The sequence below is a fragment of the Nycticebus coucang genome, chromosome 4 (assembly GCF_027406575.1).
Source record: "Nycticebus coucang isolate mNycCou1 chromosome 4, mNycCou1.pri, whole genome shotgun sequence".
Taxonomy (NCBI): Eukaryota; Metazoa; Chordata; class Mammalia; order Primates; family Lorisidae; genus Nycticebus; species Nycticebus coucang.
In genome coordinates this window covers 114,290,862-114,821,073 of record NC_069783.1, presented here as the reverse complement: position 1 = coordinate 114,821,073, position 530,212 = coordinate 114,290,862, and the positions used below count along the sequence as shown (strand labels likewise).

Here is a 530,212-nt window from a genome sequence, read left to right as displayed (position 1 = left end):
TTTTTTTTATCAAAATGAAATGCATATTCGTTAATGTTAATACATGTATTGGAGTTAACTTACTTTTTAAGGGTTGCATAGCGCAAAATCATTCCTTGTATGAATATAGCACAATTTATCCATCCTCTTGTTTATGTATAAATGTTTCATGTTTTTGCTGTTTTGTTCTTGGTTATTGTTTGAGGTTGCTGTGAGCTGTGACGCCACAGGACTCTACCGAGAGTGACATAGTAAGACTCCGTCTCAGAACAAACAAACCTAACCTTCAACTTTATGGGTTGGTTCGTGAGCATCCAGTAGAACTTTTGTAAGATTGTGACCAGGCGCGGTGGCTCACGCCTGTAATCCCAGCACTCTGGGAGGCCGAGGCGGTGGATTGTCTGAGCTCGCGGGTTTGAGACCAGACTGAGGCGCCCGCCACACGCCCGGCTACGTTTCAGTTGCAGTTGTCATTGCTGTTCAGCTGGCCCGGGCCGGGCTCGAACCCTCCACCCTTGGTGTATGTGGCCCTACTCACTGAGCTACGGACGCCGAGCCTGGACCTAGTTTTTATTTACACTGATCGAGTGGGTTGTTACACAGGACAAAACGTACCCTAAAGCAGCAAGAACGCCTAACTCTGTCAGGAACACGCATCACCTGCGGAGGGGGCGTGGCTCCTCCAGCCTGGTGCGCATGAGCAACTGTAGAAGCAATTTGGTCTGGTCCTGTGCCTGATTAGAATATTTCAGATGATGGGGAGTTTTTCATCACCCTGCTAAATTTACTTTTCATTATGGTGGAGGCTCAGACACGTTTATTAATTTCTGAAAGGCACAAAAATGTCTCTGATCCTTATCCCAATTAAACAGGTAGTCTTACTGAGTTGCCTTTTGTCCCATTGTAAACCCTCAGTAATGTTTGCAGTTTAAGATGATACAATTTTGCGTAAAAACGACAAATCATTCCGCCGGAGACTAAGGGGAAAGCAGGAAACTGACGTTTCTTTTTATTCAGGCATTTCGGTAGCTACCTCTTTCTAGGGGCGGTGCCGAATGTGGACCCGGTGGACCTCGGCGATGCCGCCATTTTGGAGTCTTTCCTAAGGAGCCTGTGGGTTTTTTCGAGCTGCTCTTGCTGCTGCTGCTGCAGCTGCCTGCGGCCTTGTCGGGAGGGATGAATGTGATAGACCACGTGCGGGACATGGCGGCCGCGGGGCTGCACTCCAACGTGCGGCTCCTCAGCAGCCTCTTACTTACAATGAGTAATAACAACCCGTGAGTTGAGGCGGGGAGCGGCCTGGGACTGAGGAGATAACGGCGGCGGCTTGGGAGCCGGGGCAGAGGGCGTGTGGGAACAGGCGGGAAGGAGCGGCCGCTGCCCCAGCTGAGGCTCCGGGGTCGGCGAGGGCCTTGCTGAGCGGAGTGGACTTCGGAGCGCGAGTCGAGCTCACTGGGTGCCGGCGTTGCGTGGGTCGCCGGGGTGAGCTCCTTCCGGGGGATGTGAGGGCAGCTTCGAGAAATGGACGGCGGAAGCTTTGAGGACTCCCTGGCTAGTTCCTGAGGCGCTGGTCACATCCCTGGGCTGAATCCTCCCCTCATAGCTCTTCTCTGAAAAACGTTTTCTCGCTCACTGCAGCTCAGACCCAGTCCCCTAGTTTTTATACTTTCGCCCCATGTTTCAGACTTTTTTCCTGAAGTGTATCGGGAGGGTATGCTTCCTCCCTCTCTGGACAAACCCTTGAAAACGGGAGACTCCCTTGATGGGTGGGAGTGGCGCCTTCTTTCCAGAGCTGCCGATTATTGAGTCTTACAAAAAGATGGAGCACAGGGCTAACTCCAGCCTTTAATGTACATCCCTTCCCTGCTTTAAGTTCTTCTTTGTACTTAAAATCCTTCCCATGCCATCAGACATCCACGTTCTTTACTCTTCATCCCATATTCCGGCCTGCCTTTTTCTGTTCCTTGAACGCACCAAGCTTGTTCTCAGGCCTTTGCACTTGCTGTTCCTGCGTGGGGTCTTCATCTCAGAGCTACCTCTTCATGTTTCACGCATGTATTTCTCCTGGAGAGCCCTTCTCTGACCACCAGAATTAATCTGATACTGTCACTTCTGACCCATTTCTCTGCTTTGTTTTTTGCATCACTCTTTACCCTCTATTGAAATCAGCACTCATGTGCTTACTGAATGTGCTAAGAAAGTGAGTAACAACCTCAAGGAGGTAAAAATATCTTGTCAAAATTCACACCTCTATAAATGGAGGAGCATGATCAAGAAAGGACCTTGATCCTTTCTGGCTCCAGGGTCTTCATTCTGAGCCACCACTGTCTGCTACCACCGGGCATTATAATGGAATGGTCTCTTGTGTGTGGACCCATTAGCATTTGGCCTGCTCTAGAAGCCGGCCTAGGTAAGAAAGGAAAGGCCTCTTAATTGCCTGCAGTGCAACTTCTCTGCATTTCATTTCCATTAGTGTGCTTTGGATCTTATTAGTGAGCCCCATCATTTTGCTACCATCCACTTAATGTTGCTAGTGAGGAGTTCTGGTCTCTGTCAGCTTTCTGTGTTTATTCTGGAGCCTTTCACTTGGTTCTGAATACTTTGTCGAAGCATACAGTTTCCACCTTTGGAGATTAATGTACTAGTCAGTCATTACTCTTGGTTGTCAAAGATGTTACAGGATAGTTTGAAGCAGTTTAAGACTCTGGCTAGACTAAATTTAGTTCATGCTTTTTCATAGTAGATTAGACTGGCATTTTCTTAGCTTAAGGAGGTGTTTTGCATTCTGACCTTTGTAATTTATATTTTAAAATTTCTTGTTGAATAAGCAATACATACACTGTTTTAAAAAGTTAAAACAGTAGAGAAGGAGTGGGCAGGTCAGCATCTGTCCCTGAGTCTTGAACCACACCCCCACCATTTCTCTTCTCCAGAGGCAACAACTGTAAATTTTTGTGTGTCATTCCAGAGGTAATTTATGCATGCATAAGTAGACATATATTACAATATATAAATATCTAAATGCTTTCTATGGGTGTAGTAATATTTTTTAATACAAACATCAAGTGCTTATTTCTCACTAAATACATAGAATTTCAGAGTTGGAAGAGATCTAAAGTGATCTGGACTGCACCTTTCCGTCTTTAAATTTTCTTTGTAACTTTGTATCCAGTATTTAGCCTGCCTATCCATTTTTTTGTTTAAAGATAAAATTCACATGCCATTGAATTCACTCTTTTCCTAGCACTCTGGGAACCTGAGGCAGGCAAGTTGCTTTGAGTTCAGGAGTTCAAGACCAGCCTGTGGCTCAAGCGCCTAAGGCGCCAGCCACTTACACCTGAGCTGGCTGGTTGGAATCCAGCACAGGCCTGCCAAACAATGACGGCTGCAACCCAAAAATTGCCACGCTTTGTGGTGGACACCTGTACCCAGCTACTTGGGAGGCTGAGGCAAGAGAATCACTTAAGCCCAGGAGTTGGAGGTTGCTGTGAGCTGTGATGGCATGGCACTCTACCCAGGGCGACAGCTTGAGGCTCTGTCTCAAAAAAAAAAAAAAAAAGACCAGCCTAAGCAAGAGCAAGACCCCATCTCTAAAAATAGATGGGCATTGTGATAGCTAAGACCTGTAGTCTTAGCTACTTGGGAAGCTGAGGCAAGAGAATCACTTGAGCACAAGTGTTTGAGGTTGCTGTGAGCACACCAGGGTATTATAGCGTGGGGGACAAAAATGAGACTCTTATCTCAAAAAAAAAAAAGAAAATATATTATCAGCTGGGTGTACACCTGTAGTCCCATTGTCCTGGCTACTTGGAAGGCTGGATTGCTTGAGTTTGAGGCCAGCCTAAGGCAATATAGCAAGACCCTATCTCTTAATTTTTTTCGTTTTTGTTTTTGAGACAGAGTCTCACAGTGTCACCCTCAGTAGAGTGCTGTGGCTTCACAGCTTACAGCAACCTCAAACTCTTGGGCTTAAGGCCTCAGCCTCCCAAGTAACTGGGACTACAGGTGCCTGCCAGACCCCTGGCTATTTTTTGGTCATAGTTGTCGTTGTTTTGGCAAGCCTGGTCGGGGTTTGAATCCGCCAGCTCTGGTGTATGTGGCTGGCGCCCTAGCCACTGAGCCACAGGCGCTGAGCCTTTTTTATTTGTTTGTTTGAGACAGAGTCTTACTTTGTCACCCTCAGAAGAGTGCCATGGTGTCATAGCTCACAACAACCTTAAACTCTTGGGCTCAAGTGATTCTCTTGCCTTGGCCTGTGGAATAGCTGGGACTATAGGCACCAGCCGCAATGCCCAGCTATTTTTAGAGACTGGGTCTTGCTCCTTCTTAGGCTGGTCTCGAGCTCCTGAGCTCAAGCAATCCACCCACTTTGCCTTCCGGAGTGCTGGGATTACAGGTGTGGGCCACTGCACCCAGCCTTAAGTTAAGTTTTTAAAAGAGTAGGTTCTTTTAAATTCTAAATTCTGTAGGTTTTAGTATGAGTCACGAGATTATGCGACCATTATCCCTATCTAAATGCAGAATGTTTTCATTACCTCTAAAACAAACTTGTGTCTGCTACTAGTTACTCCCTAATTCCTCCTTCCCCTACAGCCACTGACATACCTATATATTTTTTTTTCTTGAGGCAGAGTCTCTGTTGCCCCAGATAGAGTGCCATGGCATCATCATAGCCTACCTCCAAACTCCTAGCCTCAAGCGGTCTGCCTCAGCCTTCCAAGTAGTTGATCCTACAGTTGTGTGCCACCACACCCAGCTAATTTTTTCTATTTTTAGTAGAGGCAAGTCTCACTCTTGCTGAAGCTGGTCTTCAGTTCCTCACCTCACGAGATCCTCCCACCCCAACCTCCCAGAGTACTAGGCTTACAGACATTAGCCACCGTGCCTGGGCTGTGTACCTATTCTTTTTTTTTGTAGAGACAGAGTCTCACTTTATGGCCCTTGGTAGAGTGCCGTGGGCTCACACAGCTCACAGCAACCTCCAACTCCTGGGCTTAAGCGATTCTCTTGCCTCCGCCTCCCGAGTAGCTGGGACTACAGGCGCCCGGCACAACGCCTGGCTATTTTTTGGTTGCAGTTTGGCCGGGACTGGGTTTGAACCCACCACCCTTGGTATATGGGGCCGGCGCCTTACCGACTGAGCGGTACAGGCGCCGCCCCATGTGTACCTATTCTTGATACACCTGCATTTGTTGAGAATTTAAGCAACTATAGCTTTTGCCTGTCAAAGAAAAATGGGTAAACTCCTTAGTGTGGGAAGGAGTGGGATGGGAGGTTAAAAATATAAGTCCTCATTAAGAATGGTACCCAGCTTCTGGGCATTTATAATGCTTATGAGCAATATTCAAGGTTAAAGAAACAGTTTTAAACATACTAATTCCCTTTATATTCCTTAAACACTTGAGAGTTGAGGAGATGAGAATTCTAGTACTAGTAAAGTTTCCTTTTTTTTTTTTTTTTTTGTGGTTTTTGGCCAGGGCTAGGTTTGAACCCGCCACCTCCGGCATATGGGGCTGGCACCCTACTCCTTGAGCCACAGGCGCCGCCCCAAGTTTACTTTTTAATGTAAAAATTTTTTTTTTTTTAGAGACAGAGTCTCACTGTACCGCCCTCCAGTAGAGTGCCGTGATGTCACACGGCTCATAGCAACCTCTAACTCCTGGGCTTAAGCGATTCTCTGGCCTCAGCCTCCAGAGCAACTGGGACTATAGGCGCCCACCACAACACCCGGCTATTTTATTTTTTGTTGCAGTTTGGCCAGGGCCGGGTTTGAACCTGCCACCCTCGGCATATGGGGCCGGCGCCCTACTCACTGAGCCACAGGCGCCGCCCTTTAAATGTAAAATTAAAATAAACTTTTTTGAAACGGGGCTAATCCTCTTTCTTTTATCCCATCGGCTATCCCATTCTTTGCTCTTATTTTCTTCAGTATTTTCTAAAGTATTTAAAGAGCTTTTAAGTCTCTTTAAACTTCTTTTTGTTCAGCCTCTCCCTGAAAAGAGTATCAGCTGGGTGCCGTGGCTCACACCTGTAATCTAGCACTCTGGGAGGCTAAGGCAGGTGGATTGCCTGAGCTCACAGGTTTGAGAGGAGCCTGAGCAAGAATGAGCAAGACCTTGTCTCTAAAATAAATAACTGGGCGTTATGGGTGCGTGTAGTCCCAGCTACTTGGGAGGCTGAGACGAGAGAATTTCTTGAGCCCAAGAGTTTGAGATTGCTGTGAGCTATGATACTATAGCACTACCAAGGGCAATAAAGTGAGACTCTGTCTGAAAAAAAAACAGAAAAAAACTATGGACAGATATATATCAAACTATTAGATTAAGAGGCATTGGATTAAAGAAGGGGAGGAAAAGATTTATTATGTTTTCTCTATATTACTGGATTGATTTATAGGTATCACTGCTTTTACATTAAGCAAATAATTAAATTATAATAATAATTTGAGGCAAAGTGTTGACCGTAGTAGTGTGGAGCTCAATTTTCATGCCTCTTACTTTAGGGGCTAACACTTATAGTATATTGACTTTTTTTGTAAACAATACACAACTTTTTGGTAGGCTTATGTGGACACTAAGAAAGTGTTCTTTCTAACATTTCAAAATAACCCAGGTAGGGGGTATACTTTCTTTGTTTTCTAGTGAGTTATTCTCCCCATCTCAGAAGTACCAGCTTTTGGTGTATCATGCAGATTCTCTCTTTCATGATAAGGAATATCGGAATGCTGTGAGTAAGTATACCATGGCTTTACAGCAGAAGAAAGCCCTAAGTAAAACTTCAAAAGTGAGGCCTTCAACTGGAAATTCTGCATCTACTCCGCAAAGTCAGGTAACTGGAGATAGATTTGTGATTTTTTTCTGTTTTTGAGGGAGGGAGAGACTGAAAGAATTTAGAAGATGGCTGATTAGATGTAGATGTTAAAATAAAAAATAATTTAAAAAACGCACTGACTAGAGAAAGATGAAAAACCACTTCGATGTAAGAATGAATGTATCTTAGCAGTAAAAGCTAAAAGCAAAATTCTTAGGATGAGGCTAAAAATGGAATTAAACATGAATTATCTTGGTTGTAACAAAGTCATGCATTGTTCCTAACTTATACAAGCTACTCAAAATGTAAAGTGTTTAAAATTTTAGGGACGGCACCTGTGGCTCAAAGAAGTAGGGCACCAGCCCCATATGCCAGAGGTGGTGGGTTCAAAAAAAAAAAATTTTAATGCAAGTATAATTTTTAAGCCATGTATGGTAGCTCATGCTGTAATCCAGTGACTTGGAAGGCTAAGGCAGCATGATCACTTGAGCCCAGGAGTTTGAGACCATTCTGGACACCAGCATGACCCCCCCATCTCTTAAAAAATTTTTTTAAAGGCTCGGCACCTGTGGCTCAAGCTGCTAAGGTGCCAGCCACATGCACCTGAGCTGGCAGGTTCGAATCCAGCCCGGCCCAGCCAGACAACAATGATGGCTGCAACCAAAAAATAGCTGGGCGTTGTGGCGGTGCCTGTATTCCCAGCTACCTGGGAGGCAGAGGCAAGAGAATCTCTTGAGCCCAGGAGTTGGAGGTTGCTGTGAGCTGTGATGCTATGGCACTCTACCCAGGGCGACAGCTTGAGGCTCTGTCTCAAAAAAAAAAAAAAAATTTTTTTTAAAAATTAGCTAGGCATGATACTATGTGCCCATAGTCCTAGGGAGGCTGAGGCACGATGACTGCTTGAACCCAGGAGTTCAAGGCTGCAGTGAGCTCACTGCACCGCAGGATTTCAGCCAGAGTGACAGAGTGAGACCATATCTTAAAAAAAAAAAAAAAAAAAATGCCCATAACTCAGTGATTAGGGTGCCAGCCACATACACCGGGGCTGGCGGAATCAAACCCGGTCCAGGTCTGCTAAACAATGACAACTACAACAACAAAAATAGCCAGGTGTTGTGGTGGGTGCTGTTACTCCCAGCTACTTGGGAGGCTGAGGCAAGAGAATCGCTTAAGCCCAAGAGTTTGAGGCTGCTGTGAACTGTGATGCTACAGCACTCTACCGAAGCCAACATAGTAAGACTGTCTCAAAATAATAATAAATAACAAAACTGGCTGGGCAAGGTCGCTCATTCCTGTAATCCTAGCACTCTGGAAGACCAAGTTGGGTGGATCTGGATTGCCTGAGATCAGGAGTTCCAGACCTGAGCAAGAGTGAGAACCCCTCTCTAAAAAATAGCTGGGTGTTGTGGCAGGTGCCTGTAGCTGCATCTACTCGGGAGGCTGAGGCAAGAGGATCACTTGAGCCCAAGAGTTTGAGGTTTCTGTGAGCTGTGACACCAGGGCATTCGACTGAGGGCAACTAAGTTAGACTCTGTCTCAAAAATAAAAACAAAGTACAGCTTTTAAAGTACCACTCAATTGGACTGGGAACAGTGCCTCATGTCTGTAATCCTACTCTGGGAGGTCCAGGCTGGAGGTAGATTGAGTTGAGACTAGCCTGAGCAAGACCAAAAACCCATCTCTAAAAAAATATCTGGGTAGTGGCATTGCCCATAGCTCAGTGGGTACAGCGCTGGCCACATACACCAATGCCTATGGGTTCGAACTCAGCTCAGGCCTGCTAAAGCAACAATGACAACTGCAACAAAAAAATAGCCAGGGAGTGTGGCAGGCACCTGTAGTTCCAGCTACTGGGGATGTTGAGGCAAGAGAATTGCTTAAGCCCAAGAGTTTGAGCACTCTGCCGAGGGTGATGTAATAAGACTGCCTCACAAAAAAAAAGAAAAATCTGGGTATTGTGGTGGGTACCTGTATTTCAAGCTACTCTGGAGGCTTGAGGCAAGGGGATCGCTTGAGCCCAAGAGTTTGAAGTTGCTGTGAGCCTGTGATGTCATAGCACTCTACCATCTACTGAGAGTGACAAGGTGAGAATATGTTTCAAAAAAAAAGTAAAATAGGGCGGCACCTGTGGCTCAGTTGGTAAGGCCCCGGCCCCATATACCAAGGATGGCGGGTTCAAACCCCGCCCCGGCCATTCTGCAACCAAAAAATAGCCGGGCGTTGTGGCAGGCGAGTCCCAGCTACTCGGGAGGCTGAGGCAAGAGAATTGCTTAAGCCCAGGAGTTGGAGGTTGCTGGGAGCTGTGTGAGGCCACGGCACTGTACCGAGGGCCATAAAGTGAGACTCTGTCTCTACCAAAAAAAAAAAGTAAAATAAAATAAAATTCCATTCATTTGTTAGGATTGTACCTGGAGAAATTTATGGGAAATAATTTATGAATTCCTAACTATTTTGGTTGCTCTACAATTAGTCACATAAATGAAGGGATAAAATTATAATGTCCTCACCAATTTGACTCAGACATCTGATTGCTAGAAATTAATCCTAACAGTAGACTCAAAAACTAAGGGACAGCAACCTCAAACTGCTAGGCTTAAGCCATCCTCCAGCCTCAGACTCCTGAATATCTGGACTACAGGCACCTGGCACAGTGCCTGGCTAGTTTTTCTATTTTTCTTAGAGACAGTGTCTCACTCTTGCTCAGGCTAGTCTTGAACTCCTGAACTCTTGATAGAGTCTTGAACTCAAGTGATAATCCCACCTCGGCTTCCAAAGTGGTAGGATAACAAGTGTAAGCCACTGTTACAGCCTTTACTGCAGTATTGTTTTTTTTTTTTTTTTTTTTTTTTTTTTTTTGAGACAGAACCTCAAACTGTGTGCCATGGCATTACAGCTCACAGCAACCTTGAACTCCTGGGCTCAAGTGATTCTCCTGCCTTCACCTCCCAAGTAGCTGGGACTACAGGTGCCGGCCACAATGCCTGGCTATTTTTTGGTTGCAGCCATTATTGTTGATTGGTGGGCCTGGGCTGGATTTGAACCCGCCAGCTCAGGTGTATGTGGTTGGCACCTTAGCAGCTTGGGCCACAGGCACCGAGCCTTTTGTTTTTTTTAAAAGACAGAGTCTCATTTTGCCACCCTCGGTAGAGGGCCATGGTGTCATAGCTCACAGCAACCTCCAGTGCCTGGGCTTAGGCGATTCTCTTGCCTCAGCCTCCCAAGTAGATGGGACTACAGGTGCCCACCACAGCACCCGCCTATTTTTTTGTTGCAATTAGGCTGGAGCCAGGTTCAAACCCGCCACCCTCAGTATATGGGGCCAGCACCCTACCCACTAAGCCACAGGTGCCAGCCTACTGCAGATTATTATCATAGTAAGTAACTATGGGAGAAGTTATCATAGGGAGAAGTCTTTGTTTATTTGTAGGGTCTAGTTCAGTTACAGACTAGCCATGAGAGGAGATTAAATGAAAAATGGTAAAGAGGTATATATGTTTATTTGAAGTGAACTCCTTTATGTATTAGTAAAGAAATTAAGAAAATTAAGATTCGAGGGCGGCGCCTGTGGTTCAGTCGGTAAGGCGCCGGCCCCATATAACGAGGGTGGCGGGTTCAAACCTGGCCCCGGCCAAACTGCTACCAAAAAATAGCCGGGCGTTGTGGTGGGCACCTGTAGTCCCAGCTACTCGGGAGGCGGAGGCAAGAGAATCGCTTAAGCCCAGGAGTTGGAGGTTGCTGTGAGCTGTGTGACGCCACGGCACTCTACTGAGGGCCATAAAGTGAGACTCTGTCTCTACAAAAAAAAAAAATAATAATAAGATTCGAATCAGTGTATTCAGTACCTCTTTTGTTCAAAGGGTATAGTTTATAGATATATAAATATATCTTGGTATATGTCTACAATATATATGGATAATAAGCTTGAAGGATTTTGTGTGTGAGAAGAAAATTAATGATGGAAAGCTGTAGAGAGAGAGGATCTTTTACTTTTCAATTCGAACTTGTCTTTAAATTTCCTAGCTGAGGGCGGTGCCTGTGGCTCAGTCGGTAAGGCGCCGGCCCCATATACCGAGGGTGGCGGGTTCAAACCCGGCCCCGACCAAACTGCAACCAAAAAATAGCCGGGCATTGTGGCGGGCGCCTGTAGTCCCAGCTACTCGGGAGGCTGAGGCAAGAGAATCGCTTAAGCCCAGGAGTTGGAGGTTGCTGTGAGCTGTGTGAGGCCACGGCACTCCACCGAGGGCCATAAAGTGAGACCCTGTCTCTATAAAAAAAAAAAAAAATTTCCTAGCTGAATATGTTACTTATATTTCAAAGCAATATCAAATAAAAAAAGTAAAAGGAATAACAGAGTGAAATTATAAGTGCTGTATTTTTCCATATCTAAAATAAGACACAAATTAATGTAGTTGATTTTTTTCTTTTTTTTTCTTCAGTTTTGGCCGGGGCCAGGCTCGAACCCGCCACCTCTGGTACATGGGGCCGGCACCCTACTCCTTGAGCCACAGGCGCTGCCTGTAGTTGATTTTTTTTAATCTTATTGATCTTCAGTATTAGAAAACAAAAAACCGGGCGGCGCCTGTGGCTCAGTGAGTAGGGTGCCGGCCCCATATGCCCGAGGGTGGTGGGTTCAAACCCAGCCCCGGCCACACTGCAACAAAAAAATAGCCGGGCATTGTGGCGGGCGCCTGTAGTCCCAGCTACTCAGGAGGCTGAGGCAAGAGAATCGCATAAGCCTAAGAGTTAGAGTTTGCTGTGAGCCATGTGATGCCATGGCACTCTACCCAAGGGCAGTACAGTGAGACTCTACTCTGTCTCTACAAAAAAAAAGAAAACAAAAAACACTGGCAATCAGCTCATTAATAATGCAAAGCACCTGGCTTATTGTACCCTCAATGAATCCCCAACAATAAAAAAAAAAAATGGAGCTCGGGAGGCTGAGGCAGGAGAATCGCGTAAGCCCAAGAGTTAAGAGGTTGCTGTGAGCCGTGTGACGCCACGGCACTCTACCCGAGGGCGGTACAGTGAGACTCTGTCTCTACAAAAAAATGAAAAAAAAAAAAAAAAAATGGAAAGCAAACAGTTTTACATAAAGCGAAATAAAATATTTAATAAAATTATTTTTAGTTGCAGCCATCAGTTATAAATAAAATATTTATTTCACTTTATGTAAAACTTTTGCTTTGCATTTTTTTTAATTTTTAATTTCAACTTCCTTGTTCATTCTTCATTTGAAGTACTCTTTTTTTGTTGTTCATTTTCTTTTTTTTTTTCTTTTTTTTTTTTTTTGTAGAGACAGAGTCTCACTGTACCACCCTCGGGTAGAGTGCCGTGGCGTCACAAGGCTCACAGCAACCTCTAACTCTTGGGCTTACGTGATTCTCTTGCCTCAGCCTCCCGAGCAGCTGGGACTACAGGCGCCCGCCATAATGCCCGGCTATTTTTTTGTTGCAGTGTGGCTGGGGCTGGGTTTGAACCCACCACCCTTGGCATATGGGGCCGGCGCCCTACTCACTGAGCCACAGGCGCCGCCCGTTTTTTTTGTTTTCTAATACTGAATGGAAGTTATATATATTGTCCAAGTAGGTTCACTCATAAAAATAGCTAACATTGGCTGGGCGCAGTGGTTCAGACCTGTAATCCTATCACTCTGGGAGGCCCAGGCAGCGAGTGGATTGCTCAGAAGTTCGAGACCAGCTTGAGGAGGAGCGAGATCTCTAAAGATAGCTGGGTGTTGTCTCTGCACCCATAGCTCAGTGGTTATGGCAGCAGCCACATATACTGGGGTTGGTGGGTTGGAACGTGGCCTGGGCCTGCTAAACAACAATGACGACTACTACACCAACAAAAATAGCTGGGCTTTGTGATGGGCTCCTGTAGTCCCAGCTACTTGGGAGGCTGAACGAGAGACTCACTTAAGCCCAAGACTTTTTTTTTTTTTTTTTTTTTTTGTAGAGACAGAGTCTCACTTTATGGCCCTCGGTAGAGTGCCGTGGCATCACACAGCTCACAGCAACCTCCAACTCCTGGGCTTAAGCGATTCTCTTGCCTCAGCCTCCAGAGCAGCTGGGATTATAGGCGCCCGCCACAACGCCCGGCTATTTTTTGGTTGCAGTTTGGCCGGGGCCAAGTTTGAACCCGCCACCCTTGGTATATGGGGCCGGCGCCTTACAGACTGAGCCACACGCGCCGCCCTGACTTTTTTTTTTTTTTTTTTTTTTTTTAAGAGGCAGTCTCACTTTATTGCCCTCGGTAGAGTGCTGTGACATCACCCTGCTCACAGCAACCTCCAACTCCTTGGCTTAGGCAATTCTCTTGCCTCAGCCTCCCAAGTAGCTGGGACTATAGGCACCTGCCACAATGCCCACCTATTTTTTGGTTACAGTTCGGCCAGGGCCAGGTTTGAACTTGCCACCCTCTGTATATGGGGCTGGCACCCTGCCCACTGAGCCACAGGTGCTACTCAAACCCAAGACTTTGAGTTTGCTATGAACTGTGACTCATAGCACTCTACCAAAGGCAACATAGTGAGACTGTCTCAAAAAAAAAAAAATGAAAATAAAAATAGCTGGATGTTGTGGCAGGTGCCTGTAGTCCCAGCTACTTAGGAGGCTGAGGCAAGAGGATCTCTTGAGCCCAGAAATTTGAGGTTTCTGTGAGCTATTGACACCATGGCATTCTACCCAGGGTGACAAAGTGAGAATCTGTTTAAAATAATAATAATAATGGGGCCAGGCGCAGTGTCTAACGCCTGTAATCCTAGCATTCTGAGAGGCCAACGCGGGTGTATTGCCTGAGCTCACAGGTTTGAGACCAGCCTGAGCAAAAGTGAGACCCTGTCTCTACTAAAAATAGAAAAACCGAGGCAAGAGGATCGCTTGGACCCAAGAGTTAGAGGTTGTTATGAGCTATGACACCATGGCATACCCAGGGCGACAGCTTGAGACTCTGTCTCAAAAAAAAAAAAAAAAAAAAACAACTCTACAGAAAAAAATAAAAATTAGCCAGGCATGGTGGTGCATGCCTATAGTTCTAGCTATTAGAGAGGCTGAGACAGATCACTTGAGCCTAGGAGTTCGAGGCTGCAATGAGATATGATCATGCATCTGCACTTCAGCCTGAGGGACAGAGTGAGACCCTCTCTCAAAATAATAGCAATAATTATAAAGCTGTGAACATGTGTTTTTTTTATGTGAATGGATGTGTCCATTTCTTGTGGCTGTATACCTACGTGTAGAACTGGTGGGTCAAATGATAACTCTGTTTAATATTTTGAACTATCGTGCTATTGAAATAATATTTTGAAGAGATGTTCTCATTGTCTCTTAGTGTCTTCCGTCTGAAATTGAAGTAAAATACAAAATGGCTGAATGTTATACAATGCTAAAACAAGATAAAGATGCCATTGCTATACTTGATGGGATCCCTTCAAGACAGAGAACTCCCAAAGTAAGTTGTATGAAGAGTTTATGTTTTTCTCCTCTCTAACCTTCCCAATCCTGCTCCTTTCATGTTTTCTCCATAAAATGCATCAGGGAACCCATCTGAGCAGTTTACTCATGATTGTCTTGCTCACTTGCTTTGCCTGTAAATGAAGCCGGGGTTCAGAAAGATAAATGAGTGTCTTACTTATGAGACCCTGAGAACTCAGCTGGTGAAAATGATAGGTGGAGAATACTAAAAGTGCTTATTCTTTGGCATTTCTTTTTTTTTATTGTTTATTTTTTTATTTTATTTACTTATTTATTTTTTTTGGCTTTTTTATTTTATTTCGTTGCTTATTTTTTATTTCTTTACTTTTTTTTGTTGTTATTGAGACAGGGTCCCACCCTGTGCCCCTGAGCAGAGTGCAGTGGGCGTGGTAGCTCACCGCAACCTCAGAGCAACTTCAGACTCGGGCTGTGGGCACCCCTGCCTTAGCCTCCGGAAGCCGCTGGGATTACAGGCGCTCACCACGGCGCCCGGCTGGGTTTTTCCATTTTTTTCATGAGTCGGGGTCTCACTGTCGCTCAGGCGAGTCTCGAACTCCTGAGCTCAAGCAATTCTCCCTCCTCAGCCTCCCACAATGCTGGGATTACAGGCGTGAGCCACTGCGCCCTGCTCTTTGGCATTTCTTATTTATTATTTTTTTTTTTTTGTAGAGACAGAGTCTCACTGTACCGCCCTCCGGTAGAGTGCCATGGCGTCACACGGCTCACAGCAACCTCTAACTCTTGGGCTTACGCGATTCTCTTGCCTCAGCCTCCGGAGCAGCTGGGACTACAGGTGCCTGCCACAATGCCCAGCTATTTTTTTTTTGTTGTTGTTGCAGTTTGGCCGGGGCTGGGTTTGAACCTGCCACCCTCGGCATATGGGGCTGGCGCCCTACTCACTGAGCCACAGGCGCTGCCCTCTTTGGCATTTCTTACTGTAGGAAATAATTTATTTGCAAAACAGTTCTAAGTGACAAAAACAGTTTTTTAGAACTTCATTTTTTGTTTTAATAGGTGTACCCATTTGTCAGTGGGAATGATTTTATTAATCCGTTCATTTTCAAAATCAAGACTACAAGATCACTTTGCACTTATGTATATGTGGATTGTGTTAGTTTGACAGTGTATTATAGTGAAGAAAATACCTTTAACTGGTGTCTTGTTTGAGTTTAGGGCATAAAAGCTATGTGCAGTGTAAACTTAGGCAAGTTACCAATCTGAGCTTTTACTTCTCTTTTATTTATAAAATGAGAGAGTGTTTTCTTTGTTAACTTTTGTAAAAGCTAAATAAGTTCAGTAAGTGCGAATACTTTTTAAAGTACTATCCTGGGCTTGGTGCCTGTAGCCCAAGTGGCTAAGGCTCCAGCCACATACACGAGAGTTGGTAGGTTCAAATCCAGTCTGGGTCTGCCAGAGAGCAATGATGACTGCAGCCAAAAAATGGCCAGGTGTTGTGGCAGGCACCTGTAGTCCCAGCTACTTGGGAAGGAAGTCTCTTGAGCCAAAGAGTTGGAGGTTGCTGTGAGCTGTGAAGCCACAGCACTCTACCCAGGGCGACAGCTTGAGGCTCTGTCTCAAAAAAAAAAAAATTAAATAAATAAATAAATAAATAAAGTACTATTCTGTAAGGAGTGTTACCTTGGGTAAGTATTTAAACTTTTTTTTTTTTGAGACAGTCTCTCTATATTGCACAGCTCACAGTAACCTCCAACTCCTCAAACTCTTGGGCTTAGCCTCGCCTCAGCCTCCCAAGTACCTGGGACTACAGGTGCCCGCCACAATGCCGGGCTATTTTTTGTTGCAGTTGTCATTGTTATTTTAGCTGGCCTGGGCTGGGTTCAGACCCATGAGCCTCAATGTATGTGGCTGGTGCCGTAACTACTGTGCACAGGTGCTGAGCCAGTATTTAAACTATATATTCTCTTGGGCGGCACCTGTGGCTCAGCAGGTAGGGCGCCGGTCCCATATGCCAGAGGTGGTGGGTTCAAACCCAGCCCCGGCCAAAAAAAAAAAAATAATAAATAAATAAACTATATATTCTCTCATGTTACCCACCCTCTTGACATGGTTGAAAAACCTATTCTGTGCTTAATAGTAAGGAATTTTATAGGTAAGATGTGTTAATTCTCTTGACCCTAAAAGAACAAGTAATCTAAGCAGTATGGACTCCCTCCCCTCCCGGTTATTTACTGTTTTGTTTTCTTTCTTCTTTTTTTTCTTTTTTGAGACAGAGTCTCAAGCTGTTGCCCTGGGTAGAGTGCTGTGGTGTCACAGCTCACAGCAACCTCAAACTTTTGGGCTTCAGTGATTCTCTTGCCTCAGCCTCCCAAATAGCTGGAACTACAGGCACCCGCCACAAAACCCAGCTGTTGTTGTTGTTGTTGCAGTTGTCGTTGTTTAGCTGGCCCTGGCTGGGTTTGAACCCACCAGCCTTGGTGTATGTAGCTAGTACCCTGCTCACTGAGCTATAAGTGCTGCCCCTTTTTTTCTTTTTTCTTTTTTTTTTTTTGAGACACAGAGTCGCACTCTGTTGCCCTGGGTAGAGTGCAATGGCATCACAGCTCACAGCAACCTTAAACTCTTGGGATCAAGAGCTCCTCTTGCCTCAACCTCCTGAGTAGCTGGGACTATAGATACCCACCACTACGCTTACCCATTTTTTCTGTTTTCAGTACTGATGATGTCTCACTCTTGCTTAGGCTAGTTTTGAACTCCTGAGCTTAAGCAGTCCACCTACCTGGGCCTCCTAGAATATTAGAATCATAGGCATGAGCCACCACACCTAGCCTGTTTTCTGAGTTTTTAAAACTAACATATTTCTAGAGTGTATTTTGTAATGGTGGCTGCTGTTAAAACCATTTGGAAGTCTCCAGGTAAATCTTTGAAGCTAAAACAAACCCCACTTGGAAGTATATTATGAACACAGTAAGTGTGGATTCTATATACTAAATGTGTTCTGGTAACCTATGAAAGTCGTCTTTTATCCCAAGAATAATTAGTTTGCATATATGAAGATTGTTGGTATGCTCAAGGTATCTTCCTTTTGAAAGAAGCCATTTTGATTTCACTGTAAACTTTGAAGGTTTCTGTTAAATTATCTTAATAGAAATGTACCATAATTTCCTTCTTAATGAGTTGTGGATGTTTAGAAGGCACTTTTGGAAAATGGATAATGGCAAAGATGCTCACCTTTGTAGTATCCAGTGCTTAGTGTTTATAACCATCATTCTAAGAGGGACTAGAGCAGTGGTTCTCAACCTTCCTAATGCCGTGACCCTTTAATATAGTTCCTCATGTTGTGGTGACCCCCAGCCATAAAATGATTTTTGTTGCTATTTTCATGTGAAATAATTGTGGTTGGGGGTCACCACAACATGAGGAACCGTATTAAAGGGTCACGGCATTAGGAAGGTTGAGAACTACTGGACTAGAGGAATCTGCATTTGTTAGGAAAACATATCCTTCATTCTATAGCGCTCTTGTAGCTAAGAGCAAGCAAAGATGTGTGCCTCAAACATAAACCCATAATGTTTACAGTTTTTCTTTCTTGTCCGTTAGGGAGTTAACTGGCTTCTCAGTCTGTGTAAAGGACAAGGAAGTGAGTCAAAATACGTCTAAATGAACGTCTGTTAATGTATGGTAAACACCACCACACATTCCCTCACATTTTAAAGGAAAATTCCAGTGTGAGATTATCAAATCTTGGTAAATCTTCACTTTTTAAGGCTAAACTTATCTACATACAATTTATCAATTCAGCTTTTAGAAAATGATGACTTTTTGTATTTATAACTGGTGGAACCTGGCTTTATGATGTTCCCGAATAAGGATCTGTTTTAAAAAGAATTGACTTTTTGTCTAGGCAATATTCAAAACTCATTCTTTCAAAGTGATAGTAAAGTAGCTTAAAGGAAGTTTTGAAATTTTTTGAAACAGATGGTCCATCAGTCAGTTTGTTAGTAACGTGCAATCAAGAGAGAATCTTAAATTTATTTAACCTTTTGTTTTCTTAAGGATTGACACCAATACTGGAGTTTTCCTTTAAGTACTTTCCTTTGCATTTTCAAAATAGCCTAATATGGGAAATCTGAGGCCAAATAAATAGTTTTATTTCTAGTATCTCATTGCTTGAATTAGTGTGAATTAATGTTATACTACATTGTTTTATATACTGTAAATTTATAATTGGAATAGATGTTGTTCATCTTCAGACTACTATTCTGAGTAAATATCTGGCATACCAAGCCAGATAATTAAAGAGATTGGGGTTTGACTTTTTTTCTTTGGTGCCTTCACATTGACTCCTTCCTTAGGTTGTGTGTAAGAACCAGTAGTTTTAAATTAGAATATTTATCTCTTTGTACTATTGAGAAGGTTATTTATCCTTTCCCTATAATTTCTATATTCTTTGGAACTTTGAGGTTATCTCAAATTTTCCCAGTTGCATTTTTAGGTAGAATTATTTTAAAATAGCTTTACGAAGTTACATATTTAAATTGTGCTAAAATGCAGATGTCTGAACTCAGTGATTAAATAATGTAGCTCATCTCTGGATCATTGTCAACTCTGGAGATCAGTTTGGTTTGGTTTTTGTAACATTTCTTTGGTGAGTTACTACCTGTGGATCAAATCTTTAAGTGTTAGAAAGGATAGAGTTTAGCTACAGTCTAATTATCAGAGAAAAGCCAACTGTTATACTTCTTTGTCCATTCTTCTGTATCATTTCCTTTTGGGAAAAACTTATCTGATCCTTCTTAACTAGCTAAGTCAAGAGTTCCTTACTTTCTTGTACCTTAATATTAACTGAATTTAAGATATGTCAGTTTGAGCACTTCTGAGGTAGCTCATCTTTTGCCTTTTCTTAAGAAAGAAGGTAATGAGCATTCTATAACATTTCTTAAATGAACATTATTCCTATTTCCAGAGGCAGCAGCTTTGGTCCAGATGTTACTGGCCTTTTGGTTAGGTAAGTGAGAAAGTAATGTGACAATTCTCTTAGAGACGCAAGTACCTAGGAAAGCAGGGTAATGATTTCTTCTTTCTTTGGAAGACTGGGGTTAGTCTTCTGTTACTTGCACAGGGCTGTGGGTAGGACTGTGGTAGTAGCTGGTAATGAACATCAGGACTTTTTCACGGTGAGGTATTTTCTTTGCATTATACACTTATTTCACTGTCCGTTGTTTGTGTCTGTACAGATAAACATGATGCTGGCAAACCTGTACAAGAAGGCTGGTCAGGAGCGCCCTTCAGTTACCAGCTACAAGGAAGTACTGAGGCAATGCCCTTTAGCCCTGGATGCCATTCTAGGTACAGATAATGTTCTGCTTGTTTTCATGGAGAGTTTATTGTCAAAGATAATAGTTTTCAAATCTTGAGTATAATTAGAACAGCTTCATTTTGGAAGGCCAGGTGCAGTGGCTCACGCCTGTAATCCTCGCACTGTGGGAGGCTGAGGTGGGTGGATCACCTGAACTCATGAGTTCAAGAATAGCCTGAGCCAGAATGAGACCCTGTCTCTAAAAAAAAAAAAGTAGCTGGATGTTCTGGTGGGCTCATGTATTTTCAGGTTCAGGAGGCTGAGGCAAGGGGATCACTTTAGCCCAAGAGTTTGAGGTTGCTGGGCCATGGTATACCACCATGGCACTCTACTGAGGGCAACAAAATGAGACTCTGTCTCAAAAAAAGAAAAAGAAAAAAAGAATAACTTCGTTTTTTAAAAGTTTTTACCAGAGAGCAATTCAGTAGGGATTAACACATATTTGATCAAGAAATATTAAGTTATGGTCTTTCTATCACATACATCTTAGAATTAGGGAATGGGTTACCTTGTAGCCTAGGGAAAATAGAATCCATTGCTTCTTGCATTGTGAAAGAAAGATGCTGTGCCTCACCTTCTTTCTTTTGCTTTCTTTTCAATTAGGTTTGCTGTCCCTTTCTGTAAAAGGTGCAGAAGTGGCATCAATGACAATGAATGTGATCCAAACTGTGCCTAACTTGGACTGGCTCTCTGTGTGGATCAAAGCATATGCTTTTGTGCACATTGGCGACAACTCGAGAGCAATCAATACCATATGGTGAGAATCACAAAGTTAATTCATTGTTCTTGAGGCTCTTTCCCTGTCTGGAGATCTGTGTTAGTCTTTTCACGTACCAAATGGTTCCAGATGTAATAATCTCTGTTGGAGACTTGTAAAAATGTAAACTTGGGCTGAATTCAGCTCTGTGCATGCAAAGGTAGTAATTCTTACAAAGTACACTGCCTTAGTTTGTTTCTTGAACCTGGAAGAAAATCTTTTTGGACTCTCTTTCCCCCAAAAACATGGTGTATTGAGGCATCTGACCTGAGTATTTTTCTTAGAACTGGAATTTTCTTTGTATTATTCAGATCAAGTCCAAGGACAAGAGTCTGGCATTTGTGTTGTGCAGAGTCACCCAGTTGAGTAATAAGTATCTATCACTTGCGAATGACATGACCTTTAACACCATATATTGTATGTTGTCCTCTGAAAAGCTGCAACATGAATGTTCTTTGTTAGTAGTGAGTTATTTCTACTTTATTCTGTGTATTTACAATTTCATCCTACAACTTTTCTTAAATTATAAGCTTAAAGTAAGAAAATACATGGCACGTGGCTTGGTGCCCATAGCTCAGCAGCTAGGGCACCAGCGACATACACTGGAGCTGACGGTTTTGAATCCAGCCCAGGCCTGCTAAACAACAATGACAACTGCAACCAAAACATAGCTGGGCATTGTGGAGGCACCTGTAGTCCCAGCTACTTGGGTGGCTGAAGCAAGAGAATTGCTTAAGCCCAAGAGCTTGAGGTTGCTGTGAGCTGTACTTTACCCAGGGCAACATAGTGAAACTCCATCTCAAAGAAAAAAAAAATACATGGCACATAATTCATTTTAGAAGTTTTTTATTATGACAAATTTTATGACGTAAATGTATAACATACACCAAAGGAAGCATCTATACGCCTGATAGACCAGATTCAACAATCAAGAGGATTTATAATAGATTTTAAGGCTCAATGTTTAATATCTTAAAGTTCACTAGAGAAAAAATCCTTATTGCGAGATAACGTGGACCTTCTGGGAAGCTTAGCAGATCTGTACTTCAGAGCTGGAGACAATAAAAACTCTGTCCTCAAGTTTGAACAGGCACAGATGTTGGATCCCTATCTGATAAAAGGTAAGTAATTCTTGGGGCAGGGAGAGAGTGGCTGTTAAGGGCAAGGTCAGAGAAGATAGGAAGGAAATAGAACATGAACTGATACCAATTTTAATGGAAATAGTTTCTGAAACTTACTACAGTATTTTATGTTTTTAAGGTCCTGACACATGTCTCTTAACAGTTAATTCCATTTTGAGTAGTTGTTTTTGCTCGAATTCAAGTATCATCTCTCCACAGATCATTATTTGGCTTTTTTTCTTTTGAGGGAGTCATAGCCCCTCCTTCGGATTTATAAATTGATGATGTGCCTGACTGAGAATTTGTATGGCATCCTTGGAATCATAATATCCTTTTAGGGAATTTAGTTTGACTGTGTCCTGAGTATAATTATAAGAGGACAAGTGAACAGATACTGAGAAAGGGATGGGTGATTAAAAGTAGTAATTAGGAGAGAACAATGGAAAAAATTGTTGATGTGAAAGAAGTTTGCAACTGGAGGAAAACACCACAGAGACCTCCAAAGGATTGCAGCTGGAAGCCTGGCAGTAAGTGCTCAAGACTAGTGGGAAGTAGGGTTGTAAAGGCCCATGGAAGGCCATTAGAAAAATAAATCCTTATGAAAAAAAACAGTCTCAAGGTTCTTAGGGGGCATTCCCAAACTTGTAGATTAGAAAGCAGATCTAGAAAGATGGGTTTGTTTGTACAACATCTCACTCCTGCTCAGTTCTTTTCTCTAAGCTGCCTGTATCTATGATGAAAATGGTATTAGAGGTCCTAGATTGGCAGCAGTTGGCAACTTGAAGTTTGAAGCTCACACTTAAGTTCAAGAGCAAGCAGAAGTATTGTAGTTTGAGAGGATTTATAATATAATGTGAGATAGAGTGAAACAGGGTTCCAGGAGGCAGTGATCTTTGATGAACTGCATTCCAGAAAGAACTCCAAGCTTTTTCTAAAATAGAAAGCTTTTTCTCAACTTTTCTGAGACTTACTGGCTTTTTTGGCATATTAAATGTGTACTCTTGACTGCGTAAGGTTCTTAGAGAACTTATTTCATACCTTTTGGAGGCCTTTTCTGGTTGAGTTAGGAAAGCTGTATATCATGCCACAGAATAGAGGGACAGAAAGTTCTTGAAAATAACAGGCTTTCAAATTGTGAGGTGGGTCTTTCTGCTACTTTGCTTTTTTTTGGTTGGGGGGGGTGGATTTTGCTTTTTAAAGATCATTTTGTAGGAAAATGGAAATACCAGTGAGAGGAGCCTGTGATAATGGGAAGAACGCAGTCCCTGCAGGAGCTGGGGCTCGGCTTGGGGTCTGACATTGGGTACTACTCATAATGTAAAGGATCCTTGCTGCTTTATTTGAAGAGCCTCTTTTTGCTATGACCCTCTGTCTAGGAATGGATGTATACGGGTACCTGCTTGCACGAGAAGGGCGGCTGGAGGATGTGGAGAACCTTGGCTGCCGCCTTTTCAATATTTCTGATCAGCATGCAGAGCCGTGGGTGGTCTCTGGGTATGGTTATGCATCTTTTTCTCCTCAGTTTTCAGTAGATTCTTTAAGAGATTATAGTTCTTTCTGAAGAGAATATAGGTTGAATACTGGTTTAACCGGTGATCAGTCCTGGGTTCAATCATGCTCCTTAACTTTAAATCTATCATTTACTTCTCTGGGCCAGGCTCAATGGGTCACATCTATAATCCTATCATTTTGAGAGGCCAAGGTTCACTTGAGGTCAGAATTGAGACCCACCTGAGCAATATAGCAACCCCATCTTCACAAAAGAAAAAAACAAAAAAACCCCAGAAACTCAGCTGGGTGTTGTGATGTGCAGCTAAAGTCCCAGTTACTGGGAGAACTGAGATGGGAAGATTGCTTGAGCCCAGGAGTTTGAGACTGCAGTGAGCTGTGATGTTACCACACTGTAGCTGGGGCAGGAGAGTGAGACCCTGTCTCAAAAACAAAGGGTGGCTCCTGTGGCTCAATGAGTAGGGCACCGGTCCCATATATTGGCGGTGGCGGGTTCAAGCCCCGCCTTGGCCAAAACTGCAAAAAAAAACCCCAACAAACAAAAAATACCTTCCTGAATCTGTTTTCTTGTATAGGGGCTATTAACCTCTACTTTTAGAGGCAAGCATTAATTGAGATAGTGAATGCATTATGCTTAGCATTGGGCCATCACTGATAGGGCAGAAAGATGCTCCTTTGTTATTGACCTGTCCTTACAAATTCTCCAAATGTGTCTCCGCTAATAACATGTCTAGATTGTCAAGTTCTTTACCATAATTTTTCCTTTCTATATCAAGATTTCCCAGCTGGGTGCAGCGGCTCACACCTGTAATCCTAGCACTCTGGGAGGCCGAGGCAGCTGGATTGCTTGAGCTCCTGGGTTTGAGACCAGCCTAAGCAAAAGCAAGACTCTGTCTCCACTAAAAGTAGAAAAACTGAGGCAAGAGGATTACTTGAGCCCAAGAGTTGGAGGTTGCTGAGAGTTATGACGCCATAGCACTCTACCCCAGGGCAACAGCTGGAGACTCTGTCTCAAAAAAAAATAATAAAAATAAATAAATAAATAAGCCGTCCATTGTGGCTCATGCCTGTAATCTTACCACTCTGGGAAGCCAAAGTGGATGGATTGTTTGAGCTTAGGCATTCGAGACCAGCTTGAGCCAGGAGTGAGACCCCATCTCTATTAAAAATAGAAAAATTAGCTAGACATTGTAGCATCTGTAGTACCAGCTACTTGGGAAGCTAAGGCAGGAGGATTCCTTGAACACAGGAGTTTGAGGTTGCTTTGAGCTATGATCATGCCACTGCACTCTACCCAAGGTGACAGTGAGACTGTGAAAAAAAAAAGTAGATTTGGGTTTTTTTGGTTTGTTTTACTTTTCCACTAATCTTATGTTAAAGCTATTAAGTACAGTTTGTATAATAACAATCATGCATAGGGTGTTCCTTTTGATTTTTAGGTAACATTTCTTTATAGTCTTCTCTCAGATAACTTTTGGTTGTTTTTTTCTCCAGGTGTCATAGCTTCTATAGCAAACGCTATTCCCGGGCTCTCTATTTAGGAGCCAAGGCCATTCAGCTGAATAGTAATAGTGTTCAAGCTTTGCTACTTAAGGGAGCAGCACTTAGGAACATGGGCAGAGTCCAAGAAGCAATAATACATTTTCGGGAGGCCATACGTCTCGCACCATGTCGCTTAGATTGTTATGAAGGTAAGATAGAAAATACAGATGAATGGTGTGAATCTCTAGATGTGGCAGCAGCACTCAGATGGAAGTTTCCCTTAGGCAAGCACTTCCCAAGATCTGTTATACATCAGATTTATCTGGGGAAACTTTCAATAATCTGATCCTGAGCCTCTCCAGTACAGATGGGGAATCTGTGGGGTTGGGAGATAGGTATCATTATGTTTTAAAGATAATATGTATTGCCAGTGTGTGGGCAAGTTTGGAAATCACCGCATTAGGCATTTTATATTGATATAGGGCATTCACTGGATTTTTATTCCTTTCAGAATCCATTTTTCTCATTCTCCTCTATTTTCTTCTTTTGGTGAGAGGGTAGTTGGGATAAGCTTTTTGTCCATTTTTCCCCGCTGTGTCAAATGTAGCCCACTCAATATGAATCTGTCTGTGCCAGGCACCATGCTAGATCTCTTGGTTATTTTTTTTATTATTATTTTTTTGAGACAGTGTCTCACTGTGTCGCCCTTGGTAGAGTACTGTGGCGTCATAGCTCACAGCAACCTCAAACTCTTGGGCTTAAGAGATTTTCTTGCCTTAGCCTCCCAAGTAGCTGGGACTACAGGTGCCCATTACAATACCCAGCTATTTTGTTGTTGTTGTTGTTGCAGTTGTCATTGTAGTTTAGCTGGCCCAGGCTGGGTTCAAACCCGCCAACCCAGGTGTATGTGGCTGGCACCGTAACCACTATGCTATGGGCGCCAAGCCTCTTGGTTATGTCTTTAATCTTTTCACAGTTATCTTACCTTGGGCCCGAGATACTACTTATGGGCAACTCCACATTCATATGACAGTGTTGGTTGTGGGAACTGGTGTGTTCAGTGTGACCTCCAGAGTGGGCACAGTCAGGCTCCAACTTTGTTTTGTTATGAAATATTTTAAGTTCATGTGAACTGACCCTAGGAGTTCAAAGGAGCTGTGCCAGCTTCAGCAACATTTGGTGACTCACTCATAGACATTAAAATAGATCTTACAAGATACAGTTCCTCCAAAACGTATTTTTATAAGAATTTAAAAATAAACCCAGGAGTCTAGGAGTGATTTGCTGTTAACAGGAAGATAAATTCAAATTTTTTGAGGAAAAAATTTGGAAGTTAGGAAAGAGAACAGATACGCTTATATACCCTGAGAGCCTATGCCTCTGGTGGCTTTGTTGGGTGAAAGAGGATTGTCTTTGTTCTTAGAGAAACTCCACTAAACCAAGCCTTTGGTTTCTGATTAATTCTTGATGCTGAAACTCTAATTTCCTAGCCCCCTGGCTGCTTTTACACTGACTCCATTCTGCTGTGTGCAGACCTTGGGATGCAGTTGAATAACTTCCTCCCACAGTGCTTGTGTCCCCTTTGGCCAGCGAGGCCTCACAAGCTGCCTTCTCAAGCTGCCATTTGGAGAGTTGGATCGGGGTGACTCTGGTTATGTTCTTTGATGCTTCTTGCAGTGTTCAGTGGAGCTTCCTTACTTTGCTGGTGGAAGGTCTTGGGTTAATGCAGTACATTCTTTCCATTTCCTTCTGAAGTTCCATGGGTCGGGGGGTGGCTTTAGCAGGAAAGTAAAACTACTATTAATAAGTAGTTGCAAACAACTGTATATGGAGTCCAATACATTCTCCTTAAGAGTTAGATAATGCCTAGTTAAGTAACCACAGTGTGTGGAAGAGTATGCGTGAATGTTATAAATGCTGCTAGTGTGGAGGAGTATGCAGAGAAAATCTGCCAGGGAGTGTGTGGGTTTGGGGTTTAAGCTGTTTTTCTGTTTTGATAAACGCCTAGTGCCAAAAAGTTCTCTGTTCTCAACTTGGCTTGAGGAGTTGAGAGTTGACCTCTCACAGTGGCCTCATGGGGCATCTCCGTGTGGGTAGGAAGAGAGACAGGAGCTGCCATTCTCAGTATATTTGGTTCATCTGACTGAGTGGTGTCCATCTAGCTTAGGAAAACCTCCAGCAAGTGCCTTTTGAGCTATTACTTAAAAAAATTTTTTTTAAATTATTTTGGGCACTAATACCTTTTTTTTTTTTTTTTTTTTTTTTTTGTGGTTTTTGGCCTGGGCTGGGTTTGAACCCGCCACCTCCAGCATATGGGACTGGCGCCCTACTCCTTGAGCCACAGGCGCCACCGGGCACTAATACCTTTTATAATAACCTGGATGGAAATGGAGACCATTCTTTTAAGGGAAGTTTTGGAAGAATGGAAAAACAAATACCACATGTACTCACCATTAAAGTGGAACTAATGGATCAATACCCATTTTTACATTTGGTAGTAAAACTCAATAGAAAACAAGCAGGCAGGAGGGGGCGGGGGTTAAATTAATACCTAACAGGTACAGCACATTATCCAGGTGGTGAGCACACTTGTAAATTTGACTCATACTGTACACAAGCAATCCATTTAACCAAAACCTGTACCCCATAATATTCTGAAATTTTAAAAAATGCAAAAATGGGCTCAGTGCCCGTAGCATAGTGGTTATGGCTCCAGCCACATACACTGAGGCTGGTGGGTTTGAATCCAGCTTAGGCCAGCTAAAAAACAATGACAGTTGCAACAACAACAAAAAAAATAGCCAGGCATTGTGGTGGGTGCCTGTAGTCCCAGCTACTTGGGAGGCTGAGGCAAGAGAATCTCTTAAGCCCAAGAGTTTGAGGTTGCTGTGAGCTGTGATGGAACAGCACTCTACTGAGGGCAACATAGTGAAAGTCTGTCTAAAAAAAAAACATGAAAAAATGAAAAAAAATTTAATTGTAATGGATACATAATAGTTGTATCTCTTTGTAGGATTCAGATAACCATTATGTTTCAAATAAGTCTTCCTTTCTCCTTAGGTTGCTTGAGAGGTCCTTCAGTTTGTAGAACTGGACATTGACTAGGACAGTAGGAGTCTCCCCTCTTAAACTTAGCCCCATGGGTGACTGAAAGCAGCTGGAGAATAACAGCTTATTAGGAGACAGTGAAACCTTGGTTTTGGTTGGAAACATCACCTCTCACTGCTTTAATCTCTTGACCACATGACAGACTAATCATTAGTGTCACGTTTGTTCTCTTAGCACTCATGTAAGCAGCTCACATGCTGCGGTTTCCTTGTACATGCTTGTTCCTTAACTAACAGAAGGTGCCTTCACAGGGCAGGCTTTTTCTATATCCAGCAAGCGTCCTGGGATAGAACACTTAATTATTCCCTCAACAACACACCCTCCTGTCTTGTCTCAACATCTGAGTTTTCTCCTGGCCTGCCCTTTATGTGAGACTTTTGAAGGTTTGCAGTTTGGAGTGCTGTCAGTGTAGAAGTGGCTATGGTAAAATGGTTGAACTACTTTGTGTGTGTGTGTTGTGTTTTTTGTTTGTTTGTTTGTTTGTTTGTTTGTTTTTTCCAGGTCTCATTGAATGTTACTTAGCCTCCAACAGTATTCGGGAAGCAATGGTGATGGCCAACAACGTTTACAAAACTCTAGGTGCCAACGCACAGACCCTTACTCTTTTAGCCACTGTTTGTCTTGAAGACCCAGTGACACAGGAGAAAGCCAAAACTTTATTAGATAAAGCCCTGACCCAAAGGCCGGATTACATTAAGGCTGTGGTGAAAAAAGCAGAACTACTTAGTAAGTGTGTTTTATTTTCTTCTTTTTTCATCCCTAATTTTTTTTCTTTTTTGTAGAGACAGAGTTTCACTTTATCGCCCTCAGTAGAGTACCGTGGCGTCACACTGCTCACAGCAACCTCCAACTCCTGGGCTTAGGTGATTCTCTTGCCTCAGCCTCCCATGTAGCTGGAACTACAGGCGCCCGCCACAATGCCCAGCTATTTTTTTGTTGCAGTTTGGTTGGGGCTGGGTTTGAACCCGCCACCCTTGGTATATGGGGCCGGCGCCCTGCCCACTGAGCCACAGGCGCCGCCCTTCATCACTAATTTTTATGTAACCTGATCTCTCATTTGGACTCCCCAGTTCTAGCTGGTTACAGATGACCAAACAGGGGTATGCCTTTTGCAGCAAGTCTGAGGCTGCTTGAATTGATTTATATTTAGCACGGCCAAGTGTAACTAACTGGCTTACACCTGCTTAGGTTAGCTCAAACCAGCTATAATTGGTTGGTACCTGTTCAGCTCATTTTTATCTGGTTTTAATTGTCCTGAACTAGTTTGGGTTGACTATAACTAGTTTTAGCTTTGTTTTTTTAGTCCTGATTTATGAACTCCCCCATACCTAACAAATCCCACCTCTAAAACTCTGAGCTAGTTTGGCAAATAAAATGCAGTTTGGCTTTTTATTTGAATTAAAAGGACATTTTAAAAAATCAGAACTAAAACTGTAATTTTATTTATTTATGAGATAGAAAGTCTTACTCTTGGGCTTAGGTGATTCTCTTGCCTCAGCCTCCCGAGTAGCTGGGACTACAGGCATCTACCATGATCCCTGGCTAGAAACAGGGTCTTGCTCTTGCTCAGGCTGGTCTCGAACTCCTGAGCCCTACCCAGCCTCCTAGAGTGTGAGGGTTTTAGGTATAGCCACCATACCTGCCTAACTCCAAATTTTCTAACAAAGTGGGAATTTAGATGCACTTGCTTTCACTTTGTGCCTCACTGCTATTCTCTTAAGGACATCTGTAAAGACACTGTCAGATTGTGATAGTTGTGGTTTTATGTATATGCCTTAGGATGAGAATATATTTTCAAAATGTTGAAGTAGGACAATGAGTATCTTTTTAAAAATTTTTTTATTTTTTTTTTGGGTGGCGCCTGTGGCTCAGTGAGTAGGGCGCCGACCCCATATACTGAGGGTGGCATGTTCAAACCCAGCCCCAGCTGAACTGCAACCAAAAAATAGCCGGGCGTTGTGGCGGGTGCCTGTAGTCCCAGCTGCTCAGGAGGCTGAGGCAGGAGAATCGCTGAAGCCCAAGAGCTAGAGGTTGCTGTGAGTCCTGTGACATCATGGTACTCTACTGAAGGCGGTAAAGTGAGACTCTGTCTCTACAAAAAAAAAAAATTTTTTTTCAGGCAGAGAACAGAAATATGAAGATGGAATTGCTTTGCTGAGAAATGCACTGGCTAATCAGAGTGACTGTGTCCTGCATCGGATCCTTGGAGATTTCCTTGTAGCTGTCAATGAGTATCAGGAAGCAATGGACCAGTATAGTATAGCACTAAGGTAGGCACCCGGCCTCCTGTGGGGGAAGGTCAATGAGGAGGGCCGAGGAGGCAGTGAGCTGTCACAGGTGTTCTGGAGATACACATATACTCTGTGCCCACGTTTGAAAGCAGAATAATAACAGTAATAATAGAAGAGTTATTTGTGAATATGTGACTTCTAAGATTTTTTTCTTAAAGTATATTAACAACATTGAAGAATAGTTTCACTCATACCCAACCCACATCTCTATAACATTCTTGTTCGTTTGTATAGATCATCTTCCTGTCCTTACCCACACATACACATATTTTTATAGGGTTATACCTAGTATATATTTTATATTCTGCTTTTTCAAATCAAAGTATTGTAAGTACTTTCCCATGTTTCTACCTACTGTAGCAGTTAAGAACTTGAGCTCTGAAGTTTGAATACTACCTTCACCACCTGTCATCTTGGGCAAATTACTAACAAATTTCCTTGTCTCTCTCTCTCTACCTTATTAGATATTAAATGATTGAATGAGGATTAAAATGATTATTTCATGTAAAGCTCTTAGCACTGTGCCTGGTACATAGTAAATACTAAATAAATAGTGGTATTCTTACTGTTTAATAGAGAAGTGATTTCTTTGAGGGTTGTCTGTGTGTCTGTAAGGTTATGGTGAAGGACTGTCTTTAATGAGTCTGATCACATCCGTTTACTTGTTCAGCAGACACTTGAGCACCACTCATGTGCCTGGCATCTCCGTGACCCCTGGGGATGCTGCGTTTGCGGAAGCTGTCAGTCTCAGACGTGCAGACTGACTGTACCACATGCTAAGGGCTTTCATAGCAGTCTGTAGAAGTAAGGTGGGAGTCCAGAGGGCGGGGCCCTGGGTGTGGGGAAAAGCTATTTGGAAGGCTTCAGAGAGGAGAAACTGGTACAAATCTGAATTTATATAAGTAGCAACAGAATTCTTACATGAGCTTTAGCTGTTTTTAGAAGCCCAGGAGCAAGGAAGAAAAAATACCAGACTGTCATTAGAGGTGGGATTTATTAGGGATGAGGGATGCCTGCTGACCTAGGTGATGGTCACAAAAGCAATAGGAAAAATGGCTTAGGATGCAAGTAAACAAATGTTCTGGAACGTCTGAATTTTGGGTGGGGCACAGGGTTGGCATATGTTGACTCTTAGCTCTAAGTGCTCGGGTAGCCTTTAGGAGTTTACAAATGTGTTCCATGGTATAGTGTGATGTTTTGTCTGACTACTGAAATGCTGATATGTTTAACTATATTGTAAGAACATGGAACAGTTATACCCACAGAATAATAACTACTTTTTGTAACCTCATAGCTCAAAAACCTAATTTTCAGGGAATCACGTTTAAATTTGCCTGATACTGTTTGCTTGCTATTTTTTCATTTATGTTATCTGGGAGCCTCCTCTAGCAGAATGCTAGGGGTGATAGGTGTGAAAGGTTTAAGAAATTTGTGGAGAAAACTCAGATTGAGAATTCTAAAAATTAGGAAAAGACACCTTTTTTCACTCACTTCTAATGGTGGACTCCCTCGACCCAGCCTTGGAAGCCGGAGTTGTTTGGAGAGGCCAGGCTTTAGCAGTTTCTCTGTGACTGTGTGGTCATTTCACTGCCGGGCCAGGGAGATGACGAATCAGCCAGCAAGAAACAACGCAGAGATTCAGGCCTCTCCTTTGTTTTGTTGTCCCCTAGTTTGGACCCCAATGACCAGAAGTCTCTAGAGGGGATGCAGAAGATGGAGAAGGAGGAGAGTCCCACGGATGCCACTCAGGAGGAGGATGTGGACGACATGGAAGGGAGTGGGGAAGAAGGGGACCTGGAGGGCAGCGACAGTGAGGCAGCCCAATGGGCTGACCAGGAGCAGTGGTTCGGCATGCAATGAGGGGCGGCTACTCCAAGGCCACACTGGCCAGCCCTGCTCTGAGCTCTTCCTGTGGACTGAAGGAACTGTAGGCGCCTGTTCTCAGGAGGACCAGGATTCAGCATGTGATTGCAGCAAGGGTCTCCATCCTCTTGCTCCCGATTCCTAGTCATGACTTCATTTCTAAAACTGAGCCTGACCAGCCTTCCATGTATCTCCATCCTCCCCTGCTCCAGTCATGGAGGACTGTGGGAGCCCTGAGGCCTGCACACATGCCTGGGCTTCTGGGCCAAGAGCACTTTTTATATAACTAACTTCTAAATTGAAAAGCTCAAGGAATAGATGGTGTTTTGTCTGTGACACAGATGGGTTCGAAGGATTGACCCACCATCCCAGAGTGATAGCGTCATCTCCCAATTCCGACAGCAGCATGGTCTGGCCCCAGAGGGCTTCCTGTTCCCAGAAGCCATCAACCTGGTCTGTCCAGACTTCCCTAGTAACCGTGCTTTCCTTCTGCAATGTTAGTAATGCCTTAAGCTGATGGTTGCTATTTTGCAGAACAGTTTTCCTCTTTGCTAAACTGGTAACTTGTCTGAGCCTGGCTGATCTCAGAAACAGGTGTGACAAGAGCATGAACAGGCGTGGCTGGGGTGGTTCCCTAATAAAACTGGTTTGTACCGTCATGGTGTTGGGGTGATCAGAGTGGAAGCCCTTTAGTAGACTCTTAGTTTTTGGTGTCTTACTCAGAATGTATTGATTCAGTCCCCAGAATTCTTTGCCATAAATAGATTCTCTTCTCCTAGTACTGGGAGCCAGGACAGTTGGAAAGCTCAGATAACCCCAGGCTGGTTCATCTATTTCATTTTTGGATAGTGAATTTCCCTGAGGCCTGAGAATCTGGCCAGATTTCAGACTGGAGTCCTCCTGGCTTTTTCATTGAGGCTATGAGGTTGGAGTCTGTGTCACACCCTGAGCTTTGGTGCTGGGGGATTCTTCGCTTACCCTGTCCCCCTTGTATCTGAAGATGCACTGCTTTTTGAGTATACAGTTGATTGGAGATAAAAGAGGATGTCATAGCTAACCCTAAATTCTCATTAAAACAAAATTAGTCAAAGGTACTCCAAGATGTGAATTTGGTATACATGAAAGGTTGTATTCTAAAGTGTAGAAACACTGGAAGTGTACAACAATTTAGGCGTTCAGAATATCTGATAGTTGTACTTTAATATGGACAGAAAACACCTTTCAGCATGAGCCCCAAAGCCTGCACAGCCTGCTCTGAAGAGCCCAGCAGGCAGTGGGGTCACACCAAGTGAACATGTCACAGGAGAATATGCTGCCCCTTGGCTTTAGTTGTCTTTCCTGGATGTAGCCTTGAGGCCCTAGCCCTGTTACTTTGAGTGAGAGAAATAAGTGAAACCTTTGCCTTTTCCGACTCTAGGAGGAAGCCCATCCCCTCTGCCCACCTTGTTTCTGTATGTCAGGCTTAGTCCTGCAACCTTGAGTTCCCACTGGATCAGGAATCTGATCTGGATCAGTATGTTGGACCCAGGCCCTGAGACATTGCCTTTGCTCAGCACCTCATGTTTCCTCACTGTGCTGACCCACCCCTCAGCTCTGCAGGGGAGCCCTTAGATCACCGCAACCTGTCCACTCCAGGCCTCTCCATCCCAGCAGCACCCGGCAGGTTCTTCCCACCTGCAGCTTTGGCCCATGGTGACAATTGGGTTGGAAGAGGGTCTGAAGCTACCTCATGTACGTTTGAGGAAACACTCTTGTTCCACAGCAGAGTGGGAGAGGTTGGAGAGGATGCCAATGCTCTTGCTTGGCGCTGCCACAGTCATTTTCTCATAAACCTCAGAAGGTCAGGGAGCCTCAGGAAGGGCTTTCCCACTAGGCCACCTGCCGGGTGACCAAGCACCTGACCAGGGCCAGCCCCATAAAGACCCGCATTCACAAATACCTTATAGTGTGAGGAGTGTCACACAGTTGGTGTCACAAAGGTGTTTCCCAGACTTTTAGGTGGTTTTGAGACTGGCCTGGAGTCTGAAAGTCCTGCCAGCCCACCTGTGGGACTGGGGATTAGTAGATAGGCAGGCATCTAGCCTGAGAGGTGGTCAACGTGGTGTGCCAGCCTGCCTGTCCGCCCTGGAAGGCCGTGGGTGGTGGTAGTGCTCTGGGGCCCTCCTGCCCCTTTCTACTGGAGGATCCTTGGCTGAGCAGGGAGGAGAGTGTGGAGTAGGCCTGCTCCCCACCGTTCAGTGTAGACCTGTCTTTCTCTATTTTTGAACTCTGGCTAAATGCCAGGGACCTGGCAGTTGTGGCCTCTATACACATCCACTGATGGCTAGGACTGCATTCCTGCCTTTGAGATTTTCCTCAGAGGAAAGACCAGCTTTTGCTCAGCTCTGTGGTGCTCAGATAGGAGCATGCTTCTCAGTGATGCAGACTCTCAGGCCCAACACCAGGCACCAAACCTTAGTTTAAATTCAGGGGCAGGGGTGGTGGCCCAGGAGTCTGTATCCTCAATCAGTTCCCACCCTAACTTCCTGTCCTGTGCAGGTGTTCCCTAGACAAATACATAGAAACCCCGAAGGGGCCCTTGAGGGTTCCAGGCACCACAGGCCTGACCCTAGAGGACATGGGGCTCTGCTGCAGCTGCCCATGGGTGGGAGGAACTGGCATCATAGGCCTCACCTGTGGCTTCCTGCCTTCCTGGCCCTGCACTGGCTCCTCTGGGGCAGGCCCGGGCCTGTGAGGAAAACACTTGAAAAGTTCATGGCTGGCTTTCCATGACCCCTGCTGGGCCATCACCTGGTGTGTGCTCTACTGAAGACAGGTAGTGAGACCAGACTCCACACACACCTCACTATGGCCTCCAGGGACAGCAGCCTTGGCCAGGTCTCCAGCCTGGCACTGGGAGGGGCCCTTGAGGTAAGTGCCATACTAAGGTTTTCTACTTTCAGATGAGCCTCCCTGCCCTTAGGCAGCAGGAGGGGCCCCAGCTGCCACCTCCCATCTTGGGGCACAAAGGGCAGGCTTCTGCAGCCTAGACACTTCCAGACCTGTGCAAGCTCGGCAGACCTGCCCCAGCCACACCTGGACTACTACCAGCCAGGGCTAGGTGTGGGGTTTCCCAGACTGCTGTGGAAGGTCATTGATGATACAGCATGTTGCTTACTTCACAGACCGCACAGACCTGCAAGGCCAGGAGTAAGCCAGAAGCCCACAAATGGCCTCGTTAGTAGTTATTAAAAAGAACACATTAATTTTAAAATAATAGAGGGCCTGTGCATTGTGGGGGCTTAAAATGGTGTGGCCGCTGTGGTTCAAAATAGTATTACACTGTAAAATCTGGCATTTCATTTATGTGTATACAGCAAAATAGAAAACAGGGACTTTGTACATCCATGTTCACACATGAATTGTTCACAGTGGCTGAAAGGTAGAGACAGATAAATGGACAAACAAAATGAGATGCTTATATCCATGCAGTGGAATAGTATTAGGCCTTAAAAAGGAATGAAAATCTGACACATGCTACAACGTGGATGAACTTGGAAGATGTTATTCTAAACACAAGCTAATCGCAAAGAAATACTGTGTGGTTCCACTTGTCTTGAGGTCTGCCTAGTATAGTTGGATTCACCGTGGCAGAAAGTAGATCAGAGATTGCCAAGGGCTGGCAGGAGGAGGGAGTCAATTAGTGTTTAACAGGGACAGAATTTCTGCTTGGAATATTTGGCAAGTTCTGGAAATGGTGATGATGGTCTTAACAACACTGAAGTGCCACCTAACTGTGCTCTTTAAATCGTTAAAATGAGGCTGGGTATGGTGGTTCACACTGTAGTCACTCTTGAGTCAAGAGGATTGCTGAGCACAGGAGTTGGAGAACAGTGGGGCAACACAGTGAGACCCCGTCTCTATATAATATATATGTATAAAATATGTATTATATATGTAATATATATTATATATGTTAAGTATATATGTACATACATATAAAGTATATATATACTTAAAGTGGTAAATTTTTTTTTTTTTGTAGAGACAGAGTCTCACTTCTGGCCCTCGGTAGAGTGCCGTGGCCTCACACAGCTCACCGCAACCTCCAACTCCTGGGCTTAAGCAATTCTCTTGCCTCAGCCTCCCGAGCAGCTGGGACTACAGGCAAAGTGGTAAATTTTGTCATGTATTTTTCACCACAACACAATAGAGAAAAAAAAATAGTGAAGTGAGCTGTAAGCCTGTTGTCTAGATCACCCTGTTAACTCAGTTTATGTGCAATACGATATGTATTAGTAATATGTATGTTAGAAAAACTACACAGTTAAAAAATTTTAAAGAAACAAAATTTAAAGTATGTCTGCTACCAAATCTGTGTGGAATCCTAGTGTCCTTCTCCCCAAAATAAATTTCTGGTTCTACCTTTAGAAAAATAGTTACATACTTTTGGCTAAATATACTCAAGGGGTTCTTCCATGTACAGAGTTGTTCTGTGCCAGCCTCGTCAGTACCCTTCGTTTGCTTTGGTAGCACCAGGATCATCCTGCAGGTGAAACAATTTCTGTAACCCTTTTACTGGCAGACATTTGCTTCCAGTCTTGTATATAATTTTTAACAGTCTGTGCTGTCATGAGCAAATTTTGGCATGGTATTCCAAGCATATGCAAAGGTGAGATTCCTTGTGAAATTCCGGGGTTTCAGTGTGTGCCTTGAAGTGTCTCACAGATGCCGTCAAATTACCAGCAGGTAGCAGGTGGAGTGGGCACTTCTTGTTTCTCTTTCCGCATCCTTGCTGGCACCGGCCACATCCAGCATTTTGGTTTTTCACCAGTCTCAGATGTGGTAAATGGGCCATTGTTTTGATTTACTTTATCTGCTGTTGAATGCTCATCTGAGCAAGGCCACAAGGTGAGCCCTTTGCCTATTTGATCACATCTCAGCGTCACATTCCCTGAGGTTGGGGAGGTGGAATTAGACCCATTTCACAGATGAGTAAACTGACGGACAGTTCAGCTGTTTTCATCTGTCCAGAGCCTCATGTCTGAAATTTTTGTACAGTCCTAACCATGTTCTCTCCACAATTTGATACTCTCTATTTCAGAGGAAACAGCCCCTCAAGCACACATCGCTGTCTATTGCCGTAGTCCTCAGACTTGCTAGATTTAGAGGCTGCAGACAGTCTGGCAAGAGCAGTGCCGTCACAACACAGCTCTTGCTGGTCACTTAAATCTTCCAGTATCTCTCTCTTTATAAACAACCCTCTGGTGACCTCCTTTGTGTTCACAGTTTTTCCTTCTTTGGGTAAATTCCTAGCAGGGGATTTCAGAGGATCTTTTCTGGAACTTTAAAGGGAGCTGGCTGGATCATCCTCTACGCAGTAAGTCTATAAGCCCAGGCCAGCCCTGCAGTCTCCCCTCTCCCCTTGGGGTGGCCTTCCTCAGGGGCCCCATCCATGGATTTAGAGTAGGGGAAAACCAGGAGCACCAGTCTCTGGACTGCCCACCCCACATCCCCTCACGGGAATTGGGAGATACTCTTTAGCTAGAGGCCCTCTGAGGCCTCCACCTTAGCTTTCTTGTAGTCCTTTCTCCTCGTCTGGCTCTGAGCTGGGGGGTTTCCAGAACTGATGCCAGATCCTGCTTATGGACTGAGGGAGAATGTACCTGATGAGGGTGTGTGTTAGGGGGATGCTGGCTGCTTGTGTAACCCCTGAATCCCCTTCCTTTGGTGCCACCTCAGAGTCAACCACCCTCCCAACCAGGAGGACTGAGACTCTGGGAGGGAGGACTTCTCTCTGCTGCAAGGGAATGGGGTCAGGGGCATGGCTTGTCATGCTGTGTGGCTGTGGGCAGCTCCCATAGTCTCTCTGTGCCTCCATGGGAGTTGGGTCCTCTCTCCCTGTCACCAGACAAGGGCTTTGTAGCAGGAATGTCGGCACTTAGCACTCTGGGGTAGGGCGTGTGGGTGAGAAGCAGCCCCTGAAGGCTAAACCTTGATCCTTGTTGGGGTCAGTGTCCTTAAGGGGCCTTGCCCTCTGCCCTGTGAGTGGGGTCTCCTTTGGTGCCAGATCAACAGATTGGCTTTGAGCCCCTTTCATTGCTAGTATCGCGTAGGCCTGAGGCCTAGCGAAATTCTTACTTGATTTTTGGATCACCCTCCACCCGTGACTGCAGTCCAATAGCCCCTTGGCTCACTGGCCCATCTTCCCAGTCAGTCTTCATAGGGCAGCATGGGTTTGGACCAGAAATTGAGTGGGAGTCTTGGCAAACGGGTTTGTCGTGAGAGGTCCCTGCCCTTCAGACAGGATGGGACCCAAAGTCCTAGAGCTAAGGAGCCCAAACAAGAAGCTCAGGGCCCTGCAGGCTGCTCCCACACCCCTGCTTACTGCTGCTGCTTTGCTGAGCCTGACGATGTATGATGGGGAGGGACAGAGGTGACTCCTATATCCAGCCCCCATGTGGAGCTTTGTCCAGAATGCTGGGTATAGATGCAAGCCATGCTTTTGTCATCCTAGGGGAGGCTGGGGCCCCTTCTGAAGTGTAAGAAGGGTTCCTGGAGCAGCCTCTGCTCAGAATAATTCTGCCAATGAGTCAAGGCCAAGAGCCAGCCCAGGAAAAATGTAAAATTTGTGAAATATAGCATATATATAAAAGTATATGAAAATATAGGTAGTGTCGGGCGGCGCCTGTGGCTCAGTGAGTAGGGTGCTGGCCCCATATACCGATGGTGGTGGGTTCAAACCCAGCCCCGGCCAAACTGCAACAAAAAAATAGCCGGGCGTTGTGGTGGGTGCCTGTGGTCCCAGCTGCTTGGGAGGCTGACGCAGGAGAATCACGTAAGCCCAAGAGTTAGAGGGTGCTGTGAGCCGTGTGACACCACGGCACTCTACCCGAGGGCAGTACAGTGAGACTGTCTCTACAAAAAAAAAAAAAGTGAGACTCTGTCTCTACCAAAAGACAAAGAAAATATTGGTAGTGTTTAAAGAACCATAGGTAAAACACTTGTACACACCACACAAGTCATGAAATAGAACATTTCCACCACCCCAGAAGCACCCCATCCACCACCTTCCCTCTTCGACCCCTGCCAAAGGCACCCGTAATTTTGAATTTAATTATTTTATTTTATTATTTTTTTTGTAGAGACAGAGTCTCACTGTACCGCCCTCGGGTAAAGTGCCGTGGCGTTACACAGCTCACAGCAACCTCTAACTCTTGGGCTTACGCGATTCTCTTGCCTCAGCCTCCCGAGCAGCTGGGACTACAGGCGCCCACCACAACGCCTGGCTATTTTTTGTTTCATTTTGGCCGGGGCTGGGTTTGAACCCGCCACCCTCGGCATATGGGGCCAGCACCTTACTCACTGAACCACAGGTGCCGCCCTTGAATTTAATTATTAAAATTTTTTTTTTTTTTTTTTTTAGCGACAGAGTCCTACTTTATCACCCACGGTAGAGTGCCATGGCGTCACAGCTCACAGCAACCTCCAACTCCTGGGCTTAGGCAATTCTCTTACCTCAGCCTCTCAAGTAGCTGAGACTATAGGTGCCCACCACAACGCCCAGCTATTTTTTTGTTGCAGTTTAGCCAGGGCCGGGTTTGAACCCGCCACCTTCGGTTTATGGGGACGGCACCCTACTCACTGAGCCATAGGTGCTGCCCTTTTATTTAATTTTTTAAAGATGGGGTCTTGCTCTGTCACCCAGCCTCAAATTCTTAGGCTTAAGCAGTTCTCCTTCAGCTGGGACCACAGTGTGTCCAGCTAATTAAAAAAAAAAATTTTTTTTTTTGAGATAGAGTCTCACTCTGTTGCCCCAGGCTAGAATGCTGTGGCACCATAGCTCACAGCAACCTCAAACTCTTGGGTTGAGCAATCCTCTTGCCTCAGCCTCCTGAGTACGAGGACTATAGGTATCCACCATACACTCAGCTAGTTTTGCTATATTTAGGAGAGACAGGGTCTTGTACGTGAGCTCAAGGAATACATCCACCTCAGTGTCCCAGAGTGTTAGGATTATATATGTGAGCATCCAGTCAATTTTAAAATTTCTTGTGGAGATGAGATCTTGCTATATTGCCAAGGCTATTCTTGAACTCCTGGCCTCAAACTGAGCCTCCCACTTTGGTCTCCCAAAGTGCTGGGATTATAGGTGTGAACCACTGCACCTGGCTTCCTTCTCTTTATACTATCTTTTGATTAATGATGGGTTTTAATTTTAATGTAGTTTAATATTGTTCTTTATGATTGTGTTTTCTAATTTTTTTCTTTTTTGAGACAGAGTCTCACTATGTCACCCTCAGCAGAGTGCCGTGGAGTTACAGCTCATAGCAACCTCAAACTCTTGGGCTTAAGAGATTCTCTTGCCGCTTAAGCCCAAGAGTTGGAGGTTGCCGTGAGCTGTGACACCACAGCACTCTACCCAGGGTGACAGTTTGAGACTCTGTCTCAAAAAAAAAAGAGAGATTCTCTTGCCTCATTTTTCCAAGTAGCTGGGACTACAGGCAGCCACCACAAACTGGCTATTTTTTGGTTGCAATTGCCATTGTTGTTTAGCAGGCCCTAGCAGGGCTCGAGCCCGCCAGCTTTGGTATATGTGGCTAGCACTGTACTCACTGAGCTATAGGTGCCGAGCCATGTGGTTTCTGATTTTTTTTTTTTGCAGTTTTTGGCCAGAACTGGGTTTGAATCTACCACCTCTGGCATTTGGGGCTGGTGCCCTACTCCTTTGAGCCACAGGTACCACTCTTTTTTTTATTGAGACAGTCCCACTGTGTCACCCTTGGTAGAGTTCTTTTTTTTTTTTTTTTTTTTTTTTTTGTGATTTTTTTGGCCGGGGCTGGGTTTGAACCTGCCACCTCTGGCATATGGGACCGGCGCCCTACTCCTTGAGCCACAGGCGCCGCCCACCCTTGGTAGAGTTCTATGGCATCACAGCTCACAGCACTTTATTTATTATTTATTTATTTTTTGAGACAGAGTCTGACTTTGTCGCCCTTGGTGGAGTGCTGTGGTGTCATAGCTCACAGCAACCTCAAACTCTGGGGCTCAAGTGATTCTCTTGCCTCAGCCTCCCAAGTAGCTGGGACTACAGGCACCTGCCACAACACCCAACTATATATATATATATTTTTTTTAATTTGGCCGGGGCTGGGTTTGAACCCGCCACCTCCGGCATATAGGACCGGCGCCCTACCCGCTGAGCCACAGGTGCCGCCCAACACCCAACTATTTTTAGAGACAGGTCTCACTCTGGTTCAGGCTGATCTCTAAACCTGTGAGCTCAGACAATCCACCTGCCTTGGCATCCCAAGTGTTAGGATTACAGGTATGAGCCATCTCGCCCAGCCCTTATTTATTTATTTATTTTGTGATTTTTGGCCGGGGCTGGGTTTGAACCCACCACCTCCAGCATATGGGACCGGTGCCCCACTCCTTGAGCCACAGGCGCTGCCGCCCTTATTTATTTTGACAAGTCAGACATGAGTTGAGAAAAAGAACCGATTTAATCTTTGACAATACTCACTAGCTGACCATTGGACTCTTCTTGCTATATAAAATCATGTTAGAAGTACAGATTGCTGGCTTGGTGCCCATTGCACAGTGGTTACAGCTCCAGCCACATACACCAAGGCTGGCAGGTTCGAACTCAGCCCAGGCCAGCCAAACAATGACAACAGCAACAACAACAAAAAATAGCTGGGCACTGTGGCGCGCGCCTGTTGTCCCAGCTACCTGGGAGGCCGAGGCAAGAGAATCACTTCAGCCCAAGAATTTGAGGTTGCTGTGAGCTGTGAGGCCATGGCTGTGAGCTGTGAGCTGTGAGGCCATGGCATTCTACCAAGGGCAACATAATAAGACACTGCCTAAAAAAAGGCAAGTACAGATTGCTTTTCAAAATGGGAACATCTGAGGCAGCTAAAATCATCATTTCAGAAATGGAGCAACAGAAATAACATATTTAGTATATTTTTTATAATGTTACTGTTGGTAATATTTGGTGTTGGAATCTTTCATTTTATCCTATTTGTTAGGCCTTTTTTTTTTTTTTTGAGACAGAGCCTCAAGCTGTCACCCTGGGTAGAGTGCCGTAGCATCACAGCTCACAAAAACCTCCCACTCCTGGGCTCAAGTGATTCTCCTGCCTCCGCCTCCCAAGTAGCTGGGACTACAGATGCCCACCACAAGGCCCAGCTATTTTTTGGTTGCAGCCGTCATTGTTTGGTGGGCCTGGGCTGGATTGGAACCCGCCAGCTCAGGTGTATGTGGCTCGTGCCTTAGCTGCTTGAGCCACAGGTGCTGTGCCTTGTTAGGCCATTTTAGGCTATTTTTTTCCCTTTTATTGGTTTGTTCTGTTTATATTTCTGTACCTTTAAGTAGTTATCCTAGGAATTACAAGGTACTTGCTTACATCCGCACCTAAAGTTAATAGAGGTCTTTAATGTCCTCTTGGAAGATAGAAGCCCTCAGATCACTTAAGCTCTGTTTATATCTGTACCCATCTGGAGTTTCCCTTTGTGAGTCTACTGGTGAGAATTCTTCACCAGTAGAAAATTCCTTTCTTTCATCCTGATTACTTAAATACTTTGTATTTCCTTCAGGTTGCCATTTCTTTCTTTCAGCAAATGAAGCTTGTCCTGTTTTCAGGCTTCCGGTGTTGTGAAGTCAGTGTTAGTCTGTTAGTGTTGTGAAGTCAGTGTTAGTCTGTTACTCTTTTGAAGGTAGTGTCTTTTTGTTTGTTTCCTGTTTAAGATATTCTTTGGTTTTTTGGATTTCGCTGTACTGTATCTTGGGCTGGATTTCTTTCTTTTTTTTGTAGAGACAGAGTTTCACTTTATGGCCCTCGGTAGAGTGCCATGGCATCACACAGCTCACAGCAACCTCCAACTCCTGGGCTTAAGCAATTCTTTTGCCTCAGCCTCCCAAGTAGCTGGGACTACAGGGGATTTCTTTTTATTTATGTTTAGGATTTGTTAGGATCCTTGCATCTGTGGATTGGTGTCTTTTATCAGTTCTGAAAGTTATCAGCCATTATCTCTTCAAATAATACCTCTCATACATTTTTGTCTTCTGAAGTTACAGTGAAATATACATTTGTTTGCCACTTCCTCCACCTATCTTGTAGGTATCTTAACCTTTCTTACTTCCCAACTTTTGTTTTTCTTTCTTTTGCACTTTATTTATTCATTTATTTATTTGTATTTATTTTTTGAGACAGAGTCTCATTTTGTCACCCTTGGTTGAGTACAGTGGTGTCATAGCTCACAGCAACCTCAAACTCCTGGGCTCAAGCGATTCTCTTGCCTCAGCCTCTTTAGTAGCTGGGACTACAGGCGCCCGCCACAACGCCCAACTATTTATTTATTTATTTTTTTGTAGAGACATAGAGTCTCACTGTACCACCCTCGGGTAGAGTGCCATGGCGTCACACGGCTCACAGCAACCTCTAACTCTTGGGCCTACGTGATTCTCTTGCCTCAGCCTCCCGAGCAGCTGGGACTACAGGCGCCCGCCACAACGCCCGGCTATTTTTTTGTTGCAGTTTGGCCGGGGCTGGGTTTGAACCCACCACCCTCGGCATATGGGGCCGGCGCCCTACTCACTGAGCCACAGGCGCCGCCCTATTTATTTTTTTGAGACAGATTCACTACGTTGCCCTCGGTAGAGTACTGTGGCATCACAGCTCACAGCAACCTCAAACTCTTGGGTTTAAGAGATTCTCTTGCCTCAGCCTCCCAACTAGCTGGGACTACAGCGCCTGCCACAACGCCTGGCTATTTTTTTGTTGTAGTTGTCATTGTTGTTTAATAGGCCTGGGCTGGGTTTGAACCTGTCTGCCCCGGTGTATGTGGTCGGCACCCTAGCAGCTGAGCTACAGAAGCCAAGCCCAACCATTTCTTATATTTGTTGTTTAGCAGGCCTGGGCCAGTTAAATCCCCCAGCCCTGGAGCATGTGGCCAGCACCCTAACCGCTGAGTCACAGGCACCCAGCCTCTGTTGCATTTTAATTTCTTCTAATTTACCATTGCATTCATTATTTTGCTATGTCAACTCTGAGGCAACATCCAGCCATCAAACTTTTCATTTTGGTGATTATATCTTTCTTATGCTTTCCCGCTTTTGATGACCTTGACAGTTTTGAGGAATATTGGTCAGGGATTTATCTTTGGGATTTGTCAGGTGTTTTTCAGATGATTGGATTGTATACTTTGGGACAAAGACCATGGAGGTAAAATGCTATTTTTATCACTTCAGATCAAGAGTATGTTTTCAAGATTACATAACCTGGCTAAGGTAGTGTTTGTGAACCTTGGTCACCTGGCTGAGATGGTGTCTGTCAGGTTACTCCACTATAAAGTTGGTCTTTTCCCCTGTTCCACTGTGTATGCTCTTTGGAAGGGAGTTGCTCTGGGCAGCCACAGTAAGGAGTGGGGAGTGATGCCCATCTCAGGGGCAGAGTATCTACAGAAAATTACTTGGAAAAAATTTTTTTTTCTTGAGACAAGAGTCTCAGTCAGTCACCTGGATAGAGTGCTGTAGTGTCATAGCTCACAGCAACCTCCAGCTCTTGGGCTCAAGTGATCATTTTGCCTCAGTTTTTCTATTTTTAGTAGAGACAGGGTCTCAGTATTGCCCAGGCTGGTCTTGAACTCTTGTGCTCAGGCAATCCACCTACCTTGGCTTCCCAAAGTGTTAGGATTACAGCCATGGGGCACCACCTCATCTGGCCAGTTACTTGAAATTCTTTTGCACAAATTTCTTAATTGGATGCTCTAATTTTTCCAGCTTTGGCGCCTATGTCTCTTTGACAATAACCCCAACTTGGTTGTTATGAGCCCTTCCATTCTGGCACTGTGGTACCCTCCAGGCATGTGCTCTACATTTTCTGCCCCAACCCTGGAATCAGCCATTTCTCCAAGAAGCCCTGATTTCTTTTGTGGGAGATGGTGGTAGAAACCTAAAACCATGAGCTGAGTATGCCATGCAAGGAAATACGAAGCTAATTGTGAGTTCATCTTGGTATCTCCAACTCTACTTCATTACCATATGGATTGTTCTAGCCTCCTCCCTTGCTTCCTCTGTAACCCCTACTCCCAAAGAGAGGAACCTGGCTCCCACCACCTGCCATTGATATCCCAGTAATTATTCCCAGCAAGCAACCATCATTAGAAGCTCAGAAATTCCTCCCATTTTTTAAAGTGAATGATAGATAAACAACTGTTCTGCATGTCAATATTTCCCTGGACAGACAACATCACTCTTGTTTTTTTGAGGGCTGCACAATATCCCTCAAAATATTTGAATATTCTCTAACTTTGATTCAACATCTTACTTTATGTTGCCCTTGGTAGAGTGCCATGGCTCATCACAGCTCACAGCAACCTCAAACTCTTGGGCTTAAGTGATTCTCTTGCCTCAGCCCCCAAGTAGCTGGGACTACAGGCGCCCGCCACAATGCCCAGCTATTTTTTTGTTGCAGTTATCATTGTTTAGCTGGCCCGGGCCGGGTTCAAACCCACCAGCCTGGGTGTATGTGGCCAGCCCCCTACCCAATGAGCTATGGGCACCGCCTAACATCTTACTTATTGGTGAGCATTCAGTTTATTTCCAATATTTTGCTACAACAGTGCAGCAGGGATTACATTTGTTTTTGTAAACATATGGGAGGATTTCGTGAGTGTGGTCTATTAACAATCCAATATTGTTAAACTGACTTCTCTAAACAGTCTTGACTCATGTGCCTTATTTATAGACTATTGTATGGTGATGGTCTGCATTATTTATTTATTATTATTTTTTGCAGGTTTTTTTGGCCGGGGCTGGGTTTGAACCCGCCACCTCTGGCATATGGGGCTGGCGCACTACTCCTTTGAGCCACAGGAGCCGCCCCAATGGTATGCATATTTAAAACACAACATGCTGATATTCTGTATTGCTGCATTTGGTTTCACTGTTCAGGGAGATTTATCTGGATTGATGCCTGTAATTCTAGTATATTTTCATAGCTGTTTAGTATGATGCAAGTATGTCTCAATGTACTTACCCATTTTCCTGCTGCTGCTAATGTTTAATCATGTTGTTTCACTTTTCTCCTATAAACGCTCTGGTGTGGCTCTTCCTGAGCATGTAGGTTATTTAGGAGGGGACTAGGACGGGTGTGGAGAGCATCTCCACACTCACTAGGTGATGCTCAGTTGTTCCCAAGTGCTTGCCTTTCCCACCAGTCATGTAGGGAGGTTGCATTATCCACATCCTAGGCATCAGAACACCAATTTTTTTTAGTTGACAGGCATGAAATGGTATCTCATTTTAATTTTACCTGTGGAATTGAGCATCTTTTCACCTTTATAGGCCATTCAAGTTTTCTCTTGTTTTTATCGTTTAACCGTTCTTCTTTTGGCAGTGTAGGTTTCATTTTTCAAATTTCTCTAACCAGTTGTAATTTATTGGGTGAAAGGAATATAAGCTATATTGCCCAACCATGTAATAAGCCAACATTTACCTGCTAAAGCTAAAACACCACCCTTCTCAAATTATGCATTTAATTATAGCTACATGAGGTTTTTGGTACTTTTAAAGATCAATATATCTCAGTTGTACATATTTTGGGAGCACAGGTGATATTTTGATACATGTATACAGTAACTAATGATCAATCAGCATAATTGAGATATCACCTCAAATATTTATCTTTTGTGTTAGGAACATTGTAATTCTAACTACAACAGAACCTCTGTAAATTGACCACCCAGAGGACTGAACAAATTGGCCAACATACAGAGGTGGTCAAAGTAAAGCCTGCTGTACTGAGGTACATGTGGTGCATGAAAATTAGGTCAACTTAAGGAGGTGGTCAACTATGGAGAGTCTATAAATTTTGAAAAATGATTTAAAAAAATTTCCATATTGTACTATTGAATACTATAACTTACTCCTTCTACCTGTGTTTTTTTTTCCTAACCTGTATGTTTATACCTCCAATTACTATGTCTCTAGAAGTGTCAAGTAGTGGGCAATAGATTTTGAATATAATTTTGAAGTGTTTAACACTTTTGCTTTACTTTTCTTCTTCTAATAAATAGGAATTAGGTATACTATATATTTTTTATGAATTTAGGCCAGGTATGATGACTAATGCCTATAATCCTAGCACTCCAGGAGGCTGAAGTGGGAGAATCCCTTGAGCTCAGGAGTCTTGAGACCAGCCAGAGCAAAAGCAAGATCCTATCTCTAATACTAAAACTAGAAAAATTTGTCAGCACTGTGGTGGGCGCCTGTAGTCCCAGCTCCTTGAGAGACTGAAGGCAGGAGGATCACCTGAGCCTAGGAGTTTGGGGTTGCTGTGAGTTAGGCTGAAGCCATATAGCACTCTAGCCTGGGCAACAAACAGAGTGAGACTCTGTCTTTAAAGAAAAAAAAATTATCAAGTTAGATCATCAGAATTGTTAAGACTCATGGTATTTTTTTTTTTTTTTTTGTAGAGACAGAGTTTTACTTTACTGCCCTCGGTAGAGTGCCATGGTGTCACATGGCTCACAGCAACCTCCAGCTCTTGGGCTTATGTGATTCTCTTGTCTCAGCCTCCTGAGCAGCTGGGACTACAGGCGCCTGCCACAACGCCCGGCTATTTTTTGGTTGCAGTTTGGCCAGGACTGGGTTTGAACCCACCACCCTCGGTATATAGGGCCGGCACCCTAGTCACTGAGCCACAGGCACTGCCCTATTTTTTTTTTTTTTTTTTGAGACAGAGTTTCACTATGTCACCCTCAGTAGAGTGCTGTGACATCACAACTCACAGCAACCTCAAACTCTTGGCTTAAGTGATTCTCTTGCCTCAGCCTCCCAAGTAGTGGGACTACAAGTTCTTGCCACAATGCCCAGCTATTTTATTTTTATTATAGTTGTCATTGTTGTTTGGCAGGCCTAGGCTAGGTTCAAACCCGCCAGTCTTGGTGTATGTGGTTGGTGCCCTAACCGCTGAACTACAGAAACTGAGCCAGACTCATGGTATTTTTATTAGATCTATAGAACCATCCAATTCTTGCATCCTAAAATCTTAAGTAATAAAATAACCATCTTAGGGAATTCAGAAAATAAAGAAAAGCCCAATTTCAAAACCCATCTCTGGCAAATAAGCACTGAATGACCATCAAGGGAATGAATTCCAGTAGCTGTTTCAGTTATTTTTCGCCTCTCTTTTCAGAGTCTATTAATAACAGGAATGTAGGATTTTACATTTTGCTTCTGTAGAAGCATCTCTCCATTGCTATAGTCTCCAGATTTTTTTAGGCTAACTCTGGAGACTTGTGTCTGGTTCTCTGAAGACCCCACTAGGGCTGGGGGTGGGGGCATGCAAACTTAGAGCTTGCCTATCCTCTAAGGGCAAAGAGTCAGGGTGGGACTCTTACAGATTGTTTCCCATAAGCAGCCCTTCTACAGGTCTGTTCACCTACCCACAATTCATGTCCAAAAAGTTTCTGCCGCCTGTACCTACATGAGCAGCTCTGCTCTGAGTAGCCCTGCAGGGGCTGGAAACCCTCAGCGCCCATCAACCACCCTCCCACAGGAGAATAGTCACCACCACACTAAGAATTTATCGTAGAATAGATTTATTTACCTGAAACCATATCTGTGCAATGCTTATTCTTACAAGCACAGAAGGAAACAAATTGATCTCTATTTACAGTCTAAAGTCAAACATGCGTTGTGATAAATTGACATTTAGCATTTTATTAAGATAAATGCATCACAATATTTGTATTGCACCAACATCTGCTGTCTACTGCTTCTGCTTTCATTAAATAAGTTACATTTAATACACTGTGAAATAGCTGTCTGCAAACTAAAATAACTGAAGTTATGAACTAGAGGCCTACATTTAACCATTCAACACCTGTAGTGTTTTAATGAATTTATAAATAAGCAAACTGTACAGGGCCAATTAAAAAGTAGCACGTTTCAAAGTCATTGTAGAGAAATGGGCTACTTACAACTGAAGGCATGCATTACAATTGAATATTATACATTTACATAAGCTATGATGTTTTGCACAGAGAAATATGGTGACTTGGCCGATGGCTTCAAAGTTCATGGATAAGGTTTCAGAACCTCATTCTCACAGCAAAGAAACCAAACTTCTCTGGAAAGGCTTTCTGATTTATTAAGCTGAATTGTCCATTTATAATATTTTGATTTAAAAGCTAAAACCCCATTGGTAACACACATTTCCTCCACAGAACAATGAGGTGGGAACTTTTTCTACATTTCTTTTCCCCCTAACATCAGTCATGCAGAGGGTCGGTAGATATGTTGCTAACAACGCACATGCACGCAACCAAACACCCTTACATTTCTGCAAAATGGTTTAGGAAGCGGTTACTCCAGTATTGCTGAAAAGGAAAGAGAGAGGAAATCAGCTTCATGAAATACAGGAGGAATGTTAGATTAACTATTTAAGACAAAGATCAATAGTGACAGTTGAAAAAGGATATTTAGCTTCATCTTTTAATATTTCAAGACCAGCATTTCTGGTTAACTGTCCCTGAGGTGCCACCCACATAGGGTCGAATCTAGAAGCACTGGCTCAGTGACACAGACCCCTTGTGCCATCTGGCTATAGAGCAAAGGCTCTGGAGGAAAACCCACAGGGCACACACTTAAAATTGCAGGTACTAGAGTGGTGAGACAAGGACAGTCTTGGTTAACCGTGCAGAGGGTGAGGCCAGTGGAGTGAGCAGCCCAGCAGTAGTGCAGCCTTCCTTCCCTGCCTACAGCCAGCTTCTGGGCTGCAGGCTCCGCTCCACCCGATCCTCACCGCTCACCTCAGCAAAGGCTGAGGACTACCCTTCTCAGTAACCGCAGGGAAGTTGTTTGGACAGAACTCACTGGTTACAGTCACAAGGCAACCACTGACTTAACTCATGGACACTGCAGACAGTGGGCTCTGACTCTAGGCTGTGACTAGGCAGACACTGAGCTAATGTTGTGGTCTTGGTATTCCTCAGGTCTGTGCACCTCACTCACTAGGCTAAAGCCCGCATCAGAGAGTTATGTGGGGCAGCTGTCAAGAGGGAAGATGACCAGTTGCCCTGTTTGCCCAGGAGCTCACTGAGCTCTTAGGACAATTCTCTCCAGAATGGATCACCTGTGTTTTGCAGAGCTGCTGCAGTGGTGTCCCAGTTAGGGGATGTGTGAGATTGCAGGTCTTCTCGGAAAAGGATAGTGCCCCAATTAAAGAGGCAGAGAAGGCACAGGGTGGCAAAAAGTAACACAGGCCTTAAGCCACCTACCCATCAAGTTAACAACCTGAAGCTGAGTCTCAGACAAGAGCTGCCTAACAGCAGATAACATGGTGGGGTTGAGGCTGACACCATCCTCTACCACTTAACTGCATTCCTTCCTGAGGGTGGTGGGTGAAGGCCAGGCTGCCAAACACCTGCCTCTCCCTGTACAGTGGAGGTCTGAGGCGAGGGATGTGCCCAAGACCACAGTGCTGGGCCTATTCTTTGTGAGTTGACTAAACCGAGGAATAGATGCTAAAATGCTTTCAACCAGCCCACAGTGGAATGGACCAAGTGGCTCTGCTCAAGCCAGCAGTGGGCCTATCCTGCTTTTAGCTGCCTAGGCCAAAGGAAGCCAGTGCCCAGTTGTCCTCTGTGGGCTGGAGGGGTCTGAAGCTGAGAAACCCCAAGGTAACAGGTACTTGGGGCCATCTGAGATGATATGCCCGTCTCCTCCTGCAGGCCATACCATTCAACTTTCTTTGTACAGGCTTCTAAAGTCAAGGAACTGAGTCAGGAAAAGCTATTTGGTTAGTTTTGTTTCCATTAAATAGGGCACCACCCAACAAGGTCAGACATCCCATTTCAGATTACAGCTCAAACACACTCCTTGTATTTGGTCAACCTGTTTTTATTTTTTGAGACAGAGTGTCACTCTGTTGCCCTGGGTAGACTGCCGTGGTGTCATAGCTCATAGCAATCTCAAATTCTTGGGCTGAAGCAATTCTCTTGCCTCAGCCTTCCAAACAGCTGGGACTATAGGCGCTCGCCACCACGGCTAGTTTTGCTATTTTTTTTTTTTTTTGGCTGGGGCTGGGTTGGAACCCATCACCTCCAGCATATGGGACCAGCGCCCTACTCCTTGAGCCACAGGCGCCGCCCTAGTTTTGCTATTTTTAGTAGAGACAGGATCATGCTTTTTGCTCTAGCTGGTCTCAAGTCCTGAGCTCAGGTGATTCAATTGCCTCAGCCTCCCAGAGTACTAGGATTACAGGTGTGAGCCACCGCACCGGGCCACAACCCGTTTATTCTCTGCGGGGCAACCTGGCCTCTCTTTCTGAGAGCTATAGTTTCCCACTAGCAGCCCTGGGGGTGGCAAAGCAAGCCTAACCAGGACTGTGCTTTTCAAGTTGGACTATCTATGCTCTGCTCTACTTCCATTCCCTTAAACTTAGACCTTCAAACTTGACAGCTCTGTGTCCTGTTTGGCAACCCTTAACTTCTCCCCAAATTCCAAGCATCTGTATTGTATCTCCTGGCTGCCCTAGTAACAAGGGCCCAAGCAGCAGCTCTAGCGCTCTCAGGAAGGGATGGTGTGGATACAAAGTCCCCCTCCCCTGCCTAACCATTAGCTCTTAGTTTTTGAGCTGAGCTGAGCCATGCCCTAGTTAACTGTGCTTTAACATACCCTGGAGAAATAAGACCAATTTTAGCTATTAAGGACATGACCCAGAAAGGTAGGGGAAAAAAGTGGCCTATTTAAGATGAACCCATTGATGCCCAAGTTCACTAATTTACTGGCTTTCCCTGGACATTTGCTTTTTCATGAGCAAAGTAGCGATGTGTTGGGATGATTCCTTACAGCTAACGAAGATCAAAAGCCCCATCCCATGTTTTTATGAAGCCTGATTTCAGCACTATTAGACAGAGGAAGTACAACTCCTGCAGCTTGTCAGTTTGGCCAAAACAGAATAAGGCTCCTACCTCTGCCCTCCTACCCCACTTTTTCTGGCTCAGTATGCCCTGACATCTTGCCTAGGCACTGTGAGGCAGGGTGTGGGGTCTATGACAGTCACACCTCCAGCGAACTAACACCATGCCCGAGTCTCCTGGTAGCTGAGCTGCTCAGAGTCAAGAAGCACAGCAGTGTCTGACACAAGGGGGAACTTATTCATTAGTGACACCATTACATTTGGTGGCAGTCACCTTTACGCTAAAACATCTAAATCCCAGGGAAGAAAATACTCACGTTAGTTGATGGATGTTGGAAGGCATTGGAGGAAAACACCACAGTTAGGACTGTTAATGACTTATACACTGTTGGCAAGACTGATCTCGAACATGCGCAAACATCGATCATAGTAACAATGGTGATGGTTAGTGCCACATTCAAATAAAAATAGTTCTATACAATATGTTCATTTGGTCATGTGCTATTTACAGATTTTACAAAACACACACACACACACACGCACACCTGCCCTTGTGTTCTCTACACTAGGCTAGAATAGGCCAGCAGAAACTTGCATAAAATGTATAACACAGATGACAATCAGTGCCTATACATCACAAAATAGTTCCTACAACTACCTAATACAGCGGAATAGGATCCTTCTTCCCCTCAAGCACAGTAAAACTAAAGTTCTAAGCTAAGAACTTAAGAGAAAGTTGGACGTATCTATTATTAGATCAAGGTAAGCCACTGAACAGTTAAAAACAAGACAGTTATTTTTCTCTGTCCATTTAAAATGTTTTATTTTTCTTTTTAAACTAGATTGTGAAGTGCCACTGAAATAGGCAATGTTGGCGCAAAACAATGTCTCTTATAACACATTAGACATTTAAATAAATAACCTTAAAAACAATGTGAGGGACATAAACCCAGTTGACTGAATCTGGAACAATGTTTTCTGCACAAGCGAGAACAGGCATACCTCTTGTTAAAACTGATGTAAACAGGACCATCAAAATCCTATAGAAGAAGCCGAGCAGGGCTGGGATGTGGGGGTAGGGTGGGGGTGAACAAAGGGCCGAGGGGGTGAGGGGAGTGGCAAACCAAAAAATACTGACTGAGGTAGCAGTACTCTGCTCAGTGCAGAAAAATTGGCTTATGAATAAAAATTAGACTGTGATATCAAATTAAATCCAGGTAATCATGCAAAAGACACAATACATGCTAGTTGTAGAAAAAACCACACACATTCATTTCCTAAAATCTGCTGCCAATTAATTTGCTGACAATGTCTGCTGGCTCAACTGTTTTTTTATACAAGGATGAGTATTAAACAGAACACTGTACATGCTTTTTCATCTACAAAAAAATATTTGCATAAAATAGTGTTAGTTCTCTGTACATGTCAATGGACACTTTAATTATGTGTATAAAAAAGGAAAATCTTCCCCCGGTGGAGTCAGAAAAAGCAAAACAAATCTAGAGTATGAAACTTCCGTCACCAGCCAATATGTTCATGTGAAAATTCAGCAGAAATAGACAGTTGCTTTAAACAATAAAAAATTAATTGATTAAGTTAAACATCTTCTTTATGGAAAACTGTCAGTCAAGACCAAAACATGTCACTAAAGTTAGTGTCTGTGCTATAGACCCAGATCACCAGGGGCATTATGAGCAGCACAAATGGCCAGGAGATCCCATCGGTGCATGCCGAGAGCGAGCAGGATTTGGTGGCAGGATGCACACACTCTTTACCAGGTTCCAGGTAGTTGCGAGCCACAAACTTGAGCGTCTCATCCATGAGAATCACAGGCAATGAGATTTTCAGCACCATCAGCCACTGGGTCACATTCAGCGGTGTGATCTGGAAGATGAGCTGAAACACAAAGAAGTCTTGTAATGCCTGCAGACTTGCCAGAAAGGAGGCAGCTAGTCCCCAGCTCTGGTCCCCAAACCACTTACTGGCAAGGGTTCTACATAGAGGATCAGAAAGTGGAGTGACATGGATAGGCAGATGGAGCCCACCAGCCAGATATTCTCCCAAGGAGGCATCCTCAGCAAGGACTGGTTTTCAGACAAGCTGCAGAACAAGGAAAGGTACATGAACTCACCCAAAAGGCAAAGGTGCGTCACAAGTGGCAGTCTGAAACTTGTGCTGGCTTATAGTTCAATAAGGCAGCTGCTAACTCGGCATCTTCCACTGACCTAATTCTACTGACTGAAGTTTCTACAGTGGCACAAAGTTAAGGAAAAGAATGTCCAGATGTAGGAAAAACTGCCAATTTTATATCTAGGCAACAGTAGATCCCATATCAGAAGATTCAAAGCTGTTTCCAATTGCCCTGGACACTAAGGCTATTAGAAATTTCAATTTTCGTGCCAGGCATGGTGGCTCACGCCTATAATCCTAGCAAATCTGGGAGGCAGAGGTGGGTGGACTGCTTGAGTTCAGGAGTTCAAAACCAGCCTGAACAAGAGAAGCCCCCGTCTCTACTAAAATAGAAAAACTAGCCAAGCATGGTGGTGGGTGCCTGTACTTTTAGCTACTAGAGAGGCTGAGGCAAGAGGATTGCTCATTGGCTCGGCACCCATAGTCCAGTGGTTAGGGCACTGGTTGGAGCTGGCAGGTTTGAACCCGACCTGGGCCTGCTAAACAGCAATGACAACTACAACTACAACAACAAAAAAAATAGCCAGTTGGTGCTCAACACTGAGTAATGGGCACTTGTAATCCCAGCTACTTGAGAAGTTGAGGCAAGAGAATCGCTTAAGCTGAAGAGTTAGAGGTTGCTGTGAGTTGTGATGCCATACCACTCTACCAAGGGCGACACAGTGAGACTCTGTCTCCAGAAAAAAAAAAAAAGAAAAAGAAAAATTAGAGCCCAGGAGTTTGAGGTTGCTGTGACCTATGACACTACAGCATTCAAGCGGGAGTGACAAAGTGAGACATTGTCTCAAGAAAGGAACAAAAAACTACAGATTTAATAACCTGAATTATTCTTTAAAAAAAAAAAAAAAAAGAAAGAAAAAGAAAAACTAATTTCCATTTTTGTTATTAATTGGATAAAATTTGTCTCAGTATTAAATGGGAGGGCTCCTTCCTCATATGTACTACATACATGGTACCAAAATTCTTATTTTTGGCCTCTGGTGTTTCTTTTAAGGAAGAACTCTTTTTTTTGTAGAGACAGAGTCTCACTTTATGGTCCTCGGTAGAGTGCCGTGGCATCACACAGCTCATAGCAACCTCCAACTCCTGGGCTTAAGTGATTCTCTTGCCTCAGCCTCCCGAGTAGCTGGGACTACAGGCGCCTGCCACAATGCCCAGCTATTTTTTGGTTGCAGTTCAGCCGGGGCCAGGCTTGAACCCGCCACCCTAGGTATATGGGGCCGGCGCCCTACTGACTGAGCCACAGGTGCCACCCTAAGGAAGAACTCTTTTTTTTATTTTGTAGAGACAGAGTGTCACTTTATGCCCTTCAGGTAGAGTGCCATGGCATCACAGAGCTCACAGCAACCTCCAACTCCTGGGCTTAAGAGATTCTCTTGCCTCAGCCTCCCGAGTAGCTGGGACTACAGGCGCCCGCCACCATGCCCAGCTATTTTTTGGTTGCAGTTCAGCCGGGGCCGGGTTTGAACCTGCCACCCTTGGTATATGGGGCCAGTGCCTTACCGACTGAGCCACAGGCGCCATCCAGGAAGAACTCTTAAGGCACACGTGGCTAAGCACTCCCCCTACTTCCTGGAGGTGATGACAGCTTAAGCTTCTAAAACTAGTATTGCTTGTTCTTTCTTTTTGAAACAGAAGTGCTTTCCCGTGATTCTCAATCAACCATGACATACATGCAATCCAAACCAGTGCTCTGGTGGTCAGAGTTCTTGACACATCCTGCCATGAAAAGTCACTAACCTGTTGAGGGCGTTACACATCTCTATGGTCACTAGAACAGAGAGCGCCATTGTCATTGGGTACGGTGACTCAAAGACTGCACAATCTACTCCTTCAAAGTCTGGATTGTCCTCTTTACACTGTAGGAAATGACTCTGCCAACAAAAATCCAATCAAATTCTGATCAGCTCCATATATTTCCCAAGTCCAGGCACCAATTCCACACCAAGCCCAGAACATGGACCAGCCCAAGTGGATTTCCCACAGAGAAGCTTGGTCGTTCTGAATCATCTTAGATGCAAACGCTTATTGTTCGCCTCTAAAGCTGATCTGATAGACACTTCACATCTAAGGTACAGAAAGAAAAGTCGCTAAATACCAGCTGGTAGAAGGACACTCTTGGACCACCATCGGCAGCAATGAACCACCATGCAGCAGCACCCACGGTAGCAGCGCCGACGTAACCTGGGAACAAACATGATGATGCTGATGAACTTAGGGCAGTGTCTCATGGCAATCACTGTTGGTGATGCCCGTGGGCCAATAGCAGGATAAAGACCAAAGACTTGGATGTCAGTGGTAACTAGAGCCTATGGGGCTCATACCAACTGCTCATGCAAAGCAACCCAAGCAGCTAGACCATGAGTTTCTGAAGGACAGGGCATTTCTGGTATAGAACTGGCCAACTTTTTTCCTCCATAGTGAGTAAGAACCTACTGAATCCCAAGCACTACTACTGACCTTTGCATTAGCTGTGCCTTCCCCAAATAGTGAAAGAATATCTTAAGACTAAGCATGTATGTACTCCACACAAGGCCACACATGACTTTTAGGCAAACTGATGCTTACCTATTTGCTCCATTAAAGCAACACAACCTTTTTATAGAAACACCATCAGAGTTGGTGCTCAACACAGAATAACACTGAGCAACATGGCCTGGCCAAAAGCAGATTCTGGGACCAACCCTCTTCCTGTTAGCTTTGAGTTCAAGAAGTTTATTTAAAAAACAACAAGGTATAGTACAGAACTCAGAATAAGAGAACGTCCCTATATGGTAGCATTCATCAAAAATTACAAGGGCATATATCCTCCCACCCCAGCCCAGAATTACAATGGAGCATTAGGCAGCTAGATGGGTAGTGACACAGAATTATCTTTACTTCTTCCTGTTGTTAAATAAGGGTCAGCACTCAGGTGAGTACAGCATGCTAGTACATCTCTGGAAGGGTATAGGGTGCATAAGAAACTGTCAACACAGGAGCAAAGTGACTGTGAGAGCCTTTCTCCTCTATACCAATACCATGTGTGCTTATGAATTGTATGAATTTAAAACAACACACCCTCTTGTGGGGTCCTAGAGAAATATTTTAGCTCTCTGGTCCTCACTTTCCTAAAGTATGAAATGGGGAAGAAATAGCACCCTGGGTCAGGAGGATAAGGTCTAAAGAGATCATTTATGGGGAAAAAAAAAAAAAAAAAGAGAGAGAGAAAAACAGATCATTTATGCATGCACTAGCCCCACTGCTGATGAACACACAGTGCCCTTCTCTTCCTTATGGCAACAGGGACTTGGTGTTTTGTATTTATTTTTTTATTTCAAAGTATGTGTATTATTGGGGTACAAACATTTTAGGTTACATGGATCAGTTTTATAATGCCTGAGTCATGGTTATGATAGTGTTCACTGTACCCTTTAGGTTTATGTCTATCCTCTCCTCCCTTTACCACCATCCCCCTCTTGATTTTCATTGAGTTACTTCCCTCTATGCACATGTGTGCACATTCATTAGGTCTAATAGTGAATACATGTGGTGTTTTTCTATTAATTTTTTTATGTTGGTGATAATTTTATCTATTCAGTCCCACCTGTGAGCTTTCAGAAGGCAGGACCCAGCAAGAGTAAAGCTTGTATTGTATCCCTTTGCACACAGAGCTAAAGCCAAAAACCTTGACATTTAATTGCACATTCACAAAAGGACAAGAAGGGCAGGACGCTAAAACAGGGACAAACTGTGACTAGATTTTAGTAAAGTGGTTCACTAAATTTTAAGAGTGCAGCCTCTATTTTGTTACCTAATATGGTGTTAAAAGAAAAATAAGCTTTTAAGGGATGAACTTAAAATTTTTTGCCCACAGTTTATTTTAAAATCAGTAACATAAGACACTGTACTCACAGCCAATAGCAAGGTAACGAAAAAACAGCCATCCACTGATGAGTGGTTCTTTTGGGTTCCGAGGTGGCTTATTCATGATGTCCAAATCAGGAGGGTTGAACCCCAGTGCAGTGGCAGGCAGGCCATCTGTCACCAGATTGACCCAGAGCAGCTGGACAGGAATTAAAGCCTCAGGAAATCCAAGGGCTGCTGTCAGGAAAATACTGTTTCCACCAGGGAAAGAAGACAAAGACCCCAAATGACTTTTGGCTACTACTTAAGTAGCATTACCATTCCCTCCTCCATAAAATCAGTGATTCAAAACAACTTTTGGCAATCATAAAATAGTTTGGAATTAAAGTTAACTTTTAGAGTGCTAAGAATTTTATGTTACTTTGACTAATTTAAACTCATTTCTATATTAAATAAATAGGATTCTCTGCACATTGAGGTAGCCACAGAAAACCCTCCTGAGGGCTAAAAGTACCATTTACCTTCACGAGTGATTCCCTAACCTCCCAACTCTGGCATAAAGACAAAAGCTGTCGCAATATGAAGAGAGCAAACTGTGAAAATTGGCCATCACAACGGCTGTTTTAGAGAGAGGAACACAGTGATATTGTTAGAGATACCTACCAGACAACTTCCCCCACATTAGATGAGATAAGATAGCGGATGAACTGCTTCATGTTGTTATATATCGCTCGCCCCTCTTCAACAGCAGCCACGATGGTGGAGAAGTTGTCATCTGCCAGGACCATCTCTGAGGCAGTTTTAGCCACTGCGGTGCCAGAACCCATAGCAATGCCAATCTCAGCTTTCTTCAGAGCAGGAGCATCATTCACACCATCACCGGTCTGAAAAGGAAAGCAAATACTCACAACCCTGAGCAATGGCTCACTGAATGGGAAGCAGAAAAGAAATAAATAAAACTGTGGATCCCCTGGTGAAGAGTTACAGTAGAACTTTTGTTTTATAATTTGATATCATAAAACATTTTACTTAGGAAATGCAAAACTGCCAAATGATCTTACCGAAGAGACTTTAGTGGGAACACAAGAAACTTCAAATTGATCTGAATTTTATTTATATTTTACCAAAACCAAAAATACAACCTGTACAGTGGTAAAGATTATTTATATCCACATGGATAATTCACAAGTAAAAGGTAGAAACTGCAAAAATATATGAAATGCCATTTATGAAGATCAAAACCATGCAAGAATAGTAAATAATGTCTAAGATAAAAATATACATGGGAATGATATTATTGTAATACTTTTACTAAATTTCAACTTCAGGATTGGTGGTTAACTCTGGGAGAGAGATGGAGGAGGGAAAAAAGGAGGAAAGAACACCTGTAATGTCTTTTAAAACAAAGTTTTACAGCTAGAAAGCAAACAAAACACAATGTCATTACAATATATCTGGGTGAAGAAAATCAGAGAGGAATAATATTGAAAGTGCTTCATAAACATCTAGCTCTTCAAGAATACAACATCAGAACATCTAATGTAGAAAGATTCTCCAAACACCAGCTGATACACCACTGGCACGCTATATCCTGAACCAATTTTTAGAAAACCTAAGATAGAAACATGTCTACTTTAACCAAGACATAGACTAGATATCACCTTTGTGACTGACTGGGAAGTCCCATCTGGGCTGCTCTAGGATCATCTCTTCAAGTTGCAACAGCATGCCAATTACCAAGCAACAGAATTCTAAAAACACGGCCCAAATCAGGACAAAAATAGTTCTAAATTACAAAGTGGCTATTAAAAATTCAGTGGTCAAAATTAGAATCTGTTGTGTTGTATTATCTGAATCACTTGGTTATGCCACATATACTCACCATTGCTGTAATCTCATCAAAAGACTGAAGAAATTCTACGATTTTAGACTTGTGGGAAGGTTCAACTCGAGCAAAACAGCGAGCATTCAAGCAGGCATCTCTCTGGGCTGAGGGGCTGAGTTCATCAAACTCCCGACCTGTAAAAGCCTTTGATGTCACATCCTCCTCCTGCCCGAAGATGCCAATGCGACGGCAGATGGCCACAGCGGTGCCTTTGTTGTCCCCTGTGATCATAATGACACGGATGCCTGCCTGCCGGCACAGTTTCACAGAGGAGGCCACTTCGATCCTCGGGGGGTCCAGCATGCCCACACAGCCAACGAAAGTCAGATTGGTCTAACAGGTAAGAGAATTACTTTTGAGTTAAGGCTAGTTTGAAAAAGCCAGTTTTACATCAAAAGGAAAGGTTCCTACATTTTCTTATTAGGGGAAAAAGTTACTACACCTTTGTCACCAAATCATCTTTGACTCTCACTACAGTAGTACTCTGAATCAAGAAAAAATACACTGAGGAATAAGCACATTATGACACCAGTCACTTCAGTGGTCCATAGTACCAAGGCTTATTCCTTTTATTCGAAGCTTTAGGATGTCCCAACCCTGCTATGGAAGAATTCTACTCTAGGCTCAGCGCCTGTAGCTCAGCAGCTGGGGCTGGTGGGTTCGAACCCAACCCGGGCCTGCCAAACAATGACAACTACAACAAAAAAATAGCCAGGCATTGTGGCAGGCGCCAGTAGTCCCAGCTACTTGGGAGGCTGAGGCAAGAGAATCTCTTTAGCCCAAGAGTTTGAGATTGCTATGAGAGAGTGACACAGTGACACTCTGTCTCAAAAAATAAATAAAAAATAATTTTACTCTATGTAGAAAAGTAGAAGGAATCTCCAACTTATAACATTTTAACTTTCAATTAGCAATGATTAATCTATTATAAACATATCCCCCATTTATGAAAAATCTTAAATTACCTGAGTTGCAAAATGGGTATTATAAACCTACTTTAAGCTAATGCTGATTATTCTACTTTGAAAGTAAGAGACTTCTATTAAACTGTTAACTATGTATGTCTGAAATAGCAACCTAAATTTTAGGAGTGACGCATTTGGCCTCCAGAAAAAACAAATTACCACGCCTCTTCCTTGGCAAAAGCAAGAATCATTTGACCTTTCTATTGAAGAAATACTGTTCAAACACAATGAAACATGCAGGGTGTGGATGAAGAGACTTTTCATTTGCTAACCTCATATTTAATAAAGTTGGCAGAGTCCTCAAGGTGCATTTCTTCTCTTCTCATTGGGTTGTCATGAGTGGCCAGGGCCAGGCATCTCAGTGTATCACTGCCACTACCCCATTCCCGAATAACAGACATGATCTTCTGTTTGACTCCAGGGGTCAGAGGAAGCTTAGTACTTCCAACTCGAACATGGGTGCACCTATCAATGACACCTTCAGGGGCACCCTGGAATGATACAAATTTAGATCAATTTTATTTATCACCTTACAGGGATCTTGACCCTGGTTAAGAACATCTCAATTTGTTGGACTTGCCTTCACAAACATCTTGCTCATCGATGTCCTGCTTGGTTTGTTTGGTGTGCAATAAACTGACATTGATTTTCTATCACGTGAAAACTCTAGAGTGAATTCCTTTTTCATCAGCTGTTTTATGACCTGTTAAGTGAATATAGAATATTACTAATGACAATTTTGTATATTTTTCATAAACATTCACTAAGCAACTGTTATGTATATGACAGATACTGAGGATAGAGCAATAAACAAAACAGACAAGCTCCTGCCATCATGAAACTTATTATCCTTTGGTTTTGCCAAGACAGGGTAGGACACAAAAGTAAAATATAAGTGCTGTGTGGAAAAGAGGATAAGGCAGGGTATGGATGTATGGGTACATACACACTGCACTGTTATATAGTGGTCAGGAGGAGGCAAAATCCTGAAAGAACAGAATTGCAGCCTGGTACGTTCTGCAATGCTGAAGGAGTGCCAAACACAGCTACAACAGTGTTTATAAGAGGAAGAGGTGAGACAGGTAAAGGCACAGGGGGTGGAGGCAGGTCATAGGATCTTAAGTCATTGTGGGGCATTTGGCTCTTTTAACAAGTGAAATGAGAAGACAACAGAAGCGTTAAGCTCTGTCGTGTTAATAGGCTGAAAGGAGACAAGGAATACTGTCTTGGACGGCAACTTGGACCAGGGCAATGGCACTGGAGGTGAAGCAGTCAGGCTGTAACTCCCTGCAAAAATGGCAACGCTATGTGGCCACACCTAAGGAACAGTTTTTGAGTATTCTGAATAGTTTTAGGTAAGCCAGTGATTACTGTTATTAGGCTTTTAGCATCCTGACAATAAAGTCATGAGACCAGAAATCACCAAAGTACAGATAAAAACTACGGACAAGGCCCAGGGCCTCCACTTTCCAGAGCCAGTGAAAGAACCAGCCAAGACCTTGAATGAAGGGGAGGTGAAGGAGAGAGAACAAGAATGGGACTCTGGAAGCCAGTGAAGGGGTGTTTCAAGGAATGAGCAACAATACCAAAGGACAGGTCAGGTAAGACAAAGATTGACAATTAACCTTTAGCTTTCAACTGATACCTACAAATAAAGTTACCCCTTCCTTCAGCCTATGGTGCAAGCTAGGAATGCCAGTACAAAACTCAGCAGGAATGCTGAGTGAGAATTCCTTTGTCACCAGTAAGTATGTTAGTGCAAGCTCTGTGTAGATAGTGCCAGCTTGAAGATGTGTCCTTCTATTTCTAGTGTGATGTGGCAGATGAAATTTTATCAGATGCCTTTTTTATACCTACTGAGATGAACTTATAAACATCTTTATCTGGTTAATGAAGTAATTAATTACACTGATTTCCTCCAGACACATAATGATTTTAGAGATCTCAAAGAATCTCTGCATCCAACCTAGGAAAGCGAAGAGGGGGCTGAAGCTGCTGACCTGCTAGACTAGACTTGATATACTGAGTTGTAGAGCAACTGTTAGCCATGCAGCTGCCTCAGGCGGTTTTAATCAAGTAATTGTACAAAAGGGGCATGTACTGAAGGGGGGGGGAGGGGGCGGGTTTGGGGGGGAGACGACAATAAAGTCCTTCTTCTACTGGCCAAGAGTGGTGGTCCTAGCCACGTGGGCCATAAAGCTAAAACACCGGGCCTGCTCTGTCTCTCAACTACCCTGTTTCCCCGAAAATAAGATAGTGTCTTATTTTAAGGTGTGCTCCCAAAGATGTGCTAGGTCTTATTTTCAGGGGACGACTTATCTTTCCTGTAAGTAGGTCTTATTTTCAGAGGATGTCTTATTTTCAGGGAAACGGGGTAGGATAGGTTATTGCTCTGAGGTGGGAAGGGGAGAACAGGACTTTGGGAATCTCAGTGAATGAACACCTTGGCATTTCTTATCCCCTTGCCAAGCTGATGTGAAATGATGCAAAGGAGCCATGCAGCAGAGATGTCTCATCTGGCACATTGAGAGGATGGACTCCTCTATGCTGCTCATCAGTTAATACACAACTTTTGAGCCCCAGGATGCAGTTTGTTTCCCTATACTGAGTAGGTAGTGACAGGTCTAAAACCCAGCAAATCCATTCCTCTAGTCTGAGAGGATGAGTTCAGGTTGCCTGAGATACTTAGTTACAACCGCTAACAGATGACACTATGTGGCTTTTTTTTTTTTTTTTGACACAAGAGTCTCAAGCTGTTGCCCTGGGTAGAGTGCTATGGTGTCACAGCAACCTCAAACTCCCAGTCTCAAGCAATTCTCTTGCCTCAGTCTCCCAAGTAGCTGGGACTATAGGAACCTTCCTATTTTTTGGTTGTAGTTGTCATTGTTGTTTGATGGGCCCAGGCTGGATTCGAACCCACCAGCTCTAGTGTATGTGGCTGGCTACCTAGCAGCCTCACCTACAGGTGCCAAGCTGACACGTGGCTTTTTTTTTTTTTTGTAGAGACAGAGTCTCACTGTACCGCCCTCGGGTAGAGTGCCATGACGTCACAAGGCTCACAGAAACCTCTAACTCTTGGGCTTACGCGATTCTCTTGCCTCAGCCTCCCGAGCAGCTGGGACTACAGGCGCCTGCCACAACGCCCAGCTATTTTTTTGTTGCAGTTTGGCCGGGGCTGGGTTTGAACCCGCCACCCTTGGCATATGGGGCCGGCGCCCTACTCACTGAACCACAGGTTTTCTAAAGATTCACTTCCTCCCTTACTGGCAAACAGGAAGTGAGCAGTCTAAAACTAAATTGGCAAGGGCCTATTTCTATATGGGCAGGAACCTAAGGTCTTCATGGCTATTTGTGAATCACAGAATCTATACTTCAGCTGAGACATCCTCAATTCTGGCTTGAGTTTTTTCTTAGGACGTTATACAAAGGCAAAGTGGCATAAAGAAAAGGGTGTGTGGTGAAGTACAGTCTGCCTCACACTGAGACTACACACAAGTCAAGGAAAGCCTTTGTGTGCTCTCCACAGATTAGACAGGATGATCTTGAAAGTCTTTTCACAGCCTAACATGTTCTATGGTCACCACAGTGCTTGAATCTGAAGTCCTTAAGAAAACAGGTGCTCTTCCTCCCCACAACTTATGCTGTACTTGTCCAATGTGGTGCTATCTCTTGATCTGCCCTGATAATCCATGAAGGAATGAAAGAAAGGGGTTGGTTGTCACAGTTGACAATTCAGTAAAAGGGAATCTCATCTTTATATAACAACTAGAAAAGGCTCGGTATTTTTCTTGTTTTTTTTATTATTGGCCGGGGCTGGTTTTGAACCCGCCACCTCCAGCATATGGGACCAGCGCCCTACTCCTTGAGCCACAGGCGCCGCCCGAGGGCTCAGTATTTTTCTTTCCCCTCCCCCAAAACTGTTCCTTCAGTCCTGCAGTAACAGTCTTCTTCCTTTCCCATTTCTCTTAGGGAACCCTAAGTTACTAATAAGTTCTACAAAGGCCGATGTGGTGGCTCATGCATGTAACCCTAGCTCTCTAGGAGGCTAAGGCGAATGGATTGCCTGAGCACAGGAGTTCAAGACCAACCTGAGCCAGGGCGAAACCCTATCTCTAAAAATAGATAGGCGTGGTGGCTGGCACCTGTAATCCCAGCTACTTGGGAGGCTGAAGCAAGAGAATAACTGAGCCTAATAGTTTGAAGTGGGGGTGAGCTATGACACCATGGCACTCTACCAAGCGTAACAAAGTGAGACTGTCTCAAAAAAAAAAAGAAAAGTTTTACAAAGTGGCCTCAAGTACCCATCAGCAGCCTCCCAATGATAACAGGTAGGTGGGGTCTAACAAGAAAGAGTTTCTGCCCAGCAGAACCTAATCCCATAGGAACGCAAGTTCCAAGGTTGAGAAGTAGTTGCCATTGATGAGCTCTCACTGGGGTCTCAAGGCTGTGCAGACCCTGGACTGAAGGTAGGGGTATTAACAGTGCTGAATGTTGGCCTGCTAGAGCTCTATGGCCCAACAATCAACAAGCCTGTTTGCTATGCATAAAAACAGCAACTGCTACTGCACAGACTGGGTATGTTTCCCAGGTAGTAGTGGCTTATTGGGGTAAGAGCCAGGCATAGACTCTGGGGAGCCTAACTTGTATCCTTATGTTTCTCTTGCTATTCAGCTGCTCTGAAGGCACTGCACTCCTTCCTCCAACAAATCTTTCGCTTCTTCAGTTCCCATTCATGATCTTCAACAGCTTGCTTAGCTTTATGCTGCTTCTCTCCCACTCCCCCCTCATGTTCACACTCTTGGTTGACCCACAGGGTCCTGATGAGTGGTGGCATCTCATCTGCAACACACTTCTCATTCAAGCAATCAACCATAACTTTGGCCAAGACAGAATAAAGGAAGTTATTATTCAAGTCTGCCCACTTGAGGTTCTTAAGTTGAGCAGAGAGACAAGCAGGGTGACCAGTCTGTGGAGGAGATCCAGGTGCCGGAGGCAGAACAGGTTGCTGGTGTCTGGCAGCAGCTGTTACATACTGTTTTTACTTGGATCTAGCCTCACCTGGCTTGTGAAGCCAGAGAAATCTAAGGATAGTGTTGCAGGACAGATCCAGTATGGTAGTCTCGAGGGGGAGGAGTGCACTGCTATTCCTCAGTAGCAACCTTATCACGGCTGCTGAGGCTCAGGTCCAACTCTTTTTGTTTTTGAGACAGTCTATGTCACTCTCAGTAGAGTGCTGCAGCGTCACAGCTCACAGCAACCTCAAACTCTTGGGCTTAAGCCATTCTCTTGCCTCAGCCTCCCACGTAGCTGGGACCACAGGTGCCTGCCACAACGCCCAGCTATTTTTTGTTTGTAGTTGTCATTGTGGTTTGGCAGTCCCAGGCTAGATTCAAACCTACCAGCTCTGGTGTATGTGGCTGGTGCCCTAGCTGCTGAACTACAGGCACTGAGTTTTTTTTTTTTTTGAGAGAGTCTCAGTATGTCACCCTCTGTAGAGTGACATGGCATCACAGCAACTTCAAACTATTGGGCTTAAACCTCCTGCCTCAACCTCCCAAGTAGCTGAGAGTACAGGTACCTGCCGCAGGTACCTGGTTATTTTTTTGTTGCAGTTGTCGTTTAGCAGGCCCAGGCTGGGTTTGAACCCAACAGCCTTAGTGTATGTGGCTGGCACTCAAACTACTGAGCTATGGGTGCCGAGCCAGGTCCAACTCTTGAGGTTCCTAACCTTGTCACTATGATGCTAGCTGAGTGAGTCTAGGCTCAAAGGCTCTGACTGGCAAGGGGAAAGGAACTCAGAGGTCACTTCTCTGGTTCAGTGGACTCACAGAGAATGGTTGTGCCTTCCTCCACTGCCACCATATTGACTGACTTTTGATATAGGGTTGTTTACATCATCAAAAGAATTGATAAATGGTTCATTTTTCTTCTTCCTCTTATTATCTAAGTCTATGCAAACTGTATTATTTCTTCCTTAAATGTTTGGCAGAATTGGGCCTGGATAATTTTTGTGTGGGAGGAGTTTAAGTTAACAGATCCAATTCATTAAAATTTCCCGTGTTAGCTCTGCGCCTGTGGCTCAAGCAGCTAAGGCGCCAGCCACAAACACCAGACCTGGCGGGTTCGAATTCAGCCTGGACCCACCAAACAATGATGGTTGCAACCAAAAAAATAGCTGGGCATTGTGACAGGCACCTGTAATCTCAGCTATTTGGGAGGCGTAGGCAGGAAACTCGCTTGAGCACAGGAGTTGGAGGTTCCTGTGAGCTGTGATGCCAGAGTACTCTACCCAGGGAGACAGCTTGAGGCTCTGTCCCCCCCACCCCCCAAAAAAATTTCCTTTGGAAAGATGGTAACTGAAGGATGTGTCGATTTTTCCTAAGTTGTTGAATGTATTGGTAGAAAGTTGTTCATAAATGGTTTCTCACCCTACTATTTCTTTTCTACTACTTTCTTTAGATGGGAGCTTGTATTTTTATTTTTGGAGCGGGGAGGGGAACAGTCTCACAGTCGTCCTGGGTAGAGTGCCCTGGTGTCTCCATAGCTTACAGCAACCTCAAACCTGGGCTTAGGCAATCCTTTTGCCTCAGCTTCCCAAGTAGCTGGGACTACAGGCGTGCGCCACTACACCCAGCTAACTTTTCTATTTTTAGTACAGATGGGGTCTCACTCTTTCTCAGACTGGTCTCGAACATCTGAGCGTAAGCAATCCACCTTCCTGAGCCTCTTAACAGTGTTGGGATTACAGGCGTGAGCTACCGCACCAGCCCCCAGTAGCCTTTCCTTTCCAGTATGTACAATTAAAGCTATTAATTTCCCTTGAATGATGCTTTTGCATAATATATTTTTGATATTTAATTCAAAATCTTTTCTAATTTCCACTGTGGTTTTTCTTTTTTAACCCATGGATTATTTACAATAACAGCTTTCAAATACTTGGGAAATTTGCTAGTCTTCCTTTTGGTAACAGTTTCTAGTTTAATTCCACTGTGGTCAATAACAGTCTATGATTTCAATCCTTTGCCCTTTGTTGAGTCTTGCTTGATGGACCAACAAAATAGTCTACTCTGGTGAATGCATTTGAAAAACACAGGAAAGAGCATAATAGAAATATAAATGTAGATGAGTTATATATTTACTGTATTACTCGCATCTTTTGTATCATGGATTTTTCATCTTATTCAACCAATTATTGAGGTAGATGTCTTAAAATCTGCAATTCAGTGGATTTGTCTACTTTTTCTTTTATTTCTGCCAAATTTTGCTTTGTATACATACTTTACGAATCTGACCACTGGATTTAGCACAAGATCACAGATGACTCTTGACAAGTCTCATCTTTTTTTTTTTGTTTTTTGAGACAGAGTCTTACTATGTTGCTCTCAGTAAAGTGATGTAGTGTCATAGTTCACAGCAACCTCAAACTCTTGGGCTTAAGCAATTCTCTTGCCTCAGCTTCCCAAGTAGCTGGGACTACAGGTGCCCGCCACAATGCCTGGCTATTTTTTTTGTTGCAGTTGTCACTGTTGATTTTAGCTGGCCCGGGCTGGGTTCGAACCCGCCAGCCTCAGTGTATGTGGCTGACCCCCTACCCACTAAGTTACCGGTGCTGACCAAGACTCATCTTTGATAGACTGGTAGAGCCAAGAGAAGATACTAGAGAAGATATAAGAAAATAGGAGGGAAACAGGATAAATGTGCAAACAATCTTTCAAGAAGTTTTCCTATATAGGAAAAGAAATGAGGTAGCTGAAAGGGGAAATAAGCTTGAAAAAATTTTTTAAGATAGAAACAGTGCAGGATAAAGATGGCTTATACTAGAAGAATGGAAAGGCCATTCACTACACCAGGGAAGAAGGCAGCCTTGTGGGCATAGATGGTGGCTATGGAAATTGTCTCTTGAGTGCTTTTATTTTCCTGGTCAAATAGCAAGATCTTTTTACCTGAAAGTGAATATAGGAAAGGAAATGTTCCAAGTTTGAAGAGATAAGGCATAATTAGTTTTCTAAGAGAAGAGGAGAGTGAATAGCCTAAGTTTACAGCATGCCTGATGGGCAGCAAAACGATATACCAAGCTCAAATACTGACCGAGTTGCAGGCATTTGCCCGTTCTATTTTCGAAAGACCCTTCAATTCTGTATCAAATACATTCATCTTCTCTACCAGGCAAGTTAGAGCGGTCTCTGTAGCTTCTCCAACTTTTTCATACACACCCTTTGCCTGTATTGGGTAAAAGTATAAAAAGTGGAATAAGGGAAAAATAAACAGGTTAATTTCTTTTTAGTATTTTTTTGCCACAGAAGGACAGCCTGTCCTCTAATATATTATTATTCTATAGGCCATTTTTATCCTACTCTAAAGCAGATGACCCAGATAATTAAAAGCATACTCCAAGTACAGATGTTGCATTATTGTCTTATTCTAGTAATTAGGTTTTTTAATTCCCTTAAAGAAGCCATAATCACAGTACTGATTATTTCACACAAATGTAAGAAGCCATGATCACAGTATTTATTAATTCAGAGATCTTTCAAATAGTGTTTGTAATTCCACATCACCACTTATTATTCTAAAGCATTAACATTCTGTTTCTGACAGGGTCTGGGGCTTGCCTTTGTGATAGAAACCAAATGATTTACTTCACTAATTATAAAAAGGAGGGGGGGACAGTTTTCTGTCCGTTAAGTTTTATGTTATTACCCTTCCATTAAAACAACCCTCTAAGCCACGGCTTGTCCCCAAGGATATAATGCTATCCATCTTAAGCGGGATTAATCCCCTCTGCTTTCAGATAAACATTTTCTATCCTCAGTTTTAGGTGATTTAGAATAAGCTTGATGTAACAGGCAAGATTACTGAGGCACTATGTCGTCCTCGGTAGAGTGCCGTGGTGTCACAGCTCACAGCAACCTCAAATTCTTGGGCTTAAGTGATTCTCTTGCCTTAGCCTCCTACATAGCTGGGACTACAGGCACCTGCCACAGCGCCCGGCTTTTTTTTTTTTTTTTTCCTGTAGTTGTCATTGTTGTTTAGCAGGCCCAGGCTGGGTTCAAACCCACCAGCCCTGGCGTATGTGGCTGGCGCCCTAACCACTTAGCTATGGGCACAGAGACCAAGCAAGAACATCTTAAACACTACAACTTTTATTTAAGCAACTACAACGTTCAGTCACAGAGGATAACTGAAAGGTTTTCAGCTTTCCTTGGCTAGGTAGTGCTGACCTGATATAGGCTCTTGAATTGGGGAAATAAAATCAGGAACCCTTAGCTTTCAAAGACAAGGAATACTAGATATTCATTCCACCTACCCCACTGCCCTTGGACTAGCAATAGCCATTTCTTCTCATATATGAAGAGCCTTACCTCATTGTAATCCAAAGCTGAGTCATTACAAAGAGCACAGATTGTTGCTAATTCTACAAGACCATCATACAGGTGACAGTTTACTGGCTTATCATCTTTATGCCTGTCAAAAGAGAAATACTCTTAGAACAAAGTGTAGTTATCTATGATTTTCCCTTCACTTTTTAATAATGAAAATGGAATTCGGGGGGCAATAGATTAGACAGTGTTCAAAAGAATATGTGGATGACTATTCAAAATCTGATGTTTGGGCCAGGCACAATGGCTCACATGTATAATCCCAGCAAGATTACGCTGAGACAGATGGATTTTACGAGCTCAGGAATTTAAGATCAGCCTGAGCAAAAGCAAGACTCTGTCTCTAAAAATAGTTGGGTGTGTGGCAGGCACTTGTAGTCCCAGATACTTGGAAGGCTGAAGCAAGAGGATTGCTTGAGCCCAGGAATTTGAGGTTACTGTCAGCTATGATGCTACAGAACTCTACTGAGTGTTAACTGAGACTCTGTCTTTAAAAAAAAAAAAAAAAAGGCTCAGTGCCTGCAGCTCAGCGGCTAGGGGGACAGTCATGTCCACCGGAGCTGGCGGGTTCGAATACAGCCCCAGCCTGCCAAACAATGCTAACTACAACCAAAAAAAAAAAAACAAAACAAAAACAAGCAAAAAAACCCCGGGCATTTTGGCAGGCAGCTTGGGAGGCTGAGGCAAAAGAATCACTTAAGCCTAGGAGTTTGAGGTTGCTGTGAGTTGTGACACCACAGTACTCTACCCAGGGCTTGAGACTCCGTCTCAAAAACAAAACAAACAAAAAAACCCAAACTGATGTTTGAGCTAGCAGCAGACAATAAAAAACAAAATGAAAAGGATAATAGGCTTATAACCTTGTTCTTTTAAAGTTGTTTAAAAAAAAAAAAAAAGGACTCTCTAGTATTAACTTGAGCCACATTCAAAACTTTTAAGATAAACCGCAAATCTATAGTTATTAAATACTGCCACACCGGATCCTTAAAATAATGAGCAGCAGCTACTCACACTTCTCCAATAGGTGCATATGTTGATCCAGTTATGGTAAACTCATTAAGAGAACAAGTATCACCTTCAATTCTGTCCAGAATGAACATCTATAGGGGAAAAAGCATAAGGTTTGCATAAATGTATTTGTTAGGTTAAGCAAGGGCAAATGACCTTTATCATTTAAGAAAACATAGAAGGGGGAAATATGTTTGGCATTTAAAATATGTTTGAATGAAAACACTGTATCACCCTATTAAATAAAAACTATTTGCAATTTTTTTTTGTAGAGACAGAGTCTCACTGTACCACCCTCGGGTAGAGTGCCATGGCGTCACACGGCTCACAGCAACCTCTAACTCTTGCGCTTACGCCATTCTCTTGCCTCAGCCTCACTATTTCCAATTTTTGACTCAAAGTTTTTCTGGCAACTAAGACTTAATTGCTTTCTATTCTACAGGTTTCGGTTATCACTGCATTACTAACTCCCCTAGTGCTCTTGAGTTAGACACACCCTCCCCCTCTGTTGTTAGTCCTTATGACTACAATAGGGGCTTGATTCTTACCAAATGTTTAGCTACTTTTCAGTTTTTGTATTCACTGAAGGAATATACACTTGTGAACTTCAGGGGTATGTGCTTTTTCTAATCCAGCATCTTGTATTTTTTATTCTGGTAACAATATGCAGTTTATGAGGGTCCTATGGCTCTCTACCATATTTTTCATGATCTGCAGGTGAAAGCTGAAATACTTTAGAAATCTTGACCCAGTAAATTTATGATGAATTCAATCTGTACAAATGAGACTCCAGTTTTTGTCCACCTGTGGTCTGCCTGAGGTAAACTACCGAGCACAAACCCCCTGCATTGTCCTCTTTATAGGCAGTGCCTGCTAAATGTTCAGCTTGAACTTTCCCACCAAGGGGTAGGTTGCAAAGCAGAGGCAGAACTCATTTAAATAAAACCCATTGGCTGGGCGTGGTGGCGCACGCCTGTAATCTCAACACTCTAGGAGGCTGAGCTCATTGGTTTGAAACCAGCCTGAGACAAAGCAAGACCTCATCTCTAAAAATAGCTGGGTGTTGTGGCAGGTAACTGTAGTTCCACCTACTTGGGAGGCTGAGGCAAGAGAATCACTTGACCACAAGAGTCTGAGGTTGCTGTGAGCTATGACACCACAGCACTCTACCAGGGGGAGACAAAGTAAGACTCTGTCTCAAAAAAAATAAAAATAAAAAACTCATTAACCGAGGCGCAAGATCTGAAATACTACCCTTCATTGTGACAAGCAGTCATACTGCTGAAATCAACAGTGAGCAGCAGTGCAGTATTACCCAAGACACAGAAGACAACCTGCGTGAAACCCAATTGAGTACTCTGGGTCAGCAAAAGGTCAATGCCAAAGACAGGTTACTCTACAGAATGGTCAGAATTACAAATTTCAAACGAGTGGCTGAGAAAGAAGTATTAGGTAGTCCTTAGAGCTAAGCGTAAAAGCTTACATTTCAGAGTCGCATAACCATTCCCTGAGTAAAATCAGACAAGCTGCTTCTCTGCTCCTTCCCACTTATTTTATTGTGGCAATAGCTCATTTTCTATGAAGCTGCATAACTACACGTATACAGTAAGGAGCTCGCAGAGCTGAATGAATTGATGTTCCCTAGATGATATAGACAGAAGCATGCTTAGGAAAGAAAATTTCTAATTTTACAGAAGAATAAAACGACATGAGCTATTTTCTTAAAGATGAAGGTTTTCCCCCCTCTATGTTTGTTTTCACAGAGTATAATTCAGGATTCCAGTTTGGAAGAGTGAGATTTACACCTGTAATTTTCACTGCAGATTAAAACTTGTAAAACAACTTATTTAAACAAAAAAAGTGATTTTGATTATACTTCTCAATGTCAAAATCTCTCTGATGAACTATTTCTCCAAGGAGGAATTTTTAAAATGTAAAACAAGTTAAAAAGTCCATGTAATGTTTTAAAAACATATATTCTCAGAAATTTGATTCATATTCATTAAGAAAATCAGTTCATCTTGATTTAAAATAACCTCTTTCAGGCAGTGCCTGTGCCTGAGTAGGGCACCAGCCCCATATACAGGAGGTGGCAGGTTCAAACCTGACCCCAGCCAAAAACTGCAAAAATAAATAAATAATAAAATGACCTCTTTGATCTTACAGTATCTGCCCGTTATGCACATATAGCAAAACTTTTAAATCAAAAGCATACTCAGAACTAAATCAACCTTGGAACAGAATTAAAAAGCTATGAGTGAGATATCAGATAAAACACCCAAAACATTAAGTCTGTCAAAAAGTGGAAGGGACTTAGTAAATGTAGAATATAAATGTCTTAACACAATAACTAAGAAAATTCCAGGAAGGCTATGTTAACCAGTGTGATGAAAGTATGTCCAATGGTCTAGAAAACCAGTGTATGGTGCCCCATGATCGCATTAATGTACACAGCTATGATTTAATAATAAAATAAAAGAAAAAAAAGTGGAAGGGAGAAGTAACTACCAATCTTTCCTATAGGAAAATTCAACTTTACCTTATATGAAAAGTTGTGTGACCTCTCAAACATGTTACTTATCAGTCTTAGTTTTCTGAACTCTAAAAGCAGGATTTCCATATGAGTCAAAGCCACATGAGAAACATAAATTAACTGCACTAAGCAATATCAAAGCTAATTGATAACATTATTACACACCATGCTATTTCTTTATTGATACTATATTCATAAATGTGAAATTCTCTGGGTCCTATACAAACCTAAATATTTTAAAGATGGTCAGATTTCTAATACACATTAGCTAAATCTTACAGTGCTTGACTCAAGCATTTTATATTATGAACAAGTCCACTTGGGATCTGCAGGATGAAATCTTCTTGACAAGGGCAGTTATGCAATACTACTGCAGGAAACGTCCCAAGGAATACTGATTAGCATCCACTTTCTGTTGTGAAGTGAAAACACTTACTCAAAATGCCTAGGCAGGCCTTTTCTTCACTCAAAGAAAATAAATCATGCCATTCAAAGGTGAATAAAAGAACTTAAGAATAAAAAATAATAATGAACTAGGAAACTGAAATTTAAAAAAGATTGTAATTTCACATACTGCCACTGCTTACTTTCATGGACACAATGACTACTCTGAGGAATTAAAACTTTGAAGCTAAGTTTAAATAATTTACTGGGGGAAACTAACAAACATGAAATTCTCTTTCTCTTCCTAAAATAACCAGTTACAACACAACAAAATTAGCTTTTAGCCAGTGTCCAACCTTTTGGTTCTAAGGAATTAGAATTTAGTTAAGTTAAATCTCTTAGACAAACCTGGAAGCTTACAACCTGAGAGCTGGAACAATCCAATATGTTTTAAACACTTGAACATCAAGTCTAAATCTGGGTTTGGACTTCATTAGGACTTTAGAGGGATGAGGGTTTATATATAAAAATCATCATGAATTTAAATTTGGCAAGAGAAAGAAAAGATTTATAGGGTTTAATTGATTAAAAAAAAAAAACAATTTACAATGCTAAAAAAATTTATCTAAAACTTGGTGATAAGGCCAGGAAGGATAACTGTATCCTTTCAGTGTCATATAGAAGTTGTACTACACAGGCCCACTCTAGGAAAATGTAACATTGCTTGTGCTATTTATTAATAAGGGCTCATTTTATATGAAATTGATTTGTGTCGTACAGAATAACTGTAATTGTATTTCCCAACAGGATGTTAAAATCTGACTTAGCAATCCTATCTTAATACAACCCTTTCTTAAAATGCTCTCATTACCAGTTTTATACATTCCCTGAATACAATCTACCCGTTCTATATTTGCATGAGTCATGCGTGCCTTATGGAAAATTGTACTTTGACTTACACCAAGTTAAAACCTAGGGAAACTGCCTTACGTAAAGGAACTTAATTCAGTTGCATCATTTTTTAATTTAAAGACAGGTTTAAAGGTTTCTTATTTCATCCAATGATGGTCAAACAATATGAGGAAGTACGAACACACAGAATGAAGCAAATGAAAAGCAGTTACGGTCAACCCTCTGTATCTATGGAATCAACCAAACCTCAGAAAATATTCAGGGAAAAAAAATTGCGTCTATACTGACCATATACAGACTTTGTTATTATTCCCTAAGCAATACAGTACGTAACAACTATTTACATAGCATTTACACCATTGTTAAGTAATCTAGAGATGATTTAAGTATATGGGAAAATGCATAGACATCATATGCATCTTATATCAGGGACTTGAGCATGTGTGGATTTTGGTATCTGAGGGAGGTCCTGGAACCAACCCCTCACAGAACTGATGAACACATTGCTCCATTCAACATTTTATGGAAACATCAATTAGGATGTCAGGTAGGGAGCTTAACCACTAACTTCCTCTAGAAATTGTTTACATACATGTACCTTGAGACAAAAGATAAGGAAAGTAGAAAAGGAAACATAGTCCATGACACATGTACAGAAAGAATGCTTCTAGTTTGCTCCATAACACAAATAGATCAGTCTTGTACCTATCCTGTATTTCATAAAATAATTTTCAGAATTAAATGAGTAATTGCTCTGAAATACTAGGAATTGAGTTTGGGCTATACACACAACCAACGAAAGGATATCGTATTTACTACAAATCAAAGGTTTTGATAGTATGAAGGCATACTGTAGATAAACAAAGAACCATCACAGGCAAGATTCTCCTCCTTACCCTGCAGACTGACATCTGGTTTGTTGTAAGTGTACCAGTCTTGTCTGAGCAGATAACAGAAGTACAACCGAGGGTTTCCACAGAAGGGAGGCTTCGAACAATGGCATTCTTCTTTGCCATTCTGCGAGTTCCAAGAGCCAGGCAGGTGGTGATAACAGCAGGCAGACCTTCAGGAATGGCTGCTACAGCCAAGGCCACTGCAATTTTAAAATAGTAAATAGCACCTCTGATCCAGGAGCCTCCATGAACTGGGTCATTGAAGTGCCCAATGTTTATGATCCAGACTGCAATGCAAATAAGGGATATGACTTTGGAAAGCTGTTCCCCAAATTCATCTAGTTTCTGCTGAAGGGGTGTTCTTTCCTGTTCTGTTGCCACCATTTCATCCCGGATCTTGCCAATTTCGGTGTTAACTCCAGTTGCCACCACTACTCCCATAGCTTTCCCAGCAGCAATGTTTGTACCCTAGGACACAAGTAGAGAGTTGGATACAAGATTAATAGCCCATTCCAACTTAATAGTGATGCTGGATTTTGACCAGGATACCCAGAATCTCTCACCACAGCTACTTACTGTTCAGACGAACCAGCCATACAACCCTGACAATAAACAATTCCTCATGCAGGCAGTGTGATGTACCTCTCTCCAATTTTGATTCCATGAAATACCTACTCATCCCAGAGCAACTCTATACTGATCCATATGGATCTCTATTCATAACAATGAGCCTGGCTTACAGACCAATTTTGGGCTTAGCAGTGGCTTAACCCCTCTGCCTTCCCCATTCTTCAAATTCATATAACCCTCAATCATAAGCATTCTCCAAAAGCTCAAACTTCCCTTCTTTTGTCAGCATTAAGGGCAACCAGCATCATGAGCTACCTTGAGCACCTCTACTCAAGCACCAGCATTCAAAAATCAATGAAATCGAGTATAAGTGTTCTTTCCCCACCCCATTTTATTATGTTGGAAGGATAGGGTTTTATTATTTTCACTGTACCTCTATTTTTCTCACAAATCCACAAAAACTCCCAACTCGAAAATCATTCTCAATTCCAAACAACCAAAATCCACACACTATTCTTATTATTCAAAAATAATTTCAAATCAATAGATAAGGTGAAATAATACAATGACCATCCTTACACTTTGCACCTAGAACTCACTATTATTAATGGTTTGCCACATTTTCTTTCTCTCTCTAAATACATGCCTTATTATTGTGAACTACTTATCCACATCACCCTTCATAGGCTAAGGCTTTTTTAAACAAATCTACTTTTCAACTATGTTTCTAGACTTTAAAGATATTTGAACTGGGTCAGGCGCGGTGGCTCGTACCTGTAAACCTAGCACTCTGGGAGGCCAAGGTAGGTGGATTGCCTGAGCTCATCCATTAGAGACCAGCCTGAGCAAGAGCAGACCCTGTCTCTAAAACAATAGCTGGGCATTGTGGCAGGCACCTGTAGTCCCAGCTACTTGGTAGGCTGAGGCAAGACAATCACTTAAGCCAAAGACTTTGTGATTGCTGTGAGCTATGACACTACAGCACTCTACTGAAGGCAACAAAGAGAGACTCAGTCTCAAAAAACAAAACAAAACAAAAAAAAGTTATTTTAACTGATAATTTTTTAGCCCCCCAAAATAAGACAGCCACATATTCCACCACCATACATTACTGATGTTTTTGACAGTTGAGGCCAACCATGTAGAGTGTGGATTATCCTTTGTAACAAGAGTCAATGCTTTCTTAAGTCTGACCACTTATAGGTAGGCAGTGAAAAACATAAAATCTAGGGACGATTAAAACTGAGAATGCCTCCAAATAAAAATACATTTGAGCCAGACATGGTGGTATGTGCCTATAATGCCAGTTATAGGTGAGAAGATCACCTGAACCCAATTATTTGAGACCAGATTTGCAGGGTGCAAATTTGAAATTGATAAAGTACTTACAGAAAACAGCATGTTCTTCTTATCTTGGTTGACCGCCCGTGGGTCAGGGACAGGGTCAGTGTGCTTGATGACAGAAACAGATTCCCCTAAGCAGGTTGTGAGACAGAAGGGAGGTTAGATCTGTGCAATCCTTACCTAGACCCTAGAATTCTTCATCTGTGCCAGGTGATTAGCACTCTCAGGATACTGTCAGTATGGGAAAAGGGAAAAAGGGACCAATCACCTAGTTCCTTCAAAGGAGGTAAACTGGGAAAATTTTAATAATGAATATTAATTATAGAGCAAATGATGTCAGAATTAAAAATCAATACAATGAAAAATGTACTAAATTTTCCAGTGAAATCCCAGTCAATTATCTTTATTTTCTGGAGTAAATATTCACAATTTATTTTAAGCTATCATTTTGTAATCTGATACTATGAATATATACATATATATGTTGTGTGTTTATAAGGATCATCCACCTTCTTGTATTTTGTTCAATAATGTCAAAAACTAGAAACAAAAGCACTGTGTCAGCAATATCTACATGCACTAATCAGACCATTATGCTCCAATAAATCAAAAATTTTAAAAAGCAATTAGTGGTTGCACTGAAAGGATCACTCAGCATAAAGAATTACTTTTGGGAACTTGTGCTAACAAGTTGTTGAATTTAGTTTCAACTTTGGTATCATTGAAAAGATATGTTATTGTCAGGGTCAATCTGCAAAGGGATATGTCTCCAGTAATTGTTAATTTAGGTATAACAAACTTCACTCTCAATATCTGACAAAAAAAACTGATTCTCTAATTTACTTAAAACTATCATATGATTATTTAATGAAAAACTGACATTTAAGAAACTCTTAAAATTGTTAAATAGCAATTATTTCTATAGGTATACCATGAGAATTTCAGACATACAATCCCATCACTTCCCCAACCTTTTATGGCTTAACTGGCTTTTAGCTTGTTGTGGGTGGGAATTTTAAAAGATAAATTACTGACAAAGAAACAATTACAAAGCATAGAGCCCAAACTTTTTTAGAGAAGAGTAAGATGGTATAAGGCCAGTGGGGCAAGAGACAACTATTAATACGGGATATGAGAGGGCTTCAGAAATTCAATTACCTTTCAATATGTAATATTTACCTGTGAGAATTGACTGGTCAACTCTAAGAGTTGTAGATTTGATGGAAGTTAATCTTATATCAGCAGGAACTTTGTCACCAACTAATTGGGAGGAAAAAAAGCAACTGAAATAAGCAACTTTTGGAACCACGTTACCTACAAATAAATGTCTCCAAATATAATTTTTAAGGAAATAAGCTTTATACAGCACAAATATAAAAAAATTATTCTAAAACAAGCAGGTGACCCACCTATCCCAAGGTCATGAAAACTCTGGATAATACAAGATTTGAATTACACAGGAGGAACACAATGATGCTCAGTGAAACCTAAGACACTAGTGTGAACCTACATTCCTGCACTTTGGGAGGTAAAAGTGGGAACTGCCTGACCCCAGGAGCTCGAGATCAAATTAGGCAACACTATCAAATTTTTTTTAAAAATTAGCAGGGCACCTGCTTAAGGCCAGGAGTTTAAGGCTGCAGTGAGCTATGATGACACACTGCACAGAGAGAGCACTCTGCACAACAGAGAGCCTTGTCACTTTAAAAAAAAGGAAAAGAAAAAAAAGAATTTGGTTCTATATGCTCAAAGAGGCCTCCCAGGCTTTCATTCCAAAGAATACTTTGCTTTAGCTATATTTTAGCACATTTTCTTAGGCTTACTACATATATATAAGACAGTGAGGGGAATCGAGTCATGGTTCATTCCATCAAAAAAGCTAAATTACTATGAACATGAAACATCTTTTAAAAGATATTCAATTAGCCTCAACATAAAAAATAAAAAACTATAAGGAAACACTTCGGGAAACTATCAAATTGACAAACTAGAACTGAGAAAATATGCCCAGCTGCAAGGATATATACAAAAATAGGAGTTCTTTTTATTTAATTTTTTTTCTTATTTTGTAAGAACACAAATATATCAGAAAAACAGAATCCCTACACACTAGGACCACAAGGCCTAGAAATTTCAGTTTTAATCAGTTAAAACATTCAGGATGGGCACAGTGGCTTACGCCTATAATCCTAGCACTCTGGGAAGCTGAGGGTGCTGAGGCTGGAGGTCAGGAGTTTAAGACCAACCCAAGCAAGAGTGAGATCTCGTCTCTAAAAAAAAAAAAAAAAAATAGAAAAAGCAGGTGTGTATGGCGGTGGTATAATCCCAGCTACTCAAGAGGCTGGGGCAGAAGGATCACTCAACTGTAAGAATAATGTGGTTGCAGTGATCTCTGATGGCACCACTGTGCTCTAGCCGGAATAAGAGGGAGACACTGCCTCCTCCTCCCACAAAAAAATTCAGAGATGCATATCATCAGAGATAACTCACTGAGTACATGAGCAGAGATTAATGAAAATTCTGTTACTGTATTGCTAATAAATGAGAAACGATGAATGTATGTAAATGTCACTAACCATATTATGTCATGGAATATTAACAGCTTATTTAATATTTATAGTTCACCTACACTTCCAGGCTTCGTGTTTACTCTCTTATACATACTATGGAGTACATATATGGTTGTTTTTTTTTGTTGTTGTTTTTGTTTTTGCAGTTTTTGGCCGGGGCTTGGGTTTGAACCCACCACCTCCGGCATATGGGGCCAGCACCCCACCCCTTTGAGCCATAGGCACCACCCGTGGAGTACATATACAAAGGTAACAAGAGTTACAAACTGTAATAGGCAAACTGGCAATGTATGTCAAAACTGCAAAGCATAAATCTTTTTACTCCACAAAATTCCACTACTAGGAATTTATTCTACAACATATTGTTAATTCACATAACAGCAGAAAGATGAGACAACTCTATCCATACTAAAGTAAAAATTTCCTCAGCATTTTCAGCCAGCTCTCATTTTAGAGAAGGAAAAAGCAAGATGTGAAACGTCACTTACATGAAGCTACGAAAGTTCTAAGAAAATAACCTCCAGGAAGGTTTAACAAACTATTAACACTGGGGCAAGGGTGGGGCAAGGGTGAAGGGAGACTTTATACCCTTTGGTACTTTTAAAAATTTGAATTATCAAATAAATGAATAAACCTCTTGCATAATCTGAAGATCTTTAAGTCAATTTGAGCTGCCTTCTTTCCTGAGCCAATGAGTCCCTTTAATAGCCCTTAATGGGGCCCACACTCAGCCCTTGCCTTGATGTGTAGAATATAATGCCACAACACAGACCTAATAAAAGATAAAGCCAATGTTTCACATGTATCTTGAGAACAGTGCCCAACCCACTGTTGGTTTCAAATATTGCTGAAAGAGTGCAATTCCATGTGACTTTCTGAAAGGTAACTAAGGTGGTTTCGGAAGTCTTATGCAAGTTCACCTAAAAATCAGAATAAATAGTATCTCCCTATAACTGCAGATGATACTTTTAAACCAGATCTTCATTTTACCCTGCAGGCTGAATTGTAACTCTGTCACCCAATATGAAATAGCAGCTGGGCACGGTGGCTCACACCTATAATTTCAGCACTTTGGAAGGCCAAGGCAGGAGGACTGCTTGAGGCCAGGAGTTTGAGACTAGCCTACCCAACAAAGCAAGACCCAGTTTTTTTTTTTGTAGAGACAGAGTCTCACTGTACCGCCCTTGGATAGAGTGCCGTGGCGTCACACGGCTCACAGCAACCTCTAACTCTTGGGCTTACGTGATTCTCTTGCCTCAGCTTCCCGAGCAGCTGGGACTACAGGCACCCGCCACAACGCCCGGCTATTTTTTTGTTGCAGTTTGGCCGGGGCTGGATTTGAACCCGCCACCCTCGGCATATGGGGCCGGCGCCCTACTCACTGAGCCACAGGCGCCGCCCTCAAGACACAGTTTCTACAAAAAAAAAAAAAAAAAGGTTTTTAATTAGCTGGGCATGTGGCATGTGCCTGTAGTCCTAGCTACTTACGAGGATAAAAGCAGAAGGATCACTTCAGCCCAGGTGTTTGAGGCTAAAGTGAGCTATGCTTGTGCCACTCCAGCCTGGGTAACGGAGTGAAGCCCTGTCTCTTAAAAAAATAAAAATGGCATAATAGCCATCCTGTCCAAGAAGTAAATAGTAAATTTGTTAGCTGGGCACAGTGGCTTTATGCCTCTATCCTAGTACTCTGGGAGGCTGAGGCAGGAGGACTACCTCAGCTCAGGGGTTTGAGCAAGAGTAAGATCCTACCTCTACCAAAAATAGAAAAACTAGCTGGGCATTATGAATGGGCCCCTGTAATCCCAGCTACTTAGGAGCCTGAGGCAAGAGGATTGCTTGAGCCCATGAGCTTGAGGTTGCTATGAGCTAAGAGGATGCCACAGTTCTCTACCCAGGGTGACAGTGAGATTCTGACTCAAAACAAACAAAAAACAAAACTAAAAAAATTTGTTACACTTTCAATTTAGTTGTGATTTTTCTACACTTGAGCTTTTAAATTTAGGGAGAATATGGGTTGTTTTTTTTTTTTTTTTTTAAGCTCTAGTACATGAAACAACCCTATAGCTTAAGTAGGCAACCTAGTCATGAGGCGGCACAGAAGAGTTTGTCAATATAGAATCTCAAGAGGCAACGATCATCCTAGTATTTGACTGCAGGGACATGTAAGTTAAGGTGAAATTCCTTCTGGAAATGCTTATGCAACAAACAGCAATATTCAGACTGAATAAACTAGAACCTTTCATTTGAATGTAACTATACATCCTACACTGAAGGGAACGCATCTAACAGATGATTAAGACAAAGCAATTATATTCTAAACTTTAGAGATCTTCAATAGCTAAAATGCCCCATACTGCATTTTTCTGTTTACCTGACCTCACATGCCTTGAAACATTTTGAAAAGAGTACAGTTCAATGGTGAGAATTATGACCCTAAATGGAAAATTTAATTGTCAATGTTCCTTTGATGTCTGAAGTGATTTATTTCATGATTGTATGGGAGAAGAAGATAAAACTTCTGTCCAATATGGCATAGAGGGCCTCTATTCACATCTCTCTGCTGTAACTGCTGAACATATATGGTAATTCTATTTAAACAATTCCACATATAAACTCTCACACTCTCATATGCCTGGCTGATAAATTCTAAAAGGTCAATAAAGCCAATATTCAAATTGAGAACAACCTATAAAAAGATACAAAAACAATGCCTTGGCATTTACTCTGCAGTGTTTCAGTGGAAGCTCAGAGGATTTGAGCGGACGCAGGGCTCCAGCCTGTAATCCTAGCACTCTGGGAGGCCAAGGTGGGTGGATTGCTTGAGGTCAGGAGTTCAAGACTAGCCTAAGCAAGAGTGAGACCCTGTCTTTATTAAAAATAGAAAAGCCAGCAGGAAATGGTAGCAGGCACCTGTAGTCCCAGCTACTTGGGAGATGAGGCAAGAGGATCGCTTAAGCCCAGGAGGTTGCTGTGAGCTACAATGATGCCCTGGCACTCTACCCAGGATGACAGAGACTCTGTCTCAAAAAAAATAAAATAAAATACATCTTTACCAATACACTATTCCCTCACTTTATACAGAGGAACTCAGGAGTCTTGCTCACAGAAGCACAATCAATGAAAAGGTTTGTTTAACCCACTCTGTGTGACTCAGCTTCATTCTTTTTATTGGTAACAGAGTCAATTTAGGATTGACACTATTAGGAAGCAGGTTCCCTAAGGAGTTAAGATCTACCAAATATTTTTTAAACTAAGACATAACAATTTCCCTTTATCCACAGATTTCTGTGAATTCCAGACAGAGGGTTTTGTGCTAGAGGAGCAGGCAATGCTGTTCTGATGATCACATCTAGTGATATTTCCCTGATGAGGTATGTCAATGCCCTTAGGGCAAGTGGTAGTGGAAAATTCTTACTCTTGCCAAGGGGATGCTCTGCAGTCTTTTCTCTCAATTTTTTTTCTTGGAGTCTTTGGGTTGAGGCAGGTTTTATAAAGGAATAAACTCCGTTCTATTGAACTACCTTCCATTTGTTTAACATTTTGACACTTTTTTTTTTAAACAAGCTCTAGCAAGTTTTATTAAAGAAAAAATGTACATGATTTACTTTTCACCAGTCTGTTCTGGCATGCTTCTAATGATATCAGAGTCACCTGGATCAATGATGGCCAGTGTGCATACCCTGTAGTATTTTCCACATGCTATGCCCAATTCAATATTATTGCCACTGCAGTAATGAACACCAGTTTTAGCTAACATGGCATAATACTCTATTTCAGATTTCCTCAAAGCTGGGCAGTTGTCGGCGAGGATGACCAATTTCACTTTGCCTTGTCTGATCATCTTCAAAGTCTGCTTGTAACCCAGCACATACTTTCCACTTTTCATAATGAGCTGGAGCCTTGAGTTGATCGACTCCAGCGACTTTTTTTTTTTTTTTTTTGTAGAGACAGAGTCTCACTTTATGGCCCTTGGTAGAGTGCCGTGGCATCACACAGCTCACAGCAACCTCCAGCTCCTGGGCTTAAGCGATTCTCCTGCCTCAGCCTCCCGAGTAGCTGGGACTACAGGTGCCCGCCACAGCACCCGGCTATTTTTTTTTTTTTTTTTTTTTTGTTGCAGTTTGGCCGGGGCTGGGTTTGAACCCGCCACCCTCGGCATATGGGGCCGGCGCCCTACTCACTGAGCCACAGGCGCCACCAGACTCCAGCGACTTTTTCATTTTCTTTGTGGCCACCATCTTCCTGCCCTAGATGCGGGACGGCCCCCATCCAAGACCAGCCGCCAAGATGGCCGGGGAGCGAGAAAAGCCATTTTGACACTTCAAATTCGGCTTTTGGTTTCCTAAGTTCATAGCTTTAATTTGCTATCACAATAAAGATATCTACTCTGCATAAAATCCTCAGAGTACAGTCTGCCTCAGGTTACCAAGAGTGCAAGAGTCAGTTAAAAGAAATTATCACTTTGCTTTACAAGGATGTTTATGAGCTATGAAACTTAACATTATTTGCACCATCTATGTCAAAATATAAATACTGGTTGTTCAGTGTGATGAAAGTGTGTCAAACAGTCTGTGAAGCCAGTGAATGATGCCCCATGATCATATCAATGTACACAGCTATGATTTAATAAAAATAAAATAAAATAAATAATAATAAAAAAAGAAAATGTGTCAAACGGTCTATAAAACCAGTGTATGGTGCCCCATGATCGCATTAATGTATACACAGCTATGATTTAATAATAAAAAAAAAGAAAATAAATACTGGTTGTTAAAAATCAAGATTATTCAGGAAAATCCTCTTTATTAATCACTTATTACATACATTTTAAAAATCTAATTTATCGGCTCGGTGCTCATAGCTCAGCAGTTAGGATGCCGGCCACCTACACCAAGGCTAGAGGGTTCAAACCTGGCCTGGGCCTGCTTAAAAAAAAATAATAATGACAACTACAACAAAAAAATAGCAGTGCTTTGTGGCAGACGCCTGCAGTCCCAGCTACTTGGGAGGCTGAGGCAAGAGAATTGCTTAAGCCCAAGCAATTCTGTGAGCTGTGATGCCATAGCACTATACCCAGGTGACATAGTGAGACTGTCACCAAAAGAAAAAAAAAAAAAAACATAAAAAACACCTAATTTATTGTAGAAAATTTCAGAGACTTAAATCTAAGAGAAAGCTATGTAAGATCAGAACTTGCCTACTAAATACTACTATTGTTTTTGTGTTTAAATGGTTTCTAGGAAAAGCCATACATAATACAATTGTCCCAAATTACTTAAATATTTAACTGCAAATCAAACATTTTTAGTGCTTCTAATTTGAGTCATAAATTTTGTATGTAGTCTAGCCAAATGAATTAATTCTTCACTTGAGAAGTACTGCTTGCCTACTTAAAACTATTTGCAGGTCTCAGGGTGAGCAAGGAAGGAATACTATAAAGTGTCATAGCATTCTACTATAGTTTGCGCCAATCTGTTTTTTGAGGAATATTAAATGCAAACGTGATATAATTCTTGTGTAAAATTTTTCAATAGTGTCTTCCTACTTAACTTGAGATAGGCATCCTACCAACTACTTGACCCAACTACTGCTAGGTACTGGCCTCTCTCTACTCTTGTCTCCCTCTGAGCTTTGAACACATTGTTTTGACTTTCTGGACCTTCATTTCCCCCACAAATAAGAAGGCCTGCCATTGAGCTCCCAGTTTAGGTTGGTATTCCTTAAGATGTACCCCAAGAACATTTTCTTCTTTCCTATCCTCACACTGTTTGGAAGAGACTTCCTCTCTAAACCAAAAAGGCAGAGTCACTCTGTCACCACTGCTTTCCTAGCCTATACTATAGCACTACGCCTGGCACATAGTGGGTCCAAAATAAAATATCTGTCAATAAATACAGTAATTGGCATGCATATTTCCTTTCATATAAGCATCAATAAACTTCTAATTATCAAGTTGAACAGTATCCCAAAGCTAGGAACAATGACAAATCAGGATCCTAGAAGACAGAGTTAAATGAGGCTCAATGATAGTTGCTTGAATTCTACATTCAGACTAAAACTAAAGAACAACTATGCTAATACAGGATTAGAAATGAAAGGGGGCACAGAGAAGAACATTTGAGAAAAAGACTCAGGGGTTTTAGCTAACGAGTAATTAAGACTGCCAAAGAAGTTTCCTTAAACTATAAAAGACAAAAACGAGTCTAGAGTGTCAACCAGACTCTATTTACATAACTGCATTCAATCTGAGAACCAAAAGAACTACCTACATGGTAAAGGGTTTGAAACAACTTAAAGAGCTCAGACTGGGCGGTGCCTGTGGCTCAGTGAATAGGGTGCCGGCCCCACATACCAAAGGGCCCCCACATACCAAAGGGCGGTGGGTTGGCCCCATATGGACCCAGGGTGGCGGGTTTGACCCCCAGCCCCAGGCAAACTGCAAACAAACAAAAAACCAGCTGGGCGTTGTGGCAGGTGCCTGTAGTCCCAGCTACAGAAAACAAGAGCTCACACTAACTTGAAAATAAAAATTTAGGATATACCACACTTTTTTTTTGAGACAGAGTCTTAAGCTGTTGCCCTGGGTAGAGTGTCGTGGCGTCACATCAACTTTCAACTCCTGGGCTTAGGAGATCCTCTTGCCTTAGCCTCCCAAGTAGCTAGGACTACAGGCGTCCACCACCACGCCCGGCTATTTTTTGGTTACACTTGTCATTGTTGTTTGGCGGGCCCAGGCTGGATTCCAACCCGCCAGTTCTGGTGTATGTGACTGGCTCCCTAACTGCCTGAGTTACAGGCACGGAGCCATACCAAACACTTGATACTCCCAGTTCTACCATGAACTGCCACATGCTCTTGGACAAGTTACAAACTCTCAGTTTTAGTTACTCATCTCTATAACAAGGTCTCATAAGCTCCCCTTTATCTCTAAAGTGATGGTAGTCAATTTCTATATGGCTCCAAAGCTAAAAGCTAACATACAGAACAGACAAGTATATTTTAACTCACAAGGAATATTGTATAATAAAACTGACTAAAAATGCCAGAGCTGGTCCTAAAGCAGGCAAGTTTCCAATTATTGGAGGTATAAGCAGCAGCAAAATAACCACTTATGTGTATTAAATGTTGCAGAGGCAACCACGTACTCAGCAAGGTTAGACTGCACAACATCTAGCATACTGACCTATATACATTTTGGGGGCCCGGTGGTGGTGGTAGAGCGACAGTCTTACCCCATTACCCTAAGCTAGAGTGCCATGGCATTAGCCTAGGTCACAGCAACTTCAAACTCCTGGGTTCAAATGATCCTCCCAAGTAGCTGAGACTACAAGTGCCCACTACGACACCCAGCTGATATTTGTAGTGGAGACAGGGTCAACCTTGCTCAGGCTGATCTTGAACCCCTGAGCCAAGCAATCCTTCTGCCATGGCCTCCCAGAGTGCTAGGATTACAGGTGTGAGCCACTGTGCCTGGCAGCCTCTAATACAATTTTCTTATTACAAAAGTAAAACTCGGGCAGCGCCTGTGGCTCAGTGAGTAGGGCGCCGGCCCCATATGCCGAGGGTGGCGGGTTCAAACCCAGCCCCGGCCAAACTGCAACAAAAAAATAGCCGGGCATTGTGGCGGGCGCCTGTAGTCCCAGCTACTCGGGAGGCTGAGGCAAGAGAATCGCGTAAGCCCAGGAGTTAGAGGTTGCTGTGAGCCGTGTGACGCCACGGCACTCTACCGAGGGCGGTACAGTGAAACTCTGTCTCTACAAAAAAAAAAAAAAAACAAAAGTAAAACTCGTTTTAAGGTGAAACACAACCCTTCCTTCCCTTCTCATTCAACAAATATGTAGTTACCAGTACCTCTATTTTGGACCTTTCTTTATAATATTTACTTCATTAAAAACTTCATTAAAATCAAATCAGACCTCCTTTTATATTAGTATATACAGATGAGTCTCATTCTTTTTTAATGGCTGCATAGCAAAAATAATCACTAGGATTTGGAAACCACTTCTATACCAGGTATTGCTGTTAAAGAGTTTTTGCAGCTCTAAAGATGGTCCCATTATCTTCATTCCTTATTTATAGATGACAAAAATAAGGTACTGAAAAGTACCTGGTTTAAGGGCACAGTATTTTAAAACCATACTATGATTAAATTAATCATTCCCCATTTTCATGGCCAAAGTTCTGGTTTTTTTTTAAACAGTCTTTCTATGTTGCCCTCGCTAGAGTACTATGGTGTCATAGCTCACAGCAACCACAAACTCTTGGGCTTAAACGATTCTCTTGCCTTAGCCTCCCAAGTAGCTGGGACTATAGGCACCTGCCTGCCACAATGACCAGCTATTCTGTTGTTGTAGTTGTCACTGTTGTTTAGCAGTGCCTGCCAGCCCCGGTATATGTGGCGGGCACCCTAACCACTGAGCCATGGGCACAGAGCCCAAAGTTTTTCTAATTTTTCCTATTATACTGTTACAGTGTGAACACTTTTGTACACATCTTTTACTTCTAGAAGATAGACTCACAGAAGGAAAACTTCCATACAAGTGTATACGCCTACTAAATTTACAACCCCATCATTTTCCCACACTTTCTTTTTTTTTTTTTGTAGAGACAGCGTCTCACTTTACTGCCCTCGGGAGAGTGCCGTGGCGTCACATGGCTCACAGCAACCTCCAGCTCTTGGGCTTACGTGATTCTCTTGCCTCAGCCTCCCGAGCAGCTGGGACTACAGGCACCCGCCACAACGCCCGGCTATTTTTTTGTTGTTGCAGTTTGGCCGGGGCTGGGTTTGAACCCACCACCCTCGGCATATGGGGCCGGCGCCCTACTCACTGAGCCACAGGCGCCGCCCAGCATTTTCATCTTTTTATCTCATGGTACACTTGAACCTATAGTTAAACTTCCACAGCACACTTAAAATATGTTGATCAAAAAAGAGTAGGTTGCTAGAGGTGGCAAACAATTATAATCCTAGCACTCTAGGAGGCTGAGGTGGATGGATCGCTTGAGCTCAGGAATTCAAGACCAGCCTGAGCAAAAGCAAAACCCCATCTCTATTAAAAACAGAAAAAAAATTTTCCCAGTTCACCAGTGTGCCACAGAACATCAGTGAAAATCATTGATCTAGAGAAATATTTTCTCAGCATTGAGACAATGCAAAAATTACTGGGGCTTCAGAGGGTGAATATGTGAGTTATTGTCACATTTTCACTTACCAAACCACTTTTATTTGGCTTTTGTGTGCTACATACTTTCGCCATGTATGCATACACAATTTCCCCTTTGGAAAGTCTGTAAGCTGGTATAGCAACATCTAAAATTTAATTCCTTAATTCCTTCCACTTCTCCCTCAAAAAACCTACCTAGGCCAGTTTAACCTTCAGGAAGTTTAGTAGAAGCATTCTACCAGATTATCTTCCAAAAGCTGACAGAAAAACCTTTATCAGCCAAAGTCAGGAGACAAGCCTTACATTCTAATGACTACATGAAAAGATCTATTTCTTTCTATGAAAATCGAAATATTAAGTCGGTTACATGTTTTCAACTTCAAAATAGTTTATGATGTTTTCCAGCTTTCCAAAACATCAGAAAGACCCTTTCATGCCCAACTTCATAGTTTAAATAAAAACACAAAAGTTATCATGTCCAAAAGCACACTACACAGGACAGTAAGACTTCAACTGACAAAAATTCCTATCAAGAAATACTTAGAATTCCAGTTCAATTCTATAGTTTTCACAGAACTTAATTACTGGGATAAAGGCCAAGTTGCAGGGTCAATTATATTATTAATTCTAACAAAAATAGAAGTTTAAAGGCCTCAATATATATAGTCTTAAAAGTCTTAATAAAAAAACTATCTCGGGTGGCGCCTGTGGCTCAGTGAGTAGGGCGCTGGCCCCATATACCGAGGGTGGCGGGCTCAAACCCAGACCCGGCTGAACTGCAACCAAAAAAAACCTATCTCGCCCAAGAAACACAGCTACAATATGTTTTTAAAAAAATATTCTTGGGCGGCGCCTGTGGCTCAGTCGGTAGGGCACCAGCCCCATATACCGAGGGTGGCGGGTTCAAACCCGGCCCCGGCTGAACTGCAAACCAAAAAATAGCTGGGCGTTGTGGCGGGCGCCTGTAGTCCCAGCTACTCGGGAGGCTGAGGCAAGAGAATCGCTTCAGCCCAGGAGTTGGAGGTTGCTGTGAGCTGTGTGATGCCACGGTACTCTACTGAGGGCGATAAAGTGAGACTCTGTCTCTACAAAAAAAAAAAAAAAAAAAAAAAAAAATTCCTTGGGGCGGCACCTGTGGCTCAATGGAGTAAGGCATCGACCCCATATGCCAGAGGTGGTGGGTTCAAAACCAGCCCCAGCCAAAAAAAAAAAAAAAAAAAATTCCTTGGTGGGCGGCACCTATGGCTCAGTAAATAGGGAGCCAGCCCCATATACTGAGGGTGGTGGGTTCAAACCCAGCCCCGGCCAAACTACAACAAAAAAATAACCGGGCATTGTGGCAGGCACCTATAGTCCCAGCTGCTCAGGAGGCTGAGGCAAGAGAATCGCCTAAGCCCAGGAACTGGAGGTTGCTGTAAGCTACATGATGCCACGGCACTCTACCGAGGGTGATAAAGTGAGATTCTGTCTCTACAAAAAAATACATATATATATATATATATTCCGTGGCTTGGTGCCCATAGCTCAAGCGGTGCCAGCCACCACCCGGCGGCGCCTGTGGCTCAGTGAGTAGGGTGCCGGCCCCATATGCCGAGGGTGGTGGGTTCAGGCCCAGCCCCAGCCAAACTGCAACAAAAAAATAGCCGGGCGTTGTGGCGGGTGCCTGTAGTCCCAGCTGCTTGGGAGGCTGAGGCAAGAGAATCGCGTAAGCCCAAGAGTTAGAGGTTGCTGTGAGCCGTGTGACGCCATGGCACTCTACCCGAGGGCGGTACAGTGAGACTCTGTCTCTACCAAAAAAAAAAGAACCCACCACCCTCGGCATATGGGGCCGGCGCCCTACCCGCTGAGCCACAGGCGCCACCCAGAAGTAAAAATATTTCTATTTGCACATGGTGTTACTGTGCATACAGAAAATTTTTACTTATTTTCTTTTTAGAGATTGTTTCTCACTATGTTGCCCAGGCTGATCTCCTAGACTCAAGTGATCCTTTTGCCTAATACTTCAAAGTGCTCAGATTATAGATGTGAGCCATTGTACTGAATCCAGCCTGAAAAAATTTTTCTTTTCTGAGACAGAGTCTCACTCAGTTAGCCTGGGTAGAGTACTGTGGTATCCTAATTCACCGCAACCTCAAACTCTTGGGGTTGAGCAATCCTCTTGCCTCAGCCTCCCAGGTAGCTGGGACTAAAGGCGCCTGCTTACAATGCCCAGCTAGTTGTGTGTTTGTTAGTGGAGAAGGGGTCTGGGTCTTGCTCAGGCTGGTCTCAAGCCCTTGACCTCAGGCAATCCAACTGCCTTGGCCTCCCAGAGTGCTAGGATTACAGGCATGAGTCACCACACCTGGCCTAACCTGGAAAATCTTAAGGAACTCCTAAAACAGTACTAAAACTAACAAATGAGTTTAGCAAGTTTGCAAGATACAAGATCAATACACAAATGTCAACTATATTCCTTTTTTTTTTGAGACAGAAGTCTCACTTTGTCGCCCTTGGTAGAATGCCATGGCTCCAAAGCTCACAGCAACCTCAGACTCTTGGGTTCAAGTGATTGTTTTGCCTCAGCCTCCCAAGTAGTTAGGACTACAGGTGCCCGCCATAACACCCAGCTGTTTTAGAGATGGGTCTTGTTCTTGCTCAGGCTGGTCTTGAACCTGTGAGCTTAGGCAATCCATCTGCCTCGGCCTCCCAGAATGCTAGGATTACAGGTGTGAGCCACTGCACCCAGCCATAAGTCAACTGTGTTCCTGTACACTAGCAAAGAACCACCTGAAAAAAAAAAAAAAAAAAGAAAGAAAGAAAAATCAGGGGCAGTGCCTGTGGCTCAGTGAGTAGGGCGCCGGCCCCATATGCCGAGGGTGGCGGGTTCAAACCCAGCCCCGGCCAAACCGCAACAAAAAAATAGTCGGGCGTTGTGGCGGGCGCCTGTAGTCCCAGCTGCTCGGGAGGCTGAGGCAAGAGAATCGCGTGAGCCCAAGAGTTAGAGGTTGCTGTGAGCCGTGTGACGCCATGGCACTCTACCCAAGGGCGGTACAGTGAGACTCTGTCTCTACAAAAAAAAAAAAAAAGAAAAATCAGGCCTGACCCCAGGAGTCTGGGGTTGTAGCAAGCTACAATAACACCACTGCACTCTACACAGGGCAGTACAGCAAGATTTAAAAAAAATAATAAATAAAAGAATGGCTGCCAGAGGCCAAGGAAAGGGGAAATGGGTAGGAAGTTAATGTTTAAGGAAAACACTTTTGGCTGGGGAATATGAAAAAGTTCTGGGGATAGATGCTCCCACAACAATGTAAATGTACTTAATGGCACAGAACTGCACACTTAAAATGGTTAAAATGGTTAGCACATTGGCTGGGCACTTACAGCTCAGCGGGTAGGGCGCTGGCCACATGCACTGGGGCTGGTGGGTTTGAACCCAGCCCGAGCCTACTAAACAAACAATATATAGCAGGCTGAAGAGAATCACTTGAGCCCAAAGAGTTTGAGGTTGCTGTGAGCTGTGACGCCATCGCACCCTACCAAGGGTGAACATAGTAAGACTCTGTCTCAAATAATAAATAAAATGGTTAGTATTATATAATGTATATTTTACAATAAAGGGAAACTCCGTAAGACTGGAAATCTTAGGTCACACACACTATAGATCAAACATAATTTGTCCTTCCTAAACTATCAAATGCAACATACGAAACTACATGATATAAAGAATGAAATTTCAGGGCAGCGCCTATGGCTCAGTCAGTAGGGCGCCGGCCCCATATACCGAGGGTGACAGGTTCAAACCCGGCCCCCGCCAAACTGCAACCAAAAAATAGCCGGGCGTTGTGGCAGGCGCCTGTAGTCCCAGCTACTTGGGAGGCTGAGGCAAGAGAATTGCTGAAGCCCAGGAGTTGGAGGTTGCTGTGAGCTGTGTGAGGCCATGGCACTCTACCGAGGGCCATAAAGTGAGACTCTGTCTGTACAAAAAAAAAAAAAGAATGAAATTTCAGTATTAAAAAGAAAAGGCGGAGGGGACGCCTGTGGCTCAGTGGGTAGGGCACCGGTCCCATATACCGAGGGTGGCAGGTTTGAACCCGCAGCAACCAAACTGCAACAAAAAAATAGCCAGGCCTTGTGGCGGGTGCCTGTGGTCCCAGCTGCTTTGGAAGCTGAGGCAAGAGAATTGCCTAAGCCCAGGAGTTGGAGGTTGCTGTAAGCTGTGATGCCACAGCACTCTACCGAGGGCAATAAAGTAAGACTGTCTCAAAACAAAGAAAAGAAAAATAGGTGACTATTTTTTCAGAAAAATGCAAGGCAGATCAGGGTTCTAACTAAAGCTTCAACCCTATGAGATTTGTGCATTGGGAAAAATAAAATTTGCCCAACCGTCAAAAAAAGGGCAAGTTTAGTGGTACCAAAAATTAGAAAAGCGGACAGGTATTGTGGCTTATGCCTGTAATTCTAGCACTTTGGAAGGGCAAGGCAGCAGGACTGTTTGAGGCCATAAGTTTGATATCAGCCTGGGCAAGAGTGAGAGCTAATCTCTACAAAAACTGAAAAGTTGGGGGCGGCGCCTGTGGCTCAGTCGGTAAGGCGCCAGCCCCATATACCGAAGGTGGCGGGTTCAAACCCGGCCCTGGCTGAACTGCAACCAGAAAACAAACAAACAAACAAACAAACAAAAAAAAAAAACAAAACAGAAAAGTTAGCTGGGCGTGGTGACGTACACTGTAGACAAAGCTACTCGTGAGGCTGAGCCTGGACAATCGCAGGAGCCCAGAAGTTCGAGGCTACAGTGAACAACCATGAAGCCACCCTTGCACTCTATCTTGGGCGACAGAGCAATTAACAAAAAACCTAAACAATCAACTTGAAAAAGAGGATCATATGACTGGAGTACAAGGAAACTGTACCGAAATGAGCAGGTGCTACACAAGACAAGTTCTTTTAGGTCAAAGAAAGAAGTTTATACTTCAAGTACAAAAGGGAAGTCACTGCAGTTGAATAAATGATGCAACCTTTAAGAAACAACTCTGGCTGTTGTGTGGAGAATGGACAGGAAGAAGAGAATGAAGGAAACCAGAGACCTAGTTAGGACATGGTGACAGTCAATGTGTGAAATGAGAGCTGGTGACTGAGGAAATAATGAAGACAGAATGAATGGTCTTAGAAACAAATTAGAGGATAAGAAAGGGAATCAAAAATGACTTAAGATGAAGAAGACTGGCAAGAACCAGAACTCAGAGGAAAAGGGAAAACAAAACTATCAGCATTAAAGAGAAGCCGAACTTCATTTATTTTTTTAGAAGGGATGAAGGCCTTGATGTATTCAGGTTATGATTTCTTCTGAAGCTGTTTACCACTGCCATCTCCTGATGCAAACTAAGGACAAATGCTTTGTGGGTAATTTCTCTAAATCTTTAAGTAGATTCAAAACATTAAAATAATCCAACTAGCCTAAAATAATCTTGAGAGTCTAAAGAGTGTATTACTGCTCAGCACCTGTAGCTCAGCAGTTAGGGCACCAGCCATATACATTGGGGCTGGCGGGTTCAAACCTAGCCCGGGCCTGTCAAACAATGACAACTACAACTACAACAACAAATAGCCAGGCAGGCATTGTGGTGGGCACCTGTAGTCCCAGGTACTTGGGAGGCTTAATTAAGAGAATCTCTTAAGCCCAAGAGTTGAGGCTGCTGTCAGCTATGATGCCATAGCAGCCTACCAAGGTGACATAGTGAGACTGTCTCAAAAACAATAAACAAATAAAGAATATATTACTAGATGAAGCTGTAGAAATGGTAAACATAAGATCACACAGAATCATATACATATTGAGGTGATACCATCTGCAACCCCACCACATACACCTTTGTGGAAAGAGCAAATATTTTCCTCTAATATTTCCATCATCGGTTACTAGTGCCATCACACTCAGTCACATGAAGTAGAAATACTGCCAGTATCTTTGATTACCCACTCCTACCATCCATTCACTTATCAAGATCTAAGTTAGAACACCACATTTCAAATTATACATAACCAGAACTTCATACCCAAGGGAAATTCAGAGTGGATTATTTTAGGTTGAGACCTGGTAGTAACTTAAAGAAGGCAGTTCTGTGGGCGACACCTGTGGCTCAAAGGAGTAGGGCACCGGCCCCATACGCCGGAGGTGGCAGGTTCAAACCCAGCCCCGGCCAAAAACTGCAAAAGAAAAAAAAGGCAGGTGTGGTGGCTCATGCCTGTAATCCTAGCACTCCAGGAGGCTAAGGCAGGTGGACTGCTTGAGCTCAGGAGTTTGAGACCAGCCTGAGCAAGAGTGCAACCTCAACTCTAAAAATAGCCAGGTGTTGTGGCAGGTGCTTATTGTCCCAGCTACTTGGGAGGATAAGGCAAGAGGATCACTTGAGCCCAAGAGTTGGAGGTTGCCGTGAGCTATGATGACAAGGCACTCTACCAAGGGTGACGAAGTGAGATTCTGTCTCGAAACAACAACAACAAAAAAAAAACTTTTAAAAGAATGTCCCCAGGTAATTCTGATGTGTATTCCTGTTTGACAATCACTATTCATAAACTCAAAATCTTTCTTTCATTATTCTTAATACTGCCACCTTCATTATCTCTTGCCCTTATCTAGTCTTCCCTAAAATATTAAAATAGTCTCCCTACCTCCAACCTCCCCCCCATCCTGACCTATTTTCCACATCACTACCAGAATTCCTACCTCAAATATTTTGTTATTAAAAAAGTGACAATTGGGCTCAGCACCTGTGGCTCAGCAGCTAGGGTGCTAACCACATACCCTGGAGCTGGCAGGTTCAAATCCAGCCTGGGCCTGCCAAACAATGACACCTGCAACCAAAAAAATAGCTGGACACTGTGGCGAGTGCCTGTATTCCCAGCTACTTGGGAGGCTGAGGCAAGAGAATTGATTAAGCCCAAGAGTTGGAGGTTGCTGTAAGCTGTGACACCACGGCACTCTACTCAGGGTCACAGAGTGAGATTCTGTCTCAAAAAAAAAAAAAAAAAAAGTGACAATTGGTAAATTCTGAATATCTTTACAGTATCAACTTCCGGATTTTGATAATTATACTGGGGTTATATGCAGTATAAGGTTATGTCCTTGACTTTATAAAATAAGCACTCAAGTATTTAGAAGTGGCATCATTTCTGCAACACAGTCCCAAACAGAACAGATAAAAATGTGTGTATACAGATATAGAATGAAAGAGAATAATAATACACATGTGACAAATTATTAACGTTTGGAGAATCAGGGTGAAGGATATGAGAATTCTCCTTAAATGTGAAATTATGGCAAAATAAAGTTGTTTTTTTTTTTTTTGTAGAGACAGAGTCTCACTTTATGGCCCTCGGTAGAGTGCCATGGCATCACACAGCTCACAGCAACCTCCAACTCCTGGGCTTAAGTGATTCTCTTGCCTCAGCCTCCCGAGTAGCTGGGACTACAGGCGCCCGCCACAATGCCCGGCTATTTTTCGGTTGCAGTTCAGCCCGGGCTGGGTTTGAACCTGCCACCCTCGGTACATGGGGCCGGTGCCTTACCGACTGAGCCACAGGCGCCGCCCGGCAAAATAAAGTTTTAAAAAATCTAATGGCTAGGTCAGGCATGATGGCTTTATGCTAATAATCTTGCAGGAATACTTGAGGCCAGGAGATTGAGGTTGCAGAGACCTATGTCACTGAACCCTCTAGCCAGAGCAAAACAGTGAGGACTTATCTCAAAAAAATAAACACCACCCATACCAAACCTTCAAGAGCCAGAATGCTTCATTCTGACTTATAGTTTTGTTAACACTATGCTTAAATAAGCTGTGAAGTCATTTACACATACACATACGACAGTCCCAAATAATTGATATATTGGCTTATATGCAACACTACTCTTTTTTCTGGAAGAACAAAATTTATGGATGAAAAAAATATTTATGACAAGGCAATTTCCTTTCAGAGGCCAAAGTTGTACAGCACAGGCTATAAGATGTAGCTCTTTAATTCTGTTCATTAAAACGAGTAAGATAATACAGACAAAGCATAGCTCCAAGTCAGTGAAAAAGCATTACTGTGACACAATTCACAAAAAGCAGCAAAGAGTATTCTAAATTCAAAAAGATGTGAAGGGCGGCGCCTGTGGTTCAAGGAGTAGGGCGCTGGTCCCATATGCCGGAGGTGGCGGGTTCAAACCCAGCCCTGGCCAAAAATCACAAAAAAAAAAACCCAAAAAAACAAAAGGATGTGAAAAGCCATAATCTAAATAATACTATGTAATGAAATCTCCGTAAGTGAAACAGTCAAAAACAATCCAGACCGTTCTGGTTGGTTCCAGGAATGCTCTGATTCCAGGCTATCATAAATATGACACTACTCTACAACAGTGAGGATAGTGACTCCCTTCAAGGTCTGTGGAGAGCTCAAGACTTGCAATGGATTCATGGACTCCTTGAAGCTAATCCTTAAAAGTCCACTCACAGACACCCAGGTGAGTGTGATATGAAAGTATTTTTTTTTTTTTTTTTGTAGAGACAGAGTCTCACTTTATGGCCCTCGGTAGAGTGCCGTGGCCTCACACAGCTCACAGCAACCTCCAACTCCTGGGCTTAAGCCATTCTCTTGCCTCAGCCTCCCGAGTAGCTGGGACTACAGGCGGCCGCCACAACGCCCGGCTATTTTTTGGTTGCAGTTTGGCCGGGGCCGGGTTTGAACCTGCCACCCTCGGTATATGGGGCCGGCGCCCTACCGACTGAGCCACAGGCGCCGCCCAATATGAAAGTATTTTTAAGCCTAGTTTTTATTATTTTATTTTTAGGTGATCAGCCCACTTTAGTTAGCATAGTTTTTAGAGTCAGGAAATTGCCCTTAGCCATCAACTCAATTTGATAATTACAAGTATGACTTAACATTTGTTTGTGCCAAACACTCAAAGAGAAAAAACTGTATAGCCATTAGCCAGCATTCAAACAAACTACTCACTACAACTGTCAAATATTAAGCTTTACACCTCTCTAGCACTTGTGTTCTACAATGTATTTAAACTAGTAAGTAGAAAAATTCAAAACACCTTGTTTAAAAACAAAAACCGTAACAATATAAAGGGAGGTAGTAAAACACTTCAAAATTTTGCCAAAACAAGATTTGCATGAGTGGCACTAAAATGTGTTGATATAACTATACATGAAGACAATCACTTAGAATTGTAAGCTTGAGAAAAAGACTGCATCCAGAAATACAACCTATAATAAAAGAAATGTCAAACTCAACTTACCAGCAATTTCTACAATATCACCAGGAACTATGTCTTTAGCTTTAATCCGCTGTACACTCTTTCTGTCCTGTCGATATACTTTGCCCATCTCAGGCTCATACTCCTTAAGTGCTTCAATTGCATTTTCAGCGTTTCTTTCCTGTATAAAAGAATAGATTAGTAAACACCTGCCTGCCACTGTATTTCAAGCCTCAATTCTAAAATTGTATTGCCTCAAGCCTAGGCAATACAATTTTAAGAGTTCTAATCTTTAAAAAAAAAAAGAAAGAGAGAAGTACACTAATAACATCTTTATGAAACTACTCACATTTTAAAGCAATAAACAATTTATAAGGGCACTTAAAATTTTTTTATTAGAAATTAAAAGACTGGGTGGCGCCTGTGGCTCAAAGGAGTAAGGTGCGGGCGGAGGTGGTGGTGGTGGGTTCAAACCCAGTCCCGGCCAGAAACTGAAAAAAAAAAAAAAAATTAAAAGACTGGGTTCAGTACCCATAGATCAGTGAGTAGGGTACTGGCCACATACACCGAAGCTGGCGGGTTCGAGCCCAGCCCGAGTCTGCTAAACAACGACAACTGCAAATAAAAAAAAAAATAGCCAGCCATTGTGGCGGGCACCTGTAGCCCCAGTTACTCAGGAGGCTGAAGCAAGAGACTCGCTTAAGCCCAAGAGTTTGAGGTTGCTATCAGCTGTGATGCCATAGCATTCTACCAAAGGCAACACAGTGAGACTGTCTTAAAAAAAAAAAAAAATAAATAAATAATAATTAAAAGATTGGCAGTACCCATAGCTCAGTGAGTAGGGCGCTGGCCACATATACCATGGATGGCAGTTCGAGCCTGGTCTAGGCCACTAAAACAAAGACAACTGCCACAAAAAAAAAATAGTTGGGCATTGTGGCAAGTGCCTGTAGTCCCAGCTAATTGGGAGGCTGAGGCAAGAGAATCGCTTAACCCCAAGAGTTTAAGGTTGCTGTGAGCTGTGACAAAATGAGACTCTGTCTCAATAAAATAAAAAAATTAAAAGATAAGCACCCTCATGGAAGATAAGGGGGAAAAATAACGAAAAAAAGCCATTATAGAATCTGCTACTCTATCTCAAAAATAAATAAATAAATAAAATAAAAATAAAAGCACCCTCAAGGAAGATAAGGGGGAAAAACCATAATGAAGAAAAGCCATCACAGAATCTGCTATCCTTAAGCACATCCTCCAGCCACACCCCCACTATTTAAATCAATCCTGTCTTACGTGAAAGTACAGTTTAACAATCTGGGGTTAGGCTGCCTACATTGAATCTAGTCTCTCCACTGAACAGCTATGTGACTGTGGATAGTTAAACATACAGGTTTAATGCCTATCAAAATGAGGACACTAAAAGCACCTACCTCAACCCTTTTGAGGATTAGAAATTATTTCTAAAATGTTAGACTGTGTTTTAGCACATACTAAATGCTAGAATGTGGAAATAAAAAAATCAAGTTATAGCTTACAAATTCTAAGAACCATCTCTTCAGGGGTAAAGATCAATGAATGGCTGGAATCTCAAAGTACTGTCAGTCACATACTAAGCATAATATTGATATCATACATGAACATGTCAAGATTTAGTTACAGTTTTTCTTCTCAAGTTTTTTTTTTTTTTTTTGTAGAGACAGAGTCTCACTTTATGGCCCTGTGCAGAGTGCCGTGGCCTCACACAGCTCACAGCAACCTCCAACTCCTGGGCTCAAGCGACTCTCCTGCCTCAGCCTCCCGAGCAGCTGGGACCACAGGTGCCTGCCACAACGCCCAGCCATTTTTTGGTTGCAGTTTGGCCGGGGCTGGGCTTGAACCCGCCACCCTCGGTATATGGGGCCGGGCTTGAACCCGCCACCCTCGGTATATGGGGCCGGAGCCCTACCGACTGAGCCACAGGCGCCGCCCTTTCTTCTCAATTTTTAAATCAAAGATGTAGAATCAAATTTGCCTGAACAGAATAAAATGACATAAAACTAAAAGCTAACAGCTTCAATTTTGACATATGCACCCTGCAAAAAGTATAGGCAATCTTTTTTTTCTTTTTTCTTGAGACGGAGCCTCAAGCTGTTGCCCTGGGTAGAGTGCTGTGACATCACAGCTCACAGCAACCTCCAACTCCTGGGCCCTGGGCTCAAGCGAGTCTCCTGCCTCTGCCTCCCAAGTAGCTGGGACTACAGGCACCCACCACAATACCTGGCTATTTTTCGGTTGCAGCCATCATTGTTGTTTGGCGGGCCAGGGCTGGATTCGAACCCACCAGCTCAGGTGTATATGGCTGGCGCCTTAGCCGCTTAAGCCACAGGTGCCAAGCCTAAGCAATCTTAAATTTGAGAAATTCATGCTAAAATTAATTTCAATCCCAGTATCAGACACGCTTAAAGAACGAGTTCATCTGTACCACCTTATACTTAACAATATTACTAGAATATTTAACCATAATTTATATCACTACTATAAAAGTCCTTCAGAATAAATTCAAATGTTATTGATATTAGAGAAAGAAGGGCAGCTCCTGTGGCTCAGTGAGTAGGGCGCCGGCCCCATATGCCGAGGGTGGCGGGTTCAAACCCAGCCCCAGCCAAACTGCAACAACAACAAAAAAATAGCCAGGTGTTGTGGCGGGCGCCTATAGTCCCAGCTGCTCGGGAGGCTGAGGCAAGAGAATCGCATAAGCCCAAGAGTTAGACGTTGCTGTGAGCCGTGTGGGCACTGTACCTGAGGGCAATACAGTGAGACTCTGTCTCTACAAAAAAAAAAAAAAAAAGAGAAAGAATACATCCTGAGCATTGTTGGTACTCAGCTAAATTTAAAACTGCTTTCTCCCGAAGATTTCCCATCCTCGGTGGCACCTGTAGCTCAAGCGGATAAGGCGCTGGCCACATACACCAGAGCTGGCAGGTTTGAATCCAGCCCAGACCTGCCAAACAATGACAACTACAACCAAAAAATAGCTGGGCATTGTGGCGGGTGCCTGTAGTCCTAGCTACTTGGGAGGCTGAGGTAAGAGAATCACTTGAGCCCAGGAGTTGGAGGCTGCTGTGAGCTAAGATGCCACAGCACTCTACCCAGGGGGACAGCTTGAGGCTCTGTCTCAAAAAAAAAAAAAAAAAAAAAAAAAAGATTTCCCCTCCTCTAAACTTTTCCCTTTCCAACGTCAGGTTGGGTAGAATTATCTGGACTGCTTACGGTTAAGCAGCTATCCCAAGAGTACTGTACGGGGTGGCCATAAAGTTCATGTGCAATTTTAATAGTTAACTATTTATATTGCTCCTACTAAAAACCAGCAAGACCCATTTAAATTAGAAGCATACAGTTAAACTATCTCAAACCCGAGAACAAAAATGACAACTTAACTACAGCTGTAATCCTAGCACTCCAGGAAACCAACGTAGGCAGATTGCCTATGCTTATGAGTTGGAGACCAGCCTGAGCAAAAGTGGGATCTCATCTCTACTAAAAATAGAAAACCTGAGGTAAGAGGATCATTTGAGCCCAAGAGTTGGAGGTTGCTGTGAGCTATGATGTCACAGCACTCTACTGAGAGTGACATAGTAAGACTCTATCTCAAAAAATAAATAAAACTGGAAAAAACTAGCTGGGCCTTATGCCAGGTGCCTGTAGTCCCAACTGCTCAGGAGACTGAGGCAAGAGATCAGATCACTTGAGCCCAGGAGCTTGAAGTTGCTGTGAGCTATGACACTATAGCACTTTGTTCAGGGCAGGGTGACAAAGGTCAGGAAAAAAAAAAAAATCCTAAAAAAGTTAAAGTCCTCAACAAATATCTACAGTAGAATGATTATGTGAATGGGGAAATGCCCTTAAGTTTCTGTAGTAAAATTAGCTTCCATTCTGTATGAAAAGCCTAGGCAATTGAGGGAACACAGCCAGGAGTAAGCACTACAAGGAAAACAATCTGGGGCTTCAACAGTTTTTATAGCTAATCCCACAAAAAAAATCTAAGAACAATAAAGATGAAAGTACATTTATGAAGTCACAAGAAGCAACTAGGAAATATAAAGACAACATATAATGGATCCACATTTTTTGGTTTCCTTAAATAGTTTCTCTCATCTATTTTAACTCCTTGCCACAAAGGCTGTGCAATTTAACAGCAAAATTTAAATGCATGAGATCTAAAATTTTATAATAAATAAATGGACAGAAGAAAAATATGTGTAGACTTTCTACAGACAAATTTTTCTCAGGAAACAAATCAAAAATTAAAGCAGTTCAAATCACTTACATAAATTATTTAAATTTAGTGCTGTCAGCATTTTTGCTTACCTGCCATACACCCACAATTGCATTGGCTACTAATATAAGTAAAATTACAAAAGGCTCTACAAAGGCTGTAATTGTTTCTTCACCTTCTTCAAACCAAGCCAAAACCTAAAAAGAGAAATGGCATATGTTAGATTTATGTATTTTCAGGCTTAGTTCCACTTCATAGCAAAAGTAGCTAGCACTAAAGAATTACAATAGACAAAATCTATTGTCTTACCTTCTCCAGAAAAAATGGCAGCAACATACATATATATGGCACAAACTACTTAGGTTCTGTTTGTAATTCTGAGTACTCAAAACTGTGTTTCTTAACAATACCCTTAAGAGTTAATTTTTTAGCTGGGCATGGTAGCTCAAGCCTATAATCCTAGCACTCTGGGAGAGCTAGGTGGGAGGACAGCTTGAGTTTGAGACCAGCCAAAAAATTAGCCCAGCGAGCTACTCAGGAGACTAAGGCAGGAGGATCACTTGAGCCCAAGAGTTAGCTGTGAGCTAGGCTGACGCCATGGCACTCTACCCTCTAGCCCAGGTGAGAAAGACTCTTGTCTCAAAGAAAAAAAAAAAAAAAAGTTAATTTTTTGATGTAGTAATTCCACTTTAGAATCCAAATACTATACTTGTATGGGAGAAATAAATCCCATTCATTTTGTAGGTATATATTGATAAAAAGTAAAATTTAAATCCCTGATTTTATTAAAGTAAAAAGCAATCATCAACAGCTATGTTGATACGGTTAATAATCATATTAAATAGGGCGGTGCCTGTGGCTCAAGGAGTAGGGCGCCGGTCCCATATGCGAGAGGTGACGGGTTCAAACCTAGCCCCGGCCAAACCCCCCCGCCCCCCAAAATAATAATAATCATATTAAATAATATCCATATGCAGCATAAATTCATAGTAAAGCATGACGCGATTCAAATTTTAGAGGAATAAACTGTCAATCCCCCACGTATTTTCAGTGGTATTACTGAAGGTCATCTCAGAAATTACTACAGAGATTAGGAATGTATCTTGAAGATTATCTTCCATATGACATGGAGTATAGCAACATAGCACTTCAGAGGTTAAGTCCCAAAATACTGTATTTAACAATGAACACCCCTCCAAGAAAAATAAGCAGAGAATTTAATAAAACTTTAGTTCAGGTTGGGTGCCTGTAGCACAGTCGTTAAGGCACTGGCCACATACACAGAGGCTGGTGGGTTTGAACACAGCCTGGGCCAGCTAAACAACAATGACAACTTGCAACAACAAATAGCTGGGTGTTTTGGTGGGCACCTGTAGTCCTAGCTGCTTGGGAGGCTGAGGCGAGACTCACTTAAGCCCAAGAGTTTTAGGTTGCTGTGAGCTGTGACGTCATAGCATTCTACTGAGGGCAACATAGTGAGACTCTGTCTTAAAAAAAAAAAAAAAAAACTGGGTGGCGCCTGTGGCTCAAGGAGTAGGGCGCCAGTCCCATATGCCGGAGGTGGTGGGGTCAAACCCAGCCCCGGCCAAAAAAAAAAAAAAAAAAAAACACACACAAAAAACACTTTAGTTCATACAACTCTAACCTTGGTAAGATTTAGAAGCTACAAATTAAGAGCCACAATGTACTGCACAATCCAGTAACCATAAAACCTAATACAATGAATCTCAATAATACAGAATGTTTTAGTTATTATTTTTTTTTTTTTCTTTTTGTAGAGACAGAGTCTCACTTTTTATGGCCCTCGTGGCGTCACACGGCTCACAGCAACCTCCAACTCCTGGGCTTAAGCGATTCTCTTGCCTCAGCCTCCCGAGTAGCTGGGACTACAGGCGCCCACCACAACGCCCGGCTATTTTTTTGGTTGCAGTTTGGCCGGGGCCGGGCTTGAACCCGCCACCCTCGGTATATGGGGCTGGCGCCTTACCGACTGAGCCACAGGCGCCGCCCTATTTTTTTTTTTTTGGTAGAGACAGAGTCTCACTTTACCGCCCTCGATAAGAGTGTGCCATGACGTCACAGGACTCACAGCAACCTCTAGCTCAAAAATAGCCTGACTATTTTTTAGTTGCAGTTTGGCTGGGGCTGGGTTTGAACCCACCACCCTCGGTATATGGGGCCGGCGCCCTACTCACTGAGCCACAGGCGCCACCCTATTTTTTTAAAGACTTTTATTTATTTACTTTTTGTTATTGTTGCAGTTTGGCCAGGGCTGGGTTCGACCCACCACCCTCGGTATATGGGGCTGGCACCCTACTCACTGAGCCACAGGCTCCACCAATAATAAAGATTATGTTAAAGAGCCATCTAAATGGTTAAAAATTTAACAACCAATATTTGTGAAAACCTGCCAATCCAGAAAGGACATAAAACAGATCTAATGATTTAATCTAGGAGGTGGGATTTGCATTTTTTCCTTAAATACTGCTTACAATGTTTGCATATTTTATAATAAAATCTTTTCTATAAAAGATCTATAAAAAAAGATCTATTTAGTAAAAGTACTCTTTCTTGATATGATTTATGGCAATACTGAAACCATCTCATTGTATCTGTACTTAATGGAATACTATGAACTGAGCTTTTACACAAATAGCAAACAACCAGAAAGATGTTAAGAGGCAAGGCCCCATATGAATCCTGCGAGAGTAACAATTAGTAAGAAATATCAATGAGGTGGCAAAAAGACACCAGGACAAAGTCCTGACAGATGTCAATCACCACTAACACGTAATGAACTAGGGCAGATAGAAAACCAGAATTAATATGATGTTGCTACAAGCTTTAAACAGGGCAGTCTCAGTATTAAGGGCCAGGCCTAATGCCAGAATGAAAACTTCTCTAGGAACTTATAAATTTTCAAAGATGCAGGATCACAGCTGCTCCAATACTTTCAAACATTTGTCATATCAGAAATAAGAAACTTAATGAGCTCTTCAGGGAGAAAAATTGCTCAACTTAAAGAGTAAGTAGGACCTTTCCAAAAGGTCAGTGAGGCATTACCAACTGTAAGATAAGCTTCACACCTTATTAAAGTGGGTATGAATTTCCCTCTTGGCAGGCAGGTCTAGAGAACAAACTTAAAGCAATATCCCATAACAAGCGCAGCAAAGGAAAAGACTAAGGAAAGCATTGACAAGTATCAGATCAAACCTCTCCTTTTTGAGTAGTCACCAATAACATCAGAATCCTAACTTGCACAATGTAGCAGCCTTTTCTTCCATATTATTCTAAATGTCATTGTGTAAGAAACATAAGTATTTGTATTGTTATTTCAAGGTTCTACAGATAATCTAATTACCTCTTGATGAGAAACTAGTGGTCAAACCCTAAGAATGAATGCTGCCCAAACCAATAAGATTTTTTGGGGGGGGGTTGGGGGGGACAGGGTTCTATCACCACTTCACCTCAACTGGAGTGCTACTGCATCAGCCTAGCTCACAGCTCAAACCCCTGGGCTCAAGCAATCCTCCTGCCCCAGCCTCCCAAGTAGCTGGGACTATAGGCACTAAACCTATTTAAAATTGACAATCATGAATTTCCTGAATACTTTTAAAATGTCTAATATGCTCAGGAGTTGGAGATTGCTGTGAGCTGTGATGCCAAGACACTACCCAGGGCAACAGCATGAGGCTCTGTCTAAAAAAAAAAAAAAAGTCTAACAGGCTCAGTGCCCGTAGCTCAGTGAGTAGGGCGCGAGCCACATACACCAAAACTGGTGGGTTCAAGCCTAACCCAAACCTGCTAAAATAAAACAACAATTGACAACTGCAACCAAAAAATAGCCGGGCATTGTGGTGGGGACCTGAAGTCCCAGCTACTCGGGAGGCTGAGGCAAAAGAATGCCTTAAGCTCAAGAGTTTGAGGTTACTATGAGCTGTGACGCCATAGCACTCTATCGAGGGTGACATAGTGAGACTTTCTCAAAAAAAAAAAAAAAAAAGTCTAATACTAAAACCATAAACAACCCACAAAATTAAATGGCTACAGCTCAAAATGAAGAGCAACCATGTATCATGTCAAATAGTCCTTCATTGTTTTGTTGTATTGATATGTGGGAAGATGACTACTGAAAAATGAAAGGCTCCATGAGATGTAGAGGAGTGAAGGAAAGGGAAAGGAAAATTCGAAGAGTGACATTACTGAAATGCAAGAGGCCTTATTAGCACCTCATTAGTTGAGTTCATAATTTACAAGAAGTTATACAAAGTATATCTATATAGAAGACAGGGAAATGTTTCTAAAAATCCTGAGAACAGGTTGAATATAAAGCACCGTCTATATTGCCTTTTGTTCACTATTATATTCCTAACACCCCAGAGCCTCTGTTATATAGTTGATACTCAATATATATTTATTGAGCAAGTATAAATTAATGAAACAAAATCTCACATGACCTCTAAGATGCAAGAGCCCTAAGTGGCAGTATATGAATTTAAACATTAAAGGCAAAAAGGTAACCAACATCATGAACAATAGCAAAGGAAAGTAAAAGAAAGTCTACTGCAGAATTTAGACATAAACCGTGTTTCTTATTGCCAATCTTTTTTTTTTTTTGTAGAGACGGAGTCTCACTTTATGGCCCTCGGTAGAGTGCCATGGCATCACACAGCTCACAGCAACCTCCAACTCCTGGGCTTAAGCGATTCTCTTGCCTCAGCCTCCCGAGTAGCTGGGACTACAGGCGCCTGCCACAACGCCCGGCTATTTTTTTGTTGCAGTTCAGCCAGGGCCAGGTTTGAACCCGCCACCCTCGGTATATGGGGCCGGCGCCTTACCGACTGAGCCACAGGCGCCGCCCAATCTTATTCAAAGTAACCAATTGCTAATGAACACTCAACTTCAATTTAAAGCATCTTTCAATTATTATCGACAACAGTTTGGGAGGCACAGGCTCGTGGTAGATTGCCTGAGCATCATGAGTTAAGAGACCATCCTGAGCAAGAACAAGACCTTGTCTCTAAAAAATAGCCAGGCATTGGCCTGTAATCCCAGTACTTCAGAGGCCAAGGCAAGTGGATTGCCTGAGCTCACAGGTTTGAGACCAGCCTGAGCAAGAACGAGATCCATCTCTTGAAAAACAAAACAACAACAACAACTAAATAGCCAGGCATGTGGCAGGTACCCATGGTCCCAGCTATTTCGGAAGCTGAGGCAAGAGAATCACTTAAGCCCAAGAGTTGGAGGTTGCTGTGAGCTGTGACACCCCAGCACTCTACCAAGGTCAACAAAGTGAGACTGTCTCAAAAAAAAAAAAAAAATTATCCACAGATTAATCTCTATACAGCACTGCTAACTTCTGATAGGAAGTACAATGAATGAAGCAAATTTTAATCCAAGGTAAAAACGACTGTTATATTATAAACTGGGAGACAGTCATGATGCTGTGACTCAGTTATCTATGTTGGAATGGACTGAGCTCTTAAAAAATCATAAAAAGAAAACATAAGCACTCCATGCATCCTCAGAAATGTGCACTGTGCTTTTGAGGACTCAAAATTTGTTCAATAAAAATAATAATTTATATCAAAAAGAATTTTTTCAAAAGAGGAAATGGAAATTAAACAGTTCAGAAATTGATACAAAGGGTGGCTTGGTGCCCGCTGCACATGGTTACAGTGCCAGGCATATACACCAAAGCTGGCAGTTTGAACCTGGCCTGGCCAACTGAACAATAATGACAACTGCAACAAAAAATAGCCAGGCATTGTGGTGGGCACCTATAGTCCCAGCTACTTGGGAGGCTGAGGCAAGAGAATCAATTAAGCCAGTGGGTCTCAACTTTCCTAATGCTGCAATGTATTTTCACTGTTAAAAAGGGGTCGTGACCCACAGGTTGAGAACCGCTGAAGCCCAGAGTTTGAGGTTGCTGTGAGCTGTGTCACCACAGCACGCTACCAAAGGCAACATAGTAAGACTTTGTCTCAAAAAAACAAACAAAAAAACAAAAAAACTCATTCTTTCTGTTCTAGATACAAAGCTTATGTAAAACACTGTTCAATGTTTTCAAACTTGAACAGTATTTTAAAAAAAGCAGTGTAAGTAATATATGCTGTATATCAAAACATTCACCTTTTGAAACATTAAAGTTCTAAAAAATTAAACAAATACATCAATCATTTTATCCCATTTTTAAAACATTAAAACAGACATGAAAAAAGTTAAGAACACTACATTAATGCAATGTTAAATACTAGGGAATGAGACCAACACGGCCCTTATGTTCACCCCCTTTGCATCTTTTCTCAAATGAGGCCTTCTTTGAGGACTTTCCTGAATACCAATTTGAGAATTGTACTCCCTTCCCTATATCCACTTATTTCCAAGCCCAGCCCCCTTCCTTAATTTTCTCAAGAACATCATTCTCCAGGTAAGGGTCTTTGTCTATTCTGTCTGCTGCCATAAACCCAGTGACAGGTGCTCAATAGCTAGCTAACGAAGCAGTGAAAGAGAAAAAAAGGCAGACAGGCATTCCAGTCCAAGCAACTATATGATGTGTTTCATTTAGGGCAAAGTTGGTAACTAAGAACAAGATGGAAAGACAAACTGAGATACTGGCCGGGGGGCTCTCTTGACAAAAAAATTCTAATGTTCAAATGCACTGAGAGATAAAGAAGCTCGCTTCTTCCAATCCAACAGATTAAAAAAATTGTTTTTAATTTTGGCAAATATTACAAATTAAACTTCATCTCTATGGTCACAAGAGTAAAACATTAATGCAGTTTCCCACATTCTGCCACAGCAAAATATTAACTATGGCTAACAGTTCACTAGTTTGATATTTGAAATAAAACACTGGTGCTCTTTTTAATTTGAGCATGACCTGATGATGCATTATATATACATTATAAAAACTGTCTATTCATGTCTCCAAAAGAACCTGAAGATTCTACCATGTTTTTCCTGTTAAGCCAATAAGAATAAACTGGCTACCACCAAAGACTGTGCTCTTTCTTTTACAGGATAAAGAAATGGAATGAAAAGGTCAAGTATAATGCAGCAGCCATGCCAACCCTACGTGAAGAAAATCAACAAAACAGGTTTTATATCCGTAATTTCTTGGATAAACAAACCAAATTAAGTGAATTCTAGTAAAAACACTCTTTTTCTATTTAGCAATCCATAAAGTAATTATAACCATAGTTCATTTCCTGAGCAATATGCACGTAACTCCAAGTAATTACCAAAAACGAACTCCAATTTCAACTCCAAAATATAACTCTGTAACTCTAAAAAGCCAATGTCCTACCTTACAACAAAATTAAAGCATTTATTCTAAAATCAAATTTGAAAATGCCTTTAAATTATCGATTTTTTTTTTTAATTGAGATAGACTCTCACTAAGTCACCCTTGGTAGAGTAAGTACCATAGCATCACAGCTCACAGCAACCTCAAACTCTAGGGCTTAAGTGATTCTCTTGCCTCAGCCTCCCAAGTAGCTAGGACTACAGGCGCCCGCCACAACACCTGGCTATTTTTGTTGTTGTAGTTGTCACCGTTGTTTGACAGGCCTGGGCTGGGTTCAAACCCACGAGCTCCAGCGTATGTGGCCCTTGCCCCAGCCGCTGAGCTACAGGCGCTGGGCCTGAATTATCAATTTTTTATTTTTATTAAATCATAGCTGTGTACATTAATGTGATCATGGGGCACCATACACTAGTTTCATAGACCGTTTGACAGATTTTCATCACACTGGTTAACATAGCCTTGCTGGCATTTTCTTAGTTATTGTGCTAAGAATTACCAATTCTTAATTACAATAAAGTTAAAAAAAATTCACACATCATTAATTCAAAATGCTAACATAGTCACTCAAAACAGCCAAAGAGACCCCATACAACCCAAATAGCCAATATCTTCTTTACTATTAATATCAGATTATTTACAGGCATTATTTACAACACTGCTTTAAACCATAACACAGAATTCATTTATGTTACCCCTGGTTTGTAAACACTAACCACCAATGATCTTAAGCCTACTCCCAACAATTAACTGCCAAAGCTGAGACTATTTCAGAATTAATTATGCAGACAGCTTAAATATAAACCATACATTTATATCACTTATTTTGCTCCACAGCAATGTACTGACACAGTTAATCAAAAAGCTCTACTCATTAGTCTTAATTGGTCAAACAGCAGCCATTTACTGGGAGCACATTTTTTTTTTTTGTAGAGACAGAGTCTCACTGTACCACCCTTGGGTAGAGTGCCGTGGTGTCACATGGCTCACAGCAATCTCTAACTCTTGGGCTTACACGATTCTCCTGCCTCAGCCTCCCAAACAGCTGGGACTACAGGCGCCCGCCTATTTTTTTGTTGCAGTTTGGCCGGGGCTGGGTTTGAACCTGCCACCCTCGGCATATGGGGCCGGCGCCCTACTCACTGAGTCACAGGCGCCGCCCGGGAGCACATTTTTTTTTTTTTTTTTTTTTAATTAATCAAGGAAAGAGACATGTCATAGGTATGGAGCAATTGATTCTTCTATATGCTAAATGGTTTGCTATGGAAGTCTCAATTTTATTTAATCAAAACCACAAAAGATTCTTAGAGAATAATTAATGGCCACATACCACTTGGCTAACACAGTATGATATGTTAAAGCCTCATGACAGAAATTATGTAAAAACTACTCCAAAAGTTGCTGTTGTTAATTTTAAAAGGACTATAAAATTAATCTTTCCCTCTCCTGAACTTGATGCCCACTGTTTTCTTTAATTAAAAAAAAAAAAAAAAAAAAAAAAACCCTCCACAGTACAGTTGTCATAAAGACAGGTAGATCCCTGGGACTTGCATATGTAACAAATACACAAAATTAAAACTTGAAGCTGTGTCAATTTTGTGAAACTTGAAAGTAGCATTGTACTGGGTAAATGCTACTTTCCATAGTGGTTTTTGTGAAAACAAAATACTGTAATTCAATAGCAAAAGGCATCTTGTGCTATTAGGATTAAGAACACCTGTATCGGGCGCCGGTCCCATATGCCGGAGGTGGCAGGTTCAAACCCAGCCCCGGCCAAAAACCAAAAAAAAAAAAAAAAAAGGAACATCTGTATCCTATTCATGACCATGTTTAGGAAAACTACCAAGTCGTCTATTGCCTGAGAAGAAAAATCCAACAAAAAATTAATTCTGAAATAGCTTGACCACCTCCATCACTTTTTCTTCTAAAGTAGTTCTTTGCTTTTCACTGGTTTCTTAGCAACCATACAGGACTCAAGCAGAGTAAGCACATAGAGAACATGAAAAACATTGCCCTGTTTTTTTTTTTTCTTTCAAGATCTAGAACCAATTGTACTAAACCTTGTTCTCTCAACCCAGGAATCACTCAAGACAGGGGTCCAATTTAGATAAATACACCACCCTAAAGGTCAGTGACCAAATTTGGTCAACAGTGGTGCCATCACTGCCGTCATCATTCTTGTCACTCTCAGGAACAACTGTCACCTTGCCATTACCAGGAAGGGAAAGCGACTGGAATATTCCTTTTGTAAGTTCTATTTACAGACTACAAAGAGCCCAACATCACCTTGGTATGATCTAACAATAAGATAACAATGGAAGAACCCAAAACACAAGAGGCTTTCAATGAAGAACTTTTTGATACTAAAAGCTCGTAAACCACAAAAATTTATAGGATCTTGACACATTCAGAAACGATTTCTAAATACACTGTAAATATCAGGCATCTAAATTTTCTGAACATGAATGGCTTCATGTGTTTTGTTTATAATTTCAAAATACCTAGGTTTTTTGGTTTGATTTTTAAACACGTAAACACAGCTATCTCCAAATGTGTTTTCACCCAAGGGACATCATGTTTTCTGATTTACCTATAGTATATGTTCAGCTTCACTGAGAAAAAGGAAATAATTTTTTTATACTTACAAAAGATATACACGCTGCCAGTAATAAAATTCTAACTAGTAAGTCTTCAAATTGCTCAATTACAAGTTCCAGCAAGGTTTTTCCTGTCAGAAACAAACATATGTATTGTAATTGTCATCTTAACATCAGCGCACAAACTGGAGGAGGGCAAAGAATATATTAAGATCACTTACCTTCTTCAGCGGGTAACTCTGTTGAATGTAGAAATTTGCCAGGCGACGCGTGGAGGAGGTAAGAAAAGAATAAAATAAAATTTAGCATTCTGTTTTTATAAAAAGAACTGCTAAAATTATAATCATCAATGTCTTTGAAAAACAGACCTAGTTATGTGACCAGTTTTTTTTTTTTCTAAGAAAGCATACGAAAAACAGTACTTCAAGAAAATACTCAATATTTCTTGTAATCAACGCCTTTACGTCTATCTCGAAAGACTAAAATCATTTAGGGCTCCTGGAACAAGGAGTCGTTTTCAGCTATGTCATCACTTCTGCCAGATGTGTAACTTTGGATAGTACGAGAACGGTCAGAGGCTTTCTCAACTACAACGACGCCTCATAAATCCACTGGGGACGAGAAAATGTCTCGCCGGGCTCAACCCAGCTCCGAGAGTCCCGTCCTTCCTTCCAGCCGGGCCGGCAGCTCCTGCACGCCGGGAAGGTCAAGGGCTCGAGACGCGAGGAGATCGAGAACAAGGCGCGGCCCCGGCGCCCCCGCCTGCAGCCCCACTCCCGCAGGGCCAGCACGCGGGCCCGGCCTGCAGCCGTCGGCGGGCGCGGAGCCGAGACCCACGAGGTGGAGCCCCGTCAGCCATTTTCCCAGCTGTCGGGCCCGCGCCGCGCGGCGCCCCGGTGCCGGGCACCTACCGTTGGAGCCCCATCTCTCTTTGAGCTTCTTGACCTGCTCGAGGCTCAGCCCGGTGCTCTCGTTGACCCCGAAGTGACCCAGCACCTCTTCCACCGTCTTGGTGTGCGCGTTCTCCATGGCTTCGGGGGCCCGACCGGCCTCACCTCCTGTCCCCCGCGGCCTCCTCGCCTTGGCCTCGCACTCAGGCCGCGGGCTCGTGCCACCCCGGGCGACCAGGCGCGAACTGCTTTCTCCCCCTCCTCCTCCTCCTCTGGCCGCTTCCGCCTCACCGGGCGCTGAATCACCCCGCGCCCCCTCCCCCAGACAACCGCCCCTCTCGCCGCCTGGACCTCGCCGCTGGGCGGGTGGGGGAGCTCCTGACCCTCCCTCCCCTCGTCAGAAGGGAGGGCCTCCTTCGCCCTCAACCGCCAGTCGGGAGCGCAGGCCGCGGCCCCCGAGCCCACTCCCCGCACTCTTGAGGTGATTCTCGGCCCCGCCCGGGCTGGAGGAGGGGGCGCCCGGCCGACCCCTGAGGGCGGGACGGAGCGAGGGAGGTGAGGAGGGGTGGTGCGCAGCGCGCTCGCCCAGGTCCCTCAACTCTGCACCCCCGACAGCGGCAGAGGAAACTGCGGCGGAGAAGAAGGAGGTGGCGTCGGGGACGGCTCCGCGGCAGCTGCTCTAATAGCATTTATCGGCCGCTACCTCCCCTCTCGCCGCCGCCGCGGCATGTGGACGCCGCTCATTGGCCGAGAGCGCACAGCGCGGCGCGGGCGACGCGGCCCCGCCCCTTCCCCTAGCTCCTTCCCTCCCTCACGCCGCCGCGCAGGCCCCGCCCCCACCCATGCACCGCCCCCAGGAACCCGGATCGAGGCCGCGCGCGCCGCACCCGGGCAGTGCGCGGTGCGGCGCCATGGTCGCCGGTGGGCTCTTTTTGGTTCTGCGGGTGCAGTTGTTGGGCCCCGTCCATCAGCAGACGTGGGGCAGAGGGCTTCCGGTGGGCGCCCTCTTCTCTCTGCCTGTAGGGACGTCTGCCCTTCGGGGTCTCCCTGGGACAAGGATGGATGTTTAGGAGGCGAGGCTGAGAAATCTGGGCGCTCAGCCCGCGCAGGGCATCCCCGAGGCGCGCTCGTGCTGGTGTCCTTGTCTCGCCGCCTCGCCCTGGGTCTCCTGGGCCGCGCTCTGCATCCTAATCTGTCTCCTTCCGAGCCCCCCTCAGGAACCAACGGGAGGAATTCCGCAGTTCCCTTCCCACACAGCCAAAATCCCTCATCTGTCGCCTGAGAAACACCGCATCCCACACCCCCATCCGAGAGCTCCTTAGCACGCCAACACCAGTCCTTCCTCAGCGAGTTCTGCTCCCTGGCTGAGGGAATCCCACTTTGCAGAGAGAGGGAGGAAGTTTTATTTCATTTTCAATACCCCACACAGCTTTTGATAAAACGTCTGCATACAAGTCACAAATTATGCTATCGTATTTAGCAGCTAAACTTATGCTGGAAGGTGCCTCGTGTGGCCTTAAGATGAACGCTGTTTATGGACTCCCAACTACCCCCAATAGGAGAAAAAGGACTTAGTCCAAAATCGGTTCTTAAACCACAGATAATTTGCTCTGCTCAAGAGGTTGTATAGAACCTATGTCACAGCAAGATAAAGGGAATTTTGCCTTCATAGAAAAGTTATACTACTCAACGATGAGGAAGACTGTGCCTTGAATTTGTGAACAAAACGTGAACATATTTGCTTCACAAAGAAGAGCTGCCTAATAGGTCGCAGAACGAAAGCATGTGGTTCGTTTTGGTGTTTAGCAGTAGCGCACCGTCCACATAAGCAAAAACAGAACTCAATTATTCCATTCATTCAGCTCAGTTGTCCCAAATGGCTTAGCCTCACTATTTAAGACAAACTCCTTCGGCGGGGCGTGGTGGCTCACGCCTGTAGTCCCAGCGCTGTGGGAGGCGGAGGTGGGTGGATTGCCTGAGCTCAGAGGTTCGAGACCAGCATGAGCAGCAGTGAGCCAGAGTAAGACCCCGTCTCTACTAACGTCAAAAACAGCCGGATGTTGTGGTGGGCTTCTGTAATCCCAGCTACTGGGGAGGCAATGGGAAAGAGAATCGCCAAAGGAAGAACATTAATAAAAAGAAGAAAATGAACAACAACAAAAAAAGTACTTCAAACGAAGAAGGTTGAACAAGCAAGCTGAAATAAAAAAAAAAAAAGACAAACTCCTTCATAGTGCCTCCTGGGGAGGCTAAGGCAAGAGGATCGCATGAGCCAAAGAGTTTGAGGTTGCTGTGAGCTATGATAACGCCATGGCACTCTACCCAGGGCGACAGAATGAGACTCTCAAAAAACAAAAACAGTGATTTTTTTCACCCACCTGAAAAAATTGTCACTTCATTTCATTTAATTATTTCCGAGGAGTGGAGATTGGCATGCACTTTTAATTGATACTTGGAAAAGTACCAACAAAACCCTACACTAACAAAAAAAATTCTAATGTATGGCAATGCAGTAAAAGGGGCAAGGTGCAAACTTGTTAGGTCACAGGATCAGAGCGGCTTCAGGAGAAGCACGTGACTGCATGGCGGGGATGTGGTCGCGGAGGGTTGGCAATTCTTCTCTGAGATCAGCTCTGCCCCATTTCTTTCCACTTCTCTGCTTTACATCATGTCTGTCTTTCAGCATGAATAGAAGCATTGCAAGCAGGAGGAGGATTGCTACCTTTCTTAGCCTGAAAATTATCTTAGGCATCTGATTTTGGAATCTCTATTCTGTGGCCCAGTCTCTGCTTGAGGTTGTAATCGCCTCCCTGGTGCAATTATGAGCTTCTGGAGAAGTTCCTGACCTCAGCCTTTACAGGAATGTTCATCTTTTCATTCAGATCTCATCTTACGTGTCCCGTCTTCAGAGATGTCTTTGCTGACTATCTACAGTGTCTACCCTCCCTAGTTTGCCTTCTATCACATCATTCAGTTTCTTCCCAGCTCTTATCTCTGATAGTGTATTTTTGTTTAGCTGTTTACTGCCTGTCTCCTAGTGTCTCTTGGAGCACTAGGCTATATACTCCATGAGAACAAGGGACTTGTCTATCTTGTTCATCCTCAAGGCAAAGAACAGTCCCTGGTATACACTTATTTATTGAATGCCTACTGTTTGAATGAATGAAAGAGTCCCACCATACCCAACCTATCAGTAACTTGCAAAAGGGCCTCAGGAAATTACTGCTGAATTCAAGTTCATTGATTACCAATTTGTGAACTAACTTACAAGGCTTTCAGAACTACTTGCCTCATGAGAATGGCTGTGACAGGTTTAAAATAGAAAACCAAAGCTAGACAGCATTATAGGTTCCTCAGAGATGAGTAAGGTTAAGTTCACATTGGTGCTATTACCACGTTGCCGTTGTCCATATAGACAGTTGTTTGCAAGCTTTCTATTTACTGGAAGCTAGAATACTCGCTTAAGCTGCAACAGTGTGATTTTTGGCCCAAAATTGGCCCCTTGTAGTATACATTATAACAATTAACGATTCCTCAACCTTTTGGTGTCTCTGAAACCTATTGTTTATAGGTTACCAAAATGTATCATAACCCAAACTTCCAAAGGCAGAAATATTTAGGTTCTCATATGGATAAAAAGAACCTGTGCTCACTTTATTTTATGCATTGTATTATACTTGCTTTTTGTTAACAAGGGTTTTTAAAAGTAAGAAAAGTATTTTCCAGCAAGGATTGCAATAATTTTCAATTGGTTGAGAATAGAAAGAAAAAAAAGAGAGAAACTATGATTCAGAAAGATGAATGATTTGATCAAAGAGCTTCAAAGGCATTGATAAAGGAGGACATTTGCTGCCAAAGGCAGGTAGTTCAAAAAGCTAGTCAGACAGAAAAGGCCAGTGGAAAAGAGTGACTTGTGAGAGGCCCAGCCAACTTCCCAACCCCTCTGCACCCTCCTATAAAGCGATGGAGAAAGCAGAAGTCTGTTCCATATTTGGACAGCTCTAATCATTAAAGGCATCTCATTCTGGGTTGAATCCACCTCCCATTAGCTAACTTCTTCTATACATTTGTTCTTGTTAGTCTGTGAAGCCATTTTTTTTTTTTTTTTTTTTTTTGCAGTTTTTGGCTGGGACTGGGTTTGAACCTGCCACCTCCGGCATATGGGGCCGGTGCCCTACTCCTTTGAGCCACAGGCACTGCCCTGTGAAGCCATTTTTTTGGAATAAGTTTAATTTCTCTTCTGTATAAGATCCCTTTGAGTATTTCAAGATACCCAGCATGCTAAAAGTCTCTTCTCAGGGACTGCACTGCTTTCTCTGTAGCATGAGCCTGCAATTCTTCAGTATTTCTGTCATCCAGTTCTATAGGAGTCTGATATTGAACACAAAAGTCAGGGCATGGTGTTGTACTGAAGTTTTTCACTGCCCACCTTTGTTCTGGATCTTTTCCCCTGCATGTTACTGATTTATGTTAACAATCAACTTAAAACTGAGCCCTATAAATATAAACTGTAGTCATAACACACTGGGAGTGGTGGCTCATGCATGTAATCCTAGCACTCTGGGAGGCTAAGGCTGGTGAATTGCTTGAGCTCAGAAGTTCAAGACCAGCCAGAGTGAGACCAAGACCCCATCTCTACCAAAAATAGAAAAACTAGCTGGGCGTAGTGGCGGGCACCTATAGTCCCAGCTACTTGGGAGACTAAAGCAAGAGGATCTTTTGAACCCAAGACTTTGAGGTTGCTGTGAGCTATGACATCACAGCACTCTACTGAGGGTGCCAAAGTAAGACTCTGTCTCAAAATCAATCAATCAATAGGCCGGGCACATTGGCTTACGCCTTGTTATCCTAGCACTCAGAGGGGAGGCTGAGGCAGGTGAATTGCTTGAGCTCACAGGTTCGAGACCAGCCTGAGCCAGAGTGAGACCCCCATCTCTGCTAAAAATAGAAAAATTGAGGCAAGGGTGGCGCCTGTGGCTCAGTGAGTAGGGCGCCGGCCCCATATGCCGAGGGTGGCGGTTCAAACCCAGCCCCGGCCAAACTGCAACAAAAAAAAAAATAGCCGGGCGCTGTGGCGGACGCCTGTAGTCCCAGCTGCTCAGGAGGCTGAGGCAAGAGAATCATGTAAGCCCAAGAGTTAGAGGTTGCTGTGAGCTGTGTGACGCCACGGCACTCTACCTGAGGGCGGTACAGTGAGACTCTGTCTCTACAAAAAAAAAAAAAAAAGAAAAAGAAAAATTGAGGCAAGAGGATTGCTTGAGCCCAAGAGTTGGAGGTTGCTGTGAGCTATGATGTTATTGCACTCTAGCCAGGGTGACAGCTTGAGACTCTGTCTCAAAAAACGAACAAACAAATAAATAAATAAAATAATAAAATAAATGGCAGTCATGTTAAATCATCTTACCAGGTACTTGCACTGTTGATTTTTTTTTTTTTTGTAGTTTTTGACCAGGGCTGGGTTTGAACCTGCCACCTCCGGCATATGGGGCTGGCGCCTACTCCTCTGAGCCACAGGCGCCGCCCTGCACTGTTGATTTTTTTTTGGTTTGGCACAGTGGCTCACATCTGTAAATTCTAGCACTCTGGAAGGCCAAGGCAGGTGGATTGCTTTAGCTTAGGAGTTTGAGACCAGCCTGAGCCAGAGCAAGACCCCATCTCTAAAAATAGCCAGGCAGGGTTGTGGTAGATGCCTGCTGTTGTCTCAGCTACTTGGGAGGCTGAGGCAAGAGAATCATTTGAGCCCAAGAGTTTGAGGTTGCTGTGAGCTATGACACCACAGCTCTCTACAAGGGTGACAAAGTAAGACTCTGTCTCAAAAAAAAAAAAAAATTTTTTTTTAAATTTCAGGTTAATGTGAGGGTACAAACAACCAAATCACAATATTTGAATTTGTTAGGTAGAGTCCTTCTTGTAGCTATGTCCTACACCCAAAAGGTGTGCATACACACTACATTGTGCCGGTTCAGTAGGAGCACTCAAGCTCCCTCTTCCCCCAACTGTTGATCTTTTTTTTAACACAGGTACTGAACTCTGCCTATAATAGAATGTTCTTATGGCTCGTTTTGGCCCATGCTGAGAGTCTATTCTGATATTTTGGAGTCTTTATCTTCTTAGCCATACATCCCAGCTTTGAGTTACATGCAACTTTGATAAGCATGACTTCTATATGAATTGTACTTCCAGACATTCATTCCAGATGGAAAACAACCAGTCAACTGGATTTAAATGTTCAGCTCTTATAAATCAACTTGACTATAGGTCCCAAAGTCAGTAAAGTGAAAAATCTTATAACGCACTCCCTGCCCTCCTTATCTTTCATAATACGTTATTATACAGTGTTGGAATAGATCATTCTTCCTTTGTTTGAGCACCTGATGTAGCCAACTTGATTTAAGGGTCATATTACATGAAAAATACCCATTTCTGTACTAGAATCAGAACTGGCACAGTAAGATGCTTATACTGAGAGGGCATGAGAACTAAGGCTGTCCAACCAAGTCACGTCTGTTATCTCAGAGTCTGGAACTCAAATGTTTGTTGAGTAGAATGATGGGCAGACTGCCTGCACTATTTAAACTTTTTGTCATTTAAAGTCAGTTAAGGTCATTATTTAGACATTAGTTTACTGCACTATTATCTAGCCCACATTTCTCTGCTTTGTCCTTAAGAACTTACTAAGAGAACTGTAGTTCAGATACATTGTCTACAATAGTAGACAAATCCAAATCCACATTCTAGTGATCTTTTCATGGAAATGTGTTCACTTTGGCATGGCTTGTGTTACTGAACACACGCTAGCCCCTAGTGACCACCACTTTTTCTATATGCCCACAAACTATTTAGCATCTGAGAATTAGCTAAACTTAACAAAATGTCTAACATCTTTTCTAAAATTTGCCTTCCGGGTGGTGCCTGTAGTTCATTTGGTAGGGTGCTGGCCATATACACCAAGGCTGGCAGGTTCGAACCCAGCCCAGGCCTGCTAAACAATGACAACTGTAACAAAAAAATAGCCAGGCATTGTGGTGGGCGCCTGTAGTCCCAGCTACTTGGGAGGGTGAGGCCAGAGAATTGCTTCAGCCCTAGAGTTTGAGGATGCTGTGAGCTGTGACATCGCAGCACTCTATCCAGGGCAACAGCTTGAGACTCTGTCTCAAAAAAAAAAAAAAAAAACAGAAAGGTAAAAAGGTAAAATTTGAGACAGAGACTCACTCTGTCACCCTGGGTAGAGTACTGTGGAGTCTTCATAGCTTATAGCAACCTCAAACTCTTGGGCTCAAGAGATTCTTGTGCCTCAGCCTCCTGAGAAGCTGAGACTATGGACACCCGCCACAAAGTCCAGCTAGTTTTTCTATTTTTAGTAGAGATTGAGAGTCAAAGGGCGAAAATAAAAGATTTCAAAATGTGAACGAAAGGAAACAGAGTCCAGGTTCTGTGTGGGCGAAATCAGCCTTTATTCCACGAGGTTGCAGGTGCAGGTGAGCTGAGCTCAAGAAGGAAGTCAGCACATGGGTTAAGGTGGATGGGGATTTAAGGGGTCAGAAGGATGGGAGTAGGCACATTCTATTCAGATGAGTCGTTTCTATTTGGGCGGGTCCCTCCATTTGACTCTATCAGAGATGGGGTCTTGCTGTTGCTCAGGTTGGTCTTGAACCCCTGAGCTCAATGGAGTCTCGTACTTAGGCCTTCCCAGAGTGCTAAGATTACAGGCATGAACCTACACACTTGGCCACATTAATAAGCATTCTTTTGATGACTGAATGTTAAAAAGCCAACTCACTTTTGTGTGTGTGTAGAGACAGAGTCTCACTTTACTGTCCTCGGGGAGTGCCATGACGTCATACAGCTCACAGCAACCTCCAGCTCTTGGCCTTAGGCGATTCTTTTGCCTCAGCCTCCCAAGTAGCTGGGACTACAGGCCTCTGCCACAACGCCCGGCCATTTTTTTGTTGCAGTTTGGCCAGGGCCGGGTTTGAACCTGCCACTGTCAGTATATGGGGCTACAGGCACCACCCTCACTTTTTTTTTTTTTTTAACAGGTTTCCTTCTGTTGTCCAGGCTTGAGTATAGTGACATCATCATAGCTTACTGCAACCTTGAACTCCTGGGCTCAAGTGATCCTCCTGCCTCAGCCTCCCAAATATCTGGGACTATAGATGTGCACCACCATGCCTAGATATTTTTCTTTTTCTTTTCTTTTATTTTTTTTGAGAGTCTTATTCTGTTGCCCAGGGTTGAGTACTGTGACATCATCATGGCTCACAGCAACCTCAAACTTTTAGGCTCAAGTGATCCTCTTGCCCCAGCCTCCCAAGTAGCCGGGACTATAGGCACATGCATCACCACACCCAGCTAGTTTTTCTATTTTTAGTAGAGATGGTATCTCACTCTTGCTCAGTCTGGTCTCAAACTCCTAAGGTCAAGCCATCCTTCCACCACAGCCTCCCAGAGTGCTAGGATTACAGGCATGATCCATCTTGCCTGGCCAATTTTTCTATTTTTTGGTAGAGACAGGGTCCTGCTACATTGCTCAGGCTAATTTCGAATTCCTGAGCTCACTAACTCACTAGCCTATGCTTATAAAAAAGAAACTTATTGGAAGTATATTCCAAATTCAGAACAGACCACCTTGATCCAGGTGCTCAAAAATCATTGGGCATCTCTTGGTGCTACCTCTTTCCTTTGGTTTTTTACTCTCAGGCAGGCTTTCTCCAGGTGGCAGACATGGCTCCTAGAATCTCTAGTTTGCAATTCACCAGTTTGGCACTCTTGTGAGAGAAAGACCTAAGAATTTCTTCATGTCATGTGCCCATCCCTGGAAGCAAAGACCGTGGTCAGTCTCTTCTGAACTGCACAGATCAAGAGTAGGGAAATGGTTCCTGACAACAGTGGTTTTGCCCCAGAATCACCTGGAGGGCTTCCAATAATTGCTGGGTATTACCTCCAGAATTCTCATTCAGTAGATCTGGGATGGGCCTACTGAATTTGCATTTGCATTTCTAACAAGTTCCTAGGTGATCTTGATGTTGTTAGTTCAGGACCCACACTCAGGAAAACAAGGCCCAGAGGAATATTCTGGCGCTATTATAAGAAGAAGGGTTTGGGAATGTTGAATCTTCCAAACAAAAGATGTTCACTTCAGAGTACAGTCAAAGATATAACTGCTTTGTAGGAAGCAAAAGCAACTAGCACAGAACACCAGAAACTTTGGAGGTGCCCTAGATTCTTCCATTGTAGTTTTCAGTTTCATCCACCATATATCCACACAACCTCCCCTTCAATACATAGGAGTTGCTCCTACCACAATGAACACTTCTCTACTCCTCTGTGCCTCTGCACAGGCTGTTCCTTCTGCAGGGATCTACTTGGTGAACAACTATCATTCTTCAAGATGAAGGCTCAAATTGCAGCTCTCCTTGGAAGTCTTTCTTGACAGTGGCCTTCTCCATCAGTTCCGTCCTCATCACCTCAGAAATCAGTTGTGCTGCTTTGTTTGACAAAGCACTTTGCCTGTTACTCAACCCTGGTATGGTAACTGAGGCTTTCCTTCTACCTCTGACTGATCCTGTTCAACTTTCTTTCATGTGCCTCTTCCACTAAACTTTAAATGTGGAGTGTCCCAGGCTCATAAAAAAATGCAATAGTTGGGGCGGCGCCTGTGGCTCAGTCGGTAGGGCGACGGCCCCATATACCGAGGGTGGCGGGTTCAAACCCGGCCCCGGCCAAACTGCAACCAAAAAATAGCCGGGCGTTGTGGCAGGCGCCTGTAGTCCCAGCTGCTTGGGAGGCTGAGGCAAGAGAATCGCTTAAGCCCAGGAGTTGGAGGTTGCTGTGAGCTGTGTGATACCATGGCACTCTACCGAGGGCCATAAAGTGAGACTCTGTCTCTACAAAAAAAATAAAACATAAAAAAAAAAAATGCAATAGTTTTCCTATGTACAGTCTTTCTTTAGGCCCCCTGCTTTATACCCCACCTAAATATTGATGACATGCACATTTGTATGTCAGTATACCCCGCTTCTGACCTGACATCTCCACTTGACTGGGTCATGGACTCACATGTGAGGGTGACAGGAAGGGGACCAGTATTGAGGGTCTCCTCCCTCCAAGAAGTGAGCCAGAATAAAATGGAACCATTCGAATATTTGGAGCCAAGAAGAACAACATTTTGAGCAGAAATAATAGCAAATAGGGCTCAGCGCCTGTAGCTCAGCAGCTAGGCCCCCAGCCACTTACACCTGAGCTGGCAGGTTCAAACGCAGCCTGGGCCTACCAAACAACGACATCTGCAACCAAAAAATAGCTGGGCGCAGTGGCAAGTCCCTGTAGTCCCAGCTACTTGGGAGTCTGAGGCAAAAGAATTGCTTAAGCCCAAGAGTTTGAGGTTGCTGTGAGCTGTGATGCAATGGCACTCTACCCTGGGTGACATAGTAAGACTCTGTCTCAACATAATAATAATAGCAAATGGACCAATGTGCATATGAATAATCTTTCTTTCATAGTACTTATCACCTTGAATCATTTATCTTCTTCCACAAGATTATAAACTCAAGCAGAACAGAGATCAAGTGCACTTAGAAGATGCATGGTAAAAAGCTCTTGAATAAATGCATGACTATTTGCATTGAGGACCTTGAGTGATCCCTTATTTGCTTTGTGTCCCCAGAGCCTAGTGCAGTGCCAGGCATGTAGCATATGCTCAGTAAATATCTACCAAATCAATTAATGAAACTCTGTACTTCTTTTGGAATAACTGCTCTGAAAAAAAAAAAAAAAAAGGTTGCCATGAAGAAAGAAAAGAAAAGAGAGAAACCCATACACTAGTGCCAAAGTACTGTGGAATGGTTCTCAAAACCATAGCTCCCTGATGGGATAATGGACTTTATTTTTTTTTTTTTTTTTTTTTTTTTTTTTTGAGACAGAGCCTCAAGCTGTTGCCCTGGGTAGAGTGCTGTGGTATCATAGCTCACAGCAACCTCAAACTCCTGGGCTCAAGCGAGTCTCCTGTCTCTGCCTTACAAGTAGCTGGGACTACAGTCGCCCGCCACAACGCCCAGCTATTTTTTGGTTCCAGCCATCATTGTTGTGTGGCAGGCCCAGGCCGGATTCGAACCCACCAGCTCAGGTGTATGTGGCTGGCGCCTTAGCCGCTTGAGCCACAGGCGCCAAGCCGGGATAATGGACTTTAAATATAGCAGCTATTTTTCCCTCTAGTCGGTTTGTTCTTTGATTTTTGTGGAAAAATTTTAGAAGTTCTCAGCTGCCCTTATTCCTCACCCCACAAGGTGCTTAGACCTTAAACAGTGAAATACTTAAAATGCAGAGAAGACATGGCCTTCTGAGACTACTGGAAAAATGAAGAGTGATTAAATGAAATTTGAATTTTAAATGATGAGACCGTCTGCTTCTCCCTTCCCTGTCAGGTGCCAGGGTGTCCCTCTGCAGTAGTGGTAGCAGCCTGGAGCAGATTGAGTTTCAGTCTGGCAGAAATTCAAGGATGGTGCAGGCAATGGATAGGGTTGCTGTAGACAAATTCCTAGAATAGGATCTTTGTTCGCAAGCTGACCAGCTCGCTCCCTTGAAGTCCCACAATAGAAAAAAAGGGGGGTGGGGTGGGTAGAGGCATGTTTCTGTCTCCTATTGTGATCCTGCTGTAGTTACCTGATAGTTGGTTGACAAAAGATCCCAGGAGGTTGGCTGCCCTCCCAAGTCACCTTGTGATTCTCTCCTGATTTTGGAGAGAGGAGAAAGGGGGACACTATGTATCCTAAGAGAAGCATGTCTGACATACCCGATCCGTTCCATCTGGGAGGACGCATCACGAGCCCCATCTGGCTCAAGCATTCTACTGAGGCTGAGGCGGTGGTTTGCTCCAGCACACCCCCACCTGCTCCGTCCCTCTCAAGCCTGTTCATCCTTCAGTATTCCCCTGAAAGCAGCAGATCACAGCTTCCCTCAGTTGCAAGACTTACCCTCACTCCCTAGCCCTTGCCTTCTTTTCTGCAATCCCCTCTACTACTTCTCCAACCATGGCTTATCTCTCAGCCCTCTGCAGATCTCAGGCCCCTGGTGAAAGCCCATTTCTTTCACCTGATCTTCCTGCACCGCCCAGAGCATGTCCTGATTTGGAGACAGACACACGACACGCATTGTAAGGTCCTTTCCTGTGTCTCACATGCTGCAGTTCCAGAGGTACAAGACAACAAACTGTTCCTTCTCTCAGCTGCTTTCCATGTCAAACTGTGGTAGAGCCATGGCCTCTTGTCTGGCCTTGGAGCTTATCATTTAAATCTTCTCAGGTGGGTCCAATGGGCATGGGTGGGGGAAGGGTGGAGTATAAGAAAGCTGAGGCTTGACTGGGGACGTTTGCAAACACTAGACGTTTCTCTTTCATGACTCATTAGAGGAAAGCAGTCCTCCCTCTTCCTGGAATGCAGCAAACCCACAGCCAACTCCTACCCCGACCCAATCTCCAAAATAAAACAACCCACACCTAGAGTTTTGTCCTCAGAAATCAGATTTCTTCCAGAGACCTAACATAGCAACTTAGGGAGAAGAATATTTTAAGGCCACAAAAGGGGATTCTCTGACCTGAGGAGAGAGAGGGGGCATACAGTCACGGCACATGTGACTTTAAGGTGGCTTTTTTCCATAAGTGCCTGCACACCCTTCTGTTTCCCTAACCTTTCTACTTAGTAGCTTCCTAATATAAAACCTGGGATAGACAACCTTTGGACCATTCCAGCAAGGTTGGATTTCATTGGTACATAAAAGAGTTCTAGGAAAAAATAGGTTGATGCAGATGAAAAGGAAGGAACATAAAACAGAAGACAACATTTATTAGAGATGTATTTGCCATGCGTACAATGTGCTAGGAACTTTTCACATGTTGTCTCATTACATCCAAAGGACAAGTCTATCTGGTAGGTATCATTATTGTTACTATTTTTCCAGATACTGAAAGCTGATTTTCAGAGAGGGTAAGCCATTTGCTGAAGTCACACAATTATAAATCACTGTTCAATAAACATTGTTGGGAATGGAAGATTATTTGTATGGAGAAGAATTAGCCTGGATCCATTCTTTACACCATGAAATGCAATAAATTTCCTATGGGAAAGAGAGTTAAACATTAGCAATTAAAAGAAGCAACAAAAGCATATAGATGTGGAGGGCAGATAAACTCAGTAATTCAGATATAGAAACATTTTAAATCTGCACAATAAAATGTTATAAAACAGAGAGAATATACATATGGAGTCTTAAAATACACTACATGTTTCCTGAAGAATATTTTAATGCTAGGAATCCGTGATTCTATGACTCTGTAGAAGCACTCAAAGAGCAACACATTCAAAGATTTTGGGGGGGGGCAGGGGGTAGAGTATCACTATGTCACCCTCAGTAGAGTGCTGTTGCGTCACAGCTCATGGCAAGCAACCTCAAACTCTTGGGCTTAAGGGATTCTCTTGCCTCAGCCTCCCAAGTAACTGGGACTACAGGCACCCACCACAATGCCTGGCTATTTTGTTGTTGTTGTATGTAGTTGTCATTGTTGTTTAGCTGGCCTGGGCTGGGTTTAAACCCGCCAGCCCTGGTGCATGTGGCTGGCACCCTAACCACTGAGCACAGGTGCGGAGCCACATTCGAAGATTTTGGCTGTAGCAAATATCTTCTTGGCTGGTCCTTGGACCAGTTTAATTTCCTGATCCCAGGAGAATGAGTTCAAAGAGCACAGAAAGAACTACTGTTCAACCAATAATATTTTATTTCTAAATGGTGGGTATATGGATGTTTAATATTATTGTACTTTTTCTGTACCTGAAATGTATGTTAATAAAGAGGGAGAATATGAAACCCCTATATATTCAATAATGTTAATGAATTTGTTTGTTGTTGCACCATTAAACCAAATAGTTATGTTTTAGAAGGGCTGGGCCTACTTCCCACCGTGATTAGGGGAGATAGATTCTGAGTCCCATTGAAGCATAGCCCTCTCCAGGGTGGGGAACTGACAGCTGTTTCATTCATAGCACATGGAGCTGAAAAAGAGGCAAAGCAGAGTTACAGCCACTGAAAACTGCACCCTCCTCTGCCACCAGAATGTAGTGATCTGAACTGGAATTCTGCCAGGACAGTGGGATTAACTTCTCAAGTGCTGGCCAAAAAGGGCCCCGGGATTTTTATTTTTATTCATTTTCCATTACAACTACACGGCAACGCAAACAAGTCCCACAACAATGTGAGCCACCAAGAGTTATTTTCCTTTGCTGGGTGCCTTCTCAATACAGCACATCTTGCTGACTTCATTTTATAGAAGTTTTAAAATTGAAACTTTGATTGCTTACTTCCCCACCAATGATAATTGGAGAAAAGCATTATGATTACCCAATTAAAGCAGTATGCTTTAAAAGGGAAATAAAATAAGATGTACACATGGAGTCTGTTGTACCCAGGAATAATAATTTAATGAGAAGTCAGTAGAAATCCAAGAAAAGATAAGTTTAGCTCCCTTAGTCCCCTAAGATCAGGGGCCCAAAAGCACAGAGATTGGACAAAATCTGACTCCAGGCAACTGAATGTCAATTAAAAAGTGTCAGGTGGGGAGGGAAGGAAACAGGCTTAGTACTTTAGAGCCAAACTCAGGCTAACGATAATCCTTAGAAGGATTTTCTACACGTGACAGAGTAGGTGTGATTTGTTCTGTTCTTCCAGCTATATGGATCAATGTTATCACAGTGTTCAAAACATCACCTTTTAGAAATTGTCCAGAAACAAATTCAGAGTACTGTCACTACCAGGCAATGACTGTATGATCTTAGGGAAGCTACTTAACCTGTGTCTCTACTATCTCATTTGTCAAAAGTAGATGATAGAATCTACCTCATGTAGTTTTCGTGTAGGTTACACAAGAGAATGTGCACGTGAGGTGCCTAGCATATGCCTGGTAGAAGCAGTAAGGGGTCGTCACACACATCTTTATCAGCCTTAGACTGATCTTAAGGCCCAGCCTTCCTAAAACAAACCATCTAGTTTAATCTCATAATGACAAACACAATCTTTAACATTACTGAGAATAAAGAGATTGCATATCTTTCCTCTTTTTTTAGTAAGATATATTTCAGACATAGAAAAAAGCACAATAATATTACAATAAATACCTAAATACCCACCGTTTAGAAAAAATTGGTGTACATTATCGGTACAATAGGAGTTCCTCGTGTGTTCTGTGAACTCTCCAGTGGTAACCTCTGCCTGAACTTGGAGCTTGTCATTCTCTTGCATATTTCTATAGTTTTACTACAGCTATACAGATCCATAGACAATTTGCCAACTGTATTGTTTTACATTTTTCAAATTTGCCCAAACCTCACCAATTCTGTACATATCCAGCATCTTGCTCTTTTTACTCACCATTTTGGGGTAGGTTTATTCGCAGAGACACATGTAGGTAGCTCTAGTGACATGCTTTCTGTTGCTTTATAGTCACAAATATATTTAAAATAAACAGGTAAAACAACACATAAAAAGCTGAAATTCTCACTGTTCCTTCTCTCTGTTTGTCTCCATTTAAGTAGGTTAGAACTAGGTTTCCCAGATAAAAACAAAGGTAAAATTTTACTTTTTCTTTGATCCCCAAAATATTTACTTTAGCTGTTTGTTTTTTCCCCCTGCTTCCAAAATTAATGAGACTTCTTTTAGGGCTGCTAAATTTTACATTAGAGGTGCCTCTAAATGGCCTGTTTATACCATGGAGAATTTGCCCTCCTGTGAGGGCACCCTCCCGCTCCCCGACTTTGAAGGCTGCCCCTATCTTAAAGACAGGGGACGCTACTCTGCCACATGTCTGGCATTGCAGGTGTAATGGTGGATGACCATTTCTCAATTGTCAGATTTTTGATAGAGCCTTAATATTAAAAAAGAATCAAACAAAACCTGCAGGTCAGCAGGAATTTTTCACACACCCAACTTTCTCTCCCATTTCCCATTAGTAGTATTGCAGTTCTCTTAAAGACAGACGGTGTGAATGCCCAGATTATCTGCTTATCAACTCTCCTTTTGGTCCTTCCTCTGAGATACCTCAACCATTCCAAAACTTTAGTTTGCAGGAGAGTTACTGTATGGGGCTATCATTTCTACTAAACCACATATATTGTACTTTGTTGGCAATCTAAGGGACTTTCAAGAGTTTTGTGTTGTTCGTTTTTGAGATGAGGTCTTGCTATATTGCCCATGGTAGTTCAAACTCCTGGGCTCAAGTAATTCTTCCAAGTGGCTTCAACTGCAGACACAAGCCATTGTGTCCACATAATTTTTTTTTTTTTTTTTTTGTAGAGACAGAGTTTCACTTTATTGCCCTCGGTAGAGTGCCGTGGTGTCACACAGCTCACAGCAACCTCCAACCACTGGGCTTAGGCGATTCTCCTGCCTCAGCCTCCCGAGTAGCTGGGACTACAGGCGCTCGCCACAACGCTCGGCTATTTTTTTGTTGCAGTTTGGCGGGGGCCGGGTTTGAACCCGCCACCCTCGGTATATGGGGCCGGCGCCCTGCTCACTGAGCCACAGGTGCCGCCCTGTCCACATAATTTAAAAAATGTTTTTAGAGACAAGGTTCATTGTCTCTAAAATTTTAGTTAATTTTCACCTTAGTCATCATGTGTGATATAATTCCTTTGGAGTAAGGGTTTAATAAATGCTAGTTATTACTATTATTATTGGAGAGGTGAAATGGATAGCTGATCTGCAAAAATATTACAACAAAATCAGTTTGGGGTATGATGGAAAATAGCCATTGTGTGTGAAGATGATGTTTTGGGTCTTCCATATAATGTGTTCTGGGTGAACCAGGAGGCCTGGTGAGTTTGGTCAGGGGAGCCTGCCAAGACACCCATGTGGGTTACACCTACACTGCAGACAGGCTTGCATCCCAAGATTTATGGTTTTTTGAGACAGAGTCTTGCTTTACTGCCCTGGCTAGGAGTGCAGTGGCAGCATTATAGCTCACTGCAAACTCAAACTCCTGGTCACAAGCGATCCTTCTGCCTCAGCCCAAGTAGCTGGGATTACAGGTGCTCATCACCATGCTCAGCTAATTTTTCTATTTATTTTTATTTTTTGCAGTTTTTGACCAGGGCCAGGTTTGAACCTGCCACCTCCAGTATATGAGGCCGGCACCCTACTCCTTGAGCCACAGGCACCGCCCTAATTTTTCTATTTTTTGTAGAGACAGGGTCTCACTCTTGCACAGGCTGATCTTGAACTCCTGACCTCAAGTGATCTTCCTGCCTCAGCTTCCCAAAGTACTAGGATTATAAGTATGAACCACTGTACCTGGCCTTAACCATTTTTAAATATACAGTATAGTACATTAATTTATGCATATTGTTGTGCAACAGATCTCTAGACCTTTTCATCTTACAAAAGTGAAATGGTATATCCATTGAATAACTTGCCTTTTTCCTATCCCTCCAAGCCCTGGGAATCACCATTCTACTTTGCTTCTAAGAGTCTGACTACATATTCATAGTAGTATCATACTGATACCTCATGTAAGTGGAATCACGCAGTACTGTACTTGTCTTTTTGTTATTTCATTTAGCAAAATATCCTTAAGGTTCAACCATATTGTATCATATGATAGGATTTCTTTCACTAAGGGTAAATAGTATTCACCTCTTAGCTATTGTGAATAGTTCTGCAATGAACACAAGAGTGCATGTATCTCTTTGATATATTGATTTCATTTCCTCTGGCTATATACTCAGTAGTGAGATTGCTGGATCATATGGTAATCCTATTTTTAACTTTCTTTTGTTGTTGTTGAGACAGAGTCTCACTTTTTCACCCTCGGTAGAGTGCTATAGCATCATAGCTCACAGCAACTTCAAACTCCTGGGCTCAAGTGATTCTCTTGCCTCAGCCTCCCAAATAGCTGAGACTATAGGCACCCACCACAACGCCCAGCTATTTTTAGAGACGAGGTGTCACTCTGGCTCAGCCTTGTCTTGAACATGTGAGCTCAGGCAATCACCCACTTCAGCCTCCCAAGTGCTGGGATTATAGGCATGAGCCACCTTAACTTTTTTTTTAAGAGATGGAGTCTCACTTTGTTGCCCAGGCTGGAGTGCAGTGGCATCACCATACCTCCCTGACACCTTGAAACCCTGGGTTCAAGTAACTGGGACAACAGGCATGAGTTATTATGCCTGGCTAATTTCTTAATTTTTGTAGACATAGGGTCTTGCTGTGTTGTTCAGGCTGTCTTGAACTCTTGGCCTCAGTGATCCTCCCTCCTCAGCCTCCCAAAGTTCTGAGATTATAGGTGTGAGCCACTATGCCTGGTTTATTTTTAATTTTTGAGGAACCTCCATATTATTTTACATTCCCACCAACAGTGGTGCCCTCATCCTTTGTTACACTGTCTTGTCTTGCCCCTAAGTTTTTTTTTGTTTTTGTTGTTTGTTTGTTTTTTTGAGACAGAGTTTCACTTCGTTGCCCTGGGTAGAGTGCCATGGCATTATAGGTCACACTCCTCACTCTTGCCCCTAAGTTTTACACCCACCTCCACCCCCCCAATTTGGCAAGCCCACCTTTCACTTTTACTCTTCATCCTGTGATACAATTGTAGCTACACCAGGCACTTTGGGCTCTGGCAGCTCCACCCTTGTCCAGACCCCTAGGTAAGCCCTCCAAGGGTGATTCCAGATGAAGCAGGCCTCAGGCGCAGGATCCAAGTTCTCAGTGACTAAACTGTCTCAGATTCCATACCAGACTTTTTCTCTTTCTAAAACTGCAAAGCATTGCCACTTGTTTCTTATTTTCCTCTTCTTTCTTCTAAGGAGGGATATATAGCTGTCAGATGGAGTCTGCCGTCCTCATTCTGTCATTCTGTTCTTGAGTCCACTGAAGAGGATAAAACTGGTTCTCAGAGGTCCAAATTCCCAGAATCTAAATTGTATAAACTTTTCAGTTCTCTTGCTCCTCCAGGTTATCTATGGCTCTAAGGCTGAATAGCACTGACCTCTTAAAGGGCAAGGCCCAGAGGCATGCACAATTCCATTCCCAAGTGCTTGCTCAGATCTTCCCTTTACACGCCTTAGACCAGAAAGTTAAAGTCTATTTCTTTTCTGTATAGTCTCCCTGCCAACAAGCTTACTGCTGATCCTGAGCTTACTGCTGGTCCTGAGAATTGTGCATCATCATCTAACCAGGGGCAGTCAGGCACCTGCAGCTCTCACCTGTGCTTGTCTCATTCTGCTTTAGCCAGAGATTTGCTCTTGTTAGCATCCAGAGGTCCACCTTAGGCTTGTGGGGAAGGAGACACAAAGACGTTTAAACACTATTCTTGCGCACTGGAATCTTACCTTCTAGTTTCAGTGATGGATAGAGTTGAAGACAAAGGAGAAAGAAAAGGTTCTTAAAATTATGGTCTACTTCTCAGCCCAAGAATTCTTGAGCCAAGTACTTATTGAGGCTGTTTGCTGGAAACATGGGCAGGCTGAAACCTCTATCAATTAACTAACCTTGAATCAGCCTTAGAAAAATGAAGTGTCATCCCTAAAGGGGGCTCTAATGAACCTAATTTACCTCTGTGGATCCTAAGGATTTACCAAAAAGACATCCAGATAGAGAACTGGGAATAGAGAAAGATAATGGTATCTTACTCCATAGGTAATAATACATTTATTGGGTCTTTTTTGCTCTTAATCTTTCCCCATGTGTTTATTCTATACACATTCTGGCAGATTAATTTTTTTTTTTGAGACAGAGCCTCAAGCTGTCACCCTGGGTAGAGTGCCATGGGATCACAGCTCACAGCAACCTTCAACTCCTGGGCTCAAGCGAGTGTCCTGCCTCCGCTTCCCAAATAGCTGGGACTACAGGTGCCGGCCACAACGCCTGGCTATTTATTTATGTTTTTGGCTGCAGCCGTCATTGTTGTTTGGCGGGCCTGGTTTGGATTTGAACCCGCCAGCTCAGGTGTATGTGGCTGGCACCTTAGCTGCTTGAGCCACAGGCGCTGAGCCAAAAGTAATTTTTTTTTTTTTTGAGACAGAGCCTTACTCTGTCACCCTGGGTAGAGTACCATGGTGTCATGATAACTCACAGCAACTTCAAACTCCTGAGCTCTCTTGCCTCAGTTTTTCTATTTTTCGTAGAGACAGGGTCTTGCTCTTGGTCAAGCTGATCTTAAATTCCTGAGCTCAAGCAATCTACCCACCTCAGCCTCCTAGAGTGCTAAGATTACAGGTGTGAGCTACCACACCTGGCCTATTTTTTTAATAGCGTTTTTTTTTTTTTTTTTAGAGACAGAGTCTCACCTTTGTCGCCCTCGGTAGAGTACTGTGGTGTCACAGCTCACAGCAACCTCCAGCTCTTGTGCTTAGTGATTCTCTTGCCTCAGCCTCCTGAGTAGCTGGGATTACAGGTGCCCACCACAATGCCCGGCTATTTTTTTGTTGCAGTTTGGCCGGGGCTGGGTTTGAACCCGCCACCCTCGGCATATGGGGCCGGCACCCTACTCACTGAGCCACAGGTGCCACCCTGCCCAGCTATTTTTTGTTGCGGTTTGGCTGGGGTTGGGTTTAAACTTGCTACCCCCGGTATATGGTGCCTGCGCCCTACTCACTGAGCCACAGGCACCGTCCTTTGTAAATAGCTTTTATTACAGAAATCTTCAAATGTAACAATTGTAGAGAAAAATAGTACAATAATTTCCTATTTGCAATTATCTGGCTTCAACAATTATAAACATTTCTTCATTTTACATCATTTTTCATGGCCTATAACTGTGCTTCCTAAGCTTCAACCTTCCCTGTTCATATTTGTTTCATGATTTTTCCTGTATCAAAAAAAATTTTTGTGGGGCGGCGCCTGTGGCTCAGTCAGTAAGGCACCGGCCCCATATACTGAGGGTGGCGGGTTCAAACCCGGCCCTGGCTGAACTGCAACTAAAAAATAGCCGGGCGTTGTGGCAGGCGCCTGTAGTCCCAGCTACTTGGGAGGCTGAGGCAAGAGAATCGCTTAGGCTCAGGAGTTGGAGGTTGCTGTGAGCTGTGTGATGCCACGGCACTCTACCGAGGGCCATAAAGTGAGACTCCGTCTCTACAAAAAAAAAAAAATTTGTAACAGCTGTTATTTTAGATTTTTCTATCAATAGATATTTTTAACCTTGAATAAATATATTTTAAAAGAAAATACCATTTCATTGCCATAAAAAGAAAATGAGGATCACTTGCTATATATAGAAAATTGTAAAAATAAATACAAGAAAAATAAAATACAATGAAAACATTATTAAATACTGTCACACACTGTTGGATACTAGCTTCTGCTCATTTTGTTAAAAGAAAATTTTCCCCATGATCGCATTAATGTACACAGCTATGACTTAATAAAAATAAAAAATAAAAAAATAAAGTGTACCATGTAAAAAAAAAAAGAAAATTTTTTTAGCAAATATTAGCAATGTTAAAAACTGTGCCAGGGGCGGCGCCTGTGGCTCAGTCGGTAAGGCGCCGGCCCCATATACCGAGGGTGGCGGGTTCAAGCCTGGCCCCGGCCAAACTGCAACAAAAAAATAGCCAGGCGTTGTGGCAGGCGCCTGTAGTCCCAGCTACTTGGGAGGCTGAGACAAGAGAATCGCTTAAGCCCAGGAGTTGGAGGTTGCTGTGAGCTGTGTGAGGCCACGGCACTCTACTGAGGGCCATAAAGTGAGACTCTGTCTCTACAAAAAAAAAACTGAGGGCGGCGCCTGTGGCTCAGTCCGTAAGGCGCCGGCCCCATATACCGAGGGTGGAGGGTTCAAACCCGGCCCCGGCCAAACTGCAACCAAAAAATAGCCGGGCGTTGTGGCGGGCGCCTGTAGTCCCAGCTGCTTGGGAGGCTGAGGCAGGAGAATCGCTTGAGCCCAGGAGTTGGAGGTTGCTGTGAGCTGTGTGAGGCCACGGCACTCTACCCAGGGCCATAAAGTGAGACTGTGTCTCTACAAAAAAAAAAAAAAAAAAAACAAAAAACTGTGCCAGTACCAAATTGAGACTTTTTCCCCAACTTAATCAGAAGTATTGAGAGAGTTTAAATAAGAGTATTGTTTCCTTTACATAAATTTGATGAGGTTTTTTTTTTTTGTTGGTTTTTGTTTTGAGACAGAGTCTCACTATGTTGCCCTCAGAGTGCCTGTGGCATCACAGCTCACAGCAACTTCAAACTCTTGCGCTTAAGCCATTCTCTTGCCTTAGCCTCCCAAGTAGCTGGGACTACAGATGCCTGCCACAACACCTGGCTATTTTTTTGTTGCAGTTGATTAGCTGGCCCAGGCTGGGTTCAACCTGCCACCCTTGGTGTATGTGGCTGGCACTGTAACCATTGTGCTACGGGCACTGAGCCTTTTTCTTTTTTTTTTTTGAGGTTCTGTGAGCTATGATGTCATGGAACTCTACCCTCCATGACATCTTAGCTCACAGCAACCTCAAATTCCCAGGCTCAAGACTCAAGTAGCTGGGACTACCAGTCCCTGCCACGGCACCTGGCTACTTTTTCTATTTTTAGTAGAGATGGGGTTTCACTCTTGCTCAGGCTGGCCTTGAACTCCTGAGTTCAGGCGATCCCCCAGCCTCAGCCTCCCAGAGTGCTAGAATTACAGGTGTGAGCCCCTGCACCCAATTTGTTGTTACTTTAACACCTTGCTCCTGTACCTCTGAAAGTCACCCATTAGTGATGGGAGTTTGGGAAAACTCTATTGATCCCATTCTCTCTCCCAACTCTCGTTTCTGGTTCATACCGGTGACATCTGTTTTGTCCCTCAACTTGGCTAAGCTGTAACCTCCAGTTTTTCCATCAAACACTGATTAATTGTTGCTATGTAGGTATTTTATATTAATAGATGTGATTATCTTTCATAATCAATTGACTTTAAGTTAATGTGTTTATTCTAGAGGAGCTGGGTGGGCCTGATCCAATCAGGTGAATGACAGCAAGAACAGAGCTGATGCTTCTCTGAAGAAATTTTGCTATGAACAGCAGCTTCAGTTCCTCCCCGAGAGCTTCCAGTCTGCCCTTCCACAGCCTGTCATAAGGATTTAGGATTCTCCTAACTGGCCCCCACAATCACATAAGCCAGTTCTTTGCAATAAATCTCTTACTATATACCTCCTACTTGTTCTTCCATGTCTCTGGTAGATCCCTGCCTGATGCAGTACCCTATGCTTGTGTTCTGCAGCAGTTGGAATGATCTGGCAATTCCTAAATGTGCTGGCTGCATTTCCTCATCTGTGGTTTTGCTTGTTCCTTAACTGCTGCAGAAATGTTTGCTTCCATGAGGCCACTGTTCAAGTCTTCTTGCCTTTCGGGTCCACGTGGAGTAGCTGTCTCAATCAAGCCTTCCTGGCTGCCTTGTAAGCTCCTCTCTGAATTCAAATAGTGTTGTGGGTAACCACTTACTTAGCCTTCAGCCCACTTTTATCCTTTGGACCCCTTAAACGTTAGAATGATGGCTTCTCCATCTTTATTCTAATTGCTGTTCTACCAGGACAACATACTCACATGTTTGTTGATGACACCACTGAAGTTCTACCAGTATAAGCATTTTCAGAGGGCCGTCTTTAGCTTTCTCATGCATTTCATAATTTCTTTTTTTTTGTAGAGACAGAGTCTCACTTTATGGCCCTCGGTAGAGTGCCGTGGCCTCACACAGCTCACAGCAACCTCCAACTCCTGAGCCTAAGCGATTCTCTTGCCTCAGCCTCCCAAGTAGCTGGGACTACAGGCACCCGCTGCAATACCCGGCTATTTTTTGGTTGCAGTTTGGCTGGGGCCGGGTTTGAACCCGCCACCCTCGGTATATGGGGCCGGCGCCCTACCAACTGAGCCACAGGCGCCGCCCATCATTTCATAATTTCTGTCCCATCACAAGCACCAACATTTTCATGGTGTGGAAGAACCCCCACCCCCACCCCAGTGAGCTGGGACATGCAACATGCTAGAGTAACAGAAGGGGGCCTTTTGAAATGGGACTCATTCTGTCAGCATTGTTCTTCTGTTTAAAAAAAATATGAGGCTGGGCATGATGGTTCATGCCTGTAATCCTAGCAGTTGGCGGCCAAGGGAGGAGGACTGCTTGAGCTCAGGAGTTTGAAACCAGCCTGAGCAAGAGCAAGACCTTGTCACTACCAAAAATAGAAAAGTTGGCCCAGCATTGTGGCCAGCATCTGTAGTTGCAGCTAGGAGACTGTGGCAAGGGGATTGCTTGAGCCTAGGAGTTTGAGGTTGCTGTAAGCTAGGGTGATACCATGGCACTCTAGCCTGAATGACAGAATGAGATTCTGTTGAAAGAAAGAAAGAAAGAGGCTCAGTGCCCATAGCGCAGTGGTTACGGTGCCAGCCACATACACTGAAGTTGGCAGGTTTGAACCCAGCCCAGGCCAGCTAACCAACAATGACAACTGTAACAAAAAACAGCCAGGCATTGTGGCAGGTGCCTGTAGTCCCAGCTACTTGGGAGGCTGAGGCAAAAGAATTGCTTAAGCCCAAGAGTTTGAGGTTGCTGTGAGCTGTGATGCCATGGCACTCTACCCAGGGTGACAAAGTGAGACTCTGTCTCAAAAAGAAAAAGAAAGAAAGAAAAAGAAAGGAGGGAGGGAGAGAGAGAAGGAAGTAAGGGAAGAAAGAGAGAGGACCCATAATAGGGACTAGAACTGAAGACATTATCTTGGTGTAAAAACGTACAGTAGGGTGGTGCCTGTGGCTTAGTGGGTAGGGCGCTGGCCCCATATACTGAAGGTGGCAGGTTCAAACCCGGCCCCAGCCAAACTGCAACAAAAAAACAGCTGGGTGTTGTGGCGGGCACCTGTAGTCCCAGCTACTTGGGAAGCTGAGGCAAGATAATCGCCTAAGCCCAGGAGTTGGAGGTTGCTATCAGCTGTGATGCCACGGCACTCTACCAAGGGCGACAAAGTGAGACTCTGTCTCTACAAAAAACAACAACAAAAAAAAACATACAGTAGGCTAGGGGAAGGTCTTACTGTCCAGTCTTGAAGGCAGACTTCCACCTTCTCCATTTCCCCAACCTGCAGGGACGTGAAGTTCTCTTTGCTTCCATTCAGGGAAAGCCTGATAGAAATGAATGTCCAACATCTGGAGCAAATATGAAAGAGAAAGAAAAATTCTAAGAGTGTGTGCGTATGTGTGTGGGGAGGTTAATTTGGCTTAGGAGAAGGCATAGAAGGAAGAGTCCCGAGTTCTCCAATGACAGGCGCAACCTGATGTGAAGCCCAGCAAGCAGGCATTAGGTGGTCCTGGAGCAGCAGGCAGGTAGGCAGGGTGACTTCAGTGTGGGAGCCCCACCCAAGGGGAACTCCATCTGATAGGTAGCTGGAAAAGAAGTGAGGGTGTGATTTCCTCTGGACCCTGAGGATACACAGTGACTAACCAGCTCAGCACTGGGTTGCACCTTCTGCCCTTCTGATGCTCCAGGCAGAAGATGGGGATTACACAACCTGTTGGAGATGACAGTGCATTCCTCCCTAGTTCAAAAGACTACAAGGCTCTTCAGAGACAGGGGAGCCCTGTCAGGACGGAGGACCTATGTAGCCTCAGCCATGGGGCTCATGAGAAAGGGAGTTTCTTTTTCTGGCTTCCATCCCATTCTCACCTCCCCTGAGAAACAAAAGGAATTTAAGTTTCCTGGGAAGAGAAAACAGAGGGCATGGGCCTGCTGGCTCTAGCTTGGTTACTCCCTGAATAAAACTATATGATCTCCAGAAAAGCCTGAGATTGCAGATTTGAACTTCAGTTTGGATGGAGGGAAAATCTTGAGCTCTGACCTTTCCTGTGAGGTGTGGAGCAATTGTGCAAGAACCACAGAGTATGCCTGGGGGTGAGAGAGAAAAGGAGGGGTCGAAACAGGGACACGCTCCTCAAGAAGACTGAGGTTCTGCAGGATATGTTAAATCCGTTTTTTTTTTTGGCCGGGGCTGGGTTTGAACCCACCACCTCCGGCATATGGGACCGGCACCCTACTCCTTGAGCCACAGGCACCGCCCTGAAAAGATTCTTTCCCTTGCCAGTATACCCCTAAAGTAGCTAGGTCCAGACTGAAACACAAATCAAGAAAGAGGGAGAGAGAGAATACCAGCAGGAATGACAGCTATTCTCTGTGGTCTGTGTGATAATCACTCACACATCTACAACTGACTAATAAATACATGAAAGAAAAATTCAACCTTACTGGTAATCAAGGAAATGTAAATCAAATCAAAGAGATGGGATTTCCACCTACCAAACAGAATTGTTTTTGAAGAAGGCCTTCTTTTCCACATGCTGGTGGGAGTGCATGTTGGCTTTCAGGAAAGTCACTTTGTTAACATGTAAAAAGACTTCTAAAAGGATGACTCAGTAATTTCACTTCTAGGAATGATTCTAAAGAAATGAAAAGAGAGGGCGGCACCTGTGGCTCAAAGGAGTAGGGCACCGGCCCCACATGCGGGAGGTGGAGGGTTCAAATCCAGCCCCTGCCAAAAACTGCAAAAAAAAAAAAAAAGAAATGACAAGAGATGTGAACAAAGATGATTTTATGCGAGATGTTCATTGCTTCATTGTAATAGCAAAAAAAAAAGAACAAAAAAAACCCCAAAACCAAAAAACCCTGGAGGAAACAAATGTCAGAAAAAAAAAAAAGAGAGACAGAATGGTTCATCATGATAGATCTATATTGGAGAATATTATGTGGTCATTAAAAATGACCCTTGTTATAGGAAATATCAAAAAGTATGTGTCCATGTTGCGAAATCAAATAGGCATTTTATTTTATATTTTATATGTATATGTTATATATATATATATATTTTTTTTTTTGAGACAGACTTTCATTTTATCACCTTCGGTAGAGTGCCATGGTGTCATAGCTCATAACAACCTCAAACTCTTACGCTGAAGACATATGCTCTTGCCTTCAGCCTCCTAAATAGTGGGGACTACAGGTACCCGTCACAATGTCTGGCTAGTTTTTTCTATTTTTAGTAGAGACAAGGGCTCTACTTGCTCAGGCTGGTCTTGAACTCCAGAGCTCAGCCAATCCACCCACCTCAGCCTCCCACAGTGCTAGGATTACAGGCATGAGCTACTGTGCCTGGGCTTATTTTATATTGTTTTTTGAGATAGGGTTTCACTTTGTCACTGAGGCTGGAGTACAGTGACACAATCATAATTCACTGTAACCTTGAACTCCTGGGCTCAAGCAATCTTCCTGCCTCCGCCTCTTAGTAGCTAAGATTACAGGTGTGTGCCTCCAAGACCAGTGAATTCAAAAAATTTTTTTGTAAAGACTGGGTCTCATTATATTAACAAGGCTGGTCTCAAACTCCTGGCCTCAAGCCATCCTTTTGCCTCTTCCCCCCAAAGTATTGGGATTATAGGCATGAGCCACTGTGCCTTTAAATTCTTAGAGGCATTTTATTTTCTTTTTTATATTTATTTATTTGTTTTTAATTTTCTTTTTGCAGCTAGGCAGCCGTGGGGCACAGCCTGCCATTCCTGGGCTGGCAAGTACCCGCTGAGGAGCGAGCAGTCAGGTTATTTTATTTTTTTGTTTTTATTTTTTTCTCTTTTTAAAATTTTGGGTTAATATGAAGATTACTAAGGAAGATTAGGTTACCTTATTTGCATTTGTAGGGTAAAGTACAAAGTCTGAGTGGTAGTTGAGTCCTTTACCCAGGAAATACGCCACATACCTCTACTTTGTACCTGATAGGTGGGAACTTTGGGGGCATTTTAAATTCTTAGGGACTTACGACAAGTTTTTTCACTTTCTGGGCCTCACTATCTGTATCCATAAAATGAGTATCAATATTTAGCTTGGAGAGTTGCTGTGAGAATTAAATGTGATAATGTATGTAAAATGCTAGCAAAGCCCCCAGCTTATTATAACTAGATAAATGTAAACGATGATTATTTCATAATGGACATGTAAAACTGTCTAATAAGGGGAAAAAAACCAAATCATGCTATGTTGAAATAATATTTCAGAAGAGTTTTTGATGAACTGGAATACAAAAATAATAAATATAAAAGCAAAATAGAAACAATGAATTTGTATATATAAACTCTCCAGAATGTATACATGAATGCACAAATGTTATACAGGCATGCATTTAAAAACAGTTAAAGGATATACTCTTAAATGCTTTAGTAGGGAAACTGTCGATTATGGATGATTTTTGTTTTCTCCTTTATATTTTAGCATATTTTTAAAAGTTTCTATAATAAACACTTTCGTAGTTTTTAAAAAGTAAAATTTTTCAAAATATCCCGAATCTAGTGTAGGGAGAACACAGAAAGGGAAACCATGACCTCCAGACATAAGTGTTCCCTCTACTGGTGTTATGCTCCACAGAAGGCTTCATCACCGCTCTGGGGCCTGGGTGTCCTGTGAAATATATAGACCAGGGTCAAACCAGCTCATGACTCCTGATGGCCTCAGCAGACCTTTCTGGGGAGTGGGCACTCTGCCACCCTGGTCTGTATCTTAATGAGATAATGTACGTAAAAGCACTTTGCCAAAGAGAAAACTCTGTCCAGATAGGTCTGAGCTTACTCTGGAGAAAGGAGGCTCTCAGAGCACATTCCATTAAGGAAGTTCACACTCTCCCCCACCCCATAAACTCTTCTCTCTCTCTCTCTCCCCTAAACGGAAATATATTTAGTAACCCTATCTAAATCCTCTTCTTTCCCTTAATTTGATTAAGGAGCTGGGGAACAAGGGATGGAGTTGGGGGTGAGGAAAGGGGTGGTCAAGCAGTGGAGAAGATTAGAGGAGCTGAATGTGTATCTAGGGCTGAGTGATGACTGAGTGTGGACAGGACAAGGGCCTCCTGGTACTTAGTACAGAGGCACAGAGGACACAGGGAGGGAACACAGCTTATCACAGAACACTCTTCTCTGGGAGCATGAGAATCAAATGAGGGAGAGTTAAGCTTCCTGGATTAACTAAGAGGATGGGGGACATTCCCTAAGGGAGGTGCTGGTTTCTGAGTCTCTTCCACCTCCCCTTAGCTTTAGTGTCTTTGGAAAGTTAAGAAGTTCCCAGAGCTACACATGTTGAACTCTTGCTGCGTGTTTGGTACTCTGACTTCACCTACATCAATGAATTTATTCTTAGGAAGTAATTTATCTTTATACACAAAGCTGATGCTCAGAGAGATGATTCTGTTAGTGTATGAGGAAACCAGGGTCCAAATCCAGTTCTGCCTGATTGCACTGCTCTCCCTTGTAAATATTACCCTCAAGAAAAAATAATAACAGCCATTATTGATTTAGCTGTATGTACCTGGCACTGCTATATGGCTTACAAACACGGTATTCCTACCCCTGCCACTCAGAGTATATGGTTCTGTCGCCTAGGCTGGCACCATGATAGCTCACTACAGCCATGATTTCCTAGGCTCAAGTGATTTTCCTGCCTCAGCCTCCTAAGTAGCTGGGAATACAGGTGTGTACCACCACACCTAGATAATTTTTTAAAACTTTTTTTGTGGCTGGGCACGGCGGCTCACATGTTATCCTAGTACTTTGGGAGGCTGAGGGGGGAGAATCATTTGAAGTCAGGAATTTGAGAACAGCTAGAGCAAGAGCAAGACCCCATCTCTACTAAAAATAGAAAAAAATAGCATGTACCTATAGTCCCTGCTCCCATCTTCCCATCTTGGGAAACTGAAGCAAGAGGACTGCTTGAGCCAGGAGGTTGAGGTTGCAGTGTGCTAGAGAAAGGATCTTGCTGTGCAGCCCAGTCTGGTCTCAAACTCCTGGCCTCAAGGGATCCTGTTGCCTCAATCTCCCAAAGTCCTGGAATTACAGGAGTGAGCCACAATGCCCACTCCCATTATTTCATTTAACCTTCAAAATGTCCCTATGTGGTAGATAATATTAATAACCCCATTTTACAGATGAGAAACTTGAGGCTTAGAGTAAGTAATTAAAGTTACAGAGCTGGTAAATGGCAAGAGAGTATGGATCTTGGCAAGCCTGAGAGAGCAGAGAGATGTGGGTATGAAGCATTCAAAATGAGTGGGCCCCCTCTGTTTTCTCTTCTATCACAAGAGTGTCTCTTCTGATACTCTTGTTGCTCCACAAGGACAGGGACCTTACCTCGTTTATCCTGTATTCTCAGCCCTAAAAACAATGCCTGGAACAAAAGGATTATTTACTGCAAGAACTAGTGGTACCTGATAGATTTGGCTAAGCAAGTGTCTCCGCTTGTGGCCAACTTGGTGAGGATTAAGTGAGACATATTTGTCTAGGGAGTTCCAAGTACAAAATGTCACACTGCTGGACTTCAGAAAAGGCTCCATTGGCAGTGAGGATCCCTGCAGGAGGCTTCAAAGGTGACTAAGACCTTGACAATGGGCAGACCCAGGGAGACCGACCATATGGGGTGGATTTAGAACAAGGTAACAATGGGGGTCTGGTGTTTGGCCATATATCCCACTGTTTCCTTTCACAGGGACATCTCAAGGACATTTCTAAACCTTGGGGGATAAAACATATTGGCGATGGAGTATGGGAGGGCAGATAGATAGGAAGGGTGCTACCAGGCAGCTCAAAGAAGACAGGAAAAAGGGAAGATGGGAGCTTAATACTTGAATTAACAGGGACCTGAGACTCTTCTACAAATATGCTTCCAGTAAGAGAGATCAGGCTCCACAAGAGTCTCTCACTGATTAACAAACACTCACTGTCTTAAGGTCTACTATAGCTTTAGAGTGAGTACTCAAGCTCTTTTTTCCCTCTATAACCTATGAGGAAAGCTACCAGAAGGCGGAGAACAGAAACCACTGAGTTTCTGGGTCAAGTCCAAGGCTTCCTGGACTGTATTCAGAGAGCCGCAGCCTTTCTCTACCTTTTGCAGCAGTTCTTGGTTTCTTTATGTGAGCTGCTTATTAACCAGAGAATATCAGGACACTGGGAGGGGAAAGCTGGTGCTGGCTGCCAGGGGGGATAACTTAGAAACAGAGTAGGGCAAACCTGAAGTGTACAGCCTGTGTGACAGACAAAGGCAGCTGGCAAGATGGAACTAGACCCTGGAGACCATGCAGGAGCATCACTCTGAAGGGTCCTGTGGCCTGCAGGGGCAGCCAGGAGAGCCAAGGGTCCATTGTCAATGCTACATGCCCTTAGAAGAGTCCCATGCCCAGACTGAAAGCATACTGAATGGCTCTGAGGGCAGTCAGAGGCATCCTGGTTGGATTTGGAGAAAGCATTGGATTGCCATTCCCTTTGCAGAACAAATGGAAGGAGCTATTTCCATTCTGTAAAAATTATTCTATCATTCTCCTTTTCTAAAGAGACTACTTTTCCAGAAAAGGCCCCAAATAAAATACTCCAATCCCAAGCTTCCTTTTCCTCTCTTCTGTATGTTGCCTATGATAGTCCCAATCTATAGGATAAGTGTTGATGGACTTCACCCACCAGCTGACCCTGATCTCTCTGACCCTGATCTCTTGGTGTCAAACCAAGGAAGCAGAGCATCCCTGGGCCCTGAGATGGTTCTTGACATCAGGACATGGAGTGGCTTGCTGCTGCATCTAAAGAAATCCAGATTAACCAGGCTTCATCTGGGCTGCAGACTTCCATGTCTTAGGTTTCAAGTTGGTACCAGCTGCACTGAGGGGAAATGGTTGGGGAAGTTCTCCCATTTGGCTTCTTTCCACATGGAGGATGGCTAAAGGAAGAGAGGGCTTAAAGCTGCTATGTTAGTACTGATGCCTTAAAAATGATAATATAAACACAGCCACAGTAAGTCAGCCATGGAGTCCCTGATGGGGACCAGAGAAGAAATGTCCTGACTTACCCTTCAGCCCACGCTCTGCAAACAGAAGTGACCCAGCCCTCATCTATCATCTCAGAAGCTAAACAACTTCCTCGGATGGCCCCGTGGAATATAAATCAAGAGGGCCCTAGTTTCTAAGAAGCCTATACACACCCACAGCCTTCAGAAACACTCGTCCTCTTTTTTTTTTTTTTTTTTTTTTGGCCGGGGCTGGGTTTGAACCCGCCACCTCCGGCATATGGGACCGGCACCCTACCCTCTGAGCCACAGGCGCCGCCCAACACTCGTCCTCATATTCTTTCTTCCACTCCTTTCAGAACAGGGTACTAGCAGTCATAATCGCAGAACATAGCAGATCATCTTCAGTAAGTCACTCAACTGCTCTGAGCCTCTCTACCTCATGGGTCTGAGGTGGAAAGTAAATGAGATAATTCATATAGTATAGTACCTCAATGAATGTTAGCTCCTATGGTATCATCATTACGGTGGCTGAAACCCATTCTAAGATATGAAGAAGGAAAAACAATAACACTTCTGATACTAATCCCAAACAAGAAGGCTGTGGGCCAGAGCCTCAATGATTCATAACGTCCAAGCCTTCTTTCTCCTGCTTTCTCTCACGCCGAGTCTGTGCCAGATCTGGTTAGACTTGGCAGACTCAGTGGCTTCCAACTTGTCTGAATTCTCCCAGAGAATCTCAATGGGTATTTAGACCTGCTGGGGCAGAGACAAATTCAAACACACTGGGGTGGCAGAGAAATACAGTAGAAGAAATAACCATAAAGAAAATTGACTCAAATTCTAAGCACACATGAAGAGCTGTGGCTTATACAGGGAGCCCCACTTTTACAGACAGGCAGGGAAGCTAGCTTTCATGACAGCATCATAACATGTGTAAGAAACATGCGTGGCTCCCCAGTGAACAGGTAAAGACATGACAGCTTCTCTGTTTTATAGTTACTGAATGCCAAAGCTTTCATTGACGCTAACCTTCTCTGCCTGGGAATTGGATCTGGGGTAATGGGTGACCCAGCAGGCACAGAGATGATAGATTCCTGCCTAATGTAGCAACGCTGGGACAACCCAGGGCATATGGTGTGGCAGGTGCCAGGGCACAGGCAGCTGTAAGTACACTGACCTTTGTCCCTGTTTGCTCTTGGAGAGGGCAGGCTGTGCCAACACCACACTCCTCTTGTGGTGCCTCAGTTAGGAGCTCCTAGCTAGGCCAGCGTTCTCAGGGACCTGAGGTGACCTGCCCCTGTTGGGAGGCAAGCAGAGACCTCTTTTAGGTAGTCAAAGGGTGCCTCAGAACCTCTTGACAAGATACAGCAGGTGTGGGGCTTAGAGGCGTGTGTATGCTCCTGCTCCCAAAAGAAATCTCTTCCCTTCTGGCTCTTTCCCAGCTGAAAGCTTATTATTAACTAGCCATCTAGAAAACAGGACCTGCCCCAGGCACCTTCATTCAAACACTAAGGGGTCCCAGGACAATACCTCTAAACCCCAGCAGGGCTGCTTTCTTTTCTTTTTCCAACCTTTGTTCTCTGGAGCAGGGAAGCGCTCCTTTTTCAGCCTTGCTCACTGCCAAGTAAGTGATTGTCTTGAGGAACTTGAATGTTCAGTCTTCCCACAAGGCTGCCCAGTTCTCTGGTTCCCCAGGTTGGGCACAAATCGGGTGATAAAGACACGTGTCTAGCGGGGAGTGGGGGCACTTTGGCTCTTGCATGGTAAATTCTCCTGCTTGTCCTTTTTTTCTTAATTTTCCTGAATGAGCTGTTGGGGCTTGAAGCAAGTTGAGCCTGAAAAGAAACTTTTCTTGAGAAAAATCTGAGTGTTTTCTCTTTACCTAGGAAGCGAGATCCTGGTTCCCTGCCTCCTTCACTTTATAAAGGGCACCACTCTGCTGATTCCTTCCCCACTGGCAGGAGAGCTTGCGGAGGTCAGAGAAAAGCATCCTTCCCTTTCACAAATAAACAAATCCAATCCATGTGCTGGAGGACTTAGAGTATATTAATAGCCAGATATTTTGTTTTCCTATTCTGGTGCTTATCCTCTTCCACTAGTAGGAAAGATAAGAGAACACAAAATGTTCTCCACCAGCACTCTTCTCCCCTCCCCCAGGGAGAGGCAAGCTGGGGGTGTGAGCTCTTCTGTTTAAAGCCATCACTGATGTACAAATGCTGAGAAAATAGACTTATAAGTTTATATTCAGTCTCTCTTGGCTACTGTTGCTGCTCAGCAAAGAAACTCTATATTGTTTAAACCCTCCAGGCAAGCGGGTTGCAAGGCAACCTTCAAACAATAGAAAATACCCCAAACTAAAAATAAAGGCAGTAAGAAATGGAAAGCATAGTGGTGCTTTGGTGAAGTAATTCCAAAATTGGGGCAACAGAGAACGCTGTCAACTAAGCTGCTGTTATGTCACATAGGCCCCTGTTGCCTGTGTTCACCCTTAACAATCAAGTTTCTTATAATACAGACATATATGGTACCTCTTTTTATTCCTGGACTTTTTTTTAGAGGTCATCAACCCTTTTTGGAGGTCAAATGCCTATGATGTTGGGCTGTCTCCTGTCCTAAGGAAAGTTCCAATCACTACTTAATGTATTTACCCCACTTGCTCATAGTTGACAATGACTGGAACACCTTCCTATTTCTGTGTTTCCTTAGAAACCCAAGAAAAGACAGGCTTGGGGCTCAGCTTAATCATAGGGCCCTTACATGAGGAAAGCAGGAGGGCCAGAGTTAGGGAGGAGATATGATGATGAAAATAGGCTGGAGTGGTGCACTTTGAATTTGGAGGAAGGGGCCACAAGCCAAGGTAATGCAGGCAGCCTCTATTAGTTGGAAAAGGCAAGGAAAGAGATCATCCTCTAGAGCCTCCAGAAAGAACACAGCCAGGTCAATACCCTTAATCATAGCCAGGTAAGACCCTCTTTGGACTTCTGACCTCCAGAAATGTAAGATAATACACTTGTGTTACTAAATTTGTGATAATTTGTTACAAAAGCAACAAGAGACTAATACAACAATAAACAGGAGAAACTAACCAACTTTTTTTTTTTTTTTTGAGACAGAATCTCAGTCTGTCACCCTGGGTAGAGTGCTGTAGCATCATAGCTCACGGCAACCTCCAACTCTTGGATTCAAGTGATCTTCTTGTCTCAGTTTTTTTTTTTTATTTTTAGAAGAGAAAGGGTCTTACTTGAACTCATGAGCTTAATTAATCTACCCGTCTCGGCCTCCCAGAGTGCTAGGATTACAGGTGTGAGCCACTGTGCCTGGCCTGAGCAACTTTTGAAAGGATAAGAAACCAATAGTTTTTGGGCACTCAATACTCTAGCGCTGTGCGGAGATGACTGGGAAGCTACAGTGCCACCTGTCCCTGCCAACCTCCTGAGATAGACCAGCAGGGGACATTGAACCAGCCTCGGACAGCTCATGACTTCCTTTAAACTATTAAACACTAATCAATAAAAGGGATTTTTTTTTTTTCCCCACAGACAGGGCAGGCCAATCAATGAATTATCCAATAGGCAGACTTGAGCAGCTGAGACCTTGTTTTCTCCCATAATCTGTGGCCCACTGTAACCAGTGTCACTAATGAGAGATCACACTCAGAAGGGAAACTAGAAGAAATAAAAATAAATCATCCTCACCCCTTACTCCAGGTTGCTGTCCTTAAAGTACTAAAGATTCTTTCAGACTTCTCTGGAAGATGAAAAGCACTTCAAGCCTCCCTTCTTTTTTATTTCTTTTAGAGACAGAGTCTCACTTTGTTGCCCTCAGTGGAGTGCCCTGGCATCACACAACTCACAGCAACCTCCAGCTTCTGGGCTTAGGTGATTCTCTTGCCTCAGCCTCCCAAGTAGCTGGGACTACAGGTGCCCGCCACAACGCCCGGCTATTCAAGCCTCCCTTCTTTTTGTGAGCAGGTTTGCTTTCTGTCACTCTTTTCTCTGATTAAATGTTTCCTTAGAACTCATATTAGAGAGACCAGGAAACCCTATCTCATTCAAAAAAAGAGAAAAACACACAATTTCCCTAGTTCCTTGCCTCCTAGAAGCATAAGCACTTGAAGACCATAATTTACTCTGTTTTCAAGACATTTCTGAGACAGGAACCATCACTCCCATTTTATAATTTGGGACCCTGAGTTACAGAGAGGGCAAATACCCCGGACACAGTAACACAGCAAGTTAGTTCACACAAAGCAGAACACGGCTCTCCTGACTCCTAGACTGGCAGTGCCCTGTGCTCTCATGCTTAGTCTCAGGCTCTGGCTAACCAGGTCGGTAGGGCGTGGCCTCTGGGTAGGTGGTCTCAGAGGAATGCAGAGATATGAAACCATTAAACCTGTCATCACATGGCAAGCAACTGACACCCCAATGGAAAGATTTTCCAGACCACAGCTTTAAACTGCTCTGTGTATCTGGGTGTGTGCGTAAATGTGTGTGTATATGTGTGTGTGTGTGTGTGTGTGAGAGAGAGAGAAAGAGAGAGATATTGAAAGGTATTTGGGGAGGAAAGAAGGTACTAAACAATGGCCAGGTCAAGGTATTTGCATTCTACTTTGCATAAATAAAGCCACAAGTACCTTCCATTTTTTTCTAGCATCAATATGAATCTTTTTCTAGCTTCTCTCTCATTCATATCCCTTGCTCTTCCTTCCCCTTACCATTGTTCTGAGAGAGCCCAGAACCTAACTTTAAGGAGCACAGCTAATAGATACCCCAAAGTCACCATCAGGACCAGAGCTGTCAGCATCTACAGTTTTGCATGAACACCAGCAGCTCTGCACACTATCTACCATCTTTACTACCCTTTCAACACAGAAGTCTGCAGAGCCACCCTCATTTTTTTTTTTTTTGAGACAGAATCTTACTCCATCACCCTGAGTAGAGTGCTGTGCTATCACAGCTCACAGCAACTCCTGGGTTTGAGTGATCCTCCTGCCTCAGCCTCCTGAGTCTCTGGGACTACAGGTGCCCACCACAATACCCAGCTAGTTTTTCTATTTTCAGTAGAGATGGGGTCTTGCTCTTGCTCAGGCTGGTTGCAAACTCCTGAGCTCGAGCAGTCCACCCACCTTGGCCTCCCAGGGTGCTAGGATCAAGGCATGAGCTCCCGAGCACAGCACCACCCTCATTTCTTGCCACCCAAATTTTGTGACTCTCAAAGACTATGAAAGGATACCTCTCTGTTTTCTTTAAGGTATGAAGAGAAAGGAATGGAGTTTTTTTGTGACAAATGATATTGTGGAGTCTTAAGTATTTTAAAATATAATAGACTCCTAATGGGGTTGTTGTGTAAAAGTAGATGTAGAAATTAAGTTGACATTGCTACGTGACTCCCTTAAGGGCCAAGAATAGGCAGAGCTGCACTGTGGACCCTGCAGAGGACAGAAAATAGCAGGTAACAAAGGCAAAAGCAATGACCCTCAAAATCTGAATGGAGGAAGGCAATAAAACAATACCATGGTGGGGGGAGTATCCAAAGATGCCAAGACAAGATGAAAGGAGGTACTGATGGGAGACGACCCATAGAAAGACTGGTTAATGATTTTTAAAATCTGAGCTACCAGTGGACTCAGGTTTGGGTTTGGCTGACTATCCCTATACCTTATATTAGTTTAGTCCCAAACTAAAAATGATCTAGGCCCTGTAATGCCTTTCCCTTACCGAATCTATATACACACAGTCAGGGTAGAAAAGATAGAAAGAAGGGGTGCTTGTTATTGGCAAGAAGTGGGAAAGGAAGACAGGGATCCAGGGCAAAGGATCAGATGGAAGAGTGCCCCCAGAAGCTCTTTATAAGGTTAAATTCTGAGAAGAAATTACTAAGAATCCAAAAACAATAAGGTCAGTTAACAGATTCCCCCAAATCATTGCCAGGACCAGAACAATTACCACCTACAGTTTTGCATGAATACCGCCAGAGCTCTGCACGCTGTCCACCATCTCTACTATCCTTTCACACAGAGGACTATTAAAACATGTGTAGCTGGGGCGGTGCCTGTGGCTCAAAGGAGTAGGGCACCGGCCCCCATAAGCTAGAGGTGGCGGGTTCAAACGCAGCCCCGGCCAAAAAACTGCAAAAACAAACAAACATGTATAGCTGAGGTGGCTGTAAGTTCTTAATTACTAGGCTTCTTTCTACCCATCCTTCGGGTCTTTTTAAACATGACAATTGGTGCCCCTGCATTCCCACAGTCAATGGGTGTAGTATCACCCAAGCTCTCTAGAGAAAGCTGCACATTACTATACTATCCTCCAGTTAGACTAAAGAAAACTGCACATTACTATACTATCCTCCAGTTAGACTAAAGAATGCGTATCAATAAATGGAGAAATAGCCTATAAGATATTGACAAAATGAGAACCTCTCCCTACCCAAGAATTTGATGATTTATATAGCTTTATATAGACAAAGACAGAGACAGTTTTCCTAGTTGGCTTGCCAGAGACAACAGAACCAGATTTACATACTTACAAGTAAAAATACTTTAAGAGTCTGCAGCTACTTTCCAGGCTCCCTGCAAGAGCTTCTGATTGCCAACTGGGTGCCTTAGATCCCTTGACAACAGAAAAAGAGGAAGACTGGGGGACCAGATAGAAATATTCTAGGTTTAGGATCCTAAGATCTACATCTGCAAAATTATTTTTTATTGTAGTAAAATGTACATAATGTAAAATTACCAGTTTAAGTGTAAGTTTAGTGACATTAAGTACATTCACAATGTTGTGCAACCATCACCACCACCCTAGACGTGCAAAATTTTAAATTAGACTTTGTAAAGTGATGATCACAGGGAGGTGATTTACCAAAGAAGGTTTTGCCTAGTCTTCCTTCATGACATCTCTCTCAATTGTAATATCCCTTTAAAAGGTACCAAAAATCCGTCCGAACTCAGAAAGAGTAGTAGTAACACACTGGCTTGTGTGCCATACCAACATTCCATTCTGCTTTCTTTTTTTTCAATTTTTTTTTTTTTTTTTGTAGAGACAGAGTCTCACTGTACCGCCCTCAGGTAGAGGGCCGTGGCATCACACAGCTCACAGCAACCTCTAACTCTTGGGCTTATGCAATTCTCTTGCCTCAGCCTCCCGAGCAGCTGGGACTACAGGCGCCCGCCACAACGCCCGGCTATTTTTTTGTTTTTGTTGCAGTTTGGCTGGGGCTGGGTTTGAACCCGCCACCTTCGGCATATGGGGATGGCGCCCTACTCACTGAGCCACAGGTGCCGCCCCCATTCTGCTTTCTTTTCAGGCTCTACAGTCCCTATCACTTAGCAATGATTTCAAGGCCAATCCAAATTGGAACCAGTTTCATCAACTCCTCCTTTAAAAGTCCTCTCTGGCTCAGCGTCCATAACTCAGTGATTACGGTGCCAGCCACATACACCAAGGTTCGAACCCAACCTAGGCCTGCTAAACAACAATGACGACTGCAACAAGAAAAAAATAGCCGGCGTCTGTAGTCCCAGCTACTTGGGAGATGGAGGCAAGAGAATTGCTTAAGCCCAAGAGTTTGAGGTTGCTATGAGCTGTGACGCCACAGCACTCTACCAAGAGTGACAAAGTAAAACTGTCTCAAAAACAATAACAAAAATAAAGTGGGCAAGTGGTTAATTTAGCACTATGTGATATTTTTCTTGCTTATTTAATTTTTTAGGGTCTTCCTTTACTAATAAATAAGCTCCTTAAGAACAAGAGACTTTTGTCTTTTCTATAGGGGATCCCTAGTGTCTAAAGTAGTGTCTGGCAGAGAAGATGGTATTACATTTAGAAACCTGAATAAGTAAAAAAAAAAAAAAAAAAAAATTCATTCCTAAAGTCAAAGCTAGACCTGTTGGGGGCGGGGGAGTGGTGGGAAAGAAAAGAAAAATTAAGAAAAAAGAAAAGAAAAAAGTATTCATTCCATGTAACAAATTTATGCAAGGAACAAGGATCAAAAGTAAGGAATGTGGCTGGTGTCATGGTTCATGCCTATAATCCTAGCACTCTAGGAGGCTGTGGCAGGAGGATCCCTAGAGCTCAGGAGTTAGAGACACAATTTGAATAAGATTAAGACTCCATCTCTACTAAAAATAGAAAAATTAGCCAGGTGTCCTGGCAGGTGCCTATAGTCCCAGCTATTTGGGAGGCTGAGGATCACTTAGGGACAGGAGTTTGAGTCTACCCTGAATAATAGAGCAAGACCCTGCCTCTGCAAAAAAGTTTTTATAAGTAAGAAGAAGTTAGCTAGGGATGGTGACATGTACCTGTAGTCCCAGCTACTTGGGAGGGTGAGGCAGGATTGTTTGAGTTCAGGAGTTTTAGGCTACAATGAATTATGAATGGTCTCCTGCTCTCCACCCTAGGTGACAGAGAGGGATCCTGGTTCAAAAACAAAACAAGTGGGAAAAAAATGGGCAAATAATTTGAACAGACATTTCTACAAATGAGATATATAAATGGCTAACAAGCACATGAAAACGAGCCATCAGGGAAATGCAAATCTACAGTGAGATACCATGCAAAACTACAGTGTGATGTCACTTCACACCTATTAGGTTGGCTGTAATACAAAAGGTGGACAATAACAAATGTTGATGGCAATGTGGAGAAATTGGAACCTTCATACTTTGCTGGTGGGAATATAAAATGGTATAATTACTTTGAAAAAGTTTCACAGTTCCTTAAAAAGTTAAACACAGAGTTACTGTGTGACGAAGGAATTCCACTCCTAGATGGAAATACCCAAGAAAACTTAAAATATATCCATAGAAAAACTAGTACATGAATGTTCATAGCAGCATTACTTGTAATAGTCAAAAAGTGGACACCACCCAAATGTCTGTCAACTCATCAATGCATAAACAAAATGTGGTGTATCTAAACAATGAAATATTATTCAGTTACAAAACAAATGAAGTAGGAAGGATATCCTGACACATTCTACAACACAAATGACATAGGTGACAAGGTTCTTGAGGACATTATGCTAAGTGAAACAAGCTAATCACAAAAACAAATACTGTATGGTTTCACTTATATGAGGTACCTAGAGTAGTCAAAATTCACAGAAACAGAAAATAGTGGTGAGTACCAGAGGCTGCAGGGAGGGGGAAATAGGGAGCTGTTATTGAATGGGTGTAGAGTTTTACAAGATGAAAAGAGTCCTAGAAACTGGTTCCACAACCATATGAACATACTTAACACTACTGAAATGAATCCTTAAAAATGGTTAAGATGGTACGTTTTATGTTATACGTATTTCACCACAGTTTTTGTTGTAAAAAGCAATGAAGTAATGTTACATGATACAAAAGGGATAACCTTGAAAACAGTATGCTAAGTGAAGGAAGCCAGACACAAAAGCCTACACATCATATACTTCCATTTATATGAAATTTCAGAAGAGACAGATCCATAGGGACAGAAAGTAGGTTAGTGGCTGCCAAAGGCTGGGGGACTTGGGGAAAAGGGAGTGTCTGCTAATGGGTATGAGGTTTCTTTTGGGGGTGGTGAAATGTTCTAAAAGTGAATATAGTGATGGATGCACAACACTGGGAATATATTAAAAACTACTGAACTGTACATTTTAAATGGTTGAATTATATGGAAAGTGAATTAGCTCAATAAAGCTATTAAAAATTAAGATAGGAAGGGCAGTGCCTGTGGCTCAGTGAGTAGGGCGCCAGCCCCATATGCCGAGGGTGGCGGGTTCAAACCCAGCCCCGGCCAAACTGCAACAAAAAAATAGCTGGGTGTTGTGGCGGGCGCCTGTAGTCCCAGCTGCTCGGGAGGCTGAGGCAAGAGAATCGCGTAAACCCAAGAGTTAGAGGTTGTTGTGAGCCGTGTGAAGTCATGGCACTCTACCCGAGGATGGTACAGTGAGACTCTGTCTCTATAAAAAAAAAAAAAATTAAGGTAGGAAGACTGAAGATGAACTCTGTTTTTTAAAAGTACTATCATTAGGCTGTGTGATCTAACAATATCTACAGCCAGCACTTGCATTGTTTTAATGAGTTGTTGACCAAGGGGCTGTTGCTATGACAGAATAGGGGTTATAAATAGGAACACAGCTAACTCAACCTGAAGAGGTTAGAAAGACCTCAGGCTTGAAGGAAAAAATAACCCACAATCAGAGATACACTATAAAGTATTTAAAAAACAATTATAATAGGTTAAACACATTCCTAGAAAAACAACTAAAACCTTTCAATACAAGGGGCTTGCAAAAAGCCTTTAAGGTCTTGACATTACCTAATTTTTCTTACATTGAGGAGAAAGTCCTATGTTGTTTAATCACTTTATAAATCTCTCTTGATTTTTTGACAAAAGAACTTGGAGAATCAAGTGTGCATTTCGACTTGTTTCTCATCATTCTGTATTTGACCATGCTTGGGGACATGAAAATGGACAGTATCTATAAAAGATGTTTAAGAGTAGAACAGGCTGGCTTTGCGCCCCTAGCACAGTGGTTATGACAACGGCCACATACACCGAAGCTGGCAGGTTTGAACCTGGCCCAGGCCAGCTAAACAACAATGACAACTGCAACAAAAAATAGCTGGGCATTGTGGTGATTGCCTGTAGTCCCAGCTACTTGGGAGGCTGAGGCAAGAGAATTGCTTAAGCCCAAGAGTTTGAGGTTGCAGTGAGCTGTGACGCCATGGCACTCTACCCAGGGCGACATAGTGAGACTCTGTCTTTAAAAACAAAAAAGAGTACAACAAGCTCATACCTGCAATCCCAGCACTTTAAGAGGCTAAGGTAGGAGGATTGCTTGAGCTAAGGAGTTTGAGACCAGTCTGAGCAACATAGTGAGACCCTGTCTCTATTAAAAAAAAAAATTAACTGGATGTGGTAGCACAAGACTATAGTCCCAGCTACTTGGAAGGCTGAGGCAGGAGGATCACTTGAGCTCAGGAGTCTGAGATTGCAGCAACCTATGATGTCACCACTGCATTCTACCCAGGCAATACAACCAGATTCTGCCTCAAAAAGTTAAAAAAAAAAAAAAAAAAGGTAAACTTTGTTACTTTTTTATCATAATTAAAAAAAATTTTTTTAATTACAGATTGACTTAAAAATTTTAATAAAACCTTCATTTCTGCTCTGCTATTTTTTTTTTCTTTTTTGAGACAGTCTTACTCTGTCACCCTTGGCAGAGTGCTGTGGCGTCACAGCTCACAGCAACCTCCAACTCTTAGGCTTAAGCGATTCTCTTGTCTTAGCCTTCTGAGTAGCTGGGACTACAGGCACCTGCCACAACACCCAACTAGTTTTGTTGCAGTTGCCACTGCTATTTTAGCTGGCTGGGGCCGGGTTCGAACCCGCCACCCTTGGTATATGGGGCCGGCGCCTTACCCACTGAGCCACAGGTGCCGCTCCTCTGCTCTGCTATTAAGATGTGGCTGATAGCTGTTGGGTACAGTGGCACATGCTTGTGATTCTAACACTCTGGGAGGTCAAGGCAGGTGTGCAAGTGGAGTTTGAGACCAGCCTGAGCAAAAGCAAGACCCCATCTCTACTAAAAAAATAGAAAAACTAGCTGGGTGTTGTGGTGGGTGCCTGTAGTCTCAGCTACTCAGGAGGCTGAGGCAAAAGTATCTCTTGAATCCAAGAATTTGAAGTTGCTGTGAGCTATGATACTAGAGCACCTTACCTGGGGCCACAGAGTGAGACTCTGTCTCAAAAAAAAAAAGATGTGACTGACGTGGAAAGAACTTTCAAATTTGATACAGAAACTTACTATGTTTACCTTTATTTTATTTATTTATTTACTTGAGTGTGTGTGTTAGTCAATGTCTCACTTTGTTGCTGGGCATGAGGGCAGTGGCATCATCATAGCTCATAGCAAACTCCAGCTCCTGCGCTCAAGTGATCTTCCTGCCTCATCCTTCCAAGTAGCTGGGACTACAAGTGCATGCCACCATGCCTGGCTAATTTTTCTATTTTTTGTAGAAACAGGGTCTCACTATGTTACTAAGGCTGGTCTTCAATTCCTTGACCTCAAGCAATCCTCCCATCTTGGCCTCCCAAAGTGCTATGATTACAGGCATGAACCACTGTGCCCAGCCTTGCCTTTATTTTTTATTCTGGCTGGAATAATGAAAACAGAACACTTGGTTTGACTTTGTGATTATTTTTATTTCCTGTCTTCTACTCTGATGACGCAAAAAGGGAAAGTTTATGGCCAGTCAATTATTTTTATGTTATTATATTAAAGGGGGCTAAGAAATGTCTATACTTATATCAAGTTTTTATAAAAATTTATTTAAAATAAATTTAAATTTTGGGCTCTTGACAACTAAATATCTTCTCTAAGGTCTATGAGTTGATGTTATTTTATATTTCACATGTATTCTTATTTTAACTGGTTGTACAATACACTAGCTTCCCCTTTTAACAAACTTAAAAGGTCATAGAATCTATGTTGAATAATACACAAAATCTTGCATACTTTTAAAATTTCATCACAAACTCAAAATGTAACCACTAATTTGAACTGTCCCAGATAATTTGATGCAAGATATGCTAAAAAGGACAGATGTTCCTCATAAAAAGGTACAAAAGTGAACTCTGAGAAAAGCTACTATTCCATATGTGTACTGTGTGACTTCCTGAGTTATCATGTTTTTAAATAATAATCACACAAATGCATTCATAAGTGTCCTAAAGTCATGAGAACAACTATTTTCTATAAACTTTATCCTAAGCCTTGTGGATGTTCTAGTATTAGATTATATATTCTTGAGTACTGAGAAACAGGAAGTGATGAAGATGTCAAAGTCCTCAGGATGTATTACCAACTTTTCTTACTGTAATTAATGTCCCTTAAATTGTTCTCTAATCATTTTTGTGACAGTATCACTGCCTCTTTTTGTATAAGAGGACAAAATAAGTTTCCTTGTAGGATACGCTAGAGAGACTGGGAAGATTACTTGTAATTATAAAGCCACATTATATTTGCTTTATTTTCTCTCTGGTTAGCCAAGAAAATGATACTTGGGTAGTTTCTACATAGTATGACTTCCTTGACTGGGGCCTGAATGGGAACCATATAAAATAATGGGGAGACAATGGCTTTATAAAAATAATGGGGAGACAATCATCTTGGAGAGGGTTCCCAGTCTTACCTACCACCTTCGTACATTACCTGATTTGATCCCTTTAATAATTCTTTAAAGTTGGCTGGGAGTGCTATAATCCTAGCACTCTGGGTGGCTGAGGCAGGTGGATTGCTTGAGCTCACAGGTTCGAGACCAGCCTGAGCAAAAAGCAAGAGCCCCATCTCTACTAAAAATAGAAAAAAAAAAAAGCAACAAAAAACGGAGGCAGGAGGATCACTTGAGCCCAAAAGTTGGAGGTTGCTGTAAACTATGATGCCATAGCACTTTATGCAGGGAGACAGTCTGAGATTCTGTCTCAAAAAAAAGAAAAGAAAATTCTTTAAAGTTGTCAGGGAAAGAAACTAAGGTCCAAAGCAATTAAGTAATTTACTGCAGGCCACATTCTTTCATTTTCATTCATTTATTCTTCATTTAACTAGTATTTATTGTTCAACCTTGCCTATCTATCTAGATAGGCACAGGCAATAAGACCATGAACAGAAACCCATCCTGCATTCCATGCTCTGTCAAAGGAGAATCAGATAAGGAAGCATATCAGGCTTGTGTCTTTGAATGACTGACCCTATGTGCTAATTATTTTATGGTTCCCCTAGGTGTTTACCCACTTTCTGCATGTTTCTGTCCTCCCTCACTAATCTTATCTCCTGTTTTGCATATGTGTATGTGTATATAATAATTATACAAGGAGGACATAAAGTTAATGTGCAGTTTACTACATTAAACTGGTTTAAATTGCACAAGAACTTTATGTCCACCCTGTATATACAAACATAGATACAGAGACACACAAAGCATATATATGTAAATACACACACACACACACATATACAAAAATGTATTTAAGAAAATGTGTGTGTGCTCCTTTATTAAAGTAGAGAATTTGGCTGGGCGCTTATAGCTCAAGCGACTAAGGTGCCAGCCACATACACGGGAGCTGGTGGGTTCGAATCCCGCTTGGGCCTGCCAAATAACAATGACAACTACAACCAAAAAATAGCCGGGTATTATGGCGGGCCCCCGTAATCCCAGCTACTTGGGAGGCTGAAGCAAGAGAATCGCTTAAACTCAAGAGTTGGATGTTGCTGTGAGCTATGACACCATGGAACTCTACTCAGGGTTACAGCTTGAGACTCTGTCTCAAAAAAACAGAAGAATAAATAAAGTAGAAAATTCTATTTTCAATGCTGTTAATGGATCATAGAGCTTCATCTCCTCCATTAAGAGACCTATTGGCTCCTAGGAAATCTCATCTAGTTTGAGACCTGGTAGTGACAGGGCAGTGTCAAGGAAAGAATGCTAATGATTTTTCCACTAGCTGATCCCAAAAGCTTGGCAGCAGAGAGCTCAGTTCACTGAATATTTATATAGCACCTTGATTAAAAGAACTCAAAGCAGCACTCCAAGTAACTAAACTATAACTTCACTTTGTAAACTGCATATATTAAACAAAAAAGCTTCTTTGGTTCGGTGCCTGTAGCTCAGTGGCTAGGGTGCAAGCCATATATACTGGGGCTGGTGGGTTCGAACCCAGCCCGGGCCAGCTAAACAACAATGACAACAATAACAAAAAAATAGCTGGGCCTTGTGACAGGTACCTATAGTCCCAGGTACTTGGGAGGCTGAGGCAAGAGAATCGCTTAAGCCCAAGAGTTTGAGGTGGTTGTGAGCTGTGATACCACAGCACTCTACCAAGGGCTACACAGTGAGACTCTGTCTCAAAATAAAAAAAAAAAAAAAAGCTTCTTTAACAACCTTCGTTATTTGCTAAAAGCAAATACAAGATAAATTTCATAGAAAGAAAACAAGAAATAAAATTGTAAATGGCTATCATCTCTGGGTGACACTATAGGTGGTATTAGTTATCTTCTGTATCATTCAAAATTTCTAAAATAATTGTTGTGGACTTCTTTTTTTTTTTTTTGGCTGGGGCTGGGTTTGAATCCACCACCCCCGGCATATGGGACCGGTACCCTACTCCTTAAGCCACAGGCGCCACCTGTGGACTTCTTTTTTAATTAAAGAAAAATGTAGGCCAGGTGCAGCACCTTATGCCTATAATCCTAGTGCTCTGGGAGGCCAAGATGCGTAGATTGCTTGAGCTCACAAGTTCGAGACCAGCCTGAGCAAAAGCAAGACCTCGTCTCTGATAAAAATAGAAAAACGAGGCAAGTGGGTATCCTGAGCCCAGGAGTTGGAGGTTGCCATAAGCTATGACTCCATGTTACTCTACACAAGGTGACAGCTGGAGACTCTGTCTCAAAAAAAAGAAAAAACAAAAGAAAAATGTACGTAAGAAATTAAAAATGGGCCATAAAACCTCAACCTTACTCATAATTTTAAAAATATAAATTATTTAAACTTATCATGTTGGCAAAGTACAGACAAAGTACAGACACTAGGTGCTCTCCTCTTTACCCAATAGCAGTACAAATTGGCAGTAGCTTTTTGGAGGGCAATTTGGCAATCTATTAAAATTTTAAATGTACACACTTCTGAACCCAATAATTCTAAAGTATTTTTCTTATTTCTATATTTTCTGTATTTCTATATATCTATATTCTATAAGGTATTTTATTATTTCTATATTTGCATAAGGGTGCAAAGATACATGTTGAAGAATGTTCAGTAAGGATCCTGCTAATTAAATTGTGCTATATCCATGCAGTGGAGTACTTATCATGGGAATCAGAATTAAAAAGCAAGATGCAGAACAGTGAATATAACCCCTTTGTCTAACATTTTTAAAGTATATAAACACATATTTGTGCTTGTGTATACAATCACAGAATGTGGAAGAATATTCTAAAACCTAATTAGGAAATACTTCTGAGAAGACCAGGGTAGGTGAGGGCTTTTTATTTTTTTAGTTTAATCCCACCACCTCTGGCATATGGGGTCAGCGCTCTACTCCTTTGAGTCACAGGCACTACCCTAGTTTAATATTCTTTTTTTTTTTTTTTTTTGCAAGACAGAGTTTTACTTTATCACCCTTGGTAGTGTGCTGTGGCATCACAGCTCACAGCAACCTTCAACTCCTGGGCTTAGGAGATTCTCTTGCCTCAGCCTCCCCAGTAGCTGGGACTACAGGTGCCTGCTATAACGCCTGGCTATTTTTTTGTTGCAGTTTGGCAGTGGCCGGGTTTGAACCCACCACCCTTGGTATATGGGCCTGGCGCCCTACCCACTGAGCCACAGGCACTGCCCGAGTTTAATATTCTTTAATATTATTTGAATTGAAAATATGTGGAACATGTATTTTATTTGAAACAGTTTCACAGGGTCATAAGTCAAATAACCCATAATTCACCCATTTAAAGTGGGATTTGGGGGGTATATTTATACATTCAGTGGTTTTTAGCATATTCAGAGTTGTATAATCATACTCACATCATGTATTTTTTTAAATAGAAAATATTTTTGAAAGATGCTCCAAAAGTAAACTTAATGGTAAGAGAATATGTGAGCAAGGATCCAGAAAAAAGTATGAATAGCAAGGTAATAAAGTGCATAAATAGTGAGGAAAAGCAATATGAGAACAAAAAAAAAAGATGGAGAGGGTCAGAAACAGAAAAAAAAATTTTTTTAAATGAGGAACATATTAGATCCATCTCCATTAAATAAATACACCTGGATTTTATAACAAAAAGATCAAGGTAAGCTACTTGGGCTTGAAAGAAAAAGAAACCCTTGATTTGAGAGACTGCAAATATAGTGTATGGATAACCAGATTCTATATAAATTTGCAGACAATTGGACATGAATTCTACAGAAGACAAAGATAATAAGAGTTTAGAGAACCATGTTATTCTATAATTGCTAGAAATCTCTCCTGTCCCAAGAAAGCTGACAGAGAGGTACTTAGTTTAAGAAATGAATGTTTACCAAACACCTATGAGGCTGATTTGGTTAAGAAAGAGCATTTGAGGATGGCGCCTGTGGCTCAGTTGGTAAGGCGCGGGCCCCATATACCGAGGGTGGCGGGTTCAATCCCGGCCCCGGCTGAACTGCAACCAAAAAATAGCGTTGTGGTGGGCACCTGTAGTCCCAGCTACTTGGGAGGCTGCGGCAAGAGAATCGCTTAAGCCCAGGAGTTGGAGGTTGCTGTGAGCTGTGTGAGGCCACGGCACTCTACCGAGGGCCATAAAGTGAGACTCTGTCTCTACAAAAAAAAAAAAGAAAGAGCATTTGAAAAGATAAGGAGGGCTTGATAGAGAGAAAAAGGCTCCTTGGAACATACTGACATACTTAATAAGCACAAACCACACAGGAATATTCTGACTCTATGGCTCAAACTTTTGTATATGTTTTTAGAAGAGGAAGAGAAAACATACTTTGTTTTATGAAGACATTCAGCAAAACACACATTTATTACTTAAAATAAAATTACCTTTTCTCTGGGAAATTTTCCTCATTAAAATCATCCTTGAGCACTATGGATCTTAGGAAGAGTTTGCAGAATATCACCTTCTTTTTCTTTTCTTTTTTTTTTTTTTTTTGCAGTTTTTAGCCGGGGCTGGGTTTGTACCTGCCACCTCCGGCATATGGGGCTGGTGCCCTACACCTTTGAGCCACAGGCACCACCTATCACCTTATTTTTCTTTTTCATGTGTTTAAAAAGCACAGTTCAAAAGTTGGAAAGTTGGAAGAATCTCTGACACCAGAAAAAGAAACTTTGCTGCTTATCCTGTAAAATCTATTTGCTTGGTAGGACATGATCTTATTTACTTAATTAGGGCAGTTGGTGACTTTAGCAATTGCTCTAGTTGGACATCACTACAATAATGGAAATGTACACAGGACAGCCACACCCATACAAAATCTGTTTTTATAAAGGAGTAAATGTCAGATTAAAAATAAAAGTATCAGTTTTTTAGTTAAGAAACTGCAAAGTAGGGGGCAGCGCCTGTGGCCCAGTGAGTAGGGTGCCGGCCCCATATGCCGAGGGTGGTGGGTTCAAACCCAGCCCCGGCCAAACTGCAACAAAAAAATAGCTGGGCGTTGTGGCGGGCGCCTGTAGTCCCAGCTGCTCGGGAGGCTGAGGCAAGAGAATCGCGTAAGCCCAAGAGTTAGAGGTTGCTGTGAGCCATGTGACGCCACGGCATTCTACCCGAGGGTGGTACAGTGAGACTGTCTCTACAAAAAAAAAAAAAAAAAAAAGAAACTGCAAAGTAATGCTGTTGCAGTAATTCATAACAATTAAAAAGTTAAGATCTGTCTGTCATGTGATAGGACAGGTCATCTTTTATTTATTTATTTTTTTTTTTGAGACAGAATCTCAGTCTGTCACCCTGGGTAGAGCGGCATGGCATCATGGCTTGCAATAACCTCCAACTCTTGGGCTCAAGAGGTTCTCTTGTCTCAGCATCCCAAGTAGCTGGGACTACAGGTGCCTGCCACAACGCCCAGCTAGTTTTTCTATTTTTAGTAGAGATGGAGTCTTGCTTTTGCTCAAGCTGATCTCAAAATCCTAAGCTCAAGCAATCCAACTGCCTCAGCCTCCCAAAGTGATAGGATTATAGGTATGAGCTACCACGTTAGACAAGGACAGGACATCTTTAAGAGTGTATCAAATGGTAATAGTTTAAAAATTTGTTGACTATCTGGTTAAAAACCTCTGACTTTGTGGCTGACAAGTGGAGTAGTACTTGATCACAAATCAAGCAACAAGGAAGTCTCAAGAATAAGCTATCTTTCAAAGTATTATAATATGGGCCGGGCATGGTGGCTCATGCCTGTAATCCTAGCACTCTGGGGTCGAGGTAGGCAGATTGCCTGAGCTCAAGAGTTTAAGACAGGCCAAGCAAGAGTGAGAGCACATCTCTAAAAAAAAAAAAAATAATAACTGGGTATTGTGGCAGGTGCCTGTAGTCCCAGCTAATGGGGAGGCTGAGACAAGAGAATTGCTTGAGTTCAAAAGTTTGAGGCTGCTGTGAGCTATGACACCACAGCACTCTACCGAGGGCAACAAAGTGAGACTCTGTCTCAAAAAAACAAAACAAAACAAAACAAAGTATTATATTATGGTGTGTTTATTTCCAACATGTGCATGTTTGCATGTACATGAGTATAACAGCATTTTATTGGGAATTAATGAAATTCGTATGCCAGAGATTGTTGTTAACAACATAACAATTTCTATAAATGCTCTTATTGCCTACAATATTTTAGGAGAATACATGAAAATAGAAAATGTTACTATCCTAGTAATATGCCGTACAGGAAAATGATCACACTATAATTCTTAGTATTTGCTTAAAAGTAAAACTGCCTCTTCAAAAAGGTTCCCTAAGTCTTATCCTACAACCATGACAACAAATTAAAAATGGAACTGCTTTAAACCTCCAAAATAAGCAAAATGGTAAAGGGAAAGATGTTACTTTAATGACAGTTAAAACATCCATCTCCATGAGCTAAATGTAGATACAGCTGGAAGCTAACCTTGGCATTCAGGCTGAGGTTAGACTAGCAGGACTTCTATTGTCATCTGGACAGGTGGTAATAACCTTAGAAGGGGATATCTGAGCCTCCAAAGTCTTCTTTTAGATCTTACATCAAGCTGTAATGAACCCTGGCTACAAATGAAATTCTGAATGCCAGAAAGCAAAGGCTAAGAGTTAACTGCTGGTTGTTTTTTATTTCTTAAATAATAAAATATTTTAAAAAGCAAGGATAGCTCAATTTAGATTACAAAAAGGCCCTTTGATGAAAAGCAAATGTGTTTCTAAATGTATTTTGAAGTAGATGGTTAGAAAGCTAATATAGAGTTTGTGGGCTAAATATATCATTTCTTTTAGAGGCAGAACATATGGCTGGGAGAAAAAGTCCTCTATCATAGGACTTATGGCATATAGTAACCAAAATGTTTTTTCATTTGTTGAATTTTCAATGTTGGGGACTATTATTATTCAGTAGATCCAGAGAGAAGTCCTAAATTGGAAAAGCAGCTGAGTCCAGGTCATCTCTCTTGTTTCCAAATATATCTTGAAACAAATGCAAGAAGGGCACTTTGCTGAGTGTTATCTGGACATATATAGTTTCAATCAAATTCTTCAAGAAGTGTCAGAATAAAAGTTGAACATTTGTTTGACACTGCCAACTCACTAGCAAGTGGGTCTCTTCAAGGGCTGAGGCTCTCCTTGGCAACTTGGCAATTATTACAATAAAAAGTTCTTTTTTCTACTCTCAAGGAAAAAAAGCATAATCAAAGATTAGCTTTGAATTTGTCACATTTTTAAAAATATAGGAAATCATATAAACTTACAAAAATATCTCTCAATAAAAATATAACTTTTAAATATTCTGTTTTTTGGCTAAATTCTGAGAATTTCGATTGTTTTCACAAATCTGAAAATGTTACATGTAACAAAAAGTGATGGTATAGATTATAAAGACTTATAAACTGAATCAAAGAATAAAATGTTAACTCTCTGAATTAATGTGAAAAATATTCCCCAAAATACAATGAAACACATAACAGGTTTACCACCTATACTGCTCTTCTTTGTCATAAAAAAACCCCAAAACAAAACAAAAAACCCCTTCCAAACTTAGTCCATGAGAGCAGTCTTCCATGAGATGATATTTGTCATTCTCTACAAAGTAGTGAATCTCACATTTCATCAATGGTCCAAAGGGATATTAAGAATAACTCCAATTATTATATGCCAACTCCAATTATTATATGCCAACAGGTAATGACTCACAATCATACCAACTCAAAATCTGCAACATTTTTTTTTCTTTTTCTTTTCTTCTAACCTGCAACAATTTTGTCAGCAATTCTCTTCGTATTCCCTCCAGCCCAGTCTGGCTATACCACCAGAGCATTCCCCTCTTGGGGTTTCCTCTTTCCCAGCTCTTGCTCCCTAAGCCAATTTGAACTATTTCCATCAGAGGCTTAACTTGTATGTTTCCTCCTCTAGCCTGCCCCAATCACTCCAACCTAATATGTTTTTTTTCCTTTGAATTCTGTTAGGATTATTAACACTACCACCCATTTGGCCTTTATTCCATTCCAGAAAACAGAATTAAACTTTTAGAGACCCTGGACCCCCAAATGATTGCAGTGCCCCTCCACACCATAGGTAATGAAAAGAAACAAAAACTGAACCATAGGATGAGTGTAAGGAAGTCTAATAGAGTTCTGCTTTTTTTTCTTTCTTTCTTTCTTTTTTTTTATTGAGACAGAGTTTCACTATGTTGCCCTCGATAAGAGTGCTGTGGTGTCCACAGCTCACAGCAACCTCAAGCTCTTGGGCTTAAGCAATTCTCTTGCCTCAGCCTCCCAAGTAGCTGGGATTACAGATGCCCACCACAATGTCCAACTATTTTGTTGTTGCAGTTGTCATTGTTGATTTTAGCTGGCCCTGGCTGGGTTCGAACCCACCAGCCTCAGTGTATGTGGCCGACACCCTACCCACTGAGCTATGGGCATTATCCTTTTTCTAATGGAAACTTCTTTGATTTTTGAAATATCAAATACTTTCTCAATATCGGGGGTGAATCTGCTTGCCTACTTGCTAATCTATACTTATATAAACTGCTTTAATTGTTGGTTAGATTTCTCATCTTGATAATTAATCTTTAAACTCCTTGAAAGTGGCAGCCATATCTTTTCCTGCTCAATATGCTTGCTCAGTACAGGAGAGGTGGGCAATGGGTCCACCTGGTTTTTATTCCTGTTGTTGTCTCATGCTTTTCCATTCACCTACCCATATCTTACCCATTCTTCCACATCCAGATCAATTCCTACCTCTTTGATAAAGCCTCCTTAACTTTTCCTTAACCTTCTGGTCTTCCTGAACTGCTTTGGCACCATATAATTTAGGAATTATTTGTTAGTAAGTTTACTATTTTTTCGTGTATTACTAGTCCTGTTAACAACAGGAGTCATATTTTACACTTTTATTTATTTATTTATTTATTTTGAGACAGAGTCTCAAGCTGTTACCCTGGGTAGAGTGCCCTGGCATCACAGCTCATAGCAACCTCCAACCCCTGGGCTTAAGAGATTCTCCTGCCTCTGCCTCCCAAGTAGCTGGGAATACAGGTGCCCCCCACAACGCCTGGCTATTTTTTGGTTGCAGCCGTCATTGTTGTTTGGCGGGCCCAGGCTGGATTCAAACCTGCCAGCTCAAGTGTATGTGGCTGGCGCCTTAGCCGCTTGAGCCACAGGCACCGAGCCATATTTTACACTTTTATTATAGCTTTTCATACATTGTAGCTGAGTGTCCAGCATAGAGCACAAAATCTTGGCACACAATAGAAACTCTTTCTCCTTCCCCCATACCTGTGTGACTTTCTGAGCCATACTAGACTTTTTGTCATTTCCTTAATATGCCATATACTTTTTTTTTTGAGACAGAGTTTCAGTTTGTTGCCCTCAGTAGAGTGCTGTTGCATTATAGCTCACAGCAACCTCAAACTCCTAGGCTCAAGTGATTCTCTTGCCTCTGCCTCCCAAGTAGCTGGGACTACAGGAGCCTGCCACGACACCCAGCCATTTTTAGAGGCAGGGTCTCACTCTTGCTCAGGCTGGTCTCAAACCTGTGAGCTCAATCCACCCATTTCGGCCTTCATGAGTGCTGGGATTACAGGCTTGAGCTACCATGCCCAGTCTATCATATCCTTTATGTCTTCACCTTCAAAATCTTAATTTGTCCTTGTAAAGCCAGTTCAATTTCTACCTTTTCTGTTAATCTTTCTTCAGTCCCCCATCAGAATTATTTGCTTCTTCCTCTGAACTCTGTTCTTTGTATACATAGCACTTATTTATTTATTCATTCATTTTTTATTTTTATTTTTTTAGAAACCGAGTCTCACTTTGTTGCCCTCAGTAGAGTGCCATGGCATCACAGCTCACAGCAACCTCCAACTCTTGGGCTTAGGCGATTCTCTTGCCTCAGCCTCCGGAGGGGCCAGTTTTGAATCCACCACCCTTGGTATATGGGGCCAGCACCCCACTCACTGAGCCACAGGTGCCACCCCACTTATTTATTTGGGCTGGATAATATTTGAGTCTTAGACCGTGAGGTCTTTGAGAGTAAACACCACATCATGTTCATGTTCTATTTTAGCACCTAGCACAGTTTCAGGGATACAGAAGATAATAAATGTTTGCATACAAATAAATGAATGGATTTCCGATTTCATTCTTTAATTATTATCTTGCTAATTTCTCTGGGTTAGAAATAAATTGCTTCTTGGTACTTCCATAGAAAAAAGCAAGACATGTCCATACAACTGTTAAAAGATTAAAACTGTTAAAAAGATTCTGGGTTTAACTAAATTAAGTAAATTTGTAGTTTTAGTTGATATTTTATTATATTTCAACCTTTAAGTTTCTTTGCAGCATTGTTCATAAACTAAAAAACTGGACTCAATCTAAATATCCAGTAATAGGAGACAAGGATGATTTTAATGCTTTCACAAAAAGATTTAAATTATCATCTATAAAGCTACAGTTTGCTCTGTATCTAAAACTATTACTTGTTTGTTTCATGCATTTACTTGATATTGTCAGTATAATTCCTTCACCTGGTTGGTAGAGGTTACTTTGAATCATTTAGTAAAGTTTGTTCTTCAGTATAACTAAACAAACACATTTTTTAAAAAAAGGTATTATAAGTTCATAATAAGCACTATAAACAATTTCATGCCATATTATAATTCATAAATGGACATCAATCTGCCTATATATATATATATAACTGGTATATACTGGGTCATACTTGTACAAGTCTCTCAAATTTAGTTCAGTAGTTAAGAGCACAGGTTTTGGATCCTGGCTCTGCCACAGTCATTAGCTAGGTAATATGGAATTCTTTAGGCACTTCAGTTTCCTTATCTACAATAAAATGTGGGTTTAAATAATTGTAGTTACCTCATGTGGTTACTATGAGAGTTATGTTAGTTTCTTATACATAAGACTGCCTCACAATGGGCGTGCTCAGTAATGAGTTAGTTGCTTGAACCATCATCATCATTACAGAGCTATGGAGAAGAATATTTGTTAAATCCTCCTTTGCATAACTAATGTTTACAGAAAGTCCTTTCTCTGTAAGTTTGCTTTGCTTTCAGAACCAAAAACTCATCAGGCTCCCTCATGAGCAGGGAGCCCCATTGTGCATGTGGTACGCTACCAAAGCTGGAAAGTGATTTAGTATAAGCCCTACAGAACTGATTCCTGCTCCATAGAGAGGTTGAAAGAAATGCCTCAAAGGGCCGAATCTAATAAAGGACTACATGAATCATGGGGGGGAGGGTTCCTTTCAAGCTCCAGAATTTTCTATTTACCAGGTTATCATGTGCAGCATGATGACGAGTGGCCAGGAATCTAATAGTATTAGAGTCTGAAATGATATGGAAATATATACTTTCACTGAAAAACAGAAATCTTTCATTTTTTCCTATGCTCTGAATAGTGAATTTCCGTAGCAGTAAACCAAGTTTGGTGACTCAAGCCTCTCAGCAATTCTAGAAAGGAAATTGTGAAATTACTGGTGTTTGCCAAGAAAGTACTTCCAGTTTGCCAAAAGAGGGAGCATGGGAGCAAAGTGCCTATGTTTGTACAAGTCTCTCAAAAAATACATATTAGGATTCTGTGTTTTACTTTCTAGTTTCTTTTGCAAGCAGGAGGTAGGACTAACTGCATATAACTATTATAACATATAATAGCTGCATATAACTTTTCTCTTTTTAAGATTGTGTTATGATGGTTAGGTCAAAGATAAAAAATACACAGATAATTTTTAATGATCCCTCTCTATGCTTCCCAGACATAACACTCACCTCATGCCTGGCTGCCACACACCAACCAGCTCTAATTAAATTGCTCTCATTAAAATGAAAGGGAAGGAGCTAAGCCAGTATGAGTGGAGAATAATTACACATTTATGGATAATGGCTATAAATTCTCTCCTGCCTATAATGGATTATCTAAAAAAGAAGGATTTGTTGAACATATAATTTACTTCTCACCTCACTATAACGATGAAGTTACTGATATAACTAAGCTTAAGGAAATTTAATCATTAAGGTGACATCTTACCCACTCCCTGGGGCTAAACACTCCTTCCTGAGCAAGAAGAGTGAGGTAAGCACCTAGAACCCCTTTGCAGAAACAAGTCTTTTACTCACACTCATTATTCACTATCTTTAAGATGTATATATCTATGTAAAACAAGGTTTCTATAAGACACACATTTGCATACAAAGCTTTTATTTATTTATTTTTTTTGAGACAGAGTCTCATCCTGTCGCCCTGGGTAGAGGGCTGTGGCATCACAGCTCGCAGCAACCTCCAACTCCCGGGCTCAAGCGATTCTCCTGCCTCCGCCTCCCAAGTAGCTGGGACTATAGGCGCCCACCACAACGCCCAGCTATTTTTTTTTGGTTGCAGATGTCATTGTTTGGCAGGCCCGGGCTGGATTCAAACCCACCAGCTCAGGTGTATGTGGCTGGTGCCTTAGCCGCTTCAGCCACAGGCGCCAAGCCTGCATACAAAGCATTTTTTAATACAAACTTTGACTTTGCCTTTGTAAACGCAGATTTGGCAAGTTACCAATTTGTGCATATTTTTAAATTCGATTCAGAGGAATTCTGCAAATTTATACATATTTAGTATGAACAACATATTCAGCCTCTTATTTTATTCAAATTACCAAAAAGTGCCCTGTATCATGTTAGCTAAAAAACTTAAGAAACATACTTGGAAAATGTACAGAGCTTAATATTTTCTATTTTTTTTTATTTTTTGGTTGCAGTTTGGCCGGGGCCGGGTTTGAACCCGCCACCCTCGGTATATGGGGCCGGCGCCTTACTGACTGAGCCACAGGCGCCACCCTTAATATTTTCTTTTATTTTTTATTTTTTATTTTATTTATTTATTTATTTATTTTTGTAGAGACAGAGTCTCACTTTATGACCCTCGGTAGAGTGCCGTGGCCTCACACAGCTCACAGCAACCTCCAACTCCTGGGCTTAAGTGATTCTCTTGCCTCAGCCTCCCGAGTAGCTGGGACTACAGGCGCCCGCCACAATGCCTGGCTATTTTTTGGTTGCAGCTTGGCCGGGGCCGGGTTTGAACCCGCCACCTTCGGTATATGGGTCCGGAGCCTTACTGACTGAACCACAGGCGCCGCCCTTAATATTTTCTAAAATGTATAAATGTTACATGTATATATACTAATAGGCAGAATAATACATTTATATTTATTTGATAGTTTAGTGAATGACTTCTTTCATTATTCATGTTTGCTGTATTAAAGCAAAATTATATAAAATATTAATCTAAAGAAAAATTTAAATGTCCTATAATTTCTGGTTTGATTTCCATATATCTTTGAACAATGTTCTAAGATCCTTCTGCTATGTTCTCTAGACCTAGAAAATACCCGTTCTTGGATTCAGTTGTTAATAGATTTATAACAGAAAATAAATTATTCTATTATAAGATTCTTTGTAAAGGGCAACCTTTGAAGTTGGATTGTTTCCTGAACAAATAAAGAAAGCAAGATAAGCAGTGGTTTTTTGAAATTTACAACTTATACAGTCAGTCCTATGCAACAGTTGGCAACATTAAGACCTAGAAGAGGGAAATCTGTGAACACAGAAGCCAATTTCACAGGCTACATTTTTCTCCTTTATTTGGGCCATCACATGAAAGACAAATTATTTTCCAAAATGATTAAATACTCTCATCAATTAGCCAGCTAAAGTATAAATCCTAAAGAAAAATGTAATAAGCTCTTCTTCTGTAAGTGCCAGCTGTCAAAAACTGTCAGAGTTGGTCAAAGCTTTTTTTCCAATTGAATTAGAAAATGAGTGGAAAGTCACTGCACAAAATCCATTAAGCTGCATTACTAAATGTCCAATGTTACATAAAAACTATAAATAACTTTGTACTTTTAGGGTTTTTTTTCAATTTGCTTTTCTTGAAGTAACAATGATGTTCTGCTTCACTTAATAAAGTAATGTTGAAGCTGCCTTTGTGTTTATCTACATATTCTTTTTTTTTTGTAGAGACAGAGTCTCACTTTATGGCCCTCGGTAGAGTGCCATGGCATCACACAGCTCACAGCAATCTCCAACTCCCGGGCTTAAGCGATTCTCTTGCCTCAGCCTCCTGAGTAGCTGGGACTACAGGCGCCCGCCACAACGCCCAGCTATTTTTTGGTTGCAGTTCAGCCGGGGCCGGGTTTGAACCTGCCACCCTCGGTACATGGGGCTGGCGCCTTACCGACTGAGCCACAGGCGCCGCCCCTTCATATTCTTTTTGTATAGAATAAAGACGGTAAGCAATAATTAAATCAGTAGAATCGTAAGCATTCCTTAGTGTATCTGTTATTAACAATTTAAAAAATTTAGAGGAGCACCAAAGATAGTAGAGGGCTAAAAAAGAAAGTAATCACTAGGCTTAATTATCTTGTGAATTGACTATCCTTTGGGGAAATAAAATGCTTTTTCTGAAAAGATTATCTAATTTTTCCAAATATTTACAAAGGAATTCATATTCTGGTTAAACAAGCCAGTAGACAATACCACACAAATTTATCTACCTCAATGTCCAAAAATACTGAATTAACAAGGATTTGTTTCTACATACTAAAACACACCCTTTTCTTTTAGTGTATGTTTGATCTATTAGTTGATCTAAAGGCACAAATGAGAATGCTGGTATCTGATACTTGCCCAAATAGGAGGATAAAATAAGCAGAGAATCAGATTCAAATCACTTACTAATAATTTCTACACCTTCCTGTAAGTCTGATGGATCCCATCTCTTTTTATTATTTATTTTTTATTTTTTTTTGGTAGAGACAGAGTCTCACTTTATGGCCCTCGGTAGAGTGCTGTGGCCTCACACAGCTGACAGCAACCTCCAACTCCTGGGCTTAAGCAATTCTCTTGCCTCAGCCTCCCAAGTAGCTGGGACTACAGGCGCCTGCCACAACGCCCGGCTATTTTTTGGTTGCAGTTTGGCTGGGGCCGGGTTTGAACCCGCCACCCTTGGTATATGGGGCCGGCGCCTTACCGACTGAGCCACAGGTGCCGCCCGATCCCATCTCTTTTTGTTCTAACTGCTAGACTTCCCAATATTTGATATTGAAGTTCTGATCACAAAAAGTTTTATAAATAAGTCTTCAAACAAAAATTGACAGTAGAACATGCATGGGATCAAAGATATACAACTTTGCATATTCTGCACAGGTAGAAACAATTTTCTTCTTTTAAAAATTTGTTTTAGGATAGTTAAAAAGAACTAGCCTAAGATGGACAGGCTAACAATTTGAAATTTGCATTTTCAAATATAAAGACAAGATACTTTGAGAAATATGCTGAAACTAAAATTAAGCATTGAGAAATATGCTGAAACTAAAATTAAGCAAAGCATGTTATATGAATTTACTATCTTTTTTTTTTAGAGACAGAGTCTCACTTTATAGCCTTTGGTAGAGTGCTATGGAGTCACAGCTCACAGCAACCTCTAACTCCTGGGCTTAGGTGGTTTTCTTGCTTTAGTCTCCCGAGTAGCACCTGCTGAATTTAGTATCTTTAAGGAAAAACAATGAAATCTTCAAGTACCTTGTCCGAATAAAGCAGAGATTGGAAGCACTTTGAACTCCTGAATTTCATTTGGAATTTTATGCTAACTTTTTAGTATATGGTAACATTTATTTTCTATGATAATTTTTTAAATTTAAAGTAACACTTCCCAAGACTATCAGATTATTATATTATTCAATTTATAATAAATTTTTGGTTAAAATAAGCAATAATCCTTTAATTTAATATAATACTAGAATATAGATACCTACTTTAAAAAGAATAAATTTTGACACAAAACTATACAATTTTTAAATAAACAGCCATGATATATGTACCAAGTTTTATTTGCCTTTAAACTATGCAAATAGAACAAGTATGTTATTCAAAATATTAAATTTTCTTGCATTTTACAGAAGAAAAAGAAACTGAAGTGAAACTGTAGGAATTGCTGAACTTCAGATAAATGTTTCTTCAAAACAAGAGATATTAGTTCCTAAAAGATTCCTCTAAAGTTAAAAAAAGATTAAGAAAAACATTAAGCCATTGGATTATTACATTTTTTAGAAACTACATGTTTCTTAATGGACATATGTTTACATTTACAGATAGTAAACTTAGTTTCCAGTCTCATAAAACTCAGAAGACACCACTGATGTCTAAACTAAGCAAAACAATAAAAGCCTCTTTGCATATGAAAAAAATTTTAAATTAGTCTACCTTAACATTATTTTCCAAGAAAACTTAATAAAGCAAAATGTTATACAAATCACTTTTAAGAAAAGAAATACATAATGAGATCATGCTTATAGCTAGTAGTATCAACTAAAATACCAAACAATGACATACAAATTCAGAGTATTAGCCGATCCTCTCCTCCCTCCTGAATTACCTGACCAATGGAAGTTTGGCTTTGTTGTTTCAGAAAGCACTGTTTCTTACATTCCATCAATTGTTCAAAATCACGCCACATTTTTGCTTGTTTCATATTTGGACCATGACTTTCTCGTACAGCTTTTTGTTTTTCCCGAAGTGTCTATCATAAGAAAATAAGAATAATTAAATCTCAGTTACAGGGATTTACTTCTATTGTTAGAGTCAGAGGAACATGGTATGTTTTATATACTTGATGGACAATAGTTAACTAAATTTGATTCCCCTACAAAGTAACTAAACTAAGATTATAAAAGTTAATTAAATTTAAGATTAATGTAGAACAGCCTGAAGTTAAAAGGAACAGAAAAAGACAAAGGAAAGGAGGCAAAAAGATAAAGGGAATTAGGAGAGCAGAACAGTATTATGATGTGGAAAAAATAATAGAGATTTTGGAAGTCAGAACTCAAGTTCTTTATTTTTATTTATTTTTCAGTTTTTGGCTGGGGCTGGGTTTGAACCTGCCACCTCTGGCATATGGGGCTGGTGCCCTACCCCTTTGAGCCACAGGCACCGCTCAAGATTTTTATTTTTTTGAGGCAGGGTCTTGTTCTGTTGTGTGGGCTACTACTACAGGGCAGTGGTGTCATCATTACAACCTCAAACTCCTGACCTCATGCAATTATCTTGTTTCAGCCTCCGAAGTAGCTGGGACTATAGGTGTATGCCTCCATACCCAGTTAATTTTTCTATTCTTTTTTTTTTTTTTTGTAGAGATGGGGGTCTTGCTATTGTTGCTCAGGCTGGTCTTGAACTCCTAGCCTCAAACAATCCTCTTGCTTTGGTTTTTCAAAGTGCTAGGATTACAGGTGTGAGGCACTATGCCCAGCCAGAACACAAGTTTTAATGTTGGTTTTGTCATTAGCTACAAGCAAGGCACTTAATTTCTCTGGACCTTCAGTTTTCTCATGTGTCACTCAAGGCTAATAACAGGGGACAATGAAAGTATCTGCTTGATAAGATTATTTTTCACATAATAGATATAATACTTGATAAGCTATCATGTGTGATGCATGCTATTATTAAATATTATATTCTATCCTAAAGCAGTGTTTGCTGCATGTATTTCTAAATAAATCAAATTGTACGCATACATTCTTCAGGGAAAAAGCTCAGTGATTTTAAAAAAAGGCACACTAGGGCAGCGCCTATGGCTCAGTCGGTAAGGCGCCGGCCCCATATACCGAGGGTGGTGGGTTCAAACCCAGCCCCAGCTGAACTGCAACCAAAAAATAGCTGGGCGTTGTGGCGGGCACTTGTAGTCCCAGCTACTCAGGAGGCTGAGGCAAGAGAATTGCTTAAGCCCAGGAGTTGGAGGTTGCTGTGAGCTGTGTGATGCCATGGCACTCTACCGAGGGCCATAAAGTGAGACTCTGTCTCTACAAAAAAAAAAAGGCACACTATTAAATAAGCCAAAATCCTTATCAGAATTTTTTTTTGTTACTAGCAGCCTAGATGAGTCTACCTGTCAAAACTATTTTACTCACTGACTCAAAAACTGTAAACAGGAATATAAAAATTTTAACAAATACCAAAAATATACTTTTGTTCTTTATTATGACAAGTTGAGGAAGAGGGACTGAAAGGAGTAGATACAAAGTCAGAAACAATGGGAGATATGGTGCAGAGAGAGAAAGAAAAGGGAATAGGAAAGAAAGAAGGGAAAGGGGGGGAAAAGGAAGGAAAGGGTGAAACAGAAAACGATAATGCATATATAAGGAAACAGTGTGATAGAAATACCTACAATGACACTGACTGTGAGAAAATCACCAAGAGGGACAGAAAACAATCTGTCCTGTGTAATCACAGAAACAGATTACACAGGAACATTTTCATCCTTTCCTTTTTAGTCCATCTCCTAGTTGATCTAAGGATACGAATGAGAATGCTGGTAGTTGGTACTTGCCCAAATAAGAGGATAAACTAAGCTGAGGACTAGATTCAAACCACTCATTAAATACTACTCACTCCAGCTATAGGTAACAAAAGCAAAGTTAACAGCAAACAGCAATATAAAACAAAACAGGATTTTAAAAATATAATTAAACGTAATTAGCAATTTTTTATGCAATACCTGACGTATGAATACATCTATTTAAGTTATGTTACAAATGATGTATCTTACAACAAAAATTTTTAACCTCATTAACTAAGACTAATGTATTTAGAAAGGTCATTAAGGCAGACCAAGAATTTTAAGAGTTAGCATGATTTTAAATGAAGGTAATACTTAACCTTTCTTATTTTATTAGAATAATTTCCTTGTCAAAAATCTTAACAATCTATAAAAGTTGTTTAAAAAAACAAAGACAAGATGTGGCACTGTTTCATAAATATTCAATTGAATTTGCTTCATGACCATGTGTTTGAAATTTTTAACTGTAGTATGTAATTTATTTTAAATCTTATCACTTAATACAGATTTTATTTGTTTATACTTGTAATGTACCCAAATTACCTACTGTTCACTGTCCTTTAAAGGGGGAGGGGGCATAGCAGGGGGCAAACACAGTTGGCTGACAAAGTTTATGGATGTCTAGTCTATGTTGATTTGGAAGACTTATCACTACTTTTGAAAGATTAGTTTGTTCTGTGTTTGCCCTGAGACTTAGGTGTACTTTAGAACTGAGAAGTGAGGAGCTTTGTTTCTTAAATGATACAGACTGACAGTTGGAGGAGATTGAGCTTATCATAGGTTCATTTTGCTTAACCCTTTCCAATCCTATGTGGGATCTCAACCGACATAATGATTTTCCTGTCCCCTCTGATGTGGGAAGATGACCAACATGGTTTTTTGCTACTGCTTATTCTGTGACAAGAGGTTAGTAACAATGCTTAGTACATTCTTTGGCCCTCACACACAGTTGATCACTAGTTGTAGGAAGAAAGAGCCTGTTCAAGTTGAAAAACTGACAGTTATTTTAGTTATTTATTTATTTATTTTTCTTTTTTTTTTTTTTTTAGAGACAGAGTCTCACTTTATGGCCCTTGGTAGAGTGCCATGGCATCACACAGCTCACAGCAACCTCCAGCTCCTGGGCTTAAGCGATTCTCTTGCCTCAGCCTCCCGAGTAGCCGGGACTATAGGTGCCCGCCATAGCACCTGGCTATTTTTTTTTGTTGCAGTTTGGCCGGGGCTGGGTTTGAACCCGCCACCCTCGGCATATGGGGCCGGCGCCCTACTCACTGAGCCACAGGCGCCGCCCTAGTTATTTATTTTTTAATTAATTTTATTTTTGAGACAGGGTCTCACTTTGTTGCCCTTGGTAAAGTGCTGTGGTGTTATAGCTCACAGCAATCTCAAACTCTTGGGCTCAGGCGATCCTCTTGCCTCAGTTTTTCATTTTTACTAGAGACAGGGTCTCACTCTTGCTTAGGCTGGCTGGTCTTGAACTCATAAGCTCAAGCAATCCACTCTCTCTGGCCACCCAGAATGCTAGGATTACAGGCAGGAGCCACTGCGCTCAGCCTGAAAGTTATGTTAGAATACACAAAGTTTATGGAAAGAGTGGACAGAGCTGAGCAGAACTATGGATGTTACAAATTTACAAAGAGGTCCTACAAATAGTGGGAAAATTATTTTTCTGGCTGACAGAAGTTGCAGTTGTGAACAGCCACATCCTTTACTTATTAGATAAGAAGGAGTAGACAAAAAGTGCAGATACCCCATTCTCACAGGAGAAATCTCATCACTCAGCTGTGAGCAATGAGGAAGAGAAATTCAAGAAAGAGGGGAAGACTGTTGTTTCCTCACTGAGGAAAGGCTAAATGGGAGATGCATTTTATAATGAAAAATGAAAAAAAAAATCAACAAAGGATTGCATGCTTTGCAGTAGAAGAAATGAGAAAAGTGGAAGAGAGAAACTATTTTCTACTGTGAGACCTGCAAGAGGAAGCCTGGACTTCATCCCGGAGATTGCTGCAGGGGGTCCTCAAACTTTTTAAACAGGGGGCCAGTTCACTGTCCCTCAGACCGTTGGAGGGCTGGACTATAGTAAAAAGAAAACTATAAACAAATTCCTATGCACATATCTTATTTTGAAGTAAAAAAACAAAACGGGAACAAATACAATCACATCACCTCATGTGGCCCGTGGGCCGTAGTTTGAGGACCCCTGCAAGGAGTATCACACTCTGGCTTACGCCTGTAATCCCAGTACTCTGGGAGGCTAAGGGGGGTGGATTGCTTGAGCTCAGGAGTTTGAGATCAGCCTGAGCAAGAGCAAGACCTCATCTCTACTAAAAATGAAAAAACTGAGGCAAGAGGATCTTTTGAGCCCAAGGGTTTGAAGTTGCTGTGAGCTATGACACCAGGGCACTATCCTGAGGATGACAAAATGAGACGGTGCATTAAAAAAAAAAGTAATATCATTCTCAAAAAAATTATAAACAAAAATAACTTTAATTATTTTATGTGACCAAAATAGATAATAAAATCATTAGGTAAGTTTATATTTATGCTTTTCTTTTTTAAAACTATAGGATAATTACAAGTAATCCACCAACCTCTTTCCCACCCAAAATAAGAGCTGGAGAGTATGTGAGTGGCAGAAAAATTGGATTAGAATTACATTACAATTGATATCAGATTGCTGTCACTGCTCTTCCCAAAGATCCTGCAGTAAAACAGTACGTTGGAAAGGGGAAAGAATGATTAACTTGATTTAAATAGAGGCTTATACATGAAATTATTTTTTTCCTTTTAAGTATAGTGTGTCATCCCATACATGGAATAAAATACACAGAATTCCAATTTCTCTGATAATTGGAGGAATTAGCTTTGAGAAGTTTTCTTTTGTTTTTTTTTTTTACTTACTCTTACTGATACAATGCTCATTTATTCACAAATCACAAAGAAAGAAGAGATAAAGGTTTTTTAGAAAAATGGCTCATTCCACGTTTGGGAAAGGAAATGTTCAGTAGGCGCCCAGAACATTTTGTCACACCAGAAAATGAAGAAGCCATAAAAGTCTACTAGGGTTGTTTCAAAAGGACCCAAGAGCTGACTTCGAGAGGTTTCCACTGGCCAAAAATAAGTCAATTTGAGCACTAATGAGAATAATCACAATAAATAAAAAATTATAAGATATGTTCAAGCTAGAAGCCATAAGATACTTTGTTTCTTTGTTCATTTTCAGACAATCACTCTGTCACCCACAGTAAAGTGCTATGCTGTCATAGCTCACAGCAACCTAAAACTCTTCAGCTCAAGAGACCCTCAAAAATCTGTTGTGCCTTTACTTCTGTAAAACTAAACTACTAAAGAAGGGTCTTCATCTTTGAAAGGAATTAACAATTTCCCCTCTAGGACCTTTTGAAAAGAATAACAATGTCATAACTACATGCAGTATGGAAACTACATATATAAGAATTCATTAGACATATATTAAAAAAATAATTCTTACCTTTCCAAGGTTTTCTTGTTCAGCAATATTTTTGGTATACTGTTCCCTAGGGAGTCAACATAATGATTTACTTTCAATGTACTCCTATTTGATCATATAACCAAATTATAAATCAACTTATCTATCTAAATATATTAGACAATATAATTTAGAGTATTGGAGTCAGAATAAAATCCATTATCAAGTACTTTGTTTTTCCCTGTTAGTTTTTTTTTTTTTTTTGAGACAGAGTCTCTTACTCAGGTTGGTCTCGAACTCATGAGCTCAAGTGATTTGCCTGCCTCAGCCTGCCACAGTGCTAGGATTACAGGCATGAACCATTGTGCCCGGCCCCCTATCTGTTAGTTCAGGGGTCCTAAAACTGTGGCCTGCGGGCCACATGAAGCCGTGTGAATTGTATTTGTTCCTGTTTTGTTTTTTACTTCAAAATAAGATATGTGCAGTGTGTGCATAGGAATTTGTTCATAGTTGTTTTTTTTTTTAAACTATGGCCCTCCAACAGTCTGGCCCTCCCAACAGTCTGAGGGACAGTGAATTGGCCCCCTGTTTAAAAAGTTTGAGGACGCCTGTGTTAGTTCTTCTTATAAATAGCAATTTAAAGGAAAAAAAGGCAAAACACTGCACAGGAAATTAAGAGAATTAAAATGTTAAGTGCTATTTTTGGTTAATCTACCCTTAAAACAATGGCAACCCATTTGCTTAAATCATACTTGGTTTTTGAAGAAATTTGGAGAAAGGAAAAAGTATAAATATTTTTAAAAAACATTAAATTAGGGGCGGCACCTGTGGTTCAAGGAGTAGGGCGCCGGTCCCATATGCCGGAGGTGGCAGGTTCAAACCTAGCCCTGGCCAAAAACCAAAAAAAAAAGAAAAAAACATTAAATTACATCTAACCCTGCAATTCTACTTTCAGGAAGTCAGCCAAAAGAAAAACTCCCATAACTTAAATAAACATAAAACCAAAGACACTTTACTTCATCAATGCTTATAATAGTAAAAATCTGCAATCAAAATAAATATCTAAGTAAATCTTGGTATATCCATTCAAAGGACTATAGAGATGTACAAAAAGGGAGATGAATTTATAAATACTTAAATGGAAAGAATTCTAGATAAATTATTAAGAGAAAAACTATATATGTAGTTTAATCTTATTTTTGTATGCACACCCATACATATACACACATATAAAAATGTCCCATGCATTAGCTAATACACACATATATACATAACAGATGTATTACCAAATGCATGCAGAAAGAATATGGTATATGTGCACCCAAGTATTAACAATAGACAATTTCTGAGGCATAGCAATATGAATAGCATTCAATTTCTGTGCACACTACTCCATAATGGTTACTTTTTTTTTTTAACAAGTATTTCTTTTGTAAGCTAAAAAACAAAGGGAAACAAAAATTTTTTTCGTTTTTTTTTTTTTAGAGACAGAGTCTTATTTATTTATTTATTTTTTGTAGAGACAGAGTCTCACTATGTCACCCTAGGTAGAGTACTGTGGTGTCACAGCTCCCTCCAGCTCCTGGGCTTAGGCGATTCTCTTGCCTCAGCCTCCTGAGTAGCTGGGACTACAGGTGCCCGTGACAATGCCTGGCTATATTTTGTTTCAGTTTGGTCGGAGCCAGGTTTGAACCCCCCACCCTTGGTATATAGGGCCAACGCCCTACTCACTGAGCCACAGGAACCACCCCAAACAAAAATTTCAATGTAAAAATAAGAAAAAAACAAGTAATACTGTATTTTATCTTTATTTTTTAATAAAATTTTTTTTGAGACAGAGTCTCACTATGTCACCCTTGGTAGAGTGCTGTGGCATCATAGCTCATAGCAACCTCAAATATCTGAGCTTAAGCAATTCTCTTGCCTCAGCCTCCCAAGTAGTTGGGACTACAGATGCCTGTCACAATGCCCCACTATTTTTTTTGTTGCAGTTGTCATTGTTGTCTAGCAGGCCCAGCCTGGGTTCAAACCCACCTGTGTTGTATGTGGCCAGTGCCCTAACCACTGAGCTATGAAAGCAAGCCTATATTTTATCTTTAAACAAAATTATATTTTAGTACTATACAAGACAAAAAGTGAGATTTACAGTGGGTGACACACTAAATACAAAGAGTGAGGACAAAAAAACAAACAAAAAGAAGGCAAGAGACTTTAGACCTTATACAGGGTGGCCATAAAGTTCGTGTGCAATTTAAACTTTATAGTCACCCTATATTTGGGTGGAAACAGACTGTTTTTCTGTGTAAAGCTACATTTTAGCATTTAAGAAAAAAATCAAACAATACAAAATTGGGAATCTAAGAAATAATAAACTACAAAAAGAAAAAACATAGCTGCCTGAGTGAAGGAAGATTACGGAATTATGCAGAAAAGGGAGGGAAAGGTGATTAGAAATAGGGAAAATGGCAACCAGTCAAAAGTACCCAAAGTCCTTACAGAGCTGAAGTGAGGGAAGACTCTGCACACAAGAATAAGAGTGAAGGGGGGGAGACAAGATGGCGGACTGAAGCCAGCTTTCAACAAAGGCTCCCGTCCAGAAGGAGAGTTAAGGGACAGGAATTTAGTAAGTATCCTGGTGGACTTGAGCCTCACCAAGAGAGAAGGCTGAAGAACGCACATCAACACCGCTGAGGCAAGTTGTGATCACAAGGATGCAAACAAAAGCTGAGACTTCAAGCCAGAGTAGAAGTTGCAATAGGATCGAACAGAAACCAGCTGAAAACAAGACAGAACCACTTTGCTCCACCACACCAGACAGGGCCCCAGTTTCTCAGGCCACAACACTGTACGGGCCCTCGATAAAACCCCAGGGGAAAAACCAAAGGGAGTAAACCATGGGGCGGAATCAGCGGAAAAACTCTGGTAACATGAATAACCAGAATAGATCAACCCCCCCAAGAAAAGATACGGCAGATGTGATTGAAGATCCCATTCATAAACAACTGGCTGAGATGTCAGATGTCGAATTCAGAATTTGGTTTGCAGACAAGATTAATAAAATGGAATTAGGAATTCGAGGAGAAATTCAAAAATTGTCTCAAGAATTTAACGAATTTAAAGACAAAACCACCAAAGACTTAGACACAATGAAACAAGAACTTACAGCCCTCAAAGATATGAAAAATACAGTAGAATCCCTCAGTAACAGAATGGAGCAAGCAGAAGAAAGGATTTCTGACATTGAAGATAAAGTCTTCGAACGCTCCCAATCTCTCAAAGAGGAAGAGAAATGGACAGCAAAAACGGATCACTCACTCAGAGAACTCTCAGATAATTAGAAAAAAAACAACATAAGGGTTATAGGAATTTCGGAGAACGATGAAGTAGCTGCCAAGGGCACAGAGGCCCTTCTACATGAAATTATGAAAGAAAATTTTCCAGACATGCCTAGAGAATCTGAAATTCAGATAGCAGACAGCTTCAGAACCCCAGCACGATTCAACCCCAATAAGCCATCTCCCAGACATATCATAATTAGCTTCACTAAAGTTAACATGAAAGAGAAGATTCTCAAAGCAGCCCGGCGAAAGAAAACTATAACGTACAAAGGTAAGAATATTAGAATAACTGCAGATCTCTCTGCTGAAACTTTTCAAGCAAGAAGAGGCTGGTCATCAACTTTTAATCTCCTAAAGCAAAAAAACTTTCAACCCAGGATCTTGTATCCAGCTAAACTGAGTTTCATCTATGATGGAGAAATTAAATACTTCAATGACATTCATATGTTGAAAAAATTTGCCATAAGTAAACCAGCTCTTCAGGACGTTCTCAGACCTATCCTCCACAATGACCAACCCAATCCTATACCACAAAAGTAAACTCACTCAGAAACTTCGGATCAAACTCCAACTTCCACACTGGCGAAAGGATTAAAAATGTCCACTGGACCTTTGAAAAACTCGATACCCGGGCGGCCCCTGTGGCTCAAGGAGTGGGGCGCCGGTCCCATATGCCGGAGGTGGCCGGTTCAAACCCAGCCCCGGCCAAAAACCACAAAAAAAAAAAAAAAAAAAAAGAAAAACTCGATACCCAAAATTCCACCAGACTTATCAATACTCTCCATCAATGTGAATGGCTTAAACTGTCCTCTAAAGAGGCATAGGTTAGCTGACTGGATACAAAAACTCAAGACAGATATTTGTTGCATACAAGAGTCACATCTCAACTTAAAAGACAAATACAGACTCAGGGTGAAAGGATGGTCATCCATATTTCAGGCAAATGGTAATCAGAAAAAAGCAGGTGTTGCAATTTTATTTGCAGATACAGTAGGCTTTAAACCATCAAAAGTAAGGAAGGACAAGAATGGTCACTTCATATTTGTTAAGGGTAATACTCAATATGACGAGATCTCAATTATTAATATCTATGCACCCAACCAGAATGCACCTCAATTTATAAGAGAAACTCTAACAGACATGAGTAACTTGATTTCCTCCAGCTCCATAATCGTTGGAGATTTCAACACTCCCTTGGCAGTGTTGGATCGATCCTCCAGAAAGAAGCTGAGCAAAGAAATCTTAGATTTAAACCTAACCATCCAATATTTAGATTTAGCAGACATCTACAGAACATTTCATCCCAACAAAACTGAATACACATACTTCTCATCAGCCCACGGAACTTACTCCAAAATTGATCACATTTTAGGTCACAAGTCTAACCTCAGTAAATTTAAAGGAATAGAAATTATTCCATGCATCTTCTCGGACCATCATGGAATAAAACTTGAATTGAGTAACAACAGGAATCTGCATACCCATACAAAAACATGGAAGTTAAATAACCTTATGCTGAATGATAGCTGGGTCAGAGATGAGATTAAGAAAGAAATCACCAATTTTTTGGAACAAAATGACAATGAAGACACAAACTATCAGAACCTCTGGGACACTGCAAAGGCAGTTCTAAGAGGGAAATTTATAGCACTGCAAGCCTTCCTCAAGAGAACGGAAAGAGAGGAAGTTAACAACTTAATGGGACATCTCACGCAACTGGAAAAGGAAGAACATTCCAACCCCAAACCCAGTAGAAGAAAAGAAATAACCAAAATTAGAGCAGAATTAAATGAAATTGAAAACAAAAGAATAATACAACAGATCAATAAATCAAAAAGCTGGTTTTTTGAAAAAGTCAATAAAATAGATAAACCTCTGGCCAACCTAATCAGGAAAAAAAGAGTAAAATCTCTAATATCATCAATCAGAAACAACAAAGACGAAATAACCACAGACTCATCAGAAATCCAAAAAATCCTTAATGAATATTACAAGAAACTTTATTCTCAGAAATATGAAAATCTGAAGGAAATAGACCGATACTTGGAAGCACGCCATCTTCCAAGACTTAACCAGAATCAAGTGGAAATGTTGAACAGACCCATATCAAGTTCAGAAATAGCATCAACTATACAAAACCTCCCTAAAAAGAAAAGCCCGGGACCAGATGGTTTCACGTCAGAATTCTACCAAACCTTTAAAGAGGAATTAGTACCTATATTACTCAACCTGTTCCAAAATGTAGAAAAAGAAGGAAGACTACCCAACACGTTCTATGAAGCAAACATCACCCTGATCCCCAAACCAGGAAAAGACCCAACAAGAAAAGAAAATTATAGACCAATATCACTAATGAATATACATGCAAAAATATTCAACAAGATCCTAACAAACAGAATCCAGCAACACATCAAACAAATTATACATCATGACCAAGTTGGTTTTATCCCAGGGTCTCAAGGCTGGTTCAATATACGTAAATCTATAAATGTAATTCAGCACATAAACAAATTAAAAAACAAAGACCATATGATTCTCTCAATTGATGCAGAAAAAGCTTTTGATAATATCCAACATCCCTTCATGATCAGAACACTCAAGAAAATTGGTCTAGAAGGGACTTTTCTTAAACTGATAGAGGCTATCTACAGCAAACCCACAGCCAATATCATATTGAATGGAGTTAAATTGGAATCATTTCCACTCAGATCAGGAACCAGACAAGGCTGCCCATTGTCTCCATTGCTTTTCAACATTGTAATGGAAGTTTTAGCCACCGCAATTAGGGAAGAAAAGGCGATCAAGGGTATCCATATAGGGTCAGAAGAGATCAAACTCTCGCTCTTCGCAGATGATATGATTGTGTATCTGGAAAACACTAGGGACTCTACTACAAAACTCCTAGAAGTGATCAAGGAATACAGCAGCGTCTCAGATTACAAAATCAACATTCATAAATCGGTAGCCTTTATATACACCAACAACAGTCAAATTGAAAAAGCAGTTAAGGACTCTATCCCATTCACAGTAGTGCCAAAGAAGATGAAATATTTGGGAATTTACCTAACAAAAGACGTGAAAGATCTCTATAAAGAGAACTATGAAACTCTAAGAAAAGAAATAGCTGAAAATGTTAACAAATGGAAAAACATACCATGCTCATGGCTAGGAAGAATCAACATTATCAAAATGTCCATACTACCCAAAGCAATATATAATTTCAACGCACTCCCTATTAAAGCTCCACTGTCATATTTTAAAGATCTTGAAAAAACATTACTTCGTTTTATATGGAATCAGAAAAAACCTCGAATAGCCAAGACATTACTCAGAAATAAAAACAAAACAGGAGGAATCACACTACCAGACCTCAGACTTTACTACAAATCGATAGTGATCAAAACAGCATGGTATTGGCACAAAAACAGAGAAGTAGATATCTGGAACAGAATAGAGAACCAAGAGATGAATCCAGCTACTTACCGCTATTTGATTTTTGACAAGCCAATTAAAAACATTCAGTGGGGAAAAGATTCCCTATTTAACAAATGGTGCTGGGTGAACTGGCTGGCAACCTGGAGAAGACTGAAATTGGACCCACACCTTTCACCATTAACTAAGATAGACTCTCATTGGATTAAAGATTTAAACTTAAAACATGAAACTATAAAAATACTAGAGGAGAATGCAGGGAAAACCCTTGAAGAAATTGGTCTGGGTGAGTATTTCATGAGGAGAACCCCCCGGGCAATTGAAGCAGCTTCAAAAATACACTACTGGGACTTGATCAAACTAAAAAGCTTCTGCACAGCTAAGAACACAGTAAGCAGAGCAAACAGCCCTCAGAATGGGAGAAGATATTTGCAGGGTATATCTCTGACAAAGGTTTAATAACCAGAATCCACAGAGAACTCAAACGCATCAGCAAGAAAAAAACAAGGGATCCCATCGCAGGCTGGGCAAGGGATTTGAAGAGAAACTTCTCTGAAGAAGACAGGTGCACGGCCTTCAGACATATGAAAAAATGCTCATCATCTTTAATCATCAGAGAAATGCAAATCAAAACTACTTTGAGATATCATCTAACTCCAATGAGACTAGCCTATATCACAAAATCTCAAGACCAGAGATGTTGGCGTGGATGCGGAGAAAAGGGAACACTTCTGCACTGCTGGTGGGAATGCAAATTAATACATTCCTTTTGGAAAGATATATGGAGAACACTCAGAGATCTAAAAATAGATCTGCCATTCAATCCTGTAATTCCTCTGCTGGGCATATACCCAGAAGACCAAAAATCACAACATAACAAAGATATTTGTACCAGAATGTTTATTGCAGCCCAATTCATAATAGCTAAGTCATGGAAAAAGCCCAAGTGCCCATCGATCCACGAATGGATTAATAAATTGTGGTATATGTATACCATGGAATACTATGCAGCCTTAAAGAAAGATGGAGACTTTACCTCTTTCATGTTTACATGGATGGAGCTGGAACATATTCTTCTTAGTAAAGTATCCCAAGAATGGAAGAAAAAATACCCAATGTACACAGCCCTACTATGAAACTAATTTGGGACTCTCACATGAAAGCTATAACCCAGCTACAACTTAACAATAGGGGGAAGTGGGAAAGGGGTGGGTGGGTAGAGGGAGGGGAATCGGTGGGATCACACCTGTGGTGCATATTACAGGGGTATTTGTGAAACTTGGTAAATGTAGAATGTAAATGTTTTGGCACAGTAACTGAGATAACGCCGGAAAGGCTATGCTAACCACTGTGATAAAAATGTGTCAAATGGTTTATGAAGTCAGTGTATGATGCCCCATAATCATATCATTGTATACAGTTATGATTTAATTAAAAAAAAAAAAAGAATAAGAGTGAAGGGGGATAAATATAATCCTGATGAACCTTCACTTTGCCTTCAAAATTTATGAGGCGCCAAATCAAACTGCTTGTCTTTCCAGTTCTTCAATGAAAAATATCTCAGAGGATGTAAATGACATTTTACTAAAGAAGAATGTACAGTTATTTATAGCTCAGATAGCTTTTTTTAAGCCTTTTTATTTTTATTACTCAAAAAGCTTCATTTTCTCATTTAGCTTTCTGACTGGGTGTTTGTGTCTTCAACACTTTCACAATGATTTTCTGCTCCTTGATAAGGAAAGCATGTTTGATCCTGTTACAAACACATTTAGCACATATGGACCCACCATAGTCCCTGCCGACATGTTTGTTTTAGACAACCTCACAAGAACTTTAGGGCTCACAGCACAAACTCTTCAAAGTCTATCTGGGCATATGCCACATAGAGATTTTGGTGCTTTGCCAGCTTTATAAAGGTATTACCAGGTGTTCGGGACAGTCTAGTTTTGTTAGAGGCTATAGGAAAGCCCACAAGAGTATGTTAAACACTGCGCCATTCTGAGTATGTCTACACAGTGTTCCCAGCAGAGGAAAAAGCCAGACAGATTTAAATAATTCATTTATTAACTGTCACTTGAGAAATGTCCAAATTGTTTTAGAATTTCCACTTATATAAAATTTCTCAAGAAACTAACAGGCTCAGTATATTAAATATACTAAAACTTAATTTTTCTTTTCTTTTCTTCTTTTTTTTTTTTTTGAGACAGAGTCTCACTTTGTCACCCTCAGTAGAGCGCTATGGTGTCATAGCTCACAGCAACCTCAAACTCCTGGTCTCAAGCGATTCGCTAGCCTAATCCTCCCAAGTAGCTGGGACTACAGGCACCTGCCACAACGCCTGGCTATTTTTAGAGACAGGGTCTTGCTCTGGTTCAGGCTGGTCTCAAACTTGTGAGCTCAGGCAATCCACTCACCGAGGCCTCCCAGAGTGCTAGGATTACTCACCACCTCGCCTGTCTAAAACCTAATTTTTATTTATTTAACAAATGTTTTTAAGGTACAATTCTGAAGCACCTGTTTGGCGCCAAGAATGCCTGGGGTTTCAAGTAGAAAACAGGACAGCCAGGTCCTTTGCCCTCCAGGAATTCATGCTCTATAATCTGCAACACATTATATTTAACTTGACCCTATGTGTATTGTTTTTCTAATTCTATAGGTGAGGAAGTGACTTGCCTCAAACTAGGAAATGGAAAAACCAGGTTAGAACAAAGTTTTATCAGTCCCTGTTTAAAACTTTGAACTAAATATGCTGTCTTTTAAATAAAATTAAAATGTCTAGGCTGGGCATAGTGACTCACTCTTTTTTTTTTTTTTTTTTTTGTAGAGACAGAGTCTCACTTTATGGCCCTTGGTAGAGTGCCGTGGCATCACACAGCTCACAGCAGCCTCCAACTCCTGGGCTTAAGCGATTCTCCTGCCTCAGCCTCCCGAGCAGCTGAGACTACAGGCGCCCACCACAACGCCCAGCTATTTTTTGGTTGCAGTTCAGACGGGGCTGGGTTTGAACCCGCCACCCTCGGTATATGGGGCCGGTGCCTAGTACTGACTGAGCCACAGGCGCCGCCCAGTGACTCACTCTTGTAATCCAAGCACTTGGGAGCTGAGGTGGGTGGATTGCCTGAGCTCATAGGTTCGAGACCAGCTTGAGCCAGACTGAGACCTCATATCTAAAAATAGCCGGGCGTTGTGGCAGACGCCTGTAGTCCCAGCTACTTGGGAGTCTGAGGCAAGAGAATCACTTGAGCCCAAGAGTTTGAGGTTGCTGTGAGCTATGATGCCAAGGCATTCTACCGAGGGTGACAAAGTAAGACTCTGTCTCAAATAATAAAAAATAAATAAATAAATAAAATGTCTAGAAATTTTGAAAACCAAGGTATTTTCTTATATTTTTGGACTTACCAATAAGTACTGTAAATGTTGAACTTATAATAACAATCACAGTATTTTAAACATGTATCAATGAATTTAGAATGTAATCAACTGTTTTATTCATAATATTCTTATCATGTACCAATTAATCATGATACAATATTTTTCTAGGAAAACAATGGAATGATAGATATTTATAATGATTTTTAAAATATTAAAGAATGTCTGGCTAAAAAATGACCACAAAATCAATAGTTTATTTATTTATTTATTTGGTTGCCATTGTCATTGCTGTTTAGCAGGTCCAGGCCGGGCTCAAACCCACCAGCCTCGGTGTCTGGCAACCTATTTACTGAACTACAGGTGCCGAGCCAAAATCAATAGTTCAGAAGCAATTATCTCCCTTACCACTTACATTGATAACTCTGGAAGAAATGGAATTTAATTTCTAAAGCTTTTCCTTTTTCTTTTCTTTCATTTTTAGGGGGGACCGAGTCTTGCTTTGTTGCTCAGGCTCTAGTGAGTGATATCATCACAGCTCACTGAAACCTCAAACTCTTCAGTCTCAAGTAATCCTTCTAAATTATTTATAGAGTATTTTCAGTCTATTTTGCATTCTAGCCTTCCATGTAGCTGAGACTATAGGCCCGAGCTACCCTGCCTGGCTATTTATTTACTTACTTATTTCTGGCTAATTTTTTTTTTTTTTTTTTGTTGCTTGGGCTGGTCTCAAACTCCTGGCCTCAAGTGATCCTCCCCAAGTGTTGGGATTATAGGCATGAGCCACTGCACCTGACCCCAACTTTTTCTCTCTCGCCCTGGGTAGAGTGCTGTGCCATCATAGCTCACAGCAACCTCAAACGCTTGGGCTTGAGCAATCCTCTTGCCTCAGCCTCCCAAGTAATTGAGACAACCGCCACAACACCCAGCTACTTTTTCTATTTTTAGTAGAGACGGTCTCACTTTTGCTTAGGCTGATCTGGAATTCCTGAGCTCAGTTGATCCACCAGCATCAGCCTCACAGAGTGTTGGGATTGCAGGTGTGAGCCACCATGCCTGGCCTAAACTTTTTATTTTTCAAGAACAAAATTAACTTCTCATTACTTAGCATGACTGATCACACAGACATATATGAAAAAGTTTACATTCAATGAAAGAATATGAATTTTTAGTTCTTAGTTTAATATGTTAGAGAATTAGAAAAAAAATTATTCTATTTATAGAGTATTGTCAGTCTGTTTTGCATTCCAGTAAATTACACTACAAAATTCACATTCTGGGTGGTGCCCATAGCTCCATGGGTAGGGAGCTAGCCACATACACCTAGGCTGGTGGTTTCGAACCTGGCCCGGGCCAGCTAAACAACAATGACAACTGTATCCAAAAACCAGCCAGGCGTTGTGGCAGGCTCCTATAGTCCCAGCTACTTAGGAGGCTGAGGCAAGAGAATTGCTTAAGCCCAAGAGTTGGAGGTTGCTGTGAGCTGTGACACCACAGCACTCTACCGAGGGTGACAGGGTAAGACTCTGTCTCAAAAAAAAAAAAAAAAAATCACATTCAGCAAGACACTATTTCTTAGATTTCTTTTTTGTTTGCTTGTTTGTTTGTTTGAGACAGAGACTCACTATGTTGCCCTCAGTAGAGTGCTATGGCGTCACAGCTCACAGCAATCTCAAACTCCTAGACTTAAGCAATTCTCTTGCCTTAGCCTCCCCTCCCCCCCCCAAGTAGTTGGGACTACAGGTGCCTGCCACAACACCTGGCTATTTTTGGGTTGCTTTTTGTCATTGTTGTTTAGCAGGACCAGCCGGGTTCGAACCTGCCACCCTGGGTATTTGTGGCTGGTGCCCTACCCACTGAGCTATGGGCACTGCCTATTTCTTAGATTTATTTTGTAACATAAATATATATGCCACTCAAAATCTCATCTGTAATCCAGAATATATGTGTAAGTCTTCATTTTTTCTGAGTTCTTACTTGATGGTAAAAGCGTAACATCTGAGTTGCAATGGGGGAAAAGAGAGCTTATCTTATTCAATTACTGGATTTCATCACACCAGCAATAGTTTTTTTGAGATAGAGTCTCACCCAGTTACCGGGCCTGGTGTGAAGTGGCATCATCATAGCTCTGTGCAATCTCAGACTCCTGGATTCAAGCAGCCCTCCTGCCTCAGTCTCCTGAGTAGTAAGGACTATAGGTATATGCCACCATTCTCAGCTGATTTTTGGGTTTTTTGTAGATGGAGTCTCACTATGTTGCTCAGGTTGGCCTCAAGTGATCTTCCCACTTGAGCCTCCCAAACTACCAGGATTACAGGCATGAGCCACTGCACTTAGCTTCTAAATGGATTTTTTTTGCAGTTTTTGGCCAGGGCTGGGTTTGAACCTGCCACCTCCGGCATATGGGGCGGGCGCCCTACCCCTTTGAGCCACAGGCGCCGCCTGGATTTTTTTTTTTTTTTGGGACAGAGTCTCACTATGTCACCCTGGGTAGATTGCCGTGGCATCACAGCTCACAGCAACCTCAAACTCTTGGGCTTAAGAGATTTTTTTGCCTCAGCTTCCCAAGTAGCTGGGACTACAGGCGTCCACCACAACACCCAGCTTTTTTGTGTGTGGTAGTTGTCGTTGTTTAGCAGGCCTGGGCCGAGTTTGAACCCGCCAGCCCCGGTGTATGTGGCTGGCACCCTAACCACTGAGTTACAAGCACTAAGCCCTAAATGGATTTTTTAAGGCAGATTTGATGTATTACATTATGCCACAAGCTAGAATTACCAAAAACAAACAAACAAAAAAAAACATCATATAAGGACTAAGCATTATTAACACACCCTTCTCATTTTGAAGGCTGAACATTACAATCACACAGTTTCCAGCTAAAATGCAGTCATTATAGTGGATAATTAGAAGGCAAACTATACTAGAGTCCAGGCCATGTTGGACTTTTTAAAAAGAGTCTTACCTGGCCGGGTACAATTGCTCCTGCCTATAATCCTACCACCTGGGAGGTTAAGGCAGGTGGATTGCTTGAGCTCAGGAGTTCAAGACCAGACTGAGCAAGAGCAAGACCCTGTCTTTACTAAAAATAGAAAAAAAATGGGCATTGTGGTGGGCAACTGTAGGCCCAACTACTGGGGAGGCTGAGGCAAGAGGATCACTTGAGCCCAGGAGTTTGAGGTTGCTGTGAGCTATGAGGACACCATGGCACTCTACCCAAGGCAACAGAATGAGACTGTCTCAAAATTTTTTTTAATTAAGAAACAAATAGGGTCCAATTTTAATGCCTATATGAAGGTAACTATGAAATTATATGTATTCATAGTTACAACATTCATAGAAACAACTCCCCTGTTTCAAGGAAACAGGGTAGATGTTTAATAAGATTTAGTTCTAAATAATATGTTAGTGTCTGCCTATTTAAATACTCTAAATAATATATATCTTATTTATAAAAATTCTATAGGTAAACGCTTTAAATAACTCAATATAAAAACAACAAAATTACTTGCCTAATTGCCTTTCTCTTTTCTTGCTGATCAGAAGACAAATATACCTTCATCTCATCAATAGCTCGACGAAGTTGAACTTCTAGGTTCTAAATGGAAAGACTTAAGTTTTAGGGAAGTCTCTGATATAGAAATAACTCAGAGAAGTTTTTGATCCATTTTGTCTTACCTTGATCATACAATTTGTATAATGGTATCTACTTTCTTCTTGAAGACATTCTTCACGAAGTCCTCTAACTTCCTACAATATATAATTTTAAATGGACATTATCAAAAGAATAAGATAGATGCAGAGAAGAAGATTTTAAATGTATATCAGTATCATTTCCTTTTCTGCAATTTTAACCTTATTTACTCTGGCAGGATAGGTTACAATGTTTTCCAGAGAATACTTATATTACTCTAAAACCTGCAGGTTTAGTTGTCCATTTATCAAGTACCTACTATCTGTCCAGCACTGGCTTAAGTGTTGGGGACTTAACACTGAACAGACAGTAGAGGAAACCTACTCAATCAAGTAGAGGAAACAGACACAAACAAGGAAACACATAATGAAGGTTATTTTAGACGGGCATAAGTGCAATGAAGAAAATTCAGCAGTAGAATTTGATAGAAAGACTTGGTGGGCTGGGTCGGGGAAGAGAGTGGAGAAACATGAGATAGGGTGACTGTGAAAGTCCAGGCAATAAATGATAGGCCTTAAAAACAAACAAAAAAAAGAAATGATAGGCCTTAGACTTTGGCAGTAGTGGGAAAATTCAGTATGTACACATTAAGTTTCAAAAAAATAAAGATTTCTGGAGCTTAGGAAATAGGCTCAAGAGATGATGCTAAAGATTTAGGAATCTTCTGATATTAGTGTAGTGAAAATGTAAGGCCACTTTTGCTAAATTGTTAAAGTAAAAACTTCCTTCTTACCTGTTCTAATTTGGACCGATTGCTTTCCAGGCCTGCCGCACAGCTATCATACTGAGATTTCTTTTCATCACACTCCTGGGTTAATTCCTAGCATGAAAAGGGCAAATGACAGAATAAGTGAAAAACAAAAGCCTAAAACATGGCTCTGAAACAATGCATGCCCTTGTCAGTCTTGTAACTTAACTCTAAGCTTCTTGGCACACTTAAGAGTTATTTATACAACAATTGGACATTTGAGAATTATAACAGATGAAGGTGCTGATAATAATAATACCTACCATGTATTGAGCTGTGTGCCAGCCTCTTTATTAGGAGCTGGGGATACAAGGAAAAAAACAGCCAAAAAATTCTTCCCCTCAAGTAACTTTCAAATAGATAAACAGAATGCTGAGAGCTATTATGGGCAAACACAAGGTGTTATAGAAACACACAGGACTCTCATGAACCTAACCCAGGTTTGGGGATCAGTGAGAACAACATCCTGGGGAAACTGATATCTAAGCTTAGCATGAAGGATTAGTAAGAATAGTCAGGGGTAAGGTGAACAAGGAAAGAAAGCGGGAACACTATGTATAAAGGATTGGAAGCTGGAAAGAACAAGAACAATTAAGGAACTCACAAGTAGTTTATTATGTGGTGAGAGAGGAGGCTGAAGATTTAGGCAGACGCCTAATCTGGACAAGCTCATAAATCATGCTAGGACATCTGAACTGTACTTTCGACAAAAATGAAATCTCACAGCAGCCCCTTGAAGGAAGTATTAATGACCCCATATAATGCTTGGAGAAAGTCCAGGGAGGCAAACTACCTTGCCAAAGATCATTGTGCTGGAAAAAGATAGAGTCAGAATTTGAGTTCTCTGTTTAAGCAGTTTTATGCTATCTTCTAATGTAATGTTTTAAATGAAATAATCTGAAAATCTCCTGCTAGAAATAGCTAAAAGAGTTAGAAATACCGGGCGGCACCTGTGACTCAGTGGGTAAGGTGCCAGCCCCATATATTGAGAGTGACGGGTTCGAACCCAGCCCTTGGCCAAACTGCAACAACAAAAAAAATAGCTGGGTGTTATGGTGGGCACCTGCAGTCCCAGCTAATCGGGAGGCTAAGGAAAGAGAATCGCCTAAGACCAAGAATTGGAGGTTGCTGTGAACTGTAACATCACGGCACTCGACCGAAGGTGATAAAGTGAGACTCTGTCTCTAAAAAACAAACAAACAAACAAAAACAGGTTAAAACTACCATCATGCACCACACAATGACATTTGGTCAATGACAGACTGCGTAGATGAAGTCAGTCTGATAAGATTAAAATAGAGCTAAAAAATTCCTATCACCAGGCAGCACCTGTTGCTCAAAGGAGTAGGGCACAGGCCCCATATGCTGGAGGTGGCTGGTTCAAACCCAGCCCCAGCCAAAAACTCCAAAAAAAGAAAAAAATTCCTATCACCTAGTGACGTCATAGGCATCATAATGTCATAGCCCCACATACAACTCATGTGTTTGTAGTGACAGTATAAACAAACCAACCTTTTATACCATGTTTTCAATTGTATAAAAGTATAGCAATATAATTATGTACAGTACCTAAAACTTAATAAAACTTATGTACAGTACATAATACATAATAATTAATAAACTATTATGCTATGTTTATATTTTTTATACTATATCTTTAATTTTTATTTTAGAGTGTATTGCTTCACTTACATAAAAAAAAATTAACTGTAAAATAGCCTCAGATAGCTCCTTTAGGAGGTATTCTAGAAGAAGGCATTGTTATCACAGGAGACAACAACTCTAGAACAAGATATACAAATGATATTGATGATCCTGACCTTATATAGGCCTAGCCTGATGTGCTTCTTTTAGTTTTTTTTTGTTTTTTTTTTGTAGAGAGGGAGTCTCACTTTACTGCCCTCGGTAGAGTGCCATGATGTCACAGGACTCACAGCAACCTCCAGCTCTTGGGCTTCCGCGATTCTCCTGCCTCAGCCTCCAGAGCAGCTGGGACTACAGGTGCCTGCCACAACGCCCGGCTATTTTATGGTTACAGTTCAGCCGGGGCTGGGTTTGAACCCACCACCCTTGGTATATGGGGCTGGCGCCCTACTACTGAGCCAAAGGTGCCACCGCTTCTTTTAGTTTTTAATAAAAACGTTGAAAAAGTTAAAAAAGATTTCAGGGGCGGGGCCGACGACGAAGGCGGCGGCGGCAGCGGAGCCCTGGGTCAGTGTCTGCGCGCTGGTGTCTGAGGCCCAGGCTGAGGCCTCTGCGGTTGCCGGAGCGCAGACGGCGGAGACCATGACTGCCGCTGCTTTTCTATCCTGAGGTAGAGAGACCCCGCCACCCTCCACCCTCCCCTGGCAGGGCGGAGAGGAGCGGGCAGAGTCTGAGCCATGGTGCCGGGCGAGGAGAACCAACTGGAACCGAAAGAGTTGTATAATTTCATGTTCAGAGTAGCATAAGAATGTAATATTCTTGAGAGGCGGAGCAAGATGGCAGCCGAGTAACAGCTTCCTTGCATCTGGGCACCGTGAGTCTGGGGAGATAGGACTCCAGGCATCTCTGGCTGGTGGGATCTGCCTATCATCACCACTGAGAGGATACAGGGAGTCAGAGAGAGACTTCTGGACCCCAAGAGGAGGACTAAAACAGTGGAAAACTGTCCACAGGCACGAGAACTTAAAGAGCAAGAGGAAGTGAAAGGAAAATTAGGGCAAGGAAACAGATAAAAGAAATCACTCATGAGGAAGAATCAGCAGAAAACTCCAGGCAACATGAAGAACCAGTCCAGAATAACCCCGCCAAGGGACCATGAGGTAGCTACTGCAGAGGATTCCACCTACACAGAAATGTTAGGAATGACAGAAAGGGAATTTAGAATACACATGTTGAAAACGATGAAAGAAATGATGGAAACAATGAAGGAAACTGCTAATAAAGTGGAAAATAACCAAAAGGAAATCCAAAAACAGAATCAAATCAGAGATGAACTATATGAAGAATATAAAAAGGATATAGCAGAGCTGAAGGAAATGAAACAGTCAATCAGGGAACTTAAAGATGCAATGGAAAGTATCAGCAACAGGTTAGACCATGCAGAAGAAAGAATTTCAGAGGTAGAAGACAAAATTTTTGAGATAACTCAGATAGTAAAAGAGGCAGAAAAGAACAGAGAGAAAGCAGAACGTTCACTGTCAGAATTATGGGACTTTATGAAGCGTTCCAACATACGAGTTATAGGAATTCCAGAAGGGGAAGAAGAATGCCCCAGAGGAATGGAAGCCATACTAGAGAATATTATAAAAGAAAATTTCCCAAATTTCACCAAAGGTTCTGACACACTGCTTTCAGAGGGATATCGGACCCCAGGTCGCCTCAACTCTAACCGAGCTTCTCCAAGACACACTGTGATGAACCTGTCCAAAGTCAAGACAAAAGAAAAGATTCTGCAAGCTGCCAGGAGTAAGCGCCAGTTGACCTACAGGGGCAAATCCATCAGAGTGACCGCAGACTTCTCTAATGAAACTTTCCAAGCAAGAAGACAACGGTCAGCTACCTTTAATCTACTTAAACAGAACAATTTCCAGCCCAGAATTCTGTACCCTGCTAAGCTAAGCTTCAAAATTCGCGGAGAAATCAAATCATCTACGGATATACAAACATTGAGGAAATTCGCCACAACAAGACCAGCTCTACAGGAAAGACTTCAACCTGTTCTGCACACTGACCACCACAATAGATCAGCAGCAAAGTAAGAACTCAGAAATTAAAGGACAGAACCTAATGTCCACACTGATGCAAAAGATAAAACCAAGCAATGGACTCTCACAAAATAAGACGAATAGAATACTACCACACTTATCAATTATCTCAACAAATGTTAATGGCTTGAATTCCCCACTGAAGAGACATAGATTGGTTGACTGGATTAAAAAACACAAGGCATCCATTTGCTGTCTGCAAGAAACACACCTGGCTTCAAAAGACAAATTAAAGCTCCGAGTCAAGGGTTGGAACACAATTTTTCAGGCAAATGGAATCCAGAAGAAAAGAGGAGTTGCAATCTTATTTTCAGATTCATGTGGATTTAAAGCAACTAAAGTCAAAAAAGACAAAGATGGTCACTTTATATTGGTCAAGGGAAAAATACAACAAGAAGACATTTCAATTCTAAATATCTATGCACCCAATTTAAATGCTCCCAGATTCTTGAAACAGACCTTACTCAGTCTGAGCAATATGATATCTGATAATACCATCATAACAGGGGACCTTAACACTCCTCTTACAGAGCTGGACAGATCCTCTAAACAGAAATTAAACAAGGATATAAGAGATTTAAATGAGACCCTCGAACACTGTGCTTGATAGACGCATATAGAACACTCCACCCCAAAGATAAAGAATATACATTCTTCTCATCACCCCATGGAACATTCTCCAAAATTGATCATATCCTGGGACACAAAACAAATATTAACAGAATCAAAAGAATTGAAATTTTACCTTGTATCTTCTCAGACCATAAGGCTCTAAAGGTGGAACTCAACTCTAACAAAAACGCTCGACCCCACCCAAAGGCATGGAAATTAAACAATCTTCTGTTGAATAACAGATGGGTGCAGGAAGAAATAAAGCAGGAAATCATTAACCTCCTTGAGCATAACAACAATGAAGACACAAGCTACCAAAACCTGTGGGATACTGCAAAAACAGTTTTGAGAGGAAAATTCATCGCTTTAGATGCCTACATTTGAAAAACAGAAAGAGAGCACATTAACAATCTCACAAGAGATCTTATGGAATTGGAAAAAGAAGAACAATCTAAGCCTAAACTCAGTAGAAGAAAAGAAATATCCAAAATCAAATCAGAGATCAATGAAATTGAAAACAAAAGAATCATTCAGAAAATTAATGAAACAAGGAGTTGATTTTTTGAAAAAATAAATAAAATAGATAAACCATTGGCCAGACTACCGAGGAATAGAAAAGTAAAATCTCTAGTAACCTCAATCAGAAATGATAAAGGAGAAATAACAACTGATCCCACAGAGATACAAGAGATCATCTCTGAATACTACCAGAAACTCTATGCCCAGAAATTTGACAATGTGAAAGAAATGGATCAATATTTGGAATCACACCCTCTCCCTAGACTTAGCCAGGAAGAAATAGAGCTCCTGAACAGACCAATTTCAAGCACTGAGATCAAAGAAACAATAAAAAATCTTCCAACCAAAAAATGCCCTGGTCCAGATGGCTTCACTCCAGAATTCTATCAAACCTTCAAGGAAGAGCTTATTCCTGTACTGCAGAAATTATTCCAAAAAATTGAGGAAGAAGGAATCTTCCCCAACACATTCTATGAAGCAAACATCACCCTGATACCAAAACCAGGAAAAGACCCAAACAAAAAGGAGAATTTCAGACCAATCTCACTCATGAATATAGACGCAAAAATTCTCAACAAAATCCTAGCCAATAGATTACAGCTTATCATCAAAAAAGTCATTCATCATGATCAAGTAGGCTTCATCCCAGGGATGCAAGGCTGGTTTAACATACACAAGTCTATAAACGTTATTCACCATATTAACAGAGGCAAAAATAAAGATCACATGATCCTCTCAATAGATGCAGAAAAAGCATTTGATAAAATCCAGCATCCTTTTCTAATTAGAACACTGAAGAGTATAGGCATAGGTGGCACATTTCTAAAACTGATTGAAGCTATCTATGACAAACCCACAGCCAATATTTTACTGAATGGAGTAAAACTGAAAGCTTTTCCTCTTAGAACTGGAACCAGACAAGGTTGTCCTCTGTCACCTTTACTATTCAACATAGTGCTGGAAGTTCTAGCCAATACAATTAGGCAAGACAAGGAAATAAAGGGAATCCAAATGGGAGAAGAGGAGGTCAAACTCTCCCTCTTTGCTGACGACATGATCTTATACTTAGAGAACCCCAAAGACTCAACTACAAGACTCCTAGAAGTCATCAAAAAATACAGTAATGTTTCAGGATATAAAATCAATGTCCACAAGTCAGTAGCCTTTGTGTACACCAATAACAGTCAAGATGAGAAGCTAATTAAGGACACAACTCCCTTCACCATAGTTTCAAAGAAAATGAAATGCCTAGGAGTATACCTAACGAAGGAGGTGAAGGACCTCTATAAAGAAAACTATGAAATCCTCAGAAAGGAAATAGCAGAGGATATTAACAAATGGAAGAACATACCATGCTCATGGATGGGAAGAATCAACATTGTTAAAATGTCTATACTTCCCAAAGCAAACTACCTATTCAATGCCATTCCTATCAAAATACCAACATCGTACTTTCAAGATTTGGAAAAAATGATTCTGCATTTTGTACGGAACCAGAAAAAAACCCGTATAGCTAAGGCAGTTCTCTGTAACAAAAATAAAGCTGGGGGCATCAGCATACCAGATTTTAGTCTGTACTACAAAGCCATAGTGGTCAAGACAGCATGGTACTGGCACAAAAACAGAGACATAGACACTTGGAATCGAATTGAAAACCAAGAAATGAAACTAACATTTTACAACAAGCTAATCTTTGATAAACCAAACAAGAACATACCTTGGGGGAAAGACTCCCTATTCAATAAATGGTGTTGGGAGAAATGGATTTCTACATGTAAAAGACTGAAACTGGACCCACACATTTCCCCACTCACAAAAATTGATTCAAGATGGATAAAGGACTTAAATTTAAGGCATGAAACAATAAAAATCCTCAAAGAAAGCATAGGAAAAACACTGGAAGATATTGGCCTGGGGAAAGACTTCATGAAGAAGACTGCCACGGCAATTGCAACAACAACAAAAATAAACAAATGGGACTTCATTAAACTGAAAAGCTTCTGTACAGCTAAGGAGACAATAACCAAAGCAAAGAGACAACCTACACAATGAGAAAGGATATTTGCATATTTTCAATCAGACAAAAGCTTGATAACTAGGATCTATAGAGAACTCAAATTAATCCACACGAAAAAAGCCAACAATCCCTTATATCAATGAGCAAGAGACATGAATAGAACTTTCTCTAAAGACGACAGACGAATGGCTAACAAACACATGAAAAAATGTTCATCATCTCTATATATTAGAGAAATGCAAATCAAAACAACCCTGAGATATCATCTAACCCCAGTGAGAATGGCCCACATCACAAAATCTCAAAACTGCAGATGCTGGTGTGGATGTGGAGAGAAGGGAACACTTTTACATTGCTGGTGGGACTGCAAACTAGTACAACCTTTCTGGAAGGAAGTATGGAGAAACCTCAAAGCACTCAAGCTAGACCTCCCATTTAGTCCTGCAATCCCATTACTGGGCATCTACCCAGAAGGAAAGAAATCCTTTTATCATAAGGACACTTGTACTAGACTGTTTATTGCAGCTCAATTTACAATCGCCAAAATGTGGAAACAGCCTAAATGCCCACCAACCCAGGAATGGATTAACAAGCTGTGGTATATGTATACCACGGAATACTATTCAGCCATTAAAAAAAATGGAGACTTTACATCCTTTGTATTAACCTGGATGGACGTGGAAGACATTATTCTTAGTAAAGCATCACAAGAATGGAGAAGCATGAATCCTATGTACTCAATTTTGATATGAGGACAATTAATGACAATTATGCTTATGGGGGGGGAAACAGAAAGAGGGAAGGAGGGAGGGGGGTGGGGCCTTGGTGTGTGTCACACTTTATGGGGGCAAGACATGATTGCAAGAGGGACTTTACCTAACAATTGCAATCAGTGTAACCTGGCTTATTGTACCCTCAATGAATCCCCAACAATAAAAAAAAAAAAAAAAAGTTAAAAAAAATTTCACATAGAAAAAAGCTTACAGGACGAGAATATAGAGAAAGAAAATGTTTTTGAACAGCTGTACAATGTGTTTACATTTTAAGCTAAGTGTTATTGCAAAAAGAGTCAAAAATTAAAATATTAAAAGTAAAAAAATTAAAGTAAGCTAAGGTTACTTTATTACTGAAGAAATAAAAATATTTTTAATAAATTTAGTGTGTCTAAGTGTTCAGTGTTTATAAAGCCTACAGTAGTGTACAGTAATGGCCTTCACATTTACTCACCACTCACTCAGTGACTCAGAGCAACTTCTAGTCCTGCAAGGTCCATTTGTGGTTAAGTGCCCTAAATAAGGTATACCACTTTTTTCTCTTTTATACTGTAATTTTACTGTACCTTTCCTATGTTTAGATATGTTTCATATACAAATACTTACCATTGTGTTATAATTGCCTACAGTATTCAGTACAGTAACATGCTATATAGGTTTGTAGGCTAGTAGCAATAGGCCTTAGTATATAGCCTAGGGGGTAATAGGCTATACCACCCAGTTTTGTATAAATACACTCTATATTGTTTGTACAATGATGAAATCAGCTAATGACGCATTTCCCCAAACATATCCCAGCATTAAATGATATATTACTGTATCTACAAATAATCAGTAAGGTAGAGCAAATATTCTTTCAAATCCAGCACTGAACTGAACCCTAAAGAAAATAAGAAAAATGACCCGGACAAAAAACAAAGGATGGCACTGTGGCTGCTATTGACCAAAGATGTTGAGAGTGGTCAGTGTTGGTAACAGTTATTCTAACACCCAGGCAGAGCAAATGAAAAACCTTAAGCCTGTGCAGAGTGGGAGGTTAGAATTGAGGATCCCATAGTGAATCCATGCTCTTTTCAACTTGGGAAGTTGTGAGTAAAGGGTTAATGCAAGTGGGAGAATGACCTTGGTTTCACATAGCACAGGTTCCTTAGAAACAGGAGAGTTAACATAGATGACTAATCTGTGCGATGCCTTTGTTGCGTGAGACTGAACACAACTGTTGTGATGAATAGGATAGTACAAAAGATTTCTGGGAAAAAGGGGCCATGGCTTTTATGTATGAAAGTGACCTACAGACATCCAAGGCTCTCAGGGTGACAGTCATATGCACCAGAGGCTATGTACTTAAGTAGTTGCTGGGCCTGTCCATGAGATGAAGATGCTAAAGACTGTAAAAGTCTTTTCTGTCCTGTAATCTGATGAACAAATTGATCATAATGCAGCTGTGCTACTGTAAAGGTAAGTGGAAAAAAAGAGGCCTATTGTCAGACAAGTTTGGAGTTTGAATTTATCCTACGTACAGGGTCTAGGAACTCCCAAGCTGAGACATTAACTTAAAATTAGCTCTAAGCTTGTGATTGTTCTAAAACACCTGGCAGAAGAACCATAAAACCACTCTGGAAGGAAATACCCCCTATCCTGGCTACCCAAGTTTCAAGAGACGAAAACCCCGTTAAAGGTAAGTTCACAGTCTCAAAGTACAAAATGCAGAAGGCAACAATCAGTCCATTAGGGGTGAGAATCAGAAGATACAAACAATGATAGGGTTATACCTCAAGGAGCTCTGGATACTAGAAATGAACCTATTAAATAAGTGTGCTTAAAATAATAAAAACTATAGAGAATGAACTGAAAACATTAGAAAAAATACAGCAAGAAAAATAAAAATGAAAAAGTTATTGAAATTTGAAATTAAGTGGATGTGGCTCGGTGTCCATAGCACAGTGGTTACGGCGCCAGTCACAGACACCGAAGCTTACGGGTTCAAACCCAGCCCAGGCCAGCTAAACAACAATGACAACCACAACAAAAAAATAGCTGGTGATTGTGACAGGTGCCTGTAGTCCCAGCTACTTGGGAGGCTAAAGCAAGACAGTTGCTTAAGCCCAAGAGTTTGCAGTTGCTGTGAGCTGTGATGCCACAGCACTCTACCCAGGGTGACAGTTTGAGACTCTGTCTCAAAAACAAACAAAAAACATTAAGTGGATGGAATAAACAACCAAACATGATTAGATACCACTGAGGAGAAAAATAATGAACTAGAAAATAGAGCTGAACAAATTACCTAAAATTCGACACAGAGAGACAAAAAGATGAAAACATGAAAGTAAGGTTAAGCAATAGAAAATAGAATAAACCTGTCTAATCGGAGTAGCTGGAGAACATCCTAGAAATAATGAGAGGATAGATTCTGTAGAATTTCCCCAGAATTAATAGAAGACACAAAACACAAATTCTAGCATAGTAAATAAATCTAAATCTACACTTAAATCACACCAGTGAAATTTGGACAACACCAAAGAAGAGGATAAAAATATTAAAACCAATTATAGTGAAGATATTACCTAAAAAGAAACAGTAATTAAACTAATAGATTTTTCAACACAGTAGGAGAAAGAAGTGAAAATATTTTCTGACTAAACTATTACTTAAGAAGGAAAGAAAAAGAGGGTTACTTACTATTAACAATTCTTTACTAAGAGAACTATTAAAAACACACACACAACAAGAAATGGAATTTCAGAAAAAAGGAAACTGAATCCAGAAATAAGAAGTTAAAATAAAAGCAGCAATGGTGAGAATTGCTAAATATATCGGTAAATCTAAGTAGGAAATTATTATATAAAGTAGTAATCATGATAGTGACAGCCACCATGACAACTACTTTTAGAGATGTAGAAGTGAAATAAAATGCCAAGGATAACATACATGTAAGGCAGGAGAAGGTGTTAAATTATTCTAAGGTCCCTATATTACTGGGGAGATGTTGATTAACTTTAGGCTTTGGTAAGTCAGGAATATATACATGTTAAAAACTTAAATCAGGGCGGCGCCTGTGGCTCAGTGAGTAGGGTGCCGGCCCCATATACCGAGGGTGGTGGGTTCAAACCCAGCCCCCGGCCAAACTGCAACAAAAAAATAGCCGAGCGTTGTGGCTGGTGCCTGTAGTCCCAGCTGCTCGGGAGGCTGAGGCAAGAGAATCACATAAGCCCAAGAGCTGGAAGTTGCTGTGAGCCATGTGATGCCATGGCACTCTACCGAGGGCAGTAAAGTGAGACTCTGTCTCTACAAAACAAACAAACAAACAAACAAAAAAACTTAAATCATATCAGAATAGTAGAAGATAGAAAAGAAAATAATGAGTAAAAAGAAGAGAAAGAAAACAGGACTAGTACAACAGACAGTAGAAAAGAAAATAAACAAAGAAAAAGCAAAGTAGGGCCAGGTGTGGTGGCTCACACCTGTAAACCTAGCACTCTGGGAGGCTAAGGAGGGTGGATTGCCCTGAGCTCACAGGTTCGAGACCAGACTGAGCAACGGCAAGACCCCACCTCTAAAAATAGCTGTGCATTGTGGCAGGTACTTGTAGTCCCACTCAGGAGGTTGAAGCAAGAGACTTCTGTGAACTATAACGTTGGAGTACTCTACCAGGGGCAAGGAAGTGAGACTCTGTCTCAAAAAAAAAAAGAAAGAAAGAAAGAAAAAGCAAAGCAAAGTAAATAGGATGTACAAAATAGAAAAAAACCCAAATGTATCAATAATCAGAGTAAATGTAAATGGGACAAAACTCACCAATTAAAAGACAGATTCTCAAACCAGATTTAAGAAACCAGACACAGACAAAGTCAAGATATCTGCTATTTATGAGATGTATATAAGACAAAAATAAGGGCATAGAAAATTGAAAGCAAACAGAAATAAGATGATATACCAATACTAACCATAAGAAAGCTGGCATACCCACTTTTAGAGTAGACAAAATAAGATTCCTAGGTAAAAAGCACTGTAAAAGCTTAGAATACATTTAAGAAGCCTGATCTGATGAACACATGGAGAATCCTATACTCAACGACTACAAAATACACATTCTTATCAAGATCAAGTCACTAAAACATTAGGTTGGCTTCAGATCTCCCCCACAGCTACATTTAACCCTAGAAGATTGTGGAGCTATGCTTAAAGAAATCCTGACAGAAAGAAAGCACAATCTAACAGACAAGCTGTCATTGTAATATTTAGGTAACAAACTCTAGAGCAGGCATCCTCAAACTTTTTAAACAGGGGGCCAATTCACTGTCCCTCAGACCATTGGAGGGCTAGAGTATAGTAAAAAAAACAACTATGAACAAATTCCTATGCACACTGCACACATCTTATTTTGAAGTAAAAAAAACAAAACGGGAACAAATACAATCACACCGCCTAATGTGGCCCGCAGGCTGCAGTTTGAGGACCCCTGCACTAGACCATGTAAGAACTCATCAGAGAATACTGTTTTTATGAGCCTGTTTTTGAGAACTCAACTGGAGAACAAATTACAGACAATGCAAAGAGAAGGGAAACCAAGGGCAGTGAATGGACTGGTAAAGAGCACTGGACCTAATAATCATTGGTCTAGTGCTGAAAACAAAGATGGGAAATAGTGTAATAGAACAGAATGTAAATGTTCCACACCCTGATAAGGTAGAAGCAATACAACAAAGCCTGTAGGAAGGAGAAGAGGAAAAAAAGGTGGAAGGCAGAATAAGTAACCCGGTTTCTTAATTTTTTTAATTGTTAGGGGTAGGTGGGGGAGAATGTCAAAGAATATCATTTAAATCTAACAAATCAAGTCATAGCATAAGCATATTGAAAATATAAAGGCAAACACTGAGAAAGACAATACTATCAACTAAAATCAGGTGCTAGAGAAGAAAGGAGGGAGAAGGAAAAAAATTATACTAATTTTATCACTTCTCACAGTGGACATTAAAAGATACTATCAAAAGAAATAGATGACTAAGGGTAGAGTTACAATGGCTAGAACAAAACAACAGGCCAGAACACGTACACACACACACACACACACACACACGAGGGAAGAGAAGAAGATGGAGAAGATGTTATATAGGCTTTAAAATCAAAAGCCAAATGGATTGGCGCCTATAGCTCAGTGGTTAGGGCACCAGCCACATACATCAGGGCTGGTGGGTTAGAACCCAGCACTGGCCTGCTAAACAATAACAACTACAACTACAACAACAAATAGCTTGGTGTGGTGGGCACCTGTAGTCCCAGCTGCTTGGGAGGCTGAGGTAAGAGAATCACTTAAGCCCAAGAGTCTGAGGTTGTTGTGAATTGTGATGCCACAGCATTCTACCAAGGGTGACATAGTGAGACTCCATCTCAAAAAAAAAAAAAAAAAAAAATCAAAAGTCAAATGTAGGGCAGCACCTGTGGCTCAAGGAGTAGGGCGCTAGCCCTATATACCAGAGGTGGTGGGTTCAAACCCAGCCCCAACCAAAAACTGCAAAAAAGAAAGTCAAATATAAAATGGTATCACTAAAACCAAGTATGTCTGTGTATTAATAAAATATAAATAGGCTAAACTTATCTACTAAAATAAACGTTGAGATGACATTACATTGCAAAACCTATCAGGGGTCCTCAAACTACAGCCCGCGGGCCACATGAGGCAGTGTGATTGTATTTGTTCCCGTTTTGTTTTTTACTTCAAAATAAGATATGTGCAGTGTGCATAGGAATTTGTTCATAGTTTTTTTTTTAAACTATAGCCTGGCCCTCCAACAGTCTGAGGGACAGTGCACTGTTCCCCTTTTTAAAAAGTTTGAGGACCCCTAACTAATTCAAGATCTATTCAAGATACATCCCAGAAGCAAAATAACTTTATTAAGTAGAAAGTATAAGAAGGGCAAAAAAAATATATACCAGGCAAAATAAAAAGAAACAGATATTTTGATCCCAGTATTAGTCAGGGTTGAGCCCAGCCTCCCAAACCCCTCAAAAGCCAAAAGCTATTAATACTCATATTTAGAAAAACATATACATACAATAGACAGGAAATATACTAATACTTCACTATAAAATTTCCTAAATATTTAAAAATTTGCCCATTAAAGTAAGGAGTATAAAGTACAAGGTGTCTTAAAGGTAGCCCATAAAGTTGCCATAATAAGAAAAATGGGAATTTGTCACTAGGTATTTTTGTATTTGTAAGAATATTTTGTATTACAAAATATTCTTTTTTAATTTATAAAATATTCATTACAGTATTTTATAAAATAGTTACAAAATATTTTCTACGTGTTGGCTACAACTTTGTAAAATTTTGTGGGTGATTTTTGGGACACCCTGTATTTTTAAATACTCCTGTTCTTTAAAATTGTGATAATGTATTTTGTAGTTTCAAGTGTTATATACAGTCAAACAAATTAAAAAATAAGTAATATTGAAAACAGAACTTCTAATGTGGAGGATACCTAATTTGGATTTGTAGAAGGCATTTACTCTGTGACAGTTTATCTTTTTTTTTTTCTTGTGACAGTTTATCTTTAAAACAGTGCTTAGAATTCGCTTCCAAGTAATGGTATTTCATCACTTCTCATAAGCTATCATAGTTTGCCCCACATTATGCCTCCCAGCAAAGCAAGCTCATTAATCTAAAGTTAACTTGTCACCACTCATGGGCAGACTTTGAGCTTTTACCTGGCCACAGAAAAATGTGATTTCATATTTATAGCTCTGACACGCATGTGATTTAAAGGAAAAATATTGTCAGTTATACTTGGGATTTCAGCTTAAACTGCTTTTTCTCCTTCCCCCCAATAATTTACAACAAAATAAGTAGCATAAATTAAATAAAAACATTTGCAGGTCACATTATTACTCTTTTTTGCAGAATCATATCAACATAATAACAGTAACAACAACAACAACAATAATAATTTGGTTTCTACAATAACCCAGGTAAAATACTCAGGATTCTAACTCTTATATCTGAATAAGATAGAATACTAACAGTATCACCAAATTAAATTCACTCACTTGACATTTCTGACGCAACTGTCGTAGTTCTTTTATAACTGGGGCTAGAGCTGACTTCTTTTCAGATACCAGTGAATTCAGTTTTTTTACCTGTCATTTAAATAAAAAACATTAACACTACAAAAAGAATTCAAAAGACTAAAATACTACATGCATAAAGATATTTACTGCAGTGTTAAATATGAGAGTAAAAAACATAGTAGGCTGTGGTAGTGTGCATCTACAGTACCAGTTACTCTGCAGGCTGAGATCAGAGGACTGCTTGAGCCCAGGAGTTAGAGGCTAGCCTGGGCAACAGAGATCCCTATCTCAAAACAAAACCAAAACCAAAACCAAAAACAAACAGCAAAAAAGCCGCAAACAAACAAACAAAAAAAAACTATAAATTACTTCAGTGCTAAACAATAGGGAAGTAATCTAGTAAATCTTTTTTTTTTTTTTGTAGAGACAGAGTCTCACTTTATGGCCCTCGGTAGAGTGCCGTGGCCTCACACAGCTCACAGCAACCTCCAACTCCTGGGCTTAAGCGATTCTCTTGCCTCAGCCTCCTGAGTAGCTGAGACTACAGGCGCCTGCCATAATGCCCGGCTATTTTTTGGTTGCAGTTTGGCCGGGGCCAGGTTTGAACCCACCACCCTTGGTATATGGGGCTGGCGCCTTACCGACTGAGCCACAGGCGCCGCCCAATCTAGTAAATCTTTTTTTTTTTTTTTTTTTGTAGAGACAGAGTCTCACTTTTATGGCCCTCGGTAGAGTGCTGTGGCCTCACACAGCTCACAGCAACCTCCAACTCCTGGGCTTAAGCGATTCTCTTGCCTCAGCCTCCCAAGCAGCTGGGACCACAGGCGTCAATCTAGTAAATCTTGATTCCTCAGCAAGATGGAATACCCCATGTGGCGGGCGCCTGTAGTCCCAGCTACTTGGGAGGCTGAGGCAAGAGAATCACTTAAGCCCAGGAGTTGGAGGTTGCTGTGAGCCGTGTGAGGCCACGGCACTCTACCGAGGGCCATAAAGTGAGACTCTGTCTCTACAAAAAAAAAAAAAAAAAAGATGGAATACCCTACTATTCAACTATTCAAAATGTCAATTATCAGGACTATAAAACATTACGGGAAAATATTTATGATCCAATATTGAATTAAAATAAATTACAAAGTTGCCTGTATACAACTATAATTATGTTGTATCATATAAAAATATATAATTATGTAAGTTATGTAAAATATACATAAATATGATAGAGTGATATTCAAAATAATAATTTAAATGGCATAAGTAATAACCAATCAGAATGGACACAGTCAAAAAGATGGACAGGGCCTTAGAAGCCTTTTCTGTAATAAATACTAATCTTTTTAGGAGTTAAGACTGTGGTGACATCTAGAAGGTTCTAGGGAAATGGCCAATGTGGATGAGGCAGTTGGAGGAAAGTACAGCTATACACCAATAAGTAAAGAAGATTTCAACATTTTAATGCCTGGTGAAAACGTATCAGTGCATTCTGGCTGAATAGCAACCTTGAATCTGAAAATATATTAAGGATATACACAAAAATGAAATAATTTTATTGTAGTGGTATGACTTGGGAAAACTTATTTTTATCATAAATATTTCTTCAATATTATATAACTTTTACAAATATGCATAAACTACTAGAAGTTGACAACAATCTTTTTTTTTTTTTGTAGAGACAGAGTCTCACTTTATGGCCCTTGGTAGAGTGCTGTGGCCTCACACAGCTCACAGCAACCTCCAACTCCTGGGCTTAAGCGATTCTCTTGCCTCAGCCTCCCGAGTAGCTGGGACTACAGGCGCCTGCCACAACGCCCGGCTATTTTTGGTTGCAGTTTGGCTGGGGCCGGGTTTGAACCCGCCACCCTCGGTATATGGGGCCAGCACCTTACCAACTGAGCCACAGGTGCCGCCCGGAAGTTGACAACAATCTTATTAGAATGGAAAAATGTAAAAGACTGATAAAGATAAATGAAATAATATAAAGTAAATGATGTACAGAAATAAAAATTTGAACATTTCACTGAAAATAAAACACACAAACATCTTTTAGCTACAATAAAATAAAACATTTTTTAAATGTGTAATCACCATTTCAGACATGTCATCCAGCGTTCGTCCTTTTATTTCATCAACTTCACTCTTCAGTGCAGATACTCTTTCTAGCTCTTCTTGGGTGTAACTATATCCAGATATACCCTTTTTCTCCTCAATAGTTTGCTATAAGTAAGGAATAAAAAGCTCACAAAATGTGTGTCAAAATCTTGCTAGTTTAGGATTCTAAACTAATTTATTTTATTTATAACTTTTTTTGTTACATATGAAATTTGTAGTATAGAATCCTAAAGGCCAATCTTCATTGATTCCAATTACTATCTCATTCAGTGACATGCATGTATGCTATAAACTTATCCTCAATTTTACCATGGTATTTTCCAAGTACAGAAGAAATACATCTAATTTTGGGCTTTTTTTTCTTTTTATTAATTTTTTTTTTTTTTTTTTTTTTGAGACAGAGTCTCACTCAGTCATCCTGGGTAGAGTGCCATGGTGTCACAGTTCACACAGCAACCTCAAACTCCTGGGCTGGAACAATCCTCTTGCCGCAGCCTCCTGAGAAGCTGGGACTATAGCCACCTGCCACAATGCCTGAATAGTTTTTCTATTTTTAATAGAGATGGACTCTTATTCTTGCTCAGGCTGGTCTCAAACTCCTCTTGAGCTCAGGCGATTCACCCACCTCGGTCTCCCAGAGTGCTGGGATTACAGGAGTGAACCACTGAGCCTAGCCCAATGTGTCTGCCTTTTTTTTTTTTTTTTTTTGTGATTTTTGGCCGGGGCTGGGTTTGAACCTGCCACCTCCAGCATATGGGACCGGCGCCCTACTCCTTGAGCCACAGGCGCCGCCCTGACTTTTTATTTATTATTTTAATTAATTAATTTATTTTTTAAATTTTATTTTATTATTAAATCATAGCTGTGCACATTAACGCGATCATGGGGCACCATACACTGGTTTTTTGACCATTTGACATGTTTTCATCACACTGGTTAACATAGCCTTCCTGGCATTTTCTTAGTTATTGTGTTAAGACATTTATATTCTACATTTACTGAGTTTCACATGTACCCTTGTAAGATGCACCTATTTATTTATTTTTTAAGAGACAGAGTCTTAATTTATTGCCCTCGGTAGAGTGCCATGGCATCACAGCTCATACCCACATCCAACTCCCGGGCTTAGGCGATTCTCCTGCCTCAGCCTCCCGAGTAGTATTTTTTTTTTTTGAGACAGAGTCTCACTTTGTCACCCTTGGTAGAGTGCCGTGGCATTTAGCTCACAGCAACCTCAAACTTTTGGGCTCAAATGATCCTCTTGTCTCAGCCTCCTGAGAAACTGGGACTACAGGCGCCTGTCACAGTGTCCAGCTAGTTTTTTCTATTTTTAGTAGACACAGGGTCTTGAATTCCTGAGCTCAGGAGATCCATCTGCCTTGGCTTCCCAGAGTGCTAAGATTATAGGAGTGAGCCACCACATTGTGCCTATTAACTTTTTTGACTGGTCGGCAAACAAACCTGGGCCTCCCATGTAAAAGAATCTAATAAACAAATTTTAAATTTTATAATAATGACAAGTACTTAGTATACAATCTAAGACATAGGATTTACTCAATAAATATTTGGTAAATGAATGAATTCTCAAATGATCATCCATATTTGGATCCGCACACATCCAATATTTATTATATATGCAAATATGCCAAGCATAACTCTAGGCACCAGGTATACTGCAGTGACTAACACAGGGAAAAAAATCCTGTTTCTCACAGAGCTTACCTCTTTTTTTTTTTTTGTAGAGACAGAGTCTCACCTGATCGCCCTCGGTAGAGTGCCGTGGTGTCACACAGCTCACAGCAACCTCCAAATCCTTGGGCCTAGGCGATTCTCTTGACTCAGCCTCCCAAGCAGCTGGGACTACAGGCGCCCGCCACAACGCCTGGCTATTTTTTTGTTGCAGTTTGGCCGGGGCTGGGTTTGAACCCGCCACCCTTGGCATATGGGGCTGGCGCCCTACCTGCTGAGCCACAGGCGCCGCCCTACAGAGCTTACTTCTAATGGGAGTAAATAAGCAACATTCAATAAATAAGTAAGTTAAATATATACAATATAAGATGAGAAGAGTTGGAATCTTAAATCACAAGGTGGTTAGAGAAAGTGATCCTGAGAAGACAACATGTGAGTAAAGCCCTGAAGGAAGTGAGAGAGTCAAACATACAGATGTCCAGGGAAACAGTAAGTACAAAAACCAGGAGCACACCTACCTGGCCTGTTCAACAAAGAGCAGGGAGGCCAGCAAGGCTGAAAATGCAGTGAGAATGCGGTGGGGGTGAGGGAGAGATCATATAGGGTTCATCTGGGGGTGGTGGTAGCATAATCCCAGTTATTGTCCTTCTCAAAAGTATACTAGTTTAGATCGATGAACTTTATTGCTACCTTATTTTTAGCTCATTGAAAAAGCTGTGTTTTATTTAAAATGAGATGTGGAGATAGGATTCACAGTGGAGGAATTTAAAATGATCACTTTAACATCTGTGCTGTGATCCAACTTACAGAGGTGCAAGGGTAGGAGGAGGAAAGTCAGTTAGAAGACCATCCTAAAACTCAAATCAGAGATGATAGCAAGATGAGAGAGGTGATGAGGAGTGGTTCTGCATATATGCATTTTGAAGGTAGATTCAATAAGATATTATCACAGATTAGAAGTAGAGATATGAGGGAAGGTAAAAAGCTCCATGGAAGTGGTTGCTTGGAAATTCTGTCCAAGCAGGCCTGGTAGCTAATGCCTGTAATCCTAATACTCTGGGAGGCCTAAGTGGGAAAACTGCCTGAGCCCGGGAGTTTGAGACTACTTGAGCAACATAGTAAGACCCTGTCTCTACAAAAGATGGAAAAATTAGCCAGGCATGGTGGGGTACACTGGTAGTTTCAGCTAGTGGTGTACACTTTCTTAGGTGGCTGAGGAAGAAGGATCACTTGAGCCCTACAGTTGTGAGATTGCAGTGAGCTATGATGATGCTACTTCACTCTAGCCAGGGCAACAGAGCAAGACCTTGTCACAAAAAAAAAGAAAGTTAAATTAAATCTTAAAATTTTAAATAAATAGAAATTTTTGCCCAGCAGACCATGATAAATAAACATTATACAGTCACTTTCTTGATAGAATTTTACTCATATTAACCAGCTAATCAAAAGAAAAACCTACTTGAAATTCAATTTCTATTAATAAATCCAAAGTCAACACACATAAAAAAGTCAGTACTTACTGCTATATTAAAAATAAATGAACCAGCTTATATGATATCTGTAATTAATGAAAGAAAATTAATAATTGTATGATTTTCCCAGTAAAAACAATGACCCCAGTATAAAGCTGTAACCCATAAACCTCTTGGCATTTGTATTTATAGCTGACAAAGATAATACTGTATTACCAGTTGATGTTGAATATTGTCATGACGTTGCTTCAGAAGTTCTTCCGTCCTCTGTAAGAGACCGAATTCAGCTTTAAATTCAGCTATTATCTGATGCTTCTTTTTGAAAACTGTACTCTTACTTCGAAGTTTACTGACATATCGTTTGAACTGTAAAAAAAATTAATCTATTAATAAAAAGCAGAAAAGTAGTAGCTAAATACCACATACCTGTATAACCTCAGTGCATTTAAAAATCTTTATCTATAATGCCTAACATATGTGTCACAAGTATATAATAAGAACTTAGTTGTATTAGAAAGCCTAGAAAAACTAACTGCTGGATTAAATTATTTTGTGTAGGTTGGGCACAGTGCCTCACCCCTATAATCCTGGTACTCTGGGAGGCCAAGGTTTGAGGATTGCTTGAGCTCAGGAGTTCGAGACCAGCCTGAGCAAGACAGAAACCCTGTCTCTATTAAAAACAGAAAAATTAGCTGGGCATTATGGTAGGTACCCATGTCCCAACTACTTGGGAGGCTGAATCAGGAAGGATCACTTGAACCCAGGAGTTTGAGGTTGCTGTGAGCTAAGCTGATGCCCTGGCACTCTACTGGGCAACAGAGTGAGACTCTATCTCAAACCAACCAACAAACAAAAAAACTGTATATGCTTTTGGCTGGTACAGTGGCTCATGCCTAGAGTAGTTACAGCTATTTGGGAGGCTGAGGCAAGAAGATGGCTTTAGCTCAGAAGTTTGAAGCTCTAGTGAGCTCTGATGGCACCACTGCTCTCACCAGAGGAAGAGCAACACCCTGTCTCTAAAACAATAAGTAAATTAAAAAAAAAATTTGTGTATGCTTTTATTTTTTTGTACCCATCTAAATATTCTAACTCCTTATATAAAAGTTACTGCTTTGGGAATTTACAAGTAAGGATCAGGAAAGCAGAAACTCAACCATATAAAAGTCGAAAGGTTTAAAAAGAATAAAAAGTAGTAGATAATTCTGGCTGTGGTTTTATCATGGAATAGCTTATGTACTAGGCTATTTTGGTAGCAGGGCAGTGGATCTTCTAGGATTGATATAGCCAACCAGAATCATCAACATTTTTAGCTACTATTTATCACTAAGAAATGTACTTTGACTATATATCCTAAGAAACATCTGGAACACTAGGATGGCATTTGTCCTAAAAACTAAAAAGCTGAGAATATTCCAAGTTAGTGGGAACTCATAGTTGACCAATTAATCTATTTATCTACTCATGATATCAAAGCTATAACTACTCTATTCTAATGGAAATATCCCATTATTAAATAATACTAACTAGAGCTTGGAAAAGCAAGTGAAATACATAGTGAGCATAATATGTACATAAATTCATTTGATAGGTACTACTTATTATCTACTATGTACTAGGCACTGTGCCAGATACTGAGGATACAACTTAGAGTCGGTTTAGAACAAGATAATTATAGATCCTGCCTTCATCAAAGAAATAACGGGAAAAACGAAAACTGAACTTAAGTTTACAATGATGGTAAACATTTTACAGAAATGAAGGGGGCTGGGCGCAGTGGTTCATGCCTGTAATACTAGCACTTTGGGAAGCCCTGGCAGGAGGATTGCTCAAGACTAGCCTGAGCAACATAGTGAGATCCTGTCTCTATAAAAAATATAAAATTTTTTAAAAATACAAAAATTAGCCAGCTATAGTGGCACACATCTATTCAAGAAGTTAAGGTAGGAGGATCACTTGAACCATGCTTTAGAGCAGGCGTCCTCAAACTGCGGCCCGTGGGCCACATGAAGCCGTGTGAATTGTATTTGTTCCCGTTTTGTTTTTTACTTCAAAATAAGGTATGTGCAATGTGCACAGGAATTTGTTCATAGTTTTTTTTTTTAAACTATAGTCCGGCCCTCCAATGGTCTGAGGGACAGTGAATTGGCCCCCTGTTTAAAAAGTTTGACGACGCCTGCTGTAGAGGTTACAGTGAGCTATGATGACACCACTATATTCTAGCCCAGGCAACAGAGCAAGACTCTGTCTCAAAAAAAAAAAAAAAAAAAAATTGAAGGGTCCTTGAGAATTAATAATAGGAGTTTAACCTGGGTTGGGATTGGCATGAAGACAGGAACATGGGGGTTGGGATTTTGGGGAGGTAGTTATGGCAAGCTTCTTGGAATAAGTTATATTTAAGTCAAGACTAGAGGAGTAGGAATGTATTTGAGCAGTGGTTCTCAATCTTCCTAATGCCACAATGTATTTTCATTGTTAAAAAGGTTTTGTGACCCACAGGTTGAGAACCGCTGTATTAGAGGAAGGTAAAAGTGGCAGAAAGAGCATTCCAAGGAGAGAGAACAGCATGTGTAAAGGCCTGTAAGGCATTGGCTCAATAAAAATATATATATTATGGGCTTGGTGCCTGTAGCTCAGGGGCTAGGGTGCCAGCCATATACACCAGGGATGGTGGGTTTGAACCTGGCCTGGGCCTGCCAAACAACAATGACAACTACAAAAAAAAAAAAAAAATAGCCAAGCGTCGCGGTGGGCGCCTGTAGTCCCAGCTACTTGGGAGGCTGAGGCAAGAGAATTACTTAAGCCCAAGAGGTTGAGGTTGCTGTGAGCTGTGACACCATGGCACTCTACCAAGGGCAACATAGTGAGACTGTCTCAAAAAAAAAAAAAAATGTGTATATATAGTTATGCATTACACAGCAATGTTTCAGTCAACAGTAGGCTACAAATACAATGGTGGCCCCATGGATTATAATACCGTATTTTCGGTGTATCTCTTCTATGTTTAGAAATGTTTAGATACACAAATACCTACCTCTGTTGTAAGTGCCTAGAGTATTCAGTACTGTAACATACTATGTAGTTTTGTTGCTTAGAAGCAATAGGCTATCCCATGTAGCCTAAGTACCATCTAGGTTTATGTAAGCACACTCTATATTGTTTGCACATTGATGAAATCACCTAATGATTTCTTAGAATGGATCCCCATCATTAAGGAATGCATGGCTATACAGAATTGCTCAATATGAGAAGCAAATGCAAGAAATTTATGGTATTTTTGAAAGAGAACATAATACTTTTTAAAAAGTTACTACCTCTGGGCGGCGCCTGTGGTTCAGTCAGTAAGGCGCTGGCCCCATATACTGAGGGTGGCGGGTTCAAACCCGGCCCCGGCCAAACCGCAACCAAAAAACAAAATAGCCGGGTGTTGTGGCAGGCGCCTGTAGTCCCAGCTACTCGGGAGGCTGAGGCAAGAGAATCGCTTAAGCCCAGGAGTTGGAGGTTGCTGTGAGCTGTGTGAGGCCACAGCACTCTACCGAGGGTCATAAAGTGAGACTCTGTCTCTACCAAAAAAAAAAAGTTACTACCTCTATGCATCAAGGTACTAATAATATTCAGATACTTCTTATTACATAAAATAATTTCTCTGCTCCAATATTCTTTCATTAACTACAATATAAAGAAAATTTCTGTAGTAAGAACCTGACCTATCATATTTAAATATGTGTACATCTTCAGCTTGGCTCCTGGGGCCTAAAAAAACAAACAAAAAAACATATACATTACTTCAAAACAAAACCAAGCTGCCATAGTACCTGACATGAGATCATTCTTTGAGAATCAGCCTTTTTGATATCTAGTGCTTCATAAAGTAGATATTAGGGGGGGAGGATTAATAAAAAATATTATAAATAATAAAAGTCATAAACATGCTACTGAAATTTTGGAAAACAGAAAAAAGGAAAAATTTACTCAAAGCTTCTATCCCAACACAAACTGTAATACCATGTTAGTATTTTTCCTTCCAATTTTTAAGGCCCATTCTAAGGTCAATAATCCTAAATTGTAAAGTAATAAAATAGTACGATATTTTTAAATCTAATTTTCTTAAAGACTTGATTGATTCCTGAATATACAAAGAAATCCTTAAAAATATGAAGATGAAAAATCCTTCACAGGGCAGCACCTGTGGCTCAAAGGAGTAGGGCACCGGCCCCATATGCTGGAGGTGGTGGGTTCAAACCCAGCCCCAGCCAAAAGCTGCAAAAAAAAAAAAACAAAAACAAAAAAACCCTTCACATAGGCTCAGCACCCATAGCACAGTGATTACGGCGCCAGCCACATATACTAAGGATGGAAGGTTCGAACCCAGCCCAGGCCAGCTAAACAACTGCAACAAAAAAATAGCCGGGCGTTGTGGTGGGCAGGCTGACAGTGTGAGGTTGCTGTGAGCTGTGACATCACACCACTCTACTGAGGGCGACATAGTGAGACTCTGTCTCAAAAAAAAAAAAAATTATCCACATAAAAATAGTTTAGACTATCTTTTAAAACTTGATTTAAACTTTGAGAGAATTGAAGAACACATTGTGTTTTAGAAGAAAGAAGTTCAAAATATTTTTCTGTCCGTGATTCAGTTAGTTTTAATATTAAGGGATCTAGCCCACACACAGCAAATTTTCAATGGCTGGATTACAAAAACTGCTTCAAAAATTTAAGTTAGTCATACTAATGTACCTAGAGTCTAATAAGTTGCAATTTTCCTTTTAAAGAATAAATGCACAAGCCTGACAGAACCAAAGACTAAGAATCCCTAGAGTAACTATATATACTATTAAAAGTATCCTGGGAAAAGTGCCCAAAAGGGAATCAACCTTGTTCATCTGCTGTCCTCTGTAATACTGAGGCCAACTCCTGCCCCCCCCCAGTCTTGCTGTGCTCCAGAACTATTTTTAAAAGCTAAACGCTATAAATGTTTTTGGTGAAAGAACAAACCTTCAAATTACTCAATGTGCTCTATGCTGACTGGTTATTATTTGACATTGATTGTACATGCTACTTAGTGAAGGGTAGTCAGGGTAGGATTAATCACAGCTCCACACAATTAAGCAATAGGTGGCCATCAAAGCACTCTAAGGGTTCTACTACCCCAGAATTAATTAGAAGAAAGAAAACACATTATTAATGTTTTTCTTCCATTGCAAATCTTCCCATTATCATTTGGATTTTAGGTTATTTTTGAATTTTCAATATCATACAAACAACAAAACATGATGAACACACTGAAGCTAAATCTTCTGACACATTCTTTTGTTTCCCTGCCTCACCCTTGACCCATTCTTAATTACTTCCATAGGATATATTTCCACAAAAGGTCAAAAGGAACATAGGCTCTAACACATTTTGTTGAATTGCCCTTCAAAAGGCTATTTATAATACTTTTGTAACTGTTAATTTGATAATCAAGCAAAATAGTTATCTTTTCACTTGCATTTTTATTAGGAATCATCACCTTTTTCATTATGTTTATTGTGCATCTATAGGGATTTTTTTTAATTCAATCATAGCTGTGTACATTAATACAATCATGGGGCACCACACACTGGTTTTATATACCATCTGACATATTTTCATCACACTGGTTAACATAGCCTTCCTGGCATTTTCTTAGTTATTATGTTAAGACATTTATATTCTACATTTATTAAGTTTCACATGTACCCTTGTAAGATGCACTGTAGGTTGTAATCCCTCTAATCACCCTCCCTCCACCCAGCCTCCCACCTCCCTCTCCTCCTCTCCCCCTTTCCCATATTCTTAGGTTATAACTGGGTTATAGCTTTCATATGAAAGCCATAAATTAGTTTCATAGTAGGGCTGAGTACATTGGATACTTTTTCTTCCATTCTTGAGATACTTTACTAAGAAGAATATGTTCCAGCTCCATCCATGTAAACATGAAAGAGGTAAAGTCTCCATCTTTCTTTAAGGCTGCATAATAGTCCATGGTGTACATATACCACAATTTATTAATCCATTCGTGGATCGATGGGCACTTGGGCTTTTTCCATGACTTAGCAATTATGAATTGGGCTGCAATAAACATTCTGGTACAAATATCTTTGTTATAATGTGATTTTTGGTCTTTTGGGTATATACCTAGTAGAGGAATTGCAGGATCAAATGCCAGGTCTATTTTTAGATCTCTAAGTGTTCTCCAAACATCTTTCCAAAAGGAATGTATTAATTTTCATTCCCACCAGCAGTGTAGAAGTGTTCCCTTTTCTCCACATCCACGCCAACATCTCTGGTCTTGGGATTTTGTGATATGGGCTAATCTTACTGGAGTTAGATGATATCTCAAAGTAGTTTTGATTTGCATTTCTCTGATGATTAAGGATGATGAGCATTTTTTCATATGTCTGTAGGCCGTGCACCTGTCTTCTTCAGAGAAGTTTCTCTTCAAGTCCCTTGCCCAGCCTGAGATGGGATCACTTGTTCTTTTCTTGCTTATATGTTTGAGTTCTCTGTGGATTCTGGTTATTAAACCTTTGTTGGAGACATAACCTGCAAATATCTTCTCCCATTCTGAGGGCTGCCTGCTTGCTTTACTTACTGTCTTCTTAGCTGTGCAGAAGCTTTTTAGTTAGAACAGGTCCCAATAGTGTATTTTTGAAGCTGCTTCAGTTGCCCAGGGGGTCCTCCTCACAAAATATTCGCCCAGACCAATTTCTTCAAGAGTTTTCCCTGCACTTTCTTCTAGTATTTTTATAATTTCCTGTCTAAGTTTAAATCTTTAATCCGGGGCGGAGCAAGATGGCAGCCGAGTAACAGCTTCCTTGCATCTGGGCACCGTGAGTCTGGGGAGATAGGACTCCAGGCATCTCTGGCTGGTGGGATCTGCCTGTCATCACCCCTGTAGGATACAGGGAGTCAGCAAGAGACTTCTGGACCCCAAGAGGAGGACTAAAACAGTGGAAAAACGGCAAGTGGTCATGTGTGTTCAATCCGTCTAAACCCGCCCGCAACTGTAAATTCAGTAGCAGCAAGACTGCAAACCAGAAAGGCCTTACCTATGAACTGTTTTGGTGTCTTTGGACTTGGCACTCAGTTGAACTGCCTTGGGGAGAGCCTGAGCGGAAGTGCGGAGAACTTTGGCTGTTATCTAGGGCCCCAGTCTGAGCCACTGAGCCAGACGGAGCTAATAGTGTTTGGCTGTGGGTCACAGGGAGCCACTGTGAGTGATCAGCCCCGGCAAGCTCCGCCCTCAGGGTCGCAGAGCTAGAATCGGGTAGGAGCTGGTAACCCAGCAACCAAGTAGCCTAAGGGTGGGGTCTGAGCCGCCTTGCAGCCCTAACCATCAGGGGCAGAGTGAGACCGGTTTTGGCACACTGGGTAAGTGGATAGCCACTTCAGCAGTGATTCCAGCGACAAGCACTTTCCTGGGAAAGCTTCTGCTCAGCAAGTTTACAAGTTCAAAGTGCCTTAAGTGGGCTGAAGAGAGATTTAGGATGTCTACCTGCTGGAGTTTGAGAAATCAGCAGCCTCCAGTCGTATCAGAACTGTGATTAACATCTCATACCCCAGAAGACCATGTGTTGGCCAGACAATATTCAATAACATATACATACTGCTTTGTTTTTGGTTGTGTTTTTTTGTTTTGTTTTGTTTTTGGTTTGGTTGTTTTTTTTTTTGTTTATTTTGATGTTGTTGATGTTGTTTTGTTTTTTAATTTCAACCTTTTCCATACAGATCCTTTTTCTTTCTCAGTTTTTCTAGTTTAATTATAATTTCCCATTGCTGCCTTTTTCAATAACTAGAACTTCATTTTTACTAGTGTTTCTACTGCTATTATTTGGTTTTTCACCCAATTTTATCCCGTAAAGTTTTCTGTTTGCTTGTTTTGGTTTGATATATAGCATTTTTGTCTTTCCTCTCAACTTGGTGGAGGTGGGGTACTGTGTCTGATCAGGTTAGCAAAGAGCTGCTGACCTCAAGGGAACCACCCAACTGGGCACCCCCAGAAGGTGGGTTTTTTTTAAGGTTGTGTCAAAGTACCCTACTGTACACCTATATTGCTCTGTCTCCCTCTTTCTGTGCCTCTCTTCTTTTTGTCAATATTCCTTTTACCCACCCCGTCTCCTTTCTCTATTTTTCTTTTTTTTTCTTATCACTCGGTCCTCCTTTCTTTCATCCCTTTTTTGCTCTTCAACCTTCTCACCCTTCTGGTCCTGTAACCCTCAGTCCACAGGCACGAGAACTTAAAGAGCAAGAGGAAGTGAAAGGAAAATTAGGGCAAGGAAACAGATAAAAGAAATCACTCATGAGGAAGAATCAGCAGAAAACTCCAGGCAACATGAAGAACCAGTCCAGAACAACCCCACCAAGGGACCATGAGGTAGCTACTGCAGAGGATTCCACCTATACAGAAATGTTAGGAATGACAGAAAGGGAATTTAGAATACACATGTTGAAAACAATGAAAGAAATGATGGAAACAATGAAGGAAACTGCTAATAAAGTGGAAAACAACCAAAAGGAAATCCAAAAACAGAATCAAATAAGACATGAATGATATGACGAATATAAAAAGGATATAGCAGAGCTGAAGGAACTGAAACAATTAGGGAACTTAAAGATGCAATGGAAAGTATCAGCAACAGGTTAGACCATGCAGAAGAAAGAATTTCAGAGGTAGAAGATAAAGTTCTTGAGATAACTCAGATAGTAAAAGAGGCAGAAAAGAAGAGAGAGAAAGCAGAATGTTCATTGTCAGAATTATGGGACTTTATGAAGCGTTCCAACATACGAGTTATAGGAATTCCAGAAGGGGAAGAAGAATGCCCCAGAGGAATGGAAGCCATACTAGAGAATATTATAAAAGAAAATTTCCCAAATATCACCAAAGGTTCTGACACACTGCTTTCAGAGGGATATCGGACCCCAGGTCGCCTCAACTCTAACCAAGCTTTTCCAAGACACATTGTGATGAACCTGTCCAAAGTCAAGACAAAAGAAAAGATTCTGCAAGCTGCCAGGAGTAAGCGCCAGTTGACATACAGGGGCAAATCCATCAGAGTGACCGCAGACTTCTCTAATGAAACTTTCCAAGCAAGAAGACAATGGTCATCTACCTTTAATCTACTTAAACAGAACAATTTCCAGCCCAGAATTCTGTACCCTGCTAAGCTAAGCTTCAAAATTGATGGAGAAATCAAATCATTTACGGATATACAAACATTGAGGAAATTCGCCACAAGACCAGCTCTACAGGAAATACTTCAACCTGTTCTACACACTGACCACCACAATGGATCAGCAGCAAAGTAAGAACTCAGAGATTAAAGGACAGAACCTAACCTCCACACTGATGCAAAAGATAAAACTAAGCAATGGACTCTCACAAAATAAGACGAATAGAATACTACCACACTTATCAATTATCTCGATAAATGTTAATGGCTTGAATTCCCCACTGAAGAGACATAGATTGGCTGACTGGATCAAAAAACACAAGCCATCCATTTGCTGCCTGCAAGAAACACACCCGGCTTCAAAAGACAAATTAAAGCTCCGAGTCAAGGGTTGGAACACAATTTTTCAGGCAAATGGAATCCAGAAGAAAAGAGGAGTTGCAATCTTATTTTCAGATTCATGTGGATTTAAAGCAACTAAAGTCAAAAAAGACAAAGATGGTCACTTTATATTGGTCAAGGGAAAAATACAACAAGAAGACATTTCAATTCTAAATATTTATGCACCCAATTTAAATGCTCCCAGATTCTTGAAACAGACCTTACTCAGTCTGAGCAATATGATATCTGATAATACCATAACAACAGGGGACTTTAACACTCCTCTTACAGAGCTGGACAGATCCTCTAAACAGAAATTAAACAAAGATATAAGAGATTTAAATGAGACCCTCGAACACTGTGCTTGATAGACGCATATAGAACACTCCACCCCAAAGATAAAGAATATACATTCTTCTCATCACCCCATGGAACATTCTCCAAAATTGATCATATCCTGGGACACAAAACAAATATCAACAGAATCAAAAGAATTGAAATTTTACCTTGTATCTTCTCAGACCATAAGGCACTAAAGGTGGAACTCAACTCTAACAAAAACGCTCGACCCCGCCCAAAGGCATGGAAATTAAACAATCTTCTGTTGAATAACAGATGGGTGCAAGAAGAAATAAAACAGGAAATCATTAACCTCCTTGAGCATAACAACAATGAAGACACAAGCTACCAAAACCTGTGGGATACTGCAAAAACAGTTTTGAGAGGAAAATTCATCGCTTTAGATGCCTACATTTGAAAAACAGAAAGAGAGCACATCAACAATCTCACAAGAGATCTTATGGAATTGGAAAAAGAAGAACAATCTACGCCCAAACTCAGTAGAAGAAAAGAAATATCCAAAATCAAATCAGAGATCAATGAAATTGAAAACAAAAGAATCATTCAGAAAATTAATGAAACAAGGAGTTGGTTTTTTGAAAAAATAAATAAAATAGATAAACCATTGGCCAGACTAATGAGGAATAGAAAAGTAAAATCTCTAGTAACCTCAATCAGAAATGATAAAGGGGAAATAACAACTTATCCCACAGAGATACAAGAGATCATCTCTGAATACTACCAGAAACTCCATGCCCAGAAATTTGACAATGTGAAGGAAATGGATCAATATTTGGAATCACACCCTCTCCCTAGACTCAGCCAGGAAGAAATAGAGCTCCTGAACAGACCAATTTCAAGCACTGAGATCAAAGAAACAATAAAAAATCTTCCAACCAAAAAATGCCCTGGTCCAGATGGCTTCACTCCAGAATTCTATCAAACCTTCAAGGAAGAGCTTATTCCTGTACTGCAGAAATTATTCCAAAAAATTGAGGAAGAAGGAATCTTCCCCAACACATTCTATGAAGCAAACATCACCCTGATACCAAAACAGGAAAAGGAGAATTTCAGACCAATCTCACTCATGAATATAGACGCAAAAATTCTCAACAAAATCCTAGCCAATAGATTACAGCTTATCATCAAAAAAGTCATTCATCATGATCAAGTAGGCTTCATCCCAGGGATGCAAGGCTGGTTTAACATACGCAAGTCCATAATCGTTATCCACCATATTAACAGAGGCAAAAATAAAGATCACATGATCCTCTCAATAGATGCAGAAAAAGCATTTGATAAAATCCAGCATCCTTTTCTAATTAGAACACTAAACAGTATAGGCATAGGTGGCACATTTCTAAAACTGATTGAAGCTATCTATGACAAACCCACAGCCAATATTTTACTGAATGGAGTAAAACTGAAAGCTTTTCCTCTTAGAACTGGAACCAGACAAGGTTATCCTCTGTCACCTTTACTATTCAACATAGTGCTGGAAGTTCTAGCCAATACAATTAGGCAAGATAAGGAAATAAAGGGAATCCAAATGGGAGAAGAGGAGGTCAAACTCTCCCTCTTTGCTGACGACATGATCTTATACTTAGAGAACCCCAAAGACTCAACTACAAGACTCCTAGAAGTCATCAAAAAATACAGTAATGTTTCAGGATATAAAATCAATGTCCACAAGTCAGTAGCCTTTGTGTACACCAATAACAGTCAAGATGAGAAGCTAATTAAGGACACAACTCCCTTCACCATAGTTTCAAAGAAAATGAAATGCCTAGGAGTATACCTAACGAAGGAGGTGAAGGACCTCTATAAAGAAAACTATGAAATCCTCAGAAAGGAAATAGTAGAGGATATTAACAAATGGAAGAACATACCATGCTCATGGATGGGAAGAATCAACATTGTTAAAATGTCTATACTTCCCAAAGCAATCTACCTATTCAATGCCATTCCTATCAAAATACCAACATCGTACTTTCAAGATTTGGAAAAAATGATTCTGCGTTTTGTATGGAACCGGAAAAAAACCCGTATAGCTAAGGCAGTTCTTAGTAATAAAAATAAAGCTGGGGGCATCAGCATACCAGATTTTAGTCTGTACTACAAAGCCATAGTGGTCAAGACAGCATGGTACTGGCACAAAAACAGAGACATAGACACTTGGAATCGAATTGAAAACCAAGAAATGAAACTAACATCTTACAACCACCCACTCTTCGATAAACCAAACAAGAACATACCTTGGGAGAAAGACTCCCTATTCAATAAATGGTGTTGGGAGAACTGGATGTCTACATGTAAAAGACTGAAACTGGACCCACACCTTTCCCCACTCACAAAAATTGATTCAAGATGGATAAAGGACTTAAATTTAAGGCATGAAACAATAAAAATCCTCAAAGAAAGCATAGGAAAAACACTGGAAGATATTGGCCTGGGGAAAGACTTCATGAAGAAGACTGCCATGGCAATTGCAACAACAACAAAAATAACAAATGGGACTTCATTAAACTGAAAAGCTTCTGTACAGCTAAGGAGACAATAACCAAAGCAAAGAGACAACCTACACAATGAGAAAGGATATTTGTATATTTTCAATCAGACAAAAGCTTGATAACTAGGATCTATAGAGAACTCAAATTAATCCACATGAGAAAAGCGAACAATCCCATATATCAATGGGCAAGAGACATGAATAGAACTTTCTCTAAAGATGAGAGACGAATGGCTAACAAACACATGAAAAAATGTTCATCATCTCTATATATTAGAGAAATGCAAATCAAAACAACCCTGAGATATCATCTAACCCCAGTGAGAATGGCCCACATTACAAAATCTCAAAACTGCAGATGTTGGCGTGGATGTGGAGAGAAGGGAACACTTTTACACTGCTGGTGGGACTGCAAACTAGTACAACCTTTCTGGAAGGAAGTATGGAGAAACCTCAAAGCACTCAAGCTAGACCTCCCATTTGATCCGGCAATCCCATTACTGGGCATCTACCCAGAAGGAAAAAAATCCTTTTATCATAAGGACACTTGTACTAGACTGTTTATTGCAGCTCAATTTACAATCGCCAAAATGTGGAAACAGCCTAAATGCCCACCAACCCAGGAATGGATTAACAAGCTGTGGTATATGTATACCATGGAATACTATTCAGCCATTAAAAAAATGGAGACTTTACATCCTTCGTATTAACCTGGATGGAAGTGGAAGACATTATTCTTAGTAAAGCATCACAAGAATGGAGAAGCATGAATCCTATGTACTCAATTCTGATATGAGGACGATTAATGACAATTAAGGTTATGAGGGGGGGAAAGCAGAAAGAGGGACAGAGGGAGGGGAGTGGGGCCTTGGTGTGTGTCACACTTTATGGGGGCAAGACATGATTGCAAGAGGGACTTTACCTAACAATTGCAATCAGTGTAACCTGGCTTACTGTACCCTCAATGAATCCCCAACAATAAAAAAAAAAAAAAGAAAAGAAAAAAAAAGAAATCTTTAATCCACTGAGAGTCTATCTTAGTTAATGGTGAAAGGTGTGGGTCCAGTTTCAGTCTTTACAGGTTGCCATCCAGTTCACCCAGCACCATTTGCTAAATAGGGAATCTTTTCCCCACTGAATGTTTTTAATTGGCTTGTCAAAGATCAAATCATCTGTAGGGATTTTAAAGAAATTATTTGCCGGTCTTTGGTCCTCCTTTTTATTGAGGTGTTTATCTTTTTCCTGTGCATATATAACAGTGATTCTTAAACTTTTTGATCTCAGGAATCCTTTATATATTCAAAATTATTGAAGATCTCAAAGAGATTTTATGTTGATTACATCTGTCGATATTTATCATATTATTAAACTGAGGAAATTTTAAAATACAATAAAACACAAGGGCACATTCCATTAGCTGCCAGAGATAGCATGATCACTTACGAAACTTCTGGTAATCCTTGTTGTACACTCATGTGAGAATAAGTAAAAACTGTCCTCCCCTTCTCAGTTGAGGGGATTCAGAATAGTGGCAGCAAAGGCAGGCAATGAGGACTGGGAACTGCATGGAGGTGCTAGGAAGGTTGGGGAACTGTATACAGAAATGGACCAGAGGGTCTGGAAGTCTTCTGATAGACTCTGCAAAACTACCTTACAACAGGCTATTTGTAACCATAAATTTGACAAACAAGCAAAACAGTATCCTTTTTTTTTTTGAGACAGAGTCTCAAGCTGTCGCCCTGGGTAGAGTACCATGGCACCACAGCTCACAGCAATCTCAAACTCTTGAACTTAAGGGATTCTCCTGCCTCAGCCTCCCAAGTAGCGGGGACTAAAGGCACCTGCCACAACACCTGGTTTTTTTTTTTTTTTTTTGGTTGCAGTTGTCATTATTGTTTTAGTTGGTCCAGGCTGGATTAAAACCTGCCAGCCTTGGTGTATATGGCCGGCGTCCTACCCACTGAGCTATGGGCACCGCCCAGTATTTTATTTATTTATTTTTTTTAATTAGGAAATATCACTTTTCCATTATGCTGAGGGGTTAAGAATGCAGGGAAATGAGGGGTCTTAAAAGAGTCACACAGAAGTGTGGACCAGTAGGCTCGTGACTAGGGGTACAGGATGATAGGGTAGAGGAGTCATGGGAATGAAGATCAGTGGCTGAATAGCCAAGGACGTAGAATGATGGGATTGGGGGCTGAAGAACCAATGGAGGCACAGGCTAGCAGAGGTCAAGCACTAATCTTTACCTCTACCTGCATTTGGTTTTGGTAATAGACTCATTTAGCTTCCAGCTTCAGAGCCAATTTTGAAGATTCAGGTACTTTATGATCCAAATAAAATCTGACGAATGTTCTTTCTCCTTTTATGTACTTAATATGTTTTAGGACCTTGAACAGTAATGATCAAAATCTGAGCTAGCTTTTACAATGGATAGGGCAGTATATTTCCCTGAGGATGTAATCATTTACAAATCCTTTTCAAGCTTATGTGGAACACAAAAGAATTACAGGATTCCAGACATCATTCTAGCTATTTATATGAAAACAAGAATCTCTGCTCCTGCTGAAAATTTTCTACCTCAATATTTAGCATGAAAATTATTTTGGCTTAGTGCCTGTAGCACAGTGGTTATGGGCGCCAGCCACATGCACCAAGGCTGATGGGTTTGAACTCAGCCTGTGCCAGCTAGATAACAATGACAATTGTAACAACAACAACAAAATAGGTGGGCACTGTGACAGGTGCCTGTAGTCCCAACTACTTGGGAGGCTAAGGCAAGAGAATTGCTTAAGCCCAAGAGTTTGCAGTTGCTGTGAGCTGTGATGCCATGGTACTCTACCGAGGGCAATAAATATAGTGCTCTCTAAATAGCAACTGCTATTTTTGTTGTTGTTGTTGTTGCAGTTGTCATTGTTGTCTAGCAGGCCCAGGCCAGGTTTGAACTTGCCAGCCCCAGTGTATGTGGCCAGCGCCCTAACCACTGCACTATGGGTGCTGAGCCTACCTTACATTTCTTAATTGAATATTTTTGAAATCCATCATTTCACCAAATGATTGATAAGCACGGAAAACTGCACAAATAGGCCCAAGGGAGTTGGTCATTAGATAAGATACCTTCAATTGTTTAAGAACAGTATTAATATGCCCAAAGGCTACTATATTTTTGTCCATTTGTCAATGTCTTGTGCTCTAGACAGACTTCAGACTTGCAGAAAACCTGAAAAGGCCATCTTTCTATGGCATGTTCCAATAAATCCTTTGGACTCCTAAGTCCAAAGAGTGCTGCTGTTTGTTTTAAGGTACAAGAAAATGTTTTAAAGTAACCTTTGCTATCTGCTAAAATGACAGTTTTTTCAAATCACCTGTCACAACTAGTGCCATATAATACACATACAAATACTATTCTAACCTTTTCCAGCCTGTTAGTGTTACATTTTCAACTTTAAATTAGAAAATTTCAGCAAGCCAAGCATAAACAATGTAATTACCTACATATGGTAGGGGCTAGTTAGCTGCTCATTCTTTTAAGGGAGTCTATAATAAGCAATGTGATATACACTGGCAGAAATTTGGCTTAAATGAAACTTGTACAATAGGAACATCCATCTGTGAAACACAGTTAGTTAATTAGACCATCCAGGGTTTCTAGACTTCTAATATAAATCAAATCACCACCACACAGCTGTTACTATCTCTAATGGGTGTCTCACTTGGTATCCAAAGCAGTTAACTCTTCAGGAAGAAAAAAAATGTTTGAAAAATTTTTAAACTTTTAAGTTAAAATAGTGGTGGCATTATCTATACTGCATGCATAATACACTATTTCTATTACAGTGAACTTAGCCAAATTTATTTAATTCTTTGTTCCATCTCTTGGGAAATTTTAGGGACCTCAGGTCCTGCTATGAACTCTTTAAGAGTACAATGTGATTTGAAAGGTTCTAAATATATCACGGGTTTGCCGGGGCTTACTTAGAAGGGTGGATGATTCAATTACAAGTGTCAAAATTTGATTCCTAATTTTTTGGGACCTGACAGCTGCAGCAAATCTTGCCAGGATTCCCTTATCTTCGTTGTGTTTCTCTTTGAAGTATTTAAAGACTATTTCATAATCTTTGCAATTTAGTTCTAGGGTTTCTGTTGGTAACTGCAGAATGAATTGGTTGGCCCTTTTTAAAGCTGCTTAAAAATATTATTTAACCATATACATTTTAAAAGTAGTTTTAACTGCAAAACAGCTGAGCTTCTTGTAATAGGGAAAAAACCAAAATGTACTATATATGGGTGGGTAGATAGACAGATACACACACCCATATGCCATAAAGGGGGGGTGACCTTTCAATGCATCAAGTGACAAAGGAACCTTAACCAGAGGTTCATTTGTTGCTATAAAAAAGCTCAGATCCATAAGCATGCATTCATTTGAATGACAACTCTGGGAAGGGTAGCACTGCATTGTTGGAGCTGATTTTTTGTTTGCATTTTCAGATTATGAAAGCAGAGATTCAGTAAGATCAAGGTGACTAAGATGGTAAAGATCAGCAGCTACATGACACTACTAGAAGAGGACAGGCTCTATTCTTTGCTCTTCCATTAAGTGAGACAAAGTCTTCAAGCCTAGAATCCTACCTGTGAAACAGCAAAAATCATACCCAAACAATTTGCTGGAGGCTACCAAATTAAAAGGCAAATTTAATTTTGTGGTCATGTACTTAAAAATAACCTTATTTATACAATGAAATAAATAGCTATGGTCAGAATGAGAAGTTGCACATAATTAATTTTTATTATCAACTGAAGCCTACTAAGAAGTGCCAAGATATTTTTCAATATCATCACTTTTCTGATGATGAAAATATATCTCAATTAGGTTACGCTTTCATTCAGGTTTTCTATACTTTTACCAAGTCCCTGGTACTTAGTAAACGGTGGTGAACAAGAGATACCTATGCCATCATGGAGCTTACTGGTTTCATAGGGGAGGGAGCAACTGAAAAAATGAACCTAAATGTGCAGTTCATTACAACCAAAAGAAAAGAGTGCCAGGAGAGTACATCTCAGGGGGTTTGGGGTTATGGGTGTGGATTGGACTCACTTCCTGGAGGAGATGCTATTTAAGCAGAGATGTTTCTGTTATTATTTATTTATGTATTTATTTAATTTTGAGAGTCTCACTTTGTCATCCTTGGTAGAGTACCCTGGCATCCTAGTTCACAGCAACCTCAAACTCTTGGGCTCAAGCGATCCTCTTGCCTCAGTTTTTTCATTTTTAGTAGAGAAGGGGGGTCTCACTCATGCTTCGGCTGGTCTGGAATGCCTGAGCTCAAGCATTCCACCTGCCTCAGCCTCCTGTTACCTTTTTAAAAGCATACTGATCACAGCAACCTTCCACTGATAACCCAAAGTCAGAATTATAACCATTAACTAATTTACTGTGCTATTATACTATGTTTTTCTGTCTCCACTCACACTAAATTCTGCAAAAAGTAAGATATTTCTCAAGCCAGGTATGGTGGCACATGCATGTAATCCTAGCACTTTGGGAGGCCAAGGCAGGTAGATTGCCTGAGCTCATAGGTTCGAGACCAGTCTGAGCCAGAGCAAGACCCCATCTCTAAAAATAGTTGGGTGTTGTGGTGGGTACCTGTAGTTGCACATACTCAGGAGGCTGAGGCAAGAGAATCACTTGAGGCCAGAGTGTGAGGTTGCTGTCAGCTATAACGTCATGGCACTCTACTGAGGGCAACAAAGTGAGACTCTGTCTCAAAAAAAAGTAAGATATTTCTATATAAAAGTTGTAAAATTACTTCAAACTATGTAAAAATAAGGTCACTTAATAATAAAATCCTAACTTAATATTTAAAGCTATTATAACTTAGAATAATAGGAATAATTTGTACTGATAAAATCTGAAGAAATATTCACATGAAGATTCAAACTAGAATCCAGCATCAAATCAACTTTAAACTTTGTTTCTCTTATAGGTGATAAAAAAATTTTTTTTCTTTCTTTCTTTATTATTTTTTTTTATTTATTTATTTTTGAGACAGAGTCTCAGTCTCTTATCCTGGGTAGAGTGCTGGGGCATCATCATACCTCACAGCAACCTCAAACTCTTGAGCTCAAGTGATCCTTTTGCCTCAGTCTCCCAAGTAGCTGGGACTACAGATGCCTGGCACTGCCTGGCTAGTTTTTTTTCTATTTTTTAGAAGAGACAGGGTCTCATTCTTGTTCAGACTGGTCTTGAACTCCTGAGCTCAGGTGATCTATCCGCCTTGGCTTCCCAGAGTGCTAGGATTACATATGTGAGCCACCACCCCTGTTCTTATATACGATAAAATATAGAAAAATCACCCACAGATATTCCTGGTCACGCACACATTTTAAGCCAATGATTCATAATACTCAGAAATTATGTTGGAAGAGACTCTAGATTGATCATTTAGCTCACTGATTTTCTTTTGTTTTCTTTTTCTGTTTTTTTTTGAGACAGAGTCTCACTATGTCACCCTCGGTAGAGTGCCATGGCATCATAGCTCACAGCAACCTCAAAAACTCTTGGCTCAAGCGATTCTCTTGCCTTAGCCTCCCAAGTAGCTGGGACTACAGGCTCCCGCTACAATGCCAGGCTATTTTTTTTGTTGCAGTTGTTTAGTTGGCCCAGGCCGGGTTCGAACTCACCACCTTTGGCATATGTGGCTGGCACAGTAACCACTGTGCTACCAGTACTGAGCCAGCTCAATGATTTTCAAATCTTTTTTAAACAGTGAAACTTTATTTTCAAATAAATTCTTACTTGGAACCCCAGTATATAATTCAGAACTGATGTGGCTGAAGTTAGAAGAGGGGCCTAGAACACTACCCAACTATCCACTGACTCATGCCTTCAGACCCCACGTGTTCCTCGAACACAAAATAGAAACCACTAGTAAGAATTTCCAGTTTGATGGTAGATTGAGCAAACACTCCAGAACACTCATCCTTCAAAGTAGTAGGAAAAAATGTATACATCAACCCAAATCACCAAACATTTGAAGAAAACCAATACCATGAGGAAATTTAAAACTCAAGAACAGTTGTAACTATTTCCACTAAGATTTGTTCTTTATAAAATTATGCTTAATGTTCCCCAGTACCTTCTGTTCTTCTAGGTAACTGCCAAATAACTTTCTAAATGATTTATTCTAGTTTCCGACCAGACATTGTTCAAAAAGTAAGTTGATCTTAATAATTTCCAAAGTTATCTTTTTCCCCTTAAAAAAAGTATGCTTTATTCTGTCATCAGATACTTCCATTTACCATGATTTCTTTTTTTTTTTTTGTAGAGACAGAGTCTCACTTTACCGCCTTCAGTAGAGTGCCATGATGTCACAGGACTCACAGCAACCTCTAGCTCTTGGGCTTCTGCGATTCTCCTGCTTCAGCCTCCCGAGGAGCTGGGATTACAGGCGCCTGCCACAACGCCTGGCTATTTTTTGGTTGCAGTTCAGCCGGGGCTGGGTTTGAACCCGCCACCCTCGGTATATGGGGCTGGCACCCTACTCACTGAGCCACAGGTGCCACCCTACCATGATTTCTAAAAACCCCTGACTGATAACTTGGCACTAGGGTTCTTTTCCCTCATATTTGCACAGAGGGAACATTTTATTTTCTGTTGTTGTTTTTTTTTTTTTAAATTACAGACAGAGCCTCAAGCTGTCCCCTGGGTAGAGTGTCGTGGCATCACAGCTCACAGCAACCTTCAACTCCTGGGCTTAAGCAATTCTCCTGCCTCCGCCTCCCAAGTAGCTGGAACAAAAGGTGTCTGCTACAACACCCAGCTATTTTTTGGTTGCAGCTGTCATTGTTGGTTGGTGGGCCCAGGTTGGATTCGAACCCGCCAGCTCAGGTGTATGTGGCTGGTGCCTTAGCCGCTTGAACCACAGGTGCCGAGCCAGAGGGAATATTTAAATACTGAATTATAAGCCCTATGCATGCCACTGTGGCCACAGCAATGAGTATTTCCTGACAATTGGGCAGTAGTATTTTGTCACAAGAAGATAAGAACACTAGGAAGTAACATGGTCTCTCATAAAGCAAAATTGCTACATAATCTTTTTTTTCTGTACAGCAGTGGTTCTCAACTTTCCTAATGCTGCAATGTTATTTTCTTTCCTTTTTTATTAATTACTTTTTATTAAATCATAACTTTGTACATTCCATATATGCAATGTATTTTCATTGTTAAAAAGGGGTCGCAACCCACAGGTTGAGAACCGCTGCTATATAGCAGGCATCAGAAAGCACTGCTGATTTCCAAGTATCATTTAAAACACACTTGTAGGCTGGGTACGGTGGCTCGCGACTGTAGTCTAATACTAGCACTCTGGGAGGCCAAGGTGGGTGGATTGCTTGAGTTTACAGGTTTAAGACCAGCATGAACAAGAGCAAGAGCCTCTACTATAAACAGAAAAACTGAGACAAGAGGATCTCTTGAGCGCAAAGAGTTGGAGGTTGCTGTGAGCTATGATGCCACAATATTCTATGATGCCACAGCACTCTATGGAGGGTGACAAGTGAGACTCTTTCTCAAAAAGAAAAAAAAAAACCCACACTTGTAGGTCAAAGGGGGTGGTTCATGCCTATAATCCTAGCACTCTAGAAAGCTGAGGCAGGAGGATTACTTGAGCTCAGGCGTTCCAGATCAACACCCACTAAAAAAATTAGCTGGGTGTTGTGGTAGGCACCTATAATCCCAGCTATGTGGGGGGCTGAGGCAGGAGGATGGCTTGAACGCAGGAGTTTGAGGTTCTTGTGAGCTGGGCTGATGCCCTGGCATTCTAGCCTAGCTGACAGAGTGAAACTCTGTCTTAAAAAACCCCAAACAAACAAAAGCCACATTCATGTCTTAAAGCAATCTGGAAGTGAATGTTGAAAGCCAAAGGAATTTTTCAAACAAGCATTGACTTCCTAAATTGCACTACTTCTCCAACAAGCTAAAAAGCACAGGAGAGGCTACAATTAGAAGCACCATGGAGAAAAGTGGTACTGTGGGAATAATTCATTTGTATTTGGCACAGTGAAAGTTCACTGCCAATCTGTAACAGTAGGGATTCAATAACTTTTCAAAGGCAAAAATGAGGATTAGACGAGAGTAGCTTTGCAAAGTAGCTTTTGCTAATGTCTAATAGTTAATATAAAATTTAAAAAACCTATAACAATTGGTAAAGTCCAAGCAATCTTTAGGAATGAAAAATGACCTATTATGTGATTTGCTAAAAATGCACCGAGCTAAAACAAGATGTTTGTCTTCATTCATTCATTCTTTACTGAGCTAATTTTATGAAAAAGGGATGGAAAATTATATTTTTAGTACTTGAGTTTCGCTATCAATAAACAACAATATTATTTGTCCTACTAATCAGATGAGTCTGGCAGAGGGATAAATAATATAAGAGCCATTAAAGCACTGTTCAAAATTTAAAGTATGTAACAATGCAAGGGATAATTTTATTTTATTTTTTATTTTTTTTGTAGAGACAGAGTCTCACTGTACCACCCTTGGGTAGAGTGCCATGACATCACACGGCTCACAGCAACCTCTAACTCTTGGGCTTACACGATTCTCTTGCCTCAGCCTCCCAAGCAGCTGGGACTACAGGCGCCCGCCACAACGCCCAGCTATTTTTTTTGTTGTTGCAGTTTGGCCGGGGCTGGGTTTGAACTTGAACCCACCACCCTCAGCATATGGGGCCAGTGCCCTACTCACTGAGCCATAGGCACCGCCCGATTGTATTTCTTTTTAACTTGAAAGCATCTATGATGAGGTCTTTTAATTGTGTCAGCCCTACTGGCCAAATATACATTATTGACAAAGTAATTTCATGATAACACTTTTTTAGTCCTTTATGGAAATACATTTATCCACAATTGTATTATCTGTTACTTCCTAATTTTATTTCTTTCTTTTCTTTCTTTTTTTTTTTTTTTTTGAAATAGTCTCTCACTCTGTCACCCAGGCTAGAGTACAGTAGCATCATCATAGCTCACTTCAATTACAAACTCCTGGACTCAAGCAATCCTCTTTCCTCAGCTTCCCAGGTAGCTGGGACTACAAACATGCACCACTGTGCCTGGCTAAGTTTTCTATTTTTAGTAGAGATGAGAGTCTCATTCTTGCTCAGGCTGGTCTTCAACTCCTGATGCCCAGTGATCATCCTGTCAGTCTCCCAAAATGGTAGGATTACAGGTTTGAGTCATCACGCCCGGCCTGTTACATTTTCATAATTTAATACTTAAAATAAACCCAATATAAATTCACTTAATAGTGAAAATTTAGAACATAACATCTCATAAAATCACTAAGATATCTGGCACTTTATATAAAGAATATCCTTTTTTTTTTTTTTGTAGAGACAGAGTCTCACTTTATGGCCCTCAGTAGAGTGCCGTGGCCTCACCCAGGTCACAGCAACCTCTAACTCCTGGGCTTAAGCGATTCTCTTGCCTCATCCTCCCGAGTAGCTGGGACTACAGGCGCCCACCACAACGCCCGGCTATTTTTTGGTTGCAGTTTGGCCGGGGCCGGGTTTGAACCCGCCACCCTCGGTATATGGGGCCAGTGCCCTACCGACTGAGCCACAGGCGCCACCCAAGAATATCTTAATATTATTGCAAAAAGACCTTTCTTTTCAGTTTTATATATATTTATAAACTATATATATAAGTTTTATAAAATAAGATTAACTTTCCATTATTAAAACGAAGCAAGTTAAATACATTGTTTCCAACAAAAATAATACTCACACCTTTGTCCCAAGAGATACTTTCGCTTACCTCATCGCCCTTCAAAACTTCAATACCACCAAATTCACGGGTCTGACTTGTCTTTAATGACACTTCTTTCTCTAGACTGGTTAACTTCTCCTTAGCCTCCTGAAGTTCCTCAGCTTTGGCTTCTTTTTTACGAGAAATGATAGATGCCTAATTGAGCATTAAATATGAATGTAAAATAGGATATACAATCAACCACTATCTTGTGAAGTTATCTACAATGTAGATTTTACTGAGTTAAATTGTCAATATTAGCTTGGCTTCTCCTGATCAATTCCTCTTGCCCTACTGCCCACCATCACCAATTACATATTTAATGTGAGCATACAACGTACATTAAATACCAACCTAAAAACATGTTGGAAGACAAAAGCCCTGAAAACGTAGGACATACCAGCAGAGAAATAAAAATGTGTTAATAATAAAAATATTAACATCTTCTCAAATACTAATGAAAATACATTCTATGTAAGTAAACAGAAGCTAATACTAAATCTATTTTTTATGCATGGTGGGTTTCTTTGTTGGAAAAAAATAAGACCACTTCATTCTCAAAATAACAACATAGTTTGGCTTACTAAATTCAATACAGGGGTGGTGCCCATAGCTCAGTGGGTAGGGCACTGGCCACAAACACGAGGCTGACAAGTTTGAGCCTGGCCTGGGCCTGCTAAACAACAATGACAACTGCAACCAAAAAATAGCCAGGTGTTATGGCAGGGGCCTGTAGTCCCAGCTCCTTGGGAGGCTGAGACAAGAGAATCACTTAAGCCCAAGAGTTGGAGGTTACTGCGAGCTGTGATGCCACAGCACTCTACCGAGGACGACATGGTGAGACTATGTCTCAAAATAAATAAATAAAATAAATTCAATACAGATACTTTTTAAATGAAATGTTAGAACATCTATTATATTTGGGGTATTCTAATAAATAACACTCAGGTTCAAATTAAACATCTGACTCACCAGAATCATGCAAATATTTACACATTCCAAATGTCTCTTAGCCATAATGTAGCATTTTATATTTGCTAGTAAAGCTCTTGGGAGATTTCCTTTTTTTTTTTTGTAAAGACAGAGTCTCACTTTATCACCCTCAGTAGAGTGCTGTGGCATCACACAGTTCACAGTAACCTCCAACTCCTGGGCTTAGGCGATTCTCTTGCCTCAGCCTCCCAAGTAGCTGGGACTATAGGCACCCACCACAATGCCCGGCTATTTTTTTGTTGTTGTTGTTGCAGTTTGGCCAGGGCCAGATTTGAACCTGCCACCCTCGGTATATGGGGCCAGCGCCCTACTCACTGAGCCACAGGCGCCACTTGGGAGATTTCTTTTAATGAACCATGGCTGCACTAGTTTAAGAAACACATTAATGAAATTGCCCTCTTCTTTTTCTGTTTGAGACAGAGTCTTTCTCTGTTGTTTGGCATTATCATAGCTCACTGCAACCTCAAACCCCTGGGCTCAAGCAATCCTCCTGCCTCAGCCTGCTAAGGAGCTGGGACTAAGGTTCACACCACAATGCCTGGGTAAATTTTCTATTTTTAGTTGAGACATTTTTAGTTGAGACCATCAGACTGGTCTCAAACTCCTGAACTCAAGCAATCCTCCTGCCTCAGCCTCCCAGAATGCTAGGATTATAGGTATAAGCCTCCCATAGGTATAAGCCTCTGGGCCTGGTCCAAACTGTCTTCTTAAGTAAAACGCTATAAATACAAATATTTTTTTCAGGTCAGGTTCAGTGGCTCATACCTGTAATCTTGGCAGTTTGGGAGGCCAAGAGTTTGAGACAAGCCTCAGCAACATAGTGAGACCATGTCTTTCCCAAAAATACAAAAATTAGCTGTTTATGGTGGAGAGTGCAGGTGAGGCAGGAAGATTACCTTGAGCCCAAGAGTCTGAAGTTGCAGTAAGCTATGATTATGTCACTGTGTACACTATTCTGACAACAGTGCAAGACCCTGTCTCAAAAACAAACTTTTTTTTCCAAGAGAATTTGATAAGAAGGGAGGAATCTCTAGTGCAGTGGTTCTCAACCTGTGGGTCACGACCCCTTTGTAACAATGAAAATACATCCTGCATATCAGATATTTACATCATGATTCATAACAGTAGCAAAATTACAGTTATGAAGTAGCAACGAAAATAATTTTATGGTTGGGGGTCACCACAACATGAAGAACTGTATTAAAAGGTTATGGCATTAGGAGGCATTAGGAGGGTTGAGAACCACTGCTCTAGTACAAACCCTTAAAAAATTCCATTGTCCTTCCTGTTTAAAAAAATGAAAAGATAGATAATGATGAAGAAATGTTTCACTCTACAGAAGTATTAAGTTAAGAAGTAACTTAAAAAATAAGGAAAGATAGAGTACCAGAATTTTATAGGAATTGATAGTGTAGTTCAGTGACAAAATGAGAGTATTTCCCACTAAAGTCAGGAACATGATAAAAAATATCCACTACCTTCACTACAGCTTAATATTGTTGTTTGTTTGTTTTTTTGGTTTTTGAGACAGAGTCTCACTTTGTTGCCCTGGGTAGAGTACTGTGGTATCATAGCTCACAGCAACTTCAAACTCTTGGGTTCAAGTGATTCTCTTATCTCAGCCTCCCAAGTAGCAGGGACTACAGGCACACAGCGCCACAACACCTAGCTATTTTTTAGAGATAGGGTCTCACACTGCGCCTGGCCTTATAGTTTAATATTGTATTGGTGATATTAGCTAATATCATTAGACATGAGAAAACAATTTGAAGCCTAAAAATTCAAAAAGAAAAAATAGAATTTTCATGATATACAATTATGTACCAAAAAAACCTAAAAGAATTTCAATAATGAAAGAAAGGAAAATTAAGAAAGAGGAAGGAAGAAGGGCTTTTTAAATATTTTACAATAGAAGTGAAAAGTGAGCTTTTCATAATGCAATAAAACATTAGAAAAGATCACAAAAAGAAAAAAATTGAGGCTGAGCATAGTGCCTCAGGCCTACAATCCTATCTGAGGAGGAGGCCAAGGTAGGAAGCTGCTTGAGTTCGACACTAGTCTGAGCTAGAGTGTCTATGAAAAATAGAAAAAATTAGCTGGATGTGGCAGCACACACCTCTAGGCCCAGCTACTTGGGAGGCTGAAACAGGAGGATCACTTGAGACCAGGAGTTTGAGGCTACAGTGAGCAATAATGATGCCACTGCACATTAGCCTGTGACACTGTAGCCTCTATCTGGGTGACAGAGCAAGACCCTGCCTCAAAAACAGGAAAACAAAACAAAACCCCAAAGCATATTATTTTTAACTCATTAAAGATTATAAGGATTTTGAATTATACCACCTAAGGTAAGCCTTCACTTTAAAAATAAAATTGCACACTCAGTTATAAACACTCTGTATCATAGCTGGCAATGCTAAGGAAACTAAGCATTATCAGGTGTATTGCATTTCAAATTTGAACACACGTCTTTTGTGGCTTTTCCACTAAGTCTCTGTTATAATCTGGAGATTAACAATGACAGAAGATCACTTTATTCTATACTTCCTTCTCACTTTAAGTCTACAGATAACACACCTGGTGGTTCACGAATAAGCTAACAGATCTAAATATGTGGGCCAAAAGAATATTCTTACCTGTTGCCTATATAATGAGAGTTTGCTTTCAATAGGCTCATTTCTCATCATTTTCTTTTCAATCAGCTGATTGATCTGTGTGTTTATTTCACTTATCTAAAACCAAATGGAGGTAAAAAGTGTTAAAACTCTCCTTAGGATTACACAAACTAAGTGACATCTAGCCAAACCCAACTTAGATTTTACAGTTCTTATCATCAGTGTTTTGATGGGAAAAATAGTTCCTTTAATGTTATAGACTGTTGTGATTATTTTTAGAAACAATTTACATTTTATGATATATATTTACACAATTTGATTACTGATATGAATTTTACCACCCATATCTAAATTATCCTGAAGTATTTTACATGAAATATTTATACAGTATTACTACAAAGATGCTTTCTAAAATTCTGAAGTTACTCTCTCACCTAGGTCATGACATTCAAGCCACCACAAGTGATAAAGTGAATCTGGACAAACATTCCCAAGAATTTAGTACAAGGAATTCATGAAACCAGCCGAGAATTGACATAGATGATATCTATGTCATCTATGCACTAATGATCCTGCACTAATGATCTATGATTCATTGATAGCTATCATTTATCCTAGTCATTAATATAAACCTTTCCAAAATGTAATGAAACTGAATAAATCCAACAGAAACATACAGTTTCTTAACAAATAAAAACAAAACTAAACATGGCTTTCAGTATTATTTGTCCTCTGAAAGGGTAGAATTTTCCTGCTCATTTTTCAATTTGAGCCAAAATATGAGTTGGGCATCTAATTTCTCTAATAAATTAAAAGAGTAAAATGGTCAGAACTATATAATTAATTGTAGTAGCTATTAAGTACATATCAAGGACATTAAAAGATTAGCAAGTCAAAACCTTTCAATTAATTTTCATGATAGCTGGGGTTTTTTCGTCTTTCTTTTTTTTTTTTTTTTGAGACAGACTTTCAATCTGTCGCACTAGGTAGAGTACCATGGCATCATAGCTTACAGCAACCTCAAACTCTTGGGCTTAAGAAATCCTCTTGCCTCAGCCTCCCAAGTAGCCTTAATTACAGGTGCCCACAACGCCCAGCCATTTTTAGTAGAGACTAGGTCTCATTCTTGCTCAGGCTGGTCTCTAACTCCTGAGCTCAAGCAATCCACCCACCTCAGCCTGCCAGAGTGCTAGGATTACAGGTGTGAGCCGCTGAGCTCAGCCAGTGATAGTTATTTTTAAAAAAGTTATTTTTAAAAAGACACAATCGGCTCAGCGCCTGTGGTTCAAACGGCTAAGGCGCCAGCCACATATACCTGAGCTGGCAGGTTCGAATCCAGCCTGGGCCCACCAAACAACAATGACAGCTATAACCAAAAAATAGCTGGGCGTGTGGCGGGTGCCTGTAGTCCCAGTTACTTGGGAGGCGGAGGCAGGAGAATCACTTGACCCCAGGAGTTGGAGGTTGCTGTGAGCTGTGACGCCATAGCACTCTACCAAGGGCAACGGCTTGAGGCTTTGTCTCAAAAAAAATTAAAAAAATAAAAAATAAAAAATACACAATCAGGGGCAGAGTGGCTCATGCCTATAATTCTAGCACTCCGGGAGACCAAGGCAGGACGATTGCTTAAGCCCAGGAGTGTGAGGCTTTAATGAGCTATGCCTAGGGCAATGGAGCAAGACTCTGACTCAAAAAAAAAGAACCTATCTATATGTACACACACACACATACACATACCCCTGATTAGTGTTTTAATTATAGGGAATAAAATTATTATATGATGCTAGGTTTTAATGAGTATTATCCAAGGTGGACACAAAAGACAAAAAAATACTAGCTTTAAATATAAAATTGTCTACTCGGTGCCAGTAGCACAGTGGTTATGGCCTTGGCCACATAAACCCAGGCTGGTGGGTTTGAACCCAGCCTGGGCCTGCTAAATGACCATGAAAAGTGCAACAAAAAAACAGCTGGGCATTGTGGCGGGCACCTGTAGTCCCAATACTTGGGAGGCTGAGGCAAGAGAATCACTTAAGCTCAAGAGTTGGAGGTTGCTGTGAGCTCTGACACCATAGCAGTCTACCAAGGGTTACATAGTAAGACTCTGTCTCAAAAAAAAAAAAAAATATATATATATATATATATAGAATTGTCATAATATTATGCTTGGAGATAAAAATTAATGACACTTAAAATATTTTAAAATTTGCCATCTAAGTTATTACATTAGGAAGACAGAAACTTATGAGTCAATTATATGCATTAATTTATATATTCAAGTTAGTTTTCTTATCACTTGACTAGGCTTTCATAACATCATGTGGATTAAGTATAACATAACATTCTATAACTCCTCATAAAGGACAACTCCTCATATAAGTTGTCAACTTTTAGCATTGGTTAACTTAAAAGTCAAGAATGGAATACTATAGAAAGCAGTTCATATAATTTTTTATAGGACTGGGGATGAGATAAAATTGGGAGCTATAAAGATGACCATCACTTACTTTAGATTCAAGTTCAAGAAGATCAGAATGTCCCATAGCTGGCTCTGAAACCACTTTTTGTAAAAAGTGCAATTCCTTTTTCTTGGTCTCTAATTCTTTAGGAAATTTTTCAGTTACCATGTATGAATTAAATTTTATCTCCTCCTCAAGCCTCTTCATTAAACCTTTAACAACAAAACAAGTGACTATTCAGCCAAATTAAGACATGGTAGTAGGGCATATCTGCCAAAACATTCTTTATATTATCTAGCAATAGCACAATAAAAGATTGGCCACTGAAATCTTTTGATGTTAATTAGGATGATAAGAAGGAAAATATGCATGGAATAATATTTAAATAATTATATAGAAAAGTGATATCATGACCTTTCCAAATTACAACCTAATTCTTTTATACCTCACAATATGTGAAAATAACATTTACAGAGCCAGATATATTATTGGGTCATATTTTGCCTTCTAAATATTTAAAGAAATCCATGAACCAAATGACAACACTTAAGTCAAATCTAAAGCAGGTACAGTTTTATACAAATGGATGCTTTTTTTTGAGACAGAGCCTCAAGCTGTCGCTCTGGGTAGAGTGCTGTGGCATCAGAGCTCACAGCAACCTCCAACTCCTGGGCTTAAGCGATTCTCTTGTCTCAGCCTCCCAAGTAGCTGGGACTACAGGCACCCACCACCACCTGGCTATTTTTTGGTTGTAGTTGTCATTGTTGTTTGGCAGGCCCAAGCTGGATTTGAACTTGCCAGCTCTGGTGTATGTGGCTGGCACCTTAGCCACTTGAGCTACAGGCGCCAAGCCACAAATGGATACTTTTGATGTAATTTATATTTCTAGTCTAATACTTCACAAATGATAATTCATTATCATTCATTATCATATTAACTTCAAACCAATGAAAACATCACTATCGGTACAAGTCAATTTCTATAAAAGAGAAACAAAATATCCATATTTATGAATGTTTTAGGTTTTCCATGTCTTTTTATTTTTTATTTTATAAAGGATTAGTTTATAGTTAAGAGGGAACTTAAATTCTTTTTTAAAATTACAGTTTCATTATTTTTTCAGATGCACTATACACATACAGATTTTCAGTGAATAATGGCTTTGTTATAAATTCCCAGGCTAGGGAGCTTTATGAAATTTATTTCATATCTTTCCATTACACATTTACAAATTTTGGCTTGACTTTGTAAAATGCTGGGTTTCTGGTTTACGTAATCTATGTACATAGATTGCATAATAAACCTGGTCCAAAGGCTTAAAATTATTTTTAGTTCCATTGTACTAACCATAAATTAACACGTAAAATTTTATTAACTGCAAATTCACAAGTGTTCTGTTCATTTCTTCAATATTCTTCCTTTCTCAGGATTAGAGCAAGGAAGAGGAGGGACAGTGTTTAATGAATCACACTATAATTAGGCAGTCATTCCTATGTAGTTTCTGATTAAATCTTCATCCCGGCTTCTTTGGCTATTAGATGACTAGCTTTTCCATTTTGGGGTACTTGAATATACCTCATGTAATTAGAGATACAAGGAATCAAAGATTAAAATATTTTTTAAGATGTAAAATTCCTAAATAATATTTTCTCTATTTAAAGAAGTTTCTAATTCTAGAAAACACAAACTGATCTATACTGACAGCACAACCGTTGTTGCCTGGGGACGGGGAGAGGGGCAGAGAGGGCAGAAGACAAAAATTACAGAGAGGCACATGGAAATGTCTGGGGGTGAAGGATATGTTCCTTATCACTGGTTTCACCAGAGTCATTTTCACATGTCTAAACTAATCAAGAATATACTTTAAGGCTCAGTGCCTATAACACAGTAGTTACGGCACCAGCCACATACACTGAGGGTAGTGGGTTCGAACCCAGCCTGGGCCAACTAAACAAAATGACACCTGCAACAAACAATACCCAGGCATTGTGGCAGGTACCTGTAATCTCAGCTATTTGGGAGGCTGAGGCAAGAGAATAGCTTAAGCCCAAGAGTTTGAGGTTGCTGTGAGTTATGACACTATAGCACTCTACTGAGGACGACACAGTAACACTGTCTCAAAAAAAAAAAAAAAGAATGTACTTTAAATATGTGCAGTTTATCATATGTCAATTTCATTTTACTAATGCTGTTAAAAACAAAAAAAACAGAGTTTTCATCAAATTTTAAATTCCCTTAAAAATATTAACTTAGACTTTGAAAACTAGTCATGTGTTTCTATGCAAAGTTTTAAAACATTATCTTTCAAAATCCTGGAGAAATTAAATATAAGGTTAGTAAAATGCAGACTTTACTAAAACTCCCCTGAAACAATTTCACAGATCCTACTGTAATTAAGTGGGTGTCTTCTTTTATGTAACAAATCTCATGAATATAGAGTATAAAGATAAATTAACTTTGTAAATGTTTTTATTAATGAATTTTTTTTTTTTTTTATTGTTGGGGATTCATTGAGGGTACAATAAGCCAGGTTACACTGATTGCATTTGTTAGGTAAGGTCCCTCTTGCAATCATGTCTTGCCCCCAGAAGGTGTGGCACACACCAAGGCCCCACCCCTCTCCCTCCTTCCCTCTCTCTGCTTTTCCTGTTACTCTGCAAAAACACAAATTACACTGTAATACTTTTTGGTTATTGAAAGAAAATAAGTTTCTGTAAGTGTCTTTTGTTAATAAAAATTTTAGATGCTTTATTAAACTAAATACCTGGATAAATTAAACGTGTTTAATTTATTCTTTTCTGAGGATGCTGAACACACACCCTTATGACTTTTCTACTTCCCAGAAAGAAGTCAACAAAGCAGGAATACTCCTCAAACCTCCTGATCTCAATCCACCCACAAAATATATATATCACACACATAATATCTCATTTTTATCTGTATTTTTAACAATTTTTTTCTTATTTGCCCCTCCTACCCACAGAAAAGATAATTTTCTTCCCATCTGGTTTAAGCTCTTTACTCCCTCCTCCCAACTATTTATTAAATGCCTGCTATGTGTAATTTAGTGTTTGTTAGTGCCTGGAAATACAAAGACCCAATTATGATTTGCTGACAAGCCTAGTGTTTAATTGAGTGAAGTCAGATATGTCAATATGGTAATTGTTGAACATTCAATGTGGTACATACAGAAAAATGGGAGCATAGAGGAATCTTTTCCTCCTAAATCTTTTATCTCCATTTGTCCGACTCTTTCCTCCAGCATGTAAATACCACTATACCACCATCCTCCCTAAATTTAGACACGGTAGTGTCTTTCTTATTCATACCCATGCTCCCTCTCTTGTCTTCCTTTCAAAGACAACGTATCAAAAAAAGCCTATCCTTTTAGATCAACTAGAGGTATGCTCAGCCCACTACAGTCACATTTTCAGGTTACTACTGTACCTTGGCATGGAATGCCTTCCACTCCTTTAACTTTCCAACATCAACTCAGCTCAGATGTCACTATGTCCCAGGAGCCATCTGCTCTGTGCTTTGGCTCTTTGTTCTCATATAACAAAGTAGTGCTGGGCTCTATCAGCATATTCATCCCCTGTATTATAACTGTTGACTACTTGTCATTACTCCAGTAGACTCCAAGCACTTTAATAGAAATATCTTTGATTGCTATTCCTAGCACTTAGCTCAGTACCTGACATGTAGTAGGTACTCAATAAATATTGAATTAATTGACTATTGCTTTGGGGCCAATTATTTCTATTACTACTTAACTATGCAATTAATTTTATTGTTGAGCAGCATCTACTAACATATTGCTCATATTAATATTTTAAAACAACATCTCAAGAGATGCTAAAAACAGAACTTTATTTGTTCATTTTATTACTAAACGAATATATATTTCCTTACCCAAGTCATTTCTATTTAAGGTAGAAAGCCAAAGCACAATAAAGTCCACTAATTCAAATGAAAAAAATGAAATAATACTAATACTACAAATACCTTTAGATATTCTGTTCAGTTATCAGAATTAAAATATAATAGCGAGAAATATTTAACCTAATAAAATTAAGGCTAACAGATACTACAGAACGCATATTCAGGCTAACATTTTAAATTGTATCAAACTGTTAATCTTACTTTTCTACACACTAAATTCTTGTATGCATTACCTTCATTTCTAAAAATGCATTATTTGGACACAAGCCTAACCTAGGCATTTAAAAGTATAGAAATTATTCCTTGTATCTTCTTGGACCACTATGGAATAAAAGTTGAACTCAACAGCACTGGGAATCTCCATACTCAAACAAAGTCATAGAAGCTAAATAATCTTAAGCTGACTGATAGCTGGGTCAAAGACGAGATTAAGAAGGTAATCACCAAATTTTTGGAACTAAATGATAACGAAGACACATATTATCAAAACCCATGGGGGTGGCGCCTGTGGCTCAAAGGAGTAGGGCACCGGCCCCATATACCAGAGAGGTGGTGGGTTCAAACCTGGCCCCAGCCAAAAACTGCAAAAAAAAAAAACCCATGGGATTGGGCGGCGCCTGTGGCTCAGTCAGTAAGGCACCGGCCCCATATACCGAGGGTGGCGGGTTCAAACCCGGCCCCGGCTGAACTGCAACCAAAAAATAGCTGGGCATTGTGGCGGGCGCCTGTAGTCCCAGCTACTCGGGAGGCAGAAGCAAGAGAATTGCTTAAGTCCAGGAGTTGGAGGTTGCTGTGAGCTGGGTGAGGCCATGGCACTCTACCAAGGGCGATAGAGTGAGACTCTGTCTCTACAAAAAAAAAAAGAAAGAAAAAAAAATTCACAAAGACTTAAAAAAAAAAAATCATATGATTCTCTCAATTGATGCAGAAAAAGCCTTTAATAATATCCAGCATCCTTTCATGATTAGAATTCTTAAGAAAACAGGCATAGAAGGGACATTTCTTAAATTAATAGAGGCCATTTACAGCAAACCCACAGCCAATATCATAAAGAATGGAGTAAAATTGAAAACATTTCCACTCACATCAAGAACGAGACAAGGATGCCCACTGTCTCCACTGCTATTTAACATAGTAATGGAAGTCTTAGCTATGGCAATCAGGCAAGAGAAGGCAATCAAGGGTATCCAAATAGGGTCAAAGGAGATCAAACTCTCACTCTTCGCTGATGACATGATCCTATACCTGGAAAATCCCAGGGACTCAACTTCAAAACTCTTAGAAGTGATCAAGGAATACAGCAGCGTCTCAGGATATAAAATCAATACTTACAAGTCAGTAGCTTTTATATACACCAACAATAGTCAAGCTGAAAAAACAATCAAGGACTCTATTCCCCAAAGAAGATGAAATATCTGGGAATTTACCTAACAAAGGACGTGAAAGATCTCTATAAAGAGAACTATGAAACTTTGAAAAAAGAAATAGCTGAAGATGTTAACAAATGGAAAAACTTACCATGCTCATTGCTGGGTAGAATCAACATTGTTAAAATGTCTACACTACCCAAAGCAATCTATAGATTTAATGCAATCCCTATTAAAGCACCATTGTCATACTTTAAAGAACTTGAAAAAATAGTACTTCATTTTATATGGAATCAGAAAAAACATTGAATAGCAAATACATAACTCAGATATAAGAACAAATCAGAAGGTATCACATTACCAGACTTCAGGCTATACTATAAATCTATAGTGATCTATAGTGATCAAAACAGCATGGTACTGGCACAAAAACAGAGAGGTAGATTTATGGAACAGAATAGAGAACCAAGAGATGAACCCAGCTACGTATTGTCATTTGATCTTCGACAAGCCTATCAAAAATATTCAGTGGGGGAAAGACTCCCTATTTAACAAATGGTGCTGGGTGAACTGGCTGGTGACCTGCAGAAGACTGAAACTGGACCCCCACCTTTCACCATTAACAAATATTGATTCTCACTAGATAAAAGATTTAAACTTAAGACATGAAACTATAAAAATACAAGAAGAGAGTACAGGGAAAACACTTGAAGAAATTGGCCTGGGAGAATATTTTATGAGGAGGACCCCCCAGGCAATTGAAGCAACACCAAAAATCCATTACTGGGATCTGATCAAACTAAAAAGCTTTTGCACAGCCAAGAGCACAGTAAGTAAAGCAAACAGACAACCTTCAGAATGGGAGAAGATTTTTGCAGGTTATGCTTCTGACAAAGGTCTGATAACTAGAATCTACAGAGAACTCAAACTAATCAATAAGAAAAGAATAAATAACACCATTTCTATGTGGGCAAGGGACTTGAACAGAAACTTCTCTGATGAAGCCAGGTGCATGGCCTACAAACACATGAAAAGATGCTCATTATACTTAATCAGAGAAATGCAAATCAAAACCACTTTGAGATACCATGTAACTCCAGTAAGAGTAGCCCACATCACAAAATCCCCAAACTACAGATGTTGGGATGGATGAGGAGAGAAGGGAATGCTTCTACACTGCTCGTGGGAATGCAAGCTAAAATGACCTTTTTGGAAAGAAGTTTGGAGAACACTCAAGGAACTAAAAGTAGACCAACCATTCGATCCTGCAATCCTCTACTAGGTATATACCCAGATGATCAAAAATTATTTTACACCAAAGACATTTGCACCAGAATGTTTACTGCAGCCCAATTCATAATAGCCAAGACATGGAAACAGCCTAAGTGCCCATTGACCCATGAATGGATTAACAAATTGTGGTATATGTACACCGTGGAATACTATGTAGCCATAAAAAAGACGGGGACTTCACATCTTTTATGTTTACCTGGATGGAGCTGGAACATATTCTTCTTAGCAAAGTATCTCAAGAATGGGAAAACAAAAGTATCCAATGTACTCAATACTACTATGAAATCAATATATAACAACCTACACACTCATACAAATGGCAAAACATAACTATAGTCAAGAAAGTAGAAGGGAAGAGGAGAGAGGGGGGAGGGGAGGGTGGTTATGGGAGAAGGAAGGGTATTTGGGGGGACCTCACCTAATGTGCATGATGCAATGGTACATTTCAGAACTATTAAGAAATGAGAATAATTGTGATGGATGTGTTACTTAGTTCAATGTAAACATTTCACATTGTATATCAAAGCAGTACCCTGAACTCCATAAATGCATCAATGCACAAAGTTATGATTTAATAAAAAATAATTTAAAAAATAAAAATAAAAATGCATTATCAGTAGTAAGTTTTAATAATTTCTTAGCAGGCTAGGCCTACACAAACAATTGCTTATTAATGTGAATTTATAATGGCTGTAAGGTAGATTTGAGTTTTGACAGTAAAGATGTGAAGAAACCCTACATCACATCCAAAGAACACATACTAAAATATATAATGTCCTAAAAAAAATCGCAGAAAATCAACATTAAAATTATGTTAAAAATTATCATTCTCATGGGCGGCACCTGTGGCTCAAGGAGTAGGGCGCTGGCCCCATATGCCAGAGGTGGTGGGTTCAAACCCGGCCCCGGCCAAAAAAAAAAATTATCATTCTCCTGAAAAGTAGAAGCTTAATTAATAAAGAATCAAGTAATACCAACAACTAAATGCATGCCAACTTTGAGGTACTGCTGGAATTAGAATTTATAACTACGGGCTGGGCACAGTGGCTCATGCCTATAGTCCTAGCACTCTGGGAGGCCGAGGCAGGAGGATCCCTTGAGCTCAGCAGTTTGAGATCAGCCTGAGCATGAGTGAGACCTGTCTCTACTAAAAAATAGAAAAAATTAACCAGTATTGTGGCAGGTGCCTACAGTCACAGCTATTTGGGAGGCTGAGGCAGGAGGATCACTTCAACCCAGAAATCTGAGGTTTCTGAGAGCTAGGCGGACACTATAGCACTCTAGCTTGAGCCACAGAGTAAGTCTCTGTCTCAAAAAAAAAAAAAAAATGTATAACTGAGAAGAGAGATTATGTTGTAAAAAGTCTCTAGTTAAAATGTATTAGCCTTCATCTTGTAGGGAGCACCGTACACGTTTCTTTTTCTTTTCTTTTCTTTCTTTTTTTTTTTTTGCAGTTTTTGGCCAGGGCTGGGTTTGAACCCACCACCTCCGGCATATGGGGCCGGCGCCCTATTCCTTTGAGCCACAGGCACCGCCCTCTTTTTCTTTTTCTTTTTTTTTTTTTTTTTGAGACAGACTCTCACTTTGTTGCCCTTGGTAGAGTACTGTGGTGTCCCAGTTCACAGCAACCTCAAACTCTTGGGCTTAAGCAATTCTCTTGCCTCAGCCTCCCAAGCAGCTGGGGCTACAGGTGCCTGCCACAACACCTAGCTACTTTCAGAGATGAGGTCTCACTCTGGCTCAGGCTGGTCTCGAATCTGTGAGTTCAGACAATCCACCTACCTTGACCTCCCAGAGTATTAGGATTATAGGTGTGAGCCACTGTGCCAGGCTGGTTTCTTAAATATCAATCAAATATACCATATTTCCTTGATTTTTAAGATGTTATCAATTATAAAATATCAAATAAATTACAAATATGTTAAATAAAAGATAGATCCCAATTACAAAAACAAATAAAACAAAAAAATTAGTATTTAGAATTAAGGAAATACTGCATTATATTTCTTCTTTGTTTTTGAGATGGGGTATTAGTATGTTGCCCAGGCTGGCCTTGAACTCCTGGACTCAAGCAATCCTCCCGCCTTAGTATCCTGAGTTGCTGGGATTACAAACTCATGCCATTGCATTTGATTATCTCTTTTAACAGCTTTATTCAGACAGAATTTACACGCCATAAAACTCACCCAATGGTTTTTAAGTATATTCACACATGTGCAACCATCAGCACATTCAATTTCAGAACGTATTTATGGGCTCCAAAAGAAACCTCCACATCCATTAGTAGTTACTTTCTGTCTCTCATTACCCCCTGCCCACAACTCCCCCGCCCAAGGCAACCACTAATTTCATTTCTATCTCTATGGATTCATTTATTCTGGACATTCGTATAAATAGGATCATACAATATGTGGTCTTCTGTGATTATGTAGTTTCTGTCACTTAGCACATTTTGAAGTTCATTCATGTAATAGCATATAGAGTACTTCATTCCTTTTTGTGGCAGAATAATATTCCATTGTATGAAAAGACCATATTTTGCTAATCCATTTATCAGTTTAGGAATATAGGAATTATTACCATTTTTTTGCTGTTATGAATAAACCTGCTGTGAACATTTATTTTCAAGTTTCTATAAGAACATATATCTTCAATTCTCTTGGGTATGTACCTAGAAATGGAAATGCTGATTTATATGGTAATGCTAGGTTTACCATGTTGAAGAATTACCAAACTGTTTTCCAAAGAAGCTGTATCATTTTACATTCCCACGAATAATGTAGGAGGGTTCCAATTTCTCCACATTCCCACCAACACTTGTAATTGCTTGTCTTTTTTATTATAGTCATTATAAGTATTATATTTTATAGAATTTCACAGATTACTAAAGAAAGATGGATTAGGGCGGCACCTGTGGCTCAAAGGAGTAGGGCACCGGCCCCATATGCCAGAGGTGGCGGGTTCAAGCCCAGCCCCGGCCAAAGACTGCAAAAAAAAAAAAAAAAAAGAAAGAAAGAAAGATGGATTAACCCTCAATCAGCTGGATATTTACAAAGGGATATTTTTCCAATACAAAGGAGAGCTTTGCATTACTCCTTCAGTTTATATGGACTCCCTTCTGATGAGCAAAAACTCTTTTAAAATGCCTAGGATGGATTTGGTGGTGCAATCTTGGCTTTTAGAACAGTTTATCCTTGGTGTAAAGCTAATGTACGAACAGAGCCGGGCATACTCACATCATTCACACTATTACTCTACAAACCAAAATATGAAAAACACTCAGTTTTAAGGTCCAGCATTTTATTCTTTTTCTTTATATCCCTGGCTTTAAAACAATGATTTGCTTTTTTCCATTCATCTTCTTCACCTCATCCATCCTAAGTACTTTATTTTATTTTATTTTTTTCATTCTAAGTACTTTATACATGAAGACACTAGAGAGCCTCCTTTCATAGTTGTTATCATTATCTTCATCTTCTGATTGGATGGGAATTTTTAAAAACCCCAAGTAAAAAGACAAAGAAATCTTTATCAGGGCTCTCCTCACCAGATAGGAAATGATGCTCCAAAATCCTGAGGTATCACTTGATGATAATTAATTCCCATTAATTACTTTTACGAAGATTCTGATTTAAATTAATATTTTCTAATCACTCAAATCTTATAATAATTTCCACTTACTTTCAGGCTTTGCATCTGCTGCAGCATGGCGCATACTTTTCAGCTGGTTTTGTACTCTTTGCAATCTCTGCACTGCATGAAATAGCTTTAAGATACAATTAGATCTATCACCTGTTCAGTCTATTGAAGCTTACATGTCACATAGGCAAGCAATAGAAAATACAAGTTCCATATAATTCTTATGACATAAAAGGAACAAATAATAATAGCCAAGAAAATTACTGTATTAAACCCAAAACGTAAGTGGTTCTTTTAATATCTTTTCACGTAATTTTTTTCAAAAACCTTCCAGATTTCTATTATTTATCTGTTAAATTTGGTGAATAAGCAAAAATACTTGTTAAAGAAATACACACACGAGGCTTTTCTTGTTATAACATTATGTTGCCCAGGATGCTCTTGTACTTCTGGTCTCAACTGATCCTCCTACCTCAGCATCCCAAAGTGCTGTGATTTTAGGCATGAGCTACTACACCTGGCCTAAAATATATTTTTAATGTATAAGTCTACCTAGATTTTATGATAGATTTATATTAAAGTAATACTTTCCAACTAAATTACAGTAGAATCTCTGTAAGTTGACCACTCAAGGGACTGTAACAAACTGGTTAGCATATAGAGTGGTCAATATATGGAACTAAGCCTATTGTACTGATATGTACATGTGGTGTATGTCTGGTCTATGAAAATTAGGTCAACTTAAGGAGGTGGGCAATGTAGGGAGATGGTCAACTATGGAGGTTCTACTATGTTTTTCTTTTAAGGCAGTTTTAAAATATGGAATATAGGCCAGGTGGGGTGGCTCACTCTTGTAATACTAATACTTTGGGAGGCCAGCTGTGATGATTGCTTGAGGCCAGGAATTTGAGACCAGCTTAGGCAAGAATGAGACTCTCTCTCTACAAAAAATAAAAAAACTAGTTGGACATGGTGGTGTGTGCCTATAGTCCTAGCTACTTGGGAAGCTTCAGCAAGAGATGTCTTGAGCCTAGGAGTTTGAGGTTGCAGTGGGCTGTGAGGATACACTCTAGCTGTGATGAAAGGGACTCTATCTCAAAAAAAAAAAAAAAGATGATTTTAAGCCTTCTCATGATTTTCTTTTTTGCCACTGGAGTAAACTGTAGAGAGTATTATGATCAGTAAACTAAAAAGGATGTTCTTATATCCCTGAATTTAAGGACATCTTTTTAGAGGTTCTAAAAGTTTATTAGTAGTTAAACTTACTACTTAACATTACAATGAATCATCTATAATTGTGGAACATGAGCTAAGCACAGGCCAAAAGACAGTGTATAAATATATAAAGACAATACAATCCAAAAAGTGGTATAGTTGCTATCGGTGCCACAAAATACTTCTCTTAACTAAGAGTATTCCATCATGCTAACAAAGGGAAACACGAACTTCTACGATTCTAAAATTTTTCTTTCTTTACACTTGAATTACCAGAAGGAACTATTAGTATTTCTTTCATTCTAAGAATAAAAGCTTTTAAGTGAATACCTGATTCTTTTGTTCCTGTTTCTGTTGTGCAAGAAATTCTTCTCTCTCTTTTTCAACTCGAAGTTGCCTTGCTATTTTAAGCATCCGTTGATGATTCTGAACTGTCTCCACCTACAGTAAGAGAATAAGTAGTACATGTTACTGTCAGGCTTGAGAAAAAAATTAGTATGTCATGTGACTCATTTATCCACTTATCATCTCCTTTTGGTAAACAGTACTTCCTAGAAATGACAGTAAAGCTCTAGACTCCAGGTCCTTAAAAGTTTTGGGTTACTCCCTAAGGGGATTCCCTTTTCTGTCTGTGTTATTTGAGTCTATCCTCAGATATACACTCATGCCTGGCTAAATCTTTATTTGCATTCCTGAATCTTTGCAAGTCCTTGGGACATGGGGCCAAGGTCTTACAGTGCTAATTTTTGTCTTACCCTTTTCTTCAAACGTTCAACTCTCTTAATCAGCTGATCCTTTTCTTCTTCCATTGCACTGATATCCTAAAAAGTAGTAAAGAGGACATTGTACAAAAAAGTATTCTTAGTCTGTAGAAATCAGATGAAGTTTTATTTTGATTATGCATCTACCAGAGTACATAACCAGAACATTAAGGAACAAAGATCTTCTTTTGGATAAAGGTCATTTCTATTTTTCCTCCAGGGCTCTTTAGACAGGGTAATTTTTTTTGGCAGCTTAAAGTTCATCTAGAAAAACAACTAAAACAGGTTATAACGCAGCAAGGTAAAGCTGCCAACCAGCACATTTGTGTTTTGATTCCAAATACGGGCACATGATTTTTCAAAAATGTTCTATAATGGAAAGAGTGCAGGTTTAAATACACGAACAACAGATGCTGACACCCCAGCTGCTCTGTTAAATGCCAAACTACATATTCTGCCAATTTTCCATCAGAATTCTTTTTAAGGCTATGGTGTTTTCAAGACAGAAATTTGCATCTGGTTTTGCCAGAGTTAACCAATTCCCTCTCTGAAAATAAAGACTCCAAAAATAAATTACCTCCCTTTTAACCAGCTCCATATTTTGTAATGAAAACAAATTTAAAAACTCTTTCCTAGGCTCAGTGCCTGTGGCTCAAGTGGCTAAGGAGCTAGCCATATACACCTGAGCTGGCGGGTTTGAATCCAGCCCGGGGCCCACCAAACAACAATGACGGCTGAAACCAAAAAGAAAAATAGCAAGGCGTTGTGGTGGGCGCCTGTAGTCCCAGCTACTGGGGAGGTGGAGGCAGGAGAATCACTTTAGCCCAGGAGTTGGAGGTTGCTGTGAGCTGTGATTCTACTGCACTCTACCCAGGGCTTGAGGCTCTGTCTCAAAAAACAAACAACAACAAAAAAACTCCTTCCTAAGCCAAAAAAACAAATAGCCTAACTACCACAATGAAACTAAAGGTAAAATGTACACAGTAGTCAGTGTTGATAGAATTTGGGAAAATGGATACTCTCACTCACTACTGGTAGTACTGTTCTAAAAAACAGTATCAAGTCTTAAAATAAATATTTATCCCTTCTAGCCTAGTAATTCTACACTTGGGAATTTGTTCCAATAAAATATTCATGAAAAGTCATAGATTTCTCCAAAAGGATTCTCAGTAATCCTAATTACATCTAAATTTGGAAATGACCTAAATGTTTGAAAATTGTTAAATAAATTATAGCAAAATATAAGGAAAGTCATTAAAAATTACACAGAAGAATGTTTAATAACATGAGCAAAAGTCATGATACAACATCATTATTCCAAAGAAACAGATTACAATACCAAGAAAAATATATAAACACATTTACCAAAATGTCAACAGTTATCTCTAGATTATAGGATTATTTGTGAATTATTTTCTGTATCTCATTTAATAATGTTTTCTAAATTTTCTGCAAAAAATATGTTCAAGAATATTCTGGTAATAATGAATGAAATTAAAATATAGTCTCCAGGTTCTTTTATCATTTTGGTTTACTCACAGGACATAACAGAGGAACAGCAGACAGACATCTACCATTCTTCTTCCATAATATAAAGTATCTGCTTATGGGTCTTTTTCCTCTGCTAAATCTGAGTTCATCTTTCATTTCTAATATTCAATAAACTCTTATCAAGAACCTATCATGTTCCAGGCACTATGACAAGCCCTGGAAATACAGTGGTGAACAAGATATATAGATATAGTGCTTGTCTATGTGGGGCTTAAAGGTATTTGGGAAGATAGATGTTATATTAATTATAAGTATAACAAATGTTATAAAACAAAAAGAATTGAAGGAACTAAACTACCTAGGGATCAGGGAAGGCTTCCCTGAAGAAGCAACTTCTAAAGTTCCTGATTGAATGAGAAGATAAAGATGGCATTAATAATTCAGGAATTCTGGCTAGGCACAGCGGCTCACATCTGTATCCTAGCACTCTGGGAGGCTGAGGCAGGTGGATTGATTGAGCTCAAGAGTTTCAGACCAGCCTGTGCAAGAGCAAGACCCTGTCTGTACTAAAAATAGAAAAATTAGCCAGTGTTGTGATGGGTGCCTGTAGTCCTAGCTATTGGGGAGGCTGAGGCAAGAGGAATGCCTGAGCCCAAGAGTTTAAGGTTGCTGTGAGCTATGATGCTATTGCACTCTACCCAGAGCAACAGAGTGATACTCTGTCTCAAAAAAAAAAAACACAATAATTCAGGAATTCTTTTTTTTTTTTTTTTTTGTAGAGACAGAGTCTCACTTTATGGCCCTCGGTAGAGTGCCATGGCATCACACAGCTCACAGCAACCTCCAACTCCTGGGCTTAAGCTATTCTCTTGCCTCAGCCTCCCAAGTAGCTGGGAGTACAGGCGCCCGCCACAACGCCCAGCCATTTTCTGGTTGCAGTTCAGCCGGGGCCGGGTTTGAACCCGCCACCCTCGGTACATGGGGCTGGCGCCCTACCAACTGAGCCACAGGCGCCGCCCTAATTCAGGAATTCTTAAAGTATAAAACCCATACAAGTCAGCATCAACAAGTGTTTGGGGAAAGAATTTAAATGCCTAGTAAGAAGGTAAAAATATTTTCTGGAGAACATTAAGTAATACACATCAAAAATCCTAAACATTTTCATATGATTTAATAAGCAATTTTATTTCTAGAAATTTGTTCTAAGGAAACAATCACAGATAAGAAAAAAATTATATAGAAGGTAATTATAGTATTATCTGTAATAGCAAAAAAAATGAAAATTAAAAACCAAAAATGATTAAATTAATAGAATATTATTTGGTCATTAAAAGTACGAATATATTCACAATAATTAAAAAAGATACAAATAATTATGTATAGTATAATCCCACATACATACATACTACAAAATGTTAACAATTGAAAAATTTTTTCTTTTTTGTTCTTTTCTGTTTTTCTACATCTGATATATGTATATCAGATAAGTACTCAAAAGATAACCTTCTAAAATCTATGCTAATTAGTGGTCTATATAGCACGTTAGAACCCCTATAAATTTACCCTGGCTTCATTAATTTCTTCAGTAAAGAACTACCAAAGGTCCTACAAAAGAAAGTCTTCCATTTGCTATCGATATTCTCTACAGTCTTAATACTTGTACTAAATTAACTAAAAACAAAAATTCTAAACCCATTATTATTCAAATCAAAAAAATTGTTACTATGTTTTCTATTCTTTACCCTTCTTATTTCTGCTGTGGAAAATCCAGATGTTTTGAGCTGCTCACATTCTTTATGCAAAGTTTTGAAGGCTTCCATCAACTCTTCGTACTAAAAGAATAAGTTAATAAATTATAAACTAATGACTAGAGCCGGTAGAGTTTTCTTAGTCAGGTTATCTATTAATTTACAGTGATGACTTAAATCATAAGAATAGCAGAAAAAACACATCCCTTAAATTTTTTTTTTTTTTTTTTTGTAGAGACAGAGTCTAACTTTATGGCCCTCGGTAGAGTGCCGTGGCCTCACACAGCTCACAGCAACCTCCAACTCCCAGGCTTAAGCGATTCTCTTGCCTCAGCCTCCCGAGTAGCTGGGACTACAGGTGCCCGCCACAACACCCGGCTATTTTTCGGTTGCAGTTTGGCCGGGGCTGGGTTTGAACCCGTCACCCTCGGTATATGGGGCCGGTGCCTTACCGACTGAGCCACAGGTGCCACCCCACATCCCTTAAATTTATATAGCATACAAAAAAGTCGATCGTTATGACCCAAACACAACATACTTTCCCAGTTTCATTTCTGGTTATTTTCCCTCCTCACACTCTATACTCTATCTATTGTTGATCTTTCAGTCCCCAGAATATTCCACGCTTTCATCTCCAGTTTACACATCCTATTCCCCCTGAGAATACTCTGGGATCCACTCACCCCTAACTTGGATAACTCCTATTCACTCTTCAGGTCTCAACATAGATGCACTATTTTCAGAGACGCCTTCTTTGACCCTGTACCTATCCTATCATAGTGGATATCACACATCTGTATCCCTCCATTATACAGTGAGAGCCAGGAAGACAAGAATTCTAGGAGAACAAGAATTATACTCTCAAGACATGATTGCAAGAGGGACTTTACCTAACAATTGAAATCAGTGTAACCTGGCTTATTGTACCCTCAATGAATCCCCAACAATAAAAAATAAATAAAGAAAGAAAGAATTATACTCTTTGCATATGCCTTTATATTCATGGGGCCTAGCACAGTGTTTAATAAAAAGTAGTTGAATGAGTGGAAAAATTAATAATCATTACTCCAAAATTTTAGAAATAGTATTTTTGGTTGGCAAAGACAGTAATTAATATTTTTCTTGTGATCGTATCCTACAAATCTGCAAATTATTAATTCTAAAACTCTTCATTCAGAAAGAAAATATGTATTTTTATTAGGGTCTCTACTAATGACTTATTAAATGTATATATAAGTACTTCAGATATGCTTCAAGAATATGTCTTTATTATCATTAATTCTTTACATGAGCATATTTAGTAAAAACTTAATAAACTTCCTATAGATGAATTGATTTTTATCAAATTCATTCATTCATTTTATATAATGTTTCCTACAAATATAAAACCTTTAGAGATAAGGATGGGGAATCTCATTCTGCTGTGTTTCTCCCATGACATCTACTGTGACATTTTACATAATTATTTGTATAAATATTATCTTAAAAAATCAATATTTTTATTGATTTTATTCTGTACTGCCATGAAAATAAAAACACTCACTTGATTGTTTAGATTCAGTTCAAATATTGAGCAACTAACTTATGGAAGTGATGATATAAAATTCTGAAGGAAGGCTCGGTGCCTAGGGCTGAAGCGGCTGAAACGCCAGCCATATACACCTGAGCTGGCAGGTTCGAATCCAGCCTGGGCCCGCCAAACAACAATGACGGCTGCAACCAAAAAATAGCCAGGCATTGTTGCAGGCACCTGTAGTCCAGCTACTTGGGAGGCTGAGGCAAGAGAATCACTTGAGTCCAGGAGTTGGAGGTTGCTGTAACCATGGCACTCTACAGAGGGTGACCAAGTGAGACTGTCTCAAAAAAAAAAAAAAAATTCTGAAGGAAAACAAAGATGGGTAAGACATGATACCTGTCTTCACAGACCTTACGATTTATTGGGAAAGACAGATCAACAAAGTATTTTCGGCAAACTGGCACAAATCAGTAAATACTATTAAATAAAACTGCAAAACACTAAGCAAAGGCACTTTTTTAAAAAAATCAAAGTCCTTTGAAATCTAAGCCTGATTTCTATTTTCTTTGACTAGCAATGTATCTTTTTCCAGGAACAGGAGCCAGATCAGCAAGAATCCTCATTAGCTAAGATCTTTAAGACCTTAGGCCAAAACCCAATGTGACTACAAAAGTCTGGTAAGAAAAGTGTGCTACGGCCAGGTGCAGTGGCTCACTCCTGTAATCCCAGCACTCTGGTAAACCGACACGGGCAGATTGCCTAAGCTCCCAAGTTTGAGACCGGCCTGAGCTAGAGCGAGGCCCCCCAAAATAGCCAAGCATTGTGGTGGACACTTGTAGTCCCAGCTACTCTGGAGGCTGAGGCAAGAGAATCACCTGAGCCCAAGAGTCTGAGGTTGCTATGAGCTATGATCCCACGGCACTCTACCAGGGGTGACAAAGCGATACTCTGTCTTAAAAAAAAAAAAAAGAGAGGGCGGTGCCTGTGGCTCAGTGAGTAGGGCGCCAGCCCCATATACCGAGGGGTGGTAGTTCAAACCCAGCCCCAGCCAAACTGCAAAAAAAAAAAAGAGAGAGAGAGAAGAAAAGAAAAGGAAAGGAAAAGAAAAGAAAAGCGTGCTGAAATTTCAAACTCCAAACCTCTCTCTACCCTATGCCTGACTAGAAAGTCCTTGGAGACTTTGAGCCTAGTTTCTTTTGCCTACTTCCTTGCAGGGGACTCATAGGTCTGGACTTGCCTGGAATAAACAGTGTCAATATCATTTGTACTGTAGTAATTTTTATGGTAGTCTCTTTCTAACAGGATGATAAGTTGTATTGTCAACTTACTGATCAGTAAACTGCTCTGCAGACTCAAGCATGAGATGCTATCTACTCCAAATTGCTAATAATAATTTATTATTTTTTGTTGTTTCTTTTTCAATAGAGTCACACTCTGTTACCCCAGGTAGAGTACAGGAACATCATCATAGCTCACTGAAACCTCAAACTCCTGGGCTCAAGAGACCCTCCTGCCTCAGCCTCCCTAGTCACTGGGACTACAGGCATGCATCACCACATCCCGATAATCTATTTTTAGTACAGACAGAGTCTTGCTCTTGCTCAGGCTGGTCTCAAACTCCTCAACTCCAGCAAACCTCTACCTCAGTGTCCCAAAGTACTAGGTACAGATGTAAGCCATTGTGCCTAGCCAAATTATTCTTAATATTGAGGGGTTTTTGTACTCATATACTCCTATCATTAAAATGGTATTTATGTATTAAAGTTACTACTTTTTGTTTGTTTGTTTTGTTGTTGTTTTGAGACAGAGCCTCAAGCTGTCAAGTGGCATCACTGCTCACAGCAACCTCCAACTCCTGGGCTCAAGCTATTCTCCTGCCTCCGCCTCCCAAGCAGCTGGGACTACAGGCACCTGCCACAACGTCCGGCTATTTTTTGGTTGCAGACGTCATTGTTGTTTGGCAGACCTGGGCTGGATTCGAACCCGCCAGCTCAGGTGTATGTGGCTGGCACCTTAGCCACTTTAGCCACAGGTGCCGAGCCTAAAGTTATTTTAATATATAACTACAGTTGAACTGCTGATATTGTTTTACCTTCTAGACTCGCAGGGGTCCTCAAACTGCGGCCCACGAGCCACATGAGGCGGTGTGATTGTATTTGTTCCCGTTTTGTTTTTTTACTTCAAAATAAGGTATGTGCAGCGTGCATAGGAATTTGTTCATAGTTTTTTTTTAAACTATAGTCTGGCCCTCCAACAGTGTGAGGGACAGTGAACTGGCCCCCTGTTTAAAAAGTTTGAGGACCCCTGTGAGCTACTGGAACTACAGAGATAGCAAATAAAGAGAGATTAACATGTATTTGAAGATGTACACCTTGAAATCCATTATAGATAGTTTTAGGTATTGTGTACCTGTTTATTGGTGTCTCCCACAGTTTCATCCTGGAGAAACTCACTTGGTACCTCAAGTTTTATTAAAAAACGAGCTAAATACGCTCTTTTCTTCAGTTCAGTAGTCTTCTGAAGAAGCCAGTGGAGCACAGGGTAAATTACAGGTTTACTTCCAATCACCAAACCCTGACGAAAGGTACTCCTAGAAAAGGAAAATACATACGCTTATCAGTAAACCTATAAATGAGGTAACAGTTTGTCAAAATCTGACTTACAATGTCCTGATTGCCTTCTATAACTATTTTTAAAAGTTAAACCCAAGGCTATTCTAAAATCGATCTGTACATTAATTAGAAAATTAGGTCCTAAGTGTATCACTGAAATGAGCAAGGAAATTGTGTTAACCTTAATACTCCATCTCATTGACTAGGTAGGATTTAAGTTTTTTTTATCTAGGATGGCAGATGAGTGATAAAATGGTTATAGTGGATCTGCCTGAATTTTTCTGATTGGGGAAAGAATTGACCCATTTAAGACTTCTGCAAGACAAAATAATATTGTGAGGTTTAAGATTTTGAAATTCAGTGATACTGAGACCATCAAATTAGGAAGACTAAATATTTACCTAAAAGGACTGACTGTAGCACATGAAGGTTTGGCTATTAAAGCACAGCTTTAAAAAAGCAATACATGATCAGATTCTTACATGTCTGTGGCATTTCCTGGTGGTTTGTACTTAAGGATACCAAGAAGACTCAACATCCGCTTGGCTGTCTGCTCTGGCATCTCCTCTCTGATATCAACAACTTGCTAACAAAGAAATTTTAAAAATATGTTATTGTTGTATACATAACAAAGAACAATATCTAAACTCATTGACAAAACTGTTCTGCTAGAGCATTAATAGGCACAATTATCTCTTCATAAAACAGATGAAGTATGGAGGCCCCCAGATTCCATGTGAGGGTGCACGCAAGTCAGATCAGGATTCAAATGAAGAATGTTAAGCTTTAAATAGTTTCTAGTGGAAAAGACCAGTGTATGAGAGACACAAGCTAACTTGCAGTATAATAAAACCTTCGTAAAAGCATTTTCATTTCAGAACCAAATCTATTTATGTCTGGAGGTGGTGAAATAACTACTAAGTAAAGTACAAGTAGATAATTTAAATTTTGAGCTAGCAGACAAACTTTACAGCCATGGAAAATAATGCCCAGAGAGGGTAAGTAATTTACCCAAGACTCACAGCTGCTTTTTTGCCACCATGTCATCAAAGAGAAAGAGAAAACTCTTACCTTTGGGTCAATCTCAGCCAGAACATCATTGAGAACTTGTAATAGTTGCATTGGCTCCAAGGAATCAAATGTGATTAAATTATAGTTCTTTCTAAAAGGCTCCTTATTGAGATTGTCCACAATGAATTTGATTTGATCACTCATAATTAGGTCTTACAAGTTAAACTAAAGAATAAAAATAGAGGGAAAAATTCTTCAATATTGGTAACACAGTTCTGGGAAAAATCAGAAGTTTATAGGAAGTAGGCATGAAAAACATAATTTTGGCTCGGCACAGCAACTCATGCCTGTAATCCCAGCACTTTGGGAAGCTAAAGTGAAGTGGGAGGACTGCTTAAGGCCAGAAGTTTGAGACCAGCCTGAGCGACTTAGCAAGACCCTGTTTCTGGCTGGGCACAATGGCTCACACCTATAATCTTAGTGCTCTGGGAGGCTGAGGTGGGAGGAATGCTTAAGCTCAGGTATTCAAGACAAGCCCGATCAAGAGCAAGACTTTGCTTTACCAAAATAGAAAAATTAGCCAGGCATTGTGGTATACACCTGTAGACCCAGCTACACAGGAGGCTGAGGCAAGAGGATTGAGTCTAGAGTAGTTTGAGACTACAGTGAGCTATGATGATACCACTGACTTCTACCCAGGGTGAGAGGCCAGTACCTGTCTTAAAAAACAAACAACAACAAAAAAAACTTGTTTCTACAAAAAAGAAAAATCAGCTGGGCATGGTGGTGCACACCTGTAGTCTGAGGTACTCAAGAGGCTGAGGCAGAAGGATTGCTTAAGCCCAGGAGTTCAAGGTTATAGTGAGCTACAATCATGCCACTGTACTCCAGACTAGGTAACAAAGCAAGACTTTGTCTCCAAAATAAATAAAATAAAATTTCAAAATTTTAAAAGGTATAATTATACATGGCATACAAAATGCTATGAAAAGGGCATTAAGACTTTATTATGAAAGCTGCAGTATATACTATTAATATTTAACATTAAATGTTTTATATACAAATCTGGTATAACAGAAATCATCTGAATTAACATGGACAAATGAATAATAAATCCTACCTACATTAATATCTTTCCCATACAGCTATACAACTTCTAACCAGGGGTTCAACAATTGTTAGGCTACAGACATGCTTCTTCTTCTTCCTTTTTTTTTTTTAACTAGTAGCCCACATTTAAAACATTGGGAGATTTTTACATTAAAATCCAGATTTCCCGTTTCTCTTGAAAATCAAATCTAGTAAGTCTGCAGCCAAATTCATGCCAGGCCATAATTAACTGAAGCTGAGTAGAGACTTCACACTTCAGCCTGTCTTGGTCTCCACCATGCAGTCTTCCCCTCTTTCTGTTACAGGCTTAACTCAGTAAGGATCCACTCTGTCTTCCTTGAGTAATTCAAGCCTTCATTTCCTTTTCCCTTCAATGAGACAACCGTCTCTTGTTTTCTGGCCTCTACCTCTTCCCCTCTCCAAATCCTCTGCAGGCTTCTCACTGTGTACAAAACAGAGCCCAAACTTCTTGAATTTCAGGACTCTGTATTATCTAACTCAACTTGACCTTTCTCAACTTTATTCCTAAATTGTCACCTTTCACCCTTTCAAACTTCAGCCCATAGAAACAGTCAATGTGCCTTAAACAGTTTTTCTATTTCTCTGCCTTCAGTTAATGCTGTTTTTCTGCGTAGAAAGACTGTTTCCTTTTCCTTCATCTCCAGAGGTGCAAGTCCCAATTGTCTTTCAAGCCCTGTCAAACAAATGCCAATTCCTCCAGGAAATGTCTCAAGCTATACCCCAGGTTCGGCAGCATCTGCCATCCAAGTTGACCACACTTTCTCTACACTTCTCTCCTAGTGCTATTTTTTATCTTGTACTAGTTCTTTATGTACACATTTTCTCTCCTCTACTAAACTGCAAATTCCACAAGGACAGTTATCTGTGTCCAATTCCATTTTTGAACACCCACTCCATCTAAAACAGTGACTTCTTCTACTAGGCTGAATGAACTTGTTCATAGGCCCAAGGCCAGAAAAAACATAAGCTTAAATCTAAAGGAAATTGGAAATCAGCCTGGCAGTAAGAAAGAGGCTAACTTAAAAAAAAAAAGAAAAAAAGTATCTAATTTCTTTTCTTTTTTTTTTTTTTGAGACAGAGTCTTACTATGTAGCCCTCAGTAGAGTGCCATGGCATCACAGATCACAGCAACCCCCAACTCTTGGGCTTAAGCGATTCTCTTGCCTCAGCCTTCCAAGTAGCTGGGACTATAGGCACCTGCCACAACGCCTATTTTGTTGTTGCAGTTGTCCTTGCTGTTTAGCAGGCCCGCGCTGGGTTCACACCCACCAGCCCGGATGTATGTGGCCGCCCAATTCGCTGAGATATAAGGGCTGAGCTGAGTATTTAATTTCTTAATTGCTGAGACGGCTTTACCAAGGTAAAACTGCTTGAATTTTAGCAATTAAAAAATGAATTAAAGAATAAATTGCTAAAGAAAAAGAAATGGATAAATGCCATTTTATTTAAGACTTGGCCAGCAAGCATCTTGCTCTGAAATGTTTTTTTTTTCAATTGGGTTGGTGGAGATGGATATTCAGAAAACACCAAAATGTAAAAATATTATCATGATAATTATTAGCATTATAAAGGTAATGGTAAGTTATGAGTAAATAATTATTGCTAAGAATAAGTCGAAAGAGGACAAAAAGTACAAGGAGTGTGATTTATAAATGAGGCTTCCTTTAAGCTATAAAAGGAAAACCTTTACATAAGTTTTTTTAAAAATCCACATTGGATGTGCAAGCTTTCCACTGCTGTAAGTATTTTAAGCAAAACACCACGTCATAAACTTCATACACATATATATTTCATTTTAAATGATTTAGAAATCATCTACAGGTCTATTCTTTTTTCCCTTTCAAAAATCCCAGACCAAATCAAAAATATGGATAAACCAGTAAACGTTACCAGGAAGGGAAAAGAAACTAGAAGGGTTTTCCCTCCTGGTTGCCCACCAGCTGTCAAATGGTCACTCGTTAAGCACAAGGATGTACTGAACAGGTAGGTTGTGCCCAGTGGGCTCTGTGCTCTAAAATTAGCAAAAGCAATTACTCTCCCTCTTGCAGCGCAAAATCGCCAATTCACCAGCACTCACCCACATAAGAACAGGAAGGGATGAGGGAAGAATTAAAACCAGGACGTGCGTTTTATCTGGCACAATTTGGGACAGAAATCGCGCTGCCCTGGTCCCAGGCTGGCTTCAGCGCTGACCCGCAGCCTCCTGGGAGTCCCATAAAGTGTCCCTCAACCCCCGGCTTGGGAGAGGGGACAAGGAACCCCCCGCCCATGTCCCTCGCGGTGGCTCCTATGACCGTTCATCTCGCTGGTGAGCAGCATGGATCCCGACAAGGCCCAACAGTGGCCAGAACCCCGATTTGGAGGCTTCCCCGATACGACCCCTCCACTTGCAAGATGCTGCCCCAGGACAGAAAGAAGGCGGGAGTTGTCTCCTAGTTCAGGGTTCGGGGGAGTTTCCGACCGCGAGTTGGCGAGGTTACCTCAAATTCTCCTCCCGAAACCACTTCCCCACCCCCTTGGAGGCACCCGAGTTCTACTGGGCTCCTAGAGACGAGCTCCTTGGCAACGGTTGCTAGGCCGTGGCGTGGCGTCACTTCCGGCGAGGCCGGGCGTGTTTCCGCGGGTACCCCCGGGCGCGCGCCCTGGGGATGGGGCTTCGGGTGGGGAAGGGCGGTCCAGTACCGAGTCCAAGTGCAGCTATAGAGGGTTTGCGGGTTCTGAGCCACTGCGGACAGACAAGAGCTTCTGTTTTGTTTCCCCGACTTAAACGCTGGGCAATAACCTTCTTGAATGTTCTGCAACTCTCCGTTTACAAAGTACGCTCTCCAAGATTAATCTATGCTAAATGCTTGTGCTGTTTGATTCATTCATCATTTACCAAACATGGGTGCTGATTTCTTTGAGACAGGACTGGTGCCGGGGGTGGTGGGGTGGGGAGGATTGGACTGAGGAAGCATTTAGCCTGGGCTTCAAATTTAGGTTTTTGACATAAGTATTTCCAAATTATGTTATACATAGAAACAATTGTGGAGAGCCTTTGGCAGGATTAAGAGAAGGCACGTTCATCATAGAAATTTCAGCTTCTATCTCACATTATTGGGTCGCATTGCCTGTACTGGTAATTATTTTTAATATCCCGTAATTTTTTAATACGCTGAGGGCCCGAAAAGAAAAAGAAAAAGTAAATGCGGGAAGGTTCCTCTGGGTTCTGGGAGGCTCAATTTTAGGCACATGCATACGTAAATTAAGCCCTTCTTGTAGTCTATTAAAAGAGTTCACATCCTAGGGGGTAGGCAGGGAGATCTTTGTGCCCAGATCACAAGGTTTAGATGAGGTTCAAAGTCTGTTGGAATTGCACTAGCTGGTTTGGAGGAGACATTAGTTCATAAATGGTATTTTGAACCCACACCTATTAGACTGAAAAAGAAAAAAATCAAATAACCTCATACCCTGAAAATTTAGTTGCCCGCTCAAACATCTTAGGAGAAACCAACTATAGATTTAACATCAGATTTACAACAACAGAAAACAAGAAATTACATATTAGGCATTTCCTATGGGCTTGTGGTGGCCGTTGAGAATGCAATGGAAGACTGGGCTTACCTAGCCCCTGCCCTTGTATAGCTAACAGTTCAGTGCCGGATGAGAGGTAAGTGGACAACAGCAATACAACTGAGATAAATGCTATTGAAAAGACTCAAAGACTGGGCTGCGCCTGTGGCTCAAAGGAGTAGGGCACCAGCCCCATATGCTGGAGGTGGCGGGTTCAAACCCAGCCCTGGTCATAAAACTGCAAAAAAGTGAAATAAAATGAAAAGACTCAAAGACCACAGGTCCCAGATGAAGGGTCCCAAGCTTACTTGGAGAGGAAGATGCCATGGGTCACTCAAACTTGAATGGATTTTATGCTTTATATGGTTGCTCTGGAACATAGAGAAGAATTGGAAGCCAGTCGGCATGCTTCCTGGGATCTGTATAGAAGCTAACGTTCCAACTTGAAGCAAAAAAGAGAGAACTGCAGTATATTGGGTCACTGCCTGTCTATAGCATACAAACAGGCTAAAGGACAGTTTGCTACCATTCCCTGATACATTTAAGATAAAATCTTAGGTGTATGCTTTGAGGGGTCTAAGAGGAAATTCTCAGCAACAGTTTCACAACACTAGAGGTATTGCTGATTACATTGGAGTCAATTCACCCTGTGAACCCTTCTGTTCTCTGAGGTGCTATGTTTTATCTTCTAATAAGCCCCCAAGTATGCCTTTTGGCTAAACTATATTTGACATTTTTAAAAATAGAAACAATTTTTTTGTTTGTTTTCTTGTTCTGTTTTTTACTTTATATAGAGACAGGGTCTTGCTATTGCCAAACTGGTGTTGAACTCCTGACCTCAGTCAAACTTCTTACCTCAGCCTCCCTAAGTGCTAGGATTACAGGTGTGAACCACACTGCACCTGGCCCACATTTGACATTTTTTTTTTTTTTTTTGTAGAGACAGAGTCTCGCTTTATTGCCCTTGGTAGAGACAGAGTCTCACTTTATCGCCCTCGGTAGAGTGCTATGGCATCTCAGCTCACAGCAACCTCCAACTCCAGGGTTTAGGCAATTCTCTTGCCTCAGCCTCCCAAGTAGCTGGGACTACAGGCGCCTGCCACAACGCCCGGCTGTTTTTTTTGCAGTTTGGCCAGGGCCGGGTTTGAACCCTCCACCCTCGGCATATGGGGCCAGCACCCTACCCACTGAGCCACAGGAGCCGCCCCACATTTGACATTTTTAATGGGGGGAAGTTCCAGCCATATGTAATAGCCTTTGTGGAAGCTTCCAATTCCTACCCTACACTCTCTTTAAAATGGCTTTATTGACATATAATTCACATACATACAATTCATTCTTTTAAAGTGTACAATTCAATGGCTATTAGCATATTTACAAAGCTATGCAATCATTGCCACTATCTAATCCCAGAACATTTTTACTACCCCCAAAAGAAACCCTGTACTCCTCAGCTGTCACCCCCCAGTTTGCAATGAAAGGCTCCCCACCCCACAGCCCTGGGCAACCATGAATATCTATATATTCTGTATTTCCATATTTATGGATTTGTCTCTTCTAGACATTTTATATAAATGGAAACATACAATATGATGCCTTTTGTGGCTGGTGTCTTTCACTTGGCATAATGTTTTCAAAGTTCACATTGTAGCATGTATCACTACTTCCTTTATGTGACCAAATAATATTCCATTGTATAAATAGGCCATATTTTGTTTATCTGTTAATGGACATTTGAGTTGTTTCTACTTTTTGGCTATTATGAATAATGCTGCTATGAACATTTGTGTATATATCTCCAGCTTCTTATGGTTAAAGATTCTGTTGGCTCAATTGGGTCAATAGAATACATGAGGGTCAAATGTAGGGGGAGGCACATGCATTCTCACAGTGTTTCTTCCTTTTAATTCTTCTTCACTTGTGATTTATTGGGTTCCTGTGGTTATAAATTACAGGATGCAAGATATGGGTTCTTTAGTAGTTTTTGGTTGTAATATAACGAACCTGGTATTGAAACCTACTAGTCCCTTGCTCCCAAAGCACAGACTTTTCCAATCTGTTTCTACCAGAAGCCTTCTGATATGAAGATGCTGCTTACATGGAATGAGCTTCAAATGTTCACCATTTTCCAGTGGAGGAGAGAGTAAAGAGAGCCATGGAGGAGGTGAGGGAGACTGGAAGTTTCCCTTTCCAATCTACTTATTTAATTGTGTAGAAACTATAGGGACTATCCACAGTCATGAACCTCTGCTCTGGTTATTTAGAAAGGAAAAAAAAAATTTACTCCTAGGCTGGACATGGTGGTTCATGCCTGTAATCCCAGCACTTTGGGAGGATGAGGCAGGAGAATTGCTTGTGGCCAGGTATTTGAGATCAACCTGAGTGATATAGTGAGAACTTGTCTCTACAAAAAATTAGCTGAATGTGGTAGCATGCACCAGCAAGCCCAGCTATTTGGGAGGCAGAGGCAAGAGGATCACTTGAGCCCAGGTGTTCAAGGTTGCAGTGATCTGCAGCCACTGCACTGTACCCTATGCAATAAAGCAAAAAAAAAAAAAAAAAGAAAGAAAGAAAGAAAAGAAAAAATTACTCCTGGTAAAGTGTTTTTCAAGAATGAGTTTAGTGCAAAATGAAAAAATATAGGAGAGGGGTTATTATTTCATGAAATTGTGAATTTCAAGGATATTATTATTGTCAGGTATGGCTTAATCTAGGAGTTTAATTATGTCATCTTGATATTCTTTCTCTATCTATCTCTGTCTCTAATTCCTATTTTTCTCTGAAGAGGCTGCTGGTAGCAGCAAGCTTATATTCTGCCAGCCTAGCAACTTCTGTAAAAGTAGAACTGATTCTCCAATAATTTCAGCAAATTCCTAGGGTCCAACTCTCATCAGTCAGAAGTGTGACAGACCAGTCTTGAATCATCCACTCTGCCTCTGGTGGCCATAGGAATAGACTGGGTGAGGATGACGCCTCAAAAGGAAGGGCTGGATTCTACTGCCTGAGGTAGAGATGCTATGCAAAAAATAACAGATGCCACACACAGGTGATCAGGGAAGGCTATTAAATCTTAAAATCTGTGTAAGAAAACCCGAAAGGGGAAAAAATGAGCCTGTACTTATCATGTGAGGAGTATCTGTAGTGCTGAGAACCTTCTCCCTGATTTCTTTCCAGCAAATTTTCTTCAGCGCAGACTTCCATCATATGCCAAAGGCAATCTTGGGATAACAGCAGACCCTCTAGATCACCGCAAAAATCTAAGGATGCCATGAACGTAATGTGCCCAGTGCCTTCTCATTTCAGAGCTTCCAAACAAGAAGAACTTTTCTGTGCAGAGTCCAGCGAAGCCAAGCCAATTTTCTGTTTTTGGTATTAAATTTAGACCTTTCATCCTGACCATGAGATATTTCTGGATTCTGCATGAGTATTCAGTGAATGCCAGGATTCAAGATGCTATCCCATCTGGGGCTACTCTGCAGGCTGCCCGCTTTATCTCATTCTTCTAAAACCAGGAAAAATGACCCAGACATAGGAACGAATTTGGAAGTGGGTTATTCTGTTATCTATTAATTGTCATTTAATGCCTTCACCATCTAGGTTACTTGGAGATGAAAGAAATTAAATTTGAATGGAAACCTGAATTGACTTGGGCAGATATCCTAAATTGCCTCTGTTCTGGCAGTTTAATCTTGTGGGTATGTTTAGGAGCAGAATGTGCTTTCTTAAAAGGTAAAAAGATAAATAATATGTGAAACACTCAATTAAATGGATGAGAGTCCACAGGTCTTAGTAAATGCACGGCTAGTACTACATTTTTATCAAATAGGCTTTTTGTAAAAACGGGTCTTCTATCTGCAAATATGCTGTGGTTCATGAAGTCTAGAAATCACTGATGAAATGAATGGACAACATAGAATAACTACAATAATATGCAATTCACATTAACTCCTTGGTTATTGGTATGGATTGAAATACAGGATTCACCTAACATTCTCACTAGGCTGAAATAATGATCATGTGATCACTTCCCAAGTGCTTACTGTATGTCATGAACTTTGCTAAATCATGTTATATGTCAGAATTTATTCAAATATTGATTTTTGTGTGTACTCCTTCTGTTTCCCCTTCTTTTAAAACAATTTGCATTGTTTCCTGGAAAGAAATCTCCTAGATTCAGGAGGTAGAACAAAAATAAAATAAAAGTAATAATGTCCTTCCTCTGGCAAATCTGAGTTGTGGACTAAATTTGCAGGTTGAAAGTCAGAAGCTGTACTTCCTACAGAAGCTGTAGGCCTGTAGAGACCTAAAATCTTTGAGGGAGATTGTACAACAGGGAAATAGAGAGGGCAATATATCTCTCTTTTCTTTTACCTTGGTAAGTAAAAGAAGTAAAAGAAAAGAGAGATATTAAGAAGAGTGGGAAAGGCTCACAGGTTGATAAGCCCAGAGCAGCTTCTGAGAAGAGAGAAATACCGTGAGGAGGCCCCGCCAGGATCCAGTGGCTTCCAGTCTGGCCAAAAGCCTTCCTTATACCAGGTTTGACATGGAAGCATCAGTGCCATTGGACCTGAAAGGATCTGCAACCTGAAAGGGTGGGTGACCAACTGGTCACTAGGGTGGTCCCTTGACAGAAGACTGCAGGAGGTGCCCTAAAGCTTTGTCGCTGCATCCCCAGGGATGGGGGGTGGCAGAGGAATGATCAGAATAGGATTACATTTCTCTCCAAACTAGCAGAATGGAAGCTCAGAGTTGGATTTCAGTTGATTATAAAATAATGTCTCCTAGATTCAGGAGGTAGAACAAAAATAAAATAAAAGTAATAATGTCCTTCCTCTTGCAAATCTGAGTTGTGGACTAAATTTGATAACCTCTGTATTAGTCAGCATCCTGGCAGGGTAAACATGGCACACTCTGATAAATTAAGGAGAACTTAATAAAGGACTGACTATTGATTTAATTTAGAGATAGTGTCTCTCTCTGTCACCCAGGCTGGAGTGCAGTGGTGCAATCACAGCTCACTGTAACCTCCAACACCTGGGCTCAAGCAATTCTGCCTCAGCCTCCCACAATGCCAGGATTACGGGCGTGAGCCACCGTGTCTGGCCAATAATGCTCAATTTATAAAGGTATAGGCAGAGTTTAGGGAAGTCAACAAGGGACCAGCAATGAAGACAGGGGCTGTCCCTGAGCCTGAAGCAGTAAGTGAAGAGAACGAGTACCAAAAGCACAACAGAGTAGCCATATGGAGAGGGCCACTTAACAGGAGCCTTTGGGTGCAACTTGTCCTGACCACGCTCTTCACATTCTCTGATCGCTTCCTGCCTACCCCACCCCTGGCTAAACCCAACAGGAACCCAAAGGGGAAGGGAGCTCCCTTGAGGTCATCCATACAGATCTGCCTCCCTGGACAAAGAACGGGGAAGATGGTGGTGGGTGGCAATCTGGAGAGGCTGATTGCTCTTTCTTTTCATAATACTACCCTTCAGGAATGATAGATTGATTCTTTATGGTCTGGATTATATAATCAAAGTGATGGGCAGAGAGGCCTTGGGACAGGGGTCCTCAAACTATGGCCCACGGGCCACATGAGGTGGTGTGATTATATTTGTTCCCATTTTGTTTTTTTACTTCAAAATAAGATATGTGCAGCGTGCATAGGAATTTGTGCATAGTTTTTTTTTAAACTATAGTCTGGCCCTCCAACAGTCTGAGGAACAGTGAACTGGTCCTGTGTTTAAAAAGTTTGAGGACCTCTGCGAAGTCAACTGATCCACCCCCCCACATCATCTAAGCTGCCCTCAATCTCTTATAGCTGAAATTATAGGCATTACATGAAGTTAGGCCTAATCTCATTTCAGCACTCTTCTTGCACCCACATCATCTCACTTAATCTTCACAGTCTGCAAAGACAGACTTTTTTTTTTCCCCATGTTTTTTTTTCCTGTTTTTTTCTGCAGGCCTAACAAAATTGAGGCCTGGAGAGTTCATGGAGGGCCTAACATCACATAGCTAGCAGGTGGCTTAGCCAAGATTCAGACATAAGTCTACCTGACTCCACAGCCATTTTCACCAACCCACTAAACTGACTCAATACCATAAGTCAGGCTGCAGGGATGGGAGGCAAAGGGATTTTCTGCATGGGAGATCAAGTATTAACATGGTGTCTGCCTTTTTCTGCCTACAAGGACTTTGCCAAGGAACCTCTTTTCTTACCCAGGTAGGGCTGATTGTTCAAAATCTAAGCATTTACCGTGGAAGAGGGGGAAGATGGAGAGAAAACACTTAGCTGATGATGGGGGTGGGGGAGAAGTGTGTTTTCATTTCAGATGCCTTTTAAGTTCTTTTTTTCCCAGCTGAATGTTTGGTGTATTTATAGAATTCAGGGGGAGTATTTAAGGGTAACCGGCAGTGGAGCTGCATTTTGGGCCACCGGGAAGCTCAGAATCATGCAGGAAAAGGTTGGTGGGAGGGGAAAGGAGCAGCAGGGCACAAACCAGCTTTATCCTTCATGTTGCCAAGAACTTTTCTCATCCTCCTGGGCTGCTGACGTCAAATCAACGTCTATGATATTGCTATAAATGGAATTATAGAATCAAAATGATGGGCAGATGGATGATTGGATAAACAAATTGTGGTAGAAACACACAGACGAATATTATTCATCTGTAAAGAGAAATGAATGACTGACATATGGATGAACCTTGAAAACATGATGCTGGGTGAAAAGAAGCAAGGCACAAAAGGCCAGCTATTATATGGAAGCCAGGATTCCATTTGTAAGAAATAGCTAGAACAGGAAAGTCCAATAGAGACAGAATGCAGATTGGTGATTGCCAGGGGCTGGGAGGAGGGGAAAATGCAAAGCAAGTGCTTCATGGGTACAGAATTTCCTATTGGGGTGATGAAAATGTTCTGGAAATAGAGGTGGTGGTTGCCCATATTTTCAGTGTACTAAATACCACTGAATCATTCCCTTTGAAATGACTGGTTTTGTCTTATGTGGATCTCACTTTAACTTAAACAAACAAACAAAAAAAAAAACCAGTAGTCAGGGCCTTGGGTGATCAGCAGTCTAACCCAAGTCTTTCAAGCAGTCTTTGCGTGCTTGCAGCTGAAGTCCCATGTGCCTTGAGACACGGACCTAATTTCACCACAGTCTTTCCTTCTTTCTTGGCTCTCAGCCTCAAGACCTTGGCTCTGCTGTTTCTTCTGCCTGGCTTTCGCCAGATCTGCATGAGCCTGGTTTCTTCTCTTCATTCAGGTCTCAGCTCAAATGTTTCTTTCTCAGCAAGGCCTTTTCTGATCCTCTTCCTCAAAGTAACCAGCCCCCCAATCACTCTCCATCACTGTGTTTTTCAGGCTGTTGGTCATAGCCTTTTAGAGGGTAATGACATCAATTTAGTGGGTCTTGATTAACATTTTAAACATTGAAATGGGCTAGGTACAGTGGCTTATGCCTGTAATCCTAGCACTTTGTGAGGTTGAAGTGGGAGTTTGTGGCCAGGAGTTTGAAACCAGCCTAAGCAACATAGTGAGACCCTATCTCTACAAAAAACGTTTTAAAATGAATGGGGCATAATGGCGTGCCAGTAGCCTTAGCGACTCAGGAGGGTGAGGCAGGAGGATTGCTTGAGCTCAGGAATTTGAGGTTGCAATGGGGTATGAAGATGCCACTAAATTCCACTTGGGTGACAGATCGAGACCCTGTCTCAAAAATACATAAATAAAAATGTTGAAATGGACTATAACAGACAATATCATACAAGAATAAGAGTAATATTAATGCATCAAAAATATTTTTTGTTGGGCGGCACCTGTGGCTCAGTGGGGAGGGAGCTGACCCCATATTCTGAGGGTGGCAGGTTCAAATCCAGCCCCGGCCAAACTGCAACAAAAAATAACTGGGCGTTGTGGTGGGTGCCTATAGTCTCAGCTACTCGGGAGGCTGAGACAAGAGAATCACCTAAGCCCAGGAGTTGGAGGTTGCTGTGAGCTGTGACGCCATGGCACTCTACTGAGAGCAATAAAGTGAGACCCTGTCTCTACAAAAAAAAAGAAGAAATTTTTTGTTTCCTAACAAACCACTACAAATTTATTGACTTACAACAATTTGTTCCCACATATCTGTGGGTTAGCTGGACTCAGCTGGGCAGTTCTTCTGCTCATTCACTCTTGTGGGTGAATTCAGCTGGGTGCTCATCTGGGGCTAGAACATCCAAAATGGGTTCCCTTCTGTTTGGTACTTTAGTGCTGGCTTCCATTTCTCCTTCACTTGTTCTCTCACCATTCAGCCGTCTGACCTGAGCTTCCTCTTATGGTGCTGGTTACCAAGAACAGAAAAGTGGAAGCAGCCAATCCTCTTAAAGCTGAGGCCCGGGACAGGCATAAAGTTGTTTCTACTTCATTCTTGTAGTCAAAGCAAGTCACAAGACCCACTCAGATTCAAGGGAAGGGGGATCAGCCTCCTCCTTTCCTCCAGAGAGCAACATATGCATTCCAGGAATGGGAAAAATTGTTGGCAGACATCACTGTGACCCCATGGTGATCACACGATAAACATATTTCTTGTTGTGTGAGTCACAACTGGAAAAACACACTTCTTCCATATCCTAAAAAAATTTCTTTTTAGCACTTAGTACTTACTGAGCTTCCTGTACTATATTTCTATCCCACTAGAACATAAGTTCCCTGAGGGCAAGCACTTTGTCTGTCTTATTTGCTGCAGTATCCTCAGAACCAGGCATTTAATGGGTGCTTAATAAATACTTATTGTCTTTGAGTATGTTGTTGAATCAGCCATCATTTCTTGGGTGTGGAGCACTTAAAAGCATTATTTCATTTAATTCACTCAATACATATATGAGCATCACCATGTGCCATGCTATTTGAGGTGCTGGAGAAACAAAGGGAACAAAATAGACCAGAGTACCTGCCCTTACAGAGTTCATTTTCACTATGATACCAGGATAGTACGCAATAGATTCATTGATACTATTTTGACAGAAAAGCAAACTGATAGTCAGAGAGGTCAGGCAACTTGCCAAAGGTCACACAGCTAATAATTTCACCCTGATCCCTGGCTTTTTTTTTTTTTTTTTTTTGTGGTTTTTGGCCAGGGCTGGGTTTGAACCCATCACCTCTGGTATATGGGGCTGGTGCCCTACCCCTTTGAGCCACAGGCACCACCCTGATCCCTGGCTTTTATCCACTCTGCTGTAGATGTTCGGTTTTTCCCAAAGATGGGTCTAGGTGGTCATGGATCTCAATTCCTTCAATTGCTTCTCTGAAGGATCAAACTTGTCTTTCTGGGAGTCAGACACAGGGCAATGGGAATAGGTGAGTCCCATGACCTCAGAATCCCTGCCTCCCACAACCCTGGGCCCCCCACTCAGTGACGATGGCTCACACCGGGGGTGTTATAGATTCGAGCCACAGATCTCAGTCAGTCATCCCCACTGTCTTATCGGCATGTGACATCCCCAAGTGGCTGGGGCCTGCAGGCCAGGCAAAGAATGCAACCCGAACAAAAATAAACCTGCCACATTCTTTGGCAGCCCCCTGCCCCTTCCCGCTCTCCAGCCATCCATCCTGGCAGCAGAGTCTGCCAGGGAAGGCAAAGAGTGGGGGAACAGGGTGGGGGAAGTCAGCGCTGGCTGCTGCCATCCAGAGAAAGAGAAGGAGAGGTGAAGAGAGGAAGAGAGAGAGAGAGAGGAAGAGAGAGAGGGAGACATCACCTTATATGGGAACATGCACAGACAATATGTGGCAATGGCTTAGAGGGCAGCAGAGGTCAGATACCAGACAGATGGAAGAAATTAAACATGGGACAGAGCGTGTTCCTGGGCCCTGAAAACAGCTCTTGTTTCACAGCAAGTTCGCACAAAGCCTGGCCCGTATTCCTTTTTTGCCTAAGCCGAGCAAGATGTTCATCCTAACCTCTCTGTGACTTTGACTCAGGCCCCTGACTCTGTGGCTTGGCAGAGGTCCCAATTCTTTAAAGTCATTTCTTTGACGAATAAAATTCCTCGTTTCAAATAAAAAGGAAAAGACCGGGCCTGTTTCGCAAGAGTTTCCAGTATCTCTCCAGAGCACATAAATTAGTAGTTAGTAAGTTAATAATCCTTCATTTCTCATTCATTCATTCAACACACACTGGGGATCAGTTATGCCTCATGCACTGAGCTAGAGGCTAGAAAGATGGTGATGATGATAGCTACTGTTTGTTAACTTGTATCCATTTGATAACTTTCTATAATTAATAATAATTTACTTTGCACTTTCTAACAGCTCTTTAACTACTATTATCATTTCCATTTAATACAGGTTTTTCAACCTTAGCTCTATGGACATTTTAGGCTGGATAATTCTTTGTCATGGAGGGTCTGCTCTGCCGCCCTCTCATCCTTCCAACTAAAAGTCATCTCTAGCTGGGAATGATGGATCACACCTGTAATCCTAGCACTCTGAGAGGCTGAGGTGGGAGGATCAATTGAGCTTAGGAGTTCGAGACCGGCCTGAGCAAGAGAGAGACCCTGTCTCTACTAAAAATAGAAAAATTAGCAGGATGTTGTGGCAGGTGCCTGTAGTCCCTATTACTTGGGAGGCTGAGGCTGGAAGATCGCTTGAGCCCAGGAGTTTCAGTTTGCTGTGAACTAGGCTGACAGTCCATGGCACTCTAGCCTGGACAACAGAGTGAGACTTTTGTCTCAAAAATAATTAAAAGAAAAGAAATCTGCACTTACACAAGGGACCACAAACTAGTATCCCCACAAACTAGTCCATTTTGTATGGACAAAATTAGATAAGTTGTACTTGATTCACAGAGTATTAAAAAAAAAAAAGAAAGAAAAATCCAATATTTAAAAATTGAAGTATTTCACATAAAAAATCTGGATCTCTGGGCTGCCCTGAAAAATTAAAAAATCTTGCAATACTGTGTGGCATACGTTGGCTAGAGTGAGAGACTGCCTGCTTACAAGGTGGCATGTACCGTATAGTTTCCCACAGTCCCTACCATTCTCTATTGTCTCTGATCTCAAAGCCAGTGTCCCGTGACAACTCTCATCATGTTTGTACTATCATTGTTCTTACAGTAATTGTTCTTTATCTCACATATTTATTTATCAAAGAGGAAAGGAAAGAGTAGACAGAAGGCCCATGACCTTTTTACATATCTGCCCCCATTTCATTCACTTCTCACTGCCTAGTTTCTGCAGCATTAGACTTTGCCTCTGAGCTTGTCATCCTCTTAAGCCCTTTTGAAATTTCTTCCTTAAAACTATCCCTGCCATTTTATAAGGATCCCTCACATTTTTATTTCCCTTCAGGTTCACAAAATGCTGTTAGCTACAGGAAGCCATTTACTTCTCCCAGCCACCCAAGCGGTACATACTGTTCTCCCTACTTTAGAGAATTGTCTTGGAGAGATGTAGTAAGTGATTTACCCAAGGATGAAGTCGGTTCGCTGCAAAGCAATGTCCTTCTAAGTCTAATACTTTTTCCATTACTCTAGGTGACAAAGTATCCTAGCACTTTCAGTTGCAAAAGACAGAAAAGAAACCAAAATTGGCTTAAACCCAAAGAGTCAATTGATTAGTTCATGTAACTAGAAAGGAGGAGCCATGGACTTCAATCCCAACTGGATGGAGGAGTTCCAAGGTTGTCCCTCAGGGCTCTGTCACTCCTCCTCCATCCCTCAGCTCTACTCTTTACTGTGATGGCTTTATTTCAAAGCAGCCCCTCTATTGCTGACAGCAGACAACCCAATGGAAAGAGATTTGCCCTTCCAGACAGTCCCAACAGATGGAATTGAGTCTCATTGGTCTTGATTTGCCTGATTTAATCTTGTGCCCACCTGAAAACCAATCACTGACCAGAGAAAGTGACCAGACCTGGGTCATGGGACCACCTGGAACCTGTGGGTGGGATTAGCTTACGTCTAAACAGGAGTAAAGGGCTACTCTGAAGGAAAGTTGGGTACTATTATCAGAAGGGGATATGAAGGTTGGAGAAGGCCAAAAACCAGATATCAACTAAACCTAGAATCTTCATGGAGCATGCCCATCCTCTCTTTGGAAGGCCATCTTTATTCCCTCTTTCTCCATTCAAATTGACTTCAAGGCCCCTGTCCAGCCTTCCTGAACTCAACTGCTCTAGGCTATAATGCATTGTTCTTCTGGGAACCTCTAGTGCAATGAGAATCTGAAACTCACACACCAGCACTCAGCTCTGTAGCTGTGGACTCAGTGAAAGAATGAGGAAATAATTTGTGTGGATTACAATAAGTGTCAAGGTTGGAAGAAAGTAAACAAAAAATGTTAATGACAGCTGTCTTTGAGTGGTAGGGTTATAGGTGATTCTGGCTGGCTTCTTTATTTCTTTCTGTAGTTTCTACCATGAGGAAAAAATACAAATGATAATAGTAAGAAAGGAAGTAAGGCAAGTCTGGTTGAAGCAGCAACTCAAAAACAATGTGAGGGTAAGGGCCAAGTGTTGGTTCTGTTCTGTCCCCCTAACTCCCAGTGGCAGGACAAGAGCTCACTGGGAGCTCACTTACTAGCATCAGAGCTTATAATAGAGGCTGTTCATTCCCTTCCCAAAAGCCACCCCCCTTTTCTTTTTCAAATTCTCTGAACACTTTTTTTTTTTTAAGACAGAGTCTGACTATGTCACCCTAGGTAGAGTGCTATGGTGTCACAGCTCACAGCAACCTCAAACTCCTGGCCTCAGGCAATTCTCTTGCCTCAGCCTCCCAGGTAGGTGGGACTACAGGTGCCTGCCACAATGCCCGGCTATTTTTCGGTTGTAGTTGTCATTGTTGTTTGGCCAGCCCGGGCTGGGTTCTATCCAGCTCCAGTGTATGTGGCTGGCATCCTAGCCACTGAGCTACAGGCACTGAGCCTGAACCCCTATTTTGTGGAGTGTCTTCCTTTCTTCTTATGACTACACACTTCTTGAAGGCAGATCCGACCCCAACACCTGCATGAGAGCAGGCTCCACTAGAGAATCAGTCTATAACAGGGATTCTCAAACCAACATTTTAGACCCTCTTTGTCCTTGAGGTTGTCCTGTACCCTGTAAGATGTTTAGCAGCATCCCTGGCCTCTTCTCCGTAGACGGCAATAGCACATTCACCCCAGTTGAGACAACCAAAAATGTGACCATACATAAGCAAATGTCCTTCCCTCCCAGGACAAAATTGTCCCTGGTTCTCAACCTTCATGTCATAAGCCTTCATGTCAATCTCATTCCCTTGACTAGTGATTGGTTCAGGCAGGGCCTTGTAGCCCATTTATGAAATGAAATGTAAGAGCAAACAGGTTGGGGAGGGTAGTTCCTTTTATTAAAGGAAGACAGTGTTTCCTCATCCTCAGCCTTACTTGGATGTGATGTCTGGGAATGCAGATGCCATCCGACAACTATGAGAGGAACTCACTCAAGGGCATCACAAGAAAGGTGAAAAAGTAGAAAGAATCTGTTGATATCGAGTTGTGGTATTAGTCAATTTGCAGATTACTTGTTATGGAAAGTATAATCATCCTTTGTTGGCTTGGCACTTGTAGCTCAACTGGCTAAGGTGCCAGCCATATACACCAGAGCTGGCAGGTTCGAATTCAGCCCGGGTCTGCCAAACAACAAGGACAACTACAACCAAAAATAGCCGGGCGTTGTGGTGGGTGCCTGTAGTCCCAGCTACTTGGGAGGCTGAGGTAAGAGAATCGCTTAAGCCCAAGAGTTGGAGGTTGGTGTAAGCTATGACATCACAACACTCTACCCAGGGTGACAGCTTGAGGCTCTGTCTCAAAAAAAAAAAAAAATTGTCCTTTGTTTAAGTGTTAAAGTTATTTGAGTTGCACTTTTCCGTTACATCTTATGCAACTCAGGCATCTATTGAAGACATTGCATACACTGATTTTTTTTTTAAGGTCACCAAAAAACAGCTATTATCTGGGTGACTGGGCATGTGCATATCAGAATTTGGAGTTGGGGACAGGCATTTCATTTGATGGTCCCTTTTAAGAACCACTCTTGATCTTAAGCTATTCCAATTCCCTAGGGAATTGCTAATAACTGGTACACATGCTAAGACAGGGAAGGGGATTAATTCCTTTTCCAAAACAAGGAGCAACATTTGTACTAGAACTCACTACATGTCATCACATCAAAACTGCTGCAAAACACCAAGTTCTGTGGTTTTTAAGCTAGTATTTCTAGGAGTCCATCAAACAGCCTCTGAGATGGAGCTTATTAAGAAAATGTTGGCTCAGCACCTGTAGCTCAAGCGGATAAGGCACCAGCCACATACACCAGAGCTGGCGGGTTCAAATCCAGCCCCAGCCTGCCAAAGAACAATGACAACTACAACCAAAAAATAGCCAGGTGTTGTGTGTGTGGGGGCACCTGTAGTCCCAACTACTTGGGAGGTGGAGGCAAGACAATCACTTAAGCCCAGGAGCTGGAGGTTGCTGTGAGCTGTGATGCCACAGCACTCTACCCAGGGCGACAGCCTGAGGCTCTGTCTCAAAAAAAAAAAGAAAGAAAGAAAAAGCTAAGCCTGGCTTGGCACCCGTAGCACAGTGGTTATGGCACCGCCATATACACAAAGGGCTGTGGGTTTGAACCCGGCCTGGGCCAGCTAAACAACAATGACAACGGCAAAAAAAGAAGAGCCAGGCATTGAGGCTGGTGCCTGTAGTTCCAGCTACTTGGGAGGCTGAAGTGAGAGAATTGCTTAAGCTCAAATTTTGAGGTTGCTGTGAGCTGTGACGCCATGGCACCCTACTGAGGGTGACATAGTGAGACACTTTCTCAAAAAAAAAAAAAGAAAGAAAATACTAAGGCAAATGATACAAACTCTAGAAGCCTCAATTTGCTCATCTGTAAAATTGAGAGAATAAGAGAAGAATTGTTTGATATTGAGGATAAGAAAGTGCTTCATGAACCATAAAGCAGTTAATGGATTATCAATGCTATGCTCCAGCCATACAGCAACGTGTTCATGCCATTCAAATAGTCTAAATGTAGGATGTGGCTGGGCACAGTTGCTCACACCTGTAACCCTAGATCTTTGGAAGGCTAAGGGGGGAGGATAGCTTCAGCTCAGGAGTTTGAGAGTTCAAGACCATCCTGAGCAAGAGCAAGACCCCATCTCTACAAAAAAATTAGAAAAATTAGCAGGCACCTGTAGTTTCAGCTACTTGGGAGGCTGAGGCAGGAGGATCACTTGAGCTCAGAATTTGAGATTGCACTGAGCTATGATGATGCCACTGCACTCTACTCCAGGCAACAGAGTAAGACTGTTAAAAAAAAAAAAATAGAATGTGATGCAACCAAAATTATCAGTTGATTGTTTATAGGTAGCCTTGTTTCTTATGCTTCTAAGGATCTACTTCTTCATCTGCACATTGTTGCAAAACCTTGTTCTGACGATGCACTGAGGTTAAAATAATGCTCTTTGAAAAAGAGTGGCATAGGCCACCATGATTTAACAATTTTCTTACCAGGGGTCAGACAATAGCAATGCAGGCTCCATAGTAAATGTTGGTACATCACTGCCCTCTGCTGGTACTTAGCGGTACCACAGATAATTTCAGAAAAGGGGTTTCTGGGAAACTGAGGTGCAGAGAGGGGAAGGGATTTACTCAAGGGCATGGACAAAGTCTTGAGTATGTGATTCCTGATTCCTTGCTATTTTTAGAGAGGGCTGGAAACACATCAGTTATGGATTCACTGTCACCAGCCTTTCCCAGGCTTTCCTCTTAAACAACTTGATTGGAGTTTCTTTTCCTGCTCTTCTCTTGCCACTCAAACTGCTTGGGCTTCTTGTTCTTTTCTTTATTCCAGGGTCACTGCCTGTTGCTCTATAAGGTGCAAAGTCCTCTTGGGTGCTAGTGCTTTACAAAAATTATCTTGGAGCCTTACAACTACTTTGTAAAGTGGGCCAGGAAACAAAACCTCACAGAGGTTAAGACACTTGCCAGAGGTCCAAAAGCCAGTCAGGATATGAATACTCTCTTGAGACTCAAAACTCTACATTTATTTGCCACCAAAAAACAAACAAACAAAAAAAAAAAAAACAAAGCAAAACATCATGGCAAGTTGAGTTGCAGATTGATTTAAAATAATTCTGTGTTTTTCCATTGCCCAAAATGGTATGTGCTGGGCAATCTCATGATGAAGCAATAGTGGAGGGAAGATCATTTGAGCACCTACCCGCCATGTGCTGGTGACATTCACAACATTATCTCTGGTAATCCTCCCATTGACACATGTGTGATCTTGAATTGTCCACAATGTTGAGGCATAGATGAGAAAACTGAATTCAAAGAGGTTAAGAAATTTGCCCCATTTCACCAATTTCACTTGGTGAAAACTGGAATTCAGACTTGAATCTCCTTGCTTGGTGCCAAAACCTAAGTAAATATGCTTTTAAAACATAAATAGGGGCTTGGCGCCTGTAGCTCAGTGGCTAGGGCACCAGCCACATACATCGGAGGTGGCAGGTTCAAACCTGGCCTGGGCCTGCCAAACAACAATGACAACTACAACAAAAAAATAGCTAGGTGTTATGGTGGGCACCTGTGGTCCCAGCTACTTGGGAGGCTGAAGCAAGAGAATCACTTAAGCCCAAGAGATTGAGGTTGCTGTGAGCTGTGACACTACCACACTCTACAGAGGGCCACATAGTGAGACTTTGTCTCAAAAATAAATAAATAAATAGGGGCTAGGTGTGGTGGCTCAAGCCTGTAATCCTAGAACTCTTGGAGGCTGAGGCTGGTGGATTGCTTGAGCTCAGGAGTTTGAGACCAGCCTGAGCAAGAGCAAGATCTCATCTCTAAAAATAGCTGGTATTGTGGTGGGCCCCTGTAGTCCCAGCTACTTGGGAGGCTGAGGCAAGAGAATCACTTGAGCCCAAGTTTGAGGTCGCTGTGGGCTGTGATGCTGTAGCACTCTACTGAGGGCAACAAAGTGAGACTCTCAAAAAAAAAAAAAAGTAAGTTATCATCTTAGGGAGGGCTTTTCTGACCACCCTATTTAAAAGTTCAACACCCACACTTACAACTAAATGACAAAAGACAACCCAATTCAAAAGTGAGCAAAGGATTTGACTCGACATTTCTCTAAGGAGATACAGAAATGGTCAATGAGCACAAGAAAAGATGCTCAGTACCTAATGGTGTGCATTAAGGAAATGCACATCAAAACCACATAAGATACTACTTCATCCCACTACGATGACTATTATTTAAAAAACAGAAAACCACAAGTGTTGAGAAGGATATAGAGAAATTGGAACCTTGTACACCATGACAGTAATGTTCAATGGTGCAGGTCCTGTGGAAGAGAGTTTGGCCATTCCTCAAAAAGTTAAACATAGAATTACCATATGACCCAGCAGCTCCACTCTCTCAAGTTTTTGCCTTAAAGAACTGAAAACAGGGAGCATTCTGCGCTCCTGCTCCTCTGCTCTTGCCTCTTCCTGCAGCCTTCTTACTTCCCTGCCTGCCGCCGCCATGAGGGAGATCGTGCACCTGCAGGCCGGGCAGTGCGGCAACCAGATCGGCGTCAAGTTCTGGGAGGTGATCAGCGATGAGCATGGCATCGACTCTACCGGCACTTACCATGCGGACAGCGACTTGCAGCTGGAGCGCATCAACGTGTACTACAACGAAGCCACGGGTGGCAAGTACGTGCCCCGTGCCGTGCTCGTGGATCTAGAGCCTGGCACTATGGACTCAGTGCGCTCCGGCCCCTTCGGGCAGATCTTCAGGCCGGACAACTTCATCTTTGGTCAGAGTGGTGCCGGAAACAACTGGGCCAAGGGGCACTACACAGAAGGCGCCGAGCTGGTGGACTCAGTGCTGGATGTTGTGAGGAAAGAGGCTGAGAGCTGTGACTGCCTGCAGGGCTTCCAGTTGACCCATTCCCTGGGTGGGGGTACTGGATCTGGGATGGGCACCCTTCTCATCAGTAAGATCCGGGAGGAGTACCCAGACAGAATCATGAACACGTTCAGTGTGGTGCCCTCACCCAAGGTGTCGGACACGGTGGTTGAACCCTACAATGCCACCCTCTCAGTCCATCAGCTTGTAGAAAACACAGACAAGACCTATTGCATTGATAACGAAGCCCTCTATGACATCTGCTTCAGAACCCTAAAGTTGACTATGCCCACATATGGTGACCTGAACCACCTGGTGTCTGCCACCATGAGTGGGGTTACCACTTGCCTGCACTTCCCAGGACAGCTCAATGCTGACCTACGGAAGCTGGCTGTTAACATGGTCCCTTTTCCCTGCCTGCATTTCTTCATGCCTGGTTTTGCCCCACTGATCAGCCCGGGCAGCCAGCAATACCGGGATCTGATGGTACCTGAGCTCACCCAACAGATGTTTGACACCAAGAACATGATGGCCGCTTGCGACCTCTGCCATGGCCTCTACCTAACAGTGGCTGCCGTGTTCAGGGGCCGCATGTCCGTGAAGGAGGTGGATGAGCAAATGCTTAATGTCCAAAACAAGAACAGCAGCTATTTTGTTGAGTGGATCCCCAACAATGTGAAAACGGCTGTCTGTGACATCCCACCCTGGGGTTTAAAAATGTCTGCCACCTCCATTGGCAACAGCACAGCCATCCAGGAGCTGTTCAAGCGCATCTCAGAGCAATTCACAGCCATGTTCCAGCGCAAGGCCTTCCTGCACTGGTACACTGGCGAGGGCATGGACGAGATGGAGTTCACTGAGGCTGAGAGCAACATGAATGACCTGGTGTCTGAGTACCAGCAGTACCAGGATGCTACAGCTGAGGAGGAGGGCGAGTTTGAGGAGGAAGCTGAGGAGGAGGTGGCATAGAGCTAGCCCCTGCAAGGGGGTAAAGCGTGGAATTGGTGTGAACTCTTTATTCACTCACAACCTGTTCCCTGATAGCCACGTTTCACTGTGTGTGCCCTTGCTGTCCTTTCTGTCTCAACATCATATGCTTTACAGACATCACCATTAAAGCATTTTCATAGTGAAAAAAAAAAAAGAACTGAAAACAGGAACTCAGACAAATACTTACAACCCAAATGTTCATAGCAGCACTATTCATAATAGCCAAAGGTAGAAACAACCCAAATGTCCCTACACGAATGAAGAGAGTAACAAAATGTAGCATATCCATACAATTCAACCATAAAAAAGAATGGTGTATATGCTTGGCGCCCCTAACACAGCAGTTACGGCGCCCACCACAAACACAGAGGCTGGTGGGTTCAAACCCGGCCCACCAGCTAAAACAACATTGACAAGCACAACAACAAAAATAGCAGGGCGTTGTGGTGGGGACCTGTAGTCCCAGCTACTTGGGAGGCTGAGGCAAGAGAATCGCTTAAGCCCAAGAGTTTGAGGTTGTTGTGAGCTGTGATGCCACAGCACTCTACCCAGGGCAACATAGAGAGACTCTGTCTCAAAAAAAAAAAAAAAAAAAGAATGGTGTATGCAACAATGTGGGTCAGCCCTGAAAACATTATTCTGAGTGAAAGAAGTTGGTCACAAAAAGGCCACATAGTGTCTGGTTCTATTCATATGAAATATCCACAATACACAAGTCCACAATACACAAGAAAGAGGTGGTTACCAGGGGCTGTGGAGGGAATGGAGAGTGACTACTTAATAGGCATGGCGTTTTTTTTTGAGGCGATGGAAATGCTCTGGATTTAGAGGTGGTTGCAAAGCATTGTGAATGTACTAAACATCACTAAATTGTTCACGTTAAAGGAATTAATTTCATGTGAAATGAATTTCACCTCAATTGAAAAGTTTAATCCCGGCGGCACCTGTGGCTCAAAGGAGTAGGGCACCAGCCCCATATGCCAGAGGTGGCGGGTTCAAACCCAGCTCTGGCCAAAAACTGCAAAAAAGAAAAAAAAGAGAAAAGTTTAATCCCAGGCCGGGAGCAGTGGCTCATACCTATAACCTAGCACTTTGGGAGGCTGAGGTAGGTGGCTGAGCAAGAGCAAGACCCTGTCTCTAAAAAAAAAAAAAAAATAGTTGGACATTGTTGTGGGTGCCTATAGTCCTAGCTACTTGGGAAGCTGAGGCAAGAGGATCATTTGAGCCCAAAAGTTTGAGGCTGCTGTGAGCTATGATGCCACAGCACTCTACCCAGGGTGAAGAAGTGAGACTGTCTCCAAAAAAAAAAAAAAAGAAAGAAAGAAAGAAAAGTTTAAACCCAAACATGCCTTACCTTCCTTCCCTGCTTGATTTTTCCTCCTAGCACACACCGCCCTCTCACATATGACATAGCTGACTTATGTACACATTGTTCATCCTCCTTCCTTAGATAGAAGTTCTGACAGAGTGAGAGTAGGGATTTGAGTCTACTTTGTTAACTTCCACATCCCCTAAAAAAGTCCTGGGCACTCAATTCATATTTGCTGAATAAATGACTGAGAAAGGGCATGATGAAGCTGAGTCTTGCCTCTTCCCTACTCCCGTCTCTAATCCTAATGGGCTCTTGCCCCTTGAGTGGGACATTTACAGGAACCTGTCAATAATCAATTACTGAACAGCTGCTCCAATACAGCCCTGTGCCAGGTGCTCAGCCAAGTAAAATAGATAATCATTCACTCCATGATTCATTCATTCAATGATTCATTTTTTCATTCATTCAGGTGATTATCAAACATTCATTAAGCACCTATTAAGACATTGTATGTTGGCTTGGCGCCTGTGGCTCAAGAGGTGAAGGCGCCAGCCACATACACTTGAGCTGGCAGGTTCAAATCCAGCCCAGGCCCGCCAAACAACAATAATGGCTGCAACCAACCGGGCATTGAGGCGGGTGCCTGTAGTCCCAGCTACTTGGTAGGCTGAGGCAGGAGAATCACTTGAGCCCAGGAATTGGAGGTTGCTGTGAGCTGTGATGCCATAGCACTCTACCCAGGGTGACAGCTTGAGGCTCTGTCTCAAAAAAAAAAAAAAGACACTGTTTGTTGGCCTGTGGCCCTTGATTTCAGAGATACCAACACATTATAGACTAGTATTTCTCAGCCCTGGCACGCTTTGGACCAGACATTTCTTTGGGGATTGTCCTGTGTATTAGCAACATCCCTGGCCATTAGATGCCAATAGCACTCTTGTAGTCATAACAACTAAAAATGTCTCCAGACTGCCAGATGTCCTCAGGGGCACACAATCACCCCTGGTTGAGAACCACTGGTGTAGACAAGTGTATTTTCCACAAATTATCCGAGAGAAGGGAAAAAAAAACAGATTTAAGTTATTCTTACTGTTTGATCTTTCTTCTCTCTCTCTCCCTATTTGTCTATCTACCTCTCTATCTGCCTGCCTATCTTGCTAGTTAAATTAGAAGGCAAAAAGCATAACAACAGCTAACATTTGCAAAGGTCACACAGTAAGTGTTTATGTTAGTTATAATAAGTATTATTAGGAGATAGCACCATGTTCTCAGTTATTCTCATGGCTATCCTATGGAGAAAATGCTGTTAATGCTTATTTTACAGATGCAGAAATCAAAGTTCAGAGATGTTAAGCAACTTCTCCAAGGCCACAGCAAGAGTAAGGAGCAGAGCTGGGGTTCAAATCCAGGTCCATATGACACCAGAACATGAGCCCTTCACCATTACCCTATATTTCCCTAGTACAGAGCTTTGCACATTGTAGTGCTCAGTAAATATCTGTTGCCTGAATGAATGAACACATGAGGAGGAAAGGATTCTGAGAAAGGCCTAGAGAAGCAGAGGCTGCTAGTTGGGTGCTTGATATTCAGGCGGGACATGTATTATCTTCCTTATTTCTATTATTCAGCAATCCATTGATCCACCCGTCAATCCATCCATTCATTCACCAAGCATTCCCCAAATATCTGAATTGGACCTTGGACCGAGGAGGAATTCTGTTTCAAGATCTCATAGTTGAGCAGGAGATGTGTTCAGAAATAACTGTACTTTCAGATACGAAGTGAGAAGCCTTATTATGAAGAGACACATACACACTAAATTAGTCAAGAGCTTTTGATTGAAAGTGATAGGAATGAATGCCTGTCTCAATTGGCTTAAGCAAAAAAGGGATGCTATTGGCTCCTGACCCTAGCCTAAGCCTTCAGGAATGGCTTGATCAAGATGTTCAAATAATGTAGTCCCAGCTACTTGGGAGACTGAGGCAAGAGAATTGCTTAAGCCCAAGAGTTTGAGGTTGCTGTGAGCTGTGACACCACAGCACTCTACCTAGGGTGACATAGTGAGACTCTGCAAAAAAAAAAAAGTTCAAATGATGCCATCAGAAATCTTTCCATTATTTCTTTAAGGTGACTTCATTTCCCTCTGAAAAGATGGCCACCAACAGCTTTAGGCATATATCTACCAGTTTACTGATACTATATCAAAAAGAGCACCACTTTTTAAATAATTTTAGCTAAAGACTCTTATTGGACCAACCTGACTCACGTGCCCACTCTTGAACACAGCCATGGGGAAATAGTGCTTTCGTTATCTAGGACTGGGTCCTGGACCAAACCCCTGGCTCCTATGGACAAGGACAGTCCAGCCTGAACCAAAGCAATGTATAAGAGTCCTGGTTCTACCAAGAGAAAACCAGAAGAGAAAAGAGTACTGATAGTGAAAACCAACAGATGTCAACTCCAGGTATAATGGAGTTTCAGAGAGAGTGACCCTCTTTCAGTTGGTAGATCAGGAAAGGCTGTGTGAATCTTATGAAATCATTGACCTTTTAGGTCACTTAGAGATCCAGCACATTCCCCAGGACATAGCCTAAGTGCTGATCAGAGCAATTGTTCACACTCGAGACCCTAACTTTCAGATCCCCACTCCTACCCCTGCTTAACCAAATTATATGAGGTTAGTTGGGCCTCTTGCTTCTGGGAAAACACAAACTGGTGAATTTTGCCTATCCTGGGCAAATAAATTCTTTTTTGGGAGCTTTTTCCTGGCTGAGCTGTGTTTGTAGCTGCCCAGCTTCCCGGGAACCCAAAGATTTCCTTCCAAAAGAGACTACTCATTCAGCTCCAGGTCAGAAGGTTGTTTCATTGGCACTGGTGGCAAGAATTCTGGGTTGTCCTCAATGTCCTCAAGGTCCGTGTGTGTGTGTGTGTGTGTGTGTGTGTGTATGTGTGTGTGTGTTTTGCAGTTTTTGGCAGGGGCTGGGTTTGAACCTGCCCTCTCCGGTATATGGGGCTGGTACCCTACTCCTTGACCCAGGGGTGCCATCCCAGATCCCTGTTTTTTAACAGGAAACACGGTCAACAGAATAAAGACTACATTTCCCACCTCCCACTGCATTTAGTGGGACGAAGTTCTGATCAGTGACCTGCAAATGGCAGTGACAGGTCATGCTCATCAAGAGAAGAACATGGCCTTTTTTTTCTCCTTTCCTCCTTTCAGCCTTCTGTTTGGAATTTGGTTCTGGCAGATGAAGGTAACCATGGAGAGAGGGCAGAACTGGGTCCTTGGATGAAATCGTGATTCAGAGCCTTACCAGCCCTAGACCAGACTGTATAACAGAAAAAAGGCAATTTCTACCTCATTTAGGCCACTATTATTTGAGGTCTCCACTGCATGCAGTTGAACTCATAATCTAGCTGACATAGGCACTGTATCAGGACATCCCCAATGTCTCAGGGAAGAGAAAGGAAAGAAGGGAAGATGGCATACCCTCAATAAGTGCTAGCAGGAGGGTATACTACCTCATTTAATGTCAGAACAATAGCATAAGGTAAGCTTTACTGTCCCTTTTATGGATGGAGACAGTGAGGCTCAGGGAGGTTAAATAACTTTTTCCACGTCACATAGAAGTAGCAGAGTTGGTGCTCGCTTTGACTGCACATATACTAAAATTGGAACAACACAGAGAAGATTAGCATGGCCCCTGTGTAAGAATAACATGCAAATTCGTGAAACGTTCTATATTTTTGAGACCTTACATCTTTTATGTTTACCTGGATGGAGTTGAAACACATTCTTCTTAATAAAGTACCACAAGAATGGAAAAAAATTATCCAATATACTCAATACCAATATGAAACCAATATACAAACAACTACATGCCCACACAAATGATAAAACACAAATGTAGTCTAGCAAGGGGGAGGGGAGGGGAGGGGAAGAAAAAGGGAGGGGAGGAGAGGAGGGAGTGTGGTTGGTGGGATCTCAACTAATGTGCACAATGTGAGGGCGTTCAGCATGTCCCCTGGGTGAAGGACTCAACCACAACTTAAATTTTACCTTAGAATTGAAAACAATGTAACCTAAAAATTTGTACCCTCATACTAATTTGAAATAAAAACAAAGTAGGAGAGTTGGAATGTGAGCTCCACACCAGTTACTCCAATTAGCTCTGGAAAATGATTTTCATGATAAGGACATAGCTCTCATGGAGTCTTCCAGAAAAGCTGTAGCAAGAAACAGAGTAGTTCCAGGAGCCACATCAATTGGATTTTTTTTTTTTTTTTATGATAGAGGGTCTTACTCTATTGTTCAGGCTGGAGTACAGTGGCACAATCACAGCTCACTGCAGCCTCAAACTCCTGGGCTCTAGTAATCCTTCCACCTCAGCCCCCTAAGTAATTGGGACTACAGGTACCTAGCTCATTTTTAAAGTTTTTATTGATTGTAGAGATGGGGCCTCACTATGTTATCCAGGCATCAGCCACTGTACCCAGCTCTTAATTCATAGTCTTAACAGACAGGTCCCCACTGATCACTAGCTGGCCAATAGTCTGGCTCTCCTGAGCAGATGTCCACCCTGATCCAATGAGCCACAGCTAAGGATACAGACATCTGCTGATTTCAGGTAGGGCTAGAGGGGAAATTTGGCATGACAGAAAAATCTATTAACCCCTGTTACAGTTAATTATTTGAAGATTGGATTGTTAAATCTACTGTCCTTGTCCTCTAAGAGCTATTATTATTTTATTATTATTAATATATCATAATTAATTAAAAGCTGGACTTCCTTGAACAGTATCATGTGTGAGGTATGGTGCTTATAACTAGCAATCTCACTGAATTCCCGCAATGAAAGTTAGGCAGTCAGAGACCTTCCTTAGTGGATGGCAACCCCAGGGACAAGTGGGATTTAAGAGGTGTGCTTTGGGGAAAGAAGTATAATTATTCAACATTCATTTAATCAGAGAAGCTAAGTGGTAGGTGGAGTCATAAAGGAAGGCAAAGAACTGGGCAGGCAGATGTTAAGTGGGAGATTGTTCTAGGCATAAGGGAAATGGGGGTGGGTATGAAAAAAAGCAAGAGAGAGAACAGCCAAGGGAGGAAATTTGGTTTGACTGGATAAAAGGGATAGTGGGAAGAGGGAGCTTTGGTAAGAGCGATGAAATGACCAGGGAGAAGCACAGAGATCTTCAAATCATGGACCCTTCCTCACCCCCTCCCCTCCTCCATCAGGTAAGCAGAGCCAACGTACCCTCCCCCCCTTCTTCTTGGGGCCTCCAGAGACTACATGCCCAACTCCTGACCTGCCCCTCAGCTCTGGGCCTCATATCTCATTTGCTGTACCTACTTTATCCTGTGTCATCATCTCCATGCCCAGCCTGGGGACTGGACCCCAGTTCCTTCCTACCCATTCCCTTGGCTTCTGTATTTGGCATGGAGCTCCTTAGATGGATTGAGACTTCTGTTGTCACAAACGCCACATCACTGGCTCAACACAAGGCTCAAGTGGGTCAATGTCACTGACAACGAAGTTGCTGTCAGTTTGGCGGGACCCAAGCGAATAAGACTGTTTTAGATAAGTTTATTTGATTGTAAGGAACATGCAGTCACACACCAAGGGCTTATTCAGATGTTCAGAGAGAAATATGGAAAATGGGGTCTCATAGAAAGCAAGAAGAGCTGTTGTAATTGGGTCAGGCTTCTTGGAGTTCAGAAGTAGGGAGGAATTCTCTACTGAGAACCACTCTAGAGCAACCTAGAGCTGGGGAGGTCTTCATGCTGAAGCCCCATGCTCAGCTCCTTTTTGTCTTCTGTCTCTCTGCTTCTGCTTTTTGTCTTATGTTCTAAATTTCCATATAGACAGCATAACTTTATTCTGCTTTTCTCCTCTATTCTCCAAAGCAGAATGATCTGTTGGAATTAAACTAATAGTTTTTGCCTCTGCTTTAACAAAAAAGATGGCAGCTCACTGATACCAGGTATTTCCCTTCCCAAGGATAATGTATTCAGATTTGGGTTAACAAGGAAAAGCTATCAGACCCATGTGGAGATCTTGATGGATTAAATAAAAAAGAAACAGGCTCAGCGCCTGTAGCACAGTGGTTATGGTGCCGGCCACATACACCAAGTCTGGTGGGTTTGAACCTACCTGGGCCTGCTAGAAAGCAATGACAACTGCAACCAAAAAATAGCCGGGCACTGTGGTGGGTGCCTGTAGTCCCAGCTACTTGGGAGGCTGAGGCAAGAGAATTGTATAAGCCCAAGAGTTTGAGGTTGCTATGAGCTGTGAGCTACGACACTCTTCTCAGGGTGACATCTTGAGACTCTGTTTTAACAAAGTCTCTTGAGACTCTGTCTCAAGAAAATAAATGAAATGAAATAAAATAAAGACAATAATTAAAAAAAAACAGCCTGGGAACAGAATCCCCCAAAATAAATAAATGATAAATAAACAAATAAAAAGAAAAAAGAGAAAACAAAACTTGTTTCCTCAAAAGCTTAAATATAGAAAACTATATGACCCAGCAATTCCAGTATTGGTTGGGTCCCCAAAAGAATTGAAAGCAAGAACATGAATAAGAATCTGTATGCCCATGTTCATTCATATCAGTATTATTCACAAAAGTCAAAAAGGTGAAAACAATTCATATGTCCATCAATAGATGAATGAATAAACAAAATATGGAGTATCCATACAATGGAATATTATTCAGTCTTTAAAAGAAGTAAAATTCTGGCTGGGTGCAGTGGCTCATGTCTGTAATCCCAGACACCAGAGAAGCTAAGGCAGGAGGATCACTTGAGGCCAGGAGTTTGAGAAGAGCTTGGGCAACACAGTGAGACCCCCATTTGTACAAAAAATTTAAAAATTACTTAGGTATGGTGGTATGCATCTGTAGTCCTAGTACTTTGAGAGGCAGAGGCAGGAGGATTGCTTGAGGCTAAGAGTTTGAGACCAGCCTGGGCAATGTAGCAAGATCTTGTCTCTAAAAAAATTTTTTTTTAATTAGCCAGGTGTGGTGGTACATTCATTGAGATACTTCTCAAGTATCACAGCTATTTGAGAAGCTGAGGCAGGAAGATCACTTGAGCCCAGGAGTTTAAGGCTGCAGTGAGTTATGGTGGCATCACTGCACTTCCACTTCCAGCTTGGATAAGAGAGAGAGAGACCCTATCTCTAAAAAAAACAAAACACAAAACCAAAGGCAATCAATCTGACATATGCTACAACATGAATGAATCTGGAAGACATTATACTGAATGAAACAAGCCAGACACAAGGAGGCAAAAAATTGTAAAGTTCTAATTTTATGAGGCATATATTAGGCCTAGAGTAAGGTAGAAAAATACCAGTTAACTCCTAGCAAATTTCTGGCCCTCTAGCACTCAACAAATTGGAGTAAATCTGGTTCAATCTCAAAATAGATGAGAAAGTAAAAGTCCTCACTGACTTCTTGCTTGACTAACTCCCTGAGAAACGGACAGGGAGGTACCAGCTGTCCCCAGACTGACCTTTAAGAAATACCAGGTGGGGGCTTCGCCTGTGGCTCAGTGAGTAGGGCGCCAGCCCCATATGCCGAGGGTGGCGGGTTCAAACCCAGCCCCGGCCAAACAGCAACAACAACAACAAAAAAATAGCCGGGCGTTGTGGCGGGCGCCTGTAGTCCCAGCTGCTCGGGAGGCTGAGGCAAGAGAATCGCGTAAGCCCAAGAGTTAGAGGTTGCTGTGAGCCGTGTGACGCCACAGCACTCTACCGAGGGCGGTACAGTGAGACTCTGTCTCTACAAAAAAAAAAAAAAAGAAAGAAAAAAAAAGAAATACCAGGTGGAGAAAGTACTGAAACAAAGATGTATGACTAACTAACCGCAAAATTCTGCTTCTGCACAATGCTTGCTAACCTACCCGGATGCACCTGGGCAGCCTGAGTGCCAACCAGGATGCAGACCAAGCCTTTAAAAATCCAACCCCTTCGCCTGTAGTCCCAGCTACTTGGGAGGCTGAGGCAAGAGAATCGCTTAAGCCCAGGAGTTGGAGGTTGTTGTGAGCTGTGTGAGGCCACGGCACTCTACCCAGGGCCATAAAGTGAGACTGTCTCTACAAAAAAAAATTAATTAATTAATTAATTAAAAAAAAAATCCAACCCCTTAAGTCCTCAGGGCTGCTCCCCGAAACCCCATGTTGGGACACTGAGGCAGTTGCTGGCCAGTGTAGAGGACACCAAGAGCCAGACGACCTCTGAGCAAGATGATTTGCAGCTGGGGGGTGGACCCTCGGGCAATTCGTCTGCAGGTGCTTCTTGCTGAGACAGAGCCCAGCCCATGGCGATCCTTAGGCACATAGTCATTGTCTAATACTCCCCTCACCTGTCTTGTACTGTCTCAATAAAAGGCTACTGCGGAGTTTGCTCGGGGCTATCCTGCAATCAAGGTTAGCCTGCCTCCTGCAAGCTTGTACTTCTAATCCACGTCACCCCTGGTTCCTTCCTGCAGCAATCGGGACCAGGGCCATAGGGGCCACTAGGGGCTGTGATAGGCCAGCTCTTCAATAAAAGGACTTCTCTTTAAATTTGACTTGTCTGGTGGTATGGTCTTTGAGAGACTCCTGGGGATAACAATACATTAGTCAAATCAATAAAGATGGCAAGTAAAATGGTCGGATCCAGGAGCTGGGTGGGGGAAGGGAAACAGAGTTCTTATTTAAGTTTCAGTTTGAAGTTGTGAAAAATTATAGAGATGGATGGTGGTGATAGTTATACAACGATGTGAATGCATTTAATGTCATAGAACTGTACACATAAAAATAATTAAAATAGTAAAATTATGTTATGCATATTTTACTACAGTCTCAAAAGAGAAGCTTTTGGTTTTTGGAAAGTTAGAGGTAGTCAATCCATCCATTATTTGAGCAAGAGAATCTCTTCTCTGTTAGACTAGAGGAGAAGCTGGCAGAACTCCTGTGGAGATTGAGGTTTACAGGGTAGCAGACACCTAACATTCATTCCAATACCATACACCAGGGCCCATCTGTGACAAAAAATGCCTGGGCAACGACACCAAGGGGGGGCAACCTGACATGTGCTGGATCTAAGATTCATCCCAGCACCCAGGCAGGCTGCCTTTCAGCAGCTGGGTCCTTGCCTGTCCCTGTGCTGCATGGACGCACTCCACCAGCCTTCTGCTCATCACAGGATAGTTGGGCCATGAGTAAATGAAAGCACAGTTAAATGGCTTATATAATACAATATGAATAAAGAAGTCCCAAGGTAGGGTGGCTCCAGCATTAACTCAGTGGTTCCAACCAAGTACTTTCCATCATTCTTCTCTGCCATCTGGAGCATGTCATGTTAGAAAGACCATCTCTTCTCATGCTTCTTTCATAGAAATAACATCTTGCCTTAGAAGCCACACACACACGTTTCCCCTCATGCTTTAGTATTTTGCCGTGTACAGCGTGCTCCTATGTATAAAGCACACCCATGTTTTTGGCCCACATTTTCAGGAAAAATGTTTTAAATTTTTAATTCAAATGTTTATTTGAATTAGGTACTTGCTTTTTTATTACGAAGGAATTTTAGCATTGATTTTTTAACATATTATGGCACAAGAAATCTTTTGGTTCAGTAAGAAATAGCACAACCCATGTATAATGTGCATCCTTATTTTTCCCTTAAAAATCTGGGCAAAATGGGCGGCGCCTGTGGCTCAGTCGGTAAGGCGCTGGCCCCATATGCCGAGGGTGATGGGTTCAAGCCCGGCCCCAGCCAAACTGCAACCAAAAAATAGCCGGGCGTTGTGGCGGGTGCCTGTAGTCCCAGCTGCTCGGGAGGCTGAGGCAAGAGAATCACTTAAGCCCAGGAGTTGGAGGTTGCTGTGAGCTGTGTGAGGCCACAGCACTCTACCGAGGGCCATAAAGTGAGACTCTGTCTCTACAAAAGAAAAAAAAAAAAATCTGGGCAAAAAAGTGCATATTATACACAGCAAAATATGGTAGCTTTCATGCCAATTACTATACAGTTATCCACAAGTAGAATGGGCGTGATGCTCCTGAACTGGGGATAGAGTCATCTTTCCTGAGAGTTTGAAACCTGAGCAAAATTGCAGATTCTGTTAATAAAGAAAAAGAGAATGGATTTTGAATGGGTAACTGGGAGTGTCTGCTACACTCCTGGACACTGATGAGCTCTGGAGATTAATGGACACTTGGGAAGGGTTGTTTTGTGCATGCTTCTGTTATCAACTAGAGAGTGAGGAGTGTGAGTTCCCATACTCTAGGTCAAAGGGGGCTCATGTCCAGGTTCTCACTCCAGCCTGTGAGATAGAGAAAGAGGATGGGGGCATGCTCTTTTATTTTCAAGGCTATGATCTCTGCAAATGAAGTTCCCTCTACCCCTTGCCCTGAGTAAGACCTGGCTCTTCCCTGCCAGTTCTTGAAGCCCTCCCCTGAGGAAGGAAATCCTTCACCCACTCCGATCAAGTTCTCCATCTTAAGTAAATTCTGAGGCTCTGATGCCTTCCCAATGATGATGTGTTCTTATCAGTCAATCAATCAACCAACTCTTATTCTCAGAGGATTTTGGAATCTGGCTCATTCCTTCTCCCTGCAGCAGATCCTATTACTTTGTTGAGAACCTAAATACCATCAGGATGACCCAAGACCTAGCCAACATCCTAGCCCCTCAGCTCCTGGCCCTCTTCATTCTTGTGACCTTCACCTCTACTCTACCTTAGTCATCATTTTTCCCTTGACTATGTCCTAGACCTAGAACCACTCTTTCTCCAAAGTCTTAGAGGAAGTCTTGTATTTTCCACTCTTTCAATTATTCCAGCTTAGCAACGGGAACTGCAGAATACTTGACTCTTCTGGTTTCTCCCTCTCAGGACTTTCTTTCCTCCACTTCCTTTCCCATTCAGCATAAGATTCCACAATCTTCACTGTATCCAGGAGTGGACATTGTGAATGACTCCCTAACATTCCTTCCAACCCAGATGACTAGTCCAAGTTGGTCATGGCCATTTCTTATCTCTTATTAGAGAGGAATAGGCATGTGACTCACTTCTAGCACTATAGGGTAAAGTGAGATGGGGAGAAAGGAACTCTGGAAACGACTGTCCCATGAAAAAGACAAAAGAATTGATGAAACTTCTTTTCAAAGATGAACCCAACAAGGGCAGCATTACAGAGAGACAGAGAGAAACTGATCCTTAATGGTGCTTCCAAGCCACTAAATCAACCCCCTCTGAAGCTTATCTTGCCCCTGGACATTCTTTTATGTGAGATAATAATTTATTTCATATTCAAGCTGGCTTGACTCAGGCACTGGGCTACTTTCAGAAAAAGCACCTTAAATGACATAATTTTCAACTAGCAGCAAAAGCCCAGTCCTGGATCAATGTAAATTTCCTTCTATTCTATTTTTATACCTGTTGTGTTCAGACTAGTGGAGAAAACATTAGATCTTCCATCCTTCAGAAACCTCAGACACCACCCTATCACCTGCCATGAGGACAGTTTTAGTTTCCTCACCCATCTCTAGCCTTTGTGTTTAGGATTGCAGAAGACCTTGGTAATTATGTGAAGCTTCACATAAATAGGAAATAGATTTTTTCAAGTCTGCAGGGAGAACATGCATATGCGGCTTGGGCGGACAGGAAAAAGGGGAGGTCTTAGGGTTAAAACAAATTCATTATTCAAGAAAGTAGGGCAGCGCCTGTGGTTTAAAGGAGTAGGCCACCGGCCCCATATGCTGGAGATGGCGGGTTCAAACCCAGCCCTGGCCAAAAACTGCAAAAAAAAAGAAGAAGAAAGAAAAAGAAAGTAGACCAGTTATACCCAGGAAAAGTTAAGTAAACCAAGTCATTCCCAGTGGCAAGATTGAATTAGAGGGGCAAAGGGAGGCTTTCTCTCCTGCAGGAGATGCAAGCCCTAGGGCAGAGTGACCTAGGGGGAAGGACAGGCAGAGAAATATAATCAGCCTTCTGCTACTGTATCTTGGGCCTGGCTGGTAATACATAACAAACACAGTACTTTCCAATGATTACAAATCCTAAAACTTTCTGAACCTCTTGGCAAGACCTGAGGTTGTAAGGTATGGAGGTGGGAGGCAGATCCTGTAGGTGGAAAGGCCTCAGGCCCTTAGCATAATCTCAGACTATTGCAATAACAAACTCTAATTCTGAACACCACCCTGGAATTCCTGTTTTCCCTGTCAGCTCTCTTCTCCTGTTGACCATAGCTACTATTTTGAGTCTTCTTGACTCTTATTCCACCTCCTTGACCACTGTCTTCCCTTCCATCCTCATTAGGCAACGCTGCCTCCTATTTCACACAAAAAATGGGCACCATCTGATTGGAACCACCCTTTCCTTCCTCACTTGCCTGCAACTAAACTTACCTTTTCCTCTGTCCCACAGATGTAGCAGCTCTGTCTAAGAGAACTTTCTGCAATAGTGGGAATGTTCTATATCTTTGCTGTCCAATAGAGTAGCTGCTGGCTACATATGGCTATTGAAATATAGTTTGTGCAACTGAAGAAATGAATTGTACATTTCCTTTCCTTTTAATTAACTTAAATTTAAATAGCCACATGTGATGAGTGGCTACATTTTTGAATACTAGAGCACCTTTTGGCATCACTAAGCAGCAGACTCTTGACAAACTTAGCACACGAATTCTGAATTAGCTGATGAGAAGGAAGGGAGGGTTAAAAATGCAGTCACTGAGAATTTGCCCTAGAGAAGTAAAGGAAAAAATATTGCTTTAAATCATTGGTTTAGGCATTGAAAGTATGGAGAAAGAAACTAGAGCCAACCATGGCTGAAACATTTCATGCCTGAGAGAGTATCTCCTATCACAGCTGTCGCAGCTGCAAAGCCACACTGGTATTGACATGGCCACACGGTCTAAATGGGAGAAGTGAGCAGCAGTCAGGTAGAGGACAGTGTCATCATCAGGTTAGTAATTTCAAAGAATGTCAGTTATTTTTGTTTTGCATTTTCTACCTTGGTGCAAATGTTTGCAAAACACACACACACACACAAACATGGTGACTTGCATTTCCCATTGTGTGTGGCTGATTTTGTCCACCATTTTGGGTGGTTCTGTCACATTTTGAACAGCTACACACCTTTTTTTTTTAGACAGAGTCTCACTATGTCACCCTCGAGAGTGCGGTCAGGTCACAGCTCACAGCAACCTCCAACTCTTGGGCTTAAGAGATTCTCTTGCCTTAGCCTCCCGAGTAGCTGGGGCTACAGTCACCCACACCCAGCTATTCTTTTGTTGCAGTTGTCATCGTTGTTTTAGCTAGCCCAGTATGGGTTTGAACCTCCAGCCTCCGTGCATGGGGCTGGTGCCCTACCCACTGAGCTACGGGCGCCGCCAGCTACACACCTTTTCTTTTCTTTTTTTGGAGTTTTTGGCTGGAGCTGGGTTTGAACTCTCCACCTCCGGTATATGGGGCCGACGCCCTACTCCTTGAGCCACAGGTGCCAGCCAGCCACACACCTTTTCAAATCTGAAAAGTTAGAGCACCATATCTCCCTTGCTCCATCCACTCTCACTGAATGGCTAGCCAGTTGTTTGGAGATGCTATTTGAAGGAATTTCTTTCAGCCTATTTAAATGCTTTTATCATACACTACACTCACCTATCTTTGAGTTTAATACTTTACTCCATTCTGTTCTCTAAATTTGTCAGTTCCCTTGCTGGAGCCACTTCAGTTTCACAGTTTTATCATTGCTTTTGATTAATATCTCCTGGGCCCCTGGCTTATTTAGGAAATGCCAGTCCCTGGCTTCTGTGCACACACTCCCTTCTGGTTTTCCTCTCCTCCCTGGGTGTGGCCTATGCTTATTCTCCTTGGTGTCAGTGTCCAGGAATCCGTCCTCAGCTCCGCTCCCTGTCACTATACTTCTTCCTGCCTCCACCCTTACCCTTTCCGTCCATTTCCCAAGGTGCAGCCAAAGAGCTTCCACCGAAGTGCTCATGAGGTCATGCCAGGCCCGTTTACAAACTCCCTGCTCTCATGTACTTGCGGGTGCAAGTAGTTTATTTGAGAGGAAGGAGAGTGGGGAAGTAAAACAGGGAGGGAAAGGCAGCCAGTACTGGAAGCGTTGAAGGGCAGGTCACTGCTACGTGCATCTGGACTCAATCTCACTCGGACCTCTGGGAGACTGCCAGGGGTCCTCAAACTATGGCCTGCGGGCCACATGATGCGGTGTGATTGTATTTGTTCCCGCTTTGTTTTTTTACTTCAAAATAAGATATGTGCAGTGTGCATAGGAATTTGTTCACAGTATTTTTTTTTAAACTATAGTTTCGCCCTCCAACGGTCTGAGGGACAGTGAACTGGCCCCCTGTTTAAAAAGTTTGAGGACCCCTGGTAGACGTTCCTCAGAGTTGCTACACCTGAGAGAAAAGAATTGGGGTAATTAATGGGCAATTACCCAGCCTTGGAGCGGCTGTTCTCTGACACCCACACCACTCCCTCTCCCTCATTCCTCCTGCCCTTCCGGAAGGTGGCCTCCCACCTTGTTTGTTCTGTGGCCACGCCCACATCCCTAGCTGATTGGACCAGAGGCAAATAGCTAGACCAATCAGGTTCACTCCCCTTGCATTCTGGAACTGGACCCAGTTGAACTGAGGGCTTAGTTGGACCATTAGCCCTTGAAGAAGTAAGTAGAGGAAGCTGTTGTTTAGAAACACAGTGGGTGCACCAAGAGACAAACAGATGGGACAAATGGGAAGAACAATATCGGTGCAGGACAGTTTAGTTTTTGATTGTATTAATAGGTCCCCAAGAAGTTGCGTCACATTTCCTGTGTGTAAGTTCTGTGAGATATGTTTCCTCAATAAAACTGTTTTCCTTGTACCCTCAATGAATCCCCAACAATAAAAAAAAAAAAAAAATTAATCCAGACCAAAAATAATAAATAAATAAATAAAATAAAACTGTTTTCCTCTGAAGAAAGTCACTTGTGTTTTGTAACTTGTAACCAGAAATACACAACTTTGACTATAAATTCACCATTCCAGTCCCAAGACCATTCCACTCAGGGCCTGGCTTCTTGTTTCACTAAGAACCAGAGACCACCAAGATCAATGTTCCACGCAGGCCATTGCTATCTCTGAACAGCTCAAATGCTTCTATTTTACCTACTGCCCCCTCAAATGCATACAAATTGTCTCCCCCCCCCCAATTCATTAAAAACCACTCTCACCACTCTTTCCCCTCATAGCCAAGCATACAGGAAAAGTAGTCCATCCTGTTGTCTCCTCTCTTCTCTCATTAACCCTTTCTTGCACTATTACTTTGTGGGAAGGGTTTCGTTTTGATGCGATTTGAAGTGTCTATAGGTTATTTTGGTCTGAAGGTCCATAGATTATACAGCAGTTCAGAATGCGGATTTGTCTAGAGATAAAAATTTAGCATCCAATGATTTTTTACTTTTTTTTGGTTTTTGGCCGGGGCTGGGTTTAAACCCGCCACCTTGATTTTTTTAAAAAGTAATGTATGCATATGTTAGAAAAAAATTCAGACACAAGAGGGTGATAAATAAGTCTTCTGTCGAACATCTGACTGATTTCCCCCCTCCCCGCCCCCCGTTTCTCCCCAACGACCATTTTGTATATTCTTCTTAATATGATGGCTTCCCGGGCATGAGAACTGTACAGTCACACTTAGAAAGGACCTAAATTGGTTTAATGTTTTGCTATTACTATCTTGAAATTCTTTTTTTAAATTTTTATTTACTAGCTTATTTTTATTTTTTTCTTATTTCATTGCTTGTTGTTGTTGTGGAAACAGTCCCACCCTATGCCCCGAGCAGAGTGCAATGGCGTCATAGGTCACTGCAACCTCAGACTCAGGCTATGGACATCCCGCTGTCTCAGCCTCCGGAAGCCACTGGGATTACAGGTGCTTACGGAGGCGCCTGGCTGGGTTTTTCACTTTTTTATGAGTCTCAGGCAAGTCTCAAACGCCTGAGCGCAAGCAATTCTCCCTCCTCAGCCTCCCACAGTGCTGGGACGACAGGGGTTAGCCACCACTCCCACCTATCTTGAAATTCTTTTTTTTTTTTGTAGAGACAGAGTCTCACCTTACCGCCTTCAGTAGCGTGCCATGATGTACACAGGACTCACAGCAACCTCTAGCTCTTGGGCTTCTGCGATTCTCCTGCCTCAGCCTCCCAAGCAGCTGGGATTACAGGTGCCTGCCACAACACCCGGCTATTTTTTGGTTGCAGTTCAGCCGGGGCTGGGTTTGAACCCGCCACCCTCGGTATATGGGGCCGGCGCCTTACTCACTGAGCCACAGGCACCACCCTATCTTGAAATTCTTATTTTTTTTTTTTTTTTTGAGACAGAGTCTCTGTTGCCCTGGGTAGAGTGCCATGGCATCATAGGTCACAGCAACCTCAGACTCCTGGGTTCAAGTGATCCTCTTGCCTCAGCTTCCTGAGTAAAGCCTCCTGGGATTACAAGCATCCACCACAATGCCCAACTATATTTTTAGAGACGGATCTCACTCTTGCTGAGGCTGGTCTTGAACTCCTGAGCTCAGGCGATCCACTCGCCTTGGCCTCCCAGAGTGCTAGGATTACAGGCATGCACCACAATGCCTGGCCTAAATTCTTAAGTTTTGAATAAGGAACCCCACATTTTCATTTTGTACTGGGTCTGTATTTCCAGCTATATTCCACGCATAATTAAACATATAATATACATACATGCTGCTTCCTCCCACCCCCTTTTCTTTTAGCATTTGGTTATTCTTAGAACAATGCATGTGGAGGAAACTTCCCAGGAAGATGCAATAGTCATTAGTGCTGTTCACCAAATATCACTATTCCTTCTGTTTCTGGATACATGGGGGATGTTAGGGACAGACAGAACAGGTTGAAAGAAGGAAAATAAAATAGAAATAAGAATAATAATAAGAGAGAAAAAATAGATAGTTTCTGATAGAGAGGAAACTGCCTAACCCAAGATATTTCAGTACAGCTAAAAGAGCTCTTACTGTAGCTGTTACAAAAGGTCCTCCAAGATGGGTGCACGCTAGACCATAAGAGCTAGGTGTCAAACCACAAGAGCACCTGAAGGGCACCCTAGAGTTTAACTTTTGATGTAAAGTCCTTCATTGTAATATCATTTATATTTTCTACCATCCCTGCATATAATTAAAAATAAATTGTGGGAATTGTGGGAACTAATATAGGATAGAAGTTATATAACATGGCTTATGCATAATCGTGAGTTAAAAAATGCATAAACTTTAGAAGTAGGAGGAGCAAAGCTAGGAATTAGGGAATAAATACAAAGGGGAAAAGTTTGTAAAGGCATCCTCTCTCACTCGTGAGGGAGAGACTCATTCCTCTTTTTTTTTTTTTTTGTAGAGACAGAGTCTCACTTTATGGCCCTCGGTAGAGTGCCGTGGCCTCACACAGCTCACAGCAACCTCCAACTCCTGGGCTTAAGTGATTCTCTTGCCTCAGCCTCCTGAGTAGCTGGGACTGCAGGCGCCTGCCACAACGCCCAGCTATTTTTTTTTTTTTTTTTTTGGTTGCAGTTTGGCCGGGGCTGGGTTTGAACCCGCCACCCTCAGTATATGGGGCCGGTGCCTTACCTACTGAGCCACAGGCGCCGCCCTCATTCCTCTTTTTGGAATGTACTATCTGCTTAAAAATAAATACAAACTGTGCCGTTAACTTGCATTTGCTTGCTTTGTGTGTGGTTTTGCACCAGTAGAATCAAAGTGCTTTCGGTTTCTGGGAACCACTTGCTAGTGGTGCCCAGGGAAAGCCCGAAGCAGGGCTGGGGTCTTCATAGCCCCCTGACAGGGGCTATAAGGTAGGATTGCATTTCTTGGTTTCTAGTGGTTGAGTAGGACCAAGTGAATAGTTTGGACCAGTGAGTAGCAAGCAGAAGTGAGTGCATTTCTAGGGGAGAGCATTTAACAGATGCTGTGAGACCCTCCAGAGTTCTCACTGAAGAGTTCAAGACAGTGGCTGTTCCATTAGCTTTGATCTCTGAGTGACTACAGAGAAGAGGGCCTTCTGGGTGATCTGGGATGGATATGGAATGTAGATAAGAAATAAATCTTCATTCTTTCAAGCCTTGAGGTTTTGAGAGTGCTTTGTTATCATAGCAAAACATGCCCTAACCTAATAGAAACATAAAAAGTGCTGAGAGAGAATTTTCAGGAACTGCTATTTATGGGGAGAAGAGAGAAAAGAGCCATAGAAAGATAAGACAAAGAGTCATAGAGGTAACAGTGGGAAACCAGTGGAAGAGGAGAATCATGGAAATCAAGGAAAGAAATTCCTCCAAGAAGTAGAAAGTAGTCAGTGGTATTCAATCTGTCCAAGAGGTCAAGTAAAATATACCAACTAAATCTGACAACTGAGAAATCATTTAACTTTATTGAAAATAATATCCATGGGCGGCGCCTGTGGCTCAGTCGGTAAGGCGCCGGCCCCATATACTGAGGGTGGCGGGTTCAAACCCAGCCCCAGCTGAACTGCAACCAAAAAATAGCCGGGTGCTGTGGCGGGCACCTGTAGTCCCAGCTACTTGGGAGGCTGAGGCAAGAAAATCGCTTAAGCCCGGGAGTTAGAGGTTGCTGTGAGCTGTGTGAGGCCACGGCACTCTACCGAGGGCCATAAAGTGAGACTTTCTCACTACAAAAAAAAAAAAAAAAGAAAATGATATCCATGGAGTGGTAGTGATGGTGAGATAGTGGACATGGCTGAAGAAGTAGAGAAGGAGGCACATGAGGCATCAGTGTAAGATTTCAGCAGAAAGACAGGAAATAGATGTCTTTGGGTGGTAACCTATTCTGGACTTTTCTATAAATGGAATCATAAAAGATGTGTCCTTTTGTGATTGGCTTTTTTCACTTAGCATAATGTTTTTAAGGTTCATGATGTTGTAGCATCTATCAGTGCTTCATCCCCCTTTTTTTTTGAGACAGAGTCTCATTATGTCCCAGGTGGTAGAGTGCTGTGGCATCACAGCTCACAACAACCTAGAACTCTTAGGCTTGAGCGATTCTCTTGCCTCAGACTCGCAAGTAGCTGGGGCTACAGGCTCCCACCACAATACTTGGCTATTTATTTATTTTTATTGTAGTTGTCATTGTTCTTTATCAAGCCCCGGCTGGGTCTGAACCCGCCAGCCCTGGTGTATGTGGCTAGTGCCCTAACCACTGAGCTATGGGCACTGAGCCAGCTTCATCCCTTCAATAAAGGGACTCTGATGTGAATTCAATTTCTTTAGCAGTGTGGTCTTTGTAGAACTTCTGGGCACAACATAGTGAGCTGCCTGAGACTGGCAACAGTGGGGAGCTCTTACCTCCTCTCCCCCAGGCCTGAAGGAGGAAGTGGTGCCCGGAAGCCTCCACAATAAGCAGCTGAAAAGGGAGGGACCAGGGGAACCATATTCCTGCTCACTTCTCTCCAGTTTCCTAACCTGGAAGACAGTGGGGAAGGAGGCCCTTAAGTAGCTCAAATGGATGCAAAAGTAAAAAAGTGTAGCTCAAACTGCAAAAGTAAAAAATCTGCCTGGTCCCTTAGCAGGCTGGAATAATAGGAATAGAAAAAGTCAGCTGTAAATATAACAGGCAATGATCTTTCTCTGTATCTGTACCTGTACAATGATAAGACTCCCTCATCTTTGAGTGACTACTGAGTTTTTACTCACTGAGAAAGTGTCCTCTAAAATTGCAGACTACCAGAAACTTTGCCATTTGAAATTACACAGCTAAGAATGAAATATTCCATTTTTACCTGGAGGAAGAAGAAGCCACCTCAATTTTGCAACCCATGTGAAGAGCTTCAGATAAAGAGTTTCTGGACACAACATTCAACATTTGTCTTAGTTCTGTCACTTCCAAGGACACAAGGCCCTGAGTCCCCGTTGCAATGCCTACTTGAAGTTGACCACTTTGTACAAACCTGCTTTGCTTTGAGCCCATCAAAACATGATTTCATTTAAACTCCACATTCCTCAGAATGCTAAAATAACTCTAACCCTCCCTTTGTTTGGTGGTCCCACATTAGCCAATACACCTAACTTTGTTGGACTGCAACTTTGTTCCTGGTGATCTTGGGCTGATAGGACTAGGTCATGGGTCAACCTCCTGGGACAGAGCAGGGTGGAGAGTAAATCTAGAGAGTCAATCAGGAAAGTCCGGCTTAGAAATATAGTCCTCCACCATCACCACTCCCCAGCAAATCTGATTTCCTCCAGTATCTGCAGATCAGAGTATTGTAAAGGGCAGGGGAAGGACTCAGTGCTCCTATACAACTGGGGAGAATAAAGGGTCATAGAAATGAATGACTCAAGTGGGACTTGAGGCAATGGAAAGATCTTTTGAGGGGTGCAATGAAAGCTCTGGATCTCGTGACATTTGAAAGGCTGCCCCTTTCTCTCGACCAAAACCAGCCTAAGAAAGTGAAAGGAAAAACAGGAAAGGGAGAATTCTAAAAATGCCTATCTTCTGAACACCAGCTTTGTGTAGGCATCTGGGGGAGGCCAGCTGGGGTGGGGTCCTCTGCCAGCCTAGCCTGTAGGACTTGGCTTTTGTTTATCTCAGCCACATCTGGGGCAGCTGCCAGGGCCCGCCCCCTCCTGCGTCATTGGAGGAACTAAACGTTAAAGGCTCCTGCTAAGAATCAGTGCATTTCATTTTGCTGTTAATGAGAGGGCTTGCTGTGGCCCCGTTTTGAGAAGTTGAGCCTGGTCCAGCCCTGGTCCAGCAGGGAGTGCGCCTCTCACCATGGTGGCCTGTTGCAGCTGCAGTGATGTGTTCCAGTATGAGACAAACAAAGTCACCCGCATCCAGAGCATGAATTACGGCACCATTAAGTGGGTCTTACACGTGATCGTCTTTTCCTATGTTAGGTAAGTGGGGTGTGGGGAGGACCCCAAATCTCTGTAGTGGCTGACAGCACAAAACCCCAAGGTCCACATCCTGAATCCCACGTGATTTTCAAATCTGAGACAAGCTGGGCAGGTGTCAGGACGCAGCAAGGCAGGAGGAAGCAGCACCAGGCTGGCAGAAAGAATCGATTTCAGCTCTACCCTAAGCCTGCAAGGGTGAGCAGAACAGGGCATGCCTGGGGAAGGAGGAAAAATGCAGGGCAACACCCTGGATTCCCAGAAGGCGGCACACCTGGTGATAATGCTGGTGTCTGAGTCATCAGCCTGAGGGGGAGGGATAGGACCAGGCTTGCAACTTTAGGTCCTAACCAATGTCAAGAAGTCACCTTAGTTTTAAAAAGAAATAATTTATTGAGATACAATTCATATGGAATACAGTTCACCCATTTAAAGTGTATAATTCAAAGGCTTTTTAGCATATTCACGGAGTTGTGCACAGTTTTTTTTAGCATCACCACAGTCAATTTTAGAACACTTTCATCAGCGCAAAATGAAACCCCACAGGCTCAGTGCCCATAGCTCAGTGGTTAGGGCACCGGCCACATACACTGAGGCTGGCGGGTTTGAACCTGGCCCAGGGATGCTAAACAAAACAATGACAACTGCAACAAAAAAATAGCCGAGCATTGTGGCAGGCACCTGTAGTCCCACCTACTTGGGAGGCTGAGGCAAGAGAATCACTTAAGCCCCAGAGTTTGAGGTTGCTGTGAGCTGTGATGCCAGCACGAAGGCTAACATAGTGAGACTGTCTTAGAAAAGAAAAGAAAAGAAAAGAAACCCCACACTCTTTAAGCCATCATTCTCAACTCTTCCCTCCACGACCTCTCAGCTCCAGGCACCCCTAATCTGCTTTCTGTCTCTGTGGATTTGCCTGTTCTGGACATTTCATATAAAGGAATCACACAATGTGTCCTTTGTGACCGGCTCCTTCCACTTAGCATGTTTTCAATATTCATCCATGTTGTAACATATATTGATACTTTATTCCTTTCTATGACTGAATAATATTTCGTTGTCTGGATAAACCACTTTTTTTTATCCATTCATATGCTGATGGACATTTGCCTTCTCTCTTTTGGTTATTGTGAATAATGCTGCCATGAACATTTGTGTACAAGTTTTTGTGTGAACATATGTCCTCGTTGCTCTTAGATATATACCTGGGTGTGAAAATGTTGGGTTGTGTGGTACTTTGTGTCACCTTTGGAGGAACTGTCCAGCTCCTTTTCATAGCGCCTACAGGTTTTTATATTCTCACCAGCAGAATGTGAAGACTCCAGTTTCTCCACATCCTCACCAACACTTGTTATTGTCTGTCTTTTTGATTATAGCCAACCCAGTGGCTGGAAAGTGGTATCTCACTGCCATTTTGATTTGCATTTCCCTGATGGCGAATGCCCCTTCTTCTCTGTGGTGGTGATGATGATGATGATAACTTATATCTACAGGGTGGCAGTGTAGCTTACTAGGATTTAGAACAACCCATTTTATAATTCCAGTTATGTTCCTTGGCCAAGTCACTTAACTTCTCTGAGCTTCAATTTTTGTATCTGTTCATAGAGTTGTTGTGACAATTAAACAAGAAAAGGCATGAAATACCCTTATAGGGCCAGGTGCAGTGGCTGTAATCCTAATACTCTGGGAGGCAGAGGCAGATGGATTGCCCTGTGCTCACATGTTCAAGACCAGCCTGAGCCAGAGCGAGACCCCCCTCTCTAAAAATAGCTGGGTATTGTAGCTACTTGGGAGGCTGAGGCAAGAGAATCGCTTGAGACCAAGAGTTGGAGGTTGCTGTGAGCTATAATGTCACAGCACTCTACGGAGAGCAACAAAGTGAGACTCTGTCTCAAAAAAAATTTAAAAAGGAAAGAAAATCACTTATCATGATGACTGGCATAGGATATTTTTTAAAATTATCTTTTTGACTATAATAGATAATTTTATACATCTTTTCCTTTGAGCCTCAAAGTACTTGCATCTAAGCTTGAGGTTTGAGATCTGGAAAAGTGGTTTCAAAAATCCTTAACCTCTTTGAGGCTTGGTTTCCTCATCCGTGCTGGCTCCTGCAGCAGGAAGTAGGGAGAAGATGGCAGAGCAGAGTGATCTCTCCTGAACCATATCCGGTGGATTTTTCTTTAGGAAGGAAGAATTCAGATACCAGAGAATATGGAAAAAGGAAGTGGGGAGGGTAGATAGTGAAAAAACAAATAACTGTTACAAAGTCTTTCCAAGAGACAGAAATTCCAGGGACTTCTGAAGGCTACTTCTCTTGCTCTGGCTTGTCTCAGCTCTATAACTGGGCCATGGAGACTCTCACTGGGTTATGATTCAGGTTGGACCCATGTATTTTTATCTCAGTCCCCTCCTCAGTCCCACCAGTTACCCTGCTCCTCATTTGGTAGGTGGTGCTTGGCCCATGGAGGCTGACTCACCCTGATACTTCACTACCATATAGTTTGCTTGTGACCACCAAGCTGTTGCCTAAACGAAGCCCCCAATGATGACACTGCCTTGGAGAATTCTTTAGGTTTTATTCCTAGTGAGTTGAGAAGCTGTAAAAGATTATAAGCAGAGAAACAGTTGTATTTTGGGGGGAACTTTCCCTCTTCCCTGGAAATTAATCTTCATGGAAGCTTTTCCAGTGGCCACAGAAGACAAGCAAAAGTTGAGAGAGGGACAGGAGAACAAGTTCCACTCCTAGCTGATTCTTCACCCCTCAGCCAATGTCCAGTGGGACCAACAGTGAACAGGGCTGGCTGCTTCACAGCCCCAGACTGTCTGTGGCTATGGAGACTGTGCTGCTGTGCTAATTTGTGACTGTTAAAATGGCCCTCTGTGAGCTTGCGTTACCTCCAGCTGAGTAGACATGAGCCCACCATGGAGGTAGAGAAGGCATCAGTGCTGAGAGGAGCAAATCCAGGTCAGACATGGCCCCTGAGGCCTCCAGCATCTTCAGAGGCACAGAAACATGAGATTTCCCATGTTCTCTTCCCACCCTTGACTCCTGAGTGATGTGATAGAACTTTGAGGGGAGAGCCAAGAAGACCCATTTTAAGAGATGACCCCTGCAGGAGAAGAATCTATACAACACATGGGACCAAGAGAACAAAACATGCAGAGATCTGGGAGTAAAATAGGAACTGCAAGACAGACAGCATGGTCTGGAAGCTGGGGACAAAGGAGGGTGGACCAGGGTAAGAGCTAGAATTTTATTCTCAATGCTGCAGGAAACCACTGCACACTCTTACACAGGGGGTCTGAAACTATCTGACTCATGTTTCTAGAAGCTCTCACAGGCCTCTGTGCAGAGGACAGATGGGGGTGGGCAGAAATGACAGTGAGGGACCAGTGAGAATGTTTCTGGAATCACCAGATATAAGAACATGGCACCTTGGGCTAGAATGGGAGGGTGGCACTGGAGAGGTGTGGACAAAACTGCGATATATTTTGGAAGCATAACTGATGGATTTGCAAGGAGAGGAAGAATGACCCCAGGTTTCTGGTGAAGGATGTTGGCTTTTACTGGCATGAGGAAGACTGAGGAGAGAGGCATTGCTGACTAACAGGGCGTTGGTAAGACGAGCAGTCAAAACGCCCCAGCTACTGCCATAAGCATCACTTTGTTAACAGTATAACACCAAAACACTATAAAAATCTGGAAGCATATAATCTCAAAAATGAGCATGGTCCTTTCAGACAGACGGCTCTTATGAAAACTGCCTTAATGTGGAGTATTCTTGTTTCAAGGTGCAATGGCGGAGGCTTCTCTCCTTTGCCATGGGCTTCTGAGGATGCCAGCCCATGCCTGCTAGCCCTCCTGGGTTGTTAGCATAGTGCTAGGAAGAGGACGGAGAAGATTCATGGGACTTACAAGACTGCAGGTGTGCCAGCAGGCTGGGGAGTACAATGGCCAAGAAGGCGGGGCCAAGGTGGGGCTAGAAAAGCCAGCAGGGCCCAGATTATGGAGCACCTTGAACTTCAGCCTGAGGGTACTGAAAAACCGTGGAGAGTTGTCTTCCAGCCCCTAGCATTTATTAGAACATTTTCAAATGTACAGAAAACATTGAGTTTTATTCTCATATTTTCATTTTAGAGAGATCATTTGGCTTAAATACACATGTACTGAATACTGCCGAGGTATTAGCACGTGGCAGGTTCTGTTCTTAGCGTGTGACATGTACACACATTAGCCTACTTGATCCTCACAAATAATCCTATAAGATAGTTTCTTGGCCAGGCTTGGTGGCACCTATAATCCAAGCACTTTGGTAAATTTACCAAGCACTTTAGTAAATTTAGCAAGTTGTGCAATCACCACTACAGTCCAGTTTGAGAACATTTCATCAGCCCAGTAAGACCCCTCACACACACAGGCAGTCACTCCCCACCCCACCCTCAGCGGTCGCATAGCCCAGGAAGCAACTGCTCTACCCTGTGTCTCTGCAGATTTCTCTCTTCTAGACAAGCTTACTTCTTCTTTCTTTGGCAGAGTGGATTCTATTGTTTAGTACTAGAAAACCTTCCCCAATCTAATACTAATATCCCTTATTATAGAAGAAGAAATGATGCCTCAAAAAAGGTAAGTAGGGTGGCGCCTGTGGCTCCGTGGGTAGGGCGCCAGCCCCATATACCGAGGGTGGTGGGTTCAAACCCAGCCCCGGCCAAACTGCAACAAAAAAATAGCCGGGCGTTGTGGCGGGCGCCGGTAGTCCCAGCTACTCGGGAGGCTGAGGCAAGAGAATCGCCCTGAGCCCAGGAGCTGGAGGTTGCTGTGAGCTGTGTGATGCCATGGCACTCTACTGAGGGTGACAAAATGAGACTATGTCTCTAAAAAAAAAAAAGTAAGTAACTTGCTCAAGGTCACATAGTGACCTCATGTAGCTAGTAAGTGGTAGAGCCAAGACTGAACCCAAATGTGTCACTCCAGAGTCCATACTCTCACTAATGTAGAGAGTGGGCGGGGTAAGAGTTAGGCTGGAGGAGGGGGGACCATTTAAGGGACTACTGAGCTATCCAGATGAGAGCTGATGGTAACGTGGACTGACATGATGGAGGCATAGGCGAGAAGTAGACAGGTTTGAGTAACATTAGGAAAATAAAACAATAGCATCTGGCAATTAAGTGGCTGAAGGGGACTGAGGGAGAGCCTAAGTCAAAGAGTATATCATGTTTCTGGGTTGGGCAACTCATGAGTGGTGGAACAACTTATTGGGTTAAGAAATGCAGGTGAAAAAGCCAATTTTGGATGAAAGGTGAATTCAGAACTGAAGGCATTGAGTTGGAGGTGTTTATGGGACACACAAATGTAGATGTTGAATGTGTAATTGGACAGATTAATCTGAGCTGGTCATAGAGATTTATGTATCACCGACACATAAATGGCAACTACAGCCATGGAAATAGCTGCAAGTGACCAGCAATAGAAGGCACAGATGAAGAAGCAAGAGAGCCTAGAACAGACCCCTGATGAGCACTTCAAGGGGTCAGGGTACAGAAGCCCCAAAAGGATTCTGAGGAGTAGCCCCAGAGATCCAAAGAAAGTGAGAATGTAGGCTGGGTACGGTGGCTCACACCTGTGATCCTAGCACTTTGGAAGGCCAAGACAGGAAGATTGCTTGAGGCCAGGAGTTCAAGACCAGCCTGGGTAACATAGTGAGATTCTGTCTCTACAAAAAATAGAAAAACATCAGCCAGATGTGGTAGCCTGTACCTGGAGTCCTAGCTGCTTGGGAGGCTGAGGCAGGAGGATCACTTGAGCCCAGAAGTTGGAGGTTGCAATGAACTATGATGACATCGCTGTGGTCTAGCCTGGGTGAGAGAGAGAGACCCTGTTGAAAGGAAGAAAGGGAGAAAGAGAGAAAGAGAATTCCTGGAAGCTAAGGGAAGAAGTAGAGAGAAGTGGTATAGGGTTAGCAGTGTCAGCTACTGCTGACAGTTCCAGGAAGATCAGATCTGTGACATGTGTGTTGGATTTAGTGGCAATGACGATGTTGTTTACTTGGCAGAAGAGGCCTTAGAGAAGTGGTGGGGGTGGGAGCCAGACTGGAGTGGGTGGAGGAGTGAATGGAGATGCGGAAATGGATGTGGTGACTCATTCTTTCAAGGGACTTGGCTACAAAAAGAGAGACATGGAGTGGTGGTAGGAAAAGGTGGGATCAAGGGGAGGGGGGTTATTTTTAAGATGAGAAATGATGTTAAAATGTAGTTAGAGAGGAGACAGGAGAGAGGGAGAAGTTGATGAGATAAATGGAAATTATCATCATCATCATTACCAACTAGCAACCATGGCAGAACCTGTTCTTTGCTGGGACTGTCTAGTTATTAAACATTTCTTCCTTGTATCAAACCCAAATCTATCTCCCTACAACTTTCACCTTCGGTTAGAGTTCTGCCTTACGTTCCTTCTTCTAGTTGATAACCCTTTACATGGCTGCACATTAATGTCTCTCCTCTTCCTCAAACTAATTTCCTCAATCCTTCTGGCTGTGTTCCCCTAACATGTTGCCTAGCCAAGTTCACATGTCCACCCTCTGGTTTGTCAAGCCCCTCTTTAAAGGTGGTATACGGCTGAGCACGGAGGCTCACGCCTGTAATCCCAGCACTCTGGGAGGCCAAGGCGGGTGGATTGCTTCAGCTCACAAGTTTGAGACCAGCCTGAGCAAAAGCAAGACCTCATCTCTACTAAAAATAGAAAAACTGAGGCAAGAGGATCACGTGAGCCTGAGTTGGAGGTTACTGTACCAGGGGTCCTCAAACTTTTTAAACAGGGGGCCAGTTCATTGTCCATCAGACCATTGGAGGGCCAGACTATAGTTAAAAAAAAAAAAAACAACTATGAACAAATTCCTATGCACACTGCACATATCTTATTTTGCAGTAAAAAAACAGAATGGGAACAAATACAATCACACCGCCTCATGTGGCCCACGGGCCATAGTTTGAGGACCCCTGCCGAGCCATGATGCCATGGCACTCTATCCAGGGTGACAGACAGTTTGCAACTCTGTCTCAGAAAAAATAAATAAATAGGCTCGGTGCCCATAGCTCAGTGAGTAGGGCACTGGCCACATACACCAAAGGTGGTGGGTTCAAGCCTGGCCTGGGCCTGCTAAACAACAATGACAACTGCAACCAAAAAAAAAAAAAAAACAACAGCAGCCAGGCGTGTGGCAGGCACCTATAGTCCCAGCTACTTGGGAGGCTGAGGCAAGAGAATCGCTTAAGCCCAAGAGTTGGAGGTTGCTGTGAGCTGTGATGCCACAGCACTCTACTCAGGGTAACAGCTTGAGGCTCTGTCTCAAAAAGAAAAAAAATAACTGAGTTTCTATACACCAGCAATGAACATTTGAAAAGGAAATTTTAAAAAGAATTCTGTTTACCATAGCATTTGTGAGAACCGAGGCTGTGGAGTCAGATGACTGTGTTCAAATCTGATGCTGCTATTTCCCATGTGACCTTGGAGAAGTTTCTCACTTTGTTCATGCTACAGTTTGGTCATCTATTAGGTGGTCTTGAACACCTGGCCTCAAGCTACTACCTTCCTTATAGGGTTGTTTCCATTCATTAGTTTGGTGGGGGGAATGAGGATTGAAAGAGTTAATATATGTTAGTATGTTAGTAAAATATTTGAAGAATGGTTGGTATATAATAAGGACTATATTAGGGACATCGAAAAATGTTTATAATAGGGAAAATTGAACAAAGCTTCTAGTTATATATCCATTCATAAGAAACTGCTTGGAAAATCATGATAATATACCTCAGGTTGAGGCATATGGACTTGGCTGTATTCCACAGTTATGGTCTACAAAATGGGCAGTTTCATATGTTCAGTCTAAACACCAGAATACTCTATAGTCATGAAAAATGATTATATATCATAAATCTATCTTTATTATAAGATAATACAATAATTATCCACAGGAGGGTCAACTTCTTCCCAGCCAGATTGGTCCCCTAAGATGTCAAATCATAAATTGTAGAAAACATGGCCAGGCACTGTGGCTCACAGTTTTAATCCTAGCACTCAGGGAGACCAAGGCAAGAGAAGTGCTTGAGGCCAGGTGTTCAAGACCAACCTGAGCAAGAGAGAGAGACCCTCTCTCTACTAAAAATAGATGAATTAGTCAGGCCTGGTGGCACGTGCCTGTAGTCCCAGCTACTCAGGAGGCTGAGGCAGGAGGATCACACAAGCCCAGGAGTTTGAGGTGGCTGTGAGCTATCATGATGCCATGGCACTCTAGTTTGGGAGACAGAGCAAGACTCTGTCTCAAAACAAACAAACAACACCAGACCGTGCTGCTTATGGCAGTGCTAGAGATGGGGCGTGTTGGGTATGAAGTGTAACAGAACAGACTTTACCACCTGAAACTGCTGCTTCAAGTTCAGATCAGGCAAGGAACAAACCTTGTAACAACCAACAAGACCAAAGAAGAGTACACTTAAGTTGAAGACACGACACTTGATCTGAAACAAGAAGTTTGTGCCTACTCAACAGCTTTGAAAGAGCACTTCCCAACGCTGTTAGTAGTCTTTGTTTTCTTCAGTGCTGTACTGTGCTGCCCGGTGCAGCAGCAGTTGTATTCTTTATTAGCTTGATAGATCATTTTCTCTCGCTCTTTTTTTTAATACTAGCAACTTTCATCCTTTGAAACGTGTGCTGAAAAAGAAGAATCAGCAAATACTACTGAAAGTGCAATATTTGGTTATCACTGAGAGATGAGCTTTGATCCAAACCTTCTCCACAACAATGGACACAATGGATACCCCAATGGTACTTCAGCAGCACTGCGTGAAACTGGGGTTATTGAAAAACTGTTAACCTCTTACGGATTTATTCAGTGTCCAGAACGTCAAGCTAGATTTTTCTTCCACTGTTCACAGTATAATGGCAACCTGCAGGACTTAAAAGTAGGAGATGAAGTTGAATTTGAAGTATCATATGACCAGCGGACTAGGAAACTGATTGCTGTTAAACTGGTGAAGATAAAACCAGAAATCCTCCCTGAAGAAGGAAAGAATGGACAAGAAGTGTTTTATCTGACTTACACCCCTTAAGATGTCGAAGGGAAGGGCGGCGCCTGTGGCTCAGTCGGTAAGGCGCTGGCCCCATATACTGAGGGTGGCGGGTTCAAACCCGGCCCCGGCCAAACTGCAACCAAAAAATAGCCGGGCGTTGTGGCGGGCGCCTGTAGTCCCACCTGCTCGGGAGGCTGAGGCAGGAGAATCGCGTAAGCCCAGGAGCTGGAGGTTGCTGTGAGCTGTGTGATGCCATGGCACTCTACCGAGGGCCATAAAGTGAGACTCTGTCTCTACAAAAAAAAAAAAAAAAAAAAAAAAGATGTCGAAGGGAATGTTCAGCTGGAAACTGGAGATAAAATAAACTTTGTAATTGATAGCAATAAACATACTGGTGCTGTAAGAACTCGTAACATTATGCTGTTGAAAAAGAAACAAGCCGGCTGTCAGGGAGTAGTTTGTGCCATGAAGGAGGCGTTTGGCTTTATTGAAAGAGGTGATGTTGTAAAAGAGATATTCTTTCACTACAGTGAATTTAAGGGTGACCTAGAAACCTTACAGCCTGGGGATGACGTGGAATTCACAATCAAGGACAGAAATGGTAAAGAAGTTGCAACAGATGTCAGACTATTGCCTCAAGGAACAGTCATTTTTGAAGATAACAGCATTGAACATTTTGAAGGAACTGTAACCAAAGTTATCCCAAAAGTACCCAGTAAAAATCAGAATGACCCATTGCCAGGACACATCAAAGTTGACTTTGTGATTCCTAAAGAACTTCCCTTTGGAGACAAAGATACAAAATCCAAGGTGACCCTGCTGGAAGGTGACCATGTTAGGTTTAATATTTCAACAGACCGATGTGACAAATTAGAATGAGCAACCAATATAGAAGTTCTATCAAATACATTTCAGTTCACTAATGAAGCCAGAGAAATGGGCGTGGTTGCTGCCATGAGAGATGGTTTTGGTTTCATCAAGTGTGTGGATCGTGATGCTCGTATGTTCTTCCACTTCAGTGAAATTCTAGATGGGAACCAGCTCCATATTGCAGATGAACTGGAGTTTACTGTGGTTCCTGATATGCTCTCTGCCCAAAGAAATCATGCTATTAGGATTAAAAAACTTCCCAAGGGCACGGTTTCATTCCATTCCCATTCAGATCATCGTTTTTCTGGGCACTGTAGAAAAAGAAGCCACTTTCTCCAATCCTAAAACCACTAGCCGAAATAAAGGCAAAGAGAAGGAGGCTGAGGATGGTATTATTGCTTATGATGATTGTGGGATGAAACTGACTATCGCTTTTCAAGCCAAGGATGTGGAAGGATCTACTTCTTCTCAGATAGGAGATAAGCTTGAATTTAGTATTAGTGACAAACAGAGGCCTGGACAGCAAATTGCAACTTGTGTACGACTTTTAGGTCATAATTCCAACTCCAAGAGGCTCTTGGGTTATGTGGCAACTCTGAAGGATAATTTTGGATTTATTGAAACAGTCAATCATGATAAGGAAATCTTTTTCCATTACAGTGAGTTCTCTGGTGATGTTGATAGCCTGGAACTGGGGGACATGGTCGAGTACAGCTTGTCCAAAGGCAAAGGCAATAAAGTCAGTGCCGAAAAAGTGAACAAAACACATTCAGTGAATGGTATTACTGAGGAAGCTGATCCCACCGTCTACTCTGGCAAAGTCATTTGTCCCCTGAGGAGTGTTGATCCAACACAGACAGAGTACCAAGGAATGATTGAGATTGTGGAGGAGGGGGATATGAAAGGTGAGGTCTATCCATTTGGCATAGTTGGGATGGCCAACAAAGGGGATTGCCTGCAGAAAGGGGAGAGTGTCAAGTTGCAGTTGTGTGTCCTGGGCCAAAATGCACAGACTATGGCCTACAACATCACACCCCTGCATAGGGCCACAGTGGAGTGTGTGAAAGATCAGTTTGGTTTCATTAACTATGAAGCAGGAGATAGCAAGAAGCTCTTTTTCCATGAGAAAGAAGTTCAGGATGGCATTGAGCTACAGGCAGGAGATGAGGTGGAGTTCTCAGTGATTCTTAATCAGCACACTGGCAAGTGCTGTGCCTGTAATGTTTGGCGAGTCTGTGAAGGCCCCAAAGCTGTTACAGCTCCTAGACCTGATAGGTTGGTCAATCGCTTGAAGAACATTACCCTGGATGATGCCAGTGCTCCTCGCCTGATGGTTCTTCGTCAGCCAAGGGGACAAGATAACTCAATGGGATTTGGTGCAGAAAGAAAGATCCGTCAAGCTGGTGTCATTGACTAACCACATCCACAAAGCACATCATTAATCCACTATGATCAAGTTGGGGGGATTCTGGTGAAGGTTTCTGAATATCTCCCTCTTCATCCCTCCCCAAATCTGGAATACTTATTCTATTGAGCTATTACACCAGTTTTAACACCTTCCTCATGTTATGTTTTTTTTTTTTTTTTTTTTTTTTTTATATTTTTTATTTCCCTCATGTTATGTTTTAAAAAATAAATAAATTTAAGAAAACCATTTTAAAATTATGCACAGCTGCAGTCTGGAAAACTTAAGGTGGTGCCTTACAGTATCAATTTTAGGAGCTTTATTTGGTGCATTTAATGCAACTGTAATTGCAAAATCCACTTCGCCTGTGTAAGTGAAAATATAGACTATTATCTTGTTGGCCCTATGAAATTCTGCACTTGGTATTTAGCATATACTCTACCTTCATTAATTACTTCTGGCAAGATGTTCTGCCGTAGTTGCATTCTTTTCCTTTTCTTTCCTGTTCATTATGCTCTAATTCTGAGGACCATATGAGGGTAGAATATATTTCCTGTTGAAAATTACAAAAATTTGTATAGGCAAACCATTTTTTTTTTTTGTAGAGACAGAGTCTCACTTTATGGCCCTCGGTAGAGTGCCGTGGCCTCACACAGCTCACAGCAACCTCCAACTCCTGGGCTTAAGCGATTCTCTTGCCTCAGCCTCCCAAGTAGCTGGGACTACAGGTGCCCGCCACAACGCCCGGCTATTTTTTGGTTGCAGTTTGGCTGGGGCCGGGTTTGAACCCACCACCCTCGGTATATGGGGCCGGCGCCTTACCGACTGAGCCACAGGCGCCGCCAGGCAAACCATTTTTTTGAAGTTGGTGGCCAAATGTTAAAATGTTATTTTTCATATCATTTATAATCTTGTTACGATCCACTTAACAAAGTTTGGTTAGATTTCAGTGAAAATTATCTTCTAGAGTAGTGTTTTGTTTTATTTTTTCCTGGGATGGGGGGTAACTTTACTACAATTAGTACCCTGTTTCCCCGAAAATAAGACTGTCTTATTTTAAGGTGTGTTCCCAAAGATGCGCTAGGTCTTATTTTCAGGGGACATCTTATCTTTCCTGTAAGTAGGTCTTATTTTCGGAGGATGTCTTATTTTTGGGGAAACGGTGTATGTATGGTGCAGAATTTCATGCAAATGAGGTTTGCCAGCAGTGTGACAATTAAACAAAAACAAAAAAAAATGAATGCACAAACTTGCCGCTGCTTATATCACTGCAGCTTCTAGGACCCAGTTTCTTTTACTGATTTAAAAACAAAACAAAAAATAAAATAAAAAAGTTGTGCCTGAAAAAAACAACAACAAACAAACAAACAAACAAACCCCACAAATTAATGCAGGGAGGAAGACTATTGGAAGCTGTTCATGTTTTTTGTGCTTCTTTGTGATATTTACACTTTTATAACAACAAAAAGGATTTTCTTTTAAAATGCACCTTACAAAACCTCAACACAGGGTTGCTATTGTGGCCCAAGAGTGTAGGTCACTGGGCCTATCACTACCCAAGAGTGGAATATTCTACTTCTCTCACTAAAGCTGAAAACAGCACTGGTTTCTACTGGATAAAACGATACAACATCAATGCATCTGAGCCTAGGGCTATCGGAAACGTGCACAACTCTTTTACACAGTCTGTGGTTTGCACTTGCATAATTGGGTTTGGGGGCTCAAGTCCAGGACTTTAATTTATCCATTATATTTCCTCTAATTGGTAAATGTTAACCAATAGATTAAGACCCACTCCCTGCTCTCCATACAATGGAATGTGTGAAAAGTCCCACACTCAGAGGAGTTTACTGACTGGAGAGACAGCTAGTTGGCAAGGTAGGAAGAGGAAGCACTTTCCAGATGTGCTGGCTGACAATGGAGAAGACGTGTAAGAGCAAAAGAGAAGGAGAAGTGAAGATGACATCTCAGCCATGCTGTGGGAAGCAAGGAATTAAAACCCACTAAGGTCTGCTCAAGTAAAGCTGGGGGTTAGATCAACTGTGGGGCTCTTAAAAAGCCTATCATATTGTGGCTTCCTAAAGATCTCCATATCCAAATCCCTGGAACCTGAGATTATGTAATTTTAAATGGCAAAAGGAATGCTGCAGAAGTGATTAAGTTCACGAACTTGAGATGGGACGATTATCCTTAATTATGCAAGTGGCCCCAATGTAATCACAAGGATTCTTATAAGACAGAGGCAGAGGCAGGAGGGCCAAAGTTAGAGAAATGAGATGTGGCTCAGCACCCGTAGCACAGTGCTTACAGCACCAGCCACATGCACCCAGGCAGGAGGGTTCAAAGCTGGCTCAGGCCAGCTAAACAACAATGAGAACTGCAATAACAATAACAAAAAAATAGCCGAGTGTTGTGGCTGGTGTCTGTAGTCCCAGCTACTTGGGAGGCTGAGACAAGAGAATCGCTTGTGCCCAGGAGTTTGAGGTTACTGTGAGCTGTAACGCCACAGCACTCTACCAAGGGTGACATGGTGAGACTCCGTCTCAAAAAAAAACAAACAGAAAAATGAGATGTGAGCACAGAAGCAGAGGTTGTGAGGCTGTGAGCCCAGGAATGCTTAGGCAGCCTCAGGAAGCTGGAGAAAGCAAGGACCAGATTCTACCATGAAGCCAGAACCAACCATGCTATCACCTTGATTTTAACCATATTAGACTGATTTTAAGTATCTGACTCCCAGCACTACAAAAAGATAAATTTATGTTATTGGAAGCCACTAACATTGTGGTGATTTGTTACAGCAGCAACTGGAAACTAGTACCATCAGTGTTTAACTTACCTTGTGGGTGCCGGCTCTCCCCCACTCTCAGGGCAACTCCTGCTGCCCTTGCCCCTTGCTGAGTGGACTGGGACAGACCTGATCAGACTTTTCTCTTGCGATTTTATTTATCTATTTATTCATTCATTTACTTTTAAGATGGGGTCTCGCTCTATTGCCGAGGCTGGAGTGCAGTGATGTAATCACAGCTCATTACAACTTCGACCACCCTGGCTCAATCTATCCTCCCACCTCAGCCTCCCAAGTAGTTGAGACTACAGGTGCATGTCACCATGTCCAGCTAATTAAAAAATTTTTTTGTAGAGATGGGGTCTTGAACTCTGAGCCTCAATCTATCCTCCTGCCTCAGCCTCCCAAAGTGCTGGGATTACAGGTAAGAGACACCACGCCTGGCCAAATTTAAAAAATATATACATATAGGTATCTGGATAACTCCTTAGACCTGTTGAATCATAGTCTCTAAGGATGAGATTGGAGAGGTGCAGTTGTGGGTTATTATACTGCACCTACGAGGCTGAAAACAGCTGGGACCAAGTCTTGGCCCACTCTGGGCTTCCCATGGGCAGCCGTTGACTTAGACTTCCCACTATCACTCAGGGGCTGGGCAAACAGAAGGCACTAAATAATTATATGCTGATTGAGTAAAGAAAGCATTTAAAACAAATTCTTTTAATTATTCAGGTAACAAGAGACAGGGAAAACAGATAAATGGGGGTAGAAGCTACTATTTTTAATTATCATTTCCATCTTCTCCCTCCCCTCCCTGCATCATAATAATTTAGATTCCTATTCTAAAAGCAGTATTAACAGTTAAAGACTGACCAAATGGCAGGAAGCCAGAAGCAGAGCCATGTCATCTATGAACAAGTCTAGCACATGGTTAAGAGGGCTGGCTCTGGGCTATCAGTTCTGCCACCGTCTCTCTGTGTGGCTTGGGCAAGTTCCTTCATCTCTCTGAGCCCATTCCCTCATCTACAAAAGGGTAATGATCAAAGTAACCATCTCATATTGTCATGAGGATTAAAGGAGAAGATGCAAGTAGAGCCCTTGCACATAGTAAGTGCTCGGTAAAGAGTAACTGCTATTATCAATATTATTTATAAAGCAGTTGGATATTTCTGAAAAGCAGATGGCTGACCCACCAGACACAGTTTTCGTTTTTTGTTGTTGTTGTTTGAGACAGTCTTATTTTGTCACCTTTGGTAGAGTGTCATGGTGTCATAGCTCACAGCAACCTCAAACTCTTGGACTTCAAGCAATACTCTTGCCTCAGCCTCCCAAGTAGCTGGGACTACAGGTGCCCACCATAATACCCGGCTATGTTTTGTTGCAGTTGTCATTGTTTTAGCCGGCCCTGGCTGGGTTCAAACCCACCCTGGTGCCGTAACCACTGTGCTAGGAGTGCCAGGCCCTTTTTTGTTGTTGTTGTTTGAGACAGAGTCTCACTTTGTCACCCTCAATAGCTGTGTGCTGTAGCATCACAGCTCAAAGCAATCTCAGACTCTTGGGCTTCAAGCAATTCTCTTGCCTTGGCCTCCCGAGTACCTGGGACTATGGATACCCACTACAATGCCCAGCTATTTTTATGAGATCAGGCTGATCTTGAACCCATGAGCTCAGGCAATCCACCTGGCTTGGCCTCCCAGAGTGCTAGGATTACAGGCGTGATCCACCTCCCCCAGCCCAGACACAGTTTTCAATTGGAAGGTGCTGACATGTGTTCCTGAGCCTGAGGACAAAGCTGGTGGCCCCACCTGGAGCTGGACTTTATTTCTGAGAAGCTGCCCTATGAATTAGGTTTCATATTAGGCAATATTAAAAAATACGATGGGGGCAACAGTTTTTCTGAAGTGGGTGCTCACTATGTACAAAGGAGTCTGCATACACATTTCATTTAATCCTCATGACAATCCCGTGAGGTTGGTATGACTATGCTTCCCGTTTTGCAGAGCAGGAATATGAGTCACAGAGAGAAGTAAGTCATAGCAGAGTTAGGATGTGAATGGAAGAGGCCTTCCAAACCACTGCACTGTGCCTCTCTCACGAAGACCACTGATGCTTTTCTGTGTCTGCTACTTAGCTTTGCTTTGATGAGTGACAAGCTGTATCAGAGGAAAGAGCCTGTCATCAGTTCTGTGCATACCAAGGTGAAAGGGATAGCAGAGGTGAAAGAGGAGATCACTGAGAACGGAGTGAAGAAGTTGGTGCAGAGCGTCTTCGACACTGCGGATTACACCATCCCTTTGCAGGTGAGCACCTGGCAGCACCCTCCCAGGACTCATCCCTGGGCACCGTCACCTAGAGCCTCACTCCAGAAAAACGTTGGTCCTATTTTAAAAGCTCTGTAAAAATCCCAACTGAGAAAACCTAAAAACTGCAGAACTGGGTCAGATCCAGCAGCTCAAAGGAGATGATTCTTTGCTTTATCAAGTCCTACAGGGTTTCTTAAAATAGAAGCGTGTCCCGCCTGATGCATTTAAAACACGATTTGATTCACTCACACTCCATTTATACACAGCTTTTTAGAAGCACAGCCACCAAGTAGGTGAGGTCTGCCTAGATTCAGAAGGGCACAGAACTTTCTACCCAGAGGGCACTAGCTGTTCTATATTGTTTATGTGGCAGGAGCCCATTCTTGGGTACATTTGTGCACAAAGAAAGGATGTAAATGACAAAGAGAGGAAAGGTGTCACAGGGAAAAGGCATGCAACTATTTAAATTTGCAAGTAGAGAAAATGAAAGCAGAATTGCCACAGAAGAGAAATTAAAGTGGTGCTGAGGATGCCAAAATACAGATGGGGCAGGGAGCCGTAGGGACAAAAGGGCAGGCGTGTTTGCAGCCCTGAGGAACTGGAAAGGTTGGCAAAAAAACCCATAAAGCCAAAGCTGCTGTTTGTTTTTAACAAGGGGTCATTAAAATCCTGCCATTGCCCAGGTGGTGGGCTGCCCTATTGCCCTTTAATTTAAGTCCTGAAAAATTCTCATGTGAACAGCATTCTCATGATGTCTGCTCGCCTACTCCCACTCCACAGGTCTCTTGAATTTCAACTTAATGGGATTTGATTATGTAAAAAAAAAAAAAAAAATGAAAAGGCTGCTTTTGAGGCTAGAATGGAAAATGACTCCTTCACCATTTGAATGTTCCTTTGCTCTCCCTCGGCTCAGCAGGGCAGCTCATCAGGCTTTGATATTAAGTACTGGGCATATTCCAAGTTGCCCGCAGACTCTGGTTTCTAGAAGCTTAGAAAAATGGAAAGGTTCGCCCCCAGGCACTTAGCAAGCTGGATTATCATAATTAGTTTTCTTTTCAAAGACCTCACATTTCCCTTCACCTGTCTTTTTTCTCTGCAGGGGAACTCCTTCTTTGTGATGACAAACTTTCTCAAGACAGAAGGCCAAGAGCAGCGGTTGTGTCCGGAGGTAAAGAGGGGACCGGAAATCGCTTGAATAGGTGATGAGAGTTCCTAGAGGAGGCACAATTAGGAGGAAATGGAAATTGGGACTCTCGGTATATTTGAGCTGCAAATAATTACTGAGCCTCTGCTTTTTTGTGAGGTACGGCTGGGCTGAATGCAAGACGGGAGAGAAGACAGTGCAGGTCTCTCCATGGCCCTGCAGACTGCAGCCTTGCTCTTTCCATCATTGGTCCCTTCGCAGCTATGACAACAATGATTACTGGCATTTGCACACTTCACATTTCATTTGAGCCTCACGACTTTAGGACGATAGACTTTAGGAGGATAACGGCATTCACAGCCCCATTTTACTGGTCAGAACACAGACTCAGAGGGGTTAAATGACTTCTCCAGGGTCACACAGCTTGCTGGAGGCAGAGCCCAGATTAGAAGCTATGTGTCCTCATTCATATCTTTTTCTATCATGATCCACAGTGAGCCATGTGCATGGCCAGTCCTGGGAAACACTGCCAAGCAGCTTGTTTGCCTGTTCACCACACTTCTTAAGAGTTTTAGCTTCTGTATCAGGTGCATATGTCCCCACGACTCCCTCCCCACTCCCCAGCAGTCTTTCCCAATGTGGCTTTGCCCTCTCCACACTCTTGACCTTCCCCTACCTCTTTCTGGGTAGGGGAAGCTCAAAATTTTCTTCTCTATCAAACTGTATTTGTCCTGTTCTGTCCCTTCACAGTCCTGCTCTCCACTCTTTAAGACGCAAACTAGTCATTCTTCTGTTGGTCATGCAGTCACAACACAAGCCTAGTTTCAAAAAGAGGGGGAAATTCTCTACCTCTCAATGTGGGAGAGTGACCAAACATTTGTGGACATATATATATATATATATTTTTGCTTGTACAAAAGGTTTTTATTGGTGAGGGAGGAATGCAGCAGAACAGCACCAAAGAGGAGAGAAAAGAAGAGAGAGGGGAGAAAAGAGAGAGAGAGGAAAAAGAGAGGGGGAGAGAGAGAGAGAGGAGAGACTGAGACAGAGAGAGAGAGAGAAAAGAGAGGAGAAGAGAGGAGGGGAGAGAGAGAGCTGTGGACGTATTTAATCTGTGCAACAATGTCCAAAGAGATTAAAACAAACCTAATAGGGGTATTGTTTTGTTTTTTAGAATTTCTTTTGGAGAGCAAAACAGAATTGGTATCTCTTCTTTCCTAAGAACTATTTCCAGTTGATAATGAAAATAATATAACTTTCCATGAGCCACAGTGAATGACCATTCATTTATTCCTTCATTGCATATTTAACAGGACCTATTATGTGTCAGGCACTTGGGTTACAAAGATATGACTCAGGTTTTGCAATTAAAGGGTTCACAGTTTAATTCGGAAGATCACAGGGAAAGAGACCAGGGGCATGCTGGGTGATAAGAAGAAGGCAGCCTGGGAAGGAAAGAGATCATGAGAGAGTTTGAAAACTATAAGAAAAGTTCATTGATGGCTTGGCGCCCTAGCTCAGTGGCTAGGGCGCCGGCCACATACGTTGGGGCTGGCGGGTTTGAACCCAGCCCCAGCCACTAAAGACAACAATGACAACTATAACAACAACAAAAAAAAAAATAGCCAGGTGTTGTGGCGGGCACCTGTAGTCCCACTTACTTGGGAGGCTGAAGCAAGAGAATTGCTTAAGCCCAAGAGTTTGAGGTTGCGATGAGCTGTGACGCCAGAGCATTCTACCGAGGGTGACAGCTTAAGACTATCTCAAAAAAAAAAAAAAAGGAAAAGTTCATTGAGCAAATATTATGTGCTAAACCCCTTTTAACCTTCACAACAACCATACAAGACTCAGAAAGAGAGGTAAAATGACTTGGCTGAGGTCACTCGGCTAGAAAATTGTACGGTTATTACAAAACCCAGGTGTACGTGGATTCAAGACCTAGATCCTCACCCTGAATTGCTATAAAAGCCACAAACTGGAGAGAGAGCAAGAAGCAAAAGTTATTTCATACCAATGTCATATTCTGGCTTCCATAAGACTAGCCATTAAGCCTACTCCCTACAAAATAGAAGTCAAATCTGCATAAACCGAGTGTCTCGTTTCTCTTATCCTTATTCTGTCCTTCAGCCCTGAAACCTGACTGGCCTTGTTTTCTCAGGCCAGGAGAGTGTGCTGGCTGATGTCCCTCAGTTCCACATGTCCCACTGAGTCTCTGCACCTGTCTGCACCACTTAGTCCTGCAGCCAAAGGGCCACTTGGACTAGACCACCTGTCCTCTACCCCAAGAACCCTTCCTGAAAGTGGTCGCTGACTGTCCGGACATCTGCTTTTCAAATTTTTCTTTATTTTTCATTTTTATTGGGATATAATTCACATATCATAAAATTCACCATTTTAAAGTGTACAATTCAAAAGTTTTTGGTTTACTCACAGTTGTGCAACCACCACCACTATTCCAGAATATTTCTTTTTTTTTTCTGCAGTTTTTTTTTTGGCCAGGGCTGGGTTTGAACGCTCCACCTCCGGCATATGGGGCCGGCGCCCTACTCCTTTGAGCCATAGGTGCCATCCCAATTCCAGAATATTTCTATCACCCTCAAAGGAGACTCCATCCCTATTAACAATAAATCTCTACTCCCTCTCCTCCCAGACCCTGGCAACCAACAATCTGCTTTCTGTCTCTATAGATTTGCCTATTCAGGACATTCTATATAAATTAAATCATACAGTATGTGGCCTTTTGTGACTGGCCTCTTCCACTTAACATTTTCAAGGTTCATCCATGCTGCAGCATGTATGAGTACTTCATCCTTTTTTTTTTTTGTGGTTTTTTTTTTTTTTTTTTGGCCGGGGGTGGGTTTGAACCCGCCACCTCCAGCATATGGGACCAGTGCCCTACCCGCTGAGCCACAGGCGCCGCCCTACTTCATCCTTTTTATGGCTGATTAAGATTCCATGTATGAATACATTACACTTTGTTTGTCCATTCATTCATCGGTGGACATGACGGTTGTTTCTACTTTTTGGCTGTTGTGAGTAGCACTACTGTGAACATTCACGTACAACATTTTGTGTGGCTATAGACTTCCACTTCTCGATATCTTGGTAGCACACACCACTCACTCCCCCCTAACTTGTCCTTCTCCCTGCAGTATCCCACTCGTAGGACGCTCTGTTCCTCTGACCGGGGTTGTAAAAAGGGATGGATGGACCCACAGAGCAAAGGTACTTTCTATTTTTTTTCCTGAGACCCTAGGTGTGGATGGTCTGGCGTCTTAGCGACATTCATGATGCACAGTTCTGGTCTTTAGCCTTTGGCTCTCAGCTGCCTTCTTCCACCATCATTATTTGCAAGCCAGTATCTGCTCTGTGCCTTGGCTCTGTCCCCAAGAGACTGTTGGCTATGACTGTGATTCCAATTTCCCAGTGAGAGAAACTCATGAAAACCTAGCAAGTTTAGTGTTCGAATAAGTAGAAAAATCATATGGGTCATTGCATCATCAGAGTATACTAACTTTCCCCCTGAATTTTCTGAATAGTTGAGGTGCATGACCTTGTACCTCCAGGGGGCATCTGGGAGCAATACTCATATTAACCTGCAGAATTTCCTTCTTGCAGGTTTTCACTTAAAAAGGCACCTGAAAATAAAAAAAGAAAAAAGCATAAAAAAGGAAAACTCATGAGTGGTTATAACACACACAGGCATATGCATGCTGCATACTATTCTAAATAGTGTATTTGAGTTGGTATAGAGATCAGTAATATGAATGATCAAGAAATTAACATTAATTTCTAATAAATTAATTCTCCCTTGGAAATTTCTTAATCTTCCTGATGCTCCAGGAGAAGTACCATGTTTATTCCATGGTTCCAGGCATCCCTGGACAGGCTGTGCAACCTCAAAGGAGCTTCCTTTGAGAAGCCATGTTCTGGTCCATTTATACCGGGTGAGAGAACACCCTGTTTAGCTGCAATATCAGGCTTTTTCTGTTTTTGTTTTTTGCTTTTTTTTTTTTTTTAGACAGAATCTCATTCTGTTGCCCAGGCTAGAGAGCTGTGGGTCATAGCTCACTATAACCTCAAACCCCTAGACTCAGGCAATCCTCCAGCCTCAGCCTCCTGAGTAGCTGGGACTACAGTCACCTGCCACCACACTGGGCTAATTTTTCTGTTTTTGGTAGAGACAGGGTCTTGCTCTTGCTTAGGTTGAGCTGAAACTCCTGAGCTCAAGTGATCCTGCTGTGTTGGCTTCCCATGACTCACTGCACCCGGCCAGACATTTTTTCTTTTTTAGTTGTTTATTTTATTTTATTTTTGAGACAGAGTCTCACTATGTGGCCCAAGGTAGAGTGCCGTGGAGTCACAGTTCACAGCAACCTCAAACTCTTGGACTTAAGCAATTCTCTTGCCTCAGCCTCCCAAGTAGCTGGGACTACAGGTACCCACCACAATGCCCAGACATTTTTTGGTTGTAGTTGTCATTGTTGTTTGGCAGGCCCTGGCTGGATTCGAACCTGGCAGTTCCAGTGTATATGGCTGGCGCCCTAGCCTCTGAGCTACAGGCACCAAGTCTAAACATCTTTTCTTGTAAGAAACCAAGAAAGCTAGCAGAATCCAGTCTTTCTGTGCTTTCTCTGGGACTTTTAAAAAAACCTTACTGTGGGCGGTGCCTGTGGCTCAGTGGGTAAGGTGCCAGCCCCATATACCAAGGGTGGGGGGTTCAAACCCAGCCCCAGCCAAACTGCAACAAAAAAATAGCTGGGCATTGTGGTGGGCGCCTGTAGTCCCAGCTACTCAGGAGGCTGAGGCAAGAGAATCGCCTAAGCCTACGAGTTGGAGGTTGCTGTGAGCCGTGAAACCATCGCACTCTACTGAGACTCTGTCTCTTAAAAAAAAAAAAAACAACTTACTGTTTACTGTTTTGCTCGTTTACTTTGCCCTGTGTACATCTGTGGTCAGGATGGGGTTTCATGGAACCTGAGGGTGCTGACCCTCCTGGGGACCTTCTTCTCCATGATTCTTTCACATCTGTGCTACTACAACCCCTCAACCCCTGTAGGAATCCAGACTGGACGGTGTGTAGTGTATAAAGGGAACCAGAAGACCTGTGAAGTTGCTGCCTGGTGTCCCATTGAGGCAGCACAGGAGGCTCCCCGGTGAGTTGCATGGGGGTCCATGGGGGAAGCAAACACAGTGACCATCAGCAGTGACCAGACAAGGCCTTGCCAGGACTTTCCCTTCTCAGTGCAGCCTCACAAAGCCCTTGGGGACCCCTGTGCTAGTCACACTACTTGGCAGAAACCAGTATGTTTGGGAGGGCCATACTGGGTGTTAAAATACTGAAATAATTCTGTATCAGGTGGTATATCTACTACTCTGAGCACCCTTGAGTGACCCTGCCCTCCTGGCTACCTCAGCAGGGCACTTCCAGATGCCTTCATTAGTGCCACAGGAGGGTCCATTCTGAATGCTTAGTGTCCTTACTGAACAATTAAGGATAGGAAAGAAGAGAAAGAGGAGGAGAGAAGTTTTCTCAAATTAAATGCTCACAGTCATCAGGGTATGGTGGCTCACACCTGTAATCCTAACACTCTGGGAGGCTGAGGTGGGAGGATTGCTTGAGCTCAAGAGTTTGAGACCAGGCTTGGCATCTATAGCTCAGTGGCTAGGGCGCAAGCCACATACACTGGAGCTGGCGGGTTTGAATCCAGCCTGGGCCTGCCAAACAACAATGACAGCTACAACCAAAAAATAGCTGGGCATTGTGGCGGGCTCCTGTAGTCCCAGTTAACTTGGGAGGCTGAGGCAAGAGAATTGTTTAAGCCCAAGAGTTTGAGGTTACTTGAGTTGTGACACCACGGCACTCTACTGAGGGTGACATAGTGAGACTGTCTCAAAAAAAAAAAAATTAGCTGGGCATTGCGGTGGGCACCTGTAGTCCCACCTACTCAGGAGGTTGACGCAAGAGTATCACTTGAGCCCAGGAGTTTGAGGTTACTGCAAGTTACGGTGAAGCCATGGCATTCTAGTTTGGGGAACAGAGTGAGACTGTCTCAAAAAAAAAAAAAAAAAAATGCTGCTCACAGTAACATACAGATTTAGTGGTCCTGTGTATTGATTCTTCCCTTCAACATACAAGGTCGAAATATTAAATCTCAGAAGCACCAATGCATTTCAGCAGAGAATAGTTAGAAAGACCTGGATTCAAATCCTAGCTGTGATACACTTTTGCTATGTGACCTTGGGCCCCTCTGAGCTTCAGTATCCTCAGGTGTAAACTGAGAATAATAATTTCACCTACCTCACAGGGCTGTTATAAGGATTAAATGAGATGATACTTGTCCAATTATTGTAAAGTGAGTCCATGCCTGGCATAGCACTATGGCATAGCACTATATGTGTTCACACATGCATATACATGATCTGCCCCTAGAAGTGTGGTGGTTCCAGATCAGCACTTCCAATAGAGCTTTAGGCAGTGGTGGAAATGTTTTGTTCCTGCACTGTCCAAATGGTAGCCCTAGGTACATGTGGCTATTGAGTACTTACAAAGTGGGTACCCCAAATGAGCAACTGAATTTTTTTTTTTTTTTTTTGAGACAGTCTCACTGTTTCATCCTTGGTAGAGTGGTGTGGCATCACAGCTCATAGCAACCTGAGCTGAAGCGATTCTCTTGCCTCAGTCTCTGAATAGCTGGGACTACTGGTGAGCTACGGGCACCCAGCTGAGCAACTGAATTTTTAATGTAATTTAATTCAAATTTAAATAGCCATATATGCCTGTTGGCTACCAATTGGACAGCTACTTCTAGACCAGTGAGACTTAGGACCATTCCCTCTGAATCTATGAGACAAAGAGAAATTTGCCTCAAGTTGGCCTGTGGAAAGCTCAGGCAAAGGTTCCCCTGCTGGGTGCACTAAGCAGCATCATTTTCTCCGGCCCCCAATCATTAATGGCTCCACCCAGGTTCATTGCTAGGTCAGGGAACATTCTTTGTCACAGAAGGAATTTCCCAGATCTGAGTGGGACAGCAGCCTACACTCAACTAGCCCTTGGTTTAAGACAAGGGGCCCCTTGATTGGTGGTGGTTTTCAGTTCCAGCTCTACTATCAACTCACTCATTAGATAAGTGTGCCTGCCCCTCGGCTGCATTTTGATGTGACACTGGGCAAGCAACTCCCTGAACTTCAATTTCTCATATGTCACATGAATTAGCTCATTTAACCTTTCATTAGCTGGCTCATTCAACCATTCATTCAGTGCATCCATCACCACATAGTAGGTGTTAGATATTTATTTGACTATATACAAGAGACTACATTAAATTTCAAGTTACATATGAGAAGTTTCAGACATGGAGCAGGTCCCAACCACTGCACATATCCGAATGTATAATTATCTTAGAGTGTGAAAAGTGTCACTGGGTCTCAGGAAGGAAGAAATCATTGTCCTTCTTGGAGAAGTTGGAAAGACTTTATGGAGAATTTTGGAAGGTTTTTTAAAAAATTGTTATTTTTACTTCTTGAGACAGAGTCTCACTCTGTCACTCTGGATAGAGTGCTATGGTGTCATCATAGCTCACAGCAACCTCAAACTCTTGGGCTCAAGCAATCCTCTTCCCTCAGCCTTCCAAGTAGCTGGGAATATAGGCACCTGCCATGATGCCTGGCTAGTTTTTCAATTGTTAGTAGAGAAAGAGTCTTGCTTTTGCTCAGGCTAGTCTTGAACCCCTGAGCTCAAGCAATCCACTTGCCTTAGCCATCTAAAGTGGTATAATTTCAGTAGTGAGCCAAGGCACCCAGCCAATTTTAGAAGGCTTTGCCCACTGGGTTTCTATATCCATTTCTTTTCACTCACCCCAGGACCAAAGTAAGAAACCAGAAGTCTCTGATCCTACTGGTGCACGGACTCCCTCAGTCCTTGTAGTCACTGCATTCTGCATTTCTCCCTCCCAGGCCTGCACTCTTGAACAGTGCTGAAAACTTCACTGTGCTCATCAAGAACAATATTGACTTCCCTGGCCACAACTACACCACGTAAGTGGCCAGGATGGCTGGCTGTATTAGTTATCTACTACTGTATAACAAATTATCACAAAACACAGAAGCTCAAAATGACAAATGTTTATTGTCTCCCAGGAATCTGGGAATGATTTGGCTTTGGCTTAGTGCCTCTCAGGTTGCATTCAGGCCATCAACTGGGGTGGCAGTAGTCTCAAGAATCCTCGAGACTGGGGCTGGAGAATCCTCTTCCAAGCTTACTCATGTGGTTGTTGACAGGAGGGCTCAGTTCCTCACCAAACGAACCTCTCCCTAGGGCTGCTTAAGTGTCCTTCTTAGGACATGGCTGCTGGCTTCCTCCAAAACAAGTGATCCAAGTGAGACAGACCAAGCAAGCAAGAGAGTAACCAAGACGGAAGCCACGGTCTTTTGAAGCAACACTCCATCGCTTTGCCATTTGCTATTGGTCACAGAGACCAACCATGGTACAATGTGAGAGGACACTAGCCAAGGATCCTCAGGAGGCAGAGATCATTTGGGGCCATGACAGAGCCTTCGCTACTACACCAGCTCACTCCTGTGAAACAGGTGGCTCTGTTTTCAATAGAGATGTTTATTTGTTTCTTTGCTTTTAATTATTCACAGGAGAAACATCTTGCCAGGTTTAAATATCTCATGTACCTTTCATAAGACTCAGAATCCACAGTGTCCCATCTTCCGACTAGGAGATATCTTCCGAGAAACAGGAGATAATTTTTCAGATGTCGCAATACAGGTTAGTGGTGTTTTTGTACAGCGGGTTGTGGATAAGTGTGTGTATCAGGAGATGGAGGATGTCAACTGGCCGGGCCGCTGGGCCACTGGGTCTTCGTAATATACTTATTTAGTGAGCATTTAGTAAATCCATGCTCAGCACCAGGACCTTTATCTACATTATCTCATCAAACCCCACAACCACCCTGTGAGCGAGCTCGTTGGTGTACTAGTTTCCTGTGGCTGGCTGTAACAAATTACCAGAAGCGTGGTGGCTTAAAAGTACACATATTTTCTTATGTTTCTGGAGATCAAAAGTCTGAATTTTATTTCACTGAGCAGAAATCAAAGTGTCAGCAGGACCAGGCTGCCTCTGGGGCTCTAGGAGAGAATCCACCTCCTTGCTTTTTCTACCTCCTAGAGCTGCATTCCTTGTATTTCTTGGTTCATAGGCCCTTCCTCCATCTTCAAAAGCAGCAGTCTAACATCTTGCTTCAGTGGTCACAGTGACTCCTTATCTGTGTCAAACCTCCCTCTTATAAATGTAAAGGCATTTACAAGAGGGGCATTTAACGGCCACCTGGATAATCCAGGATAATCTTCTCTCTCAAAATCTTAATTTAATCACATTTGCAAAGGAGCTTTCCTTAGGGGAATATTGGGAGATAAAGCAGAGAAGACATTTCATGGGGTGCCCTAATAGGTTTTGACTTAATCTTTAATGAGGGGACCAATAGAGATGTTTGAGTGCAGGGGTAGTTTGTAGCAAGTTATGTTTTAGGAAAATAAGCCTAAGGGCTACGTGTCCCAGACAAGAGGAGACCCACTGCAGCTGCCATGGTAGTGCTTGTGCAAGTTGGACAGGGCTGCACTTGTGGCTCTGAAGCCTTTAATCAGCATTTTTCCTTGAAAAGAAAACATTTCCTTCAGTGATCACTGCTATGCACGTCCAGCAGACATAGAGACTATCTCCTGTTGACTTCCCCAGGGTGGAATCATGGGCATTGAGATCTACTGGGACTGTAACCTGGACAGATGGTTCCATCACTGCCATCCCAAATACAGTTTCCGTCGCCTAGATGACAAGACCACCAATGAGTCTTTATACCCTGGCTACAATTTCAGGTAACTCGCAGTCAGACTCATCCAGCAGCCAGCTGGCTGCGTTTGGCTCCACAAGAAGCCTCAGGCCCAGCTCTATGGCAGCCCCAACAGTCAGTAAGACTATTGTTGGTTCCCAAGGCAACAGACAATGCACAAAGACTTCCTCTAAGAGCTAGTCAGTAACTGAATTTTTTGCATGAATTTCTCTCTCTCTCTTTTTTCCCTTGAGACAGGGTTTCACTTTATTGCCGGATTAGAATGCAGTGGCATCATTATAGCTCATGCAACCTGAAACTCCTGGGCTCTGGTTTGTAGGAGACAGCACCATGCTTATAAGTACAGTTGCCCATTCTCGAGGGAAACACTGAGAGCGGGACAGTCTCCTGGCTGGCCTAGAGATGTTTTGCAGCCTGGAGACAAGCTCTCAAGCACCTTAGTGCTCTAACAAGATAAGATCGGTTGCTCATTAGTAAGCAGATGTTGGACCTCGAACATTTGTGGTGCATCAGGGTGGGAGTCGAGCCCTGGGGAAAGGAGCACGTAAGCACTGATCCTGGGCTCCCCACATCTGTTATATGGTGTTTCAATAAATAGCCACAGCGGAGGTTACTCGGGGCTCTCCTGCACCTCTGGGGAGCCTCACCTCTTGCAAGCTTGTACTTTCAGTCCATGTACTGGCTGTTTCCTGCATGCAGCACTGGCGGCATAGCAGCTCCGACACTGGCTATCCTCCTGCCTCAGCCTCCTGAGTAGCTGGGACTCTAAGAATTGTCTTACTTTTAGTTTCTTTGTAGTGCGCCATGTGTGCTTCTGGCTTTGGGACTTCAACTCTATGAATTCACTAGAGTTCTGGTTCATTTATACTCCCTGCTGGCTCGGTACTGACTCATTCTTGTTTTGAGTCTGCACAGCTCACTTCTCTTCTCTTGACCTTTGCATGTGGCATCCTAACTTAGTTTCCACCTTACCTCCTACATCTGGATCATTTTTCAGCCTGTTCCTACAACACTGTTCCAGTAGTGACTGGGCCGTAACACAGTCTCTATGACCTGTCACTGTCTGTGGGTGCCAGGCATGTTTCTGTGACTAAGATTATAACTAGTCATTTTGTGCCCTGGTTCTAGACACAAAATAGGTATACACTGTTCCCTTTTCAGAAAGAGCCGTCAAGTACACCACTAGACTAATGATTATACAATTGCTTATGAAGCTGGAAGGAAATAGATGTTGGCCATCCTCATGCATTTAGTCATCAAGTTTATATTGCAGAAAAAAACATTTTTTGTGCCAATGGGTATATATTGGCAAAGAAAATAGATGAGATCACTACTTTTATGGTGCTATATTCTGGTAAGGATAAAGGAACAGAATATAATACAAGTAAATAAAAAATTTCAACAACTCAATATCACCAGTCATCAGGGAAATATAATGAAACCACAATAAAATATAACTACCTACAAACTAGAAAAGTTAAAATTAAAAAAAAACTGGGAATCCCAAATGTTGGCAAGGAGGAGAGCAACTGGAACTCTCCTTCTTTCCCAGTGGAAGTGTGTAAAATGATAAACCACATTAAGGAATTATTGGGAAGTTTCTTATCAAGTTAAGCATACACGTACCCTGCAATTCAGAAATCCCACAATGCCATTCTCAGGAACAGGCTGAAATGAAAATATATGCCCACACAAAGATTCATACATGATTTTAACAGCAGCCTTATTCATAATAGCCAAAACCCAGGAACAACCCAAATGTCCAACAAGAGGTGAATAGATAAATAAATTGTGGTATAAATAAAACTACTTGGTATAAATCAAATAGGAACTAACCAATGCTACATTCAACAACATAGATCAATCAATCTCACAGACATTATATTGAGTAAAAGAAGCCATATCTTAATGAGTACACAATGATGCCGTTTATGTGAAGTTCAAGTCCTATCACTTATGATGATGGAAGACAGAACAGTGGTTGCTGACGCAGTGAGTGGGGCAGGAGGAGGTAGGAATTGACTGGAAAGAAGTACAAGAGAGTTTTCTGAGATGATGGAATGTTCTAGATTTTGATAGAGGTATAGATTATATGACATATTCATTTGCCTTAGGAGTTATGCACTTTGTTATATGCAAATTATTCCTCAGGGAAATACATGAACAAATCCAATAAGATCATTTCAGACGATGATAAGTTTCTGCAAAGGAAATCAAACAAGATAGCGTGATTGGGGAGATGTGTCCAGGGAAGAGAAATTGTATAGACAGGAGCCCATGTTATAGGAATCAATTTAGAAAAAATTTTAACTTCTCTAATTCGTTTTAGTATTTATGGGCTATACTAGTGATTCTCAAAGTGTGGTCCCAGCATCAGCATCACAGGGGAACTTGTTAGAAGGGCACATTCTCAGGCCCACTCTAGACCTACAAGTCATACATTCTGGGCAGGGGCTCGGCAACCTGTTTTCACAAGCCACCAGAGGAATTTGACGCTTGCTCAAGTTTAAGAACCACTAATTAGACCTTCCACACTCAAAATGTGATCCTGGAACCAGCAGCATCGTCCTTACCTGGGAATGTGTTATAATGCAAAACATTGGGCCCACCCTTGATTTACAGAAGCAAAATCTGTACCTTAACAGGACAGCAGTTTGAGAAATGCTGGTCTAGACCATATCGTCTACCATCCTAAACATGCTTTTTTCTTAGATGACTAGAAACATGCTTTTTTCTTAGATGACTTTTGTCTCTTCAACTGGGCTGCTACCTTCCTGGGGGAATGAAGAAAATGTCTGCTTAATGTGTGCAGGTGCGCAGGCTAGCGTACCCGGGAGTGAACACAGACACACACACACACACACACGTTCTTCCACTGCTTCCTAACACTCACGCTGGCATTTTTACTGACTTCTAGAGGGGTCTGCTCAAACAAACGGGTCTATTTATATTTTACTGTTTTGGCCTGCACAAAGTTTTAAAACTTGAGACATCTGACATAAAACTCTGGACTTCCTGCTTTCCTTATAAAAGTAAACCATCCTGTCTACATCCTCCACGGCAGCCATTCGCTGGAACTATCAGTGTTCCCCTTTAGAAAGGGCATGTGTTTTTAGGTTTGTCACTGTCCCTACTCCTTGTTGCCTTATACCTGGACAACATCACTCAGTTCTGTTATCTCCTGGCCACTACAGGCATCTGAGTTTGAAATCCTTGACATAAAGCCTGGCTGATGCCTTTTGTCTCCTATGGCTCAATGGTGTTTCATCAGGGCCCTGAAACTTCAATGAAGTAACTTTTTAATCATCCCCTGCTGCTCTGCTGAATAGGCTTATGGCCATTAGCAAGAAGAGAGGACAGGATCAGTGGTCCCCTGACTGCCCTTCCAGGCCATTTCTTTTAGCAGTCAGCAGAAACATGCCCAGCAATTACCAAACAGATGTTAGCAAATGTCCTTCAAGTCACTGAGCTAAGCCTAAGAACATTAACTCCTGGAGAGATCTGAGCTTTCTGAAGACCTAAGGTGTTATGACATTAATGTTCCTTTAGAACGAAGTGTTGGAGTATTTGTTGTCTAGAATAAGCACCAGAAGAAATTGTTGGCCAAAAATAAATTGTTGAGATCTGATGGGTAAGTGAACAAGCAATTTCAAATAGTTACACAAAAGAGAAGAAAATACCAGGTTATATGGGGTATACGAGAATATTTAACTTCCTAAAACACAGGAAGTTGAAGTTGATCACATTACAGAATTCTGTCCTTTGCAAAATGTCCTTATTCAGCAGACATGTGATTCTGTTTATTTACAGCATGTGTGAAGTAGGGCAGGCCTGAACAGAATGCATGATGCAGTTCTCAGGTCCAGAAGGGGTATGTGCCTGTATTAGTTTCCTGCGACTACTATAACAAAGTACCACAAATTTGGTGGCCTAAATAACAGAAATGTATTCTCTCACGGTTCCAGAGGCCAGCAGTCCAAGATCATGGTGTTAGCAGGGCTGCACTCTTGTGAAGCTCAATGGGAGGATTCTTTCTTGCCTCTTCCAGTTCTGGTGGCTCCAGACATTCCTTAATTTGTGGCTGCATCACTCTAGTCTCTGCCTCCATCTTCACATGGCCTTCTCCGCTGTTTCTCTATATCGTAAATCTCCCTGTCCTTTATCTTCTTTTTTTTTTTTTAGACAAAGTCTCACTCTGCAATGGCATCATAGCTTATAGTAACCTCACACTCTTGGCCTCAAGTGATCCTTCTGCCTCAGCCTCCCAAGTAGCTGGGACTATAGATGCCTACCATGATGCCCACTTAGTTTTTCTATTTTTAGTAGAGATGGGGGTCTCACTCTTGCCTGGGCTGGTCTCAAACTCCTGAGCTCAAGGGAACCACATGCCTCAGCCTCCCAGAGTGCTAGGATTACAGGCGTGAGCCACCTCGCCCAGTCACTCTCCTTTGTCTTCTAAGGAAACCATTTATTGGATTTAGAGCATACTCTAAATCCAGAATGAGACCATCTTGAGCTTCTTAACTTAATAACATCTGCAAAACTCTATTTCCAAGTAAGTTCATATTCCAAGGTGCTAAGGGGCTAGGTACTTGAACATATCTCCTTTGGGGGGCACTATGCAAATCATTACAATGTGCAAAAAAACATTCTTGTTCAGGGTCCAGTGTTCCTCAGACTGTGGCTCACTGACCACCTGCATCAGAGTCACCCGGTACCTTTATTGGAAATACAGATTTCTAGAAACAGCTTGGACTTTCTGAAATCACTCTTTGGAGGTGGGGCTCAGGAGTCTGCCTTTTGAATACACATCCCCCACCCCCAAGTGATTCTTGCTTTCAGTGTAAGAACCACTGTAACAAGGCCTTGAAAACAGAAATTCAAGTACCTAACTGTACAATGTTAACCTTCCCAGGCAAACCAACCTGCACTGGGAGAGAGTGACTACCCCCGGGGCACGCAGTGGTGAAACACGCTTGCATGTGTACTGAAATATAAATCACTCAGTTCAGCACAAGAAGAAAGAACTGTCTTGGAATGGGAATAATCAGATGCAAAGAAAATGAAACCCCTCTGGCCAGAAATAGGCATTGACGTGCCTGATAATATCCAACTGATCTCAGTGTCAGATTTTGACAGTTTTTTTTTTTTTAAGAGTTTCAGATGTTCCATACTATATTTTGGCAGAGCATTTGTCTCCTGTTTTCTCCTCTCCCCACACCTGTAAATAGATGGTGAATTAATATTTCAAAAAATATATATACCCTTATCTAAAACAATACCAAAAGGTGGTGAGAGGGAGGGATAGCTTTAAAAGTTTTATGAACCATGTGGTTTAAGCCTTCCTAATTTTTTTGGTTCTTTCTTTAAAAAAATTTTTTTTGAACCTTTCTAATTATTCATGAAAAATAAAATGTACCACTTTTCCTGACTATGGCATTGGTGAGAGCTGCATGTATGGGGTGATTGTGGTTTGTGCCTGGGTCTTCCATTATAAAGGTGACTGAGTGATGACACAGAGAGGTCAATGCCATTGAAAGAATTTATTATGTACATTTCCCAAGAGATGGGGCTGTGCTATGCCACACCACCCTGGGCAGGGCCATGGAGGAAGCACTAGGTTCAATCAAAAAGCAGAATCAAGGGGACAGAAGGTCCCAGAAACTTCTATGTTTTCCATGGTAAGGGCTGAGGGAACAGCTTAGGGTTGGCTAGGTTAAATAATTCTTGTGTGCTGTAGGTCATAGGGGTGGTCTCTAGTTGTCTGGCCTTGGCCTTAACTGGCCTTAAGGAGAAATCCTGGCATGGTAGGTGAGAGTTAGACAAAGAAAGTGGTTTGGGACATGAATTTGGGATTATCTGGAAGGTCTACAAGATGATTTTCTTACACTCACAAAAGCTGAATTGCAGGGGAGATGTAAACAACTTTGGTCTTTAGTTTTTGACCCTGTGATTAAAGGTTGCCAAATAGAAAAATACAGAATGTAAGAAAAGACTAAAAAAAAAAAAAAAAAGACTGCTGAGGCACACCTGTCCCCAATCCAGTAATGAGTATCTAAGATTCACCAATACTTCTGCTTCCCCTATCTTTGTTCTAGAAGCCAAATCTATTTCCCCCCTTAAGGAATTATCAGATTGCTTGAATTTATTTTTTTAATTTATCTGCTTATTAATTTTGTCTTGCTTACAAATTGTTCATTTTAATCTTAAATGAAAAGCTGATTTCCCATCAATCTGTGATGATACTAGTGGCTGGGGGCACAGGGGGAATCGTCCTGGTTCCACGTGATCAAAGAGGATAGTCTAGAGGGCTGGGTTGTGTTCTTCCCTCTGCCACTGCAGCAGAGCTAGAAGACAGAACAGGAGGACTAGGTTGGCTACTGGTTTGGTTTTTCCTTTCATAAAATACCAGCTTTTTGAAGAAAGCTTTATAAATATGGATCCTTTTCTTCCTACAGATATGCCAAGTATTATAAGGAAAACAATGTTGAAAAACGGACTCTGATAAAAGTCTTTGGGATCCGTTTTGACATCCTGGTTTTTGGCACTGTAAGTCTCTGCTCCCAGTCCCAGGCACCTCCTTCCTACGATTGTAGTCAATGAGTGAATGATTTTGGTCATAGTCATGTGTGACCACGTGTGAGATAAAAGAGGAAGAAGTTTCCGTGGAGTACTATCCACGAATAAGGTATCTGATGAGAACAAGAGTGGCACTGGAAACAATTCTTTTTTTTTTTTTTTTTGTAGAGACAGAGTCTCACTCTATGGCCCTCAGTAGAGTGCCGTGGCCTCACACAGCTCACAGCAACCTCCAACTCCTGGGCTTAAGTGATTCTCTTGCCTCAGCCTCCCAAGTAGCTGGGACTACAGGCACCCGCCACAACGCCCGGCTATTTTTTGGTTGCAGTTTGGCCGGGGCCGGGTTTGAACCCGCCACCCTCGGTATATGGGGCCGGCACCCTACCGACTGAGCCACAGGCGCCGCCCCGGCACTGGAAACAATTCTAATATTCAACTTTAAAAATACTCTGCACGGGGCGGTGCCTGTGGCTCAGTGAGTAGGGCACTGGCCCCATATGCCAAGGGTGGCAGGTTCAAACCCAGCCCTGGCCAAACTGCAACAAAAAAATAGCCGGGTGTTGTGGCAGGCGCCTGTAGTCCCAGCTGCTCGGGAGGCTGAGGCAAGAGAATCGCGTAAGCCCAAGAGTTAGAAGTTGCTGTGAGCCGTGTGAAGTCATGGCACTCTACCCGAGGGTGGTACAGTGAGACTCTGTCTCTACAAAAAAAAAATACTCTGCACAAGAGAGAGAGAGAGAGAGAGAGAGAGAGAGAGAGAGATCCCTCTGTAAAATCCAATAGAATCCTACTCAAATTGGCTTAGAAAAAGAAGTTCTTTTTTTTTAATGTGGTTCACATAACTGAAAAAAAAATTCAGGGGTAAATTTTAAGCTTCAGGAATGGCTAGATCCAGGTGTTCAAACAACAATATCATTAGGAGTCTACTTTCCTCCATTTCTTACATATGTTCTCCTCTGTCTTGGTATCATCCTTAGACTGGCCATCTCTATGTGGTAGCATCAGGTAGCTCCTTATATCTGACCAGTTAACAACCTCAATTATTATATTATTATTTTAGAGACAAGATCTTGCTCTGTCTTTCAGGCTGGAGTACAGTGGCATGATCATAGCTCACTGCATCCTCAAACTCCTGCTTCAGCTCTAGAGTAGCTAAGACTACAGATACCTACCACCACACCTGGATAATATTTTATTTTTGTAGAGACAAGGTTTTGCTGTGTTGCCCAGGATGGTCTCAAACTCTTGGGCTCAAGTGATTCTCCCACCTCAGCCTCCCAAAGTGCTGGGATTATAGGTGTGAGCCACCATGCCCTGCCAGCAACCTCAATTAAAAGAAAACACTTCTTTGCCAGAAGTTTGAGCAAAGGCCACAGGTAGATGCCATTGGGTCTGATTGGCCCGATATAGTGCACATGCCCACTGTTGAAGTAATCACTGTAACTGGAGTCATATCATACTCTCAACGGCTTATCTTGAACCAGTCCTGACCCAGCCCAGGGGCCAGAGGCCCTCACCACCAAACTATAGGGAATGAATATAAAGAGAGATGGATGTCCAAAATAAAACTGTGGTTCTGACTTCAGAAGAAGGGAAGAAGGGATGCCAAGTATGCAAAAAATCAAGATGCTATGACACCCTGCTTCACAGCATACTACTTATGTAACATAGTGATAAGCAGCACAAGAATTAATGAGGTATAGCTGATGGAGTGGAAAGACCATTGAGAATTAAATCCACAAGGCTACCCAATGGAAGAGTCTGTGCAAACATTCCTTCCCTCTGTTTCTGAAGTAATCTCACATCTCTTCTAGGGAGAGCTTGTCTGAAATCCTCACCTCAAATTAAAAAATAACAAATCTTCAGTGGTTCTCCTTTTAATGCGCAGGTCCCCGTGCTTGGTTATTTTAAATACCTATGGGCCAAGCACACCCTGGACCACAGAAACAGGGCAAATGACAGTCACAGTTTTGGTGTGTACAGTCTCTACCTCAGTGGGCACCTGTGTGCACTGATCAAAGTCACAGCCACTTCCTACTAGATCCAGCAAATGTGTATGAAAGCAAAAGAGTGTATCTCTGAATTTCAACCAAGTAAACTATCCTACTCTGTTTTCAGGGAGGAAAATTCGACTTTATCCAACTGGTCGTGTATATCGGCTCAACCCTCTCCTACTTTGGTTTGGTGAGAGATTCTCTTTCTCATGCTTTATGAAAATGATCTGGCAGGCGGTGCCTGTGGCTCAGTGAGTAGGGCACCAGCCCCATATACCAAGGGTGGCGGGTTCAAACCTGGCCCTGGCCAAACTGCAACAAAAAATAGCCAGGCGTTGTGGCGGGCGCCTGTAGTCCCAGCTACTTGGGAGGCTGAGGCAAGAGAATCGCCGAAGCCCAGGAGTTGGAGGTTGCTGTGAGCTGTGACACCACGGCACTCTACCGAGGGTGATAAAGTGAGACCCTGTCTCTAAAAAAAAAAAAGAAAGAAAGAAAATAAAATGATCTGGCAAAAAGAGGTTTCACTAACATGGTGCTCATCTGGGTTTTCCCCAGGCCACTGTGTTCATTGACTTTCTCATCAACACTTACTCCAGTAGCTGCTGTCGATCTCATATTTATCCCTGTTGCAAGTGCTGTGAACCCTGTGTGGTCAATGAATACTACTACAGGAAGAAGTGTGAGTCCATTGTGGAGCCAAAGCCGGTAAGTCATGCTGTGCTTGTAGGACACCCAAATACTCAAGGTTCCATTATATCACTGAAAAGTTTACAAAAATTGAGCCAAAATCACAGGTTGGGCAAGTCTCTGGCATCTACTTCAATCGACCATCTCTCAGATAAAATCCATGGTCTTGGAGAAGAACAGAAACAAAAGTAGAGAGGCAAGATGTAGGGAAGACAAATTTTTAAGTTCCAAGGACTTGTGAATTTTGTCATTTATTAAATTGGTACAGCCAAAAAAAAAAAAAAATAGCACGATGACTTTAGAGAACAATTTGGCAGTGATTAATAACACTTAAATGGGACATACTTCCTAGCCTGGCATTTACACTTCTCCATATGTGCCCTAGACAGACTCTCACATTGGTATCCAAGCAGTACACATGTACAAGATGTTCACTGCAGCACTGATTATTAAGTTATTATTAGTAAATTATTATTAACAATGAAGAAATAGCATCTACCCAAATGTCCAACGGGTGAGTGGTGAAAGAAACTATGATAACCCCCTAGTACAGAATACCAAGCACCAGTTTAAAAGAATGAGGTATGCAATAATAGCCAACATTTACACAGCACTTCATTCAATATTCACAACAACCCTATACATATGGGCCACTATTATCTCTTTCTATAGAAAAGACACACCCAAGGTTAAATAATTTGCCCAAAGTCATACAGCTACCCTGTTTCCCCGAAAATAAGACATCCTCCAAAAATAAGACCTACTTACAGGAAAGATAAGACGTCCCCGAAAATAAGACCTAGCGCATCTTTGGGAGCACACCTTAAAATAAGACACTGTCTTATTTTCGAGGAAACAGGGTAGTAAGTGGCAGAGCTGAAATTCCAGCATAGGCAAGCTGGTTTGGGGATCTATGTCCATAAACACTGAGTTACAAGAACTTCCATGAGTAGATATCTAAGCCATTTTGTTGACAGGGGAAAGAAACAAACTTTAGAACAATATGTATGGTATGATATATAGGTTAAAAACTACATTTACATATATATGTGTGTGGGTATACACATGTATGCAAAAGGTACTGAATACACACTAAAGTGGTGATGAGGTTGCTTCTGGAAAGGAGCCAGGGGTAGAGGAGTAGTTGCAGGAATTTTAGCCTATCTCTATTGTTTTGATTTGATTAATTTGGACTTTACTAAGCAGGTCCTCTATACTCAACACCATGATTCCCAAACAGACAAATCCCTGGTACTTAAAAACAAAGAGAGTTTTCCCTCATCTAAGAACACTATTGTCCTTTCCAACAGCTGAAATCACAGTTCATTGTCCATTGTCCACATATTCACAATCTGAAATGAAAGTTCATCTTTGCAGCTAAAAATAATCACCATTTCGTGGCCTAACATGGGATCTAATGGAAAATCTAATTTCTGGAGATATCTAACCTAGAGTAACTAAAATTGAGAGAATACAACAAAGGAATTTTACACAGTGCTTAGGAGACCTAAAAACGTTAAGCAGTAGTCTGTGGCTATGCTGAATCTACAAGTTAAGCACATGAGGTTCCATTTCTGATTTACTTTTAAGCTCAGAAATTATTCATCCTTGGCCAGCAAGAGCTTTTGGTTAGTTGTTCAACAGTTTGTCATTTGCTACATGGAAATAACAGTTGCTTTTAGATGTGTTATAGATAGGCAATTCTTGATAATTCTACATAAAAGTGAGTAAACTTTTTAACTTTCTTTTCCTAGACATTAAAGTATGTGTCCTTTGTGGATGAGTCCCACATTAGGATGGTGGACCAGCAGCTACTTGGGAAAAGTCTACAACATGTTAAGGGCCAAGAAATCCCAGTAAGTTAAAATATTGTCCTTGTTTCAAAAAGAAAATTTACTATTAAATATAAACACATCTGGAAATTTATACAAGTTGTGAGTGATAAGTTTTTATGCTGGGTGCAGGGGTTCATGCCTGTAATCCTAGAACTCTGGGATACCAAGGCAGGCAGATCACTTGAGCTCAGGAGTTCAAGACCAGCCTGAGCAAGAGTGAGACCCCGTCTCTAAAAATAGCCGGGCATTGTGGCAGGTGCCTGTAGTCCCAGGTACTCAGGAGTCTGAGATGAGAGGATCACTTGAGCCCTGGAGTTTGAGGTTGCTGTGAGTTATGATGCCATGGCATTCTACCCAGGGCAACAAAGTAAGACTGTTTTTAAAAAAACAAAACTGATGAGTTTTAACTAAATAAACATACTCATATAACCAGCACCCAGATGAAAACATTTACCATGACTAGTAGAAGTCTCTTTTATGCTTCCATCCAATCACTGTGCCTCCTTAAAAGTAGTCATTATCCTGTATCCAAAGATTAATTTTACTTCTTCTAGAATTTTATAAAAACCAAATCTTATAGTGTACTATATGAAGATACTCCCCAGATACTCTGTTCACTATCTGGTTTCTTTCACTCAACATTATTCTCATGAGAGTCATTCATGATGTTGCATATAGCAACAGTTCATTCTCACTGCTGTATAATTTCCACTTTATAAACATCCAATTTATTTATCCATTTATTTATCCATGGACATTTGGGTAGTTTCCAGTTTGGAGCTAATACCAGTAATGCTGGTATGGTAAACATATGGCACTCTGTTGGGTGACTACCTAAGAGTGGAACTGCTGAGTCATAAGGCAGGCATATGTTCAATTTTAGAAGACACTAACAAACAGTTCTCCAAAGCTGTTGTTCTATTATAATTCACACTCTTCCCCGAAATTCTGGTTGCAGTCTATTTTCATTAACTGTATTAGTTTCCCAGGGCTGCCCTAATGAATTGGCACAAATAAGATGGCTCAAAACAACAGAAATTTATTCTGTCCCCAGTTCTAGAAGCTACAAGTCTGAAATCAAGGCGTTGGCAGGGCCCTGTTCCTTCTGGAGGCTCTAGGGAAAAATCCTTCCTTGCCTCTTCCTAATGTCTAGTGTTTATGACATTGGCTAGGGATCTCCAGTACAATACTGAACAGAGGTGGTAGTAGTAGGCACCTTTGTCTCATTCTCTATCTCAAGGAGAAACCTTTTTATGTTTCACTATTCATTATAGTATTAACTTTTTTTTTTTTGAGACAGAGCCTCAATCTGTTGCCCTGGGTAGAGTGCCGTGGATCACAGCTCACAGCAACCTCCAACTCCTGGGCTCAATTGATTCTCCTGCCTCTGCTTCCCAAGTAGCTGGGACTACAGGTGCCTGCCACAACGCCTGGCTATTTTTTTTTTGGTTGCAGCTGTCATTGTTGTTTGACAGGCCCGGGCTGGATTCGAATCCGCCAGCTCAGGTGTATGTGGCTGGCACCTTAGCCGCGTGAGCCACAGGCGCTGAGCCTGTAGTATTAACTTTTTAAGATTGCTCTACTAGATCAAGAAAATTCTCTTCTGCCAGCCATGGTGGCTCATGACTGGAATCCTAGCAGTCTGGGAGACTAGGCCAGGTGGATTGCCTGAGCTCAGGACTTTGAGACCAGTCCGATCTAGAGCTAGACACTGCCTCTAAAAATAGCCAGGCATCGTGGCAGGTGCCTGTAGTCCCAACTACTTGGAAGGCTGAGGCAAGAGAATCACTTGTGCCCAAGAGTTTGAGGTTGCTGTGAGCTATGACACCATGGCACTCTACCCAGGATGACAGAGTGAGACTCTGTCTCAAAAAAAAAAGAAAGAAAATAATCTGTTGTTCCTAGTTTGATAAGAATGTTATCATCAATAGATATTAAATTTTTTAAAAAGTCTGCTGCTTTTGAAACGATCAATAAGTTCTCTAATTTTGTTCTGTTAGGCTGTGATTTACACTGATTGATTTGCAGTGATTAAGCCAAACTTGCATTCCTGAAATAAACTCAATTTGAATGTGATGTACTATTCTTTATGTTTATTGCTGGATCCAGTTTGTTAATATTTAGTATTTTTATATTTCTTCTTGAAAGAGACTAGCCAAAATTTTTCAATTCTTGTAATGTCTTTGTTGGGACTGTGTAAAAAGTAAAATACAGTTATATATCACTTAACAACTGGCATAAGTTCTGAGAAATGCATCGTTAGGTAATTTGGTTGTTGTGCTAACATTAAAGAGTGCATTAACACAAACCTAGGTGGTAGTTACACAGCTAGGCTAGACAGTACAGCCTGTTGCTTCTAAGCTACAAACTTATACAGCATATTACTTCAGTGACTACTGTAGGCAATTAAAACACAGTGGTATTTATGTATCCAAACCTATCTAAACATAGAAAAGGTACAGTAAAAATATGGTACAAAAGGCTGGGCACGGTGGCTCATACCTGTAATCCTAGTGCTCTGGGAGGCTGAGGTGGGAGGATTGCTTGAGTTCAGGAATTTGAAACCAGCCTGAAAAAGAACAAGACCCCATATGAAAAAGAGAAAAATTGGGCAACCCATTCGGGACCCATTCCATTGTGTTGGAAGCTAATAAACTATCACTCTATTGTTTAAAAAAAAATTAGAAAAATTTAGCTGAGTGTGGTGGCACATGCTTGTAGTCCCAGCTACTGGGGAGGCCAAGGCAGGAGGATTGCATGAGCCCAAGAGTTTGAGGTTCCTGTGAGGTATGACAACACCACTGCACTCCAGTCCAGGTGACAGTGCAAGACTCTCTCAAAAAAAGAAAAAAAAAGTATAAAAGATAAAAAATGGTATACCTGTAAAAGGCACTTAGAATGAATGGAGTTTTCAGAACTGGAAGTTGCTCTGGAGAGTTAGTGAGTGTGACTAGGACATTACTGTACACTACTGCAAACTTTATAAACACTGGACACTTAAGGCTATTATAATTTGTAAAAATATATTTTTCTTTTTCACTAAAAAAGTAATCTTAACTTATTGTAACTTTTTTTTTTTTTGACCCAGAGTCTCACTCTGTTGCCCCAGTCTAGAATGCCATGGTGTCAGAGCTCATTGTAATGCCAAACTCCTGGGGTCAAGCAATAACTCTTGCCTCAGCCTCCCTGAATAGCTGGGACTACACCTGTGCACCACCACATTGGGATAGTTTTCTATTTTTAGTAGAGATGAGGTCTCACTCTTGCTCACACTGGTCTCAAACTCCTGGGCTCAAGCAATCCTCCTGCCTTGGCCTCCCAGAGTGCTAGGATTACAGGTGTGAGCCATCCGGCCCAGCCTACTGTAACTTTTTTTACTTTATAAACTTTTAAAAAATTGTTTTATTTTTATTTTTATTATTTGAGACAGAGTCTCACTATGTCACCCTCAGTAGAGTGCTGTGACATCATAGCTCACAACAACCTTAAACTCTTGGGCTTAAGCGATTCTCTTGCCTCAGCCTCCCAGGGAGCTGGGACTACAGGTGCCCACCACAACCCCTGGCTATTTTTTATTGCAGTTATCATTGTTGTTTAGCTGACCTGGGCTGGGTTTGAACCTGCCAGCCTCAGTGTATGTGGCTGGCACCAGAACCACTGTGCTACGGGCACTGAGCCAACTTCTAAATTTTTAAAAACTTTTTCTTTTTTTTTTTTTTTTGGTTGGAGCTGGGTTTGAACCCGCCACCTCCGGCATATGGGACCGGCGCCCTACTCCTTGAGCCACAGGCGCTGCCCAATTTTTAAAAACTTTTTGATTCTTATAATAACTCTTAGCTTAAAACACAAACATTTTGTACAGCTGTACGAAAATATTTTCTTTCTTTATATCCTTATTTTATAAGCTTTTTTCTATTTTTAATTTTTTTCCCCTTTTTAGACTTTTTTGCTAAAAAACAAGACACAAACACACATAATATCCTAGGCCTACACAAGCTCAGGATCATCAATTTCACTGACTTCTACCTCCACATCACTGGAAGGTCTTCATGGACAATAATACACACGGAGCTCTCACCTCCTATGAGAACAATGCCATCTTTAGGACTACCTCCTGAAGGACCCATCTGAGGCTGTTTTACGTTAACTAATTTTTTTTTTTTTTTTTTGTAGAGACAGAGTCTCACTTTATGGCCCTCGGTAGAGTGCCGTGGCCTCACACAGCTCACAGCAACCTCCAACTCCTGCGCTTAAGCGATTCTCTTGCCTCAGCTTCTTAAGTAGCTGGGACCACAGGCGCCCACCACAACGCCCGGCTATTTTTTGGTTACAGTTTGGCTGGGGCTGGGTTTGAACCCGCCACCCTCGGTACATGGGGCCGGCGCCTTACCAACTGAGCCACAGGTGCTGTCCACTAATTTTTTTTTTATAACGTAGAAGCAGTATGCTCTAAAATAACAATACAAAAGCACAGCTATGAATATTCATGTTCATTCCTCCCAGGGATGAAAGCTACTCGACAGGATGATTAGGATAAGAGGGGACACCTACACTGAGGCCTGAATTTTCTTTTTTTTTTTTTTTTTGTGGTTTTTGGCCAGGGCTGGGTTTGAACCCGCCACCTCCGGCATATGGGACCGGCACCCTACTCCTTGAGCTACAGGTACTTTCCAAATCTGTGAAGGGGAGACAAAGATATCTCATGAGGTTCTTCAGGCTTAAGTGAGGCAATGCTTACAAAGCACAAGCATGTTCCTGATACACATATTTAATCAGCGAAGGGTACCATAATCAATGATGTACTGTGAAGTGTAATTTTGTAAGTTAATAATAGAATTAAAGAAACCAAATTCCTGGGGTTCATCCTTACTGATGGTGTTGTTTTTTTGGTTTTTTTTTGAGACGGAGTCTCACTTTGTTACCCTCAGTAGAGTGCCATGGTGTCATTGCTCATAGCAATCTCAAATCCTTGGGCTCAAGAAATTCTGGGTGGCTCCTGTGACTCAAAGGAGTAGGGTGCCGGCTCCATATACCGGAGGTGGCAGGTTCAAACCTGGCCCTGGCCAAAAATTGCAAAAAAAAAAAAAAATAGCCGGGCATTGTGGCGGGTGCCTGTGGTCCCAGATACTTGGGAGGCTGAGGCAAGAGAATCGCTTAAGCCCAAGAGCTGGAGGTTGCTGTGAGCTGTGACGCCACAGCACTTCTACTGAGGGTGACATAGTGAAACTCTTGTCTCAAAAAAATAAATAAATAAAAATAAAATTAAAAAGAAAAAGAAAAGAAAGAAATTCTCTTGCCTCAGCCTCCGAAGTAGCTGGGACTATAGGAACCTGCCATGATGCCTGGCTATTTTTAAAGACAGGGAGTCTCACTTTTGCTCAGGCTGGTCTCGAACCCGTGAGCTCAGGCAATCCACCCACATCGGCCTCCCATAGTGCTAGGATTACAGACGTGAGCCACCTCACCCAGCTATTACTGATGCTTTTGGATACTTGACTTTTTCAGAGACCCCTAATGGACTTCACAGACTTGTCCAAGCTCCCCCTGACTCTCCATGACCCACCCTCCCCACCCTCCATTCCTGGACAAGCAGAAGAGATGCAGCTGCTTCACAAAGAGGCTACTCCTAGGTCCAGGGACAGCCCGGGATGGTGCCAGTGCGGAAGCTGCCTCCCATCCCAACTCCCTGAGAGTCATAGGTGTCTGGAGGAGCTATGCTGCCGGAAAAAGCCAGGAGCCTGCATCACCACCTCAGAGCCATTCAGGAAGCTCATCCTGTCCAGACATGTCCTGCAATTCTTTCTGCTCTACCAGGAGCCCCTGCTGGCACTAGATGCAGAGTCCACCAACAACCGGCTGCGGCACTGCGCCTACAGGTGCTACACCAGCTGGCGCTTCGGCTCCCAGGATGTGGCTGACTTTGCCATCCTACCCAGCTGCTGCCGCTGGAGAATTCGGAAAGAGTTTCCCAAGAGCAAAGGGCAATATAGTGGTTTTACAAGTCCCTACTGACAGCATGGGGCTGCAGCAGTCATATTTTAGTTACCTTTGCCATCAGCTTGAACTTCACCTGCAAAGACCTATGGCCGAATTTTCAGCTAAGGAGAAATGAGCTTTTATCTCATATAGTTCTAATACGTATCTGAGAGCAGAGTGGCCGGGTTAAACAAACAAACCAACAAACAAGAATTCCTTTGCATGGGCTGAGTGAATACATTCAGATGTATGTCTCAACTCCCTAGGAAGTTGTATGATTCTAGGCATTTAACCTCCATACCTCTGGCTCCTCATTATCCAACCTACTATCTCAAAGATAATCATGAGGACAAATTGAGACACTATTCATGAACTGTCTGTCTTGTTAACATGTAAAGAGCTACATGGATGCAAAACATCTCAGTATGAGGTCAGACTAAGATAATGTCCAACTAAGAACAAACCCTTTGGTCCTGGTTGGACAATGTGAAAGATTAAAAGTGGCCCCAAATTCTCTGACACTCATCCCTCAAAACCTGAGGGTTTTGTCTCCTCCGGGTGAGAATGGGCAGCTCTTACGGCTTTACCCAATAGCGAAAGTGACACAGTGTCAGTTTTAGGATCTTTGTCTTAAGAGGCTGGCAATTTCCACTTCCTGTCACTTGGAACTCTTGCAGTTGGAGAAACCAGCCCCCATGTAAAAGTCCTCCTGTCCTGAGACCACCCTGCTGTGAAGAAGCTCAAGCAGCCATGTGCAAGGAGAGTGCCTGACCAACCCCAACTTTCAAGCCATCCAAACATTGTCACCAGATACAAGAGAGAAGTTTTCAGGTGATTCTGGGCCCTACCAACATAGGACTGACCCTCCATGAGACATTCCAAGTGAGAACTGCCCTGTCAATCCAGAAAGTCAGACTGCTGTCTTAAGTCATTAAGCTTTGAGGTTGTTTGTTACATGGCAACAGATAACTGAGACAGAGAACAAGCTTGATGAGTGTGGACATAGACCTTCCCTGGCTCTAATACTCTTTGGGAGCCAAGACCAACCCTGGAGCCCCTTAGGAACTTAGGCTTCTACTGGATAGTTCTTGAATGGCTACTGACCAAATCAGGTAATGCACCAAACCAGCCCCAGAATCTATCAACTGTAAGTTATCCGGCACATTCCAATCTTCATCACAATTCTTTAACTGGAAATAACCAAAATGCTGCCTTTATTGCTTTAACATCCTATACTTCACAGCCAATTAGAATTGATATAATTTGGATGCTACTTCAAAAGCAACCCACGCCCAAACCTTTACCACTTCTATATATCAACCACTAAGAATATGAAAATGAATAGTTGTGGCTAAGAATATGAAAATGAATAGTTGTGGGTTTTAGGATTCTCTATCAGAGTTTCCTTTTCAGGGTTTGTTTTGTTTTGTTTACTATTGGAAAAGTTTATTTAACAAAAAATTGAATATGAAAATATACAAGACCCAGGTGGCGCCTGTGGCTCAAGGAGTAGGGCGCCGGTCCCATATGCCGGAGGTGGCGGGTTCAAACCTAGCCCCGGCCAAAAACCAAAAATAAATAAATAAATAAATAAATCTATATAAAAAAAAAAAAGAAAGAAAATATACAAGACCCAATTTTGACGTCATTCATAATAAAACAGGCTCATTGGAGAGGGGACATGGATTTCTCTGCTGAACGGCCATTATTTATACTCGTTCCAAGGCCTTTCACATGATGATACTATTTCCTCATATTACCACCATTCCAATATTGGTCTGTTGCCCACTAGTTGCCATCTCCACACATTCATCTATCAGAAGATTCATAAAGGGATCAAAGCCCTACAATATTCCTTGGATATGTCTGCCCCCATTTAATTTCAATGATAACTTCTTGCCCACAAATTTTTTTAGCTCGGGAAGGTGAGCTTTGCTCATGGTAAATACTTCACTGGATCAAAGATGATCAGAAATGTAATTCCTTTTCATGGTTTTGTTTCAAGAGTTGACAGTTTCTTTCTTTCTTTTTTTTTTTTTTTTGAGACCAAGTCTCACTATGTCACCCTAGGTAGAGTGCTGTGGCGTCACAGCTCACAGCAACCTCAAACTCTGTGCTCAAAAGATTCTCTTGCCTCAGTCTCCCAAGTAGCTGGGACCACAAGCTACTTTTGTTGTTGTTGTCATTGTTATTTAGCAGGCCAGGGCTAGGTTCAAACCTGCCAGCTTCGGTGTATGTAGCTGATGCCATAACCACTGTGCTACAAGCGCCAAGCCAAGAGTTGACAGTTTCTAAACAGCTAAGAATAAACAACTTATAGACCACTACTAAATACTGTGACTTGTGAATGATCTCTGAGTTTTCAATACATACTCTAAGATTTTGATAACTTTTTAAAAACCAGAAGCTTTCTACTGTATTAATGTAAAATAGCATGAATAAAAACTTTTTTTTAGCGACACGGTCTCACTCTGCATCCCAGGTGGTCTTGAACTCTTACTATCAAGTGCTCCTCCCAATCCACTGGGATTACTAACATAAGCCACCACACCTGGCCAAGAAAAATCTTCTTTTTCTTTTTTTTTTTTTTTTTTGAGACAGGGTCTCACTTTGTCACCTGGGCTGGAGTGCAGTGGCATCATCATAGCTCGTTGAAACCTCAAGTTCAGTGATCCTTTTGCCTCAGTCTCCCATGTAGCTGGGACTACAGTCATGTATCACCATGCCCAGCTAATTTTTCTATTTCTTTTGTAGAGACAGGATCTCACTCTTGCTCAAGCTGGTCTTGAACTCCTGGCCTCAAGCGATCCTCCTGCCTCAGTCTCCCAAAGTGCTGGGATTACTGGCATAAGCTACCGCATCTGGCCAAAACCCTTTTTTTGATACAGGATTTGATGTGGCTTTAAACTCAGGAATCAAGTTAATTATGCCAGATTGAACTTTTGTTTTTACTAGCTTTTTAGAGATATTTTTGAAAAGTGGATTATATACGATTTCTTTGAAATTAAAGTTTTTTACTTTAATTCTATATAACTGTACAGGTTTCCACTCTGATGGCCTTTGGGCCCTTACTACCTTTATTTTTGGTGTCTTATTGCTAGTGTGTTTCTGTCACCTCCAAGAGGCCCCAGATGGAGTCAGAACTTGGAATGACAAATAATCACTGGATCCATCTACTGTTTTCCTTCACCTTCCCCACTGATGCTCTGGGCAAGAGGGTGATGTGTTACTTCAACTGTGTGTGTAAAATGTCTGACACTTCCTACAACAATAGGGATCATCTTTGTATTCTTATTTTTAGTCTACTACATAAAATAATGTCATCACCATAGGCAATGAGAGTCACATTTTGTAGGATCTGTTTTCTTCTTATGATATGGTAATTGCACAGTATCCTCTGCCTCATCTCTGTGGCAGAAGGTTCACGATCTACTTTCTTGCTATAGATGGCTGAGTTCATGTAGAACTGGTAATAGAATTGCATTTCTCTTTTTAAAAGGGAACAATTTTTGGAATGCTTCCTGATTCTAGTTTGGCAGTGTAGCTGTTCTTAACATGACTGTTTTGATAATAAAAAGTGATGTATAATTTGTTTAAGTCTTCTTTTTACTTCCTTTTTTCAGAAGGTCCCCAAATCATAGTTAACTTGTTTGTTGACATACTCATGCAATAATAGTCATTTAGGCACTAAGCAGAGACCAATGATATATAACGTTGCTGTTCTCATGGAAATAAGAAGAGATGGATGTTAATCAAATAATTCAAGCAAATGTAATTTTTCAACTTGTGATAAATATCACAAGACGAAGGGGAAGAAGGCAAATGATGCTCTGAAAGACTATAATGGGTGAGTTTGACCTATTTGGAAAGATCAGAGGAGTCCTATCTGAGGAAGGAATGTTTTAGCTGAAATTTAAATATGAGCAGGGAAGGGAAGTGCATACTAGGCAGAGGCGATAGCATGTGCAAAAGTCCTGGGGCATAAAAAGCATAGCAGGTTTACATAATTTAAAGGAGATCTGTGTGACTGTACCATACATAGTACAGGAAAGTAAGGCATGAGTCGAGGCTAGTCAGGCAGGCACTAAGCTCTAGAGAGCCTTTTAGACCATGTAAAGAACTTGTCTTTATCCTCAGACAAGTGGGGAGCCAGTTGGGTTTTAAATAGGAGCCCGGAAAGATCATATTTGATTTTTATTTGTTTGTTTGTTTATTTATTTAGACACAGAGTCTCACTTTGTTGCCCTAGGTAGAGTGCCATGGCATCATAGCTCATAGCAATCTCAAACTCTTGGGCTAGAGCAATCCTCTTGTCTCAGTCTCCCAAGTGCTGGGACTACAAGCACCCACTACAACACCCAGCTAGTTTTTCTTTCTTTCTTTCTTTCTTTCTTTCTTTCTTTCTTTCTTTCTTTCTTCTTTCTTTCTTTCTTTCTTTCTTTCTTTCTTTCTTTCTTTCTTTCTTTCTTTCTTTCTTTCTTTCTTTCTTTCTTTCTTTCTTTCTTTCTTTCTTTCTTTCTTTCTTTCTTTCTTTCTTTCTTTCTTTCTTTCTTTCTTTCTTTCTTTCTTTCTTTCTTTCTTTCTTTCTTTCTTTCTTTCTTTCTTTCTTTCTTTCTTTCTTTCTTTCTTTCTTTCTTTCTTTCTTTCTTTCTTTCTTTCTTTCTTTCTTTCTTTCTTTCTTTCTTTCTTTCTTTCTTTCTTTCTTTCTTTCTTTCTTTCTTTCTTTCTTTCTCTTTCATTTTTGAGACAAGAGTCTCACTTTGTCACCCTTAGTAGAGCGCAGTGGTGTCACAGCTCAAAGCATCCTCCAACTTTTAGGCTCAAGTGCCTAAGCCTCCCAAGTAGCTGGGGCTACAGGCACCTGCCACAATGCCTGGCTGTTTTTTGTTGCAGTTGTCATTGTTGGTTAGCTGGTCCGGGCTGGGTTCGAATCTGCCAACTCTGGTGTATGTGGCTAGGGCTGAGCTACAGGCGCCAAGCCAGTTTTTCTATTTTTAGTAGAGACAGGGTCTTACTCTTGCTCAGGTTGGTCTCAAACTCTTGAGCTCAAGCAATCCACCCACCTCTGCCTCCCAGAGTGCTAGGATTACAAGTGTGAGCCACCACACCTGGCCTCATATTTGATTTTTTAAAGACTACTTTAATCGCTGTGTGGAAAATGAAGTAGGAGTGGTGGTAGCTATGGTTTTAATTTTCATGAAAATATGCAGCCAAATGGAATGATTCTCTTTTTCTCCTCCTTTTTCCTCAGGGAAAGTCACAAAAAGACTGGCAGCAAGAAAAAAGGAGGAAAAGCTTCAGTGTGCCTGGAATTTTAGAATAGTTCCTAATGTAGTAGGGGGGAGACCACTTACTGAGTTTCAAGTCCGGGGCAGGAGAATATTAATTGAGGAAAAAGGAGCAGTCAATGGGACCCACGGAGGTTTTCCACTCTGTGGTGTAAGGCCCAAAATTAAGGACCAATATTATGTGCTGCCTTGACATCTGATGAAATTGGGAGAGCCAAAAATGGCCTAACCACAAGTTCCTCTCCCCAGTTCTCCTTTAGAAAAGATCATTCAAACGACCTTCCTTATCAGACTAAATGCACCTCCTGCTTATTTCTGAGAAGAAAGTTTGAGTTTCCTGCCAACCTATCGAATTACCCAAATGAGCCAATCACATCTTCCCGTGGGGACCAGGGACACCTCACCCTCTTGATGCTACAGAGCCTGACCCCCCACTGCCAGTGGTTGTTCACTCTGCTCCTGAGCACAACTCCCACGTGACCCTGCATGGCACATGTTGTCTTCCTCCCAAGCTGTTAGTATATGTGAGTGATAAATTGTCACCAATCTCATCTGGCCAGCACTGGGTATTCAGTCATCCCTTTAACCCTAGGGTAGGACCTGGGAATCCCTCCCTCACCAATAAGGTTAAGAGGAGGTGATTAAAACATCCCTAATTACAGGCCAATCAGAAACCCTAAAGCAATCCTCCCTCAGTTTTTCTATTTTTTAGTAGAGATGGGGTTTCACTTTTGCTCAGGCTAGTCTCGAACTTGTGAGCTCCAGCTATCCACCCACCTCAGCCTCCCAGAGTGCTAGGATGATAGGCGTGAACCACCATGACTGGCCTCACTTTTTTTTTGGAGACAGAGTCTCACTCTTGCCCTAGGTAGAGTGCCATGGCATCACAGCTTACAGCAACCACAAACTCTTGGGCTTAAGCAATCCTCTTGCCTCAGCCTCCCAAATAGCTGGTACTACAACTCCCAGCTAGTTTTTCTATTTTTAGTAGAGATAGAATCTCGCTCTTGCTGAGGCTGATCTCCAACTCCTAAGCTCAAGCAACCCACCCACCTTGGCTTCCCAGAGTGCTAGGATTAATTACAGGCATGAGCTATAGCGCCCAGTCTTCTTTCACTTTTACTGTGATCTTTTAGTTTCCTGTTTTCCTGTCCTAGCAAGTTATGAATCATATTTCCAAAATAGATGATGATCTAGGAGAGAGATTTTGCATTTCCAACATCCTTAGCTCCTTTTAACAAATTATCATGGTCACATGAGCCTGAGTCTTCTGGAATCAGAAAAGGAGGTGGCTGACACTGACTTGCCATTTTAACCAAATAACTGTTATACTTAACAAGCTTGGAGGAGGGTGACTCAGCCCATCAAGCCCTGCGCAAGTCTGTAGAGCAGCGAACTGTATTAAAGGGTTGCGGCATTAAGAAGGCTGAGAACCACTGCTGTAGAGTATGGTAAATAATGTGTGTTTATGTTTTATCTACCCCAGTAAACAATAAGCTCCTTAAAAGCAAGAAGCTCATTTTGGATTTTGTCTCTACATGCCTATCTCAGAGCAGTGGTACAGTAACATTGGAAACACACTACCTAGTTGTTTCGAATAGAGGCTTGGCCACGTATCAGCAAATGGCCCCAGGCAACTTATCACCTGTCTAACCACGCTAGCTATGCTTATTATTTGGACGATGCCCAAGCATCACTCCTGAGCTCCAGGCCCATATATGTCACCATCTGCAGATATTAGCGAAAACTCAAACAGAGAGAAATCATTCTCTCTGCTCCCTCCACCCACCCACACAGGCTGTTCCAGAGCTTCCAAGTTTGGCAAATAGCAATCCCTGCCATCAGCTCAATCTCACCTTTGGCTTTCTCACGGTAGAGTTTGAGGCTTCACCTTGCCTGAGATGTTGACTTCACCATCATCATGTAATTTCTACTGTCCAGATTATGGGAAAGGAATTCTCATAACCCAGACAGGAGTGCAACCATTTTAGAAACCAGCAATCCCTTCCCCAAATTCCTGTAGTGCCTCAAGGCCAGAGTTCCTAGAAACTCCCTACCTATAATCCTGACCCTAAGGGTAGGCTCTTAATCCTGATCTGCACTACAGAAGAGCCCTGGGTGGTATTCCTGGCTCACTGCCCCATTCCAGATATACTAATAAGGCTAATAAAAACCCTTTGCAACTGTGGGAGCTGAGCTGACACCTCTTCCGTCTCCTTTCTCCTTTTACTCTCTATTAAAGTTTTTCCCTAAGAAAAAAAAGAAAAAATAATAAAGTTTTTCCTTGTCCCTAGACTGGCCTCCTCTCCTTTCTTTCTTTCTTTTTTTTATTAAATCACAGCTGTGTACATTAATGCAATCATGGCCTCCTCTCCCTTCTTGCGGACCTTCATCCCGCTTCTATACCAGAATCTCTCATGGATGAGAATAAACTTTAACTGAAGTTGAAGGCACTAAGTGACAGGTCCACAGAGGGACTTACTGCTTCCTGTGTCTGAGCCAGCAGGGAGGGCTCGAATATGCCCTGTGCCCATCTGGAGTTTGAAGACTGCCCGATACAGCATGTGCAATCAGTTTTTGCTTTCTCGGGGTCATCTGTGCTAGCTCCTGTGTCACTGGGAGAGCAATGTGGCTCAGGCTCCAAGGAGGGTGAGGTGGAAAAACCTGCAAGCAGCCGAACAATGGCAATGGGTAATCACTGCATATGTCTTGCCAGGTGGAAGCTTTTGAATGTGCCACAGAGGCCCCATTAAAAAATAGTAGGGACAGACCATCCTGGAAATGAAGGTGGAACCTAGGAGAATGTAGGGCAGGTTGAAGATGCTCCCTCAAAGAAACAGATCCAAACGTCAAAGTAAAGCAGAAAGGGGTAGAATTAGAGCAGGCAGAACATTTTAGAAAAGGAGGGAGTCCTTGTGGGAAACTCACTTCAAGTAAACCAATCTACAAAAGTCTAGATCTACAGAATAAGCAATTAGGATAGATGGGAGTGATTTTTACTTTACAACAAGGTTTATAACAAGATGAAATGAAATTAAATCTTCCTTTTTAGGAGCTTATCCATCAAAGAGGCATAGAGACATGCAGACCCTTTCTCTGAGACCCCTCTAAAACTCATCTTAGTTTTCCTATTTGGCAAAGGAAAGGACTGGGCTGAATATGACCTCTAAGGTACTTTTAATCTCAAAATGCTCTCTCCATTGATAAATGAGATCAATTTACATGACATTAAGCTTACATAAAGTAAGCTTACAATAAATGTACTGTGTGAGCTAAAATTAAAGTCCAAACACTGGCCCTGAAGGCCCTGCAGGATCTGGCCTCTGGTACCTCTCACAACCTTAGCTCATACCGTTCTCCTCCTCACCCACTGTGCTCCAATCCTTCTGACCTTTCTGTTCCTGGAACACACCAAGTGTATTTCTACTTCAGGGCCTCTGCATTTACTGATTCCTCTGCCTGGAAACTTTCTCCCAGATTTTCAGAAAGCTGGCTCTTTCCTGACAGCACTTCCTTAGGGCCTCCCTCAAGATAATAGATATATAGCAGTGATTTTCAACTGGTGTGCCATGACAGGATCTTAGATGTGCCTCAAAACTTTTTAAAGATCATTAATTAAATTATTTTTGAAAGTAGTTCAAAGTACAGTAAGTATATTCTTTTTTTTTTTACTCTTCTTTGATCCATATAATTTAAGCGTTCTGCGGAAGTTTAACTATGGGTTCAAGTGTGCTGTGAGATAAAAAGGTTGAAAAATACTGATATATAGAGATTCAAAACCCAGCCAAGAATGCACATTCTTTATTAGGGTGTACAAGAAACATTTATTTAAAAAGATGCATCAGGGGCTGGTGCAGTGGTTCACACCTGTAATCATAGCACTCTGGGAGGCTGAGGCAGATGGATCTCTTTTTTTTTTTTTTTTGTAGAGACAGAGTCTCACTGTACCGCCCTCGGGTAGAGTTCCGTGGCGTCACACGGCTCACAGCAACCTCCAGCTCTTGGGCTTACGTGATTCTCTTGCCTCAGCCTCCCGAGCAGCTGGGACTACAGGCGCCTGCCACAACGCCCGGTTATTTTTTTGTTGCAGTTTGGTCGGGGCTGGGCCTGAACCCGCCACCCTCGGCATATGGGGCCGGCGCCCTACTCACTGAGCCACAGGCGCCGCCCTGCAGATGGATCTCTTGAGCTCATGAGTTCAAGACTAGCTTGAGCAAGATCGAGACCCTGTCTCTAAAAAAAATAGCTGGGCATTGCCATGGGCACCTGTAGTCCAAGCTACTTCAGAGAGGCTAAGGGAAGAGAATCGTTTAAGCCCAAGAGTTTGAGGTTGCTGTGAGCTATGATGCCACAGCACTCTTCCAAGGCGACTAAGTGAGACTCTGTCTCACCAAAAAAAAAAAAAAAAAAAAAAGATAGGCATTAGACCATGTATTTTCTTTTCTTTTTTTTTTCTCCATACATTCTCAATGATCAATATGATACAGACATAAATATTGGAAACCAAAAAAATATACATTATATATTGCTAAATGACTCTTCAAAATATTAAGAACTGGATGATAATAAAAATAATACCTGTCAAAATTGGTGACATACAGTTAAGTGGTACTTTAAAGGGAAATGTATAGTTTTATATACATTTATCAGGAAACAAGAAAGGTGGGGGGAAAAAAGCTAAGTATATAGCTTAAAATACTGGAAGAACAACAGAACCAACTAAAACAAGAAGGAAATAGTAACTATTAGGGTAGAAGTCAATAAAATGCAGAGTAATTGAAATAACTAACAAAAAACCTGGTCCTACAAAAAGATTAATAAGATAGACGTCTTACAGAGGTGTCTAAGAAAAATAGTAAATAAACTACCTTACAATGATGTACTAATAAATTTGAACAGCTTTTCCTGACTTCCCTCACTTATTTTCATTATGAACTGTCTCTTGGCCTTGAAATATAAGTTCCTTGAGACAAGGATTTTTGTCTGTTTGGTTCACAGATAAACACCAGCCATCTAGGATAGTGGTAGCACAGTTAGCACTAAATAACTTTTTGATAAATGTATAAGTCAATGTCCTCAATAAATTGACACAATAAGGTCCCATAAGTTCTTCCCAATACAGGTGTTTTGGTTTGTCTTCAGAGCAGACTTACCTAGGCAGCAGGACAACAGAAGCCAATCCTGGTAAATGTCAAGGGATGTGATCATAACAATGGCACAGTGCTACCACATCTGGTTATTTCTGGAGCCACTCAAAGAAACTATGAATTTCTGAATTTGTGTCATCCTGGGTAGAGTTCCATGGCATCATCATAGCTCACAGCAACCTCAAACTCTTGGGCTCAAGCGATCCAAGTAACTAGGACTACAGGCTCCCACCACAATGCTATTTTTAGAGACAGGGTCTCACTTTTGCTCAGGCTGGTCTTGAACGCCTGAGCTGAAACAATCCATCTGCCTTGGCTTCCCAGAGTACTAGGACTACAGACGTGAACCACCGTGCCTGGCCCTGAACCCATACTAGAAATTCGGCTCATCAGGCCATAACTGTGTATACATCCTGAGTACAAAAAGTAAAGCTGGCTGGCAGTTCCTCAAAAAACTAAACATAGAATTGCCATTGTGAACCAACAATTCCACTCTAAAAAATTGAAAATAGGAACTCAAACAGACACTTGGATGCCAATAGCCACTGTGGCATTATTCACAAAAGCCAAAAGGTGGAAACAACCCAACGTCCTTCAATAGATAAATGGATTTAAAAATGTGATACATCTATAAAATGGAATATTATTCAGCCATAAAAAGGAATAAAGTACTGATACATGCTACGATATGGATGAAAATTGAAAACATTGTGCTAAACAAAAAGAAACCTGACCCATGTTGCAAGATTCCATTTATATGAAATATTTAGAAAAGGTAAATGCATAGAAACAGAAAGCAGATTGGTGGTTGCCAGGAACTTGGGGGAAGAAAAATGAGTGACTGCTTAATTGGTAGATGTTTTCCTTTTGGGGTGATGAAAATGTGCTGGAACTAGAAAGAAGTAGTGGCTGTGAATTCAACACTGTGAATGTAGTGAATGCCACTGAATTGTTCACTTTAAAGGAGTTAATTTTTAATTGTGCACCTAAAAATGTATTAAGAGAGCAGATCTCATGTTAAGTATTGTTGTTAACACAATAAAATTTTTTAAAATGAAAAAAATAAAAAACGTTTTAATGTAAAAAAAGGTTAATTTTATGTCATGTGAATTTCACCTTAATTTAAAAGAAGTAAATTAATGAAAAAGAGTAAAGAGCACCAAATATACATTTGGCCAAATGACTATTAAAATCAATAACCAAAGTCCACTGAGGTGGGCTGATTGCTTGAGCTCAGGAGTTTCAGGCCAGCCTGAGCAAGAGCAAGAATCCATGTCTAAAAAAAAAAAAAAAAAATAGCTGGGCATTGTGGCAAGTGCTTGTAGTCCCAACTACACGGAAGGCTGAGGCAAGAGAATCACTTGAGCCCAAGAGTTTGAAGATATTGTGACCTATGATACCATGGCACTCAATCCCAGGATGACTGAGACTCTGTCTCCAATTAAAAAAAAAAAAATCCCAATATTACCATCTAAAATAAATGGCCATGGCACAAACTAAAAAGTTTCCAAAAGTTTAATTGTTATTTATTACATTTTACTCATCAAATCTAAATTTTGCTTTTTATCCTGTAGGAGCATTAATTCCTTTGCACTGTTGCCTGCTAGACTGTTCCTGTGGTGGCTCTAATGAACATCTGGACACTAATTAAATGCTTATTTTCAAATTTCCAGGTAAGCTTGAAGATACAAGATCACAGGAGGTTTGGGTTTTAGAAGCCATAGTTCTTGGAAAGCTTCCCTGCTTCTTCCAATACACCTTCCTTTTCTAACAGAGCTGGTTCAAGTTTAAATAGTACAGATTTAGCTCTTTTGGGAACACAGGAGCTTGAGATGGACAAGGTGAGGTGAAGTGGATGTCAACAGCCTGCAGGGTCCTGGCTCAGAACATGCCCTGTGTTCCTGAAATTCTGACTTCCTAAAATTAGTTGACTTTGTTCTTCCAGATGAAGATGACCATCTCATCTACTTTACCCTTAACTTCCCCAGTTTTAGCACCGAAAGTCCCACGTCCCAGGAAATTTCTCAGTTCCAAGCAAACCAAATGGTTGATGTCCTAAGAATTTATCTTCCTTACTTTCAGTTGTACTATATACAAACAAGACTGCCTGAGTGGGATTCAAATTGCTGCACACTTTTCAAGTTCAATCTATGTACTCTGTGGTCTTTGTCTCTTTGATCTATCACCTATCACAGCATCAGTCTCCATCACCGAAGAGGACCCGCACCTGGTTACTGTACAACATCACTAAGACAGTAAATGAGACAAATGTTTCTACATTATGTTAAAAAATCTTTGGTTTTCTGTTTTTTTAAAAGCAACAATCTAAATTCACACAAATGATCTTGAATATCTTTTTTTTTTGTAGAGACAGAGTTTTACTTTATTGCCGTCGGTAGAGTGCCGTGGCATCACACGGCTTACAGCAACCTCCAACTCCTGGGCTTAGGCGATTCTCCTGCTTCAGCCTCCCTAGTAGCTGGGACTACAGGCGCCTGCCACAACGCCCGGTTATTTTTTGTTGTTGTTGTTGTTGTTGTTGCAGTTTGGCCGGGGCTGGGTTTGAACCCGCCACCCTCGGCATATGGGGCCGGCGCCCTACTCACTGAGCCACAGGCGCTGCCTTGAATATCTTTTTTAAAGCTCTTATTTTGAAATTTATCTTCTCGGCTCATAAACATTACTTTGCAGGGGAATAATCACTTACCTATGTGAGTTAAATAAACTCAGTGCAGAGGGAGAAGCTCTGCACTTCTCCCTCGAGACCTGGCCCATTGCCATGTATTTGCATGTACACAGAAAAACGTACACTAAGGTCTTCACAAAAGAAGACAAAGTGTCCCAAGATTAAAGACAAAAAATAGTCTTTGGCTAGAAAACTAATGAAATTCTTGTGACTCAATCTGAATTAAGAATCTTATGTTTATGTTTCTATGGCCTTAGTAGCAATCCTGGCTTCCTATTGCTGTTATAACAAATTACCACAAACTCAGCGGCTTCAAACAACAAAAACTCATGTTTTTATAGTTCTGGTGGTCAGAAGTCCAATATGGGTCTTACAGCCTAACATCAAGTTGCTGGCAACTCTGCATTCCTCTTGGGGCCACCGGGGCATCCCTCCCCCTGCCTTTTCCAGTGTATTCTCTAGCTTATGGTCCCCAGGCAGCAAACTCTTCACTCTGTCATCCTTGTCTCCTTCCCTGATGCTGACTGCTCAGCCTTTCCCTTCCATTTTTAAGGACATTTGTGATTAAATTGGGCTCACTTAGATAATCCAGGAAAATCTCTCAATCTTGAAATCCTTAATTTAAGTCACATCTGTGAAGTCCTTTCTGCTATATAAAGTGATCTATTCACAAACTTCCAAGAATGAGGACATAGATATTCTTTGGGGTCATTATTTTGCCTACTATAGTAATTAAAACACCATCTTGAAAAGATTTGACACTAATGGGACTATATCTTTGGGTCTTATTATCCTGAGCTTATTTAGGCATCTAATAGTTTCTAAACAAATTTGAAAATATTTTCAAATTTTGAATGCACTGTATGCTAGTGTGCTCCTGTCTCGATCATCCAGGAACATGATGAAATATGTGGGGCTTCTGTTAATTCCCATCTCCATAAGCAGGAAATGATGACCTCGTCTCAAGGTGATTCTACAATCTTCTTATCCTTTGCCTTGGTACACACCAAGCAATGAAAGCAGGTATGATGATAAAAAATGGCCCTGCATAATATTACACAATGTTTTAGAACAAAAAAATTGGTTTTCTGCGTTTGCCCTTTCCCTATGAGAAAAAATCAGGGGAGATACCATGATCATGAAGATGGTTTTCCCAGGGCGAGGCTTATCCATTGCATTCTGGATGTGCTGACCCCTGCAATTTCCCCCAAATGTGGGAAGCTTGACTGCATAATTTGTGGTAGTGGGGGACTAGGTTCATGCTTTCCCTATTAAAAAACAAAAAGAAAAAGAAAAAAATTGGTTTCACAACATTTTAAGGCTACACAAGGAAATACAGAGGGTGCCAAAAAAAAAAAGTAGACACATTTTAAGAAAGGAAAAAACTGCATTAAAACTGTAATACTCAGCCAGGGACAGTGGCTCATGCCTGTAATCCTAGCACTCTGGGAGGCCGAAGCAGGTGGATTACCTGAGTTCACGAGTTCAAGACCAGCCTGAGCAAAAGCCAGACCCCATCGCTACTAAAAATAGAAAAACTAAGGCAATTGGATCGCTTGAGCCCAAGAGTTGGAGGTTGCTGTGAGCTATGATGCCATAGCGCTCTACCCAGGGCAACAGCTTGAGACTCTGTATCAAAAAAAAAAAAAAAAATTGTAATACTCAATATACACCAATAATATTTGTTACTTTGTACATTGTATCTTGTATCTCTCTTTTTTTTTTTTTTTGTAGAGACAGAGTCTCACTGTACTGCCCTCAGGTAGAGTGCCGTGGCGTCACACGGCTCACAGCAACCTCTAACTCTTGGGCTTACGCGATTCTCTTGCCTCAGCCTCCCGAGCAGCTGGGACTACAGGCGTCTGCCACAATGCCTGGCTATTTTTTTTTTTTTTTTGTTAGTTTGGCCAGGGCTGGGTTTGAACCCGCCACCCTCGGCATATGGGGCTGGCGCCCTACTCACTGAGCCACAGGCGCCGCCCGTATCTTGTATCTCTTGAAATTGCAGAAGTCTGGGCGGCGCTGTGGCTCGAAAGGGTAGGGTGCCGGCCCCATATGCCAGAGGTGGCAGGTTCAAACCCAGCCCCGGCCAAAAACTGCAAAAAAAAAAAAAAAAGAAAAGAAATTGCAGAAGTCAAATGTGTCTCGAGTATTACAATTTGAATACAGTCTCTTGCAGAAGTCAAATGTGTCTTGAGTATTACAATTTGAATACAGTCTCTTCCTTTCTTAAAATGTGTATACATTTTCAGGGGCCAGGTGTAGCGGCTCAAACCTGTAATCCTAGCACTCTGGGAGACCAAGGCAGGTGGACTGCTTGAGCTCAGGAGTTAGAGACCAGCCTGAGCCACAGTGAGACCTCTGTCTCTAAAAATAGCTGGCACTGTGGGAGGCTGAGGCAAGAGGACCATTTGAGCCCAAGAGTTTGAAGTCCTGTGAGCTATGATGCTACCACACTCTACCGAGGGTGACAAAATAAGACTGTCTCGAAAAGAAAACAATGTGTATATACTTTTTTTTGGCACCCTCTATAGTTAAAAGCAAAGATCCTGGAATCAGACAGATAAATCTCAATTTAAACACCTGTATGACCTCACTAAGTCTCAGTTTTACTTCTCAGAATCAACTTCATGAGTCATATGGCATTTGGCAGAGCCTTAGCTGTTCTAGTTATTATCATAAAGACAATACTATACTTGACACAATCCCTAGTTTACATGTAAAGAGACTCCTGAAAAGTAAATAACTTGTCTAGGAATACACAGTAAGATAACTTTACACACATACCAGTGCCTACCACATGCAGTATTTACTCCTAAAATACCTTTGTTGATGATCTTTAAAATTTCTTTTCTTGGGATTTGAAGAATCTGCTTCTAGCCAAGAGTTCCCTATTCAATTCGTAAACTTGGGAATTTGAGGATGTATTGATTAAGGAGTAAGAAGGCTCGGTTTTGTTTCACAAATAATTACATAAAAAATTATTAGTAGACCTCCATATTTTTAATCTAACATTTTAAGACAAATAATAGGGATAAAAATAGATTACTGGAAAGAATTGTTCCCCCCAATGAAGCAAGATGCTTCTCTTCTCTTGATATGTATAATTTAGATTCTACTGCCTTGGACCATTTTGTGTCTTGCTTTTTTTCCTCACTTAACATTATATCATAAGCATGTCCTCCACATGATTAAATATACTTACTAAACATGTTTAGGAGTAGCTTTATTTTCTCTTAACAAAATAATCAGGTCATTGCAGAAATTTTAGAAAATGCAGGGCGGCGCCTGTGGCTCAGTGAGTAGGGCGCCGGCCCCATATACCGAGGGTGGCGGGTTCAAACCCAGCCCCAGCCAAACTGCAACAAAAAAATAGCCGGGTGTTGTGGTGGGCACCTGTAGTCCCAGCTACTTGGGAGGCTGAGGCAAGAGAATCGCTTAAGCCCAGGAGCTGGAGGTTGCTGTGAGCTGTGTGATACCACGGCACTCTACTGAGGGCCATAAAGTGAGACTCTGTCTCTACAAAAAAAAAAAAAAGAAAATGCAAACAAGCATGAAGAAGAGAGTGAAAAAATCATTCATTGTTTTATCTTTTCCAGAATGAACACTGTTGAGATTTTGATATATAATTTTCCATATATTTTTCCATAAACACAAAGTTGAGTACTCTGTGTACATATTGCTCTGTAATCTTTTCCCATTTAATATCTTTTTTTTTTTTTTAGACAGAGTCTCACTTTGTTGCCCTTGGTAGAGTGCTGTGCCATCACAGCTCACAGCAACCTCCAACCCTGGGCTTAAGTGATTCTCTTGTCTCAGCCTCCCAAGGAGCTGGGACTACAGGCGCCCACCACAACGCCTGCCTATTTTTTGGTTACAGTTGTCATTGTTGTTTGGCAGGCCTGGGCTGGATTTGAACCCCCAAGCTCTGGTGTATGTGGCTGGCGCCTTAGCCCCTTGAGCTACAGGTGCCATGCTAATGCCCAGCTATTTGTAGAGACAGGGTCTTGCTCTTGCTCAGGCTGGTCTTGAATCCGTGAGCTCAGGCAGTCCACCCAACTCGGCCTCCCAGAGTGCAAGGATTACAGGCATGAGCCATCACACCCAACCCCCATTTAATATCTTACATATCTTTTCATGGCATAGTATCACTTTAAACAGTTAAGCAAATACATATAGCATTTATCTTATCACAATTTTATTTACAAGCATGCCTCCTATACAGCATTATAAACTATATTTATAAAGACAAAGACTGCTGTCTTACTTATCTTCCTCTGCCCAGTAACTCTCATGGTGCACAGCATATGGGACATGCTCAATAAACTCTGCATGTCAGAATTTCCTTAACTTCTCCTTTAATTAAAACTTATCATTTTCAAAATATGCCTGAAAGTCTACTTCCATAAAATAGAAATAAGATGGAAATGCATGCTTGTGTTTTCAATAGTAACCTGCAGTGCAAACTCTAAAGTCCAAGAGGCCTGGGTTCAAATCCTGATTCCAATACTTACAAACTAAATGACCATGAGCCAATTACTGAATCTTTTAATGCCTTAATAGTCACTTATCTGTAAAAGGAGTATAAGGCAGAGTAACTATCATTAAGCCTATACATTTATTCATTTAAAAATAGCTGTCATAGACCCACTGTGTGTTATATACTATGAGAAAAATACTATGCTAGTCTCTGGGAATTACTGAAGAACAAACTAGACAGCATTCCTGCATTAATGAAGCTTCCACTCTAGGGCAGAGTTTTTCAATAGCCACACGTGTTTTATGGTGGTCATTATGTTTGAAGGATGCTTCTGGTACTTGGGTGTGGGCCAGAGATACTAGCCTTCCTGGAATGAGTTGACCATCCCACAAAATGAACGCGTGTCCTGTATTCTGCAGGACTTTCTTACGCCGCCCGCCCCAGATATTCAAGTAAGTAAAAAATCTTTTTCTGATTATTTGAGCCTCTAACCTAACTCCATGTGACTTACAAACAAAAGTCTTTTTTGCGTGTTATCTTGTATATGTACTGAATTTTTCAGGAAATGTACTAACATTTGTTTTTTTTAGAGACAAGACCTCACTCTGTTACTCAGGCTTGCGTGCAGAGGTGTGACCATAGCTCACTGCAGCCTCAAATTTCTGGGCTCAAGCGATCCTCCTGCCTTAGCATCCTGAGTAGCTGGGACTGCAGGCACATACCACCACACCCAACAAATTCTTTTTTACTTTTTGTAGAGATGATGTCTTATTATATTGCCTAGGCTGGTCTTGAATTCCTGGACTCAACTGATCCTCCCAACTCAGCTGTTTTGGTCAAAACTTGATGAAGAAAAAGTCAATTAAAATTGAAAAAAAAAAAACTCAATAAAAAAACTTGATAAGGAATTGTGCCCTCGTTTCAGAAAATTACATTACCAGCAGCAGTGTGACTTGTGTTACTTGAGTTGCAAAAAATAAATAAAATACTTGTCAATTGTACTATAGCTATTAAGGGCAAATATGTAACAGATTTGGATCTCTTTTTAACTTAGACCCAATTATTTTTAAAGGATGAAAGACATGTGAATTATAAACACGGCCCTAAATTTGATTACAAGGTTATTTTTAAAATGTTATATTAAGTTTAAAAAACAAAGTAGAGGGCCAGGTATAGTGACTCATTCCTGTAATCCTAGTACTCTGGGAGGCCAACTTGGGTGGATCACATGAGCTCAGGAGTTCAAGACCAATCTGAGCAAGTGAGAGACCCTGTCTCTACTAAAAATAGCCAGGTGTTGTAGCGGGCACCTGTAGTCCCAGCTACTTGGGAGACTGAAGCAAGAGGGTCAAGCAAGCTTGAATCCAAGAGTTTGAGGTTGCTGTGAGCTACCCAGGGTGACAGACTGAGACTGTCTCAAAAAACAAACAAAAAATAAAAAATAAAAAAAAGTAGAATAACATAGTATGCACAGTAGGCTTCATTTGTAAGAATAGGGATATCACACACACACACATACACACTTGCTATATTTGCAAAAACAAACCATGGAAAGATAAAAACAAAATAAAAACGGTAATCACAGGGTGGAGGGAGAGAACAGAATAAAGAAGAAATAGGGATGGCAATGAGACTCCCTGAATACCTATTTTAAATTGTTTTAAATAAGATAAAAATAGGTTTGCCGGGCACGGTGGCTCATGCCTGTAATCCTAGTATTCTGGGAGGCTGAGGCAGGTGGATAGTTTGAGCTCACAGAGTTCAAGACAAGCCTGTGCAAAAGTGAGACCCTGTTTCTACTGAAAGTAGGAAAAAAAAAAACAAAAACTAAGGCAAGAGGATTGCTTGACCCCAAGAATTGGAGGTTGCTATGAGCTATGACACTACGGCACTCTACTGAGGGCAACAGCTTGAAACTCTGTCTCAAAAAAAATAAATAAATAAAATAAAAATAGTTTTAAATTAAAAATTGTTTTTCAATAGTTTTGCCCTTGGAATCATAAATGTTATGCATGTTCAATAAACTGAATCAGAAATAAAATACACATATTTCAACAGAGTCACAGCCACTCACTGGGAAGAAGGCCACAGGACATCAGAATAGGAGAGTGATGCAGCTACAAGCCAAGGAATGCCAAGGACTGGCGACAGCTCCCAGACGCTGAAAGAGGTGAGGAAGGACTCTCCCTTAGAGCTTCTAGAGGAATGTGGCCTTCTGGACACCTTGACTTTGGACTTTTAGCCATCAAAACTGGTGGAGTACATTGTGAGGCCCTACTAAGCGTTGAGTGGGTGCCCAACTCCACGTGGTGGAAGATGTGGAGAAGGAGTTGAGATCGACTCTGAACTCAAGGTCTTGCCAGCCTCCTCCAACGACACGTGGGTCCTGAGAGTGAGCCCGGGCCACTTCAGTTACACTAATTGTTTCCAGACCTCCTTGAGAGCACCTTTAGGCACAGATGCTCCCCTGTTCAAGGAAATGTCTATCCCTGTTACCACCACTCTCTCACCACCCCTGCTTCCTCTGCTGTGGTGATCACCTTCTCTCTGCATGACCTGGACTCATGGGAAGCCAACACGTGATCTCTTGCCTCAGCTCTGCTATCTTCTCCTTGTAACTGGGATAGGAAGGTTGAGATACCCTTCCTTGTGGGGCCTGGCTAATGTACCTTATGCAGTATGTATGCTCTGCACGTACCTGAACTTCCCAAGCAGTGCCCTGCTTATGCATTCATGAGGAAGTGCTCAAGAGAATGTCATTTCATCAAATGGAGTTGAACCATAACTCTGCTTTATGAGGGATTACGGGCTGTTTTTTCTTTATTTGTGGATGTGCCAGCCTAAAAAATGCTGTTTTGTCAGAGACAGCTGACTAAACACCTTTGAGTTACAAAAAAAAAAAAGAAAGAAAGAGAGAGAAAGAAAGAAAATAAATAGATCTCATATTATTGCCATCCTGTATATTGAAATTGTTTTTCATTGTGGCGTGGTGTTAAGAAATCTGTTGTGACGATCACACATGTGATTTATTCGTTTGGGGGCTGCCTCTTGTTCTCAGTAATATAAGACAGTCCACACAGGTCTACTTCACAGCTCCCCATCCTCAAATTGCCTCTTGTAGTCATTGCTTTTTCCCATGGACCCTGTATGCTGCTTATCAAAGGATGTGATCTCTGAGGTCTTTTTATCTCCTAGAGACTGAATATCAAATGCGCTGGGGTTTCAAGACACAGTTATTAACACAGGTCCAGCTCATCTGCAGAAATATCATACTTTCCTGTTTTCAAGTCAATAATCTGTAATTCTCCCCACCCAGCGAATGAGAGGAAACATTTGAAGATCTTATTATCTAATAAGAGACTTGTAGATAAAAAATATGAAGAACTCTTACAATGTAAAAAGACAAATCGCCCAATTTAAAAAAATGAGCATAGGATATGAACAGACATTTCTCCAAAGATGTATAAATGGCCAAGAAGCACCTGAAAAGAAGCCCAACATCCTTAAGCATTATGAAAATACAAACCAAACATATATACTCACCCATGTGTATTTGATTGAGGGTAAATAGATTATACTCCACATTAATTTTTCCAGGACAACTAAAGAAATACTGGAAAATATTTACTTTCAAAGAGATACTACTAGGTCTGATAGGGTTGGGATCCACTGATCTAGTGAGTAGTACAGGAAAGGATTATCTGTGATTAGTATATGGCCTATTAGACAAGAGTCAGGTCTTTTTTTCCCTTAAAAAAAATATATATACACACATACACATATACACACGTATGTAATAGATAGATATAAAATTTAACAACAGAGATTTGGTCTCAAGGACTACAAGGAGAAACCAGCAGCAAAATTATAACTTACTCTTCACTTTTGTTATCAACTCGTTCTTGATTTAGATGTTCTGTTTCTGGAAGTATATATAATTATACACTTGTGTCACATGTATCTGTCATTATGTTACACGATGACGTATTTCACAATGTCTATGTGCCAGATAAGTGAATCTTACATCTTTAATGCCTGAACCTTTAATTTAAACATTTTTTTGTTGTTGTTGCTGAAGATACTCCTGAACAAAGCATGCTTCCTCACTTCACTAGCCTTTAGTGGCTCAAGGCCATTGTGGCAAATGTCAGTTTTATCATGCTATAACCAAATGATGCCCTAAGGCATTGACATTGGTCACTGATGGACCTCTCAACTAAATGGTCCCAGACTGATGAGCTTTTTGGAGTTCTTGGCTCTGCTTTTTATAGACACTTATTTCTCTTTATGGGCTATTTAGTTATTGCTACCCTTAGTACTGGTGGCCTCCCACCTCTTTCTATAATTTGCTGCATTCATATAAACATTTCTTTTAACACCTACATTACTAGTGACATGCTATATTTTTCATAGCTACCATCTTTTCAATTCCAAGTTTCAGAAGGCTACTAGCTGAAGTAATAAATGAACATTTATTAGAAGGTTATGGGGTTATCTCAAGAGTAAAGGTGAACCATGGTGCAGAACCAGGAATTGGAAACTTAGCAGAAACCAAAGTGGCCATTCTCAAAGTCTCTCTCCCCTCTTCATTTCCTTGCCCAGCTATTTCATTCTTTGGCTTCTCCATGAATGTGATAGTTATGTCAACTCAGTTCCAGTCACCTGCAGAGAACAAAGAGCTGCCTCTATCCCAAAGCCAAAACCAATCAGCCTTGTTGGGTTCAGGTCAGGTTCCTATCTGTAGTCCAATCAACTTTGGCCAGGAGGATATGTTCACATAATTTAAAACTGGCTGCTGCACCACCTCTATGAGAAAAAACAACCTAGAGAAAGCAGGTAATGATGAGCTGGGTTAACAAGCAATAAAGAAACCAGATAATTGAAATTGTTCGAACTGTATCCAAAATAAAAACACCTAGTTCTGCTGAGGGCCTGAGGGCTCCTTTATGAAGAAAGACATGATGTTTGGCCCCACTGTCTTGTGGTATACACTTTGACTTTTCTGAGTTCTTGGTTGTTTATTGCCTTTTTTAAATAATTGAGATATAATTCAAACACCATAAAATTTGTCCTTTTAAAATGTACAATTCAATGATTTTTAGTACATTCACAGGTTCTACAACTATCACCACTATTTAGTTTCTAGAACATTTTCATCACCCCAAACGGAAACCTCATACTCATTAGCCGTCACTTCCCATTCCCATTCCACCTTCCCTGCCCCCGTAAACAATAATCTACTTTCCTCTCTCTCTCTTCTCTCCTTTTGGTGCTGCTCTGCAGCATCCCTCGCCAATAAAGACCTTTCATAGAAAAAACAAAAAAAACAATAATCTACTTTCAGCTTCTATGAATTTACCTATTCTGAACATTTCCTATAAAAGGAATCATACAATATGTGACTTTTGTGTCTGACTTTTCACTCAGCATATTTTCTATCCATACCAAGGTCTATCCATACCAACATGTAAAAAGTATTTCGTTTCTTTTTGTGGATGAATAAAATTTCAATGTATGGATAGACCATATTTTGTTTATTCATTGGCTGATAGACATTTAGATTACTTTCACTTTTTGGCTATCATGAATGCTGCTATGAATATTCATGTGCAATTTTTTGCATGAACATTATCTTTTAAAATCTCTCAGCTTATCCCTAGGAGTGGAACTGCTGGGTCATGTAATAATTCTATATTTAACATTTTGAGGAATTGCCTAAATGTTTTCTAAAGTGGCAGCACCAATTTTTATTCTCACCAGTAATGTGTTAGGGTTTCAGTTTCTTCACATCCTTGCCATCTTTTTAACTGTCCATCTTTTTTTTTTTTTTTTTTTGGCCGGGGCTGGGTTTGAACCTGCCACCTCCGGCATATGGGACCGGCGCCCTACCCGCTGAGCCACAGGCGCCGCCCAGTCCATCTTTTTTGTTATAGCCATTCTCTTGGAGATGAAGTGGTATCTCATTGTGATTCCAATTTGCACTTCCTTAACAACTAAGGACATCAAGCATCTTTCTTTTCATGTGCTTAATGATTATCCATGTATCTTCTCTAGAGAAGCATCTATGCAAACATTTTTACCTACTTTTAAATTGGTTTATCATTTTATTGATAAATTGTAAGAGTTGTTAAGATATTCAAGACACTAGACCCCTATCAGGTATATAATTTTTAAATATTTTTCCCATTCTATGGATTTTCACTTCCTAGGTGGTTCTTTTGAAACACAGAAGTTTTAAATTTTGACGAGGTACTCCAATTTATTTTCTTTTTCTTTCATTCCCTGTACTTTGTCATATCTAAAACACATTGCCTAATCAAAGTCCACAAAGATCTGCACCTATGTTTTCTTTCTTTCTTTTTTTTTTTAGAGACAGAGTCTCACTTTGTCACCCTGGGTAGAGCCATCGCGTCACAGCTCACAGCAACCTCCAGCTCTTGGGCTTAGGCGATTCTCTTGCCTCAGCCTCCAGGGGCCCACCACAATGCCCAGCTATTTTTTGTTGCAGTTTGGCCAGGGCCGTTTTAAATCCACCACCCTTGGTATATGGGGCCGATGCCCTACTCACTGAGTCACAGGCACTGCCCTGCACCTATGTTTTCATCAAAGAGATTTATAGTTTTAACTCCTGTATTTAAATACATAGGTTTTTGATCAATTTGAGTTTTTATACATGGCAGGAGGTAGGAATTCAACTTCATTCTACTTTGCGCATGGATATCCAGTTGTTCTGACACCATTTGTTGAAAACTATACTTTCCTCACTGAATTATCTTGGCCTCCTTATTAAAATCCTGTTTCTTCTAAAACTACATTCTTCTAAAAGCTCAATAAATGACCACATTCAGTTAAGCACACAGCAACAAAAAAGCAACTAAATATAATTAAGATGTCTGTATATGAAAAACCAAATTAATCAGTAGTTTTTACTTTATATATACTAAAATTATTCTGGCTAGCACAATGGATATGTTTACTATCTTTATCATGGTGATGGTTTTATGAGTGTACATATATGCCAAACTCATCAAATTGTGTACTTCAAATATATGCAGCTTACTCTACGTCAATTATTGCTCAATAAAGCTTTTTCTTTTTCTTTTTAAAGATAAAGCAAAGGCAAAAACATAAATGAAATAACTTTCTTTTCCTAATCATTTTTCAGGATCAGCTTCTCTCGTCAGGTCCAACAATTGCTACCAACTAGCAATTTATAAAAATATGTATTTCTACATTATTCTTAATTGATCTCATTCGAAAACTCAAGAAAACTATTTAAATTTAGGATTTGTGTAAGGTTGGGACTAACTTATTGCTATGGAATGAGTATTAATGAAGGCTGAAAATGTGTTTTGATTCTTAAGGAAAAGCATTTTACTTTACTTTTTTAGCCGGAGTCTCACTATGTTGCCCTCAGTAGAGGCGGTTCTGTCATAGCTCACAGCAACCTCCAACTATTGGGCATAAGTGATGCTCTTGCCTCAGCCTCCCAAGTAGCTGAGACTACAGGCACCTGCTGCAACGCCCAGCTATTTTTTGTTGCAGTTGTCATTGTGGTTTGGCAGGCCCAGGCCAGGTTTGAACCCGCCACCCTAGGTGAATGTGGCTGACATCCTAACCACTTAACTATGGGCACTGAGCAAAGGAAAAGCATTTTAAAATCCCCTTCCGAAGATGGCAGCCGAGTAACAGCTTCCTTGCATCTGGGCACCGTGAGTCTGGGGAGATAGGACTCCAGGCATCTCTGGCTGGTGGGAACTGCCTATCATCACTCCTATGAGGATACAGGGAGTCAGTGAGAGACTTCTGGACCCCAAGAGGAGGACTAAAACAGTGGAAAACCGGCAAGTGGTCGCGTGTGTTCAATCCGTCTAAACCCGCCCACAACTTCCACAGGCACAAGAACTTAAAGAGCAAGAGGAAGTGAAAGGAAAATTAGGGCAAGGAAACAGATAAAAGAAATCACTCATGAGGAAGAATCAGCAGAAAACTCCAGGCAACATGAAGAACCAGTCCAGAACAACCCCGCCAAGGGACCATGAGGTAGCTACTGCAGAGGATTCCACCTATACAGAAATGTTAGGAATGATAGAAAGGGAATTTAGAATACACATGTTGAAAACAATGAAAGAAATGATGGAAACAATGAAGGAAACTGCTAATAAAGTGGAAAATAACCAAAAGGAAATCCAAAAACAGAATCAAATCAGAGATGAACGATATGAAGAATATAAAAAGGATATAGCAGAGCTGAAGGAAATGAAACAGTCAATCAGGGTACTTAAAGATGCAATGGAAAGTATCAGCAACAGGTTAGACCATGCAGAAGAAAGAATTTCAGAGGTAGAAGACAAAGTTTTTGAGATAACTCAGATAGTAAAAGAGGCAGAAAAGAAGAGAGAGAAAGCAGAACGTTCACTGTCAGAATTATGGGACTTTATGAAGCGTTCCAACATACAAGTTATAGGAATTCCAGAAGGGGAAGAAGAATGCCCCAGAGGAATGGAAGCCATACTAGAGAATATTATAAAAGAAAATTTCCCAAACATCACCAAAGATTCTGACACACTGCTTTCAGAGGGATATCGGACCCCAGGTCGCCTCAACTCTAACCGAGCTTCTCCAAGACACATTGTGATGAACCTGTCCAAAGTCAAGACAAAAGAAAAGATTCTGCAAGCTGCCAGGAGTAAGCGCCAGTTGACCTACAGGGGCAAATCCATCAGAGTGACCTCAGACTTCTCTAAAGAAACTTTCCAAGCAAGAAGACAATGGTCATCTACCTTTAATCTACTTAAACAGAACAATTTTCAGCCCAGAATTCTGTACCCTGCTAAGCTAAGCTTCAAAATTGACGGAGAAATCAAATCATTTACGGATATACAAACATTGAGAAAATTCGCCACAACAAGACCAGCTCTACAGGAAATACTTCAACCTGTTCTGCACACTGACCACCACAATGGATCAGCAGCAAAGTAAGAACTCAGAAATCAAAGGACAGAACCTAACCTCCACACTGATGCAAAAGGTAAAACTAAGCAATGGACTCTCACCAAATAAGACGAATAGAATACTACCACACTTATCAATTATCTCCACAAATGTTAATGGCTTGAATTCCCCACTGAAGAGACATAGATTGGCTGACTGGATTAAAAAACACAAGCCATCCATTTGCTGTCTGCAAGAAACACACCTGGCTTCAAAAGACAAATTAAAGCTCCGAGTCAAGGGTTGGAAAACAATTTTTCAGGCAAACGGAATTCAGAAGAAAAGAGGAGTTGCAATCTTATTTTCAGATACATGTGGATTTAAAGCAACTAAAGTCAAAAAAGACAAAGATGGTCACTTTATATTGGTCAAGGGAAAACTACAACAAGAAGACATTTCAATTCTAAATATCTATGCACCAAATTTAAATGCTCCCAGATTCTTGAAACAGACCTTACTCAGTCTGAACAATATGATATCTGATAATACCATCATAACAGGGGACTTTAACACACCTCTTACAGAGCTGGACAGATCCTCTAAACAGAAATTAAACAAAGATATAAGAGATTTAAATGAGACCCTAGAACAACTATGCTTGATAGACGTATATAGAACACTCCACCCCAAAGATAAAGAATATACATTCTTCTCATCACCCCATGGAACATTCTCCAAAATTGATCATATCCTGGGACACAAAACAAATATCAACAGAATCAAAAGAATTGAAATTTTACCTTGTATCTTTTCAGACCATAAGGCACTAAAGGTGGAACTCAACTCTAATGCTCGACCCCACCCAAAGGCATGGAAATTAAACAATCTTCTGTTGAACAACAGATGGGTGCAGGAAGAAATCAAACAGGAAATCATTAACTTCCTTGAGCATAACAACAATGAAGACACAAGCTACCAAAACCTGTGGGATACTGCAAAAGCAGTTTTGAGAGGAAAATTCATCGCTTTAGATGCCTACATTCGAAAAACAGACAGAGAGCACATCAAAAATCTCACAAGAGACCTTATGGAATTGGAAAAAGAAGAACAATCTAAGCCTAAACTCAGTAGAAGAAAAGAAATCTCCAAAATCAAATCAGAGATCAATGAAATTGAAAACAAAAGAATCATTCAGAAAATTAATGAAACAAGGAGTTGGTTTTTTGAAAAAATAAATAAAATAGATAAACCATTGGCCAGACTAACTAGAAATAGAAAAGTAAAATCTCTAGTAACCTCACTCAGAAACGATAAAGGGGAAATAACAACTGATCCCACAGAGATACAAGAGATCATCTCTGAATACTACCAGAAACTCTATGCCCAGAAATTTGACAATGTGAAGGAAATGGATCAATATTTGGAATCACACCCTCTCCCTAGACTTAGCCAGGAAGAAATATACCTCCTGAACAGACCAATTTCAAGCACTGAGATCAAAGAAACAATAAAAAAGCTTCCAACTAAAAAATGCCCTGGTCCAGATGGCTTCACTCCAGAATTCTATCAAACCTTCAAGGAAGAGCTTATTCCTGTACTGCAGAAATTATTCCAAAAAACTGAGGAAGAAGGAATCTTCCCCAACACATTCTATGAAGCAAACATCACCCTGATACCAAAACCAGGAAAAGACCCAAACAAAAAGGAGAATTTCAGACCAATCTCACTCATGAATATAGATGGAAAAATTCTCAACAAAATCCTAGCCAATAGATTACAGCTTATCATCAAAAAAGTCATTCATCATGATCAAGTAGGCTTCATCCCAGGGATGCAAGGCTGGTTTAACATACGCAAGTCCATAAACGTTATCCACCATATTAACAGAGGCAAAAATAAAGATCACATGATCCTCTCAATAGATGCAGAAAAAGCATTTGATAAAATCCAGCATCCTTTTCTAATTAGAACACTGAAGAGTATAGGCATAGGTGGCACATTTCTAAAACTGATTGAAGCTATCTATGACAAACCCACAGCAAATATTTTACTGAATGGAGTAAAACTGAAAGCTTTTCCTCTTAGAACTGGAACCAGACAAGGTTGTCCTCTGTCACCTTTACTATTCAACATAGTTCTGGAAGTTCTAGCCAATACAATTAGGCAAGACAAGGAAATAAAGGGAATCCAAATGGGAGCAGAGGAGGTCAAACTCTCCCTCTTTGCTGACGACATGATCTTATACTTAGAGAACCCCAAAGACTCAACCACAAGACTCCTAGAAGTCATCAAAAAATACAGTAATGTTTCAGGATATAAAATCAATGTCCACAAGTCAGTAGCCTTTGTATACACCAATAACAGTCAAGATGAGAAGCTAATTAAGGACACAACTCCCTTCACCATAGTTTCAAAGAAAATGAAATACCTAGGAATATACCTAACGAAGGAGGTGAAGGACCTCTATAAAGAAAACTATGAACTCCTCAGAAAGGAAATAGCAGAGGATATTAACAAATGGAAGAACATACCATGCTCATGGCTTGGAAGAATCAACATTGTTAAAATGTCTATACTTCCCAAAGCAATCTACCTATTCAATGCCATTCCTATCAAAGTACCTACATCGTACTTTCAAGATTTGGAAAAAATGATTCTGCGTTTTGTATGGAACCGGAAAAAACCCCGTATAGCTAAGGCAGTTCTTAGTAACAAAAATAAAGCTGGGGGCATCAGCATACCAGATTTTAGTCTGTACTACAAAGCCATAGTGGTCAAGACAGCATGGCACTGGCACAAAAACAGAGACATAGACACTTGGAATCGAATTGAACACCAAGAAATGAAACTAACATCTTACAACCACCTAATCTTCAATAAACCAAACAAGAACTTACCTTGGGGGAAAGACTCCCTATTCAATAAATGGTGTTGGGAGAATTGGATGTCTGCGTGTAAAAGACTGAAACTGGACCCACACCTTTCCCCACTCACAAAAATTGATTCAAGATGGATAAAAGACTTAAATTTAAGGCATGAAACAATAAAAATCCTCAAAGAAAGCATAGGAAAAACACTGGAAGATATTGGCCTGGGGGAAGACTTCATGAAGAAGACTGCCATGGCAATTGCAACAACAACAAAAATAAACAAATGGGACTTCATTAAACTGAAAAGCTTCTGTACAGCTAAGGTGACGATAACCAAAGCAAAGAGACAACCCACACAATGGGAAAGGATATTTGCATATTTTCAATCAGACAAAAGCTTGATAACTAGGATCTATAGAGAACTCAAATTAATCCACATGAAAAAAGCCAACAATCCCTTATATCAACGGGCAAGGGACATGAATAGAACTTTCTCTAAAGATGACAGACGAATGGCTAACAAACACATGAAAAAATGTTCATCATCTCTATATATTAGAGAAATGCAAATCAAAACATCCCTGAGATATCATCTAACCCCAGAGAGAATGGCCCACATCACAAAATCTCAAAACTGCAGATGCTGGCATGGATGTGGAGAGAAGGGAACACTTTTACACTGCTGGTGGGACTGCAAACTAGTACAACCTTTCTGGAAGGAAGTATGGAGAAACCTCAAAGCACTCAACCTAGACCTCCCATTCGATCCTGCAATCCCATTACTGGGTATCTACCCAGAAGGAAAAAAATCCTTTTATCATAAGGACACTTGTACTAGACTGTTTATTGCAGCTCAATTTACAATCGCCAAAATGTGGAAACAGCCTAAATGCCCACCAACCCAGGAATGGATTAACAAGCTGTGGTATATGTATACCATGGAATACTATTCAGCCATTAAAAAAAATGGAGACTTTACATCCTTCCTATTAACCTGGATGGAAGTGGAAGACATTATTCTTAGTAAAGCATCACAAGAATGGAGAAGCATGAATCCTATGTACTCAATCTTGATATGAGGACAATTAATGACAATTAAGGTTATGAGGGGGGGAAGCAGAAAGAGGGAGGGAGGGGGGGTGGGGCCTTAGTGTGTGTCACACTTTATGGGGGCAAGACATGATTGCAAGAGGGACTTTACCTAACAATTGCAATCAGTGTAACTGGCTTATTGTACCCTCAATGAATCCCCAACAATAAAAAAAAAGAAAAAAAAAATCCCCTTCCAATGAAGATTCAGCAATTGTTTTCTTTTTCTATATAGAATTTAAGCCCTCCCAGTTGGAACAAGCTCCATTTTGGCAAAGACTTTGTCTATTCACTTTCATACCCATCAACCACAGGCAGGGGAGTAAATTCGTCAAATGAATAAAAACCCACCACCTTTTCCCAGGACTATTTTGGACTGAGGCAGGTAGCATCTCTGTTCCTCCAAGTTAAGAATTACATTTCTAGAGGCAGATGCCTATTTTCTGCAAATTTTCTTATTATTCACTTTTTTATATTTGGAAAAATGAGTTGGTGTGGCTTAGAGATCTCACATCCAGAAAATGAACTAAAAATGTATCAAAGATTATGCATAGGATATACCAACTGAGAAGCAATCAGATGAGAGCAGTTAGGGAAATCATGGCATATTCTGTGGAAGAAACAGTCCACAGACTAAAAATCATAATTATGAAGAGTATGCAGTAACAGGGAAAACTGGTGTGGAGCAGAAAATGAAAGGCACAACCAATGACTATGATTACAAACTAAAATTTCATACCGTTTACCCGTTAGAATTTATACTGCATGAAGACAGGATGTTTTATTTGTTTTTCTGTTCACTGGACAGTACCTGGCATGAAGAATGTGCTTATCAATGTTTTTGAATGCAGCAGTGAAACTAAATATAAAATTCACCCATAAAAACATATCTGAAGAGAATGAACAAATATACACGGAGAAAACTGTGTTCCAAGAGGTGAAAACGGGGACTTTTTCCAGCATGTTCCAATTTTCCCTAAAGTTGTGATAAAACTTTCTCCATAGGAAGGATGGCCACAGAAACACCTGCTCTAGCCCCGGCCTTGGCTGCTTCCTTCTCTGGGCTGCTAACTAAGGAAGTATTTGAATTGGAGTAGGAATGTGGCCAAGGTTGAACTGAAAAAGGGGCATTTTATAGGGCGTGTGGTTGCAGCCCAGGGCTCCTAGAGCACCTGATGTGAGGCTTTCCCCCCAAGACTGAAAAAGCAGCACTGCCTTGGTTATCTCCACTACACCCTACATAAGTTTAGAAGCCTGCACTCCTGAGGGGTGGCTGTTCTCCACAGCCCTCAAGTCCTCTAACGAAGTCCCTGGTTCTCTTAGGCCCCCTAAAGGAGGGATGTCACTCATTACCCCCGACCCGAACTGAGCCCCCTCTCGAGGAGGTAACTCGTTCCCAAAGGGGAGGTCACTCCTCGATAGCCCCATCTTCCCCAGGGAGCCTCTTATTTTTCCCAGCCATCCTGAGCAGGGTCACTGATCCTCAAGGTGGTTACTCCTTTTCCACGTGAGAGGGTCACTCGCACCCCCGGGCCTCCAGGGCGGGTCACTCATGCTAGGGGGAGTGACGCCCTCCCCGAGTCCCAGGCCGCGCCGCTCCCTTCCGGGTCCTCCCTCGCGCCTAGGGGCGGCCGCCTGGGCGGAGCTCCGCGCGGGGACAAGGCGGCGGCTCCGATAGCGGGGCCGAACGCGCTGAGGCAGGGAGCGTCATGGCGGGGTGCTGCGCGGTGCTGCGGGCTTTCCTATTCGAGTACGACACGCCGCGCATCGTGCTCATTCGCAGCCGTAAAGTGGGGCTCATGAACCGCGCCGTGCAGCTGCTCATCCTGGCCTACGTCATCGGGTGAGCGCGGCCGGCGCCGGGGTCTGGGAGGGCGGAGGCTGCGGCGCTGAGGTGGCAGGTGGCACGGACCTCCCTCGGGTGGTCCTCCCTCCTGCTTAGCCTGGTTTGGTCGCCAGGTAAGCCCCCCTGGCGTCCTGCAGGTGGAGTCCAGGGGAGGCTACCCGAGGCCGGAGATACATCCTCCCTGGGCTCCCACCACTGTTGACCTGCTCCTCAGTGTTGGGTCCCCGGTGGCAGGAGGCTGCTAAGATTCAGTTTTAAAGGCAAAGCCTTCACTTCTGCTTTTCCTGTATAACCTTTGAACTTGCTCTATAGTGGCCCTTGGCCGTGGGGGCCTTTTCCTGAGTGCTCAATCATCGCCCTCCAACAGCTTTCTGTTGATGTGCTGACCAAACCAAGGCTCGGGATTTGGACTTGGTTGCTTCTTGGTCTATGGCTTCTGGTCCTTTCCTTTCAGCATTGCATGATAACCCGAGATAGTAGAGAGGTCAGACTTCCAAAAGGATTGCATTTGAAATTTGTTTGCTTTTTTTTTTTTTTTTTGCAGTTTTGGCCGGGGCTGGGTTTGAACTCGCCACCTCCGGTATATGGGGCCCGGCTCCCTACTTCTTTGAGCCACATGCGCCGCCCTGAAGCTCTTTTTGTTTTGTGGATTGTCGGTGCTTACCTTAGCCATGTCATTCCCTATGCTGCCACCTTATGCACTGCCACCCTAGAGCCTTACTAACTGCATAATTGTACTTGAAGACACCAGTTACAATTAAGCATAGCCTGAGTGAGGAGGTGGGAATTAGAATTACCTACCCAACTGGGCCCACTTTAAACACCACCTGGATTGTTATGGCGTCTACAGCTGCTGGGCTGACAAATGTATCTGCAAGCCTGTTTCCTTTTTTTAAAAGGCCTAGTGCAGTACTATGGAAACTACAACTTGGAACCATCTGGAAATCTTTAAAAAATTCTAATTGCTGGCACCCATCCCCAGACCTGATTCAATTGCTGTTGAGTAGAACCAACTCTCCAGGTGATACTTATGTTTGGCAATGTTTGGGAACCAGTAACCTAGCGTATCCCAAATTTAATGACCATGAAAGACCCATCTGAAGAATTGTTTGAAAGTAACAGACCCGTTCCTTGGGTCAGTGTTTTAGAATCTATTAACACTGCCCAAGGGAATTCACACAATGGGGCAGGTTTGGCTTCCCACATCTGTCAGCACCAGCAGTAGATACTGATAGTATTCAAGAAGATGGGGCTTTCCAGATGTCAACTCAGTGTCAGTCCCACCAGCCCATAGGCAGATTTGGAGTCATTAAGTCTCAGGGGTGACTTAGTACCAATCCTACCTACTCCTCCCCCTGTAGTGACTGTGATAACAACTCTTTACATTTTGAGACCTGCTACTAGCTGGTTCAATCCCTAGTTAAACCTGAAGCATTTAGGGTCAGGAGCTCCCAGGCAGCTGTATGCTCTTGGTTTTTGCTGCTATGGGAGTATCAGTCCACATCTACCTTAGGGTACCTTTACAATTCTGGGCTGGAGAAAGTATATAGCTGGATGTACCATATGGTGGCCACGAGACACATGGTTATTGAATACCTTAACTGTTTCTATTCCAAATTGAGATGTGCTTTAACTGAAAATACACACTGGATTTCAAAGACAGTACCAAAAAAAAATGTAGCTGGATGTACCATATGGTGGCCACGAGACACATGGCTGTTGAATACCGTAACTATTTCTGTTCCAAATTGAGATGTGTTTTAACTGAAAATATACACTGTATTTCAAAGACAGTACCAAAAAAAGTAAACTATCACAGCAATACATTTTGTATTGATAATGTGTTAAGATATTTTGGATATAATGGGTTACATAGAACATATCATTAAAATTAATTTTTCCTATTCTTACTTTTTAACATTGCTATTAAAAAATTTACATGTGTGACCCACAATAAACACATATTTCTCTTGGGAAGTACAGCTCGGTAGGAGTATTTTCTACTTCAGTTATGAGATCATTAAAGCAGTATATGATTTTGCTTTTATCTATCTTGATACAATCAAAACTGAGTAAAGGCTTTAAAAAAAAAAAGCTTCATCTCTTAACTTTATGAACCAATTCACCTTGGTGAAATTGTGATCTCTTTTCCCTTAGTGACTTACCCCAACCCTTCCTTAAAAAGAGACTGAAAGTGCAATGTCCAGTTATCTAATCTGTTAGTCACATGTTGAGGAAATAGTTGATCATATGATGATGAACTATTTTTTGGAGTGAAATCATGTGTCTCTAAAGAACTCATTGTATGTGGGGAATACATTGACTTCCTGCCCTAAGCTTCTGTGGGTCATACTGGAATTAAATGGGAGATTGAAGCCCTGAAAAAGAGGGACTTGTCAGGGACAAAGCCCAAATTTGAGGACTGCTCAGATCAGAGAAACCTATAAGGAACCCAAACCAATTAATTTCTGAAGTCTTAATATCTAGGACTTATAAAAAGAGATGGATCTTAGCATTTCTTGATTCTAGAAATAGAAACAATAATAGTCTCTAGTAGATTTTAACAACAGCTTGGGGTGGAGGAGTTCTGATTTGTGGTCCTAGCCTATTTCCAATCTGTAGTCTTTCCTGGCCAATTTTGGCCTAGCAATGATGACTCACAGACATTATACTAAACATTTTTTTTTAATTAGTTATGATGATACAAGACTTTAATTTTTTTTTAATTGTTAAATCATAGCTATGTACAAGAGAGGGTCTTTTTTTTTAACTTTTTATTTTTTTGGCCAGGGCCGGGTTTGAACCCACCACCTCTGGTATATGGGGCTGGTGCCCTACTCCTCTGAGCCACTGGTGCTACCATTATACTAAACATTTGACATACATTAACTCATTTAACCTCACAGGAATCCTGTGAATTTCTATTATCATTCCCATCTTATAGATGGGGAAAACTAAGGTACAAGGAAGTTGAGTAACTTGGCCAAAGTTAGGCCTAATGAAGGTGAAGCTGAGCCCACTAGCTCCAGATTGTTTTCTGGTGTCCTAACCACTATATGTAAGACCTTTAGATTTTTTTTTTTTTGTAGAGACAGAGTCTCACTTTATGGCCCTCAGTAGAGTGCTGTGGCCTCACACAGCTCACAGCAACCTCTAACTCCTGGGCTTAAGCGATTCTCTTGCCTCAGCCTCCCAAGTAGCTGGGACTACAGGCGCCTGCCACAACGCCCGGCTATTTTTTGGTTGCAGTTTGGCCGGGGCCGGGTTTGAACCCGCCACCCTTGGTATATGGGGCCGGTGCTTTAGATTTTTAATTATTCTGACCAATAGTAAAATCTTCATTTCAGAGGCGAAAAGCATATATGTGACCTAAATTCTTGAAGAAAAGTAAGAAACTACTATAAAAAGTTCCTTAAAAGATAGGATTCTTTTTTCTAGGCAAAGTAGAACATAGTACGAAAAGAGGCTTCAGAGCTTCTGGGCTTGAGTTCAAATCCTGCCTTTGCCATTCACTAGCTATATGACCTGGGGCAAATCACTTAACCCTCTCTGTCTCGGTATCTACCTCTGTAAAATGGAGATAATAACAATGATGCCTCATAAAAGGGTCAGAATTAAATTGTTTATACATATCAAGAGCTTAGGTCAGTGCCTACCACCTAAAAGCACTCAATTGGTAACTACTGTTATCATAATTTTAGTTATCTTTTGATTCCTTCCAGTCACAGGGGACTCAAAGTGCTCAAGTTTCTAATGATAAAAGACAGTGATCTTTGTGCCACTCACTGTACTGTGCTTTCTCTGCATCATGACATTTGTTTCCCACAAGGAAGGTGTGGGAAAAGGTGCTACTATCCTCACTTTGCCTAAGTAGAAATAAAGCCCCCAGAAGTTAAGTAGCTTTTGCAAAGTCACATAATTAGTGAAGATTGTACTTTCAGCATCTGGCAATCAGAGGCTCCCTGGCTTTACCTCAAATTCACAGAATCTTAATTGTAATTTAAGAGGCCTGTTTTATTTTATAGGTGGGTATTTCTGTGGGAGAAGGGCTACCAGGAAATGGACTCTGTGGTCAGCTCAGTTACTACCAAGGTCAAGGGTGTGGCTGTGACCAATACTTCTCAACTTGGATTCCGGATCTGGGATGTAGCTGATTATGTGATACCAGCTCAGGTATGTCTCCTACTGTGACTTCTGTCTGACACCTCTAGTTCACACCTTTCCCATTATTGACTTTGCACATTTGATTAATGACTGGCATGGCAAGAGTTCTAACATCACTGAGGTCCAGACTGGATTATTTCAGTCCAGGAAAGCAGCCAGCTCTCTTTTTGACCTTTTGACCTAATATCCAACAGATCATACTCAGTTAGCTATGGTTCCTTTCAGCTCTAAAAGGTGGCCAGCTAAAATACAGTGAGTTTCCAGATAAACATCTCAGTCTATCTTAAACCCTAAAAGGTGAAAAAGCAAATTCCTTTTCTTTTTTTTTTTGAGACAGAGTGTCATTATGTTGGCCTTGGTAGAGTGCTATGGCATCACAGCTCACAGCAACCTCCAACATCTGGGCTTAAGCGATTCTCTTGCCTCAGCCTCCCAACCTGGCTGGGATTACAGGCACTTGCCATGCCGCCCAGCTATTTTTTGTTGCAGTTGTCATTGTTGTTTAGCTGGCCTGGCCCAGGTTTGAACCCACCAGCCTTGGTGTACGTGGCTGGTGCTGTAACCACTGTGCTACGGGTACCCAGCCAAGAAAGCAAATTTTTAAATCCTGGGAAAAATTCTTATGGAGATACCACCTTTCCACATTTTGGGTTTGCTTTATTGTCTTTTTTTTTTTTAACAAATGAGGCATCATTTGTTCTTTTTTTTGTTTGTTTGCAGTTCGTCTGGGGCCGGGTTTGAACCCGCCACCCTTGGTATATGGGGCTGGCGCCTTACCAACTGAGCCACAGGTGCCGCCCGAGGCATCATTTGTTCTAATGCTTTTTGTTGGCAGCTGCCAACTATTCAGCTATTTTGTCCAGATCTCTCTGTCCCTGAAGTGTCAGTTTGCAGCCCCCATCTTGGTCCTTTTCTACAATTTTCAGCCCCCCCAGGGCTTGGAGGACCTGGTAGGCCACATTCTTAGAGCCTCAGCTGAAGTGGCTGGGTGTGATGCCATTTCTCTGCCATCCCCCATAGATCTTGGTCATGGAGCCAACCCCAGTACTGCCCTGGAGGTACTGGTGATATGCTATGGAAGCAGCTTGTGTATAGAACAAGTTCTCATCGTAGGGAACAAGCTCCTTATGCTTGGCCAGCTTGACTGTGTCCACCCATTCAGGGACTTTCAGCTTCCTGGACTTTTTGAGGAAGGCTGCCAGAGCTCTGACGAACTCCTGCTGTTTCACATCTTTTACAGTAACTCCAGGTGTCATAAGGCGTCTGTGCTGCCAGCCAGGGGAAAGGGCTACTTTACTGTCTTAAACCCACAGGTAAATCTTTTCAGATAGTATAAAAACTTGAAGTGTAATTAGAGACCAAAACTCAAACAAGAAGGAAATAGCCTATCAGCATAGGATCCCATCAGGAACAAAGGTAAGGGAAGAAATTGTTTGACACGGGTGGCATCCTAGTCTCCAGCTGGTAATCTGCAAAGCGCCAAGTTAAACATTGACTCTTTAGCCTAGGTAATAACTATGTGCCACGTGGCCAAACCTCTGACATACCTCTCCAGGTGGCTTATGTGCTATGGGGCCTAGGGTTACCAAATACAGATAAGCTGCCAACTTCTGACATAAAACTTATGTTAGGGAAGCAAGGACTTCAGAAACTCTTCTTCAAGTGTGTTCATTTTCCCCTGCCCTCTCCAGAGAAGTATCTTGTCGGGTGCCCAGAGAGGAGGCAGAACTAGTGAGCCATAAAAGTCAAATGGAACAGGGGATTTGTAGCTGGCTAGAGATGGGCAGTCCTATTGACATGCACCTGTCTCAGCAGAAAGTCCACTGCTCCCTCTGAAGGTGAGGGCTCGGCCTGGCACACTCTGGGATTGTGAGGCGTGGTATGTTCACTGGACATGGAAGGAAGGGTACAAGTCTTGTTTTTGCCCCTCAGTAGAAAGGAACATACAGCACCTCTGCCTTCCATAGCAGATCCAGGCTGGGGCTGTGTAAATTCTACAGGGCTTTGTTTGTAAGCTTTCATGCCATCTTTGTGTTTCTTGGCAGCTATAACAAAGTCATCTGTGTACATCCACTTGGCTCATCTCCAGGCTGAAATTCCCTTATGTTTGAAATAGATAAGAGATAAGAAACAAAAAGTAGATCATACTGAAACTGTTCAAGTCTGAGGAGAGTCTTTGGAGCAGCCTTTTTTTTGAAGCAGAGTCTCACTATGTCGCCCTTAGTAGAGTGCTATGGTGTCACAGCGTCACAGCTCACAGCAATCTCAAACTCTGGGGCTTAAGCAATTCTCTTGCCTCAGCCTCCCGGTATCTGGGACTACAGGCGCAACAACACTTGGCTGTGTTTTTTTGTTTGTTTGTTTCCTGTTATGGTTGTCATTATTGTTTAGTAGGCCCTAGCTGGGTTCAGATCCATTAGCCCCGGTGCATGTGGCCAGCACCCTAACCACTGAGCTACGGACACTGGGCCTGGAGCAGTCCTTTATAAACACCAAACAAGGACTGTGTATATACCGAACACCTGGGAACACGTGTCAGCCTCTGGTGGCAGCAGAGACTCTGGCCTCATGCACATTCTCATGCCTTGTCTTGTGTGCATTTCCTTGTCTCCCACCATGGTTTGTTCTAGGCCTTTGGAAGATGACATTCGTAGAGCTTCCACCACCATGTCATAGCCGATGGTGGGGTTGTCCCCTTTGGTCCCTCAGTTACCCTAATTCCCAAAATGGCTCCCATCACTGACTCTCTTCTTCCCAGGATTATGAAATGCTGAAAGCTTCAGGTTTCTCCTTTTAACATGCCAGTGCCCAGCCAGGCACAGTGGTAAGCACCTGTAGTACCAGCTACCCAGCTACCAGAGAGGCTAAAGCAGGAGGATTGCCCAAGTTCAAGACCAGCCTGGGCAACATAGTAAGATCCCTGTCTCCAAAAAAGTAAATCAATTAATAAATAAAATACCAGTGCCCAATGGGGGTAGGCAGGGTCCAACTAACATCTTTTAAGGTCTTTTTCTTTTATTCCTTAAATTAGGAGGTCATTATTAGCAATTCTTCAGTCTTATCCTAGCAAATTGATTTCCACAAACTTTAAATCAATAATTTGGCACCTTCTTACCTATAGGGAGAAAACAGAACTTTCTCAAAGAGAAAAATGTCACTTGATGGCTGAGTGAGGTGGATTGCTTGAGCTCAGGAGTTTGAGACCAGCCTGAGCAAGAATGAGCCATTGTCTTTACAAAAAATAGAAAAAATTATCTAGGTGGTGCATGTCTGTAGTTTTAGCTGCTCGGGAGGCTGAGTAAGGCTCAAACTTGAGCCCAAGTATTTGAGGTTGTTGTGAGCTGTGACACCAAGGCACTATAGCCTGGGGTAACAGAGTAAGACTCTGTCTCAAAAAAAAAAAAAATAAATCACTTGATGACTCCGAGCAATTCTTCTCTAGAATGTTTTATTTATCTTTAATTCCAGTTAGGAAAGAAAACCAACCAGAGTTTTGACCTTTGAAACCTCATGTTTTTATACCTCTGAGATAGTCTAATTAGCAAAGGACGTTTTGAGCAGTTGTTGGCTCTTTGCCCTCAATAAGTCAAGATTTATTGAGTGAAACTTGTGAAATGTAGAATATAAATGTCTTAACACAATAACTAAGAAACTTAGTGAATGTGAAACTTAGTAAATGTAGAATATAAATGTCTTAACACAATAACTAAGAAAATGCCAGGAAGGCTATATTAACCAGTGTGATGAAAATGTGTCAAACGGTCTATAAAATCAGTGTATGGTACCCCATGATAGCATTAATGTACACAACTATGATTTAATAAAAAAAAAAAAAAAGATTTATTGAGGAACCATTTCAGGTTGTAGATTTTTTTTTTAAACTGAGGTAAAATTCACTTAACAGCAGTTAACCACTTTATTTATTTATTTATTTATTTATTTTTTATTGTTGGGGATTCATTGAGGGTACAATAAGCCAGGTTACACTGATTGCAATTGTTAGGCAAAGTCCCTCTTGCAATCATGTCTTGCCCCCATAAAGTGTAACACACACCAAGGCCCCACCCCCCTCCCTCCATCCCTCTTTCTGCTTTTCCTCCCCCCCCATAACCTTAATTGTCATTAATTGTCCTCATATCAGAATTGAGTACATAGGATTCATGCTTCTCCATTCTTGTGATGCTTTACTAAGAATAATGTCTTCCACCTCCATCCAGGTTAATACGAAGGATGTAAAGTCTCCATTTTTTTAATAGCTGAATAGTATTCCCTGGTATACATATACCACAGCTTATTAATCCATTCCTGGGTTGGTGGGCATTTAGGCTATTTCCACATTTTGGCGATTGTAAATTGAGCTGCAATAAACAGTCTAGTACAAGTGTCCTTATGATAAAAGGATTTTTTTCCTTCCGGGTAGATGCCCAGTAATGGGATTGCAGGATCAAAAGGGAGGTCTAGCTTGACTGCTTTGAGATTTCTCCATACTTCCTTCCAGAAGGGTTGTACTAGTTTGTAGTCCCACCAGCAGTGTAAAAGTGTTCCCTTCTCTCCACATCCACACCAGCATCTGCAGTTTTGAGATTTTTTGAGGTGGGCCATTCTCACTGGGGTTAGATGATATCTTAGGGTTGTTTTGATTTGCATTTCTCATATAGAGATGATGAACATTTTTTCATATGTTTCTTAGCCATTTGTCTGTGATCTTTAGAGACGGTTCTATTCATGTCTTTTGCCCATCGATATATGGGATTGTTGGCTTTTTTCATGTGGATTAATTTGAGTTCTCTATAGATCCTAGTTATCAAGCTTTTGTCTGATTGAAAATATGCAAATATCCTTTCCCATTGTGTAGGTTGTCTCTTTGCTTTGGTTGTTGTCTCCTTAGCTGTACAGAAGCTTTTCAGTTTAATGAAGTCCCATTTGTTTATCTTTGTTGTTGTTGCAATTGCCATGGCAGTCTTCTTCATGAAGTCTTTCCCCAGGCCAATATCTTCCAGTGTTTTTCCTATGCTTTCAGTTGAGGATTTTTATTGTTTCATGCCTTAAATTTAAGTCCTTTATCCATCTTGAATCAATTTTTGTGAGTGGGGAAAAGTGTGGGTCCAGATTCAGTCTTTTACTTGTAGACATCCAGTTCTCCCAACACCATTTATTGAATAGGGAGTCTTTCCCCCAAGGTATGTTCTTGCTTGGTTTATCGAAGATTAGGTGGTTGTAAGATGTTAGTTTCATTTCTTGGTTTTCAATTCGATTCCAAGTGTCTATGTCTCTGTTTTTGTGCTAGTACCATGCTGTCTTGACCACTATGGCTTTGTAGTACAGACTAAAATCTGGTATGCTGATGCCCCCAGCTTTATTTTTATTACTAAGAACTGCCTTAGCTATACGGGGGTTTTTCTGGTTCCATACAAAACGCAGAATCATTTTTTCCAAATCTTGAAAGTACGATGTTGGTATTTTGATAGGAATGGCATTGAATAGGTAGATTGCTTTGGGAAGTATAGACATTTTAACAATGTTGATTCTTCCCATCCATGAGCATGGTATGTTCTTCCATTTATTAATGTCCTCTGCTATTTCCTTTCTGAGGATTTCATAATTTTCTTTATAGAGGTCCTTCACCTCCTTCGTTAGGTATATTCCTAGGTATTTCATTTTCTTTGAAACTATGGTGAAGGGAGTTGTGTCCTTAATTAGCTTCTCATCTTGACTGTTATTGGCGTATACAAAGGCTACTGACTTGTGGACATTGATTTTATATCCTGAAACATTGCTGTATTTTTTGATGACTTCTAGGAGTCTTGTGGTTGAGTCTTTGGGGTTCTCTAAGTATAAGATCATGTCGTCAGCAAAGAGGGAGAGTTTGACCTCCTCTGCTCCCATTTGGATTCCCTTTATTTCCTTATCTTGCCTAATTGTATTGGCTAGAACTTCCAGCACTATGTTGAATAGTAAAGGTGACAGAGGACAACCTTGTCTGGTTCCAGTTCTAAGAGGAAAAGCTTTCAGTTTTACTCCGTTCAGTAAAATATTAGCTGTGGGTTTGTCATAGATAGCTTCAATCAGTTTTAGAAATGTGCCACCTATGCCTATACTCTTCAGTGTTCTAATTAGAAAAGGATGCTGGATTTTATCAAATGATTTTTCTGCATCTATTGAGAGGATCATATGATCTTTAATTTTGCCTCTGTTAATATGGTGGATAACATTTATGGACTTGCGTATGTTAAACCAGCCTTGCATCCCTGGGATGAAGCCTGTCTTTTGCATCAGTGTGGAGTTTAGAGGATCTTGATCATGATGAATGACTTTTTTGATGATAATATGTAATCTATTGGCTAGGATTTTGTTGAGAATTTTTGCGTCTATATTCATGAGCGAGATTGGTCTGAAATTCTCATTTTTGGTTGGGTCTTTTCCTGGTATCACGGTGATGTTTGCTTCATAGAATGTGTTGGGGAAGATTCCTTCCTCCTCAATTTTTTGGAATAATTTCTGCAGTACAGGAATAAGCTCTTCCTTGAAGGTTTGATAGAATTGTGGTGTGAAGCCATCTGGACCAGGGCATTTTTTGGTTGGAAGATTTTTTATCGTTTCTTTAATCTCAGTGCTTGAAATTGGTCTGTTCAGGAGCTCTATTTCTTCCTGACTAAGTCTAGGGAGAGGGTGTGATTCCAAATATTGATCCATTTCCTTCACATTGTCAAATTTCTGGGCATAGAGTTTCTGGTAGTATTCAGAGATGATCTCTTGTATCTCTGTGGGATCAGTTGTTATTTCCCCTTTATCATTTCTGATTGAGGTTACTAGAGATTTTACTTTTCTATTTCTAGTTAGTCTGGCCAATGGTTTATCTATTTTATTTATTTATTTATCTTGCCTAATTGTATTGGCTAGAACTTCCAGCACTATGTTGAATAGTAAAGGTGACAGAGGACAACCTTGTCTGGTTCCAGTTCTAAGAGGAAAAGCTTTCAGTTTTACTCCGTTCAGTAAAATATTAGCTGTGGGTTTGTCATAGATAGCTTCAATCAGTTTTAGAAATGTGCCACCTATGCCTATACTCTTCAGTGTTCTAATTAGAAAAGGATGCTGGATTTTATCAAATGATTTTTCTGCATCTATTGAGAGGATCATATGATCTTTAATTTTGCCTCTGTTAATATGGTGGATAACATTTATGGACTTGCGTATGTTAAACCAGCCTTGCATCCCTGGGATGAAGCCTGTCTTTTGCATCAGTGTGGAGTTTAGAGGATCTTGATCATGATGAATGACTTTTTTGATGATAATATGTAATCTATTGGCTAGGATTTTGTTGAGAATTTTTGCGTCTATATTCATGAGCGAGATTGGTCTGAAATTCTCATTTTTGGTTGGGTCTTTTCCTGGTATCACGGTGATGTTTGCTTCATAGAATGTGTTGGGGAAGATTCCTTCCTCCTCAATTTTTTGGAATAATTTCTGCAGTACAGGAATAAGCTCTTCCTTGAAGGTTTGATAGAATTGTGGTGTGAAGCCATCTGGACCAGGGCATTTTTTGGTTGGAAGATTTTTTATCGTTTCTTTAATCTCAGTGCTTGAAATTGGTCTGTTCAGGAGCTCTATTTCTTCCTGACTAAGTCTAGGGAGAGGGTGTGATTCCAAATATTGATCCATTTCCTTCACATTGTCAAATTTCTGGGCATAGAGTTTCTGGTAGTATTCAGAGATGATCTCTTGTATCTCTGTGGGATCAGTTGTTATTTCCCCTTTATCATTTCTGATTGAGGTTACTAGAGATTTTACTTTTCTATTTCTAGTTAGTCTGGCCAATGGTTTATCTATTTTATTTATTTTTTCAAAAAACCAACTCCTTGATTCATTAATTTTCTGAATGATTCTTTTGTTTTCAATTTCATTGATCTCTGATTTGATTTTGGATATTTCTTTTCTTCTACTGAGTTTAGGCTTAGATTGTTCTTCTTCTTTTTTTTTTTGTAGAGACAGAGTCTCACTGTACCACCCTCGGTAGAGTGCCATGACGTCACACGCCTCACAGCAACCTCCAGCTCTTGGGCTTACGCGATTCTCTTTCCTCAGCCTCCCGAGCAGCTGGGACTACAGGCGCCCGCCACAACGCCTGGCTATTTTTTTGTTGCAGTTTGGCCGGGGCTGGGCTTGAACCCACCACCCTCGGTATATGGGGTTGGCACCCTACTCACTGAGCCACAGGCGCCGCCCAACTTGGATTGTTCTTCTTTTTCCAATTCCATAAGATGGCTTGTGAGATTGTTGATGTGCTCTCTTTCTGTTTTTCTATTGTAGGCGTGCAAAGTGATGAATTTTCCTCTCAAAACTGCTTTTGCAGTATCCCACAGGTTTTGGTAGCTTGTGTCTTCATTGTTGTTATGCTCAAGGAAGTTGATGATTTCCTGTTTTATTTCTTCCTGCACCCATCTGTTATTCAACAGAAGATTGTTTAATTTCCACGCCTTTGTGTGGGGTCGAGCGTTTTTGTTAGAGTTGAGTTCCACCTTTAGTGCCTTATGGTCTGAGAAGATACAAGGTAAAATTTCAATTCTTTTGATTCTGTTGATATTTGTTTTGTGTCCCAGGATATGATCAATTTTGGAGAGTGTTCCATGGGGTGATGAGAAGAATGTATATTCTTTATCTTTGGGATGGAGTGTTCTATATGCGTCTATCAAGCACAGTTGTTCTAGGGTCTCATTTAAATCTCTTATATCTTTGTTTAATTTCTGTTTAGAGGATCTGTCCAGCTCTGTAAGAGGAGTGTTAAAGTCCCCTGTTGTTATGGTATTATCAGATATCATATTGCTCAGACTGAGTAAGGTCTGTTTCAAGAATCTGGGAGCATTTAAATTGGGTGCATAAATATTTAGAATTGAAATGTCTTCTTGTTGTATTTTTCCCTTGACCAATATAAAGTGACCATCTTTGTCTTTTTTGACTTTAGTTGCTTTAAATCCACATGTATCTGAAAATAAGATTGCAACTCCTCTTTTCTTCTGAATTCCATTTGCCTGAAAAATTGTCTTCCAACCCTTGACTTGGAGTTTTAATTTGTCTTTTGAAGCCAGATGTGTTTCTTGCAGACAGCAGACGGATGGCTTGTGTTTTTTAATCCAGTCAGCCAATCTATGTCTCTTCAGTGGGGAATTCAAGCTATTAACATTTATTGAGATAATTGATAAGTGTGGTAGTATTCTATTCATCTTATTTTGTGAGAGTCCATTGCTTAGTTTTGTCTTTTGCATCAGTGTGGAGGTTAGGTTCTGTCCTTTAATATCTGAGTTCTTACTTTGCTGCTGATCCATTGTGATGGTCAGTGTGTAGAACAGGTTGAAGTATTTCCTGTAGAGCTGGTCTTGTTGTGGCAAATTTCCTCAATGTTTGTATATCCGTAAATGATTTGATTTCTCCGTCAATTTTAAAGCTTAGCTTAGCAGGGTACAGAATTCTGGGCTGGAAATTGTTCTGTTTAAGTAGATTAAAGGTAGATGACCATTTTCTTCTTGCTTGGAAAGTTTCATTAGAGAAGTCTGTGGTCACTCTGATGGATTTGCCCCTGTATGTCAACTGGTGCTTACTCCTGGCAGCTTGCAGAATCTTTTCTTTTGTCTTGACTTTGGACAGGTTCATCACAATGTGTCTTGGAGAAGCTCGGTTAGAGTTGAGGCGACCTGGGGTCCGATATCCCTCTGAAAGCAGTGTGTCAGAATCTTTGGTGATATTTGGGAAATTTTCTTTTATAATATTCTCTAGTATGGCTTCCATTCCTCTGGGGCATTCTTCTTCCCCTTCTGGGATTCCTATAACTTGTATGTTGGAACACTTCATAAAGTCCCATAATTCTGACAGTGAACGTTCTGCTTTCTCTCTCTTCTGCCTCTTTTACTGAGTTATCTCAAGAACTTTGTCTTCTACCTCTGAAATTCTTTCTTCTGCATGGTCTAACCTGTTGCTGATACTTTCCATTGCATCTTTAAGTTCCCTGATTGACTGTTTCATTTCCTTCAGCTCTGCTATATCCTTTCTATATTCTTCATATCGTTCATCTCTTAGTTGATTCTGTTTTTGGATTTCCTTTTGGTTATTTTCCACTTTATTAGCAGTTTCCTTTATCGTTTCCATCATTTCTTTCATTGTTTTCATCATGTGTATTCTAAATTCCCTTTCTGTCATTCCTAACATTTCTTTATTGGTGGAATCCTCTGCAGTAGCTACCTCATGGTCCCTTGGTGGGGTTGTTCTAGACTGGTTCTTCATGTTGCCTGGAGTTTTCTGCTGATTCTTCCTCATGAGTGATTTCTTTTATCTGTTTCCTTGCCCTAATTTTCCTTTCACTTCCTCTTGCTCTTTAAGTTCTCGTGCCTGTGGAAGTTGCTGGCCGGTTTAGACCGATTGAACACATGCGACCACTTGCCGGTTTTCCACTGTTTTAGTCCTCCTCTTGGGGTCCAGAAGTCTCTCTCTGACTCCCTGTATCCTCACAAGGATGATTATAGGCAGATCCCACCAGCCAGAGATGACCAGAGTCCTATCTCCCCAGACTCACGGTGCCCAGATGCAAGGAAGCTGCTACTCGGCCGCCATCTTGCTCCAAAGCCCAGTTAACCACTTTAAAATGAATAACTCAGCAATATTTAGTGCAGTCACAAGGTTCTGCAACCACCACCTCAATCTGGTTCCAAAACATCTTACCCCAAAAAAAGCCCCATATGCATTAAGCAGTGACTCCTCCTTAGCCCCTCCCCAGGGTCCCTGGCAACTACTTAATCTATTGTCTGTCTCTATAGATTTGCCTATTGTGGAAATTTCATAGGCATGTAATCATAGAATATGTGGTCTTTGGTGTCTGGCTTCTTGCATTTAGCATGTTTTTGAGATTTGTCCATCTTGTGGCATGTGTCAGTGCATCATTCCTTTTTATGGCTGACTGATATTCCATTGTATGGATAGACCAGGACAGATATTTGGGTCATTTCCACCTTTTGGTATTATGAAAAGTGCTGCTATGAACATTCGTGTACAAGTTGATATTTGAGTCTGTGCTTTCAGTTAGGTTGTAAACTTCCATATGGCAGAATAAGAGACCATAATAAGACCGTTTTTTGAATTGTCCTATTAAGTGAACCTTTGTCTTTTTGGCTCTGCTTGACCCCAATGGTGATACAACAGTGCTCTCTCCACTCTGCAGGAGGAAAACTCCCTCTTCATTATGACCAACATGATCATTACCATGAACCAGACCCAAGGCATCTGTCCCGAGGTAGGTGGCTCCTCGGGCCTTACCCACTCTCCCCACACCTGTATGGTTGTGTGAGGGGCTGGGCCACGTGGAGATTGTTTTCTCTTGTTCTTCTTTCTCCAGATTCCAGATAAGACCACTGTTTGCGAAGCAGATGCCAACTGCACTGCTGGCTCCACAAGCAGCCACAGCAATGGTATGAGCCTCCAGCCACCTGGGGAGGGCAGCCCCCAACAAAGGTCACCTCCCCTGTATGCAGCTTCCCTGATAGAGAAATCTCAGGGGTAAAGAAAAAAAAAGCAATTCCTTCACATGGCCCTGGATAAGCCTGGTGTCAAAACTTGGACCCCAGAACCCTCTCTATGCTCACCTCTGTTGCATGACCCCTAGAAGCCATCCCATGTCTTGGCCAGATCTGTGACTTCACATCATCCTGTCCATGAGTTGGCAGATATATGGCCAGCACTCAGGTGACTTCTTCCTCTGATTCCAATTCTTGAACATTGCCTGGACATTAACTGCATAGGACGCCATGGTGGGTCTCCAACCTTCTACCACACAGAGGTGGAAAGGAGGAGACCCCTGTGGACCTGGATCCCCCTTACCTCTGTAGGAGTCTCAACTGGCAGATGTGTGCCTTTCAATGGGTCACTGAAGACATGCGAGGTGGCAGCCTGGTGCCCAGTGGAGGATGACACACATGTGCCACAGTGAGTCCTGTTCCCAGGAAGGAAATACCTAGTGTTAGCCTCGAGCAGAGGTGGCAGAAGAGTTAAAGTGTGGCTTTTCGTGTGCTTTTGGTGTCTGTACAGTCAGGCTGCCCTAGGACAGCGGTTCTCAACCACAAAACAGTCACCATCAGTGGCAAGGTGGATCACAAGTATTGTTACTCATGATATGGGTGCAGATGACTCAATTAGGACTTTGTCAGTTGGCAAATAACTGACAGAAAACAGTGCTCAGTGCCTTAAGAACACTTTTGCAAATACACCTAACACACTCATGCATATGCGGCGGTTAAACCAAGAAAAACCCAGCACAGCCAGACTGGGCTCAAAGGACACTACCTAATCTCTGCTCCCACTTGCAGGATGCATAGCATAGGCCCAGGGGTAGCGCTGGGCTTACATCCCCCCAAGGATGACTTTCCCCTCTTAGCTATCCATGGATGTTCTAAACCTGTTCATCTCTGTGGCTGGGGGATGAAATTTGCTTTCAGCTTGTGCCTGGGTCACATGCTCACCTCTGGCTAGAGCTGGAGTCAGCCCCACTCAGATGACACCAGCAAGAGTGGGGGAGGTGTGGCTTCCAAAGCAAATTTGAATTCTGTTACCAGAAGAAAGTGGAATAGAAGATCCTGAACAGGAAATAAAAAATGCCCACTAAAGTATATTTTATAAACTAGATTAGGTTCAAGTTTACTCTAGAATAACATTGTTATTGTTATCCCAATTGGGATTTTCTGTCTTGGGTGGGTGAGGTTGGAGAATTGCCTGCAGACCCAGCTTTTCTCACCCAGGTGAGTCTACCGAGGTGTTTTTTATTACTTCAAAGATCCCTCTTGCATTGGGGGAACCTAGAAGGGTCAGCCTTGCAGTTCCACATTCACCTGTAGAAATCCACCAGCAAAACAAGGGCTCCTTGGGGAGAGACTCAACTTGCATCATCAGCCAGGGGCTAACATGGCGCTTCTGGGAAGAGGTAGTGCGCCAGTTGGCTGCCACTTTTTGTGTACTTTGGGGATGAGGTCAGGATCAAGCTGTAGGTGAAATTTAATTTTGCTTTGACTTGTAAAACTAGATCTGTTGAGCATTCATTCCCCCACCTCCTCACCCCTAGAATACCAGAGAGTTATGTAAGTCCTGAAAACTCAGTCAGGCCCTGAGATACAACCCTCCTTAGCTGCTCTTCAAGTTCTTCTGTCCTACTGCTTTGGGGAAGAGGTCCTGCCCTTCTACTAGAGGAAGAACCAGGAAGTCTTAATCTCTTCTTTTACACAGAAGAGAGCAGAGAATGCTAGAGATGGGCTCAGTGCCTGTAGCACAGTGGTTCCAGCACCAGCCGTATACACCAAATTTGGCTGGTTTGAACCCAGCCCTGGCCAGCTAACCAACAATGACAACTGCAACAAAAAAATAGCCAGGTGTTGTAGCGGTGCCTGTAGTCCCACTTACTTAGGAGGCTGAGTCAAGAGAATCGCTTAAGTCCAAGAGTTTGAGGTTGCTGTGAGCTGTGACACTACAGCACTCTACCCAGGGCAACATAGTGAAACTCTGTCTCAAAAAAAAAAAAAAATGCTAGAGATGCTTCCTCTTCTTTACTAGATGACAGATGAAATTATAAGATATGTATGTGTAAATTTTTAAAAATACTACATAGATATGTGACTATATAAATACAGTATGGACATAAAATTTGTGTGTAATTTAATATATTTGTACTTCTATTAACAGTGTGTTACGATTTTTTTCAGACCTGCTTTTTTAAAGGCTGCAGAAAACTTCACTCTTTTGGTTAAGAACAACATCTGGTATCCCAAATTTAATTTTAGCAAGTAAGTGGTGGCCAGGTATCTTGGAGCAACCTCTGGCTCTTTGAGGTTTTCCTCACTTGAATTTTCTGCTTCCTCCTAACTTTAGGAGGAATATCCTTCCCAACATCACCACTGCTTACCTCAAGTCATGCATTTATGATGCCAAAACAGATCCCTTCTGCCCCATATTCCGTCTTGGCAACATAGTGGAAAAGGCAGGACACAGCTTCCGGGACATGGCTGTCGAGGTAGGTGCAGGCCCTGGCTTTCCCAGCATGACTGACACAACTTGCACCAGAGCCAATGCTGATGGGAGCCTTGCTGTCCCTGCCCCTCACTCCCAGGGGGGCATCATGGGCATCCAGGTCAAATGGGACTGCAACCTGGACAGAGCCGCCGCCCTCTGCCTGCCCAGGTACTCCTTCCGCCGCCTGGATACCCGGGACATCGACCACAATGTGTCTCCTGGCTACAACTTCAGGTGAGCATGAACTTGAGTCTCATCACTCACTACTGTCAAGGGGTGGGTGCTAGTGGCTGGTTACTGTCCAGTGGGAATCTACACTTAGGCAGCACCCCAGCAGCAAGTTGCCTGTACGCTGTCCAAGGTGGGAAGGCCATGCCAGGGAAAATACTGCCAGCAGCATCTTGCACCAGCGGCATCCCAGCCCAAGAGCCTTCCTTGCCCTTCCCTGTCACAAGAAGTGTGTTGGGATCATTTGTAGCGGAGCTGGGAGAGGCTAGCAGTGTTGGCTATCCAGGGCCAGTCTCAGCCATGCCCTCCAGTGTTCTGAGGAGTGGATGAGCCTGTGATCCTCTAGTCTGAAGGCCTCTGGGGCCTACTCAGAAATTGATTCCTCAAGAAAGAGGGACAGAGGGCGGGGGGTGGGGCCTTGGTGTGTGTCACACTTTATGGGGGCAAGACATGATTGCAAGAGGGATTTTGCCTAACAATTGCAATCAGTGTAACCTGGCTTATTGTACCCTCATTGAATCCCCAACAATAAAAAAAAAAAAAAAAAAGAAAAAAGAAATTGGTTCCTCAAAGGTTAAGCCTGCTCCAGAATGTCAAGCAGGCAGGAGATACAGATTTTTAGGCTCAAGAGAGGCCCTTGCTGGTATTCCCTGTTGGAAATGCTATTTGAGGGGGAGCTACTGTAACCAAGTGAATTGGGTGCTATAAAACAGCAGGGTTTTATTCTCTCATAGTTCTGGAGGTCAGAAATCTGAAATACAGGTGTCAGTAGGGGCATACTCACCCTTCCTTGTCTCTTCCAGCTTTAGTGGCCCAAGACTGTCCCTTGGCTTGTAGACGCATCACTCCTGCCTCTGCCTCTGTTACATGGCCTTCATTCCTCTGTGCTTGTCTCTATACGACTCCTCTTATAACAGTGGTTCTCAACCTTCCTAATGCCGTGACCCTTTAATACAGTTCCTCATGTTGTGGTGACCCCCAACCATAAAATTATTTTTGTTGCTACATCATAACTGTAATTTTGCTACTGTTATGAATCATAATGTAAATATCTGATATGCAGGATGTATTTAGGCAACCCCTGTGAAAGGGTTGTATGACCCCCAAAGGGGTTGTGACCCACAGGTTGAGAACTGCTGTCTTACGAGGACATCAGTCAGTGGATTTAGGGCCCACCCTATTGCAGTATGACCTCTAACTAATTACATCTACCAAAACACTATTTCCAAATAAGGTCATTTTCACAGGTTCTGTGTAGATGTGAATTTTGCGGGGATGCTGTTCAACTTAGCTGGTCATCTTATGAGGGGGCTGGGAGCCAGGGTCATATTTGCCATTTCCTTAAGGCAACAAAATCTGTAGCCATGTCCATTTCCACACGCCCTTTATAGCATTTTTCACTCATGTAGCCACTCTTAAAATAGGCCCTGCAAAGGACCATCTGAGTTGGTAGCAGCTCTTTTGTGTTGCACTTGCCTCCCCCTAGCGGTAATGTATGGAACCAAATACATATGAGATAGTAAGAAATTCCCAAATTGTAGGATCTGCTGCCCTTCTGAGCCATGTGGCTCCCTGAGAGAAGGGCAGATATTTGAATGTTCTAGCAGTTAGATTTGTATTGCTGCATCTCTACTGTCATACTTTTTACAGAAACCTCTGTGGAATTGGGTCAGAACCTTAAAACAGAGATAGAGCCCTCAAGGACACCCACCCACATAACCTTGGTCAGCTTCAGGCCTTGCCTGAGTTTCTCATACCTGGATCATGATGTGGAAGTTGTGGGCCAGACAGTTCATGGGCCCAGGGTGTAGGCCCAGGCTCTTCGGTGGATCCTACAGAAAATAGGTTGACAAATTGCACCAGGCTTACTATCTGCAGCTATATATATATATTTTTTTCTTTTTTTTGCTTTAGTACAGGGTCTCACTGTGTCGCCTGCATGAGTGTGCAGTGGTATCATCATAGCTCACAGCAACCTCAAACCCCTGGGCTCAAGTAATCCTCCTGCCTCAGCCTCCTGAGTAGCTGGGACTACAGGTGCCCATCACAGCACCTGGCTGTTTTTAGAGACGAGGTCTTGCTCTTGCTCAGACTGTTCTCAAACTCCTGAGCTCAAGGGATCTTCCTACTTTGGCTTCCCAGAGTGCTGGGATTATAGGTGTGAGCCACCAAACCCGGCCCGCTATTTTTTAATAGCTTCATCAATACAATTCATATGCCATACTATCTACCCATTTACAGTGTAGATTTCAGTAGTTCCAGTATATTCATAGATAAACATAACCTTCATCATAGTTGATTTTAGAACTTCTTTTGATGAGTCATCTTTTCATTTATTTAAAATTTCTTCTCAGCAATATGATTTTAGAACATTTTCATCAGTTCAAAAAGAAACCTTGGACTCTAGCTATCACCCTCTATCATCCTCAATTGCTAGCAATGCCGTATCTACTTTGTGTCTCTGTGGATTTGCCTGCTCTGGGCATTTCATATAAAGGAATCATACACTATGTGGCCTCTTTTACTCACCATCATGTTTTCAAGGTTCATCCATGTTGTGGCATTTATCAGCACTTCATCTCTTTTATGCCCAAATAATATTACATTGTATGGAAAGACCACATTTTATTCCTACATTCATTGATGGGTCTTTAAAAAAAAATCATCAGATGTAGTGGCTCACAGCTATAATCCAAGCACTTTGGGAGGCCAAGGTGGGAGGATCACCTGAGGCCAGGAGTTCAAGACCAGCCTGGACAACATAGTGAGACCCCATCTCTACAAAAAGTTTGTTAAGAAATTAGCCAGGGGTGAGTGGTGTGCACCCATAGTCCGAAGTACTCACAAGGCTGAGGCAGGAGGATTACTGGAGCCAGAGAGTTTGGGATTATAGTGAGCTATTATTGTACCACTGGACTCCAGTCTAAGTGACAGACCAAGACCCTATCTCTTAAAAAAAAAAAAAAGCCTAGGGCTGGTGCCTTTAGCCTCGTGGCTGGTTCAGTCTCCTCCCTGCAGTGCTGGCTGGCAGCATGCTCATTGTTAGGGGCCAGAGACCCCTTGAAGGAGGCAGGTGGCTCAGCTATAATCAAGAAGGGCAAGAGGGTAGGGCTTCAGCTATCTTTTAATAGAGGACAGTGATGTTGAAGAGGGAGGTTTCCTCAGGCTCCTATACCCCATGGGATCACATCAGCCTGTAGAGAGACATGGAGGTGTTCTGTGAGCAAACTATTAGCCATCACCATCTCTATCAGGGACATCTTCTCCCAGGACCATTTCCCTCTAATTGGTCCTCTTCTGCCCAGGTTTGCCAAGTATTACAATGACTTCACTGGCAAGGAGCAGCGCACGCTCATCAAGGCATATGGCATCCGCTTCGACATCATTGTGTTTGGAAAGGTAGCTCAGTGCTGGCCCTCCCCCCACCTCCCCCTGCCACCAACCCTTGTTCACACCCCAGAGGGACAAGGGGCCTCTCCCTACACCTATAGCAACTTATTTTCTTTTTATTCTATCTTCACAGGCTGGGAAATTTGATATCATCCCTACTATGATCAACATTGGCTCTGGCTTGGCACTCCTGGGGGTGGTGAGTGGTTTAGGCCCTTCCCTTCACCCTGCTGGGCTGGGGCATCCTCAGAAGCAGTCAGCATGGTGAGGGGAGACCTTGGTTGGCATCCTGCACCCTAGACTTATGTTTATACTTGACCCTCTAGGCTTCTTTCTCTTGACTCCATTCCCTCCGCCACTTTCCCTTCCCAAGACCCAGCCCCTTGGGGAGATGGCAGTGCCTTTCCTTTCCAGTAGAAGGTTCCAGGGTGTGTGGGAAGGGGGACACATGGAGTAATGGAGCTAAAAGCATCCCATCTCATTCCTTGTTGTCCTGTTATAAATTCAGGCAACAGTGCTGTGTGATGTCATAGTCCTCTATTGCATGAAGAAAAGATACTACTATCGGGAGAAGAAATATAAATATGTGGAAGATTACGAGCAGGTAAGTCCCTCCTGTTCTCCTGCCTTATTTGTCTCTTGTCCCAGTGGAGAAAGAACCCTGGGCCCTGGGCTCATCTGGGGAGGCCTTTCTGCAAGGTTGTGCTATTTTGGCACATCATCCACCCAGTCAGTTACACCACCCTTAGCCTCTGCTCTGGGTCTGGACCACCCATACTAGTATCTACTTCATACTTTTTTTTTTGAGACAGAGTCTTATTATGTCGCCCTCGGTAGAGTGCTGTGGAGTCACAGCTCACAGCAACCTCAAACTCTTGGGCTTGAGCGAGTCTCTTGCCTGAGCCTCCCGAGTAGCTGGGACTGCAGGCGCCTGCCACAATGCCTGGCCATTTTTTTTTTGGTTGTTGTTGTTGCAGTTGTCATTGTTGATTTTTAGCTGGCCCAGGCTGGGTTCAAACCCGCCAGTCTCCGTATATTGTGGCTAGAGCCCTACCCACTGAGCTACAGGTGCTGCCCTATTTTATACTTTTCTTCCGACGGATAGACTCAACGCTTTAAAACCTAGCCTCGTTGTCAGGCATGGTGGCTTATGCCTATAATCCTACCACTCTGGGAGGCCAAGCTGGGTGGATTTCTGGAGGTCAAGAGTTCGAGACCAGCCTGAGCAAAAGTGAGACCCCGTCTCTAAAAACTAGCCAGGTGTTTTGGCAGGCGCCTATAGTCCCACTTACTCTGGAGGCTGAGACAAGAGGATGACTTGAGCCCAGGAGTTTGTGGTTGCTGTGAGCTATGACACCGTGGCACTCTATGGAGGGCAACATAGAAAGATTTTGTCTCAAAAAAAAACCTAAAAACCTGGCCTTGTTTCAGTTAATGGCATCTCAAGTTAGTAATGGTAATGGGTATTATAACAAAATTTTGTTCATATACTATCAAAATTCACCTTGCATAAAGGAAGGGTTAGCTACCATGCCTAGGACCTACTTGAGTACTGTCTAGAAGCCCTCAGGGAAAACACCAGGCTGGCTTGGAAGCAGTGCGTGCTGGACTGACCTGCTCCTTGTTCTTTGCAGGGTTTAGGTAGTGAGGTGGACCAGTGATGCCAACCCCACACCTGGGCTCCCCAGGCCCCACTGATGCACAATAAGGAAGGAGAAGTGGCTGTTCTATCATCCCAGAGAAGATTCTGGACTCTAACTCATTCTCTACAAGTCCTCAGGGTTGCCCAGCAGTTCCTGTGGTTCGTGTTTAGGGTTTGTTTTTGCCCACTTGATGCAGTAGGTTACCAGGCTGTTCTTGGCTGAGTCACAGGGTGAGTGCTGGCCCAGGGGCAGTGACATTTCTGTAGCTTCCAGGGCTGGGGCCTTCTCCAGGGCCCCTAGGGCTGGCTCTCCTCAGAAGCTCCTGGCTGCAGCTCCCTTGAGGACAGGCCCAGTCCTCCAAGCCATGGCAACTCTGCTCAAGCACTTTATAAGGAAGGGAAGGCCATGTGTTATGATCACAAGGCTTTTAGCACACCTGGGCTGCCATCCCTCTTGCCCCCAACCAGGGGCTTTGTCCTTGAGGTCATAAGGCAGAGTTAGGTGATTGAGGACCAAGCTTTAAAACATGACTTTCTTCATCCCTGCCTGTGTCATCTCACAACATGTGCTAGAACTTTCCTTCCTATCCTTTTACTGTGACCAGTAAATCCATTTCTTGTCCAGCTCACTATGGTCTGAAAAGGTCCCTCAAACTGTGTGTTTCTGGAGTTTATGCATTTTCACCCCACTACTTTTTTTGGTAGAGTGCCGTGGCATCACAGCGCACAGCAACCTCCAACTCAGTCCTGGGCTTAGGCGATTCTCTTGCCTCAGCCTCCCCTGTAGCTGGGACTACAGGCGCCCGCCACAACGCCTAGCTACTTTTTTGTTGCAGTTTGGCCAGAGCCGGGTTCGAAACCGCCACCCTTGGTACATGGGGCCGGTGCCCCACCCACTGAGCCACAGGTGCCGCCCTCACCCCACTACTTTTAAAAGCCTGAGAATTTTGATCTTCATTAGTCATGTTCCTACAGAGTTTATGTGATTTTCTTTTCTCTAGCCATATCTTATCTGTACTTGTATTTTGACATAAAATTACAGGACTGTAGTTTTAGGTAACATGCAAGTGGCTTGTCCTCTCCCTGCATTTGCTTCCCAAAAGTCTCCAACCAAAAGCAGCACCACCTACACCTGCCTCCCCACAGGTCTGAAATGTTTCAGAAAGCTATTTCCAGCTATGACTTCACACTGACCTAGTTCTGTACCAGTTCAGAATCTCCGCAAAGGAAGCAGTTTGCCCCTCCCCTTTGCTATAAATTCACCTCTAGGATGAGGAGAATAATTAAAAGTGCTCTGGTGCTGCTGGGTAAATGACCAAACTGGGCTCTTCTTGCTTTTGGGAAGTAAAGTTTACCAAACCCCTCCAAAGCAGCTCTGGTTCATGCAGCCCTTGAAAAACATGCTTGCTTGAGCAATGGATCAAATGGAGGTAGAATTTTAGGCATGGTGATGTGGTCTGAATGTGTATCCCACAAAGACACAAATTAGAAACTTACTCCCCAATGCAGGAATATTGGGAAGTGGGGTCTTTGGAGGTGATTGGGTCCTGAGGGCTCTGCTCTCCTGAGTGGGAGTCATGCCCCTCTATAAAAGGGTGTGACAGAGGGAGTTTACCCCCTTTTTGCCCTCTCACCTGCCACCATGTGAGGACACAGCATTCCTCTCCTCCAAAGGATACAGTACCAAGACACCCTCTTGGAAGCAGAGAGCAGCCCTCACCAGACACCCAACCTGCTAGCACCTTGATCTTGAACTTCCCAGCCTCCAGAACTGTGAGAAATAAATGTGTTATTTTTAAGTTACCCAGTCTTGGGCATTTTGTTATAGCAGCACAAAATGGACTGAGCCAAATGGTTTGTTATCCTACAGGCTAAGGAGTCAGAGTTACTGGCTTTTCTGGAGTGGGCAGATACTTTGGCCTCCTCTTTCCTAAAATGAATACAAAGACCAGTTGGGGTAAGGGTAGAGAATATTACTTACTTTACTCACCAGAATCATCTTGCGTGCAGCTGAGCCCCCTCCCATCCTTCACCCTCACATCCTGGATAGGCTTTCAGGAGTCTCTGGTACCCTACACCTCTGCACAGCGATAACTGAGCACACTTCCTTTCATTTTCATCAGATTCTCCATAGGATTTTCCAATGGGAACGCCCTGCTCTTGACTCTTCAAGGCCAGGATTTAATGCTGTATTTCTTCCACAATGGATCAGGAATCTTTCAGACTTCATCTTATGCCCCCAATAATAGAAAAATGAGGTTCAAATCCAGAAAAGCAATGCCCTGGGCTAGATTCATATTTGCACTGCAGGGAGCCCTCAGCCTCTGTCTGATGTGGAGAAGGCTTGTTTCTAAAGCTTGTTCTAAAACAAGTCTCCAGATGCCGTGAAAACCAGACACCATTAAACCTGAACTCTGAAGTTCAGGGGCGGCGCCTGTGGCTCAAAGGAGTAGGGCGCCAGCCCCATATGCCGGAGGTGGCAGGTTCAAACCCAGCCCCGGCCAAAAACCTCAAAAAAAAAAAGACACTGAAGTTCAGGGGTTTTGCTGACAAATTCAAGCCCTTGAATAACTGCCTTAACTTTTCTGAGCCTCAGCTGACAGGTGATGATCCAGAAAATGGGGTTAATACCTAATGGGGTGAAGCATCATGGAGCATGCTCGGCCTACGGGATATACTCAGTGTGGCTAGAACTGCTCCGGAGGGGCTCCCCTATCTGGCCTACACCAAAGCCTAGCAGTCACCTGCCTGCCACAGGAGTGCTTCAAGTCACCTAGGGAACAGGTTTAAACCAGGCCCTAGCATCTTCATTTCTAACTCACTTCCAGGTGACACTGACACTGTTCGTCTGAGAACCACACTGCATATCAAGGTACTAGGACATGCTATACATTAGGGCTTTGCTGAAAACATAAGCCTTGACTTAGGTGTTTAACCTCATGGAATACGAACATAAGGACAAACAACCTAAATCAACCACCACCAGCCAAAAAAAACAGAGGCCCAGGTTTTGCACCATTTTGCTGTTTATTTCAAGTTTACAGAGAAGCTTAAACGTGTGGAAAATCACCAAAGGCTTATTTTTCTCTTAAGTTCATGTACTTTTTAGTGATAAATACACAGTATTTAACTTTGTACACCTGATAAAAGGAAAATGCATAGTAGAAAGGATCAGGAATGGAAGAGAAGCATCGGGCATTAAATAAATCACAGAATAGAAAAGTGAGCAGTCCCATGAAACTCAGCCTGTAAAGCTGGAGAGAAGATGGGAGCCAATGACCTTGAAACGTTCCCTAGCACCTTGGAAGCAAGTGGAAGTTATGATTCTTCCACTCAGCAACGTGAAGCTCCCCTCTGGAAGATGAATGAGAGTGACAGGCCATGCCTGTACCTACCTGTCCAGGGATTCTCCTCCTTGCCCCAGGAGGGCTCCGAGGACAAGAGCCCTGCCTCATGGGAAAGGCGAGGCCCATGAAAAGAGGCCTCTGGAGCCCCAAGTGCCAACAGGGGCTTGATAAGGCTTTCTGGGGGCCACTGGCAATCTGTGGGATGGCCAGGAAATGGGAGAGGGCAGAGGAAACAGAAGGTGAATAGAGGATTTGTGCTTCCTTTGAGGCCATAGGTGCAGGCCACAGGCTGCTTACACCAAATTGGTCCCACAGATGAGGCAGCAGTGGAAAGAATTATGGGCATCCTTTTGGCCCACCTGGAAGGGCTGCTCACAACAGCTTCTCCCCTTTCCTGACAGAGTTGGTTTTTGAATAATCAATGTTTGTGCTCCAAGAGAGTGGTAGCTCTAATGCTTTCTGTTTAAAACAGCCTTCTTGGCTTATCCTTTCCATGCGGAGTGGGTCCTTTCCATGCTTTCTTTGGTGTTTCTTTGTTTAAAAAAAAAAAGTTATCAATGTGGGCCTCCCTCAACCACCACCCCCAACAGCTAGGTGCTGCCTGATCGCTGGCATGATCCACATAAGAAATATTACATGGAAAGTTCTATGATGGGGAGAAATGGCATTGCCCGATGCAGCTGTGTAAACAACAGACACTCAACAGAAGCCCTGTGTGCTGTTGCCCCCATTGGGTGAGCCACTTGGCCAGGCTGGAGCCCACAGACAGGCTAGACCTGAGACTAGGGACCCACTGGCTTTAACCACTGCAAGGTGCTTATTGCAAACTAATCAAACCCCATCTGCTACCAGAAAGGGTGGAACTATTGAGTCATTGCCCCATAAATTTAAAGGAAGTGGGCAAAAGGAAGTACTAGGTTACAAAGAGAAAGCAAGCAAGCAAGAAAACCTTCCCTAGACTGGGTATCCTTTGTTCCTTGAAACCAGCATTCCCTAATTCTGAATGGTTTATATGATAGCAAGAAAATTCTGGCTAAACTACAATCAAGAGCTTAAGAAAATCTATGGAAGCCAAGAATACTAGGGCTTGTAAACAGGCTAGCTAGGGGCGGGGGGCACAAGGCCTCGCTCTGTCTCTGGGAGGAGTCCTCACATCAGGGCTGATCAGATGGAAAACTACAGAAAAGCAGAGTGTTTGAACCCAGTTACTGATACCATATTTCACCCAAACCAGACTCCACAGAGTACTGGGAAACAGCTCCAACTCTCCAAGGGCAAAGTCCTTCCAGTTTTCCTCCCTTTTAAACTTCACATTTACCTACACATGGCTGTGGAAGGAATCCCACTCGAACCTCAACCAAATGTCAAACATTAGTTTTAAGTTAAGAAAAACCCTATCTGGATTCTGGCTACAAAGCAGAACTTCCTGTGGCAAGCCTTGGTTTCCTTGTACCCAGAGGAGTGCTCTGGGTTTCAACAATATTCTCTAAAAGGGTACCCTAGCATCACAGCATGGATCCTAAATTAGCTTTGACAGTAAAGAATCATTTGTGTCTCAGTCAAGTCGAAACGTTTTCCACGTGGCCCTCCAGAAACTGGCTATTTCATTGACTACAACAATCAGTATTTAAAATGAAAACAAAACTTTAGCAAGTCTCTACAAGACACAGGCCCTAGACAAGCTAAACTGCTAACATACAGGCTTAGGTTTCACTGGCTTTAACTGATCAGATGCTGAAGCCATGAAGTAGATCGTGGAAGCTCTAAGTAATTTCTGAACTACTGTACTCGAGTTCAGTCTAGTTAGAGAAATGTTTAATCTTAAGCCATGTAATGTACATGGAAATGTAGGATTTCACCTGGAAGTTCTTGTAATTTAACAGATACTCACTAGAACTCAGCTGACTATTTCAGAAACCTGCCTGGAGCAGCCCTCATAAAGAAATTTTTTCAGTCTTTCAGAAGAAACTTTCCCCACCACGGATGCTGAAAAATCTCCTTCCAGGAGCACTTATACTTCAAGCCCTTTCTATTTTCCTGACTACAATTCTGCCCATAAAAAATTAAAAGGTCCTTCTTACAAATAAGTTGCCTTGAAGTTCCCTGCAGCGACTGAGGGCTAGTGCTGCTCTGACTCCTTGAGTCCAAGGTTCTAGAAGATGCCGCAGTTTGGGGATTGCACACAGAGTCCCACCTACCCTTTTACTTCTCTCAAATGCAGCAATAACTCCCAGGCCTCAGACTCCTGGAGTTTTCTGCTCATTTTTCCATGATTTTCAAACCCCATGCACACTCATTTGATATCTCTGACATGGTTCTGAAATCACAATGAAAGATTTTTGGCATAAAAACATTTAAAAAAGCAATTGTCCCAAAATACATGTGGATTTGAGTCTACAACTCCTCACACCCACCTGTTCAGCTAGCCAGCAGCCAAGGTTGACGCCATGGAGTCAAGTCCCTTCCCCCCTTTTTGGTCCCCTTTAAAACAATAAAGGAAAAAACAACCAGAGATGACGATCAAGGCTCTACACACGTGCTTGGTTTCCGTAGGACATGCTGCTATGGAAACGCGGGCTGCAGCAGCCCCGCAGAGGTGACTAGGTGCATGCGAGGTCCAGCGATCCAGGCAGCTACTCGGGCTCCATCGCCTCCTCGGGCGGCAGAGGACGCATGCGTGCAGGGCAGCCAGGGTCCCAGGCCCCCCAACTCTCCACGCAGGGACCACCTTTCACAACGGCACTTCCTCCTCCCCGGCGGGGGGCAGGTCGGGGGCCCCTGGGCTGTCTTCGCTGCCTTGCTTCCTGCTCACCAAACAGAAAAGCAGAGTTAAGGCTCAGAGCTGGCTTCTCCCACATCTGGGCCCCTCTGCCTGGTGTGCCATCTTGCACCACCTGGATTGTGATCTGCTTAACATGGTCTTTGCTATCATCTCCCCATATTTTCTTGCTCACATAAATTTTTCAAATGAGACTGTGCAACCATCCCCTCTGTAAATGCAAGACCAGCATTATTTACCAAAAATAATGAGCTATAAAATGGATGCAAAACGTCCCATGGAACTCCTAAAACTATCGCACAGATCACAAGCACTATGTAGGCAGGTATCTCAAACCTCCCTCCACTTCTATCTCCCTAGAAACTTCTTGCAGGGCAGATTGTGACAAACTTGGTAGCAGTGGGCAGGGCCTCCCCAGCCTGGCCTAGCACACAGGGAGCCCTCAGGAGAGGGCTTTTGACAACTGCCCCAAACCCCTACACCCAGGCCCAGAAGGAAATGAGAGAAAGTAAGTCCTTGGGTCCCTCATGGGCCCTAGATGGAACTGCCCATATGACAGCGACAGTGTGGATGGTGTGGGAAGAAATGTGATGGGGATCCCCTAAGGAGGGACTCATCTCCCTGTCACCATCACACTGATTTCCCCTTTTATGGGAATCCACAGGGCATGCCATTGTCTGTCCTTCCCCAGCAACAATCTGATCTGTGTTCCTTGTAGGGGACTGTCCCTATACAAAGGAGGAGAAAGTGTGACCTCAGTACTTCCTAGAAAGAAAACCTTCTTTGTTTGAGATGGCTTTTTATGTTTCTGACAAAGAATGGCAAGTAAAAGCCTGGGGGAGGAGGGAGCTGTAACTAGATGTCAACTTCTGCTGTCACAGCTGCCTGTTGGTAAGGCAGGCGTGGGTCTTGCTGCTTCCGGTCCAATCAGCTCTATGAGCTCCCACGACCCAAGTGTCCCACCCACTCCTTAGTGCTGAGAGGCAATAATCCCTAGGTGTTACTGGTACTATAGGTGAGAGAGTAAAGGGGCAGTAAAGCCCTTTGAGCCAATCTGTGGCTACTGATGTCTTGATATTTTGATCTCATTGAAAATCAAGGAACAGCAGACGTGCTTTCAAACAGGCGGCAGCCCCAGGCTGGCAGACCCTAATACGGAGGCTAAGAAGAGAAAGTGGGGGCCCAGGGCACTGGTGGCTCACGCCTGTAATCCCAGCATTCTGGGAGGTCAAGGCGGGCAGATTCACCTGAGCTCACCAGTTCGAGAACAGCCTGAGCTAGAGCAAGACCCGGTCTCTAAAACAGCTGGGCATTGTGGCAGGTGCCTGTAGTCTCAACTACTCGTGAGGTTCGTGATTCAAAAGAATCTCTTGAACCAAAGAGTTTGCTTTGAGCTATGACACCACAGCACTCTACCCAGGGTGACAAAGTGAGACTGGCTGAAAAAAAAAAAAAGAGAGAGGAAGCGGGAGTGGGCTCCTACTCCCCATCATCCTGTGAGGACCCCAGGTGGAGCCATGGGTCACCTGGCTGCATAGACGTCTGGGAACCAAGCGGGGACTGCAACAGCCTCCTGAGGGTACTGAAGACTAGCTGATTACTAACTGCCATTTTCCCTGTTCTACTTAGAAGGGCAAGGTTTCTCCGAAAAGCATAGATAATTTCCAAACAAGTGTTCCTCCTAGACTACCATATATGCCCCTAACCCCGATGGTAGAGATGGCCAACAAATTTCATTTCATAAGCCAACTCCTAACACTGGTACACAAACGTTCATAAGCAGCAGTATTCGTTCGTGACAGCCAAAAAGTGGAAACAATATCCATCAACAGATGAGTGGATAAACAAAGTGTGGTCTATCCATATGACGGAGTATTAGTCAGCCATAAAGAAGAATGAAGCACAGATACATGCTACAGCATGGATGAACCTCAAAAACATAGTGTTGAATGAAAGAAGCCAGTCACAAAAGGCCACATATTGTATGATTCCATTTATATGAAATGTCAGGAAATAAGCAAATCTGTAGAAAACTGAAAGTAGATTAGTGGGCTAGTAATCACTGGGGCTGAGGGAGCTGGGGGTGGACACAGCTAAGGGTACGGGGTTTCTTCTTGGGTAGACAAAATATTCTAAAGTTGACTGTGGTGATGGCTGCACAACTCTGTGAATACACTAAAAACCACTGAATTATATACTTTAAATATGTGAATTGTGTGGTATGCAAATTATACCTCAATAAAGCTATTTTTAAGAAATAGAAGGCTGAGTGTGGTGGCTCACCCCTGTAATCCCAGCACTTTGGGATGCTGGGGCAGGAGGATCACTTGAGGCCAGAGGTTCAAGACCAGCCTGGGCAACACAGTGAGATTCTATCTCTACTAAACATTAAAAATATGAGACAGGTTAGCTTGCACTTACAGTCCAAGCTACTAAGGAGGTTGAGGCAGGAGTACTGTTAGAGCCCAGGAGTTGGAGGCTGCAGTGAACTATGATCACCCTACTGTACTCCAGCTGGGCCACCGAGGAAGACCTTATCTCAAAAATAATAATAATAAAATAATATGAAATAAGAAATAGAATGGATCTCTGGAGCTCCCAGCTAAAAGTATGGCAGCTACATCAAGTTCAGTGGGAAGGACATAGGTCACCACCCACCGTGGGCATTTTGGCAAGAGGGGGCAGCAGGGTGCCAAGCAAGACCTCCCAGTCTTACAAGGATAAAAGTCCTCATCTGTCCTGGGAGGCTCTGATAACCTGGCCTGCATGTATTTGGAAAGAGGGCTTCTGACCAGAAGGAAGAAGGTCTGGCTCCTACTCTGGTCAGGGGACTCATATCACCTTATAACATGCTGGAAGGGGATGTATTTCCTAGATCTTAACCTATCAGAAAAGGAAGGGCAGAGGCTGGAGACCCTCTCATGAAAAGACAGAGTGTAGCGGGCAGCGCCTGTGGCTCAGTGAGTGGGGCACCGGCCCCATATACCGAGGGTGGCAGGTTTGGGTCCGGCCCTGGCCAAACTGCAACAAAAATATAACCGGGCCTTCTGGTGGGTGCCTGTAGTCCCAGCTACTTGGGAGGCTAAGGGAAAAGAATCACCTAAGCCCAGGAGTTGGAGATTGCTGTGAGCTGTATGACGCCATGGCACTCTATCCAGGGTGATAAAGTGAGACTCTGTCTCTACAAAAAAAAAAAAAAAAAAAAAAGACAAGAGTGTAGCATGCCTGATCTACACTCTGACTACACAGCCTCAGGGTGGGGCAGCTCAGGGCCTGTGATGGAGCTTCGATGCCACTGATGTGCACTGAATCTATGTGGGTACCACACTGGGCCCTCAGACCTGAGGGACCCCGCAGGCATTCCAGGTGGAGCGCCATGCACCTGCAGCCCCAGCCCACATGCACAACCCACCATCAGGTCCAAGCCCCTCACTGCCCCTCATTCTAATCCTGGGTCCAGAGGCTGGTGGAGAGCCTGGGCACAGCAGCCTGGGCTGTAAGGGACATCCACCTGGGCGGAGATGCCCCGTGCTCTGCAGCTGCCCCCACCCCCAGGCCCCAGCAGAGGCTACAGCACAGGCAAGCAGGCGTTACCTTGGGCTCAGACAGGGGCTCACACTCTCTGGTTGGTTTTTTGCTGGAATTGCCAGAAGAGGGGGGAAAGGGAAGTGAGAAAGGACACTTGGGATCCAGAAGATGCCTGTCCCCCACTCCAGAGACATTCTGATCCCAAACACCAGCCTCACAGAGCCAATGCCAGGGTGGTCTTGACGAGGTGAGTGGATGCCTCTCTGCATGGACACACAGGGTCAGAGCAAGACCACACTGCCTCCTCATCACTGGGCCTCCAATCCCATCATCAAGTACTCACCATCCTGGGCCACAAAAGTACTTTCTTTCTGACTGACAGGAGCCCCCCACTAAAGTACAATTCCTCCTGAGAAAGGTAAAACTTCAGTGTGGATTAGCTGCCAGCAAGACTGTGTGTGCTGAGCCCGGGTGACCAATGCTGGCAGCTGCTCATTTCCCTGGCGGTTCTCATCTGAGCCTTCCAGATGGTACCACTTAAGGAAGCAGCCATGCAGAGTGGTCTGGGCAGGGCTGCCCCAAACTCAGCCTCTAGCTCCCACCCTAGGAGGAAGGCAGAGGGGCACTCACGTGAGCAGGTTTCCAGGCGCTGACAGCGAGCGCTCCTCCCGCCGGCTGCCTTCAAACGGGTTCCCAAAAGAGCGCTTGCGGATCATGGTCTTCACCAGGATCTGGCAGGGAGAAAAGAGGTGGTGGGTGACTCCTTGGCCACTCTAGGGAGATTCCAGAGAACACCTGCCCGCTTCCTTCTCCCCAGCCCCTGCCAGCTCTCAGGGATTGTGGCCGACAATGGGCCTCTGAGGGAAGCAGTTTGGGCAGTGTCCTTCCTACCTGAGAAATACCTGCTAGAGCCAGCCCTGAGTCTGACTTGCTCCAAAATGCCCATGGTTCCCTGCTGCCAACAAGACAAGGTCCACACTCTTTGGTCTGACATGGAAGGCCTGGTATAATGGATTCCTGGTCTAGCCCACCCCTGCAGGGCCCTGCACTCCAGGAGAGCAGGCCTGCATTGTCCTTTGGACATACTTGGCACCATTTCATCTTCAAGGCCAGGCCTTCATTTTCCTTATCAGGCATCTGTGGCCATCCCAATAATAAACGCTTGCTTCCCAGGTATTAATTCTGAGAGTTGGGGCTGCCTTTTTTTTTTTTTCTTTAAATAAAGTTATAATTCGAAAAAAAATAAATTTATAATTCACATACCATAAATTTGCCATTTGAAAGTATACAAGTCAATGGCTTTTAGTATATTCCCATAACCACTGATTCCACAACATTTGCATTACCCCTAAAAGAAACCCCATACCTGTTAGTAGTCTCTCCTCCTTTCCCCAGCCCCTGGCAACCACTAATCTTTGTCTGTGCAGATTTGCTATTCTGGACATATCTTACAAATGCAATCACACAAATGGGGCCTTTTGTCTGGCTCCTTTCACTCAGCATCATTTTCAAGGTTCACCCACATTGTAGCACGAATCAGTGCTTCACTCCTTTTCATAGACCTTGGTGTGGATAGAGCAGGTGTTGCTCATCCATTCATCTGCTGATGGACATTCAGATTGTTTCCACTTTTTGACTGTTGTGAATAGTGCTGCTATGAACATTGATGTGCAAATTTTTGCATAAGCATGTTTTCCACACAAAATGCTTTCATTTCTCTTGGGTACAGACTAGGAGTGGAATTTCTGGATCACATGGTAATTCTATTTTCCACAGCGGCTGTACCATTTTATAACCCACCAGCAGCATAAAAGGGTATCAGCTTCTCAGGGGAAAACATGTTAGTGGAGGATGAAAAGCAACCCAGGGCAACTGAGGATAGCCCCTTTACAGCCTAGTTTGGTATGAGGAAGAAAAGCTCAGGCTTCTGCCGGCCAATGTCAAATCACCTTCTTTTCTCCTTCTTCTTTACTGTGGTAAGTCCAGCTGTGTGTGCCTCAGTGCTCTGTAGCGCTGCAAGTACTGTGACCTGCAAGTACTCAAAAATCTGTAACAAGGATTCTGAGACAACACAGAAGCCAGCAAATGGTGTAAAGACAGAAAACAGGCTGACTGGAGGACCCTATTTCTGGTGTAATAACCAGGGACAAAGCTGGAGCTGGAAAGAAGGGGCCCTGTGGGCTAAATCGTGCCTCACAGCTGGTGGCTTCGTGCTGATAACCTGTAGACGTCACTGCAGTCACTTATCTAGACCTCAGAATTCAGAGACTCAAAATGAAGTTCACTTAGAATCTGGAGGCCAAGATGGAGGCTTCCAGAAGACAACAAAAGTCCAGGAAGAGCCAGGCACTTCTCAGCAACTCTCAAGGAAGCAATCGAAATAATTACTTAGAAGAGCTGCACCGTAACCACAATCGGCTCCTGCCCGGACCTCCATAAGAGGTGCACTGCCCAGACCTCCATAAAAACTGCACGGGACCGCAATCTGCGCCCACATGGATCTCAGTAAGAGCTGTGCCGCGACCCCTGACCTGCGCCCGCTGGGCCTCCACACACCCTGACCAGGAACTGCGGGAGCATGCAATCCCACGTCCTCCCTCCTGGACCCTCCCTGCATCCACACTGGCCTGCACGTCTGGCCAGGGACTCTGGTAGCCACAGGCCCTCTGGAGCCCTCCCTGCCTCTGTGCGGAGCCCTTCTCCTGGCCAGAGACTGCTGGAGCCTTGGGCTCTCTGTGTCAAAGTCACTGGGTGCCAGGCACTCCCAGAACCATGTGCACCACCCCCCACCCTGTTGCTGGATCCAGGTGTGTCACACTCCAGAGCTGCTTCCACAACCAGAACTCCCTGGCTGAGGCAGCCCCAGAGGAACTACACAGGGTCACTCTCTACAAAGATCCAGCAACAACAGAGTGATCCCGCTGGAGTCTAATCTTGGAGAGACACCTCCCCAACTCTGAGGACGGCCAGAGGCAACAGTGAAAAACAATCATGAGGTGAAATCAACAGAAAAACTCTGGCAATATGAATAATCAGAGTAGATCAACTCCCCCAAGGATCAATAGGGGCAGACACAGCACAAGATCCCATGCACAAATAGCTGAGATGTCAGAAATCAAATTCAGAATCTGAATAGCAAATAAGATCAAATTAGAATTCCAAGCAGTAACCCAAAGATATCTCAAGAATTCAACAAATTCAAAGACCAAATGACCAAAGATTTTGACACACTGAGACAAGAAGTTGCATCCCTCAAAGATCTGAAAAACACAGTAGAATCGCTTAGTAACAGAATGGAGCAAGCAGAAGAAAAGATTTCCAACATTGAAGACAAAGCTTTCGAATGCTCCCAAACTCTCAAAGAGGAAGACAAATGGAGGGCAAAAACAGATCACTCTCTCAGAGAGCTCTGGGATAATTCGAAGAAAATCAATATTCGCCTTATAGGGATCCTGAAAGTGACAAAGTGGCTTCACAAGGCACAGAGTCTCTTCTCCATGAGATTATGAAAGAGAACTTTCCCGACATACCAAGAGATTCTGAAATTCAGATAGCAGATAGTTTCAGAACTCCAGCACGACCAACCCAAATAAGACATCCCCCAGACACATCATAATCAATTTCACTAAAGTTAATATGAAGGAGAAAATTCTGAAAGCAGCCAGATGAAAGAAAACCATCACCTACTAGGGGAAGAATATTAGAATAACTGCAGATCTCTCTGCTGAAACTTTTCAAGCTAGAAGAGGATGGTCATCGACTTTTAATCTCCTAAAACAAAATAAATTTCAACCCAGGATCCTGTACCCAGCTAAACTGAGTTTCATTTATGATGGAGAAATTAAATACTTTAATGACATTCACATGTTGAAGAAATTTGCCATAACTAAACCAGCTCTCCAGGATATTCTCAGACCTATCCTTCATAAAGACCAGTGTAACCCTCTACCACAAAAGTAAACCCACCCAGAAAATTTGATCAAATTCCAACTTCCACAGTCACAAATGGATTAAAAATGTCCACCGGACTCTCGAAAGGCTTATCAATATTCTCAATTAATGTGAATGGTTTAAATTGTCCTCTAAAGAGGCACAGGTTGGCTGACTGGATACAAAAACTCAAGCTGCATACAAGAATCTCATCTTACATTAAAAGACAAATATAGACTCAAGATGAAGGGATGGTCATCTATATTCCAGGCAAATGGAAAGCAGAAAAAGCAGGCGTTGCAATCCTATTTGCAGACACAATAGGCTTTAAACCAACCAAAATAAGGAAGGATAAGGATGGACACTTCATATTTGTTAAAGGTAATACTCAATATGATGAGATTTCAATTATTAATATTTATGCACCCAACCAGAATGTACCTCAATTTATAAGAGAAACTCTAACAGACATGAGCAACTTGATTTCCTCCAGTTCCATAGTAGTTGGAGATTTTAACACCCTTTTAGCAGTACTGGATAGATCCTCCAAAAAGAAGCTAAGCAAAGAAATTTTAGATTTAAACTTAACCATTCAACATCTGGACTTAACAGACATCTACAGAACATTTCATCCCAACAAAACTGAATACACATTCTTCTCATCAGCCCACGGAACATACTCCAAAATCGACCACATCCTAGGCCACAAATCTAACCTCAGCAAATTTAAAAAAACAGAAATTATTCCTTGCATCTTCTCAGACCATCAGGGAATAAAAGTTGAACTCAATAACAACAGGAACCTGCATACCCATACAAAAACATGGAAGCTAAACAACCTTATGCTGAAGGATAGATGGGTTATAGACGAGATTAAGAAGGAAATCACCAAATTTTTGGAACAAAACAACAATCAAGACATGAATTACCAGAACCTCTGGGATACTGCAAAGGCAGTCCTAAGAGGGAAATTTATAGCACTGCAAGCCTTCCTCAAGAAAACGGAAAGGAAGTTAATACTTATTGGGACATCTCAAGCAACTGGAGAAAGAACATTCCAACCCCAAACCCAGCAGAAGAAAAGAAATAGCCAAAATCAGAGCAGAATTAAATGAAATTGAAAACAAAAGAATTATACAACAGATCAATAAATCCAAAAGTTGGTTTTTTGAAAAGATCAATAAAATAAACCTTTGGCCAATCTAACCAGGAAAAAAAGAGTAAAATCCCTAATTTCATCAATCAGAAATGGTAACGATGGGCGGCGCCTGTGGCTCAGTGAGTAGGGCACCAGCCCCATATGCCAAGGGTGGCGGGTTCAAACCCAGCCCCGGCCAAACTGGAACCAAAAAATAGCCAGGTGTTGTGGCAGGCGCCTGTAGTCCCAGCTGCTCCGGAGGCTGAGGCAAGAGAATCACGTAAGCCCAAAAGTTAGAGCTTGCTGTGAGCTGTGACATCATGGCACTCTGCCTGAGGGTGGTACAGCTACAAAAAAAAAAAAAGAAAGAAAGAAAGAAATGGTAACGATGAAATAACAACAGACCCCTCAGAAATTCAAAAAATCCTTAACGAATACTACAAGAAACTCTACTCTCAGAAATATGAAAATCTGAAAGAAATCGACCAATACCTGGAAGTACGCCATCTACTATGACTTAGCCAGAACGAAGTGGAAATGTTGAAAAGGCCTATATTAAGTTCTGAAATAGCATCAACTATACAAAGTCTCCCTAAAAAGAAAAGCTCAGGACCCAATGGCTTTACGTCAGAATTCTACCAAACCTTTAAAGAAGAACTAGTACCTATATTACTAAACCTCTTCCAAAATATAGAAAAAGAAGAAATATTACCCAACACATTCTACGAAGCAAACATCACCTTGTTCCCCAAACCAGGGAAAGACCCAACAAGCAAATAAAATTATAGACCAATATTACTAATAAATATTGATGCAAAAATACTCAATAATCCTAACGAACAGAATCCAACAACACATCAAAAAAATTATACACCATGACCAAGAGGGATTTATCCCAGGGTCTCAAGGCTGGTTCAATATATGTAAATCTATAAATATAATTCAGCACATAAACAAACGAAAAAATAAGGACCATATGATTCTTTCAACTGACGCAAAAAAAGCTTTTGATAATATCCAGCATCTCTTCATGATCAGAACACTTACGAAAATTGGTAAAGAAGGGACATTTCTTAAACTGATAGAGGCCATCTACAGCAAACCCACAGCCAATATCGTATTGAATGGAGTTAAATTGAAATCATTTCCACTTAGATCAGGAACCAGGCAAGGCTGCCCATTGTCTCCATTGCTCTTCAACATTGTAATCGAAGTTTTAGCCATTGCAATTAGGGAAGAAAAGGCAATCAAGGGTATCCACATAGGGTTAGAGAGATCAAACTTTCACTCTTCGCAGATGATATGATCATATATCTGGAAACCACTAGGGATTCTACTACAAAACTTTTAAAAGTGATCAAGGAATACAGTAATGTCTCAGGCTACAAAATCAACATCCATAAATCTGTAGCCTTTAAATATACCAACAATAACCAAGCCGAAAAAACAGTCAAGGACTCTATTCCTTTCACAGTAGTGCCAAAGAAGAGGAAATAATTGGGAGTATACCTAACAAAGGACGTGAAAGATCTCTACAAAGAGAACTATGAAATTTTAAGAAAAGAAATAGCTGAAGATGTTAACAAATGGAAAAACTTGCCATGCTCATGGTTGGGAAGAATCAACATTGTTAAAATGTCTATACTATCCAAAGCAATATATAATTTTAATGCAATTCCTATTAAAGCTCCATTGTCATATTTTAAAGATCTTGAAAAAATAATACTTCGTTTTATATGGAATCAGAAAAAACCTCGAATAGCCAAAACATTACTCAGCAATAAAAACAAAGCAGGAGGAATCACGCTACCAGACCTGAGACTGTACTGTAAATCGACAGTGATCAAAACAGCATGGTACTGGCACAAAAACAGAGAAGTAGATGTCTGGAACAGAACAGAGAACCAAGAGATGAATCCAGCTACTTAGTATTATTTGATCTTTGACAAGCCAATTAAAAACATTCAGTGGGCAAAAGATTCCCTATTTAACAAATGGTGCTGGGTGAACTGGCTGGCGATCTGTAAAAGACTGAAACCGGACCCACACCTGTCACGATTAACTAAGATAGGCCCTCACTGGATAAAAGATTTAAACTTAAGACATGAAACTATAAAAATACTTGAAGAAAGTACAGGGAAAACTCTTGAAGGAATCGGCCTGGGTGAATATTTTATGAGGAGGACTCCCCAGGCAATTGAAATAGTATCAAAAATATATTACTGGGACCTGATCAAACTGAAAAGCTTCTGCACAGCCAAGAACACAGTAAGTAAAGCAAGCAGACAGCCCTCAGAATGGGAGAAAATATTTGCAGGTTATACCTCCGATAAAGGTTTAATAACCAGAATCCACAGAGAACTCAAATGTATTAGCAAGAAAAGAACAAGTGATCCCATCTCAGGGTGGGCAAGGGACTTGAAGAGAAACTTCTCTAAAGAAGACAGACGCACAATCTACAAACACATGAAAAAAAGCTCATCATCCTTAATCATCGGAGAAATGCAAATCAAAACTACTTTGAGATATCACCTAACCCCAGTAACAGAGGCCCACATAACAAAATCCCAAAACCAGAGATGTTGGCGTGGATGTGGAAGAAAGGGCACACTTCTACACTGCTGGTGGGAATGCACACTAATATGTCTATACTTCTGACTAATATGTCATCCTTCTGGAAGGATGTTTGGAGAATACTTAGGGACCTAAAAATAGACCTGCCATTCGATCCTATAATTCCTTTACTAGGTTTATACTCAGAAGACCAAAAATCACAATATAACAAAGACATCCGTACCAGAATGTTTATTGCAGCCCAATTCACAATTGCTAAATCATGGAAGAAGCCCAAGTGCCCATTGACCCACAAATGGACTAGCAAATTGTGGTACCTGTATACCATGGAATACTTTATGCAGCCTTAAAGAAAGATGGAGACTTTACCTCTTTCATGTTTACATGGATGGAGCTGGAACATATTCTTCTTAGCAAAGTATCTCAGGAATGGAAGAAAAAGTATCCAATGTACTCAGCCCTACTATGAAGCTAATTTATAGCTTTCACATGAAGGTTATAACCCAAAAAGAATATGGGGAAAGGGCCAAGGAAGGGGAAGGGAGGGGAGAGGTTAAGGTGGAAGGAGGGTAATGGGTGGGGCCACACCTACAGTGCATCTTAGAATGGGTACAGGCGAAACTTACTAAATGAAGAATACAAATGTCTACATGCCATGAAGGCTATGTTGAACAGTTTGATGAGAATATTTCAGATTGTATATGAAACCAGCACATTGTACCCCTTGATTGCACTAATGTACACAGCTATGATTTAACAATAAAAAAAGAAAGAAAGAATTACTTAAAAAATAAAAAAAAAGAAAAAAAGAAAAGCAAAGCTCAGAGTCCAGAGGCCCTTCTAAGCCTGAGAGATGCTGGCACCTGGCCTTCTCCACAGCCAGGAGTGGAAACTCGCTGGCACGCCTTGCCTCTCCTGCTCTGACACAGGCTGGGTCTGCAACATGGCTAGGAAACAGCCCAGTCAGGGGAGGAGAGGCTCCTGGGAGAAAAGGTGCCATTCCTGCACTGCAGCCCTGCTCAGCTTCTCTTCCCAGCCTCCCTTGTCTTCTACCTCCCTCCCCTTCTGAAACCCAGATCTGATTCCCTCACTCCCTGACTCAGAATCCTTCACCCAAAGGAGTTGGGAACTACCCTGATGCTGGCCTGGAAAATTCAGGAAGTGAACCAGTCACCCCTAGTGTTGCTTTGGCTGCTGCATCATGTGAAGGGAATGGCCTCCAGACCCCACAGGGGTCACGAAGGAGCCAGCTCTGGGCCTCATCCCATACCCGGCGAAACCAATGCCTTTTCAAGATGTTTCAGGTACGAAGCTAATTTTTTTCTTTTAGGGTTTGTTGCTAACAAGAAAAATAAGTGTTTAAGAAATATTGATTTATAGAAAGATGAGAACATTCAAATGTCTATGAACTGAAGAAATAAACACAATGTGGTGTCTCCATACAGTGGAATATTACCCATAAAAAAGGAGTGAAGTGCTGACACGTGTCACAACTTGGATGAACCTTGAAAACATGATGCTAAGTGAAAGAAGCAAATACACAGGGATGGAAAGTAGATTAGGGATAGTCAGAGGAGGGGGTGACTGATGAACAGGGCTTTTCTCTTGAGGTGGTGACAATGTTTCATAGCTTTTAAGACACAGAGTCTCGCTCTAGAGTGCAGTGGCATCATCATAGCTCAGTGTTACCTCAAATTTCTGGGCTCAAGCAATCCTCTTGTCCCAGCTTCCCAATAGCTGTGACTACAGGTGCACACCACGTGCCTAGCTTGTTTTTTCATTTTTATTTTTTAGAGACAGGATTTTGCTATGTTGCCTAGGCTGGTCTCAAACTCCTGGCCTCAAGCCATCCACCCACCTTGGCCTCCCAAAATGCTGGGATAACAGGCGTGAAAATGTTTCATAACTACTGAAGTGATAATTGCACAACATTGTGAATGTACTAAATGCCTCCCAACGGTTTGCTTTAAAGTGGTTAATTTTACGTTATGTGAATTCTACCTCAATTTTATTTTTTTATTTTTCAGTTTTTGAGGCAGAGTCTCATTTTGTCACCCTCAGTAGAGTGCCATGGTGTCATTGCTCACATCAACCTCAAACTCTTAGGCACAAGCAATCCTCGTGCCTCAGCCTCCTGAGTAGCTGGGACCACAGGCCCCCACCACAACACCCAGGTATTTTTTAGAGATGGGCTCTTGCTCAAGGCTGGTCTCAAACTCCTGAGCTCTGGAGGTCCACCTGCCTCAGCCTCCCCAAAGTACTAGGATTATAAGTGTGAGCCACCACACCCGGCCATCTACCTTAATTTTTAAAAAGAAAAAGAAAACCACAGACTTAGAGAAGGAAGCCCACACCTCTGGTGAGGCTCTCCCTGTCATTAGGAAACAACAGCCCCTTTTTCCTCTAGGCCTTGGCAGGTGTCCTCCCCTTGGTGATTCACCATGCCCTAACCCCCTTGTCAAACCAGCCGGGCCTTCAGCCTCTCTGGGTCCCTGCTTTTGTCAGACCAACAGGAGCTCCTCTTCAGCAGACCCCTGTTCCCTCTATCCTGATCGCTGATTGCACAGGGTGACTTGTTCCTTCTGGGTCCATCTTTCTCATGAGGTCGGGAGCCCCCGAGAGCTGGTACTCATCTTTGCGCCCCATGCCTGGCATGCACTGAGTGCTTGCTGAATGATGAAGACACGGAAGGGACCTGGACTTCATAATCCAATTCCAAGGTGGATGGCTTCCTAGTGCCTGTCTGCCCTCCCTGCCCCAGCTGCTCCAATCCGGACACCGCAGGAACTTCTCTTGGCTCATGGGGTCAAGATTAGGTTTCTGCTGCATCCTCCCTCCACCTTCCCTGCCCTGCTATCTGAAAGCTTCTTTTAGGCCCAGTTCTCTCTTGCTGGGAATGAGTTCACTGTTCACCCCTCTACCCTCTCTCTGTCAGGCTAATGCCCTGCCATCCTCTTGGTGTGTATCCAGATCTTTCAGGAAGCCTTTTCCAACTCACTACCTGGTCACTCACTATCCCTCCATTAAGGGCATGACTTACAGCCCCTCTGTGGCACAGAATTTCTATGTGTTGGTGTTTTGACTAGCATCTACCTCTCAAGGATGGGGGGCCATGAGGGTCTTGTCTCTCACTGCACACCCACCCTTTGCTCCCAAGAGGCGTGAGAAACCACTATGTGATCAAAAAGTGTTTCTGGAATGATGAATGCCTACTATAGACCTCAAGGGTCACATTCTCCCAAGAACCTGCAGCTGAGACCTGGGAAGCAAAGGGAGGAGGACTGATTCAGGACTAAAACATTCTAAGTCTGGAATAGAACAACTCACGGGGGGTACAGAGTTTGATTCCAGCTGCCTCCCCCTCTAAGGGTACAGGATATGGGAGCCATGGGTAGAGGTGGATGAGTATACCAGTGAAAGTGTGTGTAGGCCTAAAGTAGGGGAGGTGGAAGAACGCCCTGGCCCTGGGACTGGGGGTTTGAAAGGCAGAGCGAGGAAGTGTGGGGAGGCAGAAGGGAGAGGTGCAAAGCTGGAAGAGGGGGAGCCAGCAGTTAGGCTCCCAAAGGGGCTGTCCCTCAGGGCTGGACACTGTGTCTTTGCATACAATCATGGGTCCCAACCAGAGTCCAACGCCTGCCTGCTGGGGCCAGGACTACCCACACGAAATCAGGGCTGTCAAGGTAGCCACAGTGGGAGCCAGATGGTCTCTGTCCCCAGGACTGCTGCTTGGACCTCAGATGCCCTCCCGAACAGCAAGTGAGTGATTCCTGGAGTCTCCAAAATTAGGCCTGAGGACTCTACAGTCTGGCTCCATCTTCCTGGGTCAGGATCCAAATTCAAGGCCATAAAAGGGGGCCCAGTGGCTCCAAAGCAAAATGCCACCCTTAGGAGTTGGGTAGAACTTTCTTGGGTATGTGCGTGGGGGCCTCTGCCCCAGCCCTGGTAGTTGCCCACACAGCAGATATGAGATGGGTAAAGCTGTCCACCCTAGAGACAGCTGGGCCAGTCAGATAGGAGCGCTGTTAGGGACCTCGGCTCCAGGTCCTACCACTGGCTCCTGCCTGGTCCTTCCCCTGGTTCTCCCCTGACATGCTCTGAAAGCAGGAATTCTAGAGCAGTATGATCCTTGGAGAGGGACACCCACACCCCATGGTAACATGGGATGCAGCTTGGAATATGCCAGGCCACCTGGCCTGGTGTATAACCAAGGGCCAGAGGCCAGTGGCTATGGGCTAGGGGGTGGTTCCCACCTATGTCCAGCTCTGTCCCGCCAGGCCCTAAGGCTCTCTGGGTCCCTGCTTTTGGTCAGCGGTCCGTCCGCCTTACCACGGTCGCCAGGCTGGGAATGTGTTTGACTGAGTTCTCGACCTCCTCTTCGGTCACCTCGACGAGGGTGCAGTTCTCGTCCTCCGATGGCAACGGCTCCGCCCCATGCCTCGTGACCCAGGGGTGCAGCTTCAACGAATGACAGGAGGGATGAGGGGCAGGCACAGCGGGCCCCCGGAAGGCCCTGCCAGCGAGCGGAGCCAGGGGGGCATGCAGGAAGGGGAGGTGAAGGCCTATGCTCAGGCATGCAAGAGAGCTGGCGAGCCAGGCAGAGGGCAGGGGTGGGCGAGAGGGGAGGAAATGTGGAAAAGACCGAGTCAGAGAATGGGAGGAGCTATGAGGCTGAGATGTATGTGAAACCAATTCTCCATCTGGCCTCAGGTCTTGCCAGAAGTGACTGGGATTTGGCATCTGCCTGCCTGGCCACCTGGAGAGCACCCATCAAGCACCCATCAGGAACTCTCCCAGACACCCAGAAGTCTCAGCTCAGAGCATGTGGCCATCTCCCCATTTCACAGAAGGGGAAACAGAGGCCTGGGAAGCCACAGTGAGACCAGCTAGAAGGATACCATCAGGAGAGGACCCATACACAGGTCTGCCCCCATTCCCTACCCCTGGGGTTCATGCCCTAATGTATGACTTTTCAGGCATCTTAAGACATCTTCAAATACCAGTGAGCTAGGTGCCCAGGAGGTCTCAGGGAAAATGTCTGGATTCGTAAAAGGGTAGATGTATACGTGTGGCAATAGGATAGAACTGAGCTGGCTCAGGTTAGATTGCTCACTAACTTCCTCCCACCCTCACTGCAATTTATCAAAGGGACTGGCCCTTTGAAAAGGCCCTGAGGTCTGGCTATATAGAGCACGCAGAACCCTAGATCAGCCCACAGGGGTGGACACATCAACCCATGCCAGTTGGAGCAAATGCAGATCACAGATCCTACTCCCACAATCACAGTGACCACGATGCCTAAATCCTCCTCCCCATACCTCACCAGCCCCAGCAGCCCAGAGGCCCCACATCATAAGAAAGCAGCAATGCCAAGGAGAGTGTGGCGCTGTGGACATGGGGGTGGGGCCTGGCTGAGGCAGGGTGGAGCCAAACACTTCCCAGCAGAGGACACAGCCAAGTTGAGGGGCCCCATGGAGCCAGCAGCAGCCCTCAGGTACCTTGATTTCTGGCACCAGGATCCTTGACTCTGGGTTCTTGTCCAACATACGGGTAATCAGGTCCTTTAAGTCCTCAGTTATGTCAGGCCTAGGTGTGGGAAACACATCAGGAATGGAGACAGATATGCAGGACTGCCAAGAACTTGGAGAGGGAGATGAGGCGAAACAGAATGGTGATACTCACTGGTCTGGAAATTCCAGCGCCTGACTCTTGATTTTACTATGCAAACACATGATGCGCTCATCCATGAATGGGCACTGGAGGGAGAGAGGCCAGGGACAGGTGACGGTCAATGGCTGCTACATCTGCCCTTCAAGGGCCACCTGTGCTGCACCACTCCACGGCTATAGCAGACATCAACAGCGGCGGCCCAGTCCAGGAATGGAGCAGTCTCCCACCTCAAGTTCTAGAAGAACAAGCAATTCCTTCCCAACCATACTGCAGCCCTCCTCTGCGGCTGTATCTCAGCTTACCTTACCTATTGTTCATCTGCACTCCCCCATCACTCAGGTACAAGATTACAGATCCCCTTCCCAGGGAGGCTCTCTCTTGAGCCACCATCTAAAACAGACCCTCACCCTCACCACTGCCATGTTACTTCCCTGATGGCACATGTCCCTGACATTATTTTTAACTCCTCCACTGGAACCTTGGCTCCAAGAAGGCAGAAGATTTTGCCTGTCTTGCTCACTGCAGACTCTCCAGTGTTTAGAAACATTTCTGGCACTAAGTCAGTGCTCGATAAATACCTGATGAATTAATGAATACTTGAATTATTTCTCAATCCCCTCACAAAGCCATGAAATATACTGAGTATTATTCCCACCTTACAGAAGAGAAAACTTCTTACAGAAGTGTAGAGAAGTGGTATGTCCCAGGAAGTGCAAAGTGGGATTTAAGTCAAGACTGGGCTGATTCCAAAGCCCATTCTTTATACCAGCACCTAGGTGACAAACAATGCTCTCACCCAGCAGAAGGCCTGACCCAGGAGGAGTTCGGTTATATGGGCTGGAAAAAAGAATCTTTATGTGGGGCGCTGAAAAGGTTGGGAAAGGTGGCAGAAATATCCATGTCCACTCCTGTCCAAGCAAAATTATTTCATTAAGAGCAGCGATTTGAGACACAAGTTTGGCTTGCACACGTGTATACATTTGACAGAGCTCATTATGAACAAGACATTTACATTGAATTACAGAGGATGCCAAAAAAATGTGTACACATTTTTAAAAAGTAAAAAAAAAAAACTACATTAAAATCATAATATATACCAATAACAAAAGATGAATGCAAGTCATGTTGAATATCTCTTGTTATTGCAGAAGTCAAACATGACTTGAGTGTTACAATTTTAATACCATTTTTTCCTTTTTTAAAACGTGTATACGTTTTTTGGCACCCTCTGTATATATATGCTTTACCCCCAAGGGGGGGAAAAGACCACAAATAAATACTGAGCTCTAGCTAATGACTACATTCTAAAGCATTAGGAAGGAAGAGTAGAGATGCTGGTAACACACTCTGAAATGCACTAAAAAGTCAGATGGATTGAGGGATAGGACAGACATGTGATAAAGTAAGTATAGGATAATGTTAATGGCAGAACCCAGGTGGTGGGTATGTGGGTATTTACTATATAATTCTTTCAACTTTGCTGTATGTCTGTAATTTTTTTTTTTTTTTTTTTTTTTGCCATTGTTGTTTTAGCTGGCCAGGCTGGGTTCGAAACCACCAGCCTCTGAGCTATGAGTGCTGCCTGAAAATTTTTTAATCAAATGTTGGGGAAGGTGGGTAATAAACTCGTTTATGTCTTCATGAGACCAGGTTCTGAAGTTTTCCTCAACAGTAGCACAAGATCAAGAAAGGGGGAAAAAATCCATGCTTTCATTGCTCACGTTAATCAAACTGAACTTCAGAGTAAAAAAGAGAAGCCTCTACTAATAATATCAAAACAACAACAGAAAAGACAAAAGGCGAAATGGCACTCCCTAAATCAATAATACCAAATGGATTTTGATTTCCATTCCAATTCTATCCCTCTCATGATAGCTTCTAGGAACACTCTGCTGAAAAGAATATAAAAGTAGTATTAGCTTCAGGAGGAAAGAGAACAGGTATTTATTGATTAGTCACCTCTGTCTCAGGCTCAGGAGAGGGAGAAAAGACACATGTGCTGCTCTTGCTGTAAATTCATCAACTATTTACAAAGTATAGTTTCTGCCAATCCTTCTGTCTGAACAGGTCATTTTTTTCACAGATATGATTCTTATATACAGATAGGTACATTTAGGAAGCCATCCTTTTTCATATTCTAATCTAACTGTGGAAATAAATTTTAAATGAATAAGGACTGTCTCCCTGAAGGGTGACTATTAACCCAGGGGGCCACCCAGCAGCACTCAGGACCCCCCACCCTATTACCTGGCCGAAGACAAAGCAGTACAGGGTCACACCCATGGCCCAAACATCCAAAGCCTGCAAGAGAATGAGAGCTCAGGGTGAGGGAACAAAGGGCGGTGATGGGTGCTGTCACTGCTTTTGCCTGTCTAGCGTTCCTTTGTGGGGAACCACCTCTCCTTGACTTTCAGTCCATGGAACTGGGTGCAGCAGACCCGAGGCCCCCAAGCCTTTGGGCCCCCCCAGCACATGACCTACGCTGGACCAATGAGAGCACCACTCAACCCAACCATAGTGATTGATTCAAGGATGGACACACTGGGCCAATCAGAGCCAGACCCAGCGTTTTTGCTAGCACTAAGCAGAAAGAGATGCTCTAGATGCTGAGGTTGGTAAACAATAGAAAGTGGCCTGAAGCTCCTGCCTGACCCACTAGTGGAGGAAACGAATTCAGGAAAACAAAACTGAAAGATGGAGAGATATGGTTTCTATTTAAGTCCTTGGAGCTAGCCGCTCCTCAACTATTTCCCAGTGGAGTCCCTGTTTAAGCCCTTTTGAGTTGAATTTTTGCCACTTAAAACCCAAAGGACCTTAACATAGGCAGAACCCAGTGGCTCAGGCAGACCCAAACCTACCTTCCCAGAGAAAATCTTGCGGGTCTCTGAGAGCGACTCGGGCGCCATGAAGGCAGGCGTGCCCACAGTGTTAGAGAGGAGCGCGTCACTGCCCTTGAACTCATTGCTCACACCAAAGTCAGCGATCTTGATGTGCCCATCCTCTCCAACCAGGAGGTTGGAAGGTTTGATGTCACGGTGGATGATCTTCTGGTAGTGTACTGGGGATGGGCAGACAGCAGATGAGAGAGAGGGGTAGGAAAACCTCAGGAGGAGCTCCACGTGGCCACATGGCCTGGAGACAGAGACATGGCACTCTGGTGCCTCCTCTAGCACAGCTCCAGGCCTTGCCCAACCTTCCCCTCCCCAAACCTGCTGGGCACCCACATGCTCTGAAAATATGAGAGAAAGAGTGTTTTCAAGAGCAAACTCTCCATTCTCATTCTCAAACATAAAGTGTAAAGTTCTGACTGCCAATAGCAATTCCCAATCGCCTGTCATTTATTAAGTCACAGGTGACAGTGCACAGAAAGTTTTTGCTGAGCCTGCCTCCCAGCTAGAAGCCGAGATGGGTGACAGGCTTCAGAGTTTCATTTACCAACAGCCAATGCTCTACTTGTTTGTCAAACCAACAATGATCAAAGCAGGTTGATTTGAAGTATGAACGGCAAAGTAGAATTGAGGACTTGGCTGTTTCTGCCTGGATGGCAGCAGGACATAAAAGAGATGGTCTGGAAAACCCAACTACCATTTCTGGGGAGATGATGATGATGATAATCAATAAAAGCAGTAGCAGCTCCCTCTGTGAGCACCCAATCAGGGGCCTAGCTCTGGGTTAGAGTTTCACATTTATCCCAGTTAAACTTTGTGACAAGCCTAGGTAACGAGCAGGCCAAAATGTTTAACAACCAGGAGCAGAAAGGACACCTGCCAATCAGAACCACTGATGTGCTCTAGTCAGAGACACTTTATCCCCATTTTACAGATGAGGAAACTAAGGCTCCAGGAGGTTAACAGGACCCCACCTCAGGGTTGCTGTGAGGAACAAGAAATGAGGCAAGTAGAGCCCCAAACAGGTCCCATTACACATAGAAAGTGCTGGATAAATGGTCACTATTGCTGTTGCTCTTCATTTGTCTGTAGGCAGGAAGGTGTCTGCCCACCAGGGGATAGCCCCAGGGTGGCTCTCTGCAGCTGCTCCCAGCTCTGCATCTCACATAATTCTATTTCCTGCCCACCTCCTCATGCTCCAAGAAGGAAATAAGACACTTCCTACTTCCCACCCACCAGCTCAGAAAGCTAATACCCGCTGGGGGAGAGTCTTCCCATCACCTGTACCACTTACAGTACTCAATGCCTTTGATCAGATCCTGGAAGTAGAAACGGGCCTGGTCTTCTGAGAGCGGTTTGAGGGTGGGCACTTCCATCACAGGCCTAGAAGGTCAACACATGCATGAAAACACAAACCAGACCCACCTGGCCCTGGCTGTGTCTCACAGCAGCGCCCAGCACCACCCCTCTCAGCTCTGCAGCTCAAGAAGCCTCTAGCATCTCACCTGCAGGGAGCTGGGACACTCACCCTTGGTTGACCAGTTCAAACACTGCAGGGAAGAGAAGGGTCAATTGTTACAGTGGGAAACAGAGAATCCAGCCCCCCTCAGTCCTCCCTACCAGAAGCACCAAGAAACACAGAAACTAATATTAATCAGGGCTAGGGAGAGGGACAGCCCACTGAAACAAAGCTGGTCAAGGTCCTTCTTTGCTAAGTTCCCATTAGGAGCTAAAGAACCAGAGACCCCAGTCTGGCTTTACTTCCAGTGCTCAAAATAGCCAAGGATCCACTAACCAAAGAAAACAAAGCAAGAGAGAAAGGAAGGAAGGTGGGGTGGCTCATGGACCCCTTCTCACCCTCTACTGGTTGGAGGCTCCAGGGATATGACTAATACTAAACTGTCACTTGTCACACCCAGGTCCTCAGGCACCTTATGCCAGAGAACGAGTCTAAGGGGATACAATCCAAATGGCAATTTTCTGAGGCCAAAAGAAGTAGACACATTAATAGGGCAAAAATACAGTTAGATAGTGAGGTAGAATGAACAATATTTGAAAGTTTAACAAATTATAATCACCAATAAGTTAGGATATACTTTAAAATAACTGAAAGAGTAGAATTAGAACGTACCTAACACCAAAAAAATGATAAATGCTAGAAGTGATGGATACTATAGTTACACTGATTTGATTAATTCATATTGTATGCCTGTATCAAAACATCACATGTACCCTATAAAGATATACAACTATTATGTACCCATAATAAGCAAAAAATAAAATTAAAAAACTTGGCTTGGCGCCTGTGGCTCAAGCGGCTAAGGTGCCAACCACATACACCTGAGCTGGCGGGTTCGAATCCAGCCCGGGCCCCCAAACAATGATGATAGCTGCAACCAAAACAAATAAACAAACAAACAAAATTTTAAAAATTTTGGAGGGGGCGGGGGAAGGGGGTTTAATGGGTTCCTACCCAACAGGAACAATGTGCAAGTGTATGGTACACTGCCTAGGTGAAGGACACAACTACAACTTGTAACCTAATTGTATGTACCCTCATGTTAATCTAAAATAAAAATGAGAAAGTAAAATATTAAAAAAAAAACACACAAGTCTTTCCTTTGTGACAGTGTCTCCCCATCTATGTCCACAAAATCTGCAATTATATATATACACACACACAAATACACCTGCATGTGCATTTGTGTATAATTGGCTTCGTATGCTAAGTATAGTTGACCAAAACAGTGAAAGAAGCCCCAAAATAAAAAATTCAAAGTAGGGGGCGGCGCCTGTGGCTCAGCGGGTAGGGCGCCGGTCCCATATGCCGGAGGTGGCGGGTTCAAACCCAGCCCCGGCCAAATTAAAAAAAAAAAAAAACTCCAAAAAAAAAAAAAAAAAAATTCAAAGTAGGCTGGGTGCAGCACCTGTAGTCCCCGCTACCTGAGAGGCTGAGGCAAAGAAGATCACTTGAGCCCAAGAGACTGAGGTTGCTGTGAGCCATGATGATGCCCCGGCACTCTACCCAGGGCAACAAAGTGAGACCCTGTCTCAAAAAAAAAGGGGGGGGGGGGTGGAATTCAAAGTAGCCAGGAGTCCTCAAACTTTTTAAACAGGGTGCCAGTTCACTGTCCTTCAGACCGTTGGAGGGCCAGACTATAGTTTAAAAAAAAAACTATGAACAGGCTCAGTGCCTGTGGCTCAAGCGGCTAAGGCACCAGCCACATACACCTGAGCTGGCGGGTTCGAATCCAGCCCGGGCCCGCCAAACAACAATGATGGCTGCAACCAAAAAATAGCAGGGCATTGTGGCGGGCGCCTGTAGTCCCAGCTACCTAGGAGGCGGAGACAGGAGTTTGAGGTTGCTGTGAGCTGTGATGCCATAACACTCTAACAAGGGCGACGGCTTGAGGCTCTGTCTCAAAAAAAAAAAAACTGAACAAATTCCTATGCACACTGCACATATCTTATTTTGAAGTAAAAAAACAAAATGGGAAGAAATACAATCACACCATCACATGTGGCCTGCGGGCCGTAGTTTGAGGACCCCTGGTAGTAACCATAGGGACCTCCAGAACCCCAGGGAAGTTTCAATCCAAGAAACCACAGAAACAGGTGTCAACTACCTTATCTACATTCTCCAAGCTGCAGCTATGCCAGGCTACAGACCAAATGTTGTTGGATAACATGGTTCCAATTCTTCAACCTGTGATCAGCTGAGCCTCTGACACTTTCCCATAATTCTCAACCCGAACCAAGATTCAAGGTAAAGGTGGGAATCTCCTCAAAGGTCACCTGTCCCCAAGCCTTTGTGGATTTTTTTTTTTTGTTGTTGTTGTTGTTGTTTTTGAGACAGAATCTCAAAACGGTAGAGTGTTTTGCAACCTCAAACTCTTCGGCTTGAGCAATTCTCTTGCCTCAGCCTCCTGAGTAGCTGGGACTACAGCCACAATGCCCAGCTCCTTTGTTCTATTTTTAGTAGAGATGGGGGGTCTCACTTTGCTCAGGCTGGTCTCGAACTCCTGAGCTGAAGCAATCTACCCGCCTCCACCTCCCAGAGTGCTAGGATTACAGGCGTGGGCCATTGCATCTGTTCCCCAAACCTTTGTGATCCACATTCACACACAAATGCTGCAGGGCACACCAGCTTCTTCCCAGCCCTGTGTTGATGGGAAACTACCCCTCCAACCACCAAGTATTACATAAACTATATTCAGGCAATGCAGTTTTGGGGGAGTTGGAATTTTTTTTCATTTGTACAAATCAAAGTGAAATTTATATAACAAAATTAACATGTTGAAGTATATAATTCAGTGGGTGGCACTTAGCAAATTCATAACGTTGTGCAAGCACCACCACTATCTAGTTCCAGAACATTTTCATCTCCCCAAAAGAAAACTCTGTACCCATCAGAAGGCACTCTTCATTCTTCCTTCCCTCCATCCCCTGGATACCACCAATTTGCTTTCTATTTCTATTCTGGACATTTCATATAAATATTGTACAATATTTGGTCTTTTGCATCTGGCTTCTCTGATTTAACATGACAATTTTGAGGTTCATCCACGTTGTAGCATGGATCAGTCTTCAATCCTTTTAATGGTGGAATTCCATTGTTTGGATAGACCACATTTTGTTTCTCCACTCATCTGTTAATGGGCATTTGGACTGTTTCTACTTCATGGCTGCTGTGAATAGTGCCACGGTGTACACTCACAGACAGGCATTCACGTACAAGCATTTGTGTGGATATCTGTTTCAATTCTTTGGGGCATATACGTACCTAGGAGTGAAAATGCTACGTCATACAACCTATTTAATTTTGTTCAACTGGGACAAACAACTGAGAACATGAAGCTATACTTCAGGAAGTGAAAAACTGACACCGTGGATTTCAAAATCCAGTGAAGAATGACTTCAGAGTTGTTGGTTGCTTGGGAATCATCTCCCCACAATGGTGTGAGTGTGTGATAGAAACCAAAGGATTGTTTCAAGCTTTAAGAGGATGAAGTGGTCAAGGACAGAGGGGAAGCTTCTCAGACATAAACAAGGCTTTAAATGTTCTGAAGAGAAAAAGAATGTAACTGCCCCCAGCCTCTCCCTGTCTGCAGGTTCATCGGCCAGTGCTGGGCAAAACCAAGTTAGGGCAGATTTGTCCTTGCTTCAGACCGTGGTTGGAAACAAATGCAGTGCACAACAGAACACTGGCCCCCTCAGCTCTGGCCTTTCCTGCCTTGGTTATTTAAGACTTCACTTGCAAGCTTCATGAAGTTCTGTACCTTCCTCCCACCCATCCAAGCACCATGAATCAGTCAGCATGAGAGAAGCTGGCCTGTTGAAACAGGTCTATTCTCAGGCACTAACAGTTCTGTCATACTGAGCAGTGGGTGGGAATTTTTTTAATCTCTAGAACAGGGGTTCTCAACCTATGGATCACGACCCCTTTGTAACAATGAAAATACATCCTGCATATCAGATATTTACATTAGATTCATAACAGTAGCAAAATCACAGCTATGAAGTAGCAACAAAAATAATTTTATGGTTGGGGGTCACCACAGCATGAGGAACTGTATTAAAGGGTTGTGGCATTAGGAGGCATTAGGAAGGTTAAGAACCACTGCTGTAGAAAGATAGATCGAGTTTTCTACCCTTGAAGGGTCAGGACTGCAATTGCAAGACCCTTCCTGATACCTACTATCTGGCCTAATGTGCTACTCTATCTGTCTTAGGCTCACACAGCTATGGCTGGAAAGTAAAAAACAGCCATGTCAGGATTTTCAGTAAAAAACACCATTGGAATCAGATACCCAAACTCAGCACAGCTCTTTTCTGTAACTGGCACATCAAAGACTGCAAAACTGTCCATGAAAATGCCTGGCTAAAGCAGATTAGGAAACTTCTCCTGGAAGTTTGGGCCATGTTCCCTTTATACTCATCCACCCATCAGAGCAAAACCCTCCAATGGCTTCTACCTCCAAACCCTTACAAAGGTGTAAAAAGCCTTCTGCCACACAGTCCCCACTATCCTGCCTAGCTGTCAGCTTGGTGAGACATTCTCTGAGGAGCCATTCTATTTCCCAATTCCCTGCCCCCAAACACCAGTCCTGGTTCTTCTTACCCTGCTCAGGTTGTTTTTGTCTTTTTAGAGTACTGTAACTTTCAAACCCTATGCAGAATACTTACGTGACTGGCCTGTAGGCAGGGACTTTTGAATTTTTTTTTTTTTTTTTTTTTTTGTTGTAGAGACAGAGTCTCACTTTATGGCCCTCAATAGAGTGCCGTGGCCTCACACAGCTCACAGCAACCTCCAACTCTTGGGCTGAAGCGATTCTCTTGCCTCAGCCTCCCGAGTAGCTGGGACTACAGGCACCCGCCACAACGCCCGGCTATTTTTTGGTTGCAGTTTGGCTGGGGCCGGGTTTGAACCCGCCACCCTTGGTATATGGGGCCGGTGCCTTACCGACTGAGCCACAGGCGCCGCCCGAATTTTTTTTTTTTTTTATTGTTGGGGATTCATTGAGGGTACAATAAGCCAGGTTACACTGATTGCAATTGTTAGGTAAAGTCCCTCTTGCAATCATGTCTTGCCCCCATAAAGTGTGACACACACCAAGGCCCCACCCACCTCCCGGGACTTTTTAATTCTGATCCCTGCTGAACATAGAGCACAGTCTGACAGATGGTCCTATTTGGGTTTTGGGTTTTTGTTGGTTTTTTTTTTGAGACAGTCTCACTTTGTTGCCCTCATGACAAAGTCGCCCTCTGAGGTTGCCTCACAGCTCACAGCAACCTCAGACTCTTGGGCTTAAGCGATTCTCTTGCCTCAGCCTCCCAAGTAGCTGGGACTATAGGCACTTGCCACAGTGCCCAGCTATATTTTTTTGTTTAACAGGCCTTGGTTGGGTTCGAACCCACCAGCCCCAGAGCACGTGGCCAGTGCCCTAACCACTGAGCTACGGGCGCCCAGCCAAATAGTCCTGTTTGTTGAATGAACAAATAACTTCCTCAGAAACAGCTCAGAGCCATTTGGAACTGGGCCCCAAGTGAGAGAATTAAGCTAATGATGCCATTCTGGGCCAAATCAACTTTTTACATTTTGTGATTTCTGCTATTATTTCCCCAAACTTCACTCATTTCACTCATTTGCCTATCATGTTTATAATCTGATGATATCTATATACTAAACAAATTATTATTTGACTGATTTTCTTGAAATTGAGTACTTTTTTTTATTATTTGGGATTCATTGAGGGTACAAAGAATTAGGATACAGTGATTGCGTGTTAAGTCCCTCTGTAATTGTATCCTGCCTCCAAGAGGTGTGCCGTACACCCTGATCCCCCTACCTCCTCCCCTCTTATTTCCCTACCTACTACCATGTATTAGGTCATCTACTGTGAGTATTTATTTATTTATTTTGGAGAAAGAGTCTTGCTCGGTTGCCTAGGCTAGAGTGCAGTGATGTCTTAGCTCAAGCAACCTCAAACTCCTGGGTTCAAGTGATCCTCCTGCCTCAGACCCCTGAGTAGCTAGGAATATAGGTGCTCCCCATGACACCGGCTGATTTTTCTTTTTTTTTTTCTTCCTGTGAGACTGAGTCTCATTTTGTTCCCCTGGGTGGAGTGCTGTGGTATCACAGCTCACAGCAACCTCAAACTCCTGGATTCCAGCAATCCACTTCCTGTAGCCTGCTGAATAGCTGGGACTACAGGCACCTCACACCTGGCTAATTTTTTCTATTTTTTTTTTTTTTAAAGCATGGTCTTTTCTTTTCTTGAAAGATCATTTTATTTTATTTATTTAATTTTTTTTTGCAGTTTTTGGCTGGGGCCGGATTTGAACCCACCACCTCCTGTATATGGAGTGGGTGCCCCACTCCTTGAGCTACAGGCGCCACCAATGTTTTCTATTTTTATTAGAGACAGGGTCTCACTCTTGCTCAGACTGGTCTCAAACTCCTGAGCTCGAGTGATCCTCCTGCCTCAGCCTCCCAGAGTGCTAGGTGTGAGCCACTGTGCTTGGCTTCAATTTTTATCTTTTTAGCCTTGTCCTAAGTGATAAATATCTATGAAATCATGAGTGTAGGGTGCTGGTTAAATTAAATCTAAAAAAACATTAATATCTTCTATGTACTACCCAGAATGGTACACAGGTAGTTAATAAATATCTGCAAAGGAATGAATAGGAGACCCAGATAAATAAAGTTTCCCCAAGAACTCTTTCGCCTCCTGCTTCCAACTAGAGGTGGCCTTCTCTGGGGCCCAGCTGGACCAGAAAGAGGGAGCTGTCTTTAGTAGCAAGTGCTAAGGGCAAGGGCTGCCTCACCCCTGGGCATTGGCAGGTGTGGCCTGAGCAAGGGTGGCAGAAGGAAAGGGCTCTCTTACCCATGTACAGATGGTCCTCGTTGGGGTCATCCAGAACCTGTTGGCATAGCCACACGGAACAGGGCCAGCAAGGGGGTGGAAGAAAGGAAGAGAGAGAACAGATATGAGCAGGAAGCAGCATCCACATGACTGCATTTGCCAACAGGAGGACTGCATTCGCACTGCTTTTCCAGCTGAGATGGAGGGCACAGGAAGAATCCCCACAGTGGGCAATCCTAATAGCCATTTGAAAAAGAAGCACCACCTGGCCCAGTTCTCAAGGGTCTGACACACCCACAAAGGAGATTACAAATGGGAAGGGGCAAAATCCTCCCTGAGAAATGTCTCACTCTCGAATGGTAAGCCAGCCCTTCTCGTAGGGGACAAAAGACTGGTCTTCACAGTGAAATTCATATCCTATCTGGGCTCAAGTGACTCTTGCATAAAGCATCTCCATTGCTCCCTGCCCCTACAGGAAACGATGTTTTTCTGCCTGGGACTGCCAGAGCACTGTTTGTTTCTCTCCAAAGGACAGGTGCCAGACTATAACCAACTTGGTTGCTTCCGTGATGTCCCATACAGGGCTAGGCACATATTAGGTGCTCAGGAAACATCTGATTAATGAGCAAATTGTGTGCTGGCAAAGAATCTTCTTAGGTGAAGAGGCCATATGCCGGGCGGCGCCTGTGGCTCAATCGGTAAGGCGCCGGCCCCATATACTGAGGGTGGCGGGTTCAAACCCGGCCCCGGCTGAACTGCAACCAAAAAATAGCCAGGCGTTGTGGCGGGCTCCTGGTCCCAGCTACTCGGGAGGCTGAGGCAAGAGAATCGCTTAAGCCCAGGAGTTGGAGGTTGCTGTGAGCTGTGTGATGCCACGGCACTCTACCGAGGGCCATAAAGTAAGACTCTGTCTCTACAAAAAAAAAAAAAAAAAGAGGCCGTATGCCACAGGGCAGTGGGGAGAAGAGAGAACTCACCAGGACCCAGGGCCACTCACTAATCAAATGCCCTTGGGCTTCCTCTACAATTGCCAACTCCAGCATCCAGCAAGTGGAGATCATGAAACTCAGTGTGCCAGATGGAGATGACCTGCAGCTGCCATCCCTCTTCTTTGGGAAGAAATAAAAGCTGGGTCTTTGGCTAGATTAGTCTTTCCACCCTTTTCCATATCAAACAGCCTTTCTCAGGCACACAGGATCAACAAAAACAACAGGCCCTGAGAAAGGGATGCATGCTAGACAGAGTTGAGACAAACATCCTGAAGCCCTGAGCTGTACCCTGTGGGAAAGTCAGACTCAGGACCTTGCCCATCTGATGGGTCCCAGGCCAGGTGGCAGCAAAGCCTCATATCTACCTAAGGCAGGGATATAGTTCTCCAAAAAGAAGCCTCCAGCCCTTTGCACATGCTGTTCCTTCCCCCATAGTGCTCTTCCCTGTCTTCCCCATCCAGGGACCAACTAGGGCCATGTCAAACATCACTTCCACTGAGAAGCCTCTACAGCCCCTTTGAGCTGAGCTGGCTGCTCCTACTCCACCCTCCCATGGCACTCTGAATATCCAACATGGTACTTTGCCACACACTGTTTACAAGTCCTTCTCATCTAGACTTGAGGTGCTCCAAACATGACCTAGAGATTTCTGGGGGTCCCCAAGATGCTTTCAGAAATTTCACACGGTTAATACTATCTTCACTTTACAATCAAGACAATACTTGTCTTTTTCACTCACATTTTCTACTAGGATAGAGGGGTTTACAAGAAATCACAAACCTTAAATCACAACAGGTTGAATACAGAAGCAGATATGAGAATTCAGATGTCTTCTACTAAGCTAAACATGAACCATAAAATTTCCAAGAATGGAAAACTACGCCACTCTTTTATTTTCTATTTCAGAAAAGGTTATTTTTCATAAAAATATTTTTTGTTAACATGTAATAAGCTTATTGTTGTTTTGACATGAATAGCTTTTACATTTCTCAGTTTTAAATTCCAATGTGGTAAATATTGGTAAATATAACTCACATAAGCAAAAGTACTTTGATGTCTTCAAATAATTTTAAGAGAATAAAGGGAGGCCAAGGCAGGCGGATCACTTGAGCTCAGAAGTTCGAGACTAAACTGAGCAAAAATGAGACCCCATCTCTACTAAAAAAATTTAAAATTTAGCCAGAAGTTGTGGTGGGTGCCTGTAGTCCCAGCTACTTGGGAGGCTGAAGCAAGAGGATTGCTTGAGCCCAAGGGTTTGAGGTAGCTAAGAGCTATGATGCCATGGAACTCTAGCCCAGGGCAACAGAATGAGACTCTGCCTCAAAAAAAAAAAAAAAAAGTGGGCAGCACCTGTGGCTCAAAGGAGTAGGGTGCTGGCCCCATATGCCGAAGGTGGCGGGTTCAAACCCAGCCCTGCCAAAAACTGCAAAAAAAAAAAAATTGTGCCCTCGTATTAATTTGAAATAAAAAATAAATATTAAAAAAAAATAAGATAGAGAATAAAGGGATCCTGAGACTGAAAAGTATGAGAACTGCTGATCCACAGTAAGTAGTAGCAAACTGTAGCCTGTGGGCCAAATTTAGCCCTCTGCTTATGTGTGTGTGTGTGGATATATATATATATATATTTATTTATTTATGTATGTATTTTGAGACAGAGCCTCAAGCTGTCGCCCTGGGTAGAGTGCCGTGGCATCACAGCTCACAGCAACCTTCAACTCCTAGGCTCAAGCGATTCTCCTGCATTTGCCTCCCAAGTAGCTGGGACTACAGGCGCCCGCCACAACACCCAGCTATTTTTGGTTGCAGCCGTCATTATTGTTTGGTGGGCCCGGGCTGGATTCGAACCCTTCAGCTCAGGTATGTGGCTGGCACCCTAGCTGCTTGACCCACAGGCACCAAGCCTATATATGTATGTATGTATGTATGTATATATATATGTATATATATATATTATTTATTATTATTATTTTTTTTAACAAAGTCTCAAGCTGTTGCCCTGGGTAGCGTGCCATGGTGTCATAGCTCACAGCGACCTCCAACTCTTGGGCTCAAGCAATCCTCTTGCCTCAGTTTTTCTAATTTTAGTAGAGATGGGGGGGGTCTTGCTTTTGCTCAGGTTGGTCTCGAACTCATGAGCTCAAGCAATCCACCCATCTCAGCCTCCCAACCTCTGCTTACGTTTTGTAAATAAAGTTTTATTGGAACATAGCCACACTCGTATGTTTAGAAAATATATGTGGTTGCTTTTGTACAACTACCCACAGGTGTGGTAGAACGAGAACCAGCTTCAAAGAGAGAGAAATGGGCCGAGCACAGGGGCTCGCACCTGTCATCCCAGAACTGTGGGAGGCAAAGACAGGAGAATTGCTTGAGGCAAGGGGTTCGATACCAGTTTGAACAACATAGTAAGACCTCATCTTAACAAAAAGTTTTTTAAAAAATTAGCCAGCAGGGTGGCATGTGCCTATAGTCCCAGCTACTGGGGAGGCAAAGGCAGGAGTATCAGTTAAGCCCAGGGGTTTGAGATTGTAGTGAGCTATGATGATGCCACCGCACTCCAGCCAAGACTCTGTGTCAAAAAAAAAAAAAAAGAGAGAGAAACCCAGCTGCTCGGGAGGCTGAGGCAGGAGAATCGCGGAAGCCTAAGAGCTAGAGGTTGCTGTGAGTCCTGTGACATCATGGCACTCTACCGAAGGCGGTAAAGTGAGACTCTGTCTCTACAAAAAAAAAAAAAAAAACAGAGAGAGACCAAAATGGGATGATGGGGGTAATAAATAGCCTTAGGTAGATGGGAAGGTTACATGAAATAACAGTGGTAAAGGAGCCCAGAGCAGGAAATACTACTCAGCCCTCCAGTGGCCAGTGTGGTGTGACTTGGCTCTCCCTAGAGGCCAGTGGTGCAGTCTCTGGAAATTAACAAAGCTGGGGCTGGACTTGAGCACACCTTCCCTCGTCCACGTCCTCCCACCCTCACCTCCACCAGCTTCACCACGTTGGGGTGGTCCAGCTTCTTGAGGATGGCAATTTCCTGGTACACCTGCTCAATGGGGCCTCTGGGCTGGATGCATCCCCCAGGGGCTGGCCGGGTGCCTCGGGGTGGGGGGCGACCTAGAGGAGACACAAATGAACCTAGGGTCAGGGCTAAAAGACTTTTCTCTGCAGAAGACAGCAGTAGGTAAGATAACCAAAGGAGGTGGGTCTCGGCAAGACTGGAGTAGCTGATGCCACCAGGCAGTCAGTGAAGCTGGAGTTCTGACCACCTTTGCTCAGCCTTTATGTTAATCTCCTCCATACTGTGATATGCCCCAGTCTGCCGGGAGAGGTAGGAGTTCACTGAGGTAACTGGGGTCTAGCTCAGCAATTTCAACATTGCAGGGACAATCACTTTTCTCTATTCTCAGTTTTCCTATTCCATAAAGTGGACATAAATATTCCCCCTCATCTCTAACTCATGGAAATAGCACAGATATAAAATGAAGCCAGGGAGAGGAAAAATAAAAAGACTATGCCAGAAAGGAAAGGTACTCAGGTCACTGCTTGGCCCTGCAATAAAACGGTTAAGACACATAGGATGTGGGCTGGGTATGGTGACTCACACCTGTAATCCTAGCACTGTGGGAGGCCTAGGCAGATGGATCACCTGAGCTCAGGAGTTCGAGACCAGCCTGAGCAAGAGTGAGACCCCCCGTCTCTAAAAATAACCAGGTAACAATTGTGGCAGGCAACTGTCGTCCCAACTACTTGGGAGGCTGAGGTAAAAGGATTGCTTAAGCCCAAGAATTTGAAGTTGCTATGAGCTACGATGCCCCAGCACTCTACCAAGGGCAACAAAGTACGGTCAGACTGTCTCAAAAAAAAAAAAAGAAAGAAAGAAAGAAAAGCCACAGAAGATGTCATTTATTCTTTTTTTTCTTTCTTTCTTTTTTTTTTTGAGACAGAGTCTCACTCTGTCACCCTTGGTAGAGTTGCCGTAGCAGCATAGCTCACAGCAACCTCAAACTCCTGGGCTCAAGCAATCCTCTTGCCTCAGCCTCCTGAGTGGCTGGGTCTATAGGTGTGCACCACAACACCTGGCTAGTTTTTCCTATTTTTAGTAGAGATGGGATCTTGCTCTTGCTCAGGCTGGTCTTGAACTGAGCTGAAGCAATCTATCTTCCTCAGCCTCTCAGAGTGCTAGGGTTACAGGTGTGAGCCACCGTGCCAGAACAGATGTCACATATTCTATGTAAGTAGGGTTCTAAGTGTGATTAACAGAATGGAATATAGATCCCCCTTGGAAAAGGAAAGACAAAGTGGGATGTGACAGGAGGGAAGCTCCTTTCAAAGGAAAGGAGAGGGTGCTAATGGTATCATCTAATGAAGTAAGGAGGTGGGAGGCGCTCGCTCTACCAGCTGGAAAAAGAAGGTGCTATGGTTTGAATATCTGCACCTCCTCAAAATTCTTATGTGAAAACTTAATCTCCAATGTGATGATATGAGGCAGTGGAACCTTTGGAAGATGACTAGGTCATGAGGGGAGACCCCTCATAAATGGGATTAGTGTTATTATAAGAGACCCCAGAGAGTCGCCTAGCCTCTCTGCCATGTGAGGAGGCTGTGAAATGCTATAACCCAGCCTCCAGAACTATGAGAAATAATGTCTGTTGGTTAAGCTGCTTGGTCTATGGCTGTTTTGTTAAAACATAGTGTTTGTTATTTTGTTCAGATAGGAGGTAAGGAGTAGATTAAGTGAGCAAAATTCTCATCTGTTACTGGATGCAGTCAGGAGCAGATAATGAAAATTGATAAATTAGGCTTATGCCTAATAATCCCAGCACTTTTGGAGGATGAAACAGGAAGAGAGTTTGAGGAAAGGAGTTTGAGACAAGCTTAAGCAACTTAGTGGGTAACCATCACTACAGGAGTGGTGGCTTGAGCCTATAGTCTCAGCTATTAGGGAGGCTGAGGATTGAGGATCACTTGACCCCAGGAGTTCAAGGTTGCGAGGAGCTATAATCAGGTCATTGCACTCCAGCCTGAGTGACAGAGTAAGACACTGCTCAGAAAGTTAAAAAAAAAAAAAAAAAAACTTGATTAAATCAATAAATAGTGACACAAGGCACAATGACATTATCTGGCTCAGAGTTCAGATAAGCAGGAAAAAACAGGTCCTATTTTAGGATGGGGGGGTGTTTTTTCTTATCTAATTTCTCTTTTTGGCTCAAGTTGATACTTTGCCCAGCACTGCCTGTAGAGAGCTTACGTTGGAACAGCCTCTGACATGCACCTTCAGGTCTATCTTCTGACCACACACAGTAATTACCAGCACCAAAAAAGCTAAAAGTGAGAACTGCCTATAGGGAAAAGAGACGACTAGACAGAAACTGCTGGTCTCCATTACATGCCTTCCAGTTCTTTGACTTTTTTTTTTTATATATAAAATATAATTCAAATACCTCGTGGTATTTAAATTTGTTAAATTCACCATTTTAAAACGTATATTTCAGCAGCTTCAGTGATATATTTCAAGATTGTATAGCCACCACCAGTATCTAATTCTAGAATATCTTCATTGCCCCTTCCCCCAAAAAACCCCGTACCTGTCAGTAGTCGCCCCTCATACCCTCTCCCCAGCCCCTGCCAACCACTAATCTACTTTCTGTCTTCATGGATTGGCCTACTCTGGATATTTCATATAAATGGAATCATGTAACCTATGATGTTCTGTGTCTGGCTTCTTTCACTTAGCACAATGTTTTCGAGATTCATCTGTGTTGGAGCATAAATCAGTATTTCATTTCTTTTGCAGTTTTTTTTTTTTTTTTTTTTGGCTGGGGCCGGATTTGAACCTGCCACCTCTTGTTTATGGGGCCGGCGCCCTACTCCTTGAGCCACAGATGCCACCCAGTATTTCATTTCTTTTTATGGCCGAAAAATATTCTGTTAGATACACATACATTTTGCTTATTCATTCATCTGTTGATGGATATTTGGGTTGTGGTTATCATAAATAGTACTGTTAACATTCATGCGCAAGCTTTCGTGTGAACACAGATTTTCAGTTCTCTTGGGTATATACCTAGGAGGGAAATTGCTGAGTCATATGGGAACTCCATGTTTAATTTTTTGAGGAAATGCCAGGCTGTGTTCCTCTGTTGGATTTTTTGACTTGATACCTATATTACTTTAATAATATTTTTGAAATGAAAGTGAATAAAAAGCTTTACCAGGAGGCTGGTTTCTGTCTTTGAGGGAGGCCCTGAGTAGGATGGGGTATCCACCCATAGCACTGTTTGGGGAAACCACTAGGTGGCCTTTGCCCTGTCTTGCCAGGCCCCTGCACCTAAGAACAAAGACCCACCAAACTCACGTGGAAAACCAGCCTGTCGGATCAGCTTCTTTTTGGACAGCACCTTCATTGCCTATAAGAGAAAAGACCCCATACGTCCTGGTTAAAGCAGGGAGGAGGAAGAAGGAAGGATGGCAAAGGGTGGGTTCCCTCCACACCAAGGCCTGCCCAAGCTCCTGGCCTCCTGGCAGCCTTGGGAAAATGTAGCAAGCCCCTCATTCCTAAAGGGGCTCAAGCAGCTACTGCATCGAATAAGCTGGACTTTCCGAGTCCCTCCAGCTCTGAGGGTGCTTCTGAGGTTCTTGGTCAGCTTTCCCAACTGAGAAACCACGAGCCTTGAGACTTAAACACAGGTGAGCTGGAGTGACAGGTGAAGGAAGGGTATGACTGGCTATTTATACATGCAGAAACTGAGGCTCAGCGCCGTTTTACTCCTGGAGAAATACCACTTGTTAAGTTCACAGTTTGCGCATGGTACAGCCAGGATTTGAAGCTACATTGGACTGATTCCAAAGCCTCAGCTACAATTTGTCTAGCTGCTGCCTTGTGCTCAACTTGGAGAAAGGGCCTAAGAAACATATGAATAACTCTCCCTGGGCCAATAACTTTACCTCCCCTCTTCCCTATCTGTAAAATGGGTACACCATATCCTTTGTAATTCCCAAAATGAACATGATCTAAGGGGGAAAAAATGGGAAAACAGCTATGAAAACCTTCCAGAAAGCTAAATGCTGGAAAAGAAACTTTTCTTTACATAAGGACAGGAGGCGGGGAGGAGAATGTGAATACTCACATAGTAGGTGTTGTCATTTTCATTGTAGGCCAACTTGACCACACCATAAGAGCCCTGAATAAAGGAAGATGCTTATGAAATACTACACATAAATTACAATCTACAAAACGAGGACCCTAATACAGAAGTTGTAAACTGGAAGCTCTTTGGTCAAATCTGCCTTGCAACTGTATTTGTTGGACCTGCAGTTTTTACAAAGTTTGGATTAGTTGCCAACATTTAAAAACAGAAAGAGCTGATATAGAAATCCAGATTCCCAAAACTTTTGAAACAATTAAAATATCTAGCTATATGTAGCTCTCATTTCCCACATATCAACAGTTTGCCACAGATTTCACCACTCTCTACTCTTAGATCTAGAGCCTACTTCCCTCAAGGAGCCCTTGTTTCCTTAAATTAACAGTTTGCCACAGTCCTCACCATTCCCTATTACCTTACACCTGGCCTGGCTCATTCATTTATATCACTCACTTGTTTTCTTTTGGCATTTGTGGTTTTGACCATTGTAATGACATCACCCATTGGCTAAAATAAAAGCAAAAATAGATGTGAGAGCACATGGGTGGGCGGAGGAGTTGGGGGCATCTCCACTAATATAGTGGGGATGTAACTACCACCATGGTAATATGGAATTTCTCTGGAAACTCTCTGAGAAATACATTTAATTTTAAGATACAAAAAAACAAAAAAACCCAGCTCATTAATGACAAAACCCTCCCTACCAGTATCACCTCTAAAGACTCCTCTCCTATTCCCCACAATAGCAGGTTCCCTCCATGGCATCTGAAACATCTCTGGTGGGTGTGGAAACCAGCCTGGCTCCTATGATATTTACCTTTCCAATTTCATCCTTTAGTGTGTACTGATTTAGCTGCACGCAATCCTAGAAAGTAAGTAGAGACACATGGAAAATGCTGATAAATTTCTCATAAATTAAACACACACATGTAACCAGGACCCAAGAAAGAGAACATTCCCAGCTCCCCAGAAACACCTCCTGGCCGCTGCTTCCTTTCCAGGTTGATCTCTATTCTGATTGCTTTTATTTGTTGTTTTTAGGAGATGGGGTTTTACTATGTTGCCCAGGTTTATCATCTTAAATTCCTGGCCTCAAGCAATCCTTCAGTCTCGGCCTCCAGAGTACCTGGGACTACAGGTGCATGCCAACAAGTCCAACTCTATTCTGACTTCTAGCAGCATAGACTTTGCCTGTTGTTGTACTTTGTCAGAACATAATTATACAACCATACTCTGGTAATACCCATTTTTAAAACATTTCCATTTTTAAAAAGCAAATTTTAGGCTGGGCATGGTAGCTCATGCCTACAATAGCACTCTGGGAGGCCAAGGCAGGTGGATCACTTGAACTTAGGAGTTCGAGACTAGCTTGAGCAAGAGTGAGACCCCATCTCTACTTAAAATAGAAAAACTAGCCAGGGATTGTGGTGGGTTCCTATAGTCCTAGCTACTTGGGAGGCTGAGGCAAGAGGATCTCAGTGACCTGCCACATCCTAGCACAGCTGCCAACCGCCAGCATCTGAATCTCTTTGTGAGAGGTTCTCTGGCTCTGGAACCAGTCTGACCACATTCATGGTAGGTCACTTCACCAACGGCTGATGGCAGCACAGGTATAGACATCCAGTTCCCTGGCCCCTGGGAACCCCCAGGATGACAGAGCCCCAGGTGTCCACATTGGTACCCAGCTTCACCACCTGCCCTTTGCTGACCCCCTTCTCCCTGTGCTGATTCACTTTCCACAATCCCCCAAACCAGAGTTCCCTGGGGTCACCTCCCAGGTCAATTCAAATCCTCCTGGGGAGCCCAATCTGCCACGGAGACACTTCTGAGGACAGGAAAGGTCACCAGAGACTCCTGGGATCCAGCTCACGCACCTGCATACCCGTGATAGAGACGTGATGAGACTCCACTGTGGGCCGCCGAGGCAGCCGCGGCGAGGACTGTGGGGAGCACACAGGCGAATAGGGCAGGGACGGGTAAATGTAGCGTCCATTTGTGTCCATGCTGCTGCCGGCTGCCAGCCCACCCTGGGAACGTTCCTGCAGGGAGAGCTTGCGACTGCAGAGGTGGGGCCGGGCCTGGGACCCGGGGGTTTCGAGGGGGACCTGTGGGCCATCGGCCTCCAGGGGCTGGTCCTGGACCAGGCCAAGGTCCACAGCACAGCCTGGTTCACATTCGGTGACCACGATGAAGGACTCCATGCCCAAGTGGATGCTCAGGGATGAAAGGCCCTGGAGGGCCTCACAGGGCTTCTGGCTTTCGCTGCTGCTGCCCCTGCCCCCCAGCTCATCCTGGGGGGCGGCCCGATCGTTGCTGGGCTGGCTAGAGACACATGATGACATGGTGCATGCGCCGACTTCATCCAACACGCTTGTGTGCTCCCATCTGGCAGCAGAGCCACCTGCAGAGAAAGGAAGGGTCAGCTGGTCCACACCCCTATGGACAAGGACAGGGATAGAGCCCCTCTTCTCCTGGCCCAGGCAGGCATCTACTTCCTGCTTCAGGCTGACACTCTAAAAAATTGCAAAACATGATGTGACCTGATGTCTGAGTCTATATAGCAAAGCACAGTCTGTATCTTTTTATATTTGTTTGTTTTCTTCACAGCTTGCCACTGTCTCCAACTCCTGGCAGAGCACCTGGAACTACAGGCGCGAGCCACTGCACCTGGCCTGTTATGTCCTTATTTTGAAAGTCCTTTCTCACACACATTGACAAGGACTCCAAACTCAATTCCTATAGGAACCGAATATAAGAAAACCCCCAATCAGAGCATGGATATCCCCTGTAAACCCAGAAGCTACTTCTGGCTCAAGCCAATTATCCAGCAAGAATTTGGGCCTTCCATTGCTTGGTCCTTCCCCCACCCAAGAGAAGCCCTAAGGTTGTCAGATGAGGTCATTTGATTTCCTTTTTTTTTGGATGTCTCACTGTGTCACCGTGGGTAGAATATTGTGGCACCAGCTTAGCTCACAGCAACCTCAAACTCCTGGGTTCAAGCGATCCTCCTACCTCAGCCTCTTGAGTAGCTGGGACTACAGGCATGCCACCAAGCCTGAATAGTTTTTCTATTTTAAGTAGAGATGGGGTCTCACTCTTGCTCAGGCTGGTCTCAAACTCCTGAGCTTAAACAATTCGCCCAGTCAGCCTTCCAGAGTACTAGGATTATAGGCATGAGCCACTGTGCTCAGCCTTGATTTTCTTTTTTTAATTAGCAATTATTTCAAATAGTTTAAAATGCTGGGCAGGCAAAAGGTAACACTTCTACCTGGCAACCTCTGGGCTGTATCTCCTCACAAGGGCAATAACTCAGCATTTTCTAGTTTTCAGAACATCTTCTATATACCGGCACATTCTCAGAAGTACCACAGGCTGTTTGTTTCCTATTAAAACCCTCATTTAGAGGGAAAGGAATGTGTACAAGGTCTCCCAGTGCAAAGCCCACACACACAGCAGTCATCATTCTCAAGTGAAGAGGAGGACTGGGGTCTTATCAGAGCTTACTTAGAGCCAGACAGTTAGTGCTGTCTGAAGAGCCAGGCTCCACAGAGCTATGATCTAACGTTTCCCCAGTGCAGCCCCTAGCTTCATCTGCCCAGCTGGCACCTGCCAGACAGCAAGCAAAACATGAATTTCAAAAGGTTTTTTTTTTTTTTTTTTTTTTGTAGAGACAGAGTCTCACTCTATGGCCCTCAGTAGAGTGCCGTGGCCTCACACAGCTCACAGCAACCTCCAACTCCTGGGTTTTTAAGCAATTCTCTTGCCTCAGCCTCCCAAGTAGCTGGGACTACAGGCGCCCGCCACAACGCCCGGCTACTTCAGGCCAGGCTCAGTGGCTCATGCCTATAATCCTAGCATTCTGGGAGGCCAAGGCAGGTGGATTGCTTGAGCTCACAAGTTCGAGACCAGCCTGAGCAAAAAGTGGGACTTCCCCATCTCTACTAAAAATACAAAAACTGAGGCAAGAGGATTGTTTGAGCCCAAGAGTTTGAGGTTGCTGTGAGCTATGACACCATGGCACTCTACCCAGGGTGACCGTGTGAGACTCATCTCAAAAAATAAAAATAATTTTTTTTTTTTTTTTTTTAGAGACAGAGTCTCATTTTATCACCCTTGGTGGAGTGCCGTGGCGTCACACAGCTCACAGCAACTTCCAACTCCTGGGCTTAGGTGATTCTCTTCCTTCAGCCTCCCAAGTAGCTGGGACTACAGGTGTCCGCCACAACGCCCAGCTATTTTTTGTTGCAGTTTGGCCGGGGGCAGGTTTGAACCCGCCACCCTCGGTATATGGGGCCAGTGCCCTACTCACTGAGCCACAGGCGCCGCCCTAAAAATAAATTTAAGTCAACTTCAAATAACTTCGGGTTCCTTAAAAAGCTAAAGAATGACCAACCACATGACCAGTAATTCCATCACAAGGTGTAAACCCAGACAGCACTATTCATGATAGCTAAAAGGATGAAAGAACCTATGTGTCCACCAAACAGATGAATGAATAAACAAAACATGGTCTGTTCATACAATGGAAAATTATTCAGCCATAAAAATGAAGGCTGACACATGCTATAATATGGATGAACCTTGAAATATGCTAAGTAAAGGAAGTCGCAAAAGGTCACATATGTATGGTTATATACATGAAATTTCTAAAATAGGCAATTTCACAATAGGGAAATTAGTGGTTGCCTAGGACTGATAGGACACAGGGTTGGGGGAAGGACTGCCTAATGGGTATGGGGTCTCTTTCTGGGGTGATGAAAATATTTTGAAACTAGACAGAGGTAGGGAATGCACAACACTGTGAGTGTATTAAATGCCACTGAACTTATACTTTGAAATGGTCAATTTTGTTATTAAACTTTTGCATCAAATTTTTAAAAATATTCTCATTTGTAGAGACTGAGTCTCATTATGTTGCTCAGGCTTCCCTTGAACTCCTGGCTTCAAGCAATCCTTCCACCTTAGCCTCCCAGCTGGGATGACAGCTGTGAGCCACAACATCAGGCCTTATCTCAATTTTTTAATAAAAACATTGAAGCCTGGGTGTGGTGGCTAACGCCTGTAATCCTAGCACTCTGGGAGACAGATTACTTGAGCTCAGGAGTTCGAGACCAGCCTGAGCCAGAGCAAGACTCTGTCTCTACTAAAAACAGAAAAACTAGGTGGGTGTCATGGCCTATAGTCCCACCTACTCCAGAGGCTAAAGCAAGAGAATCACTTGAACCCAAGATTTTGAGGTTGCTGTGAGCTATGACACCATGGCAGTCTACATAGGGCAACAAAGTGAGATTTTGTCTCAAAAAAAATGAAATAAATAAATAAAAAGACTGACACATTCCTTAGGCTGTCAATTCCTCCATCTCTGGCATAGAATATTAACCTTTGGTTCACGTTTGACAAATTCCATTGGACAAAAGTCACAGGTGCTGCTGGAATTGAGTGAGTACACCCATAGACATCCATCTGTGGATGGTGGGCACGCCATGTCAACCAACCACATCATGAAAGGCCTCTACGGATCCAGAAAAACAACAGGTACTCAGCAGAGATTTTATAAATGAATAAAATGATATTTCTTAATGACACTGGGTAGTAGGGGGTGATATAGAGGAAAGCACAGATAGTAGCAGAAAGCCAGAGCTCCCTGGAGGACCTGGTTGAGAAACAGACAAAAGCTACTCGGCCTTCTTGCAACAGTCCTTCCAGAAGTATTGACAGAATATCTACTATGTCAGTCAACATGGAAGATAAAGTCCAATGGAAAACATGTTACAGAAACATCCACAACATCCCAGCCCTCACATGGGCCTGATTTATGAACAGAGTTTACAGTAAAAGAAAAACAAAGAATCCAATCATGTGAAAAGATGCTCAGTGTCACTTGTAGGAAGCGAGGTGCAAATCCAAACTACAATGAAACAGTTTAGTCCTTCAAAAAGTTAAACATAGAATTACCATATAATCAGCAATTCCTGTTCTAGGTATGCCCAGAGGAATTGAAAGCAAGGATTCATACAGATACTTGTACACCTATGTTCACGGCAATATTATTTACAATAGCCAAAAGGTGGAAACAACCCAAGTGTTCATCAACAGATGAACAGATAAGCAAAATGGTGTAGACCCAGACAATAGGATACTGTGTAGTCATTAAAAGGAAGGAAATTCTGACTCATGCTACAACATGGACAAACCTTAAAGACATTATGACGAAACAAGCCAGATACTAAAAGACAAATGTCTGATTCCTCCAATATGACGTACCTAGAACAGCCAGAGAGTAAAAAAAGTAGAATAAGGTTACCAGGTACAGAGGAGAGGAACAGGGAATTTATTGTTTAAGGAGTACAGAGTTTCCCCTTGGGGTGATGAAAATGTGTTAGAACTAGGTAGAAACGCACAACACTGTGAATGTACCTAATGCCACTGAATTATGCAGCTAAAAATGGTTGAAATGGTAAATTTCATGTATATTTTATTGATTACATGGAATATTAAGTGGAATATTCTTATATTGAGAAATTACTATTAATAAAACTACAATGAAATACTATTTTTTCATCTATCATATTGGCAAAGACAAAAATTTAATAATAGCATCTTCAGGTGAGGTTCTGGGGAATGGGAATTATGAAATAGTACCATCCTTATGGAGGGAAATTCACCAATATTTGAAAAAATCCCATGCACATACCTTTGAATTAGTGATTCCATACCAGAGTATTTATCCTCTGGACAACCTCACACATATAGAAAATTATGTACATATAAGATTATTTGGGGCAGCGATCGTAGCTCAGTGGGTAGGACACCAACCACATACACCCAAGCTGGTGGGTTTGAACCCTGCCCAGGCCAGCTAAACAACAATGACAACTGCCATAAAAAAATAGCCAGGCACTATGGTAGGCGCCTGTAGTCCTAGCTACTAAGGAGGCTAAGCAACAGAATCGCTTAAGCCCCAAGAGTTTGAGGTTGCTGTGAGCTGTGACACCACTGCACTCTACCCAGGGCAACATAGTGAGACTCTGTCTCCAAAAAAAAAAAAAAAATTATTTTGGCAGTATGGTTTGAAATGACCTTCCACAGGGGAACAAGTAAATAAAAAAAGGTAAATCTATCCGAGGAGAAAACTATGGGTTTACTTTAAACGACATGGTTCTAAAAATTAAATAAATAAATAAATAAAAGATACGGTTCTATACCTCCAAGACACACTGTTACATGGAAAAAAAACAGGGCATCGGTTCGCTGCTGTTGGCACAGGGACCAAAGGCCATACATGCATACATGACTGCATGTACGCTGCCTATTTCTGGGAAGATACACAAGAAAATGGTAACAGTGGTCTCAAGGGACAAGAACTGGTTTGCAAAGGTGGGGGCGAGGTTGCAAGAGACTTTTCATTATATTCACTTTTACTTCTGTCCCATGTGCATACAGTAACTATTCAAAAATGAATTTTTTAAGGAAAGGAAAGAATTATAACCACGATTGGGGTTAAGATGATAAGGCTACATGAGACAGTGGGGCAAGAAGCCAGGGAAGGGAGCCGTGGGTGTGTCTCCCATTCCTCTATCCTGCCCCTTACTGGATCTGAGAAAGAAATTAACTGTGTTCCTGTCTTGGCTTAATTAAAGAACACAACCCAAGTTCAATATTCTTTGTGGCCTGACCTGCCATTGCTTTACAAATCTTTTTTATGATCCTTATCTCCTGGAAGAGGAAAAACAGGGCCTCTGAAGTTGGACTCATCTTATCCTGGCCCACCACAAACGAGACACTTAGCTTCTTTCAGCCTCTATTTTCTCATCTATACAATGGGTGCCCACCCAACAGTCATGAGGATTAAATCAGCCAACCACTCAGAATCACGTCCAACACAGTTAAATACTCAAAGATATTATTTCAACAAAACCTATAGCTCAAGCAGCTAAGGCGCCAGCCACATACACCAGAGGTGGCAGGTTTGAATCCAACCCAGACCTGACAAACAACAATGACAACTATAATCAAAAAAACGCCCAGGGGCATTGTGGCAGGCGCCTGTAGTCCCAGCTGCTTGGGAGGCTAAGGCAAGAGAATCGCTGAAGCCCAGGAGTTGGAGGTTGCTGTGAGCTGTGATGCCACCGCACTCTACCCAGGGTGACAGCTTGAGGCTCTGTCTCAGAAAAAAAACTTGTTGAATGCCTACTATGTGCTACGGCAGGTCACCTGTGTTTCAGAATGTTCCTGTGGGAACTAATGTCCAAGTGAGCCAGCCTGCCAGGTGCTGTGCCTCCCCTAGGCCAGGTGGCCTGTCATCCCTCCCAAAGCTACCTCTTACAGAGCTGTGAGGATTCCTGAAAAGAAAGCTAGGACTGGCAGCACCCGGGAAATTTGGTGGAGAATTTTCTTTCTTGCCAACAGAAAAAACAATTGCTTATTGATCTGCACACGAGGCCAAGGACACCAAGCCATCCCATCCCCAGCAAAGCAAGTCTCCTTGGCAAGCTGGCATCTGGCCCGGGCCTCCCACTCAGCCTCTGAGGTCTGGAGGAGAGAAGAGAGAGGTCAGGCTCAAGCAAAGGGCTACAGCGCAGGGGCCCAGGAGCAAGGAACCCTCAAGTGCCTTGGGTGCAGGCAGAAGATGTGTCCAAATGAGAGGCCTTCTGCCCTTGCTGACCCCGACAGAGTCCAGGCCAGTGTTCTGAATGGTTTGGGTGTCATAGACTCTCTAAGGATCTGACGAAAGCTACCAAAACACTCCCAAGGAGAAAAAAAATCATACAAAGAAGACAAGATATAGCATAGAAGCAGCAACAGCTAACATTCAACTGAGCACTTGTCAGGCAGCAAGCATAGAGCTCACCGCTTTGCCCAGTCATTTAATCTCCACAGGCCAGGCCCTCTGGGAGGGATAGACAGAAAAGCTTTTGATTCCAGGGGCCTCAGAGTAAAAGGACCTCTCTGCAAAGCTGCCTGGGTCAGACAGAACACCAAGGGTCCTCACCGCTGCACTTCCTGCCCAGTGAGGGCCTTCCCCTCCCTGGCCATCTCCACTCACAGGGCAGCTTTGCGTGAGCCCAGCCCCTTCCTGGTGCAGATAGACCAGGACCTGGGCCAGGAGGAGAGAAACACTCCTTCCCCTGCAGGAAGCCAGCCAAGTGGCACAGGCCTCCAGGAAACACTTTTTCATTTCCTGGGGGCTTTTTCCAACCTGTGCCTGCTGCTGACTGCTACTTCTGGCACAGCAAGAAGCCAGCAGGTGTGCCAAGGAGGTGCTCCCAAACCCAAAACACACCCTGTGCCGGATCCAGCATGGGCCCCTCGCCCAGACACCATATCCAAGTGAGCCACCTGCCATGTGCCCTGCCTTCTCTAGGGCAAGTGGCCTGTCCTCCTTCGCAAAGCTACCTCTTACAGGACTGTGAAGATTCCTAAAAAGAAAGGTAGACCTGGCAGAAAAGGGGCCCAAAGCATCTCCAAGGATCCTACCAAGGCCAGGGACAATGTCCTCTCTGAAACACTGATGTTCTCCCTGGGATAAAGGAGTCACCCAGTCATACCTGCTCTCAGGTGGGGAAACTGAGGCACAGGTAGGTCCTACCTGTAATTCACTCATTTGTGTGTTCAACAATTATGGACCTTGCCCTGTTCTGGATAAATAAACAGACATGGTTTGTGCCCTCGAAGGCCCAATAATCTAGTGAGGGAGACAAACATTTAAAAGTAGGTACAGGCTTGGCACCTGTAGCACAGGTGCTACAGGTTACGGCACTAGCCACATGCACCAAGGCTGGTACGTTCCAACCAGGTCTGGGCTAAACAGCTAAACAACGATGACAATGCAACAAAAAAAAATAGCCGGGCATTGTGGTGGGTACCTATAGTCCCAGCTACTTGCGAGGTTGAGGCAAAAGAATCATTTAAACCCAAGAGTTTGAGGTTGCTGTGAGCTGTGATGCCACAGCACTTGACCGAGGGCAACATAGTAAGACTCTGTCTCAAAATAAATAAATAAATAAATAAATAAAAGTAGGTACACATGTGAATCCATGAGCACGGATGGGGGAGAAAATCAGGATGTGATGAAAGAGAATAAGAGGGCCTCCCTTAGATCTGAAAGGCAGGCAGTAGGTCAACGAAATCATATTTAGGGTAAGCAGGCACTGAGGGAGCAGGATCTTGTTCCCAGCAGAGGAAAGAGCTTTTAAGGAGGTAGGAGAGTAGAGGGAACAGAAGGAAGGTCCCAGGGCTAAAGCCTGTGAGCAGGAGTGAGGTGGATAAAGGGAGGAGGGGTCAGAGCTTTGTGGGAAGCACAGGAGGAGAGCAGGGTGGTGGCCCAAGACTACACGGACTCCACTTAGACTGCGCTAGGATCAAGTGTGGGTCTTGTTATGGGTTGAACTGTGTCCCCTCAAAATGACCAGTGAGAATCCCAACCTTCAGTACCTCAGAATGCGACCCTATTTAGAGACAGGTCTTTACAGAGGTGCTTAAGTTGAAACGAGGTCATTAGGGTAAGCGTCATCCAATAAGGCTGGTGTCCTTCTATAAAGGGGAAACACAGAACCAGAGGCAGACGGCACACATGCAGAAGGCCATGAGAAGATGGAGGCACAGGTGGGGTGATGCTTCTATAAGCCAAGGGGCCAGTACACCACCAGAGTGAGGTCTGGAGCAGAAGGAGCCAACAACCCTGCCAACACTTTGATTTCAGACTTCTGGCCTCCAGAACTTCAAGACATATTTCTATCTCTGTTATTCAAGCCACCCAGTTTGTGGTACTTTGTGACAGCAGCCCAAGGAAAACCACACAGCATCTCACCCAGCCAGTGAGACGCAGGGAAGCTGGATGCCTGGGAGGCCACAGCCTCACAGCTGTTTCCCAAAGCTTAATGGTTGGAGAAGCCTGAGAGGCTCAGCTGCAACAGATGAGGCAGTGCTGGAATATTCCAGATTTGGGGCCTTCACCCAACTAAACGGTCTGATCAGATCCACCAACATCAACTCTTAGGACTATCTCTCTTTAAACACCCTTTAGTTGGTGGGGGACACTAAAACTATTAAGTCTCCAAATACAAAGGCCCTCACTTGTCAGATAGCAGTAGAGATCTCTCCGGATTTAGAGGCCATAGACCCCATCCCCATCACAGTCCTCAGAACAAAAAGATGGCAAATGGTGACTCTCAGGTGACATCTGGCCACCAACATGTTTTGCTTGGCCTGCACCACATTTATAACTATTTGAATAAGATGCCAATAGTTTGAAGCTAAGAGATTTCAAATAAAACTCACAATTCCCAGATTCTCTTGAAGAATTGGACACTGGACTCTGTTAGCACTGGGCCTGAGTTCTGTCCTGCTGACAACGCGCTGCATCTTTGGGCAGGGGACTGATTCCCCAGCACACCCCAGTCCTCGCCACTCACTTCCCATTGCCTCCCCTGCACTGAGTACAGGCTGCCTACAACTGTACCCTACCTCCCTATTACAGGTATCTGCGTCACTGACACTAGTGCTGAAAGGGACACACATCAGCAGTCACTACTCCAACCATTTCATTTCACCAATGAGAAAAATGTAGGCTCAGAAAGATCTACCCAAAGTCATGCAGTGGTTCCAGGCAGAGCTACAAATGGTATAAAATTTTCAGGAAGGGGCCAAACATTACAGGCAAAGCCCTGCAATGTCCACAGATGGCATCCTGCATAAAGTCCAGGGTGGGCCAAAATTACAAACGGGATCACCATAACCCATTTCTCTGCCTTCCTAGGACCTTAATCTGTATTTAAGAGGAGAGAGAGTGAAGGCACAGAATCTCGAAGTGCTCAGAAAAGAAATACACAGGATTCAGGCAAAGAGCAATTTGACAAGCTCATAACAGCCATGGCTTTGCCTATCTGCTTTACTGCTGAACTCCAGGACCTAGAACTTTCTAGAACAACGTCAGTACTCAATAAATATTGGCTAGAAGTCATTGTTTATTTCACCCATCCCAAGGCTGCTCAAGAGGTCAAAAGCTTTCTTTAGCTGGCTAGAATCTACATTCCTTTAGTCTGATAGTAGCAGCCTAATGTTTGGGAATCCATCCCTCCACATAAGAGGTGGCTCATGGAGTTGACCCTACCATCAGCTTCAGGGATTTGCACATGACTTAAGCCAGGCCAACTGGCCATCAATTGACCTGGTCAAGTGATTGATTCAAGAGTAGATGTGTGGCCCCCGTCAGTCTTCTTAGTCTTATTCTGGCATTTTATGGAAATGTTGAGAAGAAAGAATATTCTTCTTTTTTAGTTGAACTTAAGAGCTCTGAAGGTATACTTCTGGAGCTACCATGGGCTATCATGGGCTAAGGAGAACCCTCAGAATGAAGTCTACTGAGTGAGGAGAGGAAACAGATAGGGAAGAACTGAGGTTGGAGACATTGTTTGGGCACCTGGATCCAGCTATGCCTGAAGCTCATGTACTTCAGTAGTTTTTAACTAGATGAGCCAATACATGACTTATGAATGACAGAGCTTACTGACAGAAAAGTTTCCCCACTAAGCACCCTACAGATGTCAGTTCCCTACACGTTTAGGCTCTCATCCAAGCCAAAGCACCAAGCTGTTGCAAGGCTTCTGGCAACCCAGACAGCCTTCACTTTGACAGGCAGAAACCAGCACTTCCACAGCCTTTCGTTTTTTAATCTTAAAAAAAAATCAAGGACAGAAAAGGAAAGGGCTAATGAATGGGAAGAGGAGAAGAAACTGACTAGCACTTTCAACACTTGAATCACCTTGTTGTAGACCTAAGTAATACAAACTGCCAGCCTTCTTTAGTGCTTGGCAGCATTCTAAGCCTGTATCATCGCATTTCATTGTCCAACTACCCTGTAAGTACAGCTATTTTCCCCTTTCACCAGAGAGGAAATTAAGGCCCAGAAAGTCTAAGCAACCGCCCCAGGACCATCCAGTCAATGAGTGCTTTGGGAGGGCACAGGCGTGGAAGTTCACTAAATGGAAGTCATTGGCAAAAAAGGATTCAAGCAGTTAACAAATTTAAGCCCCTCAAATAGCTTTAACATAATGAAACAAAACTTTTCAAATCTCTACTCCCACCATGCTAACTTTACTCTTTTTCATCTCTTTCATCCCCCAGCCCTTGTCCATATGCATTACTTTTTACCAAATTAAAAATAGAGTTTGCACACAATTTCCTGGCCTTGCTTACGTATGTCATAGGAGTTTGCACATGCTCTCACACTGCTTTTGCAATCGACTCAATAGAAGCTGCAGATGGAGTTGCTGAGACCCAGGGAAATGAGATGACCTCACCAAGGCACTCCAGCAGGTTCCTGGCCAGAACAGGAAGTGATCCAGGTGTCCTGCAGCCCACAATGCTCAAGAGCAAGCGGTTCCCCTGTCTCACTACCCATCAGCATCAACTGTCTTTTTAGATTCTCAGGCAGCTATTGTTCGGTCAGTAATGAAGCACCACTGAGAGAACCCCGCTCACAAGGCAGGCATCTGTAGCCAGGTGTGCAAGGAAGTATGGATGTGTGTATGAGTACAATGTGTGTTTCAGGGATGGAGGTATTTGGAAATAAAAAGTGAAAACAGTCTTCCAATTCCCCCACTGAAGCCCTCCTACTCTTTCACAGAACTAAAGGAAAAGCCTGGAAAGAAACCGGAATTTCAGTTTATAATGAAAAGAAAAAGATTTCTATTCCCACATTCTGCAGCTTGGTGAATCAAAGCTAGAGGGGGGGCGGCGCCTGTGGCTCAAGGAGTAGGGCGCCGGTCCCATATGCCGGAGGTGGTGGGTTCAAACCCAGCCCCGGCTAAAAAATAAAAAAAAATAAAAAATAAAAAATAAACTGTAGTCCCAGCTACTCGGGAGGCTGAGGCAAGAGAATCGCTTAAGCCCAGGAGTTGGAGGTTGCTGTGAGCTGTGTGAGGCCACGGCACTCTACCGAGGGCCATAAAGTGAGACTCTGTCTCTACAAAAAAAAATAAATAAATAAAAAATAAAATAATAATTCTAAAAAAAAAAAAAAGCTAGAGGGGGCCAGTCCAGAATCCACAGGCATCCGTGCCTTGGCCCCCCCATAGCCCACTCCCTCCCTCTTCCCTGACTTTTGGAGGTCATGCTAAATCTAGTACCTTCCCTCTCCAGCCTCCAGCAGGAAGGGCACTGGGAGCCAACTCTGCAGGGCTCACTCTGGTCCCACAGGGCAGGAGAATTGTCTAAGAACCTAAATAAAATCTTCCTCTGCCAGAGGCCTTGAAGGCAATACTCCAATGCACCTTTAAAGAACAAAAAAGGGAATGTATTCTCCTTTCCGCACCCTGCCCCCCCAAACCATTGGTTCCCCATTTAAACTTCTAACAGAAGCTTATCTCAGGCACCACCTAAGGCCCCTTCCGACCCTCTGGGTTCCTCCTACCTTATGCACAAGACATGTGAGCAGAGGGGCAAGACCTTGGCCTCCCCATGACTCCCACCCCATCCATCTCTCCTTTCCAGGGTGCAATTAGCATTTTTATCTCTGTAACTGCCATCTCTCAACTATTTACAGAAGCTACCAGGATAAAAAGAGGCAACATAAAAATAGTTGCTCGGCAGCTTTCAGGGTGGGGTGGGGCAACATAGAATCTTCTAATTTTCTTTTTCTCCTTTGCAAAAGGGAAATGATAGTAGAATTGTGCATCTTTTCCAAAGAGCTACCCAATAGTGCACAGACCACTCACCAGGAAGCTCTCTGGGAACAGGGACTAAGTCCCAGGATTCCTCAGTTCTCCAGGGCAGGGCTTGTCACCAGGACCCCCCCCCCCAAAGGAGTGGGTTGAGTGAACGACAGAGGTTCCAAAGCCAAAGCGCCCCACTCTGCCCTGTTTCCATCACCTCCCGGGCCTCCTTCCAGCTTCCCAAAAAACAACCCAGTCAAAAAAAAAAAAAAAAAAAGGCAAAACAAAACTCTAGCTTTTCTCTGTTTAAAATGTTTCATAACTGAAAAAAACCAATTCAGCAGCAATACTAAAAACAGGGCTGAAACTGGAAACACCAGCAGCTAAAATAATCCCTTTCCCACTCTGATCACTAACATCCCTTGCAGGGAATGCATGAGCCAGGGGTCTTCCCTATGAAAGCTCACAGAGACACAGGAATGGACAAAGTAGCCTTAAGAAGCCCTTACAATGGAAACTACCCAAATGTCCATCAGCGGATGAATGGATAAACAAAATGTGATCTCTCCAAACAATGGAAGGGTCTTTGGCCATAGAAAGGAATGAAGTACTGCCACATGCTACAACACGGATAAATCTTGACAACATTATGCCAAATGAAAGAAGCCAGACACAAAAGTCATACATTATATGATTCCATTTATATGAAAAGCCCAGAATAGGAAAATCCAGAGACAGAAAGTAGATGGGTAGAGGCCAGGGATGGGCACTGGAAAGACAGGGTGATTGTTTAATAGATACAAGGTTTCCTTTTGGAGTGATTAAAAACTTCCTGGAAATGGACAGAAGTAAGGGTTGCCCATCACTGTGAATGTACTAAATACTGCTGAATTGTAAGGATGCAATTTCCTCAATTTCCAGGGAAGAGGCACAGATGTGAGGGTGAGACCACTGCAATATCATGGAGCCAGCTGGCCTGAACCCCACATCCAGGGTCTCTAACCCCATCTGAAGGGGAGGAGCCAAACATCTGAGAAAAACAGCAACACTTGGCCCTATGACTCAAAGGAAAATCTGAAGTAGCATTTGCCCCAAATCCTCAGGATCAGGGAAGGAAATGGGAACCATATGCTTCCCATAGCCACCAGAAGGTGTTCCTAGCAAGGAAGAAGGCTTGCCACGAGGGAGGGACTACCCTGGATGAGAACTAATGCATAATTATTAGTGAAAATATTTGGCTACCAGTCCACTAACAACCAGAGGCCAAAGAGAAGCCTAAGAGTCATCATTACTATAGAGTCTGGTTAGATCTGTGTCTTTAAATGCTGATTTAGTAAACAATCTGAGCTCTTCAAGAAGCTGAAGGCAGCCTGGCAAGGGCCTGAGCTCTAGAACAGGTGAGAAAGCACAAAGGCCCTTAGGCCTGATATGCCTTCATGAGCTGTGTGACCCTGGGCAAGTTACCTAAAGTTTCTGACCCCCTCTATAAAATGAGGCTAAATCCTGCTAAGAGAATTGGTACAAATCTCAATCTCCTGTTCTCTACAATGGGGATAAAAATTCCTTGCCTTGTAGGATTTGGGTAAGCATTAAATGAGATAATGCTTGAAACACATAGCATAGGATCTAGCACATAGGACAAACTCAATAAATGTTATTAACATTATTATTATCCAAGTTAGGGGCTCATCAAATGATGGATATTACTCTTCAATACTAAAATATGTTGTATGCTCTCATCACAAATGCCTACTTTCTATACAGGAAGGTTTTCTATCTGGAAGGAGGTGTCTGGGGCTCACCCTACCGGTGCACTTGCATAGCACACACACTGTTTATTCTGAAATTGCATGTTTTTGTGGGGTGATTCAAGAAGAAGTGGGCTAACTTCTCCAAAGCCCTACCCTGGTTGCAGCCTCTGCTTCCTTCAAGGAACAAAGGAGTTTATGGGGACAGAGCTAAAAGACAGCAGGACTCTATGGTAGATGAAGTTTCTATCTCTAAGACTGTGTGGACTCCAAACTCCACGCTGAAGAGAATCACCTAAGCCCAGGAGTTGGAGGTTGCTGTGAGCTGTGTGACTCCACAGCACTCTACCAAGGGCGATAAAGTGAGACACTGTCTCTACAACAACAACAACAACAACAACAACAAAACTGTTGCCTCTAGGGAAATGGAAGCTGCATATCCCACCCGAGTTCCCTTCCCTTGCTGATGGTACTGAGATGGGGGTTGGGGAGGCTTCCCAAGCTCCATCCCTCCACTTCAACCTTCTGCGGAGATCAGACGGGCTGAGGTGCAATCTCTTAAGCACCAGGTGAGAGCTGCCAGGGCAGCTGCAGGAAGAGCTGTGAAAACACCCCACTTTCCAAAGTAGGCAGTGCAAGGACTGGGAGAAGCCAGAAAAAACTTAGGGCTGGATCTGGTGGCACCCCCGACACCAAGATCGAGTTTTGACATGGGCTGGGCCCAGCACCTGGAGAGTCAGGCGGACAACTCTCTGCATTCACAGCATGCTAAAGCCCCAAGTAAATTTAGGTCAAAAGAACCAAGCCTGCAAGATTCTGGCGGAGAGAGGCGAGGGGCGGTGGGGGTGGTTGGTCAAATGGCAGGCTGAGGAGAGGCAGAAGTCCCCAAGTCCACACAACTGCTGGTCTAGGGTTCTGCCACTTGATGTCCAAGCCACCAGGGCCTGGATTTGCCCTAAGTCAAGCGGGCTGCGGGGTGGCGATGCTCAAAGTCCACTGGCCCTGTCTTCTGCACGTTCCAGGTTTCCCCACCTGTCAAACGCGAGGGTGTGGGCCTAAGCCGCTTCCTCTATCACTGACGCCCAGGACCCTGGTGACAAGGATTCCAAACTCCAGGACCTCCCCTGCCTCCGGGACAGGGCGCGGCCCAGCCGAGGAGGCCACCCCGCGGCCCTGAGGGCCCGAGGACACCGGGAAGGGATCCTGGGGGCCGCGTCTCTCCACGTGGCGGGGCGTGGGGAGGTGCACGTGCGGTCCCTGGGCAGAGGGAACCCAAGCTAGCCCCGGGGCTTTGTGCAATCCCGGCGGTGGTCCCCCGCCCAGAGAGAGAGAGGGCCAGAGCGCCCCGGCCAGAAGTGGATGCGTCCCCCGCCCCCGGCCGGGCTAACGCCAGCTCACCTGGGCTCCGCGCCGCCGCTGCCTCCCGCGCTCTGCGCCCCCGGCTCGGCTCCACTTGGCTGGCTCACAGCGGCCGCGCGCTCTTCTCATCGGCCCCGCCGGGCGCGCGGGGGGCGGGGGCGGGAGGAGCCGCCCGGCCCGGGTTCGGCCGCGACGCCGCCTCGGGCTGCGCTGGGATTGGTCGCTGCCGCTGGTAACCCGGGCGCAGAGTTGCGCGCCCCCGTCGCGCGCCCCCGCTGGCTCGTTCTCGCTCCCGGGAGTGGAGGGGAGGGAGCGAGAGCCTGCGGAGACGAAAGTAGTGGCGGAGGGGAAAGAGAAGGTGGGGGTAAGGCGCGAAGGAGGGGAAGTGAGGCCCGCCTGGCGGGGGTCGGAGGCCGCGAACAGCGGAGGGAGAAGGCCTGCTGGGGCGCGGACGGCTGGACAGCAACTTTGCCCTCGCTCGCCCGCGGCGCGCACCTGCCAGGTTCTCCCCGCAGTGGCCGCGGCACCCTTGCGCGGGCGGGACTTGCTGGCGGCGCTCTCTTTGTTCAGCTAAATGCGGGGACTGCAGGGCGGCGTCTGAGAACCGGGAAGTTCCCAATACCGGCGGGAGACCCGAGGTCCCACCTCGCAGCCCAGCTCCCGCTCTTAGGGCTACTGCCCCAGCAAAAGGAACCGGACCCGCGGCAGATGCCGCCTGGATTTAGGGCGAACATCCTTTCAGAGGAGCTCCCTTCCTCAGCTGCTTCCCGACTGCCCCAAAGGCTGCGGGAGTTCCTCTCCCATCTCCAGTCAACCTGGAGTCACCAAACTATGCTAAACCCATTTTAAGTTCTCTGGCTCTTCCAGACCGCTACTCAGATGCATTTTATGGAATACATCATATTCTCCCTCATTTGGCCCCTTTCTTTGCTGGATCCTTAAGTGTTGTGGTAGATTCCCAGCTAGGTAACAGCACTAGGGAAGGAGGGAAAGACCTCAAGGACTCCCTGAATCGTCCTGGGGTTCAGGCAGCCCTTATCTGGACTAAAAGTGGCCCAGGAGACGTCTCACTGACCCTGCCAAGCAGTCAAAATGGTAAGTTGAGAGGAGAGACAAGCGACAAGTTAAAGGTTCAAAGCCCTGAGCGCCTCGGCTATTTCCAGCCTGCAGGGGGCACAGACAACTTGGAGCGATCCAAGGAAATGACCACCCTTTCTGATGTTACTCAACATGCATGCATTTGTTGGTAATTTCAAAACCGTGGGAACCTCCTAAATGTTCGTCAGAGGAATAGATAAATAAAACTCAAAGTCATCTGATGGAATATCATCCAATCGTGTTAACAACTGTCAATTCTCCATGGTGAATGCATAGTTTTGTATTTTTCTGTATTTTTATATTTTCTCCCCCCCACACACACATATTTATTAGGGCTGAGAGGAGCATTTGGGGCATTTATAACTGTAAGGCAAAGGTCAGCAAACGTTTTCTGTAAAGGGCCAGACAGTAACTATGTTAGTCCTTGCAGACCATACACTCTCTGTTGTGATCACTTAGCTCTGTCAGACAATACTAAATGAGTGTATGTGGCAATATTCCAATAAAACTTTATTTACAGGGGTGGCGCCTGTGGCTCAGTGAGTAGGGCGCCGGCCCCATATGCCAAGGGTGGCGGGTTCAAGCCCAGCCCCGGCCAAACTGCAACAAAAAAATAGCCGGGCGTTGTGGCGGGCGCCTGTAGTCCCAGCTGCTCGGGAGGCTGAGGCAGGAGAATCGTGTAAGCCCAAGAATTAGAGGTTGCTGTGAGCTGTGTGACGCCACGGCACTCTACCCAAGTGCGGTACAGTGAGACTCTGTCTCTACAAAAAAAAAAAAAAAACTTTATTTACAGACACTGAATGTTGAAATTCCTACAATTTTTATATGTCACAAAATATTACTATTTTGGTTTTTCTTCAACTATTTAAAAATTTAAAAACCATTATTTGTAGGTTTTTCTTCAACTATTTCAAAATTTAAAAACCATCATGTAGGCCATGACAGATTTGGGCCATGGGCAATAAACAGTGTGGCAGTCTGCTTCACAATTCTGTATGTTCACATCATATTACTAAATTGCCTGTGTTTGATTAGAACACTGTAGCTAACACAGGCAGAAAGGAAGATACACATACAGTTGTATAAACTTAAAAGCCAATTAAGTAAAATGGGTTAGGAAATGCCCACACAGATCCAAACCCTAGCCTAAGAGTCCCTTCTTCCTGAAAGTTTCCTGAAATGCTGTGTCCCTGGCCCTTCTCATGACCTCTACTCTTGCTAATCTCCTAAAGCAAGCACACTGTATCTTCTTTATTATTTGCTTTTCACTCATGTGTTTTGACTTGCCAATAGAGCTATAATTTCTGGAGTCAAGGTAGATACCCCATCTGAAACATTTGTATCCTTTCCACATTGTGGTGGAAAGCAGTGACTTTGAAGTCAGATAGTCTTAGTTCAGATCCCAGTTTCATTGGTTATCAGCTCTGTGGTCTTGGGCAAGTATATTGATCTATTCTAGTTTGGTTTCATCAGCTGTCAAATGGGGATAATAATAGTACCTTGCCTGTAGTCCCAGCTGCTCGGGAGGCTGAGGCAAGAGAGTCGTGTAAGCCCAAGAGTTAGAGGTTGCTGTGAGCCGTGTGACGCCACGGCACTGTACCCGAGGGCAGTACAGTGAGACTCTGTCTCTACAAAATAAGTAAATAAAAAATAGTACCTTGCTTACAGGTTTAAAGCATGAGGCTTAAATTCAATAACGTGTGTAAATCTTAGTACCTGGCACATAAGTATTCAATAATGTTAACTATTATAATACATAGCACAGGCCAGGTTTGGTGGCTCACACCTATAATCCTAGCATTATGGGAGGCTGAGGTGGGTGGATTGCCTGAGTTCAGGAGTTTGAGACCAGGCTGAGCAAGAGCCAGACCCCATCTTCACTAAAAATAGAAAATTAGCCAGATGTTGTGGTGGGCACCTGTAGTCCCAGCTACTTGGGAGGCTGAGGCAAGAGGATCAGTAGAACCTGAGAGTTTGAGGTTGCTGAGCTATGATGCCAATGCACTCAAGCTAGAGTAACAGAAGGAGACTTTGTCTCAAAACAAAAACTAAATTAATTAATTAAATAAATAAAATAAAATTCATAGCACACAGCTTTGCATTTTATCAAATACCCCATCATTATGTGCCTTTTCTATTCAAGTGAATTAGAACAAAGAGAAGCATCAAATTGCCTCTCATTATAATTCTTACTATTTTTTTTTTTTTGAGATAGTCTCAAGCTGTCACCCTGGGTAGAGTACTATAGTGTCACAGCTCACAGCAACCTCAAACTCTTGGGCTTAAGCAATTGTCTTGCCTGAGCCTCCCAAGTAGCTGGGACTATAGGAACCCGCCACTCTCTGTGCATGTGGCTGGCTCTATAACCACTGTCCTACAGCTGCCAAACCTCATTATAATTCTTATAAAAATCATCCCACTCGGGTGGTGCCTGTGGCTCAAAGGGGTAGGGCGCCAGCCCCATATGCCGGAGGTGGCGGGTTCAAACACAGCCCCGGCCAGAAACTGCAAAAACAAAAAAAAAAAATCATCCCACTCAAACAGCACCTCTAGTTCAAAGGAGTAGGACGCCGGCCCCATATACTGGAGGTGGTGGGTTCAAACCCAGCCCTGGCCAAAAACTGCAAAAAAAAACTCATCCCACTCAAGGAAATCATTTTCTTCTTTAAAAAAATGAAAGTAAAAATTAGCTTCATTTTTGGGTTCTTGCCTCCAAGAATACCAGAAAACCCTATTCTAGGCAAACAGATCTTGTTGTCCTGACAACAAAGCATCAACAAAATAAGTAAACAGAGAATCTGAATCTTATTTTTAAAGAAAACTTGAACAGTAAGGAGAGAACGGAAAAGGAACACTTTAAAAATTATCTCACCCAGGGTGGCGCCTGTGGCTCAGTGAGTAGGGCACTGGCCCCATATACCAAAGGTGGTGGGTTCGAACCTGGCCCAGCCAAACTGCACTAAAAAAAAAAATAGCCAGGCAAGGGCGGCGCCTGTGGCTCAGTGAGTAGGGCGCCGGCCCCATATGCCGAGGGTGGCGGGTTCAAACCCAGCCCCCGGCCAAACTGCAACAAAAAAATAGCCGGGCGTTGTGGCAGGCGCCTTTAGTCCCAGCTGCTCCGGAGGCTGAGGCAAGAGAATCGCGTAAGCCCAAGAGTTAGAGGTTGCTGTGAGCCGTGTGACACCACAGCACTCTACCCGAGGGCGGTACAGTGAGACTCTACAAAAAAAAAAAAAAAAATAGCCAGGCATTGTGGCAGGTGCCTGTAGTCCCAGCTACTCGAGAGGCTGAAGCAAGAGGATTGCTCGAGCCCAAGAGTTTGAGGTTGCTGTGAGCTATGATGCCATTGCATTCTACCCAGGGTAACAAGAGTGAGACTCTGTCTCAAAAACAAACAAAACAAACATTACAGAACTTTTCAAAACTTTTTTTTGGGGAGGAGGATAGAATCTCACTTTGTCACCCTTGCTACAGTGCTGTTGCATCATAGCTCACAGAAACCTCAAACTCTTGGGCTTAGGCAATCCTCTTCCTCAGTTTTTCATTTTTAGTAGAGACAGGGTCTTAGTCTTGCTCAGGCTGATCTGGAACTCGAGAGCTCAAGTGATCCACTCACCTTGGCCTCCCAGAGTGCTAGGATTACAGGAATGAGTCACCATGCCTGGCCTACTTTTCAAAACTCTTGGTGCAAACTCAGTTCCACGACCTACTAGCTATGACCTTGGGCAAGTGACTTAACCCTCTTATGCCTCAGTTTCTTCATCTGGTTATATGGAATTAACGTTATTGCCTACCACTTAGGATTGTTGTAAAGATACTCATTCACTCCAGAGCTGCAAACTTAAGACCAAAATTGCTAAGAAGAGTCTCTACCGTGCTTCTTGGGTCAGAGCACCTTTCTTTTCTTCTCCTTTGAGAATACACATATATCCTGAAGGTCTTCGGTATGGACCCAAATGTCCACTGGCTAATCAGCTTCAATTCCCTCCTCACCTATCCCTTTTCCCATTTAACCGGATGGTCAATTCATACAATCTTATACACACATTAAACCACCCATAATTGCACCATTATGGTACTGTGTAATTACTGACTTTCCTCCCACCAAATGCTCCACCAGGAAAAAAGCCAATTGTCACCCCGTTCTGAGTTTTGCGGTCACTCTGCCAACTTCACTTTCATTCAACACTATTCCGACCTGGCAGTGACAAGCCCCAGCCAACAAATCCAAGTCTCAGATGGCAGGGGATCCCAAATCCCTCCTAATAGGTTTGCATTTAGGTCCTACCTCCCTGCTGGGGTGAATCTGCAGCCAGCTGAGAGCTGGGTTGGGCAGGTTGGCTTCTTGGGGGTACACACTGTGCAGGGCTCTGGGCTCAGAAGGGCCCCATACTTAGTTCTAACGCTCTACTATTGCCATTTGGAAATTCTTTTTTTTGAGACAAGAGTCTCACTTTAGCACACTTGGTAGAGTGCCATGGCATCACAGCTCACAGCAACCTCCAACTCCTTGGCTTAGGCGATTCTCTTGCCTCAGCCTCCCAAGTAGCTAGGACTACAGGCACCCACCACAACACCCAGCTATTTTTTGTTGCAGTTTGGCAGGGGCTGGGTTCGAACCTGCCACCCTCGGTATATGGGGCCAGCGCCCTACCCACTGAGCCACAGGCACCACTCTTCCTTGTTGCTTTATAAGGGCTATTTGGTTACAGCTGCTACTTTGGACTTGAAAAACAGGCATTTTTCTGTGAACACTCAAGGGTAAGAAATTCATGGACAAAGAAATAACTGGTTTCTGCTTAATTGCAAGGTTGAGAAATGTATATATACTATATATTTGATGATAGCATCTACACACCTGAGCTTTAGACGCTTTCTGAATTTATAATTACCTTAATTCACGAATTCATTAATAGACTTAATTTATCATCATCCCTCACTTATATAGAAAAAAATCCCTAATGGCCAGGTGTGGTGGCTCATGGCTGTAATCCTAGCACTCTGGGAGGCTGAAGCGGGTGGAATGCCTAAGTTGAGCTCAGGAGTTTGAGACCAGCCTGAGCAAGAGCAAAACCCTCACTCTAAAAATAGCCAGGCATTATAGTGGGCTACTTGGGAGGCTGAGGCAGGAAGACTACTTGTGCTTAAGAGTTTGAGGTTGCCATGAGCTATGACGCCACAGTACTCTATCAATAGCAACAAAATGAGACTAAAAAAAAAAAAAAATCCCCATGCAGAAGGGATAAGCCAACACCTAGAAAGGGAATGAAATATGCTTCTTGTCGGGTGGCGCCTGTGGCTCAGTGAGTAGGGCGCCGGCCCCATATACCGAGGGTGGTGGGTTCAAACCGGATGAACTGCAACCAAAAAATAGCCGGGCATTGTGGCGGGCGCCTGTAGTCCCAGCTGCCCGGGAGGCTGAGGCAGGAGAATCACGGAAGCCCAAGAGCTGGAGGTTGCTGTGAGTCCTGTGACATCATGGCGCTCTACCGAAGGCGGTAAAGTGAGACTCTGTCTCTACAAAAAAAAAAAAAGAAAGAAATATGCTTCTTGTCATTGGTCCAAAATCTGCAAATTAATCTCCAGTCAGGGATTACCACGTGTGCATACCCACAGGCACTACAACCACTGGTTTAGTCCAACAGAACCAGGAAGCTTCAGAAGCAAAATCAAAGCCTCATTAAAAACCTGCACTAACCATCCATGATGTTAAATCCCTTCCCCAATCCCTTATTGCCAAGGTATTTCTCACAGGTGTCTCCTATAATTCCCCCTTTTTGTGTATTAAGGGATCATACAACTGTTCTTCTAACTGAAATTGTCACGATTCTTATTTCTGTCTCTCCCTTTTTTGCTTTCTGAAGATCTTACTGCTTTCACCGCCTTTTGCTACTTCTGCCTTTAGCCTACATTCTCCCACACTCCTTACAATTTCCAACATACACACCAACAGGAACTGTAACCCCTATACACAACCACATACTTTTTACTTAATCCAACTATATGCTCCCTACAAGACATGCATTTTAAATTCAAAAACACAACTCTGAATCTCATCTATTATAAATTGTGTTAACTGGCGAACAAAAGTCCCACCTTCCTCGTGGAGTATTCCCTTTGCTCAATGGTTCTGAAACTTCTAATGCTGCGATGTAGTTATTGTGATGTATTGTTGTTACAAAGGGGTCTCGAACCACCATTGTAACAGATGAACAAAGGTCTCACTTTTTTGCAGCCCTTTGCTAGCTGAATTATGATGAACCGGGACTCTAACCCCTGGCGTCCTTTGGGAACTTGTGTTCAACCAGTTAAGGGTACTAACCCCCGGCGTCCCATCGGGGACTCGTGCACAGACAGCTGAGGGCACTAACCACACATTGTCTGCTCCCTACAAACTTCTCACAAACTTCTTATACTTCCTATCTTCTTTACTTCAAACTCCTCACACTTCTCATCTCAAAACTCCCCATACCTCTTATACTTCTCATCTCAAAACTCTCTGAATCTTTTATCTCAAACTTCCGAAATTTCTTATACTTTTTTTTTTTTAAGAGACAAGAGTGTCATTTTTTCGCCCTCAGTAGAGTGCCCTGGCATCACAGCCCAATGGAACTTCCAGCTCTTGGGCTTAGGCGATTCTCTTGCCTCAGCCTCCTGAGTAGCTGGGACTACAAGCGTCCGCCACAATGCCTGGGTGTATATATATATATATACTTTTTGTTGTTGTTGTTGTTTTGTAGAGACAGTCTCACTTGGGCCCTCGGTAGAATGCCATGATGTCACAGGACTCACAGCAACCTCCAGCTCTTGGGCTTCCGCAATTCTCCTGCCTCAGCCTCCCGAGCAGCTGGGACTACAGGCGCCCGCCACAACACCCGGCTATTTTTCTGTTGCAGTTTAGCCGGGGCTGGGTTTGAACCCACCACCCTCGGTATATGGGGCCAGCGCCCTACTCACTGAGCCACAGGCGCCACCCTTTTACAAGCCGGTTATATTTTTGTTGCAGTTTGGCCGGGGCCAGGTTCAAACACGCCACCCTCGGTATATGGGGTTGGTGCCCTACTCACTGAGCCACAGGCACCACCCACTTCTTACATTTCTTATCTCAAACTCCCCATACTAAACGTCTTATTCCCAGCAAACCTCCTACATTCTCTCTTTCATTCCCCAAAATTCCAACACTCCTACCAAAGTTCCCAACACTCAACACCACTCTTTCACTTATGGTTGTTAATTACTAAAGGCTTCACTTACTCTCCTGTTTCTTTAGCACGTTCTTTTACTCGTGAGTCTTAGCTTTGTTTTTCTTTCTAATTGCCATTCTTATAAGACTACACTTCCCCTGTTGTTTCTTCACCAACCCCCTTAATCTATCTCAATTCTTCCCTTTCAAACAGAACTCTTTTTTTTTTTTTTTTTGCAGTTTTTGGCCAGGGCCTGGGTTTGAACCCACCACCTCTGGCATATGGGGCCGGTGCCCTACTCCTTGAGCCACAGGTGCCGCCCCTCAAACAGAACTCTTAACTGCCAGCAAGGGATTAGGGGCATCGATCTCTCCCAAACTACTTCCTGCTGACAATGGGTGAAGATATAAGGGAAGGCAGTTAAAGGTAAAGGTTTTTTCCTATCTTATAAACTTTGTACTGTAACATCTCGTTCTGGCTACTGCTGAGTATTTCCTTTTTTGGTCTGCATCCACCATCCCATCCTCGTCGCCACTTGTTGGGTCCCGTCTATCTACCAATTCCCGAAAGAGTTCTTTGAGCATATAAGCTAAATAAATTTACATGATGATGAAGTGTGCATAATTCCTAATAAAAATACTAAACCGTTTCCCCGAAAATAAGACAGTGTCTTATTTTAAGGTGTGTGCTCCCAAAGATGCGCTAGGTCTTATTTTCAGGGGACGTCTTATCTTTCCTGTAAGTAGGTCTTATTTTCGGAGGATGTCTTATTTTTGGGGAAACAGGGTAGTCATTTTTCCCAGAGAGAACATAATCTCAAGCCATTTGTTAGCAAAACAGCTGTTATCAATAAAAAGGTGATGTCCTTATTACCAAAAAGAAAGGGGACTAAAACAATGATGTACTTACTAGCAACAAAATCAGACAAACTAACCGGAATGAACTTTATTGACAAGACAGACAGGATATTACAAATATAAAATTTACAGGGAGGGAGGGGCATGAACAAGTCCCAAATCTTATACTTTGCACAGTGGCCCAGCAGGGATGTCCTTTCTAGAGATGGTTTATCAAGGGTACCCCCTGAGAGGGCAACTCCTGATGCAGCTGTCGGAAGAGCATTGCACACCGGTTCCTCTCCTGGGTCTTCCCCAGGGTATGATAGAGTCTGGCCTGGAAGTAAACAACATCCCTGATTCGCTCTTTGCAGTCGACCTTTGCAAAATAGTTCTTTGCTTCATTGAGGTTCTCAATAGCAGCTTCCAAAGCTGATGGAAAATGAAGAAAATACCACACATATTTAACTCAACACTTCCCATACAGTTTTCAAAACTTGGTATCTTGTTTTGTTTAATATGTACCAGATACTTTTATAATAAGTCTCCATTCTTTGAGGAAAAAAAAATTAGGGCGAAGTTCAAGAAAGGTCTTTAGACGTTGACTTCCAGCCTAGCATCTGGCTCCATGGGGTTAAAATAACCCTTCATTTACCTTTTTCAATACTCCCCACAAGAATGCACGCAAAAGCACTTCAAATGCTATGTGAAATTTTGATACACATGTCTGTTTGTGAACACTAAGAACATAAATACTGTCCCAAATTTAATGTCTTTTTTTCTTGTGGGTCCCAAACTTCAGAATATTTAGGAATGTATCGCTTAACAATCTTTGTTTAGCTTCCTACCTTCTGCTTTCTTCGGTGGATCATATGAAGCTGCTGAAGCCACCTGGCACTTGGCCACTAAGAACATGGCGCGGCCTTTGTCCAGGATAGCCCCATCAGCCAAGATGGGCTCAATAGCCATGTGGAGAAGACTTAAGGCCTGTTCTGGGATTCCAAGAATGAGCTGAAAAAGAAACATGACACTGAACATGCCCAAACCCACTGCCCACAACCACAAAGAGATAGTTCTCTCCTGAATAGCTATCTCTGGCTTATCTTCTCCCTGACATGTTCTACATTAAACAGGCATCAGAATCCTAGAAAATACAATATGAGGCATTCTGGTTTCAGACTATGACAGATACAGTAGGGAGAGGTTATTCACTACAGAAACTTTTTTAACTTTAGAAAAAGACCCACATTAATATCCTTTAGATTGATGATTCTGAGAGGATGAACTAGACAGGAAAGAAATCACTTGAGGCCAGGCACAGTGGTGCACACCTATACTCCCAGCTACTTGGGAGGCTAAGGTGATCACTTGAGCCCAGGAATTTCAGTCCAGCCCAGGGAAGGGTAACAATTAAGAAAATAACTCCAGTAGCCGGGCGTTGTGGCAGGCACCTGTAGTCCCAGCTACTCGGGAGGCTGAGGCAGGAGAATCGCAGGAGAATCACCTAAGCTGGAGGTTGCTGTGAGCTGTGACACCATGGCACCCTACCAAGGGTGACAAAGTGAGACTCTGTCTCTACAAAAAGAAAACAACTCCAAAGAATAGAGCAAAGAAAGTGATAAGGAAATTAAAATGGTACACTAGAAAACACCTATTTAACACAAAAGCAGTAATGGGGGAATTGAGGAACCAAACATAGTATGTCATGTGGAAAACATATAGCAAATCATCAGTCCTTCCTTATCAATAATGACATTAAATGTAAATGAATTAAAGTCTCCAATTAAAAGGCAGAAATTGTTAGAATGGATTAAAAGAAGTATCCAACTATATGTTTTCTACAGAGATTCATTTTTGTTTTGTCTTTTTAAAGATAGGGTTTTACTCTGTCTGGAGTGCAAGGGCATCATCATAGTTCACTATAACCTCCAACTCCTGGGCTAAGTGATCCTCCTGCCTTAGCCTTCAAAGTAGATAAGACTATAGGCTCAAACCACCACATCTGGCTAACATTTTAATTTTTTTATAGAGATGCCCAAGCTGGTCTTAAAACTTCTGGCCTCAAGTGATCCTCCCAATTTGGCCTCCCAAAGTGTTGGAATTATAGGCATGAGCCATCACACCCACCCAAGGGACTCACTTCAGATTAAGAGGCGAAAAGTATAAGGAATGAAAAATATTCCACATAAACAGTAACTAAAAACCAGCTGCAGTACCAATACTAATATCAGACAAAAGAGTTTAAATCAAAAACCATTACAAGAGACAAAGAAGGAAATGATATACTCATACAAGAGTCAATTCATCAAGATATAACATTTACAAATATACATACACCAAACAATAGAGCCTCAAAACATATAAAGCAAAACTGACATATTAGGGAGAAATGGAAAATTCGATAATAATAGTTAAATGAGCTCGGTACCCCACTATTCCAAATGGACAGAAAAACTAGACAGAAGGTCAACAAGGAAATGGAAGACTTGAATGACATTACAAACAAATTAGCCCCAACAGACCTATATAAAGCACACTACCCATGATATAAGAATACAAATTCTTCTCAAGTTTATATGGGACATTTTTCAGGATAGACCACATTAGGCCACAAAATAACACTCAAATTTAAAAAGAATTAAATCATACGAGGCAAATCTTCTTTGACAGATTTCATGAAATGAAATCAGAAGTCAATTAATATAAGGAAATTAGCAAATTTATAAAACATGGAAATTAAGCAAACCCTTAAATAACCAATGGGTCAAAGAAGAAATCACAAGGGAAATTAGAAAATGCTTTGAGATGTATAAAAATACAACATACACTAAACAACTTATAAAACTTTTGAGACAAAGTAAAAATTTGTACAATATAGTTCTCAGGGAAACTTATAACTGTAAAGGAATACATTAAGAAAGAGGTAAGGGAAACTTATAACTGTAAGTTACGACCTCAAATCAATAAGCTAACCTTCAACCTTAACAAACTAGAAAAAGAAAAGCAAAGTAGAGCTAAAAGTAATAGAAGAAAAGAAATAATAAGGATTAAAGCAAAGATAAACAAAATGGAGAATAGGAAAACAACAGAGAAAAAAAAAATCAATGAAACTAAAATTTGGTTCTTTAAAGAGATCAACAAAATTGACAAACTGTGGGTCAGACTGACAAAGAAAAAAGATAAAAGACTCAAAAGGCTAAAATCCATAAAATCCAGAATGAAAGCAGAGATTAACAATGCTACAAAAATAAAAAAGATTATATAAGAATACAAGAACAGGCTGGCACAGCAGCTCACGCCTGTAGCACTCTGAGAGGCCGAAGCAGGTGGACTGCCTGAGTTCACTGGTTTGAGACCAGCCTGAGCAAGAGCAAGACGCTGTCTCTAAAAATAGCCAGCCTGTGGTGCCTGTGGCAGGGGTCTATAGTCCCAACTACTGGAGAGGCTGAGGCAAGAGAATCGCTTAACCCCGAAAGTTTGAAGTTGCTATGAGCTGTGATGTCACAGCACTCTACCGAAGATGACAAAGTGAGACTCTGTCTCGGCGGGGGGTGGGGGGAGGAAGACTACTATGAATAATTGTATGCCAACAAATTAGATCAACCTAAATGGAATGGACAAATTCTGAGAAAGACACAAATTACTAAAACGGACTAAAAAATAAATAGGAAATCTGAGATTAAATCAGGCTGGGAGCAGTAGCTCCTGCCTATAATCCTAGCACTCTGAGAGGCAAAGGTCAGGGAATTTCTTGATCTCAGGAGATGAGAGACCAGCCTGAGCAAGAGAGAGACTCTGTCTCTACAAAAAATAGAAAAATCAGCTGAGTGTCATGTCACGTCATGTACTTATAGCCCCAGCTACTTGGAAGGCTGAGGCAGGAAGATGGCTAAAGCCCAGGAATTTGAGGCTCAGTGAGCTATGAGGAGGCCACCACATTCTACCACACTCTAGCCTGAGCAAAAAGAAAAGAGAGAGAGAGAGGCTCGGCACCCGTAGCACAGTGGTTATGGCATCAGCCATGTACACAGAGGCTGGCGGGTTTGAACCCAGCCCAGGCCAGCTAAACAACAATGACAACTACAACCAAAAAATAGCTGGGCATTGTGGCAGGCACCTGTAGTCCCAGCTACTTGGGAGGCTGAGGCAAGAGAATCGCTTAAGCCCAAGAGTTGGAGGTTGCTGTGAGCTGTAATGCTACGGCACTCTACCCAGGGCGACATAGTGAGACTCTGTCTCCAAAAAAAAAATAAATAATGAAAAAAAAAAAGAGAGAGAGAGAGAACAAATCAGTAACCCAAAAAGATTCCCACCAAAAAAAGAAACAAAGAAAAGAAAAGCTCAGGACCAGACTGCTTCCCTGGTGAAATTCGACCAAGCTTATGAAGAACTAACACATCCTTCTCACACTCTTCCCAAAAATAGAAGAGGAGGGAACACTTCCTAATCCATTTTGTGAGGCCATTATTACCCTAATATTAAAGCCAAATAAAGATACCACAATATCCTTTATGAAGATAGACACAAAAATCTTCAACAAAATACTAGCAAACAAAATCCAGCAGCGTAATCAAGCATTATATACACCATGACCATGTGGGATTTATTCTAGGAATGCAAAGTAGCTCATTATATATGGTATATGTGATATACTACATGAATAATTTACCACATGTATAAAATGAAGGAAAAAAACCCATGTTATTTCAATTGATACAGAAAACATCTGACAAAATCCAGCACTCTTAAAAATCAACAAACTAAGAATAGAGGAAACTTCTTCAACATAATAAAGGACATGATGAAAAACCCATATCTAGGGCAGCACCTGTGGTTCAAAGGAGTAGGGCGCCAGCCCCCTATGCCGGAGGTGGCAGGTTCAAACCAATCTCCAGCCAAAAACTCCAAAAACATAGAATAAACAAATAAAACACGTCTCCATCTCGTGTTCACATGGCATCCTCCCTGTGTTCGCATCTCTGTGTACAAATCCCTCTTTTAAAAAAAAGAAAGAAAGAAAGAAAGAAAAGAAAAACCCATAGCTAGCATGACATGTAATGATGAAAGACTAAAAGCTTTCCCCTAAAATCAGGAACAGTACAAGACGCACATTCTTGCCACTTCTTTTCAACATTGTACTGTAAGTTTTTACCCAAAGCTATTAAGAAAAAGAAATAAAAAGCATTCAAATGGGGTGGAAATCTTTATACACAGATGGCATAATTTTATATATAAAAAACTAAAAAAGATAATAAATTCCCCAAATCTATTACAGGTAACAAATAAGTTCAGCAGAGCTAAGGGATATAAGATCAATATGCAGCAGCAATGGAGAATCTAAAATTAAAAACTAAAAATTTCATTTACAATAGCATCAATAAGAATACAATACAGCAGAATAAATTTAACCAAGGAGGTGAAAGACCTGTACATAGAAAACTACAAAACCTTGTTGAAAGAATGTAATCCCAGCACTCTGGAAGACTGAGGCAGGTAGATTGCCTGAGCTCACAGGTTCAAGACCAGCGTGAGCCAGAGCAAGACCCCATCTCTAAAAATAGCCAGGCGTTGTGGCAGGCACCTGTAGTCCCAGCTACTTGGAAGGCTGAGGTAAGAGAATCGCTTTAGCCCAAGAGTTAGAGGTTGCTATGAGCTATGATGGCCATGGAACTCCACCGAGAGTGTCAAAGTGAGACTGTCTCAAAAAAAAAAAAAAAAAAAAAAAAAATAGTTGTTGAAAGATATTAAAGACCTAAAAAAACTGGAAAGATATCTTGTGTTCATGTATTGGAAAACTTAATATTACATCTGGCAATACTCTCTAAATTGATCTACAGATTTAAATGCAATTCCTATCAAAATTTCAACTAATTTTTTTTTGTAGAACTGAACATATCTGATTCTAAAATTAATATGGTATTGCAAAGGACCCCAAACAGACAAAACTATCTTGAAAAAGAACAAGATTAGAAGATTCTCTCACTTCCTGATTTCAAAACTTACTACAAAGCTCTAATAATCAAAACAATCTGTTATTGGCATAAGGACACACATGTATAGATGAACGGCATAGAATTGTGCATCTAGAAATTTAAGCCTATATATCAAAGATCAATTCATGTTCAACAAGGGTACCAATATCAATGAAAAAGAACAGTCTTTTCAACAAAAGGTGCAATCTATATCCACTTGCAAAAGAATAAGAGTGGACCCCTATCACACATTATATACAAAAATTAACTCAAAAAGTATTCAAAGACCTAACCATAAACACTAAAACTATAATATAATACTCTTAGAAGAAAACATAGGAGAAAATTTTCATTAGATTCAGCAATGATTTCTTAGATACGACAGCAAAGAAAAATGAATAAACTGAAGAGGTGTGTCCCCACTACTAAACACACAGCTCAGGAAAGCCAGTGTCACTGGAAGTGTCAGCTTGTCCCAGCTTCACAGCTCCACAGGAGAAGGGCCTGCACATGGAAACTACCTTTTCAGACTTCAATATTAACAAGTAAAAGCTCATTTACTATCCTTGTCAGTACCAAAAAGTTGTAATAAACTCACCATTCTTCAGCACAAGTATGTGCTATAAAAAACAGAGATCGGCTTACCTGAGCAAAAGCCAAGTTCAGCACTGTTTCAGAGGCCAAGTATTGTAAGCGGTACTCCTTGGAGAGGGCCAGAGCCTGCAGGAGCACAGGCAGTGCGATGGTAGGGGATGAAGACTGCCAGTACAGCTCTGCCACCGACAGTAGGACACTGACGGCAAAAAGGAAAACATGGGATGAGAATATCCACCACAACATCTCTACAAGGCACACAAGAGACCCCTTACCTAATCACCATTTCTGTATTCTTCATTTTCTGACAATAAAGCAACAATTTTTGTAAAAGTTTGTGTGCTTCTGACATTTGGTTCTGAGCTTGCAATACAACTGCTTTTCTGAAACAGAATCAAGACAAACACAAGTCATTATGGTGATGTTTTCTAAGTATTTTAACTATAGTCACTTAGGGGGCAAGAATTTCTGTTTTCTCAATTAGACTGTAAACCTCCCATGGGGAAAAACTGTGCCTGATTTAATTTTTGTTAAAAGAAAAAAAAAGTGTGTGTGTGCACGTATGTATATTACAGCATGTATGTGAATATGCGCACAAACGCATGCAAGAAAAAACATCTGGAATTATAGATGTTATAATAAATATGTCAGGGATTACTCATTTTATTCATTTTATTTATCTGTATTTTCTTATTTCCTGTAATAAATAGAAAAGTTTTTTCTCAGCTAAAGTAAATAAATGAATGTACACACAAAACAAAAGCCATTTAAAAATTATTTTATTCTGAGGTTGAAGTCTGCAACGTTTCTTACCTATATACACCCTCTATGCCATTAAGAGCTGTGATTCCTGTAACTAGTGAATCAGCCAAATGAAATTTGCCATCATTCATTGCTCTGTCAAACTGTATTTTTTGATCACATAGCATCCATAACTAACAAGGAAAAAAAAAGGATTAAGTACAAAATGGCAAATCTTTACACTTTGTTATTCAACAGTAACATAAAAGTATTTTGGCTTGCTTAGCAAATACATTTAACAATTCACATTCTTTTTATTTTCTATTTTTTTGAGATAAAAAATTTTTTAAAATATTTCAAGTATGCATAAAAGCAAAGAATAAAGTAATACATAGATGTGTGCCAACCACCAAATTTGTTAACTCAAATTTTGCTTTATTGCTTCAGATACTATTAGATACTACTGAAGTCCTTTGCAAATTCCATCTCTCTCTATTTTTCCAAAGTAGGCACTTAGTTTCGTATTTATCATTCTCCTTCATGTTTTTTATACTTTATAACATATGTATTATACTTCCCCATAAACAATGTATATTTAGTATGAGACTGTATGCTGTTAAACTTTGTATAAGTAAGAAATGTTGTATTTGTATCTATCCTTTTCTCTTTGTTTTGAGGCAGAGTCTCCCTCTGTCCCCCTGGGTAGAGTACCGTGGTGCCATAGCTCACAGCAGCTTTTAACTCTTGGGCTGAAGCGATCCTCTTGCCTCCACCTCCTGAGTAGCTGGGAATATAGGCATCCAAAACAACACCCGGCTAGTTTTTTTCCTATTTTTAGTAGAGACAGGGTCTCACTCTTGCTCAGGCCGTCTCGAACTCCTGAGCTTAGACAATCCACCCACATCAGCCTCCCAGAGTATTGGGATACAGGCGTGTGCCACTGCACCTGACTACACATCCTCTTCTGATTTAGAGAGGGGACTCTACAATATCCCACTTCTGGCTTGGCACCCATAGCACAGTGGTTACGGCGCTGGCCAAATACACCAAGGCTGGAGGGTTCAAACCTGGCCCAGGCCAGCTAAACAATAATGACAACTGCAACAACAATAACAATAACAACAACAACAAAATAGCTGGGCATTGTGGCAGGCACCTGTAGTCCCAGCTACTTGGGAGGCTGAGGCAAAAGAATCATTTAAGCCCAAGAGTTTGAGGTTGCTATGAGCTGTGACACCACAGCACTCTACCGAGGGCAACATAGTGAGACTCTGACTCAAAAAATAAATAAATAAATAAAAATAAAAAATGTAAAACATTCTTCTTTTTTTTTTTTAGTGACAGAGTCTCACTTTTATTACCCTTGGTAGAGTGCCATGGCGTCACAGCTCACAGCAACCTCCAACTCCTGGGCTTAGGTGATTCTCTCACCTCAGTCTCCCGAGTAGCTGGGACTACAGGCACCCGCCACAATGCCCAGCTATTTTTTTGTTGCAGTTTGGCCGGGGCCAGGTTCAAAACCTCCACCCTTGGTATATGGGGTCAGGGCCCCACCCACTGAGCCACAGGCACCGCCCAATAAAAAACATTCAGAAATAAACCCCATCCCATGCAAAGCAGGTTACCTGGGCATGCTGAGTATTAGGTGGAAATCGTTCCTTTAGGTGCTTTAACACTTCAGAAGCTGCTGCGAAACAGCCCTTAAATAGAAAGATACAATTTGACTAGCACAACCTTATTGAGAAACCACACCTATTGTACCACACAAGGGGTGTCAACATGATTCATCTATTCTTGATGCAACAACCTGAAAGACTCTAGGCAGAGACAGCCAAATTTCAAAGGGCCATTTTTATAAGGTCCTAATATTTTTTGGTTTTTAAAGTTACACACATACTCATAAGACATACTCATTCTGAATAAAAAACCTACAAATTACATATAAACAAAAAAGACAAATTACTTTTAATTACTTTTAATCCCACCAAAGATAATCACAGTTAATGTTTTGGCACATTTCTTTCTAAGCTCAATATACATAAACATAAAAGTATTTCAAAAAGAAGTATACATACTTTTTTTTATAAATTTCCTATAACACTAAATGTGGTAGGTACTCAATAAATATATTTTTTTAATGTATCAGTCTTTCTGGTGTCAATAAATAGAAATCTGTATCATCAAGTAAATAAACTGTGGTAATCAAATATTTTAATTTTGAATCTGGTTTTGAATATTATGCTTGTTTTTAATTTTTTCCATTTAAAAAATGCCACAATGGGGGGTGGGTAGAGGGAGGGGAATCGGTGGGATCACACCTGTGGTGCATATTACAGGGGTATTTGCGAAACTTGGTAAATGTAGAATGTAAATGTTTTGGCACAGTAACTGAGATAACGCCGGAAAGGCTATGTTAACCACTGTGATAAAAATGTGTCAAATGGTTTATGAAGTGAGTGTATGATGCCCCATAATCATATCATTGTATACAGTTATGATTTAATAAAAAAAAAAATAAAAAATGCCATAGTGATTACCTTGTTGCATATAGCTTTCCACACTCGTCCAATTATTTCCTTAAGATAAAACTTTGGAAATGGAAATGACAGGCACTTTGAAGCTCTTTGAGATACACTGCTAAATTACCCTTGACAAACGCACCAAGTACTTTTATATCAGCATTCTATGTCCTTCTCCTCCTACAATACTTACACATCTTTGCCTACGTAAATGGTAAAGCTAGTATTTTAACTGCTTTGCATTTAATTCCAATGACTAGATTGAATTTTTTTCATGTTTTGGGGCCATTTCTATTTTTTCTGTGAATACACTCATGTCTTTCTTACACTTTTATACTGTTGGGATGTTTATCTTTATCTTTTTGCCCTCAAACCTTTCCTGAGGTAATATACTTTCTGTCTGTATAGAAGTTTGGACCGCAAGTGAACTTTTATTTGAAGTAAATGTAAATTATACTGAATTATAATAAAAGATCATTTATCTTTTTAATATTATGATTTTAACTGGGAAATTTTGCCAATTACTTGCATGACTACTATAGAGAGTTGGGCATATAGATCTAGGTGGGTTGTCAAACCTGTAGGCCAAATAGAAAAGTGCACATACTGTATCCTCCAAAAACATTACCATTGTGACCTGCCATTCCTGAAGGTAAGAGAGGAATGATACAAGATGAAACAGAGTCATGCAGAAAGGGGCTGCATGACTTAGGGAAAAAAAAAAAAAAAAAAAGGTGGTGCCTGTAGCTCAAATGGATAAGGCACCAGCCACATACACCAAAGCTGGCAGGTTCAAATCTGGCCCGGGCCTGCCAAACAATGACAACTACAACCAAAAAATAGCCTGACGTTGTGGCAGGCACCTGTAAGCCCAGCTACTGGGAGGCTGAGGCAAGAGAATTGCTTAAGCCCAGGAGTTGGAGGTTGCTGTGAGCTGTGATGTCACAGCACTCTACCCAGGGCGATAGCTTGAGGCTCTGTCTCAAAAAAAAAAAAAACCTTACCCTACTTCCTCTGGGCTGCAGAAAGATAAGAAAGCTGTTCAAAGCCCCAAGACTTCTTTATAGGCCGGCCCAAGCCCCAACCATTGCCATACCATAAAGCAAAGGACAGCATCCAGTTTATATGGAGAACAGATGCAGAAGCACACACAAAAGAAATAAAGAGTAGGCTTGGCGCCTGTGGCTCAAGTGGCTAAGGCGCCAGCCACATACACCTGAGCTGGCGGGTTCGAATCCAGCCTGAGCCCGCCAAACAACAATGATGGCTGCAACCAAAAATAGCCAGGCATTGTGGTGGGTGTCTGTAGTCCCAGCTACTCGGGAGGCTGAGGCAAGAGAATCGCTTTAGCCCAAGAGTTGGAGGTTGCTGTGAGCTGTGAAGCCACAGCACTCTACCCAGGGCAATAGCTTGAGGCTCTGTCTCAAAAAAAAAAGAAAAGAAATAAAGAGTAACTAGAGACTCATGATAAAGCTGCCTTCTCCACAGGTAGTCACACTTAATTCTATAAACAGGTGTGAGTCTAACCTGTGTAATTAAAAAAAATGACATCATCAGCCCCGTGAGTATATCCACATGGCTGATGCTCTAAAACTAGAAAATTCTAAGGTAGGTGGAGGAAAGGGGGGGAAGGGACTGACTTGAAATACAATGGCCACTATCTTCTAGCTATATATTAGAAGGATTTCTAACATATTCTGGCCACTAGATTTAGCAGGTTTTTCACATAAGCCCACAGATGAAAGGGGGATGAAGATGGAAATGTTAATAAGGATCCATATGGTTATTTTTCAGGGTTGGACCTTTTTTTCCTAACAAAAATCACAGAACTCTAACCCAGGGCCTTGGAGGTCTCAGAGGCCCTTAAAAAATGAATGAAGACTGAGATTTTTGTAAAGTATAGTTTCTACTTCCAGAGGGAAAAAATGTCTACCCTAGGCCAAGTACAGTGCTTCATACCTATAACCCCAGCACTTTGGAAAGCTGAGGCAGGGGAATCACTTGAGTCCCAAAGAGCTCAATACCAGCCCAGGCGACATAGTGGGGCCCCATATCTACAGAATTTTAAAAAATTAGGCAGGTATGGTGTTGTTCACCTATAGTCCCAGCTACTCAGGAGGTTGAAGCAGGAGGATCATTTAAGCCAAGGAATTCCAGGCTACAGAGAGCTATGATCCCACCACTATATTCCAACCTGGGTAACAGAACAAGATCCTGTCTTTTAAGGAAAAAAAAAAAAATTCTACCCTACATAACTCCAAGAGAACTAAAGGGATATTATTCTATGAGGTCAGGGTCAGCAGGGAGACTCCTACTTCAAAAAGTCATACCAAGTACACTTTAAGTAGGTGAATTGTATGGTGTCTAATGATACCTATCTCAATAAAGTTGTTGGGGGGGAAAAAAGTCACACAAGGATTACAAGAAATACCTAAAGCAGTGGTTCTCAACCTTCCTAATGCCACAACCCTTTAATACAGTTCCTGGGGGTTGCAACCCACAGGTTGAGAACCTCTGACCTAAAGGAATGTTCACTGACTCATTCATTACTAAGGGTTCCACTTAGCCACAGCAGAGGAAAAGAAGTGATGTTAAAGAAGTTCCAGTGACATTAAGAGGGAGAAAATAAGAAAGAAATGGACCTATCACATTCCTGGAAGACAGCAAATGCAAGCGCAGTTGGTTTACCATTCTGACCTCAGAAAGCTTGGCTGGTACTTCCCAGGCACAGGAAGAAAGCAGCTGATGAAGGTGCACTGGATTCCCTCAGCCACAAATACTTAAAGGATTATAAATGCTAAAATGTTTGGTAAAGGGAAGTATTTCTAGACTTCTGAAAGGGGTGAAAACCACCCTAAGATCTTTAGGCTGCAGATTCGGGAATACTGAGTGTGATGAGGCAATCTAATAACAAAGGGGTTTGAACCCACCAGCTCCAGCATACGGGGCCAGCGCCCTACTCCGTTGAGCCACAGGTGCCGCCCCCAAAGGGGACCACAAAAAGGTAGAGGAAAAAAGGCGGCACCTGTGGCTCAGTTGGTAGGGCACCGGCCCCATATACCGAGGGTGGCGGGTTCAAACCCGGCCCCGGCTGAACTGCAAACAAAAAATAGCCGGGCTTTGTGGCGGGCGCCTGTAGTCCCAGCTACTCGGGAGGCTGAGGCAAGAGAATTGCTTAAGCCCAGGAGTCGGAGGTTGCTGTGAGCTGTGTGATGCCATGGCACTCTACCGAGGGCCATAAAGTGAGACTCTGTCTCTACAAAAAAAAAAAAAAAAAAGGTGAGAAAAAAATATGATGAAGAAAATGTACATGTAGTCACAGTAGTGGCTTTTTGGTTCTTTTTTATTTAGAGATGAGCTCTCCCTATATTGCCCAGACTGGAATAGAATTCCTGGGTTCAAATGATCCTCTCATCTCAGCCTCCTAGGTAGCTGAGACTACAGGTGTGAGTTATTACATTCACCTGCCACAGCAGCATTTAGTGAGATAGAGGGCTTTAGATAAAACAGGTTTTCTTCATCACTTTCCATGAAAGGAAAACATTTTTGAGCAAAGGGAAGATAAAGCCTAGAGCAACATGAGAAACACTTTGATCAATCCTCTATAAGGAGAACCATGTAAAATTACTTGGGCTGTGAAGTGAAGGTTATGTACAATTCCCACTGTCCTTCTTTGGAATCAACCAGACAGGACCTGTCTCTGATATTTACTAGAGGTGGGTATAGGACTTAGCTTCCTGGACCTTAGTATCTTGTTCTGTAAAATAGGAATAAAAATAAAGCTGTCTTCTTAAGCCTACTATAAGGATTTTATAAGATAATATACAAAAAACAGCAACCACAGGGCCTGGCACAGAACAAACATACAGATTTTAGTTAGCTATACTTTAGTATACTCCCTACTCTCCTAAATACACATACCTCTCCTCTCTTCCATTTTTTTCCTTTTCCTTTTTTTTTTTTTTGAAACAGAGTCTCACTCTGTTGTCCAGGCTAGATTGCCAGAGCCTCAGACTATCTCACAGCAACCTCAAACTCCTGGGCACATGCAATCCTCCTGCCTCAGATTCCCGAGTAGCTGGTACTACAGGCACCCACACCATACACAGCTAATTTTTCTTTTCTGTTTTTTTTTTTTTTCAGTAGAGACAAAATCTCATTTGCTCAGGTTGATTTTTAACTCCTCAGCTCAAGCAATCCTACCACCTTGGCCTCCCAAAGTGCTAAGATTACATGCATGAGCCACTGTGCCTGGCCTCAAACATTCTTTTTTATTCCATTTTATTTCATGAAACTAGCTATCCTCTACTCCCTTCACTGATGCTAAAAGAGATCTCAGAATCAACAAACTTTGTAGACTCCACATTTAGTCCATTGCCACTGGTGGATTTCATTCTTTCAGCCACTTGTATCAACTAGAAAAAAGAAATGACAGAGCCTCCACTGCCCAAGGTGTACACCAGCCCTGCCACGTGCCTACCTGCTCCGCGTGTAGCTCTGCAAGGTGGCAGAGTGCGACGGCAAACGACTCAGTGTTGTTCTGCTGCACGCCTGCGTTCACCGACTCCAGGCTATTCATGCTCAGCAACATCTGGGCTTGCTGCAGGGCCATGGTACTGGGTGAGGAGAGGGAACAGGATTTTCCTTCAGTCAGTAGACCCAGGCTGTCCCTGAGTCATACCATCAGTTATCGTGAGAGGAAATGCAAAGAAGATAAACCCCTCTGCAGGCTCTGGCTTTTGGGGGCAGCTGCCTCCCAATGCCAGCAATCCTGCCCTTGGGACAAGGAAAGCAGAAAAGCATACTGGATGTGCAGCCCCAAAGGAGACATGTGATGGTTATGGCACAACTGGAGGCTCCAAGCTCTCAGATCTCCCTCCCCACCACCACCCCACCCCGATTTTCCCTGTGGTCACAGTATGTTAATTAGTTTTCACGGGTAAATTCAGACCCGATGCCATCCTGGCACCGGCTGCTCTGGCAATGTAAGCAGTGGCCAGTGTCTGCAGCTGTCTCAGAGCACACCGTGCCAAAAAATTATCTGAAATACAAAAACAAGACTGGTAAAATAGGCACTTCCTTTCCTTACTGAATTCCTAGAAAGAGGAGATTGGCTAGATGAGGGGTGAGGGAGCATCAGGGCTCTAGAATTAAAATCTGGTTCAGAAGTTTACTTCCAAGCTAATGTTGGCTAAATGGAAAAGTAAACATGAAGCTGGAAATATTCCAGAGAAAACACCACAGTTACTACAAAAGCAACTTTCTTTACACAACAGCTTTGGGGTTTAAGGAATGCTTTACTTGAGCGACCATGGAACACACCTGCAAACAGGAAGAGAGGTTCCTGTCTCAAAGCAAAGGAGCACAGGGCTTGGAGTCAGATGACCTGCATTTAGGTCCTGGCTCTGATACTTGTTAACTACATTTGTGATCTTGGGTAGAACAAGATCAAGCAAACCTTGGTTTATTCATCTCAGAATCACCAACCAGTTATCTCACAGAGGAGCTGGAAGGGTTAAGTAAGAACATGCATGGGAAAAAATTTTGCTAAGTCACTGCAAAAGACAAAATGTTTTTAAACTATAAAACATTCTGTCTAATCCCCTGCATGAACAACTTCTATCAAAGGAGGGGTGGGCAACTTTGTCCACATGGCCTTTCATAGAAGCAGTTTGCTAGTTCCTGCTTATCTCTGAAGGATTCACAATCCCCCCATCCCCAGCCTTGGCAATCTGCTTGAAGACCTACCTGCGGCCATAGAGCCTCCAGATGGCTGTTTTCTGTGCAATGCTGATATCAATGAGCTCTGACAGGCTGTGTTTCCAGTGCAGGAGGTCAGAATCCTTTAGGGCATCCATCAGCTTGTTTGCCGTCTTCCCAGCGAAAGCTCTCTGTTGAACAAGGGACTGTATTCCCAGGGAGGCGAGGTACTAAGGGGACAGATATACCCACGACCCAAGATAGAGATTACATGACAGAATTTGTTTGCTCTTCAGAAATGTGGTGGATTTCACATTTCAGCACATGCACAGTGACAGCACTATTTAAAAGGAAAGTACCTACAGCCTGACCTTAACCCTGATGCATATGAGATGTGTTACTGAAAAATTGGGGCTAGAAGAGAGGCAGAGGGTACACGGGAAAGAGCCAGCAGGGCATTGGCATTAGATGGACCTGGACTTAAACACTGCCTCTGCTACTTACTGTGTGACTTAGGGCCAGTCACTTAGCTTCTTAGCTAAGCCTCAGCTTCCTCATCTGTAAAATGGGCATCAAACCTATCATAAAGAATGGTTGTAAGGATTACAATGAAATAATATATGTCAAACAGTGCTGGGCACATTATGTAATAGAAGATCAAAAAAGGATGCCTATCATGAGCAACAAAATTCTCTTTTCATTAACTTCTAGTATAATCTTCAAGGATGAAAGCTCAACTAAAGAGAGTCAGCTTACGTGCACAGGAAATGTGTACTTAAGAAGTCTATCATTATTTCAAGGAGGCATTTTTGTCATTACCATCAATTCTGTACACTTAAGTTTCCTTTCCCAGAAGTGAATCACATGGATAAGATTTTAAAAGCACAGATGTTAAGTCACTACCCACAATTACTTTCAATTTTACTGAAGCTCAAACTTTTGAGACACAATGCTTAAGCTGTCACATTCCCTATGGTCGTTTTCAATAGATGTTTTTGAGAGAATAAGATTCTTCAAGCGTCAGGAATCTCAATTCTAGCAGTCACCACTACTTCATGTGTGTAAATATGCCCTTTCATCGTCCCTCAGTATATGTCACTGAGGGCTATAATTCAGATCCTTCCCTGTCACTCAAAATCATAAAGGACAAATCTGCCTGTCAGGTTTACTGGTTCCTAATTTTGTTTACTGTTTAAAACAAGGATCAGCAAACTTAATTCTGTACCAGGCTAGCGAGTAAATAATTTAGATTTTGCCGGCCACATTTGGTTTCTGTTGCATATTCTTCTTTGTTGTTGTGCTATTATCCCCAATCATTTAAAAATATAAAACCTGTTCTTAGCTTGACCATAAGCAAGCAGAGAGCCAGATTTGGCCTTCAGAGGCTGCAAAGTCTGCCAATCCCTGGTTTAAAAACAAGCCTTTCCAAAAATTTGCCTACGTGAGTATGTACTAAATTAGTGTTGCTCAGTAAACTAAACAAACATCTCTTATTGAGTTGAACAATGGAACTTCTACAGATGTTATTAGGATAAAGGGAAAGAGAGAAACCTACCAAACAGCATTTAGTAGTTTGACTAATAATTAAAGTCATACCTGCATATGAAACTACCAAGAATAAAACCACACCTTGAAATACCCATTCTAAATCTATCGTTGGTTGATGACAGAGGTGGGTAGAAAAAGGAGACAAAGGCTCAACACCATTTATGGAAACAATCTCACAGAAAGATAAGCCTTACCGGTAACCCAAAATGTACTGCTTTCTTCACAGAATGCTCCAGTAGAACATAGCTATCGGATCTCTTCTGCCCCAGTACATAAAGCCAACTCTGGCAAGAGAAATCATCAAAATATATCATGACGATGGCAATGACTAATGCTCTAGTGAAATAGAAATGTAGTTTTAAAAAAGAATTAAAAAGGGACAAAATAAATCCTCCACTAAAATATTCTCATGAACCTAAATGAAACCTATCAAACATATTAAAACCAGACTAAAATAAGTTAAGTCACTGAATCTGCTTCACTTCTGACACATTTCATAAAAAAAGCATAAAGCCCCCACATGGCCTATACTTGACAGATTCTAGGGTGATTGTTAAGTGGTGTCTGTGTTCTTCTTATGCTTGGTGATTGTGTTTTTACAGGACATCTCACCCAGTTACTAGGTGTTAACATACATGTTTTTGTTAATGCCAATGTTAAATATGATCATTAAAGGTTTACTCATTTTTTCATGGCAAAGATGCATTAAAATTTGCAGATAAGGAATGTCCCAGAAGCAGAACAGATGTCATGAATTAAGAAAGAGACAGAAATATGGGTTGCCCTTTCCGAGTTCCCATTACCACCTAGTTTCCCTTTCCCGTTAAGACCTTTGCTCCAATTGCAAAACAACCCAATTCAAATGTGTCCGTTCCAAAAAGCTTCCAACTCAACCCATGCGCAATACTCCCAAGACCAGAGGATGGCCTCACCAAACAATGCTGGAGACACACGTGATCATTGGACTCCTGGGCAATCCTAATTGCCTCCTGCAGGGCGAGCTCTGCCTGTTGACTAATGACAGACTAAACATTAATATCTCATCAACAATCAGAAACATGCACAAGCAACGGTAGCAGGAAGTTATTTGTACACAAGTCATCAGAGGGCAGTTCTTGGGTTGAAAATTGTAACTATTTATGGGCTTGTTCTCTCAGATGCACAGCCCAAGCCTGGTAGCAGGAAACTGGAACAGTGGAGATATGGACATGTCTCTCCTCCTAGGTGAATTTCTGTTAAAAGGCATGAAGGAAAGCTTTTTATCTTTGCTCCTAAAATGTTTATTTTAGTTGTCTACTACTGGGAGGGGAGGGGCAAAGAGAGGACATAGTATTTTACTTTTTACTGCATTCCCTTCTGTATTTTTTCACTTTTTTTTTTACCATGTGCATTTGTTACTTTCATCATCTTTTCTTTTTTTTTTGGCTGGGGCTGGGTTTGAACCTGCCACCTCCGGTATATGGGGCCAGTGTTCTACTCCTTGAGCCACAGGCGCCACCCCACTTTCATCGTCTTTTCAAAACTAGTTTTAAAAAATATTTGGAGGAGTCCCACTTCCGAGATTTTCTTTCCTGTAAGCCTCTGTTCCAATATTAAGTTGGCAGGGATCAAGGAAGGTTGACCTGCTACCTACCATAATACTTAAACAGATCTACAAATTGAGGAAGTGAGCGATCTGCACACACTGCTGAATTGTCTCTCATGAAAATGACATCACTCCCTACTATCATCATTCTCTAACTCCTCATGCTGATCTATCACTACATGAAATAAAAATCTGCCTTTCCTCACTTACATTCTGTGTACCTAGCTGCCTATTCATTGATAGTATTATAAACATAAAGAAATTTTAGGCATCAAAAGATTATTTGAGACTAGGTATGGTGAGTCACGCCTGTAATCCTAGCACGTTGGGAGGCCCAGGTGGGAAGATTGCTTCAAGCCAAGAGTTCTATATTAGCCTGAGCAAGAGCAAGACCCTGTCTCTACTAAAAATTAAAAAATTAGCCAGGCCCTAGTTGTTTCTACCCTCACATTAACCTGAAATTAAAAAAAAAAAAAAAATTAGGCAGAAGTGGTAATGCACAATTATAGTCCCAGCTACTCAAAAGGCTGAAGCAGGAGGATCACTTGAGGAGTTTGAGGTTGCAGTGAGCTATGATGACAACACTGCACTCTAACCTGGCCAACAGAGTGAGAGCCTGTCTCTAAAAAAAAAAGATTATGTGTATCCAGAAGGCTGTATACAAATTTCTAAATCCTAGGGAAATAGTTTTTAACTAGGTTAAATAGAAAATTGGTAAATATTACAAATGGCTTTGCTATTATTTATGCATATATAAGAAATGAAAGGCCCTGATCAAGAGATATTAAAGCTGGGCAGACTAAAAAAAGTTAGTTATTGCAAGATATTATAGAATAAAACAAAATCACGGAGTTTGGAATAGTCTTAAACATTTTTCAGTACAAATATCAATCTGATGCTTGAATGTCCTTAAAGAATCTCTGGTTTAGGCTTGAGCACTGCACTAATGCCTTTCTCAGAGAGTTCTTCCATATAATGAGCAAAAATATTTTGCCCTTTAACTTGTACTTACCAGGTCTCAACGTCCTCTAGCAGCCACAGCTTCAATCAATCTAAGCCCTTTTATCATGATCTTTTACTAATGAAGATGTCAAACATATGCTTGGTTAAGACCAAATACTCTCAGATCCCATGTTATTTACATGGCATGGTTTTGAATGTGTCAACACTCTGAAACTGTCCCCCACACAAGGTCCAACTTATCTATGTTTCTTTTAAAACCCGACAACCAGAAATTAACAAAATTCCCTAGGTGTTGCCCAGTCCACAGAAAAAAAGACAGAAGTCTCAATTCTTAAACTTTGGGTACTATACTCTACAGCAGTGTTCTTCAACCTTTTTTATCTCATGACATACTTGAACCTACAGTTACAATTCCATGACACAATTTAATTTATGTTGATTTTAAAAAACAGTAAAAAAAAGAATACACTTACTATGCTTTGAACTTCTTTTGAAAATAATTTAATGATCTTTAAACTTTTTTGTGGCATACCTGTTGAAAATCACTGCTCTAGAGCCTAATGTACCCCAGGCCCTCTATCCTCTATTCAAAGATGCCTGTAGCAGAAACCACATTTCTCTCAACTGGTTAAAAAAAAAAAAAAAGGGGGAGGGAGATCTCTTTCAATTAAAATTTCTTACCTTTCACCATAATTTATATCATATTATTTCACTGTTTCCAAGGTAACAGTGTTTTGAAACATTTTTATCTACTTTATTTACTAATTAATAATTAATTGATTTTCCTATTTCTATTCATTAAAAGCGCTGGCATATCTAGGCAACAGAATAAACCAGTGTCACTTCACTAAGCTGCCTGAATTCTAACCAAAAGCTAACATGTGACTTTTCAGTAAGCCTGTGCAGCCTTTAATCCAGTAAAGGCACAAATGTCTTTTGGCTTTTTGAAACACTAAAAATAGCTTTTGCATCCTCATGATTACCTCTGAAAAATCCTTTAGGGACTTTCTGGTCTAATGACCTAATTTCCTTTTCACTGAATGGCTTTGTTCTTAGAAGAAATGAGAGACCAGGCACTAAGATAGCAATGCTAAATAGTGACACCAGGGGGCAGACTATTTAGGTAGCCAGTTTTCGTTAACTTTTGTTCCAGGGCAAAAAGGTTCCCTCCTTGGAAGTTACTGACAAGTTCAGGTTGAAGAGTCTCTCTCTTTTCTTCGTATCTCAATCAACATCTGAGAGTTAGTTTCTTTAATTTCTGCACAGACAAAAGTCTATCAACTTACTAGTGCCCAAAACGGCAGTGCAGGGCAGCCAGGTTCAGAGCAGCGTATCTCAAGCTACGACCATAACCCTCTTCCCCATTACTTTTGCTTTCAGCTCCAGTAAGAATCAGGCGGTCAAAATAATGAAGGAGACTGTGTGTTGAACTGAAAACATCTTGGACGCGGAGGTTGTTTAAATAGCTGAGATAATGCTGAAACAAGAAATAATTAACATATTTAAAATGTTCCTCTACCTCTTGTGCAAGACTACTGCAGCATTCTACTGGTGCAAACACTCATGTATCCTCTACCATTCTAACAAGATACTCACAGTTTAGCTTAATCTTTTCCCTATTAGGCAGAATAAAACAGGTTCAAGACACATTGGTTTGGCACAGTTCACCCCCCATCCCCACCAGAGGAACTCCTCAAATAAAAAACAGGAGTTTCACTGGTATTTGTATCAGTTTTACCTTAAACCTACAGCCACTATGATACTGGCTACTTTAGGACCTACGAGTGATAAATGAGGGTAGGAGACCTCATCTAGCTCAGGTATTAAAGAGCACCAAGAGGCCAGGCATGGTTGCTCACATTTGTAATCCTAGCACTCTGGGAGGCCAAGGTGGGTGGATTGCATGAGCTAAGAAGTTCGAGACCAGCCCCAGCAAGAGTGAGACCCCATCTCTACCAAAAACAGAAAAACTGAGGCAAGATAATCACTTGAGCCCAAGACTTTGAGGTCGCTGTGAGCTATGATGACCTGGCACTCCACCCCAGGACAACAGAGTAAGATTCTGTCTCAAAAAAAGGGAGCATATTGAGTTTACAGGTTCAAAACTAGCCTGAGCAAGAAGAGCGAGACCCCATTTCTAAAAATAGCCAGGCTTGGGCGGTGCCTGTGGCTCAGTGAGTAGGGCGCTGGCCCCATATGCCGAGGGTGGCGGGTTCAAACCCAGCCCCGGCCAAACTGCAACAAAAAAAAAAATAGCCGGGCGTTGTGGCGGGCGCCTGTAGTCCCAGCTACTCGGGAGGCTGAGGCAGGAGAATCGCGTAAGCCCAAGAGTTAGAGGTTGCTGTGAGCCGTGTGACGCCATGGCACTCTACCGAGGGCGGTACAGTGAGACTCTGTCTCTACATAAAAAAAAAAATAAATAAATAAAAAATAAAAATAGCCAGGCTTGTGGCAGGTGCCTGTAGTCCCAGCTACTCTGGAGGCTGAGGTGAGAGAATTGCTTAAGCCTAGGAGTCTGAGGTTGCTGTGAGCTATGATAACAGACACTCTACAACAGCGGTTCTCAACCTGGGGGTCGCGACCCACAGGAACTGTATTAAAGGGCCACGGCATTAGGAAGGTTGAGAATCACTGCACTTCAAGAATCACCAAGAGTTTGAAATTAAAAATCTTAAAACACAAATTCATATATGTTATAAAATCAATTTTTCTTTTTTTTTTTTTGGTTTTTGGCTGGGGCTAGGTTTGAACCCGCCACCTCCAGCATATGGGACCGGCGCCCTACTCCCTGAGCCACAGGCACGGCCCTAAAATCAATTTTTCTAAATGTCTAGTTAAAACACGGTGAGGCTTTTCCTATTTTACTAATTATTTTCTTTTTTTTAAACACTGATTTAAATTTCCCTCTTAACGTGCAGATACAAGTTCCTAAGATGCAAAACAAATAACATTTGTACAGGTGGATAAAATCAAATGTCAAATCCAAGTATTATGAAGAAGATTTTCAGAGTGAAAGAGTCCAATAAAGAATGGAATATTAGAACTTTAAAACACTGAGTTTAAGTCCACTGAACTCTAATGGAATATTAGAACTTTAAAACACAGACAGAACAGGAGAAAGGAAAGGTTTTTCAGCTCATAACTTTTTTTTTTGGTAAGTCTAACTCTATCATGTCTAGTCTGAAATTCACAACATCAGAGAGATGATGAATGGAAGAGAACATAGAGGGGAGGGTGGGAAGAGCTTTGCAACCTGCACTTAGTTGTTTACTTGCCAACACCATGATTTCTTTTTTTTTTGTAGAGACAGAGTCTCACCTATATTGCCCTCGGTAGAGTGCTGTGGCGTCACACTGCTCACAGCAACCTTCAACTCCTGGGCTTAGAAGATTCTCCTGCCTCAGCCTCCCGAGCAGCTGGACTACAGGCATCTGCCACAACATCTAGCTATTTTTTTGTTGCAGTTCAGCAGAGGGTGGGTTTGAACCCGCCACCCTCGGTATATGGGGCTGGCGCCCCACCCACTGAGCCACAGGTGCCACCCCCCCAACAACATGATTTCTTTCAAGAACCTGGACTAATGAACTGAATCTTACTTGCACGGCTATTCAATATCAAGAGTGGCCCCATCATTCTTTTACAACTCAGCAATAAATTCCAGTAAAGACTCACCGCTTCAGCAAAATCAGGATTAAATTTCAACAAGTTGTTCAATTCTTTCTGCAAAGAAGCTGGAGTGAGGGCTTTAGTCTCATCATTCTTTAACAAAGAAGCCTAAAATTTAAAAAGGACAACTCAGTCGAAACAAATGATCAATACCCATATGGAAATACATACTAACTAGCATCACCGAATTTTATTTTATTTTTTTTTTTTTGAGACAGAGTTTCACTATGTTGCCCTTGGTGGAGTGCTGTAACGTCACAGCTCACAGCAACCTCAAACTCTGGGGCTGCCCAATATACCACTGAGCCATAGGTGCCGCCCAATGTTTACAATTTTAAATACATCAAAAAATAAGATAAAATGGTGGCTGGATTGAGGATGGGTCAATATGTGATGAAGAGAAAAAAGTATTAATTGTAGAATCTAGGTGGTGGGTATACGGGCTTAAGGGGAAGTCACTATACAATGCTTTTCAAGTCATCTTTATGTTTGAAAACATACATAATAAAATGCTGAGAAAAGGGAAGCAAGTCTCCTAAATCACATGTTTTGGGGCTGTTTGTTAGTCACGTGCCATTACTAAATGAACCTGCATTGTAACTTTAATAAAAAAATAAAATGACACATATAATAGGAAGGGACACATAGCCACAATTGCACTGTTAGAGCAGAGAGGGTGGAGAGTAAAGGATAATCAGGATTCACTAATAAACCTATTAACAGGTATATGCCATGACTTACAATGTCAAAGAATTAAAAAATAGTTTGCAATTCATTACAGAATTAATGTACCTGTTGAGAAAGAAAAAATTCTGCTTGTTTCTGGGATAGAGGTCCACTGCAAGACACTTCCTCTTCTCTGGAAAAAATAAAAACAAAAATAGTAAAATATCACATGAAAGTGAAAATATTGACAAAATCAAATCAACTCTTATGTCAGATAAGTTCAAAGACTTTAACTCTCTCAGAAACAGAAAAAACATACTTAAAAAGCGATGTGGGGAACAATGCAGACAGCCGAGACATAAACCTTCCAACATTCCAACATATGGGATCAAATGATTATTACTACTTTTTTTTTAGAGACAGAGTCTCACTTTATCACCCCCGGTAGAGGGCCATGTTGTCACAGCTCATAGCAACCTCCAACACCTGGGCTTAGGTGATTCTCTTGCCTCAGCCTCCCAAGTAGCTGGGACTACAGGCGCCCACCAGAATGCCTGGCTATTTTTTTGTTGCAGTTTGGCAGGAGCTGGGTTCGAACCTTCCACCCTCGGTATATGGGGCCAATGCCCTACACAATGAGCCACAGGCACCGCCTGTGATGAAATGATTTTTCACAAGGATGTCAAGATTATTCAGTAGGGAAAGATAGTCTTTTCAACAAATAGTGCTGGGAGACCTAGAAATCAACCAGCAAAAGAATGAAACTGGACCCTTATGTAATACCATATACAAAAACTAACTCAGAAGAGATCAAAGACCTAAACGTAAGAACTAAAACCACAAAACTCTTAGGAAAAAACACAGGGTAAAAGCTTCACAACATTGGATTTGGCTTAACAAAGGCTTGTATATAACACCACAGGCACAGATAACAAAATACAGACAAATTTGACTTCATAAAAATTAAAAGTTTTGTGCATCAAATAACAATATAGGCCAGGTATAGTGGCTCACATCTGTAATTACAGAATTTTGGGAAGCCACTGCAGGGAGATACTTGAATCCAGGAGTTGAGAGCAGCCTGGGCAACATAGTGAGACCCTGTCTCTACAAAAAATTACCAGTAATAAAAAATGAGCCAGGCATAGTGGGACATTAGTGGCCTGTAGTTCCAACTACTTGGTAGACTTAGGCAGGAGGGTAAGTTGAGCACAGGAATTTAAAGTTTCAGTGAATTATAACATGCTATTGTACTTCAGCCTAGCTCATAACGCAAGACCTTGTCTCTTTAAAAAAAAAAAGAAAAAAGAGGCTCGGCACCTGTGGCTCAAGCGGCTAAGGCACCAGCCACATACACCTGAGCTGGCGGGTTCAAATCCAGCCCCAGCCCGCCAAACAACAATGACAGCTGAAACGAAAAATAGCCTGGTGTTGTGGTGGGCGCCTGTAGTCCCAGCTACTTCGGAGGTGGAGGCACAAGAATGGCTTGAGACCAGGAATTGGAGGTTGCTGTGAGCTGTGACGCCACAGCACTCTACCCAAGGTGACAGCTTGAGGCTCTTGTCTCAAAAAAAAAAAAAAAGAAAAAGAAAGGAAAAGTAAAAAAGACTAAAAACAAAGTAAAAAAGCAACTCATGGATGGGAAAAAATATATTTGCAAATCATATATCTAATAAGGTATTAATATCCAGAATATTATAGAGAATTCCTAAAACTCAACAACAAATTAAATTAACTCAATTTAAAAAATGGGCAAAATACTTGAACAGCTATTTCTCCAACAATTATATACTAATGGCCAAAATGCATATGAAAAGATAGTCAACATCACTAACCATCATAGAAATGTACATCAAAACTACAATGAGATACCACCTCACACTTACTACCACCAAAACAGGAAATAATGTGTTGGAGAGGAAATGGAGAAATAGGAACCCTTGTGCATGTTGGTAGGAATGTTAATATAGTCATTCTAGAAAACAGTATGGTGATACCTCAAAAAATTAAAAATAGAATCACCATATTATCAAACAATTCTATATCTGGGTATATACTCAACACAACTAAAACCAGTCTTGAAGAGGTGTTTGTATGCCCATATCATAGCAGCTTTATTCACAATAGCTAAAACATAAAAGCAACCGAAGTATCCACTTATGAATGGATAAGAAAATGTTATATATATATCACATATATATAGAAAAAATATGTATATACACAAAAGAATACTATTCAGCCTTAGAAAGGAAGGAAACTCTGACATATACTACAAGGATGAATCTTGAGGACTTGATGGCTAAGTGAAATAAGCCATTGCAAAAAGACAAATACTGTGTGATTCCACATATATGTGGTATTTAGGAGAATCAAAATCAAAGACACAGAAAGTAAAATGAGGCTTAGCACCTGTAGCTCAGGAATTAGGGCGCCAGCCACATACACCAGGGCTAGCAGGTTCAAACCCAGCCCAGGCCTGCAAAACAATGACAAGTACAACAACAAAAAATAGCTGGATGTTGTGGCAGGAGCCTGTAATCTCAGCTACTTGGGAGGCTGAAGCAAGAGAATGGCTTAAGCCCAAGAGTTTGAGGTTGCTGTGAGCTGTGACGCCACAGCACTCTACCAAGGGCGACATAGTGAGACTCTGTCTCAAAAAAAAAAAAAAAAAAAAGGACCGTTGAATGACCTGCCAAAGTTCACACAATATAATTGTACACAGATATAGATCTTGATCTAGATTCTAAATTTTACACAACTCCCAAAGTGGTCGTTCTAAAATACCCATCTATCATGCCACCCCAATGTAAATCCCTTCAGGGGTACCCTCTCACCTTCCAGAATAAACCTTAGCAGAGCAGGTGCAGAGCTTCAGAAGTGGTCCTACCTCTCCTTTGCCTACTCTTCCTCACCTACACTCCACTCCTGGTTAACTCCTTACAGGTACCCTACCAAGCCAAGCTGCTTTTGCTTCTACCGTGCCTATTTTCCCACCCACTATTGGACCATTGTACACCACCCAAAATTCAAGACTAACTGAAGTGTCACTCTATAGCAGTGGTTCTCAACCTTCCTAATGCCGTGACCCTTTAATACAGTTCTTCATGCTGTGGTGACCCCCAACCACAAAATTATTTTCATTGCTACTTCATAACTGTAATTTTGCTACTGTTATAAATCGTAATGTAAATACCTGATATGCAGGATGGTCTTAGGCGACCCCTGTGAAAGGGTCGTTCAACCCCCAAAGGGGTTGCGACCCACAGGTTGAGAACCGCTGCTCTACAGGAATTTTTCCAGTATCTCTCATTTGAGCTCCTATGGTTTCCTAGAGATGCTTCACACAGCACACTTGGTTGTTCTTACTTGCATTTGTATGCAAACACCCAGTACCACCTGTATTGTATGCTAATATCCAGTGCTGCTCTGGTATGTATCTGGCACTAAAGTTTGGGAAATGAATGAATGAACCTACAAAAAGTTTCTAACTCCCTTCTACAGATACGATACAGGTACTGTATCAAAGACCAGAAAGGCTTGGCACTGTAGCTCAGTGGTTAGGGCTCTGGCCACATGCACCAGGGCCGGTGGGTTCAAACCCAGCCCAAGCTTGCTAAACAAACAAAAATGTAACTGGGCACTGTGGCAGGTGCCTGTAGTCCCAGCTACAAAAGAGGCCGAGGCAAGAGAATCACTTAAAGCCCACGAGTTTGAGGTTGCTGTGAGCTGTGATGCCACGCACTCTATCAAGGGTGACATAGAGTGTTTCAAAAAAAAAAAAAGAGCAAGGAAAAAGAGGCTCCCATAAGAAATAACCATTTGCCTAGTTTAGACTACACAGAACCAATAAACAAGAAACATACTGATAAAAATGTATACTTGAGAAATCTACAATTGTACAAATATAAAATAGTTTTATATTGATGGCAAAGTATAAATAATAAATATCTTGGGCAGCACCTGTGGCTCAAAGGAGTAGGGCACCGGCCCCACATACCAGAGGTAGCGGATTCAAACCCAGTCCCGGCTAAAAAACTAGAAAAAAAAAGAAAAAAAAAATTGGGGCAGTGCCTATGGCTCAGTGGGTGGGGCACCGGACCCATGTACTGAGGGTGGTGGGTTCAAGCCAGGCCTCAGCCAAACGGCAACGAAAAAAATGGCCAGGCGTTGTGGCGGGCGCCTCTGGTCCCGGCTACTCGGGAAGCTCAGGCAAGAGAATCACTTGGCCCAGGAGTTGGAGGTTGCTGTGAGCTGTGTGACGCCATGGCACTCTACCGAGGGCGATAGAGTAAGACTCCTGTCTCTACAAAAAATAAATAAATAAATATCTTTTTGTCACTTGACTCTGATGAAATGGCTTCTCTATATAGGATTTAAAAGGTATGAAACATCAATATTTACTCATAAGTAACATTTTTATAAGCACTGTATAAAACTGCTTTTATAAGCAGTTCCCAAACTGTTTCACATCAATCTGTGAAGGGTATTCTAAACAGAAAAAATAAGTCAAATAATTTGGGGAAAGCTGCACTGCCCATCTTGCTTGGTGATTCATAATGCACGTGAGAGAAATCCAACACAAAAAAATGTGTTTACTTTTGTTTAATGTAACATTTACCAAATGCATTTGACCAAAGAATCTTTTTCTCCTATCTCTTTAAAAGTTAACATAGAAAGTGTTCATAGAAAACCCTTCTGTTTCCTTTCTGATAAATGCTACCTAATGATTTCCAAGGCAGTGTATCAGACTCTCGGAACAAAAGAACACATACAAGAACCAGCCCCAGCCCAGGACCAGCAAAAGAACAGTGAAGCAGCAGTGATCTAGAGGGAAGTGGAAAACAAATTCACAGGCCAAGTGGTCAAGTGGAAAACAATTAGGTAAATTGAGCAATAGAAAGCCCCTTTTTCTTAAAATGTCCCTTAAACAAAGTCAGTCCATGGTCTGAAATAAACATGGCTATACACAAAAAGGCTAGGGACAGAGGAGAATTTGAATGAAAATGGAAACACCACTACTGGCTCGTTCTCTTCTTAAAGCCCCTGCTGCTATTTTCAAATGCTCTATTTACTAAACCCCCTTCTAAAAAAGGACTGCAGATAGCTTATAATTAAGGACAAAGGAGCAATAATGTTCATAAATAGAAAGAAAAAATTAGAATGACACAGAATAAGATTGCTACCAATGAAGGAAAATACAGTTACTATAAATGAAGCTTAATTTGGCTCTGGCTTCCATGGTGGCAACCACGGATGGCAATGAACGTGGTTCTCTGAGCAAGGAACTCTGAATCATCCGTTACTGACTCTTCTTTTGGATTCTCAGGGCTTCACAAATACATGCAGGAGAAAATAACCCTTAAAAAGCCACAAAAGAGCCAGACGTGGTGGCTGGCACCTGAGTCCCAGCTACTCAAGTGGCTGAGGCTGGAGGATCATGTAAGCCTAGGAGTTTGTGGCTGCAATGAATTATGATCATACTCCAGCACGGACACAGGTCAAGACCCCATCTTTAAAAAAAAAAAAAAAACTCACAGAAGATATTCAAGTTAGGAAAAGGGCTACTCATTCAGGAAAAGTATACCTTGGTTAAAATCTAATTATCAGCTCAGACAGAATTTTAGAATTATCAGTCTAATAAATCAAGGGAACTTAACCTAGGTACATGGATGGGCTTTAAGGAATCCAAGAACCTTGTAAAGCGTATACATAAGTTTGCATGGATGAGCATTTTTTTTTTTTTGTAGAGACAAGAGTCTCACTGTACCGCCCTCGGTAGAGTGCCGTGGCGTCACACGGCTCACAGCAACCTCTACCTCTTGGGCTTACGCGATTCTCTTGCCTCAGCCTCCCGAGCAGCTGGGACTACAGGCGCCCGCCACAACGCCCGGCTATGGATGAGCATTTTTAACATGAAAATCATACTCGGCATTAATCAGATTTGCAAAAAACTGCCCCAAAAGACTTAAATCTGCCACAGTAATTGAAATTTTAAATAAAACAGTATAAATCAAAGGTTTATTTTTGAGTACCTGCAATGCATAAAACACAATGTCTCCAGGAGCCCACGGTCCTAGTGAGGGCTAAGCGCAGCCTATGTGGAAAGATGCCAATCAATGAAAAGCTCCAAGTATGAAACAGAAGACACAAAATGGGAAAAGTTCTGCATGCATGGTATGTTTGAGAGATATAAGTAAGTCGACCCGGCTGGCTGGGATAGAGGGTTCAAGTTGAGAAGAAGATATGGTCAGAAAGGTCAAATTGGAAGGCCTCCAACACCAGGCTAAAAAGAACTTATAGAGATCCTGAGCAGGGCAGTGACAGGAAAAAAGCTGGGAAGTGGAAAGACAGGAGAGACAATAGTCCCCAAGTACCTGAGGAGGCCTTGAGGACCTGAACCCTTCCATGGCAGACAACCAGAGCGTTCTCCCTGAACACATTGTGCTCAGGCTTATTGCTTTCCATTCTGCACCTAGTGTGTCAGCTTGCCCGTCTCATTCTGGAGCTGTTCTCAGGGCTGGCTCCTCTAACACCTAGCTCCTGGTCTTACAGAAGCCTTCCTTACTAGCCCCCCACCTCCATGTCACTTTCTATCCACGTCCCATGTGATTTCTTCACTGCACTGACATTCTCTGCAACTACACGACTTACTAATTTAAATTCAGTTACCTATTATCTATCCCTCCCCACGTAACTCCATGAAGATGGGGACTTTCTCCTCTTTGCAGATAGCACAGCACCTAGCATAGTGCCTGACACACAGGAAGCACCAATAAATACTTGGTGAATAAATTAATTAATTTGGGAGATTGGTGTTAAAACCACTGGTATGTGAAGAAACACTGGAGAATTTCCACTCTTGTTAGGTCCTCTCAGAAACCCAGAGAAGACATGGTCTGAGTAGTCTCACAGCCTCCTCTCAGACTGATGTGGTATAATCCCATAAGCTCGCTGGCCCATTGCAGGACAAAAGCGCTGCCACTTAGCAACAATAAGCAAACAAAAGCTGATGCTAAATTTCAGTTTGTATTTTCTGCTATAATTTGATTTTAAAAAAACATGATAGGCAGGCCCAAGGCAGGTGGATTGCTTGAGCTCAGGAATTTGAGACCAGCCTAAACGAGACCCCCATTTCTACTAAAGAAAGAAAAAACTAGCCAGGAATGATAGTGCTGCCTGTGGTCCCAGCTACTCAGGAGGCTTAGGCAAGAGGACTGCTCAAACCCAAGAGTTTGAGATTGCTGTGAGCTGTGATGATGGCACAGCACTCTGCCCAGGGTGACAGAGTAAGACTCTGTCTCAAAAAAACAAACAAATAAAAACCACTTGATATAGCCAGGCGCTGTGGTGGTCGCCTACAGTCCCAGCTACTTGGGAGGCTGAGTGAAGAGAATCGCAGGTATAATCCCACCTATCACCCTCCCTCCACCCATCCTTCCCCCCCTTTCTAACTTTAATACAAATTTCTAGGGTAATAAAAAAATAATTTCTCTGAAGAAAAGAGGATTTTTTAAATTCCAATAACAAAAGAGGAATAAGGAAGGAAGGAGGTTTTTTTTTAATATTTCACAATGTAAGAGAAAAACAAGCTCCTCATAATACAAGGAAACAATGGAAAAGTTACAGAAAGAAAATATTGAGGCCGGCCACAGTGCCTCACCCCTGTAAATCTAGCACTCTGGGAGGCTGAAGCATGAGGATCCTACTCAGCAGTTCAAGACCAGGGTGAGCAAGAACAAGACCCTGTCTCTAGTAAAAAACAGAAAAATTGGCTGGGCATAGTGGTGGGCACCTATAGTCCCAGCTACTTGAAGCTGAGGCAGGAGGATAACATAAGCAAAGGAGTTTGAGATTGCACTAAGCTAAGGATGACACCACTGCACTCTACCCAAAGCAAAAGAGCAAGACTCTGTCTCAAAAAAAAGGAAAGAAAAAATTAAATTTTCATTTTTAAATGAATCAAGAAATATATGTAAATATATCCTATAAATTTTTTTAAAACTTTAACAAAATAGATGGCACCCATAGTTCAGTGGGTAGGGTGCCAGCCACACACACCAGGTTTGGCAGGTATGAACCTGGCCAAGGCCAGCTAAACAACAATGACAATTGCAACAAAAAAATAGGTAGGGTTGCAAGAGGGACTTTACTTAACAATTGCAATCAGTATAACCTGGCTTATTGTACCCTCAATGAATCCCCAACAATAAAAAAAAAAAAAAAAAATAGGTAGGGTTGTGGCGGGGGGACTGTAGTTCCAGCTACTTCGGAGGCTGAGGCAAGAGAATCACTTAAGCCCAGGAGTTTGAGGTTGCCCATAGCGCTCTACAGAGGGCAATATAGTGAGACTCTGTCTCAAAACAAAAACAAACAAAAAAAAACCTTTTAACAAAATAATTTCTTTTAAATGAAAAATTATAATTAAAATACGTTTTTTGTTTTTGTTTTTGAGTCTCACTTTGTCGCCCGTGGTAGAGTGCCATAGAGTCATAGCTCACAGCAACCTCAGACTCTTGGGTTCAAGTGATTCTCTTGCCTCAGCCTCCAAGGTAGCTGGGACTACAGGTGCCTGCCCCAACGCCCAGCTATTTTTAGAGACAGGGTCTTGCTCTAGCTCAGGCTGGTGTCAAATTCATGAGCTCAGGCAATCCACCCACCTCAGCCTCCCAGAGTGCTGGGATTATTTAAATAACACAATTCTTACATTTTCTAGATGATTCAATTCACAAAATGTACTCTATTTTCTGAAACCATATACCTTTACGGTAATATCTCAGCTTATAAACAAATGGCTTCTTAGACTAGGATAAAAACTAAAAGATGCAGTTAGACCTAAACAAATCAGTTTAGGAGAATGGCAAACTAAAAATTTTGAGACAAAGTCTCAAGCTGTCGTCCTGCTTAGAGTTCCATGGCACACAGCTCACAGCAACCTCCAACTCTTGCCTCAGCCTCCCAAGTAGCTGGGACTACAAGTGCCTGCTACAATGGCCGGCTATTTTTTGGTTGCAGTTGTCATTGTTGTTTAGCAGGCTCAGGCGGGGTTCAAACCCGCCATCCTAGGTGTATGCCACTGGCACCCTGCTGACTGAGCTACAGGCGCCTCCGGGAAACTAAAATTTTTAAAAGTCTCAATTTTAACATCCTGAAGAAGTGACACTTTGCTACTCTCAAGCATATAAAATAGCTAGAAAAAGGATTACTCTATAGCTTAGAAGCACTCCTTAGGGGAATTAACCAAAAGGGAAAATAGAGAATAATAGATAATATTTATTGAATATTTATTACACTAGGCAGAGTTCTGAATATTTTATGTGAATTTATCATTTAATTCTCACAAAACCCTCTGAAGAGGTAGTACAATCCCTGTTTTGCAATTAAGCACCTAGAAGCACAGAAGGATAAAAAACAGGCCCAAGGTCTCACAGGGCATAGGCAGAAAGGCCAGTATATAAACCCAGAGCCAAATAAGGAAAAGTTTTTGGAAGCACTTAATGGTACTATTATCTTCTTGCTCCTATTATATGCAGAACAAATCCCCAGTACAGAGGCCATTCATAGAAGTGTGGGAAGCACTCCCGTCAACACACAATGTCACTCCCCACCACCCACAGGGTTACAGCTGCCTAACAATCTGCAATGCAGTAAATGATAAGCTCTCAGTAAAATAGTAAAACCTACTCATGACAGCTGGGGTTTATTAATTATTTTTTTTGAAGCTGGAATTTTTTTTTTCTTTTTATTAAATCATAGCTGTGTACATTAATGCAATCATGGGGTACAACGTGCTGGTTTTAAGATCTTGCTCTGGGCGGCACCTGTGGCTCAAGGAGTAGGGTGCCGGTCCCATATGCCGGAGGTGGCAGGTTCAAACCTAGCCCAGGCCAAAAACCAAAAAAAAAAAAAAAAAAAAAAAAGATCTTGCTCTATTGCCCAAGCTGATGTACAGTAGCATAATCATAGCTGGCTACAGCCTCAAACCCCCAGACTTAAGTGATCCTCTCCCCTCAGCCTCCCAAGTAGCTGCAAGTACAGGCATGCACCACCACATCTGGCTGTTTTTATGTTTTTGTAGAAACAGGGTCTTCTACTGTTGCCCATGCTGGCCTCAAACTCCGGGTCTCAAGTGATCTTCCTGCCTTAGCCTCTCAAGTAGCTGGGACTATAGGCATGAGCCACTGGTACCCAATGGGGCTTACTTCTCTCAGAGCTCTGAACACACTCTGTCAGTTTTCCTCACCAGACTGCAGTCTCCTTGAGAGGAGGGAATATGAAATGTGTATACACACACAACATACACACACATATCTTTCCTGCAAGTATAAGAAGTTTCCTTGGGAAGTGATACCAGGTAACTGGTTGGGGAGCAAAAAAGTGAGACAGCAAAAAGAAGGACAGTCAATAAAAAGTGTTATTGGGGGCAGTGCCTGTGGCTCAGTGGGTAGGGCACCAGCCCCATATACCAAGGGTGGTGGGTTCAAACCTGGCCCCGGCCAAACTGCAACAAAAAAATAGCCAGGCATTGAGATGAGCCCAAGGAGGAAAGCCAGCCACACATCAGCTCAGTTTCAGCTCGGTATTGCCCACTTTGAAGCTCAACACAAAGAAGTCTTTAAGGATCTACTAATTGTTGAAACAGATCTCCAGAGACACCAGAAAGTGAAGCATCAATGTTGATTCTCTGAGAACTCTTGCTAAGAATGGCTTTATATCGGGCAGCGCCTGTGGCTCAAGGAGTAGGGCGCCGGTCCCATATGCTGGAGGTGGCGGGTTCAAACCCAGCCCCGGCCAAAAAATAAAAAAATACAAAAAAAAAAAAAAAGAATGGCTTTATATCCCGGAACCTCATTTCAGTGTTAACCATCTGGGAATAATCTTGGACCAGAAAATCTAGTGTTTGAACCAACCCAAAGACTTGCTAGAACGGAGAAGGAATTTTTAGGTTTTCAAGCACTCAACTCGTTTCAAAACAGCAGTAACTCACGTGCAAGGCAGGAATTGCAAAAAATCTACGAGTTTTTTCACTCGTGGCTGCAACCAGAAAAGCACAGCAAGGACGAAATTATTTCTCAATTGGTCCTGAACAGTTTGTAATTAGTGGACACTGTAAGGACAGGTCCACTTTGAAAGAGAAATGGGAATCAAGTGGCAGAAACCTGGAGAAATTAATGGAGAATATGACTTTTGATTGCACGAAGGAACCTGTTTTAGTCCACGTCTGCATGCAGGGACAAGAGGCTCTTCTCTGAGAATATGCCCTTGAAAGAAGTCATTATACATCTTAAAAAAGTTTTCAGCAAGAACCCTAACAGAAGAGAACATGGAGGTTCCCTTCCAGACTCCCCATGATACCCCCTTGGAAACAGGACGACAAGAAGATAAAGAATATGGCTGCGACATTTCTTTGAAAACTACTCAAGTAAATGGCAGTACTAGTCAAGGCAATCAAACGTCTTCCCTACTTATTACTCAGGAAGAGAAATGGTCCTTGGCCTGAAGATGAAGATGTCTTCTGTGAGAACCCACAAAACTTCAGAAGAGAAGGGATGGGCATTTCCAGGTCCCAGGAAGGGCCCCTAAAGGGATCCTTTTATCAAGATGTCCCTATGGAAGTGGGACCAGGGTTTCTCTCTAAGCCAGACCAGTCTGCCCCCGAGTCTATCCCTATCAATCACAGAAGTGAGGGAAACTCCACATGTGGTGTACACCAAGAAAGATTCCCCTGGTGCCCCCAAATCATGTAAATGTGAGGAATGTCTCAAGATCTTTAAATATCTATGTCACTTATTAGCCCACCAGAGAAGACACAGGAACGAGAGGCCATTTGTTTGTTCTGAGTGTCACAAAATCTTCTTCCAGACATCAGACCTACGTGTGCATCAGATAATTCACAAAGGAGAAAGGCCTTCTGCATGCAGCATGTGTGAAAAGTCCTTCAGCCACAAAACCAACCTGTGGGCTCATGTGAGTATCCACACGAGAGTAGCCCTGTACGTCTTCTCTTTGTCACAGAAGCTACCGCCAGTCATCCACATACCACTGCCACCTAAAGATGCATGAAAAAATTCCCCGAAAGGGTGGCGCCTGTGGCTCAGTCGGTAAGGCGCCGGCCCCATATACCGAGGGTGACGGGTTCAAACCCAGCCCCGGCCAAACTGCAACCGAAAAATAGCCGGGTGTTGTGGCGGGCACCTGTAGTCCCAGCTACTCGGGAGGCTGAGGCAAGAGAATCGCTTAAGCCTGGGAGTTGGAGGTTGCTGTGAGCTGTGTGAGGCCACGGCACTCTACCGAGGGCCATAAAGTGAGACTCTGTCTCTACAAAAAAAAAAAAAAAAAGAAAAAATTCCCCGAAAAATGTTCCCTCCACACCAGAAGCTTCCTAAGCTATTGATCTGATATGATGTACATAAACATGTGTATGAGTATGTATCGCTCCATAGCACTTACCTACTTAGAACATAAGGTGTATTTTTCCGACTATGCTTTCCGTTTATTGTCTCGCTCCACTAAAATGTAAGGCTAAGGAGGGCATGGAATGTGGCAGTTTTGTTCACTAATGTATCTCCTCAAGTGCTTAGAAAAGTGGCGGACACATTTCTAATGACCAATAAAAATCTGTTGAATAAAGGAATTAATCCATAAAAAAAAAAAAAAATAGCCGGGTGTTGTGGCGGGCGCCTGTAGTCCCAGCTACTCAGAAGGCTGAGGCAAGAGAATCGCTTAAGCCCAGGAGTTGGAGGTTGCTGTGAGCTGTGTGACGCCACGGTACTCTACCAAGGGTGATAAAGTGAGACTCTGCCTTTACAAAAAAAAAAAAGTGTTACTGGGCCAGTTCCCAACATGAATGACACACTTTATACATGAATTCTCTGCATGCATCTACCCAACATGTATTTAAAGAACACATACTGTGAATCAGGCAATACACTAAGCAGCAGCAAAATGTGGTGAAACAGCCAGGCGCAGTGGCTCACACCTGCAGTCCCAGCACTGTGGGAGGCTGAGGCGAGAGGATTGCTTGAGCTCAGAAGTTTGAGACTTGTCTGAGCGAAAGTGAGACAAGCCCCAACTCATGAAAAAAATTGAAAAACTCAGCTAGGTGCCGTGGCAAGCACCTGTAATCCCAGCAGCTTTGGAGGCTAAGGTAGCAGGATACCCACAGCCTGAGTATGAGGTTGCAGTGAGCTACAATGCCACTGCACTCTGCTCAGGGCATAGGGTAGCACTCACTCCTGACAAAAAAAAAAAGTGGTGAAACAAGATGAAGAAGGGTATTAGCTCTCAAGGAGTGAGAAGGGGAAACAGATGAACAGGTAAACTTAAAAGGTTATTTACAGAAGAGAGGTATGGAGGAAATAAGCTTAAAGTATTTGGGATGGGGGCTAGGCTACCTCATGGTCAGGGAAGCCTATCTGAGGACATCTGAGCTCAGATCTGAATGGGAAAAAGAGAGAAAATGAGGTGAAAAGCTGGAAAAGAACATTCCAGCCAAAGTGACACAGAAACTGGCTGAGAGTATTCAAGAAACTGAAAGAACATTTAGACTGCTGAGAATGAAGGGGAAAGTAAAGAGAAAGAGGGCAGGAGACAACGAGGCCAAGTCACACAAACACGGAGGCCACAGAAAGCTCAGATTTCTCTCTAAAATCTACAGACGGGGGAAACAGATGGGGACATGGGGGAAAAAACTAATTAACTAATTAATTAAAATCTAAGAACAGTCTAGGGCCAGAAAAGGGCTGTGGTCCTATTTACATTCTTTTTTTTTTTTTTTTTTTTTTTGTAGAGACAGAGTCTCACTTTACTGCCCTCGGTAGAGTGCTGTGGCATCACACGGCTCACAGCAACCTCCAGCTCTTGGGCTTATGTGAGTCTCTTGCCTCAGCCTCCCCAGCAGCTGGGACTACAGGCGCCCGCCACAACGCCCGGCTATTTTTTTGTTGCAGTTCGGCTGGGGCTGGGTTTGAACCCACCACCCTCGGTATATGAGGCCGGCGCCCTACTCACTGAGCCACAAGCGCCGCCCCCTATTTACATTCTTAAAGGTTCCCCTAGATGCTGTCTAAAGAGCAGATCATAAGGGAGACTAGAGTGGAGGCAAGCAGACCAGGTAGGCTAGGGCAGTCATCTGGTAGAGGTTTGGTGTTTCAACTCTAGGGGCAGCGTAGAGATAAGAGAAGTGAACAAGTTCTGAACATATTGGGAGGAAGGACTGACGGGATCTGCTGAGGGACTGGAGTGAAGGACAGAAAAGAACCAACGACACTCCTGGGCTTCAAGCTTGAACTAGGTGAGCAATGACACCACATTCCCAGAGCCTTAGAAGGCTTCTTCACTGAATTAATCAATTGATAATTTACTCTGATGTAATGAATACTACCAGTCAGGGTCTCACAGCAGAAAACAAATGGCATATTCAAACTGAGTAGCTTGAGAAGACCACTTACAAAGGATAACTTCACAAAAGAAAGAGCCAGGGTTAGAGAAGAGAGACGGGACAATACAGTGCCCAGGGCGGGTAACACTGGGTGCCTGTACAACGTGGGCATGGAAAGCCTTGCTCCTAGTCACTGAATCCCCAAAGGATGGTGCAGGGGGCCTGATGCACGCTGTGACCCCAGAGCCAGCTGCACATGGCCCTGAAGAAAGGGGGCCAATGAATGCACACCCTCACCTCACTCTCCTCGGACCTCTGCATTTCCCACAAGTGCCTCTCACTGACCAATCATAGGGCAGAAGGCAAGGGGCCCCTGTGAGTCAAATTCTTGGATCTGAAGGGGCAACTATGGCAGAGCCAGCACACAAACTCTGAATGAATAAGGATTTACTACATGTGAAATTATACTGTTTCACAGGAAAAGGATCCCTGTCAGAAAAACCCAATTACCTTACAGATACGTCAAGTTCTTCTTTTTCCATTTTTCTTTCACCCTCCTCTCTACTGGTCAGTTCCATATCAGCATCTTCTACTGTACTTTTACCATTTTTCTCACCATTTTGAAAGTACTGTTGAAGGGCAGTGTACAGTTTAAACACTTGGCTGAAAGAAAGCTTACTGTAGGCCAAGATCATGTGACGCAGAAATAAACCTACAAAATAAGACCATAGACAAGGTGAAAGCATTAATGGAAATACAGGCTTGTGCTGTGGCAGAGGCAATAATTCTTCTTCAAAAAGAATCAGACAGAACCACTTGCAGTTGCCACTCCCTCTTCCTAGAACGTTCTCACTCCATCCTTTACAAAGCTGGTTTCTTTTCTTATTCAGGGCTCAGCCCTCCCACCACTCTTCCACCATCTCTATCCCTAAAGCCTCCATTTTTTTCTTCATCACTGTTTGAACAATGTGAAATTATTTTATTTGTTTACTTTTACCATCTGACTCCCCCAATCTGAAGGTAATCTCCATAAGAAGAAATTCCATGTCTATCCTATATAATCCAGACACATAGAAAAATACTGAGAAATAACTAATGTTGAATAACATAAAAATTACCATGCAAAAAACCCGGATGGATGGAGCATGGATACAAAGCTAATAGAAGCATCAAAGAAACAGCATGTATGCCCTCACCTTGTATACTGTATCAATAATGTATTTTTACTTACCTCTCTTCATAAGTCTAGGTGGTGACCCTCACTTACAGTTGTACAATGCAGGCAAGTGATCCAGAGGACTGTGAGGAAAGAGCTGGGAAACCCTAAAAACCCCAGGACCAGGCTCGGTCTCTGACTATTGTAGACAAAACAGAAGGTGCTTTTCCACAAGTTAATTTTTTAAATATAGATCAAAATAGCACAGCAATAAATACAAACTACAACATGTTTAACATCCCCACTGTTTGTTCACAGATATAGCAAAGTAACAATATATATGACTTAGAAAGCTGCTCCCTTCAACGAAAATACTCTCTGCTCCTAGAATAGTTTCATACCTACTACACTTGTTTTGTGAACCTCTGGTTCAGTTCCAGAAAAAGAATCTGAAAGGTCATCAAAAAACTGTTCCATATCCTTCAACTCGCCTTCAGCCATCAGTTTGATTCTGAATGAGAAAATTGAGGTGCACATTTTAGGAAGGCCCTTTGAACATCTCCTCTCACTTCATAGTCTTCAATTATATGAAATAAATCTATTTTAAAGGCAATTCAGGAATTTGTATGAAATGGCAGCTCATAAAACAAACTTCATGAGCCAAAATGTGACTCCTATATTTCTGAAACTTGTCATTGCTCTTTTATCATAAAATTTGCTGAAGTATCACATCAGCCAGTAAAAATGGTATACTCTGCAATACTTAAAAAGAATGAAGTAGATTCATATAGAATAACAAAACAAATTTTGTGGGAAAAAGCTACAAAATAGTATGTTTAATGTTATTCATTTTTAAAAACAAAATTAAGTAAAGGTACTCAGGAAACAACATAAAATAATGAAGATATCTTTTTTTAAAACATTAATTACCACATGCCCTTTTACATTTTCTTTTTTTTTTTTTTTGGTAGAGACAGAGTCTCACTGTACCGCCCTCGGGTAGAGTGCTGTGGCGTCACACGGCTCACAGCAACCTCTAACTCTCGGCTTACGCGATTCTCTTGCCTCAGCCTCCCGAGCAGCCGGGACTACAGGCGCCCACCACAATGCCCGGCTATTTTTTTGTTGCAGTTTGGCTGGGGCTGGGTTTGAACCCGCCACCCTCGGCATATGGGGCCAGCGCCCTACTCACTGAGCCACAGGCACCACCCGCCCTATTTACATTTTCATCCACCATAATACCACTTCATATATACAGAAGAAAATGAGGTTTACCTGATCTGCACTGAATTTGCCAGCTGAGGACAAGATTCTTCAATTAACTTGTATAGTTTTGACAGTGTAATGTCTGGGCCCTGAGTAAAGGGGAGATAGGGAGGTTACGAATAAATTTTAATGAGCTGGAGATTGATAACAACTGCAAACATAAATTCATTCATCAACCCCACTTCTGTAACAATCACTCCAAACACAAAATCTCAAATCAGGATTTTTCTGTCGACCTAAAATGCTAAAGTAACACATCACATTTCTATACTGTTTTTGTTTAGTCAAGTCTAAAATAGAAAAAAAAAAACAACAGTATTTAAAGTCTGCGGATCTACTGTTCCTTCCTTCTCAGCTTTGTTTGTTTGTTTTTTGTTTTTTGGCCGAGGCTAGGTTTGAACCCTCCACCTCTGGCATAAGGGACCGTCGCCTTACTCCTTGAGCCACAGGTGCCGCACCCTTCTCAGCTTTGTAATCATGGAAAAATTGTGACCTCTCTTGAGTCCTAGTTTCCCTTATCTGCAATATGGAGATAATAATAAGCATCACCATTGTTCTGGGCAAAAACTAAGTAAGATAGGGCGGCACCTGTGGCTAAAGTAGGGCGCTGGCCCCGTATATCGGAGGTAGCAGGTTCAAACCCACCCCTGGCCAAAAACTGCAAAAAAAACTAAGTAAGATAATACAAAGTACTTTGTAAATTGAAAAACACTATATAAATATTAGTGTTCTTTTTTTTTAGAGAGAGTGTCTCATTTGGTCGCCCTCGATAGAATGCCATGGCATCATAGCTCACAACAACCTCCAGTTCTTGGGCTTAGGCGATTCTCTTGCCTCAGCCTCCTGAGTAGCTGGGACTACAGGTGCCTGCCACAACACCCGGTTATTTTTTGTTGCAGTTTGACCAGGGCCAGGTTTGAACCCGCCATCCCCAGTATATGGGGCCAGCGCCCTAGTCATTGAGCCACAGGCACCCCCCTGGTGTTCTGTTTCTCACAAACATCATCTCCTTTGATCCTTTGACAAACTTTGTAAGACAGGCAGATACACTATGCCTTAAAGTCCATAAAAAATACTATTAGGGACAAATAACATGCAATCTCAGGTATCAAGAAGATTACAATCTGGCTAAAGTTTAAAACTAAACATTGAACCTTTGGGGGTGGGAGTAAGTTGATAGAATACATGCCAACTTTAGATGTAGATAACCCACCAATCCCTTTTCTAGGGAAGATATGTTCAACATGCATTTTTTTTTTGTAGAGACAGAGTGTCACTGTACTGCCCTCGGGTAGAGTTCCGTGGCGTCACACGGCTCACAGCAACCTCTAACTCTTGGGCTTACGCGATTCTCTTGCCTCAGCCTCCTGAGCAGCTGGGACTGCAGGCGCCTGCCACAACGCCCGGCTATTTTTTTGTTGAAATTTGGCCGGGGCTGGGTTTGAACCCGCCACCCTCAGCATATGGGGCTGGCGCCCTACTCACTGAACCACAGGCGCCGCCCCCATGCATTTTTTTTTTGACATGCATTTTTTTTAAATGAAGAAAAACTGAAAAGAACCTGTAAGTCCAAGACTTAAATTGCCAATTTTAACAAAAAGTTAAATTATGCTGTTTTTCTTACTGTGAAATACAATGCAGCCATTAAAGACTATTCAAGGGCAGCGCCTGTGGCTCAAGGAGTAGGGTGCCGGTCCCATATGCCAGAGGTGGCAGGTTCAAACCTAGCCCCAGCCAAAAACCAAAAAAAAGACTATTCAAATGGGCTGGCACAGTGGCTTATACCTGTAATCTTAGCACTCTGGGAGGTCTAGTCAGGTAAATTGCCTGAGTTCAGGAGTTCAAGACCAGCCTGAGCAAGAGCCAAGACCCCATCTCTACTAAAAATAGAAGAATTAGCCATGCATTGTGGTAGGAGCCAGTAGTCCCCGATACTCAGGAGGCTGAGGAAGGAGAATCACCTGAATCCAGGAGTTTGAGGCTGCTGTGAGCTATGATGCCACAGCACTCTAGCCAAGGACAAAAGAGTGAGACTATCTCCAAAAAATAATAATAATAGAAAAACTAGCCAGATGTTGTGGCAGGCACCTGTAGTCCCAGCTACTCAGAAGGCTGAGGCAAGAGGATCACTTGAGCCCAAGAGTTTGAGGCTGCTGTGAGCTATGACAACACCACAGCACTCTAGCCAAGGGAAGAGAGTGAGACTCTGTCTCAAAAAGAAAAAAAAACAAAGGGGGCAGTGCCTGTGGCTTGGTGAGTGGGGTGTTGGCCCCATATACCCAGGGTGGCGGGTTCAAACCCGGCCCCAGCCAAACTGCAACAACAGCAACAACAAAAAAAAATAGCCTGGTGTTGTGGCAGGCATCTGTAATCCCAGCTACTCGGGAGGCTGAGGCAAGAGAATCACCTAAGCTCAAGAGGTGGAGGTTGCTGTGAGCTGTGATGCCACAGCACTCTACTGAGGGCAACAAAGTGAGACTGTCTCAAAAAAAAAAAAAATTAGGCCGCACCGTGGCTCACACCCGTAATCCCAGATTGCCCTGAGCTCACAGGTTCAAGACCAGCCTGAGCAAGATCAAGACCCCATCTCTAAAAAACAGCCAGACGCTGTGGTGGGTGCCTGTAGTCCCAGCTACCTGGGAGGCTGAAGCAAGAGAATCACTTGAGACCAAGAGTTGGAGGTTGCTGTAAGCTGTGGCACCACAGCATTTTACCGAGGGTGACATAGTGAGACTCTGTCTCAAAAACAAAAAAATAGAGAGAGAGAGTAGTCAGCCAGGCAAAAAACAAGAAGAATCCCACAAAACAAAAAGTAGCTTGAGCAAAAGCAGGAAAGTGAGAGTTAAGACACCAGCAGTACTGCTTATTTTCCCTATTCATCAAAATTTTAGTATTATGACTGTTTTTCTAACAATGGGGGAAATGCACTAATAATAATAGTAATGTAGCTAGGACTGAGAACTACAAGTTAAAGACAGTGCTCCTTTTATTTAACCAGGCAAACCTCTTAACCACAGCATCCTCCCTTCCCTCTTTCTCTTGTTCCTCTCTCCCACAAATACATTTGATGAATCTGGGTTTGTTTTTTTCTATCTAGTTTCTTTTTGGATCTGGACATTAACAAGAATGTTTTTTTCATCCTTTGTGAACTATACTGAGGGGCAGAAATGCAACTCTAGGTGCTAATTTTATTAGGTTTACCTCTTAAAATCATTTAATCTGGGAGCCCAGGAACCCAGCTCTCTATTTCTACCACAACTATTCTTCAACAGACAACTGCTCATCCCTCATCCTTCAAGCCCCAGCTTAACACATCACTTTCTCTAAGAAATCCTCCTCATTTGGCTTGGCGCTCGTAGCACACCAGTTAAAGCGTCAGCCACATACACTGAGGCTGGCAGGTTCAAACTCAGCCCGGGCTTGCTAAACAACAATGACAACTGCAACAACAAAACAGTGGGCATTGTGGCGAGCGCCTGTAGTCATCAGCTACCAGGGAGGCTGAGGCAAGAGACTTGCTTGAGCACAAGAGTTGGAGGTTGCTGTGAGCTGTGACATAACAGCACTCTACCAAGGGTGTCACAGTGAGACTCTGTCTCAAAAAAAGAAAGAAAAGAAATCCTCCTCATTTACATGAGCACACTCCTACACCTCTAGAAAGGCACATCACATTTCATCAGGCACTGTACTAGCCTGATGGGGATAATACACTGTATTACCCTTGGGGACACAAGGGTGAACAAAAACAGGACAAAGTACTGATCTCATGGAGGTAAGACTTTAGATGGGGACAGAGAAATCAATCACATAATCACAAATAAATGGAAAAACTATGATTGACAGGGGAAGGTCCTGCCCTAAAGGAATGCATTAAAATCAAAGTATTAAATTAATTTAACATTGGGGCGCCAGTAACTCAGTGGTTAAGGTGCCAGCCACATTCTCTTGGGCTGGTGGGTTCGAATCCAGCCAGGGCCTGCTAAAAACAAAAAAATAGCTGGGGATTGTGGTGGCCGCCTGTAGTCCCAGCTACTGGGAGGCTGAGGCAAAAGAATCGCTTGAGCCCCCAAGAGTTTGAGTTTGCTGTGAGCTGTGACGCCATGGCACACTACCGAAGGCGACAAAGTGAAACTCTGTCTCAAAAAAAAAACAAATAAATTGACATTGAGCATTTACTATGTGCTAAGAACATAGCTCCTATTATTGTTCCCATTTTACATAAAGAATGCTGAGACCCAAACAGATTAAGAAACTTGCCTGAACAGCAGCTAGTAAAGTGGAGCTACTACCTAAGTCTGAAAAATAAAACATGAGAAGTGCTTAACTAACATTAAGTATTCAATCAATGCTCCTTGTTAATTTTATGTCATTTTTACCATTTATTATGGTCCTCTAGGGTGAGGAATCTGTATGATTCAACTCTTGAGTGTCCCATACTCAAGACTTTATGTGGCGCCTTTTACCGAAGACGGAGGATTTGATAATATAACTACTGGCTGCCAGTCACTAAGCTAATAAATACTGTAGCCAGACGTATACATGCAAAAAAAAAAGGTAAAGCGCCTGGCCTACCATAAACGCCTAATAAATGTTAGCTGGCGGTATTAGCTATCTTTATTTTTTCGCTTTCCTCTAGGGCAGGGAGAGTATTTGAGGACCTCCATTCCCCCAGGCCCTGAGCCAAGTCAGGCACAGAGCAGGCGCCCAGTAAAAGTTTGCTGAATGAGCGAGAGTCAACTGGCGCCTCTCACCTGCAGCAGCGGCAGGAGCAACTGGTTGAGTTTCCGCCGCTCCAGGAGGCTGACCGCACCCTCGCCCGTACGGCCCATCTCGTTCAGCAGCACCAGCACTGCGATCTTATACGGCGTCACCCAATCCTTGATGCCGAACACGTTGGCGTGCACCACCCCATTGGTCATCATGGGATTGAAGTAGAGGCTCTCGTGGACGCTGGCCATAACGTCCCAAGACTAAGTCCTGGGACGAGGCCACGCGCTTCACACAGCTTCCACCTCAAGGCACCACACAACAATCACGAAGTCACCGCTCGCCACCGCCATAGCCCAGGAAAAGGGTATCCTTGCGCTCGCGGCCTGCCCTCCCCCAATCAGAGCAGTCCGTCAGAGCACATGGGAGAGCTACAGCCAATCAGAATGCTCAGGGGTACAGTAAGACGTGGGGCAAAGGCAGTGCAGCAGAAGACTGATTCCGTACAGAAACTCTCGCGTAGGGCAGTAGGTTCCCAGAAGACGGAGATAGGGACAGAGTGAAAGGGAAACTTGGTCTGGGGCTGAAAGGACTGAGAGGCTGACCATTTTTTCATTTACTACTGTTACGTTGTTTTAGAAACTGAGTTTCATAATGTTGCCCAGGCTGGAGTGCAGTGGCTGTCCACAGGCTTGAGGCCTGAGAAACTCCTGTGCTCAGGCTATCCTCTTCCCTTAGCCGTCCAGCAGCTGGGACTAGAGGCCCAGGCCCCTGAACCTGGCTTCTTCATTTAATTTTTAAAAATTCATATATATTTTTTCTTTTTTTTTTTGAGACAGTCTCTGTCTGATGCCTTGAGTAGAATGCCATAGCATCAAGGCTCACAGCAACCTCAAACTCTTGGGCTCAAGGCTGGGCTTTTGCCTCAGCCTCCCTAGTACCCTGTTTCCCCGAAAATAAGACAGTGTCTTATTTTAAGGCGTGCTCCCAAAGATGTGCTAGGTCTTATTTTCAGGGGACGTCTTATCTTTCCTGTAAATAGGTCTTATTTTCGGAGGATGTCTTATTTTCGGGGAAACAGCGTCTCAATCCCCAGGTAGTTTTTCCATTTTTATTTTTTATTTTTATTTATTTTTTTTGAGATTATAAGCTACTTTATTTAATGAAGAGTTAAAATTGTACATTAACAAAACCTTATCCGAGAGAGACATAACACTAAAAGTCCTTTGAATGGGATTATTAGCTAAGACACTGGTTGAAGTCAGGATATGAATTACTGGATAGTTTTTTCAGAAAGATATAAAATAAACCAATAAGACATTTAGCCGTTTAGGAAAGTGACATGAAACCTGGCTCTTGGAAGAAAATGTACTCTGTCATGCCTATAGCCATGGCCTCTAGCCAAAAAGAAACAGGGTTGTGACAACAATCCAGTGAATCTAGATCCAGGACTCACTTCAGCTTGTCTCTTCCTTGACTTTGGAGAACAGACTGGGCATGATTTGGAATCTGAAGACTAATGTGACAATAGGAAAATGGAAAAATTAATATCTTGGACCCCAACCTTTGATCTTGAGCTCTTAGTGTTACATATTCTCTTGGCTGCTTATATCCAAAAACCACACAGGTGTTAGTTTCACCACCTTAGGAGACATGGCTGCTGCTATAGTGGGTAGAAGGTTGTCTTGCTGACTGAGATGGAAAATACCTGGTCAACACTTTCTTCTCTGGTTTTATAAGACAGGGAACTACACAGGGAAGAGATGGGAGGAGACAAAGATGCCAATCCAGCAGGCAATCCTTTAGGACTTCATGCTATAAATGGCTTTGGATTTCCAGAGATGAAACAAGTCTCTCCAGCACAGAGCAGTTTCAGGTCGCAGCCCTAAGACCTGGCTGGTTTTATCAATCTGGCAGTTCAGGGTCAGTGCAAAGGACATCCCCAATACCTGGATCACACAAACACAGATGGTGATGATTCCAATATACAGGAAATTGGAATGAAACCACAGTCTTGCTTTTTTATAGCAACCCGTCACTTCTGGATCTCGGGGACAAGATGGTGGTGGGCCTCTGGACCAATCACTCGTGCCATTTATGCCACAACACTGTAGAAATGACTGGACGGAGTTCCACATCACGTTGGTGCTGTTGTGTGAGTAGTAACCGTGAATGCTCTTTGTCAGGTCCTCAGCCACGTACTTATTCAGCTTCTGTTCATACACAAAGAGCAGGATGGCCAAGGTCACCTCAGCAAGAAGGATAATCAGCAGCAAGATGAAGAACGACATAAGCAGACACTTGTTTTCCTTGATAGAGCCCATGCAGCCCAGGAAGGCAACCACCATGATAATGGAGCCCACGATGACGAACACATTGCTGAGAGTGAGGGAGGGTAAGTTATGGAAGAGCACTCCAAAATTGTGGACCAGGAGGAAGTAGATCCCAAAGCCCAAAATGCAGCAGCCACAGAACCAAAAGAGCAAGTTGAAGAAAAACAGGACATACTTCATCAGTTTCAAGCTACTCATGCCCATTCTGGGATATTCTTGCCCTTTTTCAGTCCTTCAAGCAGAATTTGGTGATGATCCTTGTGGCAGTTGAGACAAGTTTGGTAATATGGGTGTCCAGGGCTATTTGTGTGAAAGGAGAAGTGAACAGAGAAAAAACACCAGTTTTTCCATTTTTAGAAGAGACTAAGTCTCACTCTTTTTTTTTTTTCAAGCTGTCACCCTGGGTAAAGTGCTATGGCACCACAGCTCACAACACCTGGGCTTCAGCGATTCTCTTGCCTCAGCCTCCCAAGCAGCTGGGACCACAGGCGCCTGCCGCAACACCCAGCTATTTTTTGATTGCAGTTGTCATTGTTGTTTGCCAGGCCTGGGCTGGATTCGAACCCACCAGCTCTGGTGGGTGTGGCTGGCACCAGTATGTGGCGCCAGTATGTTTGAGCCACAGGTGCCAAGCCTGAGTCTCACTCTTGCTAAGTCTGGTCTCCCACTCTGGAGCTCAGGCAATCCACTTACCTATGCCTCCCAAAGCGCTAGAATTACAGGTTGAGCCAACCCTTCTGGACTTCAAATATAATTTTTAAATGATCGTCTTGAAAAGTAATAAAATTTGCACCTTTATATAAATTACGTATTCAGTTCATTATGTTAATTTTTTTTCTTTTTAGACAGTCTCACTTTGTCACTCGTGGTACAGTGCCCTGGTGTCACAGCTCACAGCAACCGCAAACACTTGGGCTTAGGTGATTATCTTGCCTCACCCTCCTGAGTAGCTGGGAGTACAGTCCTCAGCCACAATGCCCAGCTATTTTTTCTTGTTGTTGCAGTTATCACTGCTGTTTTAGCTGGCCAGGGCTGGGTTCAAACCTATCACCCTGGGTATATGGGGCTGGCACCCTACCCACTAGGCCACAGGTGCTGCCCCATTATGTAAATTTTTAAATGACTCTCCTTGTCCTCCAGACTGGAGTGCTATGCTGCTCACTGCAGCCATGAACTCTTGGCTTCAAGCAATCCTCCCCCCTTAGCCTCCTTCTACTCGTGGGGATTACAGAATGAGCTACACTCAGCTCCTTGTTTTTTTTGTTTGTTTTGTTTTTTATTTATTTTTTTTTTTTAGCTCCTTGTTTTTTTAGATAGTAATAAAAAGCCACGCTCAGTGGCTCATGCCTTTAATCTTACCACTCTGGGACTGCCAGGCGGGAGGATCCCTGAGGTCAGGAGTTTGAGGCCAGCCTCAGCAAGAGTAAGACATTATCTCTACAAAAAAGAAAAAGAAAAAATTAGCCAAGCATGGTGGCACTTGCCCGTAGTCCTGGAGCCTAGGAGTTTGAGGTTGCAGTGAACTATAATGCAACTGCACTCTAGCCTAGGGGGCAAAGCAAGACTGTGTCTCAAAAATAATAATAATTTTACTGCTGGTGGGAATGCCCACTAATACATTCCTTCTGGAAGGATGTTTGGAGAACACTTAGAGACCTAAAAATAGACCTGCCATTTGATCCTGTAATTCCTTTACTAGGTTTATACCCAGAAGACCAAAAGTCACAATATAACAAAGACATCTGTACCAGAATGTTTATTGCAGCCCAATTCATAATTGCGAAATCATGGAAGAAGCTCAAGTGCCCATCGACCCACAAATGGACTAGCAAATTGTGGTACATGTATACTATGGAATACTATGCAGCCTTAAAGAAAGATGGAGACTTTACCTCTTTCATGTTTACATGGATGGAGCTGGAACATATTCTTCTTAGCAAAGTATCTCAGGAATGGAAGAAAAAGTATCCAATGTACTCAGCCCTACTATGAAGCTAAATTATAGCTTTCACATGAAGACTATAACCCAACTATAGCACAAGACTATGGGGAAAGGGCCAAGGAAGGGGAAGGGAGGGGGGAGGTTTTGGTGGAGGGAGGGTAATGGGTGGGGCCACATCTATGGTGCATCTTAGAATGGGTACAGGCGATTGCACTAATGTACACAGCTATGATTTAACAATAAAAAAGATAAATAATAATAATTTTAGCAGGGCGTGGTGGCTCACACCTATAATCCTAGCACCTTGGGAGACTGAGGCAGGTTGATCACTTGAGCTCAGGACTTGGAGACCAGCCTCAGCAAGAAGGAGACTATGTCTCTACTAAAAATAAAAATACTACAGGCGGCT

The 530,212-nt window shown here is 42.4% G+C and overlaps 10 protein-coding genes, 2 non-coding genes and 3 pseudogenes across 37 annotated transcripts; 7 read left to right on the top strand and 8 right to left on the bottom strand.

The window, feature by feature from the left end:
• Positions 1-1,052: 1,052 nt before the first annotated feature.
• Positions 1,053-32,368, top strand: ANAPC7 (anaphase promoting complex subunit 7). 7 transcript variants are annotated; one of them, XM_053589566.1, is made up of 12 exons: positions 1,056-1,256; positions 6,621-6,807; positions 14,119-14,238; positions 19,457-19,568; positions 20,182-20,335; positions 21,314-21,456; positions 22,833-22,950; positions 24,460-24,656; positions 28,057-28,281; positions 29,675-29,825; positions 30,517-30,650; positions 31,517-31,653. In XM_053589566.1, exons 1-11 carry the CDS (start codon positions 1,156-1,158, stop codon positions 30,608-30,610), a joined length of 1,602 nt encoding a protein of 533 aa, XP_053445541.1. In that variant the 5' UTR covers positions 1,056-1,155; the 3' UTR covers positions 30,611-30,650; positions 31,517-31,653. The 7 variants fall into 7 exon arrangements, with proteins under 7 accessions (XP_053445538.1, XP_053445541.1, XP_053445543.1 ...); XM_053589563.1 differs by lacking the exon at positions 30,517-30,650 and having other exon boundaries at positions 1,053-1,256; positions 31,517-32,368; XM_053589568.1 differs by lacking the exon at positions 30,517-30,650 and having other exon boundaries at positions 28,165-28,281; positions 31,517-32,368.
• A 15,913-nt stretch (positions 32,369-48,281) lies between these two features.
• Positions 48,282-114,309, bottom strand: ATP2A2 (ATPase sarcoplasmic/endoplasmic reticulum Ca2+ transporting 2). Of its 2 annotated transcripts, XM_053586829.1 has the most exons (21): positions 113,555-114,309; positions 112,865-112,882; positions 112,692-112,774; positions 102,833-102,937; positions 98,531-98,669; positions 78,711-78,791; positions 77,577-77,662; positions 75,621-76,085; positions 70,899-70,987; positions 69,870-69,972; positions 68,596-68,727; positions 61,088-61,210; positions 60,780-60,998; positions 59,540-59,875; positions 58,321-58,541; positions 57,706-57,908; positions 55,910-55,995; positions 55,552-55,685; positions 53,604-53,721; positions 53,397-53,517; positions 48,282-49,078 (listed from the first exon to the last, which is right to left on the bottom strand). In XM_053586829.1, the coding sequence occupies exons 1-21, from the start codon at positions 113,670-113,672 to the stop codon at positions 49,065-49,067; spliced, it is 2,994 nt and encodes a 997-aa protein (XP_053442804.1). In that variant the 5' UTR covers positions 113,673-114,309; the 3' UTR covers positions 48,282-49,064. The 2 variants fall into 2 exon arrangements, with proteins under 2 accessions (XP_053442804.1, XP_053442803.1); XM_053586828.1 differs by lacking the exon at positions 48,282-49,078 and having other exon boundaries at positions 52,418-53,517.
• Positions 83,173-84,044, bottom strand: LOC128583023 (60S ribosomal protein L30-like; the record flags this gene model as incomplete). Its single annotated transcript, XM_053586830.1, has 1 exon — positions 83,173-84,044. A coding segment is annotated over one exon (342 nt), but the record flags the coding sequence as incomplete, so codon positions are not given.
• A 12,058-nt stretch (positions 114,310-126,367) lies between the features above and the next one.
• Positions 126,368-268,502, bottom strand: IFT81 (intraflagellar transport 81). Of its 6 annotated transcripts, XR_008379424.1 has the most exons (22): positions 268,397-268,483; positions 264,846-265,010; positions 264,257-264,360; positions 263,572-263,752; positions 259,641-259,730; positions 256,402-256,467; positions 255,977-256,087; positions 254,474-254,558; positions 244,239-244,402; positions 241,753-241,848; positions 238,133-238,279; positions 215,111-215,260; positions 211,710-211,838; positions 209,607-209,696; positions 194,878-194,964; positions 194,129-194,200; positions 193,963-194,048; positions 180,357-180,402; positions 174,911-175,054; positions 138,553-138,664; positions 132,772-132,838; positions 126,368-126,643 (listed from the first exon to the last, which is right to left on the bottom strand). XR_008379424.1 is itself a non-coding variant. In XM_053587250.1 (21 exons), the coding sequence occupies exons 2-21, from the start codon at positions 264,987-264,989 to the stop codon at positions 126,618-126,620; spliced, it is 2,130 nt and encodes a 709-aa protein (XP_053443225.1). In that variant the 5' UTR covers positions 264,990-265,010; positions 268,397-268,502; the 3' UTR covers positions 126,368-126,617. The 6 variants fall into 6 exon arrangements, 5 of the variants coding, with proteins under 5 accessions (XP_053443225.1, XP_053443226.1, XP_053443227.1 ...); XM_053587250.1 differs by lacking the exon at positions 132,772-132,838 and having other exon boundaries at positions 268,397-268,502; XM_053587251.1 differs by lacking the exon at positions 132,772-132,838 and having other exon boundaries at positions 267,994-268,483.
• Positions 268,503-286,943: 18,441 nt separating this feature from the next.
• Positions 286,944-288,319, top strand: LOC128583211 (tubulin beta-4B chain-like). Its single transcript, XM_053587261.1, has one exon. The coding sequence runs from the start codon at positions 286,982-286,984 to the stop codon at positions 288,317-288,319; it is 1,338 nt and encodes a 445-aa protein (XP_053443236.1). The 5' UTR covers positions 286,944-286,981.
• A 4,972-nt stretch (positions 288,320-293,291) lies between these two features.
• On the top strand, positions 293,292-293,398 carry LOC128585120 (U6 spliceosomal RNA). The gene has a single exon (XR_008379866.1). It is a non-coding gene; the product is annotated as a U6 spliceosomal RNA (small nuclear RNA).
• A 16,887-nt stretch (positions 293,399-310,285) lies between these two features.
• Positions 310,286-375,577, top strand: P2RX7 (purinergic receptor P2X 7). 8 transcript variants are annotated; one of them, XR_008379427.1, is made up of 15 exons: positions 310,305-310,554; positions 326,803-326,971; positions 328,074-328,142; positions 331,271-331,343; positions 333,178-333,274; positions 336,075-336,155; positions 336,765-336,894; positions 337,861-337,997; positions 344,431-344,521; positions 346,667-346,732; positions 347,098-347,247; positions 348,984-349,085; positions 354,570-356,152; positions 367,050-367,148; positions 374,700-375,577. XR_008379427.1 is itself a non-coding variant. In XM_053587260.1 (14 exons), the coding sequence occupies exons 3-14, from the start codon at positions 326,813-326,815 to the stop codon at positions 355,074-355,076; spliced, it is 1,662 nt and encodes a 553-aa protein (XP_053443235.1). In that variant the 5' UTR covers positions 310,442-310,554; positions 325,026-325,095; positions 326,803-326,812; the 3' UTR covers positions 355,077-356,385. The 8 variants fall into 8 exon arrangements, 5 of the variants coding, with proteins under 5 accessions (XP_053443230.1, XP_053443231.1, XP_053443235.1 ...); XR_008379426.1 differs by lacking the exon at positions 367,050-367,148; XR_008379425.1 differs by lacking the exon at positions 374,700-375,577 and having other exon boundaries at positions 367,050-367,782.
• Positions 318,927-322,049, top strand: LOC128583213 (cold shock domain-containing protein E1-like; annotated as a pseudogene). The gene is made up of 2 exons (XR_008379428.1): positions 318,927-319,646; positions 319,929-322,049. The product of XR_008379428.1 is annotated as a cold shock domain-containing protein E1-like (transcript).
• On the bottom strand, positions 356,398-358,726 carry LOC128583212 (small nuclear ribonucleoprotein G-like; annotated as a pseudogene).
• LOC128585311 (U1 spliceosomal RNA) lies at positions 369,277-369,433 on the top strand. The gene has a single exon (XR_008380022.1). It is a non-coding gene; the product is annotated as a U1 spliceosomal RNA (small nuclear RNA).
• Positions 375,578-387,167: 11,590 nt separating the features above from the next.
• P2RX4 (purinergic receptor P2X 4) lies at positions 387,168-412,659 on the top strand. Of its 2 annotated transcripts, XR_008379695.1 has the most exons (13): positions 387,168-387,377; positions 391,406-391,553; positions 402,751-402,822; positions 402,925-402,997; positions 403,415-403,511; positions 405,275-405,355; positions 405,441-405,582; positions 405,679-405,815; positions 409,115-409,208; positions 409,333-409,398; positions 409,708-409,803; positions 410,834-411,072; positions 412,516-412,659. XR_008379695.1 is itself a non-coding variant. In XM_053589640.1 (12 exons), exons 1-12 carry the CDS (start codon positions 387,244-387,246, stop codon positions 410,858-410,860), a joined length of 1,167 nt encoding a protein of 388 aa, XP_053445615.1. In that variant the 5' UTR covers positions 387,168-387,243; the 3' UTR covers positions 410,861-411,470. The 2 variants fall into 2 exon arrangements, 1 of the variants encoding a protein (XP_053445615.1); XM_053589640.1 differs by lacking the exon at positions 412,516-412,659 and having other exon boundaries at positions 410,834-411,470.
• On the bottom strand, positions 392,360-392,827 carry LOC128584601 (40S ribosomal protein S19-like; annotated as a pseudogene).
• Positions 412,660-413,853: 1,194 nt separating the features above from the next.
• On the bottom strand, positions 413,854-471,101 carry CAMKK2 (calcium/calmodulin dependent protein kinase kinase 2). 4 transcript variants are annotated; one of them, XM_053589635.1, is made up of 17 exons: positions 470,990-471,101; positions 455,064-455,590; positions 454,007-454,054; positions 453,172-453,225; positions 452,400-452,451; positions 449,025-449,158; positions 445,080-445,116; positions 438,221-438,242; positions 437,987-438,075; positions 436,663-436,862; positions 436,052-436,105; positions 433,817-433,890; positions 433,633-433,720; positions 432,464-432,592; positions 421,126-421,226; positions 420,562-420,604; positions 413,854-416,992 (listed from the first exon to the last, which is right to left on the bottom strand). In XM_053589635.1, the coding sequence occupies exons 2-17, from the start codon at positions 455,529-455,531 to the stop codon at positions 416,822-416,824; spliced, it is 1,764 nt and encodes a 587-aa protein (XP_053445610.1). In that variant the 5' UTR covers positions 455,532-455,590; positions 470,990-471,101; the 3' UTR covers positions 413,854-416,821. The 4 variants fall into 4 exon arrangements, with proteins under 4 accessions (XP_053445610.1, XP_053445613.1, XP_053445611.1 ...); XM_053589638.1 differs by lacking the exon at positions 420,562-420,604; XM_053589636.1 differs by lacking the exon at positions 432,464-432,592.
• Positions 471,102-480,162: 9,061 nt separating this feature from the next.
• ANAPC5 (anaphase promoting complex subunit 5) lies at positions 480,163-525,905 on the bottom strand. Of its 2 annotated transcripts, none has more exons than XM_053589633.1 (17): positions 525,573-525,905; positions 520,831-520,910; positions 519,957-520,066; positions 518,910-519,111; positions 504,149-504,215; positions 503,363-503,464; positions 500,977-501,167; positions 498,075-498,156; positions 497,337-497,426; positions 495,643-495,824; positions 494,375-494,510; positions 489,001-489,075; positions 487,448-487,569; positions 486,910-487,017; positions 486,686-486,833; positions 480,917-481,079; positions 480,163-480,500 (listed from the first exon to the last, which is right to left on the bottom strand). In XM_053589633.1, exons 1-17 carry the CDS (start codon positions 525,777-525,779, stop codon positions 480,289-480,291), a joined length of 2,277 nt encoding a protein of 758 aa, XP_053445608.1. In that variant the 5' UTR covers positions 525,780-525,905; the 3' UTR covers positions 480,163-480,288. The 2 variants fall into 2 exon arrangements, with proteins under 2 accessions (XP_053445608.1, XP_053445609.1); XM_053589634.1 differs by having other exon boundaries at positions 495,643-495,785.
• Positions 525,906-527,330: 1,425 nt separating this feature from the next.
• LOC128584388 (leukocyte surface antigen CD53-like) lies at positions 527,331-528,108 on the bottom strand. Its single transcript, XM_053589370.1, has one exon. It carries the CDS (start codon positions 528,063-528,065, stop codon positions 527,331-527,333), a length of 735 nt encoding a protein of 244 aa, XP_053445345.1. The 5' UTR covers positions 528,066-528,108.
• Between the last annotated feature and the right edge of the window lie 2,104 nt (positions 528,109-530,212).

What these genes read in the sequence shown, in the direction of transcription:
- ANAPC7 (XM_053589563.1), top strand. Translation starts at nt 1,156, where the DNA reads ATGAATGTGATAGACCACGTGCGGGACATGGCGGCCGCGGGGCTGCAC. An exon ending in ACAATGAGTAATAACAACCC is followed by an intron (nt 1,257 to 6,620) that starts GTGAGTTGAGGC and finishes TTTGTTTTCTAG; the next exon opens with TGAGTTATTCTCCCCATCTC. An exon ending in GAAAAAAGCAGAACTACTTA is followed by an intron (nt 28,282 to 29,674) that starts GTAAGTGTGTTT and finishes ATTTTTTTTCAG; the next exon opens with GCAGAGAACAGAAATATGAA.
- ATP2A2 (XM_053586828.1), bottom strand. Translation starts at nt 113,672, where the DNA reads ATGGAGAACGCGCACACCAAGACGGTGGAAGAGGTGCTGGGTCACTTC. An exon ending in TGATATTGTAGAAATTGCTG is followed by an intron (nt 78,792 to 98,530) that starts GTAAGTTGAGTT and finishes CCTCCCAATTAG; the next exon opens with TTGGTGACAAAGTTCCTGCT. An exon ending in GGGCAAATGCCTGCAACTCG is followed by an intron (nt 61,211 to 68,595) that starts GTCAGTATTTGA and finishes TTCACTTAACAG; the next exon opens with GTCATAAAACAGCTGATGAA.
- IFT81 (XM_053587250.1), bottom strand. Translation starts at nt 264,989, where the DNA reads ATGAGTGATCAAATCAAATTCATTGTGGACAATCTCAATAAGGAGCCT. An exon ending in AGCAGATGCAAAGCCTGAAA is followed by an intron (nt 244,403 to 254,473) that starts GTAAGTGGAAAT and finishes TTGTTGTTAAAG; the next exon opens with GTTTAATGAAGAGGCTTGAG. An exon ending in TTCTTGAACTTGAATCTAAA is followed by an intron (nt 241,849 to 244,238) that starts GTAAGTGATGGT and finishes ATTTGGTTTTAG; the next exon opens with ATAAGTGAAATAAACACACA.
- LOC128583211 (XM_053587261.1), top strand. Translation starts at nt 286,982, where the DNA reads ATGAGGGAGATCGTGCACCTGCAGGCCGGGCAGTGCGGCAACCAGATC.
- P2RX7 (XM_053587255.1), top strand. Translation starts at nt 310,430, where the DNA reads ATGGTGGCCTGTTGCAGCTGCAGTGATGTGTTCCAGTATGAGACAAAC. An exon ending in ATCGTCTTTTCCTATGTTAG is followed by an intron (nt 310,555 to 326,802) that starts GTAAGTGGGGTG and finishes TCTGCTACTTAG; the next exon opens with CTTTGCTTTGATGAGTGACA. An exon ending in GCAGCACAGGAGGCTCCCCG is followed by an intron (nt 333,275 to 336,074) that starts GTGAGTTGCATG and finishes TCTCCCTCCCAG; the next exon opens with GCCTGCACTCTTGAACAGTG.
- P2RX4 (XM_053589640.1), top strand. Translation starts at nt 387,244, where the DNA reads ATGGCGGGGTGCTGCGCGGTGCTGCGGGCTTTCCTATTCGAGTACGAC. An exon ending in CCCAAGGCATCTGTCCCGAG is followed by an intron (nt 402,823 to 402,924) that starts GTAGGTGGCTCC and finishes TTCTTTCTCCAG; the next exon opens with ATTCCAGATAAGACCACTGT. An exon ending in CACAAGCAGCCACAGCAATG is followed by an intron (nt 402,998 to 403,414) that starts GTATGAGCCTCC and finishes TTACCTCTGTAG; the next exon opens with GAGTCTCAACTGGCAGATGT.
- CAMKK2 (XM_053589635.1), bottom strand. Translation starts at nt 455,531, where the DNA reads ATGTCATCATGTGTCTCTAGCCAGCCCAGCAACGATCGGGCCGCCCCC. An exon ending in TTTGAACTGGTCAACCAAGG is followed by an intron (nt 438,076 to 438,220) that starts GTGAGTGTCCCA and finishes TTGACCTTCTAG; the next exon opens with GCCTGTGATGGAAGTGCCCA. An exon ending in GCGCTGGAATTTCCAGACCA is followed by an intron (nt 433,721 to 433,816) that starts GTGAGTATCACC and finishes TCCCACACCTAG; the next exon opens with GCCTGACATAACTGAGGACT.
- ANAPC5 (XM_053589633.1), bottom strand. Translation starts at nt 525,779, where the DNA reads ATGGCCAGCGTCCACGAGAGCCTCTACTTCAATCCCATGATGACCAAT. An exon ending in TGTGTCTCCAGCATTGTTTG is followed by an intron (nt 497,427 to 498,074) that starts GTGAGGCCATCC and finishes TTCTCTTGCCAG; the next exon opens with AGTTGGCTTTATGTACTGGG. An exon ending in CAGAGCTACACGCGGAGCAG is followed by an intron (nt 489,076 to 494,374) that starts GTAGGCACGTGG and finishes TTTCTATTTAAG; the next exon opens with GGCTGTTTCGCAGCAGCTTC.
- LOC128584388 (XM_053589370.1), bottom strand. Translation starts at nt 528,065, where the DNA reads ATGGGCATGAGTAGCTTGAAACTGATGAAGTATGTCCTGTTTTTCTTC.